The sequence below is a fragment of the Neolamprologus brichardi genome, chromosome 11 (assembly GCF_056152115.1).
Source record: "Neolamprologus brichardi isolate AB-2024 chromosome 11, ASM5615211v1, whole genome shotgun sequence".
Classification (NCBI taxonomy): Eukaryota; Metazoa; Chordata; class Actinopteri; order Cichliformes; family Cichlidae; genus Neolamprologus; species Neolamprologus brichardi.
In genome coordinates this window covers 28,150,855-28,727,570 of record NC_142114.1, presented here as the reverse complement: position 1 = coordinate 28,727,570, position 576,716 = coordinate 28,150,855, and the positions used below count along the sequence as shown (strand labels likewise).

General features: G+C 39.7%; 13 protein-coding genes and 1 long non-coding RNA gene across 25 annotated transcripts in view; 4 read left to right on the top strand and 10 right to left on the bottom strand.

Moving 5' to 3' along the window:
* The window catches only part of mtmr11 (myotubularin related protein 11), a 45,456-nt gene extending 36,330 nt beyond the window's left edge, over positions 1 to 9,126 (bottom strand). The window contains exon 1 of the mRNA XM_006801796.3: positions 8,579 to 9,126. Within this exon, the coding sequence (XP_006801859.1) occupies positions 8,579 to 8,635 (57 nt within the window). The 5' untranslated portion in view covers positions 8,636 to 9,126. The remainder of the gene's footprint in view (positions 1 to 8,578) is intronic.
* A 5,939-nt stretch (positions 9,127 to 15,065) lies between these two features.
* Positions 15,066 to 60,288, bottom strand: otud7b (OTU deubiquitinase 7B). 2 transcript variants are annotated; one of them, XM_087848493.1, is made up of 12 exons: positions 59,970 to 60,288; positions 34,230 to 34,475; positions 32,977 to 33,147; positions 31,938 to 32,165; positions 29,737 to 29,838; positions 29,207 to 29,334; positions 24,928 to 25,034; positions 24,511 to 24,638; positions 22,457 to 22,606; positions 20,581 to 20,698; positions 18,462 to 18,540; positions 15,066 to 17,735 (listed from the first exon to the last, which is right to left on the bottom strand). In XM_087848493.1, exons 2-12 carry the CDS (start codon positions 34,312 to 34,314, stop codon positions 16,266 to 16,268), a joined length of 2,766 nt encoding a protein of 921 aa, XP_087704619.1. In that variant the 5' UTR covers positions 34,315 to 34,475; positions 59,970 to 60,288; the 3' UTR covers positions 15,066 to 16,265. The 2 variants fall into 2 exon arrangements, with proteins under 2 accessions (XP_087704619.1, XP_087704620.1); XM_087848494.1 differs by having other exon boundaries at positions 20,581 to 20,695; positions 59,970 to 60,287.
* A 1,584-nt stretch (positions 60,289 to 61,872) lies between these two features.
* On the bottom strand, positions 61,873 to 66,954 carry rbm8a (RNA binding motif protein 8A). Of its 2 annotated transcripts, none has more exons than XM_006801795.3 (6): positions 66,852 to 66,954; positions 66,283 to 66,342; positions 66,112 to 66,189; positions 65,070 to 65,206; positions 63,407 to 63,543; positions 61,873 to 62,186 (listed from the first exon to the last, which is right to left on the bottom strand). In XM_006801795.3, exons 1-6 carry the CDS (start codon positions 66,916 to 66,918, stop codon positions 62,138 to 62,140), a joined length of 528 nt encoding a protein of 175 aa, XP_006801858.1. In that variant the 5' UTR covers positions 66,919 to 66,954; the 3' UTR covers positions 61,873 to 62,137. The 2 variants fall into 2 exon arrangements, with proteins under 2 accessions (XP_006801858.1, XP_035768427.1); XM_035912534.2 differs by having other exon boundaries at positions 66,858 to 66,946.
* Positions 66,955 to 76,209: 9,255 nt separating this feature from the next.
* Positions 76,210 to 81,634, bottom strand: LOC118455004 (uncharacterized). Its single transcript, XR_015719790.1, has 4 exons — positions 81,519 to 81,634; positions 81,074 to 81,185; positions 78,164 to 78,235; positions 76,210 to 76,544 (listed from the first exon to the last, which is right to left on the bottom strand). It is a non-coding gene; the product is annotated as an uncharacterized LOC118455004 (long non-coding RNA).
* Positions 81,635 to 90,279: 8,645 nt separating this feature from the next.
* ntrk1 (neurotrophic tyrosine kinase, receptor, type 1) lies at positions 90,280 to 185,819 on the top strand. Of its 4 annotated transcripts, none has more exons than XM_087848490.1 (17): positions 90,280 to 90,401; positions 141,063 to 141,137; positions 142,503 to 142,574; positions 146,465 to 146,533; positions 148,156 to 148,304; positions 151,289 to 151,431; positions 152,032 to 152,173; positions 155,369 to 155,695; positions 158,329 to 158,343; positions 158,454 to 158,512; positions 158,601 to 158,703; positions 160,562 to 160,717; positions 163,552 to 163,682; positions 165,483 to 165,655; positions 173,891 to 174,131; positions 177,040 to 177,198; positions 184,465 to 185,819. In XM_087848490.1, the coding sequence occupies exons 5-17, from the start codon at positions 148,241 to 148,243 to the stop codon at positions 184,648 to 184,650; spliced, it is 1,899 nt and encodes a 632-aa protein (XP_087704616.1). In that variant the 5' UTR covers positions 90,280 to 90,401; positions 141,063 to 141,137; positions 142,503 to 142,574; positions 146,465 to 146,533; positions 148,156 to 148,240; the 3' UTR covers positions 184,651 to 185,819. The 4 variants fall into 4 exon arrangements, with proteins under 4 accessions (XP_087704616.1, XP_087704613.1, XP_087704614.1 ...); XM_087848487.1 differs by lacking the exon at positions 90,280 to 90,401 and adding an exon at positions 131,320 to 131,525; XM_087848488.1 differs by lacking the exons at positions 90,280 to 90,401; positions 158,329 to 158,343 and adding an exon at positions 131,320 to 131,525.
* Positions 185,820 to 187,309: 1,490 nt separating this feature from the next.
* paqr6 (progestin and adipoQ receptor family member VI) lies at positions 187,310 to 218,896 on the bottom strand. 2 transcript variants are annotated; one of them, XM_087848491.1, is made up of 8 exons: positions 218,638 to 218,896; positions 203,171 to 203,436; positions 199,929 to 200,056; positions 199,320 to 199,525; positions 196,461 to 196,587; positions 194,137 to 194,233; positions 193,093 to 193,237; positions 187,310 to 190,866 (listed from the first exon to the last, which is right to left on the bottom strand). In XM_087848491.1, the coding sequence occupies exons 1-8, from the start codon at positions 218,696 to 218,698 to the stop codon at positions 190,601 to 190,603; spliced, it is 1,296 nt and encodes a 431-aa protein (XP_087704617.1). In that variant the 5' UTR covers positions 218,699 to 218,896; the 3' UTR covers positions 187,310 to 190,600. The 2 variants fall into 2 exon arrangements, with proteins under 2 accessions (XP_087704617.1, XP_087704618.1); XM_087848492.1 differs by lacking the exon at positions 218,638 to 218,896 and adding an exon at positions 212,631 to 212,786.
* Positions 218,897 to 220,434: 1,538 nt separating this feature from the next.
* On the bottom strand, positions 220,435 to 249,962 carry smg5 (SMG5 nonsense mediated mRNA decay factor). Its single transcript, XM_087848486.1, has 22 exons — positions 249,512 to 249,962; positions 248,988 to 249,086; positions 244,463 to 244,586; positions 243,690 to 243,846; positions 241,376 to 241,465; positions 240,671 to 240,760; positions 238,736 to 238,814; positions 238,527 to 238,652; positions 237,303 to 237,371; positions 236,121 to 236,350; positions 235,722 to 235,859; positions 232,749 to 233,669; positions 232,449 to 232,618; positions 232,284 to 232,359; positions 230,676 to 230,851; positions 228,674 to 228,832; positions 228,433 to 228,492; positions 226,641 to 226,800; positions 224,695 to 224,785; positions 224,544 to 224,618; positions 224,318 to 224,456; positions 220,435 to 221,790 (listed from the first exon to the last, which is right to left on the bottom strand). The coding sequence occupies exons 1-22, from the start codon at positions 249,574 to 249,576 to the stop codon at positions 221,707 to 221,709; spliced, it is 3,378 nt and encodes a 1,125-aa protein (XP_087704612.1). The 5' UTR covers positions 249,577 to 249,962; the 3' UTR covers positions 220,435 to 221,706.
* A 7,248-nt stretch (positions 249,963 to 257,210) lies between these two features.
* On the bottom strand, positions 257,211 to 463,946 carry syngap1b (synaptic Ras GTPase activating protein 1b). Of its 3 annotated transcripts, none has more exons than XM_087848482.1 (21): positions 463,541 to 463,946; positions 405,191 to 405,606; positions 385,871 to 385,976; positions 313,872 to 314,356; positions 308,607 to 308,728; positions 299,910 to 300,063; positions 299,467 to 299,565; positions 295,568 to 295,807; positions 293,753 to 294,088; positions 293,530 to 293,674; positions 291,254 to 291,398; positions 290,863 to 291,099; positions 290,304 to 290,505; positions 288,041 to 288,243; positions 286,031 to 286,232; positions 285,060 to 285,695; positions 280,992 to 281,426; positions 280,541 to 280,714; positions 279,934 to 280,145; positions 274,332 to 274,404; positions 257,211 to 260,130 (listed from the first exon to the last, which is right to left on the bottom strand). In XM_087848482.1, exons 1-21 carry the CDS (start codon positions 463,560 to 463,562, stop codon positions 259,798 to 259,800), a joined length of 4,977 nt encoding a protein of 1,658 aa, XP_087704608.1. In that variant the 5' UTR covers positions 463,563 to 463,946; the 3' UTR covers positions 257,211 to 259,797. The 3 variants fall into 3 exon arrangements, with proteins under 3 accessions (XP_087704608.1, XP_087704609.1, XP_087704610.1); XM_087848483.1 differs by lacking the exon at positions 463,541 to 463,946 and adding an exon at positions 449,384 to 449,446 and having other exon boundaries at positions 285,060 to 285,653; XM_087848484.1 differs by lacking the exons at positions 385,871 to 385,976; positions 405,191 to 405,606; positions 463,541 to 463,946 and adding an exon at positions 343,473 to 345,642.
* Positions 463,947 to 473,163: 9,217 nt separating this feature from the next.
* phf1 (PHD finger protein 1) lies at positions 473,164 to 499,123 on the bottom strand. The gene is made up of 15 exons (XM_087848485.1): positions 498,315 to 499,123; positions 497,628 to 497,706; positions 497,400 to 497,481; positions 496,641 to 496,727; positions 495,330 to 495,424; positions 494,654 to 494,802; positions 494,097 to 494,192; positions 491,166 to 491,234; positions 490,795 to 490,918; positions 488,361 to 488,428; positions 487,649 to 487,780; positions 483,392 to 483,470; positions 480,851 to 480,966; positions 477,486 to 477,572; positions 473,164 to 474,087 (listed from the first exon to the last, which is right to left on the bottom strand). Exons 2-15 carry the CDS (start codon positions 497,703 to 497,705, stop codon positions 473,664 to 473,666), a joined length of 1,686 nt encoding a protein of 561 aa, XP_087704611.1. The 5' UTR covers position 497,706; positions 498,315 to 499,123; the 3' UTR covers positions 473,164 to 473,663.
* A 2,697-nt stretch (positions 499,124 to 501,820) lies between these two features.
* Positions 501,821 to 537,936, top strand: rgl2 (ral guanine nucleotide dissociation stimulator-like 2). Of its 3 annotated transcripts, XM_087848481.1 has the most exons (21): positions 501,821 to 502,049; positions 504,001 to 504,170; positions 513,269 to 513,319; positions 516,100 to 516,147; positions 516,626 to 516,709; positions 516,832 to 516,998; positions 518,872 to 518,928; positions 519,828 to 520,024; positions 520,496 to 520,605; positions 521,819 to 522,034; positions 523,200 to 523,303; positions 525,531 to 525,615; positions 529,728 to 529,787; positions 530,727 to 530,813; positions 530,903 to 530,935; positions 531,304 to 531,425; positions 531,543 to 531,629; positions 532,552 to 532,645; positions 532,787 to 533,011; positions 533,239 to 533,353; positions 535,761 to 537,936. In XM_087848481.1, exons 2-21 carry the CDS (start codon positions 504,012 to 504,014, stop codon positions 535,940 to 535,942), a joined length of 2,283 nt encoding a protein of 760 aa, XP_087704607.1. In that variant the 5' UTR covers positions 501,821 to 502,049; positions 504,001 to 504,011; the 3' UTR covers positions 535,943 to 537,936. The 3 variants fall into 3 exon arrangements, with proteins under 3 accessions (XP_087704607.1, XP_087704605.1, XP_087704606.1); XM_087848479.1 differs by lacking the exon at positions 513,269 to 513,319 and having other exon boundaries at positions 501,822 to 502,049; XM_087848480.1 differs by lacking the exons at positions 501,821 to 502,049; positions 504,001 to 504,170 and having other exon boundaries at positions 513,130 to 513,319.
* A 69-nt stretch (positions 537,937 to 538,005) lies between these two features.
* Positions 538,006 to 551,353, bottom strand: dnase2 (deoxyribonuclease II, lysosomal). Its single transcript, XM_006801792.3, has 7 exons — positions 550,983 to 551,353; positions 550,303 to 550,400; positions 549,939 to 550,110; positions 548,844 to 548,949; positions 547,667 to 547,831; positions 540,518 to 540,736; positions 538,006 to 540,409 (listed from the first exon to the last, which is right to left on the bottom strand). Exons 2-7 carry the CDS (start codon positions 550,398 to 550,400, stop codon positions 540,045 to 540,047), a joined length of 1,125 nt encoding a protein of 374 aa, XP_006801855.2. The 5' UTR covers positions 550,983 to 551,353; the 3' UTR covers positions 538,006 to 540,044.
* Positions 551,354 to 552,795: 1,442 nt separating this feature from the next.
* gpsm3 (G protein signaling modulator 3) lies at positions 552,796 to 555,759 on the bottom strand. Its single transcript, XM_035912533.2, has 5 exons — positions 555,454 to 555,759; positions 554,478 to 555,014; positions 554,059 to 554,224; positions 553,597 to 553,829; positions 552,796 to 553,422 (listed from the first exon to the last, which is right to left on the bottom strand). The coding sequence occupies exons 2-5, from the start codon at positions 554,937 to 554,939 to the stop codon at positions 553,282 to 553,284; spliced, it is 1,002 nt and encodes a 333-aa protein (XP_035768426.2). The 5' UTR covers positions 554,940 to 555,014; positions 555,454 to 555,759; the 3' UTR covers positions 552,796 to 553,281.
* Positions 555,760 to 556,686: 927 nt separating this feature from the next.
* On the top strand, positions 556,687 to 565,986 carry pbx2 (pre-B-cell leukemia homeobox 2). The gene is made up of 8 exons (XM_087848478.1): positions 556,687 to 557,006; positions 557,659 to 557,732; positions 559,138 to 559,382; positions 562,667 to 562,857; positions 563,492 to 563,627; positions 563,889 to 564,030; positions 564,269 to 564,363; positions 565,218 to 565,986. The coding sequence occupies exons 1-8, from the start codon at positions 556,762 to 556,764 to the stop codon at positions 565,296 to 565,298; spliced, it is 1,209 nt and encodes a 402-aa protein (XP_087704604.1). The 5' UTR covers positions 556,687 to 556,761; the 3' UTR covers positions 565,299 to 565,986.
* Positions 565,987 to 573,287: 7,301 nt separating this feature from the next.
* On the top strand, positions 573,288 to 574,293 carry LOC148100697 (uncharacterized). Of its 2 annotated transcripts, XM_087847842.1 has the most exons (4): positions 573,288 to 573,332; positions 573,562 to 573,654; positions 573,772 to 574,126; positions 574,175 to 574,293. In XM_087847842.1, exons 1-4 carry the CDS (start codon positions 573,288 to 573,290, stop codon positions 574,291 to 574,293), a joined length of 612 nt encoding a protein of 203 aa, XP_087703968.1. The 2 variants fall into 2 exon arrangements, with proteins under 2 accessions (XP_087703968.1, XP_087703967.1); XM_087847841.1 differs by having other exon boundaries at positions 573,772 to 574,293.
* The last annotated feature ends 2,423 nt before the right edge of the window (positions 574,294 to 576,716 follow it).

Genomic DNA, 576,716 nt, shown 5'->3' with positions numbered 1-576,716 from the left:
TGTGGCCAAAATCACGAAGGAACAAACTTATTTTTTGGTAGACATGCACCTCATCATGTTCCATTTTCATTCCCTATATTTAAACTGCTTACCGCATCTTAAAAATCATTTTAATTTGCATCACTCTGAGGAGTCTCTGCTTCACCAAAAGTCTTGAATGGCGATCTAAGCAGTCCAAAAACAATGATGTTGAACTTAAATATCCTCAGTTGGTGGAGAAGGAATTTTATTTGCAGTCTTTTACCAAAACATCCAGTTAAAATTTGGACTCTATTGTTAATATGAACAATCCCGGGTCTATTTTGAAAGCTAATGCCTGGCTTATAGCACACGCACATTAGCTTTTAGCCACCATTCTCCCACAGCCTGTTTATTTATATTGTGCTTTTCATTTCCTTACATGAATGAGGGAAGTCACACGGCATTGTGACTCGGAAAAATCAGGACGTGATGCCGTTTTGCTAAACAGGGACCACTTTGAAGTGTTTTTCTCGGCAGACATAAAACAGAACGTTGGATTTGCTTTAGAGCTAGACCTGTGATATTTTACTGTAGATGATACCACAGAAGCAAAAGATCTGATAGAATCACACTCAAAAGGAAAACCTGAAGGGCAACCATCAGGGGGGACTCTGTGGAAATGCACCAAACCTTTACTAAATGCTGACAAACAGCAGAATTTCAGCCAAAGCTCCATTTGATCTTAATAAAAGGAAACACAGAAATTAGAGAAACTGTTTATTAAATATATTAAATTATACATCAATATTGATCAATCTTTAATGAGCTGGGCATTCTAGTGGTTAATATTTAATGTGGAAATTTATGCATCAGCCTATAGTGAACATCCAGTTTAACCCATTTCTGTAGAAGCAATCATTCTAAATCTTTTATCATGACTGTCTGCTAACAAGACTTTATTATATATATAAAAACACTGTCAGTGTAGACGTAAAAACACTGGTAATAACGATGTGTTTATGGTGTCCCTGCACCAGGAATGCATTTCCTACATCAAACAGCGGCCCCCACAAAGCAAGTACCATAACAAACCATATGCATACAATTGGACGCACCGTCAAAGTCCTCCCACAAGCAAATCTCACAATTCAGCCGTTGTTTTGCTTCACTTACTGAGCTGGGCCAACCAATTTAATTTTTATTCAAATTGTGACTTTTGTTCGAAATCATTATTAAATCAGGATAAATTTGTTCCTTTTCTGCACTCATTGTGAATATGAAGCTCTTGTCTTCTGAATCAAACGAACTCCTTCCTTTACAGCAACACCTCCATCCTTCCATAGCAGCTCAGACTCACTGACAGTTTAGTAGAGCTCAGGCTGGAAAGACGATCTTTCCACAGAACAAGTAAATTCCAACAAACGTTTCATTGATTAACCTGTGATCAGGATCATTAAGGCAGCAGCTGCCTCTGTCTCCAATATCAGCTACATTTAAACTGAGATTATGGTTTTTGCAGCCCAAGAAAGACCAACAACTTTAATTTCAACCGTCACATTTTTTTTTACCATTAATGGGACGGTGACTAAAAAATGTTTGACGCTTGACTTGTGGCTGACGTCCAGCCCTGATGTCCAGTGCCCTTCAAAATGTAACGCTAATTTACACAACGGATACAGTTAGCCAAGAAAACGATGATTACACATCTTTACTAAGATCATGTGCAGATGCCCTGACACTGCGCTGAACTCTGGAGCTTCGATCAAAGGTTAATGTTAAATGTTTCCAGCTATCGGTTGTACTTTGGAAAGAACTGCAGGTCGGTAATTGGTTTAAACAAACCATTGTGTCTCCACCAGTGTTGGTCAAGTTACTTTAAAAAAGTAACTAATTACTGATTACTTCCCCAAAAAAGTAATCCCGTTACTTTACCGATTACCGATTTTCAAAAGTAATTAATTACTTAGTTAGTTACTTTTTAAAAACACAATTTACAACCTGAATAGGTGATAAAGCGATAGATCTTTCAGCCCAATTCTACTTTTTCTGCATAATCCATCATACAAAATGTAATCAAATGGAAAAGTCTCTTTTTAAAACTTGTTTTATTAGTTTTAATCTTTTAACTTTATGCATCAAGCAAAAATTTAATTATATGCAACATTCTCTGACTTGAAGAAATTTGTTTAATATTTAAACCTATTTTCTGCACATTCCAGCACATAAAATAAAATATTTTTTTGTGTGTTTACACTCAGTCTTTCAAATAGATGCAAGTAAAACACAGCAGAAAATAAATAAAGTCAAAGACTAGCGGTCCTATTGTTCTATTTTCACCTGTAAAGCAGGAGTGGGGTAGGCGGAGGTTTATCCTGGTGCAGGTGTGCCGCAGCAGTCAGTGGAAGGATACGGCAGTTTCTCTGTGAGTTTCTCATTACGTCGTAGCTACTCGGTGCTTGTTTGGAAGTTTAGGGTTTTTTTGCTGTAAAAAGAAGTTTTCTTCCCACGCACAACGGACACTAATGTTTTTGTCACTTTTTATGGAATCAAACTCAAAGTAAGGTCAGTACTTCCACGCTTTAAACGCTGCACGCTCATACTCTCTCCCGCACTCGATATATGATCCATTGTTGATCTGCACACAGCTGTTGTCACGAACGTCGCACTCGCTTACGTCACTGTCATGAGACATTCTCACAAAAAAAAATCACGGTTTTAGTAACGCAATAACGCAGCGTTCCTACGGGAAAGTAACGGTAATCTAATTACCGTTTTTGCAATAGTAATCCCTTACTTTACTCGTTACTTGAAAAAAGTAATCAGATTACAGTAACTGCCCATCTCTGGTCTCCACTACGATTTGTAATGTGTCTTGAACTTTGACCCTCAGCTTGAATAAAACAGAAAAAGAACACAGAGATGGTCTCTCACTGCCTCTACATTATTCCCGACACACTGTCCGATCGGTACGGTGAGGCTCAAAGGTCACATGAAATGAAAACAGTGCTTTGGTTATGATGGGAGAGCAGAGCAGTCAGAATCTATGCTAACAGATTTGTGAGATTAAATGCCAACTTTAGACAAACACTGATAGTCTTTAACATTTTACCAGATCAATAGGATTCACCTCTTAAGTCACCATCACTGGTATGCCACTAACTTAGCAATGATCAGATACCAGGTAACTTCACAGCAATCATATGATCCTTCTGTGGAGTCAGCAGATACACTTCCTGTTCCATGCTTCAGTCATAGGTTTGAATGAAGTACGAGAAAATAACCCATCCATCTATTTTCTCCCGCTTATCCACTTCAGAGTCGTTGGAGCCTATCCCAGCTACCACAGGACAGGGACAAGTTATGTTAGCAACAGCTGGGCTAATGAAGAGAGACAGACAACCAGTCGCACTCACATTCACACCTTTAATTAAAAATGATCAATTAATCAATCCACGCTAATGGATTAATAACTGAGAAGAGGAAAAATGATGCAGACAGTAGCTGTTAGTTACATGACTGAATGTCTGATGGGCTCATCACACTGAAGGATTATCTGCACGCAAGCAAAACCCACCCAAATGGACTGATCAATCAATACATGGACTAAAAGCAAAACCAGAAAGCCTCCAGTACCCAAAACATCTCTCTGTGCAGACATCTGTTTATAGAAACCAGACAAACGTGAACAAACGACAGAAGCAGCACCGTCACAAAGCCCTGAATGAAATCTGACAGCGAATTTCATCAGTCGCTACACTTCCTGTCAGAGGATCCCTGACAACACTCTTCATTTAAGGGAGGGGAGGGCTGCATGGCCACTAGACAGATGACTCGGTGACTTAAAGGTTATAAGTCTGATGCGCAGCGGCCAGCGTGCCCATCAGCAGCACCACGTCCTCCGCCTGGTCTCTGCAGCGCTGCAGATTAATGTCTCAAATGGCTTAAATGAAATACCAGCGCTGGATATTGAACATTATCCAAGTGTGACAGTTCACCACCCGTGTGTGACATTGTCACAGTCACTCCATACAGTCAAAGAGACAAACGATCGAGCCTCGACAGGCCAAGCCTCTCCGTTAGCGAATGGTGCCGCTAGTTAATTATCACCCAATGCCAGATCAATACCCCTTCTAACAGGACCATAAATCTGCTGCGGGGTTAAGAGGAACCCATTGTTACGCTCTGTTTAAGCAGTGGGAGCATCTGCAGCACAGAGGATAGTGATGAATGTGTTGCCGGGGCTCCGTGGGAGCGGGTGCGGGTGACTGTACTGCTTTGGCCCACTTCTATCGGGGCTGAGATCTTAAGCCGCTCTGAATAGCGCTCAGATGATCCGTCCTCTGGCATTTTTGATTCTGTCGAGCTTTGCGGTGTGTGCCTTTCATGCTGACTGCTTCAAAGCTGGCTGGGAGACGCAGATAGAGTGAACTCAGGGGGAAATGCGCAGCCAAAACAAGCTTGAATATGCCTGCTATTCTGTCAAGATGCAGGCCTGCGCATCCTTGTAGCATTTAAGCGCTGCTGTTGTTTTCTGTTTCACTGAGCTGCATACTATTCTACACATTCAACCTCCAGAGACTTGCCCTCTTTTTTAATTTTCTCCAAGACATTTATGATTAGTTGGCCCAACAAATATGAAAACTCAGCTTGTTAGAGCAGGCACACTGCACACAATGATTAATGAAGAATCATAACCACAGCTAAAACTGGATTATTATAGTTATTATGGTATATAGGTTTGCCGCAGTCGTCCCTTTGTCAGATTTAACTTTAACGCTGCTGCTCAAATTTTAACTGAGGCGAGTTTTAGTGTCACTCCACTGGCTTCCTGTCAACTTCAGGATTTTATTTTAAGATTTTATTCACAGTTGTTAAGATTGTAGATGTGCTGGCACCGCTCTGTTTGTCTTGTTCATGTACATTCAAATATCTACTTTAAACTAGAGGTGAGGGAGCTTTTTCAAATCTGTGGAATGATTAAATTGACAAACTACTCCTACATTTAAGTCTTTGCTCAAGATTAATTTTTACTCTTCAGCCTTTAAGTCAAATTAAACCTTAGACAGGAAGCTGCACTTAAAAACTGCACTAATACTTACAAGACATCTTTGTTAACGCTGGAAATATAAAGTTGACCTTGACTTTCATCTTTCAATCTTCTTGGTTCGACTTTTAAATTTAATATTTGCACTAATTAGTACAGTTTCTGAGTGCAGCTTCCTACCAGAGATCGCCAGCATTAGTTGATAAATATGGATGTCACAAACTCCCGTTGGTTAACACATTTTCCTCCCAAGCAAAAGATCCCACTTAGATCGCAGTAGGAGACACAAAGCCAGCCCCGTGCACTCCCAGTGCATGCTGATAAATCAGTGGCAAATTGAATATGCAAATCTATCCACGATGGCGACCCCTCAAAAATAAGGGAGCAGCTGATAATTGAAAAGATAAAAGATAATTGAAAAAAAAAACATAATTATTTGTTCATTTTTGTCACAGAGATGCTCTTTTATCCTCTAAAACCGAACCTCACTCCTCACAAGTCAAGAAAACCGACATTAATATTTAATTTAGTGCTCTCGAAGCACTTTGGTTTTAATTCATTTTTCTTACACGTTAAATTCATTATGTTTCAAAAGTCACACTGTTGTGTTAAGTATTTATAATCTTAATTCTGATGAAAATCCATGTGTGATTACAGTTTGTTTGCCTTTTGCAACACACCAGGATTCAAGAAGATTAAACGTCCAAACGGCAAAGCCATCTGGTCCGAGACGAGCCCAGCGTTGGATTCGGTTTTTTAAAACCAATCTCAACACATGCTCATGGCACTGAAACATAAGAGTGTGTGGGTGGCCTCTGCACAGCCTCCACATTACAGTAACTCAGAGTAGTAGTGAGCTGAGGGTATGAAATGAATAAAAGCATTGAAGCTGAAGTTAAGATACGTTAATTTCCTAAATCTCAGACACATGGGATTCAGGCGGGGGGGATGTGATGATTCCTGAAAGTCTCGTTCTGAGGTAATCAAATTCAAATGTCTTGAACCGCAAAACCACTGTCTCCATGGTGACAGCCAGATGTTGTGCAGCCCACATCACCTCCCCACCCCACTCCACATGCAAGCCTGGCTTGAGGGCAAAGTACAGGCATCTGTTACCATTTCCCCCTGCGGCTGCTGAAAATAACCGAGGAGAGACAGGCAACAAAGACGCAGCCAAGAGTCTGTTCCCGAAGGAGAAAGGCGGATCCTGACGCGTTCATACTGCCTGCGTGTACGCACGCTTTGTGCTGCACATCAAACCAACGGCCTCTTTAAATCTCCACCCCCTCAGGAGCTCCTAAATGGGGACAGCATCAAAAAAAATTCACCTTTACCGTGTCAAAGCCGTTCATTACAACATCACGTGACCAGGAAATTATCAACAGAGACCAAAGAAGAAGGAAGGGGGCCCACAGGAAGCCAAAATATTTCGCCAGAACTAAATACAGTGGAGAGAATTGACCTAGCGGTTCCCAAACGAGGCGGCTTTTGATTTTGTGACAGTCAAATTATGATGGAATTGCTCAGTTTTTTTATTATTTATGCATGTAACAAAAAAAGAAAGAAATCCCATTTTTGAGTTCCTAAACACAAATTTTGCACACGCATCAGAAGTGCTGGAAATTTACATAGTTCATGCACCCCTACAAAATTTCAACAAAGTAGCTCCAGAGCTGTATTTTGCATACATGCGTGCAAAAGTAAAATTCCAAGACATAGCCATCATCTGAACACAACAGGAAGTCTGCCATTTAACATGCAATTCTGCTGCCATTTCCAGGCATTATATGTTAACAAGCTCATTCTAGAGATGTAATCAGATCAACCTTTAATCAGCTCCATCAGCCCAACGATGCTAAACTGCAAAGCCTTTGAGTTTTCATTGAAGAGCATATTTCCAGCACCATGACGTAAAGAAACTGACTCATTCGTTCTCTAATCTGCCCCAAGCTTCAAACGCTTGATAAGAGTGAGGACCTGGAGGTGTTTACATGCTAATTTTGAGTCATAGTCATACTGCAACAGGAAATAAGCATTCTGTGATAAACAACATGCTTATGGGCTACATGACATTTTGCATGTTGGTTGTACACATGAGCAACACCCTGCACAATTAATAGCTGTTCTCACCACAAAGTGGACACGCAACGTGTTTTGTAAAGCAGATAAACACATATTTGGACTCTGTGCTCGAGTTATTCAAGTAAAAGTCTGGTATTTTTAAGAAAGTGATTCAAGGCTGCAGCATCAACATGCATTACCTAAAGTAAAAGTGCTCATTATTCAGAATGATCTAAATTACATAATTACTGATCTGTACAGTACTTTAATGTCATTTTAGCTACTTATAATTAATGATATACTAGTAAATTGATATTTTTAAAAATCTGCAAAATAATAACTTCCTTAAACTTTCAAATAAAAGGTCCTGAGTACAAAATGCACTATTTACATCCAAAGCTGGAGTAGAAGTAAAAAGCTGCATAATACAGAATTTGAAATAACCTGTTCTAGCATATCTCAAACATATCTCAAGCCAGAAGCTGCGATCAGCTTTGGGCAAAGGGACTTTTATATGTCCTTTATTAATCCAGGTAAAAAGTGTGTTTTGTAAAAACAGATTAAAGCAGAAACTGCAACAAATAGACCCTTTACAGCCCCAACAGGACTGGATTCATAATAACGTAAGTATAATAATGTAGTCATATAGATAGAAAAATTTAATTTCTTTTTTTTCTATATATAAAACCCTTTGTAACGCCCGCATCTACAGCACTTTTGGCACATTCATATTTCAGGGTGGACCTGTGGCCACCTCATGTCCCAATCTGTGGACACACCCCTGTAGGTGACCTTTAATAGTAAATAAAAGCAGGCTGAAACCCTCACTGCACAGCTCTCTGGCGTTAATGATGAAGACCTTCTGCACCATTTGTCTTTATATGCTACAATTTAATCCCCACACCAGAATCCCAGAGGTGATTAAGATCCCCCATCCTTTCACTGGCCTTTAATTAGGTGTGCAGCCAACGATGGTGACACGATGTACCCTTACTGTAATTATAAATCTCCTTGTTATCCCCACAGAGGGAAGCAGAGGCAGCCTTTGCTCGTTTGCCCCCCCTGCAAAGCTCCAGCTCTGAGTGGTGAACACTCCTGAAGAACCTCTGAGCAGGGACTGCAGCTTTTTGGTTGCAACCTGACTACATGACTGTACATTTATAGCTCAGTTTGGTGAATAACGGTCAGTGTTTCCTGCATGATGACACTGCCTGCTCTGTGGCCTGTGAGGTGTTTAATCACGCAAGGAGTGCTGATGAGTTATAGCACTGCGAGATCAACTTAAAGAGGTCAAACCTGCTCTAAAACATCATAAATCAAGGCGATAATTGCGTGCACCATTCATACTGAAGCTACATGCTGCAGGAGCGAGCCCAAAACAAGTGTAGAAAAGCTCCGTGGTGAGTGTGAGAAAGACAGAAGAAGGAAAACGAGCGGTCACAAAGGAAAGGATCAAAAACCAAAGCCTCTATCAGTGAATAACAAAGCCGTGCCGGAGCGTTGTGACCTTACCTTGATGTCTGGGAGCATTTGTCTCACTTTGAACGTGGTTTTAGATCCTGTCAACATTTTTCACGACGGCTCAACTCGCACTGAACTGAAGAGCAGGAGCGGACTAAAGCTCGCAGAGTGGATGAAAAAAATCTGTGTTGCTATGAGCTGACGGTCGCGACGTTAGCGCTCTCCTCTTCTCATGTTCAGCCGTTAAAACGCGAAAGAAACGTCCGGGGGCGAGCAGCTACGCTCGGCTAGCCTGTATCACCGGCTGCTGCTACAACTGAGGTGTTCACTGTGGACACGCAAACTATTTTCATCGCTGTTGTCACTGACAGCATCTGAGACTATGACCACACCAAATATAAAAAAAAAAGGAAAAAAAAAGCGAAAGCACAACCTACTGAACTAAGACCGCGAGGACTCTCTTATGAAGTGGCGTGACGGAGAGATGTGTTCACCGTTAACTGGGGCTTTGCTGCCCATTGCGTAGCGCTCTATTTGTTTATGCCTTCGCCATAGTGAAACACACCGGTGGAAAAAACAGAAAAGCCAAGCGCAACAGCGGCAGTAGCGGTGTGGAGCTTCTTAAAGGCACAGGACATCTTTACTGCCAAATGGAAAGTTAATAAGGGAGGGAAGAAAGACTGTGACAGGAAGTTTTGTCATATTCCTTTTAACACCCGTTTTACCTACTTTCACTTAACCCCTTGAACGCAACACAGAGATATAGTGGTAGAAATGTGAAAACTGGAGTAAAGTGATGACAAGTAACACGATTAACTTTGTTTTTCATGACTCACAGACTACTTTAATCATATTTTAATATACTTTTCTCTCTTCTCTTTCACTTCTTACCTTAACCAGTCGAGGCCCATGGTATTTTTCAGGTTAAAAAGGGGTTCTTCCTCCCCACTGCCATCAAGTGTTTTCTCATAGAGAAACATTTGATCATTGGGACTCTTTCTCTAATATTGTAATGTTTACCTTACAATATGAAACTCATTAATATCTGTTCTTGTGAAGTTAAAATGAATTAAATGCAATGGGCAAATGTAAAGCGGGAAAAATAACCTGTACTGACCTAAAAATATCTCAGTTAAAAATGAAACATTGGGATAAATTACATTACTGCTACAGTATCTATAATACTTTATGATAATCAGGACTAAGCATGGTATCAGGCCTCTGTTCTAACATCACAAAATGTGATTCTATCTTTAGCTCTGCTGTAACCAAACTACTTTAAATCCAGTGTACAGTACCACCTTGTGCTAACTCCCAGTTTTGTGTTTGCCCATAAAAGTAAACTTAAGAAAGAACCAATTTTTAAATGTATCTTTAGTTATTTTGTCACTAGCACCTTGTGGCAAAGCACAAAATTTGTTTTATATTTCTTTATTTTAATCTGCAGAAAAAATACCAAAGACAACACACTTTGACCGACATAAAATATTTTGCCACAACAAGGCGATTCCCAGAGAGCTATTAACTGAAGGCTTAATCTCACCATGGTCAAGTCAATTTTGAGGAAGCTGAGCAAGTGGAAGACAAAAGAAGTGACAGGTCTTGGTGCGCCATGAAATACCACCCAGAAAAGATCTGACTGGCTTTACAACTGGATAAAACACACACACATACACAATGGGATCGACCTTTCCAGAGTCCACACTTCAATATTATGGAAGCAGTGTGGGGTCATCATGAAAAAGGCTACAACAAAAAGGCAGCCAAAGAGGAACAAAAGAAATATTCCGAAAGAATACCTAAAGAAATTACAAAAAATCTGCCTATTTTTGGCCTGTATACTGTGTTTCTGTGTATGTTTACACATGTCAGTATGTCCATGAGACATCACATGTTATAAATGTACCAGCTGTTCTTTAAATATGTGTAATTTTGCAAGAAATAGTTATTTTAAGAAAAGAAGAAAATACATCAGTATTGCAAACTTCTTATTAGGGTTTGTGTTTGTGCACCATAGTGCCAAAGCTGACCTCTGTGTGTGTTTATTTTCATACAGATGTGCATTTTTAACAGTTTTAAGATCATATGAAGAAAATTCGACTAGTTTGGCCTTAAATGTTTCCAAGAAAACAATGAATGAATCACATTTGTCAAGTTCTTTGGTCTGGAAACTGTAGCAGAGCACTGAGCCAACATCTATTTAAATAAAAATAAAAAATAGAAATTAATCTCTCTGCTGTTAGAAACCAGAAAAAAAGAACAATCCTGCTAGTTTACCTTCTTTTTGTATCCTTTTCTGATCCTGTTGCAGAGTCCTCTTCTCTCTCATCCAAACCTGAGCAAATAAAGCGTCAGTCTCTCTTTCAGACAAACACAAACCTATTTAGAGGAAATTCCTTTCCAGCGAGAACAGGGAAAGTCTGGATAGTGTAGAGGGACACCGAGCCCTGCTGAACAGGTGGGGAGACCGTGTCCCTGTGAACTATAATAGAGAGAGGTCTGGATTTTTTACCACATGGGAAACTGTTCAATATTACATAAGGGTCTCAGATTTCTCTGATATATAAAACAGTCCCAGACACAGGACCGTGCATCATCTGAGCTGGAGTTATTCAGCGATGTATAATGCAGCAAGGTTAAAATGAAACACACAAGTATTAACACAATGAAAACTGCTGAGTTTATTCTGTTTCAGTGAAATCTCTTTGTGTTTCTTCTAAACTACTTTAATAAACTCCTGATAAAGTGAGTGGTCTGAAACTGTGTGGGTCTTTTGTACTTACACTCAGGGGTGGGAGGGATTTGGTGCCCTGCTTTTGGAGGATGTTTTCTGGGAGCTGCCCAGTTATAGGAAAACCGTAAACCCCGACTGTATGAACTTACAAAAGAAGAAATTTCTGTGATTGCAATCATGATCAATTAAGAGTACAATATGCAAGATTTTAGCTCAATCAGTAAAATGATGCAATAATGTTAAAAATGCACTTTTTTTTCTGACAAAGACTCAAAAGAAATAGATTTTAATAATGATTTCTGATCATGCTGATGAAAGCCACGAGCTAAAACACAGGGCCGTCTAAGAATAAAGTTGTTTTATGTAAGTGTTGCAGAGTTTTGGCTTATTTTTCCTTCTTTATGTACCTTAAGTAGGTTTGTGGCAGAAACTTCTACTGCTTTAAAGGTGTTTGGGACCTTAACAACCCTCTGCCCCTTTGAGTCAGCTGTACAGTTGATGTGGTTCATGAATCTGAGTGGGATGGACGCCTCTTTGAGGTGAGAATGATTTGTTGATGACTGTTCTGTGCTTGGTCCCCCAATTTAGGTTTAAGGTGAATGGACTCAATTCTGCAGAAGCTCTTCAACATTATGGATTCAGTTCACAGCACAAACTTTGCGGCTTTAACTTTTACAGCTAAAGAATTTGGAGATTTTTTACAAAAGAAACTTTGCTTATGAAAAGCACATGAAAGAGAAAACGAAGCTTTCTTTAATACAATGAGAATTTATTCAAACGGTGCAAAAAAATTAATAATTATAATAATAATAACAACCTAACATAAAATCTGATGTTCTTTCTGTCCAGATTGCACTGTCACACAGCCTTAGAGCTGTCCTCTCAAAACTAAAAGGAAAAAAGAAAAATATTTATTCGATAAAAATAAAATAAAACCAACTAAAATACCAGGACAGCTGAAATGAAGCTCAGATAATGCACAAATTTGGTAGAATGTTTTGCCATTTACATGCAACATTTTCAGTCCCATGCAACTCAAAAGTATTCCATGTTAATGTTTCTGAGGAGGAATCTTCTGCTCTCACAGAAACGACAGTGTCAACGATATAGAAAAATAGAATCGGATCCGGTTTCGTCACCAAACTAATTCTGAGCCATTTCTCTTCTGGTTTGGAGGAAATGAGCTGGGTCAACATCACCTGTCGTGTTTCAGCACAGGAAATGGTTGCTGCAGCAAATAAAACCTCATTTACAAATTAAAGAAGAAGAAAAAAGGGCAATAAAATAAAAGCCAGACTGCTAGACAATTAGCCGTGTGAGAAAGAACATCCTAAAATCATTTCAACTAAACATTCCACAAGGAACCCTATTTAAAAAAAATCTCACTATAAATATATATTCTCGAATTATTAGGTCAGCATTGAGGAAATTAGTTTGCAATGAGAGAGCCTCGAGTATGAAAAGGCTCGTCTGCGGGGTCGCCTTCAACAGCCGAAATGTCTTTATTCCTAACGCCAGTTATACCCCAAATACAGCCTCGTACAATCCCGACCTGTTTTCATGTCCAACAATATACATTCTTACCCTTTAAAAACACTGTAAAACTTTGGGCTTACAAAAATAACTCCGAACATATTTATACATCCTCTCACTGTTTTTTTCTTCAATACAAAAAAAGTGTTCGTAGCCTGTAAAGTCTGATGTTTTACATGTTTCTGAGGCATCCATGTCATTGCAAAAAAATTAAAAAGGTTTGTAAGCTAATTATTACTATGGAGGGAAGGAAAGGGTATGCACACATACACATAAAAAAATAATTAAATTTAAAAAAACAAAAAACAAAAACAGGCATCAGCACTCAGAGAAACGCTTGCCGGTCGGGTCAAATCCACTTTCATGAACACATGATGACACACAAACACAGCAAATGCCTTTTGGGGAAAGAGCGAAACGTCAGTGTTTTAATGTTGTTAAAGCTATAAAGCACAGCAAAAAGAAAAAAGCTGAAGAAAGTCTGGTCCTTTGACCAGCATTAGAGAAAATACTGTTACACAGAGTGAAATTAAGCCTGAAGAAATTAGTCAGAAACATTTGGTTTTTGTGTGTTTGCAGGTTTGCAGGAGAGAAAAGCACAAACCAAGAAAAACGAAAGAAGGGCGCCCTCGTTTGGAAGAGGCAGTGTATTGCAGACTGAATTGTGCTTCTCTAAAGCCCTTTGCAGACACCCTGATCCTTTCCTGTAAAAGTCACAACAGCAAATCTACGAGGCCAACTGCCAGTTGCCAGTTTAGGTTTACGTTCTTTTGAGGCCGGTCACGCGGGAGCCAGCTGTGCTCCAGCTGCAGGAGGATTACTGTATTCTTTTAGGTTTAGTAAGTAATGTGGGAATTGTACTAAAATGAAAACATTTACTGACACTAGCTCAGCTCATCAGAGAAAACCAGAAACACAAATTGCAGCCACTTCACGACATCTCTGACTGTGTTACTTATTTGATACTTCTTTCTTTACTCAGTCCAGAAGAGACAGACCTCTTTCTCTCAATCTGATGTGGAGGTTCAGACTGCGAATTAAACACAGACTTCTCGAGCTGACTTAAGTATTTTGCACATATGGATGTACACAGTGGCTCTCTCCATCAGTGTCGCCAGTGTTAAAAAGCAATAACAGCATGATGTCAAGTATCTCACGTCTGAAAAGGGCTCAACGCCAAAGAATTTGAATCTACAAGAGTACAACAACCAGAGTTGCTCTGTCAAAGTTAATCACCATAGCTTAATTACAGGGGGAAATAATAAATATTAGAAATTAATTTGTCAACAACTAAAACAGCCTTAAAGGAAAAAAAACAGCAAAAATCAAACTGAACACTTCATCAGACTCATGAAATAATTTGCTGAGTTTTGGGTACAGAATTTGTGAAAACTGCAGGCAAGCAGTGGATACTTGAAGTCGGCCTCTTGGTTTGCAAATGCTGAAAAAAGGCAACTGGGACACCGAGCGAGATGGTGACACCATCTTCTGCGTCCTGCATCGAAAATCTTCTGACCCGTGGCCTCTGACTTCCCAGAACCAGAGGTGGCAGTGTCTGCACCAACTAAAAACCAGTAAAGCTCTGAGTTCACAGACATCAGGAAAAGTGCTCAAATTTGTGCAAAAACAACCGACTTTGACAGACCGAATGCAAAAATAAAAAACAAAAAAACTTCAGCAGAACTTCTGAATTTGCAGTAAATAGCCAAACCAATAAGCAGCTAATTAATCCGAACACCTTATTAATTAAAATTTCAGGGCACATAAAACATGTTTTACATTTCTAAACCTTCAGAAAGAACAGAGGGAAAATATTATAAAATTAATATAAAAAAAAAATAACCAGAATTTGTTATTAACGTGTCAGTTTCTCACATCCAGGCGAGTGTTTGTGTCAGTTTGCGTCATGGAGAGAGAAATCGCCACTGATTAACGCAACATGTTTGGTAACAAAGCCGTAAATTTTCTCCTAAAAATCCCAAAATGTGCTTACTACGGAGCCCCGCAGGGGACATGGGAGAAAAAAAAATTAAGACGGACTTTTGCGAGATCTCGCAAAACTAACTCGAGATCCCGAGTTAGTTCGAAGGCCGCATTCTTCGGCCTTCGAAGAATGGCTGTAGTAGTCGAGACCTACTACAGCCGGGAGGAACACCGCTTTCCCGGCACATCGTGCCTCGACCTCCCGGTCGGCTTCGAGCCAGCGTCCGAAGAATGCGGCTAAAAGTTTTGCGAGATCCCGCAAAAGTCCGTCTTAATTTTTTTTCTCCCATGTCCCCTGCGGGGCTCCGTAGCTTACTAATGTTCAACTCGTTTAAGTTATTGACTGTTGTCTCCAAAAATCTGCTGTTCTGAACGTTAAGTTTCATCTCACATTTCACATATTATTGCATCTCGAGGCCACACAAACATCAACCATCGTAACAGGAAACAGGAAGACCCGAGTACAAAAAGAAAAACATTCCAACAAACAGAAGAAATACTCTGGACCGGGACAGTACCTTACCATCGTACTATGTTCCTATCTTGTCTTTGATCTATGATGCCTGGTCAATCATGTGACCTGGTCAATAGCTCTTAATATTAAAGAAAAAAAAGGGGGGGGCTGACATCTTCATAATCCAATTTACAGCATTGGACAAAAATGCAGATTTATTTAAGTGATAGTTACTTTGCCCGAATGAGTGCAGTGCAGAGCAGTCGTCTTAAACGCGTTCTGTAACATTAGCACCGCAGCAGCCTACAGATCGCTTATCATGAGCATCACACGACAGTTTCAGTGTGCATTTTATGCGACAAAAGAGGAGAAAAAAGCAACTCGACGAGGATTAATTGTGCTGTTTCCCGAGGTACAAGCATCTAATGATAATAGTGTTAATATCTGTAACACTGAAATCACCTTATAACCAGACGTGACTTCAAACATCCCTTAATGAAGAATAGAAATGGAGCAGAGACGCTCACGCCTTTTCCGTTTGTGCTTGCATCTCTGTTTATGTTGTAGTGTAAGCATTACTTAGTGTGGATGTGTGTTCTGTACATGTATTGATGAGTGTCATGTATGATGCCTGCCATATACATTCGCTCCACTAGGAGGAGATAGTAGCAAGGCGTTCCAACTCCAAGACTTGAGGAGAGTTTGTAGTTCTCTCTCTCACGCACGCACGCACACGCACACACACACACACACACACACACAGACACACTCGTACACAACGCCTGCATAAGAGCCACAGCAAAATGTAACAGAAGTGCAGTTTACTCTACGGTCTAACGTGACCCTGGCAGTCAAAGACCACCTTGCGTATCCTGTAGTTACGTAGCCTCGCTTGGTACTTTCAACAGGTAATGACACGGCTAAGAATAAAAGATGAGGGAGGCGGTTGCCCTTTCCCTCGTCCATCCACAGGCTGATCTGCTCCAGTCGTGAAAAAGGCCACTCGTCAAATTCAAGCCACAACGGGGGTCTGCTCAGAACCTGTGGATGGCCGGTTCTGTCTCCCTCTTCTTCAGCTCTTCCCGGTAACAGTAGGAGCAGTAGTTGCCCGTCTCGGGGTGTCCGTAGTAGTTGCAGTTGGGTGTCCGACAGCGGCTGGACTGCAGGCCGGCCAATCCGCTGGCGCTGCCCAACGAGTAGTGTCTGACAGGGGGCTGCCCGTTCCGACAGTCTAGATTGGAGCTCATGTCCCGGAAGCCGTTGGTGTAGTTCCCAGTGGTGAGTTCAGCCCCGGGGTAGTCCGGTGGGTCGAATTCGGGGGGATATGAGGGCGCGAGGCGGGAAGGACTGAGGGAGGAGGGGCCTTGTGAGTTATTGTACTGGGGATGGGAGGGAGGCTGTGCTGTGGGGCCGTGCCGGGGGAGGGTTGCATACGAGGGGAGGCCAGGGTAAGAGATTGCAGAGGAGCCACCAGCTAGCTGGCGTCGATTATCAACGTAGCTATGCATGTGAAGATGCTGGGTCAGGGGGGCTGCAGGAAGAGGCTGGTCAATGAAGGAGGGCCGGGGGATGGGCACAACAGCCGAGTACATAGAGGGACTCAAAGGAGACAGCTTAAGCGTGTTGAAGGAAGGCGACGAGTTCTCCGATAGCTCCTCTTTGGGCTCGTAAGGCCGGTAACTTAGCTCTGAACAACCAACCACCTCCTTCTTGGGGGGTTGGAGGCTGTTCGCGATGCTTTTCCTCTCTGCCTCGCGGCGCTGTTGTTCCTGCTCAGCCCGGAAGCGCTCCTCTGCATCGGCGAGGTAACGCTGGATCATCTCCTCCTGGAAGGGCTGCCTGTTGCTGGTGGTGAGGAGGCTGGCAAAGATGAACTTCCTCTCCCCCTGCATGGCGGCCCGCAGGATGCCGAGGCTGACCTTCACATCGGCGCTGTACTTGTAGGGCTCGCTCTCAGTGCTGCTCCCGCCGCTGCTGCTCATGCTGCTCCCGGCTCCATTGAGACGCTCGCTGCCCGAGGAGGGAGAGCCTTTCCCAGAATCCTCAGAGGCGTGGGCTGAAGGCGAGCTATCCTTGCTGCCCTTCCTCCCTCTAAATGAGCCTTTCTTCTTCTCCCCACCCTCTTGCTTGGCACCTCCAGCTCCAACATTTTTTCCTGGCATCAGCCCACCCACGTTTTTCTTAAACTTGCTGCCCAGGCTCTTTCCAAAACTGCCAAGCTTATTGGCCACAGAGTCTGCCCTCTTCTTGTCTTTATCCTTGTCCTTCTCCTTCTTGGTTTTGTCCTTCCCTGCTGATCCACTGCTGGATGAACTAGATGAAGAGGAGGAGCTGTTCTTGGCCAAAGATCCCCCTCCATTGACTGTTGATCCTGTGGTTGTGTCTCCGTTGCCGTTGGAGCTGCTGCTGACAGACTCCTTGTCCGATTCTCCGGAGTCGGGAGGCGACCGGGCATCTTCTCCAGCTGATGCCGTGGGAGACTCCGGCTGGGCCAGCGGGGCTTGCTGCAACAAACAAAGCAGAACAAGTTCTAGTGAAAAAAATTGCAGACCAGTAGGAGAAAATTATACAACTATATAACCAAGGTCCACCACATTTATGGCAGAAGAAAGGTATGAAGAAAGTGATTCAAGAAGCTCTTTTTTTGCTCCCAAATGCTGAAAAAAACATGTCCAGATGTCCTTTAACTTCTACAAACACGACCTGCAGTGATGCAGTGACTGAAATCAGATAAATGCACCATTTTTCAGAAACTATGCCATCACATGGCTATCCTGTGGAAACAGAAAAACTCCCTCTAACAACACAGGGCTTCATGTAAGCTGCCATTCCTTGTAGCAAAACCATAAAACTGCTATGAACTTGCTCGTCCGAGCTTCCTGACGTTACCACATGGGACACAAGAGGAGCTTTGTGATAGTGTTTGCATGGCGTGACTTTTTGACCTGAACGGGCCACTGTTGTTTGTTTTCACATATACAGCAGTCAGAGGGAGCACTGGCCCAAAGGAAAAGGAAAGAAATTCTGCTCGTTTGTAATAATTGAAGGAATTAACCTTCATCACCAACCCCTGAAGCATTTATCTGATTACATCAGGATTTAGTTCCTTTTCTAATAACCCAAAACCAGATTTGTCTGGCAAAGTATTAAAGACGTCTTCAATTCTGAGCCGACTTCCTCAGCTAACTTGTCAGACATTTCACAAGAAGCGCTGGATTAAAAATCCTTACCTCGCATGGCAGGGGCAGCCAGGTGACCGTCATGTAGCTGTGCAACATCTGGAGCTTGGCCTCCAAAGAAAGAGCCACGCTGGGTCGAAGGGGGAAGGAAAGGGAGAGAGAGAAAAACAAGGTAAAGTTCAGTGAGAGGGAACTTTCTGCCAGGGCTTCCTGTGCTAATGGAAAAGTAATTACTGTTGTTGTTTGGGTAGCCGATCACGTTATTTTTATAATGTAACAGCGTTTTTGTCATTACACAGACAACAGTCATGAGCTGGATTCTAAAGCATCATAATAACGGGCAGAAAAATAGAAGCAGCAAAGGGAAGTCAACAAAAACACAGCGGTGACGAGAGATTTAGGTCTTACAGTGAGAACAAGAAACAAGAACAAGAAAACAGAACATAAGTTGTTTCATGTGATAAATGCCAGTCAGTTGTCTTCATAGAGTGAACCTACATCTACAGCTGTATCTATATCTATCAAATAAGGAGGTTGGCATACGTATAAGTAATCCCTGGTGAGCCTAAAGTTCAGGCTTCAGCTGCTGTAAATGTTCTGCTGATGTTTTTTTTTCCATTTTCGGTTCTGAATGATGTCATTAAGCAACAATGTTTCTAATATGGTCACCTCGGATACGCAGCATTGTCGTTAATCATAAGAAAGCTGGGTAATACTTTTAATTGCTCATAAATAAACAGTAACAAGTAAATTGTTACTTGTTACAATTTCACTGTATTTTTTTCTTTTGTTGTAAATTCGCCCTGTACTGTCTTATTTCTTCTATTTTATTTTATTTTATTTTATATTCTTTACTTGTGTGTGAATCTGCATACTCCATTTTTCACTTTCCTACTGGAACACATGAATTTCCCCAATGAGGAACAATAAAGGATATTTCTATTATTTCTATTTCTATTAATAACAGCATAACAACAGACTGAGGACAGCTAAACACAGCAGTGCATCTATAAATATAATTTATGGCTTTTAAAAAACTGAAATTTATATTACTATTACTTGTTTTACAAATGTTAAAAAGACAGATGTCTTTTTCCCCCCATGTTTTACAATCGTAAACAAGCAAATAGCTCCAAGTACGTGACATAAACAACTGTGTGTGCATGTCATCAAAATCTGCCTTGAAGACTCGCCTCCATCTCACCCTGCCCCTAGCATCCTCCTCTGTCACGCCAACAGTCTGCATGTCCTCCATCACTGTATCTATGAATCTTATCTGAGGTGTTCTTTTCTCCTCCTACCAGGCAGCTCCATGTACATCATCTGTCTAATATATCCACTGTCCCTCCTCTGCACATGTCCGAACCATCTCAGCCTTGCCTCGCTCTTAACATCTTTGCCTCCTCTTTTTTTCCTTTTAGTGCCACCATGACCAAACCACACATCATAGCAGGTCTTATTACCATCTTGCAAACCTGCCCTTTCACTCACATAAGCCATCTTTCTAACTGCTTATCAACTCACAACTAATGATGGGTATTATAAAGTGTAACCAAAAGTCACTTTAAAATAAGCTCCTGTACAAAATAAGGAATTAATCCAAACAGTGACTCATAGAAAGCCGCTCTGTCAGAGTCCCGAGTACAAAGACGGAGCTGGAAATAATGAGGATACGTGCTCTTTAAAGGTAAAGTTAAAATAAAATAAAGACTCACATGGATCTAAATGGTGGAGTAAATGGCAAAATCACTAAAAGCATCGTATTGTCGTATACTCTTGTTGTGCTATGGCCTTTTAAGTCAATGACCTTTTCAAACAATGTTAACAGCCACTCACATAACATCATCTCAGCTCGCCGTTTCATCTGAATAAGACCTCTGGTGTCACCCACTGACGTAAATAGGGTGGAAGGTTTTTTTTTTTTTTTTGCAGAGCGGCTATTTTAGTGCTCCTTCCTTTGGTTCATTCACAGAGAAGCGTCTGAGCTAATCTAATTATCACTAATCTGGAGTCAGCAGTCAATCCCTACACACTGAGACTCGTGTTAAAGAGACAGCTGTCGATAAGGGCAAGCACGCACAAGTGAGCATGTGCCACTCTAGTTGTTAACCGTGTCCAAACAGAACAGACAACCAAAGCTGGATTTTAAAAAAGTAAAATCTTTTTGTACCTTGCTAGCATCACGTTGTCTGTGTCATCTTTCCCCCACTCCCAGTCCTTCCCTGGATCCACAGCAAAGTGCAGTGGCAGCATTTTGTGCTCTGAGTCAGTGAGAGGGATCACAACTGCTGGTGGGAACAAGAATAAACATCAGAAAACAATAAAAATACACCTACATAAGTGTGAGGACTGTGTGCAAACAGCACCTTTCATCTCCTATTTAATATTTAGCAGTTGGCTTTGGATGGTTTTAAGTTTTCTGTGCAGTGAATTTCAAGTGTAGATATGTAAACTGTGCACAAAATCAGGATTTAGACTCCACTCTTGCAATCGGAAAACATTAAATCACTGCATGGTCTGAATTCCCATGCTTATTGACATTAGCATGGGAATTCAGACTATGGCTGCGTCCTTATTTGATTGCAAATCCTTCCAAGGCTGCATCAGGAGTAGTATAAAGAAGACTCCACCTATCCCAAGATTCACTGCACGCCAAAGAAGTCACAAAGTGAAGGAGCAGACCAACCACGTCCGAGCCAGAAGCACAGCCTTGGATTCCTGGGGTCACTGGGGTTTTTTTGTGGGCAGTTTTTTAGCGTGCAAATGCTGTCAGAGGCATTCACCGTAGCTTAGCCAAGTTCAGGCAAGAGTGCAGTACTTACAAAAAGAGAAGAGAGCTGTGACTAAATGGAAAACAAATCTACACATGAGTGTGCTGGTGCTCTAATGGTAATAATATCTGTTTTTCCAGTTGTTTAAAAACAACAACAACAAAAACACATTTTAAAAATATCCCAGTTAGCATCATTACTTACATTACATTACCCATAACATCTTTCATGTTCTGCCATGTCCCTAGAACAACACTCTCGCCAGTTAATTAGGAACTGCCTTTTTCAGCTAAGAAACGTCTCCAAACTGCGAACTTTGCTGTCTAAGTCTGAGTTAGAAACGGTTATTCATGCTTTTATTTCTTCTCGCTTAGATTATTGTAACAGCCTTTTTCTTTGTTTGAGCAAAAGGAATCTTGACCGTCTCCAGTTAGTCCAGAATGCTGCTGCAAGGCTTTTAACTAAGACAGGAAAAAGAGAGCACATTACACCAGTGTTACGTTCATTACACTGGCTTCCAGTACTTTTCAGAATTCATTTTAAAATCTTGGTACTGACTTTTAAAGCTTTGAATTGTGATGCCCCTGCTTACATTTCTGATCTTTTAGAACCCCACGCTCCCTCTCGCTGCCTGAGATCTTCTAATCAAAGGCTGTTGGTGGTCCCACGAACATATTTTAAAACCAGAGGTGATAGATATTTTAGAGCGGTGGCCCCCAGGTTGTGGAATGCTCTCCCTCCATCATTACGATGCCTTGATTGTATTTATTCTTTTAAAAAGCAGCTTAAGACTCATTTATTTAGATTGGCTTTTAATTAGATTTGTGCTGTGTTTTATTATTAATGTATTTTATGTATTTCTGTTTTATATTACTGTGAAGCACTTTGTGGTTTTTATCCTGTGAAAAGTGCTATATAAATAAATTGATTTGATTTTCATCTTGTATTTTTAGCCCAGCCTGGAGCTGAGCTCCATGGATCACGAGGTGTACTCAAAAGCCCAGTTCTCTTTAGTCATCATTCCCAAATAAATCATCAAGAACAATACGCAAAAAGGACTTCCTCATCAAGCAGCGGCACCAAGCTGTAAAGTAAGAAAAAGCCCCTAGTGCTTACTAGAAACTCATCAACTTCTCTGGGGGAATATTTGTATAAGCATTCCCCTGATTGATGTACTCTCCTTTATGGCTTTAAGATATCAGCTGCTCACTACCAGCCCTTGAAAAAGGAATCAATATTTACGCGATCATTTTAAAGGATGATGGAGAGCATCACCTTGCTCTTTGGAGCTGTCCTTCTGTTCCATGGAGACCAGAGCAGAGAAGTGCGCCTGATCGTATGCCAGGACCAGCGGAGAGCGGTGGCACTTGGCAGCTGGCACTTCCAGCGGTAGGTAGATGCCTCCGAATGGGATGGGAGCAAAAGCTGGAGGGTGAGTAATAAGCACATTAAACATCTGCGAAACGGGACCTCAGCTCTGTTTCTCAGTCAGTAAAACACAACAGAAACATACGAGTAAACAATAAAGATATACAAGGACAATACTTCACTTGTTGGAAGATTTTTAATCTACTTGAAATGGAAAAGATCGTTATCAAAAAACAACAACAGCTGCTAAAAGATAGCAAACTGTTCATGCTTCAGTTTATTCCCAAGAATGCTGGTTTCACATTTGTTTTTCCAAACAAAGTGCTCCAATATATTTATTTAACCTTATTCCACAAGGAAGTGAAACTCTAATGTTATTAAGAGTCTTTTGTGAGACCTGTCCTGGGATGAGACAGGCAAGCCGTCACAGCCCAGCTGTAACCAGAGAAACCCTCTGAAGCGGGGAAACATAAAAGGCTGCCAGGAGTTCATACTGTTTGTTTTAACTTTAGGATATCAGAAGGGCAGAGTTCATTTGAAATACTGCAATCACGAATCACGGATTATCTGGTTCAAAGCTTTTGTTTGGCCTCAGTTTTCTAATCTGTAAATGACAAACATCTACAGTCCTGTTCACAGACAAATAGTCTTAAAAAAAAGCTGAGCTCATCTGGAATCTTAATCCCATGTGAATGTACCCAACTAATTTCCAGTAAGGGAAACGCTGGAAAACACACAATGTAACCGTCTCACGTACACTTTGGTTAGCATCAAGTCCTCAAAAGTTTAATTGCATTTAGTCGAGCAAATGAGATCTACCTACAGCTGAGTTTTTCATAAACTGGCTGCGCATACAAATAAAACGAGCCTTTACATCACTTTGAGATTGTTGTGCTGCAGCTGGTAATGTTTTCTGGTCTGTGACTTCATATCTTTCATAAACTGGAGATTAGAGAATCCAAATGAAGACAGATTATGTTCTTTGAAGGGGAAAAACACATTTTTCAGGTATAAGTGGACAGAAAATAAACAGGCCCTGCTACATTCGTGTAAGGAGGCCTGCAACACCACTTTTGTGTCTTCCATCAACAACTTTCATCGCTTCTGTCTCAGCTAGCGTGTTAGCTTGAAGCTGCAGCATGTGCACAGACTGACTGTTGATGTGCAGATCACAGCTTCAGCGGGTCATTGGGAATTTAAAAAACATGCAGGAAACACCTTTAGTTGTGTTTTTTGTCAGTTTGGTCAAATCAACAATCCCACCCGCTGATGCAGACACTAATCGGCAACTTTGAGTACACTTGTTCAACCGTTTAATGCAAATATCTAATCAGCCAATCACATGGCAGCAATTTAGGCATGTAGATATAGTGAAGATGACCCACACGAGCAGCTCTAAGGTTTTTATAGATGATGGTCCAAACAAAAAGAAGACGGGCTACAGCAGCAGAGGACCACGCTGTGTGCCGCTCCTGTCAACCAGTAAATGTTGTCAGATTTAGTTAATTTCTGCTGTAACTAATAAAGTGGCAGTTGAGTGTATATTTACTGTGACATCTTCACATGTGTATTGTAATAAGTATTCTGAACTACTTACAACTTGCATCTAATAAAAACCTAAAAATCTACAGTGACGTCTTTTATTTAACTTATTGTGTTCACAAGATTTTCCAAAAACCTGACCTCTGACCTCGACGTAAAGGTTTATTCAAACATCCAAGAGTTTTAGTAGATGTAGCTAAGGCATTAATTTGAAAATCCGAAGATCGTCCCCTCGATCTCGGCTTAGAGTGCTCAGAAAGTTGGGTGTTCATGCCGAACGCCCGGAGGGTTGACAACAATCCCTCATCAGCCTTTCATGGCTGCAGGTTAAAAACGGAAACTAATGAAAATCGAACATTTCAAAGCAATAAAACTAAATTGAAAGTGAAATAATGAAAAGTCTTTTCAGGCTTATTTACCCTCTCCTCCCGAGTCCCTCAGCATGGTGTCAGCGACCACCACGATGGGCCTTCTAAGGACATGAGCCAAGACAAAGACGTGAAACTCCTCCAAACTCTCATAAACCGGCTCGTCTGAAGACTCCGCTCTGGAAACAACAACAGCAACAGTTTGTTTATCAGAGATGATTGAAACTTTGGCTAACAGTAAAACTTAAAAACCACATGGTGTTAGTGTGGCTTTGCTTTTTATAGCTTTACAGTCGCTGTATTCGACCCAGTGGACTTTTGTTTGCCGCAGTAAAAAAGCAGATGGACTAATGAGGGCCGGTCACTCAGTTGTGACTGTGAGTGCGCTTGTCTGTTCATGAATAAAAACATGACTGTGACTAAGTGTGCTGGGTTAACAGTCACTGCATTGTCCGGGCCAGGCCTCACCCGTTGGTGCCGTTGGTGCTGTAGTGTATTCTCGGTTCGCTGGAGGCGAGCTTTAACAGTTCATTCCACTCTTTCTGCCACTCCTCCTCCGTGTACACCAGCCCAGACTGAGGAGAAAAGAAGGGCGCGCACACACAAACACACAACTGCCATTTAGAGAGGCCGTGTCAAATGTCACAAAAGCATGTACTGACGTTATGGCGTCTCACCTCAAGGTTACATGCAGACAATTGAGCCTAGAGATTTAGAAACGTACTGTCGCTCGTACAGCAGCGACAGAGCAGAGCCGTCGACACATATTCTAAATTTTATTAAATTAAATTAAACTGGCATTGGTTTGCGAGAATCAATAGTCATCTGTGGAAAATCTGGAAAAGCTGCACTGCTGCGGGCATGAGAAGAGAGCAGTGATCGAGTGTGCAGTTAAACTGACAATTAGGAAACATAAGAGGACAAATATCAGCGGAACAATTCAAGGCAAACGCGTCCAGGGTATGTTAAATCAGCGGTCCCCAACCCCCAGGCCTCAGACCGGTACCGGTCCGCGAGTCGTTTGGTACCCTGCCGTGAGAGTTGAGGCTCAGGTGTGAAATGTATGGTTTTCAGGGTTTTTATCGGTTTTCAGCGTTATTTTGTTATCGTTTTTATCGTTTACTCGGTTTTCCTGGGTCTTTTCATGTGTGTTATGAATAAATCTTTTTTTCGGTACCGGTACTAGTTTTATTTTGTTGTATTTATCCGCGACACCTTAAAGGCCGGTCCATGAAAATATTGTCGGGCATAAACCGGTCCGTGGTGCAAAAAAGGTTGGAGACCGCTGTGTTAGATGACAGGGATGCCAAATAGCTTAAAGCTCCACATGACCTTTAGATGCAAACTTGAAGCTTGATTTAGACTTTACATCTTAACTTGAGTAGTAACCGGAAACTCCTTTTATCCCTACACTGCAACCTTCCACGCCATTCAAGACGTTGGGGTATGCGTTGACCTGATTTGTAGTTCCACTTCTTGGGAGGTGCATGTCAGGTTACGTTGAATATTGCAGTGCAGGGTTATAACATGGCTCTGACCCAGAAGTACAATTCAGTTGTAAGGGATAGACGTGAACTTAACTCTGTCCAAGCTGCTGATCTCAAAGGTTAAATTTATAGCACTGTGTTTAATTCCTGCTATAAGTGGTCAACATTGCTGTTTGCATATAGACCTGTGCTGGTGCGTCTGCATTGCTCTGCCATCACAAGTAAAAGTGAGCTTTCATTTCAAACTTGGAGTTAATAATTTTAAATTCTTCTCCTTCCTGCTTCCACTTTAACAAAATGCAGGAAGGAGAGAAGACTTCAGAACCAACTATGAGCAAAGCAAGAAAAACACAAAGGTCTACACTGACAGCAGACAAGCTAACACGTTAGCAAACTGAGCAAGCCAGAGGTAATTATTATTATATTACATTTGGTTTCACAGAGGTATTACTTTGTTGCTTAACAACGACACGTGTTTATGCTGCATATTAAAATTATTATTTTAGAAAATTAAAGAGACCTATTACAGATGTTAATGTCTGTGTCACTGCCACACTTACAGGAAGTAACAACAACAACTGTGTGATAATGATGGTAAATAGTTCACAACCCAACTATGCTAAACGCAGAGTGATTAACACTCAGAGCCCTGTCTGTAAATATTACAAACTTAGCACTGAATAGCACTTACTGAATAATGAATAGATGAGTGATAAAAACTTCAAGCGCTGCAGGTCCCTGGTAGTTTGAATTTTTCCTGTTTTATGTTGAGCAAAAGATTATTCCATGTTTGTCACAGCAGAGCTTACTCAGCGTATCAACCGTATAGCTTAACCCAATAACTGTATTTGTTAATGCTACATAAAGATGTCCTTTATAAGCTGTACGTTGAAATAAATATAGAAGCTAAAGAAGCAGTTATATCTCACGCTGGTTTTGTACTCGTGAGGAATTAATGCACAAAGTATTCGAATGTTTTGTTTAAATGAATGGTCAAACTTGAGTTTTGGGCAGTTTTGACAGCCACCAAATAAAATCAATGACCTAAATTCACACAGAGCAGCCACAGGCCCGAGCACTGCCCACGGAGCAGCTCCACTAGAGCGTGTTTGGTTTAAGTGATTTGCTTGAGGATGCCTCGGATATTCTGCTGAAGAATGGGTGAACATTATGCAGTCATTCATGTGGTTTCTCCTCTTACTGTGGGTATGTGCATGCTGTCTGCATCCACCTTACTTGCTGTGCTACAATTTAAAGCTTTCGCGAGGATAAAAGTTGTGTTGTGTAAAACAGGCTCTAAAATCCTATTTTTGCCACATTGCGAAAAAGTGTTATAAGAAAAAGGTGGAGATACTTGTGCTTAGAGCTACATTTCAGAGTGATAAAACTATCTCAAAATCAATGTTTGAATTTGATATGGCCATCAGTCATGTTGCCATGGCTGCAAAAAAAGGACAAAGGTGACTCTTCATGGTAAAAACAACAATTTTCAAAAGTTAGTTAACCAATAATGAGTTACATGGAAATTTGGTTTGATATGTAAACCTGCAAGTGCCACATTATTTTATTTATTTTTTTTAAATACAACAGCGCTGCTAAAAAAGTTTGAATTTAATCCAGAGCACTGCTGCACAATTAAAAATAAATTTAAAAAATAAAATAATAAATCCTAAATACTGGTCAAAAATGCAGGAAAATAGATTTACAAGTTTCCATTTCTTTGTACTTTAATTATAATTTAACTGAAAAAACACAGAATAACTTAAATAACTAAACTAGTGTACATGGGAAGGAGAACTAGGAATTCGAATACATGAGCAGTCTTGGGAACAGGCAATAACGAGGGTACGATCTTCCACCTCCTGTGCTCGTCTTGGACTTATTCAATTTAAGGTCATACACAGGGTGCATTTCTCTAAGTCTAGACTTTCTGAATTGTATCCAGAAGTGGAAAATAAATGTGATAAATGCCATGGTTCTCCTTGTCACCTTAGCCACATGTTTTTTCTGTGTCCTGAGCTACAAAGTTTCTGGACAGGGTATTTTGCTATTATGTCAACTGTTCTTGGGGTAACTCTTCGTCCTTGTCCTCTGATTGCTGTATTTGGGATTCCTGTTCGCTCACTTACATTTGATTCCACACAAAAGGATATTATAGCCTTCACATCCCTATTAGCGAGACGTCTATTAATGTTGCATTGGAAGTCTGTTAAGTATCCTACTATTACCCGGTGGCTTAAAGATGTCATGTTTTTTTAAAACTTGAAAAAATAAAATATACGTTGAGAGGTTGCACAGCCAAATTTTTTCACAAGTGGCAACCCTTTATCTCTTATTTTGCTAGTCTAGAGGCCTGTTTAAATGTACTTCTGTTACTGTTATATTCCTCTAATATGTTTGATGGTTGTGTTGATCTGTGTGGGACTGGGGGGGTTGGGGGGGTCTTTGTTTTAGAATGTGTTGTTTTTATTTCATATATATAAGTATATTTACTTAGGAAGATGAAGAAAGGTTAATTGTATTTCGGTAACTGCAAGTACTGTTGTTTTCTTTTTTCAATAAAAATATTTTCAAATAAAAAAAAAACTAAACTAAACATAACACAACCAGGAACAGAGTGAATTCAGAAAGGTAAGGGGTTTACAAAAATATATTTAAAAAAAAAAAAGTTTTCTTTTGATGAAAAGGCCAAAAGACAATTTATTGAAAGTACTTGTTTTACTCCTTCCAGCTGCTCCCACACCACAGGCCTTCTCATGTTTGATTTGGCAGTTTTACCACAGATGCCCTTCCTGGTGCAACCCCATATCTTGTTTTACTAATTATTGTAAATCAAAGTTAACAGAATTTTCAAAACTCGATAAACTTCAGTGAGGAAGATAGTCTTGTCCATAGCTAAAGTATTTACAGTTAAAAATGTAGCAGTAGTGGAGGAAACTAAATAAAAACAAAACTAAATTCTAATGATTCAGAATTGAAACTACACCTTGTTTATCTTATTCTGTGCACTCGCGCTGCCCCTTCATCTTCTGCCGTTTCATCTCTACTTTACACACATCCTCCTTAATGGCTGTACAGCACTGGTGGAACTGCATGCTACTCGTTAAATATCAAATGTTATGCAGGCTGACTTGAATTATCTGGCATGCAAGGCATGTGAAAAGCCTCAACTTGCCTAGTAACTTCTCTGTGCACCGCCCTAATACAGTCATGGGAATAACAAAGATAGTCAAGACTAATGCGCAGCCTCTGTGACAGACCTCTTTGTTCTGCTGGGTCTGCTGCCACCTCCACCTGCGCTTCAGTGCCTCTCTCTCCAACCCGTGATCCATCAGCGCATACAGGGACTTCCGCAGCATCAAGTCTCGGTCGTGAAAGCCCCACATACCTGCAATAGTAACAAAATCAGCTTGTTAAACACACATCAACAGAATCTTTTGTCATATAGGTGTGCAGATGTTTCAGGGGGTTTTCTGTATTGTCATGTCCCAAATAAAAAACTACAACTTACAATGACTAAAGGGTCTAACTGTCTTTTAATGAGAACAAGTTAAGCACATGAATATTATACTCACACCTACTATAAAAGTCTGGAACAATGCCTGCACAGTTAGAGCATTATTAATTTTCTGAGCTAGGAGTCCTAAGTGGGCTGTAAAGGCAAAGTGCACGGCAACATTGTAAAATGCAATTAGTGCTTAAGCTAACACTGGAGTTCCCTTAATGAATGCTAATGGAGTGTGAACCTACACTGTATTGGGGTCTTGTTTGAAAGGCCCGTGATACTCACCGAGCGAGGCTGCATGCAGCAGGCAATTTCCATCTCCGCTTGTTGCCAGAGGTAGCAGACTCTGGCAGTTTGAAACCACTTTTGTCCACCAGTTCAGCCGCCCTGCAGGTGAATAATAAATGTTTAACTCACATGTTTGCATGACAAATATGGTGAAGTATTCATCCAAAACAACTGCTGTGCAAGTCCTCAAAAAGAAAGTCATTTGTGTCAACATGTGATTTTCAAGTCAAAAGACTTCCAGAGAGGTTTTCCTCTCGTGTCAGCAGTCGTAGCAGTGTGTCAGTTTGTCTTATTTTGGAATGAAACAATTCACCTTCAAAAGTCATAGCCTATAATTATGAGTTAGTGATTACAACACCTCTGCCTTTACAGGTATTCAGATTTTGCTACATCTGTCAGAGCTGTTTGAATGAGTTATGTGTTTACTGTCACAATTTAATATAATGATGTTGAAAACAGTCTATTTTCCTGCCCTAGCTGCACACACGAGGTGAGCACAAAATTTTGATTCAATTTTATTTATGCAGTGCCAGTTCACAACAACAGTAATCGCAACCCACTTCACATTGTTGGGTAAAAGTCCTACAATACTAGATGAAGAAGAACCTTGATAATAGTGCTGGACGATATGGAAAAAATATTTATCACGATATGAATTATTTTATATCACGATAACGATATATATCACGGTCAAAGGAGCTTGCAAAGAAAAGCGTCTGGACTTCTTTAAGTTGCTTGAAGACGTTTCACCTCTCATCCGAGAAGCTTCTTCAGTTCTAAGGTCAAATGGTGGAGAGTCCCAGATTTAAACCTAGTGGGAGTTTCCCCCCAAAGAGGGACAAAAAGACCCCCTGATGATCCTCTAATCGCCTGAGCCAAGGTGTAAAACTGGGTGTGGGTCCCAATCAGCCAGGGTTTCGGGTTTCCTGAGGTCAGATGGCCCGGGATGTGACTCACATCCTGGGCCATCTGACCTCAGGAAACCCGAAACCCTGGCTGATTGGGACCCAAACCCAGATCGGCGTTTCTGGAATATTATGTTTTTGTTGCTGCAAATGCTTTTTATGCAATTTTTGCGAAGCTATATGTGGAAGGAAACCTTGACCTAGGACAAGCTAATGGCATAAGATGTAAGTACAACTCCTCCGGTTTCATACGCAAAAAAAAATTATTGCGCTAGCTTACGTTGTTCCAGTTCTACAGGGACTTAAAAATAGATAGGCAAAACGGAGTGTGCCTGCTCCGACCGGTTTTAAAGGGTTAATGATATATTTTATGTAACAATTTATAAAATTAGGTTAGAAACAATAGAAGACAAATGGCACGAAATACAGTTTTCTATCGTCCACACGATATATATCGTGTGGACTACTCGATAATCAGATTATCTCTTCTGAGTAGCAGTTGGCAAGGTTGGGAATGAAGAACCTTTTAACATAAACTTCGAGCACAACTAGACTCGTGGTGGGGCAGCCATTGGAGAAAGGGGGAAAAAATAACAAAATACTGGCGACAGTGTTACCACTCAGCGTCTTAGAAGACACATATTAGAAGACCTTGGTTTCAAGTTATCACATTTACAAATGTTCAGGATCTTGACCTTTGACCTTTAGGTCTAGGTCACTAAGATTCGAACTTGTCAAAGAGGTTTAGTAGATACACCTGTGGTATAAATTTGAAGCTCCTACATCGACTCATTCTCAAATTATGGCATTCACAAACTTAGCTGTCCATGCTGCCTGCCCAGCGAGGTGACGACAAGGAGAAGACAGAAGACAGAAGACAGAAGACAGAGAGGCAAGGACCGAACAAGAAATGTCTCAAAGTATATTTCACAAAACCACCAGCTCACACTCTGGATACAAAATTTACATTTGGAAGTGGCGGGTCAAAGTAACAACAAAACAAGTTCTTCAAAGGGGCCAAGCTACCGCTGCAAAATAGCATTTTACCCTTGTTGGTAATTTAACATGAACTAGTCACAACAAACGTCCCTTAAAACAGCGATTTTATATCCAAATATTTAAAACAGAAGCAGTACATCTGTTGTCTTATAAATGCAGGAATAGGCAATATATTTTGGAATAGAAACAACAAACACTCGTGTCACTTCAAAAGCACGCGGGGGGTAAGAACTGTCTTTTATCTGCAACCAAGTCAAGCCTAAAATCTCATGTATGGTACAGAGTTATACGAACCGGCATGCTCCAAGGCCACCATCATGGACTGCTCAATAAGGTCCCTCTCAATGAAGCTCCTGAAGTCGTCCCGGTACACAGTGAGGTCTGGCAGTTGGAAAGTGCACAGGGGCGTGTCCAGAAGAGGCTCGTTGCTGCTACCGCCGGTGCTCGAGACGTGAGAGCGGGCCAGAGAAACGATGGTGGAGCTAGCATGAGAAATACCCCTCGACAAACGCTTCTCTGTAGCTACAGAGAGAGAGAGAAAAAAGGTGTTGCACGAAGTGCATATTTGCACATTATGATTTGTAGTTATTATGTTTAGTCTCAGGGTAGACTGGAATATTAAGCGGTAGGACAATTGCTAGTATTTTTATTTGATATGGAATGAAACGGTGCATTAGTAACCTTTCGGGAATGATCCATTATTTTTGGCTGCAGGAGGACATGCCTGCATTTTAAAAGGTGTGGACTCGCCTAAACTAAGAGACAGCTCAACTAAACTTTTGCACAAACATCCAATGTAATTGTAACGCAGAATTTTGCATATCACAGCTGAAACACCAACAGGGCTTATTATCAGAAAACTGCTCGATGACTTGGTGCTGTTGTCAGCGTAACACCGTGGTCATCACAGAAGCTGTGACATCAACCCAGCTCTGCAACCATTTTTACTCATATTGAAACTACTGCAGTCTACTCCTAAACCACTGTCGCTATTCAGGAAAAAGAAAGAAAAATAACATATCAGTGCTTAACCATGAAACAGTAATACAGAAAGTTTAAACTTCTCATCTTTTCCAACCTTTGCAGTTACATCGCTGTGTCATCTGGCTTCCTAAACTACACCAACTCACACGCTCGAGCCTCAAGCCTCCATTGCGAGCACCAGATTACAAAAATATTGTGAGGTTTAAACCCTCTGTAATTGTCACTTTATCAGCTGATATGTAGTCACTGCATGTTTGTTGTAGTCAAAACATTTAGATTAAGTTGGTGCACCTAATAAACTGCAAACTGAACTCATGTTTTGGACTAATTCACTTCCTGAAAACCTCACCTTGCACCACCTCATCTTGGCGATGGAGTATAGGCCGTCCTACCCGAGCCATCTCTTTTTCAGGGGGCAGATACGTTCGCTCTTCTGTGAACGAATACGACAGGTTCCCAGCATGCACCTGTCGCAGCTGCTCAAAGTCACTGAGGGCAGCAGTGAAATCCCAGTTCTTGCCTACGAAGAGAGAGGAAGGGAGAGACAGAAACATCTGTCTGAGTTAACTGCTCCAACAACACTACCTGAATCTTTTTGGCAAGCAAATGATTCCTCATCAGTTTAAATATTTACCACAAGTCAATGCAACACGGGCTTTGTGTTGTACCCAAAGGCCGCTGACACATTTCCTTTATTGGATAAACGCCTCAGCTCGCTGTCTTGCTGATGTTGCTGCAATGCATTACATTTTAACCCATATTCTTATCTGCAACTTGTGCTGCTGCTAGGCAACAGGAGCCCTGCTGACACTAGTAATACCTTCGTTCTATTAGACTTTGATAGCATAATTAACAGTAAAAAGCCAAAAGCTTACTGAGTCCACTGCCTGGAGCATCATCTCCAGCTAACATTCTATAACTACATCCCCACTTCTGCTTTTTTTAAGTTCACTTGAAGCAGAAATTAAATGAATAGATTAAAAATAGAAGGGATCAAAGTGTAAAGACAAACAGATCTGATAAGTTTTCGCTTTACAGCTGTATTTTCACATTGAAGGAATGTGGAAAATGATGATGTGGAAAACACAGCTGGAACGCAACGCTGGTGATGCAACAAAGCTGTGCTGAGACGGAGAGCGTGAACTCAGGTGGAGGAAACAGAAATAGGCTTTTTTAGCCTTACAACTCCAGGAACCTTCGACCACAGTTAACCGCATTCATACACTTCTTTATTCCATAAACATCACACACTTTGTTTATCTCACATCCTTGGCCAATTTAGAACCACCAATCAACTTAAAAAAAGAATTTATTTGAACTGTGGGAGGAAGCTGGAAAACCCACAAAGAAATCTGCACAGGGCCAGAAGAAACATGTAAACTCCACACAGGAAACTCCCAACAGGTTAGAAGATTCAAACCAAGCACTAATCACCGCACTACTGTGAAAGCTCTTCTTAATTTAATCTCAATCTAATTATTTGCAGTCAAAAAGCTAATAAATATCACATCAAACCACAAGTGCGAGAAGCATAAATATAAAGCAAAGTAAGCTTTATGCAATATTGTTAATAATGAAATTCTACCATCCTCAGTAACTCACCCTCTAGCAGGTCTCTGGCCAATCCCGGTTCAGCTCCAGTGGAACGGACAAAGTCGGACAGGACTGCGTCCATATCCACGGTCATGTGATCATGAATTCACAAGTTGGCGGGTTGCATCCAGGCATTAAAAAGAAAGAGAGAGAGAGAGAAAGAAAAAAACTGTACTCTGCTCTCCCCGACAGGGCAGCAAAGTGAATGGATAAGGTGGAGTCGGCCTCTACCTTCAGCTAGTCTGTCAGCCACAGCTGAAAAAAAAGGGGGAAAGAAGATTAAGGGTGCAGGTAAAAACCCATCAGAGTTTAAACATCCACATTAATCAGCTTATAAGAAATGAGAAGAGTGCAAGGGGGGATATAATAACCTTATCCAACCCCTTTTTGAATATAAACCTGTTGTGACCTGGATGTTTTTGAACATGACACCTTTCACAGTCACTTGTCCCGCCCATGAAAACAGCAGAGACACACAAAGAGCACAGGTTTCACTAACTGCTTGCACACAAACTAACGGGAGTCAAATGACAAGTCGAGTAGCTGTGCGAGGTGTGATGTTTGTCATGTGGGAAGCTTTACTGTGTGGTTTCAGCTGCTTTTATGAAGACTCTTTAATTAAAGCTGACAAGTTAAAAATTTAAAAGTCATGACTCATGATTCCTGTAAAATCTGGAATCGAGACAAGTGCTTCAATCACACCTGCAAATGTGACCTGCTGAAAGAGTGAATGAGTGTGCACCAAGTTTAATTTACTACATGGTTTCCCACTAAACTACATTTATTTGAGGAAGTGTCTCCGCATCTCATCTAAAGAGAGAATGTAGTGTCACACAACTGATTGGTGTGCTTGGTGGAAATTTTACTTTGGTTTAACGTTCTTCAACATTTTCTGTTACGGCGCAACTGCAACATGTCTACAATACACCAAGACTGCATTTTTGCTATTGAGCAATTTACTGGCCCTATAGATATTTACTAGCCCATCAAAAAAGATACCTTTATCTATAAAAATATAGTACTTTTTAGAATTTATGTATTTTTTGTCATTTATATATTAGAGGTGGGAATCACCATACATCCCACGATACGATATTATTGCAAATTTTAAAAATATTTTGCGATATTCAGATTCTGTACATAAAGGTAAACTTTATCAATATTCATTTTATCTAATATCAAAGTCTCACACTCAGTCTTTCTCTCATTTCAGTTTTGTTGTTGACAAACTGAACGGTTTGTATTACAGTCTAGTCCAACTTAACTGAATCAACCATCTGGTACAATTATAGCTATTCTGAACTATGCAGTTTATGAAAACTATGCAGCCCCTTCAGCAACTGAAGAATTTGAAAGTAAATTAAAACAAAATATAATTTTACATTAAATAAAAAAGTTTTAAACTTAATTAAAATAAAACATGTCTTAAATTAAAATAAGTAAACTGTCATGTTTATTGCTGCCATAAAAAAAGTTAAACACATTTGGACAGTGAAGGAATGTCAGGATTCTTGCTCAGAAAAAGGATCAACATGCTCTGAAGTCAGAGCACAAAAACCTTTTTTGTAACAAAATATCGATTTCTGCTGTCCCTGTATCGATACATTATTAGCAAACAAAATATCACCATACTACACAGTATCAATTTTTTTCCCCACCCCTATGATATATCTATATATCCATCCTGCATGCTGCACTTATCTCTGCTAGAAAGCATGGTTGCTGTATGTTTGCAATTAAGAAAGAAATCAAATGTAAATTGTGTCAAACTAGACAAAGAGTTGATCTGCATGTAGAGCTTCTTATTCCAACTTTTTAATTTAGTTGTGCTGTTGTGTAAAAAAAAACAATATGTGAAAAATTCATCTTATTCACATTTAAACCATCTTAACTGAAAGTTTCTTCAAAGAATTTTATTCCCATTTAATGTAAAAAGAAGATTTGTTTTGATTGGTAGTAACTGTCAGCCCCCGGGTCAGCTGCTATTCATTTCCTGTAAAATGCAGACAGCATTTCAGCATCTTCACCTACATATAAAACTTCATACCACTCGTTTAGTCCAATGATTATGACTACGATTGCTCCACAATGACCAGTCAGCAAGCAGTCAAGAAAATAATGGGAAACCTTGTTCACAGAAATACCAACACCAACACCCTGTATGAATATTTCTGAAAACATTAACTGGAAAAGGTCATGGCTTTTACCAAGAAAATCCCTACTAACCAACAAACGAGAATGGCGACTTTCCAAATTATTCATAACTGTTGCTGTGAAAGTGTTGTTCAACCAGAAATTGAAAGGATGGGAATGGAAAACTTGTACATGCATCTTTCCTGGAACTATGCCCTCAGTAAACATTTTCCCCGATGCATTTAAGAACTAAATTACTGAACTGCTAGTTTCTGGTATTACTGAATAAAATTCCCAAGGCATTTTTTTAAATTATGGTCATCAGGAGTCAGAAAGGAAGTTTCAAAACACCAGGATGGTGACAAAAACAGGCACCTTGAAGTCTCACCAGACTTCACTAACCAACTGGTAATTTGCCATCTTTTATACTATCTGTGGAACCAACAAGCTGAAGTCCAGTGCTGCCACATCTGTACTTTATATTTACTCTTGTACATCGAGTGTAGATTAAGCAAAGACTAAGATAAATTTAAGATAAAGCAAAGAAATAACTATGTGGAATTATATGTCTGGCAAAGCAAGAGGTAAAAGAAGTGAAGACGTGTCACATCCAAGTGCAGCCTGAGGGAGTGGTTTGGTATGAGGAAACACGTCGTGCCTTTCACTCATTTGAAATCAATTAGTCTTCAAATTTCAAAGGCAGAGCCGAAGGACCCACAGTGAGCAAGCTTCAGTTTGGCATTAAAATCAATACAGAAACATCATCAGGACTGAAATAAAGACAGAGTGAGGATCGACGGGCCGCTGGCATAAAGGATATAGAGAGCAATCGATGCACAGCAGACAAAGACTATGGATCAAAGTAGCCCTGGTCTGACGGATGTAATTTGGGACCAAATCAAACCAACGGGCCTCTATTTTGTTTTGGTGCTGCAGCCAACGTGATCAATTAACCAATAATATTCAGCTGGAGATACAAAATAGAGAAAAAAAATCTAATGCTTTCCCTTTCACCCTTAGTGAATGTTTGAGGGGTGCATACGTAAACCCGGTGCACCAAAAGCTCAGGTCTCAGGATGCTTCACTGTGGTTTTTTTGTGCGTTTGTTTTTTCTTGGGCTCTGTATGATATTAGTGAGAGTAGATATCCATAACATGGTCATCTAAGCCACGCAACTTTGGCTGTGAAGACATAAGCTCCATCCAGCTGCTGTCAAGACCTTGTTTCCAAAAGGGGGAGCTACAACAGTTAGTTTCAAACAAACAATTAACTGAAGGCCTGCACAAATGCCCACTATGAGGTAAAAAAGAATTAGTCCAACATTAAAAATACGGAGCTGGTAAGCACTTTACTATGTCTTCAGAGGGCTTCCATCCACCTTTGCCAAACAGTTGGCAAACAATTTCTCTTTTATATATATATCCTTATAATACAGTCATAATACACTCAATTATATTTCAGTATCATCTAGAATATGTGTAACAGAAGAAGAAAAATTACCCCTAAGAGGAAGTGGGAATTGTGCTGTTCCATTTTTTTGATAAGCAGCATGATGAGGAGGAATGAAGTAGTGATTTAGGTACGTACTACTAGCAGGGATCTGTCATGGCCTAGCCTTATTATCCACCCTTATTTCTGATCAATGTGGTTCAAAAAGGAAATAAAATGTAACTATAGATAGTTTGTTTTTTAAATGTTACTCTATATGCATGTAAATCACTAGTTTGATGAGCAAAATAATATATTACAGTGACTGCTGACTCCCAAAATAAAATACCTACAGTCATCTATTCCCATCAGTCTCATGGCTCATCCACCACCTAGTGTTCCTGCTTCATCTGACTCAGTGAACTCTTTTCCACTGTGCCTGATGAGTCACGAGTTTACTCTTGTTACACCTCTCCACCGTTCTCTCGCTTTCCCTGCCTCCCTCGGTTTCTTTATCATTATTAAAGGCACGCAGGCACACGGGGGAGAAACAGACTTTCTCTGGCAGCGCCGTATTTCTAGAGCATTCTTTGCAAAGTCAGCGGCTCGACAGTCTCCTCTGCAGGGCCTCCCGATATTCTTGCAGTTTGTCAGTTAAGTGAGATCTACTGATCACATGCACGCAGTGTAACGAAACAGGCGGAGATCTCATTTGAACTGATACAGAAACGTAGATCAGACTGTATTCTGACCAACAGCACATTCGTGGCCGACCAGAAGCCACGACTGACACTCTGGGAATCACTGCGACAGGTTTTGAGTCAGTCTAACAAGCCTTTGTTATAAAACTAAACAAATTAGGGCAATTTTATTGCATTAGTACAAAATTTGATATAGCATAACTACTATAACTACTACACTGACAGGGACATGCTGTAAATGAAGTGAGGCCCATTGCAAGAAAACTGAACTATTCAAATTATCATCGCAGCTTTCTGGCAAATTCTTTTTTTTCCTGAAAGAAATGAAAGTGTTTAAAAAGGAGAAAGCAGATTAAAACATAAACAGGAAGCCACCAGGTTGTGACAATACCACAGCATAGGTGATGTACAGGCTGCCCCTTAAGTTCTGATGGCTAAACAGTGATGGCTTTAGCAGCAGCATCAACACGTTTTACCAACTATGACGGCTTTAGCAGAGGACAGAGGTCGTCTAGTTACAATGTAAATCTGTGTTTTCTTATAATCCTGTACCATTATGTAATGTATAGTCTCCCAGCACAGGCAAAAAGTACTCAGAGCCAATAAATATATAAAAAAGTGGAAGGGTGATAAACAGAGGGCTGTGGACAGAATGTTCTCACACACTAATAGAAACCTCGCTGCTGCTGATGTGTAAAGCGAAAACCATCAAATGGCACCTCCTTCAAAAACACTTTTTTCCAGGATCAACTTGGTAAAAATGACAGTCTGTGTCCTCCAAGTCTTCTCGCATTACACTCTAATAAAAGTCACATATTTTATTTTTTATTCTGTGCCGATCTGAGCGCATCAGGTCACTCATGAATCAACCGTTTCGATCACAGTTACTTCTTAACTGTAAAACTTTTTAATGGTGCTGTACAATAAAACTAAAGTAATAACACAGGATTAAATTATGGCGGAACTTAAAGTCATTAAGACCGCAATAAAAATGTTTATGACACTTAACACCCTGAAGGGAAAGAGGAAGTGTGGGAGGCCATAAGTTTATGGCATCCATGAAATGCTCATCAATTGTTGTGGTGCTGGCGCGCGCTGTGAAACTTCACCACCGAGTTTGACAGCCAAAACCAGAGTTCACCTTTAAGGTCATAGCGGGCTTAAAACAACAAAACATGACGTCTAACAAATACCTCGTATTTCATGCCCTCAAAATCTATTATTACGTGGTCAAAAATTAAATTTCCATTTGGCAGCAAGGGGAAAAACATTCTCAACAAGAGAGACCCTGCGTGGATTACTGAGCAGTACTATCGCTGCTGCCAACATGGGCCAGCCAGTGATTTGTATCAGGGATGGCTGAGCTTTTGTCTGGCAGGAGCGCTTACGTAACAGGAGCTGCTGACAACACGTGGGTGCTGAGCTGAGGGCAGGAGAACGGCCTGGATCACGGAGGGACGCGGAGAGGTCACCACAGCCCACTGCGCCAGCCGTTGGTGGGCTGAGGGGGTCACTTTGTTGCTTGGATTGGGACTGCAAGTGCTCCTTACAGTATTTAAGGAGGACACATTTTTATGGTTTTACTGAACACACGAGGGCTGTGGAAAGTGAGCAAAAAACTATCCACTTTATATGGTGAAATTACACGTAGTATGGTGTTACAATATTAAATTGGAAACAAAACAGTGCTGGCTTCGTATGATTATGATAACAAAATAATTGGGATAAAATCTTTGTTGAGTTTTTTTTTTTGCATTAATTTTGGCACTGCAGCTCTAGCATCTATATCTTGTCATTTTGCATTATCATCTTTTTGTACTTTTTATGGATTTAATTACATTTTGTATCCATCCACCTGATTTATCTTCAATATTGTCTTTATCACAAAGAATGTTTAATCCAGAGCAAAACATTTGCCACTCGATCTGTCCTACTGGATACTCGCCTTTTCCTTCCAAGTTCTGTGTTTTTGACCTTCCCTAAAAGCTCGGCCTCACTCACTGTTTACTTCAGCTCCAAACAAGAAGACTTCATATATTAATTTGTTTTTCATTATAGATTAATATGGAAGGGCAATATGGCCAAAAATATTTATCACCATTATCACGATTTATCACGAATTCCTTGCTGACAGTTTAACCAAAAGGCATTTCCAGTGGAAATGGGCTGACACATCCTGAGCATAACCATGTATAATATCCACAATAATATCCACTTTAAAAAAAATGGTTATACACGCAACATAATATGGTAATATTATGTTGAAGCACAGTACGTATCACTCCACAAGGCTCCTGACTTTGGTAGCCGTAATGCTCCGACAATCAATCAAGCGATACGGCTTTGTAGCTTATCAAAGTCGTACTAAAACATTTTTTGATGGATATTTGAGCGCCGTGCACCACATAAACTCAGTTCGAGGTCAGTAAGCACAACCAGAATTCATACATAAGGCGCACTGGATTATAAGGGGCACTGTCGATTTTTCAGAAAATAAAAGGATTTTAAAAGCGACGTATTTTCAGAAAAACACTGTAATAACGACGGCCCGCTTACATGCTCTACCTAAAATTGTGCTTTGGTGTGTATCTGACAGACGAAAGCCAAACCAGCTCCACATCACTGAAGTTGCAGCATTCATTGCCTAACGTTATACCGGTATTACCGTGAACGGTATGATATGGCCCAGCCCTATAGATTAACATTAAAATTAATCTTAATGGCATGTTTTTTATGTTCAATAACTGCATAATACTTTCAAAAAAGTTAACAAATCAGGCACATATTAAGACTCAACGCCATGCCCCTCCAGCTGTTCAGCTAACATCTGTCCACTTTTTGTTCCCCAGTTCCAGCAGGCTAAATTATTCACTCCTCTTTATTTCCCCAACCCAGAAACAATGGTTGCCACATTCTTCACTGGTACTAAGTTACCATGAATGCAGGGTAAATTAAATCTAATTTCAAAATAAAAACAAAGCTGAGCTTTGCCACACCTAAAAACTGATTTCTAAAAAAAGCAAACAGATAAAAGCACTTTTTTAATATATATGTAGCATAAAATCTCTCAGATCTGTGGCAGAGCTGGGACGGTGTGGAGTCCTATTATGGCAAGACAAACAAAAACGACTGAAACAAAAACATCGAGCTGCCCTCATTGCTGTAAATTTCCATCTCGCACTCTCCAAAAGCCTTCACTTCTTATTACTCGCTCAGCAACATTGTTTGCAAACCACAAGTTATGAACCACGTTTTCCTCTGGCCTGAAACTAAAGAGCAGCCTGACTGTCTACACTAACAGACATGCAGAGAATTGATCATCTGTAGGAAAGAAATGCTGTATGAATAAAATAGATATGTGAAAGGAAAAGCAGCATTACAACAAAATGAGGAGATTTCTACATATGACTGGCTAATCTGGCTCCAGATGTCTGAATCATCATTCACAAGATTTTTTTTTCTTAGCACACATATCTTTGCATCATTCTCAAAGCTGGCTTTTGACCTCAGCTCAATGATGCAACTTGCAAAAGTCTGCAACTTTCCCAAGGTCATTTAAGACTGTTTAAGAAAATACCTTTAAGAAAGACACTTTAAGTGCAATAGATTAATATGTTAAATAATCGACATTACAATTCTGTCCAATTGTGATTGGACAGAATTCAATAAAGCTATGTCTCATTCTGGTGCTTCTGGAATTCTACTCTACAACTGTGATCCCTCATCTAATTTGTTTGTCTGTAAAAAGCTAAATAAATAACAGCTGATGCATTATTACAGTACAGATGCAAATACTAATGTTTTCCACTCCTGCCCGAATGGACACTGGCAAAGTCAAGCACTGAGATTAAGTTAAAGGCAAAAAATAAGTGAGTTATTAGTTAAGTGAAGCCACTTCTTTAGGCAGAACAGGTTCTGTGTTTTGACTTTTGATATTGCTGATATTTACATTTGCATCACAGGTTGTGCTTTTTCTTTCTCACTGAAACCCTGTGAAGGGGGAGATTCACCGCCTCGTGTTTTTCCTCTGCAGGGTTTCATTGATTGCGTGAAACTCAAGCTTTGCTCTACGTTTAAGAGACAAAGAAGCTGTCACACAAAGAACGAGGATAGTATGCTTTACCTAAATAATGTTGAGACTTCACCAGATGAGGATGGCCGAGTTGTTCCCCTCTAATGGTCAGTATGTGATAAAACATAGTGTCTATAAATGTGCCTGTTCTATTTTTGTTCAATCACATAAACCTTTCCTGTGATCTCAGCAAATGCAAAACACACCCTCTCCGCCTGGCAAAACCACATGAGTAATGAGATAAAGGGCATAAGGTAAACAAACAGGGTGAGGCGATGTGGCTGGTGGGAGTCGAAGCAGGAGTGACAAGTGTGACTAAGTGCTTCATCTCCATCACAGAGGGATGGTGGGATAGAAAGAAAAAACTTCCAGTCTTTGGACAGAGCAGTGAGCACTAGCAGCTAAAGCTAGACTGATGAACCGGCCAGATTACTGCAGATCCATCTGCTTCAGTCTACACACCTGCCAATAAGTGACTACAGCAGAAGTGCAGAAATGACTAATTAGGTCTGATGCACCTCAGAAAAACACTCTTCGCAATACAAAAACACAACACCATCGTTAACGGCACATGAACCAGTTCTCCGTCCGGTTCATATGCAGACCACCAGAGCAGTCAGCAGCAGTCTGAAACACTGGCTGATTGGGACTGATTGATTCCCTCTATGGGAAAGCAGCTTAATGGAACAGAGGACAACATCATCAGCAACCTGACTAGACAGCCACAAGACAGAAAGACCAGGAATAGGTGTTTAGCAGACACCAAACTAAAAACACACACACAACAAAAAAAACAAAACACATAACCACGTAGTTCCCTGGTTGTTAATATACTTGCATGGTTCATCCAAGTGAAGTGTATCTGTGGATAACTCTGGTATCAATCTGGATTTTTATTTTTTTGGATTGAGTCCTGACTCAATATATAAGTATGACTGGTCACACACTTAGGCTACGTTCACACTGCAGGCGAAAGCGCATCAAATCCGATTTTTTTGACCCTATGCGACCCATATCCGATCATGGTATGACAGTGTGAACGGCACAAATCCAATATTTTCAAATCCGACCTGGGTCACTTTCATATGTGGTACTGAATCCGATACATATCCGATGTTTTAGAAAGCGACTGATGTTTGAACGGTCAAGTCTCATTAAATCCGTCTTTTACGTCACTGACACAAGACAGACGCCAATTATCAGCGCCGGAGAAGACATCGCGAACGCTTCCTGACCATCCGGTGAAAGACAACATTGGAGAAACGTGAACATTTTATTTGTACTGTATAATCTGCAGATTCTGACAAATCTGCAACTATCCTTTGAAGCACCGCTCCTCTAAAACAGCAATAAGGATCATTATTAGGTTATTTACATTATTATGTAAATAACAAAATAACTTAAAGCAAAAATTGGGAAACGTGAAGTCCGAAGTCTTTATATTAACGGCCATCAGTCAAACAATACTGTTTGCTCTGGGTCTAAACAGAGCGCGTTGTGTGTGACGTCTTCTTTTGCGCATGCGGCCGCTTTGAGCGTTCACACTAGAGCGCGTTTGCTGTCGCATTTTATTTGTAGTGTGAACGAGCAGACAAAAAAATTGGATTTGATCAAAAAATCGGAATTGAGCATTAAGACCTGCAGTGTGAACGTAGCCTTAGAAAACTAGGAATTTTCCTTTTACATCTGGTTATTTGATCAACAAAAATATTCTTGTTTTTTAAGTTACAATTAAAAGGCTAAAATCTTTTTGGGAGACACCAGAAAATGATATATCCAGGAAAAACCCTGTCAGTGATCTTTATTAGCTTAAATAACACAATACTACTCAGGCTATCCTGGCAGCTAACAAGGGGACTTTAGAGAGATACTTTAGGAAATACTTGTATAGCCACATGACTTCATGTGCTCAAGTCTCAATCACTCTTTTGTTGTCTGACTTGTCAGTCACAGTAAGCTCTGAAGTGTCTGCAAGGCGTAGGCATAGCATACTGTCCTTAAAAAACAGCCACACGCATATAAACAGAGCAGAGGAATGGCTTTCTTGTGATTTCTCTCAGTGAGTCGAAGCCAGTTTTTAAGTGCTTCAGAAACAGGGTGGATACGCTGTGAACAATCAATCACAGTAAACACCAACCATGCTGCTGAAGGAAGCCAGCAGAAAGAAAAACAAAGGTGTGGTGAGATGGCTGTCCTTCAGCTGTCTGAATCTGTGGAGTGCTGTAATCTGGTTACTGACTGAGCTCAGTCAGCCTACACTGGCTCATTACATAAGAAAGCTACAGCTGGGAAGGAGGCTGATCGTTGCCTGGCTGAGGAATGGAGGAAAATCGAGAGCTTCACCTAGGTCTTCCAAAGTTGCCCTCATATGAAGGGTGCGGCACAATGGCTCTGCTGCTTGTGTATAGGAAGTGCTGCTTCAATCTCCTCAACATAATAAGTAGAAGGCTTAAAAAAACAGAATGGCCTTATCAGACAATAGTCTTGGACAAGAAAATGCACAACAAAGCAAAGAGCGCAGAGCGATGCAAAATCCTCTCATTATATTGCAATATCCTTCTATAGGGCCGGGCAATGCTTTCTTTTGCGACTACGTTGACCTCATCTTCAAGGGCAAATGGATGCATCATAGGAATAGTGTAGGCACATCACTTTCCAAGGGCTTGTATAATGCCAAAGCACTGCAGAAACAGCCTCAAGCTAATGCTAGGCTGCAGCAGACATGGTCTGCATCAATTCTCATTTTCCCTTAATTCATTTATGAAGCACTTTTAACTAATTTACTATCACTGAAGAGAGAAAAAACAGTTTCACAATTCAATTACAATATTTAGGACTTTAAACTGCTGCATTCTCAGGGAGAGACTTATGGTTTCAGTTGCTATTGGGTTACATCTCAGAAATCAATAGAGTAAATTTGAGTGTGCCTATTGCCCTGGACAAAAGGAAATACGCTAGCAAGCTGGTCATTGGAGAAAAATCAATAATCCCACTGAACTACAGCTCAGGGGTACATGCACAGGCATGTTGCTGACATATGAATTATGGGGACTAGCAGACCAGTTCAAGTCCATTAGCAAAAAAGAAAAGAAAAAGCTTCTTCATCAGACTCAGACAGTGTCTTTTGTCTTAAAAATAGCAAAAGCTCTGTTGTAGCTGCAGGAAAGATGGGTTGATGTCTTTCCAAATAAGGTTATTGATTTTATTTAGAGGCACACTACTCTGATATGTCGATACGTTCTGATACTGCCTTAAAAAGTTATATGAGATGCCAGTGACAATGAACCAATCTACACAGGTGATCTAATCAATACAATCCTACTTTGTATCTTTAGTTCACTGGCTGCAGTAAGGACATCCAAAATAGCAAGGAGGACCAACGATTTAGAGTTTGCCAACAACTTTTTTTTGTCTTTGCAGCACTTTGTGATTTAACTGCAAAATGTGTCAGCACAACCAAGCTTCAGCTTTCAGCAGCTGCTCAGGGTCTGTAACAATTTGCAGTATGATGTTAAATGTAAATCTAAAGAATCTAATAATGATTAAAACTAAAGAAGTATCCGAACCACATTTTCCCCTCATTCTGTTTAGGAGACTTTAGTTGTTGTTGTTTTCACAGCCAACAGTACTTGGTAAAAGTCCAGGCCTGTAAGACCGCTACATACTGATCTAAAGTCCCGACAGGTGCAAAGGTGTGAGGTCCAGATCAACGCTTCTTGTTGCCTTAATTATCTGTTAGTTTCTTTTACAAAACTGGCAAAGCAATGTTTAAATCGAGTCCGACTAATCAGATCATCATCCATTGGACGTAAAACGTACAGCTTATTGCACCAGCAGCATCTGCTCTTATATAACTATCATTAGCTTACAGCTTTAAGTGTTTAAGGTATGTGCTAACTAAAAATAAAGACAAGATGATAGTTTATTAAATTTTAATGAAATTTGCAGATTGTTTCGGTGAAGTTTAATAAACTCCTTGCTATCTAAAATATAACGGGACACCGGAGTAAATTCTCGAGCATCTCACACTTCTGATAATCAGTTGTCTGCTTGATGTTTATTCAGCTGTGTAAAAACTTTAACTTTAATCTCAGCCAAACAGATTTACTCAGGAACAAATAAAATACTAAAAAACAAACAAACAATAACATTTTTAAGTTATCTAAGTGACTTATCTAAGTGCCAATAAAAGTGATTTGATTTGATTTGATTTGACTTATGTCCAACCTGAGTAGCGAAAGACGGCAGTGGGTTTGAAAACGATTTGCCGGGAGTCCGGTGTTCTCACGGCTCTAGTTAGCCTAGCCCCCGGCTAGCTATCGAGCTAGTGGCTAACAGACGTCTCCGAAAACGTCGGAGCGCTTTTGAAAATATGTGGTGTCTTGATAAACTGAGCAGATATTTGAGGTTTACACAGCTACATTCTCGCCTGAAAACACGTTAAACGTTTATTTTGTGACCCAGAAAGAATAATAAGAGTAATTTTAAAACTAACTAGCTGCCACCATTGTTGGAAACTGAGCTGGGCTGCGCTATGAATTCTGGGACACAGCTTCTTCTTCTTCAGGGTTTAACGGCAGCTGGCATCCTTGTACATGCAGTGCTGCCATCTTCTGTTTCAATCCGTTATTGCACTCTTAAATCCTACTACTTGTTCCTGCGTCTTTTGTGATCTTACAAAGCTTCAAACGACGCGTCGACTATTAAGTTAGTCGTCGACGATTTTGATAGTCGACGTAATCGTGACTAGTCGACTAATCGTGGCAGCCCTAGTCACCACCCAAAGACCCATTTTGATCCAAGAAAGAAAAAAAAAAAGCTGATTTGCATAAACAAGAATGATTCAGTAAGGAATCCAGCTTTTTAATGTAAATCTAGTACTGGATCAGAAAGCCAACGTATGAGAACTGAAAAAGCTGGATAGCTGCATTCCTACTTATTTTTCTTCCACTTAACTTGTCTCTGCAAGAGTACGCTGCAAGAAGTGTCAGGTCTAACGAATGTTTACAAACAAGTCAGGAATTTAAAAAATTAAACAAAGTAGGCGAGATGAGCCTCCCTGCAAGGAAAATAAAAACACATATCAACCCTCTTGGCTTAACCACCATCTGCGGGCGTCTGTGTGTGTGTAACGCGTAAGACAACACCACCATCCCGAATGCACACACAGCTGATGTCAGAGATTCCACACCACGCCCGCCCTCTCCGGGCCGTGCCACCTGAGCTGGATGAGTCCAAAAGCTGTCCAGTCATCAAACAAAAATATGCAAAGTCTAATGTCCCTCTCACAGCCGGCCTATCCCATTTGCTGGCTCAGAAACAGGCAAACCTGATCCATGTGAACCTCTGTTTTCTTCCCTGGATGAGTGCTCAAGGCAAAACAAGGTGAAGAAAACAGGATTTACTTACAGATCATTTGATCACAGTTTTCACATTTGGGTTGCAGACTGCAGCCGTTTTAAACTTCATGACTGAACCAAGAAATTCCTCAAGTTTATCTGGTCTAAAAATAGTGCGACACTGGTAATAAGGGGGAGAAAAACACATTCACAGACATTTAGGTCAACTATTAGCATTGTTCATGAAAACAGGGTCCCTGAATGTTCATTACACAGCTGCGCACTTGTTCTGAGTGTCTATCTTTACATCTAAACCAGAGCAATAACAACTGTGTAAGCACCACCACCAATGCAAACAGAGAGTTACCATCTAATCTGAGCTGCCAGAATTAGAGCAACCTCCTGTTTCAGATAGCCTAAAAATAATCCACTCCTAATCACAGTTTAAACATAGAAAGTCTGCACCGTCGAGAGCTCAAAAACAGCTGATGGCTAAGATTTAAACACTGTCGGGGAAAAAACCCAAGGAACGTGTAATGCTTCAATCAAAGACAATCAAATCATTGACGTCATCTTCTCCTTCTGAAAGCACGAAACCCTTTATCATTCAGAGCTAATTTTCATTAACAAAAACATTTATCTTTTTTGAAAGTGCACTGTTCTTAGGAATCATCTTTCTCTGGTCCTTAAGCTGACTGAAACACAAAACACCAGTTAGCATTAGAAGGTTTTTAGAGAGTGGATGACCTAATAAGGTAGAGTATGCTTATGTTTCCTTTCCTTTGTATGAATGAATGTCTTCAAAAAAATAAAGTCTCAATTAATGCTTGTCAAAGACCTCTTTAGCGAAAAAAAGGCCTAACAATACCAAAATGATCTATTATTTCTGGACTTTTATAAATAAAGAGCTTTCAAGATGGGAACATAACCATTCAACAATACACTGTAATATTCCTTACCACAATATACATTTCCTTTTTTTCAACCACACATTACAGTGAAGCTGTTTTCTTTGGATTTTGGTCTGATCCTAAATACAACCTCTACAAATGTAATATCTACAGCAAGTTTTATGACTGTATTTACTTGATTTTCATTTCAGATTTTTTATGTCAAACAGCTAGCTTGGTTTCAAATCTGTACGGGTACAATGCACACTGACATCTGCTAATTAGTGGTTAATTATTAAACTGTCAAAATGGCAGAATTTAAGTAATTTAAGAGGAGGGACCAGCAACCAAATATCAGGCAGGAGGTGAAAAGTAGTGAGATTAGGGCTGGGCAATATGGCCTAAAATTCAAATCGCGATATAATTTGAAGCTCGTGGGGTAATGATATATATCACGATATGTTATTTTCTTCTGTATAACGTATTTTCCACACTATAAGGCACACTTAAAATCCTTTAATTTCCTCAAAAATCGAGAGTGTGCCTTATGTATGAATTCTGGTTGTGCTTACTGACCTCGAACCGATTTGGGCAGAAATCTGTTAAAAAATGTTTTAGTACAACTTTGGTAAGCCGCACTGCTTGATGGATTGTCAGAGCATTACGGCTGCCGTAGTGAGGAGCTTCGCGGAGTAATCTGGGTCCAAAACTCCGTCCGGTTCAGCTCCCAAAGTCAAACGAACACTAAGAGTTAAAAACGGTCTAAATTCTTTCATCTTTAATAAAATCATCAGTGTTGCTGCTTTACCAAGTGTAACAATTAAGTTTAACATCCAGGCATCCATGAAAACAGAATTTATTAAATTTAACAGAGTTAGAAGTTAACAGGAAGTTAGCTCGCTAGCTTCCACCTAAACATGTTGTGCTACGTGATTGCTAGTGACACAGCTATGTTAGCATAACATTAGCACAGCGAAGCTGGAGGATGAACGCTAACTTTTTTCCACTCGATAAAAGTTAACGTGAGGGATTCTGGTGGTCAGGGACAAATGCAATCGCATAGCAGGATGCTGTACACGGGCCAAGCTTCAGTCAGGAGAACAACTGAGATTATTCATCCACAATACGAGGTTAGTTATTAATATACTGCAACAACATGGGAACAGAGCAGCTGTGAGAGAATTCAACATTAATGAATCAATGTTACGGAAGTGGAGGAAGCGCAGTTTTTGGCTTTCCCCATATTTCAAAAGTGCTTCATCTCTTTGTTATGACTGTCGCCCGGCATAATTTGCAGATGATAATGGTTTTAGCCGCTGCCATGCTTTCGACCAAAACAGGCGCAGCTTGATGACATCATCAACATGCGCTATCGCGATAGAGCGATACAGTCAAAATCTCTATCGTTGGTCAAATTTATATCGTTTTCTATCGTATATCGTTTATATCGCCCACCCCTAAGTGAGATTATACACATTTTGGTGTTATTTGCTGTTCGTGCATGGTAAACTGTTGCTTTTAAAAGACTTTAGCATAAGTTTTGGTCAGAAACCAACACGTTGCATGTATACAAAAAGCAGTTAAGTGTATGACCTTTTGTGTTAGACTTGAGGCAACACTACCCTGTTGATATACATGCACCACGCAAGTAAGCACAAAGTGCATGTAGTGCATGTAGTCTGCACACAGAGGCATTCTGATTGAGGTACAGTGATGGTTTAGGACAAAACGTCTCCTGGTCAGTGGAAAGCTTCAAGTTTTTCTTCAGCCAGACGTAAACTCTTGCTGAAAGTCACTGGAGCAAAGTAATAATAGCCAAGTCCAGCCAGCTGAAATGGGCAGTGTTAGCTTCTGAACACAAGTGTTTATCAAAGTGTCTGAGAGCTGATGTCATAGTGTAGCAGAGCATGTAGCAGAGATGTTTGACTTCACTTTGTCCACTTTCCTCTAAAATACTGCTCTGAATGTCACAGCATGAATCACCCGACTCACATATCAGTGGACAAGAACAAGAAACGTGAGTGCTGATTTTTATATAATGGATACAGTGGCATCAACAACTTCTCGATGAAAATAAACAAGCACACATTTTCCTCTTTAACAGGATGTGCCTTAATTGACAGCAGCAAGTGATTTCTGATCCATGATCATTAAGATTCTGCCTGATTGGTCATTTTACATAAATTTAGAAAACTAAATACGTACAAAACCAGTAAGAAAACAAAGGAAAAAGTTTAATCATTTAATTCTTTAAATCCACAAGAACGTCTTGACTCAAATATTCCAAAAACAAAAAAGTAGGCCATCCTTAGCAGATGGACCTTTTCACTTTTAGTAACTGACAAAGTTTTGACAAATAATTCATAGATTAACCAAGAAAATAACTGATTAGTTTAACTGTACCTGTACATGTGTTATCATGAAATTAATATAGTAACATGTAGCATTAATGCTGAGATAGTTATGATTACTATTTTACATACAGGTGCAGGCCAATCTTTATTTCCTCCTTTCCTGCCCATTATGATGGTTTAGTAGACCTCAGAGGGTCCTAGGCTATGCCTGGAGCATGTCTCTGCACCAGTTAAGGAGCGATAATTAACAACCCCACATGAAGCAGGCAGCTGTGGAAAAGGGCTTTAGGGGACTATAAGTGGCATTCCCTCATACCACACAGAGACCACACTGCTTTGTGCACGGGGTCAGTGCGATGGGTGACTGAAACAGCAGAAAATGTAATGAGGGTATTGGATCCTCAAAGTGAGAGGGGGAAGTGGAAGCTAATCTGCCATCAATGCATTACTGGTTCAGAAGCGCACACAAAAAGAAACCCAAAATAAGACATTAAGAATGATGACCCCTGCATGACTTCATGGAAGTCTGTGCTCTGCAGACCAAAAGAGGTGCACAGACACACAAATGCTGGTCCAGTGCTGCTGAACATCCGGCGAGAAATGCTGCCGTGCCTCTGAAGGACATCAGCACAGAGACTGATGGATAAATTGCTTCCTGCAGCTGTCATCCTAAACTCTAAACCGGTTTACAAAAGTCCTCAGCTGGCCTTGGTGGACTCAATGATTTGTATTCTTTGTGAAGAAGCACAAGCCTCTGCATCCATCTTAAAACTGCCTACCTAAATCTTCTAAAGGCTGGATATTTTCACAGTAAATAACAAAATGTGTGTTTGGCCTCTAGAAAATTAATTAAGATGATTACAATAACAGCACAGGACTCCCTGCTGCATGTCCAAACATGACACAAGCTCATCTTTGGTGATACAGCTGAATGACATGGAGGACCGCCCAACCAAGTAACCAAGACTTTACCAGTAAACATGACATGAGAAAGGTCAGAGTAGATGATTAGCAGCAACTGGACTTTAAAAGAAGAGCAGGGGAAAAAAGAGGGCGTTGCCAATTATAGTTAGATGACCCTGTACCTGTGGGTCCTACCCAAGTGAAGTGAATGTGAATGCAAACACATACTACAGTGTTTGAGCTGTGATTATTGACCAAAGGTGATAAGTCTAAATTTGTTTTGGCAAGCCTAACAACTCTTAAAGATGACTAAAATCACCTCCTCTGCTGCTTTGATCCGTGCATTAATTTTAAAATAAACTGGCAATATTTGATGTTACAGGGATGGCACTGATGCCAAAATATCCTTTTTCCTTCATGTCTAAACAATTAGTATTGCATAATTCACATTTAAAAGGCAAGTGAGATGACTACTGCTTTCATTTGCATATCAACCCTCAAGGAATACAAGACATTTCTTAGACTCCAACTTGATCTTTGGCTGCGCCGTTTTAAAATTAAGCACATTAGTTCCAGTCCTGCAATACAAAAACTGCTGTAAATAAAAGAGCTTAGAAACTGCTTAATACAAGAAACAAAATGGATCTGTGACTTGCAAGTACAATACCTACAACAGTGACGATCTACTAAATCAGCCTGAATGTGAAGCCAACCAAGCCCTGCCCGATTTAAGCCAGCGGCTAAACAAGCACCAGCCTCTGCAGGCACGCAGCACTAATGCTCATGTGAATCCCCACGTGCTGCAGGCCAGTCGCTATACACAGCAGGGTGACTTCACGTCACACCCCATATGATGTCATCCTGGGGGAACAGGCTCCTCATTAGGGCTGTGTGTGGGATTACTCCTGATGTCCTGGATCAACGAGGCAGAGCAGGAGATGATAATGTCCCCTAGTCTACACAAGAAAAGGCACATGCCCAATAATATACATTAATCTCCAAGAACATGTTGAGTGAATTACTACAACTGCCGACTTTACCAAACTGAACATCCACTTTAAGACACCGATGCTGATCAATGAGTCCAGCTTTACTGCCACCAAGCTTACAGTTAGTGTTGTTCTAGCTGTGAAGGACAGAGTTTAATAGCAATCACCTCACTTGTTTCAGTATTTCAGACAGCTGCCAACCTAAACACCAGAATCCGTCAGTCAGAAGTCCTCATTTGGTCCTGATGGAGTGCTGTTAACCTTTAGATTTTGTGGAACAGTCAACTAAATGATTTCTGTTCTCACTAGTCAGCAGCAAAAATAATAGCTGGTTAAACTAATTATCCCCATTTCAATAACGTGCAACCCCAGTTAACGTTTGTTTCTAAAACACTATGACACCACCTGCCTCTGTGCCTTTCTGTGATCTAACAATGTGAACTACCAGGTGGAATAGGGCTGTGCGATATGCCTAAAATCTCATATCCCGATATAAGACATCTATCGTCCCGATAACGATATAAATCACTAAAATTTTACATTTTCTGAAAGTTCTGTGAATCTCGGGCAGCTCGACTTGCAGGAAGTGTTTCCAGCTGGGCGTCGTGTGTCAAGTGTTTTAACCGATGCATGAAACGATACATTTTTAGACATAAGTTGTCACGGCCGCCGTTTTCTTTGTGAGTATTTATTACACGGCGTGCTGCGGGGAAAAGCCTGTTCTAACATTTGAGTCTAAGGTTTATTTTTTAGCACCTGACGGCTCTTTTTTGCTTCTCATCTGTAAATAATCTGCATACTCTTTCACGTGATTCAGTTTATTTTGAAAAGTCTCAACAGGATCTTGAGCTTTATTGTGAAAACTTTATGTGGCACATAAAAAAGCGGACACGCTGGTTATATTAAATATAAGAGAAAGAGAGAACTTTAAGAAATTATAGCCACTACAGTGACCATCAAAACCATGAAAAAATATTGCCGTAAACAGTTTATTTTGCGACACCACGAAACAAACGATAGCGTAAAATGCAACGATAGACATTTTTATATCGTCATCTGACATATATCGTTATATCGAACAGCCCTGAGGTGGAATACAGGACACATGACTGCCGCATGAACCAGCATGGTTCTGCAGTACTTTAAAGTCCAAAATTAACTGATGACTCAAAAAGATAAATATGGTACAGATTAAAACGGGCCAATGTATTTAATTCACTTCTATGTTGGTCCGTGTTAACCATGCATCAGCTGCAGTGCACCAGCTCCTTCTGAAGTCCAAACAATCCAGAAGACTGTAAAATACAAATAGGGCCGTCATTTCAAACTATTTTTCTAAACTTGACTCTGGATGACATCATAGCGAGTACACAAGCCCCACCCACACACTGTTAAAGCCCTTTGCTTACCACGAACAGCCAAAAGAAGAGAAAACAGGACAAACTGTGACTCATGCTAAGCTACCCTTACAGAGTCAAAGAACAAAACCATGTAGCTAGAAATGAGCATAATAAACTTCCTCAAAGACCAATCGGCTGAAAACATTTATTCCTATCATAAAGGAAAAATTTGTATCTGTAACAATAGATGAAACAACCACTGATTAAAAAGTGAAAGACAATAGCACTATTGTGATGACAGATAAGACTGTGAGGTTCTGGCAAGTACAGCTGTAATAAATTCTTGAGTCTGGTGCAGAAAAGGTGCAGTGATCAAAGTAAGTGATACAACAAGCTTTCATTACCACAGCTTTCCTCATGGGAGTGGCAGCCCATGCTGTATTGGATTATAGGTTTTCAGGTGGAACAAATAAAACTGTTACACCTTAGTTTGCGTTGGCCTCTATTCTATCAACCGCATGAATTAACTCAACACAGACCGGGCATAATCCTGCTATCGAAAACTTAACATGGGTGTAGAGTGGAGACCTGGAACATCTATTTACTGATATATTTTTTTAACTTATATCATCTGATATGTAAAAATTTTCAACCTGTATATCAGTGACATCCCTAAGTTGCACTTGTAGCCTAAGAACAATTTTGTATTTAATATATGTATATGTCAATGCTGCTCAAATACCTGCTTAAAATGAGTTTAATAAATAAAACCTTTTTTTTTCTCAAATGCAAGACAAACCTTTACTATAATCTGTTACATATACCGGCTGAAATGTCATCTCATAGTTGCTATGCTGTTTTTCTACATTTAGTATTTTGCTGGGTGAATTTAAAATAACAATTATAAATTAATACCACATATTACCACTATTTAAATATAAATTACATTTATTTTGATTTCAAACTAGCTTTTATTTTAGTGAAATTTCTTATTTGTGTTGATAAAGTGTACTTTATCAACACAAGTCCTCTAATGGTCATAGCTATTTTGTTAAAGACTACAGAGTTTCCCCAGTTTGGAGGATAAATCAAATATAGCTTATACTATAGTATAGTGTACTACGGTATATAATGAGTGTCAACAGATGCCTGATTTTTGTGTTTTTCTTTACACAAATAAAAATATTTTACTTATAAACAAATGAAGAAATTGTCTAAAATGACAAATTTTGGACTAAAACATGCATGTTTTCATATTAAAGCAGCTGCTGGCACCCAGGTAAGCACCTCAGTTCACAGTATCTACCCATCCTGGACACAAATGGCCCTGGGCACTGGCTAGCTGCTGTGTCACAAGACTGGCAGGCAACCAGCCATGGTGGGGAGGGTGGGGCTGCAAAGAGTTTTATGAGTTGCTGTCTGGACATGGAGACCTCTTAGAGACAAGCCACCTATTGATCCTCGTGTCACTGTGGCAGTGCACAGACTAAAACTGTTTTTGCCTTTTATCTTATCCCCTTCCTGTGTTTCTAAATAGTGCTACTTAAAGAAATAAGAGCACAGATGGATGTGGGTTTTAAGTCTTTTTTGGAAATCGGCAAAGAGTCCAAACAAAACAAGGCTTAGTTCATGCCTTACCACCAGCGGGACACGCACACTTAACAGGAAAAAAATCATCTGGTTGTCCTACTAACCTCATCTACTTACTTATTAATCTGACCGTGTTTTCCTGTGGGAGTAGGCCAAACGGGCCTGGCCGTGTAACTGACACTGCACCGCTGACAGTGAGCAGCTGTTTGGGGGAACTCAGCGAGAGGAAAATTTAAATTTTCATACCCTGTGCATGGCTGAAACAGACAGGTTACCTTGTATAACATTATATTCACCAAGACAGCCACAAAGGATATTCAGCAAAATAAGTGCGTGACACATGTTTACAGCACTCTCACACTAACTGGCACAAAACCTTAAAGGAAGTCATACAGAAAGTCAAACAAGTTAAACTGGCTGTCCGTCATGTGAAGTATAACTCTGTCTTTATTGCCACATGTAACTGCAAAACAGTGTGCAAATAAGCCCATGACCATCAGCTCATAAAACTTCATGTTGCCAGCGTCATGACAAACCCTGTTACACAGGTAATATCTAGTTACAACTCATCATTTCGGATGACAGCAGGGCATGCAATGCTTCAGAAGGTGAAAAAGCTCATGCACCACTCCACACAGTTTTGTAATCGTTCATTAACGATAAAAGAGCTTGCAAACTAAATTCGAGTGAAATACAGTTTAGCACGCTGGCTCAAACAAAGCCTTTGTTAATATGAAGGTAAGCGCGACTGCTTTGTACTGAGTTTAGGTAAAAAGTCTTTGGTTGATATAAATGTGAGCATTGTCCTGTTATTTTTTGATAAAGCATTTTAAAGTTAGCCAAACTAAAACCAACTTTAGAAAAAAGTAGCAATTAAAACCATTTTAGCCCCGGTCCTGGTGATTTCCCTTCACCATCACCATCAGTGTCACTGTGACCCGAGGCTACTGTGAACTCCCAACCACATAACATTTGAATCCTGTTAAGAGATCTGATGCATATGATACACTGCAGATTACAAGCCACATATTTAAATTTGGATCAACCAAATTCAAATGATTCGAGGAAAATCAAAGAGCAATAACTCAGTAATGTTTTATTTTTGTTCCGTTCCACTGGATGCAGGCTGAGCTACTGCCTGTTTAGTGCACTGAGAAGGCAATTTAATAAACAGTATACCTGTGCCTATAATCCACATATTTACAAAGCAGCAGAGCACTTTTTGTTTTCGGTCTTCATTTTTATTTTTTATTTTACTTTTACACCCTGCCAGTTTGGAAACTGACTTGCAGTCAGAAGGATGCTACACCCCTCTTAAAATACTCGCCTGAGGTGCTCTCTCTGCTGCTGTATGCATCAATATAATATGTTCCTTCAAGTGTTGAGGACTTGTATAATGAAACCTGACACAAACCCTCAGAAAAACTGAGCATCATGTTAAATAGTTGCCACCATGAACTGATGGGCAGCTTTATCACTTTAATTACCAACAGTGAGATAATCGGTGCAAATATGACTTCACTGACTGCACCTATGAAAATAAAAATGTTTGTGATTCATGTCATCCTGAATAAAACAAAGTTGTTTTCTTCAAATTACAGACATTGTTAGAAAAAAAAAGAAGGATCATTTGGGACATTATCTAACAACTTCTTGGCATAATTTAGTCGGATACATCATGGCCAGTTTTAAAACACTAAGAAGGCAACAATTAAAATGCTCACCTTGAAGTTTATAATCTATATTTTCAACACTTTCTCTTTCTTTACATTTTAAACTACGTAACAAAAAAACAATATTGAAAAAAAAAAATCTCTGTTGAGAACAAAATCTATTTTTCCACGTTCATGGCCAAAAATTGGGCTACTTTCGTAATGACGGTTAGCAAAGCTTTGAGAGTGACGCATTTAAACAGGAAGGAGGATTCATGTCTACAGCTCGTAAGTTGTCCAGCATAGTCATGCTGACAACCAAGAAAACTAAGCTAAAAAGAAGTGACAACCACTGTAGTTTAATTCTGTTTTTTTTTAATTAAGCAGTTTGAATAATCAAAAATAATACTGTTGAATTGTAACCATCCTAATGATGGCACCACCAACCCCTCCCATCTCTAAATGTAGACTTCTTGCACCCTTTAGAGGTGAAAAATATTTACTTTATGTATGTAGACACAAATCAGTACATATGGAGACTTAAAAATTCAGGGACATGAAAATAAGATTTGGAAATTGATCAAATTAACACACCGAAAGCTGTGATCACGTCACAAACTGCCATGAGACTCTGCTGGAACGTACTGATCATACCTCAGAGTTATCGAGCTGCAAAAGTCACTCGCAGAAAAGACAAATATTACAGTCAAAGTGCACTGGTAGTAGAGTATTCAACTTTCCACACTGGTACTGATCAGCAGTTGCTTGTGTGTCCTACATTTCAAGCATCATCCTTCACAGCCACTGGAAACAGTGAGTATGGGTGGAGGGCTGAATGTGTTTCTTTTTCCTACTACACCATACCTAACTTGTCAACGAGCTTCCTCTTCACTGCTGTGTGTTTATTATGTGTGCGTTTTGTTTTTAATCAAAATCCGCAGTCAAAGCACACCCAGCCTGGCCTTCTGGATGGCTTTGCAAAGCATGCAAATTTCAGAGAAGACACTTGCAATTCTCTCTGCTTTTACAAACAGAAGTAAAATACTGGTGTTATTGAGATCCAAAATACATGTGTGAAGGTCATGTGCCTTTAAATAGCCACTATATATTTTAAAATACATGTAACACCAATAGGGTGATGAAATGTGGAAATACTGGTTTTAATTGCACTCCTTTTGCCTAAGAGATCCTTGACTGCTTATCATTTGCTTTTTAAATAGCTTATTAAATGCAAATGTTTTTCCTAGGTACCTATACTTCTTCACACAAAGACATTTTGTGTCTATAAAGGATATTATCCAGTGGTTTTACACGTCAAACAAACTTTGGATCAAAGTGAGCTGTACATACCCTGCTCACTAAAATGACTTTTGACACCCCCGCTGTAGGCCAAATACACTGAAGAACTTGTACCTCTGTCCTACTTTTCATATAGGCTGTCTGTCCTGGTGTCCTGGCAAACAAAAGAGTCCACAACTACAAGACCTAAATAATTCAAGGCAGAGTGCAACCTAATACTTTCTCGCTGTGGTGATGTAGAGAAAAATATGCCAAATCAACCTAGTTCTAGTTTCAGAATGAGTAAAAAGCAGTGAACCCTGTGACCCGTCAGCTCAGGCAGGAGCCTCACACCGAGTTAGATGCTTATTCAGACTCAATAAACCCAGTTGTTTTGGTTAGAAATTGTGGTGTGTGAAAGGCTGGCTCTGGTAATTTCCTGTGAGCTGGTCTTTTAAGTCAATGTTACATCACACATGCACCTTAAATAAAAGGCGGACTCCGATAAGCTGGATCGTGACTAGAAGCTCCCAGAAAAAACGAGGTGACGATTTAACTTACTTCCACAGGCAGATGCTCAACTACTAAAGAGATCAGCTGAAATTGATATCAGTGGTCACACTGCTTAGCTGACAGCTTATAAAGCTGAGGCAGTATTCAGAAACCAGTCCTGCTCTGCGCTGAATCCTAACGCTACACACGATGATGGCTTGTCCCCACTGCTGACTCTGAGCCAGCTTTTAATGGCTAGAACTATTCTTTGAAGAAGAAATATCAGGGAACAATAAACATGCTTACATAAACGCATTTGAGGCGTTCAAACGCATGAGGTTCATGCACCGTTCAAACATATCCCACTAACTTTATTTGCACCCATTAGTAATTATAATCGTCCATTTAAAGTCTGCCAGACATGCGCATGAATGCTCACCATAAAGAAGTCCTGTACATTTTTTTCAGTTATTAGAACGAACCGTTACCTTTGGCTAGCAAGTGGCTACTTCAAGCCTGGCTAATCAGCAGCAAGCTAACGGTAGCTTACGTTAACGCTAGGAGCTGGAGTATCCCTCTACTGCTTACCTTTAGCGGCCTCGCAGATGTTGTTTTCATCGTCCCATTCAGTTTTCCAGCAAGTGCCAACTTGTAAGTAGCAAATACGTTTCCAGTACCAACGACTTCTAACTTTTTAGTGTCCTCATATGGAGAACGGTGTGTAAAATCCCAAACCGGACCACCAGCGACAAAGTAATTTCTCCACCACTTACAACAACAACGTCAACCAAAGGTTTCAGACGGCCCCCGAGAGGACTCGGCCAATCAGAGGCGGGTGTTTTCTTTTATTGACGTTTATGAGAACCAATGGTCGGGCTAGAACATTTTGACTGACGTTCCCCATTAGAGTAAACACCAAATGAGAACGCCAAACATCCGCCTGCCAATTGGCTGCAAGAAAATGAGAGGCCAGTGGGTTTTTTGTGTCAGCGGCCAATGACAGTGCGGCACTCAGACCAGAGTGACAGGTGCTTTGGAGTTAACAAAATAGCTGGGGCGTCACCGTGGCCGGGATGAGGTCATCCAGGATGATGTAAACCCTACGTCATTAGCGATGCTAAATAAAACGCAGCAGGGAACACGTCTGAGCGTAATCCATCTTTTCTGGAATTGTACAAACACTAATAAGCTGTGACAAAACGTGGACATTTAGCATGGATAATATTACTTGCAGCTTAAGAGTTGTTTTTATAGGTCTCAGTACTTTTCATGACCATTAATGTCAATTTTCGCATGCAAAACGTTTTTGTGTTGTTTTCAAAAATAAATGGAAGTACATGTCAAACTTTTTCTACTCATGAAAGACAAACTTAGTGTTTTGTTAAGATGTTTTAGGGAATAGCTCACCAGGTTTCTTAAAAGACATTTAAAGCTCTTCCTTGACCTTGAATGATTCATTGGGGTTTTTAGTGGCTTCCTTTGAAAATGACCAGGTGCAAGGACTGTACTGCAACTGAGTGAAAGAAAAGGAGCCAATGAGAGCATGAAGGTGGGAATGGATGTCTGTATCTGTGTGTTCCTGTTTGTTTGTGTTTATATGTCAGGTTAGGTATCAGACCCAGCTCTCTGGGGACATCTCAGGCCCTCCAAGGTATGGAGGCCTATCTCCCTCCATCACTTCCCCTACCAGTGGCAAATGCCCTCGGTGCATTGGTGGAGCTCACGGGCACGTCACTGCTACCTCAAAGCTCACTGTGCACTGTCGATCTTAGGTGCTGCACAATAATATTTAATATTTAGTGTTATATTCACATAGATCATAGCGATGATGTTGTTTATTATATTGCTCTTTTTCTTTGCTTGTTTTCTCTTTTTTCTTTCTCAACAGCTGATCCAGGTGATTGATCTATGTATTTTTTGTCTGTTTTTGCCCTTTATCACCGTCCCTCTTCCCCGCTCTTTTTCTTTCCCCCAGTCAAGTCTGTCCCGTGTTCAGCAAATGAAAATAAAATAAACAATAAAAGCAAAGGTGAATCAAATACACCAATACGGCAAGGCTGGGACGGTCCATTTGGTAAAGTAAATCCATTGGGCATCTTTCTTTGCCTTTAGACAATAATTCTGATGGCAAAAGAACCAAACAGGACAGGCAAAAAAAGAAAAAGGAGCCAATGTCCCCCCCCCCAAAAAACCCAAACCCTTGAATAAATATAAAGAAATAAGAGGTAACTTTTACACATCACACCACAAAGTTACACACTTAATTAACATGAAAGGTAAATTTAACTTATTTCGAAAGTAAAGATAACCTATACATTATCATTTTCCCTTTCATAAGTATTATATATGTAAATCCTAAATGTTCTTTTCTACATTCTTCATATGTATATGTCTATATATGCTTATCTATCTATCATTTGCAAAATGAGCTGGCAGGCTGATTTCTCTGTTAACTGTTATTTTAAAAACAAAAAGACAAACAAATCATAGGTTGACATTTTAAAATTTTTAATTTTCCCGAGGTTATATAAAATAAAAACCAAGTTACAATGAGCAAACAGAAAGCACTGTGAGGGATTCATGAAAACCATAAACATGTAAATGTCTGTCTGAAAGTAAAAGCACAAATTCTGTTAGAACCAATTACCCAGCTACACAACGTTCACTGAAAATATTGTACAAAAACTCCAAAAGTTTCTTCACAGGAAGGCATTAGAAGCCTATTAACTGGTTATCAAAGTGATGACTTCCTCCATTCAACGCCGCCTCCTGTCTGGACTTCTGCTGCGCCTCCGTCCACCAGCCCTAAAACAAAACACACATTAAATCAAAAAGGGAAATCTTAAAATAAATAAATAAATTCAAAAATCATCGAGTTTCACTTAAATAACTACACTGTCAATATGGGTGGTAAAATGAAAAAAATATATATTTATTGTTGTAATTTATTTATTACCCTATTAAACTGTGTTTTATGTTTTACCTGCTTTAACATTAACTATAGCATAAATAAAGTATATTTATAGTAACTTGTGCAATAGCTGTGACAGTCACTTAAAAAGGTGTAGTTTATTTTTCTTGTTTAAAAACATGTTTAAAACTAGAGTATTAGAAAAATACATTAATCAAGAATGAAGAAGAGCAATATTAATAATAATACAGAAACTCTTGGTTGTTTTGCGTGGATTATCAAATTATTACGAATTATTATTGTGAAATTTAATTTACTAACTTATCTAAGATGGAAAGTTTTTTTGTTCGTTTTGTTTTACTCTTTTGCTTCGAGCCCTATGTAAATGAGCTGCTTCCTACATGATCTTTGGTTAAAAGGGTTAGCATAATAAGCATTTGCTTCAGTCAGTACCTTTTTGATTAGCTTTATCTCGTGCTTTCTTTCTTTGGGGTAGATCTTTATTCTGTATTCACTGAGAGATTTGAATTCTAATCAAATAAATGAAGAGAAACTTTTCAGTAATAATGTAACTAGAAAATGTAACATCTATATTGTCATTACTGCGAATATGAATGTGTGAAGTGCTGGGTAGAAAGAGGAAAATTCATCACCAATTACATAATAAAATTCTACTTAAATATTACGTGTGTTATAGTCAGCCATTATAAAGATTTTTTTTTAACTTAATTTGACTTTTGTGCGTTTTTTTTTCTTTTTTACTTATTGAGTCCCTTCATTTTTTTGGTTTTGTTTTTTTAACTTTATTGAACCACTGTGTTTTGGATATTGTTTTCTATGTTTGTTTTTTAAACAATTCGACTTTAGGCTACTTATTTCTGAGCTGTGTTTAATGTTTTGTCATCTGTCACACAGACATTTAAACTAAATTATATCTTATCTACAAAACTTAAGTAGTCATGTCATCAGTAGTAGCTGCGTGGTAAGAGGGAAAAAAATGATCACTTATGATGACAAAATCCTACTGAAATGAATGTACAGAGTATGTTTCTGTATATTTTTCAAACACTGGCGCTTGTTTCTGCTCCAAGATGGATGAAGACACCACCCTCACCTTCTCTTGTTCTTGGGAGGCCCTCTGACAAAACACCAGTCTACACTGATAGGCTGCCCCATCATGTCCTGACCATTGAGCCCTTCCATGGCTGCTTGAGCCTCTTTGTACGTCTCATACTCAACCAGTGCATAACCCTGGGGACAGAAGACTGTGTGAATTATTGCATATTTATGTACACAGTAAAATCAAATACTTCAGTTATCGGTAGAACACGTTCTGACTTTGTTGTACAACAATCTGTTTTTGCTTCAAACCGCCTTTAAGGAAAACTTTTCACGTTCTCCATTCTTAGCTGACAGAGGTTGGGGTAGAATTCCCTTTGGTCCTACTTTACATCAAAAACAATGCTGCCACCTTGTGGTCGAAAAGAGGATGTGTTTCTATATTTAAAAGGAACAGTTTTAATTTGCACCTCTTTGCCCTAATCTAGTTCCCCATCGTTAGACCTGACTGTGCCCCCAATAAATTTTATTTCAGGACGCCTTACTGAAGGATGTCTGCATCCCTGAAATGCAACTGGAAAAGAGAGAAGAGGCATGCTGACAGAGCTATAATCAAAGATGACCAGATGCATCCTCTGCACAAGTGTTTTTCCCGCATGGAATAAGTGTTATACAATGACAATGGTGGGATGAGGACTCTACAAATAGCTCTTCCTTTCCATTCATGCAGTTGTTTCAGTTTGGCTGCATAAACAATCTTTCTCTACTTTACCATGTGTGTGGAATACAAACAAATGTGTAATATCTGTATATTCCTGGTTTGAATTTGGTTAAGTTAACCCAACTATAAAAAGGTGTCACAAGCCCCTGTTAAACTGACTTATGGGATCATAAAAAACAAACAGCGCACAACAACAAAACACTAAAAGGACAATGAAATGTGCTTTTAGTAAAAATTTGTCATTGTGTGTAAAATTTCCAGTTTGATCCACATCACATGTTAAAAATGAGAACAATCTGATCAGAAAACCAGCAAGCAGGTTACCAATAATTTCATTTTCACACGGACAGAGGAGATGGGATTGTTAGACCAAAACATAATCCTTTACAGACATTAAGGACATGTGCAGTATTAAAAATCTTTTGATTTAGGGTTTTGTTTAGCAATAATTAGACCAGAGAAATGTTGGTTACTTTTTTGGTAACTAACTTGACACTGGCACTTCTCTTTGTATGAAATCGGTTAAAGTGTGACTCAGTGGATGGTCATGGCTCTGGCTTCTGAGTTTATTCTTCATGGATGGCATCGTGGTGTCATCGTTAAGAGTCAAACAAACATGTTATGCAGCCAGGTGTTGTGTATGCAGGTGGAAGGCAACAGTGATCTGTCTGGGCTCAAACCACCTTTACCCCAGAATGAAGCAATGTTTTCAACAAGCCATTTTTTCTCCACTCAAACAGAACTGGATGTAAAAACCAGTCAAACAAAACAAAAAGAGCCAATTTAACAGTTTAACAGAAGCGTTGTTTGGGGTGTACAATCAACCTGTCTGAAAGATCTACGGAACAACCGCACGCTGAGGTTCAACTCCAAGTAGCGGGCTAGAATCAGGCATCACCAGACGACGACCCTGTACTAGCCAGGGTTATCAGCTCTCGCACACACAAAAAACCCAAACAATAATAGCATGTGGTTCGTGTTATTGTATTTTTTTTACCTTAAGGTAACCTGTTCTGCGATCAAGGTTGAGATGGAGGTTTTTGATTTCTCCAAACTCTGAAAACTTATCATGGATGTCCTCCTCTGTGGCCTCCTCGTGTACACCCGTCACAAAGAGGATCCAGCCCTCCACAGCTGCAGCAAGGAAAGGAATCAGCATGTAATGAATCAAGTCGCCTCTGTCAGTGCGCCCCAGGGCAGCTGTAGCTACAATGTAGCTGCCATCACCAGTGTGTGAGAATGGGTGAATGACTGAATTTAGTGTAAAGCGCTTTGGGGTCTATAGGGACTAAGTAAAGCGCTATACAAATACAGGACATTTACCAAGTAGCACTTTCAAGTGTATCAGCTTAAAAAAGACAAAAAACAAACAAACACTGTATTTGAGTCATAAATAAAAAAAATATTCTACTTGTTGACAGTGTGATGCCAAAGCTACATTGCAATAAAGCATTTAATGTAAAATAAAAAGTTTTGCTTTGATATTAAGTCAATAAATAACAGTAGTGACACTTTTGTGGAAGCAATTCTGCTTTTTTGTAAATCTGAATGGATTTCAATGGTACCAGCGTAATCCTTCTTCTTTTGCTGTTGATTAACACATGTAGCTTGGACTTTATACTATTGACCAAACTTATCATTACAGGCATTGTCTTACCGGTTACTTTTAGAAAAGTAATGAATTACTTTACTAATCACAAGTTACTTTATCATTTTACTTTTGCATTACTCTGTAACACAGCCTGTGGTGCTGTAGTGAAAGGTTTATAAATTGATAATCATGAGAAATTGCACCACACAATTGTAATGAGGACACAAACACAAATTATTTTGTGGTTAAGTATTAAGACAATGACAATTAAGAACATGTATTTAAATATGTTCTAACATGTTCTACCCAGCAGTGATTATCACATCAACAGCAAATGAATAAGACTACCCAGAAAACCAGTGGTACTTTCTGCTATATCACCGCAAAGCCACAGGCTGTCGTTTCAAGTTCGTGACATAATCCTGTGTTAAACTGTTTCTTTACTTACATCTCTGAGGGCCTGGCTCATCCCCATCTTGCTCCACAGTATCATAGTCCTCTTTGGTTCTGGACCGGGCTCCCTCCTCTGGAAATGTCGACAAATAAACACTTACTGTACTGCATAGCTGAAGTAAGAGACGCTATGTAAACTATCGCCATCACACCAGGGGTCACTCACCTGAACCGAAGCCTCGTCCTTTCCGCTTCTTGGCTTTTTCTTTCAGCTTGTGGATGCTCTCTAATGAATGAAAGATGAACAAGTCAGAGCCAGCGCACGCTGCTGCAATGTTCGCTTCACTACAAGTTTAACAACGATCAAAATTCACCAATTTAATTCAGCTGACTAGGAACATGTTTAACATGCCCGCTCCCCCCAGTTCGATCCGCATAAACAATTACCCGTTAGCTGCACTAACCGCGAATTAGCGTGTTAGCAGCTGCTAACAACACTCACAATGAGAGTTAAGTTACCGGCCAAGTAAATTTCCTCTTCGAAATGAAACAGGTGAATTTTAAACATCTCTATGTCTGTAGCCTCGCTAACTTGTACGGAGCGACTGAATAAATCAACTATACGGCGCTAACTCGCGTTAGCATGTTAGCATTTATCGGGCCTGCCACCACGCAGTCTAGCTTTTGTTCCGTTTACGAACATGACGGCTGCGATTCGGACCTCAATAATTACACATCATTTGAACGCGGGGACTGTAAAGTATTTGCCACTAACATTGAACATAATATTATTACCATCACCATCCTCATCCATAGGAAAGTCCTCGCCTCCCGCTTCATGAAGATCCAGCACGTCCGCCATGATGTCTCTGTGTGTACACGTCTGACCAACGTAACGTACGTACGCAAAAAGCGCTGAGAGGCAGGCGGAAGTTGCCAGTTTGTATAAAATAAAAGTCAATATATTAAAATACACAGAATAACTAAATAAAGATGAAAATAATTATAAAAATAATTTTAATCACAGAAAGTAAAAAGGCTCAAATAAATTTACACTTAGTTTTAAGATACCTGCACTTACAGCCCTGTGCAACTTATCATTTCTCCATATTTTGTTTGGAAAAAAACCTGGTGCAGTGGTTTATTGAAACGTGCAAACATACATGGAAATACAGCACACACACAAAAACAAGTTTATACAACTAACAAGCTTGAAAAGCCATTTTTGTCCATATAATTTTGAATGTGATCATCAGTATCTCATTATTTTTTACTTAAATTCTTTTAGAACTGTAGGTAATAATTACATATAGTCTGTACATGTAAAACAAAAATGTTTAAAAAAAATCAAATACTTTGATTTTAGCAAGGCAAACAATGGGACGTGACATAGACACACTTTACATATATCATAGGGTTTTCTTGCCACTTCCAATGATTTGTTGCTGAGTACATTAGGATTTTGTAGAAAACTTTGTATTCAGTGTTAAATTGTCTTCTTTTAGATTCTGGAGAGACGAGTAGAAACATTCACTCACTTGCTGTCTGTAATCTGAAGACTTATTAAACACATCACATTTGAGGGGAAACAGTGTTGTTTATTTGTGCTCACATCCTGAATTTAAACATTTCCTGTGTTTATTACACTGTCATCTAATCGTGCTTAAAATACATAGCGAGACAGTGTGCCTGAGGTTTATGACTCACATCTTCAAAAATTCATGCTCATTCAGTCTCTATGACAGAGATGCTGTGATTTCTGATAACACATCCCATCATCTCTCAGTTACTCTTATGCTTTGGCATAAGTATACACAGACTCATTTTCAATTGCTATTCTAATTTCAATGTATGAGCTGGAGACAGGAGATGAATGTGTGTCTTTAATTTTAATAATTTTGTCTGCTTATATTACACTTACTGGTGTGAACTGGCTCTAATATGACTTCTGCATCATATGTAATCTTACCTAGTTTACAGGGAATAGCTGTTCCCTGTCATAAATTACAACATAAGATGTGACAGTCTGCTGCTGAAGATAAGGCGAAGGTGAAAAGAGCAGCTTTTTTCTTTATCTTGGTCCATTTTTTAGGCTGTTGGGTTTTTTGTTGTTGTTGTTTTTTTGAGAATTTATGTGTTGAGTTTGTTGAATTTTACTTTTAACAACTAGGAATATCTTTGTTTGAGTTTTGGTTTTTGTAAAAAACAAAAAAACTAAACAAAAAAAACGTTACAAGACCAACAGAGGGCAGTCACGGATCCACTCACGCTTTTGACCGATGTGTTTGAAACTCATATAAAAGCTGTTCATGTTGGTATTCTGGTGTCATTCTGGTAAACTGAAAGCTATTCTTACTGTGAACTGAAATCAAGTGTTGGTAGAGAAATGATTTCAAGCAATGTGTAATCTGGTTAAAGGGTAAAAGCAAAATAGTAGAAAGATGGAAGTAGTTCTGATAAAAATCTCCAGTAAATGGACTGACACTTATATAGTGCGTTTCTATTCTCGCACAGCACTCAAAGCACTTTATACAACAAGCCTCATTCATTCACTCATACGAGCACTTTTTTATGCTTTCTTGTATCTTGCCCAAGGATAGTTGACATGCAGACTGGAACGACTAGAGATCAAACTGCCAATCTCCAAATCAGTAGGTGACCTGGTCTACGTCCGGAGCTACAGCCACCCTTCAAAGCCCCGTAGTGAGCATATATTGTATTTAAAAGAAAGTGTGGTAGTGCCTTTAACCTGCACTGTCTCTAAGGGCCAGCAGGGAGCAACTCCTTTTGGATATGATTTAGGGCATTCGAGTCTTCATAGCTAGTCCAGTGTAGTACTCAGAGTGGAATCAAAGCATTTGTAAGATCTGCCAGATGGTGGATTTGTTTAAGTACACTAATGTGAATATTGTGTAGAACAGGGGTGTCAAACATGTGCTCTGCAGGCTTACCAAAGGTCTGGCCTGTTGGACGGCTTTGAAAAGTGTGAAAATTGCTGAAAAAAAAAAGCAGAATTTCACATAATTTTCTCAATTTGACATTAAATTGAGTGTGAAAATAGACACTGCTGCAAAAAAGTCCCACTTAAGATCAAATCTTTTTTTATTTTTTTAAATAAATGCATACTTAAGTGATGGCTACCTCCAATCTCAAACACAAACCAAGGCTATGACAAGTTTTTAGGCCTCCTGAACTTAAGCCTGAACTTCTAGACCTCTGATGCTGAGCTACTCTTGTGCAAACTACCTCTCTATTAACTTTAACTTTAACCTCCTAAGACCTGAACTCTTCCACAGCATGCATTTTTAATTTCTCTTTGATATTTGGGCATATTGGGGCCCGATGAATGTAAAAACAAAGAATTACCAGATTTCTTTTTACACAGTTTTTGTTTCTAAGAAAAATGAGAGCCACAAATTAGGATATTTGTTTAAAATTTCAATCGAACAGTTGCAGTATAATGTCCTTGTAAGTGGATATCAGGGCCTTGTAGAGGAAAATTGAGTATTTGGGTGTAAATGACCATAAATGTGATGTCCACATATGTGGACGCCAGGTCCTAGGAGGTTAAAGGCAAATCCTCTGTGCGATAAGCTGCATTTGTTCAGTTCCAGTTGTCCAGATCACCACGTATTTTGACTTCAGCTGACTTTGTTGCAGTTTCTCACAGTGCAAATGTGGTTTGAAAGAAAAAAATAACACCCAAAGCATTTTGGGCGCTACAACACATCAGACTTAACACAAGCAAACATCACAAAGACAGTTTTTACATGCTACAGATATGAAAGTTTCTTTGTAATCACTTCATTATGCTCAAAGGAGTGCAGTGCAATATCAGGAGGTACAAAGCCAGGCAGATATGCAGGTTGCCATAGTGACACTACAGACACAGTATGTCCAACCTTGCGTGCTGCTGTAACAATAAAGGGTGAAAAAGGGAGCACAATGGGTTTAAAGAAAAAGATAAGACTTCACAAATAATTTTAACAGTCCAAAGATTTATTCAGCGAGATTAAAGAAACCGTATTTTTTTTTCCTTTCTCTTGTGCAGGTGTTGCTACATATCCCCATCTTGATTCTTTTGATGTGACTTACCTGGTTTCTGACTGGTCTGCAGAGATGTGTGCCTTTGTGTGAGTATAACAGAGTGAAATGACACTCACCATATGTGTTGGTCACACTGCCACAAACATATATCTGAAAAGCCCAGTGTATGGTCGCTTTCCAAAAATATGTTACTTAAAAGTAGAAAAATGTTAAGCAGTTTTATGTAAGAATGTATATTTTCTACCAAAATGGACCCACAAGTCACATGACAGTTTCTACCCAACACCACACACTGTATATCAATTATCACATCTAATTGACATAATGCTTCCCTAGTTGCTTACCCTAACCATTAAAAATAAATGCCTAACCCTCAGTGTTGGGAAGGTTACTTTTAAAATGTATTCCATTACAGAATACAGAATACATGCCCCAAAATGTATTCTGTAACGTATTCCATTACGTTACTTCATGAGAGTAACGTATTCTGAATACTTTGGATTACTTAATATATTATCATGCTGTTTACAACTACATGAATGTACTATTGCTGTGATTTATTACTGTTACTGAAGGTCCGCGGCTCCGAACCGTAGTAAAGGGACCTCTGGCTAATACGGTGGGTTCTGTGTCGGCTTGTAGCCGAAAACTAGCTTTACTTTGTTGTCTGGGTCAACTTTGCTAGTGAGAGACAGAGAGAGGCGTTGAAAGGCTGCTCCAACAGAACTTATTGTTTCAGAGGAAAACACGAACACGGTGTACAGTCGAGTCTTAATAGCTTACTTACAACTGGGCTCGTCAGGCACTCTTCTTGGCTGCAGTGGTTATTATTATATTTACATGCTTCCAGCTCCCGTTTTTGCTCGATGACAGCTCGTACTTTTCCTTTTTCTCCCTCCCTCGCTCACAGACACATAACGTGTATGGCAGTCCATTCTCCCTGCAGCACGGACTACACTGCCCATAATGCTACATTCTTTAGAGCTATACCTGTAGCATTCTGCCTATTAGCTTAGCACAACAACAACAAAAAGTCCTCTCTCACCCAGGAAACACGCAGAGAGAGAGCGTCACTCTGTAACCATGGCAACCGTAACGCTGCTGCCTGGAACAACAGAACGTAGCTGTCAAACAAAACCCAAACAGTCCTGACCCGCCACAATATGAAACAGGAAAGTACCGCCGTGTAATCCATTTATTTCAACAAAGTAACTGTATTCTAAATACCACCTTTTTAACTGTAACTGTAACGGAATACAGTTACTCATATTTTGTATTTTAAATACGTAACGGCGGTACATGTATTCCGTTACTCCCCAACACTGCTAACCCTTATCCTAAACCTAACCACAGCCTAATTGTAACTCTGACACTAAAACCACATTTTGAGTCTCAAAAATGCCGTCAATCTTGTGAGGACAGTCACTTTTGTCCTCACAAGTATAGAAACATTTAATTTTTCTGTCCCCACAAAGATGTCTAAACAGGTACAAACACACACCTGATAATTAGCGACACACATCAACTAATGACTCAAAGCTGTTGGGCACAGCGCTTTGTGTTGACATCCGCCTGTCAGTCAAAGCTCCAGAGCCCAAATAACAAACTGTAAGTCCCAATAAAAATTAACCAATTAAGTTATTAAAAAAATTAACCCTTTTATATTTGCCATTTAGGTGAATTTAGCTTTTGAAGTCTAAAATGTCTAAAATTACCGGGCAATAAGCATGTCTGTTCCTGCTGTAAAGTTGAGTCTGTGGACACTGGGCAGCTCTTGGAGTGGGCATTTGAAGAATTACAGTTTTTAGCACTTTGGTGATGTTTCATTTTTCCGCCACACAGGTTGCTGCATGTTTATTTTTATCTATTTGTTCATTTGAGCATCGTGATTTCTGGAAAAATGACATTGCTGCTGCATTTTTCATGGTGTTTGAGCACTGCAAGTCCCATATATTTCCAGTTACAAAAGACAGACATCACTACAGATGGTACCTTTTTTAAATTGGTTAACTCACAGCAAAAGAATTAAGATGGATAAATAGCACAGGGATAAACATACGTATTTGATTTTGTTAGTGATAAAATGTGAAAAAAAAGTGAAACGTCTGAGCTTAATGTTGATTCAACACTTTTAGGCGTCATCTGATGATGCTGCATCCCAGGTTTAGTAGACAGATGTGACTAACTTCATCTCACCAATGAAGTTATTCAGGTCTCGTATTCATACATAATCAAAACTGCATATTTTTATATTGTCGGTAATATATAGTTTAATGTTGATTATTGAAAAAGAAAAAAGAAAAAGAAAAAAGAAAAATACAACTTTAAATGTTCAGAAAGACTGACAGGATTTCTAAGGTTTTCTTTAACTTACCTTTACATTACCTTGGCCTTGGCCTCCAGTACTACTATGGGGAACCTTGGGGTCATTTTTGGCCAGGATGTTTTCATAACCGTGCACATTTAACAAATTTTTAATACCTTTTTCCTTCTTTTGTCTGTGTAATATTGATAAAATTAGTAACATCTGCCTCAGGGTAATCCTGAAAAACTAGTGCATGCATTTGTTACTCGGAAGCCAGACTATTCTACAACACCTCGTTATCAGGTTGTTTGAAAAGCCCCCTGAGAAGCCTGTAGTGTTAGGATGCCTGGGTCGTTGACCCAGAGGTTTGAGTTTATTATATTATTTATCATTTCTAGTCTTTGGTTTCTTTGTCTGTGTTCTGTCTTATGGTTTACGTCTCGGTTCCCTCTGTTGCAGTGCCTGCGTGTGAGTCTGTGTCTTTAGTTCAGTCTGTGTTGTTTCCTGTTTTATTTTGAAGGTCCATGTCTGATGTTAATGTATCTGGTTTTGCTTCCCCTGTTTTCTTAGGCCTGATTTGCCCCAGCTGTGTTTCCCTGCTGTTACCCATTCCCTGATTGCTCCCTCTATATATTTAAGCCCTGTGTTCCTCTGTGTCCGTGTCGCGATCTACTGTTTTCGATGCTGTGTGTTCTGTCTGCTTGCCTGAGTTTATTTGGAGTCTCAGTTTTGTTACCTTTTTTGAGTTTACATCGTGCCTCCGAGCGTCTGCACTTTGGGTCCACCATTCCTGCCTGCACACAGCCTGCACGTAACGTGTAGTTGATCTAAAATGCTGCAGTGAAGGTATAAACAAGGAGTTGAAACACAAAATGTCCCGAATGATCAGGCGCCGTCACATCTTAAACACCTCACATTATCAGAGCCCTGTATGGATCCAACTCTTTCTATTTTCAGATCAGGCTTCAAACTTTCAAATAAAAAAAAGTTTATATTTAGGGTTGGATCAGGTGACCCTGCACCATTTCTTGGTTATGCTACTACAGGCTAAAGATGCTGGGATGCTTCCATTGATGTACTGGGCTGTTGTGTCAGTCTCCACAGGTTTAAGTGGCACTATTGCATGTCATTAACATCTGTCTACTCCCTTGTTGTTTGTATTCTCTCCTTCCTGCCATCCCTGTCAATGGACAGTTAACTGCTGGTTCTGTTGGACATGTCTTCCTGTTAAAATAAAAGTTCTTTATCCCCTCTGTTACCAAGCTCTTTAACCAGGACTGATAGGTGCAAGAACACCAAGGACTAAGGTGTGTCCCCCCTCCTCTGCTTGCAGAGTTTCTCTTCTGTTTCTGTTTCTTTGTATGTCTGTAGACAAAGAAGGTATTGCTTGTATGGTTAAAGTAAACACACTGACTTTCTTTTTCTTCTGTTTTCATGTTTTTCTTATTTTCATTTGCTGTGATTCTGTGCAGTGTGCTTCCATTTTTATGTAATCTCTCCTAGTTTCAGTACTGCTTCACTGACCCCCCCCACCCCCACCCCCCACACACACTCTTTTTATTGAGTAAGATGTATATTTCCACTGATTACAACAGAGTTCATATGATGTAAATGGTTGAAGATCAAATACCCACCATAATATATGATAATCAGTGTATAAGTGAAACAAAATTTCCAATCAACATTTCAGCGTCTACATTTCAACTTTTCTTTTACATAATTTATGTGTGAATTACTGTAAATTCCCCTTTTAAATGAAAGAACTGGCCCCTGCAGCATTCACTGGTCTCTACAATGACAGGTTCTCAGTATAAGAAAAAAAACACAGTTTGAAAGGTTTATCATATAATCCTGATAGTTGTTGGATTACCATTATACTGTAATTTTATAGACCTTTTTGTAAACCCCATAAATCATTGTAAAATGAATGAATGTAATCTAGATCTTTATTTATATTAAAAAAACTGCATTTTTCACCCTGTTGTCAGTTTTCTTGACATCATCGCTGCACTCTGAACTTATTATTTCTCTTTTTCTTGTGACTTGTATTTTTAAAGTAATTTCTCACAATCAGCAGGTCCAGCATCCAGCCTCTGGTTGAGAGACTGAATATTCTTTAGCAAACAGGCCAAAGCACTGCAGTGCTGCAGGATCAGGTCAAAGCTCTGGTTCAACACACTGGAGAATTTTCAGCAGGTGATGTACTAGACTCCACCTAAACTAAGGCCATTTTATCTACAGAAATAACAGTATTTTCCTAATCCACTCAGAGAACACCATTATTAACAGGTTTGAAAGCCATCTTGAGTTTGAGTTAATTTGCTATTTAAATTTTTTTTAAATAATCCTTTAACCCTCATCTGTGGATTCAGTGACCAATCCTTAGATCCGTAATTAAATTAAACAGGCACTCATCTGTTCAATCACAGCAACCTTTAGGTTTAGAGAAAAGAATCTCCTCCACAAGCATGTAAAGAGGTAGCAGATGTTTTTATTTTTCATGTCGACAGTTTTAGCCGATACATAGCAAAAATGTTTTCATGAATATGTTCACAACAAGCTTCCGAAGCAATACACTGTAAAGATGTGCTACAATAATGATTTTAACACTTAAGGCAGTTTGTTATTGAAACACTACAGTTTATGATAAAAAGGCAATTCTAATAAGTTTAAGTTAACAACATTTTGTGTGCTTTCTGTTTGTAATCATCTCACATCAAAACAGAAAGGAAGGAAAAATACATCACCTACACAGGCCCTCCATTTATGGGCCTGGACTCAATCCCTATACAGAAGACATTTAAATATAGATATCCTTCTGAAACTAAATAGAATATAAACTCTTGACAATAGCAAAGAAAAAGGCTGATATCCTTTCCATCTTCCCAGTAGCGTTGGTATTTTGCATGCTGCGAATGAGTTTTATTGCAAACAGTACAGTATGGGTCCCAGTTAGAATAAAATTAAGCTTGTGATCCAAACTTATGCCATTTCTACATCGGGATAAAGGTTTACACAACCTCCTTTTATTCTAATAGGTCTGCTGCACACAATAGTAAGGCATCAGAGTGCTTTGCTTCCTATGGAGGAGACTGGAGGACTTTACTTTTTTTAAAATGCAGTGTCTCAAAAGAAAATCTGTGTGTCCTGAAAAAACATGAGTTAGTCCTGCAGCTTGTGTCACACAGCAATGAGGGAGACAATGATTTGTTGTCCTTTTAAAACAACAAACAACAAAATCACTAGTCTTCCATGCTGCTGTGGACTTCCACATCCATACAGTTAAAGGATTCACTTCTTTCACCCATCAAGCAGCTTCTTTAACTTCAAATACAATAATTTTCATTCCTGATGCAAAAAGCATCAGTTAAACAATCACAGGGTTAAGCAGCTAAGTACATCTGAATAAAACAGAGTTAACTCTGTTGGGTTCTTCTAGGCTTGATGTGTCACTGCCAAGTTTTGGGCCATACTCAAGGTGGCCTCCTTGAGCTAACATACAATCCAAATCTTCCTGTAAAGACAGGCGCGGGCTGAAGGAGCTTTCAGAGAAACCTCCTTCAACCCAAAGTTTGCTCAGTTGAAGGCCGGAGCTTCACAGCAGAACTGGCTGTGCTTGGCGGCCTTCTCCTTGTGCTCACAGAGATTAAACGATTCAGTTGGCAGCCTGTCAAGAAACCATCTGTAAAAGTGCTTGAAACCAGTATCAAAAGAAACACGCTTATAAAAAAAAAAAAAAAAAAAAAATAGACAAACTGTGTGGGTTATTATTTCAATTACTGCAGTTATCTCTGTGTGACCATTATCTTTCATCTGCCATTTTTCGTATTTGAAAGCAGGAATCACAAAGCCTTCATCTTACATCTCTGCTGGCTTGAATACAGAATTTTATTCCTTTTTGACTCTAACTTGTATTATTAAGTACAATTTTACTCCTGCAGTTTCTCTCTCTTTAAATATGGAACTAGCGGAGGGTTGAGTGTTTGCGAGCGTGATGTTCTGGAGGAAGGACGAGGCCAAAAGGATGGACGAAGGCACAGAGGTTTGAGGCAGGGCCCGGGGTCATCGTCAGGGTTATCTGCCGGGTACAAACGGTGTGATCCAAGGCTCAGCGTGGCTCCTGACCACCCTGCAAGCTGAAACAGAGAGAAAACACCCTCTAACCAGCTGTCGCGTGGTGTTCTTATGTACCAACATCAACATGAATAAACTCAGCTGTCCATCAGCAATGTGACTGCAAGAAATGAACGTAAGGACTCCTCTGAAATGATATGAATAGATTTGAAACATTTAGCACAACAATTGGAAAAAAAATCCCTTCTGATTAAACAACAGAGTAATGTAAAATGCTGCAGTGTGAAGGAGAGCAGCAGTGTGCCTGGTAATTGCTTTAAGTCATATTTTAAGGAAGAAATTTCAAATTTCTGCTCAAAAGACGAAGCTTCTATTCTTATCGCGTAATGAACAATTCATAGAAAACAGGATATTCTAATATTCTTTCATTGTTTAGACCAAACTAGAAAATAATCTCCAGATTAATTGATAAGAAAAAGATGATTAGTTGCACTCGTGGAAGCAGGAACAAACGCGAACACTCTGAGGCTGTGTGATCTGTCGCCACAGGATTTTCTTCATTTTCCGTCAGTTTTCGTTAAATACTTTAGGAATCTGAAAAATATGTGTATTATTTTCCACGAGAAAGAAAAACAACACCTTTATGTCCCTGAATAAAAAAACTGCATTAATTTAACGCTGCACCTTGTTCCAAAGTCAACAAAGTCTGCGGGATGCAGGTAAGTTGTTTTTTTTTAATGTCATCGATAATGATCAATAATTTAACATCAATAGGAGCGTTTTGGACCTCTGCAGTCAGCTTTTGAGGGCGGACGGTCTTTTCTTATTGGCAAATTGCCATTTTGTTAATGCTTTAGCTGCATAGGCACATATTGCAGCAATGGAAACATTGCGGTTAATGAATTACACGGGCACGTTAGATGCTCGTGTTATTTAAGACCAGCGCTTTCACTTTATTTGTTATATTAGAGCAATAAGCCTATATATTTAAATGCTTGCAAGGGAAAAAAAAAGCCGTTTGCTGTGAGATTATCCTCTTTAGTTCAAGCTGATAAAAACAGTTAATGGCTCAAATCTTCATTTTTTTTTCTGCCCCTTTAATTTGTGTAAAATTTCAGTGTGTAAACTGATTCCAAGTACGTTTAAATCCCACTATTTATGCAGAGAATGTAGTAAGTATTTACTGAAACTTGAGAGCACATCAGCCAATAGCGCTGCCATCTCACCAGACCATCTGAGTGTGTGTGTGTGTGTACATACAATGAAACCTGATTCGCTTGAGTGTGTATGCATGTACAGAGTGTAAGATGCATGCCAGTCTTAGGTGTGTGTGTGTCTTAGACAGTATTATTAGTGCATTTAAGCACCTCTCATAGTGAATAAGTGAGAATAGCCTGATTTGTCATGATGTTACATCTCTGTGCAGCAATTTGATGCCAAATGCGAGGATGCAGACACAGAATGGACCAGTTGCACAATTGAAAATCAATAAGAGAAAGTCGGTGACATCGACAGACAACGGCAAGACGGTCACAAATTATTAGTCTTTGGAAAAGCAAACCTAGATTTCTGCAACGCAAAATATTTAAAAGGCGACAAACGAAAGATAAGAAAAACAATACAAGAATATTCAGTGTAATGAGACACGGATTTCTTTCACGGTAAAATTGGTGGCACTTACCATTTCTGAATTAGACACCTGGGGTCATCCACAAGGGCGTCGATTCCCGGCGCACAAAAAAGAGCAATTTCACTGCCCGAAGAGAAAGAAGGTGAAAAAAACCCTTTACTTTATAAAGGAGAATTGAAAAAAATTTCAAAGGCTCTCAGAAAAGATGCTGAAATGATTGAGTTGGGGGGGGGCGGGTGGTTGAGAAAATGGAAGCGTTGAGGGGGCCAATCGGTGAGATCTAAAGACAACAGAGTCTGTATTGGCCTCTGAGGAAAAAGGCACAGTCTGTCTCCATTGCCCAGTGGAGAACACTGATAGATGTGTTTTTGCTGGCATGGGTTATGTTTTTACTCAGGACTGACAGACAGACAGCCCCCATGCACACAGGTGCTATTCAAGGAAACTGTGTAAAAGTGACGTCACTGAGAAAAATCGAGCCCATAAACCTTTTCAGCACTTAAGCTCCGCCCACTACATGTTGCTCTGTTCATATTTTTTTCCCATTTTCTCCATTTTTCTCTCTCTGTATCTCCACATCTCTGCGCTCTTTGTCTGACTATCTCTGTGGGTTTAGCTCTCGCTTTATCAGCCTCTCGGTCCATAAAGTGCATTTCAACAAACTAGGAGGCCATAAACACTTGCAGTAAACCTACAACTAATCTCTTTATCTTTCCATTCCTGTCTTCATCAATCTCTTTATCTGCCTCCATCTCTCTCTCTCTCTGTCACACACTATAGGTTGAACACACTACACTATCCAAATCACTGAGTGTTTGTTTTCATTCCTCGCCGGCACAATATGTTTGTTGGGCTTTTGCAAAATGCACGCAGCTCCTGATGTGAAACCAACAAACGAAGCTTACCCTAATTTTCATAACCCTCCAATTTGGAGCGAGGCTGCCTCTCTTGCTCTTTCTCTCTCTCTCTTTCTAATGCTGAAACACCACTTTGTGAAATTACAGTACAATTTTGAAAAGTAGAAACAGGCAGCAGGCAATTCAGGTGCTCAGCCTCCGCAACAATGGACTGCTGGCCTTGGTGATGGTTGCTAGGCAATGGAGGAAATACAATGGCCTCCTCTGAAACCAAAGGCCCTTAAGTGGACTGACAGGAGCGAAGGCACACACACACATATGTACACGAACTAACAAAACGGAGCGATGCAGGGAGGAGGAGAGTGCAAGTGAAGCCATGCACCTCTATGCGTAGACGCTCGACCGAAATATTGCAGTTGCCTGCTCCCGACCGGGTTGATCAGGCAGGAATTTGTTTGTATTTGGAAATCAAATCCACGGATACGTCCTGGACACATCTGTGCATATATGAACCGTGCCACATGCACGTACTGAAAACAAGTTGAGAGGTCTTTCTGTTTTTGCACACAGCTTGGGAAAACCCGATAGTGGCAGATAATGTTTCAGTCAGAGCGATGTATTGACCAATCGCATGGTCAATACAGCAACAATCAGTCTGGCAGGCTGTCTGCCCCTCCATCTGTCTGTTATTTTTCCTTATCCACCGCTCCGTCCTTGCATATCGCCATTTACCTGCTGCCTCCCTCATCAAACATCCACCCAATCAACCAGCTAATGAATCAATAATCTGAACACAGTCACCACTTCAGGGAACGTAAACTTGCTCAAGTACTGTACTTGAGTACAGTTGTGAGCTACTCGCTCCCTTATATAGTTTATATCTAACACTTCACCTATGCAGATTCAGAATACAATAACAATTAGGATTTCCCCAGGAGGGAATTTAGACATTACTCTCAATCATTTGTCACAGTTCAGTAGATCCAGCGGTTAACACCACTGTATCGCAGGCTGGTAGCAATAAAAAAGGATTTTTTATCCAGGCTCATTGTAGAACAAAATATTAAAACCAGGAAACTTTCCAAAAGATAATCAGAATAACAAAAGGTAAATGGCATTTTCTGTTCTGGAGTGTTTATTCACTATAACATCATCCTGTGTGAGCAGTTTGGACAGGCACTACAAAGAGGTCGAGTGTGTGTTCACCGCTGCCTGATAAATGCAGTGCATGGCTCATTAAAACACGTTTAATTGTAATAAAGAAGAATTGTAAAAATAAAATAAAGACAATTTATGATTTATGGTTCTTAAGGGAAAAAAGTGGATTCTGTGTTTGTATCTCACCCTCAGTTTCCTCTGTGGCCTTCCTCTTTCCCCCAGCCTAGCAGCTCCATCTTTGACATCCTTATATATTCATGATCCCTCCTCTGCACGTGTCCAAACCTTCTCAGGCTCACCTCTCTAACTTTCTCTCCAAACAGTTCAACCTGAGCTCTTCCTCTGCATGCATGTCTCCCTATATACTCATTTCTAATTCTGTCCATCCCACAGAACATTTCCAGCTATCTTTTTCTTTGTGCCACCAACTCCAAACCACACATCATAGCAAGTCTCATTACCAGCTCATAAATCTTTCCTTTGACTCTTTCTTCTACCGTTCTGACACTGGTGATCTCCACCCACTCCAGCCTACCTGCATGCTCCTCACCTCTCTTGTGCACTGTGCCTTGACCCCAGGTATTTAAACTTGTTTTGCTCTCTAATCTCACAACTGATCACAAAGTTGTCTGTGAACATTGTAGTCCACAGAGACTCCCTTTCTTGACCTCACCTGTCAATCACTATTGCAAGGTGTAACCTCAGCCCCATCTGTCACTCCTACTGCCTCACTATCCTCATACATGGGCTGCATCAGCCGCATGCTTTCCTGCCACTCCTGGCTTTAGTTCCGAAGCTAATGGAATATGAAACAGGAATAAAATCAATGCATACAAGACAACTTCAGAATACTATCTAAAGGCTGAAACCTTATCAATGTGCACATCTCAAATATGCAACAAAATATGTCCCCACGCCCCAAACAAACAAAAAAAACCACACTCACAATCTTTTAGTCTTTGCCAGGATACAGGTGGGTTTTGTCTCCATCCGCCCTTGTTCATTACTTCTTAGCGGATGAGTCAGTGTTTGACTGATAGCAGCTGGACGGCCGGAAGCTTTGCACGAAAAGGAAACAAGAGCGAAAAATATGTTAGCAAAGTTGGCTGAAGTGTGAAACTCCAAACTTCTGTTTAGACTTTCTGGTTTTTGAAAGAGCCACAACAACTTTTAAAGGGACTGAAGTGACATTTGCCGGTGAGTTTTCAAGCTGTGCTGCGGCGGAGTAGCTAATTAGCTATCAAGCCTGCTAAGTGACAGCAGCTGTGCCTTTTCCTCAGTGAAGGTTTGTTTAGTGGCAGTTTTATTTGAACGGGAATGTCAAGAAGTGTGCTCATATTTGTAAGTTGATAGGAATATTATATTATTATTTTACATTAGGATGTTATTACCACATGGGCTGCTGTTCAAAGGTCGCGGTTCTTGATTGAGCGGTAGCAGGCTACCAGAGGCCTGCACTACAAAGCAGGATTTAATCTGCATCCGGGTACCTTTAGGGTTAACTCGGGTTTTTTTGTACGACGAAGGTGATTCAGTTTTTTACCGGGTATATCACCATGGCAACTTATGCTGCAAACTAACCTGTTTCGGAGGTGACGTTACAAATGTCTTTTTTATTGTTTATTTTTTAAACCTGTCCTGCGGGCAGAATCATGGTCTGAATGCTTTGTTGTGCCAAACACATTTGCTTTTCCAACACTCTCTGTAGACTCTCTCTTCTTAATGTTTCTATTTTATTTATTAATTTTAATTTATTATTCATATTATTGCCTGTGGGGATATTATGCTGGAGCGGACTGGGGGTGAAGGCCAGATTGGCTAAAAGAAGAAGAAAGCAGAGGAATAGAAAAAGTAAAGGGACAGAACAAAAAAGAGAAAAGGAGGAGGGTGAAGCAAACGGACACGCTGGGCCACTGCTGCAGACCGAGCTCTCACCCAGGAGAGCTGACAATCAGTCAAGGATGGGAGTACCAGTGGGCAGCCGACCCCACTGCATGCTTTCCACTTCACGGTGAGCCAACGATGGGGACTTGCACCTCTGCGAACCTCTCAACACCCGACAGAACCCCCACAAAGAGGCCCAAGCCACCCTAGAACATAGTCTCCAAGGTAGCAGACGAGCAACAACGCCAAAACCCCCAGTCAGGTACCCCGCCGCTAGCAGGGTATATGAAATACGGCTGTAGAAGACGAATATCTTTTTCAAGGGAGAGCTGATATTTTTTGTATCTACAATAAATACAAAAAATGGCACAAAAAGTCACAAAGCACAGCAGAAGTGTTTTTTAGGGAGACAGTATCTACAGTATTATTTGACTTGTCATTAAAACACATTATATTCCATGTCTTTTTCCCTCACAACACTCATAATTCTCTGCTTCTTTGTTTCTCAGTACAGTCTTTCACGTTTTGGTTTCTGTCATTTTCACCGCTGTTCCTCACATTACTGTCTCCCCCAAAAATACTTAAATTGTGTTTTTCAGATTTTTTTTCTACTTCTGCTGTGTTTTATTCAGCCCCTGTTGTTTTTGTGTGGTTTTGCAGCAATTTTCAATTGGTTGATGTTTTCTGAAGTTGCACTGACCTCTCAAGGCCACTGTGTATTACCCCTTCATACATCCTGTTGACTGAAGCCTATTTACTAATATAAAGAAATATATTAGAATTTTAAAAAAGCTCATACAAACATCAGCAATCACTTTTTAGCAGACAAAATGATGATCATTCATGATTTTATCTCTTTTCATACTTCGTGAAGTATGTCTTTGAACTGTTGAAACTTCATGCTTCTTCCCGAGCACTTAGGTCTTCGGGTCAGAGGCTGCTGTTGGCCCCACGTGCTAGGTTTAAAACCTGTGGGGATCGGGCTTTTCAGGCAGTGGCACCAAGGTGTCTTTATGCTGTACAGACTTTATTGACTCATTAAAAAAGCAGCTGAAAACATTTCTATAAAGACGAGCTGCAAATTAATTTGTTTTCTTTTTTTTTTTTTACGTTTTTATTTTATTTTTCTGCTTATTCTCGTATGACTGAGCCATTAGCTTTTTCTGAATTTGGAGGTCAATGATTTGTCAAGCTAAGTGTGTCTAGTGGGGGGAGGGGGGTTTCCAGTTGTGCCAGTTCAATGCAAGTTTGCTCGGCTGAATGTCTGCGCGATGACAGTCTCAAGAGGCTGAAAAACTAAGGCGACTGAACTGCTTTATGGGGTTTTTTTTTAAGACTTTTACTCTCATGCAAAAGGCTTCTTCAGACCTTTGCTCAACTAAAGTGATGGACCCGCTTATTCAAAGAAACTCGAGTATGTGTCTATACAGTCTTCCTATTTTAGTATTTGTTTTATTTTTTTATAAGCTAATTTTATTATAAATACAACTATGTTTACTGTTATCTGTATTTATCCCATGTGATTCTTGTGCTTGTATGTCTGAGCTCTGCAAGTTTTTTACTTTACTAAAAACAAATTTCTTCTGACGTTTGTGCTTTTGGTGTCAGGTAATCGGAGAAATGGATTTCCCACTGGGAAAATGAATGTGGCCTCTCCAGGTTGGAAAAACATCTTAGAAAGTCAGAGGTAATTTCCCTGCATTCATGTGGCTTCTTGGGTTGTTAGAATTCATGAATTGCAACTTTTTTGTATTCATGTGGCATCAACATGGACACAAGATGGAAAAACTGTTTCAATTTTCAGTATTTAAAGTCTGTTGATGGCCGTTTCCACAACGAGAAATAACCTCTCCAAATGTAGCTCACACTAGGTGGACAGCAGCTAAATGTTAAAAACCTAGTAACAAATTAAAGGTAACCTTTAGCAAAAAAAGCAATAATATTAAACAATTATTCTGACAAACCAAGTATAAACTTTCAATTCAGTTCAATTCAGTTTTCTTTATACAGCGCCAAATCACAACAACAATCATCTCAAGGCGCTTTATATTCTAAGGTAGAGCCTACAATAATACATACAGAGAAAAACCCAACAATCATATGACCCCCTATGAGCAAGCACTTTGGCGACAGTGAGAAGGAAAAACTCCCTTTTAACAGGAAGAAACCTCCAGTAGAACCAGGCTCAGGGAGGGGCGGGGCCATCTGCTGCGACCGGTTTGGGTGAGAGAAGGAAGACAGACAGACAGTGAAGACTTTCACTTTATCCATCCGTCTATTATCTTCCCTTTATTCTTATTAAGGTCGTGACAACATTTTCATGGGAGAAAATATAATTTCCTGTGCCACATGTCCTGGTCTGAGCATTTCAAAAACTGCGGATCTTATGGGGTTTTCCCATAAAACCTGTCTGTGAGTGGTCCAAAAAAGAAAATATGGGGTGAGCAGCAGTTCTCTGGTAGAACATGCCTTCTTCATGCAAGAAGCTGTTAGCTGATTTGAGCTAACAGAAAAGGAAAAGTAAGGCAAATAATGAAAGTATGTGGAAGCGGATGTTTGAATACACAACAAGCTGAACTGTGAAGGAGATGGTCTACAGCAGCAGAAGACCACACCAGGTGCAAATCTGTCAGCTGAGAACAAAATGCTGAGGCTACATTTCACACAGGCTTGCCAGAATCGAAAGATTCTGATGAGACTAAGGCTACGTTCACACTGCAGGTCTTAATGCTCAATTCCAATTTTTTGATCAAATCCGATTTTTTTGTCTGCTCGTTCACACTACAACAAAAATGCGACAGCAAACGCGCTCTAGTGTGAACGCTCAAAGCGGCCCGCATTCGCAAAAGAAGACGTCACACACAACGCGCTCTGTTTAGACCCAGAGCAACAGTATTGTTTGACTGATGGCCCTTAATATAAAGACTTCGGACTTTACATTTCCCAATTTTTGCTTTAAGTTATTTTGTTATATTTTGTTACCTAATAATGATCCTTATTGCTGTTTTAGAGGAGCGGTGCTTCAAAGGATAGTTGCAGATTTCTGTCAGAATCTGCAGATTATACAGTACAAATAAAATGTTCACGTTTCTCCAACGTTGTCTTCCCAACAGTTTCACTGACATCTACACTGGATGGCCAGGAAGCGTTCGCGATGTCTTCTCGGACGCTGATAATTGGCGTCTGTCTTGTGTCGGTGACGTAAAAGACGGATTTAATGCGACTTGACCGTTCACACAGCAGTCGCTTTCTAAAACATCGGATATGTATCGGATTCAGTACCACATACGAAAGTGACCCAGATCGGATTTGAAAATATTGGATTTGTGCCGTTCACACTGTCATACCATGATCGGATATGGGTCGCATAGGGTCAAAAAAATCGGATTTGATGAGCTTTCGTCTGCAGTGTGAACGTAGCCTCAGTTTCTGCTTGTATCAACAGTGCAGTCTGGTGGTGTAATGCTGCGGTGGACATTTGGGCCCCTTCGTACTAAGTAAGGATTGTTTGAACACCACGGCCTACCTGAATATCGTTGCTGACCACATCTGCCCTTTTATGGCTGCAGTGCAATCATCTTCTGAAGGCTGCTTCCACCATGTCACCAACCTCAATTCTGGTTCTCAAAAAACAGAGAGTTCACTGCACTCAAATGGCCTCCACAGTCACCAGATCTTCATCCAGCAGTCACCTTCGGGATGTTGTGGAGCAGGAGATTCACATCATGGATGTGCAGCTGACAAGTAAATCTTTGATCTCTGATAAATGTTTCCAGCACATTCTTGAATCTGTGCCATTAAGAATTAAGGCTTCTCCAAAGACACAAGGGGTCCAACCCAGTACAACAAGGTGTGCTGTATAAAGTATCCAGACTGTGTGTGTACATTATTTCCAGTTAAAATCGTGGTCTATGTTCTGTATTATTAATAATTGAGACCGGATATCCATAATAATACTCTAACATGCAGCTGTAGCTGTGAGCACAGGCCCCACCCACCCTCACTTCAAATCTTCCGGTTACAAGCAGCTGCCAATCAGAAGAAAGGTGTGTTAAGAGAATGCGGATGGGAGCTAAAAAGATTGTTTTTGGTTATTATTACTATAATTATTATTATTTGGTTAGATTATTTAGGTTAGTCTGCACCAGTAGAGATTATTTTCAGCTTTGAATCGTGCAAACTTGAAGAACAATTGAAAATACAAAGCTGGAAATGAGCTTAAAAGGTTCCTTTTAATGTCCTGTTTAAACACGTTAAGCAACAAAACAACACATCTTGTTGTTCTCCACTCACTGAACAAACTGTAAGAATAAAACTGAGGCTGATTTTAGTTGTGAGTCACTGCATGTTCTGCATGTGACACATACTCTATATAATTTAAAAAACACACATGGGGTGAACGTAAAAATCTGTTTCTTTTTGGGGAGAATTCAGAATTTTTGCTTCTCTTCACGTGTGATTTACGGAGCAGAAATGTGTGATTTTCCTCATTAAGTTACATGTGAAAAACTGAGCTCAGCAGCAAAATGAAGTCAAATTACAGCGAGGTCTCTAAAGCAGCATCAGTCTTCTGAGGAATATAAAATTGCCACTGTACTGTACTTTGTACTGTTATTTTGTCACAGCCAAATCAGACAAGTGCAGTTTGGCAGGACGCGTTTGACCGGCTTGAATTTAATGATAATGCGACGTATAAAGATACATTATGCTACATTTTTCCCTCTCATTCTGTGATCTTGTTGAAGCATTATCCTGTAGGTTAAACAGAAGTGCATCAGTGAAAATAACATCATTAAATGCACATTGTCTGGGCGTATATCAAATATACTTAAGTGAAATTAGCTGTATTAAGACAAAGGATTTATTCAAGAACACAACAAGACTGATGGTAATGTCTTTATTTCGTGAACAATAGCATCACAATTTGGAAGTGCAGCTTGGATAATTACAGCCTGGAGCTTTGGGCTTCCTGGCCATGCCATAAAAATGAGTTGCCAGGCACATGCTGACCTTTTGTGATATTTTTAAAAACCCTGAAAATACTAAGAAGGCCAGTGTCTCTCTGACGTACTCCCCTTCCCCCCTCAATCTCATTTCCCCCCACACATCTCCCTCATCTACTGGAGAGAAACTGAAGCACCACTTCAAGCCAGCGCTATTATTTGCTCCTTTCGAGGCCCGGCCCCTGAAGTACCGCACTCAGTTAGGACCTGTAATGTAGATTCCATTTCAGCTGCTATTAGGCCTCATCCGTTATAGCAGACCTGCGTGTTCGTTATTCCTCCACTACTCTCTCCATCCTCCACATGCGTCCATCCGACCCCCCCTTCCCCCCCCCCTACACACACCACCACCACCCCTTCCTGCTTTCTGCTTTTGTGCTGCCATCCCTCAACTCATCCTCTCATTCCTCCTCAGTCCTCCACCCATCTGCCCCCCATCCCACCCTGCTATCTCTCCACTCCACATCTGACCACCCCAGTTTCTTCCTCCCTCTCCCCTCCATCCATCCACTTCACTTCGCCCCACTCCCATCCCCAGCCTTGCCCCCAGGGGAGCCCTGCAAACTGCTTATTCAACAATCGGCTGCCATAAAGATATGTAATGACATTTTCGAAGGCAAAGAGGCCTGTGTGGTTTTTAATTCATATTTAATGGCTGTCAGGCTAAATAGCCCACTATCCTAAATGGGAGAGAGGCTGCTGCCCTTCCACTTAAGACTGAAAGCCGTCTGCTTGTGGATATCTGCTGGTTGCACAGAGTTTCTGCTGCAGCAGTCCATTTCTGTTTGTTCCTATTTTGGAAAAATCACTCAAGGCGCAAAGAGGGACTCCACATCTTTAGAAACAAAGATGAATCTTTTATTCATATCTCACAGGATACTAATGATTTAAAAAAGCGTTCTTGCGGTTGAGGTCGTTTGAATGTGTGGTTCTTTTTTTGATTGGTTTGTTTAAAATGATTTAAATCAAAAAAGTTCCCAACGTGATACCCTCAAAATGTGCTAATTTTAACATGCAAAATATATTTAATGAAGGCATGCGGTATTCTACCGTCTGAGTGACTAGCCTTTGAAATTCATTGAGTTGGTCATAATGATCCCCTTTTAATTTGCCTTAGTTTTTCAGGATTTTTGATCCCTCGTAAGAACAGGACAGGAGTTAAAACATTACATTTTCAAAAACTCATTGAAGCTCTGTTAAAATAGTGGATTTAAAAAAACAAACAAAAAACAATGCTTGATATGAGTCTTTGTTTCTGTTGCTATAAATCATTAATAGGAAATTGTTGCAGTTTTTCTGTTAAAGCTATGATATATGCCATCACATCAATGCAGAAATCCACATGATTTTGGCTTTAGATCGATTTGTTTTGTTTCTTTGTTTTTTTTGTTAGCCCTGAAATTTTCATGTAACTATTTTATGTATTTATGACGTTATTAGGGCTCAATAACTTTAAAAAAACCCGAAGCGTATTCGACCTTACTCTGAAGGAAAATCCCGAGCACTGTGCAATTTTTTTGAGGTTTTAAAAACTATTAGAAATAAATACTTTTAATCAACAACCAGAAAAATGCACTTCTGTTAATCAGGGTGACACATTTATTGCCTCAAGTAGATGCAGATGAGTCGTGCTACTACTGAACTACTCTAACTACTCTTAATCACAACAATTGAAGATACTACTACAAATAACAGTATAGTTTTCAAATAAATGTGTACATAAACACATTTGATATCCCTCAGATTTATACCTTAATATTGGCTGAATATCATACACACTCTCTCTTTGTCTGCCTGACAATCTCCTCCTTTTATCCCTCTGAACGCCTGCAAATATCACTTCTCTCCCTCTGTATGTTGCACTTGTTCACAGTCCTGCTCCCGGAGAGTTTTTCTTGTGATTGTGCACATGTTTGGAGTATGTCCAGTTAGAAAAGGCAAAGACATTTCTTTCCTTCTTAAAAATAAATAAATAATGCAGGCGGTGCAGAAATGCTCCCTGTGGAGGGTGAATTTATGTTCTTTCTTATGAAACTTCTCCATCATTAATGAGAGAACAGACCAATAGATCTCACAAGGGAGTGTACTCTCCCTGCGTACTTGCTTCTTGGGTTGTGAGGTGCAGCAGGCCCCCCCCCACTGATGGTGACAGCCGTCCAGCCACACTTTCAAGTCATAAATTCACTGTGATTGTGATTGCTGTTATAACTAACCTCTGGAGTAGCTCGCTTGGCATCTTACTGAAGGTTGTCTCAACAGCTTTAAAATGCAAATGTTTTCATCCTGAATTGGTTGAGAAGAAGAGACGGGTTTAATAAAAGCTGCGCTTCTCTGTTTTGTCTGTTATTTGCTAAACAAACCACTGTTTTTCATTCATTTTGGAAGTGATGTTTGTGTTTGGGAGAAAGTCCTGGTCTTACAAGTGTAGGAGCAGGTGAAATGTAACTACTGTATTCTACCAATGCTTTTATTTTAATCTGATAAAAAACATAAATCCACGTTCTGATCGTATGCTTTCCAGATCTCAAGTTTACAAGAATAGAATTCTGGTGTTTTCATTTTTATCCATTTGTCTCTTTGATGGACCTCAAGTGTGCGTCGGCTATGAAGTTAAATATGTCACAAAATGCCAGAGCTTGTCTGCATTTTGCGACCTGTCTACCTTCCCATTGGATAATCTTGCCCGGCTGAATATATGGACTGTCATATATGAGAGCGCTGTGCTGTTAAACCCAGGAAAAATCAGAGGATGAAAAATGTGCTTTAACCTTAAAACCTCTTGCTGATTATTTGTTTATAAAATAAAATCAGGATAATAAATGTCAGTTGCTGGCATTTAGTAACTGCTCTTATTGGTAAAGAGTAAATAAGCAGGTAGTGGTTTGGCATCATAATTCAGCGGGATGTCTGGATTTGTGGCGTTTCCCTTTTTTCCCCACAGAAAACAATTTGCTGTTAGTTTTTGGACTTCATTTGATTGCATAGATCTGATTTAAATATAGTGTTTTGGTCCAAACTGGAATATTTTGTGCAGACACGTACAGTAATCTCACCTGGTTAATCGTTGAAACTGCAAACCAAACTAAAATCTAAATACTATACAAAAAAACCCCCAATTAAGACTCTTCCATTGCTATGAGCGTGTGCTAATTAGCAAATGCTTTACTAAAAACTGAGATTGCACAGCAGTAAATCCTCACATTTATGTCCCTGTCATTACATTGCAGACTGTTCTGTTGAGAGAACCAGTCGATTTACTCTTCGTTCTCCACGTGCCGATCAGCCCGTGGTCGATGCCTGCCGCTTACCTCCATACAGCCGGGAGGTCAGAGGTTTGAAAGGTCGGGACTGTGTGCAGAGTTTCCCCCGGCTGTCTGGAAAATATGAGTAAGTGAGCATTGATCTTTTCCCACTTACTGTAGGTTCTTTTAAGGCAAGGAAACTCTGGAAGCAACGCTAAAGAACTAAAGTATAAAAGGAGAAAATAAGCAGTCAGAGATGACGCGTAAACGCTGAGGGGAAAATGTGGCATTTGCTGGCTGATTTGTAATAATTACATAGTAGGCGCAAATTAAAACCTTGAGGGCCGTTTATAATTTTAGATTGCACTTTTGGCCTAATATTTGGCACAGCAGGGGGGTCGGCACAAATGTTTTTAAGCCTTTTCAAAATTAAGTGATGGCTGCACCATTTGGAACGACTTGAAAGTAATCAGTGGTGGTACAACAACAGAGAAGTGCGGTAGCATGCTCAGTCAAATGCGCTAATGCAATCACGTCCATGGAATAGTAATTGATTAAGTGTTAGTTAAAGTTAATTACAGACAAAACGGCTCTCGGACTCACGGTGGAATCTGCTCGGTCGCTAAAAAATTAAAGCATTTTTCTCAGTCACTGATGTATATCGTTGGAAATGTAGACAGTGGGTCTAATTGCATGTAAACCACTTGTGCCCAGTCATCTAGCCGATGACTAACTGGTCCAGCGTGCAGCATCGCCAGCAGCATTAAGTCATCGTCATGAAACAAAAAGCGCTGGGGGCTGGAGAGAAAAGGATCATCGCTACTACCAAATATTGATGCCCTGGCTGCCTCGCATCATTTTTTCTGAGCAGGGTCCAGGCGCTGAAATGTAAATAAATCTATCAGGGCAAGGAGCCCGGGGCTCCGGTTACCACTCCTAACAATCAAGAGGCTTTTCATGCTGCCCTGGAGGGCCATTCCTGTAACGCTAGCACACTGGAGAGAGCCACAAATCATCATCTCTCCTATACTCTCACTCCCACTGTCTCTCTCGTTGGACTCTGGTCTTTCTTTCTATCCTCTCTCTTCCATTTTTTCCTCCCTCTCTTGTTCTTTCACTCACACCGCAGTCCCCCATTCTCTGTTCCCTTTTTTCTTTTCAGCCTTCTCTCTTGTTAGCACCTATCTTTTCTTCTTAATGCCCTTCATCATAATCTCCTCATGCTCTCTGCTCTCCCACAGCTCTGTCTTTATACTCATACTCCTACTCGTGGTTGTTCACAACTCCCTAAAGCTCATAGTGAGCCTCACACGACAACAAAATGAAAGGCCGGGGACTTGCAGCCACATTTATCAAGATCTCAAAAGATCATTTCATTTTACAACCATTTCTGTGTCAGAAAACCACTTATCAGCACGTCATCTGTACAATAATATAGCATCGGTTCAGTGCCGGCTCAGGAAGGAAGCTCAAAACGCGGTGCTGTCTGCAGGTGTATTTTATGTCAATTTCTGTGTATGAAAGACAGAAATAAATATTATAATTTTTGGGTCTAATATTCTTCCAAATTATTCTACGCTAATGTATAAGATATCACACATCACTTTAAATAAAGCACAGATTACAAAGTTTCTAAAGGTGTTTACTACACTTGGTCTCTATTAGTTCTCCAAGTAAATTCAGAGAATTAGTCAGCATGTTTGCACTTATATGAACTCTCAAAACACACACACAGTGAAACAAATCATCCTCTGTTTACTTACTTACTTGGCCCTTTACTGTCATAATACATATACAATGAAATAAGTAGAATAGTACTGTAAGGTTAAATTTATTGTGTTTTTATTTTTACCTGTAATGGAGAGCTTAATTCACAAGTTAACCCTTTAAGACCTACCATAGAACCAAGTCTGCCAGAGCTGATATTATATGTTTACATGCTGTGGAGCCATTTTTGGGAGCATTTCAAGTTGCTATACATCAATACAACCATTATAGCCCAGATTTTAATAATATGTCTGCATTAAGTGCATAGTAATTACATGAATTGCAAAAAAGTGCAATAAACTACAAAAAAATTGAAAATCGTTTTTGTTTTTTTAACATATATTTCTAGTTAGAGAAATTTAAGAGGCTTATCCCTCAAAACTGTAAATACAAAAAAGTTGCACAAAATAGTTTCCCACCACAGGAAATTTATTTTGAGTGTCTTCATAGTTTTATTTTTGAAATACACCAATTTTTATACACTGCAGGAAAAACGAAAATAAATATTATAATGCAAATTTGCAAAAAAGCAGCATATGCATCAAAATAAACTATTTCCAGCAGTGCAATATGAGTCCTAAGCATCCCAGAAACGACACAGAAAGTCATAAAGTCAAAGATAACTTTTAAAAAACACCAGTATAGGCTCATGAGGCCCTGATGGTAAAAAAACTACATTTCCGCGAAAATGACGTCACTTCCGGTTTCAGGCGGGTAATGGCGGACATGCGAAAGTTTGCGCTGACGTCTATTCCAACGTAGGAAGTGTTATGAACAGCTGATCGGATCGGCAAAGCGTGTTTCTGGAATATTATGTTTTTGTTGCTGCAAGTGCTTTTTATGCAGTTTTTGCAAAGTTATATGTGGAAGGAAACTGTGACCGAGGACAAGCTGATGGCATAAGATGTAAGTACAACTCATCCGGTTTCATATGCAAAAAAAATTATTGCGCTAGCTTACGTGGTTGCAGAGCTACCGGGATTTAAAAGTAGTTATGCAAAACAGAGCGTGCCTGCACAGACCGGCTTTAAAGGGTTAAACATCATGTTGTCTTCAAACTCGGCACTGTGACCATGAACTCGTCAGGAGAGCTTTTACTGAGGTCACAGAGTATCAACGCCGAGGGCTGATTTCCCGTAGACTGCAGTACAGTGAGTCTGATGCCCCCTGATGAAAATGGGGATGAATTTTCACTCTTCAGAAAATACAGTCTTTGATTTGATATGTTATGACCATACAGTAGGCTGTAGACAGCGGTCAAAGTCGATTGTGGCAGCTGCAGGAACCTTAAAATGTGGTGTGGCAGTGCAGCAAGGGGGGAAAAAAAATAACTTCCGAATTGATTTATACTGCGAGCTCCGACAGGTCTGTCTTTGTGGACTGGCCGTGTGCGGTGTGGCTCCAAAGTTTATATTCTGCTGTAAAAAAGTGTTTTCCCACTTCCTGTTTTCTGATATCTTGCTTTTTCAATTATTTTTCACACTTTCATGGATCAGATTAACAAATTTTAAGATCAGGCAAAGATAACCGGAGTTAATACAAATTGCACTTGTTAAGTGATGATTTCATTTATTAAAGGAGAAAGGTTATCCAAACCTACCTGGCCCTGCGTGAAAAAGTAATTGCCCTGAAAACCTAATAATTGTTGTGCCACCGTTGGCAGCAAGAATTGTAATCAAACGTTTGTGTTAACTGGCAGCAAATGTTTCACATCACTGTGGAGGAATTTTGGCTTGCTCTTCTTTGCAATATTTTTCATGAAAATTCAGCCACACTGAGGAGGTTTTGACCATGAACGGCCTGTTTAAGGTCAAAGCATGTCAATCAGCATCTCCAGTGCTCTGGAGCTTGAAGATTTTGTAGTAAAAAGCTGAATTAAGGTTGCATTAATTACATCTTTTTAGAAATGCTGTGTTAGTTTTATACCAGATGTAACGGGGTGTAAACATGTCAAAAAGGTTGAACTTTTGTGCCGTCAGTCCACAAAATATTTTCCCAAAAGTCATGGGGATCATCAAAGTGTTTTTTGGGAATGTGAGACAAGCCTTTGTGTTCTTTTGGTCAGCAGTGGTTTTCTCCTTTGAAATCTCTCATGGGTAACATTTTCGGCTTGACTCTTTCTTATTGTTGAGTCGCGAACACTGACCTTAACTGAGCCTGCTGTTCGTCAGATGTTGTTCTGGGTTCTTCTGTGACCCCCTGGATGAGATGTCAATGGAGTAATTTTGATAGGCTGCCCACTCCTACCAGTTCACCACTGTCCCAAAGTTTTCCATTGATGTAGAATGGCTGGCCCAGTGTTTCACTGGAGTTCCACATGGCTTTGTAACTCTTTCCAGACTGATAGACGTTAAGGAGTTTGTTTCTCAGCTGTTTCTTTAGATCATAACATGAGGTGCTGCTTTCTGGGATCTTCTATCCTACTTCACGTTGACTGACAGGTTCTATTTAAGTGATTTTTAAAAATTTGACTGGGCTGGTAGTTATCAGGCCTGGGTGTGATTAATGAGATGTAATGTTGTTTTTGAAAATATGTGGTTACCTGGAGTTTAAAAAGGGGGCAATTACCTTATCATACAAGCCCAGGTTGGTTTGGTAAGTTTTTTCCCCCCTTAATAAATACAATAATCAATCTTTGTATAGTAAAACTAAGAAATTCTCAGATAGTCTCACTGCAGTGTATACATCAAGTTACATTAGCCTTTCCAACTCCTAGCCACTATAATGTTAGTATAAAGACCATCATAATCTCAAAATAATTATACAAAATTTAACTTTTCTAGAACAGAATAAGGTTTAAGTGTAATCAAGTTTCATTAACCTCAGCAGTCCTCATCTCCCAAAGTGATTTCTGGTCTTCCTGTCCTGTCTTGTCCTCTCTTTGGCTACGTTCACACTGCAGGCGAAAGCGCATCAAATCCGATTTTTTTGACCCTATGCGTCCCATATCCGATCATGGTGTGACAGTGTGAACGGCACAAATCCAATATTTTCAAATCGGATCTGGGTCACTTTCGTATGTGGTGCTGAATCCGATACATATCCGATGTTTCAGAAAGCGACTGCTGTTTGAACGGTCATGTCGCATTAAATCCGTCTTTTACGTCACTGACACAAGACAGACGCCAATTATCAGCGCCGGAAAAGCTGTCGCGAACGCTTCCTGGCCATCCAGTGAAAGACCACGTTGGAGAAACGTGAACATTTTATTTGTACTGTATAATCTACAGATTCTGACAGAAATCTGTAACTATCCTTTGAAGCACCGCTCCTCTAAAACAGCAATAAGGATCATTATTAGGTTATCTACATTATTATGTAAATAACAAAATAACTTAAAGCAAAAATTGGGAAACGTGAAGTCCGAAGTCTTTATATTAAGACCATCAGTCAAACAATATTGTTGCTCTGGGTCTAAACAGAGCACGTTGTGTGTAACGTCTTCTTTTGTGCATGCGGCCGCTTTGAGGGTTCACACTAGAGCGCGTTTGCTGTCGCATTTTATTTGTAGTGTGAACGAGCAGACAAAAAAATCGGATTTGATCAAAAAATTGGAATTGAGCATTAAGACCTGCAGTGAGAACGTAGCCTTTGTTAGGTCATAATCGATGTCTGAGAGTGAAGTAATTGCACAGTTACTGAGCTTCTGCTTACATCCCTTCAGCAATCGCAGCTCTCTCACTGTCTGCATGAACGTGTGTGCGGGATGCCATTCTTGATCATTCCAGCCCTCTTAAACCCGTGGCTGCAGATAACATAAATAAGGAAATCTAGTTCTAAGATGTTCACTTTGGACTGCAGAGGGAAGAGTCAGTGTTTTGAAAAGAACAGGAAGTTAACTATTGAACTCTGTTTTCCCGATTCGGCCCGTGGTCAGCTTTTGCAGCAGCAGCAGTCGCTTGAAATAGAAAAATCAACCAGATTCTCACACTAAGAACATCAGAACCTGAAACTACAGGAGCTTAACCAAATGATGGCAATATAATGAACCTCGAGTTTTTCGGGTTTTCATTCGACTGGCTGCAGCTGCTCTTTGTTCTAGGTAAGGAGAGGCCCAAACCAATGATTATAACAGACATTTATGCATATTCACTGAGGTTAAGTTGATGATATAGAAGTGATAACGACCGCATGGCGTTTATGGGAGAGCGGAATGGGGTGCACGTCAAATTTTGGAAATCCCTGCTGTATGGTATTCATTTGATGTGACTCACAAATGAGTAGACGGCAGTCCCATTAGCTCAACCCTCACAGCACAATATTTGAGTGCCAGCTGTTTGTGTTGCATACCCCTCACTTTTCTTTTGTGGTGGAGAAATGGATTTGCTTTTAAAGACAGCATGCTCTTTTGAGAAAAAAATCAGGAGACTGAGCCGAAATGGTACATGTCGGTAAGAAGGTTTTGTTCAGAGGTGAGAAAGGAGGTTTTGGCGGCTACTGACTCACTGGTATTGATCGTCCGTCTCACAAAACCCCTGTACAAATCTTATCATCAACTAGGACACTAAAAGCCTTACTTGCTGCACATTTACACATTATGGAGACATATTTGCTGGTCATGGATGCAGCCTTTACACAAATAACTCCTCACGCTATCTTCGTCCTGTGATCGATGGTGGCCTGATTGTATATTTGAGCAATCGGGTTTGAGGCCCTGGGACTTGGCTAGTTCTGTTCTGACCCTCAGAGGGCTGCAAGACGACAAAGGTCATGGTCACAGTTTGGACTGATACTGCCAGAGGTCGGTTAATATGCATCAGCTGAAGCAAAGCACGCCATTGCAATTTTATTCTTTCTTTTTCGTTTTGAAGTAAATTTTTCTCGCAGTGTCTACAGGCAGCCAAATTTCTGCTTTTTATACAAAGCTGATCAGCATCAAACCATTGATTTGGTGTTCTAGATCAATAAACCAAAGGATATGTTTACAGGAGTGGTCTGGGTAATAATTTCCTTTGCATGCTGAGCATAATTTCTCATTGATGTACTTCCTGGGAGAGTGACTAAATCTCATCTCTGTTCCCTAAGTGTGATTTCCCAACTGCCCACAAAGCTGTGAGGCAGTCAGGTAGATTGGATAGTGGTGGTTTAGAAAAATAACAGATTGGGAACCCAAGGACCAGCTGCAGGTTATTGGGCTACAGATGCATTGAACAGTACTGATATAATGTCAAAAGAAAAACAGAATTAGGGGTCAAAAATAGTTTTCAGTATTTGTTGCTTCTCAGTGAACTCTGACTCATGACTGTGACTCTGTCATTTTATTTCTCAAATAAAATAAGCTTTCGTCAGTGGAACCAGTGGAGTTAAAAGAACGAAGGTAAAGCATCAAAAGTGTTAAATAAATAAATATTGCGTACACATAAAACTAGATTAATTATTTGGTGGCTAAAATTAATCTAGCTGCTGTCCACAAATATAATTCTTTATTTTATCATTCAACCTTACTAAGCATGCATGCATAAATAGGGATGGGTATCGTTTAGGTTTTATCCAATACCGGTGCCAAACCGGTACTTTTGAAACGGTGCTGGTGCTTAAACGGTGCTCGAACCGGTGCTTAAGGAATGGAGAACAAACCTCTTATGTTTTTATTTTTAGCAGTCTCTTTTTTTTTCTGCAAAATGATAACCAAGTTAGCCTTTTCTGTTGATACAACATACCTCCTTTGTTTGGAACCGGCAGCAAGCTATCAAATACAGCGCATTTCTTGGCTTTTAAAAAAACGCTATATGTTGCCAGCTGTTTCATCGGATTCGAGGTGTTGCCTCCTTTGCACAGTATCAGCCTAAAGCACTTGTTACAGGCTGCTGAGTTTGCATCTTTTGCTGTGAAGTACAGCCAGACTTTTGACCGCTTCGCCTTGGGCGTTTTTAATCTGTAGCTCTGCTCTAAAAGAACGTACGTACCTGGGCCCGCCTACTATCCTTGGAAAGGTAAAATGATTGGCTAGAATCCAAAGCGTATGACATCTCAGGGGAAAAAAAGCACAGAAATAAAGCACCGAAATTTCGGTCTGGTTACTACCGTTTATGTCAGAACCAGTGCCGGTACCCATCCCTATGCATAAATGTGCTAAAAGTTGTGAATACAATAATAATTTGTTCAAATGTTGCGATCGTACTATAAGTTCTTTCATCTTTTCTCACAAGTATGCAGGGTGTGCTGATAAACAGTGAAATCAAAGTAAATATCAATGTTGTTTTGTTTTTTTTAAATTAAGCCACTATTTGAGAATTATTTAGCCTGTAAAAGTCTTGCAAATTGCTACTTGTACTAATCCTTCACATAAGTAGGACTGAAAAGGCAATAAAAGGGGATATTTTAGAACAACAGTGTGAGGAGAAGTGGACGGAGCCCTGAAATCATCATTTGTTTTTGTTTTGTTTTTTTCTTTTTAACATTTTGTGTATTTCTTCCATCTTTTCATTCTATTTAAGCATAACAAACTTAGTGCGCCTGTCATTCGGGCATTGATAATAGCACCAATCAGTATAATTTTTTTACAGGACCGGACCAGAGCCACTTGAAGCCCAATTTATGTAGTTTGGACCTAATTAAGGTTTCAGGCTCAAATGATTCACAACTAACCCCAGTGTCCTAAAAACTCTTTTTATATATTACAAATGCATGCAGGGTGCGATGAAAGCAACAAAGTCATGTCAGAGACTGTGCATGAAGTGTTTGCTGTTTTGTGGACGTTGTATAATGAATGCCTGGTTGAACTTTTTTCTAATTTTTCAGTGGCCTGCTTGTGACTTTTGTTTGCTTGCATTTTGACCAATGTTGGGAATTATAGGACCATTCCTGTGGCCAGTGGTTTGGTTGTATACAGTTAAATTACTCTAAAAGGACGTGACACAGCTCTTTCTAAGGCGGGAACACTGCAGTCTCTGGATATAAAAGGATCAGGTGGATGGGATAACCTGGGAATGTCTTCCTTACTTTTTAGTTCAACATTAAGGACTGATTTCAGTGAATATGTCATATATATCTTGTCAGGAGAACAAATGAACACACAACAACTGGTAAGATGTAATGATGCATCCTTCGGCACGTTTTGGGGAGTTCCATGAGCCAGAATCCTAATCCAGCTTTTACAGGCACCAGTTCCCCTAACATGCATATCTACTGAGCACTCTCTTTTACCCATTCACACACATTTACACTCTGATAAATGCAGCGGAAGCAACTATGGGTTCAGCATCGTGCCCAAGGAAATCACCGACCTTCCAATTAGAAGTTGACCCACTGTACCTCCTGAGCTACAGCCACCCCCGGTGTAGAAGGAACAAAGTGGCCAACTAGGAGGCTGGAATTTCGAAAACTAATTGCAGGTTATGATTGTGCCAACATAAGCGTAACACAACATGGTCTGTTCTTCATCCCACCAGAGAGCCCTGCAGGTGGTTATGCATGAGGTCCTTGTATTAACCCTTTAAGACCTACCATAGAACCAAGTCCGCCAGAGCTTATATTATATTTTTACATGCTGTAGAGCCATTTTTGGGAGCATTTCAAGTTGCTATACATCAATACAACCATTACAGCCTAAATTTTAATAATATGTATGCATTAAGTGCATAGTAATTACATAAATTGCAAAAAAAGTGCAATAAACTACAAAAAAATTGAAAACCGTTTTTGTTTTTTTAACATATATTTCTAGTTAGAGAAATTTAAGAGGCTTATCCCTCAAAACTGTAAATACAAAAAAGTTGCACAAAATAGTTTCCCACCACAGGAAATTTATTTTGAGTGTCTTCATAGTTTTATTTTTGAAATACACCAATTTCTATACACTGCAGGAAAAACGAAAATAAATATTATAATGCAAATTTGCAGCATATGCATCAAAATAAACTATTTCCAGCAGTGCAATATGAGTCCTAAGCATCCCAGAAACGACACAGAAAGTCATAAAGTCAAACATAACTTTTAAAAACACCAGTATAGGCTCATGGTGGACATGCGATAGTTCACGCTGATGGACGTAGGAAGTGTTACAAACAGCTGATCGGATCGGCAAAGCGTGTTTCTGGAATATTATGTTTTTGTTGCTGCAAGCGCTTTTTATGCAGTTTTTGCAAAGCTATATGTGGAAGGAAACTGTGACCGAGGACAAGCTGATGGCATAAGATGTAAGTACAACTCCTCCGGTTTCATATGCAAAAAAATTTATTGCGCTAGCTCATGTGGTTGCAGAGCTACCGGGATTTAAAAATAGTTACGCAAAACAGAGCGTGCCCGCTCTGACCGGTTTTAAAGGGTTAAAAGGGAGTTCCTTCTCCCCACTCTCACCAAATCCTTGCCCATGGGGAACTACTTGACCTTTCCTGTAGCTCAGTTTTCCTGCATCCAACACACTGTCTGTGAAAACTGACCGTTCACTTAATATCTGACACATTTCAGACCTTTACATGCACTGCATACACTGCAAAACATTGCATACATGAGAGAAGATTCACAGAAAGTTTCCGAGAGTAGAAATGTACAGTATGTGTGACATACATAAGAGAGGGACACTCCAGGTTGAAGGCAGACTCTTGTTGTTGGCCTCAGTCCAAACCACTCTAAAGCACCTTGCACCACTTTGCTGATTGATGCTCACATGGTTTGGCTCAGAGCCCAAAATCCACAGTACCTTCACCTTAAGACAAGTGTATGTACTTTTCCTGCATGCGTCTATGTACCCGATCCCGTACACACTCATGTTATGTGGCTATTGTGCAGCTTTGCCATAAAAACGATTCAAAATCAATTGACTGTGATTACTGCCAGACTGCTGGTGAACCACCTCTCACAGGCCAGTGACTGATCCCCATCCATCCTGCCAAAATGGCAGTTTTATAGCCTCTTTCAGGCTGTCTTCGGATGGGGCAAGTCTCTGCCTGAACAGGGTGCAAACATACATCTGTCTGAGAAATAAATATGTTGCCCAAGGGTTGTTGGTCATGTTCTTGGCCGGGACAATGAAATCATTATTGAATCATTTATACTGCCATGGTCTGTCGTACTTCTTACCCAAGTGTGGTTACGACTAATTATTCGATGATAAGGATTCTTTGAAAACTCTGTCCCGTCTTTGTTAAAATGTGTATTGCTGAAGTCTGTTGTTCAAGTTTTCTTTCAGTTTGATTTCCTCTTCCCAATTTTTTTAAACATATGAAGCCAGTTTGAAGTCTTAGTGTAAGTCTGATGGTACAGCTCAAACATCTCTGCACTGGATGGGCTGCTCCAAACCTTTGTGCAGACTTCTGATTCTCAGTTGATAAATTCCATTAAAATTGTATCGGCAGCAGGTAACTAATGAACATCTCGATTGATTGAAACGGTAACTACTCTTCAGTTAGTTGCTCATGTAAGTAATTAGATTAATTTCATCCAAAATCATTCACATCAGCATCGTGTCAAGGCTCTGTGTGCGGGCAGGCGGAGATGAGGATCCAAATGCAGGACTCTGACACGGATTTACAACTTCAAAAACCTCAGCTTTATTGCTGGCATGGAAACAAAACATTATTGGAGACTGAACACCGAAACCAAAAACACACAGGCATAATCTGAGGGTACGACGCAACACCGAGCACGGGAAAACACAGGGCTTATATACACAGGGTGGTAATCAGGGAATGGGCAACAGGAGGGAGACACAGCTGGGAGGGATTGGACTAATGAGACAGGGGGAGCGAAGCTGCACACACTAACATAAGACATAGACTTTCACAATAAAACAGGAAACAAGAAACCACTAATGCCGGGCTCACACTGTGCGATTTTTGGCCCATTTTGAGCCGATTTTTGAGTCGTGCGACCGTTTTGGCGATCGGCCCGATTTTGGCCTTCATCGTGCGTCGTGCATCGTGTAGTATACGTGGGGTAACGAGAAGCGACCAGCTCCCGATCATCAATCGCTCGTCGCGAGGGTGTCACTGCAGTTTCTCACACTGCGCACGCGCAAACACAAATGTCAGCGAAAAAGACGGCGCAGCAGTGCAGCGTGTGATCTGGACACAAGCGATGGAGGCACTTGTAGAACTTTGGAAAGCTGATCCGAGCCTTTTCGATGTGGCCTCACAAAATTATCACGACCACAACAACCGTGAAAATAGTTGGATGGACATTGCTGCTCAATCACAGCTGCCTGATCAATGTTTTTCATTAGCAATTTAGCAAAGTTGATGGTGGTGCGTGTCTGTGTGAGTGAAAGACAGAGAGGGAGAGCAAGCGACAGAATTTCTGTTATAACCTTAATTTTATGGACGCAGTGTGAGCACTCGGGTCGCATCAGAGCATCGGGCCGTATAGTGTGAGACCCTGCATCATGACCTATGAACTTCTAACCCCTGCGAGTCAATCGTGCAGTTTGAGCAGGAGCTGAATCGCGTGACTGACAAAATCGCACAGTGTGAGCATGTGCATAAGCAAAGACGCAGACACGACACTGAGAAACAGAGTAGACACTGAACTAAACCTGCAATAAACATGAGAGCACAAAACCGAAGAACTAATCCCTAAACAAAAATAACTGAAACATAGATTCATCATCATCATCATCATCATCAAAAGCACCACAATAAGAAAAGAATCCAAAATGTGAAAACACACCAAAACATAACTCAAAATACTGGGTCAAACTGACCCAGAACCGTGACACATTGTATTATCAGAAGGATAAAAGAATCCTTCTTTGGTACATTTTCAGTCCTAAACCTGTCAGTTTATGCAACAATGTAGATGTTTGTCTTACCCAACTTTTTAACTGATGATTGCTCAGGTGGCAACACTGTAATATAGTTAATATAGCTGTTTATGTCCCACTGTGTCAGTCATTCAAACCTTCCAAATGACTTGCAGATGAAATATGCTGCCACAGACTCAGCCACAAAAGATGCACACATGCAGATATAGAGGCCTTGAGAGATGGGCAGTAACGTGTTACAAGTAAAGCGGTACTGTAATCCGATTACCTTTTCAAGTAATGAGTAATGTAAGGATTACTATTGCAAAAAAGTAATTAGATTACTGTTACTTTCCTGTAAACACTGTGTTACTAAACCGTGATTTTGTTTGTGCGAGTGTCTCATGACAATGACGTAAGCGTGTGCGACATCCGTGGCAGCAACAGGCGTGTGTAGATCAACAATGGGTAATATGGAGGGCAGGAGAGAGTGTGACGATGCAGTGTTAAAAGCGTGGAAGTACACTTGCATTACTTCAAGTTTTATTCCGTAAAACGTGACAAAAACATTAGCGTCTGCTGTGTGGGAAGAAAACTTCTTTCTACAGCGAAAAAATTAAACTTCAGATCTGAGCGAGCACCGAGCACGCTGCCACGGGAATGTGACGTTCACAGAGAAACTCCTAGATCCCTCCTCTGACATGACCACTGCGGCACCGGGCAAATCCCCAACTGCTCCACTCCTGCTAAACAGGTGAAAATAGATTTAAGAGTGACAGCACTTAGTGCAGCTGAATCTTTGATTTTTTTCTTTTCTGTTGTGTTTACTTGCATCTATTTGAAAGACTGAGTGTAAACACAAAAAAATGATTTCATTTGATATGCTGGAATATGCAGAAAATAGGTTTAAATGTTAAATAAATTTCTTCAAGTCAAAGACTGTTGCATATAATTTACTTTTTGCTTAATGTAATGTGCATAAAATTAAAAGATTAAAACCAATTAAACAATTTTTAAAAAGAGACTTTTCCATTTGATTCAAATTCAGATTTTATTTGTCACATACACAGTCATACACAGTACGATATGCAGTGAAATGACAACTGCTCGTGACCTAAAGAAACAGAAAAAAAGGCTATGAATAAGATAGGAAATAAATATGAAAATTAAAAAGGGTAAATTTAACTAGGAAGGAATAAAATAAAATATAAAAATTTAAGTTTTATATGATGGATTATGCAGAAAAAATTGAATTAGGCTGAAATGTCTATTGCTTTATTCAGGTTGGGTATCATGTTTATAAAAAGTAACTAAGTAAATAATTACTTTTTGAAAATAAGTAATCGGTAATAAGTAACTAATTACTTTTTTCAAGTAACTTAAACAAGATTAGATGGATTTCCCTTCCTTCCTCCTTATACACACACAGATGTACATGTGCGTGCACACACACACACACACACACACACACTGGTCCTTTGTGTTTCACTCTGCAGGGTGCTGCACGACTTGGAAAGAGCTGCTCTGACTCCTCCTGGCGCTGTAACAGCTGATCTGCCATTCTGCTCACACAGTAGCAGCCAATCCTTCCAAAATGCCACTCAGTGATCTCCCAGCAGCTTCTTGTTCTCACAGACGTTCAACCAACATGTGGCAGAATGAAATGCAGAGAATCTGCTTAGATGCATTTGTTCCTTTAATTGAGTACAAATGAACAAAATGTGTGTTGTTTTGTGCAGACTTGATTTCATCTGGCACTTTGTAATATTGTCATTATTTTTTTGTAAATGGCACAAAAACAAGATTCAGTTGTCAGTATTAATAATAATAATAAACCATAGGGGAAAAAATGTTTTTTGGGCAACTGGTTCGACTAATATTTGGGCTGATTAGCCCAAAAACAAGAAGCAAAAACTTCGACCATGCAAAAAATGGAAGATCATGCAACGTCCACTCATTGTGGAGCATTGTCTTCACTAGAGATGGCACGATACCACTTTTTTATGTCCGATACCGATACCGATATCATAAATTTGGATATCTGCCGATACCGATATGAATCCGATATAGTGTGTTTTTTAATCAATAAAACAGTTTTTTTTAATATCTTGCTGCATTTTGTATAAGTTTATACTCAAGTTTAAATAAATAACAACACTAAAGCTATTCTGTTATACCTGTATGTAAAAAATACAACAAAATATTTCATAGTTCAGCAACACTGATCAATCTAATAAATGTAAACCTGCTCCATCCTCCCTATTCTGATATTTTAAAGAGTACTTAGCAGAAAGATTAAGCAACCTAACTAATAGGGTTGCAAACTCCCAGCAAAAAAAAAAAGGGAACCACCCCCCACCCTCCACCTCATGATGCTTAATCGATGTAATCAAATTTAATTTGATGCAGGGTGAAAAATGCACAGAAAGAAATTATTTTTCAAGAATAATTAAATAGATTCAACATCTTTCTTCAACAGAACTGCAGACTGCACAGATGGTATCTTCCCAAAGGAAAAAGTAGTATAGCTTACTAGGGTATATTAGACTTAACAGTTACTATATACAGTAATGGACTTCTATATATTTTACATCAGATTAAAACTTTGGGTGTAAGAGTCAGATAATTATTTATTAAAAACTAGATATTTTAAATGAGAACAAGAAAGAAAAGTATGTCTTTGTGCCCCCTTTTCCCTGTTAATGCCCTATCGGCCCCCCTGGCTAAACTTTGCTAGATCCGTCCCTGCACAGTTACCAGCCGTCAGCTATGTAGAAAAGGATTAGATTATTAAATACATTCTAACAACAGCTTATCAAGGTTAAACGTGCTGCTGTTGTTCAGCCGCTGGTTTCCTCTTTCTGGTGAGAAGTGGGCCAAAAACAAAGAAGAGAGACGGACTCTCAACAGAAAAGCCGATCAGCTGATCACTAAGCAGTTTCTCGATTGAAGTAGCAGCAGGAGAGAGAGAGAGAGAGAGAGGCAGTCGCTCCATATATCGGTTGTTAAGCTTAACGTGGGAATGCTTTACAAACATTCAGAGATGAACTTACACACTTGCTTTACTTCTCTCTGGGAAAACTTCCTCGGAGATGAAATGCTGGTTTGCTAGCAGGCTACAAATACACACAGCGGCTCTATCACATGAAGCATACTGCTGCGACGTGCTACGGTTATGAGCCGAGTTACGCCGTGTAGCAAGCTTTGTGAGGTGCTTTTTTGATATTTAATGGATCGGATTACATTTTTTATTTCTCGCCGATATCCGATCCAGTAATTTGGGTCAGTATTGGACCGATACCGATACGTAATATCGGATCGGTCCATCTCTAGTCTTGACTACTAATTGGAGTGGAAAAGCATGTATAGGTCTCTAATATGAATTCCTACTGTGCAGGAGAAACAGGACAAACATGCAAAGTTGATCATATATATCAGAAGGTTTTGTCTGGAACTCTTAAAAAAACAAACAAAAAAATAAAAACAGAATTCCAGTGTAAAACTACAGGTGCGCCAGGTAAAGCCAGCATCGTCTGCCAAAGCTGTGCACTGTCTTCTGAGAGGACTTTGACTGGGATTCTCTCTTTGATGAAATTTGAGTAGTATTTTTACTTGAAGTGCCCATTCCTGGTTTGCAGATTGTCGATCCAGCCATCCACATCTGTAGCATGCTTAAAGCTGAATACACAAAGGCATTGTCAGAGTACCAAACACTGAATACTAGGGGTGCAATGATACTCGTATCGATATTGAACCGTTTGATACAGTGCTTTCGGTTCGGTACGCATATGTATCGAACAATACAACATTTTTAATTTATTTTATCAACTTTCCTTCTGACCATGCTGTCTGTGTTGAGCGCTCAGTGGATCTGCGCTCGACAGTGCAGCCTAGGCGGAGTAGTCGAACGCAGATTCACTGAGTGCAGGACAAGCTAGCGAGACAGAAGTTAAGCTCTCGTTGCAACATGGCAAATTGAACCTCCCCCACCCTCATTCAGATCTGGCGTTTGGAACTATTTTGGTTTTCATGTGACGTATGACCCTGAAGGTAAGCGCGTCATGGACTAAAGTAAAACAGTATGTTGGATGTGCCAGCAATGCTCAATTACATGGGTGGGAACTAGTGCATTAGCGCAGTTAGCTCGTTAACGTGTTGGCCGTCCAGCCCCACGCACGGGGCGATCCGCGGTAGCTCGTTAACGGAGATTTGCCGTGTTGTGGCGTTAACGTCATTTCAGATTAACGCTGACATCACTAGTGGGAACACAACGAATATGACTGCACATTTACTCCGACAGCATCCTAGTGCAAAGACAAGTGGAAGCAGACAAAAACAACAAGCAGCATGCTACAAACTTTACCCGAGTCATTTAGACAGCCGTTAGCACATGATTCTCCTTATGGGGACCTGATATGTTTAATATGCTGCTGAGAATATAGCCCAGAAGAAGCGTATAGTATAGCTTTTATTTTGGAAAGAGCCATTTCTTTGTAATAAACTCTTTTTCAAAGATGAGTGATTTCTTGATCAGAGATTTTTTTTTTTATTACTTTGTTTCAGCAACATTAAATTTAAAAACTGTACTTTTGAGTTAAAATATATATTTATAATTTTAATAAATGACAAATTAAAAAGGCATGAACATTTTTTTTGTATCGAAAAAATATCGAACCGTGACACCAATGTGTGACACACATTCCAGTGTGTGAATGTGTGTGTGAATGGGTGGATGACTGGATATGTAAAGCGCTTTGGGGTCCGTAGGGACTAGTAAAGCGCTATATAAATACAGGCCATTTACCATTTACCAAAGTATCAAACCGAACCGTGAATTTTGTGTATCGTTGCACCCCTACTAAATACCTAAAGATACCCATCGCTTGTCTGCATCTATGCTCCAATGGGACAAAGCCTACGCAGTATGACACAGGTAGTTTTAATGTTGTGGCTGACTGGTGCCTACTAGCTGTTAACAGCTCAGGTTTTATGCATCACTTTTTCCAGTTGGCATTTAAGTCACTGTCTTCATCTCCCATCAACAGACAAGCTAAAGTCTTTGGCAGTGGACCAGCCTTCAAGCATCTCCTGAGACTTCAGGCGATATAAATGATGTTAAACTGAAAATTATGTTTGTTTTACAAAGGAATTAATTACTTTTGGGGGCTTTGTTTCAGGTCAGAGTTAAACCCGAGGTTTGCAGCAAGTGGTCTGTTTTGTGTTGGTGAACTCATTCCTGTGTGAATAATGAAAACAGCGACTAACAGTGAAATTATCCATCTATTAAAACTAACTGCTTGATGACTCTAATCACAGATTACTGGGCTTTTTCTTGTTATTCTGAACATACCGTCCATGAAAAAACAAATATTTCATAGAAAATGATGGTTTAAGAATGGAGAGCTGCTGTCTCTCACCTCAGGTGGCTGTTATTTTTCTCCATCAGTTGGGTCCGCTGTGCTGGCTGTTACGCCGTACTCGTAATTTATTTTCCACTAATAACTGGCGCCATCACAGAATGAGAGTGGTTTGTGATTATAACGTCCCTGCTATGTATTTTTCTACATTACTGACTTTTCCAAGAGCTGCAGAAGCTCATTCCATGAGTGTCTTTGGACATACATGTAGAGCTTTTACTGGATGAGTCAGAATATGCTCGCAGTTAATAGTGTGAACAATTCTAGCGATTCTGGGAAGTTTGTGTATGTCCTGAGAGGCCAGTTATAAAAGTAATTCATCAGATGAATCATTACTTTGTGCGTACTTGTGTTGTGTGTGTTTTTCTTGCTCTACATAGGTTTTCTGGAAGCCTTTTTGTGCGTATAAGTAAGTAAAACTTTATTTATATAGCACCTTTTAAGATATAAAATCACAGCCAGTAATGGATCAAAATGAAATTAATAGAAAGCAGATTTAAAGAGATGTTTTAAACTGGCTTTTGACAGAGACCACAGAGTCCACCGATCTCAACTGAACTGAACAGAAGACGGAGCCTCCTTTTGTTTTCAGCTTAGTTTGGGGCACCATCAGCAGGCCCTGGTCACAGGACCTCAGGGACCATCCAGGCACATGGGTGCAGAATAGGGCTGGGTATCGTCACTGATTTCTAGAATCGATTCAATTCCGATTCACAAGGTCCCGAATCGATTCGATTTAATTCGATTTGAAGAAATATTATAATTCAGATCAGTACATTTACATATTTTTGTATCTATAAAAAGGAAGCTGACACACGCAAGACTTTATCAAAGGTGTGAGCATCACAGCAGAGGCCTTTGTGTCAAAGTAGCTGAGGATAAAACACAGAAAAACATGAAGGCGATTTTTCCTGGCCTCGGATTTTATAAAAACATTCTGCAGTTCATCAAAAACGAAAGAAAACCATTAATCAACACATGAACATTACCTCTGAAGTTACAGCGGTTTTATTAGAGACACGGCTAAGCGTTTTGCATTTTGCATAATTTTAAAAAGTTTAAATTTGTTCAGTATTGAACGGCAGAAATTAGGTTTTCTTTTCGGAAGTATATAAAATGAAAAGAAAAAACGTTGGCCGACAGCGCTGTAAACAACAGTAGACTTGTGCGTAACAAGCAAGCGAATAATGCAGAAAACAGTACAGAGAGAGAGAGAGCTGTGCATCGTGGTCGAAGCAAAACGGTAAAAGTCAGAGTGAATTCATGACGATGTTTATGTGAAGCGTAGTTTGGATCTTCTTTTGCTGCTGGTTCGGTCAATATTGTTTGGAGAGAGATAAAACTAACAGCTTTAGAATCAGCGGGTAAAGGGCGTGAACACAAAGCGCGGACCTGCCGACAGATCAGAATCAGCGAGCTGTCGGCTTTCAGCCCCGACCGTGAGAAAGGCGACATCTCACTGATTCTGATCCGCGGGTCGCGCTGTGTGTTTACGTTTTTGCGCAGAATCCGTGTTCCTGCTCTCATTTACTGTCTTAGCTGTTTGGTGGTTGTTGAAATTTTGTGAGATTTCACCTGAGATTCTGGCATTTCGGGCAAAATAAATTTATATTAAAAAATCGATTCAGGATTTTAATGAATCGATTTTACGTTATCCAAGCCAGAATCGATTTTAATCGATAAATCAATTATAAAAACCCACATCTAGTGCAGAAGCCCTCTGATATAACCTGGTGCCTGTACGTGATGAGCTAGTCAGTAAAAGAATCTTAAATTGCACTCTGAAGTCAGAGTAGCTGGAAAAAATAAATGTACGTGTGTGTGTTGTTTGCTTCTCAGCAAACTGTAAAATATTATAAACTGTAAATGATTTAAAAAGCATAAATATAGATGTAATATATGTAAGACGGAAACATATAAACAGTTTTTATTATTTACTTTGTCATTGCTTTGGAGTAATAGTGATTTGTCGCTGCTGCCCCTGGGTGAACCTTCATGAATGAGATGAATAGATGGGTTATGGCCACGTATTGTGAATAAAGTGGCACTTTACTCTCATTTTTCAATTAGGATAATGGAGAGCAGCTCTTTATAAACATGGATATGAGCTGCAGGGAGGGAGGGGGCGGCAGAGCAGGACAGCAATGATAAACAAAGAGGAAATCTGCCATCTTTTTATTCTTCTCAAGTTATTTTTGTCTTTTAATTTATCTCGTCCTTGGAATAGAGTTTATAAAAAAACGAATCTGCCCAAATGCTTATTAATATAAAAACTGTGTTGCAGCAAACGAAAGTGTCCCATCGTTTAGAGCCAGTGTGATACATAATAATATAATGTGATGGAACAAATACAGAAACATATTTTTGGGGATAATTTGGTAACAGAGTACCACAGGAAGCTAGACATGAGTCTAGACATTATCTGATATTATCATAAATATCATAAAATATGTAAGTGAGTACTATCCCACTGATAACAAGTACGAAACTAAATATTTTTAAAATCTTTTCATAAAGGTTTCAGTCTTATTCTTTACACAGAAGCATGTGTTTTTAAATAAATGGTCACTTTATTCGTTCGTGTTATCGATGTTGAAAGGTAAAACGGTTAAAAAATAATTTAAGTAATTATTTAAATTATTTTAGAGAGAGAGCGCTGTGTGCTGCTTATGGACGTGATGTTACAGGTTGTTTTATGGGCCTGCTGTAAACTCATTGATTTCCCGTTTACTAATTCATCTGCGTAGTTGATGCATCTCTTGCCATTGCCTGCCAAGTCTGCTGCTCTTGACCTGTATTGAAAACTATGATGAGAAGGAGTAATTGACACTGGAGGCAGACTACGCTGAATGTAAGACGGCTGTATGTGAAAAATAAGGAAGACGATAGGGTTCACCGGGGATGTTTAGATCGAGATAAACAGCTGGTAGCAGCAGCTCTTCAGTCTGGAGAAGAACTGGAAACCAAACCATAAATATTTCTCGTCAGTGGAGCAAAGGCTTAAGTCACATGCTCTATGTATCTCAGAGTTAGTTTATAATGAATGAAAATCAGTTCACTCACACAGAAAAACAATGAAAGCGAGCGTCATACAGCTTCAGCTCCTGGATCAAACCATGAAATGCTTCCTGCTGCTACTTTCTCTTGAGAATTGAATGAACCCAGAATCTTTGTTTCCTTCTTTCACCAGCTCAAAATTGCTTGAGGTGCTGTGTCATATAATTAAAATATCATAAAAAAGTTGATTTATTTCGCTAATTCCATTCAAAAAGTGAAACTTGTATAACTTATACATTCATCCCACACAGACGGATGCATTTTAAGTGTTGATTTCTTTTCATTTTGATGATTATAACTGACAACTAATGAAAACCCCAATTCAGTATCTCAGAAAATTAGAATATTGTGAAAAGGTTCAATATTAAAGAGACCTGGTGCCACACTCTAATCAGCTAATTAACTCAAAACACCTGCAAAGGCCTTTAACCCTTTAAAGCCGGTCAGAGCGGCATGCTCTGTTTTGCGTAACTATTTTTAAATCCCGGTAGCTCTGCAACCACGTAAGCTAGCGCAATAATTTTTTTTGCATATGAAACCAGAGGAGTTGTACTTACATCTTATGCCATCAGCTTGTCCTCGGTCACAGTTTCCTTCCACATATAGCTTTGCAAAAACTGCATAAAAAGCACTTGCAGCAACAAAAACATAATATTCCAGAAACACACTTTGCCGATCCAATCAGCTGTTCATAACACTTCCTACGTCCATCAGCGCGAACTACCGCATGTCCGCCATGACTTGGCCGAAATCGGAAGTGACGTCATTTTGCGGAAATGTAGTTTTTTACCATCGGGGCCTCATGAGCTTATACTGGTGTTTTTAAAAGTTATGTTTGACTTTATGACTTTCTGTGTCGTTTCTGCGATGCTTAGGACTCATATTGCACTGCTGGAAATAGTTTATTTTGATGCATATGCTGCAAATTTGCACTATAATATTTATTTTTGTTTTTCCTGCAGTGTATAAAAATTGGTGTATTTCAAAAATAAAACTATGAAGACACTCAAAATAAATTTCCTGTGGTGGGAAACTATTTTGTGCAACTTTTTTGTATTTACAGTTTTGAGGGATAAGCCTCTTAAATTTCTCTAACTAGAAATATATGTTAAAAAACAAAAACGATTTTCAATTTTTTTGTAGTTTATTGCACTTTTTTGCAATTTATGTAATTACTATGCACTTAATGCAGACATATTATTAAAATTTAGGCTATAATGGTTGTATTGATGTATAGCAACTTGAAATGCTCCCAAAAATGGCACTACAGCATGTAAAAATATAATATAAGCTCTGGCGGACTCGGTTCTATGGTAGGTCTTAAAGGGTTAAATGGTCACTCAGTCTAGTTCTGTAGGCTGCACAATCATGGAGAAGACTGCTGACTTGAATTTTGCATGGTGCATAAAGGCCTTAAGCCTACTATTCCAGTAAACAAAAGGACTCGGTTTAGACGTCTGACTTACTTGTGGTTCCTAAAATTTCTAAAAGTGAAATGGGAGGCAGGAACCAGCTCCCAGTTTAGTTTCAGGAGACTGGGACCCTCTCTACTTTAAGATCAGGCCTAAAGCTTTCTTTTTTGATAAACCTTAAACTGTCCAATGCTGGGCCTCCAGATTTACTAGAGACCTCTTTTCTGTACTGTCACGAAGCAGTTGCGAACTGGTGCTAAGGAACAAATTAAAGTGAAGAGGGATGGGTGTAGATAGATAGCAAAAGAATGAAAAGAGAAAAGAGACCCTGTTATTCATTACTCCCTACCCCCCCAGCTCCTACCACAGCTCCTCAGATTTCTGCTCATCTGCATGAGCCTCTCAGAGGCCTCTGGTGTCCATAGCCCGGGTACTAATGAGGGGCTGAGACAGGCTTATCTGGTTACACACAGACCATACACACACTCACACATAAACCTTCTTCCATGGCCTGCTCCAGCACATTGATTCTGGGTTTACCCCTGTGATCTACACACACAGATGCATGCACACTGTTCTGGGCATTACTGGTTGGGTGTTGATGACCCAGCCACAGATGAAAATAAGGGGGTTGGGTGACATTAAAAAAAAAATGATGAAGAATTTGAGACGACTTCACCCAATAGTGTTGTTTTGCTTGGTGGTGTATTGATCGGGGAGGAGAGGATTTTGTGTGTAGAGAGGCTGCGGCTGTGATGTCCAGATCTTTAGATAAAGACTATGCATAGGATGCTTGCTTACAAAGTGTCCCCTCTCTGTATCTTGTTCCATCAGCTTGTACTGATCTGATAAGACGCAGAGGACATATGCTCCCGTATACGTTGTTTATGGACGGGGGGTCTGGTTATGGTTCATCTAATCACGCTAAGATCTCAGCATCACTACTTTGAAACATGACAGCTCATCCTTCTGTGTTCCCTCATTTATGTCTTCATGTTTAGTGTGATTTTTTTTTTTGTTTTTGTTTTACAGTGGTCCCTCGTTTATTGCGGGAGAAACGTTCTAAAAATGACCCACGATAGGTGAAATCCGCGAAGTAGCCAGCTTTATTTTTTACAATTATTATAGATGTTTTAAGGCTGTAAAACCCCTCAATACACACTTTATACTCTTTTCTCAGACAGGCATGAACTGTCACTCTTGTTCAAACGCTCTCAAAGTTAAAAGTTTCGTTGAAAAATAAGTCCAGCATTAAAAAATGAAACGAAATGAAAGCTCAAACCCTGTTTTCAGAACATGAGAATAGAGCAGCTGCCAGAGAATGCAACATTAATGAGTCAATGGTACGGAAGCAGAGGAAGCAAGAAGAATGAGTGAGTAAAGTTTGACTTATCTGACTCTTTTGTTTTGGTTAATGCGCCTTATGGTCCGAAAAATACGGTAACTTCTACCTTCCCTTAGCATGTCCAGAAGTCCAACTTTTTGTGCGATGGTTAGCATCTTCCTTTGCCTTTTGGGTGCCGCTGCAGGTGCCTTTGACGCTGCAAAACGTTTTGTCGACATCGTTGTGTTTGCTGGGGGAAAGAAAACTTACAAACATACAGTACAGCACTTCAGAGTCGCACTTCTAGCGATCGAAGATTTATGTAAATATGACAAGCTGAACGCAATCTGTACTGTACAGCAGTGGTCCCCAACCCCCGGGCCACGGACAGGTACTGGTCCGTGTCATTTGGTACCGGGCCGCGAGAGTTGAGGCTCGGATGTGAAATTTATGGTTTTCAGGGTTTTTATCGTTAACTCGGTTTTCCTGGGTCTTTTCCCGTGTGTAGTTGTGTTTTATTTTGAAAGAAATGTTTGCACGTTACCATAGCGATCAGAGAGCATTAAGGGGCAGAGAGGAGGATGTTACTCTCAATGTTGTTGGCGCATTTTCAGGAGGACGCTGCTAATAAAGTTACACAATTACACAGTGAATTTGGGTTTATTATTATATTTACAAATTTCCACAGTTGTTGTCTGAGTCGTATCATTTTATTTTGTTGTATTTATCCACGACACCTTAAAGGCCGGTCCATGAAAATATTGTCTGGCATTAAAACGGTCCGTCCGCTGCTGTACAGGAGACACGGCACGGAGGGGAAAAAACAAAAAAGCATGCAAAATTGCACAAAAAAATCTGCGAAAGGTGAACTGCGTAATAGCGAGGGACCACTGCATTGGGTTTTATGTCCTGTCAGTCGATTGTCTTGATTACTTTTACCTGTGCCTCATTCCCCTTTTGTTCGTTCTTCGCAATCAACCCTGTGTATAAATAATCTGATTGTCTTTGATTGTCTGTTGTTACTACAAGTTTTGACGTGTGTGAGTTTTTAATACTCCGGGTCATGTGCTTTGTTATTTTTGTATGTTTTTGCATTGGTTTACCTTTTCATCTATTGATTTATTTACTTTCTTACGTCTGCATTTAAGTTCAGACAAAAATGAACCTTTACGTTTCTAAAAATGCCGTGGTCAGGTAATAAAGTTTTTCTTCATACCACAAGTGATGTTGGAGCTTCAGGCTTTTTAATGTTTTCCGTTCCTGCCACCTCTGTGTTAGTGGACAATCGGGTACGTCAGCTAGTTCCTGTTTGTCTTGTTAACTGTAGTTTAACTTGCTCAAGCAAAATGACACACACATATACATATATCTATATATAGGCCTCATTCAGAATAAAATAAAATTTTGAGTATTGTATTTTTGAAAGTGCTTGATAAACTCCTTGGTTTCATAAATAACAATCGAGGTAAGAGGTTGAATTAACTCTTCAACATTTACCTCCAAAAAGCTAAAAGCGTCGGAGCATTTTGTTCGTTAGTATCTTGCTGAGAAAATAGTGTGAAAGTGTGAAGGCAGGACAGCGATTTAAAAAGTCCCTTTAATATCAGGAATCGCTGTTTATTACAAAGGAAGAAACTATTGTTGTTCCTCTTTTTTTTTCTTTTCTTTTTTTTTTTTGCCTGTCCCATTTGGTTCTTTAGCCGTCAGAATTGTTGTCTGAAGACCAACAAGGATACCCAATGGATTTATTTTGCCAAATGGATCATCATGGCATTGCCGTATTGGTCCATTTGATCGACCTTTGTTTTTATTATTTATTTTATTTTATTTTCAGTTGTTACAGACGGGACAGACATAAGTGAGGGATAGGAAAGGGAGAAAGAAAGAGGAAGGAAAAGAAAAACAGAAGGGGAGAGGGACAGTGAGGAAGGGGGGGAAAAAAATATCTCCGGGATCACCTGTTGAGAGAAAAAGAATAGAAAACAAGCAAAAAAACCAAAACAAAGCAACATACTAAACACAACACCATCGCATTAATCTAGCTAAGTGTAAACAGCAGTAAATACTAAATATTGAATGTTGTTGTGCAGCACGCAGGACAGACAGCGCACAATGTGCTTTGAAGTAGCAGCCAAGAAAGGTGTGATTTAAGTCTACGAACAGTGAACACCCGTGTGCACACCTGTGTGGATCAGCGCGCTTGCATTCAAATGGTTTCCCCATGTAATGGTCTGCAAGAGGATGTAGAGAGCCATAGCCCCGCCCCCAGGGCATGAAGCAGGCATGGAGGAGATCCAGGCCCCAGACATCCAGAGGCCCCAGAGTGCAAGAGCCCAAGGAGGACCACCGGAGGGGCATCCGTGCCACCTTCATGGGAAGGGCTGAGGATCCCCAGACGAGGGGTCACCCAGTAGCCACCAGGCAGAAACTAGAGGGGGCTGCACCGGCGTGCACGCCAGCTCCGCCGGCGGCTAGCTGTGCCAGAGTGAACCGAGCCGCAGGCACAGAGGCCGGAGGCCCGAGGGCCCCCCGCGCCCTGGAAGAGGCCTGACCGAGCAGCAGGCGCCAGGCCCCGCCAAGTAGCCACCGGGAGTGAGCTGGCACATACCTGAGCGCCCAGCCCCGGACACCAAGAACCAACAATGCACCGACCCCTGAGGGCATCAGTCACCGGCAGGGAGTGTGGTGAGGGGAGATAGGCCTCCACACTTGGAGGGCCTGGGAGTTCCCAGAGAGGTGGAGTCTAAGACCCGACCTGACATATAGACACAGACAAACAGGCACACACAGACATGCATTCCCACCCTCATGCACACATATACAAACACTCAGCACTCACCCAACGTAGGAATAAACGTAAATGGACATGTACACACAATCACACTCCCCAAACATACTCTATACCCCGGGTCCAGGTATCCTCACCCCCAGAGGGGGAAACGGCACCCAGACCCAAGAGATGTTACCCTTCCCTCCGGGGTGGAGGCAAGCAGACCGTTGTTGTTCCTCTAATACTAAAATGGATTATAGCCTTTGGATTGAAAAGCGTTGTGCTTTTTAATGACGTATACATACAGAATGGATCTATACCATTAAATGTACAGTTGAAGTAGTTAATTTCACTTTGTGGTTTGCAAAGTTTAAAAACTGAAACAAATATTTTATTCGTTTTTCAATGAACCAGTGAAGTTCCAATAAAAAACAAATGCCCAGCCCATTTTGAAGGAAAAATGAACATCTTCAGAATTAAGTACTCCGTTGCAGGGCTGCAGACCACTTCAATACAACAAAAAATATTTTTTTTAAAGGGAAAAACCTTCAATACCATCTGAAACAGGGTCATTAGTTTGGAATTATAATTGCCCAAGGCTTCCACATGTCCTACGAATAAAGGGCGACATGCTTTCAAACTTGCAAAACAAGAAGTGAGTTGTTCAGTTCAGTTCAGTTCATTTTTATTTCAAACATTTCAAACATGTGCCTTCACAATCATTACAAAATATCATTCCATTATTTGTTTGAAAAGGAGTAGGCAGAAGTATTTACTTATTTGTCCCTACCCCCTCGAGTTTAATTAATTAGTCGGTTGTAGTAGAGAGGTATTCCTGTGATTCAGTTTTTACTTCCAAAACAACTGGGGGACTCACATGTGACAAAGAGTTGATCAAATCACTAGTATGTGTCGTTTCTATAAATACTGGATGCTTGACATAATCAGGATTTTTTTAAAATTATTATTATTATTTTTTTAATCAAAGGTCATTTTAAGGCCACACTGAGAATTTTAAAACCTCTACCTGCTACAGCCACAGAGTCTATCCAAGGCTTCAATCACACAGCGCTGGGGACCAGTGTTGCCAACTTAGCGACTTTGTCGCTATATTTAGCAAGTTTTCAGACCCCCTAGCGACTTTTTTTCTAAAAAAAAGTCGCTAAAAAAGACGTGAAAGCGCATATTGCTTTTACTCTCAACAAGCAGCGGGTGCTGTAACGCAGTCAGTTCTTCTTTTACTCTTATGCTGTTTTGTGGATCAGGTTTAAAACTACTTATAAACACACACACACAAAGTAACTCCACCAGAGTGCCTATTTCGGGTCACTTTTGCCAGTCCAAGCCCGGGTAAAGGAGCAGGGTTGGAATTGTGACATTAAAAAAACAATAATTGCTCAAATAAATTTAATTTGTAGTTCTAAATAAATTCTAAATGCATTTAGGACGTTTTTTACTCACTTTATGTCTCTTCCACGATGTTATTTCTCTCTCCAACAACATAGATTACAATTACATTAGCATGACCAATAATGCAAATTAGGTGATGACGTCATTTAGCGACTTCTAGCGACTTTTAGGACAGCCAATAGCGATTTTCCTTACTGAGGAGTTGGCAACACTGCTGGGGACTGGATGGTATCCCTTAGCAACCACCGGTCACAGGGGAAACGATTCTCCAACTGGTTGGTGAGTGGTTCTGGGAGGTTGCTGGCTCACACTCCCGGGAAATCGATTGCTACAACCCCAGTTACGCAGAACTAGAGAACAGGAAGAAGCCCTTCTTTTCAAATTTCACAGTAATAAATAAATAAAGATAATAAATGAAATAATATCAGAATATCAACTGAGAAAAAAATAGTCTTGATGGATTAGGGGACAAAAATGTATTTATTTTTCAATGTGAAAAAGATTGGTGATTATCTTGTTTAGGAGAATTATTTATCGGAGCAATGAATCATCGGATAATTAGATTTTTCTGGTTGTTGTTTCGAGCATACAGCAGGTAACACGATCCATCGGATCACTCTCGCATACACGAGTCAATGCAGAGCGAGTGAGCGTCAGGGTACATACAAACATGGCTGCTTTGTGCATTTACCACTTCAAGTGTAAAAGACTTTCCTTGTACTTGATCCAAAAGAGCTTTTACTCACCCGCTCGTTCTCTCATTACGCTCCCTCTCTGTTCTTCACTCTCTCTCTTCCTCCATTGCTGGGCTTAAATGTGAAACAGATTGATTATTGTTTAAGGTTCTGGCAGAAGGGCTGCCTCTCTTTCACTCTTCCCATCCACATGTGTTTAACCTTACACGTGCTCAGATGTGTGGGATATATTACACATTCACAAAACAGAAAGTGTGTTTTGATGGGCTTTATTATTATTATTATTATTATTATTATTATTATATTTTTAATCTATTTTTGAATCCACCCCCAACACTGTATATATATTTTCTATGCTTCAGCATAATTGTTGTCTTAAGACAACAGTAATAGGTAAAACACATCTGAGTTTTCTGATGTTGCTACATCCCTGATTCACAAATATCCCCTACTAGCACTTACCTCTATACTTTATGTTTTCCTTTCAGCTTTACTTTTTGTACTATATGTTGACCAAAAAGATAAGTACCGTATTGTTCGGACTATAAGGGACACTTAAAATCCTTTCATTTTCTCAGAAATCGACAGTGGGCCTTATAATCCGGTGCACCTTATGTATGAATGCTGGTTGTGCTTACTGACCTCGAATCGATTTTATGAGGTACATGGCACTCAATAATCTGTCAAAAAATGTTTTAGTATGACTTTGCTAAGCTACAAAGTCGTCCCGCTTGACGGATTGTCGGAGCATTACGGCTGCCGTAGTCAGGAGCCTCGTGGAGGAATCTGGGTCCTAAACTCCGTCTGCTTCAGGTCCCAAAGTCAAACGAACACTGTGGCATCACTGAGAGTTAAAAACGGTCTAAATTCTTTCATCTTTAATAAAATTATCAGCGTTGCTGCTTTACCAGGTGTAACAATTGAGTTTAACATCCAGGCATCCATGAAAACAGAATTTATTAAATTTAACGGAGTTAGACGTTAGCAGGAAGTTAGCTCGCTAGTTTCCATCTAAACATGATATAGCATGTTCTGACAGATATTTCTAAGAAAACTAAAACGTACAGCTCTGCTATCACTTCCAACATAAATGAAGACAGAAAACTAAACAGCAGTGACTTTTATTGGGTTACTGAAGTTGTACTAGCTGGTATATAATGATGTGCTACACAACTATATTAGCATAACATAAACACAGTGAAGTTGGATGATGAACGCTAACTTTTTTCCACTCGATAAAAGTTTCCGTGAGGGTTCCCGGTGGTTAGGGACAAATGCAATCGCATGGCAGGATGCTGTTAACGGATCAAACTTCAGTCAGGAGAACAACTGGGATAATCCATCCACAATACGAGGTTAGTCATTAATATACTGCAACAACATGGGAATAGAGCAGCTGCGAGAGAATTCAACATTAATGAATCAATGTTACGGAAGTGGAGGAAGCAAGAAGAATGAGTTGAGTAAAGTTTGACATATCTGACTGTTTTGTTTTGCTTAATACGCCTGTGTTTCTAGATGTGGTTTTCCAACCCTTATTTTACTGTCTCATAATTACACATAAGGTCCACTTTTGAATGATGAAAAAACAGGAAGCTGCTGGTGTGAGACATTTTTCACTTCTTAATAGGACAATATTTATTTTTAACACTTATTTTGTATTGTTTTAAATACTGTATGAATATATTATTGAAGTTATTAATTAGAAAAAGGTATTTGGTTGGGCAGTATTGCTGCCCAACCAAATGATAGGTTTAGACAATAAAAACTGCTCGATAAGGTTTGCGTAACTTATTTAATGCTCAGCTCAGTTTTCTTAGTTGCCAAGGGTTGAGGAATAACAGCCCCCATGTCAAAAACACAAATATGATGTTTACCTTTTGGGGACCATGAAAATCTTTACGTACTGAATGTGTAACACTGAATTTTATAAACACAGTTAAGAAATGTTTGTGTGGACCAAAGTGGTAGAGCACTAGCCGACAGAAGTGCAGCTAAATCCACAGAGTCGAACGGCGACTGTGGCTAAAAAGGCAAAAAACCTTTCTGTGCTGTAGTTCTCAAAGGGGAGTAACATGTCATTTGGTAGGATTTTTATACACGTTTGGAGCTCCGGTGGGTACTTAATGCAACATGCATGTGGGATTAAATCAAAACAAAAAAGAAGGAACATGCCACTCATCGCAGCAGTGTAGCTCACTAATGCATTTTTAATAGTTTTCCAGCAACAATGGAGCTCCACAGTGGAACAATACAGATATTTTTCATTGGATTTGTTGACAGCAAGAAAGTATAGAATGTTACTTAGCTTATCTTTAAATCTGCGTGTAATGATTGATTTATTGAGGCTGTTTTCAGTGCTGCTGATTGTATTATGCACGTTTCTGTGTGTGTGCACCAGAGAGATAGCGACAGGACATATGTTATAGATACGGCTGCTAACATAGTCAAGTCTCTCAAACAGGATACAACAACGTCTGTGTCTCGTCCCCATGAGCGGCGTCCTAACTGCTGTATTTGTCTTTGACATGACGGGGGAGGTTGAAAAAGCCAAGTGTCACAATTAACCCCTTCTGTGACCATCAATCACCATAATGCATAAAAACAGTAATCGAATTAAACAGCCAGAGAGAAATGAGACCGTTATTATCTGTCAAAAGTTGACTGTTTCCAAATGACATGAGTTTGAAAAACTGTCTTATGGCTTGTGGGGAAATTAGATTGTTTTTAAATGAATTGTGTGGGTTTTTGTGGGGAGGGGTGCAGAAATAAGCAGGATACACGTTTAAACCGGCTCCATCACTTGGAAATCAAAAGACAGATCAGGGAAATGTGTGAAGTTTTTCTCCTCTAAATCGCTGCTAAAAAAGCAGAATGAATGTCCACTATGTTATGACAAGAGGAGTATTTTTGATTTGTTGTTGTTTATTATTATAAGAGTAGTTGATATTTTTCTGCTCATGGACGTCTCATTGGAAAAAGCTCTTCACATTGTTCTCATATTCTTCTTTTGTTTTGAAATTTCAAAAGATGTTTTGTTGCAATTTTCAACTTTTGGAAATTAAACTCTTTAGAAACTCTGGAGGAAGCTGATGATGTGTGTGGGCAGTAAATGTAAATTGCTTGATTGGTTATTGTTTTATCAGGAATTATATTGTATCCAGCCTGAACCGAGGGTCGCTAAATTCGTTGTCCCTCTACTTAGCTTTCATTTGGATGTAAAACTGGCTGCGTCACTGTGGGGAATTCAAGAGAAACAACAACAGGGCAGCAAATAATGATAGTAGCAAAAGCAAGAGGGGTTTAATAAGTAAAGGAGATTTAAAGTCTGCATCTGTAGTACTATGTAAAAATTACAGCTACAGTGCAATCTGCCAAAATCTGTGATTTATAAACGTATCATAAAAGCATAAACAAACACAAAAAGAAGATGCTTTACAAAAGGAGCAAATCATCAGCACAACAATAACCAACACTCAGGGGAAAGAAAATAAGAAGGAACTTGTATAATGCTGCACTACTTTGGTCAAAGCAGTGGAGCCAGTTAAAAATGCTACATCTAGACTTTATTCTTTTGATACATATACAGTAGGGCTGCACAATTTTGCATAAAATGAGAATCACGATTTTTTTGCTTAGAATTGAGATCACGATTCTGTCACGATTTTCTTTTCCAGTATAAATATTTATTGCACTTATTAACTGCACATCAACTTCGTAACAGTTGCGACTGAACATAAAAACAATAAATAAACATAAAAACAACAAATGTCTCACATTTTGTCGTTGCTGCAAAATGTTGTACTGCTTGAAATTGCGTCTCCACCGTTGCTCGACACTGCGTGTATAGAGCAGATAGAGCAACAACAGAAAAATAGTTGCGGGACGGCACTGTGTAGCGTTTGTCTATGGTGTTGATCATTTTCCTAAATCCCTCGTTTTGCACAGTGTTGATGGAGCCATATCTTTGGTCAGGTGATAAGTAATAGCCTCCGTAATTTCTTTGTACCTGCGGGAGTTCGACGGGTATAGGGAAGCGCTGTATAAGGTTCCCGTTATTGATGTTTGGGTGGTTGACCGGGACGGATTTTCTCCTGTCACTTTCTCGTCATCCCTAACGTGCTCTCCGTTGTTTTTTCCCTGCTAATTTTAGCAGCCAGCTTCTGTATCACGTGGTATAAGGCTCCGCCCTTGTCATTTGTTGAGCAGGAAGAGTGAGCGCTTGTTTTCATGCAGATTACGTCCCGGATCAAAATGCGGTACAATCGTCGTCGTCTTTTTTTTTTTTTTAATCGTTGTCATTTGGAAATGAGATCGCACATAAATATGAATTGAGATCGCGATTTTCTAACGATTAATCGTGCAGCCCTAATATACAGCATACATACAACGTAGATACATGTGGTTCTATGTTGGTCTGCGTGGTGTAAGTTTTATCATCGACCCATGTTTGAGATTTGAACAGTTTTTTTTTTCCAGGTTAAAATATTTTACACGGATTTCTCGTTTTCCTGCTGACAGGAGATAGCGTCATTTTTACAGGTGCACTTGTGGGATGTCAGCATGTACCTCTGCAGTGTTGTGTCTAAGGCATTGGAAATTTAGTAGCTATTCACAGACATAGATATAAATGGACAATTCATTTTTAGTATATTATGGACCTCGCATCTTCTTTTGTTGACAGAATTTGAAAGAACGAATGCTGTGGTTTTCTCTTTTATTTGGGTTCTTAGAGTTTTCACATTAACAGGGCATCAAATATGTTTTGTAAAGTTATCTGCCATCTCTCAGATACCCACAAGGTGTTCTTTGGCAACAGGTTATGGTAACAAGAGGGAGAGAGAGGAAAATCCGTCCCAGGTTGCCACATATGGATGCTTGTACAGGAACCATCACATTTCCTAAAACTAAGAGTTGTTTTTGGTGCCTAAGCCCATTTCTCTCTCTCTCCCTCTCTCTGCACATCTTTTCCATCAAGTTTCCTATGTCAAAGGAGGCTTGTGTATGTCTCTCTGACTCCAGTGGCATCTCACAGAAAGTCCTGTAATTGACGCCTTGGGAACAAGTTGGTTTTTTTGGGCCTGTTGCGACTTGCTCTCTTTCTCCCTTTGTGGGTTCTGCACAGGTATTTTGCAGCTCACTCCATCTGGAGGCCTGTAGGAGAAACATTAAAGTACAATTAAGAGATGCTGAGACATTATTCTACCTTTAGGCCCTTGGTACTACAGAAAAAATTATAAGGTTTTTGAAATTAAATGGCAATTTCTCCAACAGCTATTTTAGTAGAGCCCCAACTAAGTGCACCTATGCAGATATGCAGATAGGGGAAGAACAAGCAACTCCACACAGAAAGGCTTTGGCCTGGATTCAGAGCCTGGACCTTCTTGCGATGCAGCAGTGGTGCTAACCACCTTGCCACCAGGACATCCTTGTGTCAAGCAGAGGTTGGAAATTATAGAAATGTTTTAATAAGAATGTAAATATGTTTTTAAATTTGTTTTTAAACGAGAAAGCACACATTACAACCTGCTTGCATTACATAAACCTCAAAGAAAAGTATCATCTTCATCTGCTACGTCTAAGCTTTCAGACACTTTATCGTGTGAATGAATGCTTTTGCTGAGCTAAGGCCAAGCAAGAGGAAGTGCAATTAAGCCACCAGATAATCCTGATGACAGCAGCAAAAAATAGCTATTTAGCTTATGGCCAGTAACTGTGGTCAGGACATTTTGACCTTACTCATGTGCAGAGTGACCAAGAGAAATGGGGGTGGGGCACAGTGCATGGCCCACTGATGAAAATTGGCTGCACTCATCTAAAGAATATATGAGTGATGGACAGTAACGGGTCTCTGCAGCAGGTTAATGTTTGCAGCTGTAGGATAAATCACACCGTCAGTGAACTCGCCTATCAGCATGGTCCCACTTTGCTTTTTAACTCATACCTCTTTCATGTAGAAGATGGTTTGAATATGTTGCAGTTTATGCAGAAAAACAGCAGAGGTTGTGAAATAAGTAACATAATGCAGATCTACGGTGTTGTCAGTGACGTTCTTTGACAGCTTTTGGTGGTGGAGAGGTTGGAATGGGTTTTATACTATTAGAGTCTTTACTATAAAATACTGTGAGACAACTGTTGTTGTGATTTGGAGCTCTATAAATAAAGCTCAATTAATCAGAAGTATCTGTAACCGATTGATTGACTGGTTTACAGTACGTAGATATTAGGGGTGCAACAATACTCGTATCGATATTGAACCGTTCATACAGTGCTTTCGGTTCAGTACTCATATGTATGAACAATACAAAATTTTTAATTTATTTTATCAACTTTCCTTCTGACGATGCTGTCTGTGTTGAGCGCTCAGTGGATCTGCGCTCGACAGTGCAGCCTAGGCGGAGTAGTCGAACGCAGATCCACTGAGCACAGCGCAAGCTAGCGAGACAGAAGCTAAGCTCGTTGCAACATGGCAAATTGAACCTCCCCCACCCTCATTCAGATCTGGCGTTTGGAACTATTTTGGTTTTCATGTGACGTATGACCCTGAAGGTAAGCGCGTCATGGACTAAAGTAAAACAGTATGTCGGATGTGCCACAATGCTCAATTACATTGGTGGGAACTAGTGCGTTAGCGCAGTTAGCTGTTGGCCGTCCAGCCCCACGCACGGGGCGATCCGCGGTAGCTCGTTAACGGAGATTTGCCGTGTTGTGGCTTTAACGTCATTTCAACGAGATTAACACTGACAGCACTAGTGGGAACACAACGAATATGACTGCACATTTACTCCGACATCATCCTAGTGCAAAGACAAGTGGAAGCAGACAAAAACAACAAGCACGCATGCTACAAACTTTAGCCGAGTCATTTAGACAGCCGTTAGCACATGATTCTCCTTATGGGGACCTGATATGTTTAATATGCTGCTGAGAATATAGCCCAGAAGAAGCGTATAGAATAGCTTTTATTTTGGAAAGAGACATTTCTCTGTAATAAACTCTCTTTTCCAAAGATGAGGGATTTCTCGATCAGAGAGATTTATTTTTTTATTACTTTGTTGTTTCAGCAACATTAAATTTAAAAACTGTACTTTTGAGTTAAAATATATATTTATAATTTTAATAAATGACAAATTAAAAAGGCATGAACATTTTTTTTGTATCGAAAAAATATCAAACCGTGACACCAAAGTATCGAACTGAACCGAACCGTGAATTTTGTGTATCGTTGCACCCCTAGTAGATATGGTGCAAAATATGAAATTGTAATTCTTTAGACCTGCAAATTGAAATTCTGCAAGGTATTCAAACATCATTATCTATTACAGATTTGGTGATAATACTCCAGGACATCATTAGTCATAAAAGTTTATCCAGATTCAAGCAAAACATATCAGAATAAAATTTGTGTTTCTGCTGCTTGTACTTCAGAAAAAATCGTATCTAACGGATGTGAGTCATCTGGAATTTCTAGTGAGTTGTTCCTCTTGTATACAAAGGTTCTGGTCTATAAATATTTGTAGAAGTCTTGATATATTTGATATATTATATCGAGCTTCCAGTGAGTCAAATGTCCTAAATTCCCCATTCTCAAAGAGGTCAAAGATTCTAACAATGCCAGTTCTTTGTCAAAGTGTAAACTTTGCAAGATTATCTGTCAGTGTTGTTATACGATAAAGAGGATGAATATTATAAATATTTTTGTTTCCTCCAGGCCCATAATGCACAAGTTATCACATGGTTGTTTTTCACAATGTGTGAGAGCTCTTTCAGGTTCCAAGGATGAGGGGCTGCTCGGCTGAAAGCTCATGGTGGTCAGACGAGCAGATGGTATGATAGGAGTAACAGAGCAGGAGGCTCTCAGAAGGGAAGGAATGGTGATGTGCAGGAGAAAATTAAAAATGAGAAGCAGAATCTTAAAATGAATGCGTTATTTTACGATATTTTGATGGTTCTAATGTTGTCATGTTTAGATTTACAAACAGCTCATGCTGCAAAGCCCGATGGTACCAAGCGGCAAGGATGAATCAGGCTGGTTCATTATTTCTTCCACTATTTAGGATAATTATTGCCAAATTACTTTCTACCTACATATTAGCCTGATTTCTTCAACACATTCAGTTAACGCTGCTAATTAGTGAGAATCATTTGTTAATGTCAGAACAATGTCATCGGCGTACAATAAAATGTTATTGTTTGTTACCGAATGTTATTTCTTGAATATCTGGATTTAGGGCTGGGCCATATTATACCGTTCACGGTAATACCGGTATAATGTTAGGCAACGATAGGAAAATGAAATATCGCGATAGAATATGAGTAAAACGCGCATGCGCAGTGCCTTTGTTTTCATACGCACATGGCCGATTGTTGAGTGAAACAGATGAACCAGAATTGGTTTGTAAAAATCCCAGATTCAAGATGCTCTTAAATCTGGGAGTAATCTGTATGCTTCAGGTCAAACGAACACTGCAGCATCACTGAGAGTTAAAAACTGTCTAAATTCTTTCATCTTTAATAAAACGATCAGCATTGCTGCTTTACCAGGTGTAACTATGAAGTTTAACTTCCAGGCATCCATGAAAACAAAATTTATTACATTTAACGGAGTTAGAAGTTAGCAGGAAGCTAGCGGAAGTTAGCTCGCTAGTTTCGCTAGTTACCTAAACATGATATAGCATGTTCTGACTGAGAGATTTCTGAAAAAATTCAAACGTACAGCTCTGCTATCACTTCCAACATAAATGAAGACAGGAAACTAAACAGCAGTGACGTTTGTAGGGTTACTGAAGTTGGGCTAGCTGGTATATAATGATGTGCTACGTGATCGCTAGCGACACAGCTACGTTAGCATAACATAAACAGTGAAGCTGGAGGACAAACACTAACACTTTTCCACTTATAAAAGTTAACGTGAAGGTTCCTGATAGTTAGAGACAAATGCAATCGCATGGCAGGATGCTGTAAACGGACCAAACTTCAGTCAGGAGAACAACTGAGATAATCCATCCACAATAAGAGGTTAGTCATTAATATACTGCAACAACATGGGAATAGAGCAGCTGCCAGAGAATTCAACATTAATGAATCAATGGTACAGAAGTAGAGGAAGCAAGAAGAATGAGTTTAATAAAGTTTGATTTATCTGACTGCTTTGTTTCACTTAATGTGCCTTATAATCCCGTGCACCTTATGGTCCGAAAAATACGTACTGCACACTGCAGTTTAATGTTGCAAAGCACCTCTTTTTAACTTCAGTGGATATTATACATGGTTATACTCAGGATATGTCAGCCCATTTCTACTGGAAATGCCTTTTGGTTAAACTTTCAGCAAGGAATTTGCATTTGCACTGTTAAATTTTTATAAAGCTTTAATGTACATAAAAACCAGCTTCTTGTTTAAGTGAAAATAAATGGAAGGTTGTCTTTTTGCGCTAGTAATGTTGTGGAGTTGTATTTTGTCTCGCATCAATTATATCGTCAGTTATATCGTTATCACAAATTTTCAAATATATATCGTGATAAATATTTTTGGCCATATCGCCCTGCTCTATCTGGATTTAGCCAATGCTAAGGCTTCTAATCAGCTGTGCCTCGTTTTATTTTGAAGGGAGCAGATAGCAGACACATATCTTCCCATTCAGTTCTACTGACTTTTTCAGCCTCAGTGGAAACAGCAGCACCTAATTTTTTATGGGTGTTGAGATAATGAATGATATAGAGTAGGCGTCTTTTGTTATGTTATGGGATTCAAGCCCTAATTAATCTTACCTCATCTGTTATTGGAGTTAGAACCTTCTCTCCCCTGAAAGCCAGTATCTTGGATAATACTTAGCCTCCACACTGAGGAGGCTAATTAGTCTATATGATAGACTTCACTCTGCGTTTGTGTTTTTCTTTGGTATAAACATCATATTGGCTCTGTACACTCATTCAGGGAGTCTGGAGTCCACAAATGGGTTGTTAAATACCTTTATCAGTAGGTTATAAATTTTCTCCTTGTTTCTCCGTGTTCTGGAGAATGGGTTATCCATTTCCAGCATGGAGATGGGGATACCAAGAGGCTTTGATAACTGTGGGATACACGAATGATCCACAAGCCCACCTGCACCCGTATCGATCTCTAGGCTATACAATTTAGTGTATAGAATATTTTAAAGCTCTCATTAATTCAGGAATTGTTGGCTTGTCTTTGTTTATTCTCAGTATAGCTGTTAATGAGGTGAAACTGGAGTATTCATTGCTAGTCATGCCAAAAGGAATTTTAGTTTGTTGGCAAATTCAAAAAGTTGTTGTTTTGTGAATATCCATCCCCACCTTCCTGGTTGTCAGATTACAGTGTGGGTGCAGCTGATTTTAGTTTAATAAGGGCTGCTTCTTATTTGTTGTATAATAAGCTTCCTTTAATTCTAATTCCATATACAGAGGGCTACAACAATAATTACTAATCAAACTGTCTCTAAATGTGAAAAGCAGATGTTTCAGCCAAACCTTAGAACTTCTATAAAAATTTGTTATGGCCTGTTAACAGAATTTGGGGTCACTGACACAACCAAGGACTTGGGAAAAGAAATTAAATATAGAGATCAGTGACGAGGTATGGGACAAAGTTTGGGAGAATGCTAATTCTCTGAGCGTCTGTAATAAAGTAAGATAAGATAAGATAACCTTTATTAGTCCCACACATGGGAAATTTGTTAAGGCAATCCAAATTAAAATCCTACACAGAGCTCACATATCACCTTCTCAACGCCATAAATACAATTCAGACCTTTCTCCGCTGTGCCCTAAATGTAAAATAGAGGTGGGCAACCTCACGCACTGTCTATGGTCCTGCCGGAAAATACAGCAATTCAGGTTCCTCATAAAGTGTGAACTGGATAAGATCTTCACCACTGACACTGAATGCAATCCACTGTGTATGCTACTTGGAGTGGGAAACGACAAAATTAGGGGGATGTTTGGAAAGCAGCTCTATGCACTGTTAACATTCTGTGCTAGGAAATGTGTCCTCTTGAACTGGATCACTCAATGGCATCGGACGGTATTGGAATATGTGTCACTAGATTTCCTAACATGCAAGCTACATAGTAGGGACAAAAAGTTTCATCAAATATGGGACCCATTTATGGCGTATGTCGGTTTGGATATTTCTGCTATTTTCTCACGGGCCTAGGTATAATGCAAGCAGATCACTGCTATTTTACATATATGTATTATTAATCGTATCTCATAATCAAAATGTCTCGATTTTCCACTTATTTCTTTGTATTCATGAGCCGGGTTGCCTGTCTCTTTGTTTTGTTTCGTTCTGCTATGTTGTTGTTGTTGTTTTTGTTCTTTTTTTGTTGCTGTTGTTGTTTTGGTTATTTGTTTGTTTGTTTAATTTTGGTGTCAGTGTAAAGTTTAAAACTCAATGAACACACAGTTAAAAAAAAATATTCTAATTGGATTCTTTTATTTTACTTAATGTTCTATTTCAGCTTCTTTGGCAGCACAGTCCTTTTTTTCCTGACTTGTATGCAACAGAATCATGCCACTCATAGAGAGTAGAATTTTATTTTATTTTTTTATTGGGTTGTATGCAATTTGTGGGAAAAAGGACACTCAAGTCTATAGTGAGCACTAGTTTTTGAAACATCTGATTAAACAGATGTTATGTCTTAATAAAGGCTGTGCTATAACATTTGGCAGAATGTTCAGTAGTCACTTTTTAAAAATGACTGTGAGCTAATGATGTGGGGCTAACGACACTTTAAATGATCCATTGATGGAAAAACAAACTCTAAAGACCTACATTCCTCTGCTTTTGCTTCCTATTATTGAATCCTGTTGGGAGTTTTTGGAAAAACAGCTTACTGTAAATAGAACACGCGCCTCCACAGCTACTTAGTCATCACTGACCTCCTAAGTGTCAACAGTCATGAACCTGCCAGCAATTGGGACACAGTCACTCCCAGAGCCCTGTCACTCCCGGGGCGTAGAGATCCATCACTGCAGCCGGATGTTGCTGCAGTGGGGAGAGCGTGAGACCCCTGCTGTATACATCCAAGCACCCAAGAGCCCTGACTTCTTGGCTTTGCTGGCGGGACAGCAGACTTCTCACCCGGGAATGGGGGGAGGAGGAGGAGGAGGAGATGAGTTCACCACCATATCCCCATCTCCTCTGCTCATTATCATCGACACACACCCTTCACCTCCACCCCTCCCTCTCCCCCTTTTCTGAGGTGTCTGGTGACTCTGGCCCGTGGTATATTGCTCCTCCCTTCATCGTGGAGGAGAGAAAAAGAGGCTGCAGCCCACTACTACCATGTCCCAAGGGCCCCTTTGCTTGCTTTGCCTGCCTGCCCCTCCTGCTGCTCAGTACAGCTGTGGCTCAGTACCAGACCCTGACCAGCTGGGATCTCAACCCTTCCAGAGTCAAGAGGAGGATTGTGTGAAAGCTCTTCAACACTCTTATTCACTCTGCATTAGCTGAATTACACTGACTCTAACTACAACTGCCAAGGCTGCTGGTGGAGCTGAGGAAATCCTTTTTTTGAGATGGCTATGGCACCTCGGGCCCTGGCACTTCTGCTGCCCCTGGTGCTCATCCTGCTGAGCCCGGCACCGACTCCCACCCTGGGCGGATGCCCATCGGCTTGCCGGTGCTCCTTTGCCATGCTGCAGTGCCTGGAACCCAATGGCATAACCAGCATCCCGCCGCTTGCTTTGCAAGAGAGCGAGAACGTGACAGAGATGTGAGTACGATGTGCACCTGCTCTGCATGTTCCTCTGAATGAGCACGAGTGTGTCAGATGTGCTCACATGCCTCGATGTTGGTTGTCAGCCAAGCTTGATTTTCTCAGTTTGTGTTCACCTTATGTTGTCACTAGAATTTGTTTCAGTGCCAGAGTTTTGGTTTTAATGGGGCAATTTTCCAAAGCCTTCACATCTGATGTGAATTCTCACATTAGGGCCACATTTGTAAATAATTTGTGGGCTTTTTTCAGTTCAAGAGAGCTTATATATCTGCTCTGGGTGTTTAGCTCTACAGTCATAGCTAAGGTTGTGCATATGCGTGAGATGGAAGCAGAAGTAGCCCATAGACAGAGTCCAGTAAGACACATTGACTTTATTCGTCTTTTAATGCTAATGCGTTATAAGTTTCTGAAGTTCAAATGCACATGTACTTTAGTTTTTTATTATTTTCATATTAAAAAGTCAGACACAGCTTGTACTGTGGTAAAGTGGTCACAACGCTGGTGATGTCCGGTTGTGCCTCACAACATCTTCCATAATTTCTCATCTCCAGAGAATGATGTCATTGCTAGCCAAATTTAGGTTCCTCCTGAGGTAAAATAAAGCTTCTGCTATCTGAGATGCATTCGAACGTCAGTAATTTAGACACTTTGGCTATTGGCAATCAATATTGGATCTGGAGCTGACAGTAACTGCCACAGAGCGATGGAAACTGATGTCTTCCAGCCAGTTTGTTTCAAGCGCGCCCTCAAGATCTTCAGTGGATCTCCTCGCTCTACTTTTGGCAGTTTCAAAGTTTCTCTTTTTGCTGATGATATGTCAGGTTTGAGTGCAAAGTTGTCAGAATAATACAAATTTATCGCATCACATAAACTATGTGATGATTTCTTGTTAGTTATATTTAGGGGAAGGAAAAAGAAGTTGTACAGGTGCATTATAGAGTTTAGGTGGAAATATGTACTTGATGTGTCATAGTTAAAAACACACACTGGACTATCCAAACCATGTGTGGAAAGTATTTCTTAATTTTTGTGGCTCTAATATAAATTCCATTCTTGAATGATTGTCTGACCTGCCCGTACCGCTAAGGTTGGCCTGACCGAGTGCGTCTTCCTTTAGTGGGCTTCAGTATGTTGGTAAAATATGAAATGGAAGATGGCTGATCTGTTCTTCACAACCAGACATCACGCTTTAAAACAAATCATCACCCAGCTGATTGACAGGCAGGCCCTGGGGAACAAAACTCACGAATAACTGAGACGAATTGAGATTTCTCAGTCTGCGACAGCATGTCTGCAGCAGATGACTGTTATTTAAAATTGGCTTTTTAAAACTTTGCTCTGAAAAAGAAGTGGAAAACTGACCACCTGTGATTCAAAGAAGGCTGCTGTATTATTATGCAACCCGCCATCAGCTCCAACATGGAAAACTAAATGTCACTCTCCGCACCGCCACGCTGTTCTCTCTTTGTTCCAGTTCCCGGATCTGAGCAATTAGCACCTGTTAAGGAACTAAATTTCTGAAACGCTATTTCGTTGGAGAAAGTCAATCCACTGCCACTTTCTACTTCTATTCACCCATACTCCCTTTCTTTTCCCCTGTACTCACACCAGGTGTTTCCTCGTATCTGCAGCTCAACATACTTGGTAGGGCTCAGGTTGAGGCTTGACATTCTCTCTGAAATCAATAAGCGAGTGGGCTTCTGTTTAGCTTGTGCTCTACATGCCAGCAAACAACACTTCGCTGTATTGGCGGTGCAAGGGAATACAGCCGATATGTGGAACAAACAAGGGGCCATTAACTGTGGAACACAGGCTGAAATTCATCATAAGCTGAGTTATAAATTCAATTTTGTGAATTGCCAGTCAGTGCCCCCACCCGGGAACAATAGATGATATACAACCCACTTGGCTCAATCCAATAAGTAAGGGCGATGGGCGATCCTGGGCCCACCTGCCCTGTAATCATATTATTGCTGTGTGGGTCAATCAGACATGAATAAAAAGGTTTGTGTGTTGCAGCTGACAAAGAGCGAACTGGGAAGTTGAAACAATGGCACACGCTGAAAGTGACCATCATTAATTAGAAATTAGCACAGGTATGTTTAAGACAGGTCCAGCCTTCTCTTTCTTTTGTTCTTATTCATTTTTTGATTGCATAACCTCCACTTTTGCTACAAAATGACACATTTTTCAAATCTGTGAATCATAAGCATAACCATAAATTATCGAGAGCTGACCTTTCTATTTGGTGTTTGCATGCTCATCTTTTGCCTTTGTGGGTCTTTTCGGGTTCTCCTGTTTCTTCCCACAAGCCATCGATGCATGTTAGGTTAGCTGGTGATTCTAGATTGACTTTTTCTGTGGATTTGACAGTTAGGGAAGGCTGGTGACCTGTCCAGGGTTATCAAAAGGTGACGTCACCTATTGGTTTCTGACGTCCCGTTTTGAAGCCTGGAGATGAGCATTTCCTTTCATTTTGAAACATAGTATCACCCAGATTTACTAAGTAGACTCTATGTTTTATTTAGAGTGACCGGAGATGAGTGACTGGGCCAAAAAACTTATCAGGAAAGTGAAGTCAGACTTTTATTGGACCAAAGTTTTATCGTCGTTTCAGATAAAATGCACATTTAAAGCACTTTAATTTTTCCAACAGAGAAGCTAATCCAACCCCAACAAATAAATCCAACATCAAACCTTTATTAAGAAAACTGGAGTGGAGCAGAAACCAAATTGTGGAGCCTAGAAACCACCGTGCACGATCCATCTTTTATATACCGTCTTTTTTTCGCCACGGACCAGTTTAATGTTAGACAATATTTTCACAGACCGGCCTTTAGGTGTTGCAGATAAATACAACAAAATAAAATGATATGACCAAGACGAAACCTGTGGTATTTTTTAAAAATATAATAATAAATGAGAATTCACAGTGTAATTGTGTAACTTTATTAGCAGCGTCCTCCTGAGATGCACCAACAACGTTGAGAGTAACATCCTCCTCTCTGCCCCTTAATGCTCTCTGGTTGCTATGGTAATGCCTAGATGTTTTTTTCAAAATAACTCACACAACTACAACACGGGAAAAGACCCAGGGAAACTGAGTTAACGATAAAAACCCTGAAAACCATAAATTTCACACCCAAGCCTCAACTCTCACAGCCCGGTACCAAACGACTCACGGACCGGTACCAGTCCATGGCCCGGGGGTTGGGGACCGCTGGTCTATGTCACAGCTAAGGTCATTTCAGCAGAAACGTTAATTAAACAAAAATGTAAATGTTGTTTGATGTTTAGAGCAGTGATATCCGATATCCTTGTTCTCAGTGATTGCTTGTAGATATTCTGTCCTCTTAGCTTAAACTTTGGCTGTCGTCAGCGTGAGCATCCATCATAAGGATGGATGACAGAAAGTAAAGAAAAGCATTATAGATCCCCTTCAAGCAAACAGCATTCATCAGCTTTTGAATCATATGTAGGATCTCACCTTCAGGGTCGTTCTACACGTCCTCACAAAGCCCTTTCAGCTCATGTCACGGGCTTTGTTGGAGGAAAATGGTTTGTTAGTTAGCACGAAGCTTTTCTCAAAATATCGTTTCCTATTTTAGGTAAAGGTTGTATTTGTGAATCTTTTTTTTTAGCGGATTGGATTGAAATTTCAACAGCTGAACTCTTCTGAATTTGCAGCTACGTAATCATTGCTGAATTTTTTTAGTAATACTCTTTTACCTCAGTGAAAAATATTTTATTTTGAAAACATGATATTTTTCAGTGTCTTTATTCTTTGTAAGTAAAAAAGATCAAGGGAAAAAAGATCACACTGATGATTTAGAATTCAAAAACTCACTAAAACGCATCAAATATGGTACACTAGGCATTAAGGGGTTAAGATATTTGATTATCATTCAGTGGCATTGTTTCATAGGTACATAACAACTCAAATGTTTGATCAGAAAGGCCATGACTGACTGTCATTAATCCAACTAGTGATCATAGATATTTATTTTCTATTTAGATATACAACAGGTTTATCTAATGCAACTTCATCGTATCAAAATACTAATTGATCACTGAAAGAAAACATTATCCGGTTGCGTTAGCACAGCCTAAAAGTCCTGTGCTGATTAAGGAAGCAGTTTGGCCAGTCGAGCCTCTGGAGCTTTTTGTGGGTTTTATGAGAAATTACTTTCTTTTGAAATTTGTCAGAGTATTCCTGGTCTAAGAAATGAAGGCTATTCCATGTGGAAAATTGCCCCCCAAAAATGGAAGATTTCATAAAACAGTGTGTACTACTCCCATCAGAGAGCAGGGCAAACTGGCTCTAAACAGAATAGAAAGAGATGTAAGAGGCCACAGTGCACCGCTGAGCAAGAGCACATCAGAGTCTGAGAAACAGATGCCTCATAGGTCTTCAACTGGCAGCTTCATTACTCTCAAAACATCAGTCGCAACAGTGAAGGGCCAACTCCAGGATATTGGCTTCTAGGCAGAGAAAGGTACATGTGAGATTAAAGACTGAAGAGAAAAGATAGAAATGGGCAAAAAACACAGGCAGTGGACAGATGATGATGGGGAAGGGTGTTATGGACAGATTCTAATGTTCTAATTGAACATGATATTTTGGGGGGTGTTGGTGGTGGTAAAGTGGGAGGTTTGTACAGGATAGATCATCATTGTACAAGACCATGCAATATCTTATGGATGTTAATTGGTTTGAGCCAACAGGACAGTGGCACAAAGCACAGCTCCAAACTATGCAAGAGCTATTAAGAGAAGAAGCTGGTATTGTCTTCAATGGAGTGTTCAGCACAGTAATCATATCTTGACTATGTGCTCATCAGACCAACTAAACCTATTATGGCCTCATTGGGAACCATGGGGTGAAAAATGGATCCAATGCACAAGTAATAATAATAATAATGGATTGGATTTATATAGCGCTTTTCAAGGCACCCCAAGCACTTTACAATGCCACTATTCATTCACTCTTGCATTCAAACACTGGTGGAGGTAGCTACGGTTGTAGCCACAGCTGCCCTGGGGCAGACTGACAGAAGCGACGCTGCCATATCGCCCCTCTGGCCAACACCAGTAGGCGGTAGGGACAAGGACACAACGACCAGGACAGAGAGCCCGGGAATCGAACCGGCGACCTTCCGGTTACAGATACATCCCAACCCCCTGAGCCACGGTCGCCCCAGTGCGACGAGCTCAGCATTAAAAAGCATCAACTCCAGCAACCAATCGCAAGTCGTCGAAGAATGCACATTTTTCCTCGTGACCGGTGGTGTTTATGTGTCTAAGCAAAGGTTCTCTGGATCGTCTGCAGGTTGTGCAAAACGCTGCAGCGAGGCTTTTGACAAAATCCTCCAAGTACTCACATGTGACACCGTTATTATCTCAGTTACACTGGCTTCCTGTTAAATTTAGAGTCGATTTTAAGATCCCGGTCTTGACCTACAGAGCTGTGCACGGACTGGCACCTGCCTACATCTTTGATCTGCTACAGCCCGATGTCCCTACCAGGTCTTTGAGGTCATCTGATCAGGGCTTACTTGCTTTAAAAAATACTAAGAGGAGGACTGAGGGTGATAGAGCTTTTGCCACTGTGGCCCCGAGACTGTGGACTCTCTCCCCCAAACATTAAGAACTGTGGACTCAGTCGCTGCTTTTAAAAAACAACTCAAAACTCACCTTTTTAAAACTGCTTTTGGTTAATTTTTTGCCTGTTTTATTTTCTCTTTTTTAAATTTTTTTTATGACTTGTAATCTTATGTGCAGCACTTTGTGATTCTGTCTTGAAAGGTGCTATATAAATAAAAATTTATTTATTATTTACTTATTTATTTAGCCAGTTGGTCACTGACTGGCTTCCATGCTGGTGTGACTGGTGCCTAAAGTAAACCTCTGGCTTTGAATAACCAACATGGCGGGGGCCAAAATGCTAAAATTGACACTTCGAAATGCAGAGGTGAGGTGAGTTGTGTCGAAGTTAACTCAGCAAACATCTGTATGGCTGCGACTGCGATTGCTAAAAGCAATGTGTCGTGTGTTGTTTACTGGTGTTATTGCTCTCAGTATTCTGTTACTGTTATTTTTCATAGTGACAGTTTGTTTTTTACATTTCTGCATATTGTTTCATCTACGCACGATAGAAGTGCGTTAATACTGCAGAGAACCCATCTTTAAATCTTTAAATTTTTCTTATTATTTGTAACAAAAAGCTTGTGCTTGTTTGAACATTCCCTTTTTATTTTTCATATTCTTCTCTATTGTGCTTGCCTCAAGGCAGTCTCCAGAAAAGGGCATTATTTTTTATATTTTCTATTGATTCTGGTCATTTGGTTCATTTTACACTTTCTGAAGGATACTATAATGCATTCAACAAAGGGCTAAAAACACTCACATAAATAAAATCCTTCAATTTTTGTATCTAGACATCTTTTTAAAAGCCCATTAAGTAAGTGTCCTCCTGAGCAAAATGAGCAACATTTATATGGAGCCTAGCAGGGACTGGAGAGTTGGAGAAGGGCACAGAACGAGGTGGACAGATCTCCAGTGAGATCCTTGGAAGGTCTAAATGGGCCATCTATTCAGATATCTCCTGAAAAGAGCTGGCTGTCCTTCCATTGAGTGCTGCATCGATCTGCGGCTCACTAGTTATTCTGAGTAGGCTCTGTCTGGAAAAGTGGAAAGTGACTCATTGAGAAGAATTTCCCGTTCGCCTGGCACATCTTAGGGCATTATTTTTTTCCCCCACACGAGTGGCACATTCAGCTCTTATTAGGCTTTGCCATTTGTGCGTCCCTGGACTTCTTGCCAGGGTTTGTCATCTGCTCTTAGTCTGTTTTGTGGGTGTTCAAGTTCCAGGGTTGCATGTCCTAAACTGTTGTTACTGATGCTTTTTTATATAACCTTCATTTTAAAAAAACGTAATTATATTACACTGGACCTTTGTGCACATCAGAAACAACCAATTTTAGCTCGCTTTCCACTCCGATTAAGACAACTTAATCGGAGTGGAAAGGTGACGATACTAAGAATATCTGCTTGTCACGGTTCGTTTGAGGACTCACACGTAGGACTCAGAGGCACAGTTAGTATTTATTACAGTTCCACCAGGTGTATATACAAATAGTGCAGGGGGTAGTGCTATATACAAAGCGGTGACAGGGAAAAGGCTCCGGGGAAATCCAGGTAGGGAAAAGACGCTTGCTCCTCTTCTGACTCTCTCCTATCGTGACCAGTCTCTCTCCAAACACTCACACAAAAAGGAATCCGCTCGGGGAATGCAGGGTCAGGTCCAGGGGATCTATGTACAGAAGGAAACACACGTTAGAGGTTTTGCGCAGGGAAGCAAAAGAGAATTTGCTCAGAGCCGGGCTGCACTGACGCGAGTCACACACAACAATCCAGCGATGAGTAGAAGCCACTCCCTGGCTTAAATGCTGGCTGCACTTATGAGGCCCAGGTGTTTCCTCTTCAGAGCGGCGTGGGCCGACGGCGTGAACCCACCATGAGTTCCGCCCTGGCGAGAGAGAGAGCAAGAGAGAGAACGCTACTAGTCAGCGGCCTGCTGATCCCCTGGCCGTGACAGTGCTCTCACTGAAAGTTTGAGCTTTTGGTTGATATGAGCTGATCTCATCACTTGAAATTTAGTTTGATCTTTGTAACAGCATACATATGAGAGAACATTAAAGTATAATTGTTGCCTTTTAACTAAGAAGCTGGCATTTGTATAAAGTTGACGTACTGCAGGTCAGTTTGTTAAGAGTGCAGAAAAAGTGTTTTAACTTTTGCTCATGTGAGACTTCCAATCTTTTGACAGGATAGTATATAGGGCTGCCACAAACGATTATTTTGATAGTCGACTAGTCACCGATTATTTTTGCGATTAGTCGACTAATCAGATCATCATCCATTGGACAAACATACAGCTTATTGCACCAGCAGCATCTGCTCTTATATAACTATCATTAGCTTACAGCTGGAAGTGTTTAAGGTATGTGCTAACTAAAAATAAAGACAAGATGATAGTTTGTTAAATTTTAATGAAATTTGCAGATTGTTTTGGTGAAGTTTAATAAACTCCTTGCTATCTAAAATATAACAGGACACCGGAGTAAATTCTCGAGCATCTCACACTTCTGATAATCAGCTGTCTGCTTGACGTTTATTCAGCTGTGTAAAAACTATAACTTTAATCTCAGCCAAACCGATTCACTCAGGAACAAATAAAATACTAAAAAAGGCCAAACAATAACATTTTCAAGTTATCTAAGTGACTCATATATCATGTTTAACCTGAGTAGTGAAAGACAGCGGTGGGTTTGAAAACCATCTGCCGGGAGTCCGGTGTTCTCACGGCTCTAGTGAGCCTAGCCCCCGGCTAGCTATCGAGCTAGTGGCTAACAGACGTCTCCGAAAACGTCGGAGCGCTTCTGAAAATATGTGGTGTCTTGATAAACTGAGCAGATATTTGAGGTTTACACAGCTACATTCTCGCCTGAAAATATGTTAAACGTTTATTTTGTGACCCAGAAAGAATAATAAGAGTAATATTAAAACTAACTAGCTGCCGCCATTGTTGGAAACTGAGCTGGGCTGCGCTATGAATTCTGGGACACAGCTTCTTCTTCTTCGGGGTTTAACGGCAGCTGGCATCCTGTTCATGCAGTGCTGCCATCTTCTGTTTCAGTCCGTTATTACACTCTTAAATCCTACTACTTATTCCTGTGTCTTTTGAGATCTTACAAAGCTTCAAACGACGCGTCGACTATTAAATCAGTCGTCGACGATTTTGATAGTCGACGTAATCGTGACTAGTCGACTAATCGTGGCAGCCCTAATAGTATATTTTCATATCTGTTTTAGATAACTCTCATGTGAGGTAGATCTGATACATGTCTGACATACTGACCCGAGTGAAGAACCACTGGGATGAAACTGGTTTCCATGATGCTGTTCACGTCACATCAAGTAGCTGCCGTTGCTCTTCAAAAGACCATAATTACAAAGGTGGCTGGGATCCTCTTCCTCAGTGTCATGATGCTGACTTCAGTGGCTTCCAGGTTTATTTCTGGACAATGTTTCGTGTGACGTTTTTATTGTTTAGTTGCTGCAATCTTATATTGACTACGCATAAAATAATTGTTACCAATCAGAGGATAAAATCAAATCTGAAATCTAAATCCTAATTTAGCTTCTTTTTGTTTAATTTAGAAACTTTATGTCTTTTCATCGTGTTTCTTGGGTACAAAGCACCTGTTTTTTAAATGTAGTTATTTCTCCTTGTTGCTGTTATTCCTGCATCTTTCCACTGCTGGAATTCCCCCAAAGAAAACGACTTCTTTTCTGGTCTGAATCAAGTTCAATCAATCCTTTTATTAGTCTTTTTTTCTTTTGCATATTTCCTATTCAGTATGAGCTTACAGTATATGAATATCTACATAACAAAAGACTGAAGGTCACAACACAATACCTTCATCTAACTCTCTCTCCATCACTTTCTGTCCTCCTTTCTTTATTAACTAGTTACATAGAAAACCAAGCCGGCCTGGAGAACATAACAGAAGTCGACCTTATCTTCTACAGAGAGCTGAAAAACCTGTAAGTCATTCTTTTCTCTCAACTTATTTTGAGTTTGTCAACCTATACAACTGACTGTATATACAATACAATACCTATATAATCTGTTCTCTTAATCATTGTTGTGTGTGTCAGGTTTTCTATTCTCACACTATACTTCAGTCAGAAAACTGATGTTTGAAATGATTTTCCTACAGCAGGAGAATAGAGGTAGACTGGAGTGTAGGCTCTGAGCACATTACTTCCCGCAGATATGATTATCTGCTCAAAGCCTACAGGTGGATGCTTAGGCAGAGGAGGGGTTGAACCAAAAGGGAGTGATGAAGGGCAGCAGCACTCACATATCAGAGGGATAGATGGGACATTTTTAGTTTAAATAGACCCACAAAAGCAGGATTGGTTTATTACCCCTGAAGAAAGTGAGGCATGTGCCTGAACTAGTTTGCAGGATTTGCTCCATTTAGTGTTTACTCTGTTACGGGGCGACTGTGGCTCAGGGGGGTTGGGAAGCGTATCTGTAACCGGAAGGTCGCCGGTTCGATCCCCGGGCTCTCTGTCCTGGTCGTTGTGTCCTTGGGCAAGACACTTCACCTACCGCCTACTGGTGTTGGCCAGAGGGGCCGATGGCGCGATATGGCAGCCTCGGTTCTGTCAGTCTGCCCCAGGGCAGCTGTGGCTACAACCGTAGCTGCCTCCACCAGTGTATGAATGTGAGAGTCAATGAATAGTGGAATTGTAAAGCACTTTGGGTGCCTTGGAAAGCGCTATATAAATCCAATCCATTATTATTACGAGATAAACAGAAAGCTCAAAGCCAAGATAAAACAGTCAAAGCTTATTTTTTGGGAACAAAATTAAGTTCCGGCCTCAAAAGTATGTTTGCATACTTCCCAAACTGTGTATCTGAAAGTGAAATGATCTTCTTACTTCTGAGTTTGTGCAGAAATAGACAAACGTTGAGGTTGCGTGGTGATACAGTGGTTAGCAAGAAGGTCATAGGTTTGAACTCGCTGGCTGACTGAGACCTCTATGAGGATTTCTGCATGCCTGCATGGGTGCTCTCCTGATACTCAAAGGACTATGATGTTGCATGCAAGACATGTTTGCTAGTTTAACTGGTGATTCTAAATTGGCTGCAGGCGTGAATGTGATGGGCCGCTCCACCTCTCAGCAAATGATAGTTGGGATCGGCTCTAGCGCCACCATGCCACTCTAAATTGAATAAATGGTTAAGAATGAAAAAAAGTCAGATACACTGTGTTCAAAATGATTAAACGACAAAGATTAAAGTTGTTTTCTTTCCAACAAAGAAAAACTTGATTATATTCCAAGTGTTTTTTTGCTTCTTGATTTTTCCTGTTCATTGTGCTTTATCGTCCTCTCCAGCACGGTCACATTCTGCAAGCTGAGGTTCATCTCTGCCTACGCCTTCCAAAACAACCTCAAGCTTCAGTATGTGTAAGTGTCCTTGTTGATACCGAAGGATTGTGTTCCCCGTGTCGTGTTTTGACCTGTGGGCCGGTCATCCTGTTTGTCGCTGTCAGTCAGCCGGCTCTTTAATATTGCACATGTCACATGAGAGACAGACAGCTGCATCCTCCAATCTGGAAAATCATTTTGGAAGCACATTAAACCATGAATGACTTTTTTTTTTACATTTTATTAGATACATATTAGTTTATACTTTCATGGCTGATTATATTATACGGCACTTTTAATTCAGTTGTCTGCCTGTGCAAAACACAATTAATATATAGCTTCAGCTTTCCATATTATGTGGATTTATGATCATTGATTAGCAAGAAATTAAATATCACATGGATCAATAGTGAAAATGGTTCATAGAGTCAGTTATTACTGATAAAATATCTGCAATTGTAAAATTTGATCCAATTATAACCACCAAAAAGCTAATTAGCAAGAAGCCTCGTTGTTAATTACAGCCTCTACATTGAGTTGCATGAAATTATTTTTTCAGTCTTTATTTTTCCAAACATTGTAGCTTCACGGTCCATTCCCAGCAATAAATAATACCAGGAAGCCTTATCGACCGAAACCATCAAATCTGTCTATTCATCAGCGTTGTTTATCTGAAAGACAGCCGGGTTTGGAGGACCATAGATGGAGGGGTGGTGGTGGTGGTGGTGAGGCAGGCAGGGTGAGCTCAAGAAATTGGAGAAGACATCCACCAGTCACCTTTTACTCGCTCACTTTGGCGGATTATCGACAACTGATGCATAATAAATACACTCCACTAAGGGTCCATTATCACTTAATCAATATTTCACTGTGGAGGGAGAGGGCGGCTGGGTTTGGGTGGAGTGTAGGGCTTTCTGTGTGACAGATGTGTTTCTGAGATTAAGGCTGACTGATTGCAGCCAAACTGAGCACTGAGCAGGGAAGCTCAGTCAACTCCAACCCCTCATTTCTCTCTTCCTGCTCTCATTGTTGTACGAACAGCAAAAATGCATTTTGTGAAAAATGTTGATATAAACTGCAAAAAGAGAAACGAGCTGCTGTTCGTGCCTCTGCTCTGCCCCTGTGGACCGGGGGAAGAATCGAGTTTGGTAATGGATAAGCCCCAATGGCTAACCCATCTGACATGAACTTTTGGGGGCAAGGAAAACAAATAATTGAACCCTTGGTCCTGTCAGAGTGATTATGTATTGGTTTCCATTTGGACGCTCCCCAGTGTGGCTTTCTGTCATCTTCAGAGGGAGGTTTATTTACAGGCTGATTCCTGGGAAGTCTGAGGATCATTTGTGGTGATATTCAAGTGGCCTGAGAGGATTGACTAAAGGATATGTAGCATTCGATTACAGTGTTATTATTGTAAGCCGGCATATACAGTATGATTTGATTCATCGCCATATTTGAAATGTTTTGAAATCTTAACGAGGAAACAGAATAAGGAGTGTGTTTGGGTGGGTAGGTAAAATGAAAAAGACTCCCGTTCCTACATTGAAATTTGAGATAAATTGTAGTGGTAATAGTAGATATCAATGATGCTGTAGACAGCTAACACCAATGTGTCTACGTGACTGAAGTTAAATTGGCCTTCTTATACTTTTATTTTACATCAAATGTGTTCTGTTGAAATTATTTATGCTCGTTAAGACAGCGGCCAGAGTTTTAAAAAGTGTGATCAGATTTTGTACACATAAGGCTTTAGACTGCTCTGAATGCTTGATTTGACACTGTTGTGTTTGTTCTTGGCTCTGTCTGATGTCAGTAAGAGCAGATATTCTAAATATAGTAATCTCAGCCACACAGCAGAAAGTTAGCTTAAAGGGAAGATAGCACCAAGGGAATAGGCCGGGCTTGTTAAAGACAGCTGTCGAATGGTGATGAAAAAAGGAAGGATCAGAGCAAAATATGTCCCATTTAAAAAGAGAGATTATGTCATTGTAATCTTTATTTTCTTAATCATCTTAATTTAGCATGTTAACAGTATTAGCATGTGCACTGTTGCTAAGGCTGGTAGGGATGCAAGTAATTTTGTGTTTGTTTAAAACAAATTGTAACCTGTTAAAACCTTCTCAAAACACAGTTGACCTTCTAAATGATCAGAAACGCAGAATTGATGACATTTAAAGGAGCATAAATGTCTGCTCCAAATTTAGCAGCAGTTCATCCAGATGTTTAAGAGATGTGAGACATACAAGTAGGGCTGCCACGATTAGTCGACTAGTCACGATTACGTCGACTATCAAAATCGTCGACAACTGATTTAATAGTCAACGTGTCGTTTGAAGCTTTGTAAAATCCCAAAAGACGCAGGAATAAGTAGTAGGATTTAAGAGTGTAATAACGGACTGAAACAGAAGATGGCAGCACTGCATGTACAAGGATGCCAGCTGCCGTTAAACCCCGAAGAAGAAGCTAGCCTAGCTCAGTTTCCAACAATGGTGGCAGGTAGTTAGTTTTAATATTACTGTTATTATTCTTTTCGGGTCACAAAATAAACTTTTAACATATTTTCAGGCGAGAATGTAGCTGTGTAAACTTCAAATATCTGCTCAGTTTATCAAGACACCACATATTTTCAAAAGCGCTCCGACGTTTTCGGAGATGTCTGTTACCCACTAGCTCGATAGCTAGCCGGGGGCAAGGCTCACTAGAGCCGTGAGAACACCGGACTTTCGGCTTCAAACCCACCGCATCTTTCGCTACTCAGGTTAAACATGATATATAAGTCACTTAGGTAACTTAAAATGTTATTGTTTGGCTTTTTCAGTATTTTATTTGTTCCTGAGTAAATCGGTTTGGCTGAGATTAAAGTTATAAACTGAATAAACGTCAAGCAGACAACTGATTATCAGAAGTGTGAGATGCTCGAGAATTTACTCTGGTGTCCTGTTATATTTTAGATAGCAAGGAGTTTATTAAACTTCACCGAAACAATCTGTAAATTTCATTAAAATTTAATAAACTATCATCTTGTCTTTATTTTTAGTTAGCACATACCTTAAACACTTAAAGCTGCAAGCTAATGATAGTTATATAAGAGCAGATGCTGCTGGTCCAATAAGCTGTACGTTTTATGTCCAATGGATGATGATCTGATTAGTCGACTAATCGGTGACTAGTCGACTATCAAAATAATCGTTTGTGGCAGCCCTACATACAAGTTAAGATAAAGAAAGAGTCTGTGACTTATTCTCATTCGCTGCCTTTGCTACAGCCTTTTGGCCAGTAAAAACCCAGATGTCTCGGCAGTTTTAATAGACATTTTTCAGACATTTCTTCGATACATGTAAAACTTTTTTTTCTCGATATGTATTTCATCAGCGTATTTGACTCCAAAGAATTACTGCTGGGCCCCGTCCCTCACCCCAGAAGTGTTTGCGAACTGAACTAATCACCTAATGTACTGAACTCTAAGCAAACACTGAGAGATGTGCCGGGGGTGCTTGTGAATGTGGCTTCTCGGCTGGTGTGAAATACGTGCCAAGGTAATTGATCAGGACCCATTTGGATGCATTAACGTTTTCCACTGAGTGTAATTCAAGGCAGGTACACATTGTTCTGAAAGCGAGCAATCAAATCACAGCGTGACTCAACTGCAGAACAGGACCAGATTACTACAAAGAAAAATAACATATTTACTTGAATCTTTCCTGTATTTCGACTCGTAATAGCTTTGTTTTGGTTTGTTTTTGGAACCGCGCTCCTTCACAAAGCAGCATTTGAACAGACAGCACAATAAGACAACTATTGTCTGTCTGTGCTGCTGGAAAGGTAAAATCCAGACACAGCAAAGATGTCACGTGTAAAAGCTTAAGGTGCAACAAAGGAGAATTAAGAAGTGTTCACAATGTCACCTGTCTTCTCTTTTTGTTTGACAGAAACTTGGCATCAAACTCTCTGGAGCACATCAGCTGGAAGGTGTTTCATTTTCTGCCTCTGCTTAACCTGTGAGTCTGTTTAGAATTTGGAGTAAGAATTCTCTCTGTCAGTGTGTGAATGTGTGTGTGAATGGGTGGATGACTGGATATGTAAAGCGCTTTGGGGTCCTTAGGGACTAGTAAGGCGCTATATAAATACAGGCCATTTACCATCTAAACCATTTAAAATTTGTGTTAGCTAGCGTGGTGATAAAAATGTCATAATTTTCAAAGGTCCAACTTGGGTAAGCAACTGTTCTGCAGCAGCAGACCACATGAAAAATATGGCCATTAATGCCAACACATGACAGAGCTTTGTGGTTACCCTCATAGTTGACCTCAGCTCTCCATCCACACAGTGTGCATACAGTCAGTTGGTCACATTACCTTCACAGAATTGCTCTACAAGCTTTAAGTTACCCAAGTTGAATTTTCTGGATAAAAATAGAGTGCATTTGGAAGAAAACATGACTGCACCAGGCGCAAGAACCTGCAGCTGGATGGCTTTGAAAGTGTGACAATTGCAGAGACAGAGAAGGAGAGCGCAATCTTTGGAGTTTTGATTATACTTTGCACCAGAAACTCATATTTCAGAAGTCAGAATGTGTGTTTTATCGAGCCTTCGTATATCTGTTTTCTACTGACTGAGTGCTGGAGCTGATGCAGGGGTTGTTCTACGCTGGTTCCTCTTCAAAACCAGCCTGCAATTGGAAACATTTTTCTGTTACAGAAAGCAAAAAACGGCTTTTTGCTGGAAAGTCAGTGGAACTGGTTCAGGAAGAAAGAGTTGATTCTGTTCATCTGGACGTAGAGTTTTCAGTGGGTTAAACGTCTCATAACTAATCCAAGTGACTTCTTCACATCATGTTTGCATCAATTAGTTTAAATTCATTTAGTTTCTAGACGAGATATTCTTATTTCACTTAGTTTTTATAATTTGAAAATAGTTTTAGTTTCAGTGTTAGTTTTAGCCCTTTAAATTATTATTTCTTATTTTTGGAGGGCATACAGGTGTAAAATGAGTTCATTTATGGATTTCACTCACACCCATTTTACTTAAAGTTGGGCTGTGAGTGAGCTGGTCACTCCTGAACTAGCAACTGCCCAGTATAATATGGTCATGTGACCAGCATTTCAGGCCACAGTGACCTCATGGCCCAGTGCTGTTCCTGCTGTTTCTGTTTCTGGTGAGAACTTTGGTCAGTTATACTTTTGCTGTTAGCTTTTTCTAGCCCAAGGACAGAGGTGTTATTCAGCATGAAACTAAACTAACCTGGGAAACTTTGTGCCTCATCTATAACTACACGTCCTTAATTGTTGATTCAATTCAGAGGTGAACATATTGTAAAGTTAACTGCTTCTTTTCTAAGTTGATTGTCGTATTCTTTCAGCATGTAGTTTGTAAGGTTCCTGCAAGTATAGAAGCTTGTCTGTACGAATGGTTATTTTCTAATAAAAGATAATTCTTCAAGGATTTATATCAATTATTTTATACATTCCTTGTCATGCACTTGTATTAGAAGCTTTCAAATGAAACACTTTGAGGGTATTTGTATATAACAGTGAGTTAAAACTGTTTGCATGAGGACAGAACGTGTTTTTGATTCATGTCTAATAATTTCAAGTCGTTGTTTATTGGTTTCTCTTTTCAGCGTTTTGAGAGACAACCCTCTCATTTGCTCATGTGAGCTCTACTGGCTGAAGCAGTGGCAAGAACGCGGCGACCTGGATAACCAAATGTTGTCTTGCTTGTCTGATGGCGAGAAAATATCCCTTTTCAATTTGATGATAGAAAACTGCAGTGAGTATGCGTTTCATTGTTTCTTGTTGAGAAAGCTGTGAAAGGTTTGACACCAGTCAGTTAACAGGTTTTATGACATTACCAGTAGTTTATTGGCAAGTCATGCTACACGTGTGCTGGTTGCACACGTGAGATCTGGTTGGGTTTGTTTTTTTAAAAATAATGTTCTCACCTCATGCGCAGTTAAACCCTGTTCGCCAAAGCGAACCTCAGGCTTCAGATTGTTCTAAATTTTCGATTTTCAATATTTTTCTCCGTCCTTCTGCCTGAGCTCACGCGACTCAGCACTGATTTCCGTGTATGCTCTGGCTCTGCCATAGATTTTAAATAAAAGATGGACTTAGCCACAGTGACGTCACCCAGTGGCTTCTAAACTCTGCATTTTGAAGCATCCACTTATCACAAGTCACCATATTTGCACAAGAGGATGAAGTTATATAGACTTTATGAGCACATTGCACAGCTACACAGTCCTGCTAAGTAACAGTAACTATTAACACTTCTTTCAATAAAGCTGAAACACAAGCTTAAAAAATCAGACTCGCTGCCATAAAAACATAAAAAGATGCTTACATGTATTTATGTTTTATATCCTTTTTAAAAAGCTACCTTTATTCCTTCCCAGTTGGGAGGTTGGGACTCTTAATCCTAATCTTATTGGATAGTCTGTACATCACTATTATCAGTCACTATTCATTGGTAATTACATAAATATGTAGCGCATAAAAAGCTGTATAGTTGCCTGTGAGAATCAAAGTGCTCAGGCTGATAAAGGTGAGCCTCTACTTAGTCAAATGGGTCAGTTATTAAAAATGTAGACTTAAATAACTGTTTGTGGTTTGCCTAAAAATCTTTGTTAGTGCTGTGATTTGGGGTTTCTAACTATGGGAGTCTGTAGTGATCGTCTAGATCAGATGTCCCCAATCCCAGTCCACGAGGGCCGGTGTCCCTGCAGGTTTTAGATCTCACTCTTGGGCTACGTCCACACGTACACGGGTATTTTTGAAAACTGAGATTTTCCGTTTTCGTTTTAAAAAATAATCCCGTCCACACGTAAAGGCAGAAATGAAGGAAAACGCTGCTAGGAACATGCCAAAGCAGCAGGTGGCGATATATTCCTATCCATGTAGAAATGTTGGCCAATCAGAAGTCTAGAAGCCTCGGTGGGAAAAAGTAAACAAAGCTGGGGCATAGAAGCAGAACCGAGTCGTATGTGTGGAGGGACAGTAACTGTGTGTGTATATGTAAGCATTTAAACACTGCAGAGACAATTAACAGTAACAGTATTGTAGAAATTTATTTCACCGAAACAATAACATGGCGCACAGTGTGACGTCAAAAAATGCGCACACCTTTGACGCTGCGTTTTCTCCGTTTTTCTCGTCCACACGTAAATGCAAAAACTGAGTTTTCAAAAATATCCAACCTGGCCGGAGTTTTTAAAAATCTCCGTTTTCAGTGACCGAAAACGCCGTTTACGTGTGGACGAAAGGTGCAAACACATAGAAAAATCTGCGTTTTCAAAAATACCCGGGTACGTGTGGACGTAGCCTTGGTCAACACACCTGAATCAAACAATTAGCTCATTACCCGGCCTCTGGAGAACTGCAAAACATGTTGAGAAGGTAATTTATCCATTTAAATCAGCTGTGATGGATCAGGGACACATCTAAAACCTGCAGGGACACCAGCCCTCGTGGACTGGGATTGGGGAACCCTGGTCTAGATTTTGGAGCCAGTCTCAAGTGGCCACTCGAGGAACTGCACTTCTTGGCACTTGAGCCCCAAATTTTGCTTCTTGTGCTTTGTGTGAGATGAGGAGGAAGCCAGGCGAGGAGCAGCCAGTCAGAAGAAATTGGACCAGTCGAGATGTGCTGTATGTGAGAGCCAACACAGTCAGATCACACATAAAACAGTCTTTAACTGCACGCTTACTAGTAAAAGTGTACTGTCTCATTGTGCCAGTATAATAGGGTAGCCTTTTAGAGTGAGTAAGAAGCCTAATCCAGTATTTCTGAGAAGTGAGAATGTTTCTTAGAGAGCGTCTCTCCCGTGGACTACATGTGAGAAAGGTCAACTCTTCTCCAACCTGATCCTTCAGAAATTCTCCACAATTCATGTGTGAAAATGACACAAGATAAAAAGCATGTTTTAAATATGTGAATAACACGAGGCTCGAGTGGAGCCCCTTAAAAGTTGCAGAGCTGGAAATGCGCAGCCTGTAACACGACTTATGGATTTTTCTTTAGGGCAGAAGTTGAAAATGTAAGAACTTGTTTCATTTGTATTTGTTAAACCACATGTGGTGGAGATTTATTTTGTAAACTTCATCAGATCGGGGCGATCGTGGCTCAATAGTTGGCAGTTCGTCTCGTAACCGGAAGGTTGCCGGTTCAAGCCCCGGCTCGGACAGTCTCGGTCGTTGTGTCCTTGGGCAAGACACTTCACCTACCGCCTACTGGTGATGGCCAGAGGGGCCGATGGCACGATATGGCAGCCTCGCCTCTGTCAGTCTGCCCCAGGGCAGCTGTGGCTACAACCGTAGCTGCCTCCACCAGTGTGTGAATGTGAGAGTGAATGAATTTACAGCGCTTTGAGAGCCCCGAAAAGCGCTATATAAATGCAGTCCATTATTATTATATTTTTTAATCATGTTTTGTAAGCAGTATTTGAAATAATGCATCTACTTCAAATTGTCTTGAAAAATAATATGTTTTTGTTCCTATTCAGGCTATAAAAGGCTGCAAAAAAGCAGATACACCAAAATGTGGGGAAGAAATTGGCTCAACATTGTTGCTCTAATCACATACAGCAGGAACTTCTTGTTGCCAGGAAACATATGAGAGATTTTGTCCCTGTGCTATTTTTCTAAAGAGCTTTGAAAAAAAAAAGGAGGAGTTCAACTCTATACTTAGTTGCACCATCACAACAGCAACCTGTGTTTATTGCTATGTACTCTCACGCTGTCTGTCCTGCACTCTCAGGCCTGCCTGAGGTGAAGATTACCGCCTCGCAGGATAAGATTCTGGAAGGAGGCAACCTTACATTCGTATGTGAGGTGGAAGGAAGTCCCACTCTCACCGTGAGATGGCAGACCGAGGCCCTCCACTCTCACTTTTTCACCAAGGTAGCTGAGAATTTTCAGCATGTGCTCAACAAATACAAAATTAGTTTTTCTTTGTTTTTTTAGGATGTCATAGTTTTTCCTCTTCATATGATCCCTGATGGACTGGATGATGCTCAGATCAGAGTTCGGTGTTATGAAAATTGACTTTCTATTAGTTTTTTTATTAAATTTAAAAAGAAATTTTTAAATTTAGTCTCTCTCCCCAACCAATCACAGCAGATGGCCCCGCCCCTCCCTGAGCCTGGTTTTGCTGGAGGTTTCTTCCTGTTAAAAGGGAGTTTTTTCTTCCCACTGTCGCCAAAGTGTTTGCTCACAGGGGGTCATATGATTGTTGGGTTTTTCTCTGTACGGTCTACCTTGAGATAATTGCTGTATCATTGTAGTCAGGGTTTTTACATTGTGGTGCCATTTCTGATCTGCTGTAAAGCTCTTTAGATCAGCTACATTGAGCCTAAAGTGACATAAATCACCTTCAAATGCGGCTCTCTAACCTATTGATCCGTACTAGAGTAAATTGGGTCTCATTTCATCGTTGTAACACGTACACCTCCAAGCGATGTATTTGTAGTTAAACACCTTGTCTGTGTGTGCCGGCGGTAGCTGCAGGAGAGCGGAGACTCTGCGCTGGAGCTGGTCCTTTACCTCACCAACGTTTCCTCCAAGGACAACCTACACAACCTGACTTGCGAGGCCGAGAACCAAGCTGGGCCAGGGGAGAGGATGGTGCAATTGGACATTGAGTGTAAGTGCCTGCAAAATAAAACGGAGCTCTTGAAAGCTCACAGGCTCAATACAAATCGTCGGGCTTAATGGAGGTTAGGGCGAGAGCACACTGGGGCCATTTTCTAGTGCAGGCAGGGTGGACAGCTAGAGAAAGGGAAAAACGCACTGCACTGATTTCTTCTAAATGCCCCTTCTACAAATACGAGTATGTACCCACCATGCTTCTAATGGAGCTCTCTGTCACCTGCCACTCACTCTGCCGACTGGTGAGAAGTGTTAAAATAGTATAAGTGAAGTGCAGCGGGTATGGCTTGCTTTTTAATGCAGGGATACAATGAGAGGACAAAAGAACGTGAACTCACCTCACCTTGCTCTTAAAGAACTCCTTCACCTCATGTACTTTTAAATTACACTTGCAGCTTGACCCTGGAGGTTTACTGTTGTTTTCTCCTTTCGGATGCATTAGTGCATCTGGAAGTCGAACAATGAGGAATGACAGCACCCAGCGGTCCCACTGAAGACAGAGTCAGATGCATTAGTGATACATTACTGACAATACTACCCAAACAATATCATATATCACCAACTCAGTGACACTCATTAGAAAATAAAGCCAAAAAGAGCAGGGGCGCCAATCAGCTGAGGCCAAATGCACAAGCATCAAGGGACAGATAATGAGCATCAGGAAAATGGGGCTGATAACCCGTGCTAAGATCTGATTTGAGCCTGTGCTAATGGACTTTTCCCTCCTACACCGGAAAACCGCTTCATCCGCAGTGATTGGCAGTCTGTAAATGCGTTAGTGCAGCTAATCTATCAACATCGGCCCCCCTGGTGGACGGACACTCGTTAACCGCTAGCCCTTTAATTATTCTTAATTACCTCCCAGAACAGTGGGTGTTTACTGCTGAGTGGCTCTCTGTGCCATTGATTCATGGTACTCGTGTGGCTTCCCTTTCATATAAAAGAGCTTTTCTAAATTAGGCTTTTTTTTTATTTTAACTTTAAAAAGGTGAAAACAAATCATCATTTTTGTCAACATCCCAAAAGATGGTGTTTTGCCTGCAAAGCATCCAGTTAGCACCGACTCTACCTGGACTGGGGCCAGAAATCATTTATTGTGTTTGCCATGTTTCACAATGTTCATTGTCTAATTCTGCAATGAAGTCTGAGAACTGGCAGGCTCATTAAACATAATTCTAGCCTTCCTTTTCACCCCTGCAGTGAAATTGCTCGTGTAAGATTAGCAGAGGTCGCTAATGGATGATTAGTTAAATGTGATAAATAGCACTAATTTTCACTCGGTGTAACAGACTTTAGCGAGCACTCGGTAAAGAGACGAATGCCTCGGTATCTCCTTAGCGCAGCACTTTCTGGGGTCGGGTCACGGGTTAAGAGCAGCAGAATGACTCGTGCACATCAGGGGTCTCTGCAGTCGAGAGTTGTGTTCGATCTAAACAAAGCCATTTCCTGTAACTTCACGTCCAGAAGAGCTTCCAGGTAGCATTTGTGGTCAGGGGCACGACAACGACCAGGATTTCATTATTCATAGCAGGTCAACGCAGGTTTGCAGTGCAGATGGAGAGCATTGATTGTTGGAAACTCAGAGGCAACCTATAGAGTACTGACTGACCTGCTTTGTTATGTGTGAGTAAAATGCACATGCAGCATAAAATCAGGGCTGAGCATATATAATTATTATTTGACTGTAAGTGTATCTATGTGTATTTCGTGGGAGAACTTTTTTAGTATGGGCAAAGTTGCAAGCATAGACTGTATACAAAAGATGGACATGACCACAGGTCGAGTGTCTTGTTATTTTTTTAAGTCAGGGTTGGCTTTGATAAGTTTGATTGATATGTTGCTTGCAATAATAAGACTTGAAACAAATGATTGAGACCTTAAACATGTCAGTAAAATGTTAATTTGGGTCATAATTTAAGTGAGCTGTAGACTACAAAATCTGACTTCCTGACTTTCCCAATGAGGTAATTTCATTGGTTAATCTTTCTCTGATTGATTGTTTTGCCTATGACAGAGTGTTTTTGTCATGGTCCTGGGTCATGTAACCCAGTATTCTGAGTTTCTTGATGTTTTTGTTATTCCTTTCAGTCTAGTTTCATTTCATGCCTAGGTTACAGTTTTAATTCATGATTTATCAAGCTCCCCATTGGTCTCATCCCTGTGTGAAGTTTTCTGTGTTAAGTCTTCGTGTGTTTATCTGTCCTGTTTCATGTCCAAGTTTTCTTTGTTTGTCTAGTTCGAGTCATGTCTGGGTCTCGTTATGTTTCCCGTTTTATTTTGAAGGATCCTTGTGGTTTTTTGTTTATTGTATTTAGCTTCACGTCCCGTCCTGTCATTATGTTAATTATTGTCAGCTGTTTTCTCCATGTGATTCCGCTTCCCCTGATCATTCCTTATGTGTACTTAATCCGTGTGTTTCTGCTCAGTTGGGGTCAGATCGTCTGTTATCCTCACCTCATCTTTTCATAGTTTCCGTTATTGTGTCACTGTTTCATAGCCTGCCTAGTTACTCTGTGTTCATAGTTTCTTCATAGTTCTTTCACAGAGTGTCATCGTCTTTTTAGGTTACACAGTGTTCTTGGTCTCCTTAGTTTTCCCAGTTTCAGTGTTCTCTAGTGTTTTTGTCATGCCATCAGCCACAATAAAGGCTCGCTTTATTTTTGGAAACCTAGTTCTGTCTCCACCGTGTCTGCTTCTGGGTCTACCTCTTCTTCACACCGGCGCACCCCGCCGTGACAGTTTTAAGTCAGACGCAAAACCACAGAGTCTTTATAGGTGTATTATATTATATTATGACTATGTTGTATATATATATATATATATATATGTATATATATATATATATATATATATGTATATGTATATATGTATATGTATATATATATAAGTGCTTAGCTGAAAGACTGGAAACGGGTGGAACCAACTAGTCAGATGCAGTAGAACTGAGCTAAGATAACTGTCTGCACTACACAAACATGAGTATTGAGTCAATATTCTCATTGAACTCTTGCCAAAGATTTATTTCCCAGACTACCTTTTTTACTTTCTCAGTTGAATTCTTCCGTCTAAAAATACATTAAATCAAATCACCAGGACACCATAGACAGTTTGCAGCTCATCTTTTCTTTAGAAACTCATTTATGTCTGTGCTCTGCTACTTCACAACTCAAAACTCTGTGTCTCCTCGCAGTTCCAGTCAGAATAATCTTCCTGAATAATGCTGTGCCGCAGCACCACTGGTGTTTTCCGTTTGCCGTGGACGGCAATCCCGAACCGAACATCACCTGGCTTTACAACGGCACGAAATTAAACGAGACCAGATACATATACACGCAGCCCATCGTAGATTCAGGCGATGGATCGGAGAAGCACGGATGTCTCTTCCTTGACAAGCCAACCCACGTCAACAATGGCAACTACACTCTGATTGTGGAGAACAAACTGGGAAGAGATGAGGCCACCGCACATGGGTACTTCATGGACAACCCCTTTGACAATTCTGATGGGATAATTCCATGTGAGTTCCTGTTTTGCTACTCTAAACTAAACTACTCACTGATTACTAATTATCTCCTAGAGTCATGTCTCACTTGGCGCCATCTTGAAACATCTTGAAAGCCAAACAATTTTGAGGCCTTATCCAAATGAGCTGGGACATAAAACCTGGATGTGTAGAATTATATGTTTTATTAATGATAAATGCCACTTTAAAAGTTTGCTGATATTATACCCAAATTGTAAAAGGTTCTAATTCTGCTTTAATATCTTTGTAATCGCTTAAATGTTATTAATTCAAGTCATTAGAAGTTGTTCATCATCCTGTAATATCAACTATAGCTGCTGGAAATCACATTAAATTAATTACCTACCAGAGATGAAAGAATTTGCAGACATCTTAATCATCATGTGTAGAATAAATATCTTTATTTCATCTCCAGGTTTTCTTTGCATTATAAGTCACTTTAAAAATCAATCAAGTGAACAGCGTATGTGCCCGTGCACTGCAGTGCAAACCACTGATTACCAGCCTGATTCCTAGATAGGGAACCAAGATGACCGCCATCATCTAGAGAGGAGGCATCTACTCTTTCCTGGTGCCAACCTGCCACATATGCAGCTTTGTGTCTTTGGTTTAAGTTTGAAGGAAGAAGAAGGGCATGCCTTTTATTTTGAGCAGTTATGTTATTTATGGAGGTAACCTGCTATCATTTAATTTATTGTTTTGGCCTTGGCCTACCCTGACATTAATTTAAACTCCTGCTTTTGTGGCTCTGTGATCAATAAATACAACATATATTATCTTTAACAAGTGGTTCTTGTGGCTGCTGAGGGCAAGGGAGATGGATGCCTTTTATATTGTGTCTTGGCTGCCCGTTGATGGGGTGTAACAACAAGGTTGGTGGAAAGTCCACTGGCAGCCATACTGGAAAAGCCTTCAGTCAGTTATTTGGACGGTTGGTCGCTGGGACATAGAAAACTGTATAGAATCACCACAAACTACACATGGAAGCCCCAGGAAGTTTACATGTGCAAAGATCTACATCTGCCTACGTCTTTACTATGATTATCAGCATCGGCTGCACAGATCACAGTTTAGCGACAGCCATGAGGCCGGTGGCATTTCATACGCTGAATGTGAGACATCGAATCCAAATGGAGAACGCAACATTGGATTCACAGGAGGGTGATGAAAATATATAATATATAAGAAATAATAATAGAAATAATATTTAGGAAAATCTAAAGAACTGGAAGAAAAGTTTTGTTCAAATTGTCTATATCTATCTATCTATATATAGATAGATAGATATAGATATATATGTATATATATGTATATATGTATATATATGTGTGTATATATACATATACATATATATATGTATATATATATATATATATGTGTGTATGTGTGTATATATATATATATACATATACATGTGTATGTATATATATATATATATATATATGTATATATGTGTGTATATGTATATATATATATATATATATATATATATATATATATATATATATATATATATATATATATATATATATATATATATACATACACATGTATATGTATATATATATATATATATATACATACACATGTATATATATATATATATATATATATGTGTGTGTGTATGTGTGTATATATATATATATACATATACATGTGTATGTATATATATATGTGTATATATATGTGTGTGTATATATATATATATATATATATATATATATATATATATATATATATATATATATATATATATGTGTGTGTGTGTGTGTGTGTGTGTGTGTGTATATATGTGTATATATATATATATATATATATATATATATATATATATATATATATATACATATATATATATATGTATATATATGTATATGTATATATATACAGACCCCTTTTCAAAGTACTACACCTTGTCCTCCAAGCCCTGAGTGGTGAAAGGTTACTATTTAAAAAAAAATCATTGCATTTCATGACAATAAACACATTTTAATTGTTTAAATCTAAATTAGGAGCTGATCAGTTTGTTTTACACTGAGGTTTGCTTCATAGATTTGTAATGACAGTAATGTGCATTCCTAATAGGATTCAGGTGTCTTAGGTGCTTTATTGCAACTCTGTATTCTGATTTAAAGGCACAGAAAAACAAATATATATACATAACTAACAATGCAACAAATGAAGAGCTTAATGAAAACAGAATGGAGAAAATGATATAAAGTGTTGATAAAGAGCAAAGGTATCATCTGGACTTCAGTGTGAGTGAATTATATAAACTGTATGATGATAGTATCAAGTTATGTGCCGGGCATTCATAGCAGTGCTCAAGGTGTGTTATTGCCCTTCAGTGTTAAAGTGATGAGGAGTGAAGAGGGAGCACATTAGATATCTGACAGAGACAATAATGTAAGTGTCACTTAAAACTAATTGATCGTCACACTAGTTGTGGGGATTCTTTCTATGTCGTGAACTGAAAGGTGTCGACCTTACTGCATTGTGATTCGGTGCTTGATATGTAGAAATAGCCAAACTAAACAGAGTGAATGCACCGTGAGAAGCACATGTTGCATCATGGTACTCTGTGCTGTTTGCTCATAAATGTGTTTTGTGCTTTTCCCACATGCAAGACGTCGTGGGTCAAAGTAAGTGTTCAGTTGATTTTGAGTCTATAAAAAAATCTCAGCATGTCCTTTGAACACTGAATGGAGATCTACATGTCATTTTATTTGTTGCTCTCACTCCTGCCCCGCAGGTCCTACAAACAAATCAGACATGGACGTCACGGAAAACCCGGAGAGTCGGATGTATTTGGTGCGTCTGCGCCAACGCTTCTCAATCCCAATGCGAAAGCTGCAGCTAATGAGTGTTAGTGACTGAAAATACAATGTTTGTTTGACAGGTGTATGTGGCCGTGGGTCTCGGTGTGTTTGCTTGCAAACTTCTGCTCATCATGGTTTTGGTTGTCTACAAATGTGGCCATCATTCCAAGTTTGGAATTCACAGTAAGTTATTTAAGTTTGACTGCAAGCTTGAAATTAGGCACGAAAGTTAAAGGAGAAGCCTGATGACACTCGTCTTTTAATTGGAACTGCAGTCACAGACAGTAATTAGCTCTAATTAGTCTAATGGCTATTTCCATAATAAGAATCTTAGCTCTGTCAAAAGATTAAAAAAAATAACTTTTAATGTTCACTACTTATTGTATATTAAGTCTGTTGCTTCATCGTGACTGGAGAAAGGTGAAAAAGGACTAGTTATGGTTTTAGTTATTCTCTAACCTGCCTGAGAAACTGGGCATCTAACCCCAGGATATAAGAGCGATATCAGGCTTCTCACCTATTGTGACTGTATCGTGCATGAATGACAAATGTCAATAAATGATATGACTGGGACAACTTTTGTATTAAAAGGAGTTTGAGAGGACTGAGTGAGCTGCACCTCTGCAGCTGCCTGCCGCTCATCTGCCTGAGGTTAGCGGCAGACTTACACATGTGCCTTATGACAAGTCAGTGATATTCATTTCCGCTCAGAATTAGACTCCTTCCTACCACTTCAATCACCTGTAATTTGGTTTCTAGTTCCCAGATGTTACAAGAGTTGTGTTTCTTTCAGTAACAATGTGCTAAAAGGTTATTATGGGTTTTTTTTTACTTATTGCAGAAACATGTTTTCATACTCAAACTTTTAGAGTTGAAGGGAGAAATGAAAGTAAAAGCTTTGGTAGGAAAACACTGACGTGCTAGAAAATAAATGAATTATGGAAGGAGGTAGGTTTATGCCTTGTTGGCATGCTGGCAGACATCCATCAAGAAAATGTGACCGCAAACATTACACAAACGGATTGTGGTCACATGAAGCACAGGCTTTAATCACATGGTTTTTCTATAATGCACAATAGTAGCTCTGTTTTATATATATTTTTGCATCTATGAAGATTGCATTCATTGCTTCCACCAAACACTTTGTTCAGTTGTAACGGGAGAAAATTGTGCAGATTTTTAAAAGTAATATAGATGTATTAGAGTGAAAGGAATCTAAGGCTTTACATGATTTTTCTATGCGCGCCTCTGAAGAATGTATATGGAATAAGTCAAATGCTCTGCCGAGTAACTGTTTTAAATCACAGATGGTTCTGTCAGTCTCTTAAAAGGTAATGCACAGGAGAGACGGACTAATATAGGATTTCCACTGAGCTGTAACTTTGCTCGCAGGCAGCCACTGTGTCGGCTAAAGTGCCTTAATTATTGCACGAGAACGGCGGCAGAAACCTCCCCTGGCCACCGCCACGGGGCGAGGGCCATTAAAGAGGATGGCTGGATGGATAGATGGATGGCTGGATGGATGAATGGATGGATGCAGGAACACACACACACCCTTCTCACTCTCAGAGTGCCTAAGTGGCCCTGATTGCCTAAGTGGACCCTGCTCCCTCTTTCCTTCCTTCCATCGCTTCTGTGCTCTCTTATTGTTGTTCCATTTTCTACCGTGTTGGACTCTGGGGGTTCTGTGGTTTGCCTTCCTAAGTGAGGTTTTACAATTTGGACCCCACTTGTTTGGCTTTTAATACGCACTATAGTCGGGGGTTGCTAACCGCCCACGCTTCCTGTATGGTCATATTTTTTCACTTCAGTGTGGCCTGATTGCTGCATGGTTGATGATGGTGATTATTAGAGCTTGTCATCATCTGTCACCATGGTACCAACAAATGTGCATCCAAGTTAGTAATAGTGAATGCCAGTTCCTCGAAAGGAAAAATGGGTTCTGAATTGCTTCTTTTGATGGCTGCTGCAATCACAGATGGTTGGAGACTGATTAGGTCTCATTTCTCTCATTTTTATTGGCTTTGCTCCGTTTCATTAGGATCATCAGTTCTGGGGAAGGAGGATGACCTGGCCGTGTCACTGCGCTTCATGAATTTTGGTACCAGCCCGCCTTCCTCCGATGAAGACTCTGGCTTGTCTAGCTTCGTAGAGAATCCACAGTACTTCTGCAGCATAATCAAAGACAAAGACATGTGTGAGTGTTACTGCAGAGCCTTTCAGATGTTTGAATACATTCATGTTTCCCCAAAAACTGCATTTTGACACCTTGATTGTAGGTATTCGTTTGCTTTTTCATTGGGAATGTTTCATTCACCATCAGTTCTTGCTGATGAACTTCTGTAATGTTTTATTTGAGTGTCACAGAAAAGTAAACAGAAGTGTAGTTAACTTTTACTGCGAGCAGGACATAGAGGCTTTTTTCTGATGAATCATATTTTATATTTGATATTTTTTAAGAACATCATAACTAGAGATGGACCGATCCGATATTACGTATCGGTATAACTTAGTCCAGAGCAGGTTATGTTCAATAGATTGACAGATATTACATAATCAATAAATCCTCTAGAAAATAGTGTTACAATCCAAGTTTTTATTTATTCATTCCCTAAGGAAATTATGTAATTATTCTTACTTTTAGACCCTTAAACATCACCATGACTCTTCTTTGTTTATTTTTAATATCATAGTTTTATCTTTCTTTTTAAAATCTGCTGCTCTGCTCCCAGTCCATCAGTCGCACTGGTGCGATGCTTCCAACACCAACCCTTTCATGTGAACATGCTCACTGATATGTTGGGAAACTCTGGGTTGACCTATTGAGCTGATAACCACTTTTGTTTGATTGCTTAGCCTGACCTACAATTCTCTGGATACCGTTTGGCTCTAAACACGTCTTGTACTTAAAGGCAGTAACGTACGACATGAGTAGCTACAGCAGTTTCACCTTTAAGCTTAACCCTTTAATGTCTGGACAGCAGCCACTATGATCTCAAATATGTGTAGGTCTGAGGAGGCGAGTTGTTTGTGTTGTTTGTGCATTTATGCAGCTTTGAATAGGGATGCACCGATACCGATACTGGTATCGGGGCCGATACTGTAAAATGTGTGTGTACTCATACTCGTAAAAGTTAACCGATACCATGAACCGATACCAACTTATTTCATTAATCAGAGGGTGGCTTGTCATTTTTGTTGTAGTTTTTTAGATTGGCCACTAGGGGGGGGCAATTATTATTTTATTTATTATTTATTTTATAATTTTTATATTTTATTATTTATTTAATAATAATTATTTTGTTTGTTTGTTTGCAATATGGACACTCTGCAATAATTTAAAAGTTTATTTTATTTGCAAACCTAATTTGTATTTATTTTATTCCAAACAGAAGTGTTTATTTATTATTCTGAAAGCTCGAGACAGTGCCAATAGTTCAGTGATATTTTGTTAAATTACAATGTGGAGACTCTGCAATAATTTAACAGAAGTGCTTATTTTTCACTTGAAATTTTTTTGTGGTCATTTTTATTAAGATTTTATTTTTTATCGGCAGGGAATAAAATATAACCTGTCTTCCAATTAATTGTATTTGTGTGTGTGTGGGTGTGGTAGAAGTATCGTTTTTTGTACTCTGTATCGGCAAGTACTCAGATCCAAGTATCGGTATCGTATCGGTTTGAAAAAATTGGTATCGTTGCATCCCTAGTTTTGAAAATGAAATTCTAAAATCACACCATGTGTATTTTGCATTGACGTGATTGTACATTGCTAAGATCGGCTGTAGTTGAGACCGGGCTTAAATTTGTTCGAGGGGCTTATGTGAAGTCCAATTTAAAGACCAGTCTTAACAAAGGCCAACTTTGAAGTTAAGACCAGGCTTGGTAAAAACCAGCTGGTGGATACGTCACACTATCTGCATTATAGTTTATTGGAGTCCCTCCACTACCAACCCGAAAACACGGACCACTTTTCATTTTAGAGGTGGGAATCACCATACATCCCACGATACGATATTATCACAATACTTAACGCACGATACAATATTATTGCAATTTTTAAAAATATTTTGCGATATTCAGATTCTGTACATAAAGGTAAACTTTATCAATATTCATTTTATCTAATATCAAAGTCTCACACTCAGTCTTTCTCTCATTTCAGTTTTATTGTTGACAAACTGAACGGTTTGTATTACAGTCTAGTCCAACTTAACTGAATCAACCATCTGGTACAATTATAGCTATTCTGAACTATGCAGTTTATGAAAACTATGCAGCCCATCCAGCAACTGAAGAATTTGAAAGTAAATTAAAACAAAATATAATTTTACATTAAATAAAAAAGTTTTAAACTTAATTAAAATAAAACATGTCTTAAATTAAAATAAGTAAACTGTCATGTTTATTGCTGCCAAAAACAAGTTAAACACATTTGGACAGTGAAGGAATGTCAGGATTCTTGCTCAGAAAAAGGATCAACATGCTCTGAAGTCAGAGCACAAAAACCTTTTTTGTAACAAAATATCGATTTCTGCTGTCCCTGTATCGATACATTATTAGCAAACAAAATATCACCATACTACACAGTATCGATTTTTTCCCCCACCCCTATTTCATTTTAACACACCTGACTGAATTGTGCAGATTCTGAAATAAATCTAAGTCAGTGTCACTTCTCCTTCGAGTGAATGCTCTCTACTTTGTTTTGCTTTCAGTTTCTGCCACTCTCACCCTTCTACATTTATTTCACTGCCTTCCATCAGCTGCACCAGCGAGCCTTAATTTTCCTGGCGATTATCCTGGATTATTTGGTGTCAGACAATGTTGAGACTAACAAAGGGCTTTGTGGTTTACTCGGACTTAAAATGTCTTTGTGAAAGTTTTCAGGATTTCGGATTATTACAAATTGCATTTAAATTTCATCTAAAAAGGAGGATTTATGAAAATATTGTATGATATTCTTGAGGTGGATAATCTTTGGAATTTCCCCAGAATTCTTTTAAGTCATTAGTGTTTTTATGATCTCAGGTGTCCAGCATATTAAAAGGCAGGATATTGTTTTGAAGTGGGAGCTGGGGGAAGGAGCGTTTGGCAAAGTCTACCTGGCAGAGTGTGCAAACCTCAGCCCCGACAACGACAAGATGCTCGTAGCCATCAAGGTGAGTAGCTGCCAAAAAAGAAGGTAATTTAACCATTAATCCGGCTTTGTTCATTGGCATCGGTAGTGAAAATGTCAGCAGTTAGCATGAGGTCTGTGCGGCAGAACATGTTGAAGTGATTGACAAAACTACAACGCACAAAAAAGATTTTTACTGCAGCATTTGGCTTTTAAACCTCATCCTGGTGCTTTTACACCTGATTAGCTTATTTAATACAATTGAGCGTAACATCAAGTTCCTTTTTTTTTCAATGCAAACGGTAAAATTCACTTTTCTCATATCACTGGCTTGCAGTTTGAGACTTTAGGACAATGTCTGTGTGTCAGTCTGCTTTTTATCCTACGCTATGTTAAAAAAACAAAAACCCTAAAGTCCTCATTAAGGCTCTCAGCACTAACAAACATGACGGTACAGTGCACTTACAGTTAATACTCACATGCTGAAATTACATCCTGCGGTTTCAGAGAGTTGTTTTTGTTTAAGAACAGTCAGCTGATGTACTACGCGGCTCCTGTTACAACAGGTTAATGCAAACCGCAGCGGATTAAAAAAGGCGATGGTGAATATCGGCTCAGATTTATCATCCCATTAATCAGACGTATGCTTTTATAACACGTCGTCAGTGAGCTGAGGAGGGAAATTCGAGGCCCAGACAAAGAATGAAACTGTTTTTCAAATGTATGAACCACACAGTCTCCTTTTATGCTCCACACTGTCTGTTGATTTGGAACTTTTGAAATTTTAAAAGGAAAAATTTACATTTTTATTTTTCACCTGCACTAGCTTTGAACTGTGACACTAACTGTCACAGTTCAACGTCATTTGTATTTGTGTATTTTGCTATAAATCCAACACTCTGCTTTTTATTTATTTATTCTTTTTTAATGCTTTTCTTTACCCCTGTCTAAAGGCCCAAACGCAGTTCCTGACAGGCTGTGGCAGAAGCAGAGACGACTTTAGCCAACAAGAATAGCAAAACTAATTCATATGACTGGGAACATTAACTTTTTTGCTCCTTGCAAACAAAATATCAGATCAGCTGCTCTGTCACAGCTGGAGCTGCTGGTTTGAGGGATCCACTCATGACATCACACAGAGCCAAGAACAGAAAAAACTGCCTCAAGTCTGATATGTTCGACCAAAAAAATGAGGAAAACCATAAAGGGGTCATTTTAAATAATGAGTTAACGTTTTACTCTCTCAACCAGAATGAGGGCCTCTCATCAGAAACTTTTATTCATTTATTATTATATTCTGATATTTATTATAGTTCAGTAAGTTAAGAATTAAATCTAAAAATTCATTTTTATAATGACAGATTGAACATCCTCATCTTTTTTCCACATTTTCCCCCTCAGAGATTTTGGTGCCAAAATTATATCACACGACAGTTTCACAAATTTTCAAAATAAAAGTCTTCATATTCTCTTTCTCTCCATATGGAGAGAGAGAGAGAGTGTTGTTGTATTGTCATATTGTATTTATAAAATAATTTACAAACAAAAATAAAAACAATAATAATTCCATTTAAGTAAAGCCTCATTATTATGTCATAACAAATGAATACATTCAGTTGTTTGTCACATAAGTAACTAATATTATTTTCTTAGCTGTGTGATAAGGAGGCAGCTGTAACATCAGAGTAAAGAAGTAAAGACTTTGAATACAGTGTCGTTCATTTTCGACCCCCCAAAAAAGCAGCAAATAAGGACCCGAGCTGCAGCTGAGTGCCTGGTCAATTGTTTGCTAAAATGTAGCTTCTAGTGTTAATGGAAAAGTACAATCTGCACGTATTCACAGACTCTGAAGGACGCAAATGAGTCCACCCGGCAGGACTTCCAGCGGGAGGCGGAGCTGCTGACGGTGCTCCAACACCAGCACATTGTGCGGTTCTACGGCGTCTGTACCGACGGAGAGCCGCTGGCCATGGTGTTTGAATACATGAGGCACGGAGACCTGAACCGCTTTCTTCGGTATGTAACAGTACAAGCTCCACATCAGATGCCTGCTGAACAAAATGCTGATCCTTTCTGCGATCGTAAAGTGTGCTGTAGATTTTCCCAACAAATATTAGCCTTTGAATATGTCCCTCGTCTGTGTGGCTCAGAAAAAGTACTGGATGAAAGGCAGCAGAGGCGGCGACAAAAGAAGTTATTACAAACACTTCATTGCCTTTTTTCACAGCGGACTCCTCAGAAGCCCCGAAAATCTCAGTAAGAAAGTGTCTCAGCGAGCCATCAAAGTGTGACAGTGTTACAGCATGCAACGCAAACGGAAGCAGATAAATATGATCCAGTCATCACTAAAGCTAAGATGAATAGCTGATTAATCAATTATTTGATTAAATAAATGTTTTATCCTGGATTAATTGCTGCCATTTACAAGCTGAAGTATTTTTAAAGAGCAAGTGCTAAAAGAAAAACTGTTTCTGGCTGCGACATGTGAATGTTTGCTGATTTGTTCGGCTGATTTACTGCATTTGGAAAGTTTGTAGGTTTTTTCACATGTTTTGATTCAGCTTTTAGAATTATTTCATCTAAACTTCATAAAAGACTAAGAGAGTACTCATACCCTCCCATTAGTACTTGGATAAAGCAGTTTGTCATTGAATTTATCAGGAGATCAGATTTGCCCTTGTGCAGGAATAATCGTTGAGGTGAATAGTATGAAATATTGATACATTTATTTGTTTTTTCACTAATTTCACTTGATATCAAAGAGAACTCTACTCCCCCAGAGTTTCATAAGCTCTCTCACATTGTCTCTCCAGGTAAGGAAAGACTTTATGTGTACACACTGTCTACACTGTGCTGATGCTGCACATCATAGAGCCAAAACACCCAGAAACATTAGCAGGCAGAGGTCATCACTGTCCCAACGGTTTCACTGGGACTAGTTTTTTATTTTCAGGCCTTCACATATATTGAGAGCCTTCTTTGAACAATTCTACAAATTTGGCACAATGTTTTGGGGGTTCCTTCTTTCCTTTTTGGGAGAATTGTCCAAGCTTTGGCAGGCAGCTCAGTGAGGTTTTGAGCAGAGATGCACAAGATGCTTCCGGCACACAAAACCACTTCTGTGTTTTTCTGACTGCTTTGGGGAAATGTAAATCTTCCCCTCAGCCTGAGAGTTGTCATTCGAGATTATTCTCTGTTTTTCCATCTTTACCTTTATCTCGTGTGGGCTGAATACTTATATTATCCTGGTCTTGTTGCAGACAGAAACACTGTTAAGCTGCTTTCACTGTTTGACTGTAGGGATAGTGTTATTGAGCTCAGCTTTTGGCTTCCTCCGCATGTGCTGATGGGAAATATGGCCAAGTGGTTCAGTCTTTGTTTGATCAGACCGGAGGACTTGTTTTTTGTGGTCTGGAAGTCTTTTAGGTGCCTTTTAGGAAACTCCCAGCAGACTGTCAATTGTCTTTTAGTGAGGAAGGGCTTCCGTATGGCCATCTCTACCATAAAGCGGGGAGTAGAGGAGTGCTGCACTCTGGCTCATCCCATCTCCAAAAAGAGAAACGTCCTCCAAACTTCCTCCGTTTGAGAATTACTTAAGGAGTATCCTGTTTTTTGGGGGGCTGCGGTTTGAAACCTTACAGCATCTGTTCTTTTCCTAATTATGCCCATTAAATTCAGTCAGGCACAGGTGGAGGAAAGTTGTGCAGGAAGCACCACACTCAGTTTTGAGCATCATAACAAAACGTCTGAATATTTCTCTAAATGCTGTGTTTGAGTCCAAAGTAGTAACACCGACTTTCACCTGGCGCTGCCTGTTATGGTCACGTGGAGACTCACAAGAAAGAAATTAACTTAATAATTTTCAGGATATAAAAAATGTGGAAAAGTTCAAATGTTCTGAATAATGTTTGGTAATATACTACTACTGAATATCCTAGTTTTAAATATTTCAGTCTGGACGTCAGGTGTGAACATTTTTCATTACCTGCTTTTTAAGACCAAAGAATTAAAAACTGTGTTTCCCATTGTCTCAACCTTCACTTCCCCCCTGCTGGTTATATCCATTAAGCCCCTGCAGGTCAGAACCACCTGGTTTATACGCGCTCTGCAAACATTTCATATTTTTTAAACTATAAATGTAGTTAAAAGCTATTTAAACCTGTTTATTAATTTAATGCAGAGTCTTTGTTAGCAGTTAGACGTATTTTACATCACGTAACTGTTTTACAGTGTTGTCATATGTTATATTACCAACCTCCACTTACACAAGTACCAACACTCAAATCTGTTTACAACAACATCATAATATGTAATTTGTTAAACGATCATGTACTGCTTTTAGATGTGCTTCAGATGTTGAAAGTGGGACTCGCTCACACTGATAAATGACTGCAGCTCTTTAAAAGCTGCCATCTGTGAGCTGCACTGCTTTTATCACTCAAACTCGATGTGTGTTTAAAAGTTAAACCCACTCAGCTGACCTCAGTGCAGCATGTGCGGCTCCGCCGGTCACTCAGCGTATCGGTGGATTTTGTGTGTTTAATGCCACAAGGAGTCACGAGGACAGCCGTGGAAGTGTTTGCGCTCGACTTCACAGACTATTATATTTGATATTTTTGAGGCGGCTGCGTTTCCTCCCTCTCCACACTGTAAGGTTTCCGAGGTCCTGTTTGAACGGTGTTTAGATGATTTGGAGACCCAGAAATAGCCGGGGTGATTTTAAAGCTCTCTGAAATTTGGCATGTGTTTCTTTTCAAGTCAAGCATTTCACATGAATCACCAGCTCGCCTTTAACATCATCTATTAATTATTTTACATAATAATTTCTCTTCCATTCCCTTCTTCTTATTCTGTGAACCTAATCTGTCGGTAAATGTATGGACCAGTTTGCTGAATTTGAAACCGGAAGAAATTAATTTCATTCCAGTGTTGAAACTCACCAACACTGGACCCATCTGCACTAAGAAAAGCTAAACAAACTTTATTCACATATTAAAGCACTCCAACCAAACCAGCTGACAAACACCAAGAACCAGATATTACACCAAAAGCATTTTAGTCTGTTAATTTCCATCTTGTTTTCATTTCATTAGATATAAAAGGTGCTTTGTATTCTTTCTCATAATTTTCTTTGTCAGCAAGCTAAAACCTTCACCTGTATGTCATTCACTAGAGGTGGGAATCACCATACATCCCACGATACGATATTATCACAATACTTAACGCACGATATGATATTATTGCAATTTTTAAAAATATTTTGCGATATTCAGATTCTGTACATAAAGGTAAACTTTATCAATATTCATTTTATCTAATATCAAAGTCTCACACTCAGTCTTTCTCTCATTTCAGTTTTATTGTTGACAAACTGAACGGTTTGTATTACAGTCTAGTCCAACTTAACTGAATCAACCATCTGGTACAATTATAGCTATTCTGAACTATGCAGTTTATGAAAACTATGCAGCCCCTTCAGCAACTGAAGAATTTGAAAGTAAATTAAAACAAAATATAATTTTACATTAAATAAAAAAGTTTTCAACTTAATTAAAATAAAACATGTCTTAAATTAAAATAAGTAAACTGTCATGTTTATTAAACACATTTGGACAGTGAAGGAATGTCAGGATTCTTGCTCAGAAAAAGGATCAACATGCTCTGAAGTCAGAGCACAAAAACCTTTTTTGTAACAAAATATCGATTTCTGCTGTCCCTGTATCCATACATTATTAGCAAACAAAATATCACCATACTACACAGTATCGATTTTTTTCCCCACCCCTATCATTCACGCAGTTAACAGTTGGCACTGTGAGGAGGAAGCTAGAGACTTGAGCTGGTGTGCATCTCCTTAGTCACACATATAAACGTTGTTTGAGAGGTTTGTGAAGCTAAATATGTCCACACATCCAGCAGGGATGCCTGGGAGGTGAGGATGGCGTGAATAAAGGGAATGGCCTAATTTTGTAGTCCTGAAATAACATTTTAGCCACATTATTGTTTAGATGCGTACCGCTGAAAACGCCTCCACTGCTTTGCTAGATAACGATTGGTGTTTTATTTATTTATTTATTTACATTTAGGGACAAAACTCGTCAATAAACATTTCTGTAAATGCACCAGAGTTAGCCATGGGCTAGTTTTCATCTGTAGTCCCCAACTAGATCTTAAAAACAACCTAAAGACAAAACAATATATTACATCAACATTATAGAAACAAATAAAAGTTAGAAAGAAGAAAAAAACATAACAGAAAACTCAGCAAGGTGGAAACAGGAGAATCAAACCAAATCAATGCTGATAAAACTGATGTTTGAAAATTTGTATTCTGCTCTCTGATGTTGATGCGTACAGTGTTTCACAGCCTTTACAGAAGATGCAGACCGACCAAAAGAACTGAAAGCAATAATACACTCCTGTCTAGTCAGGCTCCTTGTAATTTGGTTTCTGTTTACCTCAGTGGCAGGAAACTGACTAAATTAGCTCAGTACTTTTAGCCTGTTTGCCTCTTCCATTCAAATCCTGCATGTGCAGCTTGGTATTGGATCCAAAAATGTCTGCATAAAAGAGGAATGTAGCAAAGATTTCAGCTTTATCAGCAAAAGAAAAACAATAGTATGACTTATTTGAACGAGGATAGCTGCCTAATTAATGCTACGTAACACAGAAAATACAGCACTCGAGTTTAACTCACCAAAACAAGAGCAAAGACTTCATGGATGGTCTGTTAATAGAATTAACCACAAAGTGAGCAAACTTATGTGTGATCATTGCATTTAAAATTCCCCCGAAAAGCACCAACGTCACACATGACTAAGGTTACATTCACACTGCAGGCGAAAGCGCATCAAATCCAATTTTTTTGACCCTACGCGACCCATATCTGATCATGCTATGACAGTGTGAACGGCACAAATCCGATATTTTCAAATCCGATCTGGGTCACTTTCGTATGTGGTACTGAATCCGATACATTCCCAATGTTTCAGAAAGCGACTGCTGTTTGATGGTCATGTCGCATTAAATCCGTCTTTTACGTCACTGACACAAGACAGACGCCAATCATCAGCGCCGGAGCAGCGCCCGATAAGACATCCCGAACGCTTCCTGGCCATCCGGTGAAACTGTTGGGAAGACAACGTTGGAGAAACGTGAACATTTTATTTGTACTGTATAATCTGCAGATTCTGACAGAAATCTGCAACTATCCTTTGAAGCAGCGCTCCTCTAAAACAGCAATAAGGATCATTATTAGGTTATTTACATTATTATGTAAATAACAAAATAACTTAAAGCAAAAATTGGGAAACGGCCATCTGTCAAACAATACTGTTTGCTCTGGGTCTAAACAGAGCGCGTTGTGTGTGACGTCTTCTTTTGCGCATGCGGGCCGCTTTGAGCGTTCACACTAGAGCGCGTTTGCTGTCGCATTTTATTTGTAGTGTGAACGAGCAGACAAAACAATCGGATTTGATCAAAAAATCGGAATTGAGCATTAAGACCTGCAGTGTGAACGTAGCCTAAGAGGACATGACAAGTGTCCATCAGAGGAACTGCAGTTTCTCTGCTGCTCTGGTGCCTTCATTTCTTCACGCACAGATGTTGCTGCATGGTTGGATTTTTACCAGCTGGAACAATAATGTGAAAAAACTCTGTTTTTTATCAAATGTGATGTAAAAACAATGGAGAGCAGGATGATTCATTTGAGTGACTGCTGACAAGAAAATAATTGTTACTGTGTGCGTGACGGGCGGGGGATTGTGAGTGTTGTGGAAGAAGAAATGTTTTCTGATTAAAATTGCACACTGTACATAAAACACTGTGTATATAAACCATTCCCAGGGCCCTTAGGTGAGCCACTGGTGCCTTACAAGTGATAGCAACCCACCAGTAAAAACAGCATTGTAAATTTACAGTATGGATAAAGAGATGCAAATTATTACCCAGGGAGAAAAAGAGTGACTCACAGATGAGGGAAAAACACAGACATACAAGAACTCAAGCCAAACATTCTTAACATCACAAGAAAAGTAACCAAAGACACTGAAGGAGAGACAAAGAGAGAGAAACGTAAGAGCTGAATCTCCTGGATGACTCACAACATGTCAAGGCACGGGTCAGTTTTTATTATTTATAAGAAGTCCTCACATCAATAATCTCAAATGAGAGTGAATTTCAACTATCCAAGTGTTTTAGCACTTGGATAGAAATAGACAAGATTCCTTGAACTGTGCAATGAACTGATTTTTTTTATCTGGAGAAGGGGTTATGTGGCAAATTAGGTAATGATAACACTTGAATTGTTGCATAACATGGTGACAGAAGAGCTTCAAAATCTGTTTTTCAATCGTTTAAAAAACCTTTGAAAACCTCTGAGGGGAGCTGAAGGAGAAGGGTCAGTGCTGAAGAGCGCTCACTTGGCACCTGGGCAACCATCTGACGCTACGATTAGAGCAGACGGCGCTGATGCTGTCTGCCAGGTGTCCTCCACAGGAGGCAGATTGGAAATGAAAACACACAGAGAGGCGCGCGGACAGACTTTTCCTGAGATATATGTTCACGAAGGGATGGAAATCGCATTTTCAGCAGACAGCATGGGTGAGATGTGCGAGAGACCCCACAATGCAGCTGCTTTCCCACCCTGCCACCTGCCTTTTAAACTAATAGTGATTGTATAGACAACTTCCTTTGTAAGGAGGGGACAAAGTGGAGAGGAGAGATATTAGGATGGATGGAGACACATCAGCTGTGATTTGCTCATTTAGGCAGGAGTTGGACGTGAGAGTGGGTGTTTATGGTCCACGAAAACCATGAAGAGTTAATGCACTCTGCATCTCTGAATTGCATTATTGCAAATCAATTGTAGGCGTATTATAAGCCTTGTGTTTTTGATTAAGCATCGCTGTTAAATGGCTTTATTATGGTGTGGTCGTGCTCACCATGTCTGGGGAGTTCTAGAGAGCTCGTATATGTCGCAAATGTTCAATCTGCAGATTGCGTGCTGAGGTCATCGTCCTTCAGGTCACCCAAGGTTGGTGCCATAGTTACAGCAAAAAAAATACAAAAGCCTGAATTGCTCATTCAAGTGTTTGATAACCTGCACAGCCAACAGCAACAGAGAAGAATAGCAACAGCACGTCGAGTTCATTCAGTTTACGGTCCACAGTGGTCAGAAGTTCCCATCGAATGCAGAAAAAGTGAATTTAATAAAGTATTCATTTCAAGAGAAATAGGTCATCAAATAGTTAATGAGCAGAAATTACTATAAACAAGGAGGAGTCTCATTAGGGTGTCTCATTTGCAGCATTTACGTGACAGTAAAGCACAGATTTACTGCTGAAACAGATCAAATGCAGAGAATAAATTTGCATTTTTCACTTCATGTAAATATTATTATCCTGCTTACTTCAATATAAAGTCTTTTGTAGACTAGATAACCTTCAAACAAGTTGGGTCATCCTGTGCCTGTGCTGCTTGACAACATTAGTCAGTTTTGTTTTTTAAAAATATGACTTTCCTCTGTTGTTCTCTTAGTCTGGAAAATAACGAAATACACTTTTTATTTGAAAATACCCAAGTTGTGTAAATCCACTTCATACTCTTGTCTCTACTTTCCCCTCTACTTTGACAGCAGTAACTACTTTTCAGATTCAGATTTGACATTAAAGACTCAGAATACACTTTTAAAACTGTGCAGCACATTGTTAAAGATTATATCAGTGCCCCCCAACCTATTTCCGTGTGACCTTCTGCAAAGAGTAGTGCTTTTCAGATGTGCACTCCTTTCCTCTCTAAACTTCTCAGAATCTTTTATATAAGTAAGAGAAAAGTCCACACAGTGAATGCAGAGCTTTGTTTCCTTGGAACCGATGGCATTCATCGTCTCACGACTGCTCAGCCTCATTCTGTGACTGTTTTGAAAAGCACTCAAACCCACCCCCAATATCTTAGAACTTAATTATTTGTGTACTAAGAAGCTGAATCCACCTCTGTCTCATCCAGCTACAATAAACTGCTGCTTATACACTTGTATCGACGTTCTAATAATGCCACATAAATCAGTGTAACACAGACCAAAACATTAGGTACACTGTGCCTCTAAATCTTTTGAGTAGATTTTGAAACTGTGGTATTTTTACTTTCACCTTGCGATCTTCCTACATTTTGATGGAGCTAAAATATTAAAATAAATTCAGACCAACAGATGTGGATTAAAGCAGCTGTGTGTCCTTTTTGTGCCCCCTGTAGAGCTCACGGCCCTGACGCTCACATCCTGGACGAGTCCAAGATGCCCCCGCTGGGTGAGCTCACTCTGCCTCAGATGCTGCACATTGCTGCTCAGATTGCCTCAGGCATGGTCTACCTCGCATCGCTGCACTTCGTTCACCGTGACCTGGCAACTCGCAACTGTCTGGTTGGAGAGGGTCTGGTGGTCAAAATCGGAGACTTCGGCATGTCCAGAGACATCTACAGCACAGATTACTATCGGGTAAACGGCTGAAACATAAAAGGAATACTACTGTTATTCTTAATGGGACTGTAAATTTAAACAAGACAGAAATATTACTCCTTTACTTCACTACTACCTTGCCATTTGTTTCTGTTTTATCTGCTCTGACGTATTTGTTTGACACTGTTTGACGCCGATCTAATACATTTCTTTCCAACAGGAAGTTTGAAGTATGTAAACCGTATGATGAATACATGCAATCAAACTGCAATTACTCCATTGTTTCCAGGCTAATCTCTCTTTGTTGCAGTCTGGGTCACAACAGGAGGACACATCATGCAAATAATATTCTGGTTCCACAAGTGAAACCAGATTTTTACTTCTTTAGAATCCCAGACATTTCATTTGATACATTTTACATGATGCATAATTCATCTGTGTTTTTGGGGGTCTTTTTTCTCGTACATACCCCCACAAACCTGCATGTGTTAGGCTGTAGTTCTGTTAACTGGTTAGCAAGAACTGGAAGTTCCAGTGTGGAAGTTCATTAATGCTACATTCTTCAATGGCCAGCGGATTTGAGAGAAGTTAAACTGTAAAGAAGTCTGTGAGAAAGTGACACTATTTCTCACGTTGTGGCCTTAGTGAACATTTTTCTGATATCTTTATTTATTATGTTGCCATTTTCAGCCATTAATGAATATAAGGATATTAATTTTGTAGATGATGGTCACCATTAAAGTGAAAAATGACAATAAACAATGACATCAAGAGTGATTTACAAAAGCTTCGATGGTGATGAGCAAATGTTCAGCTTGAACTGTTAGAAACAGGACTTGACTTGAAACAATGGGCGCCATCATGGCCATCATTTATATACAGCCAAAAGATATTCTTATATTCTTCCAGCCAAAAGTTTAACCTCCTAAGACCCAAACTCTTCCACAGCATGCATTTTTAATTTCTCTTTGATATTTGGGCACATTGGGGCCCAATGAATGTAAAAACAAAGAATTACCAGATTTTTTTTTTTTTACCTTATTTTGTTTTTATGAAAAATCAGAGCCACATATGAGGATATTCGTTTAAAATTTTGACAGTAGCAGTATAATGTCCTCGTAAGTGGATATCAGGCACTTGTAGAGCAAAATTGTGTATTTTGGTCTAAATAACCCAAAATGTGATGTCCACATATGTGGACGCCAGGTCCTAGGAGGTTAAAGATGCAAAACCCTTGTTGTCACTCTGAGTATTTGACTATAATCTTGTGAAATATGTGAGTGTGAAAAGCTCTAATTCAGTATATGAAACAATAAAAATAATAGTTAGGTATATTTTTAAAAACCCAACTGAAGACTGCTGTTATCCTACTGCTGTGTGAATGTATTTGTGGTGCTTGCTTTTTAGAAAATATTCTGCATAATTCAAGTGATTCAAGGGATTTTGGAATATGTATAGGACCTGCTTTACAAAGAAGCAGTAGTTTACACATTCACCTAACAAAGCAGATAAAAGATCTGAAGGTGTGAAACACTTAAGACCTTATAAACAAATCGAGGTGCGCGGTTCCTTTATCACATGTAACACACAGCAGGGGTTCTGATCTGCTCTCGGTACTGGAAATACTTAATCTGGAAACAGTGCAACCACTCACGAGCTGTGAATTCCCAATCTGACATCACACAGACAAGTGAGGCTGCAGGTTAAAGACTGTTTCTTTTCTGTCTTGTGTTTCTCTGAAAAGTAGTGCATGTGTAAACACAGCTGTACTGTTTTATTTGACTTTTATTATCCTCACTTTCATCTTCATACATTTATCCTTGGGTCTGTTAAAGCAGCTTAACACAATTCAGAGTTCAAAATAATCCTTTTTTATCTTATACCAGTTCGTCCACTACCTGAAAGCAACTGTTTAAGCTCGCTTGGCTGCTTCACCCAAATCAAATATTTGAGCAGGAACAGGTAATTCGGGCTTCTGTGCTCACGGCCAGAGATTTTTTCATGAGATGACTGCTATTTGGAACACCTGCTCTCTGCTGCATCATAACAAACCGGGAGTAGAAAAAACTGTCTGAAACTCAGAGAGGAGAATGAATAGGTATAATAAGCCCACTCCTCTTATTGAACTCAGTGTTTTGGATTTGTACTTTGAAGTATTATAGATCAAATACTAATATTGAACTTCTCCTCTAGTCTCGCAAGAAGAGATATTTCAATTTTTCTTGTGTGAGGGTGAAAACGTGATGTTGTCTAAGGAGAAAAACCATGCCCTAATCAACTATAATTCTGTTAAAAATGGGTTATTATGATTAAGCTACATAATACATTGTGGTCATATTCTGAAAAATACACTAAGATAAGAAGCACATGTGCTTTGTCTTCTCCTGAAGCGATTTAAACTGCAGGAGCAGAGTATGTCGTACATTTTGGATCTGTAAATCACAGCGTAACCTTTGAGAGACTGTGGAGTGTGTACTTTTAAAAACTACAGTCAAACCGGCTGAATAATAGCACTGGACTTTTTCATGTTGCTTCCCCTTGGTGGGATTTGAGAATTTGAAAATCGCTCAAATCTGTTACAGCAGGATTTTTTTTTTTCAGTAGTGAGAAAGGTTCATTCCTGTTTTCACGTGCCAGTGAAAGGGTTTTACTCATTAACAGCATGTTGAGATCTCATAAATGCAATAAAAATTACAAACCTAAGAGACTATCTAATATTATTTTTGTGGCGGTTAATCTCTTTTCCTTTTTTTTTATTTTGCATGAAACTACTGTAATAATTTTTAAACAGTCTGCCTATTTTTGATTTCAAGCTGGTCTCCCAGCTTGTAATAAGCAGCCCAAGATGAGTGGAAAGGAAAATCTATTTAACATTTAATCTCATCAACAAAGCTAATTAAGGTTTCCATAATTAAAGTTCACTTAGTATTCGGTTCTTTATCTTCAGGTGGGTGGACGTACAATGCTCCCGATCCGCTGGATGCCCCCTGAGAGCATCATGTACAGGAAGTTCACGACGGAGAGCGACATCTGGAGCTTTGGCGTGGTCCTCTGGGAGATCTTCACCTATGGGAAACAGCCATGGTATCAGCTGTCCAATAGCGAGGTGGGTTGCAGTGGAAAAAAACATTATAAAATTGCGTTACAAAATTTCGGTAGCCCTTTCTATTACAGCTTGGTAATAATGTGGTAATAGCGTGGTAACAAGGCACATACAAGCATGTAATAATGTGGTAATAGCGTGGTAACAAGGCAGAAACAAGAATGCAATAATGTGGTAATAGCAGGGTAACAAGACAGAAGCAAGCATGTAATAATGTGGTAAAAGCAGGGTAACAAGGCAGAAACAAGCATGTAATAATGTGGTAATAACAGGGTAACAAGGCAGAAACAAGAATGCAATAATGTGGTAATAGCAGGGTAACAAGGCAGAAACAAGAATGCAATAATGTGGTAATAGCAGGGTAACAAGGCAGAAGCAAGAATGCAATAATGTGGTAATAGCAGGGTAACAAGGCACATACAAGCATGTAATAATGTGGTAATAGCGTGGTAACAAGGCACATACAAGCATGTAATAATGTGGTAATAGCAGGGTAACAAGGCAGAAACAAGAATGCAATAATGTGGTAATAGCAGGGTAACAAGGCAGAAACAAGAATGTAATAATGTGGTAATAGCAGGGTAACAAGGCAGAAACAAGAATGCAATAATGTGGTAATAGCAAGGTAACAAGGCAGAAACAAGAATGTAATAATGCGGTAAAGGTTATTACCACTCAATTACAAAGTAAGACCAGTTGATATTAAAGTAATATAATTGTAGCAACAGTGGTTACAGTAATATTCCACTAACATTTATGTAACGAGATAATAAGGGCCCAAAACTGTGGCTATTAACTGATTATTACTTTGTAATTGAGTTGTAATAACTTAGAAATTACCAAATTATTATTAATTATATCATTCTTGTTTCTGCCTTTTTACGCTACTATTACCACTTTATTACTAAGCTTTAATAGAAAGTGCTATCAAAGTTTTGTTCCGGTTAGCTTTGCTTTCAGACCGCAGTCCAGTGAAGAACTTAAAGTAACGTACCTTCATCATTCGTCTCTACCTACATGGGTTGTGCGCTCTCTGTACTTCACACTGACTGTTCTGATGATGGGCATGTGCCTGATGGCACCAGTTAGCCTTCAATCAGCACATAGTTTTTAATCTAAATGAATGGAGTTTTAATTGGTCACCTGGATATAAAAATGACCTTCAAATTTAATTGAAAAAGCTTCAGAAAGTGTGGTGACTGTGTCCTAAAATACCATAACCAAAAAAGCTTAATTTCTGAAAATACTGAACAGATTCCATATTGGTTCGTGTTATGGATACAATAAACCAAATAAATATTTATTAAATCAACAAGAAGCAGTAGATGTTTGCAACTTCACTGTTAAAACTAGTCTAATGTGCAAATGCGCAGTGCAACAACATGAATATTAATTGGTTCATTTGGGGTCAAGGGTGGGACAACCTCCATCTGTGGGGTTATCATAGAGCGCCTCTTTATATGATGTGTATGGCATTCTCTCACTCAGCCATAAATACCTGTGAGCTGTGTCACTTTGAGTAGTTTTTTGACTTTGGTGTCGACGCACCTTATTTCAGTACAAACTTGATTTGCTGTCATGGTATGATATTGTGTAGTTGTGTAAAAACCAAGTTTCAGTTCGATCTGGTCTAAAGTCCCTCCAAGACTTTGGTTGTTTGGTCTGGACCCGGGTCAAGGAGAGGTTTCACATTTTGAAGTGTTAGTTTATGTCAGACTGATAAGTAAGTCTGGACCAAACATGTTAGGTTTGAAAGTTTCTTTAGATGACAAGACTGACAGCACTTATTTATTGGGAAATCACATGAAGCTGGAGCAAATAACTGGTTTAGTTTAGTCCCACTGGTTGGCTAGAAAGGAGGAAAACCATTCACAGTGTGGCCATGGGTGTAACCAGCCTTTAGAAATGAGAGAGGTCCACAAACTTGTAATGTTTAATATTTTAGGGTTAGCACCTGTGCTAGAAGGTCATAGAGTTGCAATACAATCAAAACCATAAATTTTAAACACTGAGGACCATGAAATTTAAAAAAAAAATACAATTTTTCTTTTTAAATTAAAATGGCACAAAGGAGAAGGCTACCGGCCCTGACACTCCTGTGTCTCTGATTCACTCCTTATACCTACAACAACCAGTTATCATTTCACTGACTCATGCATAAAAGCCAACTCACGTCGTGATTTATAACAATATACAGTATTTACTTACTTTTAATTACTGAGGTCCAGACTTTGGACCTTATAGCTACCGGTAGTTACAGCCATGAATGTAGCTGGGCAGTCTCGTCCAGTTCACAGTGGTTTTTTTCTGAACTTTATGTTTTATATATTTCTCTGTATCTATGAAGCGCCTTGAGGCGACTTTTGTTGTGATTTGGTGCTATATAAATAAAATTGAATTGAATATGCAGACATGCACATCATATCACTCCTCCATTATAATTTTTCGTCGGATTTCAAATGAGCAATTTTACCAATTGTTAAAAATGTTTCCAAAAATGTTTTTGTAGGAAAGAAAAAGCACTCACTGCAGTTATTAGGATTCACTGATTGCTTTATTTTTAAGGATTATGATCTATGCACGACTGCTGGACATAAACTAGATATCCTTTTTATGTGGTTTGTGTAAATGTATGTAGCTTTGCCCAGAAGGAGTTGCTAGGTCCAGGTTTCTGCAGAGTGCTTCCTTGCTGCATGTTCAGGCTTTAGTATTTTACTTTTTTAGCCTCGAGTTCAACACCGTGTGCTTACATTTCTTGATTTCACCTATTTAATTTGATGCAACTTAAGATGATGTCAAAACAATTAAAACAAACTGCATGAGTGGTGGTCGGCATGTTTAATTTAAATGCTGACTGTGGTGCTAATAGCATATACTAGCAAGCAACATTAAGTAGGATACAGAAAAATAGTCAACTGAAATCTTAAAAAAAAATTCACTTATGCACAACTTGACAGCCTACTTTTCCTTTGTTACACTTTTTTTTAACAAGCTAACGAGGTAAGCTAGTCAACGAGCTAACAACAAGGTAACAAGCTAGTTAAGCTAATTGTAGTTAGCGTCGTGGTTCGTACTTGCAGATGTAAAAAAGGCAATGTTTATATAAAGTTTAATCAGAACATAAGAAAGAACTTTTCTCACTGTTGTGTGGAGTTTAAGTAATTTGTTGAGTCTTTTGTTCTTTTAATAAATGAAGTTAGCTTGAAGTAACTTCATTCTTGAACATGCGCTAATGCAAACACTTCTGTAAATGTTTTGGTGCCTTCACATAATTTAAACTTGCAAAACAAAACATTTTCACTGCAGTCTCAGATACTTTACCCGGTGCATTTAGACTAATCAATAAATTCATAGTAATTAAGGGCGGTCCAGTCTAGCCTTTTCAGCTCAAGCACCAAGAAGTGGGACTCCATTGTGACCACAGTGATGCTATTACAGGCTGTAGCCCTCTCTCCTTTCAAGAGAAGGGTAGATCACTTTTCCTTTGCACTCGATTCTAATCTCATTGGCTTTCATTTTTGCCCCTGGCTAATGAGCCGTAACCTCGTTAACCTAATCCGTCTCATCCAATGAAGGACAGGTAAAATTATCATGTTGCCTAATAAGTCAGTGGTGGAAATAAATCATCCCAAAATACTGACGTGACAGGCTGTGACGGCGGCGGACAGCATGAGTCTGCGTTCTGATTGATAGGCCATTTTGGTGCAAAGTGGTTGAGCAGCGACAGGCCTCTTGTGATCACCGGATCAGGCCGAGGTTAACAATGAAGAAGAGAGTCGCAGAGCACAGTGAAATCCTCTCTCTTATCCTCGACAGTGATGTATTCACTAAGCAACAAGAGTGTGTGAACTGAATCAGTCATTGCAGCCATTAGTGTCGGAGCTGGAGGTTGTTCATATTTCGGTGGCTCTCATTTGACTCCGAGGTCGCCGCTAATTGACACATATCTGTGAATCTGTGGATAGTGAGGTTATTGTGCTGTTTATTAAAACATATCGTCCTTGGTGCAGCACAAAGATATTTGGTGGTTCAGAAAGTCTCCGTGAATGAATCTATTGCATGCTCTTTTAAGGTTTGCTTTATAAGGTTTACATTTATCTTTTTTTGTTTGAATGTTTTTGCTATTACTAACTTTTATAAACATCAGACTATCAGCTGTGGTATTTTTCCGGCAGTGTATACAGTTATTCAAAATAGTTTTACCAACTGCAGCATGCAGGTACATCCATGCTGTAATACTGAATAACAGTCTTTATGGTCCTTTCACTATATTCAAATGTAAGTTTCTACTTTGTGGTATTTTTACTTTATTTATTTTCCAGTTATTATCACTGACTACCAAAGCATCTCACCCCCGACTCTATATATTACAAAGCATTCAATGCTCATATTTAAATATTTAAATCTGATGATGGCAACGTGTTTAAAAAAAAAAAAAAGCAAGGATACATCTCACAGAGGAGAATCTTTCTCTTTCTCTATCAGTTGGAGTTTCAGTGCTGTGTAAATGACGTGTGTGGAAAAATAGTTTCACAGCCTAACAATGGCATGCCTCTGTCTTTTGTTATTATTAAAGCTTCAGCGAATCCAGAGAAGTCTCTGCAAGTGACGAGGCTGAATAAATGACCTTCAGGTGGCAAATATCTGAAAACCTTTGTGGGTGAACGCAGTTTTTCACAGCACCCACAAATGCAAGTTTAAAACACCAAGACGGATCGTTTAAGGCTGCTTTCCTTTCAGCTCCAATCCTACAGAAAGCAAACACATTTAACTTTCAGAAATACAGAAACTGATTTCATCAGCTCAGAAAAGCTTACTATGAGGTGATGCAGCTGATACGAGTTGCACTTTCAGTTGTATTTTCAATTAAATATAAGCTTTCATTGATTTAAAGCTGCATTCTAACTTATTTTCACATTCTGACCAAATAAAGGTCTGAAAATAGGATTTAACTGGACTCTGGTACAATGATGATGCATCTGGCAATGAACAGCCATGTTTAATATTGTTAACAGCTCCTTACAAAGATAATAACTTCAAACACAGAGATTCCTGACGACCCTCACTGGTCGACTTTTATTAGTACGGAGTAATTCTACAGAAGGGCGTCGCATCTTTGAGGTACTAAACTTAAAAAAACAAACAGCGTCTCTTTCCAGGAACGATGCTTTGTCATGCTGGGATGCTGGGCAATAAACCGAGCAGCATAAACATTTCATTTAGAGACTAAATGTGTGCTTGCATGCTTGAGGTTTGGAGGGAGTACCAAGGACACTTAGTGCTAGAGTTTAAAATGTTTTTAGTGCTTTTAGCACCATACAGATAATTGTTATCCTCAGCTGTATTCAGGTGAAGCCGTGACTGTCAGAGAAAGATTTTCTTGGTTTAACAAATAAAAACCAAGACCAGAGCTGCATCAGCGTCGGACAGATAAATATAAAAAGATATTACGGCTTCTGCCCTCCTCACAATGTTGACAGGTTAATTTTTTATCTGTCATCACCGCTTGTTTCTTTTTTAATAGAAACTAATAAACAAGAAAAAACAACTAAACTTTGCTGTAAACAACTTCTCCCTCCTGCTTTACAGCTGTAGACTTCTGCAAACATCCACCACCTGCCCACCTCACTATTCTAACAGCATGTTATTCATTAATTCTCTAACCCCACGTTTCTCCTGAACGGTATCTGTAATAAGATAAGATAAGATAACCTTTATTAGTCCCACACGTGGGAAATTTGTTTTGTCACAGCAGGAAGTGGACAGTGCAAAAGTTATGAAGCAAAAATTAGAATACAATAAGAATAAATACAGTACACAACTGTACAGAATAGAATAAATAAAATACTATATACAGTAGAATAAAAAAGAATAAAATATACAATAAGAAAATATAGAATACAAATGCTATATACAACTGAGTAAAAAATACAACGTCTGATGTATTTGCAATGAAAATTTCAATTTTCAATTTTCATTCAGACATTGACAACGTCAATGTCTGATCAGGCTGCTTTTGTTAGCTTTCTTGTTTCACGTTCAATGCTGGAAGCGAGTCGATGCAGCGAGTGGATCCACGGTGCTGATTTACAAGAAAACTGCCCTCATTGAGTGAATTACTGGTGCTAAAAGATGATGATGGTGCGACGTCACTGTGTTGTTCTTCTGACAGCAACAAATGGACCAATCACATTTCTTGTCCTCAGTGTGTGAAATAAATGTAACAAACTTTACATTTTAAGTTGCATTTTGGTTCATTTTTTAAAAAAGCTGATCCTTCTCTAAGCATGTATTTAAAAAACCTCTCAGGCTTTAGGGCAGTCAAACTTCTCTCATTTGCAGACTTTGCTTCCTGCTCAACATTAATGACTGAAGAAAAAGGTTTTGCTCATTTTTTTCCCTCTTTATTTATAAAGTTTTGCACATGTAATTTGACATATCAGGCCCAATACAGCAAGTACCAACCGATATAAAGACATATATCAAAACAAATTAGGCCATTAAAATTCGGATGATAACAATAAAACAGAAAAAAGAAAGGAAAAAAAGGAAGAAAAACAAAAAAACAACAACAACCCACGCACAGAAAACAACAAAAAACAAACAAACAAAAAAAATAATAATTTAAAAAATCAACTCCCTCCCAAAACCATAACAAAAGGGAACCCTGTGGTACAAAAGTTTAGTCTGTTGTAAGTGTTTTCAATGAGTTAAAGTAAATGATAAAAGGCTGCCACATCTGTGAGAACTTATTAACATTTCCTCTGAGTCTAAATTTTATTTTCTCCATTTTTAAAAAGAACATAACATCTTCCAGCCAACGTGATCGGGCTGGAGGGTGAGGAGCTTTCCAAGACAGCAAAATTCGACGCCGTGCCAGCAGTGAAGTGAAAGCGATAATATCCAGTTGCTTACGACTAAGGTTCAGGGCGGCGTCCTCAGAAACACCAAAAATGGCAACTAGTGGACATGGTTTGAGAGTAACGCTCAAAACACGAGAGAGCACGTCAGAGTAAAAAGTCCAGTATAATTGAAGTGACGGGCAGGCAAAAAACATATGAGTTAAATCACAGGGGGAGGTGTTGGAGTTTTCTCTCATTTTTGATGTGAAACTTTTAGATCAGACTCAGATATACAGGACTGGTAGGCTCTAATGCCATTAGAAAGCCCATTAATAAGACGATGTGAACAGAAGCTCTGAGAACAGATTAAGAATGCGTCTTTTATTCTGGCCATTAAAAAAATGTATTTTTCCCACCTGCTCCACAGGCCATTGAATGCATCACGCAGGGACGGGAACTGGAGAGGCCACGCACCTGCCCGAAGGAGGTCTACTTGCTGATGCAGGGCTGCTGGCAGAGAGAGCCCCAGCAGAGGATGGTCATGAAGGACATCCACAGCCGTCTGCTGGCCCTGGTCAAGAACCCCCCGGTTTACCTGGATATCCTGGGCTAGAGGGGCCGCGGGCCAACCAGGCTGGGGAGGTTGGATTTTTGATTTGAGATATAAAACGTCTGTTACTCATTTAAGTTCATTCTGCTTTTCCAGCTGTGATGCTTCGTGGGCAGTAACATCTGCTTTGACCTTTTTGGCTGCAGTTTTGCCTCATTCCAGCTCGACTTTGACCCCTTAACTGGTTACTGCCCCGTCCTTCTCTGGAAACCTGTCACATGTTTACCAAAGTGTTTAATGTTTATCTGAGGTGGGATCAGTCTGATGGAGGAGCGTGCATGGATAAGAACTAAACTAACTGTGCATAGGCTCTTGCTGGGAATCTACTGCCACGTGGTCTCTGGAGTCCCTTCATCAGCTGAGCTGCGACACATTTTAAATGACTTTTAGCTGACGTGCTTGTGTTGGTTTAGAAAGCAAAAAACTCGTTTTACAGATCTTAGTACAGCAGATAGTCATTTGTATAGTACCGTCACTGATTTTGGATAAGTTTTGATATAGAGGGTTATTAAGAAAACAAAGAAAAAAAGCTTTCATTGATGTATATAAGATAGTCACAGCCAAACCTTGTTTGTTTCTCACGTGTCAGATTGAGTGTATCATATGAATATTTTTCAGAAGAAAAAAAAAGATGTCAGACATTAGCAGTGAAAACGTTTCCTGGTATATCAACGACTGTGTTTACATTTAATTACTGTCAAATATGAACTTCCAAAGAGCGACTTTTCCGCCTGCGGCCGCTATTGAGACTCGCTCAGGAGCGGATTTTGGACAGATCAGCCATGTTTAACATGCTACTGTAACGACCTTCAGAATCAAAGTGCTGCAGTGAAATTTGGTAAGGGGGCAAGCTGGTGGGGAGGTGACACCCCGAGAGGTAACAGATGGGTTAAAGCGAGACTCCAGGAGGAGAGGGACAGATGGCACTGAAAGTGAAACTAGACATGAACCCACCACCGTAACATTTGTCATTCCACCAAATGGGGCATTGAGAGGGTGTGTGAACCACTGCGATGCCTCTAAGTGTACATACTGAGTGTATATACTCTGTATTAATGTCTAAAACAAAATATATATATATATATATCTTCATGTATTGTTACTCCAGCACTTTGTATATTGTCTGCCCTTAAAAATAAACAAACTTGATTAAAAAAAACGAGGCTGCAGTGTTCGCAGGAACATCCCTCTGCATCAGTCAATCCATCATTATCGTATGCTTCAGACTGAACAATGATTTGGACTCCTGTCTGTACTTAAAGTTAGACATCTTAACAAGGCTATTCAAGAGCCTTCTATTATTTTGACGAACTAATCAGCAACCTGCGACGTCTCCACGGGATGCTCAGCAGACGGTTATTGAAAAGGAATAATCAAGTTTCATATTGCCTTACCGCGGGCCCTCCAGCAAACAAACACCCTCCAAAACCCAACTCTCTCTCTTCGTCTCTCTGCCTTGCCCCCTTCCTTCACCACCACCACCCTCCCTCGCTCCATCACTTCGTATGCAGAGCGCCTCCGGGGAGTGGTAATGGATTGTGAGTAATGCTATCATCCCCTTCTTTCTCTTTCTTTCTCTCGACCTCCTCTGGTGAACCGGGAGGGGGATGAAAAACACTTGGACCCGTGTCTGGCTCATTGTTTCTTGTAGTGTCTTACAAGCAGATTCTGGGGAGATAGGATTAGTACACTCTGTAGTATTTGTCCCTGTTATCCTTAAGGGCTCCATTTGTGGTTTCAGAATGAGCCTTTTTAATAAGCACTCGAGGCTCCACCTTGGTTGGATGTGGAATATGACTATAATAAAAGCTGGAAATGAGGCCATTTTTAAAATGGAAGTCCTATTAGAGCTTTGCAGCAGGATACTTTCCTTTTCAATCTTCCACCTAGTCATATAATGCATGTATACAGGATATTGATTTCTTATGGTAATTATTTCTTCATGATAATGGTGGTGCCGATTCATTTTGGTCTACTGCTAATAATAAACCACTCAGCGTGCTTTACCATCCATCCTGCAGCGAGAGATTAGAGAACAGGAAGAGAAATGATTTAGTGAATCAAACCGAAGCAGAAGAAACCGGCACAACCTGAGAAGAATGTGAGATAATCTGCAGATTAAAAATATTCACACTTACAAATGGCTACGCACAACTATTTCACATCCCCACATTTAAAAGTTCTTATTATTATTGACCCTCAATTCAAGGCTTTTATACCTCTGTGAGGGGGTTTAAGACTCCAACAACAATACTAAAAATACATTTTGAAGTCTGCAGATTTTCTCGTCCAGCAGCTGGTTTTTCCTGCAGACAAACGTTCACTCTGAGCCTGCGGTTCATTTCTTTACAGATAAAGGCTGCTCAGCAGAGACAGCAGCGAAGAGCTCCTCAAACTAAACAGGATGTGTTTGCTGTACTGTTCTGCCCTCTGCTGGCCAGTCAGGCACACTGCTCTGATTCCAACGAACGTTGAAGTGACACAAAAAGACACAAATAATTGTGAATAAAGAGACAGGGACCAGTTGCATATATTTAACAGATTACTGGGTAATGTGGGAAGTCCTTTTGTGCACCGTTTCCACTGTTACATTAAGTGAAATCAGATTATTTAAACAAACGAAAAAGAAAAGTTTGCTTTTTGATATCACTCCATACAATAATTCCATTTATAAAAGGTTTCATTTATTACACAAATCTAGTAGAACAAAGCAGCAAATTACAAATTACACACGGCAAAGAACAAATAAGTATTTATACATTTCAAGAGTAGTTTGTGTTTTGTATCAAAAGAAAAACTTGTATAAAACATTAAAAAAGGCACCAATAACTTTGCCCCTCTTTTTTTAAATTCAATGGTTCCTCCTGCTCTTGTCTTTGCGCTTCACATCACTCAACATCCATCCACAAAGTGTTTAGAAAATGCCACAAGTGCTCACTTTTCCGGCTGTTCTCGCCCTCGGGGTAACCGTGATCTGGTCTGGAGAAATCATTGATACGTTGGTCGAATAAGTGCAGATCGAAACAAAAACCGATGACGTGAGCATGACTGAGTTTTACAACTCTGGCACGTCTGCAAACAGTAAACGGCTGCGAATGAGTAAGATGACACGAAAATTTCCCCAAAACAAACACCAGCTCAGAAGTAAAGGCTTCCAGACAAGTCTAGTAGAGTCGCATTAAGTCTGTAATGATGCAACTCCAAGAATCAAGAGGGTCAAACAGAGGAATGCTGTAAGGTGACGCCTGTAGAGAAAATAAAATTGATCCACGCCTGGCAGGGGAGGAGATAAAACAAGGGAACACTGATGGCAGCGTCTGCCACGGAAAGGAAGATGTGACTTTATACTCTGCACGCTGACCTCGAACACATCTTAAAAACAAGTGCTCTAATATAAATGTGTGTGTGCGCTTTGTGATTCTACACACTCGCCGCAGACATTTCTACTTCAGCGTCCGACGTGGACCTGTAACACACCTCAGTCCTGTAATATCACATACATGTTTACCCTCTGATCAACTTCTCCACCACGAGTGTTAAAAGATGCGTGTAAACGGCGACGATGAAGTAATGATGATGTCAATCTGTCCCATAAAAATGCTCAACAATGGGTTTAATACAGTACAAGCACGACGAGCATCAGTGCTACAACTGAGAGGTTTAGTAACGTAAGACCCAGCTTCAATCCTGTATTATAGAACCGTATTATGAGACCTTATATGCTGATTAATGAATTGTTGGATTCATGGATCTTATCAAGTTTTTTTGTGCATTATTGGGAGTAAAAGTTTGTCTTAACACAAGTGAGAAATATCCAAAATAGCCTCTTTTTAAAAAACAATAACAGCTGCAGCTCATTTCTTTTTCTTTTCTTTTTCTTTTCTCAACTTACAATTTTACAGAGTTTTGTCAAAAAGGCTAAAAATTATTTGGGAACAAAACAATTTATTTGCATTTGTCAGGCGCAGTTTTGGAGATATTAGCTTCTCTTAAATCTGTTGGAACCAACTGGCATTCGCCGCTTTGTGCTTGAATTACACAAAAAACATACTTTGAAAACTGAGCAGCACTGTCTCTTTCTTCAAATCATAACCAAATAAATAGAGAAATTGTAGTTTTAAATTCACTTCATTTCAGTTTCAGTTAGATTTCAGAGATGATCTTCTGCTTTCAGTTTGGTTTTGTTGACTCACACTCATGTCGACACCAAAGACTCAAACACCTGTGACAAATTTCACTGTTAAAGACTAAAATTAGAGACTTTTTAGTTTTGTAATCACTAAATATTGCTTAAATGACATTAAATAAATGTTCTTTTTTCTCGTTTTAGTCAGTAATAACGGCCGTGGCCAGTTTTACAGGACGGTAAGAACCACTTTCTTTCAGCTACAAGCTACACCCATGATGGGAAGCGTGTGTTTGTGATATTGTATAAACACCGACCTCTTCACCCCTCAGCTGAGCTCTGTTAACGAGCACCAGATGTAGAAAATAGAAAGAAAATAGTTCCTGAGTGAAACGTTTTGCAGGGGCGTGATTTCTAGAAAGAGACAATTACAGCTGAGTTATTTCTGAGCACAACGAGGCAAATATGAAGCCAGTTTTTCAACTTTTCAGCAGATATCTCCAAAACTGTGAAGTTCACACAAAACCAATCTAGATGTTCCTGCAAAGTGCAGTTTAGAGTCCCAATAATGGTCAAAAACTACTTGATAAGATGGGCCTTCTTTTCAGTGTTATTGTTATTGTTAGCTCACCTACCTGATACAAAAACAAAACAAAATAAACTGTCTTCCTTTCCGTTAATGCAGCTACAACAAGCAATAAATATTCTATAAATAGAAGAGTGGTAAATAGTCACAAGATACCTAAAGTATAGGAAAGGTTAATAGTTTGCAAAGTGCACCAGATACTGCAACAACACAAAGCTCCCACATTAACATCGTCTCTCCTCCCTCCATTTCTCTTAATTCAACCAGTAGTTATTATAAACCACACATTGGAAATTTCTCGAAATATTACTATAACTGGTTTTATTTACGTATTTATTTTTTGCTTGTAATTTTAAGTGCTTTCCCCCTTTACCTGATCGTTCAGAGTGGATCTTATGAGACGTGATGGAAAGGTAAAATGGTGCCATTTGCTCAGAACATAAAATTGTTGAAGACCTTCAGGGGGCATGAGGCCACTATAGTGTTGCCATGGGAACACCAAATGGTTATAAAAAAAAAAAAATGGTACCTGTCTTTTAATCACCGCAGCACTGTAACCTGTGGCAGATTGTAGGGTTCATAATAAAGGCAGGCAATCAGAAAGAGAACCACACTGGTCTGCAAATCAATGCCAGTCAGAGTGGAATCAATAGGTGGATATATAAGAGCCGGCAATCCAGTCTACATCACGTTATGGAGAGGTGAACACGTGTTGTCCATGCTGCTTTAACGCACAGGACAACTTCACTGACCAATGTGTCCAGTTACAGAGAATATTTCAATGATCACTGAGTAACGGAAACCGAGTTTGTGACGCTGTTAATTAGAAAAGAATCCCTGCAAATTGTAACATTGTTTCCAGTTTGAAGCTTGTAGTGATCCACTGCAAACAGGCACTTAGGTGTCGTGTTACCACAGCTTGCTTCCTTCAACCCAGAGCCTTTTTCATACAAGTCAGCAATGAGAAGCATAAAAACAAACAATCATTGGTAGATGTGTTTTCAGCCTCACTTCCATTAACGCCAGAAAAAGGCTTTGATAACCGTGTCTGGGTCCTCAGCTTCTGCGTAAACACACGAACACGTCAGACGTGCAACGCTGCCAGGACATGGAATATAAAGTGAGAAACGAAAGGTGTTAAACAAGCACTACTGTCAACTGTAGCTGCTGAGACGGACAAACAGCCGAACCTTTCCTTTGGAAAGCGAATCGGCTTTTATGAGGCGGAAAACGCCCCGCCCTCACTGCTCCTTGCACCCGCAGGTGGATGAGTGTGGCTGGTTGGGGCTGCGGCACGGCTTCCAGAGCAGCGGGGCGCTGAAAATGCCGATTATTCCGAGGTTGATGACGAGGCTGATGGCGAGCGCCCCGATGGTCCCAAGAAAAGATGGCATCATTCCGTGGTTCAGGAGCCACGTCCTCCGTGATGTCATGTCTGCGAGCACACCCTCCATCTGGAAGTGGGACCCCACCACAGCGCTGACGTGGAAGAGCTGGTGGCTGTGGCCTTTGGGAAGGAAAGATGACTTTCAATTAATGAAACAAAAACAGTCGAGTCAAGTCGAGAACTGATTGGGCGAGTCCAACACAAGTCCAACTATGGCGTCGCTACGATCCAGAGCAGCTTTGAATTATTCACAGTTTAGAGTAATCCTCATTTGCTTAGACTGGGTTTTGATGAGGTTTGAACCTTTGACTAAACTATCTCGTGATTCATAGGGTTACAGTCCTGTCAACAAAGCCATCACGAAGCTGTATGAGACACTGTCCTAAGCCGGGAATGATAACACTCCACATATTAGAGAAAAGAAGGAATAAGGCTATCCTCTGAGGAGCGGGAGGCAATTTTCAATAGTCCTTAAATAACTCTGCTGTGAACATTGTTGAAATAGTTGATACTTTATTTCACTCGTCGTTGAGTCCTAAAGGAATGCACGCTCCAAGTGTTGGAGATGGTGTGGACCATCAGGAGCTTGTGTTTTGGAGACGCTTAATACACAAACACTGAATATATCATTTAAGATTTTGAGAGTTTGTACCTAAAACACTTTCGTGCCATGAAGCTGAGGAAAGATACAAAACTCCTTAGACTGCCAGTAAGAACGTGTATAACCAGTAAAGTCAGTACCACCCCCAGCTGAAGACTGACATGGAGCTCTACAGGAAATGTTTCTTTCAACAAAGGAATGATGGACTGGAATAACTGGAATTCTCTTTTTTGTATTCGAAAAGTTGGGAAAGACCCTTTTTTAATATCTAAGCATCATTTCCTGATAAACAAATCTCTAAAAATCTCCTCTTCTTTTCAAAGATTAACAAATGCAGCAGCTTTTTGTCCGCCTTCAGAGGCGTTTGAAACAATGACACTTGTGTGAAACCTCACCAGAGAAAACAAAACAATCCACCGAGCAAAGAAAAGTCTGCGCAGGTTTACACACCATCGCTTCCAAAGCCTGTTTGATATCGAGCCATTATTTAGCGTCAATTGTGCAGCGACCAGCAGGGAAAACATTCAAAAACAAGCAAAGACAATAGAAGGCAAATGTAAGCGTTGCAGTCGCACACGGAGGCCAAACTAAAGAACACGATGCTTAGAGAATAACGCTGACACTCCCAAAGGCCTTTCCCAAACTATTGTTCATAAACTTACATGTATTCCTATCTTGGAGCAAACTCAATGAAAACAGAGGCTTCTAAAACTTCAAAAGCTTTTGTACGTGCACTTGAATTTGAATGCGACTCATTTGGTTATTTTTCTTCATCTTTTAACCCTTTAAGACCTACCATAGAACCAAGTCCGCCAGAGCTGATATTATATTTTTACATGCTGTGGAGCCATTTTTGGGAGCATTTCAAGTTGCTATACATCAATACAACCTTTACAGCCCAAATTTTAATAATATGTCTGCATTAAGTGCATAGTAATTACATAAATTGCAAAAAAAGTGCAAAAAACGACAAAAAAAATTAAAATCGTTTTTGTTTTTTTAACATATATTTCTAGTTAGAGAAATTTAAGAGGCTTATCCCTCAAAACTGTAAATACAAAAAAGTTGCACAAAATAGTTTCCCACCACAGGAAATTTATTTTAAGTGTCTTCATAGTTTTATTTTTGAAATACACCAATTTTTATATACTGCAGGAAAAACGAAAATAAATATTATAATGCAAATTTGCAAAAAAGCAGCATATGCATCAAAATAAACTATTTCCAGCAGTGCAATATGAGTCCTAAGCATCCCAGAAACGACACAGAAAGTCATAAAGTCAAAGATAACTTTTAAAAACACCAGTATAGGCTCATGAGGCCCTGATGGTAAAAAAAAAAAAACTACATTTCCGCAAAATGATGTCACTTCCGGTTTTGGGCAGGTCATGGCGGACATGCGATAGTTCACGCTGATGGACGTAGGAAGTGTTACAAACAGCTGATCGGATCGGCAAAGCGTGTTTCTGGAATATTATGTTTTTGTTGCTGCAAGTGCTTTTTATGCAGTTTTTGCAAAGCTATATGTGGAAGGAAACTGTGACCGAGGACAAGCTGATGGCATAAGATGTAAGTACAACTCCTCAGGTTTCATATGCAAAAAAAAAAAAAAATATTGCACTAGCTTACGTGGTTGCAGAGCTACCGGGATTTTAAAATAGTTGCGCAAAACGGAGCGTGCCCGCTCCGACCGGCTTTAAAGGGTTAACTGGCATTAAGTCAGGAAAAGCCACAAAAGGACGTACCGAAGTAGTCGAAGCACCCCGGGGCCAGCCTCTCCGGGAGGTGGGCGGTAAACAGAAAACAAGTGAGGAAGGCGAAGAGGAGGTGGTAACAGTGATTGGACAAGGCGCCGGTTGGACTGCAGCTTCCACCGCAGCACAGAAGAATCTAAACACAGGGGAAAATAACTGATTCTATTATTGGATTAAACGCAGATTAACACTGATTGTCGGAGCATTACTGACCCAGACAGAAAAGTGACTTGCATAATGCACAAACTAATGAGGAATAGTGTAGCGATTAGGGGAATTAACTGATGGCAGACATTTGTATTAGATAAACAAAGGAAATCAGATTCTGGGATAGTGAGCCAAAGTCCTATTACATTATTAAAGAGTGGCACTTATCAGCGTTTATGTAATGACACAAACAAACAGACCAACACAAAAAAAAGATACTTGTTCACAGTGGAAATTAAGGTCAAATTAAGTAAGAGAAGAATGCAATTATGCAAGTGTATTATACGCCACTTTCTTCCTTTCAGATGTCGGAGCAAATTCTGTGAACTCAATTACTCAGCAGCTTGATACAGAGAAGAATCTACTGCCTCCAGATATATACAGAAACGACAAACACATCATACAGTCTGCAACTCCCACTCTGTGGTTTTCCTCCAATTTCCAGCTCCTTTGTAGTGTCGAAGAAATAAAATAAAACCTTCACGAGATGAAAAAGAGAAAAAGATGAGAATCTTCCAATATAACCCCCCCTCTCCTTTTCCACTGGTGAAAATGAAACAGGAGGAAAGCACAGACCAGCAGAGCGAACAGGACCCGCCTTTCATATCCATCGTTAATTAATAAAAGGAGTCATCACCTTTGTGTATGTGCTATGGTATAATCGAGTATGAGTTGAGCTGATGAGTAAAATAAAATTATATATTTGTTGATTTTATAAAACATCTGAACACAGAAATGCTGTAGAAAGTCAGAAACAGTGAAAGTCTGTGAGCTGAGAGAGTGTGAGCACCATCACTTCACTTTTCGGTCTCCTTTAACGTGACTTACCCTGTAAATCAGAGGGACGGTGTCAAAAATAAACGGGACGACAAATGCTATGGTCCGAAGGGCTTTACTTCTCTTTGGGAACTGCAACTCCAGGAACCTGCGGAGGCCAACAGAGGGCAGCGATCATTTCACTTTGTCATCTCCTCGCCTTTCAAAGTTGCGCGTCTCAGCCCAACCTCTCGAGAAGCTAATGTAAGCACCAGAGATGGGCAGTAACGTGTTACTGTAATCTGATTATTTTTTTTCAAGTAACAAGTAAAGTAAGGGATTACTATTGCAAAAACGGTAATTAGATTACCATTACTTTCCCGTAGGAACGCTGCGTTACTGCGTTACTAAAACCGTGATTTTTTTTTTGCGAGAATGTCTCATGACAGTGACGTAAGCGAGTGCGACGTTCGTGACAACAGCTGTGTGCAGATCAACAATGGATCATATATCGAGTGCAGAGAGAGTATGAGCGTGCAGCGTTTAAAGCGTGGAAGTACTGACCTTACTTTGAGTTTGATTCCATAAAAAGTGACAAAAACATTAGTGTCCGTTGTGCGTGAGAAGAAAACTTCTTTTTACAGCGAAAAAACCCCTAAACCTCCAAGCAAGCACCGAGTAGCTACGACGTAATGGGAAACTCACAGAGAAACTCGCGGATTCTTCCACTGACCGCTGCACACCTGCACCAGGGTAAACCTCCGCCTACCCCACTCCTGCTTTACAGGTGAAAATAGAGCAACAGGACCGCTAGTCTTTGACTTTATTTTCTGCTGTGTTTTACTTGCATCTATTTGAAAGACTGAGTGTAAACACACAAAAAAATATTTTATGTTATGTGCTGGAATGTGCAGAAAATAGGTTTAAATATTAAACAAATTTCTTCCAGTCAGAGAATGTTGCATATAATTTAATTTTTGCTTGATGCATAAAGTTAAAAGATTAAAACTAACAAAACAAGTTTTAAAAAGAGACTTTTCCATTTGATTACATTTTGTATGATGATTATGCAGAAAAAGTAGAATTGGGCTGAAAGATCTATCACTTTATCACCTATTCAGGCTGTAAATCGTGTTTTTAAAAAGTAACTAAGTAATTAATTACTTTTGAAAATAAGTAATCAGTAAAGTAACGGGATTACTTTTTTGGGGAAGTAATCAGTAATTAGTTACTGATTACTTTTTTCAAGTAACTTGACCAACACTGGTAAGCACTACAGCTATGTAAGAGTAAGTCCCTCTAATCATATTCCTCCTTGGCTTTGGTGCACCCTGCGTTCACGACACTGAAAGAATACAGAAATCAAATACTGTTGCAGATTAGGATCGGGCCGTTTACATTTGACTTAAAAGACACCAAAGTGCTGAGGATGCAAAATGGGGGAGGGTCACTTGCTCAGTGTGACCCTTCTGAAGTTTGGAGTTTTGGACACGGTTCACTAAAATATTTGTAGTATTTAACCAATGCAAACTCCATTCAGACGCAGTATTTGTCAGTATGAGAGGAAGAAGGCAACCTAAGTAAACTAAACTATTCTCATTATAGACTCTTCTCATAAGACGAAAGGCCAGGTGGGAGCTCTCCCTTCAAGCACGTACTGTTGAGCTGGCAGGAGTACCAGCCTTAAAAGTCCTATAAACTATTCTGAATTCTAAATATTTGGCTTTTGCAGGTGGCTCCTTAGCTGGGCCGCAGGCATGGACGACTTCTACTTTGCTTTGTTACTGTACACAGGATAGATCACTGAATTTCCTGAAATACCTCTTTCTTTAAACATACCAGTACACCACACATGAAAAAAATGGAGTTAAGGCAAACTGTTGGTGCAAGGAAGGTGTAGAGGGCAAGCCTACACCACTGTGGTGTTCGCCATAGTCAGTCCAATAACTCCAGCTGTACTTATCTTGTCCATTTAACAGCTTTATTGGATTCCATCGTTTGTATTTGTTGTTCAACAGTACTTAGTATCCAGCGTCATTTTACATAAAATCACACAAACTGTTTGCTCCTTCCGACCATTAACACCTGACGCTAATTACATGTGTCTACCTTAAATACAGTCCCATAAACACACCATGCTGTAAAAACACTAAAAGTGCACACATAAGGTAACAACACACAAAAAAAATGGCTGCTACAGGAGGAGCAAACAATTATTTGGAAATCTATTGTTCCACAGAAGTGAGCTACATTCAGGCAAACTCTGACATCCAAGTTTTTAAACTCACAAGGCTTATTTACCTTGATTTGTGCACGACTGTAAGATGCAGGATGCTCAAAGTGGAATTTTCTAAGCAAGCCTGAGGACAGAGAGGATGTAAACATCAGCCTCTTACCTGGAATAGCAGGACAGGCTGGTGCAGAACACCGTGTTCCCGATGGCAATGGGAACAAAATGCTGATGAAGCCAAGTGTTCACCCAACACTCTGGCATGACGTAGTATCCGTAGCTTATGGCACATCCTGATTTAAAACAAGAAATTAAAAATATTTATTGCATCAACTGAACCGAGAGAAGCCTGAACAACTAACAGCTGATAAATAAACATATTTCATTCTGACTGCAGGACAAAAATGTCAGACAAAGAATTTCAGCTACAGAAACTGAGACAGTGAAACTTTTATTTTAAACATGTTGTTATTAATCCTCAAAATACCTGCAATGTTTTTCCCCCCAAAATTAAAGAATAGATTCAAAGCACACAAAAAAATTGAAAGCTGCAACTTTATGCTACAGTCTCCTAAAAAACAAACAAACCAAAGAAAGAAAATTAGCATTTTGCAAATAGTTTATTAATGAATATTACACTGGTGACTTCTACTTCAAATACTTTAAAAAAGATCAAAGCAGAAAGAGAAGCATGTCATAGAGATCTTTGAAACTAAATGAGGCTGTTAACTAAAATCAAAGACTGTTATATGAAGCAGAAAAACAGTGCATAGTGTACGTGGGACTTGTAACCCAAAAAAGTAGCTCTGATCTTTCTCTCTGGAGAAACGCCACAATCAAAGCTCTGCCTGCGACCACAGAGTGTGCGCTGTACTCTTTTTGTCCTGCAGTGACACCGCCTGCTGATCTTATTCCTGAGATGGACTTTTGAGCATTTTAAACAGGGGAAATCTTGGCCCTAAGAAGCTTTGTGGTAGATTACTAGGGTAGATTACTGGGCCCGCCCGTGGGCCCGCCCGTGGGCCCGCCCGTGGGCCCGCCCGTGGGCCCGCCCGTGGGCCCGCCCGTGGGCCCGCCCGTGGGCCCGCCCGTGGGCCCGCCCGTGGGCAAATTAAAGTTAATTTGAATATACTATATATTTATTAAAAATAAGGTAAAATATTTGATGCTTTTGAGTTTTAATTTTTATGTAAATGGATTGTTTCTCATTATCTTAGATTCATAGAAAATTTCCAAAGACCAATGAAAATGTTAAACTTCTGAAAATGACGTTCATTTATACTTTCAAACGCCTGATATATTTACAACTAATGCATGAAGAACACAATATTATATTTTTTTTTTGATCTGCTCTAGTATGTGCTCACCCTCAAATATGCAGGCAGGCGGTGGGGAAAAAGTTTGCAAATGAACAGCTGCGCAACAAGTAAACCTTCCTTAAAAAACAGGAATGTTCAGTTCCCTCTTTCTGGAAATTCCTTTGTAAAGCAGGTGCATACGGGAGGGAAATACTATTCATAGGAGAGCTGGTTATGAAATCAAGCAAATACTGGAGCCATAAAAACCGATCCATCTTTCAGGACGGTGGCAGAAAGGAGAGTAACATTGTTTCCGTGTGCTTTGAGTGTGTCTGATTTCCATATAATCTTAAAGGCTAACACAAGCGAAAATGTTTTGAATATTACTGTGGAATGGAACTTACCATGCAAACCGTTCAGAGGAGAAAGAAAGCAACGTTTCATCTCTTAGTATAGGATAGATGCACTATTATAGATAGACCTTAATAAAGGAGCAGTCATCCTTAATAAGATGCATGATGGTTGATCAGCCTGTTAAATGTGTTTCACCTCAAACTGTCTGACTTTACTGTGGTTTGGAGTGTTTCAAGCACCTCGGCCTTTACCCGTTAAATCTAAATTATTCTGTGTCTTATATTCTAAACTGTTTTCTTAAGGTGGAATCTAAAACCACTTATTTACCAGGAGATGGAGAGACTGAGGAGTCGGTCTATAAACAAACCTCTTTCCTTCACGTAGTTCAAAGATGGAAAAGATAAAGAGATGAAATTCTGAGCATTACGTTGTTTCCCCCGTTGATATTTGGTTACCTAGTAACGCTATCACGCGCTAAAGAAACAAAATACACCCCCAGACATTAAACACCGCTGTGGCGTCAGGACTTTTGCATTCAACCTCCCCGTGCACAAAGATTTACTACCTACAACCAGCCTGGATAGAGCTCACCTCCAAATGCTCATCCTGCTGCTCAGAAAGAAGACTTTGTCTCGGGTGGCACGAGCCATGAAGTAACGTAGCTTTAGCTTACTGTAACTCAGACAACTCAAACTGAGACAGGATGACATAAAACCATGTGACACATTAATCTAAAGTGAAATCTCATGATATTTCTTGCTGCGTGTAGCTGCTCCCTAAGCTGAAAAAGAACTCATGAAGCTCGCTATAGTATCTGGTATCAATTCTAGGTGACTTCCTTGATGAGTTATTACAGTCCACACTGACCACCCGCCTCCCACCCAAGCAGGATGATGACAATACCCCATCAACTTTTCACAGCTGAGGGGTAAAAAGGATGCGACAGCTCAGAACGTCTCTCAGAAACAAACAAACAAAAAAATCGAGACAAAATAATCTTCTTATAATCCACAACTACTTCAAAGTTAACATTTTTATTCTGCTTTTTACACAGATCTGCTAAGTAGCTACTTATTTTATACAGACATTTTTGTTGTCTTCTCTAGTGTTGTTTTTTACCTTGGCCGTCTGTTTATATCTAACAAAGGCAGACGGCCTCTGATTCTGCAGTGCTGGCGTGCTTCTTAAAAATGACACACTGTGTCCCCTTGGGATTGTTCAGGGAAACAATCAAAATAGAGAAAGAGTGATCTCAGAGGAGTGTGAAAAGAGCTACCGACTCCTCTTTATGATTTCAAGATCGTCCTGTTTCTTGGTAATGTACAATAACATCAAAAATGCTTTTAGGACTCCACCACCGGGGGTTTCTTTACCTAAGCTGTAGAGGCTGAGAGCTCCGTAGTCAAAGAAGTAGCAGATGTGGCGGGACTCTGCGGACATGGTGCTGAAGGTGTGTGCACAGCTGGACGTGAAGGGGTAAACGCAGATGAGCATCATGTACACCAGCAGCGGCCAGGTGTAGCTGTCAGTCAGGAAGTTCAGGGTAGAGCAGAGAACGCAGAAACGCCACAGAAAGTACCTACAAACATTAATTAACAAATTAAAAATGTATATATACAAAAATATGACCCCATACAGGTGCATGCAACTGATGCTGCTGTGTAATATGTTGGCATATGCATCTCTCTGACATCCTGTGAGCTTCAAAGCTCTGACTTTACGTGTATTTTGATTCAGACTTAGTGAATTTTGCAGATGTAGCCTCCACATTTCCCCACCTGTCTGTTTTTCTCTCCAGCACTATGAGAATTTTCAAGATTACATCTTTAAATCTCTGACTTTCAGTGATCCTTAGAAACTCTGTTGTGTTTACACAGCTGGAACGCTGACAGATGTTCCCTTTACCTCTTGCTTTGATCATGAATATAACTGGACTTGTTCAAGTCTGGTGTGAATGAAAGGACACCAAACACAAAACTCACCATGTTGGGAGGAAGTGGGTCCAGATGTTGATCGTCTCGTTGTTCATTTGGAAGCTGCTGAGGATACAGTCCAGTGCTGAGCTCCTTGGGTGACGGTATCCAGAGATGATGCCGTCCTCCCTGAACACCTGCGGAGCAAGCAGACAATTCAGGCGACAGGTGTGAAATTCAGCCAATCCTCGAAAAGGAAAAACTGATCATCAAACTTCATCCACTAACCCAGTCCTAATGATGCTGGGTTTCTGAGGCCAATATCAGTATTTAAATTAAATAAACAAACATGTTCATTTTCACTTTCCTCTAAATATAAAACCTTATTAGATCCTTTTGATAGTCATCATTAAAATGCTGATATTTTTACATTTTCATTGATCTGTTGTGGAAGAAACGTTAAAAAACAACGATCATTTCCACAAAAAGCCAAGTTTGCACTAAAAACTACAGAAAAAAGTTTAAAAAATGTAGCAGAACTTTACTGGTGGTAATTATTTTTATCTAGCCCCTTAAAGTGTCTGTATATAGTTCCACCACTGTTCTCACTTCATACTGTAGTGAAAACTTGTTTCTTTACGGTAAAACATCCATGACCGGATCCATCTGGATGTCGTAAGAGGAAAAGATGTTAAGACAAACAAAGATGACAACTATGTAAATATTTAGCAGGAGGGCTCTAATATCACTGCCAGTTCACACAGATTACAGTACAGCACAGACTGCAGGGAGTTAAAGGGAAAGTTCAGGTCGAAATCTACTTTATTCATCACACCAGGTTCCAGCGAGCTTTATATTAAAGGCTGTCGGTTTTTACAGGTATTACCGGAGTGTACACAACTCAAAAAATAAAGTAGAACAATATAACTGGAGTATATGTTGCTGATCCCAGCAACAGTTTTTAATGTTTTTACATGTTAAAAAAAACCTTTAAACTCTAATAACAGAAAACCAAGGGCCTAATTTTAGTCTACACACTGATCTCATGGCTGGAAACCCTGCTGCAGAACTGCTGCATGCAAACTATTTGTCACTTATGAGATAAGGTCACTACAGAAGGGAGGACGGCAGCCAAAGAAGATGCTTGAACTGCGGGGCTCTGGCTCCTGCTGACAGGCTCACAGCCACAATCAGCTACCACGATTTATATCTGCTGAAGTGTGAAGATTAACCCTCATATGGCAGAACCGTTGTGTGCAAATACACTATGGCTCAGTTTCCGAGACATGGATTAAGCCTAATCTTAAACTAAACTTCTTTCAGTTGAGATTTCTTTACTTTTCTGATTACTTAACAAAATCAGCTTACTATCACCTCAAGAATATTTCAAGGATAAAAGATCTGATGTTTCAACAGGACCTGGAAAAACTAGTGCATGCATTCATCTTTAGTAGGCTTGATTACTGTAACAGCATCTTTACAGGTCTACCTAAAAAAAATCAGTCAGACAACTACAGCTCATTCAGAGCTCTGCTGCTCGAGTCCTCACTAAGACCAAAAAAGTGGACCACATCAGTCCAGCTTTGAGGTCTTTACACTGGCTGCCTGTCTGTCAGAGGATAGACTTTAAAGTTCTGATGCTGGTCTATAAAGCTCTGAATGGTTTAGGACCAAAATACATCAGTGACCTCCTGACCCAGTATGAACCTTCCAGATCCCTCAGGTCATCTGGATCCGTTTTTTTATCAGAGTCAGAACCAGACACGGAGAAGCTGCATTCAGCTTTTATGCTCCTTATATCTGGAACAAACTTCCAGAAAGCCTCAGATCAGCTGAAACACTCAGTTTATTTAAATCCAGGTTGAAGACTCACCTGTTCTCAGCTGCATTTGAATAAAGCACCAAATCCACACTAAAGCTTAAATTTCAAAACTTACATTTTAACTACTGATTTTATCTACTGTTCTGATTTTATCTGTTTTGTTTGTTTGTCTGTTTGTTTGTTTTAATCAATTTTAAATCATGCTTTTTATTTGTTTTTGTTTCTAATGTCTCTGTAAAGCACTTTGAATCACCTTGTTGTTAAATTGTGCTATATAAATAAACTTGCCTTTATGTCTATGACTGGACTTAATGCATGTCTGTGAAACTGGCTGTATGTCTGCAAGGCTGCAAGGTGCAGTGGGTCAGGGTTCGGAGGTAATCACATGAAATCCTGGTCGTGGAAGCAAATAAAAGCCTTGAAGTAAAAATACAAACACGGAGGTATAAAAATAATATTATGCAATTTATCATCAAGGTTAAGTGAGACAAAATCCTAAATGTCTGTGGATTTCCCACACAGTTTAGACTGTGTAGCACACTGTGGTCATTTTTAAGGGTGTGGTGAAAATATTGCAATTAGGAGCTTTCAAAAGTTTCAAGACAAAATTAAAACTAGTTACAACTAACTAAAACAAACCTGATTATTTGATCAAATTAATAAATTTTCTCCCCCTCCTTTCAGAAAAAAAACAACTATATTTAAAGCATATTTCTCTCTGCTGTGCCCGTTCATTGATTAAAAGATGCAACCTGATGAAACAATAATTATCACACTACAAGAACAGGTTGCAAACTCATCTGTAGCGCATCATCGGCTCATTTACATGGAACAAACTGACTACACGGCATAAAAATATCTCTCGGCATCGCTATTGTTTGAGGCTCGAGTCATTCGTCAGGCCGGGTCACATCCTGACAGACAAACCTGAGCGTTTCCTGGTGTTACATAAGACAGTAAGAAAAAATAAACATGCATTACATAAACAGAAGAATGGATGCTTGGCTTTATAGACACAACTATTGACTAAATCATTTCTCTGAAGACTTCTACAAATAACTGATGTCTATAGTAATAATAATAATAATAATAATAATAATAATAATAATAATAATAGTAGTATTGTTATTAATTATTATTATTATTATTAATAACAACAACAACAACAACAACATTATTATTAATATTATTAATATTATTAATAGTAATAATAGTAATAATAGTAATATTAATATTAATATTATTATTAATAATATTACTAATAATATTACTAATAATAATAATAGAGCACTGCAGCTTCTCTGCAATTAACCTTCTGAAATGCTGTGTAATGCCACAAATGCTTAAACTTGAGTGGAGGGCTACTTATTCGTCTCATATGTATTCGTTCACCTCTTAGTCCTTAATAAGAGTTTAAGAAACCTTCATCAAAGGAATAGAACCAACCCACAAACAGACCGGACCTGGGTACACCAGGTTACTTTCTTACCTTGGGGACTTGGTGGATGTCGAAGAGCTGAGGAAGTTTGAAGCTAAGCATGTCTGCGGGAAGCCTGATGGCACCCCTCCCTCTTTGACAAACTTCCCTGAGCCTGGCTCGCCCCCCACGGCAGAGGACGAGCCACACAGGGTAGTCAAACACTGGTATTCTCGCCGCTAGGTCTGTTCTGTTCGGGTCCCATTTCAAGCAGCGCGCCCAGCCCTGGCTCCACCCAATGCCACTACTGGCCCCAATCCCACGCCACACAGGAAACACTGCAGGGACACAAAGACATGCACACAATCAGACAACAAGAGAAGAGCAAAACCTTGACTTCCCCACACTGGTTCCCCATAAAAAATAACAATATTGTTTATGATTATCCATACAGTTTTGGTTGCTATCAGTCAACAGTGATGTTTGGTGATGCACCTGTGCATTTTTAAGTGTCAGAGACTTTATTGTTAAAATATTTATACATGACTTATGAAGTGATGATCAGATTTGTTTGGTGTTACTCTGATTGCATGCAAAACCTGTAATTTAAAACTAATTAAATGCACAGTATTAACTGATAAAAGACATAGCTTTCACCCCCCCCCAAAAAATAAAATCATGCACTTCTTGCACCATCATCATCAAGATTTTTTATTTTTACTTTCAGAAAATAAATTCCAGTAAAAGGTTGAAGACAGAAAGTGGCTAACAGCTAATGTGAATTGTAATTTAGGGCACTGAAGGAAATGATGATGTGCTCATCATTAAATCTGACCACCTGCTTTGTTTTGATCCTTTGATCCACTGAAATCCACTCACACAAACGCACCACACCGGATAACTGGTTCATCTGATGGCCCCCACCGTTAAAGTTTATATGACAGAGTCCTCGAGTGTGACATCTCTGTGGACTGGAGCAGACGCTGAGAACAATCGCGTATTGTCGTCGCTCTTGAGACCTACCCAGACATTGATTTGAAGAATGCCCGGCATTGTCACACTGCAGAGGCCTGTGACCAAATGCAAAAATGTAATAAGAACATGTTTGTGCGAGCCACGGACTCGCTGACCACTGCCCACTGCCTCACAATGGGAGTGTGAGCATTGCAACTGGATCATGTGGCAGTGGAAGAGGGCAGCCTAGTCTGATTTTCTTTAACAATTTGTGGACAGATAGCAGCATTATTTACCTTTGGAAGTAATGGCAGCAAGATAGGAAGGCCAGGATGGTCATGACTGTTAAATACCCACTGCATTGTATCTAACAACATCTAACCATTTCCTTCTCCAAAAATGTATCTTCTGCCCTGTTTTTACCCGTGTCTGGTAATATGTATCGCACTAACACCTTCTGAAAGTTGAAGTAATGCACCTGAAAGAAGAACACGTTTAACTGCCAAACACAGGAGTGATCAAACATGTGTAGCCTGGTGAGGTTTGATGCTACGGTTAAAACAGGTTAAACGTGCACAGCAAAGACTATTGTGACTGAAACAGAAGTTCTGACAAACGGTAAAGCTAGCACCTTACAAGTCTATCCCACTATGCACACACTCTATAGTATTAGGCTCGAATTGAATTAGTTTAGGGCATTTCTGGCCTCAGTTACCATACTCGAAATTTTTTAAGTAGTTTGGAGAACATGAAAAAGAGTTCAAGGTGTCCAAATTCCCCAGATCTCAGTCCAGTTGAGCATCATCCCCTCTGGCAGGGTGAGAGCAACAAGAAGGGGCCGCTGCTTACTGCACCCCAGCTGCAGGCCCCGGCCTATTAACAGTGACAAAGTGCGCTTTGTGGAGGCTAAAGCCTTGAGAGTACAGGGACCAAAGGATGACTGTTACACGCTGCACTGGATGGAAATGAGGCATCTCACAAACACACCCACACACACACACACACACACAACAGAGTCCCACCATTGCTCAAGTGCTCGGTGCACTAGCATGCAAGCACGCTGGCACAAATCCTGCATTCACTATGGCTGGAAAGCATAGCTGCACACAAACAACTTATAATACCACAGCTTGAGTTAATAATAAAAGCTACTGAAAGCCACAAAGTTCACACTTAGAAAAAAGCTCATTTAGATTCAGATGATTGGCAGTGTGCCACCAATCATTTAGTGTGAGATGTAGGTGTGTTTTTGTTGATATATAATATAAAAGATATGTTTTTATATTGAATTCTAGACAGATCAGTCAATGTTTAAATGTGAAATTAAATATGAAGCCAGCAGGAAGTTTCTTTCCTTCTTCTTGGGACTCTCATGTTAAAGTTTAACAAAGTTAAAAAGCATATTTACAGCTTGGTACACAAAACAGTTTTGGCCTCTGTGGATAATTTCCTCCTTCCCAACAAATTTATGGGTCGGGAATTTTTCACACTGATTATACGTTCTGCATCCATAAGTCCACTACGGTCTGATTGATGCAAATGTCATCATAGAGTGTGAGTCCAAAGGTCCGTGCTGCTGTTGTGAGTGTACGGACTCGTCTGCAGAGACTGCACTACGACACATCAGCGGCACTTATGCAGAGGGAGGCTTTAAAGAAGACGTCAGAGAAATAGAACAAGAATAGAACAACAGAAGTTGGCCGTCACATCTCCAGGCGTCTGTGTCTTTATCCACAGCAGAGTATAAGGCTTCCAGCCTGCATTTGTGCCTTTCGGAAGCATTTCTCATGGAGTTATGTGACAGGATATCTACCGTAAATTATCCTGCTCCATGGTAGAGACCTTAAAAGAAGATTTTGCTTTAGTTTAAAGCACTCGGGTTTCACTCTCCTGTTCATCTGTTACTTGGGGCTGGGCAGTGCAGTGGTGCGATGGTTAGCACCAGCTGGAAGGTCCTGGGTTTGAATCCAGACTGCGACTGTCTGTCTCTCGCCTTTGCCTGCTAAATTATTTCAAGCAATACTACAATAGAGCTGGGTATCGTCACTGATTTCTAGAATCAATTCGATTCCGATTCACAAGGTCCCAAATCGATTCGATTCAATTCTGGGAATTTTGCCTCAGACAGTCAGAAATCTTATAATTCAGATCAGTACATTTACATATTTTTGCATCTATAAAAAGGAAGCTGACACACGCAAGACTTTATCAAAGGTGTGAGCATCACAGCAGAGGCCTTTGTGTCAAAGTAGCTGAAGATAAACCACAGAAAAACATGAAGGCGATTTTCCTGGCCTGGGATTTTATAAAAATATTCTGCAGTACATCAAAAACGAAAGAAAACCATTAATCAACACATGAACATTACCTCTGAAGTTACAACGGTTTTATTAGAGACACAGCTAAGCGTTTTGCATTTTGCATAATTTTAAAAAGTTTAAATTTGTTCAGTATTGAACGACAGAAATTAGGTTTTCTTTTTGGAAGTATGTAAAAGGAAAAAAAACTAATTTGCTTTAAACTGTAAACAACGTGCGCAACAAGCAAGCGAATAATGCAGAAAAGATTTTTAGACGGGAAACTGTTCTTTAAGTATGCAGAGAGAGCAAGAGAGAGAGAGAGAGAGCTGTGCATGAAGTGTGGTGGAAGCAAAACAGGAAAAGTCAGAGTGAATTCATGACGATGTTTATGTGAAGCGTAGTTTGGATCTTCTTTTGCTGCTGGTTCGGTCAATATTGTTTGGAGAGACATCAAACTAACAGCTTTAGAATCAGCGCAAAAAGGACGTAAAAACAAAGCGTGGACCCATCGAAACATCAGAATCAACGAGCTGTCGGCTTTCAGCCCCGACCGTGTCCGTGCCGTCGGATGAGAAAGGCGACATCTCACTGATTCTGATCCATCAGCGGGTCCACATTTGTTTTTAAGTCTTTGTGCAGAATCCGTGTAGCTGCTCTCATTTACTGTTTTAGCTGTTTGGTGGTTGTTGAAATTTTGCTAGGTTTAACCTGAGATTCTGGCGTTTTGGGCAAAATAAATTTATATTAAAAAAATCGATTCAGGATTTTAATGAATCAATATCACGTTATCTAAGCTAGAATCGATTTTAATTGATAAATTGATTATCAAAACCCACCCCTATACTACAAGCTGATCGGATATTGAAAACTGACAAAAGGTCTTGTGTCTCCAAGATCTGAGCTCTTTACATTACTAGTTTATAATAAAAGTGAACTAAACATTTGCCAGGTAAATGCTTTGAATGTGAAGTTCCAGCAGAAAGAAATATTTGTCTCAATTGAACAGAAATCCACTTTTTTCTCTGGAATGTCGCCAAAAACATCAAGTCCACAATAATGCAAATGTACAAATACTGCAATACTTTAGTCAGTGGGACACAGGCTCAGTCACCTCCAGGTTAGACACTGACTTAATGCATTTAAAAGAACATTTCTGAGATAACCATTTTAGGAAACAGAAAGCTTGAATGGGTTCCCAGTTCAGCTTCAGTGCAGGCTCAAAGAAAAGCATCAAACACAAGAGGCAACATCCACCTGTAGCCTGAAGCTCAGGACCAGAGCCAAATCAGCACAACATGCTGAGCAGTCAATAAACAAACTGCGCCTGAAAAAGCTGATAAGCAGTCAAATGAGGGAGTGCCACCTTTTTCTTTTTTCTACACAGCTTTGGATTAGAGGATGTAACCAAACAAGTGGAAAAGTACTCTAGTAATGAACGTGCCAAAGACACTACAGCTCCATGACCGGCTCAAAACTCGAGCCTCATCTTCACCCCACCCTTCGTCCTGAGGCCCTGCTCCCTCTGCAGATTAACTGAGCCATTCGGGAAGCAAGGATGTGTTCAGATGGTAAAACGCACACGCACACATTGAGCCTCATTAACACAGACGGGAACAAAAACAAGGTTTAAATCCTGCAAAAATATCAGTAAGAATATCTCCCAAACGGTCACCCTGTCCACTACACGCGAGGTGTTTACATGTGCTTGTCTGTGAGCGCTAAAGGCACCCACACTTTCTTGCTCAGGCATTTTCACTGGCCTGAGGTGTCAGACTGCACATTTCCCCAAAGTTATGCACGTGCACTCTGCGCTGCACGTGTGACGGTGTTTGTCAGCATCTTCAGGCTCTGCTCAAACACGTCCAGGACAGAAGACGACAACCCAACAGAACACATACAGTAAACATTTCAGAGGGCTCGCCGTCGGTTATTGCACCATCAACCATTCCCATTTATATTAACAATTACATATTTTATGAGTAAGTGATGATTTTCATCCTCTAAGCATCCACCCAAGAGGACAGGCCCGCACAGGCTACAACCGCCTGTTTACATTCAACCCATGAGAAAATTAACAATGAGCAGGGAACCAGTTTTTCAAGTTAGGAAAACTCAACTGTTCCTCAGCACATGCAAAGTCTGAATGTGTCACATTAGGTCCCAGCAGACAAACTGGTGTACAGCAAATTTCACGCTAAGCTTATTATGCGGAAAAACTATTTTAAACATCGATTTAGTGTTTTAAGTCTTTTATCAAGCTACATGCTCACAGATCAGTGGTTCAATTTCACTAGAACACTTAATCTACCGTCTACTAGAGCTGGATAAAACTAAATATGTAACCTAAAATAATTTTATAGATATATGAGACAATGTTGTCATTATGAAGTTGACTGAACTCATTGAGAATTGTGCTGTGCCAGAACGATCGTGTTGTTGGGATAGCGGTAAAGCCGCATTGGGTTATGCCGACACATACAGCGTAGGAGGCGCGCCTGTGCTAATATTTGAGCTGCTGCAGCCGCAGACACCAGCGTGTGTGAACGAGACAAAAGACAAAATGACAGCAGGAAGTGTAAATAAAAACTGGAGTGACAGTGTCACCAAACACTGACTCACACAGCCCGAGGATCAAAAGTCGAGGTGTTGAAAAGAAGGGTCAGAGGAATTCAGCAGTGTGGAGATACTTTGGCTGTTTGAAGCCTGGCAAAGAAGCTGAGCAGCCCGCACTCCACACTGCATCGAAGTTTCCACAAAGGCAGGATATACTGTGGATATACACGATGCCAGTAAAGCAGAGTCGAAAATGTCGACTTTAAGTGGCTCATTAAACTAATTGACCCTCATTATCAACTCCACAGACGGCACTTTCGCAGCTATACATGGAGTGGAGAGAGACAGCTGAACAGCTGTGTCACACTTCACTACCATATCTGATTGTTGGTCAAGTCACACATCTGATCCATATAAGGCCGACTGCCCACTTGAATTATTTGGAAGAGACCAAAGAATTCAGTTTAGCATTTTCTTGTGTTCTTTTGTAACAATTGAAACATTTAACTGGTCATAAGGGCACAGTGACACTTTTATGTCAGTTCAATTCAATTTTATTTATATAGCACCAAATCACAACAAAAGTCGCCTCAAGGCGCTTCATAGATACAGAGAAAAACCCAACAAGCATATGACCCCTATGAGCAGCACTTTGGCGACAGTGGGAAGGAAAAACTCCCTTTTAACAGGAAGAAACCTCCAACAGAACCAGGCTCAGGGAGGGGCGGGGCCATCTGCTGCGACCGGTTGGGGTGAGAGAAGGAAGACAGGATAAAGACATGCTGTGGAAGAGAGACAGCCTTGTTGTCAGTGTGCTCTTATTTAGTGCCACATGTCATTTATTTTAAATACATCATTTTGTACAGTATATTTAACATGTTCAATTCAGAAAGTTTTTGTTTCCATATCATTCTCTCACCCACTCAGATAAAAGCTATTGTCAAGCCAACTTTTCTTCTCATTGGGGGACCTTCACAATTAAAGTTCGAATATCAGGTGGGCGGGGCTTCTGTGCTTACAGCCACAGCAGTATGCCAGAGATGATCATACTGGGGAGCAGAAACCAGAATGACACAATCGCTCATTCAGCTCACAATCCATCTCTATTCACAGGCTTTCTGCCTGCAAACTGGCAAATATGACCTTGACTGCAATTTCGTAAACACCCATTAATGATGTCTGGGTGCATGTTTCTCTAAAAATCTGGCCAATACTCTGGGAACAATTCTTCTCTATTGCGGACGGACACCTTGCCGGGGCATAAACTGCCTCAAACGGATGATTTAGAGCAAACTAAAGCCTCAGCTTTGGTTTGTATAGGAGCTAAATGTTTTCAACTTTGGTTCATATAGAACCCACGATTTGAAAATAATATATTAGAAAAGCATTCACCCCAGAAAACACAATAAAATATTATTTTTGAATATGTGACATTTCTTAAAGCCTCAGCTAACTTATTCAGTTTATTTGTCAGAGGTATTCTGTTCAGAGGAAGTCGTCTCTCCACTCTGTCAGGGTTTTTGGCTTTCTATCGGATTAAAAGAAACAATCTTGGACATCTTTCACCACTTTCATAGAAAAATGAATGACCACAAGCAAAACTAAGTACCCACACACTAAATGTGGATGCTTTTATAGCACCAAACACTACCAAGCTGTGTCCCATCAGTGTCAGTGATAAGTATGGATGCTGACAAGACTGTACTCTTATTTAGTGCCATTATTGATTCTGCTTACAAGTAGTCTTGTAAGATAATATAAAATTGATACAGGTGGGGAGATGCTCTACTGCAATAATTCTGACATCATTCTTTGCAAAAGAAATCATCCAAAAAACATAAAAGGAAGTGATAATGTCTCAGGAATGTGACTCTAAAACAAAACTGGAACTGGCTTTTGATTCCGAGAATCCAGCATATAATGATGTAATGCTGAAAACACGATGCAGGAAAGAAAAAAATGCACCAATTCCTGGAAGCTTGACTATAGCTTGACTGCACATTAGGTGGAAAAGTGAGGTCAAATATGTGGCTTCAATCATGCTTGATGCCTGAAAGCTTCATGCTCACCTGCAAGACGACTGGAGAACATTAAAGTCCCCATCAGCATCCACGCAGAGGGCGTCTGCTCTATGACTCAAGATTATGACTGAGGTTTAAATGCTTTTTAGATAGAAGGTAAGCAGGCTTCTTGTTAATAATCCAAAAAACAAGAAACTGAAACATAAAAACAAATGATTGTGTTTCTCGGTTACATATGAACTACGCAACCCTGACTCAGTATTCGAGGTTACTTTGAAACATAATGGGATAACCCTGCGGACTGAACGTCCGCTCACTCGATCATGTGATGTGTTTTGTAACTTCCCTCTGGTTGAAGTCACGCTGCAATGCTTCTCCTAGGTGTTCCTACTTCATCACGTCTTTTCTGGTAACCGATTACATGTCACTGCGCTCTGTTATGAAACATGCTGATTTGACTTCCTGTGCCAGATCAAAACACTAAATCACTATCAGTTCCTTCATTTCTATTGCATTATTGATTCAAGTGGACCATTGAACTACCCAGTTCTGAATACTTGGCACAATCTAATAGAAGAGTCAGCCAGGGAATGCAGTATCAAATGGAAACCAGCTGACACATTAAACATGATACAAAAGAAAACAGGACCGCTTTGACTCCAAACTGACATAAGGCAGCAACTGCCAAAAACAATGAATATGTCTAAACTAAACAACTAACCTGGGAAAAAGCCTGCAAATACCTGCTCAGGTGTCAGACTTCTCATTTTGTGCAACAAACACATCTTTTGCTGCACAAAAACTATTGTTAAATCCAAAAGATAGCAGAATTTCTCTAATATTTCTGACCAATTCATTTTTGTTAAAAACACAAAACACAGTTACTCTTCGCATAGTCGTGTTTGGAGGACATACAGTGTCGAAATAAAAAAAAATACTTAATAAAAATGCTAATAAAGGCTCCAAGATAAAGTAAAAAAGCAACAATCATTTTGTCAAAGACACTTTTATGTTTTGATTTTCCACTGTAGGGAAGACTAGCAATGCCAAAACCAAAACTAAATAATTTGTTTTTAAACGTAGGCAACAATTATTCTAGAAAAAATTATATTTTCTGATCAAATGTATTTATTCATTTGCTTAATCTGGTTTTCTTTTATTAAAACACAAAAGGCCACAACTCCTAACATTCGTGAACCTTTATTTTAATTATTTTTCTATTATGTTATTTTTCTATTTTTCTTTTTTAAAGTTGTTTTTGGCGACAAACATAAGTTCTTTAAATCGTCGTGGGGGAAAAAAGTTTCGCTCCTCTGGCAAGTTCTTACAATGTGGAAAAATCCATGCTGGAAAAACACTGCAAGAGTATTCGCCTGAACACATCTCCAGGGAAACGGTTCGGGAAAACATGTTGGTCACATGCAGCTAATTCTCATAATAACCGTCTCCGTTCTTCAACAACGTGTGTTCTCTGTTTTCTCCTCTTTTTCTTCCCAATTTCCTAAACGCTACATTCCAAGAATTCCTACCCTAACAAAGCTGGAGGAAAAAGAAAAAGGGTCTAGATGCTGGACTTCCAGCCAAACAACAGTCTCTGCTGTAAAGAGTCACAGCTGCAAAACTTCAATCTTTCAGCGACGGACCAAAAACAGAGAGTGAAATCTTAGTGTGTGTAACGCAAATATTTTAAATGCGCAGACGTACCGCGACCCTCGGGCATGGGGAGGGATTCCTCTCCTTCAATCCGCGTAAAAACGTCTTCCTGTGGGTGACAACCAGGGCTGGGTGTCTTCACTTTCCCGTACCTCGGCTTCACTGTGCAAGGTCTCCACACAGACTCCTTTTCTCTTCTCCCACGCGAGCCAGTAGGAAGCGCCGCTTCGTGCTCACGTGGATCGCAGGAGTAACAACAACACGAGCCATGTGTGTCCACCCTGTGAGCGCGCGCTACTGCTGAGTGACAATGGTTTGGTGTAAACCGCGCCCAAAATGGCAGATTTGGTAGTTTCCCTACTGCACATATTTGTATATATACACATAGGGAGGCATATATACTCAGATTTACCCAGAGAGGTAGGAGCAAAAATTTCCATATTAAATGGTTTTATATAGCTAGATGCATGGGGACTGAAACTTCTCTCCGGGTATTCCAGCTTCCTCCCACAGTCCAAAGACCTGCAGTTAGTGGGGTTAGGTTAACTTGTTAGTGTAAATTGCCCACAGGTGTGAATGTGAGTGTGAATGGTTGCCTGTCTCTCTGTGACAAAACAGCAACCTGTCCAGGGTGAACCCTGCCTCTCACCCCTGGCAGCTGGGACAGGCTCCAGATTCTTAGTCTTTTAATGACATTTTGTACTGCAGATGATGAGATAATCAGTCCTTACAATTTTACACAGAGGGAAATTGTTTGAAATTGTTCCACAATTTGAAGATTCTGCCCGACTTTACTACTCTGTCCTTCAAAGATGCTCTTTTTATACACGCAGTCATGTTACCGACCTACTCCCATTTAATGAGGAGAAAAATGTTCCTCGGCCTGCTTGTTTTTACTTCACTTCATTTTTCAGCCTTTAGTTGCCACCTGCTGAAATTGTAAATACTTTGAAAATTTAGAATAGAATAGAATAGAATAGAATTCAACTTTATTGTCATTGCACATGTCACAGGTACAGGGCAACGAATGTTTGTTACCATTTTAACAAACATTTGATATGTTTAATAAACAGAACTGTGGAAAAAAATATGTGTTTATGACATTTGCAAAATATTACATCACATTTTTATTTACATTTTACACAGGACTGCAGCAGTTTCTGAATTCAGGCTTGAAGTATGAAGGACTGAATATGACAAATTTACAAATTCATTCTATCATTCAATTATTTATTTATGTGCATGGTTGGTTTTGTATAAGGTATGGCATAGAGGTCATAAAAGTAAAATAATGTAAAACTCATAATCTAGCACATTTATGGACTTTACTTTTCTGCATTCCTCCTAATGACCAGTAGAGGATGAGGCCTCTGTTTGCAAAATAAACAAACAAATAAATCAATAAATAACTGTTGGCTTTTATTTATGAGCTCAATAAAAACGTTACTGATAATTTTATGTCGTCATTCACTTCTCTTAGTATTATTTGATACAACATGATCTATAGTAAAAAGAGACTATTAAGCAGAACACCCTTTAGGGCATTGCTTTCAATGAAAACCAGTCAACTCAAGCAGAAACTAATGGAGGCAGGACGGTAAAGAGGAAATAGTAACCGTGGGAAAGAGTAAAGTCCTGTGAATCAGTAACGTGGGTCTAGTGGAGGAAAGAAACAGTACATTTATTCAACCACTGAGGACTTATAAGTGCAGTTTTGGGTTTTTTTGTTAAGTAAGTAGTACTTTTTAAGCATTTGTTGATGTTTAGGAATGTGCAGTATTTTAACATGAAAGTTAATAAGTGATTATATTTGTGGATGTATACTATGAAACACAACCAGCAGCACGGTGGTGCTATACTTAGCACAGTTGGCGAAGGGCGAGGGTTTGAGTGTTTCTGTGGGGAACTTGCATGTCCTCTGCAAGGCTTTTCTCTCAAACTTTGTGTCCAAAATATAGCGCTTTGTGAGGGCTTATCATATTAAGTAAGTAAATTTTGGCCATTTCCATAAATGCTTAAAAAAACAACTTCCACTTCGTTAAAACAAAGCTTATATTAAGCTCAGTATGTGCTGCGTTATGAAGCCACAGAAGTGGCTGTTGCCTCAAGCACAAACAATAATTACTGACACACCTGGTATTAACTCTCCCTCCTTTATGTTGGAGATGTTTTTGGCTCCAGGGCTGCCCAACCCTTTAGACCTACACAGCAGTGTAACACTATGACTCAGCTCTTAAGGAGATGTACAATTTGGATCAAGTGCAACACCAGTCAGTAGGCCCGTGCTCCACCACTACAGTCCAGACTGACACTAACTAGCCTCCAAAGATAGCGTGGTAAGTATAGAACAAAACACAAGCAGAAAGTTGAAACAAGTTGAAAAGCAGGTCATCTAAAACCTGTAAGCAGATAGATTAATAAATGATTATTACAACTGTAAAATTTCTTAGGGAAATAAATTTCTTATTAAAAAATGCAAATCATTTTAAAACGACTTCATATAAGTAACTGCGATACTGACCTAATTACTGAGTAATAATTGGTCTATAACTTTCCTTCTAAGCTCTCGTTTCATGAAACACTAAAACTGAATTGATAAGAAGTTTGATGATAACAGGTAGTAAATATCAATTAGCTTTGGGTGTCTTGCTGTTAACAGTAAAATATGGAATTGTAGTGAAATGTTTGCAGCCTAAATAAAGCTTGTTAAAACATACATGATCTCTCTCTGCTCAGGTCTCTGTTGCCCTGTGGCGTATTCACTACCCTTATAGATATGACTTGCAGGATTAGCCCCATGTTTACTGTTCAGGTTAGTATTCAGTGAGTTTCCACAGGAAGACTGCAGACACATGTGACAGATTTTGGCAACACTGTAGCTGCCAATTTGCTTTTTTTTCTTTTGTTAAAAAAACCCTTTATCGTGAGATTAAGCATCACATTACCTCGGTAAATGAAATAACAAAAAGCATCTGATCATGACTCACTTTTGACCAAAAGCTACTTTGGTTTGTTTTGTTTCTGCAGACCTGTAATATATTTGAGGTTTTAACCTCGCAGTCCTCACTGACTTTGAGACTTCCTCAAACACCACCATGACAAAACGTCTTTGGTTTGTTCCAACATGTCTAAACAGCCATGAGATGGACTGTTACATAATGTGGTACACGCATTGATGCCGCTCAGAGGAGTGATCCTGATGACTTCCACTGATCTGCTGCTTTTGTCTTTCAGTAAAAAAAAAGAAAATTAAAAATTACTGAAAAAAAAGTTATGCCAGCAGCCCCTTCCACCCAGAATGTGGCCTTCCTTCCTTTAGAACAACATTTAAAATATACATTGACAAAATAAAGAAATAGCCCTAAAACATTTTATGTTTCTATGTCATATCTTTTTGAGAAGCACAGATTTAACTACCTTCTTCAGTGCTGCTGTACTTGAGCTGTGTTTGAATTACAGCTCCTGGGTCGTTGCTGCCCATATAAATAGTGTTGACCTGTTAACTGGACTGCACCATGTTTCTCTGGCAGTGGTGATATTTTGTAGTGCAGTTTTGCTGTTGAATTTTAGTTTTCTTTAAGAGGGTTTAGTTATCATTTTATCCTTTGTTTGCTTTGTTGATCTTCGGCAGCTTAAACTGACAATGTTTTTGTAGTTTGTTTCAATACTCATGTCTTAGTTTATCCTCCTTGTGTGTCTTAGTAAGGTTGTGTTGCTGGATTCTTTCACTTGATGCTTGAGGTAGATTCTGGCCTCAAATTATTATCAAATAGTCTCATATTCATTTTATGTCAGTAAAATTTAAAACATTTTTCAAAATCTCCTGTATATGAAAATGTCTACTTGGTCAGAGGGAATTATGCTGCATGTTAACAGGTGACAACCACCAGAATCAGGAGGAATCATCATCTGGAGAGGATGCGCTCACTGACAGCATCATCAAGCCATGATTGTCTCATGACAGAGACACAGTGATGTCAGTGATACTGGTTAAATACTGGAAGTCACTCCCTAATGCCTCAGCAAAAACATCGCACCTCTAGCACGGCGACACTTCCTCAGGATTACAGTTACTCAAGTTGCCTGTGACTTGCTGTCACTTCTACTTTGCACACGATTATTTACATCGGCCTTCTCATGAACCTGCAGGGAGACTCTTTTGTCTAAGCTTTGACAAGATAGGACATCCTGTTTTATTCAGCGCCAGACAAACATTCAGTTTCACTGCCATCATACGTCCTGTTTGAGTTCATCCAAACTCACAACTGTGTGACTTTAAACACAAAGGACATTTTAGTTTCACGCATGCCTTCCTGACAGCACCGCTTCATTTCACTGCACTATTCAAACCAGCTGTTTGAAAGATTAGGAAGCATCGAGACATTTCTTTGCCGCATCATTACTGGCTAAAAATGTTAAATTCCAAGTTGGAAACTGGGCTCAGTACTACATATGAATGACATACTTGCCAAAATATGTCACTGATGTTTTAAGGCTGCTGAAAAAAAAAACACTGCCTTTGCTGTAACGTTTTGTCAAAATATATCCAACAAATGAAAAACACCCACGTCAAATGCATCTGTAAAGCACATTACCATGCATTCTTAAAATAGCCTTGCATATTCACCAGAAAGAAAGAAAGAAAGAAAAACTGAAGGGTTGGCCCCGCCTCCTTTAACGCAACATTAGTTATAAAACTCTCCAGCACATGTGCAGTGACCCCCAGCTGCACATGTTCCTCCTCCCTGAATGAGATCATCAAGTTTGTCTGTTTGGTATTGTCTCAAGTTCAAGTTTGAACGTTTCAGGGCTCAAACATTAGCATTAAATAATTCCTTAAAAATGAAAAGCATATTAAGAATATTTAGTTTTACTTTGCACTGTGTCAGTAATCATTCAAAATGATATCAAACACATCACGAATGAGCTGTTAATACTTGAATTCAATGAGAAAATGACACAAGTGCTCCATTCAAGATGAGAGGATTCAGCCAAATGCATAAAAAGTAACGGAAAAAGTGCTGATAAGCACAAAAACCGGACAGTTTACTTTCATGTTTATGTTAATGATGTGTTGCATCTTTGCGTAAAGGTTTACGATCATGTTTTACATGTAAAATTTGAAGTAATTTTAACTCGGCTGTAGTGATAGCTTCTGAAATTACAAATACTAAAAGTAAAAGCACCTTAAAACCACATTTGAGTGCATATGAGAAACGCGTCGCGTTACTGTGCAAACTGTTAATCAGAAGCAGCTTTACAGACTCTCCTGTTATTATTGTAAGTACATAAAAAACGCTAAGCAGGAGCACGCAGGCGCGAAAGCGCGTAAACAAAGCCTGATGGAGGACGCGCAGCGCAAACACGTGTATGGCCTGAACATTGCGACACAGCACATTTGTACGGTTCCCCCCCCCGCAAATTCCTACAAGGAGTTGCGACTTACGAGGAAAACCCTCCAGTTTCACTTTACGGGAGGAAGGGGAGTGGGTGCACAGAATCATTACACAGTTCCTAGAAAGAGATGCACCGAGTCGGGCGGGCGGGGGTCCCTGCTATGAGGAGAAATCGTCGCCGAGCTTATGAGAATCACAGCAGGACACAGCGCTCGAGTCTAACCCTCCAGCTTCGTGTGTCCGTTCTTGGGTGATTCCGGTAAAAACAAGAGAAGAAACATTTTGGGGGGAGGAAAGAAAAACTTCAATTTCCATCAAAATGCTCCATTCGGTTTCGTTCCTGTTGTATCAAACACGACCCCTCCTCTACTCCTCTCCCTTTCCCTCTGCACATTCCTGCACTAACAAAATAAAAACACTGCCGGATCCACTACTGTCGGAATCCCACCCCTCGGGCTGGATGTGGGGAAGAAAAGAAACCTTGTTTTTCACGATCGGGAGACAACAAGAGGACATGAGCTCCGGAAACACCGACAGAGAGGGAAACAGTGACAGTGACAGTATGAAACAATGAGGCATACTGCTAAACTATTAACAGAAACAAATGCACGAGAGCGGCGATAGGCGCACGTGTAGATTTCAACCACAGAGAAGTTACTTACGCATAAACTCCAAGCAGGCGAGACATTTCCACAAAGCGAGCACAGACCCCTGCATGGACATTTCTCACACAGATTACAGATGCTTTAAACTAAGGGGGATAAATCTAACAAGTTTCGCGTATGTTTAAAGCGTTCATCCTGTCCCTGCAGCCCGGTCCTTCCACTCCAAAGTCCCTGCAGCTTCACAGCTTCATGAGCTCTCAGAAAGAGGATTGATTCGGGTCAGCGAAGTTTCCCAACCCCCTTACCCAGCAAAATAAATGGGCCAACGCCGATGCCAGCCGCCTGCTGCTGGGGTGGCACTGGCTCTGCTGCCAGGGGATTGGTTATTCTGTGTGCTCGGTCAGTGGTGGGCACTGGGCCTGGGACAGAGAAGAACACAAGAGATGGAAGAAAGAAGAGAACGAATGGCACATGGAGACCTAGTTTGAGAGAGGCCTTGGATAGATTTGCAGAGTTGAGAAGGTTTGGGTCACTCAGGTTCGCTGCAGGGATTTTAGATCTGGAATTTGAGTCTTTGTGTTTTTGTTAAAGTCAGAGTCCTACTCAAGTGCAAAAGCTTTAGCATCAAAATATTCTCAAAGTACCAAAAGATCTTAACTATTGATTCACTGTCACACTTTTATGTTGCAGCTGGAGTTTTATCTACACTGCTCAACAAATCAGGGGAATAATGCAAACTCAGTTACACTTCATGGTGATTCCACATCACCTGCTTTGGTGCAAATCAAAGTGTCAACAACAGCTGTAGTGGGGAGGGAACGTGACCCCCAGATAGGCTTTTGCAGGTGGTTGCCCCTCCTGACTGATGTCTGTCTAGTTTTGCTATCTTTCAGTGGGACCTGTGCACAACTGGCACAGGGCAGCTCGACCGGGATTACTAATGAACACCAGAAACTGGCAGGGCTGCTGCCGGTTGGCCCTGCTCTCACCGATGAAAGCAGACTCACAGTGAGCACGTGCCAGATGTCTAAGCATCCAAACTCTTTCACGTGCTCTCACACTTCTGACACACCCAGGAGAGGAAACTCAAAGTACAGCAAAACTTGCATACCATGTTCAGGTTTGAACCTGCCCCAGACATCACGAGCAACGGGCGAATCTGACTGAAAAATGGAGGACACCGCACCTCGTAGGGTAGCCATACTTTAAATCATTCCGTTATATAATTCAATTTTTTTAAAAAAGAGGGGAATAATTTATAAAAATTAACGTAATATGGTGTTAAATAAACTGTTGACCTATCAGTGAGTGCTCATAAATTGAATAAAAAGTCATTTTTTTTAGAGACAATTTGGTTTCTCTTTAAAACAAAACAGTGTTTTTTTAAACCACCATCTGTAAAGGAAGTTAATTGAGGAAACAGGTGCTGGTGGATGATTGTGTAGCTTTAACAAAATATAAGTATTGTATCCTTCACAACTGCTGATATTACAATTACTTCCCATGCATGTAAAATCCTGAGTTTCACAAACCTGTATGCTGGGTTTTTGCTTCCAAGAAGCCTTTAAATTCGTGGAACTGGTATCCCAAACTAAAACCAGAGTCCTGGATTGTATTTCATGTCTCACAAGTATGTGAAAACAGCTCCACTCCCACACAACCCCAGTGCAGCCCTGTGCTGTTTTTATCTAAAAGGCTGATTAAGAAACCTCCCTTCCCAGCTGCAGAGGACAGAGCTGTCTTCACAGGTTTCGTGTCGCGAGTTTATAAATTTGACTTATCACTCTAGTGATCCGGTGAAAACAACAGGTGACACAGGGTCACAGAGGACTGATAAGAAGAAAGAGGTCAACATCGTTGAGAGTTTCTTTTTATTGTTCAATGCATGGCCACACACATATACTGGTTTTCTTTTGCACAGTGCAAGATGGGACAGTCACTATGGAAATGGTGATGTAGATGGGGTACATTTTAGGAGTTTACAGGGGTCCCACCTTCCTCGGGGAAAAGCCAGCTAGCTCCTTCTCTTTTCTTAGCCTCCACAACGACTAGCTACAACACGAGGCCAATCGGCTTCTAGCTACCCTCCTCACACTAACGTTACACCTCGATAAATAGATTCTAGGCTCCTTTTAATTTTCAGAACCGAAGGTTTGTTTAGTTGATCCACGCACGACAGCAACCCCTTTCTTTTCCCTTAAACATTCTTGCATATCTCATTCAGATTTAGCTTAGAAAAAGCAAAATAAACAACATCATTTGGGTACAAAAATAAAATCCAAATTAAAACCTTTAACAGGGCAACGCCTGTCATGTGTTTTTTTTCCTTTTCTCATACTGAGATAGCACAATACATAAGTCACTGGTCACAAAAGTACACTGCAAATAAAGAAAACAAACCCCCCCCCCCAAAAAAAAGCCACATAGGAAAGAAACCGCTCCCAGAGAAGTCTTCCTCAACCCTTCCTAGAGGCTGACGAGCTACGAGATGAGGGCTGGAAGCCTCGAGCGTCAGGTGAACAGAGCACGTTTTCTCTGTCTCGAAGCTGTCGTCATACAGCCTTGACTTTACAAAAACACAGCCCCACCACACTCGCACATTCTTGACCCTGCTTCTCAAATACAGACTGATGGGAAAGGGGAAAAAGGGAACGGAAATCCAAACCACTGCTCTAAATATCTATATGGATTCAGCTTGAATGTGTTTGTGTGCTCGCCGTTTCTCTCAACACGTATGTACTCGTTTGCTAACATATACAGTGTATTCCTGGTTAGGGAGTGAACCAGGGGCACTTAAAATTGTGTAGCGTCATCCCGCCATTTCCTCACCCCGACCACTAGGGGTCACTCTTTATGTTTAGGATTAGGAGTGGGAGATCTGCGTCGTTTCGCCCGCCTTTCTCTTTTTTTAGTTACTTTAAAAAAAATTTTTTTTTTTAACTCCACTATTCACTTTTCCAACCCTCTAAGCTTTTTAACTCCTCGATCCAGCTTTCTTTGAGTTGTTTTTTTGCCTTTGGAGACGCAGATACACACAGAGCAAAAGAGTGGGAGAAAGAGAGAGGGAGCAAGTGTTGTGATCGATCAGCTGTTCGCAGCGCCGACAGCTGCTCCCCTTTTGACCTCTCAGCCAATCTCCTTCCACTGACGGTAGAACTCCACGATGTTCTTCAGCTCCATACCTGCTGAGCCAGCCGCCTGGATCGCCGCCTGGTGGAGACAAACGAGGCACGAAGATAAACAAAGTATTTCTCAAATTTGTACATTTTTAAGTTCAGTAGGCAGAACTTGTCCACAGTCTGCAAGCAGTGACAAAGCTTGTCACCTTCTCAGACCAAAAGGCAAGTTTATTTGTATAGCACAATTCAACAACAAGGTGATTCAAATTTTTATTTAAAATTGATTTAAACAAACAAACAAACAAAACAGTATATAAAATCAAAAATTAGAACAGTAGATAAAATCAGTAGTTAAAATGTAAGTTTTGAAATTTAAGCTTAAAAGTGTGGATTTGGTGCTTTATTCAAATGCAGCTGAGAACAGGTGAGTCTTCAACCTGGATTTAAATAAACTGAGTGTTTCAGCTGATCTGAGGCTTTCTGGGAGTTTGTTCCAGACATGTGGAGCATAAAAGCTGAATGCAGCTTCTCCGTGTCTGGTTCTGACTCTGGGAACTGATAAAAGACCGGATCCAGATGACCTGAGGGATCTGGAAGATTCATACTGGGTCAGGAGGTCACTGATGTATTTTGGTCCTAAACCATTCAGAGCTTTATAGACCAGCATCAGAACTTTAAAGTCTATCCTCTGACGGACAGGCAGCCAGTGTAAAGACCTCAGAGCTGGACTGATGTGGTCCACTTGTTTGGTCTTAGTGAGGACTCGAGCAGCAGAGCTCTGAATGAGCTGTAGTTGTCTGACTGATTTTTTTTAGGTAGACCTGTAAAGATGCTGTTACAGTAATCAAGTCTACTAAAGATGAATGCATGGACTAGTTTTTCCAGTTTTTCCAAAAATAAACTTCACCTACAGACCCAGTGAGTTAAACACAAAAGTACAACAGGAAACACAGGAAAGTGCAACACCACGAAAGCCTGAAAGAATGTGAGAAGCTGAACCCTTCACTTCTCGTTTTAGTATTGCCCAGACTGAGGTAACATCCTATGGGCTTCCTGGATGCAGACTTTTTAATGTATTTCTTTACGTTATCATTTTTCATGTTCTTTTTCTATTTTTTGTTCAGCTTTTGGTTTTCCTTTGTTTCCTGCACCACCTCTGCTCCATCTGCTAGCAGTGATAGATGAGGTGAATGTGGGATGGTGACTTTGAGGTCAAACTTTCCAGACATTTGTAGCAGATGCAACTAGGGCTGCTCAATTAATCGAATTTTAATCTCGATTACGATCTGGGCTTTCAACGATCATTAAAAATGACTGAGCCGATTATTAGCCCCTCCCTCGTGCTTTACTCTCGCGCTGCTCCGTGTGGCGAATCGAGCGCACCTCTCTGCATTTCGAACACGTGTCACAACAATTAAGAGCAGCGGTCTCCAACCTTTTTTGCGCCACGGACCGGTTTATGCCCGACAATATTTTCATGGACCGGCCTTTAAGGTGTCGCGGATAAATACAACAAAATAAAACTAGTACCGGTACCGAAAAAAAGAAGATTTATTCATAACACACGTGAAAAGACCCAGGAAAACTGAGTAAACGATAAAAACGAAAACAAAATAACGCTGAAAACCGATAAAAACTATACATTTCACACCTGAGCCTCAACTCTTGCGGCTCACGGACCGGTACCGGTCCGAGGCCCGGGGTTGGGGACCGCTGATGAAGAGGACCCGAGAGAAGCTCGGAAAGCTCAGCAGAAGTTATTTGGAGAGGAGAGTGACTGCCGTTGGTTGAAAAGAGGTAAAAAAACCTTGAGTGGTGTGGAAACATTATGGGTTCGCGGAGTCAGACGTGGATCAAGTAGACACAGTGTGTAAACTTTGATACAGTGTCGTAGCTGCACCACAGAGCAACACTGCAAAGTTCACTAAACACAGATGTTTACATTTTTCATTTATTTCTTATATTGCAAACATTTGCACTGTTATCAGTATTTGCACACTATTTTATATAATTTTTTGACAATCTTTAAAGTCATTATTCAACACATTGTTATTGTTAAATAAACATAGTCAAATAATCGAGATCTCAATTTCAGTGAAAATAATCGTGATTATCATTTTTGTCATAATCGAGCAGCCCTAGATGCAACTATAGTATAAATCTTAGGTGACTTCCTTCTCGAATTACCGCATTCACAAGACTTTCAGAAAACCTGACCTCTGACCCTTGAGGTTGAGTTCACTGAGATTCAAATACATCCGAGATCTTTAGCAGATACACCTTTGGTATCAATTTGAAGCTCCTATGTCACCTCATTCTCGAGTTAACGCAATCACAAATGCCGCGTGCCTGCCTGCAGAGGTGACGACAATAGCCTTTTATGGCTGAGCGGTAAAATTACAACAAAGCCCGACTCCTTGAAAGCAGAAATATTTAAAAATGAGGAGTGACTCAAGACTTTTGCACGGTGCTGTACCTTAGAAAATACTGATCCGTGTTTAACAGTGATGAACACAAAGCAGTGAAGACGGCACTGAAGCCAAAAGAGCAGAAACTAAAGGTGGGAAAGATCCTGAGTGCTCGTGTCTGTGAGATAAAACATACAGCGAGTTACTGACCTTCATCGCTGCTGACCGAGAGCAAAGCTCCTCTACTTCATGGCCTGTAAGAATGGTCACCATACCGGCTGTATCTTCATCTCCGTTGCTCTGGGAGACTGTTAGCTGACGGCAACTATCCACCATCTTGTACAGATGCCTAGAAACAAGGAAACTGGGTCAGTCAAGCTGGAAGTCATATTCAAGGGAACAAATAAGGCGTCAGCAGGAGGGAAGTAGAGCTTACCAGGCTTCGATGTCCTGCCGCTTCAGCTTATCTCTCTCAAAACTTCGACCAGACTCCTTCTGGCAGCGGATGTATCTACAGAGAAAGAAAGAAATAAGATTTAAAGAGAGTTTTTATTGAGATAAATGTTTCATCTCACAACTTAACCCACCTGTTGCCTTTACGAAATTCAGACTCCAGGAAGCGGATTCCATCCCTCGCACCAGCGTTTTCCTTCTTTAACCTGTCAAGTCCATCAATCACTAAAAGAAAAGGAGAGTCCACATTAAACACCTGGGCAAACAGCAACTCCAGCGCTCAGGTCTGGAGCTTGATTCTGACTCGTACGCTTTGAGCAGATGAAGCTAGAACTGAGCTCATTTAATTGTTGTTATATTTTGCCTCTCTGCGAGTCAGTGAACAGTGACGGGAGTGCACGGGGGTGGTGCCAGGGGAATAATGTGCCAGCCAGAGATGATTTACTCCACATGGAATGCAGGTATGCACCCAAACCAATCAGTGACTAGGTCACCGCAAACTGGCACATGTGACCGACTGCTGCTGTCTAGTGTCATTAGTCAGGAAGCAGCTCGGTACACACTAAATAAACCAGAGCTGTCATAACCACTAGAGAGGATTTTTTCTTCTTTTTTTTTAGGGCAACAAATAATTATAAAATCAATTTCCTGTTAATAATCAGTTAATTTTTTTAGGCTAGAAGAAGTTATAAAATAGTGAAGATTGCTTGTAATGTTCAAGCGCCTCAAAAATAACAAGACAAACCAGCAAATACTGATTTTATAAGTCGTTTGAAATCTTAAATTGATTTTCACGATGACTGATAACAGATTTATCAGTTTGTTTCAGCACCACTCATTCCTTTCACAATCTGTGTTACGTTACATGTCACAGCCTGGCTCTAAATTTATGTATTTATCACCTCAAAATTCTACATACAACATCCCACAATGACAAAGTGAAAAAGGTTTGCTTCATGTTGTTGCACACAGTGGCCTTTCTGTACAAATTCTGTATGGGGAAATAAAAACTAGCCTCCATCTGTGACAAACTCGCCCACAAAAGCAACAAGACTGTGTTGAAAATATGTTTAACCTCAATTAGTAAAGAAAGACAAAAGAAAGAAAAAAGTGAGGCTTCATTTCCTAAAACTTAAATACATGTTTGCTTATAGAAAAACATGAACACACATCGACTTCTAAGTAAGGTAACCCAGACTCTTCGTCTTCACCAACACGTGGATCAGTCGTGTTTATGAGCACAGTCACTATCACAGGTTTCTGAGCCACAAAAAATCCTCCTCTTAACAACTTTTGGACTTGATTAACTTTATTAATAATCTATTTAAACTTGCATGTTTGTGCCAATCAGGATTTTCTGCAAGTGTCACCAATATATAGTTTTAAATATGTATTTTATGACTACAATAATTACATTAATACCAAAATATAAAAGGGATCAGTTCTTTCCTGTATTCCCAGCCGTATGCAGGAATATTTTCCAATAATAACTGAAATGAAAACAATCTAAAGCCATAAAAGAAACAGAAAATAGACGACTAGACTATTTTTAGTTAATTAGTTTGCCTGTTATCACATTTGAGATACTGCAGTCTGGGAAATTAACACTCAAAATACCTACAGCAGGTGAGGGAAAATATTTAAGACTTTGTTTATCGGTACAGAAAAAAGGTTTCAACTCTTTCACCCGTAAACACGACATCTGACAACCTTTTTGCTTTGGAAGCCTGAAAACTGGCAGAAACTTCAGTTCAGAAAAGAGAAACCAGGATTACCCCACGAGGGATCTGAGAAGGAAAGCGTTAAGACAACCTGGTATTTTTCCTGCATAATCTTGGCCTCGGGTCCAATTCTAGCGGTGAGTAACATTGTGCGAATTTATGGAGAGGCTTTTAAGACTTATTTTTTATAAAGGATTAGGTTCAGACTGATATTTTGCTCTGTCATCCTATGAAGCACAATCACTGAACAAGAGAAAGATCCCTGTAAATCCATTAATCCCCACCACCTATGTGGGGAAATGGTACAAACAGCGGCTGTGTACTGCTGTTCCAGACAAAAGATGCCACGGTGCACTGACCTGTTCGTGGGATGATGATGATAAAGCAGCCGCTACCAGCCAGCTGCCGGATGAGGTTCAGATGCTGGCACAGAGCAGCTGTGTCTGGCACCAGGTAGGGAGACATGGATGACTGGGCTTTAGGCTGCTGAAGGCTGCCCTCTAGCTGTGACACCTCCAACTGCAAGGAGAGGACAGAAGAAAGGAACCCAACTCGTTATTAGGGGTGGGGGAAAAAATTGATACTATGTAGTATCGTGATATTTTGTTTGCTAATAATGTATCGATACAGGGACAGCAGAAATCGATATTTTGTTACAAACAATTTTTTTGTGGAATGGAACATGCTCTGACTTCAGAGCATGTTGATCCTTTTTCTGAGCAAGAATCCTGACATTCCTTCACTGTCTAAATGTGTTTAACTTGTTTTATGGCAGCAATAAACATGACAGTTTACTTATTTTAATTTAAGACATGTTTTATTTTAATTAAGTTTAAAACTTTTTTATTTAATGTAAAATTATATTTTGTTTTAATTTACTTTCAAATTCTTCAGTTGCTGAAGGGGCTGCATAGTTTTCATAAACTGCATAGTTCAGAATAGCTATAATTGTACCAGATGGTTGCGTTCAGTTAAGTTGGACTAGACTGTAATACAAACCGTTCAGTTTGTCAACAATAAAACTGAAATGAGAGAAAGACTGAGTGTGAGACTTTATTAGATAAAATGAATATTGATAAAGTTTACCTTTATGTACAGAATCTGAATATCGCAAAATATTTTAAAAAATTGCAATAATATCGTATCGTGAGTTGTATGGTGATTCCCACCTCTACTCGTTATGATCTGTAATTAAATTAAGAAGCGTGTAGATTTTATTTTAACATGTATTGTAGTCAGTGATGGATGCTTGTAGTCTAATAAACAATGTCACTCCTTGCAAACTTTCTCTTCTCAAGATTTCTCCAATAAATTTTATGAACATTTTGTCACAGCTGATAAAAGATAATTACATTCTGATGACACTGGTGCACATGGCATTCGATATACTACATAATGTATTTACTATTGTTGCATGTCTCCCGCTGCCCCCTGTTGGTTACCTGTATATCACTAAGCTCTGTGGTCTGGCCTTACAAACTGGAAGCTACCAAACGTGAGCAGGAGGTTGTCTCTCATGGTCTCTCCTGTCTTCAGTTTGTTTTTGTATGATTTAGAGTCATTTCTGATGGACTCAGTGGTCATATTTTTATTTCTATTAGATTTAGATCTAATGTTTGTTTACGTCAGAGACAGGAAATCTGCAGCGGAGTAGTCGGAGTTGCTTCCTTTCTTCTTGTTAACTTTGGCCGGCCAATCAGGCTCATGTTTTATGTTAATGATGGATTATTGTTAATTACAGCTGTTTTTTTCTTCTTATCAACACTCTGGTTGATTATGTTGGCCCTCTTTTGCAGTAAACCTTTCAGAACACTTTGTGTGTGTTTTTCATCACTAAAGAGGGAGGCTGTTCTCATATCCAGCACTTCTTAGAGACGCACACGTTCTCTTTGAGCAGGTCCTATGATGCATAAGCAGCAGCAATACTCTCACTTGCAGACAGTTGTTTTTTAACCTAAAACGAATCTTAATAATTAAACCAATCATTAACCAATTAGTAAACATCACCATTTCATGATTTGTTAATTGTAAAGAAACTATAATTAACTATATTTATAATACCATAATTAGTCATCAATTTACTGTGTATTAGGGATTGTTATAAAGCGATAACAACACAAAGAGTCAGGGGACAGTAACTAAAAGAAAAACCTGTAGTCGAAGCTGGGCCATGTCCCTCATTAATCGATTTCGACGAGCCTCCTCTTCAGCCTGGACAAACAAAAACAAACAAACAAAGAAAACGGGGTCAATATGTAAAAAAACAAAACAAAAACATGTTGGGTTCCAGGTCATTATATATTTATTTTATAGGTCCTAATATAAAAACACTTACACAACACCACAGGTTTTTAAAAATTTTAAACTGTGTAATGACTAAAATGTTAATCACCATGCGAAACTGGGCCTTGGCCTGCTGCACCAGATTATCCTGTTTGGACTGACTAACGCTGGTGAAGATGCCCGCCTCTGGGTTAAAGTGCAGCACGTTGCCTTGGAGACTTGTCAGGAAGTGGCCAAAGCTGCGAATACAACACACTCGTACCACACACTGAAAGAAACACAAAGACAAAAGAAACAACAACAAACTTTAATGATGCAAATATTTAGAACTGAGGATATCTGATTACACATTTAGACTTCACAGGAGTTTTACTCAAATATTTCCATCTCTGTACTTAACTATATCTGAAAATATGTTGCAGTAGTGGTTTGAGGAAGTATTTGGTTGTCATTTTTGAACACCAGCTCACTGCATATTTGTCGAATGGACAGTCATATACTAGAGGTGGGAATCACCATACATCCCACGATACAATATTATCACAATACTTAACGCACGATACGATATTACTGCAATTTTTTTTTAAATATTTTGCGATATTCAGATTCTGTACATAAAGGTAAACTTTATCAATATTCATTTTATCTAATATCAAAGTCTCACACTCAGTCTTTCTCTCATTTCAGTTTTATTGTTGACAAACTGAACGGTTTGTATTACAGTCTAGTCCAACTTAACTGAACCAACCATCTGGTACAATTATAGCTATTCTGAACTATGCAGTTTATGAAAACTATGCAGCCCCTTCAGCAACTGAAGAATTTGAAAGTAAATTAAAACAAAATATAATTTTACATCAAATAAAAAAGTTTTAAACTTATTTTAATTTAAGACATGTTTTATTTTAATTAAGTAAACTGTCATGTTTATTGCTGCCATAAAAAAAGTTAAACACATTTGGACAGTGAAGGAATGTCAGGATTCTTGCTCAGAAAAAGGATCAACATGCTCTGAAGTCAGAGCACAAAAACCTTTTTGTAACAAAATATCGATTTCTGCTGTCCCTGTATCGATACATTATTAGCAAATAAAATATCACCATACTACACAGTATCCATTTTCCCCCACCCCTATCATATACCAGTTATCACTGTCTTTAACACCACAGATGGTGAAGTGCATCTTGATTTGTCAGCAAAGGCAGAAACAGCAGAATGTTTTTATGTTGGCCAGGTCTAAAGTCAGTAAGATCAGTTTATCTGTAGGTTGAGTTCTAAGTCGATTAAATAACTTATTTTGGTTCATAACACACACACACACTAACACACACACACACACACACACACGATTCAAATCAACAGTCCAAAGTCTGGAAGTATTTAGGTCACTATTACATGACACTATTTTTCTGCTAATCGACTATTAAGTAATGCTTTCAGCTCTAATTTCAATTACTAATTTCATTAAATGTGTAAATCTTATTGCATTTTAAGTGATTCTTTAATAAAACCATGTTTTTGTCTGTATTTATTGTAGTTTTTGTTTGTCTACATTTATTTTTGCAATCTTATGTTGCAATCTTTGTAGACCGTACAATGACCATCCGCGCTGAATCTTTGTCTGATCTATGATGCATGGCTGCTCCGCTTGGTGGCGTAGTACATTGATCACGTTAATCATGATAACAGCAGGATGACATAACAACAAGCAAATAATCTGTGCTGCAACACCTCAGACTAGAATTTCTTCTTTGTTTTCTTAAATCCATTTCTTATGTTGTTTTTTTTCTACAACATTTGTGGGTATTGTGTTGATTTTATGTTGTGCTCTCATTGGCTGGTTTGACAGACACAATTCTGGATTTCTCATATTGTCTGAATTTTGTCCCTTTACAACAGCCAATTTTGAACTTCTCTTTGTAGCACTGTTGTTTGGAGTCACGGCCAAAGATATCAACACCATTCTTTCACACGTGCCATCTTTTTCTCAAAATAACCGAAATTTCAGTGTTTACCCAGCTTAAGACAATAAATCAGAGACAGACAATTTCCTTTTGTGCCTTCAGCCTGCACTTAATTTGATGTGCATGTATGAGTCTGAGTGCCTGTACCTCTTGTAGGGGACTGAGGGAGGAGTTGCGCCGGGAAAAGTCAAGGCGGCGGTGGGCTACACCGAGAGCAGGCAGGTGTCGCAGAGCCAGATCCTCAGGCAGCAGCAGACTCTGGACCAAATCCGGTCGCTCACACTCATTTAACAACTCTGTCACTTCAGCGTTCAGACTGAGCTCTGCAGCAACAACACACAAATACAAATGAGTACCGTAAATGTAGACTCAGAGCACACTCACCAGAGTGTTTAAGTCACACAGGGAGATAACTATTCAGTGCGAGAGCTGAGCGTTACACAGTATTGTCAGTAAAGTGAGTGTACAGTACAGGGATGAGATCAGAGCTCAGATGTAAGCACAACAATAAAAATCACCTAATTGCATTGAAAATAATGTGCTGTTTTAACCCTTTAAAACCGGTCAGAGCGGGCATGCTCTGTTTTGCGTAACTATTTTTAAATCCCGGTAGCTCTGCAACCACGTAAGCTAGCGCAATAATTTTTTTTATGAAACCGGAGGAGTTGTACTTACATCTTATGCCATCAGCTTGTCCTCGGTCACAGTTTCCTTCCACATATAGCTTTGCAAAAACTGCATAAAAACCACTTGCAGCAACAAAAACATAATATTCCAAAAACACGCTTTGCCGATCCGATCAGCTGTTCATAACACTTCCTACGTTGGAATAGACGCCAGCGCGAACTTTTGCATGTCCGCCATTACCTGCCCGAAACCGGAAGTGGCATCATTTTTGCGGAAATTTAGTTTTTTTTACCATCAGGGCCTCATGAGCCTTTATTGGTGTTTTTAAAAGTTATGTTTGACTTTATGACTTTCTGTGTCGTTTCTGGGATGCTTAGGACTCATATTGCACTGCTGGAAATAGTTTATTTTGATGCATATGCTGCTTTTTTGCAAATTTGCATTATAACATTTATTTTCGTTTTTCCTGCAGTATATGAAAATTGGTGTATTTCAAAAATAAAACTATGAAGACACTCAAAATAAATTTCCTGTGGTGGGAAACTATTTTGTGCACCTTTTTTGTATTTACAGTTTTGAGGGATAAGCCTCTTAAATTTCTCTAACTAGAAATATATGTTAAAAAAACAAAAACGATTTTCAATTTTTTTGTAGTTTATTGCACTTTTTTGCAATTTATGTAATTACTATGCACTTAATGCATACATATTATTAAGATTTAGGCTATAATGGTTGTATTGATGTATATCAGCTTGAAATGCTCCCAAAAATGGCTCCACAGCATGTAAAAATATAATATAAGCTCTGGCGGACTTGGTTCTATGGAAGGTCTTAAAGGGTTAATAACATGTTTCACCGTGGTGACACACTCACAACACACCATTTGTTTTACCGCTTTACATCTCCTGAGCAACATAGTGTTATTTGGTTTGTGTTTCCAAGAAATAAATAAGAGATAATTAGGCTAAGAATAAAGAAATGCTCTTGAATGAGGCTCAGAGTGCGTAGTAATATCTATAAGATCTAGATTTTAATCTTTAAGGACACAGGAGGAAAAAAAATGGCAGATCCCGACTGCCGTTGAGACAAGCAGAAATCTCTGTGCAGTGCAGTCAACCAGTAACTCACCAGCCTCGAGCATCTTGCTGCCATCTGGTAGCAGGTTCAGCAGCACAGACAGTCGGTTCCACAGGCTTTGAGAACTCTGCAGAGAACACAGATGATCAGTTTGTGAAATACAATCCTGAAAAGTCATCATTTCGTAAACAAAGCAGGAAAAATCTGTCACCTCACCTGCGCACACATGAGGATAATATCGGTATTTGTCCGTAGCCAGTCAAGAAACACCTTAACAACCTGGATTAACCCCTGATTGGTCATAATCTCCAGTTTCTCTAAGAGGGTTTTTTCACTATGTACTGACTCAGTGCTGTGTTGACTTCCTTCCGAATCAGAGTCCAAGTCTGGTGAATTAGGAAAAATGAGCCAAAAGACAAGCTTGATTAGAACACTGTAAACCCTGTGATCAGATGACTGAGCATCATAAAGGCAACACTGACTTTATGTTTTATATAAAATTATGTTAAACATTACCATTTTCACTGGTTCCATTGGCAGTACCGGGGTTCATTTCACAGGGGGAATCTCCAGGAGGAGGAGGAGGAGGAGGAGTCTCTTGGGAGGGGGGAGCTGAGCTGTCAGTAGGGGTTGGAATACTCGGGGAAGACGAAGCATGAGGCCTTAAAAGCATGTTACTGAATGTTGGCGCCAGGCGAAAGCATCTTTTAGCCTGGAAGAGCTGAGAAGACATGGCCTGCAGGTTACTGCTAATGCTGGAGTCACTGGACATGAGAGGCCCATTGGTGGTCGGAGGGGTGTCGGTGGTATCCCTCTCTCCTGCGTCTTCCTTTGGTTGGTCCTCATCTTCATCATCCTGGTGCTCCCGGGCGTGACCCTCTGAGTTTTCAGAGTTTTCCGTGTCCTCTATGTCTTCTAGGTCTGAGCGAGACTCTTGACTGTTCATGTCTGAATCAGTTTCTACATCAAATGCTGTTCCTCCTTCCTCCTCCTCCTCAGAGCCGCTTCCCCAGCTGCCCTCCTCGCCCAAGGCATCTCTCTTGGGCTCCTTCTTCACAGACGACGAGTTGACTGGCGTTCCTGTTGTGGTCGCGCCTGTTGAATCGGCACGGCCCGCTCTTTCTTCATCGTCATCTTCTTCTTCTTCACTCTCGAAGCCTTCGCTCAAGTCGCTTTCGTCCTCTCCGTGACCGTCTTTGCGAGCACAGCGGCGACGGCGGAGTCGAGAAAGGCGGCTGTACTTCTTCTTCTGCCTCTGCTTCTCTTCGTTCATCTTGCGTTGTTCTTCTATGCTGCCGTGCTTGTTGGCTGCAACCCTTTCAGAGCCATCTTCATCCTTATCCTCCTCATCCTCTTGCTCCAGGGAACCATTTTGCAAATGCCTTTCACCAGAGGGATCTGTCGGTGCAGCTGTCAGATCCTTCATGTCCAGATCGTCTGGAAAGAGATAAAAACTGCATCTTAATTTCATTCAGGTTCTTTGAGGATGTTTCTCTGGAAAAAAATACTTTTAACTATATATTTCACTAAACATTAGTATGTTCAGTGAAATAAATAATGCTTATTCACTCAGAGGAACTTTAATTTCTCTCAATATACAACCAAGTTAAGCAAATGCTTTGTAAAAATAAAGAAACTTCACAAGAGCTTGAGTTTTACCAAAAGATGTTTACTTTAAACCACAAAAATACTGGTGGAGCCAGTGGTACCCCTCAGCCTTGTAGTAGATACACATATGGTAACAATCTGAAAATCATACATCACCTTGATCTTAGGTTATCACATTCACAGCATTCAGAAAACTTCTGACCTTCAGGTCAAGGTCACTAAAATTCGAACCAGTCCGGATTTTTAGTAGATACACCCATGGTATCATTTTGAAACTTCTCCATCTGCCTTTTACGGCTGAGGGGTGTGAGGGCTTACCATTATAAATAAAAACTAAGACAATGTCTTAGGCATTAGGGCAGGACAAAAATATCTGGTAGCACCTTCTTTATTTATAGCGTGTGATTAAAATAAAATGCAAAGACACGACTTCCTTCCTTTTCTTGGAGTTCTCTTATGTGCATAGTGTCAGGAGTTTTCATCACTTTATAACTGTTTGCTTCTGTCCTGCTTTGTGCTGACATATACTGTGTTGTTCACATAAGCAAATTCTCCATAATGCTGTCCTTATTTAGGCTTTTTAGTTTAGACTCAACATTAAAAAGGCTGAATAGTGCCAATGAGCTCCATTAAAGTTATAATCAACATTCATTGTTGGAACAGGGTGTGTGCACACGCAACAAGGAGAGTGCAAGGATGCAAAACCCTGGTATGGTTTTAAAGAGTCAGGTTAAGTAACACATCATCATCATCAGTGTTGGGGAGTAACGGAATACATGTACCGCCGTTACGTATTTAAAATACAAAATATGAGTAACTGTATTCCGTTACAGTTACCGTTTAAAAAGGTGGTATTTAGAATACAGTTACTTTGTTGAAATAAATGGATTACACAGCGGTACTTCCCTGTTTCATATTGTGGCGGGTCAGGACTGTTTGGGTTTTGTTTGACAGCTACGTTCTGTTGTTCCAGGTGGCAGTTACGGTTGCCATGGTTACAGGGTGACGCTCTCTCTGCGTGTTTCCTGGGTGAGAGAGGCCTTTTTGTTGTTGTTGTGCTAAGCTAATAGGCAGAATGCTACCGGTATAGCTCTAAAGAATGTAGCATCATAGGCAGTGTAGTCCGTGCTGCAGGGAGAATGGACTGCCATACACGTTATGTGTCTGTGAGCGAGGGAGGGAGAAAAAGGAAAAGTACGAGCTGTCATCGAGCAAAAACGGGAGCTGGAAGCATGTAAATATAATAATAACCACTGCAGCCAAGAAGAGAGCCTGACGAGCCCAGTTGTAAGTAAGCTATTAAGACTCGACTGTACACCGTGTTCGTGTTTTCCTCCAAAAACAATAAGTTCTGTTGGAGCAGCCTTTCAACGCCTCTCTCTGTCTCTGCTAGCAAAGTTGACCCAGACAACAAAGTAAAGCTAGTTTTCGGCTACGAGCCGACACAGAACCCACTGTATTAGCCAGAGGTCCCTTTACTACGGTTCGGAGCCGCGGACCTTCAGTAACAGTAATAAATCACAGCAATAGTACATTCATGTAGTTGTAAACAGCATGATAATATATTAAGTAATCCAAAGTATTCAGAATACGTTACTCTCATTGAGTAACGTAACGGAATACGTTACAGAATACATTTTGGGGCATGTATTCTGTATTCTGTAATGGAATACATTTTAAAAGTAACCTTCCCAACACATCATTATCATATATCGACACCGTCTCCAATGCATCTTAAAAAGTCCACATACTCATATAGCCAACAGTTGTTCTTGATACTGTGCTGGTTTATGATGGTTTTTATAGCTAAGAAATAGCTTGCAGGTGCATTTTTATGCCTTTTTCCCCAACACACAGGAAAAGAATACATTTCTCTTTCACCTGCAGCGTCCGTCTGAAGTGGAGGCACCTGACTCTCTGCTTCTTCCAGTTCAGCCTGAAGCCGGATGTTGACGTGGTTTACAAGGTGGGAGAAGAGGGCCAGAGTGAATGCTATGGATGCACTGTACTGCTTTGAACCTAAGGACAAAATACACAGAAACACTTAAATAAACACAAGAAATGTTGACTTTTATACCTCTAAAGTTCCAAGTAATTCAGTGCTTTAATGACTAAAAACAAATTGAAAATGGTCTGTTTTGACAACAAAGGCTCAGGGTCGAAATTTCATTCTGGGAGCGAACACGTCTGAAAACTTTTTGTTCACTTGTGGTGATGTAATGAAAAATGAATGAACAAATGAATTCCTTAGAACAGCTTAAATATTACACAACCACCTACCTCCTCTCTTAAGGCTGTGCACTACCATCAGACATGTGACCACCATTTTGAAGATTAGGTTGTCAGGCAGCACAGGATAGGAGCTGTCACTGTGCTGCTGCTGCTCCTCCTCTTCCTCGCTAGGGGTGTGGTGAGCACCGCCATGTGTTGGCGGTGGCAGGTAGAACATCACCAAGTTGAAGTCTTCCAGCACCGACTGGCAGAGTGAAGTCAGCTCCGTTTCCATCAGGCTACATAAAGCACACAAAATAAAGACTTACTGTAGAAACATGATAAATGCACTTCAACAATTTAAAACTTCCGAGGATAACATTGATGGTAAGTGAAAATATAGTTGTGGTTGTACTTTGTGTAAATACATTTGCAATCGAAAGTTGCTTTTATGCAAATCTACAGTCTCTATGAAAACAAACACCTCAGCAAGAAGATTTTATTATAGTAATATAATATTCATAGTTCCACTCTGGGTGTAACAGCCTATAGTTGCTCAAAACATATCAACAGATTACAGCATGAAATGGAAAACACACTTATATTTGACATTTAAATGATCTGTGCCGCACTTTTGTTGACCATTTTCAAGAACGGTCGGGTGGCACATCACTGAACTATGGGGTGGTTACCGCCTTTCCTTTCATATCGGATGGTTCAGAGTATGCTCTGCTATAAAAGGCTGAAGCTCCTTTCCTTAGCATTAAGAAAATCTGAACAGCTCTGATTATGGCCACTACACAGATACTTCCAGGTCAACAAGAGACAAGAACTCAAACTTTTAAAAGGTGATTTTTAAAATAGTTTGTTTGCGTTTTGTTCGACCAGTCTTAAACACGCCACCTAATTACCTAAATTTACTAGAAATAAAAGCAAATTTAAAATCTTTTTTTCCTTTATCTTAATTTTAGACCTGGCCCAGACAGACCAACTACATTTTACTCTTATCCAACAGATCTGTTTTCAAACTTTAGAAAGTTAAATATTTAACTTGACTACCACGTCAGAGGGAAGACGCTATAAACAGATTTGTTAAATATTTACTACACATGAATGTAAAAGCATTTATCTGGCATAAACTGAAAGATAAACTGGTTAAGCATTAAAATACACAAAACCAAATGATTTATTTCCACTGTGGACTTTGATTCTAAAACAGTGTGGGTGCAGAGTCACAACACAAACACAAACCTGTTCTTGGGCTGCAGCAGGCTCTGCAGATACATGAAGCTCACCAGGAGCCGCTTAATGTCTTTCGATCTGCGAAAAAGGTCACAGCAAAAATGATCAACTACAGAGGATTACACACAATAAAAGATCCATTTACTACTTCTATGTTTTGATAAAGAAAAATAAAATGAAATAAAAGCATTTTAAAACGAAAACATCAGTGGTTTTAGAAACATCTGACCTATGACCTCAGCAAAAACAGGAACATGGAAGAGAACATACATACTTTTTAAATTTTAAATATGGTCATATTGTCTATTCTTATTTAATTCACTTAATGTACAGAATTCACCTGCTTGCTGCTTACATGCTACTACTGCACATTCCCCTAATGTATATAATATATAATCTTCTTCTCTCCCCTTTTGCACAAGTCGAGCAGCGTGTCAGGTTACATTTCACTGCGTGTTATACTTGTGTAACTATGCATGTGACGAATAAAAAATCTTGAATACAAACTTGCAGCAATGTCATTAACAACACCTGTTCACAATATTCAGCTCCATGTTTTTTAGATTTTGACTCTTAAGTGAAAACACAGAGAGATTTAATATAGTACAAGCTGCTTACTGGTCATTTATGTATATGGAATAAGAACATTGTTCTCTGTCCAGGTGGGAAAACAAACAATGTTTCCCCTCCTACTACCCCCCACCCACTCCTTTTAAAACATTGTTCATTTTGTCTATATTTGTCTTTTATTCCAACTGATGCCTGTTACTTTTGTTTCTTCAACAATCTAATTTACCCAGTGGAATCATCAATCATTTAATATCATCTGGAGAGAGATGCTGCTTTATTTCACCAGTGGTTAGAGCGGATACGTGATTGAGACAGAGTGCACATAAACTGTTAATTAAGTGAAGCCCCAGTAGTCAACTGGGACTGGATTTAAATTACTCTGATGTAAACAGACTGAAGTCAACATGTTTTACTATAGATACATTGTAAGCAAGTCAGTGAAGGCCATTAATAACACAAAGACACACACACACACACAGAAAGAGGAAATATTTCAACCAAGAAAAGTAAATTTACCAAAATTGACAAATTTCAGAGGGAAAATGTTTATTACTACCACAGAAATAACACTTCATAGACCACAATGACCCTTAAATAGTGTGTAAAACACTGCATGAAGTGTGACTGACTAGCTTTAAAAGGTAGCCCGTGAATGTGCATCACCTTTGTCGAGAGGGAGACAACTTCTTCATTTCCTGTTTCTTTACTTGATGATACATCTTGGCAGCTTTGTCAAACAGGCGCTTCAGGTTGCCGTAGGCGCCCTCAAAGGGGGCATCTGATTGAATGCTGAGCACAGATTACATCTGTTAAGACTTACAACTTTACCAGAGCAGTTAAAAACACTGCAAACGTATATAAACATGGCTCACCAGCGTAGGTAGTAGTAAGTTGCTTCAACATTGTAGAACTTGCTCCCTGCCAGTGTGCCCAGTTGGTTAAAAGGCATTCCTGTTGGCAGGAAACCAACACAAACCAAGTCAGCATTTATTTTTGAGTTAGTACCCAGAAAACCATGGGGTAATGCTACATTTGTTAAAAAAAAGAAATTGTAAGTTTCTCAAATAATTTTGTAATATAACCCAAAAAATCATTTGAAAAGAACAAGCGTATGTAGGTTTTTATGAAATATCCCAATATCTTTCAACCCTATAAAGTATGAATACAGCCGCATTTAATGTGAACGATATAGAGAGGTGGTGGGAGGACATGTTCATAGCAAGTAAGTGATATTTACAGATGTCTTATTGTTTGTCAACTAGGGCTGCCACGATTAGTCGACTAGTCACGATTACGTCGACTATCAAAATCGTCGATGACTAATTTAATAGTCGACACGTCGTTTGAGGCTTTGTAAGATCCCAAAAGACGCAGGAATAAGTAGCAGGATTTAAGAGTGCAATAACGGACTGAAGCAGAAGATGGCAGCACTGCATGTACAAGGATGCCAGCTGCCGTTAAACCCCGAAGAAGAAGAAGACTGTGTCCCAGAATTTATAGCGCGGCCCATCACGGCCCTGCTCAGTTTCCAACAATGGCGGCAGCTAGTTAGTTTTAATGTTACTCTTATTATTCTTTCTGGGTCACAAAATAAACGTTTAACATATTTTCAGGCGAGAATGTAGCTGTGTAAACTTCAAATATCTGCTCAGTTTATCAAGACACCACATATTTTCAAAAGCGCTCCGACGTTTTCGGAGACGTCTGTTACCCACTAGCTCGATAGCTAGCCGGGGGCAAGGCTCACTAGAGCCGTGAGAACACCGGACTCCCGGCAAATCGTTTTCAAACCCACCGCCGTCTTTCGCTACTCAGGTTAAACATGATATATAAGTCACTTAGATAACTTAAAAATGTTATTGTTTGGCTTTTTTTAGTATTTTATTTGTTCCTGAGTAAATCGGTTTGGCTGAGATTAAAGTTATAGTTTTTACACAGCTGAATAAATGTCAAGCAGACAGCTGATTATCAGAAGTGTGAGATGCTCGAGAATTTACTCCGGTGTCCTGTTATATTTTAGATAGCAAGGAGTTTATGAAACTTCACCGAAACAATCTGCAAATGTCATTAAAATTTAATAACCTATCATCTTGTCTTTATTTTTAGTTAGCACATACCTTAAACACTTAAAGCTGTAAGCTAATGATAGTTATATAAGAGCAGATGCTGCTGGTGCAATAAGCTGTACGTTTTACGTCCAATGGATGATGATCTGATTAGTCGACTAATCACAAAAATAATCGGTGACTAGTCGACTATCAAAATAATCGTTTGTGGCAGCCCTATTGTCAACTACAAGAAACAATAATTAACAATTGTTCTCACAAGTATACTGACCACAAATCTTATTTTCCTGAATAAACTTAATGGTTCTTTTTGTATTAGTAGTGTCAGTAAGTTTATAATTGTTGTTATTGTGTACATAAAGAATCCAGTTACACCAGTTTATCTACAGGCCTTTAAACAAACAAAAACAAAGCAGGAAAGTGTTCAACCGATGCACAATGCTAAGCTTGCCATTTTAACTAAAAGGGGTTAATGCGCTCCATTTTGACAATAAACACACAAAAGTGTATTGACCTTCTGAGAAAGTGAGTAAGCACATTTCACAATTCTATACTTTTAATATAAAAAAGAAAAACAAACAAACAACACTAAACGGGATTTAACATCTGTGTTGTTCTGGCAAGAAAAATAAAACTTTAAATCACCCCACATCCCTTCCCTGCTGTGTAAGACCACGGGTATGGCAACACAGTACTGTTTGAAAAAACAAACAAACCAAACCTTACATTCTCGTCACTCACCTACGTGTGGCATAACTGACAATGCCTGATGGTAAAACCTCTCTGCCAGCTGCTCAGCCTCCACTCCTGCAAGCTCGTTTTGGTAGCGCGCTGAGGAGAAAATGATTTTAAACATCACAGTTAAAGAAAAAAAAAAGCAAATCTATATGATTACAGCATTGTGGCTGAAAAGGTGAAGATTGAAATTGATTATTTCAGAAATGTGCACAAACACAAAGACCTGGAATGGCTTCAGACAAACATGAGAAAAAACAAACAAAAACAGCTACAAAGTGAAACATCCTTCATTTTAATGCTACAGCATTCTCACAGTCTTACAAGGATGCTGGACTATCATAAACCAAACAGCTTGAAAACAGTGCCTCTGATAGAATCATGGATCACTGGTCATCCAGTATGAATTTCTTAATTTACAATTTTTACTGGTTTTAGTGAGTTTTAGGTTTTAGCCCAATATATTTAATGTGCTTTAAAGTTAATCAGTAATTTTGCAGGGAAATAGGTCATATGTTCTCACTGCAGGAGTCAAGTGTTAAGTGGTACCTGTGGTTCACATAAGTCTAAACCAACCAAACAGCCTTCATCCAGCTCTACTACATAACTGAGTCAAATTTTCCCACGCTGAATGACACCTGTTCTGTCTCACACCTCTGCGAGCCTGACAGATAGTTGAATTAATTACATATTCTATTATCTTATTATTACCTAGATCTCCAAGGTAGACCAGACAGCGATGACAGGCCATCTGTGCCCACTCCATCTCCTTGGGGGTGGCTGACACTGGTTTCTTTCGCCCTGTTGGGAACAATTACACAACACTTTTTTTTTTTTTATCCATCCAATCCTTTTATCCAAAATGACTTTGACTTATGTAACAACACAGCAAGATTAAAGTCCAACACAGCAACAGGGTAGCACAGAGCCCAAATAAAAGAGCCGGGACCAGATAGTCTTGAAGCATCTCTAATGTTAACATTCAAAACTATTTTGTTTAAGTTGGATAAGAAGAGGTGATTTACTCGATAGCCAGGGGCTGGGTTGTGGCATCTTTGCAGTGTTTTTTCACAAAAATAAGAAATATCATACAGAGTGAAAAACAGGTACTTTTACAGAACAGACTATAAACCATCACCTTGCGGGAACATAAACCCTCTCTGGCTGTATTTCCCTGACAACAGGACTGTACAATTACAGTAAAAAAACAACAACTATATTAATGATTATTCATAATCATGAATATTTAATGTGATTAGTCTTTATGATTTCCATCTTGGCCTTTTTAGTCTTCGTTTTTGACAGTAGAGTAGTCAGGAGTGGTTACCTTCACGACTGATTATTTGTTCAGTGAGTCTAAACTGCATTTAAATATCAGTAGCAAATGAGGTCGGAGTTTTTAGTTTCTAGTAGAGATGGACCGATCCGATACTATGTATCGGTCCGATACTGACCCAAATTACTGGATCGGATATCGGCGAGAAATAAAAAATGTAATCCGATCCATTAAATATCAAAAAAGCACCTCACAAAGCTTGCTACACGGCGTAACTCGGCTCATAACCATAGCACGTCGCAGCAGTATGCTTCATGTGATAGAGCCGCTGTGTGTATTTGTAGCCTTGCTAGCAAACCAGCATTTCATCTCCGAGGAAGTGATCCCAGAGAGAAGTAAAGCAAGTGTGTAAGTTCATCTCTGAATGTTTGTAAAGCATTCCCACCTTAAGCTTAACAACAGATATATGGAGGACTGCCTCTCTCTCTCTCTCTCTCTCTCTCTCTCCTGCTGCTACTTCAATCGTGAAACTGCTTAATGATCAGCTGATCGGCTTTTCTGTCGAGAGTCCGTCTCTCTTCTTAGTTTTTGGCCCACTTCTCACTAGAAAGAGGAAACCAGCGGCTGAACAACAGCAGCACTATTAAGCTTGATAAGCTGTTGTTAGAATTTATTTAATATTACTTTCTACAGCAGGATCCTTTTCTACATAGCTGACAGCTGGTAACTGTGCAGGGGCGGATCTAGCAAAGTTTAGCCAGGGGGGCCGATAGGGCATGAACAGGGAAAAGGGGGCACAAAGAAATACTTTTCTTTCTTATTCTCATTTAAAATCTGTAGCTTTTAATAAATAATTATCTGAATCTTACACCCAAAGTTTTAATCTGATGTAAAATGTATAGAAGTCCATTACTGTATATAGTAACTGTTAATTCTAATATACCCTAGTAAGCTATACTACTTTTTCCTTTGGGAAGATACCATCTGTGCAGTCTGCAATTCTGTTGAAGAAAGATGTTGAATCTATTTAATTATTCTTGAAAAATAATTTCTTTTTGTGCATTTTCCTCCCTGCATCAAATTAAATTTGATTACATCGATTAAGCATCATGAGCTGGAGGGTGGGGGGTGGTTCCCTATTTTTTTTTTTTTGCTGGGAGTTTGCAACCCTATTAGTTAGGTTGCTTGATATTTCTGCTAAGTACTCTTTAAAATACCAGAATAGGGAGGATGGAGCAGGTTTACGTTTATTAGATTGATCAGTGTTGCTGAACTATGAAATATTTTGTTGTATTTTTTACATACAGGTATAACAGAATAGCTTTAGTGTTGTTATTTATTTAAACCTGAGTATAAACTTATACAAAATGCAGCAAGATATTAAAAAACGTTTTATTGATTAAAAAAACAGACTATATCGGATTCATATCGGTATCGGCAGATATCCAAATTTATGATATCGGTATCGGTATCGGACATAAAAAAGTGGTATCGTGCCATCTCTAGTTTCTAGTACAGGTAATGTATTACATAGATTAACTATCGATAAAGTTTCAACTATCTTCATCAAGTTTTTCACAAGGACACCAGCTATACTGTCTACAGCAGACATTTACACTTTAAAAGTGTTGTTGTTACAAATAACTCAGTTTTATTCAAGGGTGGTTTAAGGATCCTGAAACAGAAAGACAATTAATTTTATTGTTATGCCTTCATCTGAGAGTGTGAGAATGCGCTGGCTCATCTAACCTATCAGTGGATCTGTGACGTGGGTCCAGTCAATGCAATCCTGCAGCTCCAGCTGGTAATGTGACTGGATGTAGAGCAGCAGGTGTTGGTAGAAACCCACGCCGGCTATCAGGTGAGTTCTGTAGGCACACTCCAGAGCACTGCGACTGTGGATGTGCTGCAGTGGAAGAAAACCCAAATCAAAAGAGAAGCGAGGACTTTAGAGAAGGGAACAGTACACTAATGAGGATGATCTGAATCAAAATAACAGGCAACTTAAAAAAGAAACTATAACTAATGTAAAATAGACAAGATTAAAACTGGCAACTGTGTCGTGTTGTTATAAAGGTGAGTTTCAAGAAGATTTTAAATGTATAAAATAAATGCTTTATAATCCAACAATGCTCATATTAAACCAGAGTTAACCTGTAATAAAGGGTACGCAGGTTTAAAAGCAGAAATTGGCTGTGAACATGACACCAACATTTCATCACCACAAACTAATTCAAGTATTGACACTATAAATATAGCATTTCTTTAATGTCTGCAGTTTTATACTGCTATGACAATGAACCAAAACAATAAAGTTGCAGACTGGACTGCTGAAAATGATTGATTATTGTGAAATTATTATTCTCCTAAACGCTTTTGTGGTCACTGGCATGGATATAAAATAAATTGGAGAGTTCACCTCTTAAGTAAAAGCTGGAGTAGCCAGGTAGCAACAGAAAACAAATGTAGTCAGTTTAATATATGCAGCAAGGCCATTTTTCCACAGCTGCAGGGACATTTACCTTCTTGTTGGTCTTGATAACCTGAATGACTTCATAGTAAACCTTTCTCCACAGCAGCTCCTCGGCCTTGCGGCCATAGTCCACTGGATGCAGAAACATCAGTTTCACACAAAGTTCCCTCAGCCTGAAAACAGAAAAAAGATGCACATGTGCAATGAGAAGACAGCTGGGTTAAAGGACCAATTATTTAAGTGTTTTCACACAAGTTCTGGACCACTGTTGGGTGTATCAGGTTCAGACACTGGTCAGAGTAGTACTTCCGTACATTTAATCCACAGTAAGTGAGACTATTGTAAATGTGATCTCCTGAGGTGAGAGTGCAGCCTCAGTGGAGCATGCAGAAGGCAGGAAAGCTGCTCACTAGCTGTGAATTTGCCAGACTACTACCTGTTCTATTCACAAAAAACTGGACACTATGCCAAAAGTTGTAATAACAAGCTGACAGATTATTGACCGTTCCAACTGTCACGTTTGAAATCTCACATCCATCTGTGTTGGGTAGCACCTAGAAAACTGCACGTGTGAAAACGGCTTTAATTTCACATGAAGTGTAGGGCTCATCAAGGACAGAAATGACTGCATATTGACAACCTTGTCATGCAGCAGCTTAATAACATTTAGCTGCTGTCATTTTTGAGCATATTTAGACTTTTCTTGACAGATGAGTGCAAACAGTAGGCAGGAAAGTAGGAAGAGAGTGAGGGAGAATGAATTGCAATAACTGCTCAGACCAAACTCAAACCCAAGCCCCTGCAGTAATGACTTAATTGCATTAAGCAAGTACTTAATGCAACTTTATAAATTTGAGATCCCCACAAGCAAGAAAATCTGCTGCTTTTCCAAAATATGTTTTTTCTTGATGACAATGAAATTTTACATACATCCAGCTGCCAGCCAGATAAAATGCATTTAAATAAAACCAAACTTTGTGAGATTTATTTGTGGAAACTGCTTTAGAGTGGGATTAAATCAACCTCAAAGTTGCATCTGCATGGTCTTTGAGGAGGCTGTAGCTTGTAATTCTGTTACTCTAATAAGTGTTTCTATTATTTCATGCACCACATGTAATAAGAGGAAGCTGAATAACAGAAACGTGTGTATAATGAAGTACAGTTGGACAGCTGAACATTATAACATCTGTGACCTCAGCATTCCTATTGGACTGCATATTTCGGTTTTATCCCAAAGTCAGAAACAAGACTTGAGGTTTCTGACTGGTTGTAGGCCCATTGTATTAACACGACAGTACGTGTCCTACTGGGAAAAAACACAAACAAAATATCAGAAGTGACTTGTGTGACTCATTGGGTCTGATTCAGAAGTTGTTCACAAGAATTTTGTGAAATCTCAGATCTTGTGTGCGGCAAATGACACGATTATGTTAATACTTTAGGCAAGTACATGCTGCATTTCTCTCATTTTATAAAGATGTTTATCAGTGCTTGGTTTTTCATACACTTTAACATCAGAAAAGATCAGAAAAGAACATCAACGTGAGCTAATGCTACCAATGACAAATTGCTGGACAGAAAGTCTCATGAATAAATTACTTGTGAATTTAGGTTCTTAAATATGAACATGTTCTGATTTATGTTGCCTTCTTTGACAGTAAACTGAAAGCAATGTTTGGGTTAAGGTCAGACAAAGAATAACACTGGAAGATGTTACCTGCCACATTAGAAAATTGTACTGGAAAAAAAAAGAAAGTAGTAATTTTATCCTTTCTAATCATTTTCTGAAACTAATTGACACAGCAGTGTTTGTTTGTTCTTTAAGTGTAAACAAACTGCTTAGTATAGCAGTAAAATGTCCATCTATACCTTAAAAGTACAGCATTGTTCGGTACCAGTCACATTCTTCCATATTTTGATTCTCGTGTCTTCAAGAGTAGGTATGGAATTCGAGAACCATTCCCAGTAGTTTAATTCCTCGGAATCGTTAATGTCATTGCCTATCAATCAGCTGATTTCAGGAACTGTGGCGCAGCCTGCAGTGTGGACCTTACTTTTAATATTATTGCACAAAGGACGAGAGTGCAACGGTAAAGTGCAAACTGCATGCACAACAGAAAACAACTGCAATATGATGCTAAGACAACTTTGGTTCTTTGCAAGCTAGCCAAGAACCCAAAGTGATGTTAAAGCTTAGTGAATGCTGACTCCAGCACAGCAGCCAGACTTGGGCTGTGCGATGTGACCAAAATCTCATATCCCGATATAAGACATCTATCGTTCCAATAACGATATAAATCACAAAAATGTAACATTTTCTGTAAATTCTGTGAATCTCAGGCAGCTCGACTTGCGTGAAGTGTTTCCAGCTGGGCATCGTGTATCTGGAGTCGAGTTTTTTAACCAATGAATGAAACGATACATTTTTAGACATAAGTTGTAACAGCAGCCGTTTTCTTTGTGAGTATTTATTACACAGTGTGCTGCGGCGAAAAGCCTGTTCTAACGTTTGAGTCTAAGGTTTATTTTTTAGCACCTGGCGGCTCTTTTTTGCTTCTCATCTGTAAATAATCTGCATACTCTTTCACGTGATTCAGTTTATTTTGAAAAGTCTCAACAAGATATTGAGCTTTATTGTGAAAGGTTTATGTGGAAAATAAACAAGCGGACACCGTCTTTGTTGCTAACGACAACGCATAAAAACAGTGTGGTTGTGTAGTGTGGTTAATTTAAATATAAGAGAAAGAGAGAAATTTAAGAAATTAATAGTCACTACAGTGACCATCAAAACGATGAAAAATATTGCCATAAACAGTTTTTGCGACACAACGAAACAAATGATAGCGTAAAATGAAACGATAGACGTTTTTATATCGTCACCTGATATACATCTGTTATATGGTAAATGGCCTGCATTTGTATAGCCTAAGGTCCTAAGGACCCCAAAGCGCTTTACACTACATTCAGTCATTCACCCATTCACACACACATTGGCGCCACCAGGCCCTCTGACCACCACCAGAAGGCAAACATGGGGTTAGTATCTTGCCCAAGGATACATGGCATGCAGCCAGGAGGCAGCGTGGGATCAAACCACCGATCTTCTGATTAGTGGCTGACCTGCTCTGCCACCTGAGCTACAGCCACCCCCTTATATCGCACAGCCCAAAGCCAGACCCTGAACTTCAACAGGTAACAAACCAATAAGATGTCATGATGCAGCCTCCATTCCTATCTGTTTATGTTTCTAAACTGTGGCAATAACTCTGAAGTCTCTTAATGTCAGCTTTGTGTTCTTACCTAAATACTAAGAGAAAAAAAAATCATAATTGTGTCCTCATTAGGACGGGGATTTGTGTTTGTGTGTGCGACTGTGGTCTTAGGTTTACATTGTTAAAGAGTAACTATTAGGCAATGGGTTTCAGGTCATTTTACCAAAAAACATGAAAGTAATGTAATGAGTAGTATGCATTTCTTTTAAGAAAAATGTATGTGCAATACATTACTTTTTTGGAGTAACAACCCTGATACTGATCACAACAAAGAGGGGGTATACCTCCAACAAGCACAAACATTTGACCCACAGCCTGCAATTAATTTGCAGAATGTGCCGTCTTTGATATGCAGCTTAGAAAAGCTGGTTATTTCCAAAGCGGAGCCAATGAGAATCGACAAGAGAAATGGTAAGGAATCGAACTGATAAGTTTGCAAAATCAATTCCCATCCCTATTCAAGAGTAGCTTTGCATGATTAACAGTACACTTGTTAACTGGGCTTTGGTGAAGTCCCTCATTTCATTCACTGTTTGAAACCAGCAGTTTTTGCTCCTCTCCTTTTAAAGCCTGTGTCGCAACAGAAGAACAGGTACCAAATTTGACAGATAGCAAAAGCAGAATGAATAAAAGTCCACTTGAATCAATTATCAAAATAGCTCCTGGTTGATTTTATACTCCAACTAAATTACTGGTTTGTTTACTGGCTTCACTGGTAGTCCTGATGATACTCTAGGCCTGTCTAGTTATAGCTTGACAAAACTCCCAGAGCAATCAGAGCAGGATGAGATAACATTTCCCTTATCTTGCTGACTGTTTAGACACCCATCATTATTCCGCCTCCTCAGTTAACTTTCCAACTTCCTCTTATTGGTTTTGAGCTTTCTGTCCACAACATCCAGTATGCAAATAACCACCATAGTCCTGCTCAAGCTGCATGACCAGTGACGCTTGCTTTTCATCTTTGTCTGGACAAGGAAAAAAAACAAAAATAAAACTAAACTAAAAAAAACAACAACTCCAGCTTAGACTTTGAGATAAAGCCACAGTCAGTTGTTTACAGATGGTCATGCTGGAAATATTAAAAAATAAACATCTGAACTAAATTTAGAAACTAGAGAGCACCAGGAAATGTATGCTCACTGAGATGCTGCATTTACTGCATGTATTGAGGCATGACAGAGCCTCAATACACACCTGACAGCTAGCAAGACTAGTCAGGACTGAGACTGCATGCAGGCAGTGAGGTTTAAGTCAAATTACAGCCGCCTACACACAAGCTCCCGAGACACTCGTACTTACTTGTTGCGAAGGCTGATGTTCTCCGGCTTGAAGACTTCTCTGTAGGACGATTTGCTGCCGATGATGACATCTAGCTTGTGCACAGTCTCCACCACAGCCCTGTCGGCATGTTAGGCAACACATAGCATCAGCATGATGACAACGCTGTTAGCCAAATTGCCACAAAATAAGCGTCATGTGGAAACAGAACAAACGTAGGAATAAACATTGTAAGCAGTCGGGTTAACAGCCCGAGACCTTTCTGTTTCACTTCTCTGTAACAAAGACACGGATGACAAATGCTACCGTGCTCATTAGCCAAGACAAGTTGAAGAGAATGAAGCGCTTCCCATCAAATTTAGCTGATGCTACAAAGAAAAGGTATACGGGCGTGCTGGTTTACTCACTGTGGTGATAAGTTAGAGGATAGCTGGACTTTCTCTAGTAGTAGCAAGTACTGTCTGACTATTGCTAAGCTAGCCAGCTCAATTAACATTCAATTAGCACCTCGGTTAGCTTTGGCAAAAACGGCCTCGTCAAGGTACCTGTAGAGTCGCTTGATGAGAAGGACTTTGGCCTCTGGCTCACTGTCCTGTCCGGGTCCGCTCATATTAGCGCTTAGCCAGATGTTTGATCACACGCTCCAGCGTTCAACTGCTGTTTCCTTCACCCGTTCCGACGCACGGTTGTCACGACTCCGCGGATTTCTTCCCCGGCAGCGACAACTAGCCAGCTAGTGCTAGCTATAAAGGCAGCGTTAGCGTCCCTCCTCTTCCCTCCGAGTCTCTTTCGTTTCTTTTGTCCTTTGGCAAAACCCCCTCTACCCATCCGTTCTGAAAACCGGGTAGAAGGGGGTGCCCAGTAATTTACGCTGTTCCTGGTCAGCTAAAACGCTCCGGTATGCTGCTTGTGTTGTTCCCCGCTCCAGCCATTGCTACGAAGGCGGCCATTATTCCTATCAGGCATTGACCGCCTGAATACCGCGAGAGCACACAACATACTCACGAGATTACGGAAAAGAGTTGCCAGATAGTCTACAAACCCTCCCTTTCAGAAAATCAGGAGTTCCAAAAGAAAGAAAGAAAAAAACATATTATGCAGTTTAGGAATAAGATGCATTTACACTTCAAACAAACACTGTACAGCCAGAAAACACTGAAGATAACATCTAATTTTTAAATCTGATTCATACTATTGGAGCCACGTTCCTACTACCATCTGTAAGGGATTTCAGATTGTTTTTGTAAACTGAAGAATACCTTTTATTTTTTACATATAAATTCTGTAATACAGAACAGAGTCAGACACTTCACGTGAGAAGTCAGAAAACAAAACAAAATAATTAATTATAAAAACATTTAAAAATAGATGCTCAAGTTTTTTTTGTTTGTGTAGCCACCGGTGAGGATGTTTCCTGGTAATACACAGATAACTTTGGCACATCTAAATTTAATATATATTTTTTCATTCACTTGTAGAGTTTAATTTCAACAAGGGCACACAAAAATATTTAGGGACTGGATACTAAAGTATAGACTGTCTAAAGTACAAAAATGTATTAATTCGCTTTTCTGCTCTGAAAAACACAAAACCCCTTTTGAGTCTTTATATCGATTATTAACGTTGAGTCTCAACTGCCCAGCATTGCATTAATGTTTTCAACCAAATGACTTCAAACTTTTTTCAAATATTTCTGAAAGACCAAATACAGCAACACACTCTCAGTGGTTTACAAGCAACAAATAGATATACATACCTTCAGTCTTGTGTCAGAGCTGCTTATCCAAATTTCATCCCAAGGATGCTCTGCTGCACTGAGATCTGGTGACTCGACGCCATCTGAGTACCGCGTTTTTCAATCTTCTGTTGTCTAATTTTGATGAGTCTGTGCAAAATGTAGCCTCAGTTCCCTGTTCTTAGCTGCCACATGTAGTCCATCTGCTTCAAGGTTGGATGTGTTTTGCTTTCAGAGATGCTCTTCTGCATAGCTTGTTTGTAACTAGTGGTTATTTGAGTTACTGTTACATTCTTATCAGCTGTAAGCCCTGAAGGTGGCCATGCTGGAAAATCCCAGTACATCAACAATGTCTGAAATACTCACACCAGCCCATCTGACATCAAGAACCATGCCACGTTCAGTCATCTTGAACTTGTTCAAACTTGACAGGCTGTCTTGACCATGTCTGCATGTCTAAATGATTTGAGTTGCTGCTGATGTGAAAGGCTGATTAGATATTTGGGTTACTGTGATGAGCAGTGAAACAGACGCACCTAATAAAGTGGTTGCTGAATGTATAGCGTGACTTCACTGGACTAAACAGTAATTGGTCCTATGTTCTCAGACTGTATTTTTTTTCTGATGCTTTAATCTTACGAGTATTATTCTGCTTTTCTTCATTTCATCAGTTTTGTAAAATAAAAAAAAAACACTTTACATTTCATTTTTGTTTCTGAAACGTTTTAATTCATTCATTAGAGCTGACGTGATTGGCTGATTATTCGTGTTCTGACAAATGTGAAAATGTTTTTGATTGTTGGAGTGTATTTTGCAAAGGTGAGTCCGTGTTATGAAAAATGCCCTAACTGTTCTGAGTGGTGGAAAAGACCTTTCTGCTGTGAGAATTGTGCCAAATCAATTGAATAAAAACTGTAACGTGTAATCACTAAAATACAAAAATCATGCAAAAATCATCTGAAACCACAACACAGACTACACACACAGTTTTTATGAATACGCTCAGAAGTGTGTGGTCATGCATAGGACAATGTGATCAATCGTCCACTCTGATTATTATAGGACAGTTTGGTAATTTCCATTACCAGAAAAAAATGAAATGCCTTTTGGCAATTTAGGAATTACGTTGCTGCATGGGTTACAGGATTACAGGTCATGTTATATATATATGCAAAACCTCATGTTTGTTTTTGTCCCATATTGGCATTAATACCTACAATATTTACATACAATTTATGTTTTGATCCTTACACCATGTTGATCAAAAATGCTGCTTAAAAACTGGGTTTATTAATAGACTAGAATGCACCTCTGTTCTTGTAATTTCAGGTAGATGCCACTAGAGGACTATAAAGCTCATGGATTATTGCACATCTATAAAACATTTCCATAATTTTAAGTTTTTATGTATATGCCTACTGTGGAAATGTGACAGAGAGCCAACTGTCTCTCAAAAACACAGATTTTGAACGGTTATTGCAAGCACATGGGGTTTTTTTTGTTTGTTTGTTTGTTTTAAATTTCTCAGTGTCCTCTGGCAGAATAATTACAAGAGTAATTACAGGTAAGTTGGTGTGGAACTCTCCACTCTGTTTGTTCAGTTTACACATCATGAACCCTCTGCTTAAGTGCTTTTTCTTCCTTTCTGTCCAAAGTCACAAGTTGCAAACCCCTGAAGGAACTGCAGGCAATTAAGTGTAGGAGGATGAAGATAATTACAAGCTTACTAAATTCAGTCGAATCCCCAGATCCCAAATCTTACCTGCCCTCCTCACTCTGGGCACCGTGTCTGAGGAGCGTGTGAGGACATGATCTGCTCCACCACAAGTGAAGAATCACAACACTGTGATGCAACCAAATTCTTACTGTGAACTGATCACCAACTTCCTTTGTTTTACATGTACACTGAACACACCCTTCTATCTTTAGTGTATTTTTACAAGAGGTTGTCAAGTATAGTGTTTTTGTTTTTTTAATTAAATAAATGAGATTAAATGTACGGCTTCTCTCTTTTACAAACTGTACATTCATTCAGAAGTTTTTATGTGGAATTAATTATGTGACACAGGCTGTGGGAAACTGCTACTATATGTTAATAATATTAATAATATGTTGGCTGTCGAATATTACAAGCTGTGTATGATCAAACGTTGTTGGTGGTGGTGTAAGTGGGACTGACTCGAGATTTATTGCTAGATCGTATATAAACGATAGGTTGATGCTCAGCAGTGAATTTTGAAGGTAAGCCCTTTGTCAGTCAACTAGTTAAAAGACACTATTACATATTTCCTCTTGAATTAAACCATAATTTATAAAATGACACAGCGTTAAATTGGCCTTGAGACTAGCACACCAGACCATAAAGTCATCAGGAAAGTGTCTGCAGACATCGTAAATCAAAAGCAAAGGGTCATTTTCTACTACAGTCATACAACAAGATATTTTGCAACCATGAGAACTGCCCCTACTGACCATTAAAAAAGGAGATTTAAGCATAGACTGTATTTAAGGTCCAATTCAGTTGCTTAAATTAGTAGATGTGAGGTCTAGGAGCTAAAGCTGCATGTACCAGCACATCAGTTAATCAAATAAGTACAAGCTTTATCAGTATCCCGAAATTCTTTTTACTCACATTACAACTTTTTGCATTGGCCTGACTTTAAAGCTCAAGAGGTACCACTTAGGTTTAATGCAATTTTTATAGTATGGCTCAAAAACGTAGATTTGTGCATGGTAACTCACTGTATACCTAATGCTATCTATCTATCTATCTATGTATATATATATTAGGGGTGCAACAATACTCGTATCGATATTGAACCGTTCGATACAGTGCTTTCGGTTCGGTACGTGTATGTATGAACAATACAAAATTTTTAATTTATTTTATCAACTTTCCTTCTGACGATGCTGTCTGTGTTGAGCGCTCAGTGGATCTGCGCTCTAAAGTGCAGCCTAGGCGGAGTAGTCGAACGCAGATCCACTTAGCGCAGCGCAAGCTAGCGAGAAAGAAGCTAAGCTCGTTGCAACATGGCAAATTGAACCTCCCCCACCCTCACTCAGATCTGGCGTTTGGAACTATTTTGGTTTTCATGTGACGTATGACCCTGAAGGTAAGCGCGTCATGGACAAAAGTAAAACAGTATGTCGGATGTGCTGCAATGCTCAATTACATGGGTGGGAACTAGTGCATTAGCGCAGTTAGCTCGTTAACGTGTTGGCCGTCCAGCCCCACGCACAGGGCGATCCGCGGTAGCTCGAGATTTGCCGTGTTGTGGCGTTAACGTCATTTTAACGAGATTAACGCTGACAGCACTAGTGGGAACACAACGAATATGACTGCACATTTACTCCGACATCATCCTAGTGCAAAGACAAGTGGAAGCAGACAAAACAACAAGCATGCATGCTACAAACTTTACCCGAGTCATTTAGACAGCCGTTAGCACATGATTCTCCTTATGGGGACCTGATATGTTTAATATGCTGCTGAGAATATAGCCCAGAAGAAGCGTATAGTAGAGCTTTTATTTTGGAAAGAGACATTTCTCTGTAATAAACTCTCTTTTCCAAAGATGAGGGATTCCTCAATCAGATTTATTTTTTTATTACTTTGTTGTTTCAGCAACATTAAATTTAAAAACTGTACTTTTGAGTTAAAATATATATTTATAATTTTAATAAACAAATTAAAAAAGCATGAACATTTTTTGTACCGAAAAAACCGAACCGTGAATTTTGTGTATCGTTGCACCCCTAATATATATATATATATATATATATATATATATACACACCAGACTCCAGTGTGTCTGAGTCATCAGAGTAACAAAAAGGCCCAAAAACTCTTGTTCATCTGCATGTGGGGAAAAAAAAAAAAAAAAGGGGAATAAGGTTGATTAAACTTTGGATATGCAAATAAAGAAAAAGGTTTTCTACTTTCTCTGAAATCATCCAGAGTTGGTCCAGAAAGGTAGAACACACATTTCCACACAAAGTTAAGAATTTAATTATTTGTTTATTTATTAATTTATTTACGTATTTCTATCTCCAGAATCACCCACCCGAAAAATATAAATTCCGGTGTATTCCAAAAAAAAAAAAAAAAGAGAGAGAAAGGAAAAAAGGAACAATGGCATCTTCATCAACTGCATCAAAGGAATTAATCAACAAAATCAAAGAGGCAATAATTATTATCATTATTACAATAATAATTCAATGATCAGAATATCCACATTCATAACAAATCCATATACAACTGCAATACACTCTTCAACACCACTCTTCCATTAATATACAGAAAATCCCCAAATGTCTGTCCTGTCAAAACAACAATAGAGGAGCTTTCAGGGAGGGTGGGGGCTATGGCTTGTCAAAGGGTAATGGAGATGAGCGATCAGCGGAGGTAACGGATCTAAGGTTAGTAAGAGTATAAGGGGGAGGAGGCACACTTATTTAGTAAGGACCTATACAAAAACGAGCAATGGTGAGTAATGACAGCAGACTTTCATGGAAGGGTTCGCCAGTCTAGCCGCACAAAAAGGTTAGACGGTTCCATGAGAAGCAGAATTTGGGGAACAAAATTTCAAGAAATATATAAGGGTTGTCTGAATAAATATATAGCTCTGAATGACAACCGCTGCAAACATATAAGTGAACGCCAGATACGCAAGAACTCAAAACAAGTTGAGAATTTTTTAAAGAAATGCAAATGGAGGTTTCTGGGGGGCAAAAAAGGTCTAAGTCTATATATGTACAAACATTGCTTGGTCACCCAAATCTACTTAGAAAAGCTTTTTTAGTTGGTCAGAAAATGAGTGCAAGCTTAATATTACGTGAGTTACTTCTTGTATGAGAGCTTCAAGAATGCAGCTAGAAGTGACAGACCTTGCTGATATTCTAAGTCTGCACAGAAAGTGCCTCTGATAGCTGTCAGTACATGTAAAAACCTTTCCATGCCTCAATATTGGTAACTTGAGAAGACCTAGTCATAGAAAGAGAGAGAAACATTAGAGGAAAAAATAGCTGTACACTCTGCATATACAAACAAACCGTATATACACATAGACATACCATATATACACATGTATCCAGTATATACACAAAGATTGAGCCAGTACACACACTTATATACAAACACATTCACTCGTTTCAGCAGGACCTCTAACATGTCTCTCTCTCGTTTCAGTCAAAAGTGGAAATGGCAGGGATTTCAACTCAGATTGGTGTCAGTGGAGTCCATCCATAGAAAGAAAAACGGGGAGTTTTACAGCAATTTGACTGCAGAAATGTGGCCACACTGAAACCAAGAGTTCATCCTCTGCTTGGTTAAAACTCTACAGACAGGTAGTCGAAGTGGAGTACAAAACGATAGCTGTAAGAATGTCCTTATCCAATCACTTTCACATCGTCCGTATATGGAGAGCTCCATGGCGACATCTGTCCACTTTATTTCGCTTTTGAACAATAATAACCAAGAGCAAGGAGGGATCGGGTGTCAGCAACGTGCAAACTGTCGTAAGGGGAGTAGGTGAAACACGAGTTCATCCCTTTCGCCGCAGTCTTTTGGGGGCAACTCTTCTTTCCAAAAGATTGTCTCAGTAAGAAACTCGGTTCATATAAAACGGGTTATTTATGAACTTCCATTAGATAGAGGCATCTATCTATATCAAGAAATAAATATCTCCTCCGGAAGATTTTAAACGAAGAGTTTTTTTCTTTAATTGTAAGAATAAGCAGTTTCATCATAGAAATATAAATAATAACATTCTGTCCGGCTTTTCAAAGTCTTCGCTGAAGCAAGAGTATTGTTTAGAAGCGGTTTTACGTTATGAATTAGGCTGTGCATATTTAGGTTCCTTTAAAATCAAACGCTGAACAAGATTCAAACGGAAGAGCTAAAAACTACGAGGAGAGAAAAAGATCGAGTGTGTCTAGAACGAAGTAAGTGGTTAAATTATGGTTTTTTAAAATCCTAGATGCATAAAGAGTGAATAGATGAAGAGGAATCAAGGGGTAATTTGAAAAGACTACAAGAGAGATAGATAGAGAGAGAGAGGCAAATAAATGCTATGAAAGCAAATCAGCTTGGACTGAAAATTTTAAGAGAAGTCAAGCACCTTTGAAATACATCTTACCCACCCCTCTCTCTCACTTTGAGCATCGCGCCTTCCTTGGCTTTTGTGTTCCTCCGTTCTGCTGATTGATCAGACTGCATAGCTGTTCTTTGCATGCTCGGCAGGCTGACAACAACAATATCTGTCCAGCCTACCTTTTGTTTGTAAGTCAAATGTAGATCCAACCATGAGGCATCAAACATATTAAAAAAAAATAATAATCCTGTTATCAAATCAGAGAGAGAGGGCCCAGTAAAGTGAAAACAAAAAAGCCAAAAAAAACCCAGCATTTCCTTACATGGTCCGCTGGGGCTCTGCACCATCCTTTGAGCAAAGAGAATGGGACCAGTGCCCCAAGTTCTCCCTTTGTCAGCCAATCGCGTCACGAGAGAGGGCTCTGGACATTTGGCCATGCCACCCTGCAGACTGCCGATGGTGCATCAGCCAATTAGGTTCCACATTGTCCTCGATGAAGCTTTGAGAGTGGCTGGGGGAGAAAAAAGGGAGACAGAGAGAGAGAAGAAACGGGGGAGGGTGCTTGATCAGGTGCTATTAAAGCATAGCTATTGACCGAGTATCTGCATGGTGGCAGTCTTTCCAAAGCTGGACTCGTCTCTTTTTATTTTCTATAGTTTTTGTGTTCAGCTCTGAGGCAACTGCTTGTTTACCTGAGTCACTGAGGTATTTTCACAGCAATGTTAATTTCTCAATCACGGATCATATCACGTCTCAGAAAAGACACTGATGTTCATAACCTAGCCCGCTTTGAATCCAACATTCACCACACAAGTAAATTCACAAGAAAGAAGTAGCCCTAAATAGACAATCTTTCCCTGCATAAGACTGCTAGCATTATAAACATTTGGTGGTTCAACATTCACTATCATTAGAAGTCTAATCTAAGCTTAACCACTGCAGGCCATTTTTGACCTTTGACACGGCAAAAACAAAAGTGTTGTGGTCTGTCTAAAGTGAAAAATGGCTGATGTGAAACACTTCTTGAACTTTAAAACAAGTTGTTGCAGAGCGACACCGGCGTGTGAGGCTACGAAGACAAAAACAAATTCACATCGAGACGAACCTTACAGCAGACAGTTCATACACAAAATGAAGGGATATGGATACATGTTGCAAACATTTCAAAGACGTGTTTTCAGCATTGGACACATGAGAAATCAAATCATGAGTTCATTTGCAAAGTACATCAAACAATTCTCTAAAATTTATTGATTTTTTGCTTTGTTTTCAACAACAGGTCTCTTTTCATTTAAAAAAAGAAACCTCAAGTTAAGCAAACTACACACAGTAATATATAAGATAATATAATATAGAATAATTTGTAGAATCAGGGATATAATTTATTTTATTGTGTTAAGCAAGGCTTTATAAGGTGCATTTGGTTGATGACTAGCTAGTCTACTGGCCAAAGGATACTCAATACATCTATCCCAGGCACTTAACGGCAGGCTTAGCAAACCTAGAAATGGTCTTTTCACAGATATTTGTAAGGAAACAAAATCCTCTTTGTGTGTAACTGGCAAATTTGAAAGTAAAAATGGGGTAAAATGTAGCGTATGCCCAAACAACTACGAACCTGTTTTTACTATTTATTTGTTTTGGTGAAAATTGCAAGATAAATTATTAAAGCTGTGTCTGAAACAAGCAAAATAATCATCTTCTAGAAAAACACAAAGAATCAACATAATTTAAGTGAAAGAAAAACAAACAAACACCGAATACACTTCATTCATCCCTGTCTGTCAAAGTATTAAAATTACTAGTGCTAGTTGTAAACTACAGATAGCCTTTGGAGGCAAAAGTGCAATAGTTGATCCATCAATTCTGAGCCTGGGAGCTGCTTTTATTAAATGTGATTAAAATCAGAGATTGGAGGAGTGCAAAAAAAAACAAAAACAGATATGGAAACCCCAACACCCCCGTTTAAGCATAACACAACATGATGCACGAAGAACAAAGACGGACACACACGGAACATATCGGGAGGGGAAAAAAAAGTCCTGTCAAAGACAAACTGCAGAAGAGAGAGAGAGAAAAGACAGTGAGTGAACCATGAAAGAGGCAGTGCTATGGCAGACACAGACAGCTGACTTGGAAAATGGCACCATTTGTTTCTGTTTAGCACCAGTTTATCACAAATCGGTTCTGAGATTGAGAAGAGAAAAACTGCACGAGCTCAGTCCAAAAACAAGACGTCCCTTAGATTGAAAAGAAGAAAGAAGTTCCCAGAAATGTCTCTCATCACTCAAACCGCTATGATGCTTGATCTTGTGTCTTTGAATCTCTGTTTTCGGCCCATATATTGTTTCCCTTACTTGCAAAGCCAACTTGATCGCCGTCTGTTAACTGTATTGCAAAACCCTGTTGGAAAAACACTCAAAGGCACTATGAAAGCCAGACCACATTGCCACATTCCTACTAAAACAAACTGTAGCCTGGCGTGTTCAGGATATATTAATGCATCTACATCCATGGGAGTCAAGGGTTACTGTAAGCTAGCTTCTAGCTTCTAGCACTTCTTTGCTAATGGCTACTATGAAGTCTTTGGGGTGCAAGACATTCTATAGTTCTTGATCCTTACATGTTTGTTTCTAGTGGAATCAAAACAGGCGATGAGTGCACGGAGCACATATTCACATATCTTGGTATGCATGTTAATGCTTTGTTTGACAGATTCAAAGTACGTAAGGTATCGTTGTCTTGTCCTGCAAGACTGATACTATCTGAAGCTGCATGTGAGCATCAAGAGAACAAATGTCCATTGAAGAGCCCTTTGTGTTGTGTGTTAATGTGTTAAGCACTGTACAGTAGCTGTATGATTACTACTCGTCTCCTGCTCGCTTTTCTTCTCTCTCTTGCCTGGGCAATAAGAACATAAAAGGGGATTTCTTTTCAAAGAACTGTCTTGCTAAATGGGGAAAGGGCAGGGGTGGCGTTTTGGGTCATCTCTCTCTGATTTGGCTCAGTGCTGTGTTTGACCTACTCCCCCTTCTTCTGCTATGCCTGTAGTTGCTGCTGCTGTAGTTCCAGTTGTCTGTGAGGTTGTCATTGGGGAAGATGTTTGGCTGCCACGGAGCTCTCCATTCTGACTAGGATGTTGATGAGGAGCGGGTAGAGAGGGAGGATCTATGGTTTGAGGGAGGACTCCATTGTGGGGCGAGCTGACAGAGGAAATGCCCGAGGAAGAGACTCTGAGGCCTTGATCGTTGGTTACTGCTCCACCTCCTCCACCTCCCCCTCCACCTTCAGTTTTCACACCGGGGTCTGCAGAACCCAGGGAGGAAAGCTGGTCCTCCTAGCGAGATAGAGAGAGAAGGGAGGGGAAAGAGGAGTGGGAGCAGGGAGAAATGGTCGTAGGAGAGAGGCCATTCAATGAAAGATGGGAGGGATGTGAGGAGTTGCAACAGGAGATGTCCAATCAAGGCAGACATGTAAAGGGAAAAAATACACGTTGAAGAGGTGTGAAAGTGTGGGAGAAAGGAATAGCAGTGAGATAAGGATGGAAAGAGGATAAAAGAGAAAAATCACCAGAGAAGGACATGATTTGAAGGGAAAAACATCAACAGCGAAAAACAGAAATAACCAGATGGAATGCATACGTGTAGAAGCAATGGTCAAAGCAAAGCGAAGGTGCGTTTGGAAAACAACAGACGGGTGACAAGGGATTGGAAGAACCACACATAAAGAAGGAGAGACACAGAGAGAGGAGAGAAAGAGCCCAATGAGTTACGAGGTTGATGCGTGACGCACACCAATAGAAATGGTAGCACAAGAAAAGGGACACAGGTAAAGAGGAGATGAAGGGGAATTAAAAATCTTGAGGTCAAAGGATCCTGATCCTCTTGGCACGAGTAGGTGTTTGTCAGGTGTCAGGCAAAGTCAAGAAGTCAAGTGAGTCATCTTCTGACAGTGAGTACAAATAACGCTCAATAACCACTAATTTTCAAAGTAAAAGCGCGTGCTTGAGCAGCTGAAAATATTCTAAATTACAGACTGAAAAAGAGCGCTAGTCTTATGGCTTGAAAGTAAGCTTAACAGCACTCGCTGTAGCATAACATGTTACGCAAAACATGCAAAACTGTCAAGACACATAGAGGTCAGCAGCAACTTTAAAAAGCAAGTCTTAAACAGTCTGACATGAAATCCAAACCTCTGTCAAATCCACCAACCAAAACATCCAACCCAAAGCCACTGATCACCGCAGCGGGCTGCTGCACGGGTGTTCCTCCTGGGTTGGAGCTTTTGATTAGACATTCAAGCAAAGTTTGGTTTTACTTTTGTTTTTTACTTACATTAGAGCGAAATAACAGCAGTGCAATACTAGAGTTTTATTAGTTTATATCAAGGTCTGTTTGCAAGCCTTCACTTCCAGTCTCGTTCACTGATGTCTAAGAGCAGTGGGAAGAGAAAACAATTGGGTTATTATGCCAATAGACAACTATGATGACTCTATTCATACGGCTGCTTAATGTAACAATGCACGACTTCAAGATGATTTGAATACAGAAGCATTTTGAAAGCTGGAATTCACAGTTTTAACAGCAGACCTGGGTAGAAACCTCTTGAAATAATTGCACTTGATTTATGGTGCCTGACACGTTTGCTGTGTGGTGTCTAGACATAATTGCAAAGATTCAGTGACAGTGTAGGACGAGTGCAGCAAGCATCTAAAAGAGCTCGAAGATCTGTGCAGTAATTTAACTTTAAATCAAACAGGAAAATGTTCACATATTATACATGTGACAGTAAAAAACCACTTTAATGCTCACACACAAGAAGTATGAGACGCTGTAATGTGAATGAGATGAAGTGCTGTAGAGGGGAAGACAGGAAGGAGGAGAGATAGTTTGGTCTGCATCCAGTAGAGAAAATGAATCAAAAGCATCAAAAGCAAATAATCTTCGCTTAAACTGTGTCTGATGGGTGTGTCCGCTGTGAGGTGTCTCCATTTCAGTTAAAAAGAGTAAAAAAGAAGAAATAATAATAATAAAAACAAAAAATTACCCCAGAATTAGATGTGAATTGGCGGGCCTTTTCTCTTCTCAATCAGAACCAAAATGAATGCAAACACTTTCAGTTGCTAACTGGTGCTATGAACAGCTAAAATCTACTATGGTTACAGACAGTTACAGGATGCCAGTAACATGACTCCACTATAGCACTGGTTTTATTAGTCTCCAACACAACCAACAGTGTTGTTTAATATCCATGTGTAGTCCAGTACACATGCCTATTAAACTGGGAAATCAGGCAGCTGAACAAAGACATGGCAAAAATGTTTACTGACATCCTTTTTAACTTACCAAACTTGCTTCACTCTTTGTGGGCTGTAGTGTTTGATTACGTGGTGCATTCAATTACAGCTCGGTGTGAGCGTGTGTTTTTGTATGCTAATGAAAATCGCAGTATTGGAGACAGAAACACAAAACACTTAGTGGAAATATTAAGTGTACTGTAAATGATGCAGAAAATAAATTATCACACACACACAAATTCTTACCCATCTCCTCCAATCTCCAATCACTCCAATTTGGAACGTGAATGTCTACAGCAAACTGTGAAATCTTTCTCACCTTCACATTTCAGACTAAATACCTGCTGTACGTGCTGGTTTTATCACTCTATATATGGGTAAAAAAAACATAAAAAGAGACCTGCAAGTCTTGAAAAGCCTAGCTTGATGGGTATTGAGCTTCTGCTTTGATAGAAAGTACAAAAAAGAAAACAGCAAAAAGCAAGAACACGGTATGCATGTCGCACATAAAAAAGACGCACAATAACAGCTGACCTACGCCACCATTCGGACAAACAATACGCCCAGGTGCCAAACACGTACAGAAACACATACATATCAGGAAAAACACACGGATTCACTGAAAGACACAGAACACAACACAAAACATGTGCACGATAATCAGTGTTCTTCAGGGAAGGACTGGGTCAGATACGGAGATTTCACATAAATCATGTTTGTCATAGGGCGTGGCAGGAGGGATGGGAATCTGAATGGAAAATGTGCATTTAAAGTGGTGCTAAAATATGGCACGTTTGAAGAAAAAAAGAGAATAACACTAATATTTCATTTACTTTCAGACTGATTTACAAGCAAGAATGGTAAAGCCTTGAGAAGCCGTGTTTTCAGTCTGCTTTTGTAAGCTGCAAACAGTTGCAAATATTCAGTTTCTTGCTCACAAATCTAAAGTCTGGAATTATTGCAGCTACTTCTACAATTTCATTGCATTCAAAGTTGTTTTAAAGATACTTTTAGATATCTGTTAGTCAACTTCTACTGACTAAAAACGTCATCAAAAGAACGTTAAAAAGATATGAAACGTATGCTGTTTGTAAGTAGCATATAATTATGGAAATACTTCCTTAAAACTGACTTTAGTTTAATTAAAGCCAAAGAAAAATTACCGTTACATGTAATGAGAAGTGGAATTTTGCAAATGCCAACATATTAAAAGCAGCAGAATCAATAATTCCCATTGATTGCTGAATTTCTCTGCATTTCAGCAGCTGATTCAATGCAAAGTAGAAAGTTCTCCGTATATGACTTGAAATTAATCTGTGCATAATAATGTTGGCATATATGTATGTGGATTGCTGGTTGTGACTGGATCTTATGTGTGAACAAGCGATGACATTTTCATCCGCAGAGAGCAACAACAGTCACACACAGAGAATTTGAAATGACATTAAAAAAGCTACGGCAGTATTTCTTTATATTTTTTGTCAGGGGATGTCGAATGCTTATTTGTCAACATAAAGAGAAAAAAGCAGTCTCAGTTCTGTCTCGTCTAATTCAAGTAAACATCCAGGAGGTCTATCACAGAATATTTCCAAGTTAGCAGTGGATAAAAGGAGACACGTTAGTGTGTTGGAAGGGTGACAATAAAAAGCACAGCGGGCTACCTCCTCATTCAGCCCGACAAAACAAAGAAAATGTCATTTTTATGTGTGTGTGTTGTGGAAGAGAAGCTCACTTCACACAGTTCCAATCATGGCGCTGTGAAAAATGACACATTTTTGTCATCTGTCAGAGTAAAGAGAATTTAAAGCTGCAGCTGTGCATGTAAAAACACATACAAATAAAATACATCTTTCAGCATAAATCGGCAGCAGGAGAGGTTTGCCTTCAGGGCTTCCTGCCAGAAAGCCTTCTGACAGAAATATTTCCTTTCTTTTGTTATTCTCAGCTTGCAGGTTGGTTTGGTTTGAGCAGCAAAACTAGTTGAGGTTGATTTACATTATATTCCAAGGCAAGATTATGGCTTGGATTAAAATGTAAACCATGTCTCAGAAGAAAGTTCTAAAAGTAATGAAATGAAAGCAATGAAAACATCCTGTTCTGCTCGCTTTTGGATGTCTGCCTTTGTTTGCTAACTAATGAAATGTTAGCAGTTAATAAATAGACCTTTACAATTCTACTATAGGTGCCTCAAGTGTAAGTAAAGTTGTTAATAGCAGGAAAATGCAGCAAAATAAAGTCGTTTTTCATGAAAAAAGCTAATGAAGGAATATAGTGAGCATAGGTTTCTCATTAGAAAACATTGTGAAAACCTGCTTGTTCTCATTCGACTGTGCCTCTGTTTATGTGTTCTTGATATTAATATTGCTACAAAAGTCTTGAGCCACCCCTCGTTAGTGGAAAACTATCAGTCATGGACTGGCCTCCCCAGAGCCTGAACCTCAAAATTATCGAAGCAGTTTGGGGTCATCTTAACAGAGAACAGAAGAAAAGGCAGCCGACATCCAAAGAAGGCCTGTGAATGTCCTTCAAGAAGCTTGCCGAACTATTCCTGCAGACTGCTTAAAGAAATGACGAGAAGATCACCTCAAAGCTGTGCTAGAGCTTTAGGCTGTGCTAAAAAATAAAGGTGGTCATCATAACTGCACAGTTATTTTTGCCTTACTTATTGAATTTCCATGTATCTTTGCATGTATCAATACATCACTGCATGCGTGGGTCCTTTATCATGTGACACAGCATCCTTTTCCTATTTTCATAACAAAATTTAAAGAAATGCAAGGTGGCTCACGACTTTTACCCTGTACCATAAATATATAAGTAAATACCCCTGAAGCCTTTATTTGCCCCAAAGAAAACATTTGCTAACAAATGCCTATACCGCTGTGATTGCATAAACTTACAATCACAAAAGCAGTATAAATATGTTGATATTATCTTGCAGAACAAAATGTGAGTATTAAAAACTTTAATTTTTGCTGTTTTTTTTCAGTTGGCCTAAAAAAACAGCCTTTATCCCTGCAGCAGAGAACGTGAGGCTGCAGACTTCACGTTGTCACTGGAGATTTCATAAGCATGTGTTATCTTTTAGGTTAAAGTATTAATCATATAAGGCCATCACTTAATGAAATCTTTCTTACATTGGTAAGTGGACGCAGTGCAGCCTTGCAAAAAGAGCCAATCGGATGTACAAATTGGAGCGGTAGCCAATTCAAAATGAATAGTTATTAAATTTATGAATACAATTTCATGTTCAAACTGAATCCTTCACAACTGGACTCGTTTTAAAATCAAATTGATTTTCTGTTTCACCAACAGTAATTTGAAGCTTTTGAACAGAGACAATAAAATCGGAGCTTTTAGCTGGAACTGGTTTTCTGCCAAAAAAAACCCATTTTGGGTGTTTTAATTAAATTTTTGAAAACCTGCTGAATAGAGTCACAGTCATTCCCGACTTTAAGGGCTCCAGCTGTGTGTTACTGCCTAGAACGTCACCTTCAAGTGTAACTGGACTAAGATGTTAAGTTAGCTGAACATTAGCGAGCCACTCTGCCTGACGACAAACAGCTAAATCACACAGTGGTGGTCGTGAAAGCCCTCAGTTTGTCTTATCAATAAAAAGATATCCTCTTGTTTTTTAAAGCATGCCCTCTGCTCAGGATGGTGTGTTCCTATCAATTTTTTATTGAGCCACATTTAAAATTCTGCCTCTCGAGGACATATTATCATGGGACATAATGTTCACAGGTCGGCCTGGTACTGTGTGCAGTTATTGATATTGCAGTACATGATTTATGGGCAGGAGAGTGCAGATAAGATTTAGATGAAGACGACTAACTAAAATTTGACATTATTTTGTTGTCACCCTAACACACAGGCGTGCCCCTACGAAACATCAGTCGTCTCTGTCCAGACCTTCTGTGACAGTCCTCCTTTTTATGAGTGGGCAAAGTGGGCCTGTCAGTGTGTGGGCCTGCAGTGAGTTCACAGGATGCTGTATAAGGACAGGGACGCACATAGAGAACAGTAGAAGTGGAAAAGAGGCAGCAGTTATGGATGGAGAGTGAGAGTTTGCCGGCTTGTTTATTACCTGGTTACTCGGGGTGGGACAGGCGCAAGACGGGGCTGCACTAGGATGGACTGACGCCTCCCCTAAGAGAAATCACCGTATCTCATCAACATAGGAGGAGAGGAGAGGAAACGAGAGGAGAGGAGATGAGAGGAAAAAGGAAAGCAGAGGAGGACTAAAAGCAGGAGGCAGGAAGAGAAAACTGATTGCGAAAATAAATAAAATGAGGGACGACTTGTGCGCAAGTGGGGAGGGTCCGGAAGGGCGGTGAGGGTAGAGGAAATCAACAGCCACCCAAACAATACATACAAGGTGCACAACACAACATGAACAGAGAACAAGAACATAAATATACATATAAAATGCTTCCTAAGGCATATTTACATATATAATGGCAACCAGAGACACACAGCAGTGTCAGACACGCAACAGCCTGAAAGCGTTAGAGCAGCATGCCATGCAGCGTATCATTAACAGAAATCATGCTTGTAGGATAAGAAAGGAAAAGGCGTTAAATCGTGCTCTCCAAACGCCATCTGCATCTGAAAGCAGCTGAATGTGTCATGTTTCCTGGTTCAGAAAGGTAAGAAGACAGCATGAAGAACATGCTTATATCAAACATGCAGTTATCAACGCTATGGAATATATACACACTTTGAAAACCCAGAAAGACCCAGTTACATCAACACCATATGCAAAAAAAGAATATACTTTTTTTTAACAAATTTACTCTAACACACACACACACACACACCTCGCTGAAACTCAAAGTTGCAAGAAATGAGCACAGGGAAAGGAAATCAATCTTAAATGAAGGAGATCCTGATGTGATTAATGTAACTACAACCTCAGGAAGTATTTTTCTCTTTGAATGCTGATAACTGATCAAAAGAACGGTTTAGAAAAATCTACAAATGATCAGTCCAACACTGTCAAAGACAAACTGTGAATGTTTCAAGTTACAAGACATTGTTATTACCTCTGTAAATTAAAAAGAAAAGTGATACTATTGCAGTGACATTTACAGGCTTCTGCTGCATCTTCATCCCTGTAAAGCCTACAAACATCTGCATGCCTGGGTGGAGTTATAGGTGGAATACTTTCAGGTTCTAAAAATGTGTTTTCCCTTCACATGTGTTGCAGTGTTTTAGTTCCCTGTTTGCTGTTCCCTAACTGCTTTACTTTACCTTACAGCTGAATCATCTCCTCTTTATTGTTTCAGGGCAGCTCTGTGTCCCAATGCATGTTTATGGAGGAAATTTATTAGGGGTGGGGGAAAAAATCGATACTGTGTAGTATGGTGATATTTTGTTGCTAATAATGTATCGATACAGGGACAGCAGAAATCGATATTTTGTTACAAAAAAGGTTTTTGTGCTCTGACTTCAGAGCATGTTGATCCTTTTTCTGAGCAAGAATCCTGACATTCCTTCACTGTCCAAATGTGTTTAACTTTTGGCAGCAATAAACATGACAGTTTACTTATTTTAATTTAAGACATGTTTTATTTTAATTAAGTTTAAAACTTTTTTATTTAATGTAAAATTATATTTTGTTTTAATTTTCTTTCAAATTCTTCAGTTGCTGAAGGGGCTGCATAGTTTTTATAAACTGCATAGTTCAGAATAGCTATAATTGTACCAGATGGTTGCGTTCAGTTAAGTTGGACTAGACTGTAATACAAACCGTTCAGTTTGTCAACAATAAAACTGAAATGAGAGAAAGACTGAGTGTGAGACTTTGATATTAGATAAAATGAATATTGATAAAGTTTACCTTTATGTACAGAATCTGAATATCGCAAAATATTTTTAAAAATTGCAATAATATCGTATCGTGCGTTAAGTATTGTGATAATATCGTATTGTGGGATGTATGGTGATTCCCACCTCTAAGATTTACCCACAAATAAAAACATTATAACTGACTCAATGTTCAATTTCATTATGAATTAATTTGATTTTTGTTAAAACTGACAAAAGAGTCGTGAGCTTCCTAGCAGCAACCACTGCACAGGCACAAAAAAGGACCTAAAATTTAAAGTCACTGTTTACATTAGGCAAAAAAAGCATTTAAAATATGTGTTAAATGTAAGATTAAAAAAAAGAGAGAGCGGGCCAGGGGCTGACTCAAGATGTGATCGATGTGGCCAGAATTCTGCCTCATTGTCACACATGTTTTGGACATGTCCTAATATCGCTACCTACTGGTCTAAAATATTTAAAACTTTGTCTGATATTTTTAAAAAACAGCTCCCCCCAGACCCAGTAATGGCACTATTTGGTGTAGCTACAGTCAAATACTTAAATAATAAACAAATTTGTGCTCTGAGTTTTATAACATTGCTTGCGAGACGCCGTATACTTCTAAATTGGAAAAATAAAGCCCCTCCAACTCATTCTGCTTTGTTAAGAGACACAATGTATCATTTACAGTTGGAGAAAATTAAATTCTCATTGAGAGATAATGTTAAACAGTTTTACCTAATTTGGCAACCCTTTATAGATTACTTTAATAAGTAAAACTGGGAGGGATGGCCTCCTCCCATATCTGCTCCAAGATTATATACATTGGTCTTTTTTTGGGGGGGATATATAGATATATGATTGTTTATATAATGGTAATTATATTTTATGTAAAAAGGATGGGGAGAGGAAGGAAGGGAAGGGGAAAAAGAGGGGAGAAAAAAAAAAGAAAAAGAAAACTATGTTACTGTAAACGAGATACATACTTTGTTGCCTGATTTGAATAAAAAAAAGGAAAAAAAAAGAGAGAGAGAGAGGAAACTCTCGATTGTTTAAATCAAATCTTCTTGGAGTGTTTTATTCCTTTTCTTTTTGGAGGCATTAGGACACTCTTGTGGAAAGGATTATGGCATTCTGCACCTGTGATATTATGTGAGGTCTAATTAAGTGTGGAGTGTTGTTTTGGAAGATGGTAGCAGTGGCCTGAGGAAACAACAGCACCATGGCTCATCCCCCTTCTCACTCCCTATTAATTTACTCTCCCACCCCACACTCTCAGCTGCTGCGTGTGCACCACACATTAAAAGTGAAAGTTATCACGTTGGACCGAACTGTCTGCTCATCTTAAACGCTGAGGTGACAAGCACGAGTGCCTAAAGCTGAAATAGAAAACTAAATACTAACTTCTGACAAAACAGCCCAACAAAATGCTCACTCACAGTAATGGCTGTTTTAGCTTCGAGCGGTGCACATTAAAGGAACATTGCAGCAGTATCTTCCTTGTCACATCACATTTTCCCAGGTTTCAGCCATGTACAGCACATTCACATAAACTGGGGGATTATCATCTTTGAAATTACAAAAGGTACAATAGAAACCTGAATATTACATAATTTATCAGATTAAACTTTCCTCATCTTTCATTTACATAGCGCACGCTAACACGGTGAAGAAAGAAATCATCACCCCAGCCTAGTTTTATTATTATAATCATCACTGATATGCTGACATTAGCTTGTAGCTGAAAGCATTAATGCTGTCCGAATGGTTTAACTTTACAGATACACTAAATTGATAAAATTACTGGGTCGGCTATATCTACAGGAGTTGCTTGGCCGTAAAAACTCATCTCATGAAGCTCCTGGCTCACATTTTTCATGCTGATGTTAATGTCAGAGAAGGTCTGGAGCTCTGCAGTTAGTGCAGGCAACTTTTACACACTGTGGACCTCAGCACTTGTCAATCCCACTCTGTAACTTTACCTGGTCCGATACTGTTTACCTGAGTTGCTGTTGTTCCTAAACACTTCAGCTTTGTAATAATACCACTTACAGTTGATTTTGGAATATTTAGCAGGGAAGAAAATTCATGAACTGACGCTCAGACTCAGTGAGCTCTTTGAACGACCCATTGTTTTACAAGTATTTTCAAAGGCACACTGCATTTGATTTTATACACCCATTAAAATGCGACTGTAAACGCCTGAATTTAAAGATTAAAAGGCCTGACCCAATATTTTTGTCAGTGAACCATGGTGAGAGTCATTATCCACAAATACATCATTTTTGGAACAGTGGAGAGCCTTGCTGTAGTGGCTGGCCTTTTAAAATTACTCCAAGAGTGTGATGACTCATTCAGGAGGACCCAGAACAACATGTGAAGAACTGCAGGCCTCAGTTGAGGCAATGATTCAACAATAAGCAAGAAACTGGACAAAAATGGGAGAATTCCAAGGTGAAAACCACCGCTGACCAAAAAGAAGACTTTTGGGGAAATATTCTGTAGACTGATGAGACAAAAATTTAACGTTGTGGAAGTTGTGACTCGCATTGGTAAGTTTAGGGCCTGAAACTCAAGCACACTTGGGTTATGCAACTGGAAAATTATCCCAAAAGGTTTGGAGTTTGCCTAGTCAAAGTCAGAACTTAAATCAGATTGAGATACTTTGTTATGTCCGTGCACAGGCCATTCATGCTGGAAACCCCCCATTGTGGCTCAATTAAAACAATTCTGCAAAGAACAGTGGACCAAACTTCCTCCAAGTGATGTGAAAGACTCATTGTCAGTTATCACATTGGAGTTCTTGCTGCCAAGGATGGGACAACAAGTTATTAGGTTTAGACTCAGCCACCACCTCTGCTCTCACTGTCACTCAGCACCAGATCTCAGCCCATAGGTGTACACCAGGGGTGGGCAACTCCAGGCCTCGAGCGCTGGTGTCCCTGCAGGTTTTAGATGTCCTTGAACCAACACAGCTGATTTAAATGGCTAAATTAGCTCCTCACCATGTCCTGAAGTTCTCTAGAGGCCTGGTAACAAACTAATCATGTGATTCAGGTGTGTTGACCCAAGGTGAGATCTAAAACCTGCAGGACACCAGCCCTCGGGGCCTGGAATTGACTGTACACCAAACCGACCCAACCAATGTCATCGTCAAGTATGCTGATGACGCTGTGGTTGGGCTCATCTCTGATACAGATGAGACAGCGTACAGGGCAGAGTTAGAGAACTTGAAGCTGAATGTCCTTAAAACCAAAGGACTCATAATGGACAGGAGGCACAGACAGGTCCACTCGCCCCTGATTATAAATGGAGAACAGCTGGAATTATTCTCCTGGGCACCCACATCTCTGCTGATCTCACCTGGACCCTCTCCTCCTGCCGGGGTGTTTGGTAGTTACAGGCAGGCTGTGCAGAGGGTTATTAACACCGCCCCCCCAAAAAAATCATTGGCTGCCCTCTACCACCCCTGGAGGCCAGATCCTCCTGCCTCAGGTAAACCAGGGCCATCACAGGTGACTCCTTGCACCCCACCCACCACCTGTTTGACCCGCTGCTCACTGGTCAGCACACGTCCAGACCACGAAACAGCCTCTTCCCCTGTCAACAAACACTATCCCCCCACACCCCACGGTGAGCCATGGTCTGAGTAACCCCCATCACACAGGCCACGCACATGTGTACTTATACTCAGACCAAGTCCTCTGCACTACTTCCAAGCACTTTGTATATATTCCTGCAGTTTGGAAAGATTTCACCTGTTTGTTATTTATTCCGGTTGTCTTACTATTTATATATTATTCCTGCACAGTTGCCATGGAGCAGCCATAATTTCGTTGTACAATGACAATAAAGGGCTATTTTATTCTATTGCATTCTAATATACGATTCTCTGAAATATGTAAGTGTGACAAAAAAAAGAAATTAAGAAGTGCACAGATACTTTTTTGCAGCGCTGTAAATGTTTAAATATAAGGATAAATTAGAATTTTTAAATTTGAATGAGCTGAATACATGAATACATTTGCATTTACTTTCCTTTTTTTCTCTTTTGCAGCTTGATTGTAATTCTGCAGTTGTAAGAAAACTTTTCTTGTGATTACAGGAATATAATTTGGTACTTTTAGCAAAATACATCTTTTCTGCTGACAGAGAACATGACTTATCATGATTGACTGTGCTTCTAAAAGTCCTGGGTTTTTCTTTCTTTGTTTTCCTTCTTAATATTTTAAAAAATCTGCAGTAAATCAAATTCTAAGTAGTGTTATCCATCTGGCACCAAATTTGGTTTATATGAAACATAACTTCTCCAACACCAGTCCAAACTCACAGGTTTATAAATCCATATAGACATTGAAATACTAATGCAGTACATTCTTGTGGGTCGTTTCAGAACATATCAGCTGTAATCATGACCACCAGAGTGACACTCGGAGTGTCTGTCAGCTCTTCTCTTTTGGCATATTATTAATTTATTATTATTTTCAACTCTCTGCACCTCGAAAGGTCAACTAGAAACCTACAACGATGCATTTTTAAAAATAATTTTTCATGCAGTTAAATCAGTGACAATTCAAAAGTATGACCTAATGAATGAAGGAACATGTCAAGTTGGGTTACTGACTGAAAGGAAATTACTTGGAAATTGACAAGTAAAGAGTTATTCCTTCATTCAATGGTCAGAATAGAATTTAATGCATTTAAATTTATATGTACAGCACCTGAAATTGTAATGCATTATATAGTTCTTATCATGTTGGATTAGCAACAAAACTCTCGCATTAAATTACTAAAATTTGAAAATTCATGAAATCTTCTACCTCACAATCCTTCACGTCATGATACAACTGTCTGACATTATTTAAAAAAACCCTCTAAAATCCACATACAAATCAATTTTATGGATTCATGGATGCCTCCAATTATTTTTAATATATTCTCGTGTTTTTAATGTCTTTTTGGAAACTATGAGTTTGCAAATGAGTATGCTGCAAATGGGACACAACATTTGCAATTCTTCATATTTTTCATGGTATAATTTCCAGGTTACGTGAGTCACACCAGAGTTCATGGGTGAAGCCACGGCTACGTTAGACTTAGTTACAGCAAACATAGTGACACAGAAACCACACAAATCAGTGTCAGACGTGACAACGACTGCTACAGCAGCTGAAGCCAGAACTTTGAGATTTTTATCTGTGAAATTTGCTTTATAAATACATTTTACTTACTTACCTACTACAATGAAAAAATATCTTTACTTTTTCACACTCCATTACATTTAACATATAAAGTATTTTGCATGGTAACATTTCCTGGGCCCTTTATAGCGCTGAATTAGCCTACTTGGTCTCAAATCTCATCTAATTGAATCCCTCTCTGTGAAAGAACTGCCGCTAACTGAATGAATATGATTGTTTACACCTAATATTGCATTTTATTTTTATTGCACCATAGAGGCTGCTGAGAAACATTTCATTTGAGCTTGTGTACTTCTGTAAATAGCATCCGAAATGACAAGAAACACTCTTGAATCTTGAATCTTGCAAAGTAAATAAGTGCAAAAGCATGTACCATGTCATACAACTTCATATAATGTATTAATATATATTACTCAGCTACACTTAATTGATAAATTTACTATAGAATCTAATTTATAAGAGAGATAAGTTGACAAATTATGATGTAATCTCCTTGAGGTGATTACATTGATCCCTGAGGCAAATTTACAAGCTATATATTTACATTTAATTAAATCAGCAAAACTTGTACAGGTCACAGCATTAAAGATAACAACACAGCAAAGATGTTCCAATAATATTTCTACATTTGAGTTATATATATATCAACTCATATGACTCATGCTTGAAGGTGGGTTTGCTCAATTTGACAGGATGGCAGGATAAGGAAGGGGGTGGGTTTGGGGCATGAAATGAGAAGCACTGAGGAAGGAGAGCTCCCGAAGGCACAGCACCACCATCACGCAGCGTACAATACAGTAAGACGTGAGCTTCAGCTGTTCAGTAATCTGTGCGAAAGGGGAGCCACCAGGAGTTTTAACCCCAACATGCTCGGCAGAAAGGTTTCACAGAAGCGACTACAAAACTGGCAACATCACCACAGACCCAGATACGTTCACAAACCCAGCTAGAGTCAGACATCCTGATAGCTTGAGCTTAAGAATACAAACAACGGCATTCTTTCATCTCTCATCTTCAAAGCTTCCGCGTATGTTGGCAGACGAATGGCAGTCAAACCCAAACAGGACAGGTCAGGGACAGGGCAAGGCAGAGGCAGATCAGAGGGACCACATACACACAGCAAACGAAATCATATCAATAACAGAGGGGGGGAAAGAGAGGTAGGATGGAGAAAGAAGATAGCACGGGCCACCGTACGAACTCGACGACAGAAGAAGCAGTCTCACAGACCTGATCAGCGAAAATCCTGGTTTTTGGCTCAAGGATGGCTCCTCCTCTTATCTCATCCTCCACAGCCATGAGTCTTGGAAGCAGAGAAAGAGAGAGGGGGAGAGAGAAAGTAGGGAAGGGGGGGTGACAGAAGGAGAGGGAGTATTATGAATTCAAAATGATACTTAACAAGATGTTGAGCAGATGCATCTCCAACATCTGGCTCAACGACATCACAGTGATACGATGCTGATCTCCTGTATCTCAAATCTAAATCTCAAAAACTGATAGGAAGCACAATCTTTTGAGCCACCGAGCAGCAGGAACGTAAGCCGTGCTTTATGAGGCACTGCCAATTTTCACTGGTGGAGCCTTGTTTCGTCCCCATGGGATTTATCAAAGTATTTCTTCCCAATTTAAGGTGTTTTCAAAGCGCAATTACAGCCAACAGTGGAAAATTACACCCGGTTGTGTGACGTGAATGTTCAGTAACTGATCCCCATCATCCCCAGGGAATTTCCCATCTTGCGTAACATGGACTGACCAAGGCGGAAAAATCCTTTGACTAATCATTTCAAAGACTCTGCTCGCAGATACTAGCGAGAGTCCGGCTGCAGTTTTCATGAGCCAGCAAACAGTGCAGGTTTCCCAGCTTTCATGATTATTCAAGTGCCAGCGATAGAGTCATTCAATGATATTTCTCACAAAGCGTTATCTTACACTTACTTGGCCAACTGGCTAGATTGTGGATATTGTCATTTGGTGTAAATGCCAAGTAGAAGTTACCGTGAATAAAGAAAGACCTCTCAACATCATAGACTTCAATGCATCGCCTTCATGATTTTCCATGTTTTCCATTTTTTTTTAATCGTAGCTGACAGCAGAAGAAGAAACATCCTTTATTTTCTTAACATGAAACATGACTGTTGGAATGTTATCCCTTTATAATAGTCAACTATTGAGTAATCTTGCAAACGCATGTCAATTTGTCAAAGTAAAACAAGGTGGAAGATTGTCACTTGTGCATTCATTAAGCCACTAATCCAATCAAATAGTTGACAGGAACATTTAATTGGCGCCACGCAGGAATAAATACACCACAAATCAAGTCGTGCTGTGTCACTCAAAGCTAGTCCCCTCCACCACATCCATATCACTTTATTAAGAACACAGAGTTCAACAATAAAGAACGAAAATCCACAGGTGAAGTTTCAAACATAAGCGTTTGGATGTTTTATTCCATAAATAATGTACAATGTTGAGAGTTTGGTTGGTTTTTTTTTTACAAAAGAAGAGAAGAAGGAAAAGAAAAGAGTCAATCATAAGCACACACAGAAATATTAGCACTGTCCCGAAAAACAATGGAATGTAACATGGGCATACAGCATTAAGATTCTGACATGACTCCAAAAAGGCAGACAATGATTCATGTGGGTGATATGTTACAAAAAGAAGAGGAAAAAAAAGAAGTTATATATCCAGTTGTACTTCAAGTAGTGTGCTTTTGAGGTCAAGTCGTACATTTAGTCAAAACAATGCGTGTATGTACCAACATGAGGTCACAAAGTCTGAATATTTTGCTACAGAGGAAAAAGGCAAAAGACAAATAGGATGTAAAGTTAATGAAAAGCAAAAGGAAAGACAGACCTGGGTCAAACAGCAGCTGCATATATGCTCTCTATTTTTTGTAAACTTACCTGATAACATCTAATTTGTGTTGATACGGCAAGTTTAACCCAACCTCGTGACATATTTGAGCTTACTCTGCACTTTAATCGCACATTACAAATAATTTTAACATAAATTAAAGCGACGTCTTTTTGTCAGTCAAACATAAACGAAACAAGTAAACTAAAAGTGTTTTAAATATACAAAAACAACCATGCAATCAACCCAAGTCCCCAGTACAGAACAGCATGTTAATATGCATTTAAAAAACAGTATGTTTGACTTACATTTGACTGACGGATCAAATTGATCACATTGTTTATTTATGTAAAAACGATGCAATCCAAATGGATGCAGTTAAAACGCACATTAAACCAAATTCTTCTTTGAGTGCATTTGTTTAAAATGAACAACGCAACTGTTTGACACAGGTCTATATGAAAGTGAGCAAAAACCCTTGGCTGTTGCTACAAGCCATGTCAATCACACACACATCAAGCCAAAACTCGTCACCACTATGAATTCATTTGCAAGATTTAAACAGAATTTCTGCTGTTGTACAATCTATACAGCCTATCAATATATGCTTGCTACAAAGAGAGGCAGGTATACTGACACCAGAATATTATCTAAGACTCTGGAGAGGGAAAATAAATAGAAAAGAATATGTTTTTTTCCTTTTAATACTTAAATCATATTTTAACTGCATAAGTTAAATGACAGTCTAACTCTCTTAAACAACTATTCTGATCACCACGTCACCGGACACCACCAATGACGGACTGCAGGTCAAAAACAAAATCATACCAAGCATTTACAGCAAAAAAATCATACAGAGATGAGAAAGTCAGTTTTGCTTTAATTAATAAATAATATAAATTTCAATCTTTCATTTAAAATGCAGATAAGTTCACAAGCACCATACAGGTCATCAAAAAAAAAGAAAAGAAAAAACAACCCATAAACAATAAAAAAAAAAACAACATTTTGCAGAACATACTGCTGTCAAAAGCTCACGTCATTGTCGTCATGTTGTCTCTGTGGTGTTTTGCATTTTACAGTATTCCAGGTCTATATTTTGTATGTTTACATACTGCAGATGGCACCTGGTAAAAGATTTTGGCAGGAAGTCACTGTTTCGTTATCTACACAAGATGCATACAATACACCTCGGGATCCTGCATGTGCATTCGGCACAAACAGCACACGCAGACACATGCTGCATCTGTTATTGCGCTTCTCCTGCTAAAAAGTTAGCTATTGCAAGGTTAAAATAGTAATCTCACTCTCAATAGAATTCATATACATCACATTTCTTATACTACTATTATTATGGCTCTTGCGTTACTGAATTTACTATGCTATGGGTTATAGTTAAAATAGATTATTACTATGACAGGTGCAATTAAGACCATTAAGTCCCCTCGCCCCCTTTCTGCTGCAAATTCAATGCATCTCGTCAATATAAATCTCTTCAGTTCACAGCAAAGAGCTCGGGGAAGATAAATAGTTTCATTCATATTTAAAATTAAAGTATTTTGACAAAAAAAATATGAGCGCCTGTAGCCAACTAATGGAATAACTACCCTAAAGAAAACAATAAAAATACAAGTGCTACAGGTAAAGTGGATTCAGTGTTTAACCTAGCATGACCTAAAACTCAATATTCGGCTTTGGTTTAAATTAGATTGTTGAGAACAAAATGTGTACCTGGTCTAATGACATAGGTCGGATTTGCTCTGAGCTTAAAGCAAATTCTATGCACAGAACATTAAGGCTTCTCTGAAAAAAATAAATCTCTCAAACTTGAAACATAACGCTGAGTATTTTAGGTCTGCAGATAAAGAGTTGGTTTTTTTTCCAAGCCTACACAGGAGCCATGAAATTAAGGTCACGACTAAGGGCTCCATTAGCAGAACCTGAGCTTGCTTTTGCATCAACATAATATATATATATATATATATGTTTATATATCTGAATGTGAAAATTGAACATAAAAGTCAATTTAAGGTGAAACATAACATAAGGCTATGGTTGCACTTGTTATTTCACTGATATTCTGAAGTCCGATCAACAGGACGTCTACTACATTATTTGCATTGCTCGTGTGTGTGCATTAGAGCTGCAATGCTCTGCATGACCTGGGCTGGCTCAGTGAATTGTGTGTAAAATAGACTCGGAAGCATCCAGATCTGCTACTTACTGTAATTCATCCTTGTGTGGTCAGATGATAAAAGGTCCCACAAGTTACAAGTTTAAGCCTCGAAAACAGCAGCTAATAACTGCACGTTGTGCTTCATGTGTACAGCACTCTCCTTAAGCTTTAACTTCAGGGGAGCAGTAATCAAGGGTTTTGCTTTAAGTGCTCTGACAAAGTTTCTGTAGTATAGGGCATAGCTCATTTATGCCTTTATACCGACTGATTCAGGTTTGTCTCTGATGTTCTCCCCTCTTCATTTCACATCATGTGTTGTTAAAAAAAGAGAGAGGTATTAGTCCCCATGTTCACTCTGGAGAAGTAAAAAAAACAAACATCAGCAGTCCTTCAGTGAACACGGTTCACCTTGATTTAAAATGGAAGAGCTGATATTAAACCGTGGTCTTCCATAGTCCGGTGCCCGAAGGTCCAAAACAATTCTTTGAGTTGGTTTAAAAAGTGCAGACATGTTTCTGAAGTTTTACAACTCCCCATCCTTTTGTGCTTTTACGGTGCAATCTCGTGGGAGGATCGTTTGAAAATTCTGCTAACTGGAATCATCCTGCATGATCCCAAAATCCAGATTTGTTCATAAACAAACAGCTGATGGTGAGTGTGACAGCACAGGATAAAGGAGGACGTTTTTAATGGCGGTTATATACAAGGTTAGGCCTTTTAAGATGTTTTTCCATAAAAGACGAGCAGGACTCTCTGTCTTCATTCCAAGTCTTCTTTCCTGGAGTGGATTAGAAGTGGCAATATTCTCTGTCACAGTTATCCACCCTTCAGTTGCAGACCACAGACTATTATAAGATGTAAAAAACACTGCAATATTTTCATGTAGTTTTAAGTGTCTTTTCACTGAAAAATAAAAACAAAATTAAATGCACCGTTGCTAATATGCGGTCACACGTAAAATGCTCACGGAGTCCTTAAAACCCAGCAAATGTTTGGTTTTTGTGCCTGAAAAATACAACTGAGACACGATCAATACTCAACCCTTTTTCCCATCAACTGCTTAATTTGCGAGCGATCAATAAAAGTTAAGACTGCACTGACAATAAAAGCCCCATTACAATTTTGCACAAGCACTCGAGAAATTAGGGCTCAGCTGGAGTTCTCTGCAGTTGTCCAAATATGATGCTCTTGAATAACAAATAAAGCATGTTGGGAGGTTATGACTGCATTTAAATTTGCTACGGCAAGAGCTCGGAGGACAATCAAAGACTCGTTTGTCCAGCTTAACTAAGCTGAAGAGAAACAACCACCACGGGAACATCTCCTGCATGCTTATCTAAGATAAAGATCTTTGTCTTCTGCATTACAGTCTATTATTTAATTTGCCACTCATTACATGTCTGCAGCTTTGGCTTGCAATATAAAGCTCCCATCCTTTCTCATAGGCTACAGCGCTTTATGAAATCTCCTTATCTTGTAATATTCTTTTCAAGATAACAACCTCTGGTAAATAGAGTCTTATTCCGATGTGCGATGTATATATTGCCAGTAACAACTGCTTCATTTTCATGTTTCATCCTGTTAAACAGAATCCAATATGCTAACGCTGTCCTGTGGAGTCCTCCGCAGAAGTATAAGAAGTCTTTTTAATTAATGCTAGCAATCAGAATTTTATAGAAAAGGTCCTTTTTCCACAAAAACCCTGTAACAGAAGAAAAAGAAAGACTACGGCCCACCAATGGCCTCCTTATACAAGACCACAAGTCTTTTCCCTCCATCCCAACAACAGCTTCCATTTACCTGCTAATTATTCCTTTAATTTGGGAGTCTTTCTCCACTTGCTGCTGCCGTAGCCTCCTCTCACTGTCCTCGAGACGATTCTGGTACTGTAGGAGGATCTTGTTGGTCTGCTGCTCCTGCGTGAGGAGCCTCCGTTCATACTCCTCCAGCTTTTTGTGGGACATCATCAAGCGCTCCTTCAGGGAGTTGATCTCCTCCTCGTACTCCCGTACCTGAGGTAGAGATGTGAAAAGAATGATAAATTAGAGCAGTTTATTGCGACGCTGGTGCGTACATGCCTTGCTTTCTTGGTCACTGCAGTGCCTGGTGGATTTGAGTTCTCTAAACACGTTCATGAAAGCATTGGAAACCACCTCCAGATATTCAAATTAGGCCGGCTGCCTTTATAAAGGCTGAGCTACAGTAAATATACCAAACTGCAGAAAAAGAAAAATAATGCAAACAAGTTGAACATTTGGCTCATGGCTTTTGTTTCCCACAGTTTGAGACCTCTGGACTTCTGCGTCAAGATCAAATCTGAGTGCCATCTGCTCATGTGACAGACATAACTCAATGTTCCTCTGACTTCAACTGAAATGTTAATTAAATACTTAAAAATGAAACCTACCCTATCCATGCGTGACTCATCCATGCTTTTTGAGTACTCCTTAAGTTTGAATTCCTCACGGTCAATCCGAGAACTTTCAATGTCAGCGGACAGATGAGGCATGTTGGAGACCCAGGCCACCGTCCGCTCATTGGCTGGCGTTGGGGGATTGAGGGTAGACGGAGTCTGGGAGCCCTGGGAAGAAAGGTCAGCACACTGAATATGAGAATATGAATTTTTAATTGGGTGAAAGTCACTTGCATAAATTTGGTGCACGATGTTACCCAAAAAGCCTCAGTGCTACACGAGCCCTGGTGGCTCCCAAGCTCTTAATCTTGAATGTCAGTTTTATCCCCTAGATAAGCTAAACCCTGACATCTTACACGTTGTTGTTGACAAATAGCTGTGAGCACAGGTGTGAAAGAAAATAAATATAGATAAGTTAGATATTAGGAGAGTGTGCAGCAGTTACCTGTTTGCTCATCGTGGGTTTGAGCAGGTGCTGCTGTTGCTGAGGCTGCTGCTGTGGTGACTGTTGAGTGCTCTGACTGGTGGTTCCCTGCGGACTCTGGCTTTCCCTGACAGAGCTCTGCTGGTGGGGCAGGCCCGGGGCAGTGTTGTCTTTGACGGAGAGCTGCCGGGGCCCATGCTGCCTGCCGTAGCCGGATTCCGGCGACTGGAGAAGGTTTCCGCTTTGCGGCCTAGTTTTTGCAGGAGCAGAGGGTGCAGCAGCTGCGCTGACGGACAGCTGATGGGAGGTCTGGGATTTGACACGCTGGGTGGGAGGCGGAGCAACAGAACTCTGGCGCATAGGTTGGACTGTGGAGGGAGGTGTGGTGGCCAGGGAGGAATGGGAGGTTCCCGTCTGGGAGGCCATGCCCATCATTTGTTGCTGTTGGAGATTATCCTTGAAAAACACGTGAATGATAAATTAACATTTATACTAATTCACTTATCAGATTGGAAAAAAATTCAGTGGGTTGCCACGCTCGGGTAAGTTGCCTCAAATACAGAAGTTCAGTTCGAATGATGAATTGATGTGTTTCAAGCATTTTGAGATTCAGTCTATGAAGGTGATGTAACAGTAGAAATATGGAGTTATTATTCATCTCTTCCACAGTGTGCCTTTTGCCTTGTCTCCCTCACCTCCCCCCAACCAATCGCAACAGATGGCTGCACCTCCCTGAGCCGAGTTCTGCTGGACGTTTCTTCCTGTTAAAAGGGAGTTTTTTATTCCCACTGTTGCTAAAGTGCTTGCTCATAGGGGGTCATTTGATTGTTGGAGTTTTCTCTGTATTATTGTAGTATCTTTACCTCCGTCATGTTTGTCTCCAATGCAGCAACTGACTTCGTCATTTCGCCCATACAGTTATCTATGCTGTCCAGTTTAGTTCCGAATACACTAAACTCGAAGCGCAACGACTGAAGTTCAGCTAACACCGTGCTAAGGTCAGTGTTGCCAACTTAGCGACTTTGTCGCTATATTTAGCGAGTTTTCAGGCCCCCTTAGCGACTTTTTTTTCCTAAAAGGCGACTAGCGACAAATCCAGCGACTTTTTCTGGTGTTATTGGAGACTTATTTATGACAACTTTTTGACGTGAAAGCGCGTAACGCTTTTACTCTCAACAAGCAGCGGTGCTGCCGTGGGGACCTCACCCGTGCTACAGCGCTCACGGGCGGAGGATAGTCCTCCCCCAGCTGCTATCAGGGCAGGAGATGTTCACGCCTGTGCGTCACAACTGCAAATGAATCACGCATGAGCGAAGCCGCTGCTCCCGCACTGACAGCAACGCAATCAGTTCTTCTTTTACTGTTATGCTGTTTTGTGGATCACAAGGTTTAAAACTACTTATAAACACACACACACAGTAACTCCACCAGAGCGCCTATTTCGGGTCACTTTTGCCGGTTCAAGCCCGGATAAAGGAGCAGGGTTGGAATTGTGACATTAAAAAAAACAATAATTGCTAAAAGAAATTTAATTTGTAGTTCTAAATAAACTCTAAATGCATTTAGGACGTTTTTTACTCACTTTATGTCTCTTCCACGATGTTATTTCTCTCTCCAACAACGTAGGTTACAATTACATTAGCATGACCAATTATGCAAATTAGGTGATGACGTCATTTAGCGACTTTTAGGACAGCCAATAGCGATTTTCCTTACTGAGGAGTTGGCAACACTGGCTAAGGTCACCCATGCTACTAGCGCTAGCAGCTCCCTCGCTGTTTTCAGGCGTTGCCAAAATATCGGTTTTAACTGGTTTTTGGGAACCGCGTTTTCGGGTGAAAATATCACAGTCCTTGAGATTAGTCGTTTTTGACGTTTTCCAATAGCAGTTAAGTTTCTAGTTTTGGGTTGTTCTGGGTTTTTAATGCAGGTTACACGGAGCAACCACGTTATGCTGCCATCTTGGTCCGCGGCTCCATAGCGCCCCATTGTATCTTTAATAATAATAATGTATACTTTATTGATCCCTGTGGGGAAATTCCTCTCTGGATTTAACCCATTCACTGTGAAGCAGTGAATGAAGCACTTTACCTTACAATATTACGCACCTTGAGGTGACTGTTGTTGTAATTTGGGGCCATATAAAACAAATTGAATTTAATTTAAATTAATTGCATTGCTTTAATAATTCTACTGACTACTCCAAGGGCCCATCTAAATCTTCAGTTAGCTCCAGTGCTTTATTCTAGCTCAGTATCTTGCTCAAGCACAGACCAGATGGGCTGAAGATTCATCCACTAACCCTCCAATAAAAGGACAACCCACTTTACCCAATCAAATTCCAGCTTACAGCACCTGGTATCAGCACCAGCCACTCAAGGATCCAAGTACTAACCAGGCCTGATTCTGCTTAGCTTCCTAGATTGGGTAAAACTGGGAATTGACAGAACCAATGCAGCCCCTTGTTGGATGAGGCAACTTGTGGTGTTTTGGCTTTTACATTGGTGCTCCTGCAGTGTGATGTGTGATGTAATGTAATGTGATGTAATGCAAAAAGCGAGACACTTTTTCAAGTTTGACCCGGTACGCCATGTTTATGACATGTTTACGTTGTCCCGGTTAATGTCAAGCTGTCATCACAAAGACATATCAATCAATGTAACTTTGTAATAAAAATGACACCGTGACACTTAATGACAACAATCATAAACATTCCCAAAGACTTGTGACTTTGTGACAAGAAGACTTCGTCATGACTTCTTATGATGGCGTCATGTCTTAAGCTCATCCCTAAAAGAAAGTGTGTTACCGTCACACTAGATGAAGAAAAACTGCAAATCAGAATCAGAATTATATATTATCAATTAATATATATTATATATTCCTAATAAATGTTGGAATAAAGAGATCTTTTTGGTGATTGACTCTTAAAGCTCGGCTCCACTGTCAAAGAAAGGCCCAATTTTTGGGGGTTTCAGTAAACATGTTCAAAAGTTTTTGGGCCTAGTTGATAGTTTCAGGTCTTACTGATCAAAACATGAAGTTCGTGTGATGTCTAAGCTTGCTAAGATGAAAACAGATCATTGCAAATCTATCGGTGACATCACGGTGGCTACGTTGATCTGCGCTTTATAAACCGGCCCACATTTTGCTTAACATGTGAACAATTACATATCCACTACATTCCAGGAGAAAATCACAGCCGCATTTTTGAATCATCACTGATTTTTCTGCAGTAGCCTCTCCCAGCCACTGGGCTGGGCTCAGCAATTTTATGGTTCCAGTCTTTTTTATCAGGTTCTAGAGAAAGCACTGGCACTGCTTCAGAGCAAAAGAGGTATGAAGCATACTCACTGAAGGACTTTCACAACAAATTGATTAGAGTGGAATTAAACAATCTTCTGGAACCAAACCAAAGAGTTAGTGTATTACAAAAAGGGAAACAACTGTTAGTGCAATGGGTGAACGCAATATCACGACAGTCAGGGCATGTACGATACTGGGGTTTGTGCAATATAATTGATGTGTTTCTGTTATTGTTATCTATACTGTCCTCTGTGTCCACTCTCCTTGTCATTGTTTGTTCTAGTATAATGTGATCACTGTTTTTGTCCTTGTCACATGACCTGTAAATAGTGTCTCTGTATGTTTTTACTAACTTGTGTTTAACACCAACCTGCCAGAGGGTCTGCAGATGGAAATTAGCCCAAGGCTATAATCTGTCATATTTACATGTGTTAAAATGTTCATTAATATGTATTGCCCCTCTTTCTAAAAATAAATAAATAAATAAAAAATAAATTTAATTATCAATGATTCATAATTTACTGTTTTCAAGTTAGAAAATCTTTGGTGTTTATTTTAGAGCATTTTGGGATTTTTTAGTCTGGTTTGTACAAAAAAACTGAAGCTCAAGTTTTGAGACTGTGATTATATTTTTTTAATCAATGTCTATAACATTGTTCCTTTTTTATCCTTTGTGCATAATGAAAATACTAATTCAACATCTATAGTAATACCGTTTCACATGTAAACATTATTACATAGCGAATTTATGACATTACAGAAATACAGTGGGAGTCCATTTACCTGCATATGCATGGACATCTGCCTGCGTCCATAGTCAGCCCTGCTGTAGTCGTCACTGTAGCTATGTGAGTGGATGATGCTGGGTTGTCCCAGGTGACCGTCCCTGGTCCTGAGGGTGGACAGATCCTCACTGCGAGAGAACCCTCCATGGGCGAACTGTGGGATGTAGGACTGGTGAGAGGGTTCGGGCTCTGGGGCCAGGAGAAGGGGTGCGGGGGGTTGAGCCCGGCTGTGCTGGTGATGGAGCTGTTGCTGTTGAGGCCCATCAGCAGTCGCCAGATGAAAGAGGGGATTCTGGAAGGAAAGCGGGTAGCGCATGGCGGCGGCCTGCTGTTGCTGCTGCTGGGATAGCGAGTCGGTGGTGGTGCCCATCTGGCTCAGCTGGCTCAGCCGGAGGCCACCGGACATGCTGGAGCCGCCGGAGCCAGCTGACAACCTCCCACCGGCCCGCAGCTGGCTGCTCAGGCCCGACCCCAGGCCGCCACCGCCTCCGCTGCTCAGCCCGCCGAAGCTGCCCATACCGGCGATGGAGGCCTGGGAGGAGTTGAGCATGTCCACCGACTGCAGGTTAGACACGCTGTTCATTCGGGAATCCTGGAGGTCCATCATAGATACGCTTTTATTGACACTGAGCACCTAAATAATAAGGGATATGAGAGGCTAGTGTGCCCCCTGTTATTGCTTATGTTAGGTGGCCACGGATGATGGGTGAGGGTGGTGCGGGTGTTTTTACCGCGAGGCCTGCCTGGTTATCGGAATGCATCAAAGTATTTCCCAGGAAATACCGCTAGGATGAGTTGCGTGGTGAATCAGTGGGAAAAAAGCAGATGTCATGATATACTAGAGCCTCGATCACACGATGGCAGATTCTTACAGTATGACCAACATGCACGTCATACTAATCTCACCTTGATAAAGGTAAACCTAGCGGATGAGATGGTGATTCCCCGAGTCAGTGTGGTAAAACTCACCTTAGGATCAGGTTCTGTGATATCCGAGCTGCTCGTGCAGTACGCTGGGCTGGATCGGGCCAGGGGAGGGCGTGATACGTAAAACATGTCTTTGGAGGATGCTCGATGAGGATGGTCACGGTCCTGAAAACTCATCTGGGTACGAGATGGCATGACCCCTCCGGTGGATGTAGGGGAAGGCAAACGGGTGATATCTATAGAGCTGGAGAACAGCAGAAACAGGAGGTGAGGCCCGAGTCTAACAAACTCTACACTCTTCCCCTATGAACAGTTTATTTAGACGCTATATTATTATGATTGCAACAGCGCTGGAAGAAGCATCTGAATCGTTTCTTCAGTTGGTTAAAATCAAGACTGAATGCTTCCTCTGTTATTAAACTAGGATGTATCACTCTATCAGGCTTTTATCTATAACTAAATTCAATGTAACAAGCAAACGTGCGGTGTGTGGAAAGGGCGAGAAGGTCCTTGAACATATGTAAGCTGCCACAATTACATAAACATGAATTAAATATCTTCTCCATCTTGCTCTAGTCATGCTGACTATTTTTACCCAGTTTTATGCAGTGTTAAGTTCAGTGGTTCTGAACATAAAGCTGAAATCCCCTCTATAGAGTCACTGGAACAATCTGAAGTGGATTAATCTGATTACAATTACGAGTAAGAGGGTAGGGGAAAGTTCTGCTGCAAAAATCTGTATTTTCTTCCTCTAATTTTAGGCTTTTGGAAACATTTTGTTGGATGTTGTTACCTTAAAATGTTATTTAAATTAAACCTTAGTAAGATGTCTCTCCGCGGAGATCTAGGCTGTATCCCAATTCAGGGTCTGCAGCCTTAAAGGCCGCATTTTAAGGCCGATTACGTCACCGTGACGCGACGAAGGCTGTCCCAATTCGAAGGCTGCTCGAAATGCGGCCCTCAAATGCGTCCTTCATTTCCCTGAATTTTAAGGATGTGGCGGTGTAGACTTCGTGGCCCAACATATCCCAGAATGCATAGCGCGACGGTGGGTGTGGATAATTTTGCCGAAAAAAACGGCGGATGAAGGGCGGCCGAAGAGTAAACTTTAAGTAAGTACTGAATATTATGTCACTTATCCATGTGCAAATGTTTAATAACGAAGAACATTAAAACATTACTGTTGGCCACATGTCGGCAAAGTTATGTGACATTAGTGACGTTTGTATTAACTTGGTTTTAAAGCCTTTACTTTAAAATATACGCCGTTCAATAGCTGAGCTTAATCTTACAGAGAATGATCAAAGCTCATGTAGAAACAAACAAACAAATGAACAAAAGATTTTCTCCTTCATTTCTGTCAAACAAAGCTGTATGAAACGTTTCTAGCTGTTAGTATCATGGTTGCTAGGCAACCTGGGCAGCGCAACGGAGGCTAGACCGTCCCATTTCACAAGCCTCGCACTTCCGGCCTTAGCGGTCTTTAAGTACGCGGCCCTTGAGGATCGTTGAGGCTGCAAACTTTAAGGCTGCAGACCCTGAATTGGGATACAGCCTTAGGCAAGCAAAAGTTGCCATGTGGCGCTAGACAGAAAAAACAAGGCTGCATGCAAAAAGGTTCAAGGCCAGTTTTCTTAAGCAGCGCTCTGCATTTTAAAATAATGACACAGCTTTTTCATTGAAAAAAATTAGTTAAAAAAAAAAAGTATCTCCAGCTGTTACATAAATGTAGTGCAGAAAAAAAGAGCCACATCTCCTGTAGTATTTTTACCTACTATTGCACAACAATGAGAAAAGAAGCATTTGTTGAAAGACTTTTTCAAATATGCACTGCAGCCCCAAACTTTCCTAGACTTTACTTGGCAATGGTAACCACAAGAAGGCGATTGTAAGATGCAGTCAGACGATGGATGTCCTTTGCAAAAGTATTTCCAGTAGTGGGAAACTGCATCACTTAAAAAGAACATCTTCTGGATTTTATTCTCTTGACGCTCTGTGAAAACAACTAAGGTTTCAGCCTTTGAAACTGTTTAAAGTCTCGAATGTTCCTACCTATTAAGATCCCTCATCATGAGATTTTGGAACTCAGATGAGATGCCCCTGCTGAAGCTGGGCCGTGACAGCAGCCTGTCCGACTGTCTCCCGGGCTCTCTGTCTGTCTGATGGCTGGGCTGCCTCTGGAGGTGTGGGTTACGCAAGGCCATGCTGATGTCATTCAGGAGACGAGGCAAAGGACCCAGTTTGATGATGGCATCCTGTTGTTGGAGGGAAAACAAAAAGAAATAGCACTTTAGCTACATATTCATTAAAAACATTTTTGTGTAATCTAATGTAAGTGTTTTTCAGTACGTCCATCTTCATTCACCACGCACTGGAAATGTAATCACATGGAGTCTGATTTTGTGAAACATTTGAGGTGAGAGAACAAGACATTTTTTTTAGATGCAGCTTTTAAAATCCTAAAATTACACATCGAATCTCAGCACGGCTTAGTCTGGCTGCACAATGTAAGCGATGTACTGTGTTATCAGAATGTTACCAACTGAACTCTGGCAATTCAATTTAAACTGTAATTATGTTTAGTTTTTACTTTTACTTATTTTATGACATTATTTCACTTGCATGTGAGAAAGTACAACGTTGTTTTCCAGTTCCAGAGCAGCAGTATTATTACATATGAAACGACTACTTTGATGACTATAGTAGGTTACTGTAGCGATAAATAACCCACTATGGATTTTTTTGACATATCATTTGATTTTTTTTTTTGACACTGTAATTTTATTGATAGTTTTGTCACAGTTTAAACACAGACATGTATTGCATTACAGGAGAAATAACCATGCAAGCACACAGTCAAAACAAACAGAACTAAAGCGAACAAAAGGTGTGGGTGCCAATTCTAATCAACTACCGTATGCATACCTGCCTTTACTCCGCAGCATACATACGTACTTTTATACGGGCAAGCATCAATAGATATACAGAGTTATAGACCTTAAATGTTTTGTTCGTTCATTAATTTTGCTTGGTGCCATATAATGTCCACTTCTCCCACTTAGCAACGAAAATATCTTCCTTTAATCTGAGAATGTAAGTCATTTTTTCCATTGCATAGATTTCTCCAACAATATTTAACCAGTCTTTTGAAGAAGGCGGATCCAGTTTGTACCAGTTTCTTGTTATAGCTTTCTTTGCAGCTATCGACAGGATCTTTGTCAAATACAAGTCGTCGTACATAACATACTCTCTAATATTCCCAAGATATACAGTTTTAAAATTGTGTGGTAATTCATAGCCCAAGATATTGCCTATTACAAGAGTCATGTTCTTCCAAAAATTATGCAGTTTCAGGCACTCCCAAAACACGTGCGTATGGTGTGCTTCCATGTTACCACATCTTCTCCAGCATGGCAAACTGTCTTGAGTCTGTTTACTTTTGATTTTTGGTGTAATAAAGAATCGAGCAAGATGTTTCCATCCAAATTCTCTCCAGCATCTTACGGAGCCCCGCAGGGGACATGGGAGAAAAAAAAATTAAGACGGACTTTTGCGAGATCTCGCAAAACTAACTCGGGATCTCGCAAAACTTTTGCGAGATCTCGCAAAACAAACTCGGGATCTCGCAAAACAAACTCGGGATCTCGAGTTTGTTTTGCGAGATCTCGCAAATGTTTTAGCCGCATTCTTCGGACGCTAGCTCGAAGCCGACCGGACGGTCGAGGCACAATGTGCCGGGAAAGCGGTGTTCTTCCCGGCTGTAGTAGGTCTCGACCTCCCATTAGCTTGAAGCTAACGGGAGGTCGAGACCTCCCGTTAGCTTCAAGCTAATGGGAAGAATACGGCTAAAACTTTTGCGAGATCTCGCAAAACTTTTGCGAGATCCCGAGTTAGTTTTGCGAGATCCCGAGTTAGTTTTGCGAGATCTCGCAAAAGTCCGTCTTAATTTTTTTTTCTCCCATGTCCCCTGCGGGGCTCCGTAGCATCTTGAGTTAGTCGTTGTGTTCTGGGTTTCACACATATCTAACCATTCCTCAGTTGAGATATCAGTTTTTATTTCCTGCTCCCGTTTCTTTTTTATGTATTCAGTTGATGTTGCCGTGTTCTCTCTTAGGTTTTTATATAGTACAGAAATTTCCTTGAATTGGAGGCCCCTGTATGATTTAATTACGCAATTCAGCATGCCATAAGACGTACGCGAACTTCGTACTTCCTTTGAAAAGTAGTCTCTGAGTTGCAGGTACTGGTAAAAATCATTTGATTTTTACTGGTATGGTTGCAGTTTATAACAACAGATACGATGCTTTGTGTTTACCTTGCTGAGTTGAGCCATGACCTCCCAGAGGAGACTGTGCAGTATAGACAGCTCCCTGCCCAGGTCGATGTAGCCCTCAAAAGCGCCTGCATTGCTGACACTGTCCAGGTTGGAGATCTCGTAGAGGAACTGCTGCATGGAGCCCCACTCCATTTCTAAAAACTCATTCATGAAACACATGTACTCCTCTTTGCTTCCAAACCTGCAGGTGAGAACAGACAGAACAGGGCAGGGAGGACACATGTGTGTGACAGGGAAAGTGGTAGTAAAATATTTTAGCAGTGAAATTAAATTGTAGCTACACTCATAATCTTTGATTTAATAATAGTTTTTTCAAATAAATGTCATTAATTTCAACTGTTTTTGTATCAAAGCTCAAATTTTTAATAGTTTTGGGCACTGTAAAGACGAAAAATCAAACAATTAAATGCATAAATTCATTTATTTATTTGTTTTTGTCATTGATGGTCAGCTTTTTTCCTTCCCTAAATACATGGATTAAAAAACACAAATCCTTTTCATAAAGTTAAATAAATGAATGAAATGAAATAAAACTGACTTGGAGAAGTTAGCCAGGTTTTGCACTACTTTAGCGATGAGGGTGAGAGTGCGTGATGTCTGCTCATCTGGATACTCCTGGGTGAGGTTGAAAAGCGATGGCGACATGATGGCAGGACACAGGAAGCGCAGGAAAAGAGAACCGCTGATGAGGCGGTCAGCGATGTCTTCTCGACCCCTCTCAGCACAGCGCACTCGCCAGGAGGCAAAGACTTCCTTCAGCTCTCGAGGGAACACACTATAATGCAACATAAAAGGTTTCAGGACAAACTAGGTACATTTAGATATTCCACCGAGAAGCTGTTTAAAAGCCTCATGCATCTTTATTATAGCGAAGAGAAATAAACACAGTCTAGTAAAGGAGTTGCTTTTTTGCATTATTAACTACTCACCAATGGGAATTAACAATCTTGCAGAGTGCCAATTCACAGCACATTCGAAGATTGGCTTGGTGGTCTGGTAATACAGAGGGTGGTATTCTCATGGGGTCAACTTCACAATTTTCTTCTGACTCATACAAGGCCCTTATGAACTCCCCTGCAAGTGACATTTCATTAGCAACAAGTTTCAGTGTGATTAATAAAGAAAACAACATCCACAACAAGATTAATGCGAAAGAAATCAATTATGAGACAACAAACCGAGCATTGCCACACTACCACACTGTGCTGTTTAAGTAGTCGTAGGTGAGGAGCTGTCTTATTGGCCAACAGCAAATTACAACAGTAGTTGTTACTTTTAGCTCAAAGTATTTTTGATGGCTGACACCCATTTTAAGTTTGTCGAAATCTGGGGCCCTTTTCTCAATCATATTAATGGGAATTTAACATAAACTTTAACCCATTTGACTGCACTTTGTGTTTGTGTGAAACTGCACCCTGATTCCTTCCTGGACATGTTTCCCACATCTTCTGGTCTTGGTGAACTCTCTGTTGCCCTGTCTAACCTCACACAGAAGATCATCTTCTTTGGACAATGGTGTTTCTTTTGAACTTTTGATTTGTACTGGCTAACTGGTGTATTTTTATTTATTTATTTTGTTTTTATTTTTTTCCTTTTCTTTCCTGTTTTCCTGTTTGGGTTTTTTTTGTTGTTGTGTTTGGTTTCTTTGTTTTCTTTTTTCTTTTTCTGTGCTTAAATGTTATTGTTTTTGAATCTTATGTCCTTTGTCTGGTGTGACGTTATGTAACTTTGAACTTAAAATCTTATAAATAAACATTTAAAAAAAAATTTAAAAAAGCATTTTTGAGGCGATCGTGGCTCAAGAGTTGGGAGTTCACCTTGTAATCGGAAGGTTGCCGGTTCGAGCCCCGGCTTGGACAGTCTCGGTCGTTGTGTCCTTGGGCAAGACACTTCACCCGTTGCCTACTGGTGGTGGTCAGAGGGCCCGGTGGCGCCAGTGTCCGGCAGCCTCGCCTCTGTCAGTGCGGCCCAGGGCGGCTGTGGCTACAACGTAGCTGCCATCACCAGTGTGTGAATGGGTGAATGACTGGATATGTAAAGCGCTTTGGGGTCCTTAGGGACTAGTAAAGCGCTATACAAATACAGGCCATTTTCATACCAATATGGCATATAGAAAACAATTCTCAGAAATGGACTGCTGACTACTACTACTGCTGCACTGTAGTATTATTATTACGAGCACTTAGAACTTACTGTAAATCTCTGGAGAAACTGTCTGTCCCTCTACACTACTGTGCACTACCTTTATGAACACCAAAGCATTGAATGCACTCAGTGTTAGAAAATTAAGAGAAAACTTTACTGAGAAACTGTTTATGTTATCCTATATATCATTGTTTACTTGGCGGTAGCTTAGCTTTATTTAACTTTTATTTTATGCTGTTTTTTTACCCACCTTTTTAAATTTGATAAAGTTTAAGTTTAATTAGGGCTTAAAGTTATGAAATATTCGATGGATTGTGTTATTTATTGTATTAATCGCCCATTTAAGGTGTCTGTAGCGTTATTGAATGAAATGATAGTATTTTATTTGTATGTTACTTATTATTATTTCAAAGTACATCCTGATAATGAAGCCAGCTGGTGCACACTGATCACTTTATTCCACCCTCTTATCTAAATATGATCACTTTTAGCCTGTTAAAACCAAATGGCCACTGCCATGAAGCTCAAGTTGTCCATAAGACACTGAAGTCTTCATGTTCATCCTACGATCCAGAATAATGACGGCTGAATACAATTATGTTAAATAAGTTCTCGATTTTGTATGAACTCAAGCAAACATTCATTAATGAAACCAGGCCAACGATAACAACATATCGAGCTCGTTGCTTCCTCTCAGGAAGTCGTATTTCTCGCCTTTTGAGGAGAGCTGCTTCTTGATCTCACCGCCAACAGACTTGTGCTGAGCTCGGATAATCACATAATTCAATATATCATCAAACTCCACACAGCAGTGCAAAAAAGACACAAGTTTGAGTGCCGCGAATAAGTTGAAAAATAATAAAATTCCCCACACCCAACCAAACTATCTTCTGCAAGCAAAAACACTAAGGCTGAGAGAAAGTTGGATTTTCCCCCCTTTAATTAAAAGTTTGTCTATTTCCCAACTTTCAAAAGTTGATCTGCTGAATTTTAAATTGGTTTGAACACAGGAGCGACTAAGTCAAACACTGCAAACGCTCTGTACACTATTCCGACTCACCTATAGCATCCTTAAGGTACTTATGTCCAATCAGTTTGAGGTACTCTTCTATGGCTTTGGTGGCCAGAGTGTTCTCTCTGAAGATAAGGTGTTCTCGGTCGATGAATCTGTCTACCTCACACATTGCCATGTCCGATAGAAAATCCTGGAGAAAAGGGGAACAGAGTTATTATTTTCCTCCTAAAATAGTGTTTGTCAAGTAGAGGACTCAGTGATCCCATACCTTAGCTTTCCCTGTGCTCTGAAGTATATGCACCAGAGCACAGGCCACTTCCTCTTTGCTCTTGACACTCAGCACAGGCTCCAGCACAGCACACAGGGTGCGGTAGTTATTAGTGACATACTCTGCAAACTCCTTATACAGCTCCATGGGCAGGATGTTCATGGTCTGAAAGCGGGATTTGAGGCGTAGTGATGCATTGATGATCTTCCCTCCTCCGACACCAGCTCCCTTGGTGAGAACGCTGGGCTGGATGACCGGGTACCACTGCTCCACAAACTGACGTCCAGTGATGCTTGAGATGGGGATGCTTACGAGTCCTAAGTATGTGCTCTTTTCCTTAGACGTGAAAAGCAAAAACAAACATTAGCTGTGGTAAAGAAACGTTGTTACTTTCAGTTCTGCAGAGAAATATTTTAGAAAACTAATCTGAAAGTCGGAAATGTCAAAAAAGTTCATTTTAAGCTTCACCGATGAATTAAGTATGAGCAGCAGGACTAATGCTGGATCCCCGGAGTGCTGTTTGAAGCTAGAGCTTTACTGTGGCAGCGTTACTCTTGTACTGAGCTGAAAATGAAAATGACTGGTTTTGTGACTCAGTATTAAGTCACTTACTTCTTAAGTGCTAATGTTACACCTCACAGTATTACTCATGCATTTGCTTTATCTTTTAAATTGAAGTGTTTTCACTTCAGAAAGAATCTACCCTGTCATCACAGGTGATTACCTCTTTACCTGTGGTATACCCCAAGGTTCAGTTTTAGGTCCTGCTATATTTTCTATCATATGCTTCTACCAGCTGTGCAGCGGATACACAGATATACCTTGCTGGAGACCTCTTAACCCTAAAAGCATAGTTGCTTTTTCAGTATCACCTCTGTAGCACTGACATCTCAGTCCTACAAACCTTCCATTGTAAAGCCCACTAACAGACATTTGGGAACACCATTTGATTCAGCTTTGAAGCACACATCGAGAGCAGCTGTTCAGATCTGTCTGCATCTCAAAAATAAAACCAATGCTCTCACACAATTCATGCATTTATTTTCTCATGGCTGGACTGCTTCATCTCCTTCTTTTTGGGCATACGCGAAAAGTCACTCTGCCCTGAAACTAGCTCAGAAAGTTCCCTACTGGTTACACATAACATCACCACGGTCCTGGCTTCTCTCCACTGGCTTCTTGTGCATTTTGCAACTGATTTTAAGAATTTACTGATCACAATTAAAGCACATCTGCGTCCGCAAGCTATCCAGCAAAAAAGTTGGCCCAATTTGAACTACTTCATAGCCTTAGATCCTCAGGTAGGTCCTTCGAGCTGTTCCAAAGTCGAGGCTGAAATCGAAAGGCGACTTTAGAACAACCTGCCTGAGGAAGGACAGCTCAGATGATCAGGGAAATCCTTTAAATTGTGTCCTAAAACACTGGCTTGCAGATTTCACTTCATGCAATGTATTTTATTTATATTTTTAGTATTATTTATCATTTGTTTTGTTTGTTTGTTGTTGTTTTTTTTGCCTCACTCGTCTTATTTAGTATCTTTTCAGGACTTTTATTAGTATCTTGACATTTTGCATTTCTGTTTTGTCTTGTTGCTGTTATAACTATTGCATTTAGTTTATCCTGATTTTGCTTTGTTATTAATTATGTTATATAAATAAAGCTAGTATAATTAATGTTGTTGATGTAGATATGATAATAAGAAAATAAAAAAATAAGTCGATAAAATTCAACTTTAGGATATTTCAATTGTATTCTAAGTCAATATAAATGACTCGTTTTCAGACCTTTATGCTACCCTACACTTCTCTGTGTCACCTTGCGTCTCTTCTTGTCTGTCTCCTTGTATAGATGAAGGCGTAGGTTGCGGACAGCTGGCAGGTTGTTGAATTCAAAGTGCTCGCCCCAGAAAACGGTGTCGGTGCGGGGCTTGCTGGTGGTGCGTGCATACAGCATGTCATCCAAACATAGTTCGCAGTAGTATCGTTTCTTTGCTGGAAGCTCGCGGGCCTCTATGATCCACAGTTTGAGCACATTGTCCACCCTCCGGCTGTTGTCCTGTGTGGAGAGAAAGTCAGGTCAAACAAGGTCAAGCATGTCTGATGAAACATTTAAAAGCTTTACAAAGACAAGATGATACAATGCAGGAGGAAACATGACAGACGGCGAAGAAAAAAAAGACATGGAAGCCGAGAGAGTGTGTGCAAATAAAAGGCGACAGCAGGTCAGCCTGCAGGAGAAAAGAGTAAATGACAGGAAATAAATGGCTGGTGACATGGTGGTTTGGCTACTATGATAGTGGGTTGCACTTGATAAATTGCTCTCAACTCTCATCTTGGATACAGAGACAGAAAACAGCATGAGAAACACACAAGAGAAAGAGAACAGAAAATAATGAAGAATGATTCTTTTTATGGATAAAACAAAGTAATCCCCTTAGACATAGGAAAAACACAAATGACACAATACACATGTGCTGCAAACACAATGGACTAAAAATGCTCCTATGGACTGCTACATTCCCTAATCACGATCACAAAGCCCAGCTATATTTGACATCCCCCATGGGAGGAGAGAGTGCTCTGTTGATTACAGAATGATGTTTCAGTAACTGGGAGTCATTTCAATTGGGCTCAAATGCCACTGTTGATGGCCCCCCTGTTTGCTTCAGACTATTTAAGTCCTAATTTAGACGGCCAAATACGTGAGCATCATCAAGATCAACAGCTCTAACGTCTCCATTTGTATGCTCTTTGATAACCGGCGCCAAACACAAGGCATAATTAATTCCAGACGTCTGAGTTTGAATGTGCTGGGCATCTGGTGGCTCAGTTTGCTAGTGCACATACAGTGCAGCAGAGCCAGCGTGCGCTCAAGTCCTCCACCTTGATATTATGTTACACATTCCCTTGCGTCTGTATATTTCAATTGTATTACCAAAAGACTAGTGGAATGCTAAATTAAGGTGGAATAAATACTTTTTTCCTGAAAACCAAGCAATCACGGCCAAAAAAAGGAATTAAAAGACTCTAGAAAATTACAAAGAATAATGATAATCCTTCTCTCTGCAGTTAGTCTTATCGCTTATGGTGCATCTGGTCTGAGAAGAAGAGTGCGTGTTGTTTTGGGGGAGGAGGAGGAGAGATTTTGGAGAAAGCGCCTGTTTGGAGTCCTTGGAGCGCCGTGACTCAGCCAGGACCCCTGCGGCCGCAGCATCTGGACGAGGCGTTCGACTCTGGTGATGTTTCATCTCAGTCTCGCTTAATAACCCTTTAGTCTCTGGTTGCCATCTAAGCTGCGTATCTCACATGTCTGCTCACTTTTAATAACACTGAGGGGAAATATGGGAGAGTTTTACTTTACGATGGAATTTGGAGTAAAATTAGGATATTAATTATATATGGAGCGAGCGTGAAGGGCGATAAGTCTTTTTTAAGCTGTGAAGACGCAAATAACATCATAGTATCTTAAAGCTACACTGGAAACGACTTTCCATATGAAAATACACCATCTTGTAGTGTTTAAAAAAATACAAGTATATCATCTGCAAAAACTGGTGTCAGATACAAGCACATGGAAAATGAACCTCATGTTGAAACACCATCATGCATTTAATTAATCAGTTCAATTTTAAATTGCTTGATTTAACCTCATAAATGTGTCTGTTGTCCTGTCTTCCTCCTTTACAGACAGCTGCTCCTGCCTGAGCCTAGTTCTGCTGGACGTTTCTTCCTTTTAAAGGGACGTTTTTCATTCCCACTGTTGCCGAGTGCTTGCTCATAGGGGGTCATTTGATTTTGGGGGTTTTTACCTTACAATATTGAGTGCCTTGTTGTTGTGATTTGACGCTATATAAATAAAAGTTAAATTGAATTTTTCAGGTACACAAAATAAATGATTATTAGCATAATCAGTCCTGTAGTGGTTAATACATGTTTTGTAGGGGTGCAACGATACACAAAATTCACGGTTCGGTTTGGTTCGATACTTTGGTGTCACGGTTTGATATTTTTTTGATACAAAAAATATGTTCATGCCTTTTTAATTTGTCATTTATTAAAATTATAAATATATATTTTAACTCAAAAGTACAGTTTTTAAATTTAATGTTGCTGAAACAACAAAGTAATAAAAAAATAAATCTGATTGAGGAATCACTCATCTTTGGAAAAGAGAGTTTATTACAGAGAAATGTCTCTTTCCAAAATAAAAGCTATACTATACGCTTCTTCTGGGCTATATTCTCAGCAGCATATTAAACATATCAGGTCCCCATAAGGAGAATCATGTGCTAACGGCTGTCTAAATGACTCGGCTAAAGTTTGTAGCATGCTGCTTGTTGTTTTTGTCTGCTTCCACTTGTCTTTGCACTAGGATGATGTCGGAGTAAATGTGCAGTCATATTCGTTGTGTTCCCACTAGTGCTGTCAGCGTTAATCTGAAATGACGTTAACGCCACAACACATCTCCGTTAACGAGCTACCGCGGATCGCCCCGTGCTCGGGGCTGGACGGCCAACACGTTAACGAGCTAACTGCGCTAAGGCACTAGTTCCCACCAATGTAATTGAGCATTGCTGGCACATCCAACATACTGTTTTACTTTAGTCCATGATGCGCTTACCTTCAGGGTCATACGTCACATGAAAACCAAAATAGTTCCAAACGCCAGATCTGAGTGTTAGTGGGGGAGGTTCAATTTGCCATGTTGCAAGGAGAGCTTAGCCTCTGTCTTGCTAGCTTGCCCTGCGCTCAGTGAATCTGCGTTCGACTACTCCGCCTAGGCTGCACTGTCGAGCGCAGATCCACTGAGCGCTCAACACAGACAGCATCGTCAGAAGGAAAGTTGATAAAATAAATTAAAAATTTTGTATTGTTCGATACATACCGAACCGAAAGCACTGTATTGAACGGTTCAATATCGAGTATCGTTGCACCCCTAATGTTTTGAGATCAGGAGGAGATAGATAAAGTGCAGCATCCACAGTAAAATATGAGGCTCCATCCATTGTAGCAACTAAGCATGACCAGTGCCCCAAAAATTGACTTTTAATAGCAAGTCTGCCTGCACTGCTCATATTTTCCAAAGGAAAATAAAGGTAGACAACGTTCTCCATAGATGTAATAATGATATAGTCTTAATCAAATATTAATTTGGGAAAGTTGCCTGTCTTACTTATGATAATTTTATGATCAGACAATCCGATTTCAGGTCCAACAAGTGGGCTTTGCTCTGACAACAAGTCTGGACCACTTGAGAAAAACTACCCATAGATTTTTACTGCCACAAATTGTCTTGTGGTTCTTGCATGAGGCCCATTGTCTGTAGAGAGCAACAATAAAAGACCTAGACTCACGAGTGTTAAATCTTTTACTTCCCTATCAAAGTATCACAGACATGCTGTGCAGGTAAACATCAACCCGCTGTGTTCAATTTACTTATCACATTACCTGATTTGTGGTTTTTCAAAACAGCATTTTGGGTCCTCCCACCATCGACATTACCTTGTGCAGCTTTAATATTTTGCTTGTAGAAGCCACTAAATTGTTCAACACAGACACACACAGACACGAGGATGGAGTTCACACAGAGAAATGAAGCGGTGCGCTCTTATTGAAAACACACAACAACGGGAGACGGGGAGGAGAGAGAGAGACACACAGACAGAGGGATCATCCTTTTTTCTTCCTCTACCGCATCCCTTTCTCTCCCCTCACCTTGTTGGGCTTGACAGCTCTCTGCAGGTTCTCGATCCATTTGTCTCTCTCTGCAGCTGAGCGACACGCAAAGCACTTGGTTCCCGATGCCGTAGTCACCTGAGGTTAGCCAATGGTAAATTCAACAACCACAGCCATTAGTCACTATGGAGACTGCAACTAAAGCGCCAAAAATAATGACTTGTATTCACTCTCAACCTCTGTCATGTTCCACTAATGAACAGGTGATGGAAAAGCTGAGAGGACTTAGGCTCATTTAAATGTCCTTATTTTAATTTTCACATTTAAAAAGAAAAGAAAAAAAAAGCAATCCTATTTGCATTGCACATCACTTTCACTTGTCAGGGTGGAAACAACAGTTTTAGTGTCATTTACTGCTCTGTACACTCTGTGGTTGTGTGCGAGTGCGCCGTGGGCTCTCCGCTGAGCAGCTCAGTTCTCACCTCAAAGCAGTACTCCTGTCCCAGGATGCTCGAGTGCACAGGTTTGATGATAGCATCCTCGTCCAGAGTGAGGTCCAGGGCCTCAGCGGCACTGCTGGGAGAAAGCAGGGACTCATGGGAGTGGGACTCTTTGAAGCTCTGCATCAAACGGGTCCTGGGAGAGTGAGAGTCGTGAGAGTGAGGAGAGTGAGGAGGCTCTTTTATTAAAGGTCGCTTAGACTTCAGTGTTCAAGAAACTACAGGTGATTTCTTTTTGTATGCTAATTCTCCAAATGTGTTGCTTCACATTTTCATCTTTATCTTGCATACTGAAAAACAGCCAAACGAGTGCTGCACAACATACTGATAATTCTGGTAATAAGCAGCTTATCAACACCTCTTAATCATTTATCAGGGTCACAGGGGGACTGGGGCTTATCCCAGCTGTGATTGGACGAGAGATGGCGCACACCCTGTACAGGTCATCAGCCTGTTGCAGGGCTATCACACAGAGACAGACAATCATTCACGCCCACATGTGGCCAATTTAGAATCACAAATTAACCGAACACGTCCTTGGTATGTGGAAGGAAGTCAGGGTACCCCAAAAGAAGCCATGCAAACATGAAAACTCCACACAGAAAGGTCTCCTTTTCTGTGGTCCTGGCTAGCTGGGGCCCTCCTGTGTGGAGTTTGCATTGTCTCCCTGTACCTGGGTGGGTTCTCTTTAAACCTCCTCCCATATATATGTTTGCCAGGTTACTGATAGGTGTGAATGGCTGGTTAGATAACTGAGTACCCAAAGCATTTTTGTACAACTCCCATTCTCCCATTCATACACTACTTATTCTATGTAAGTGCTTCCTGTCTAACATTCATATTCTGATGGATGCATCGGAGACTGGAGCAGACAGGGATCGAACCACCAGGACTAGTAGGGGACCTGCTCTACCTTCTGAGCGAGCCCCTTTGTGTGCTAGTCCTGTGACCCCGCCTCTGCCCAACTAATAGCTGGGACAGGCACCAGCCCCACCCAACTGCTTATCAGCAGATCGTTTACAAATATATATCAAATATATCTCATCATGCTATGGTTTACATATATAGGTGGCCACTATTTTTTTGATATTTTTGATACACCTCTCAACACAGCTAACAGCTAACCTAGCAAAAAAACAACAATTTTAAATTGTTTATTTAGCCACTTTGTTACTATCAGCCTGTCTCAAAAGGACGTAATCTGTTCCCAAGAGTTGGCAGTTCGTCTTGTAATCAGAAGGTTGCCGGTTCGAGCCCCGGCTCGGACAGTCTCTGTCGTCGTGTCCTTGGGCAAGACACTTCACCCGTTGCCTACTGGTGGTTGTCAGAGGGCCTGGTGGCGCCGGTGTCCGGCAGCCTTGCCTCTGTCAGTGCGCCCCAGGGCAGCTGTGGCTACAATGTAGCTGCCAGTGTGTGAATGACTGAATGTAGTGTAAAGCCATACAAATACAGGCCATTTACCATTTCTTTAGTTGAGCCTCTAAAAGATGCCAACACAGTTTGACAGGCATAAAACTGTATTTTTGCACCAACAAGGTGATTCCCAAAAAGGTAATAATTTAAAAGCTTGCGTATTTCAGCAAGACAAGGGCGATCGTGGCTCAAGAGTTGGGAGTTCGCCTTGTAATCGGAAGGTTGCTGGTTCGAGCCCCAGCTCGGACAGTCTCGGTCGTTGTGTCCTTGGGCGAGACACTTCACCTACCGCCTACTGGTGTTGGCCAGAAGGGCCGATGGCGCGATATGGCAGCCTCGCTTCTGTCAGTCTGCCCCAGGGCAGCTGTGGCTACAACTGTAGCTGCCTCCACCAGTGTGTGAATGGGTGGATGACTGGGTGTGTAAAGCGCTTTGGGGTCCCTAGGCGGGACTAGTAAAAGCGCTATACAAATACAGGCCATTTACCATTTACATAAGGGGTGACTCAAGACTTTTGCAACTACACACGACCAAGTTTAAATGTCTATATCTGATTTAAGAAGCTGTAGTAAAATGCAGCACACACAGTATTAACACGCTTTACTTTTTCTTTACAGCTGCATTTATTCAAAACATTTTAAATAACCAATTAAACAATTCTTAATAAGTCATTAATCCTGACACACATGTGCTCACAGCCCACACTAACAAGCAAAGGAGGTCTGTGCTAAAGCCCATTCATCATCACCTACTCCCACCCACACACACATGTAGAGAAGCAGGTAAAATCACAGACCGACTCAGGAAACAGCCACACAGCCACTGAAACAAACACACGATGGCACAGTGAGTCTAACCAGATAGCCAGGACAGATGGTCAGGTGTGATGAAGCCCTTCAGAGAAGAAAGGGGGACGGTAGATTAGGAAAAAGGAAAGATAGAAAAGAAGCTGTATATCCTGCGCTCAGCGTCCGGTTCTTGGCTTCTCCCCAGTTTGGGCTCAAACTGTTTTTGTCTATGTTCAATCATAACGTTCCACAACAGAGCAGTGATTGCATGTACGGGACTGAGGGGGAGAGAAACATAGAGAGTGAGGGAGAGATAAAAATAGACCCAAAGGAATGAGTCAGATTGAGGGTACCATAGAAGAGACGAGAGAAAGAGTGGGGGAGGTCAGGAGAGGATGTGAGAGGAGGAAAGACTGAGAGAGAAAGGGCTGAGGCCTCAGGGATGGAGGGAGAAGACCTCTCAGTGGAAATCATGTTGATTATGTAAACAGTGGATCCTTTGGAGAGGAAGAAAGTGAGAGTATGGATTAGAGGAATGAAAGAGAAAGGGAAAGGAGGAAGCGCAAGGGTCGGGATGGATGAAGGGATTGAGATGAGAGGAGGAGCGATGGAGGTAAAAAGGAGGTCTATGCAAGGTCTCAGTGGACAGACATAAAAGACGAAACACACACACACATGCATGCATGCAGACACCTTGCAAATTATAGTCAGTGCATCACGACTGATGAACTACACACCTGGAGAAAAAAACTCAGGGATGAAAGACTAGGAACGAGGATACTGACATTGGGAAGGTGAGCTGAGCTTTGCTGTAGTGATCTAAAAGAGAACAAACCTGACAACAACCACTTCGCAAAAAAAGCAACCGACTGGAAGCCATTTTTCAATTTCAATAACTAATTAAGCTCAAAACCCATTTGCTGCTTTTGTCTTTTATTAAACTGAACATAAAACAAAATGATTGTTGATCAATAAGGTTGGACAAACACGGGCAAAATACAAACTGAAGGCTAATAGTCAAACTGGGTTGTTTGACTCATAATTACTTATTAGCAATAAAACTTAAGCCTCTTTTTTCTTCCAGGTATGCCTCCCATTTCTACGAAACAACATTTATTATGTATTTATTGGTTTATTTTTCTAATTCTTAAGAGCAGGAAGGCAAGTATTCTAAAGAGAAGTGCTTCTTTACAGACATTATATAGACATGCAGTATTATCATTGATTACTGCTATTTAAAGATGCATCAGCATATTGCAACTGCCATATTTTCACTGGGTCTTCTAATGTGTGTAACTCTATGCACTTGCCAGTTAAATATAGTCATAACTCAGTGAAGTTTGCACAGATATTCTGTGGATTTTTGGCTTGTTACATATGTTACAACTGCATTTATTCTTGTTTAAGTTTAAAAATGCAACTTTTCATAACAAAACACTTATTTTGTGTTGACTGTAATCACAACAGTCCAGTAATATTATGTTAAAAATGTTATACTACTCTGCAGCTGCTTTTTGTGATGTTCTACTATAAAAAAAAAATAGTGTAAACAGTAAAAACTGAAAGGACTGCTCTCGTAATTTTTGTAAATGTTGCTGTCCAGTCTTGCCAAGTTTTGATTTGAACTTAAAGCTGTATGTAGCTGATGTAACTGCTTCTCCTCAGTGCTGATGTCCATGCTTAAACACAAAAATAGGCGAGTCTGGACAAGGGTTTACAACACTTAATGCTACTGCAACTACAAAATCAGCTACAAACTTACCAGTTATTGCACATTTTGCTTCTCACTCCTGATATATATGTAATAAATAAGTACTTAAGTAAATGCAGTAATAGGTAAAAACTGTAAAATACTGTAAATCATAGGTGTCAAACTATTTGGCCCGCAAAGCCATACCAAATTACAATTAGAGCTGGCCTACTGGTATTATACAGCTAATATATATATTGTTTAGTATTAAGCTTTGCTTGTTCCATATTCAGCTTTTCAGCAAAACGTGTTTGAGTCCATAAGAAAAGATTCATTCTTATATCTGGAGGAATAAATATATTTCAATAAATATTAACGTTAGCCCGCGACTTTGTTCCAGTTTTGAATTTTGGCCCACTGTGTATTTGAGTTTGACACCCCTGCTGTAAAACAACCTTTCAACAGAAGTGTTAATTTCTTAATTTCTTTCATTAAAACTTAAACTGAAAGAAAATCCTTGTATTTTATGCAGGGCTGGATCAGAATCCACAGTCAGACCAGCACCCACCCCAGAGGAGCATCTACATGCATATATGTACAGACAATTTTAGTTGATGTTGGCACAAGTAATGTGGGGTCATGTCAGCGTCTATTGCATCTCAACAGAGAACTTAATGATGGTTCAACAGAAAAAGGCAGCATGTCTCCAAAGATATTAGATTAAATCATTGGGAGGTAAAATTTCATGCTATTTAAGAACTGCGATATTCTAGTGTGAAACAAAGAGACATCCCTTGTGCTACATCATGAATATTACTAATAAAAAGTTTACAGGGTGTGGCTTCGGTAGTGCAAAGACTTCTTTTCTATTTCCTGTTTTTGATGTTGAATAGATTTGTGTTTATAATTCTTTGGAAGACAAAAAAGCTATTTCATTACATTATTTAGGCTAAAGATATGCAAATAATAATAATAATAATAATAATAATAATAACTTTATTTATAAAGCGCTTTCAAACAAAGTGCTGTACAACTATTTGAAACTAAAAAGATAAAAAAAATAAAATAAAAAAAAATAAAAGCGATACATAGCAATACAGGTAAAAGACACAATACAAGTTAAAAACAGTAAAAATTTAAAAACTAAAAGCCACAGAATTAAGACTTGTAAGATAAGGTGAACAAATGTGTCTTCAGCTTAGTTTTAAAAACCTCCACAGAGCAGCCTGCCTAACATCTTGAGGGAGGTTGTTCCACAGAAACGGGACACGAAAAGAAAAAGCACGCTCTCCAATTGTCTTTTTTCTGGCTCTAGGAACCTTTAGAAGGCCAGAGTCCTGAGATCGGAGAGCACGGGATGGAACGTAAAGATGTAAAAGGTCGGAGAGGTATGAAGGTGCCAGTCCATTTAAAGCCTTGCAGGTGAGCAACAGGACCTTAAAATCTGCTCGAACCTGACAAGGTAGCCAATGAAGAGATCTTAGTACAGGGCTAATGTGCTCAAATTTCCCAGTTCTTGTTAAAATGCGAGCAGCTGAAGACCTCCACAATTTGAAACCTCAAAGTTATAAAACAGCTTTAAGAAAAACAAACAAACAAACAAATTATTTTTCTGCAAGACAGAGTACCCTCTGTGACTACACAGAGTAATCCTATGGGGTACTTACGCTGAAAAATCTGAGTGGACTGAAAGATCTGTTAAGTTTGGCTTATTAGTGGGAAGAATACAAAAATTATGTGCAAAGATGTGCATCGTCGCAGCTTTTAGAGCCTGTTTGGGAGCTCAGATGCACATTTATGCCTGCATTAAATCCAATCCATGCTGAAAAGTCAAGCCCTCCCTGGATAAACAAAGGTTAAAAAAAATGGAATACAAATGAACAAAGCTGCAGATGTTCACCAGCACCCCTGACAGAAAACACTCAGAGCACACCAGGAGCTGTGAAAGACGATGGATCAGCCACGAGGGCCTTGGCAAACAACCACGACTTCACATCGCTCTTGACTTTTTTGTCCGTTCAGTCTTCTCAAGTCAGCCGGGGATAATAGACATCCACGAGCTTCCCAAATGAATAAATCATGTGGAAACACACCTTGGCAGACACCTGGCTCTGCAAAGGTGTTAGCACTCTCCCGAGTGTGCTCTTGCCCTCTGTTTGGATTATACAACTGACCTTCACATTTGAAGTTTAAGTTTGCCCTGGGTCTAACTGTCCAGTGGAAGAATACAGAAAAAGTGAATGGACCAAATGAATGCTGAATCAGTCAGTTCATAGATGGTCGTTCATTTTCTGTAAGTATTTTGATTTACTGTTCACTGGGGATGGATTTTAAATATTCAAAGAGTCTGTTATAATTAAAATCAAATGGTTTTGTGGATGCATTTTCTCTTGTTTTCATTGATGGCAGGTACTAGATAATGATACTAAATACTGCCAGAAGGTGGGATTAATAAAACGGGGAGTTTAAAAACATGGAAAACAGAGGAACACTTGACAAACTACCAGATGCTGGTTTTTAAAAACTTGCAGCACAGTAAGAGGAGATGATACTGTAAGCAAGAACTGGAGAAATGTGACAATGAAATTCACAGCTGCTAGAAAAGAGAGGAGGGTGAGTCCTGGGTGCAATCTTTGAGAACATTCGAATAGTTCCTGCTGAATACTGAACAGTGTTTTTGCTCATCTCAGTTGTGCACATCAGGCTTTTCGGTTAAAAAAAAATGCTGCTTGTCTCCATTTTATGTTTGCACTGAAATGTTTTTGGGATATTGTTTTGCTGTTGGACAAAACAAGCTAGAAGACGTCTGTCACAGTGGACTTTAGACATCTCCGAGAAGAAAGCAGAGCTCAATCTACGAAATTATCAGCAGTTATCATTAACGAAAATACAGAAATAGGTTGCAGCCCTCAGCTAAATGCTTTGGATCCTCGCTGTTTACAGGCTGCTTGAAATTAGCCTCAAAACCTTGCACAGTTCCTCGTTTACGTTTCTCATATTTGACAAACTAAAAAAATCTGAAGATTTTTGCACTCGAACATTGGTCATGCGACTCCTGCGTTACTGTGTCTGAAGAATTCCAGCACTGCTGCAACTATGTAGATGATACAGAGGAGGTATAATTAAGCAAATCTCCCACTGACTCATTATGGTCTGTACAGCCGCCATATGGCTGTCTGCTGGTTGCTATGGTGAAGCGGGGGATGTTTTTTCATTGGCTCAGCAGAGAAATAGTGAGCGCTGAGTGCAAGCGACAATGCAGCGAGAGAGTAAAATAAACTCAGGACTGTGACAGACATATAAAGGATTACAGAGACGGAGATTAGGCCATACACAGAGAAAGCTGGAGACCGAGCTACTGATAGTGATAGATAAAAAGATTAATAGAGGCAGAGATGACAAGATGGAAAAGAATCAAAAGATGAGATAAAAGACGATAAAGATAGAAATCCATGGAAGCATGCTGATATAGATAGACCCTAATAAACAAATAAATAAATAAAATCTCCCCTTCTAGGCCATCTCTGTGGGTAGAGGTGGCATTGCTTTCACACCAGGCTACTATTTCTAGAGCGCTCCTTGGAACCACAGAGACCCAATAACTTTTGAGCAACTGGATCTGCTCCGGTAAGCCAAAACACTGACCCTTTAAATTGAATTTATTTTAGGGGATTAAGCGGCAGAGAGTGAAGTACAGCACGGATGTGTGATGAGACTTTTGTGCTGTATGGTTTAAAAAAGGTTTTCAAAAAACCCCGTGTGAGTCGTTTGCAGCAAATGCTCTCAGGATGTCACAACAGAACTATGAGCTGACAAACTGGGTATGGTGGCAAAATTTAGGGTATACAACCTCATGATACAACCTCATGAATGCTGAAAAGAAAACTGACAAGCAGACTAAAATTAAAATTGCTTATGTTTAAACCACTGTATGTTCTTAACTTTTATCTGTTATTTTTTATTATTGTGTATATTTTCAGTCTTTGTGTTTTTATCTGTTGTACAGTGTCCTTGGGTGCTTTGAAAGGCGCTATTTTTAAATAAAATGTATTATTATTATTATTGGTTTTGATGCACTGCCTTCAGGCTTGTCCACTCAGTACTGCTGTTTTGACTGAAACTGAGGGATGTAGCACTCATACAGTAGTGACTTGACAATAACAAGGTAACCCTGCTCTAAAACTTACCATGCTTTTCCCATCTTTTTCAAAGATCACAGAACCAAACGGGGCCATTTCCCTTTGATTTCTACACAACCAGACTTTTTTGCAACCACAGGAGTCACCCACTGCTGGCTATTAGTAAGAATGTACTTCTGGAACAGCCTTTTTCATCAGTCACAACCATCCGGAGACTAAGATCTTGTCACCAGTCGACATGAAAGCTCAGTTTGACACACAAGTTGATATTTTCTCTGTGTGGCAGTTTGAGAGGCACGATGATCTACAGATCTACAGATGCAGTGCTCAACATTTTTCAAAGAATAATATGCTATAATCTTGCATTTAAGATAATATATCTTGAGATTCTAGTAAAAACACGTCCTTTCTAAGCCAAAATCTAATGTGCGTTTTTGCCAGACTGACAGAGACTCTCAGTGAGTGTGCAACATGGTCACTAACTGCGCTGTCACTGATTATGTAAAAGTAGATACAAAAACAAATAGTGATGTCATGATGGCAACAGAATTCATGCATCTGTAAATGCAACAGCAAAACGCAGGGCCAAACACAGGCTGGCAGTACACAAACATCGCACGAAAACGCTCACACACGCTGACTCACTAACCTGTCTTGGTCGGCACTGCGGAAGCGGGGGAGGATCATGTGGCGGAAACTGCTAGTTCGGTCCAGTTTGGGCTGACTCTTGGCCCTCTTGATTGAGCCCTTCAACCTTCTACTGAGGAAACTCTGGAGCGTGGCGGAGGAGGAGAGCGACGACGAATGCAGACAGATGGAGTGGGAGAGGGAGGAGGAAGTGTGTGGCGCGAAGTTACAGAGACAAAGAAGTGGTGAGAGATTGAGCGGTGAAGAGAGGTCGATGTGGTTGGATAGGACAGGAAAGTATGGTATGAATGCGGATGATTTCCGTCGCGTCAGCATGGTTTATGACAGATGTATTTGTGTGACGGCAAAATCAAATCGAGAGACAAACACAAATGAAAGACACGATGCATGATGGGGAGAGCACAAGGTACATTTATTATCAACGAGGAATCAACTTGCTACAGAAAACTGCAATGTTGTAACAGATCCTGTGGTGGGCAGTGGTGAACCATTCAGTCCAGAAGAACAGCAGAGTCTCACAGTTTGTCCTAAATGAGCTTCCTGGCACGATACAATCAAATATCAGAGAACTGGAACGAGGAATTGTTCATTGATAAGTGTTCGGTGCATATTTTACATTTCATTTACAATTATTTTTTGTCTTTCTGGCTGGAAGTGGTTCCAGTTTTTGTATATCAGCATAACACTTAAAAACCACCACCCACCAGATTTTGTATCAACAAACTGCATCCTGAACCCAGGATCAGCATCTCGTCTACAAGGAGTGTGAGTGTGCAGTTTCCTGTCAATGTGATGGACTTTAGTTAAGCTTAAAGAAAACGAAGATATTATAGAACTAACAGCAAAATCATTTTACAATTAGTAATCTGTATCAAACCTTTTGAAAACGAAATATATGTTTTCTCTGTTTTTAAACCATATATTGTAAATCAGCGGTCCCCAACCCGGTACCGGTCTGTGAGTCGTTTGGTACCGGGCCGCGAGAGTTGAGGCTCAAGTGTGAAATGTATAGTTTTCAGGGTTTTTATCGGTTTTCAGCGTTATTTTGTTATCGTTTCTATCCTTTACTCGGTTTTCCTGGGTCTTTTCATGTGTGTTATGAATAAATTTTCTTTTTTTCGGTACCGGTACTAGTTTTATTTTGTTGTATTTATCCGTGACACCTTAAAGGCCGGTCCGTGAAAATATTGTCTTTTTTGCGCCGGTCCGTGGCGCAAAAAAGGTTGGAGACCGCTGCTGTAAATAAACTGTTTTTGGTCGAGACTGTTGGTAATGCAAACAAGCTAGTGAATGAAGTCACCTTTTAAAACATTTGTAGACTTCCTGATTTCACACCCTGTGTTTGCAGACCTCAGATGTTAACGTTACACTCATTCCTGTAATAGTAAATTTAAATGTCTCCAAATATGCATTAAAATATCATTACATGCTTTTTCTTCCACCGTCCCCTGAAGACGCTTTGCCCATTCAGCTTTTAGGTGCATCCTGAAGTGCTATCATTTATATACCTACAGCATAACGACATTACTCAGTGGGAGAATGACTGGAGGGAAATGACACCTTGTCATGTGGCATGAGTCATATGGCTTTGAAGCCTGTCTTGAGGATGTGACTAAAGACTTGGCTCCATCTGCTGGTTCCAACCTAATAGTCTGCATGACTAAATCTGATTTGATTAGCCGCTCCGTCTGACACTTTAAGTCTCAAAAAGTAGAAAGTCTTTAATTCAAAGAGTGAGAGAAAATCCCAAAAGCACAATAAAGCACAATAAAGAGAGCTAAGAGGAGGCCCGCGCTTTAGCTTCTGTGGCCGTGTTTGCTGTTCTGCACTTTGTTACTGGCTCAGCTTTGGGTTCGTTCCAGGTTACTGGTGTCGTTTAGTGTTCCAGCTCATTTGCTGCTGCGCATAATTAGTTATTAATTTTTTAAAACACTAATTGTCAAACACGAAATGAAATTCTGTCTGAGTTGAAAAATATGCTCAAAATGGCGACTGACGTCTTAGCGAGAGATTTATTCTGATGCTTACTTTAGCGTTAATGCTATTTTACACTTGTTACAGCTTGGGGGATGATTGATGCTAAATTATATTAAATTACCCAATTTATCGGTTTCCTGTGCAACAATAAATGTAATAAGTCCACATTTTTCTGCATCTCTAGAACAGATGTGGTTCAAAGTCAGCATGACCCGTGGAGTCATGGAACACAGCAGCATTTAGAGAGAACAAGACAGACTGAACTAAACTGGAATTATCTGTTGAGCAGGCACTTGTCCCCAGGCTAAGTATGTTTTGCCTTAGGTAAGACGTTGCCGTTGGAAAGCATTCTTATACTGCCGTTCTGTCACATGCTGCTGGCTTCACAGAGATGAACACAAGGTCTCCCATAGCATCTGTGCCTTGACATGATGGTCAGGGTAATTGTAGATGCTGAGAGGTAATGATCCTCTTCTAAAGAGGAACAAAGTTTGGAGGGGAAGCTGGAAAGCTGGAGAGGTGGTGGAACACCAGAAGGTTGTGGCTTGTGTCCCGTTTGCAACTCGATTTACTTGCTTTTTACTTTCAGATGCTGGTTATTAGTGTTTAGGAAAGAAATGTGGCTTGAGTTAAATATGCTTAACCAGTAGGGGTGGGGAAAAAATGGATACTGTGTAGTATGGTGATATTTTGTTTGCTAATAATGTATCGATACAGGGACAGCAGAAATTGATATTTTGTTACAAAAAAGGTTTTTGTGCTCTGACTTCAGAGCATGTTGATCCTTTTTCTGAGCAAGAATCCTGACATTCCTTCACTGTCCAAATGTGTTTAACTTTTTTTATGGCAGCAATAAACATGACAGTTTACTTATTTTCATTTAAGACATGTTTTATTTTAATTAAGTTTAAAACTTTTTTATTTAATGTAAAATTATATTTGGTTTTAATTTACTTTCAAATTCTTCAGTTGCTGAAGGGGCTGCATAGTTTTCATAAACTGCATAGTTCAGAATAGCTATAATTGTACCAGATGGTTGATTCAGTTAAGTTGGACTAGACTGTAATACAAACCGTTCAGTTTGTCAACAATAAAACTGAAATGAGAGAAAGACTGAGTGTGAGACTTTGATATTAGATCAAATGAATATTGATAAAGTTTACCTTTATGTACAGAATCTGAATATCGCAAAATATTTTAAAAAATTGCAATAATATCGTATCGTGCGTTAAGTAATGTGATAATATCGTATCGTGGGATGTATGGTGATTCCCACCTCTATTAACCAGTGTGTTTAAATGTGTCACTAAAAAGGTTCAGGATTTGATGGTTCAGGAGAGAGAATGGTCTGGCCTTCAAGACTGACGTCAGGGATCAAAAGCCTCCTGTAAAGCAGTACTACCAGACTGTCACGTGCAGTTCTGATGAGCAAAATTTGCACTGATAAGAATTTGTGCCTATTTTTAAGGGATACAGTAACAGTTCTGCTAGATTTAACCGCAATAATGTTTTTTTTCCTCCAGGTTTCAAGTGACTTGCATTAAACAAAGTGTGAGTTAAAAATCAGAATGACCTTTTTTGTCACTGCTGAAAAGTTTTGTTTGAATCTTGTGTTTCCAATATGGCATTTATCCCGTCCCTCAGGACTGCTTATCACATCACACAGGATGAAATATTGATACAACAAACACTCATCTCAGCCACTATGAAAAAATGATGAAATAGAAAAAAAAACTCTGATCAAGCCCAACTGAGCCTTTACATTTCCTGTAATGGACTATCTTGCTTCTGCAATTTCCAAGTCAGTGGCGGCTATTTTTCATACTGCAGCAGTGAATGGGCAGCAAATAGTTTCCTGTGATGGGAGGAAAACACATCCTGCCGTTCCCAGCTACAGTAACGGTGTGCAAACACCAGCAGAAATAATGGAAAAGGAGATGGCTAACACAGACCGCTGGCACAAACTTAATAAGACACCAGTCAATCCTTTAAGCCTCTTCGCGTTAACATTTGATACCTTGTGATTGAGTTTCTGTTGCCATTAATGAAACAAAAACAGATTATTTGTGCCCGCAGACACAAAATGTTTCGCGTGTCAGCTGCCTGCTTCTTCTCTGACAGACATCATGTCTGGTTTAGAAAGAGTCACGATGATCCCAGAAATAATAGTGACACAACCTTTTTATGCTGCTCATCTTCATTTGACTTTAATGAATCATAGCAGGCATCTGTTGCATTTTAGCCTATTTACTACGAGTCACATTTACTTTATATCACATTTGCAAACTTTCAGCTCTTTGAAAAACCAGAGCGTTTTCTATTTATTAGTGGATATAGTCTCAGACCTTTGGTACAGATGACATTTAGACTGAGTAGTGTATTTTATTGCAATCTAGTTTTTAAAAGTATTTAAAAAGCACTCTCTTCTCCTTGATCTCCTTGGCCTTTGCCTGCTGCAGTTTCTGGATTTATTCATTGAAGGTTTACTAATTAATAACAGTTTTAGTTTTGTGAACTACCTTTGTAGGTCGAATGCAATCTGGAATTTAAATGCACTCTTCTCAGTTTTTCTAAAGATAAACAAAGAACTAAAAGCCCACATAAAATAACAGAAGCCATTATAAAAGCACAAACAGATTAAAAAATGAAATAACTCATTTAGAGTGATTATTAGAAACATGATTCATTTTCTTATTTTTTTTTTTTGTATTGACTTCTTTTTTTGTATATTTTCATCCATTTATCATCCAGCAGTTTTTTTTCCTGCTGGGAAGTCTTGGCTTGTCTCATGCCCTGTAAAATATTCATGAAATTCAATTATTTTATATCCTTAGTAATGCTCATGCAAACAAACAAATTAACAAATTGCTGTGCATGTGTTTTAAAATCTGATCTGTACTTAGGCTAATCTCTATTAGCGCACAACGATGAGGTAACTTTGACAAACATTAATGCTGATGAATAGGCCCATTAAAGCATTAGTCAGACAATTGATTTTCATATTTTTGCAATAAGAATGGAAAGTAATGCCCATCTGGAATGATGTGAATAAAAATATAACGTTAGACAAAATATATACCTTCAATTTCAAAATAGTTAAAAGCTTTTAAACAAACTGGTGTTAAGTTTTTAAATGTGCGCCTGCTAACAATAACAGCAGCCTAATTGTGTGAACATGTTTCTTTCGTGCACATTCCTAGCTGTCGGGCCAAAAGCCGCCTGTATGAGTGTTGGTGCAGCGTGCAAAAATAGCCAGTGTCTCTGCTTCGGCCATGTTTGTGTCACATACCTCAACAGGGGGCAGTGGTGCAATATATGCTCCTCCCGCCACTGGACTCGAACCGGCAGCCCTCCAGTCTCCGCCCCAGTACAAGAAGGGGGGGGAGGAGGAGGAGGCGGCAGGCGAGTGAGGCAGGGTGAAGGACAGGGAGGGGGAGAGGGGCAGCGAGCGGGGCAAGGGGGGCGTGCCGGAACCTTTCTTGAAGCCCTTTTGCTGCTGCGGCTGCTGCTGGCAAAAGGCGAGGGAGGGGGAGACGGCCAGGGAGAGAGGGTAAGGGTGAGGCGGGGTGCCGCTGGCCCGACGGCCACAGGTGTGCGGTGGACCCAGGGCGGGAGGAGGGAGGAGGGACAGCGAGAGGGATGGAGGCAGCGAGCGAGGCCGGGAACAGTGGGGGTTACTCACGGATTGTCGGAAGGGTTGAAGGGGGGCAGTGGGAGGGACCTCCATGCTGGGCTGCTTCCCGGTGGCTATGCTCTTCCGCCGGGCGCGATGATCTGCGAAAAGAAGAGGAGGTCATCGGGTAAGACGCTATTATACGTCAGTGGAAGGAAAACATCGATGGCAATATGAGGCCAGGACACAAAAATTGCAGTGCAGGCCACAGGTAGAGCCAGAGGATGCGGACAAAGTAATGTGGAAATAAACAGCCGATATTGACATTCTGCCTGAAGGAACCGAAGAATATGAGAGCTCGATAGAGGTCAAAGGTGAGCGAGACAGAAATAAAACCATGCAAGGTCACAACCATTCACCAGCATCACTGAAGATTCTGCCGCTACACAGAAACTCTTTTGCACTTTCATCTGTTGAGAGTGTGGGGGCTGACAAAGTGGAGAGATAGATTTTCTGTCTGGTTGTCAGCTGAGGCAAATGTTAACAGTCTGAATGTTGAGGGGAGGAACCGGGAGATGCATGGGTAGAGAGCGGCGAGCATTAAACAAACAAAACACTTATTGACTTCCGTCTCTGAGTCAGTACATAATGCAGCAAATTGTCCAGTAAAGAAATAAAGTTCTGTCCTACACTTGATGGATGATGGAGAGAGTGTGAATGCACACAGAGGAGCAAAAACAAAACACAGGAGGCCAACTAACGGATCAAAAAAACAACAACAGAAAAAATTAAAAAAATTTACTCAAAAATTCACTGACTGAATTTTGAAGAATTGCCTTTGATCTTTGTGTCGTTCACTTTTCTCCTCCAACCAAATGCTAATTCTATCTCTGTGTCTCTGCACCATATGTCTGCACTCTCAATGGCACTTCACAGGATATAATTACATATACACAGTTTTAATTAATTGCTTTTTCCTACAAATCAATAAACTGTACATCCATAAGATACATGAGGATTTTGTTAATTACGTACAAACTCTTTCTTCCAGTGGAAAAAGAAATGATTAAAACCTCATTTTTATTAAGCTTCGTGTGGCTTTCCAAAACTGAGATAATAGTTTACATTTTCAAATAGCTGTTTGTTGGTTTATATGCTAATAGGGCTGCTACAAACGATTATTATGATAGTCGACTAGTCACAGATTATTTTTGCAATTAGTCAACAAATCAGATCATGGACGTAAAACGTGCAGCTTATTGCACCAGCAGCATCTGCTCTTATATAACTATCATTAGCTTACAGCTTGAAGTGTTTAAGGTATGTGCTAACTGAACTTTGCAGATTATCTCGGAGGAGTTTAATAAACTTCGCCATCTGCTCCTCGCTCGCTAATACATAGCATGACACTGGAGAAAATTCTCGACCACCTCACACTTGTGTTTAATGAGTTTACTGTTTAACGTTTATTCAGCTGTGTGAAACTATAACTTTAATCTTAGCCAAACTGATTTACTCAGGAACAAATAAAACACTGAAAAAAGCCAAACAATAATATCTTTAAGTTATCTAAGTGACTTGTATATCATGTTTAACCTGAGTAGCAAAAGACTGCGGGGGGTTTGAAAACGATGTGCTGGGAGTTTGCTGTTCTCGCCGGCTCTAGTGAGCCTTGACCTCCCGTTGAGCTATTGAGCTAGTGGCTAACAGACGTTTCCAAAAACGTCGGCGCACTTTTGCAAATATTTGATGTCTTGATAAATCGAGCAGATATTTCCTCGCCTGAAATTATCTTAAAAGTTTATTTTGTGACCCAGAAAGAGTATTATTAAAACTAAGTAGCTGCCGCCATTGTTGGAAAATGGAATTGGCTCGGCCGCACTGGGAATTCTGGGATAGGTTGGGCCACGGACACACCCGACTCAGCCTTCAAATCTGGGGAAAAGGAGGCCGCATTTATTGGACGAGTCTTTGAATTTGGACAGCCTTTGGTTGCTGTAATGTAATCGGCCTACAAATGCGGCCTCCGAAGGATGTAGCCCCTGAATTTCGACACAGCTACGATACCGCAGACTGCTTCATCTTCTTCTTTGGCGTTTAACGGCATCTGGCATCCTTGCGTCTTTCAGGATCTTACTAAGCTTCAAACGACCCATTGACTATTAGTGACTATCAAAATTGTCAACGACTAATAGTCTTCGACGATTTTGATAGTTGATGTAATCGTGACTAGTCGACTAATCGTGGCAGCCCTATAGGCCAATAAAGATTTACAGGAAGAAATCTGCGACATAAGTAAATAAATAAAATCTCCTAAGAGTTAAAGAAGTGACAAGTATCTATATATAATAACGTCAATGAATAAAAGACAGGTGAGAATATTGTAAGGACGTGTAGTACTAATTTAAAATTCTGCCTTGAAATTTCTGTGCACTCATTTCTAATTTATACAATTTTATTTACAACATACCACACAGCTGAATACTGCTGAATACTAGAAAAGTATATTTTTCAGTTGCATGAATGGAGGGAAAAAGCACCATTACAATATGCCAACTAACGCATAGCAACTTTTGCTGCTCTAATAGCAGAAACCGGCTAACGATGGTTAGCTAAGTATCTTCATAAACTGTACCACAAGCTAAACCTTTCTAGCAACAGAAAAAAGAATGACTTCCTAACAAATTCAACACAGTTGTAACGACCTTTCTGTGTTCACTAAGGTAGAGGCATGCTAGAGGCACAACAAGACTTGTTGCAATGCTAACATGCTTACCAGTTATCATCTTAGCTTATGCTAATTAACAGTAAACACAAAGTGCAGCAGAGGCTGTCATTAATTTGGGAAATCTGATGGTGGTACAAAAGGAAAGCAGTCTCACTGTCTGTCTACATATAGGCTAAAACTGGCGTGTACTTTTATCAGCCTTAATAGCTGCCATGTGCCTATTGACAAGTAGCCACTATTTATCGGTTGTGTCACGTCAGTTCTTTGCTGAGTGAAAAAATATTGTAAGAAAGAGAAGAAAGACTTGTGTGGAAAATAACAACCAGAACAAAACACCACTGATATCAGGACTAGCTGGAGGACAAATTATTTTCAATTTGATATGGCGATGAAGGCAAACAGTAAGGGGCGGGGATTAATCATTAATATATATTGCAAAAAGTATTCACTTACTCATCCAAATCATCACTCTATGACTTCAGGTGTACACAATCAAACACCTAGTCATGCAGACTGCTTCTACAAACATTTGTGACAGAACGGGTCATTCTCAGGTACCATGACAAGACGCATGGATTTCCTTCCTACTAAATATTCCACAGTCAACTGTTAGTGGTATTATAACAAAGGTGGAACGACAGCAACTCAGACATGAAGTGATAATAACAGAGCGTGGTCAGCAGATGCTGCACACTATAGGCTTCCAAACTCTAAGTGGCCTTCAGATTAGCCCAAACACTACGTGCAGAGAGCTTCATGGAATGAAGTTTTCATGGCTGAGCAGCTGGATCCAAGCCTTACACGACCAAGTGCAATGCAAAGGATGCAGTGGTATAAAGCTCGCTGCCACTGGACTCTAGAGCAGTGTTCTCTGGAGTGACAAATCATGCTTCTCCATCTGACAGTTAAATGGACAAGTCTAGTTCAGCGGTACTTGTCTGACTGCATTGTGCTAAGTGTAGTTTTGTTTGGTGTGAAAGAACTTTACTTTAACCTCAACCCGATAGAATACCTATGGGATGAATTCGAGTGGAGACTGTGAAGCAGGTGCTGTAGTTGCATAAATCATTTTAGCTCGTTTTTATCTGACATAGAATGAAACTTTCAGGAGATTTGGTAACTCAGGGGACCTTAAGCTGTGCCCACACTGGAAGTGTTTCGCTTTGAAACTGACATCTGGTCACTCGCTGACATTCCAGGCTGTGGTTGCCTTCTAGGTCAAGTGTCAATCAACGTGGCAGTCGGTAACCCTTTCAATCACTTGTCTAGTAGTTAAGGAAGGTTTATTCCAGGTCCCGCCCACTTCGCGTTGCCAGCAGTTATTTCGCCCATAGTTGCTTGAAAAATCTAAAAATGTCAGTTTCAGTGGTTTTTGGTCACCATGGCGCTGCAAATCACTTGCAATATAGACACAGCTTAAGATTGGTTGGTCGACTCCTGACGATGGAAGTGCAGAAACAGAGCAGATATTATGGTAATATTAGACATTACCATCTGCAGAGCCAAACCATTGAGATGGCTGAAAAAATTGAAATAAAATCCAGAGCCACGGTAAATATGTAGAGTTACCACAAGCTACCATGTTTCATCAGTCTTAGAAAAGGATCACCATACCAAACCTGCTTAAATCATCACTTTTACTATCCCAAAAACTCATCAGGAAGACGCCCATGAAAGCCCTTTACTTTCAGCACGGCCCTCTGAAAAGACCTGCAACACGCTAAATGTGATACAGGTAATAAACTGGTTATATGTGTTGAAATTTCTGATATTGTTTTCCTGTATTTCAGCCCATCTCACATCCTTTCACATTGATCATGCTGGTATCTGTGCTCTTTCCTTGCTTTCTCCTTCTCTCAGCCTCTTCTGTCACACTCAGACACACACACGCCTCCTCTCTCCCACGCAGCTATTTTACATAATTCAAATAGTGCATTTACCCTGCTACCTCTGCTCAGCCCTTGATCTTTCTCTCTTTCTTTCACCTCCTTGCACCCTCTTGTTCCCTCCCCTTCAGATATGTGCATCATGTAGATGCCCTCCATTTTCTTCATACTTACCTTTATCTGGATTCCTCTTTTTCCTCATCACCCCTCTGCTCTCATTCTCTGTCATTTACCTGTCCAAATGGCAAATCTTCCACTGTGAGCCTGCCCCTCTTTCTGCCTGCAGTGTTCTCCTTCCCACACAAGGTGGGAAAAATAAATGACCGTCACAAAGTTTGTCGGAAAACGCACCAAAATCCCTTTGCCCCCAAAATGTACACCTTCGAAATCTACCACCTGTAGGCTGGATGACAGGCAAGTGGAGGAGTCTTAAATCTGTCACAGAAGAAGAGAAAAATCTACAATAAAATGTGACACTTCTGACAGCTGATCATAATTATATAAAAAGTTATTTTGATGGTTATATAACAGCAAACCTTTTTTTCAACTGAATAAAATGAAACTGGAGCTTTTACGGAGACTAAAATGAAAGAAAGTAAAGTTTTTTGGTATCTGGTGCTCCTTGATGAATCTAAAGATACTGAAACTATTCCAGGACGTGATCTACTTATATACTGAATGAGTTCATGAACTTGGAAAGAGTTCTTCAGCTATCCTGTGGAGGAGCCATGGCTCTCTCTCAGTATCACTCACAGTTTCTTAGGTGTTTGTTACTCTGAGGTGTTAATTATTGGAAATCATTAGGGGTGACGCCCTGTAAATCTGCAAGTTATACTATCAACATTTATGTATCACAACTGCGCCAAACGCAATTAAAAGATCGTAGAACAGTCAGCTTATTGATCCAATTCAGAATTTATCTTCTCCCAAACTAATTAGTGTAACCAGGAGGAGCAGACTGTGCAAATAAGAGAATGGCGATTTAGGATTCAACTGGCAGCAGTATTATGACAGCAAAAACAAAGTTTGGACTGTTTCTGTGGGTTTAGACAGTGAGATCACAAAAACAAGCAGCCTGTGAGTTAGTGTACTATCATAACCCTTAAAGTGTGTGTCTGTGTGTGTTTTAAGACATTTTGTCCTTTTGGTGCCAGTTTGGAGCCACACAGAGCATGTGTTTTATTACATCCTCCACTGAAGGGTTTTATTCAGGGCAGGAGTCTTTGTCTGCTTTTGGTAGCTGCAGCTGTCATTTTAACCCATGAGAACACCAGTTTTCTATGTTCTAAAGTTGATGTCTCGTGCTTACTGCTGCCTTCCTGACCAGTGATGTGGATCATCAGTGGAAAAACATCAAGTCTAATCTTGTTTTGTCAGCTGGATCAAATGCGCCTTTTTATCTTTTCGCTGGATCACTGTGCACAGATCAACGTCACAGTACATGCAACGGGATAAAACTCTCACATATGCAGTCTTATTTTATAACAATTAGCTAACTGCAAAACCGAGTGAGAAAAAGCTGATGAAATCACAGTCCAGAGTTACTCTCAGCTCCAAATGGCCACTTCAAACGCTCCAAAGGCAACCCAATCGCTGTGTAAAATTAAACAACTTTAAGCAAAAATGAGCAGAGAAATAAAAACTGTTAAAATTAACTGATGGGTGGCTGCCATTTCACTTCAGTGTTCAGTGTTAATTTGTATTAATAGACACTGTAAAAATGGGATTCTAAGTTCGGGTTACTCTCTGCAAAATCAGTGAGCCAGTATATGACTGAGGACAGCACAAACACATTGTTCATGTTGTTTTTATCTTTTCTCAAAGTTACCGCTCGTGACAGCCATTATTATTATTAACTAGCTGTACTTGTCAGGTTTTCTTTTTTGTGTGTGTAATGAACCACAGAAGTCTGGTAAGCAGTCTAACCAAAATTTATGAGCCATCTTATTAATGAAATTAACCAACCAGCACTATCCATCCATCCACTTCCGCTTATCCTTTTCAGGGTCGCGGGGGGCGCTGGAGCCTATCCCAGCTGTCATAGGGCGAGAGGCGGGGTACACCCTGGACAGGTCGCCAGTCTGTCGCAGGGCCAACACACAGGGACAGACAACCATTCACACATTCACACCTAGTGGCAATTTGGATTATCCAATTAACCTATCCCCACAAGCTGCATGTCTTTGGACAGTGGGAGGAAGCCGGAGTACCCGGAGGGAACCCACACAAACACGGGGAGAACATGCAAACTCCACTCCAGAACTCCAGAAAGACCCCGATGAGATCCCTGATGGTGGAATTGAACTCAGGACCTTCTTGCTGTGCGGCAACAGTGCTAACCACCGTGCTGCCTCCAACCAGCACTAGTTTTGCCCAATTCCCAGCTCTACAGTCTGTCTAAATATTCTTATGTCCATATTCAAAAACAAACAAACCAACAAACACAATGATGGCAGTCAAAATGCCAGAGTAAAGGCTTCAAAAAAGTACGCAACAAATAAATGATGACACGATGACCATGTCAGGTTATCGTTTAGACCATATGTGGGACCATTTCATCTCTTGAAGCCTGGTGTGTCTTGCAGCCAGATGTGACTAAGGCTCTCTGGTATGATAAGACCTTTTTACCGAACTACTACTGAGACTTGTCCCTATTTTTTACGTTAACTACGATGCTGTGATTTCACATCTTAAACTCTAAACTAGATCTAAATCTTTGTTTTGTTACATACTCAAAAAGTTTAACAAAAGCAAAAAAAAAGCAGAAACCATAACCATTTGACAAGTTTAAAGCGGTAATAAGATATGAAAAACCTTGCTTTTTATTATTTAAAAAAGATCTCACTTGGTGCACTTCTCATTATATTAGAAACTGCTGAGCAAGAATCCCATGTGCCATGCCAGCATTTACTTTCCATGTCCAAAGAGACTCCGGAGCAGTGTTGCGATTGCAGTTTGACCTCCAAACATGATCTTTTTCCAGGCTTTTCCCAGTGTGAGCACTCTGTCTGCTTTTATTCTTATTTATACACACATACAGAAAAAATCTGAAGGGGGAATACTAATCCCTTTCTTGTAATTTGCAGAATTGGTCACAGAGGGCAGATTACAGCTGACTTATAGTACACAGTATATAAATCATGAATGCAATTTAAAGATGCCCTGGTCTGCAACACAATGCCTTAGAGAGGGTATAAATAGCCAGTTTTAAAGTCTTGCTTGTTCATGTAGCAGGACACTACACTACAAATGGTGGTAATCACATTAGCACACATACATGTATGTCTGCCAGCAAGCCTGCTCTCTAGATGATCTAGAAACTTGACCCGATGTATTCAATCCTCACAGTTATGGAGCATGTGTGCAGTTTCTCTGTGCATTACAAAGAAGATGTTAACCCACAGAAACAACAATCCACTGAAGAGGACAATATTTCATGGTGGGATTGACAAAAGACAAAATGTTAATACTATGTATAAAGAAACAGGCAGTAGATTTATTCAACTTAAGATAATCCATAGGTGGCATCGAACACCGCAACAATTGTATAAATGGAACCTGGCCCCTACGGACGAATGTTGGAGATGTGATGGTCAAAATGCTTCGATTTTACATATCTTATGGAGCTGTTCGGCACTTCGGGATTGGTGGGAAAATATAATGGAGGTAATTTTCAGTGTTCTAAAAAGGAGATTTGGTATCTCGCCAAAACTGTCCATACTCGGTATAACCACAGAACTTTCTGATGGAGATTTTTCCAGTTATACAAAAAGATGGATGATTCTGGCTCTTACTACGGCCAAACGGGTCCTGCTAAGACATTGGCGGAAAAAGAACCCCCCTCCCTATGAAGAGTGGCTAAAGACAATGGCTAAGTTGGCGTCTTATGAAAAAGTGACTTATGGTTTATTAGACAAATTGCATCAATATGATTGTATTTGGTCTCCCTTTACAAGCTGGCTTTCTGTAACTTGAAGAACAGAAGAGTAATGACAGAGTGGTGGTGTGGGGATTGGTGTGCGAAGAAAGAATAGGATAACTTTCCTTTGTTTTGGTTTTTGTTTTGTGTTTTTTTTTTGTGTGGTTTTTTTTTGTTTTGTTTTGTTGTTGTTTTGTTGTTGTTTGTTTTTTAAACTATTTATTTATGTAGTTATCCTTAAGTTCTGTTATTGAAGTTTAAAATGGAATAAATAAAAATTGTTGATGACAAAAAAAAAGACAAAATTGTCTTGTCATTTATTACTGATGTTTAATAATTTTATGATAATGCTGTTAAAAAACATGGAACTTACAAAATAGATTATTAAATTGTATATCTTTTTTTTTTTTTAAATCAACAACTTCAGTACATTTGTAAATCTTTGGCCTTCTGTTAGAGGACTCTTGCAGCATCTTCATGCAAACATCCCAAATTGCTTTTTTAGAGAATTGCAGAGCAGAGTGCTGTGAAATTTCTTATAAATATTGTGATTTTTTTCACCAATAACAGTTCATTTACTTTGGGCACATGATCGCACTACCACAGATGGCGTGGGGGCAGTGTCAGCAGTGGAAGAAAGATAAACACCTGTATGATGGATTTTAGCATGAAATGCTATTCTAATTGTTTTGTTTTTAGATACTAATTGTGTCTTATTATTTTATCAGTATATGTCATACCGTTCACGGTAATATCGGTGTAATTTTGGGCAACGATAGGAAAATGACATATCGCGATAGAATATGGGTAAAACGCGCATGCGCAGTGCCTTTGTTTACTTACGCACATGGCGGCGACGCAGAATGAGAAGAGCGAAAGTGGATCGTTGAATGAAACGGATGAACCAGAACTGGTTTGTAAAAATGCTGCAGCTTCAGTGGTGTGGAACTGGTTTAGCTTTCGTCCATCAGATACACAACAAAGCACTATTTTTGGTAGCGCATGCTAGCGGGCCGTCGTTATTACCGTGTTGTTTGGAAAATACGGCACACTTAAAATCAATCCTTTGATTTTTCTGAAAATCGACAGTGACCCTTATAATCCCGTGTGCCTTATGTATGAATTCTGGTTGTGTTTACTGACCTTGAAACGATTTTATGTACACGGCGCTCGAAAATACGTACTCTGCTTCAACATAATATTACCATATTGTGTGTGTATAACCTCTTTTTAAGTTTTGTGGATATTACACATGGTTATGCTGAGGATATGTCGGCCAATTTCCACTGGAAATGCCTTTTGGTTAAACTGTCAGCAAGGAATTTGCATTTGCACTGTTATGTTTTTATATAACTTTAATGCAGATAAAAACAGCTGCTTGTTTAAGTGAAAATACATTGATGGGGTTTTTTGCACTAATAAAGTTGTGGAGTTGTAAAGTATTTTGTCCAGTGTCAATTATATCGTCAGTCATATCGTTATCGCGAATTTTCAAATGTATATCGTGATAAATATTTGTGGTCATATCGCCCTGCTCTACTTTGAACTTTCACAAAGAACTAAAAGCTTTCAAGTATTGTGTTCTTAACAGGTATGTGCACATAAAGATGCCAAAAAAGGGTAAGAAAAATCACTTATATACAAAATGTTACTACATCTGTGGCCTTTAAAAGGTTCAGCATGTCTGAAGCACAATGTTTTGTGCTTTCAAATGATGCATAGTTTGTCAAATACATTAGAAAAATCACCACTCGAGTCCTCTTTTATGTGTTTGGAGCACACATCTGGACTCACATTCACACCTACGAGGAATTTAGAATCACCAGTTAACCCAACCCCACAAACTGCATGTCTTTGGACTGTCGGAGGAAGCTGGAGCACCCGGAGGCTACCCATGCAAACGTGGACAGAACATGCAAATTACTAGCTGACTGGGTGATATGTTACATGGTGGCATTTGCAGGTGTGCATGTATATGCCAGTCAATCTGGGATTGCTTTTGATTTAAACCAGACAAAGCGGGCAAAAGGAACGTAAATGAATTAGATGGAACAACACGTGAAATAGTGTACAACCTGTAATGCGCGGTTATGTAGAAGAGGCTATATCTACTGTATCATACAATGCTACATCTCCACCTTACTACATTCACTAGTCAAACAAGTCAGTCATCTCCATTAATGTCCTGAACATTGCGTTTAACAGACAGCAGTAGCTTCCAGGTCTGAAAATTAGAATGCCTTAGACCTGCATTCACTGTAGTCAGCAGGGCTACAAATAGAAGAAAACGACCTTTAGAACTGATCATGATTTAAATCAGGGGTGTCAAACTAGGGCTGGGCGATATATCGAATTTTTAAAAAAATATCGATATATTTTTATACGAGATATAAGATGTGACAATATCCTTTATATCGATATAGTCTATGTTACGTTATAATTATAGTTGTGGAGCCACAAGTTTGCCTCTCTTTTGTCCACTTTTGTCTTTACGGATCGTTACTCTGCCTCACCTCACCATCCAGCTAAAAAATATCGAGATATGAATTTTGGGTCATATTGCCCAGCCCTATGTCAAACTCAAATACACATTGGGCCAAAATTCAAAACTGGAACAAAGTCGCGGGCTAACGTTAATATTTATTGAAATATATTTATTCCTCCAGATATAAGAATGGATCTTTTCCTATGGACTCAAACACGTTTTGCTGAAAAACTGAATATGGAACAAGCAAAGCTTAATACTAAACAATATATATATTAGCTGTATAATACCAGTAGGCCAGCTCTAATAGTAATTTGGTATGCCTTTTGGTATGTTTATTTAAATCATAGGTGTCAAACTCTGGCCCGCGGGCCAAATTTGGCCCGCAGCCTAATTACATTTGGCCCGCGGGCCAGAGTTTGACACCTATGATTTAAATAAACATTTCCCTGATAGGGTTGTGGTTTCATACTTTAGATATAGCCTTTTTAATTATTGTAATATTGAGGTTATTTATCAGGGGCATATTTAAGAACAGAATAGAAATTACAATAAAAACTAAATACTTTGTAAATATAGTTGACTCGCATATGTGCAAACATTCCAAGTCTAAAAAAACATTAGAGGTGGGAATCACCATACATCCCACGATACGATATTATCACAATACTTAACGCACGATACGATATTATTGCAATTTTTTAAAATATTTTGCGATATTCAGATTCTGTACATAAAGGTAAACTTTATCAATATTCATTTTATCTAATATCAAAGTCTCACACTCAGTCTTTCCCTCATTTCAGTTTTATTGTTGACAAACTGAACGGTTTGTATTACAGTCTAGTCCAACTTAACTGAATCAACCATCTGGTACAATTATAGCTATTCTGAACTATGCAGTTTATGAAAACTATGCAGCCCCTTCAGCAACTGAAGAATTTGAAAGTAAATTAAAACAAAATATAATTTTACATTAAATAAAAAAGTTTTAAACTTAATTAAAATAAAACATGTCTTAAATTAAAATAAGTAAACTGTCATGTTTATTGCTGCCAAAAACAAGTTAAACACATTTGGACAGTGAAGGAATGTCAGGATTCTTGCTCAGAAAAAGGATCAACATGCTCTGAAGTCAGAGCACAAAAACCTTTTTTGTAACAAAATATCGATTTCTGCTGTCCCTGTATCCATACATTATTAGCAAACAAAATATCACAATACTACACAGTATCGATTTTTTCCCCCACCCCTAAAAAACATTAGTACCAAAACTTCATCAGGTACAGTACCAGATTACATTTCTTATTGTTAAAGTTTGTTTTTTTTAAATTTCAGTTAACTAATGATTTTTTTCACATCTAGTTTATTTATTTACTTTATATATTTATTTATTTAGCGTTTAATAAACTCTAATGACCAATGCTTAGATTGAAGCCTCAGTTCACAAACCAATGGATGACTTCACGTTTCCATCTTTTATCTACAGTTTCTGTTCTCCACTCCATCTCAACACAACTTGAAGACAGTAGGTACTCCTATTTGGTGCTACTTAGCAAGTGTGATTTACAAGTTATTACCAAATAAAATTCTCAAGGGAGCTAAACACTAATACTGGCACTAATAGTTACAGATTTACATCATATTTGTTCACATGCCCGACCACAGTCCCAGCAGAAAAGACCATAGGGCAAGAACAACTACATGTCCCTGGTATTTGCAGTTTGTGCATCCGTAGGTGGTACGGTCCAAGGAAGCAATTCTGAGGAAAAGTATGACCTGCTGTACATTGCAGAAGTTGCATAGTTGGATACCTTCTATATTTTTACATAGCTCAGGATTTACTCCAAATGCTACATTATCTATCATTTGGTGAGAATGGGTGCAAAGAGATTTTTCATTTTGGAAATGGTCCTCTCCAACCTGAATACAGACCAAAATTCACTTCTCAAAAATAATACACTCTCACTGACCCTTTTTTACTTTCAGCATGCACGGAGTGGAGAAATGTAGGTGGCGGTGCATGCAAAGACTCGTTTAGAGTCCGTATATAAATCGATCCACAGACTTTATGCAAATGATGAGGAAGGATGTGAGATGGGAGAGGCTAGCAGAGCGTATTAAGCAGTGATTAATTTAAAACCAAAACAGGTGGCCTGGTCATCGTCTTTCCTGTCATATTAGCACACTTGCATTTTCACCTTATCAGCTGTCTAAATTCATCAAAGCTATTCAGCACAGAGTATTAACAAAAAGCATCGGTGCGGATGAAAAAAGTCCGGATAGGTCCATTTAAATCTGCTTCTCACCATTTGTCACTCTGTTTTCAATCCCAATGAAAGCTCTGTGTTTTGTTGCCAAGGCAACGTTATTTTTTCCTGAAGTACCTTACATTTTAGTTTCAGACTTACAGTACTCTACAGCAAAGCTGAAAACTGAGGAGGTGTTTGGACATTACAGCCACACAAAACACAAAAACGTACACACACACACACAAATCCATACGTACATAGCAAATACTGTATTAAGCAACCTGGAAAATCACTCAAAAGCTTCATTAGTTCTGGAATCACTCATGATTAATGCAACGTGCTGTTTGATTAAGAGCAGCCTTGAAATGGGAAGCGTGAACACATCTGGAGAACTGTTTTGATTTGCTTGTTGGTCTATTTTAAAATGCTATTATGTAACTGTTGTTGAAAGATAATGTAAAGGCTTGAAAAGCAGGCTTTAAAAAAGCAGGCTGGCTCAGGCATCGTCATGTCACTGGGGGGTCTAGCTGGGGTCACGAGGCTGTTGTTAGATGTGCCTGTCTCTGTTATTTAGCTGCTCAATAAATCATCCGTGTGCATAAATAACATTGTTCAAAGTTTCCCACTCTATTACTGTGCTGAAATCTTGGTTTTGAACGGTAGGCCAGATTCATTAATACTCTAATACATGATGAAAATAAAAATGGAACATCTTACCTTTTGTGGAATAAATCACACAATATTGAAAGAGCTTACATCTAGGGATGCAACGATACCAATTTTTTCAAACCGATACGGTACCGATACTTGGATCTGAGTACTTGCCGATACCGAGTAAAAAAAACGATACTTCTACCACACACACACACACACAAATACAATGAATTGGAAGACAGGTTTTATTTTATTCTCTGCCGATAAAAAATAAAATCTTAATAAAAATGACCACAAAAAAATTTCAAGTGAAAAATAAGCACTTCTGTTAAATTATTGCAGAGTCTCCACATTGTAATTTTACAAAATATCACTGAACTATTGGCACTGTCTCGAGCTTTCTGTTTAGCGCGGGATGTCCCCCTAGTGGCCAATCTAAAAAACTACAACAGAAATGACCAGCCACCCTCTGATTAATGAAATAAGTTAGTATCGGTTCATGGTATCGGTTAACTTTTACGAGTATGAGTACACACACATTTTACAGTATCGGCCCCGATACCAGTATTGGTATCGGTGCATCCCTACTTACATCTATTATTTTTTTAAATGCAACAGAAAAAAAGAAGAACAACAAAGATGAAAGTTTCGTAATCACTCTTCATCTGCCAGTTAGTTCACAAAATGATGATTAATAAGTCTACCGTGTATCAATATGCTGCTCGCTACAAAATGAGCTCTCGGGTGTAAAATATATAGATGTCAGACTACAGACTGTATAAAAAAGATGGACATAGACCACATGGTAACCCCTTACTTGTGCACTACTGTTTTGAAGTTTCAAGGTTGGCATTTGGCTGATGCTATTTTGGGGTTTTTTTGGGAGCCAAGAGTGACCAGAAGGTGAAGTTATCATCTTTCCACTAAGGAAGTTAACCCTTTAAAACCGGTCAGAGCGGGCACTCTCCGTTTTGCATAACTATTGTTAAATCCCGGTAGCACTGCAACCACGTAAGCTAGCGCAATAATTTTTTTTGCATATGAAACCTGAGGAGTTGTACTTACATCTTATGCCATCAGCTTGTCCTCGGTCACAGTTTCCTTCCACATACAGCTTTGCAAAAACTGCATAAAAAGCACTTGCAGCAACAAAAACATAATATTCCAGAAACACGCTTTGCCGATCCGATCAGCTGTTTGTAACACTTCCTACGTCCATCGGCGTGAACTATCGCATGTCCGCCATGACCTGCCCGAAACCGGAAGTGACGTCATTTTCGTGGAAGTGTAGTTTTTTACCATCAAGGCCTCATGAGCCTATACTGGTGTTTTTAAAAGTTATGTTTGACTTTATGACTTTCTGTGTCGTTTCTGGGATGCTTAGGACTCATATTGCACTGCTGGAAATAGTTTATTTTGATGCATATGCTGCTTTTTTGCAAATTTGCACTATAATATTTATTTTCGTTTTTCCTGCAGTATATAAAAATTGGTGTATTTCAAAAATAAAACTATGAAGACACTCAAAATAAATTTCCTGTGGTGGGAAACTATTTTGTGCAACTTTTTTGTATTTACAGTTTTGAGGGATAAGCCTCTTAAATTTCTCTAACTAGAAATATATGTTAAAAAAACAAAAACGATTTTCAATTTTTTTGTAGTTTATTGCACTTTTTTTGCAATTTATGTAATCACTATGCACTTAATGCAGACATATTATTAAAATTTAGGCTGTAATGGTTGTAGTGATGTATAGCAACTTGAAATGCTCCCAAAAATGGCTCCACAGCATGTAAACATATAATATAAGCTCTGGCAGACTTGGTTCTATGGTAGGTCTTAAAGGGAAAAACTCTTAATCTAACTTACATCCATAGTTTGGTGCCTCAATCTTAACTATGCTGAACGTCATTAGCAGAGGGTAGATCGTGTGTGCGGTTAGTCCAAAGTCCCACTAGCTATGGCATCCAATTTTAAAAAGTTGCAGAGTACATTTGAGCGTTGAGTACTTTTACTTTTAATTTGTTTCATTTGCACAAACACAGGACTCAAAGGTATACGGCTGTCATGGCCTGGGTCTGTCGACCCAGAGCTCATGTATTTTGGTATATTTTTCAGTATGCTATGTTTTTGGTGGTTTTCTCTCCCTTTGTCCTTTCTCCCTGTGTTCTCCCAGAGGTTTCGCGGGATTATACTAAGTCGAACCTGTTAAGTGCCTCCGTTGATTAGTGAGTTTGTGAACGGCTTTGCTAGTGAAGGCTGCCTGCTGAGCTGTGTGTGTTTTTGTGTCACCAGGAGTCGGGAGTCAGGAACGTCGTCACGAGGGAAAATCACGGAGTGGAATCGGGTTTTTGGAGTTGTCACCTTTTTCCACTGTAATGGACACGTACACTGTGTGGGATTCATAGGGGAATCGCCACAGGAGTCACAGTGCCGGAATTGTATATAGTTGTTGTTTCTGTCCACTCACTACAAATAAATCCACTGTCCTTCACCAGAGTCTCGCGTTTGGGCCCTACTTTTTCTACAACTCCACGGTCTGCCGTCGCAGCCCGTGACAACGGCCTCCATACATCTATAGGTTTTCTGTTTCAAAATAAGCCTGTACATGTTATTAGATATGTTTTAAAATTAAGTAAACATTTTTTGTTTACTTAAGTTATATAATTTCATCTATTCCATTTCTTCCATTTATCAAATTCAATGTAACAGCTGGACTGGAGCCTAACTTAGCAGACATAGGAAAGGGTACATCCTGGACAGATCACCATTTATCGTAGGACTGGTAATTGTTGTTTAAATATTATTTTTATGTTATTATTATTTAAAGAAGAATTATTAGACATAAGTATTACTTAACAAATCAACATTACACATAAGAGTCACCTAAGGTCCTAATATATTTTACAGGACGGTGAAAATTTTTCTCAGGGTTTTTTTTCCTCGGCTGTATTGTTAAGGTCACCATCCCCTGAATTAACTAAACAACAAATCATATAGTTTTTCAAATGAATAAATTGGGAATGATCAAAAATGAACACCGACATCACTAGAACATCTGAGCGGTCCACTTCAGTAATTAAAATGAACAGATGTGACCCCTGCAGTAAGCAGATAGCTAATGGTTATTTTTAACCTCTAATTACACCCAACTTTCCCTCATTGTGGCTCAGTCATGCAAAACTTCAAGCTTTAATACAACTAACATGAATAAATAATACATAATATATGGAGGGGTTCACCGCCTTTCACAGCTGTTATAAAGGAGTAATTAGTTATAAAGTTTTTAAAGAAGAATACAGCTTAGTGCAAAAAACAAACATGTTTTTACTGTAAAATCTTTAACATGGGAGTCTATGGGGACTGACTCACTACTGGGGCCAGCCTCAAGTGCCAATGCCAAATACAAATATATGCTGTTTAAGAAGTTTTAAAATGCATGAAGTCAATGAGTAATAGTGTTAAAATAATCATGATTATGATTTCTACCATAATCCAGCGGCCCTAGTTACAATGCAGCTCGCTTTAAAACCACATTTCTCTCACTGGGAGTACATTACGCTGCGTTAATGAGCTTTGGACATATTTTTGGGCAGAGTCAGGCAAGTGGTTTCTCCCCACAGCCAGCTTGTGCTCCACAGATGTTGTCCACACATGAGACTGGCAGTGATCTCTTCAGCTCCCTTTCTTTGCGAAAATATGAATCCTTTAATAATAGATACAAAACTCAACATAATATTTCATATCAATTGACTAGTGGATTTAGATCAGTGTGTGTACAGATATCACAGCACAGGCACGAATGTTCACTTGCTGAAAAATCCAGCTCGTTGGTTCACATGTAAGCCATGTGCTAGGCAACATGAGAAATGCTGCGCTTGTTCATTGTGAATGTAAATCTGATGTCAAGCTGAAAGCTGAAGAGGGAATGTGTGGGTGGCAATCGCTTCCAGCTTAGACCCTCTGAGAGAAGTGAGAGAGACAGAGTTAAAAGAGTGGGAGGGAGGGATGTAGACACACATGAGTAAGAGGTTGGTTTTTTAAAAAAAAAGAAAAAGGAAAAGGAACTGTGAGTGTGTGTGTGTGGGTGGTAGTGGTAAGTGTTCGTGTAGGAGTAGCAGGGACAGCGCAAGAGCAAGACTATATGGAGTGAAGACAGGATGACAGAAAGAGAGAGAGGCGAGTAGAGGGAGAAAGGAAAAGAGCGAAATGGAGGAAATGCATCTGGGGGAGCGGTAACAAGAGAGGGAGGGAGGGCTGAGAGTTGCACTAAGGAAGGGGGGGTTGGATGGAGAGAGGGAGGGAGCACAAGAGCCAGAGATGGAGGCTGGAGAGGGAGTGGGTGTCTTAATAGCGCTGAAACGCTCAGGGCTTTTTGTATGTTTGCTTTTGTTATGATAGAAAGCTGGTTGGCTCCCTGTTTGCTTTTGATCCATGAACTGTGACTACAAATGCAAGGCAGTCTCTTCTGCACTTAAAGTAGAATGTACAGCAGCTACGTGTGGGACCCTCATTACATAATTTAATGTATAAACGCTGTCATCGAGAGGCCACTGGGTAAAGGAAGGCGCTGGCACTGCAATGGGTTCGGTCCCTACAATTACTATATTTGGATCAGTTGGTCGCTTGCAGCGCTGATGAAAACCTGCAGCGGCTGTTCAATCCTGAAGCTGAAAAGAGCTACATGTGTGCAGATGGCGAGTGACAGAGGCACAGAGTCAGATTTTGATCGCTTATACAGAAGCAGCAGGGACACAGCAGCATTTCTCTGCAAACGCTGACCTCTCTGACAATGTTCACTCTGCTTTCAAAATTACCAAATGGGCACAGCTACACTATGTGTGTACGATGCACGTGATTTTTAGAGTCCTGCAGTCAACAGTGTCAGGATCGATTCGCTGAGGTGTCACGTACCTTGGTCTACAGTGTTTTTGAGGGTGATGGGAACAGCTGCAAGTAGGGATGCAACGATACCAATTTTTTCAAACCGATACTTGGATCTGAGTACTTGCCGATACAGAGTACAAAAACCGATACTTCTACCACACACACACACACACAAATGCAATGAATTGGAAGACAGGTTTTATCATATTCTCTGCCGATAAAAAATGAAATCTTAATAAAAATGACCACAAAAAAATTTCAAGTGAAAAATAAGCACTTCTGCGAAATTATTGCAGAGTCTCCACATTGTAATTTAACAAAATATCACTGAACTATTGGGCACTGTCTCGAGCTTTCAGAATAATAAATAAACACTTCTGTTTGGAATAAAATAAATACAAATTAGGTTTGAGAATAAAATAAACTTTTAAATTGTTGCAGAGTGTCCATACTGTAAACAAACAAACAAAATAACTTAAGTATTCGGCATTGACGACAAACTCCTAATCTGTCCGTGGATCATCAGTCCACTGTGCCGTTAAACCAAGGACTGACATCGCGCACACACTGCTTGTCTTTACCTCTTCAGAAAGTTTTGGCACCATTATCTCCCTGATTTTCCACGACTGGCATTGGCTGGTCATCCAGAGCGATAAAATGAGTCAGAGCCTCTGTTATTTTAACTGCCCGTGGATTTTCTCTTGACATTTTTCATCGCTTTTCCAAAACCTGAGTTAAAGTTGGCTGTTCCACACTGCTGACATTTTGTTTAGCCTAGCTACAGCAGCCTCCAGTTTCTCTTTTTTATCTGGAGTCGCCAGTCTCACTCGTCTAACCCTGTGCCTGTTTAGCGTGGGATGTCCCCCTAGTGGCCAATCTAAAAAACTACAACAGAAATGACAAGCCACCCTCTGATTAATGAAATAAGTTGGTATCGGTTCATGGTATCGGTTAACTTTTACGAGTATGAGTACACACACATTTTACAGTATCGGCCCCAATACCGGATACCAGTATCGGTGCATCCCTAGCTGCAAGTTACAATTATTGTAATTATGAATTAGTCTGTGACTTATTGCATGATTAGCAAATCCCTCAAAACCAAACAATATGTGTTTCGCAATATAACACATCAAACAAGGAAAAATTGTCAATTTATGAAGTCTAATGAAGTCGGATACAAAATTAAAAGATGAAAAATGAAAAGACTGATCAAATAGCAATATCACTGTCTGAGAGGCTGCAGAGCGTTTGGTTTGGTTCATACACAAGTATTTTGTTAGTGCTGGGCGGTACACCAATTTTAACTTTTGTGGACACTTTTCAGCTAGTTTTGATACATTATGGAGATATCATATTATAATACAATTCGTGACTATACACCCTTCTCACTTGTACATTGAGTCAATTGGTGCAAAAGATTATTGCAAGATAAGCATTTATTATGTGAAAGACTTCACAAAATGTACCCAGACTGCTCCCCCCTCTGTGAAAAATGTACGATACATTATGGAAATCTGTTACATTGTTTTGCACTTTGTCCAAGGCTTCAGGGTTTTTGGTGTGACATTTTTACCTACTTGTCTAATATTTTTAAGAGTAAGATTGAGCCAAATCCGATAGTAATTATCTTTGGGATCTCCAAAGAAACACAAAATTTACAACACTCTCAAAAAAGGTTTATGTCATATGCATTGATTATTGCAAAGAAACTGATCCTGCAGCTTTGGAAAGGCAAAGAGACTCCTGTATTAAAGATGTGGCTTACAGGACTTACAAATACTCTTCATCTTGAAAAAATAAGATATACCATGAATGATAATGTAAAAGACTTTGAATTAATCTGGCACCCTTTACTTACATACCTTGGGAAAATATAAACTTTTTTCTTTTTTCTGGCAGTTGGGGGATTGGGGCCCATAGTGGGTGTTTTTTTCTCTCTCTTTCTTTTGTTGTTGTTTATTTGTCTGTTTTGTTAGCTTAGAGAAAAAAGGGGCATAAGTTCTATCAATTTGTAACAGCCATGATACTTGCTCCTAATAAAAGATATTTGAAACGAAGATAAAAATGTATTATTCACAAGTTATTTTAAACAGTATAAAACATCACGGCACACAAAATCTGTGAAAGAAAAACTATTTCTAACAGTAATAACTGCACATTTGCAAAATTACCAAAATTACCATCACCAAACTGCATGCTGGGTAACAGGCTGTTAACAGCTGGAGGGTTTTTTTGCCACACTGAAACAGTGAAAACAGATGGAAGACGAAGAAAAGAGAGCTGTGTCTACTGTTTGGAAGTTTTGGGATTAAAAAAAAAAGACTGGTTTTGTTTTCTGCATCTTTCCTTTCACTGTGGGTGGAGCTACACATAACAACAGAGAACCAGAAGAGGGGATGATGATTCGTTAATCAAGGCTAACAGATGTTCCTAAATGATGACCGAACAATTTGTCACAAAGAGTTTGAAGGAACGAGTCCAAATTATGTTTGTCTCCAAAGCTGCACCTCACAGCTCTGCTGTGGAATCATCAACACTCACAAGCCAACAAACAACAGTGGTGACAAGTGGATTGTCATCTGCACCGACTCCCAGTGCTAAATGTTCAAGTTTTGGGCCATTGTAAAGCAATGCACAACCCAAAATTGTGATTTTTGGGTAAAAAGTAAATAAAAACAGAATGCAATGGTTTGCAAAACTCATAAACCTATATTTTATTCACAATATAGCAAAGAAAGCATATGAAATTTTGAGACATGCTACTATTTCACTGAAAACATGGCAGCAACACATCTCAAAAAAGTAAGTGTTACTACAAAGAAAGAGCTGGAGCAGCATTTTATAATTAATTAGGTTCACTGGCAACAGGTCAGTAACATGCATCTCAGAGAGGCAGCACAGAAGACCACCACTCTGCAAACACTACAGGTTGTAGAACAATTTCAGAGCAATTTTCCTCAACATAAAAATTTCAAAAACTTTGAATATTTCATCATCTACAGTACATAATATCAATGGATTCAGGGAATCTGAAGAAATCTCTGTACAGAAGGGACAAGGCCAGAAATCAGTATTTTTTTCTTCAGGCCCTCAGGCGGCACTGCATTAAAAAAAAAGGCATAATTCTGTCTTTGAAATCACAGCATGGACTCAGGAACATGATCCAGAATGCTTATTTTGATAGTTGACTAACCTGCCAAATTTTTCTTCGATTAGTCGATTAGTTAAAGATTATTTGAGTAACTCTAATCTCCGCGTCCTGTGGGCAAACCTCCTGTTCTAGGCTCCAATACCTCACCTGCTTAAGTCTGCACACCTGTAATTATCACCCTGTTGTCTTGTCCCACAGCAAATTAAATAATGAACCAAGAAACATGAAATTGAAAATGATAATAAAATTAAAATAATAATTTTATTTTCCAAGTTTCCAAAGTTTAGAGATGATTAAGTGATTATATATACATAATTAATTATTGATATGGTCCAACCCGTAGATCAACTACCTCACTTTCGGTGGAAGAGGTTTACTATTCAGAATAAACGCTAAAATTAATGTGAGAAAAAAAATTAAGTAGGGGACAATGTAGCCCCTCCTGTTTAATGGTTTGCTATTGGCTTTCACTCATTAGCTAACAAAGACTGAACTGGTGTTCACTTAGCAAGCAAGAGAAGTTTCCAACAGGTAAGCTAACGTAAACATTACTGTACAAACATAACTTAACTCTCTAAAACTGACCCATTCAGTGTTAACGTCACAGCTCCAAGGTGCAGGCTTTTTAAATACTCGTGCACTGCAGTAGTGCTGTCATGGAAGGACTCCGCTTTGCACAGTCTGCATTTATCTTTGCTTTCTGTAAAATGCTTTCACATTTTCTAAAATCTTGCATTTTCCATCTCTGATGATGCATTCGTGCTTACTGAACTGGCAGCTTGCAGATCTGGGAAGGCGCCATCGTTGCAGGTTTGTAAGGTTTTAGAGCAGGATACGCTTCCATTCAGACAATGCCTTTTTGAGGGAAAGCCTTGCTTATTTCAGCAAGACAATATGAAACAGCATACTGCAACACACAGCATGGGTTTGTAGTAGATGAGTCCCGAACTGGCCTTTCACCAACTAAATGGATTTGGCATTAAACAAAAGACATACCAAATAATACCCAGGGAGTATAAATTATGGGGACAAAAGCTTTGGGACTTTGGGACTTTTAGGCCCAAATCACTAAACTTCTACAATGATTTGTTGATGGATTTGATTGGTGGTTCTTTACGTGCAGCTGCAGTCAAACTGCAAGACTTGCTTCAGTAAAGGATTTATTCTTGTTGGACTTAATCATCTCATACTTGGTCAGAACACATTCTAAGCACATTTTAAGCACATGGAGCGTACTGCTCCAGATGAGGGAGAATGATGACTAATAAAAATCTGCAGATGAGTGTGTATAATCACATTAACATCCAACTGTAAGCCAAGAGTTTAAGACTTTTCTGGTGTTTTTAAATTTTGCTTTTGCTTAGGTTTAGGCAAACATCTCCTTACTTAATATACCTCGCAACAGTGACAGGATCAGCAGGGCACATTTCATGTTTAGGAGCTTAAATCAAGTTTCCTGAAAATGAAATGAGTTGGCTTGAAAAATGAAAAATGTTAATCCAAAAGCTAACGATCTTGCACTATCAATAATTAGGGAAAACATATGTAAAACATTGCATTGGCCATTAAATTTAGATGCATGTGATAAGTTGATCCATCTATTCAGACTTTTTGCCACGACTATCTGATATGGAAAAGAAATAGTAAAAACATATATGATTTACTCATGAAAGTGGCCACTTTCTCATTACTTTCATATATTTTGTTAGTAAGTATCCAAAACATACAAGTTTCATTATATAATTTTTCAAGGGATCTTATATGTGTTTTCACTCTTGTATGCTTTTCATGCAAGTTTCATACAAGACAGATGCACACTTTATAAGATTTATATATATCTTTTCCATATGGGATACCAAAACACTATTACCTATGGAAGCCCGTTTCCGCCACTAAAAAAATAAATAAAAAAATAAGTATCCATAACTCGAAATTTCGAGTTACTTTTCTCTAAATTTCGAGTTAATAACTCAAAATTTCGAGTTAGCTCTGCCAATCAGTAATCTACGTGAATAAGGTCACTTTCTTGTTACCCGGAAGCATATGGCGCAGAGGAATGCACACTCAAAACCGGATCGCAACAAATTGGCGCTTTCGCGAGTATGTTTACTGATAGTAACGCCATGTGATTCAGCTAATAACACAAGGATTTCATCATTTTTGAAGCCACGCTGAAAATAATCAGCATTCTGTGGATTCATGACTGGATGTAATACCGGTAGCTTAGCTGTAGCATTTTTACCTGAGGGCTTCAGCTTCCCGGTAACAAGGAAATGATGTCATCCACGTAGATTACTGATTGGCAGTGCTAACTCAAAATTTCGACTTATTAACTCAAAATTTTGAGAAAAGTACGTTGAAATTTTGAGTTAATAACTCAAAATTTTGAGTTGTGGATCCTTTTTTTTGTGGTGGAAACAGGCTTCCATAATTACCTCTCATTTGAAACGAAAATCGCTCATAATTATATGGCCAATAAAGGACTTTGTTACATAACCATACTGTAAGTAACGTCTCTGCAGTTGCTGAAATAACTGACGGTCTCATCTCTCATTTTGGGAGGACAGTTTTGACAAATAACAGGGACAATTCTACAAATTAAATGCAGCTCGCTTGTCACAAGCAGTACTCAGTTTATGAAAACACTTGACCTCTGTGGCTCAGCTCAGAATTTTATTAATGTTGGGCTTAACTTCTGTTTTCCAGAGCACTTGTGTCAGTAGAGTCTGAAAGATGTTGGCATTTATAAGAAGCGAGGGGTGTAACGCTGCTATTAGGCAGTATTAGCAGAATAGAAAGAGCAGAAAAGTCTCCTGTTATTCCAACTTTGCAGCAAAAACACATTATTCCATGACTGTAGTTGCACCACATTAATATATACATTTCATTTGAAAGTATCATTTGTTTTCCTGAATATTATTGACACTTTTGGGGTTTTAGTTTAAAAAAAATATACATACAGATGAAGATACATATAACTAGAAGCCTCTAGTCTTTAACATATAGGCCCTGAAACCTGCATTAATTCAAATGTCCAGCACACTGTGTCTACTTCTTGATTTATAACCTTGACAAAAAAAAAGAAAGAAAGAAAGAAAGAAAAACTGAAGAGTTTTTTTTCTCCAGTCACTCGTTTCAAATCTTATTCAGTGCAGCATTAATGTATTCTCTACATTACAGCCCCACTTACAATAAAACAGATGATAAGCAACTCTCTGCTTTAGGAAGTGATTACCAATTTGCTGCTATATAGACACATTCATTTTTGGGAGATATTGAAAACTTTGTGTAAACACTTTATGCAGACAGACTCCGCACACACTCGCTCAGAGCAAAACGTTACTAAGGGACCTAATTTAGATAATCTGATGACGGTTGACACCACTTATAGCATTTAACTGAACAAACAAGTAAGGATAACATATAGTACATCTTATATGTTGTTGCTATGACGATAATTGCAGCAAAGCCATCCCTCCAAACAAGGCAGTGAAGCCTTGACGATTGAAGCAATGCATACATGTAAACCCTGCTTCAGGGTGCACATCCTGTGAGTTGGGGTTGGAGAAGAGCAAGCAACGTGCAGCAAAAGAAGCATGGGCTCTGGGATAGCTTGTTATCCCATAAAGCTGTTGCACACAAAAATCTAGTTGGTTTAGTTACATCCTCTGTACTTAACGACCATAAAGTTCCAGGTTTCACTGGCTCTGACCTTTAGATAGTCCCAGATGACGATTACAAACTCTACATACAATTTTTATTCTGCTCCTGCACCATTGACTCATGACAAACCAACTTAAATTCGTAAGTAGGCAGACCCTTAAATTATCAAAAAAACAGAACAAGCATACAACAAAATCACTACTGAAAAAACAACAGCAGTGGACTCATCCTTTGCAGAACATCCACCCATCTGCTTGGCCCTAGTGTGCATAGTGCCCTTTGGTTCTTGGTCAAATCTGCCCCTCATTCATAACGCCCAGTTCCAAAAGTGCGAGATGGCATGATAAGGCAAACATCACATAACTTCTTGTAGTCTTGTACAAAAACACAGCCTATGGTGCAAATGTTGCATAATTGAGCCGAGCTGCATTGTGTTTAATTTAAGTTGCAGGGCAAACTCATTTCTCTGTCACTGTTGCACCACTGCTTACTAAATGTGTTCATCACAAGTCCTATAAGTTTACGGATGCAAAGTAATATCATTACCTCTTTAATCTAATAGGTATTCAATCAATCAATACAAAACTTCATATAAAGATGAATCAAAATCCCCAACCTCACATTAAAAAGCATGTTTACAGTAGGACTGCCACGATTAGTCGACTAGTCACGATTACGTCGACTATCAAAATTGTCGACGACTGATTTAACAGTCGACGCGTCGTTTGAAGCTTTGTAAGATCACAAAAGACGCAGGAATAAGTAGTAGGATTTAAGAGTGTAATAACAGACTGAAACAGAAGATGGCAGCACTGCATGTACAAGGATGCCAGCTGCCGTTAAACCCCGAAGAAGAAGAAGCTGTGTCCCAGAATTCATAGCGCAGCCCAGCTCAGTTTCCAACAGCTAGTTAGTTTTAATATTACTCTTATTATTCTTTCTGGGTCACAAAATAAACATTTAACATATTTTCAGGTGAGAATGTAGCTGTGTAAACCTTAAATATCTGCTCAGTTTATCAAGACACCACATATTTTCAAAAGCGCTCCGACGTTTTCGGAGAGTTTGTTACCCACTAGCTCGATAGCTAGCCGGGGGCTAGGCTAACTAGAGCCGTGAGAACACCGGACTCCCGGCAAATCTTTTTCAAACCCACCGCTGTCTTTCGCTACTCAGGTTAAACATATAAAAGTCACTTAGATAACTTCAAAATGTTATTGTTTGGCTTTTTTCAGTATTTTATTTGTTCCTGAGTAAATCGGTTTGGCTGAGATTAAAGTTATAGTTTTTACACAGCTGAATAAACGTCAAGCAGACAGCTGATTATCAGAAGTGTGAGATGCTCGAGAATTTACTCCGGTGTCCTGTTATATTTTAGATAGCAAGGAGTTTATTAAACTTCACCGAAACAATCTGCAAATTTCATTAAAATTTAATAAACTATCATCCTGTCTTTATTTTTAGTTAGCACATACCTTAAACACTTAAAGCTGTAAGCTAATGATAGTTATATAAGAGCAGATGCATGCTGGTGCAATAAGCTGCATGTCCAATGGATGATGATCTGATTAGTCGACTAACTGCAAAAATAATCGATGACTAGTCGACTATCAAAATAATCGTTTGTGGCAGCCCTAGTTTACAGCCTGCTACACAAAACTCTTTGGGCCTCTTTAGATTTTTCCCTGCAGACCAACTCTGAAACGAGTGGGGGTGGATACTGGTTTGACAGCTATCCTGACACAGACCGTTATACCCTGTTGGTGTCACCTCCACCAATGAGAGTCACCGAACTGGACTTCTCTGTATTCCTGGTGTTGTTGCCTCGTAGAGCATTTTAATAGAATTATGTGGAAAATGACATGAGATGCCTGCAAAGAAGCTTGTGCTTCAGTTTTGAATTGTTAACTTCTGTTTTTTTATTGGTCTCCCTAATCTAGTGCTAATTAGCAGTTATGTGTATCTTTGCACTGAACCCATACTGCTTATGTTAATATAACTTATAACTTAGCACTCCACCCACTTGTCCTAATTTACTCCTAGCTCCAAAAACGAACACTGCAGCTCCCTTCAAGATAATCCAGTGGTCTAGAAACCACTTGCAGTGTGATATGTTCATCCTTTATATACAGTCTGGATGCAAAACCCTGCACAAATAAACTAATTCATACAGAAACAATGTGAACATTACACAGCAGCTGAAATCTGAAAACCAAAAACTCAGATGTACTGTTAAATAATGGGCCTTTCATGGCTCAGTCATTGTAACCAAATCTGAAAAAAATAACACAGAATGGGAAAGAAGCACCAGCCAACAACTGAATAATGACACATTTTCACTGCTGATCACAAGTTTCTCTACTCTACATGAACAGTATGAGCCAAGCTGGCAGTTAACCAAAATTCTGGACAGTCCTTTGTACTCTCAGAGCTGATTTTCTAGGTAAAATGAGGTTCACAATCCACAAACCACTAATATAATACTTGGTTTTGTTTCTACCGTTGCTCTTTCTAATGCTTCAGCTCAAGATATTTTATTGTATGTGCTCCCATTATCTAAAACTATCATAGGTAGATTTTTACAAGTTGACATTTTGTTTGAATCAGGCAAATGCAATTCCCCCGCAGGGTTAAAAGAATTGAGTAATATAATGTCAGAGTCCTGGTTTTATTGATAGTGCTATTTCTCTCCTATTTGCCGTCACTGTTAATGCTGTGTTTTGGGAATCTGAGGTAAACTTTTGAGCAGGAGAGCTTCATTCAGAGCTGTCACTCAGCTGCCTACCGATTGCTTTTGCTTTCGTGTCTGTGGGAAGTAGAAAGAGGGGTGGGCGATTGTCTTTCTTATTCTCTGCAAACACACCTACTGCAGCTTTAACACAAAGAAATGAAAGGTCTAATTTTGGATCCAGCTTGTGTTTCTTGTGGGAAATATTTGATTTTTAGACCAAAGGGAAGAGAGTACGGTCTGATCTGATTTACCAGGACAATGCTTGTCACAGTACATTATTTACTTCACATGCAATTTTCCCCACAGAGCAATAAAAGAACATCAGGAGCCATCAAACCTTTAAACCCCATAACCCGAACAGCCGTCTCCCATCAAGCAAATTGTTTTAATTGGAGTAAAGAGTTAATGAAAGCTAAGAAATATGAACTTTTAGCATTAAATTGAGCAACACAAACACTGTTTTATGCTGAGTTTTTGCTGTATTATTGCACTGCATGTGAGGCAACAGCAGATGGGAAGTGGTGGACTATTTGTGCTCTTGAGCATGACGACAAACCAGCAGAAACACACAGACAAAAGTGATGTCATTGTACAAGAGATGAGTGCAAATAGGGTGAAGATTAGGAGTGCATTTACAGCACACTTGGAAACAGCTTTTTATGCATTTTCATGAAGTAATTTCACAAAATTAGACACTTTGAACTGGTAAAACTGAAACACGCTCTCAGAAAAAAGCTCAGATCAGTGCCGTAAGCAAGCTTATAATTTCAAAACTGCAGTTCAGCCATAGTGATGTATTTCTGCAGAGAGGACTATTTTAAAATTCAAATTGCACACGTGCATCAGATGTTATAATGAGCTGGATGTGCATATGCAGAGGTTTTAGTGCAACAAATACGAAACAAAAAGATGTCCTACCTAGATCAGGTGGGGCTCTTGTGCTTTGTGTCCAAACTTCTAAAGACAGTGTCTCTGCACTTCCAGTGTACAGTGTGTGACCCCCACAGTCAGCAGCTGCCAGCTGCTATTAAAGATGAGTTCAGCCTGTATTCCTCCAAGTCTCTGCGTCTGACTGAAACTTCTGAAGCTCCGTAGATTGGGTTACATTCCGTCGAGCATCGGCACTTGTTCTGAACTGATACTCCAAAAGCACACAGTGATATTAATGTCTATAAATAACTGAGCGTGTTGGTGTATCTGCAAACAGCACCTGCCACCGAGCGTTAGGACACACATGTGCTTGTCTTACTGTTTGATAAGCAGGTGACCATCTTCTGGTGGGTTTATAAGGCTGTGGTCGAGTTCCAGACAGAGGAGTATTGCTAAAAAAGTCAGTGCTCAAATCAGCCTAGGAAAAAAAGGAATCAAGAGGACTCGAACTAAAACGAAGCAAAATTGCACTACAAAAGCCCAATACAGCAAAAACACTACCATGTTGGCCTTAAATCATATCATGACTTCTGATAATTCATAGACAGTTCGGTAGGTTAATAAATGATGAATTGCCAACCTCCACTATCAAGGCACCTGGAAACAGGGCTCCTTCAAGGTATCTACATATATGCGAGTACAAAAGGAATTTTAGTGATCTTATAATAAATATAAATACAATACTATTTAATTATCACAGAAAATTATAAACTATGTATTTATATTGGCTATTCTAAAGAAATACTGTATCCTAGTAATATTGAAGAGATAGAAATGACCATTAAGTCCAATATAGCGACTATAAACCCACTACTGAGTATCACAGACACACTAGACGTCCCTTTATAATGATAATAGGATATTCTGGATAGGTCTGACTTATATTACTACAAACACCTTAAACTAATACGAAAAAATATCACAAAGTTGAAATTAGTAAAGTGGGAGGATGTCCTTTCAAAAGCCACTGCACAGGTAAATTCCCAACTGCAGGCCTTCACTTCACCAAAGTGCTGAATTTACCTTTAAGCTGACCCAAAAGTGCCACACCGGTGAGAGAACGGATGACAGTTATTAAGTAGGCCACTGTTCGTTATCTCGCATCTTCAGACTAATTAGTGAGAGGTAAAATGCAAGAAAACAAACACTCCCAAAGCCAGCTGAGTGTTATAATTTCAGACTGAGGCACTCTTCATCCTCCCCCCGCCTCCCCCTGGCAGCAGCAGCCTGCTTCTTGAGCACGGCAGCAGCGGCTGTTCCGCGGCGGGCAGTCCGGATGAGAGCTCCTCCTCCCCGGCCTCTCCCTGTCCTCTCTCCCCGGTGCCCTCCGCCCCGACCCTGCACTCACAAATCCGGTGACCGACGGGAAATCCGCTGAGGCCAATTTCTCTCATCTTTTAGATGGTTTCTGCGATGGTTTCCTTTAGTGGGTGTCCCCCTTGTGCATATCAGAAAGAACTTGGCAAGGATGGATGGGTGAAAGCTAAACGCTTATCTGTGCTAAGCTCTGGAGTTTAACGGCACTCAGAAGCTAAGGTGTGCACACACAGGGGAACCAGCTGCACGTCTGGAGTTGCAGCCGTGTGTGCGCGTGCGTGCGTGCGTGCGCGTCCGAGCCCATGTGCGCGTGAAGGAGCGGCGCGGCGCGCAATAGGTCCGCCTTTCTATATGTGCGAGCTTAGCGAAGGCGCTTCGCTCTCATCGGACAACTCCAACATTGAGCCAGCGAGCAAGCAGAAAGAATTCAAACGGAAGCTTTAGTTTCCAAATGCAGGCGGAAATGTGTGGACAATCACCAAAAACACAGACCGTTATGGAAAGAAAAGAGAGAGAGTGGCCAAGAAACAGCTAAGCGCCACTGAATAAAGTAGTCTAAAAGCTGCAGTGCCTACAAACTGAACGTTTGGCAGGAGCTGACAAGCAGCACGCGGAAAAAAAAACAAAAAAAAAAAAACGAGGCTGTAATGGCAACTTAGTCCCTCGTATTCCTCCACCAAACGGCGGTTCACCCTCAAGTAATCTGCCTGGCGAACGGTGGATGTTGTAGTGTCTCCTGGCTGCTGGTTGGACGGAGATTATCCCGCACAGGTGGACAGCAGCTCAGTTTAGGCAGGGAGCAGCAGTGCTCTGATGCCCTGCGCTTCAGTCTCTCCCTCTCTCGCTGCCTCTCTCTGTTTCCAGCAGCAAAGAGAATAAAAGAGAGAGAGAGAAATAGGAAGAGAGATGTTTAGAAGGGGTGGGGCTGCTTGGTTCCCGGCTGGGACCTGGAGTGGTTTCTCTCGCTTCCACACTCCCCTCTTTCTTCCTATCTTCCTTTCCTCTCTCGGTCTTTTCTGTTTACCTTTCACCTTCCGCTAACACACACACACACACACACACACACGTACATGCCAGGGGCAACTGTGTGGGAAGCATGCAATATTATCACTCACATAATATACTGTATAACCACCAGTCCTGTACCAACTGCCCATGCATGCTGTCACACACCCACGGGCAAATCATGACCAATCAAAATTAAAAACTGCACAGCTAATTTCTCCATCCAAGCCACACTTGACCCCCGCTGATTTCCAACAGCATGCTGCTTTTTATAAGTGCATAAACAAAGTCATCCATCCAATTATTTAAATCCACCAGGAGCTTTAATTTACTTCTCAATGCATCCGACTTTGATGTAGGCGACATTAAGTACTTTTTTTTTTATTTCACCGTTAATGACATCTCCATTGATTGGGCTTTCAGCAATGATAAGCAATGAGCACTTTCAGAGGGGGGAAGAGTATCTTAGATCTGTTTCCATGACAACTGTGCGTTTGAAACAACTTTTTAAAGCACCGTTTTATTATGACACTGTACTATTGCTGTACTCACCACGCTAGAGCCCCCTTATCGCTGGTAAGATATAACGGTGGATAAAAATAATCTGACCTCCATGCTGTTGATGCTTTTCACCCCCACCTAAGATATCTTGCAGTTTCATATCAAAGGAAAGATTAACATAAGGCATAAAAGATGTCACAGCATATTCTGCAGCTGCTGTAAGAAGGCGGTTAAACTCGCTTTATGAGGGTTTAACCTACACGTCATCTCTGTGCATCTGATCTTTAAGCAACCACCAATCATTAGAGACACAGTTTAGGGATTCCAGCAAACATTTTCAGCTACTTTACCCCCCCATAATTCTCCTTTTCTTCTCCTCTCCCGTTGTCTTTTGCCCTCCCTTTCTTCTTCTCTTTCTCTGAAGCTCACGCTCTCTCTAGCAGTCTGTCTGTCTGCTCTATAATTATTTCCATAGTTACCATTAAGGATGTGAAGCTAAGCCTGATGTACTATGGTAGTAATCTTTTCCTTTTCTCCTCCTCCTGTTCGCTCTGTACTCTCCTTTCATCCATGGCTTCTTCTTTTTCTTATGCTGCATGCATCTGCACGACCTTCTCTTGTGCACATTTTCCCATTACCTTTCATTTTCTGTGTCAAATCTGCTTAAAACCAACATTTAAATTGGAAGCTTTTACAACTCTGGTAAATGTGCAAAATCATACCCGAGTAATCCATATGTAAGCAAGTCAGGAAGTCAACGTGTCCCAAAAAGCATTAATCAGATTGTGTTCATACTGTTCGGCGAGTAGCTACGCAAGATAGTTCGAGGTTGTTGTTTCTAAAGTGGCTCATGAAGTTCTTAAAAGTGAAACAGATTTCACCTTTTTTTTAAAAACTAACTTCAGCGATATGAGATATTTTCCTCCTTGTGTTAATCTTTACACTTTCCCTGCTCCTGCATGTCAGCATTGCTCACGAATTACTGTTGTAAAACGAACCCCAGGATTCAGTGGGGGGGGGGGTGTTCATTTTTGAAACACGGGCCATCTGAGATGAATCATAAGTGATAAACAGCTGTGCGAGAAAGTATCTGGTTCTTTGATAAAATGCCCAAGGCGTAACAATTACTACAAAGAAAAATTAAAACAATAAAAATTCAAATTTTTGCTGATAGTTAAATGAGAAAAACAATTTCTTACACATAGAAGGTTACTAACAGAAGATGGTTAGCTTAGAATGAGGAATGGGAAACAGGAAAGATACTGTAACTCCTCTGTGGTTCAAATACTTGACATGAGTCCCGACCATCATGCTGGTAGGTCAGTCATTAGTCCTTAGATTAATCCCTGACCAAGCTGGATTGTCTGTACATTATCATCAGCTAAAGAAGATGTTAAAATCAGGTGGAAACATTAGCTTCTGGTGACCTTTCTCGGGGTCATGGGATACGCTCCAACTCCCTGTGACCCTGAACTGGATAAGCAGTGACGAAAATGGATGTATGGACATTGACTCGAGTCAATGAGCAAAGAAAAATTTAAATTCCCTACCCCATGGAAATTTGTTGTTGATGACAGAAACTGAGTTTAATAAATTGGAGACAACTCTAAGTATTAAAAATCCACAAGTATAAAGTGTATTAATTGCATCGCCTCAATTTGAACACCTTGTCCTAATGTGCACTAATGGAAGACCTCAAAAATTATGTGACATTAAAAAGAAACAGCTCGAGGAACATTTTGTAACTAATTAAATTAAACGGCAACAGGTCAGTAACATTAGGAGTACACCAAGTGTAAAATACAGAGATCCACCAAACTGTGGAACAACTTAGGAATAATGTTCCTCAGCATAAAATTATAATTTGAATATTTCGCCATCTACAGCAAAAGATTCACAAAATATGGAGAATCTCACAAAAATCAGTAAAAACAGCCACGACTCTGCATGGAAATCACTACATAGGCTCAGGAAAACTCCCAGAAATCATTGTGTCAACACTCACTATGCCATCCACAAATGCAGGTTTAAGCTCTTGAATTCATGCTACAATCAGCTGATTTCAGTTTTTGTGCTGGGGGAGGAAAATAGTAGAGCTGTAAGTGTGGATATGAGCATCCAATATTAATTTTATTTTTATTGCATAAAAGGAAGAGAGTACAATCGTAAAGTGCAAACTGCATCCAGGACAGTAACAACAGCATTATGGTGCTAACCCAACTTCGGCTCTTTGCAAGCATTTATGAGCTCACTGAAAATGGACTGATGCAAAGTGGAAAGCTGGTCTGTGGTCAGATTAATTGAAATTATTTTTGTAAAACACTGAATGTGCATCCTCTGGATTAAAGAGGAGTTCAAAAGCTCCCATCTTTGATGGTATGAGAGTAGGGATGCACCAATACCACTTTTTTTGGAAACGAGTACGAGTACTTGCATTTCAGTACTCGCCAATACCGATACAGAGTACTTAATAAAAACATGAAAACACTCGGCGCCTGTGATTAACCCCTTACATGCCGCTCAAACGGGGTATCGGTCCTCAGTATCGGGGGACTTTTAACGAGTACGGGTACTTTAGAAAATGTGGTATCGAGGCCGATACCCGATACCGGTATCGGTGCATCCCTATATGAGAGTACAGTAGTGCCTATGAGATTGTAGTCAATGCTGAAAGGTTTGTTTTAGAGCAACATATGCTCTAAAAGGGATTCCACATTGCAAGACAATGCTAAAGACCACATCGTTGTATCAGAAAAGTCCAGGTCCTAAAATGTCCAGCTTTGAGTCCAGACGTTTCACCAACTGTAGACATTTAACAAAGAAGACACAGGACTGTTACAGGGACAATAAACAAAGGATCTGACAACAGTGGACAACATTGCTCTTATAAATTCCCAGATATATACAGAATGTATATATAAATTGTTGTTAAAAGAAGAGTGGATGTTACACAGTGGGAAACATGGAATTGATGGGAAACACGGAGAGCTATTGCAGAAAATTAAATTCAGAAGAATCTAATATTTTTCTTAAAATGGGACAATAAAACCAAAAATGTGGATTTCTAAAATTTGCAAGTCATTATATATTTTTTTTCATTTACATTTTAAACACTGCCCCAACATTCTGAAATTGGTGTTTTAGAAACATGTTTTTAATGTTGTTTACAATGTAATTATTCATCTAATTTGTCATTATTCTGCCCCTCTCATTATATTATATGGCTGTGCCCTTTTAAGCACAGATTTAATGGCACCTGACTGAACAATCAGTGTCACCAGCTGTTTATCTCAATGCACCAGCTCATGGTATTCACATAATAGTACATAATGACACATTTAAAAACAAATTTTCCTTTTGCTGATTTCCCAGAAATTATTTTCAAATTTGAAGTCCACTTGCACGGAGCCCTCAGTGGAAGAATAAACACCTGCAAAGCTGCAACATGTTTTCCTTCTTTTCCTTCTTTTTCTTTAAAGAGATTGCATGCTATCATTGGACAGAGCCACACTAGCATTTTCCCTATTTTCAGTCAATATGCTAAGTGACCAGGGTGCTGACAGAAGCTTCACATGACATGAGAGAAGGCTCATCTTCTTATCTAAGAAACAAGTTAGTATTTTCCCTCAGAAATATTTCTTTAAGGTCAAAACTCGGAAACTATCCCATCCCTGAGATTAAGGCTCCTGTGGATGGAAAAGCCCTTCTGACACTACTGCTCCATTTGCAAACCGTTTTGTCCTAAGCAATGATAACTCCTCAGTACCGCAGTAGAAACAAAGACTGAGTAATTAAACCTTATGCCCTTGTAGTGTAACCCTAATATTGTTAAGTTATTCATGAGTGTTTCAATGTAAAGGGACACTATGAATATCGTTAAAGCACTCAAATAGAAATTCATAGTAATAAAAGAATGTGCTCAATCTGACCTCCCGGAATTCAATTAACTGTTACATTATGACTACATTCAAACTTTAGTATCTTGTTAATTTGATTCCTAAACGTAGATTTGAATGTATGCCTTCCTGATTGTGCAAATAGACCTGCAGGGTGTCTGCTTCTTTGCACTGATAATTCTATAACATTAAGACCAGCATAAGTCAACTGGCTTTTCTTGTGTATATAAAGTGACATAACAGAAGATGACTGCATTTTAATAGAGACCTTGGATATGCCTTGGTGAGGGATTCCTGCAGTTTCTTGCTCTTTGTAACTCTGTTTGCCGTCTGCCACTCAAGAACAAAGTCACGTTGACTCATTTCATTACTACGGTTGCCAAAGCAGAAACGTATAATGATGATTTTCTTTTACTTTTGCTTGACAGACGATTTGGAACAAAACACTGACATGGAAATATGTTTTAGTCATGATAATAGACGAAGTATTCAGAGCCCAACTCTTATGCAACCAGTTCTTTCTGAAGTCAAATGAGTTCATCTCATACCGACATGTATACCAGACCTTCCCACCACTTTCCTGTCAGTCTGAACTTGACCAAGTGCAACCAGCTCCAATTCCAGCTGAACTGCTGCAGAGCAGACACCGGCTCGTGTTTCAGATGGATAGATAACGGGAGGTTTGGGCTGACAGGAGAGGAAGGAATCAGAAGAGTTGTAACAGGAAACATGCTGTGACAGCCAGACTCCTGAAGGGCTGGAGGAGAAAATGGAGAACTGGGAGGGGGGGCTGGGTGTTGCATTGTAAGGAGCGCTACTGAGAAAGTCTTGTATTCTGTGACGGGATGATGGATGGTTGAGCAAGGAGGACAGAGCTGAACATGTGCACAGTGCCACCTTACTGAGTCTAATGCCAAAGCATGGTGACAATGAGGTCTGGAGTATGCCAGACTGGAACAGACTGTCATGTGTACACAGCCATTTTTCGTACTTTTTAACCTTTGTCTGAGTAATACTGTGTAATAGCATTCAATATTACTTGAATAAATGTTTTAAAAATGATCAGAAAGAAGATCAAAAAATAGCTTGAACCAAAAAAAGTTTTCCATTCAGAGTTTTGACTACATTACAAGTCACGGCTACACGTTTCCCTCCACATTGGCATTTACAGCACAGGGACTCAAAATGATGTCGCTGGCTACATTTGGAGCCTTTGATGTATCCAGGCAGGCCATTTTGTTCTAATGCTAAGCATATGGTGGGAGCCTGTGCAGGCTACACGTTTTCCAAATGACAACAGACGCTGGAAGAACTTTATTTAGTCATGTTAAAAGTTTCTCTAGAGATGGTCAGGACCAGTGTTGGTCAAGTTACTTGAAAAAAGTAATCAGTAACTAATTACTGATTACTTTACTGATTACTTATTTTCAAAAGTAATTAATTACTTAGTTACTTAGTTACCTAGTTACTTTTTAAAAACACGATTTACAACCTGAATAGGTGATAAAGCGATAGATCTTTCAGCCCAATTCTACTTTTTCTGCATAATCCATCATACAAAATGTAATCAAATGGAAAAGTCTCTTTTTAAAACTTGTTTTATTCGTTTTAATCTTTTAACTTTATGCATCAAGCAAAAATTTAATTATATGCACCATTCTCTGACTGGAAGAAATTTGTTTAACATTTAAACTAATTTCTGCACATTCCAGCACATAATTTTTTTTTTGTGTGTGTTTACACTCACTCTTTCAAATAGATGCAAGTAAAACACAGCAGAAAATAAATAAAGTCAAAGACTAGCAGTCCTGTTGCTCTATTTTCACCTGTAAAGCAGGAGTAGGAGTAGGCGGAGGTTTACCCTGGTGCAGGTGTGCCGCGGTCAGTGGAAGAATCCGCGAGTTTCTCTGTGAGTTTCCCATTACGTCGTAGCTACTCGGTGCTTGTTTGGAAGTTTAGGGGTTTTTTTCGCTGTAAAAAGAAGTTTTCTTCCCACGCACAACGGACACTAATGTTTTTGTCACTTTTTATGGAATCAAACTCAAAGTAAGGTCAGTACTTCCACGCTTTAAACGCTGCACGCTCATACTCTCTCTGCACTCGATATATGATCCATTGTTGATCTGCACACAGCTGTTGTCACGAACGTCGCACTCGCTTACGTCACTGTCATGAGACATTCTCGCAAAAAAAAAATCACGGTTTTAGTAACGCAGTAACGCAGCGTTCCTACGGGAAAGTAACGGTAATCTAATTACCGTTTTTGCAATAGTAATCCCTTACTTTACTCGTTACTTGAAAAAAGTAATCGGATTACAGTAACGCGTTACTGTAATCCGATTACTTACAAGTAACGCGTTACTGCCCATCTCTGGTCAGGACAACTTGAAAGTCCTTCAGTTTAGTCCAACAACTAAGTAAACTGAGACATTTGGTACAGATGATGTTCTCTCAAGTCAAGTTTATTGATTATCGTGTGAAATATCCAAGATAGAACTAGACGTCCAACAAAATAACCATATTGGTCTTTGATTTAAAACAACCAACTCAAGTGTTCCAGAAGTGACCTTGAGGAATATTTCTACTTCAAGAGAACAAGCTTCAGCTACAGCTGTGTGTCAGTCATACCCTCGATATAGCAAACGTTTCTGGTAAGCTACAAAAATAAATAAAAAAATAAAAGCTAAAGCACTCAGAACATTTCTCGTACCACGCTGGTAACACATTTATGTGTTTTTCAAAATTTTGAGTTTAACATGGAGCTTTATGGTGACTCACTCACCTCAACACTGGCTTCATTTCTTTAGCCCCGGAGATTGCAGCTTGGATCAATATTCAACAGCTGTGGGTCTGCATTAATGTTGAAAGAAAGTCTGATGGTCTAAAGCGATGTCAATGTCATGTCAGTATAATTTAAAAGAAGGATGCTGTCGCTGACCTTTGAAGGAATGTTTTATCAGGAGATGTAATTAACTGCAGCTTCCCAATAAATTCAATTTATTAGAAAAATTCAGAAATAATTGGACCATTTGGATTTTTTTTTGTTTTTGGATAAAATTACAGAAATGGCCATCAGTATAACATCAGCTGTGACATTTATTCAGTCAAAAACATCAACTGATTAGAGCACTCCTGTTATTTAGGCCATGTCATTTGCCTTTTTTCAATCTTTAGCGCCCGCCCTCAAATCTCTACATTTCTGTACCAGTTTTTTGTTTTAGGTTGAAATCTGCAGGAGCACATCAACAGTAGTCACAGGCTTCTCATCATTTGGCCCTCACTCTCATATTCCTCCTTGCTGATTTGCAGATTCAAATCAGAGCATTTCCAAATAAAAGCCCACATTTTTAACCTTTAAAATACTGCCACCTGCACTGACTTCCCACGTAATCACATCTCTGCAGCTCTTGTTTTCTGCTTTCCAGTTATTGCGAAGTCATTTGTGAATCATCAGCGCTCGCCAACTGCTGCTGTGCCAGAGGATGTGGAAAGATTTGAAAAGGTGACTATCAAATCCAGTGTTGCCAAGTCAATCCTGAGATACATCCTTGTGGCAAGCAATCTTCCAGCAAGAGAAAGAGCAATCTTCGACTGATGGGTGAACATCATGGGTGCAATCAGTTTGGCTCTACAACATGGACATTACTTGGTGCTTTAATAATAAACCCAAAGACATCAAAATACCAAGTTGAGGTATATGATGTGTGTGGATAACTTGGCTTTATGTGTTCTTTTTCCAGGACTCTTGGTCTCTGAGCCAAGGGAAGAATTGTTTGTTCAATGCATGGCATGAAATTTTCACTAAAGTCAATTAATCTTTAGGCAAACAGATGGCAAAATTAAAATGACTGCATTCTCGTTCATCCTGTGACACTAACCACACAGCCCTCCTCAAACGTGCAAAGATAGCAGGATCCTTATGAAGTTGCTAAAATCGTTCACAAAGAGGTGTAAGCACCAACAAGACATTTTTGGATTTGCTATTTCCCAAAGACACACGTGCAAATGCACAACTCCTGAGCACAAACACATGTTAAACCCGCACGACAACATGAACATATTGCTGGCTTTGTCACGACCGCCTACACATGTTTAAATGTGATGCGTTTTTTGTGTGTAATACACAGCTAAGACCGACTGTGTTGCCTCTTTTATTTGGCTATGAGTTTCATCAATGTCACAGCCATGGCCAGGTTAAATATATGCATACATAAAGATGTGATGTCTATGGAAATATTTTGCTTGAATTTATTTTGGGTTTTCTCTCAAACACACAGGGTCAAAAGTAGGGATGGGCATCAAAACCCGGTTCTTGTTGTGAACCGGTTCCCACTGTTTCAATTCCTTGGAATTGTTTGCCATTTTTGCAAACGATTCCCTTATCGATTCCAGTCGCCCCGAATGACGTCACCATGTTGCGGAGCGTCATTTACCTGGGAGGAAACACGGCGCCTAAGCGGCTCAAACGCTCAAAAGTTTGGTTATACTTTACGAGAATGGATGACAACAGGGCAACTTGCAATACTTGAAAAGTAGATATTTCATTTAAGGAAACACTACGAATATGCAAAAGCATTTGCTCACAAAACACACGATAACCTTAAATGAATGTCGTGTTTTTAATTCCGCTCCGGACTCGTGAATCTCAACCCAGCAGCAGCGGTAACGTTTGCACGTCCTCTCCCGTTAATGCGGCAGGTAAATAATCAACTAACAGTGCATATTATGTTAGCGCGATCTGCCTGATTACAAAACCTGCCATTACTGTGCATTTAGGTGACCATGATGAGAGAGACAGAGTCTGGCTCAGATGCTGGCAGTTCTCTGCAGTCTACCGTAGCGTCTCCTTTCAGGCCAGGATAGACGAATGTCACCGAGCAGTGACAAGTTTGTGGTCAAAGGTTTGCACCCATTTGCCACAGCAGATGATTTTCAGTAAGTGAATGTGTTTAATTGTAGGGACATTACTGGATATTCTTGTGTAATTGCTACAGAATAATTTATGTTATACTTTGTTATTGCTACAGGAGAATATTTATTTTATTATTTTACATTTACAATTTTTTTTCCTGGGGACCCCGTGACGCCCCATTGAAGAGCCGTAGGCTGTGGATCTCTTAAGATCTCACTGTTGGGTTTGTAAGGCCATGTTACTCCTAAATTTCTATCTAGTTCAAAGAGAAGATATAAAACAAAGTTCTAAGCTAATCAACCTTAGTGTTCTCCTTTTTTAAAAAGAATCGATAAAGAATCGAATCGTTAAAAAGAATCGAAAATGGAATCGGAATCATGAAAATCTTATCAATACCCATCCCTACTCAGGAGACATTCTCAGATTATGGAGAGGGAAATGCTGCAGCTTTAAAAGTGAGATTTTCTTGAGAAAAAACTAATTGATCCCTTTGCTTCCTGTTTTTTCTTCTTCTAGTGGTGTACTGATGCAGTGGTGACATCTTATTAAGGAGAATACTGCAGCAAGTTTGGTGTGCTTCAAGTGTAAGAATAAATGGTTGCAGGGCTATGAGGACATCACAGTTGGTGCATGCAGCAACCGATGCAATGACCTAAACTTCTCTTACTCCACTATAGGAAGTCTGCAAACAAGCATACAAATGACTGTGGCTCTGGTGGGGCGGAGGTCACTAAACAAACTGTTATTTATCTTGGATAATGCAGACCACGCTCTGCATGGATAGAGACAGCCAATCTTTCCAACCTCATGCCACTATACTTCTACTGTAGTTTGTATTATCCTATTGTTTTTATTCTTTTGAGTTATTCTACTATACATATATCAAATCTGTGGTTACAGTGTTACCTCCTGAGAAAAGTAACTAAAATGTCTTGATGCACCCAGGTAAAGAAATCCCAGAAAGCTGATTATTTTCATCTGGACGCAGGATCTTCAGTGGCAAATGCTGATCCAGATGAAAAGAATCAACAGGCAGGCTCTCTGTACATCTAACTTTGAATGAACTGATTTTATCTCAGTTGATATTCGTGTCATCTCCTCCACAACTAACCTGCAAAAAGCTTTTGAATTTCCCCTGGAATCACAGTCAGAGTTAGACAAATCAAAAAGTAGGTCTTGATGTTTTGAACCTGTAGACCTGACGTCATTCTCCTCCTGAAGCAGAAATCAACACGCACACTTATACAACTGCAGGACTGATACCTTCACATATACAGGTACCTCTCAAGGAGAAGGAAATAGAATTAGTGTAAATGCATTACAGATTTTTTCCCTTCAACTTTGGCAGCAAAAGGAATGAGGAAAAGGTGCAATTCTTTTAGTAACTAATTGCATTTATTAAAAGCAAGCTAAACAATGGATTACTTGAATTACAAAGTTGCCACATTACGTTATTTGCTACAAAAAGTAATGTCAGTACTCTCTGGTTTTATTTTGTTACACATTCTCCCAACACGGACATAACTTCTTCCCTCCCTCCTTACCCTAACCGTCACAAAACATTCACACTCTGATTATCTGAAACTCAAACCTGTTCTCTCAAAAACTGCTCTACACACACACACACACACACACACACACACACACACACACACACACACACACACACACACACACACACACACACACACACACACACACACACACACACTACAGGGCAAAGAAGACTGTGTGCATCAGCACAGAACAGCACTGGGCCCCGAGGTGACAGTGAGACATGAAGTCAGTGTTGGCTTAACAGCACTAGTTCTACCCTCCCCCTCTCTCTCTTACTTTTCCCCACAGTCCAAAGACCTTCTCTCCTTCTTTCTCTCTTGCTCTTAATTACTTTTTCTTTTCTTCTTCTACAGGCTCCTCCTTCATCTTTCCACCTCCTGCCTCTCTTTTCCCATGCTGCAGTACACAGCTATGTGCAGATATTCAATTAAAAGGCTGTTGAGCAAAAACTATAAGCCTAACGATACCACACACACACACACACACACACGACCGATGAAAAGAGTTATGATGCAGATTACGATCACACGCCAGCAGAAACACAAGGATGAGGGAATCATGCAGTATTTGTCGCTGAAATACAATTTGATTTATTTGTTATAAAGATGTATGTGACTGAAGATTCTTTCAACCTTTTTCTGTGCTGAATACGAAGACTGCTTACAAAGGAAATGTTTTACTTTTCTCTATTTGCTTTCTCACAGACACATTCTCTTTGATAAAGCTCAAATCTATATTTAAATCAATCAAAAAAATAAATGCCTTTGGCATTCTTTTTATTCTGTTTATGTGTTGAGGATGTGTGTTTTAGTTGCACCCAACTCAAATTAAAAACACATTCTTATTCTTTAAAAATATGGAGGCAAGCTTTAGATTAGATTTATTACCATTCATAAAAAAAATATATATCTGGCAAAGACCAAAAAACACACTGTCTTCCTTAAGGAAACAAGACCTCCATTGAAAAATTTCAGGTACAGAATATTCTTATGCTGCCTGAGCTTTCAGAGAAACTCAGGTGTTGCTGAGAAACCCTGAAGATCTGGGTTTGATTTTTTTTCTCCAGCCTTTGCAAGTAACAACTGTTGCTGGGTTTTGGGGAGGATTTTGATTATTATGGCTTCAAATGAGTTATTCCATGCCTTATGATTACTGCTGGAATTGTTTCCAATGATAATTTTTAGTTAGTCTTTTAGTTGTGTCGTTGGGCGAGACACTTCCCCCGTTGCCTACTGGTGGTGGTGGTGGGCCCGGTGGCGCCAGTGTCCAGCAGCCTCGCCTCTGTCAGTGCGCCCCAGGGTGGCTGTGGCTACAATGTAGCTGCCATCACCAGTGTATGAATGTGTGTGTGAATGGGTGGATGACTGGTTGTGTAAAGCGCTTTGGGGTCCTTAGGGACTAGTAAAGCGCTATACAAATAAAGGCCATTTACCAGCCTTAATCTTTCTGTCTTTGAGAAATGTAACAATCAGTATTATTTTTCTTGTGGAGCTATGATGCAGAAATGCCAGAAGCCAGAGCCTATTGGTCCAAAAATGAAAAAGCTGGTGTTATCATGAGATATTTTAACCATGGTCGTGCAGTTAGGCTAACTGGAAATTGCAGGTGTCACTGATGCTATAAGTATTCTTTTTTGTTCAATGTGAGCTTCTAGTTTTCTTTTTACTTTCTTTCACAATGGAAGGAAAATCCTCCTTTTAACAGGAAAAAAAACTCAAAAAGGAAAGTTTTAAGCCTAATTGTTCGAGTAGCGACCCTCTTTTTCATAAAGCATATAGTTAGAGCTAGGTCAGGTGACACTGAATAATGTACTTATATTACAACTTTTAATTACGTAATATATTAGTGAATTTGGTCCTGGTTTTTATGTCTTCATACAATTAAAGCTTTATTCTTGTCATCTGAAGCTACTTTTACCTGCTCCATTATTCACAAGGGGCCACCACAGCAGGTAAGTGCAAACGTTTGATTTGGCAGATTGTTTTTACACCAGATGCTCTTTCTGTGATCTCCTCCAGCGATCAAACCAGGGAGCTTTCACTTTGTTAGGTGAACGTGTAGACTGCTACACGTACGTAGCTTGCCTCCACCAGTGTGTGAATGTGAGAGTGAATGAATAGTGGCATTGTAAAGCGCTATATAAATCCAATCCATTATTATTATTATTATTATTATTATTATTATTACTACACTACTCTTTAATCTCATGTTCTCTTCCTCATAAAGTGTGTACCTCTGGATTTTTTACTTATTGGTGTGAAATTATTAGTTTTAAAAATGCTAGCAGCAGCATTTTGTCAATTCTGAAAAGTAAACTATGCAGAAAGGTCACAGTTTGTCTGCAGGGGTCTGTTCAATGTGTTTTAAATCCAAAGCGCGCAGAGCTGTTGGAGCTGTCTTTTGGATAATTTCTTTCTTCAGAATGCTTTTAGCTGCACTCTGGGATATGCAAGAATAACAGATGAGAGTTCTGCAAGATGACGTTCCAGAATAGTACCAACTAGGGATGCACCGATACCGATACTGGTATCGGGGCCGATACTGTAAAATGTGTGTGTACTCATACTCGTAAAAGTTAACTGATACCATGAACCGATACTAACTTATTTCATTAATTAGAGGGCGGCTTGTCATTTCTGTTGTAGTTTTTTAGATTGGCCACTAGGGGGACATTCCACGCTAAACAGGCACAGGGTTAGGCGAGTGAGACTGGCAGCTCCAGATAAAAAAGAGAAACTGGAGGCTGCTGTAGCTAGGCTAAGCAAAATGTCAGCAGTGTGGACCAGAACAGCCAACTTTAACTCAGGTTTTGGGAAAGCGATGAAAAATGTCAAGAGAAAATCCACGGGCAGTTAAAATAACAGAGGCTCTGACTCATTTTATCGCTCTGGATGACCAGCCAATGCCGGCCGTGGAAAACATAGGATTGCACCGTCTTCTCAGCATACTCGAGCTGCGATATGAAATTGGACACTCTGCAATAATTTAAAAGTTTATTTTATTCTCAAACCTAATTTGTATTTATTTTATTCCAAACAGAAGTGTTTATTTATTATTCTGAAAGCTCGAGACAGTGCCCAATAGTTCAGTGATATTTTGTTAAATTACAATGTGGAGACTCTGCAATAATTTAACAGAAGTGCTCATTTTTCACTTGAAATTTTTTTTGTGGTCATTTTTATTACGATTTTATTTTTTATCGGCAGAGAATAAAATAAAACCTGTCTTCCAATTCATTGCATTTGTGTGTGTGTGTGTAGTAGAAGTATCGGTTTTTGTACTCTGTATCGGCAAGTACTCAGATCCAAGTATCGGTATCGTATCGGTTTGAAAAAATTGGTATCGTTGCATCCCTAGTACCAACTATATTTTTGCATGTGTAGTCATAGTCAGAACACTTTTTTCTTTATTATGTCCAGCTGTTAATTTTCATCTCTGCAGGCTCTGAACATCTGTCGTGATAAGGAATAATTCACTGAAGAAGTTGATTTAGCTGAGAGGAGAATATGAAGTGGGCGCTGAACTAATATGCGATAATGCTAATTTATCTCTCCTGTCCTATTTGCTTTTGCCATTCACAAATGATCATTTCCAAATTTACTACCACTGTAAGGCAAGATTTGTGATATGAATGTCTAACATTCCACTTTGGAAAATCCTTTAATGTAAAACTACTATAAGAGCTGGAAATGATTGAATGACAAATGACAGAAAGAAATTAACATATCACTTGGTAAATGCTCAGTTTAAGCCAGTAAATTTGTCCCCCTGTTTTTCTTTTTTAACATTTTTTATTTGACTAAGAAAAGACTCATCAGTTTTTGAAAACCTTCCCACTTAGCCACTTCCTTCTACAGTACATCTGCAGGTTGTGTGTGCGGTTGTGTAGGTGTGTGTCTGTGATTGCTTTTGCTTTGAAATCGAGCAACCTCCCCAGTTGTTGTCACTCTTTTGATCAACAGCTACTAAATTTAAAACGCTCTCTCATCAGAATTCCTTCGTGTAGCTTTGAGCTGAGCAATTATGTCATCACTTTACTGCAGTAAGATGCCTGGTGACAGACTGACATAAACTTTAATATGAACAAAATTTAAATAAGAAAAAAAAGATAATTATATAATTAGACACGGCTTTCATTACACAGACATGTTGAGGATGTTGCAGAAAATCTATTAAATAAAATCAATTATATCTGGTAAATTTTCTACTTTTAGAGATGTTTAATCACTCACACAGAAAACGGTGCTGGAGATTTCCATCAGGACCATTAAAGTGACGAACAGGAAACAGAGATGACCACTGGGGACAAAACTACTCTTTGAATTTAGCTTTCAGCTAATCTGCTAACTTCTGACTTATTCGGCTGTGAATAGAAATGATACTACTTACAGTAAGACAACTTAAACAGTACGTCTCAATTTACCGAGAGTTGGTGCTGACATCTCAATTCACAAACTTGCTACAGCAGGCTGTTCAGTAACTGTTATCGCACTGACCACCTCGTCCTTGCTTTATTTTTCTCCACCACTTCCTCAAGTCTATTTTTACTCTTTTGTCAGGGCGAAAGTATTGCCAACAGCACTGTCAAGGTTGTTGCACCTTGGGTTCTTTGTGCATCTCTACATCTACTTCATTGTACCACCTCAGCACTAACATTTCAGCTATTTGCAACCTATTCATGATTCACACCTGGGTGGCTGATGCATTGCAGGGAGGTTGCAGGAAGCTGAAGGCTTTAAAAGTAAGTGCTTTTACCTTTTATGCTGGGGACTGATGGTTTAAATGGAAATTTTGGGAAAAGACAATGTTTAATGACCATGTGTTCTGAGGTTTTTAGTGATTCTCTGTTTGAACTTTCTTTGAGCACAATTTATTATAGATTGAAGTGTATTATACTACAGACATTTCCCTAAAAAGTCTGTCTAGTACATCAAATGACATGACTTTTCTTTAAAAGCCATAGATAAAATCCTGAAGTCATTTACAGGGTAAGATCATCATTACAGAACATGAGCTCATAATGGGATTGGTTGGAACCATGAACATTCAAGGTGACCAAAGAATGAACCATAAAATCTCTGAATCTGTAGTATTTCCTTTAGTTCCAACAACAGGGACAGTTTTTTGCCATTATAGTTTAACATACAACCAACACACAGTTTAACATCTATATGTTAAACTGTGTTGGAATTACACATAACATGAAAACACATCAAATATTTAAACTGAGTAGATATACCATTATAACAGTGGTTCTTAACCTGGGTTCGATTGAACCCTAGGGGTTCGGTGAGTCGGTCTCAGGGGTTCAGCAGAGCCTCCACTGTGACATGCACGGCTTATTTTGTGCACCAATAAAAAACATATCTATGTCTTGAATTTAAAAAAAAAAACATTTTATTTTTCACTAAAGAGGGGTTCAGTGAATGCGCATATGAAACTGGTGGGGTTCGGTACCTCCAACAAGGTTAAGAACCACTGCATTATAATTAAAAAAGCTCATTTTGAATTTGATGGCAGCAACAACTCTCAAAAAGTTGGGATAGGCTCATGTGTAGCCTCCCCTCTTTTGTAACAACAGTCCGATGCTGAACCATACTTCTCTAATACATTATTCCAGCTGTCCCTGAGTCTTCTTTGTCCTATTTCCTGATTTCCTGATTGGCCAAATGTTTTCAGTTGTTTAAGGGTCTGGACTGCAGGCAGGCCAGTTCATGAGCTCCAATATGTGGTTTAGCATTGTCTTGCTGAAATATGTAAAGCCTTCCCTGAAAAGGATGTCATCTGGATAGGAGTATATATTGCTCTCTCCAGACAAACTGTGAATTTCATAGGCATTAATGCATCCTTATACCATCAGAGATGCAGGTTTTTGAACTGAGAGCTGATACGCAATGTTCATGTTTTCCAAAAAGAATTTCAAATTTTGACTAATCCGACCACGCAGCAGGTTTTCCCTTTGTTTCGGTGGTGGTGTTTCTGGATCATATTCACACATGGCTTCTTTTCTACATGATGGAACTTTAACCTGCACACCTGCATTTATGGATGTGTAGCCCAGTTAGTTTTAAAACTCATGTCTGTGTTTAATGCAGTGCTGCCCTGAGGGCCTGGAGGTCCCAAGATCATGGAGATCCAATAATGACTTTTGGCCTTGTCCCTTGTGCAGAAGGATTGTTTTTGTTTGTTTGTTTGTTTGTTTGTTTGTTTTTGGGGGGGGGGGGACTAGTGAACCTCTGCCTATCTTTAATGCAAAACTCTGCCATTCAAAGATGCCTTTTATACACCCAATCATGTTACTGACCTGTTGCCAATTAACCCAATAGCTGCAGAATGTCCCTCTTTCTTTTTAGTCCTGCTTACTTTTCCTGTTGCCTCAGTGCCAACTTTTTTGAGAAGCTGACTTATTAATACGTGCCTTTCTCGTGTGGAATGAAAAGATACTTCATTGTTGGATGTTCAGCAGCAAAATAAAGCACCTTTCTGCGCTTTATTACTTTTTACATATGTCAACGTGCTATCAGATCTTATTAGCAGCACAGTGAAATTGTGACTACGTTGTGTTTAGAAACCCTCTAGGGTACATGATACACACCAATTTGTCGTAGTACGGCTCATGTCATACTTATTTCAGACGCATTTTAATCCAATTTTTCTCAATTTACAAAAATGCATTTGAAATGGTTTACATGTGTTGGTGAGGTTCATTATATATATTCTGATTAAAAATGTGACAAGCAAGTTGAAAGTTGGCAGCAGCCGCTGTGTAAAATTTGGATGCGACAATAAAAAAAAAAAAATACTGTAAACTAATGTAAAACCTGAAGTGATATCCAGCGTCAGTGAAGAGGCTATGCAGTGTTGCATGAGCCTAACACACAGCTTTTTGTCAGGGTCCTGGGTCAGTTTGATCCAGGGTCCCTGAGCAGTTATGGACTTTTTATCATGTGTGTTTTTGGTGTGCTGACCCTCGTTCTCCCTGCTTGCAGGTATATGTGTGTTTATGTGTGTGTGTGTGTGTGTGCCGGTGTTTCTGAGACCACCTTCAGGCCTGGTGGGTGTGGCCCAGCCAGGTGGTTGGCCACACCTGAAGACCCTCACACAGCTTATCAAGCCTCGTCGGAGGAGCTACTTAAGAGTGTGGTGGAGCTCTTTCTGACGCTGGATCATTGCGTGACTTCACGTTAGTCTCTCGGACAGTCAGTACAGTTAGTCTGCTGCATTGTGTGTGTCTTACGGCTGCCTGTTTGTTATCTCCCCAGCAGAAGCGTGGAGACGAGAGGGCAGCGAGCACGGGGTGCTCAGACACTGAGGAGTGGGGACAAGGAACACTGACACTGGGAAGAGGACATGTCACGGGAGTCGGGAACGCTTGTTATTTTCCATTTCACTGTAAATAAACACACTGTTTGCATTCAGAGCTCCACGCCTGGGTCCTCCTTCCTCACATCCCCATTTTTAATGCAATGTAAACCTGAGTAAAATGCAAGCCTGTGAATGAGAAACACTTCCACCTCCAGCTACTGTTGAGATAAGTTTGAACACTTCACCCCAAAAGAGCTGTGAAGTGCTCAATAGTAAAAAAAACTGGTTGTACTGGCCATCTGCCAGGTGTGAATGTGTGCAGCGCAGAGGGAAGCAGGGCATGCACTTAGCAAAATTAAAACTAAATAAATAACAAACTTTTGTGAGAAAATGACTGCCACCTTCTCCGGAGTGGTGCTTGATGCAGAGTAGTTTGAGTCCAGAAGGAGTTTAAACTTATTGTAGAGGTATAGGAATCTGTTTATTTCCCAGAAGGCTTTATGCAGATGCGGCAGATTGCTATCCTACGACCCCAGGGGAAATGAACTGATGTATTTTTGATGTGGCATATGTGAAGGCACGGTCGACTGCCTATATCTGTTGATGTATATCTACACTGATGTGCCAATAATCCGACCAAATGGTGAAAAAGTTTGCAATGGTACTGTGTTTGGAATTTGTAAGCACACATCTGAATTTAAAGAGTTTTGCTTAATTACAGCTTAATTACAACTTCCAGTCTGCAGAACTAAATTGTAAAACTGTGATAAGCTCAAATGATCTTTAAAAGAAAACTCTACACCCACGGTAAGTTGGGTGGATTTGGTAAATCATTCTTAATGTTCTCATATAAAAGCTCAGCTGTTCTGTTTCATTAGGAGAGTTTGTGTAGTTTGATTTCAAAAGAAACTAAAAGCTCCACAACTGCTTCAAATATCTCAAAATCCTGTTTTGTGCATAACATAAAAATGCATGTTTTCATCACATATCAACAGCAATTCCAAAAAAAACCCCAAAGGCCAAACGAAGTTCAGGCAATGTTTCATTTGGATTTAAATGCTCACTTGTCACTTTAGCAGGTAAACCACGGTAGTACTGCACAACCCTCGTTTGCTTTCAGAGCTGCCTCAGTGCTATTGACAGGATCATCCTGCACTTTCTGCAGATTTGACAGTGAATCTCCCGTTACATCTCCAAAGATGCTCTGTTGGACTGAGATCTGGTGGCTGTGTAGGCCATGTGAGTACAGCAAACTCATTATCATGTTCAAAAAACCAATTTGAGAAGACTTGAGCTTTGTGACATGACACAGCGCCCCAGGGCGATCAGAAGATGGGTACTCTGGTCATAAAGGGATGGATATGGTCAACTGTGGCATTTAAACAGTGCTTAGTTGGTATTATAAGGGGTCCAAAGTTTGCCAAGTAAATATCCACATCATTACAGCACCACCACCAGCCTGAAGCTGGTACACAGCAGGATGAATCCATGCTTTCATAATGTTTATGCCAAATTCTGATGTTAACATAAAATCAGGGAACATTTCTACAGTCTTTAGTTGTAAAATATTGGTAAGTCCATGTGTGGTGCGGTCTTCTGTGCTGTCCATTCAGAGAGTTATTCGTGCCATCCTACCAAGTCGAAGCTTTCTGGCCAGTCTCCTCTGACCTCTGGCTTCAACAAGGTGTTTTCTTCCAGTGAACTGCTGCTCACTGGATATTTTCTCTTTTTCAGACCATCCTCTGTAAGCCTCAGAGATGATTGTTGAACAGGTGGACCTAACAAAGTTGCTGCCGAGTGTATATCAGGTTCCATAGACGATAACAAAAAGCCCATGTCAGATATGTCATTTACCAGAAAGTAGTAAATTTGTAATCAAATGTAATATACCCTTCCACTAAGCCCCCTGTCCACTGACTTCACTGATAACATTTTGACCAGTCTGGGCATCCTGAGGCAAAAGAGGATGTTTTTATTTTTTGATGGGATTCTAAGATGTAACTGGCTACAGTGCTGAAAGGAACAACACGGAATATTCATTACTTATTTATTCTAATGTTCTATGGACCCCCAATGGGCTGTGCCCTTTGTAAAGTCAGAAGTGAATATGATTATGACTTTCTAAATATCACAACCATTTTGCTTCAGACTTTCTCTTGAAATGTTTGTGCGTGTGTGTATACTGCAGAGACAGCGGCATGCCGATGCACTGTAGAGCAAGGGAGGAAAAACACACGCATGTTTACAGACACACAAAGCTGGTACGTACGTGGTGTACTATTGAATGACTTTAGAACCACTGTGGAAAATAGCTCTGGTCATGTTTTTTTTACGTTGAATTACACAGTGTGAGTAGACGAGTACTGAGAGCAGTTTCACATTTTTACTGACAATATTAAAAATGATGTTATTAAGAACATTTTTTACATACGTTGCAGGGATTCTGGTCCAATTTTTTATTTGGACTTGATGAAAACTGGACAATTTTTTCTTCTCTCACTTTGATTTTAATTACTATTTAATTATTTTTTCACTTGCATTCAGTACTCTATACTTGCTTCAGAGCTAGTTGCTAGCTAGACTTTCATTTGCATTACGTTGGTAATAAGGAGTTAAGGCTGATTCACATTAGTGGAAACAGAACCAATTGCAGTCCACCAATCATGGCTGCAGCTTTTTGGCTCGTCTAACAACACTGTATTCACCTCAAGGTCCATTTTTGTGAACATGATGATGTATACAGATATTTTGTTGCACTTCTACTGCATTTCAATTTCATGTTGGTTTCAAAAAAAATATTTTTGATTTTAAAGAAGAAAATGACTCTGCTGCTGAGTTTTTTTGTGTGCAAATATTTTTCTGTTGGATTTATAGACTTTATTAATAATAATAATAATGGATTGGATTTATATAGCGCTTTTCAAGGCACTTTACAATGCCACTATTCATTCACTCTCACATTCACACACTGGTGGAGGCAGCTACGGTTGTAGCCACAGCTGCCCTGGGGCAGACTGACAGAAGCGAGGCTGCCATATCGCGCCATCGGCCCCTCTGGCCATCACCAGTAGGCGGTAGGGTAAAGTGTCTTGCCCAAGAACACAACGACCAGGACAGAGAGCCCGGGGATCGAACCGCCGACCTTCCGGTTACAGATGCGCTTCCCAACCCCTAGCAATATTTATTGCTAGTTTCCCATCCTATGGTTACCAATGAAGTCAAAAAAGATGATAAAGCATCCTATGTTGAAGTGTGTGAGTATGCAGAGGGCAATTACAAAACACTAAGAACTACTCAGCTCAATACTTCTTGCAAGGACTTCACTAAACAATAGTTGACGGTATCGTTAGCTGACTTTTAAATCTCATTAAATGATTTGACAGTTTCTACTTTTGAATTGTAACACAAACACTCTTGTTCGTCTTGTTCCCCTAACGCTTAGGATCGACGTCTATATCCCGAGTAACCAGGAAAAAAGCTGAGTGACAGTCAGAAGGAGGCAATGTTCACCAGTAACTAGTTTCCATTTCACACAGATTTCCCCCAGTCAGCTGCACACTGGCTGAGAAACAAATTCAAGTCTTTAGTATCTAAATATTAAAAATAGGGCATTGGAGGTTCTCAGACACACAGTCTGTTCTTGGAACAAGAGCAGCAACAATAGATCTTACTTGAAAATGCAAGCTGAGGATAAATATAAACACAGAATGATTGTTATTCACATCCACTGAAATAACACCTGATTACAGCAACTAGGGGTCACAAAAATTAATGATGTGTTACTTGCAACATCAATTTCAGACCCTGGACTTTTTCTCTGCCTGATTTCACTTGTAGTCATGTGACGTCGTCAACTGCTGGCTGTCAAAAGGGTACCCAATCGTCTTCTACATGGATAACTGGAAAACATTCTGGGGAAATTCTGGTCTTATTAGAAGACAGAATTCATCTCACTGCGGATAACAGAGCTCTTACATACATAAATAATGTTGAGTTTGATAGAATATCGTGCATGTCAATCTAGAGTTCACTGCAGCTATCACACTCCTGTGTATACTCATAGGAATAACAAGACAGGTAATACTAAAAATCAGATCTCTATTCCAGATCTATGTTGGTAAAAGAGTCGATAGCTGATCAACAGATTTATGTTTTGTCTCATAGAAACTTGGTTGCAGCAGGGGGTTGAATATGTCCGTCTGAATGAATCAGCCCCCTGAGTCAGAGTAATTGTCACAATTCAAGTGGAAGCAATCTGACACTTAAGCATATTAATCAGCCCAGGATGTAAACTTGGAAATAACTGGTTTGAAAATGTTACGCTAACTCTTTCAAACCCAAAATGGAAAAATCCGTTTTTACTGATGGGATCCTTACTCACAATATTTATCTGAAAGAAACATTTGGTGACACACAGACGTGTCTTCAAAAATACAAAGGCCTTATTTTTCTATATTTATATTCAAAATTCAGGCAATTTGGCAGTTAAGAATTTCAGAAACACTAGGTGTGTCTACACTTACATACATATTGAAAAAGCCTTCGCTTGATTAAAAATGCTGCTGCGGGAGTACTGACAGAAAGACGGCATATTTCTCCTATTTTGGCTTTTAATCAAAAGTAGAAAAGTAGAATGGGAGGCAGAGCCTTCAGCTTTCAGACTCTTCTTCTGTGGAACCTGCAGTTTGGATTCAGGAGGCAGACACTGTCTCTTCTTTTACAATAGGACTTTCCCTTTTTTAGGGCTGGATCAGCTGACCCTGAATCGTGCCCTATTTATGTTGTTGCACTGAGTCTTTCTTCTGAGTTTATACACGACTCTGCATTTAATCACTTAATAATTAGGGATGGGTACCGGTATCCGGTGCCATGATGGCACATAAGCGGTAGTAACCAGACCGAAAAGCAGCGCACATTTCGGTGCTTTATTTCGGTGCTTTTTTTTCCTGAGCTGTGATACACTTTCTTCTTCCTTACATTTGTATTGGCGGTTGGCAAACAACTGAAAGGTGCATTACCGCCACCAACTGGTATGGAATGATACACTTTGATTCCAGCCAATCATTTTAGTTTCCGAGGATAGTAGGCGGGTCCAGGTACGTACGTTCTTTTAGAGCAGAGATACAGATTAAAAATGTCCAAGGTGAAGCGGTCAAAAGTCTGGCTGTGCTTCACAGCAAAAGATGCAAACTCAGCAGCCTGCAACAAGTGCTTTAAGGTGATACTGTGCAAAGGAGGTAACACCTCGAATCTGATGAAACACCTGGCGACGCATAGCGGGTTTTTTTTTAAAGCCGAGAAATGCACCGTATTTGATAGCTTGCTGTGAGACCTCACATCGAGCACATCTACTGCGGGTGTGGTTCCTGTTATCGGACCCGGAGTTAGCAATATCGGTAGCTTAATGTTGTTCGTGTGTAATTTACATTGAGTAGGCTAACCACGTTATTACATTAATGCATGTAAGGTGAACTAGCAAACACCATCATAGCTACATGCAGCTGTCTTCTTGTTTGATGGCAGATACTCCCTTCACCCTGGCCAAAAAGGCTAAAATGACCAAAGAAAAAGTGGAAAACAGTTAAACATGAGAGGTTTTTGGACAAAGTTTGTGTTTTTTCCATTGTTTAAGCACTGCTTCCAACCAAGAGTGATACCATATATGCCCCATAGCTGCAGAAAAGGCTAACATTGTTATCTTTTTACAAAAAAACAGCTGAACATGAGAGGTTTTTGGACCAATTTTGTGTTCTCCATTCTTTAAGCACCGGTTTGAGCACCGTTTAAGCACCAGCACCGTTTCAAAAGTACCGGTTTGGCACTGGTATCGGATAAAACCTAAACGATACCCATCCCTATTAATAATAATCTCTGGCTCTCTTTAACAGTGTGTCTTGGTCAGGGGTGAAATGAGGGAGATTCCTTCCTGTTGAGAGGGAGTTTTTCGTTCCTACTGTCACCAAGTGCTTGGTCGGACATGGTTTACGATTGTTGGGGGTTTTCCTGGTTTATTGTAGGGTCTTTCAATGCAAGAAAAAATGCCTCGGCACAACTGATGTTGTGATTTGGGGTAGCTGTAGCTCAGGAGTTAGTGCAGGGCATCAACTAATCATAAGGGTGGTGGTTTGATCCCTGGCTGCTTCAGTCTGTATGCCAAATACCCTTGGGCAAGATACTAAATCCAAGATGCTCTCTGACGCATCAATCGGCATGTCAATGTTACATAGAAAGTACTTATGTAGTAAAAGAAAACATAGGGCAAGTTGTATAAACCGCTTTGAGTGTTCAAGTAGAGTTGAAAAGCACTTTATAAGAAGAAGCCATTTAGCATTTGGCGCTAGAGACTTGAAGTGAACTGAATTGTGCTGATCTTACTCTGGATGGTATTTCTCTTCTATATTAAATGTAATAAACTTTCAAGTCATTTTTGAGAAAGATATGTCCTTTAACTCAAACACTGAACAAATGTCTGCCCTCTGTCTCAGAGTGCTGCTGGAAGACTATTCCATGCATTTATCATTTCAAAGATGGACTCCTATAATTTCTTACTCTCAGGATGTCCCAGCGGTTCTGTAAAAAAGCCTCCAGTGGATCCACATTGCTGCAGCAATAGTGACTATAATTCTCCATATTAGCTTCTCATCACAACTTCCTGTAAAACAGAATTTAAAATCCTCTTGCTCACATATGCAACCATTAATGAGCAAGCTCCATGATATTTTAAAGACCTCATAGTAGCATATTATCCCAATAAAGCTGACTGCAGGCAGAGTGCAGGATTACTTGTTTTCTTTAAACTTTCCAAAAGTACAATCTGAAGCAGGGCCTTCAGCTTTCATCCTGTGAAACCAGCTCCTACTCAGGCAGGCGAGCATTCAAAATTGAAAGCGTACCTGTTATGCTCAGTGCCGACTCCATAGTTTTGCTTCTAGTTTACTATTCTTCTGTTGTATCTTTGCATGATTTTTGAGTTAAGAGTAGTCTTTATTTTTCCTACACTCGACCTTGCAGCCCCTCAGGTCATCCACCGTTGAAAACAAGCTTCTTAAGTTTATTTTTCAAACCTGTTTTTCCAGGTTTGAAAAGCAGAGCCAGAGCTCTGTGCCTGAGATGACCAGATTAGGGATATTTGCTATCACTCACATCATACAGACTCAAGTATAATAAACTGTCCTAAGCATTTGAGTCTCTCGGTCTCCAACAGTGTAACACTACATACGAGAGAGCACAAGTATAATAGGTCCCCTAAAAAATTGGATTTTTGCTAAACCATCTTCAGGCTTCTGAAAGATCCCCCACGATGCAGATCTCCCCACTCTGTGTTAATTTGTATGCCACTACTGTCATTAGCCTTGTGTCTTGTGTCTCTGTAGTTTGTACTGTTTCTTCTCTCCCCTCTTGCTTACTATATCCATCTGCGCATTACTGGTGTCGGAGGCTCGTGATTTTCAATTGAGGTTACTTCCCCTCCAACATGCCGAGTGTTCAATGTTGCATAGTTTGTTGTCTCTATATGTGCTTTTATTCTTTTTTACCCTCTTTCCCCTCGGCCGAGTCATTCCCAACAGATAGCTGCCCTCATTGCACCGCCTTCTATTGACCGTTTCCTCCTGTTGAAAAGGATTTTTCTTTCTCTCCCACTGTCACCAAGTCCCTGCTCAAAGAGAATCGCTGGATTTCCAGACACAGCATTGCGGTGTGCCCAGAGATGATTGCTGTTGTGAATTTGCTTCATACAAATAAAACCTTCAAAAACATTTTTTTTAAAAACACACAAAATGCCACCTGACACCAATTCATAACACTCTTTGTGTGCTTATTTTACCCCCTTAACACACACTAATGCATATATTTGATATCCCCGGTTGAGAATAACTGATGTAGATCATAAGTATTTCATTGACTTTCACATCAGTCATGTGCTGTGAAGCTCAGTGAATGAATTCTGCCTCTCACTGCTTTAAACTGTCAGCGTGTCATCACCAAAGCCACTGAGACACGTGCAGAAAAACCTATGAATTTGCATACTATGTATGAGATCATATACTTACACAGATGCTTTACACTAATGGCGTTTTTAACCAGGACATATCAAACACTTGTGAAAGACAGGTTGACAGATTTAAAGTCAGGATTTTTAAATCTGTTTCAAGAAGCTTGAACTAAAGTAGAGTGTAACCCTTTAACCAAGCCTCAAAATCCTCTCATCATCACATGGCAGATAGAAGGTTGCCACGTGTGCATGTGTGTGTGTGTGTGTGTGTGTGTGTGTGTGTGTGTGTGTAAGCCGAGTACCACACCTGAAGCTGGCTAAGAACTAGAGCACTGGAGAGATGAAACCGTCTTGCGTGCAGACCTGGTGGCCAGCTGTCACTCAAAATAAGGCTGGGCTTGCTAGCTTTATCTCGCTTTTTCCACTTTATGCATGTTGTTAGGAGATGATAATATAGCTGACCGTTATATCACACCAACCCACGGGGTATATCACTCAGACAGACATTTCATGTTATATAATCATTCCATTTACATGCTGTTTTGCATAGAAATCCTGATACATGGCGTTCTTATAAGAGCCCTGTTGTGAGCAAACACGTTGAAGATCTGATTGTCAGTCGGGTGGTAAGAAGGTTGAAAAAAAGCTTTTTTTTCCTTTTTAAACTGTTTTCTAATAATGTCAGACCAACCTGATATTGTTGCATCAGACTGACAGCAATCACACATCCAAACAAACAAACTGCAACTGTGACATAAGTAAACAAATCAACTAACGGTTACATATTTATCAGAAAAATACTCAAAAACAAATTTTCTGTGGGAAGCCACATGAGTCTAAATGTTACAGGTTTTGATTTGTATGGTTTTAAAAAAAGCTAAATCTATTAATGCACTGCTCAAAAATGAAAGGAATACTTAAAAAAACACTTCAGATCTCAATGGGGGAAAAAAAGCTGGATATCTTTACTGATATGGACTCGATAACGTGTTAGGAACACAAGGATGAAATTATAATTATCAACATATAAAGGGCTGAATTCAGAGACATCCCAAAAGCAACAGTGAAAATAATGATGCGGCAGTCTCATTCATTTTGCTGAAATTTCATTGCACTCATTTAAAATGCTACTCCGTACTTTGCATGACCCCATGTGCTCATATGCATACCTGACAACATTGGGGCATGCTGCCAATGAGATAGCAGATGATGTCCTGAGGAATCACCTTCCAGATCTGGACCAGGGCATCCCTGAGCTTCTGGACACTCTGAGCTGCAACCTGGCTGGGTTGGATGAACTGAAACATAATGTCCCAGAGGCAGTCTACTGGATTTGGATTAGGTAAGCATGGAGGCAATCATTGCCATCCATTCTCCTCCAGGAACTGCCTGCATACTCTCACCGCATGAGGCCAGGCATTGGTAAGCACCAGGAGGAAACCTAAGTGCCTGTCTCCTGCAATCTGCTCCATGCTCCTGAAACCGTGCTTGGAGACACAGTGAACCTTGCTTGGCAAACATGCCTGGTAAGGGGTCGGACTACCTAGGGCGACCTTAGGGCGACCGTGGCTCAGGGGGTTGGGAAGTGTATCTGTAAGGAAGGTCGCCGGTTCGATCCCCGGGCTCTCTGTCCTGGTCGTTGTGTCCTTGGGCAAGACACTTTACCCTACCGCCTACTGGTGTTGGCCAGAGGGGCCGATGGCGCAATATGGCAGCCTCGCTTCTGTCAGTCTGCCCCAGGGCAGCTGTGGCTACAACCGTAGCTGCCTCCACCAGCGTGTGAATGTGAGCGTGAATGAATAGTGGCATTGTAAAGCGCTTTGGGTGCCTTGAAAAGCGCTATATAAATCCAATCCATTATTATTACCTGTGCAACCTCTAGCGTCCAGCTATCGTCTCATGCTACCAGTTATGATGCAATCATAGCCAAACGGACAGACCTAAAAGATGAGGTGGGAAAAAAGTCTGTGGGCTCCACCTGTAAAACCATTCCTGTTTTAGGTGTTGTGTCATTGTTGCCCCTCTAGTGCATTTGTTATTAATTTCATGAACACCAAAGCAGCTGCCCACCGCTGGGCAAAACCGCAACCTCACATGAGCTTCTATACATACTGAAATCAGGGCGGAGCATTTGACGACATAGTAAATGTCTGGAGACTGAGTAGTAATGCAGTAGCAACCTCAATCTGCACATACTGAAGTTTTGTCAGCTTTGCCATCCATTTGTTGCATTGTCAATTCAATTCAATTGTCAATTCCTGTGGGAAATTGACACAGGCCTTTACTTGACCTGTGACCTTCACGTTCACATACAATTGGTCTTTTTCTGCATTCAGAGGAGGTGCAGAAGAATGCAGGTTTAAAATACGTCCACACTGGCTTCATTTTTCAGACCTGGAAGCTACACATTCATATTTTACATGCAGTCTAAATTTTCAACTCATCCTGTTGTGGATGCTGAATGCCTGAATCGACTTTCAAGGTGCTTCATCCAATAATAATACAAAGATATTTCAATCTGAGCCAAAGCTTTGGATCGACTACCTAACAGAGCCATCATTACTGCAGAGCCACACTGCTTTCTTGGCTAAAAACATCAAAAAGAGGCAGTCAGACATCCCGTTCGCGGTGGACTTTTAGAATGAAGCGTTTAGGCTTATTTGGGTCCAGGTTTTCATTCATTCCATTCACTCACTATAAGCTATTATCAAACACATCATAATGTATTATATTTGGCACTCATAAACACACACCATATAAAAATGAAAACACCAGAAATGCAGATATTAATTTTCCACGTTAGATACAATCAGTCTCGTTTTGCTTCAACTTAATGATGGAGACAAACTTTACATGTGAACACAAGTGTCGTTATTAAAGTCTGATTTTAATTTCCTTATTACCAGTCAGAGATGGCCGTTACTTGTAACGCGTTACTGTAATCCGATTACTTTTTTCAAGTAACGAGTAAAGTAAGGGATTACTATTGCAAAAACGGTAATTAGATTACCGTTACTTTCCCGTAGGAACGCTGCGTTACTGCGTTACTAAAACCGTGATTTTTTTGCGAGAATGTCTCATGACAGTGACGTAAGCGAGTGCGACGTTCGTGACAACAGCTGTGTGCAAATCAACAATGGATCATATATCGAGTGCGGGAGAGAGTATGAGCGTGCAGCGTTTAAAGCGTGGAAGTACTGACCTTACTTTGAGTTTGATTCCGTAAAAAGTGACAAAAACATTAGTGTCCGTTGTGCGTGGGAAGAAAACTTCTTTTTACAGCGAAAAAAACCCCTAAACTTCCGAGCAAACACCGAGTGCGCAATGACGTAATGGGAAATTCACAGAGAAACTCGCGGATTCTTCCACTGACCGCTGCGGCACACCTGCACCAGGGTAACCCTCCGCCTACCCCACTCCTGCTTTACAGGTGAAAATAGAGCAACAGGACCGCTAGTCTTTGACTTTATTTATTTTCTGCTGTGTTTTACTTGCATCTATTTGAAAGACTGAGTGTAAACACAAAAAAATATTTTATTTTATGTGCTGGAATGTGCAGAAAATAGGTTTAAATGTTAAACTAATTTCTTCCAGTCAGAGAATGCTGCATATAATTACATTTTTGCTTGATGCATAAAGTTAAAAGATTAAAACTAATAAAACAAGTTTTAAAAAGAGACGTTTCCATTTGATTACATTTTGTATGATGGATTATGTAGAAAAAGTAGAATTGGGCTGAAAGATCTATCACTTTATCACCTATTCAGGTTGTAAATCGTGTTTTTAAAAAGTAACTAAGTAATTAATTACTTTTGAAAATAAGTAATCAGTAAAGTAACGGGATTACTTTTTGAGGGAAGTAATCAGTAATTAGTTACTGATTACTTTTTTCAAGTAACTTGACCAACACTGTTACCAGTTAGCCTTTGGTCTGGTTCAGTCAAACAGCTTACAAGAGCTATGCTTGTTTTTCTGCATTTTAAGCATGACAATGAACCTCGATTGTTACACCCAAAATATGCAATTCTGTGCAGTATTCAGGACACAGAAGAGCTTTTCGCAAAGTGTAGAATTACTCAGTGTGTTGACACTACCTGGTGGATAAGCAGCTTTTAGAGGTGCAGTACTCATTTTTAGGGGCCTCTATGTCCATGTCCATCAAACAGCAACCACAGCAGAGTAGGAAACCATTTGTATTCATTCACGGTTCCAAAAGGAAGACAGCCAGATGATTCAGCAAATCTCTTCAAAGACAAACGCGGACGTCTTGAGGGAGGTTTGCACTTTTACCAGCTACAGAAGCACAAGGTTTGTACAGCCTCTACCTGTACATTAACACCGATATTCCAGCTCAAACTGATGCAAAAACACTTCTATTCTAATAGCGCGCTTAATGAACACTTCTTGTTGAGCTTAAAACATAGAACCACCTATTTATGCCGTTCTTAATTACACTGAAGGAGACTGATTTCCCGCGATCACACTCCGCGACAGATTTAAATGGTGAAATGTCAAAATGTTCCTTTTGTCAATTCTTCGGGATTCAGTTATTAAGAGAAGAGTTTTTTTGTTCAGAACAAAGTTAAAATGTATTAAGTACACTTAGAGGCTGACAGCCTGTCAGACTTCTCTAAGGACCTTAAAAAGCATGACAGCAGGCTCACTTCAGGTGTGCAGGTTTTTCTTGTGTTGATGGAACAAGAGAAGAATTGCTATCTGGGGTAATTTAACTTCACATTAAGGATGCAGATCTAAAGGTCAGCTGTAGCAAACTGTCCCAAATCAAGGCTTGGCCTAAAAGAATACAAGACCCTCTCATTTAACCATAAGAAACCAGAAATAAGTAAATTCACAGTCTGTGAGATTAGCAGTCTAAAGTTCGGTGCATGGTGAGCTGGGATGCAAAATCAAATTTCATGCCTTGTTTCTTTTTTTATTGGTTTCATATCAGGTACAAAAAAGTTGGCATATAGATTTATTAAGCTTAATGTTGTAAACGCTACTTTCTACTGCTCCCTTACTCACAAGAGGGCACCACAGAAGGTCACTCGGCATGTTTACACCAGATGGCCTTCCTGACACAACCCCAAAGGGATTCATGTCATTTTGTGGGACCAAACCAAGGAATTGTTTAGGTATATCCAACTTTTATATGATTGCAAGACAGCATTAAAGGGTGTGCAGCTTTTTTTAATGTCTTCAAATGAAGACAAGTTAATCAAAGAAGGAAAAAGTGTCACATCCACAGACGATTGCACATCCACAGAACCAGCTGTGCAATCACCTGAACAAGCCAAACCTATTTGGCTGTTGGAGATCTGTTTAAACGGTTGACAGCAAAATACAGATAAACAACATTATTTTCCTACCGCTTTTTTCCCCTTTGAAGATCACAACACGATTGAAATCCATATTCTTAGTTTTTTAGATCTTAATGCCCAAGCTATTACATTTTCCCATATTCCCCAGGCCCCAGATTAAACTCAGATTAAACACCTAAACCTAACTCTTACACCCATCACACCCACTGCCTAACCCAGGGGTCGGCAACCTGCGGCTCTTTAGTCCTTTTAGTGCGGCTCCGCGTGGTTTGGGAAAATATATATATATTTTTTAAGTAATTAGCTGAAGTGTATTTTATTTATGTTAGCTCTTTTTTTAACTTGTAGTTCTAAATTGGAAGATTATTATGATATTGAAATATAAAAATAAAATTATATTCTATTATTTTTTTAATCGTTCAAAATAAGCGTCACACTTGCGGAAGCCGATATACCCGCCGAAACGCCGTGCCTTTAACGAGACTTTCAACCCCAGGTAAGCGAATTATGGATCTTCGGATCCACATTATGTCAGCAGCTGTTCTCCACCGTGAACTATGTTAAAACAAACACCGCTCACGCCTCACAGATGACAGCTTACAGTCCTGTAAAGATGAAAGTGGCTTCGTACAGCCCCGATTTGCAGAACATACCACGGCAGAACCGACGCTGTTTGCATGATGCTCAGGTGCGTCCGCCTCCCCTGCAGCGGCGCTGCAGACCACGCCCCGCCACACACATTAAGCAGGTAAAATACATATTTAGGCTGAATTTTGCAAATATCTATTTTTCATTTTTCAGCAGCATAGTGCTTTTTTTCCAATTTTTTTTTTTTAAAAGTCAGGTCAAGGCTCCAAAAGCCCAAAGGCGATATAAAGGTGGCGGCTCACAACAGTTTTTGTTTGCTACATGGATCATTTTAGTTCAGCTGGGTGTCTTTCCTTTTATTATATTTCTTTAAGAGTTCAAAATGTGTTAATAACATAAATAAAATGTAATTTTCTCTGTAGCACTTCATGGATTCAAGCAACACGCCTTAGTTGTTTACACAAAGCATAAAGGTAAAAACAAACAAACAATATATACGGTGTTATCTTCATTTTAGATGTCAAAAAGTATTCGCGGCTCCCAGTGTTTTCTTTTGCGTGGAAATCGCGTCCAAATGGCTCTTTAGGTGTTAAAGGCTGCAAACCCCTGGCCTAACCCAATCCAACTCTATCATACAAGTTATGTGTAATAGAAAAATAAAAACATAGTGACATTCTTATTAAAAAAAGGTTATTATTTTTAGATGCTTTGACTCAGAAACCTCTGGAATGCCAGGATACGTTGCACGTATAGTTTACAATACAATGTTACAATGTTACTTTTCGGTGAGATAAACGTTCGCATACATACAAAAAGGTGAATAGTGACAGAAAGAACAGTGTAGCAGCTTTTATCCTGCAACATGAAAACTATATTATTCCATCTTCAGCTGGATCACCCAACAGTGATTTAGAGATGACATGAAGATGTTGTGTTTATTTCAAAGATGGGGAGAAAACATGCTTCCGAAAACACACTACAGAAGTTTAGTCTTTTGAAGAAATCATCCATATTCTATTGTCTTAATCCTCCTCGGATGACAGATTGTAATGACTCATGGTGCTTGTCTCCACACGAACAACAACTGTGAAAAGTCTAACACCCTTTTTTTCTGATGTGATTTGTCTTTACTGTGTCTTTGTTTCAACATCCTCTTTAGTGCGGGGAGGGAACACATAGCCTGTAGGCCTTGTTGAGTGGGTGAGAGAAGTGGGATGGTGTTAGGATGAGGGAGCAAGGAGGGAATGGAGTAAAGGCCATGTGGGGTTGGGATTTTGCAAGTTTCATTCTGAGGTTTATGTGAAAGAAACATTTATTTGCACACATGTGCGAAAAGAAATCCACCCGGTCCATGTATGTCTGCTTAGCTGATCCTGCTACATCACAATGGTTTGCTAAGCTGAGATGGATAAAGGAATAAGTGAGATTTACAAGGACAAACTGAGGAGAATGGCCATATGCTTAAACCGCTGTTGGTGAAAAACCATTCAAGTGGAGTTCATAACCATCCAGCTTTGTAGTGCTGCGTTTTTTCTTCCTCCCCGCGGCTAAGTCATTCAGATAATAAGCTTTCTCTCAATAACAGAGCAGACTTAGATGAAGTCAATTTACAATTTGAACACAAAACATTAAAGGCCAAATTCATTAATGGGAATTATCACATCACATGCTGGAGAGGTTAATAAGAAGAAGGGGTGGTGCTGGATGAATGTGAGGGCGAATGCTTCCTTTCTGTTTGCCCACAATCCATCTATCTATAATACCAAAATAAAACATGGACGATTCATCATATGGAAGGCAGGCAGAAAATGTCCTTGACTCATATTTAGCCTGCCGGATCCCTTCCAGCTGTATATTACTAACCTTCTTCTTCTTTAGAGGTCACCACAGCAGATCCTCTCCTTCCATCTTACCCAATCCCCAGCATCCTTCTCTTTCACACCAGCCCTCTGCACATCCTTCTTCAATACATGCATGGTTCTCCTCTGTGGTTTTTCCCGTCTTCTCAATCTTCAGCATCCTTTGTCCAATATATCCACTGTCCCGCCTCTGCACATGTCCAAACCATCTCAGCCTCTCTTCTCTCACTGTCTCCCAAAGCACTCAATGTGAGCTCTCCCACTGATCTACTCATTTCTGATCTTGTCCCTCCTGGTCACTCCCAATGAAAATTTAACATCTTCAACTCTACCACCTGGTCTCCTGTCTTTTTGCCAGTATCTCTTTCTCCAACCCGTACATGATAGCAGGTTGTAAACCCTCCTTTTCACTTTTGCTGCCATCCTTCTATCACAAATCACTCCTGACCAGTGTTGGTCAAGTTACTTGAAAAAAGTAATCAGTAACTAATTACTGATAACTTCCCCAAAAAGTAATCCCATTACTTTACTGATTACTTATTTTCAAAATTAATTAATTACTTAGTTACTTTTTAAAAACACGATTTACAACCTGAATAGGTGATAAATAGATCTTTCAGCCCAATTCTACTTTTTCTGCATAATCCATCATACAAAATGTAATCAAATGGAAAAGTCTCTTTTTAAAACTTGTTTTATTAGTTTTAATCTTTTAACTTTATGCATCAAGCAAAAATTAGATTATATGCAACATTCTCTGACTTGAAGAAATTAGTTTAATATTTAAACCTATTTTCTGCACATTCCAGCACATAAAATAAAATATTTTTTGTGTTTACACTCAGTCTTTCAAATAGATGCAAGTAAAACACAGCAGAAAATAAATAAAGTCAAAGACTAGCGGTCCTGTTGCTCTATTTTCACCTGTAAAGCAGGAGTGAGGTAGGCGGAGGTTTACCCTGGTGCAGGTGTGCAGCGGTCAGTGGAAGAATCCGCGAGTTTCTCTGTGAGTTTCCCATTACGTCGTAGCTACTCGGTGCTTGCTTTGAAGTTTAGGGGTTTTTTCGCTGTAAAAAGAAGTTTTCTTCTCACGCACAACGGACACTAATGTTTTTGTCACTTTTTATGGAATCAAACTCAAAGTAAGGTCAGTACTTCCACGCTTTAAACGCTGCACGCTCATACTCTCTCCCGCACTCGATATTTGATCCATTGTTGATCTGCACACAGCTGTTGTCACGAACGTCGCACTCGCTTACGTCACTGTCATGAGACATTCTCGCAAAAAAATCATCCTACGGGAAAGTAACGGTAATCTAATTACCGTTTTTGCAATAGTAATCCCTTACTTTACTCGTTACTTGAAAAAAGTAATGCCCATCTCTGCTCCTGACACTCGTCTCCACCCTGCCTGCACTCTCTTCTTCACCTCTCCTCTGCACTGTCCGTTGGTTTGGATGGTTGACCCCAAGTATTTAAACTCATACACCTTCACTACCTCTACTTCTTACAGCTTCACTGTTCAACAATCTATTTTAACCACTTCTTAGTTATCAATTCTAATTCTTCTTCTTATTTTAAACGGTCAACATATCATTGATGTAACAATTATCATATGACTTTTAACATCAGCCATAAAATTAAGTATTGTGAGCCTACTACATGTGTTTATTGCAGATGTATCATTTTTGATACACCAGTATGAACCTTCCAGATCCCTCAGGTCATCTGGATCCGGTCTTTTATCAGTTCCCAGAGTCAGAACCAGACACGGAGAAGCTGCATTCAGCTTTTATGCTCCTTATATCTGGAACAAACTCCCAGAAAGCCTCAGATCAGCTGAAACACTCAGTTTATTTAAATCCAGGTTGAAGACTCACCTGTTCTCAGCTGCATTTGAATAAAGCACCAAATCCGCACTTAAGCTTAAATTTCAAAACTTACATTTTAACTACTGATTTTATCTACTGTTCTGATTTTATCCGTTTTGATTTTATATACTGTTTTGTTTGTTTGTTTGTTTGTTTGTTTGTTTGCTTGTTTTAATCAATTTTAAATCATGCTTTTTATTTGTTTTTGTTTCTAATGTCTCTGTAAAGCACTTTGAATCACCTTGTTGTTGAATTGTGCTATACAAATAAACTTGCCTTGCCTATATCTATATATTGTGTCTTATATCATATAGTATTACATGATACTAAAGTTTCATCAGTGTTAAGCATCATACATGCAGACATTCAATACTAATATTTTTTCTTATATAATTAATAGTACTAAGAAAGAAAGACAGAAATTAAACCACCTCAAGAACATTTTTTTGTTTAGCTAAGAAAAATTATGTTCCCCAGTCACAATCACATAATGCTAATTAGGAAGCATATTTACATAAAATGCTTATGCTGTACCATAATTATCCAGCGAAGTTAATGCCTTCATTATATGTTAATTACCTGCTCAACTTAAAAAGCATTGAGAAGTGAATGAGAAGGAGAAAAGTAACGTATCTGCATCGCTTCATGTTTCTGATCTACTGTGTCTTTGACTTATCATCAGCACAGCCCAGTATCTTCCATCTGTTTGTGTCACTACATCAGGCTTCCAGCTGGGATTGTTGTCATAAGCCTCCATTCATAAATATCTTCTAAAAAATCGAGGCTTTTTGGCCCTGTGATGAACAGCGAGGCCAGGCTGATGTATTAGTGTTGTCAAGCGCATGGACTGGTGATAAGAGGCTGCTGCAGCTTCAGTGTCTGCAGTTTAAACTTTCCACCCGACATAAAAATATTTCTGAACTCTCCGTCTTGTTTTGGATCCACTGAAGATGACGACATCGTGCCTTTCAAATATGTGAAAAGGCACAATTATTCATCATTTTGAAGGTCCTAAAACATTCAGAAATATGTTCAATGAATATACTAAATGCACACTAAAGTTTCCTTTTATAAGACAGAAAGATATGACAGCAAAATGCTGATAATAACCTCGCCATTTTAATAATTTTCCATCCAAGTGAATACTTTTTTATATATATATATATATATATATACATACATATTACACTGTTATGTGTCCTTGTGCTTCTAAATAGGGAAACATGGCAGGGATGACAGCAATACACGTGGCAAATGATTTGGCCCACCTCAGTCATAGTTTGACTTTGTTAAGAGTTTGGTAGATCAATACCAGTCTGTTTACCAGTCTGAATCAGGTGAGGCATTTCAACCATTTCAACAGCTGCTATAGATTGATCTATATTTAGCATCAGAGCTTTATCAATCTAATTATTCTTAGTAATTAACCTACTTCCCAAAATATCGAACAATGCCTTACATGTTTTGACAGTCTCAACAGTCTGACCCCGATACATCCAGTTTCTCAGAAAGAATGATGATTATCAGGGATGCTTCAGCTAATAAAGGTTCTAAGAACTGTGCGAAGCTGAAACATTTTTATTCTGTACTGACCTTATTATGATGAGTTAACAGCCAGAGTACATTTCAGGGCGGTCACTAAATAAATCCCAGACGCTGTCATGACGCCTCAATTTCAGCCCACATCAGTTGAGGAATCATGTGGTACCCTTTACAACTTGCATGTAATTGGCAAATCACAGATTGTGCAAGTTATTTAAGCTTCTTTAGTCTGCCTACAAGTTGCTTTGCAACCCACCCGGATCACAGCTCCCTAACATTCTGTGCCTGACTTATGTTATCCATGCTGCTTCCTGTGCTGCTGCCTTTTTACTTCTTTATACATGTATGTGTGTGTGTGTGTGTGTGTGTGTGTGTGTGTGTGTGTGTGTGTGTGTGTGTGTGTGTGTGTGTGTGTGAGAGAAACAGCAAGAAGGTAAGACAACAAGAACCCCAAATATGCATCACTTCGGAGGGAAATAATCTTTTGGCTATAGGGCCCTGAATGAGCTGTCAATTAAATTAAATTAAATTAAATTAAATTAAATTAAATTAAATTAAATTAAAAAATTTTCTGCACATTGGGGGGGGGGGGGGGGGGGGGCTGCAGATGAAAATTACCTGTATGGCCGACTGGTGCATTTGCATGTCAAACCCAAGTGCTCATGTAAACGAATGTGCTTTGTTCCTACATGTAACCACTGAAAACTGCATAATGAAATGTAAGCTTTTGTTTCTAAACCTTGGGAAGTACATCAGTTATTTATCATTTTTCATAATTTATGGCGGCGTTGTCAATCTATAACAGTGTCTATAAGCACATTTGGGTTGGGCATACTATTTATAAACGTTGCAATAATAAAATCAAACAAAAATCTGACTCAAAATGACAAATAGTTTTCTGCAAACAGTGTAATCTGTTGGCCAAGGAACAGCATTAGTGCAGCTCACTGCTCAAGTCAGATTCCAACTTAAATGTGAGATCGAATCAACTTCAGAATAAATAATTGGCACATTAGTATATGATGACTTAATTCACTGTGAAACCCTAATCACCTCATTGTTTTAAGTCAGAGAATTCATAAAGTAGGTCATGTAGCTTCCTGTAGAGTATGCCTCTAACTGTGGCCTCATGACAGCCTCCATTAGCTTTCTTGTGTATCTGATAATTACAAATTTCCTGGAGTCCATTAATCTGTTCTGGCACTTTGTGCTTAGGCACTACCGTCGGTTCATAATGGTGTCAGTGCACTATGGCCTGTGCCACAGCAAACTAACATATGTGAATGCATATTTACAATACGCTTACACATAGGCAATATGAAGTGACACTGCCATGTCAGCGTATGTCAAAATAGAGCAGGACCACGTCAAGTGATGTGTCACTGCTTGATCGCTTTAAGGTCAGAGAGTCACTCATATGAAAACTGAGAAAAGTATTTATCCAGTTGAATCAGCACTGTTGGGCAGCAAAGAAGCAGAAGCAATGGCAGAATCAATGATAGAGGACGCCGCAAGGGAGACCCTTAAAATAGCTGAGTGCGAGGAAGAGGTGTCGGGTGAAGGAAAAGGGAGAAACTGTGCGGGACATTTGTAGAGGGCCCAGAGAGACTGAGTCAGGCAAAATAAACAAAGGAAGGCTGCTATCAGAGGGTCAGTTTCACGGGATCCATTGAGAATTTAAGAGGACGCTATGGCAATAAAAAAGCCAAGAGGACAAGTGAAAAAAGAGTCGGAAGAGTTTAAAAGCATAAACAAAGAAAATAAAAAAATTTATCAATGGCAGAGACAGACAACAAACTCAAACGATATGTGCGTTAATCAAGTAATCAATGCATGTCTTTCATTTCAAAGTGAGTCGACTGATAAAAATCAGTCAAACTGACAAAAGAACGAGTGAAAATCTTAAAGGAAGCAGCTGCCTTCAGCTCTGATCAGATGTGACGCTTTTATCTCTGCTCAGATGCAGAGTGCTGCTGCGAGCGTTGCTAGTAACAGCGCGAGTAATGGCTCAAAGGATACCAAAAGCTTTACATCATTTTCGTTGCTATGCAACCATCCTGTTATTATAAGAAACACAAACTAAAGTAACACAGGTGATAATGTTTTTGAAAATCATAATGGGCAACCAAAAAAAGGATGTTGAATTACCGCGAGAAGCAACTGGGGCATCAACCAAAAATGGTCCACAGAGTGTGTCACTAATGGATAGTTTCACATTTTTCCAAGTCTGTGTTAAAACATTAGCGGATGGCCAGAAAAATAATGAAACTTCAAAAAAAAAAACAAAAACAAAAAAAAAAAAACATTTTTTGCCTTGCCAAAAATGTTCTCATTGGAAATGATGGTAGACAAAATCTGCAGTACTGTCTGTGAAAAATGCCTTCAGCAGCGTGAGTTAAAACAAGTAGATATCACCTCAAGATTCTATTTAGTAACAAATTCCTTTTTTGTTGCAACTGTTTGATTGGCACAGAGAAAATACCACTTGTATTTGTCAAACTTAGACGGGTTCTCTTGCTCAAAGTTGATGTTTTTGTAAAATATGTTTGTGAATTTCTTTTCATAGAATGAGCCTTTTGCACCACATCACTAAAACTGTCGAAAATAAACAGCTAAAAGTAAGACAAAACGCAACATAACTGTTGATTGGATCTTGATTAGAGCCTCAATCAGAATCAGAGAAAAAAAGTCGGAGAAAAAATGAAATTTGTCTGCTCACCCATCTCGGGATGGTGCCTTCCCTCAACAGGAACGCTGACTGTCCGCCGCAGCAGCTTGTTCCTGTGAGACTCTGAGCGCCTCTCGCGCATCAGCAAAGGGTGTACCTGCACAGGGAGAGCACAAGGTCAGTACACAAACTCACACTCCAGCAAAAACGGCGACCTAAAGTTCTGTACAGAACAGCTACAAACTCTTTCTCTTTGACGCCTATGAGGAGCCGATGCTCACACGTATTTTGACAAACAACTGCAGTACAGTTGCACTAATAATTTTAGATTTCTGTGAAATTATAAGTGCTTCTGGGAATAGACTGGAGCAAAAATTGCTTTCTAGACAAAACAGAAAATAGTTCTATAATGGGACTGTTTTCAAAATCATTAACGAACTCATAAACCTCTGCTGAAATCAATCAAACAGACCACATTAGCCCAAAGTGCCTTTATTATGTTTTATATGTTTTCTCTATTCCTTAGCTGGTTATATATACATATTGTTGTACATGTCAAAACAAAGTTCTACCCAAAAATTATTATATATCATACTAATATATAAACTAGAGGCTATTTGACACCCAAATCTGGATATTAGATGGGTTAGGAGGCTATTTTTAATTGTCTATCGGGCCGGTTTCTTGAAAAAAATCAGCCCTGGCTAACTGATCCATAAAAGTCTCAGCTATGAGCAAAGCACAGCAAATATCACAGCACAAAATCTTTTATGGACTCCTGGTATATGAGGAACTGAAGGCTCAGCAAATTACTTTTATTTTAAGCCTTCATATTTAATATTAGCACAAAGCATGGCTAATGTGGTTAATATTACCATGGTCCCTTTTTGCTCTTTTTCCCGGTTTTATATTCATTTTTAATAAAGAAGAATTCCCAGTTACAGTGCTCTTATTTACATATTTTTAGTTTTCTTGTGTTTCATCAGCTGACCAACAAATGCAAAATGAGGAGTGACAGCAGGTGAAATGGATCAATTGAGAGAGGGGATGAAAAAAAGTCCTCTTTTTAAAAAAAAATAATGTGTTTTTGAACATTAAAGCAAGTAAACTATTCTAATAGAATCCTGAAATAGATTTATGAGCCTGTAAATGAGGATAATATGAGCACAGTTAATGTTGGTTAAGATGTAGCCCACAGGCCAACATTTGGATCATGTTCTTTAAAGTCTTTGCACATCACCCAACAAAAGTAAAAGAAAGAATATATTATTAAAAAAAGGAATCACTGTATATCTTCCACAGCAGTTCACTTTGTGACTGAAAACCCAAAGCAAAAAGACAAGGAAAAAATAAAACAGACCACATTTCACACTGCTGCCACATTTGGGCCCACAGTCCCTGAATTCATAAAAGTGAGACTTGAGGGAATATAAATGGGAGAATGTGCTGCACTAATCAGAAACCCTGGTCCTTTGGAAACATCACAGTTCCACCCAGAAAATACAGCGTATACTGTACAGCACCGACCTATAAATCTTGGCTGAACACCAAAGCTAGTACATTGTTGGCAATGAGCCCCAGAACACCAAGGAAACACAAAGAAATGCCAACAGAAATCTATGATGAGACTTGACTCAAAATAACACACTGTGATGCACCAGTATGTGAAAGCTGGACTGCTGTATTAAGCTGCATTAGATTTAGGTTGGAGTTCTTACTAAACTATGTGTTTGCTGCATTTTAGTCCCATTTGGTTGACTGGATTGATGTTTGTAGCATTGCTTTTTGACACCAAACACCTCATGTTTGCTCTTAAAAAGCCAGGCTTCAGCGCAATCAGGCAGCTATTTCAACAAAATTAACCCCCTTTCTCCACCTGACCATTACCAGACTGCAGAAAACAAAAAAGTGTCAGGTAGCACGCTGAAGGAGGCAAAAGGCAGAGCTCAGAGTTTAGTTAATATTAAACAAAAAGACATTCAAATGCCTGTAAATTTAATACGTTTTTGGTCAACTTAGGCACTCTAACCCAACACAATTCAACTACATATTCTGCCTTAAGATATATTTGTCACCTTTGTTACTTAACTGTTTGAGTTGCTTCATTAGTTTTAAAAAGAATATTTCAAAGGGATTTCTTGTAAAGTTTTCTTATTTAATAAAAATAAATTTTCTAGCTTTAAAGTCTTCTAGTGCTTTTTTAAAATTATTTTTTTTAGTGTTTTAGCTCATTTTTGTATACTGAACTTCTGAATCTATGTTATATATATTTTTTTAATTCATTGTTATTTATTCTTATGTATATTTGTATTTGTTTTGCACTCCAGCTTTTTCCTATCCGGTCGTTAAGTGATGACGTGACGAATCCTACTTCCGGGCCTAAAGTAGTCTGCGTTTAATATGGCTTTTGTGTTGTTAACATGTTTAATGTGTTGTATTTTCTTCTATTTAATCTCAAAAAGCTCCTAAAACAGTCAGTGATCACTGTTGACCTCCCTCGGCTTTTATTACCGCTAATCATTTATTTAAGCTCAGTTTTTAAAACCTTAGGATGTAACTACAGCCCAGCCCATGCAGCAGTATATGAATGACTAACCTCGTATTGTGGATGGATTATCTCAGTTGTTCTCCTGGCTGAAGTTTGGTTCTTTTACAGCATCCTGCCATGTGATTACATTTGTTCCTGACCACCGAGAACACTCACGTTAACTTTTATCGAGTGGAAAAAAAGTTAGCTTGTTTATATTATGCTAACATAGCTGTGTCGCTAGCGGTCACGTAGCACATCATTATATACCAGCTAGCCAAACTTCAGTAACCCTACAAACGTCACTGCTGTTTAGTTTTCTGTTTTCATTTATGTTGGAAGTGATAACAGAGCTGTACGTTTTAATTTGTTTCCAAAACCCCGCAGTCAGGACATGCTATATTGTATTTAGCTAGAAGCTAGCGAGCTAACTTCCTGCTAACTTCTAACTCCGTTAAATGTCATAAATTCCGTTTTCATGGATGCCTGGATGTTAAACTCAATTGTTACACCTGGTAGAGCAGAACGCTGATCATTTTTATTAAAGATGAAAGACTTAAGACAGTTTTTCAACTCTCAGTAATGCTGATCGTTTGATATATGGAGCTGCAGCGGAGTTTAGGCCCAGACACGGCTAGTGACGTCAGACTTAACGACCGGATAGTCCAAAATCAGTTGTTGGGTTAATCCAGGGCTTCTAAATTCATAAATATATTTCATCTGCATATATAACTGCATTTTATTTATATGCTTTTGTAAAACACTAGTACTGCAACACCAGTCTTGTTATGTACAAATAAACATTATTACTGCATCACCGAGCTCTACTGGAGTCCTTCCTTGTCGTGTGTGCATAACTGAAATAACTGACATATAATAAAATGTCTGACAGTACCAGTTCAAGCAAAACAAACTGCAGAGGCCAAATTACTGCCAAGCTGTTGTATATAGCTGTATATAGCTGTTGAAATGTGAGACCATAACATTTTTCTTCTTCTGCACGCAGGTGTTACATAAATTCTGTTTCTACATTTTGAAGAAACGCTGAATTGTAGTGATTATTTCAAATATGAATAGATGCTGTATGAACAGCAGGTATGAGCATCAGCCACTGTCCTTTATGCATGCTGACATAAACATAAAAAGGTGTGTGCAGAAATGAGAGCAGTAGCCTTGCTTGTGTTAATATAATATATGTGTGTGCCTTTTAGAGTGTTCTATTGGGAATAGTGTCTGCATAAAAGAGCTGGTTAGAACACAGACAGTCAGAAGGTGGTACTAACTGCAGAGAGCAGTGCAGGATAGTGCAGCCTGGGGGGGCTTTGGGGTAAAGCCAGCAATAGTGAAGGACGCTGGCAGGTCACACTGAGCCATATGTCCCTCAAGAAAGCAGAGAGGCGCTCATTCCAAAGATGCTCTGTGAAGATAAAAGAATTCCAGAGCGAGCGTGCGCATTTTTGCCTGAGTTTAGGAAAGTAAAGACAGCTAATTGGTAGAGTGTGTTCTCATGTGTGTCCAAAGTGACACATAATAATTTAATGCAAACACAACTCCACATCAAGCAACTGCCATCCTTCACTACCACTGCACAGCTATATCACATTGTACAAATAAACACACACACACACACACACACTCGTATACATAAATGCAAATCTCTGCTGCAATAATCTAGTTAAAGCAGCCAAGCTGAAGACACATCACAGCATCGGGATTCTGCTTATGAGTCTCTTTATCCAACTTAATCGGGTACAAGCATCGTAAATCAGCAGCCTTAGCAATTACTCTCTACTTTGCAACTTGTGCAGCCAAAGAGCACAAAGCTACGTTGTAATGTCGTCTTGGAATGAACATATTGCCGGTTACGATGAAATTACAGTAGAACCTCCTTAATGAAAAATATATTAAGCAGCATCCATTCTTTATGAGTCCAGAGTGAGAATGCACAGCACATGTACTATAATTCACCACGTTCCATTTTTATTGGGCGAGTTTCCCCATTTCTCAGCTTTTAGCCTTCCTTGGAGTCTGTGCATGTGCATGCTTTATCTCCTGTGTTGTTTTGTCACACCTTATAGACTACTACAGACTACTATGTCTTTTAATGTAGTACACATTTCTGCAAAATCTACTGAGACAAAGGTTTACTCAAAAAAATCTATTTGGGTAAATCCATCCATCTGTCCATCCATCCAGCCATCAACTGCTTAACAGCTGCTACAAATGGCTGTGCTCATTTACATGCTACATGTTACTAGTTCCCTCATACCATGGTAACATTATTAGATCCTCAAGAAAACTAATAAGACAGCCTTCTTCGTTCTAAATCGAAGCCTTTTAGTGCATTCACCTTCAATTTAAATCCAGGTCTTGTCAGTGCATACACTTTTTTCTTACACTCTTTTAATTCTCGCTGCCAGATTAATGCAGGAAGCAGCAGCAGAGTGGCTGAGCACTCTGTTCCACTAATTGAATATGCTTTAGTGCCAATAAGGACTAGCAAACCTGAATTAACCCCACATTCAGCCAGCTCCATATGATCGCGAATGCAGATAAAGCCACGGTTTCTGAAGCCTTATTGGGACCGCCGTGCCTCACGGTGTTTCTAAATGCATGTAATAAGCGAAGTGGTTTCATATTGCCTGATTGAGCTCTGCACCAGCAACGAGTCCACGAAAGAGGAATTGGGAGGGGTGTGTGGAGGAGTAGCAAACTCATACAGCAGGTAATCTCACTGAATGGTTTTGCGGTTATTGAAGGGATCGCTGTGCTTTTCAGCAGGGTTAAAGTGATGCTTCTCTCTGTCCAGATTTTCTGCTGTTGCCATGGATTCCACAGGAGACAACTGGGCTGTGCTCACTTTTATCTACAGTACGAGTTCTAAGAAGCCTACAAAATACATGTAAGCATAGGTTTGCTCGTGCATACAGATTAACACTTTCAAATCCTCCTTCTTACACAGTAGATTCTTAATAAGAGTGTGAGTTACACGCAAATAACTAAAATCAACTTAAATCCACGAGTCATAAAAAGCTAAATTCCTGACTAGCCGTCTAAATGCCAGTTACAACAAGCTAAATATGGTAATTTTCCCCAGTCACATCTACTTGAACAAGAACAAGCCCACTCATTTTCTCCCCTACTGCTGCCCTGCCCTGTGCAATTCATCACTGACAGCTTGACTCATGGAAAGGCTCCAAAACAACTTTCTACCCCACCAATAGGCATCCCACCACAGCTTCCAGCATGGGGAAAAAACCTGGAGGCAATTTTTTCTCTGTGTGTGGCAGGATGCGATTGGTCAGATGTTGCGAGGTCAACAGCTGGAGATGTGACATAACACCGTCTCTGGGGTTGCCACGAGTTGGCAAACGAAGCTGGCAGGCGGCTTGCCCTCAGCATCCATGGAGAGGCAGCATTCAGCTTGCACTCTGACCATTTTAGATGGTGGACTTGTGTCGAACACACATATTTAAATAAATTATTTCGCTCACACCCCAAAGGGCCAGTGGTAATGTAAATACAGCGTTTTATGGTGAAAACTAGAAGCTACAGTGTCCATTAGAACTCTGCAAGCAGAACAAAACAAGGATATTGACAAGGCTTTAACTCCTTCCCAGTGGCCACACTCAAACGCAGAGCAAGAAGTCAGCTATGACAGAGAGGGGGTGCAAAATGACTAGGACACCGACACTCACAAAAAATATTGGAAAATATTTTCTCGAAGGAATTTAGGCGTTTCACTCAGTGGTGCCGAGAAAGAGCGCTGGAAGTGGTTGAGAAAAAGAAAAACAACAGCTTGAGAGAGTTCAATTTTGGAAAGTGTCATCACAAAACACCTGGACAGTTGCTGACTGGTTGTTAAATTACAGTATCTGTATCACAAAGATACAAAAATTGTGGGAAGCAGCTCCTCTAAAAAGTGTTTTGAGAGAGGCCATCAGATGCTGTTCTATGATCCAGCAAGCACTCTGAGCTAATAACAGCTTTTTCTTATTCGCAGAGATAACTACAGCATGCAAGTAAAAGTGGTGCTGCAGAAAAAAAAATCACGAGGACATCTAAATCAAAATGTATCTACGACACGGGTTCATTCAGAGCACTTGTAAAAGCAAATTTAATGCCAATCTGCACATTCATTTTTTATTTTTCTTATGCTTGAGGGTGGCAACTGCCTCCGGTCAATTCCAGTCCAGTGGCATAAAGTCATGCAGAATCAATTCAAAGTGAAGAAGTAGTAAAAAAATAATAATAATCTCTGACGCAACTGACCCAAGATGTCATTCTTACCCAGAGTTAGTGTTTTTTTCTGTATGGCTATAAAACACAGACCTGTTTGATTTTTCAACAGGACGTTCACAACTTCTCTGGTTGTGAAATGACTAGTATCAGTGGATGAACATTTCTATGCATGTTTATACATCCACATGTAAAGTATAGTCAGTGTTGGGAAGATTACTTTTGAAATGTATTCCATTACAGATTACAGAATACATGTCCCAAAATGTATTCTGTAACGTATTCCGTTACGTTACTCAATGAGAGTAACGTATTCTGAATACTTTGGATTACTTAATATATTATCATGCTGTTTACAACTACATCAATGTACTATTGCTGTGATTTATTACTGTTACTGAAGGTCCGCGGCTGTGAACTGTAGTAAAGGGACCTCTGGCTAATACAGTGGGTTCTGTGTCGGGCTCGTAGCCGAAAACTAGCTTTACTTTGTTGTCTGGGTCAACTTTGCTAGCAGAGACAGAGAGAGGCGTTGAAAGGCTGCTGCAACGGAACTTATTGTTTTTGGAGGAAAACACGAACACGGTGTACAGTCGAGTCTTAATAGCTTACTTACAACTGGGCTCGTCAGGCTCTCTTCTTGGCTGCAGTGGTTATTATTATATTTACATGCTTCCAGCTCCCGTTTTTGCTCGATGACAGCTCGTACTTTTCCTTTTTCTCCCTCCCTCGCTCACAGACACATAACGTGTATGACAGTCCATTCTCCCTGCAGCACGGACTACACTGCCTATGATGCTACATTCTTTAGAGCTATACCTGTAGCATTCTGCCTATTAGCTTAGCACAACAACAACAAAAAGGCCTCTCTCACCCAGGAAACACACACAGAGAGAGAGAGAGCGTCACCCTGTAACCATGGCAACCGTAACGCTGCCACCTGGAACACCAGAACGTAGCTGTCAAACAAAACCCAAACAGTCCTGACCCGCCACAATATGAAACAGGGAAGTACCACCGTGTAATCCATTTATTTCAACAAAGTAACTGTATTCTTAAACGGTAACTGTAACGGAATACAGTTACTCATATTTTGTATTTTAAATACGTAACGGCGGTACATGTATTCCGTTACTCCCCAACACTGAGTATAGTCCATCTGTACAGACCTTGGCACTGTCACAGTTCATGACAGTCTTCACTCTCCTATTTTAGTGCAAGAGATACACAGTGAGACTCTGTATATATCACTAGTGTGTTGGCTGGTTTGCTTGGTATAAGAGCTGGATATTAAATGAACATGGTCTTGAGTAGAATCTCACTTTAGGACACACACTGGAAGAAAAGGAAAGAGGAAAAACAGTTTCTGTTATTATAATTTCTAAATGGATAACATTTAAAAAAGGTACAGTAGGTCCTCACCGTTAGAAAGGTGGAAGAAGGTCTAGCTGATATTCACAAAGAATATCGAACATTTTGAAACTATAATTAAACCAAGACGCAGAGTCTTAAACAGACTTCAAAAACATAAATTCAAAATTCTTGCAAGGAGTAAAGATACTGGGCAAAGTTACAATATTGACCTAAACTAACACATGAATCATTTTGTTGGATCCATAAATGTCCATACCATGTGGCCAGTATTTGGGGAGATATCTTGTTTAGGGAACAAATATTTACTGGGTAAAAAGACCAGCTGGACCATAATCTTAGCAAAGAAAAACAAGTTTTCAGTATTTCGGCATTGATTCTAATCATGCATCCAGTGAGTTCCACTATTCCCCAAAGTTCCATCATTATTACATTTAGTAGGTGAACCGATGGTGTGGCTGTCACTGCGTCCACATGCTGTGTTAACAGTAACTAACAGAATGTGACAGCAGAATGTCTTAGTGTACAACGAAGTAGTATTTGGCATTTATTTATAAAATGTGAAAGAGTGAAGACTTCAACAATCCAACATTCCCCGATTCTCTAATTAAAGTATAGATTAGTAAATTAATACCTTCCAAGTGCAACACTTGATCACAACACTTGGTTAAAGACAAGTTAGACATTTGATTTCAGGTTCTGGATCATGCTTGGAGACTGTTGACACCAGCAGTGTCGCGATCAATATCATTCAATCTGAAATGAAGTGTTTGCCTGGTGGATTTACGCATCCATGATAACTTTGGTAATTTTCAAGATTGAAATCGATCCATTTCTAATTACAGTCAGATGATTAGAAATGATTAAGAACAACAACTGTGTCGCATCATATGAGGGAACTGCCAGTCCTGGCATAGTGGGAAATTTGGATTTAGGGATTGAGACGTCTGAAGAGAAAGGAAAGGAGGGTGGCAGAAGAGTGAAGGTAGAGCCATTCATGTGAAGGGAAGAGTGGGTTTTTGTTCAGCTTGGCAGGTTGGGTTGAGCGATGCTGCAGGATGGATAGCCCATACGCCATCATTGCTTCTTCAGGCCCAGCTGTGAGGAGCAAGGGAATACGGTGGCATGATGTGTATGGGAAAGTGTGGGTTAAGAAAGGGAAAGAGGGAGTCTGTTTGCAAGAGAAAGAAAGAAAACTCGATGAGTCTGTATAACTGCAGGAAATAGTGTGCACTGTGTGATGTTTGAAAACCTAGCAATCCATTATTTCTTAACAGGACAGTAATCAAACACTGCTGGCTGTCTGATGCTGGCTCAAGCACAAAATCATACACACACTTAACTGGAACACACACACATGCTTTCTGTACAGCACGATAGGAGTCAACTTGTCCAAAAGCATGTGTCCTTCAGAGCATCAGTTTTGTCCTTTCATAGACAGATGTTCCACCTCCTTCTGACCTCAAGCACTTTCCAAAAAGAGGCATAGCCATTAAAATAAAAGAGTTGTGCGCTATGATAAAAATAAAAAGTGATGCTATTGATTGACAGAAAAGAGTCTCTCTCTACATCAACAACAAGAGCCTGGCTCGCATTTTGGCAGTAAGTCAAACTCATTTCCAGTAGGTGTTGGACTCTGCCAAGACTGCCCTTTGTCACCAATTCTGTTCATAGATTTAATGGAAAGAATTTCTGGGCACAGCCAAGGGACAGAGGGTGTTGGTGTCTCATCTTTGCATATGAGAGATAATATAGGACTGCTGGCTTCATCATGCGGTTACATCCTGCGTGCACTTGAGTGATTAGCAGCAGCGTGAGAAGCAGCTGGGATGAGACCTCCAAATCTGAGCTTGTAGTTCTCAGTCAGAAAATGGTGCATGCTTCCTCTGCGGTGGGATAGCGTTGCCGCAGGAGGAGAGTTCAAGTACTTTAAGGACACAAGGGGTCGCGCTGCTACCCAACAGCTTGATGTTTGAGACAATTTGATTGGTTAAATAGCTCATGTAATCAGTCTGTTCTCACATTTCAAATGTAAAACCAACGTGGCAACTTCTGAGCAACAACCCATTGCAATCAGTGAATCTGCCAACATTTTAGATCTAGTCCCAAATCTTTTTTAGAGGTGTCAAGTCATGCTGGTGGTCTCTCATTTGCACAGCTACAGTAACAGCAACATTGTCTTTATGCAAACAAGAGCAGCTTAACATGAACACTGCTGGTTATATAAGACAATGAATGAGAAGCATGAAGCTCACTGATCCCATATTAAAGCTAGGCTGAGGATCTCAGAAAAGCCACCGCTCACTGAGGTTGTTCAGACATCTGTTCACTGTCAGTGATTCTGTGACTTCCCAAAAAGTCATCTGACCACACATAATACCAGTTTTACATATCTAACTCTATAATTTAACACATGTTATGTTTGGTTTTAAATGCACTGCTTGGAAACATCTGTGCCGTTTAGCATCGCCACTGATACCGACAAGTTATGCTTCTATTGGCTGAAAACTGCAAGGTGACCTGTGATTGTAATGAGTACTTCAGTGGGCTGGAAGATTTCAGTATATTCAACAGTGTAAACACACTAATTTTGTTTGTCACTTGAGAGCTTCTCTGTATTGACATAAAGGAGTTAGAAGGGTAAAAACAGACTGCTGCCTGATGACCATGGATGGATGGACACATGAAGAACGCTGTCTGGAAAAAATATTTCATATGACATCAGTTATTAACATGAGAATAGTAGAATAGTGAATTATCCTAAATTGACATAAAAACATAAAGAACGTGATGAAAACAGTGAAAAAAGACATTTAAAAACAGCACAGCATAATTTAAGAAGCATCATAAGAACATATACAGGCAAAATCCTCTATGACATCGCCCGGCACTCCAAACTGTACGGCCTCAAGGTTAACGCCGAGAAGACCAAAGTCCTGACCAGATCAAACAAGTCCAACAATTTCAATATCTGGGGTCCCTCGTCGAGGAGAAGAAAGTGGCATCATCAGTGGAGATACGCTCCAGAATTGGGCAGGCGGTGGCAGCATTCGCTTCCCTGCGCTGGTGCGTCTGGAAGAAGAACAACATCTCATTGGCGACAAAGATCCACCTTTACCGAACCCCGATCCTGCCCATTCTACTTTACGGCGCAGAGACGTGGACAATGCTCAAACACGACCTGAGGAAGCTCGAAGTTTTCCAAATGCGTTGCCTTAGATGCATTCTCGGCGTTTCCCTTCACGACCGTCATTCGAATGACACCATCCTCACCAGCTGCGGCAGCCAACCGACGATCGGCGACCTAATCCAGCGCCGCCGACTCCGTTGGTTTGGCCACATTTGTCGAATGGACCCGAGCCGCTACCCCCATGGCCTACTCTGGTTGACCCGCCCCACCGATTGGAGGGTGCATCGAAATGCACCAAAGAAGACATGGATGAAACAAATCCAGGATGATTTGAAGGCCCTTCGACTTAACCTCGAGCAGGCAAGAACCATCGCCTTAGATCGAAAAGCGTGGAAGATAATCGTTGGTCAAGCAAGAGAACCTGCGGCACCTACAGCAGCGTACTGGTTGCGCGGCAGACCACCGCCGCTGGTCGCCCGCTAAGGACAAAAAGAAGAAGAAGACAGGCAAAATGGCGAGCAGGAAGACTTTTAGAAGAGGTCTAAATGAAGCTCTAGCTGATGCATGTGGGCTGACATCGTGAACTAAATCCTTAAAATGTTAATGTATGTTGAGGTAGTCTGTTCTGCATGCTCGTAGAGGCTGTAACAGCATAAAAACAGTTCAAGCCATCCATAAGTCTCCACATCCCACAGAAAAGAACCCAGCCAAGTACAATTCTTCTTAATAAAAATGATAAATGGCAGAGAATTGCTTTTAAGGTCATAGAGATTTGGCAGTTTCTCCTGGTAAGATGGCTGGAGACAAATTAGACATAGTTTTCCCCTTTCTCTAGGTGCCTCCAAGGAATTGAGGACAAAATAAACTGCACACTAGTCAGAGGACAGGCAAATTAATCAAAATGCTAAGATAAAAGTCACTTAAACCCTTGTATGTACAAGATGACCTTTGGAAAAATGTTTTATTTCTGAGTGAGTGACAATTTTTATTTAAATGGCATGTAATAGTTACTCAAATACCAAGATGTTCTTGTTAACATCGCCTCAGGGGTTCCACCTTACTAAAAGAATCAGCCTTTCTCTTCTTCTCTGCAAACCACTGCCCACCTGTGTTCATTACATAATTAATCCCTCCGACTCCCACGCGACAGCCACCTCGATGCGTTCTCCGGGGTCATGAGCAAACATGCTATCCACCTCTGAGCAACTCTTTATGCACTGTGACAACAGTAGCTACAAGCTAAAGCCACTGAGGTGCTGTGGCCTCTTTGCAGATAAGCTCTAATGCAGTCAGATGTAAAATTCAGTGCAGGAAATGGGGCCACTAAAGAAGCAGATACAATCATCAACCATGTGTGTTTTGAGCTACAGGACTACATCTTCTTTTTATAGTGCTGATATTTCCCAGCTCTTTCAAATACTCTCAGGCTGAGCAAGGCTCTTGCTCCCCCCCCCCTTCCACATTGTGTTTTTTTTCTTGCATAACACAGTTGGAGGGGGCAAAGCCCAAACACATGACTTTGGGGACAGGGCACTGGTGCGTGGCAATGGTATATGAAACTCTGTCACCTCAAATTAATGCGAGATGCAACGAGGAGAAGGAGGTGGAGAAGAGGATGGCAGGAAGCCATCACTGTCAACCCTCTCGCTCCCCCTACAGGACAAAAGGAGGAAGAGCAGTCTGCAGCAGTGAGGAAAATTGGTGGGAAGGGATTGATCATCCAGATCAGCGCATAAGTCTGGACGTTAAAAAAAGTTCATTACTTTTTCTCGAAGAAAAAATCCTACTTTTGAGAAGGCGGAGTCACCAAATGTTTGATATTATTTCCTGAAAATCTAACTACAAGGATTAGCCATTATCAGAAATTTTTGATTAAGTTAGGAATTAATCATCATTATTCTAATTCATTTACAAAGTTAAACAATTACTAAGACAGCTGCTTCTAGTTTTCTTCACTTCCTTCCTTCTGCAGTATCTACGCTGATTCAACTGTACTGTAGTTTTTGTAGTGCATCCATTTGTACCAATTTTCTTCTTCTTCTTCTAATCCTAACATATGATCCCAGACAGAGTAACACTAAGTGACATTTTCCGCTGCTTCGGGCTGCGTGCTCGCTTGTTTTCTAAGTAACGCTGCTCCATTTTTCTTGCTTGGAATTCACTGGGAAGAATTTTTTTACCAATCACACACAAAAGCTGAGGGGAGGAAGCTTAAAGTCACATTTGGTTGTGATTACTGGATGACATTTTGTCGGAGGGGGAAGGCAAATTAAGGGGCTTGTAATTAAAGGCAAGATATTTATTTTTAACTTTCCACACATCTTGTAGGTATTATCCTTGGCAATTAAAGTAAGCCAATGGCTGACATGTCAATGAGAGTTTAATCCCATTCTATCCCTATGAAGTGACTGCACACTCGATTAGTAGGAAACAGTTCAATGAACCCGACGCACCAGGAGTGAAAAGCTACACAGACGCACATTAACACAAATTTCCATAGTGACACATTTTAGGCACAACAGAGGAGTCTTGTACCCCGAAGCGACACCTCAGCTCTCCGGGGAGACGTCCCTCCCGTGTCTTTCTGATGGCTGCCATTCATAAAACATTTTTTAAAAAATGGAGCGGTAAGTGAATGGAGCTGCGAGGAGCACAGAGACAGGTGGCCTGTGGGAGAGCCAAAGACTCCTGCCAGTCGCCCTGGAGAGAGGGAGCGAGGAAGAGGAGCACAGAGGAAAGGACGGAGATAGAGTGGGCGGGTGGATGAGGAGGAAAGGGAGAGAGCAGGAAAGAGGGAGAACTGTGAAGGAGAGCTGCAGCAAAAAAAGATGGAGAGAGGAGGAGAAAGAGGAAGTGCGGCCGCAAAGAATATGGAGACAGAAGGAAGGAGGCAGAGAAGCAGACAGATTAGTGAGAGTAGGAGGGGATGAAACAACAGGGAGATTAGATAAAGACGAGAGATAGCAGGAAGCAGGGGAGAGAAGAAAAAAAGGTAAGAGTGATGGATCAATGGAGGGAATTAATATGAGGACTGAGGCTGGAGGAGGCAGAGATACGAGACACAGCAGGAACTGCGCTGAGCTTAGATGCAAAGCATATAAGCAAACAGAAAATCAGAGAGGTGAAAGGTGTGTGTTTGAGATGGGCTGATAACAAAATATGCGGGAAGCAGAGAAAGGAGAGCAAGGTCCTCCTCTGATCCTCCATATCTCCGCTGTGGAAAAGTACAGTATGATTGCTTTTTTTTTCTTTTTTCTTTTCCTTTTTTTGCTGAGCCACAGAAGCCGTCTAAAACGAATGGAAATAAATTGAAGGGCGAGTGTGTGTGTGTCTGTGTTTGTGCGTGAACGGGAGAGGAGGCGAGAGACACCCGCGCTGCGTGAGGTGAGTGACAGGCATGAATATTTAATGCCTCTCGCCGTCGCCGAGGTGACGGCCATCAGCACGTCAGCCCTGCCTTGGATTCGTTCGCAGCTGCTGCCTTATTGGCGCAATTAGGCAGGGATGAGCCACCGATTAATTGAACCGGGCTCTCCGTTCAGTCCTTCGGCGGTTGTGCGGGGTTATCAGTGGAATTGCTGCTGCATTCATTGAAATGATGACCAGCAGAAATACCGCCGGCAGCCATGCACACACATGACAGTAAAGCTGGCACTTGTATGTTGACCATGCAAGGATTCATTACTTTATTGCCTTGCCAACAAAGCTGACTTTACCTTAGAGTGAGAGGTTAAATCACAGGCCATGCAGTGGCACACATACTGCATAAATAGCAACAGGCAGTGAGGCAGACAAATTAAAAGTACGCACAAATAAAACAGCTGTATTTTCATGTGTAAGAATTTAGGCCTTTAATGCAAACTTAAAAATATAATAGCATTTGCATAATACAATAATTTCCCCGCCAAGTTTGGGGAAGTGACCTATGGATTTTTCAGGCCACTGCCTCATTTATGGTGGCATTATAAGTAGTGTTATAAATCAGCAGTGTTAGCTTAAACCGTGTGTGTCTGTGTGCATGTGTGAGTTGGAAAACTTGCAGAACAGTACCATCTCCTGGCCTGAAGATGAGATTTTACTCTAACCAGCAGCAGATGCACTCTCTCTGTTTATCACACTAATACACATTTTAAAAAGCCCAGTTAATCAGTGTTAACTAACTGAGGAACCAGAGAATAAACACAGTCGAGCTTTGTCTTGTACACAATTCAGTTTAGCCCTGTTTAAACAGCCAACATTTCATTTTCACTGTAGATCTCGGGAGTGGTGAAAAACAGAACAAATTGTTAAGCACCAGCTAAAAACAGAGAGGCATTTATTAAAGCATTTAAAGCTCTGCATATATCAAAGTTACGTTGTTACTGTGCAGTCGATGTAATAAACAACAGTGCAGACAACTGCTATTCAGGGAAAAGTCAACCCTGAGCTACTTTAAACAACCATCTGACAAATCTAGGATATTAAAATCCAATTAGAATATATTTTCTATTGTAAAACACAGAAACGACGTCTTCAGACCATCTGTGCTGCCTAAAAAGTGTCACACAGGCTGAACCTTATGTTTCCAATACATTTTTTTTCATGTCAGAGACAGGTAGAAGGGGATGCATTTGATTCAATGTAACTGCTTCTTTTAACAAATACTGTGAAAATACCAAAACCAACAATGGTGGTTGGTTTTGAGAGTAAAAGGTGGCTTATAAAACTCTGTGTAGGGTTATAATTTCACAAATTACTGATCAAAAATGCTGTAATGTGAGTGTTCACCTGTTCTCCTTGATATAATTCCTTAATCGTCCTTAATTTCATCTGCATTTCATGGAAAATCATTTCTGCAGCACTGGTTTCATCATAATTTCCATGAAATTTTGGCTGGTTGTTTATAGGCGGTTCAAGAAAATTTAATAAATAAATAATTGAAGTGATGTATACTTTTTAATTTCAAACTAACTACCATCCCACTGTGTTTTTAATCTTCTGAGGTTTGTGGTTGCCGTGTAACTGTGTCTAACGACAACCAGAAACAGACGGCTTCCCCCAGAAACAACAGCTGCCCTTGAAAATGAACCCCAACAGCGAGCCTGAGGCGACACTGATCCAGTCCAGAGAAACTCGAGTATGTGGGACAGTCTGGACACAGTCCTCTCTGTCTGACCTTCTTTAAAGTAGATATTATTAATAAGTATCGTCCTTTAAATAGCACAAAAACATATGACAGGTCATTGTGAGAATACCCATCAAGATAGTGTTTGATAGAATCTGAATCTAGGTCTACTAATCTATCCAGTCTATGTCTTTGGTTATGATTGCTTTTAGACAAATGGCTCGAAGTCAGTTATGCTTTGCTACAATAGATTACATATTATATATACACCTGCTTTAAATTCAAGCCAGGCATTCTGCAAAACCATTTTCTAATGGGACTGAAACAGTACCGGACGTTCGGTAAGTTTTGTAATCACCATTTTCATATCTTGTTTCAGACATAATTTTTCATAATACTTTTTAAGTAAAAACATTTCAAAGGACTTGAAATATCCTATTTGACATTCAGGTCCTTCCCTTAGAATTTACTTGAAGCACCTTTTGCAGCACTGACACTTTAAAGTCTTCTTGGGAATGATCCTACAAGCTTGGCACACCTTTCTTTTGGAAGACTTCCCCATTTTTCTTGGCAGAATCACGTAAGCTCCATTAGGTTGAATTGGGAGCGTAAGTGCACAGCCGTTTTCAGGTTTCTCCAAAGATGCTGTTTGAGGTGCAGTTGTGGTCTCCGGTTTGGCCACTCAACGACTTTCAAATTGGTTTCTCAAAACCACTTCTGTGTTTTCTTGGTGATACGCTTCATCTTCTGGAAAAGTTAACCTTTGCCCAAAAATGAGACCCTAAACATTCTGAAACAGATTTTCACTCAGGGTTGCTCTCTAGGTTTCAATATCTTTCCCTTTAACATAACTCCCAGTCTCTGTAACAGTATAGGGAAATATCCCTGTGTTTGACTGTAGAGTTTCCTCCACATGCACTTTGGGAACACATACTATATTTTCATTTTTTTTTCAGCCCGAATGGTTTTGTTTCTAGTGGCTTGAGAGTCATTCAGTTGGCTTTTGGCAAACCTGCACTTCCATTGGCTTTTATGACTTCCAACAGGCCAGCTCACAGTAAAGGCCCACATGACAGAGTGCAGCACCAGTGGCTCCGGTCTCCACCAGTGTGTACTGCATCATCTATACCTGTTCATTCACAGTTGTTCTTTGTTTCCATTATTGAATTTGACTGTACACTGAGACTTAGACTGTCGTTGACTCAAACCTTTTTCCGTTTGAGAATTATAGCGGGTTTTAGTGTTGTAGAAATGTACTTGTATCACTCCACAGATCTGTAAACATTCTAGTCTCATAGGTCCAACAATTAGGCTACGTTCACACTGCAGGCGAAAGCGCATCAAATCCGATTTTTTTTGACCCTATGCGACCCATATCCGATCATGGTATGACAGTGTGAACGGCACAAATCCGATATTTTCAAATCCGATCTGGGTCACTTTCGTATGTGGTACTGAATCCGATACATATCCGACGTTTCAGAAAGTGACTGCTGTTTGAACGGTCACGTCGCATTAAATCTGTCTTTTACGTCACTGACACAAGACAGACGCCAATTATCAGCGCCCGATAAGACATCGCGAACGCTTCCTGGCCATCCGGTGAAACTGCTGGGAAGACAACGTTGGAGAAACGTGAACATTTTATTTGTTCTGCATAATCTGCAGATTCTGACAGAAATCTGCAACTATCCTTTGAAGCACAGCTCCTCTAAAACAGCAATAAGGATCATTATTAGGTTATCTACATTATTATGTAAATAACAAAATAACTTAAAGCAAAAATTGGGAAACACAAAGTCCGAAGTCTTTATATTAAGGACCATCAGTCAAACAATACTGTTTGCTCTGAGTCTAAACAGAGCGTGTTGTGTGTGACGTCTTCTTTTGCGCATGCGGGCCGCTTTGAGCGTTCACACTAGAGCGCGTTTGCTGTTGCATTTTATTTGTAGTGTGAACGAGCAGACAAAAAAATCGGATTTGATCAAAAAATCGGAATTGAGCATTAAAACCTGCAGTGATAACGATGTGACATACAGCATCGTACCTCAGTTACAAACGTTTGTCCCTTACCCAATTACATCTCCTGAATTAGGTAAGCACATTTGGACCATAATTTGTGGAAGCATCCCAAGGAGCTTATTGACGTTTTAAACTTTATTAACACTTCTATATGGATATCTAACATGCTAGGAGCCCCTGTGCACTAATGACAGCCTGAAAAAAACAGGTTTGGACACCCTGGGTTTCATAAGCAAACCCAAGACAGTGGGTCTAACCTGTTGGTTCTGATTATGTTAAGTTCATTTAATAGTCATGTAGAAGGCTCATATCACGTTTCTCTCCTCTGCTCTCTCTGATCTGTTGTGATTGTAAGTGCAATTAAAGTTTCTCAGCAATCTAAATGCTCTGTTGGTGACACCATTTTTGTTTGCTTGTTGTTGTGTTTTTTTTGGTTGTTGTTCAATGTGCTCATGTCACTGGGCTTATTTTTGATCAGTTCCGTGGAATATTTTTCTCACTTGACCCATAAGAACAGAAACCTGTACTGTAGCGAGAGGGCTGCATTTTACACTACCGGAGATTGAGTGGTGATGTGGGAAGAGGTACAGCATTCCCTCCATGACAACTACATTTTTCATTTTGATGAGTGGAATTTAAATCTTGCCAGAAGGATCTAAGTCTGAAACAACAAAATATGTCATCTATGTTTACACGATGTTATGAGATATGTGTCACGTTTGGTGTATTATCTTATTTCGTTTCACTTGTCTATGTAATAAAAGTTGTTTGAGCACTATTTGTACCGGGTGACGATTGACAATGTGATCAACGAGTGTGACTTCAATCAAAAAACAGAAATATCCGTCTTTTAGAGTGGTATCTGGTGAAAAATACTTGATAGGGATTGAGTAGCATCCTCATTTTTCTTCTGGTTTCCCACTTGTGCCAAACAGGTTCATGAGAATAAGTGTATCTTTGGGGTGTGGAGTACAATACCTCTTCCTGGTCCAACATGTAGAGCTGATTTCCGGTGCTCACGCGAAGACGGGGGTTCCAACGGTCCTGAGGTGGACGATCGTGTGATGGGCGGTCGTAGATGGGGCGTTCGTGCGAGGGACGGCTGTAGGATGGGCGATCGAAGGAAGGACGATCAAAGGATGGGCGGTCAAAGGGCGGGCGGTCGAAGGACGGGCGGTCGAAGGACGGGTGGTCAAAGGTCGGGCGATCGAAGGAAGGGCGGTCAAAGGTCGGGCGATCGAAGGAAGGGCGGTCGTGGGAAGGACGGCTGTAGGAGGGACGGTTGTAGGTAGGACGTTCGTGAGCGGGACGGTCGTAGGTGGGAGCGTGGAAGGAGTGGGCGTGGGAGCGATGATGGTGATAATGATAGGAGGGGGGGACGGCACACCTTGCATCTAAAAAAGGAGAGAAGGAGGGCAGAGGGGGTGGTAGAGAGGAGGGAAAAGAGGGTCAGTTAGGATCACTGGAAGGAGGGCTGTGGTGCTGTGTCACGTCTACCTTCATAAAATCAATGTCAGATGTCGTAAACGTATTTTGATCTGCTATAAAGATGGCAACAGACAAGTTCTAGGCAACGAGAGAAGAAAGAACATTTGATTTGACATTTCTTTTCAAAAGCACAAAAAGAAGAGATCAACAAAATAATACAAACATTTAACCAACCTAAAGAATACATCACGTGTGCTTCCAAATGCGCTTATTACACACCACTTATACACCACGCTCCCACAACATTAGAATTACTGACAGGTAACGTGCATAAAACAGTTCTAACCTCATTATTGACGTGAACCGTCCAGCTGGGAAAACTCAAGTCCTGGCATTTGTGTGTATGTTATTTCAACCTCCCACACAACAGTTTTTGCAACAGCATCCCCCACCGGCAGTGCCCTCTCAGCAGGACAATGCACCCCACCACTCTACGAAAACTGTTCAGGAACAACAACAACAGCCCAAGCCATTGACCCGGCTTCCAAACTGCTTAGATGTCAATGTGATCCCGAATCCACCCGAAGCACCAGGGAGGCCCCACACTGCAAGCCACTGGACCAAAAGGCTCAAGTGCCAACTTCGTGCTGGCAGACACCACAGGACACGCCTAGAGGCCCTGGAGTCATGTCCAGACAGTTCAGAGTTGTTTTAGCAACACAAAGGGGATCAACACAATATTTGGCAGCTGGTTTAATGTTGTTGCTTTCCAGTCAAGCTACGGTTATGAAGCAGTTAAAATGGCTTATTCAGTTTAGCCTAACATTACCCAACACGAAAATCACAACTTGCCATTTTTAGTTGGTTTTTTTTTAGTTGTTTTTTTTTTTTTTTTTTTTTTAACTATTGTGACTTTTTTCTATGCAGATAACAATGAGCTAGATCACAGCACATTATATATATTATTATTCAATTTTTTGCCTCTGGAAAATTGTCATGCTAGTTGTTCCTTGGCAATTCCACACTTGACGAACCAAAAAAGTTTAAATCTCAAAATGCCACACTACGGCTTTGCAAACATCCATCCATCCATCCATTCACTTCCGCTTATCCTTTTCAGGGTCGTGGGGGGCGCTGGAGCCTATCCCAGCTGTCATAGGGCGAGAGGCGGGGTACGCCCTGGACAGGTCGCCAGTTTGTCGCAGGGCCAACACACAGGGACAGACAACCATTCGCACTCACATTCACTCCTAGTGGCAATTTGGATTATCCAATTAACCTATCCCCGCAAGCTGCATGTCTTTGGACGGTGGGAGGAAGCCGGAGTACCCGGAGGGAACCCACGCAAACACGGGGAGAAAATGCAAACTCCACACAGAAAGACCCCGGCCTGATGTTGGAATTGAACTCAGGACCTTCTTGCTGTGCGGCAACAGTGCTAACCACCGTGCCACCGTGCTTAACTATTGTGACTTTTTTCTATGCAGATAACAATGAGCTAGATCACAGCACATTATATATATTATTGTTCACTTTTTTGCCTCTGGAAAATTACCATGCTAGTTGTTCCTTCCAATTCCACACTTGACGACCCAAAAAAGTTTAAATCTCAAAATGCCACACTACGGCTTTGCAAAGAAATTTGTCAAAACCTCTGTTTTTTTAAATATTTTCATAAGGGCACACGCACACGGACCTAAAAACTAGCAGGGGATTGTAAAAATAACTGAAAACTCCCATAATGGTTAGTGCAGTTGTTGAGATACCTCGTACTAGCTCACTTTTCCCCTGTAATAACATATTCCAGAGAAGGAAAAAAAGGCATTTTAAAAAAAAAAAACACTAATCCCATTCACACATATGCAGCAAAACAAAAACAAGAGTCTCTTCTTATGTCTAAAACTTTACTGAAACAAATGCTAAGCGGCACTATGACGACCAAAGACGTATTTGGAAACACTCCAGAGTGAAATGTGAAATAAAACAGAAGGTACAGCTTCCATCAGACAAATTCTTCCCCATTTTATTTTTTAGAAAGAAGGCACCACACAGTGAACCTCTATCTCCGTTACTTTTACAGCTTAAAATGATAATTGTCTAATTGAACAAGTCCTAGATCTAGCTCACCACCATAATCTAATCATCTGTTCTTTGGCCTGCAGCTATCCTGTCCACCAAAATTAGCAGAAATCTGTTCTAAGGTTCCTCAGATATCCCGCTGACAGACAGCCGGCGAACCAACGTATAATCTCCTCGACAGGGGAACGAATTATCTTCAGTGCTTTCCCTGATTCCAGGGATCATTTAAGAAAATATGGAAAAAGAATGAAAGTGATATCTTAGGGCCCGGCGCTTGAGATAATTAAAGAAATTGATCACAGAGTACTGGAGACATTAATATGGATACTTTCCAGGTAGCTGTGTGACTTTGTCTTAAGTGAAAAATGTGTGGCTAAGCTCTGTGGGTAAATGAGGCAGTTTGTCTTTTCTTTCTTCTCTGTGGTCTCGGGTTTCTGGCCTTATTACACAATCTTAGCCTGTATTTAAAGTCATAAATTACATTGAGCATTTTTAGGAGGATTTTGTATATGAGGATATTATTGTATAAGGAAAAGCAGAATGAGAACAGAATAATAATGCCTGGGCTTTGAGAAGTGATGTGTACATCACTTTTCTTTGGCTACAACTCTTCAATGCACCTCTGTGACCATCATTCCTCCGCGTCTCAGTGACCTGCCGTGGATCAGCTGTTCTAATACCGACCTCACATTTCCTCTGCCTGCTCTTAAAACTCCTTATTTAGTGCGTCGCTTTAAGGTTTCAACATTTTTTTTTATGTTTATTCAGTGAGGCAGCATCTCTCACATGCTTCAGATTACGCCACTGAGCATTTCATGGTTTAAAAGCAAACGTCTCGGGGCAGTTCTCTCACTTTATCCTGCTTCATGCGGGAATTCAAAGACTCGCTCTTCTTTTAGAAATCGTCTGGTCAAACACACACAATACATTGTCTTCAAAGAGAAAACAAAACAAATTGCCAACAGGCTGGATTTTTTGTACTTGTTTAATGTTTTTCTAAATAAAAAAATAGCACCGTCTCCCTGTAAGGCTAATGACCATTCCACAAGGAGCAAGATTACATATCATGGTTCAGAACAGGCAGTGTTGGGAAGGTTACTTTTAAAATGTATTCCATTACAGAATACAGAATACATGCCCCAAAATGTATTCTGTAACGTATTCCGTTACGTTACTCAATGAGAATAACGTATTCTGAATACTTTGGATTACTTAATATATTATCATGCTGTTTACAACTACATGAATGTACTATTGCTGTGATTTATTACTGTTACTGAAGGTCCGCGGCTCCGAGCCGTAGTAAAGGGACCTCTGGCTAATACGGTGGGTTCTGTGTCGGGCTCGTAGCCGAAAACTAGCTTTACTTTGTTGTCTGGGTCAACTTTGCTAGCGAGAGACAGAGAGAGGCGTTGAAAGGCTGCTCCAACGGAACTTATTGTTTTTGGAGGAAAACACGAACACGGTGTACAGTCGAGTCTTAATAGCTTACTTACAACTGGGCTCGTCAGGCTCTCTTCTTGGCTGCAGTGGTTATTATTATATTTACATGCTTCCAGCTCCCGTTTTTGCTCGATGACAGCTCGTACTTTTCCTTTTTCTCCCTCCCTCGCTCACAGACACATAACGTGTATGGCAGTCCATTCTCCCTGCAGCACGGACTACACTGCCCATGATGCTACATTCTTTAGAGCTATACCTGTAGCATTCTGCCTATTAGCTTAGCACAACAACAACAAAAAGGCCTCTCTCACCCAGGAAACGCGCAGAGAGAGAGAGCGTCACCCTGTAACCATGGCAACCGTAACGCTGCCACCTGGAACTACAGAACGTAGCTGTCAAACAAAACCCAAACAGTCCTGACCCGCCACAATATGAAACAGGGAAGTACCACCATGTAATCCATTTATTATGGGGCGCCGTTTGTAAAGTGAAACATGCTGAAATTAACGGCAACATTTTTCCACATTTAGCTCAAAACAAGTCCTTTTTTACAACATTTAGTAGTAAAGTAGTAACTTTTCATATTTAAAACAGAATTTTAAATGTTAAATCTAAATGTTAAATATTCAATCTAAATGTTAAATGTTAAATCTAAATATTATATTTAAATCTAAATGTTAAATCTAAATATTATATTTAAATCTAAATCTAAATGTTAAATCTAAATGTTAAATGTTAAATCTATATATTATATTTAAATCTAAATCTAAATGTTAAATCTAAATGCTAAATGTTAAATGTTAAATCTAAATGTTTAGGCTAACATGCAAATTTATTGCACGGATCAGCGGAAATACCAAAATAAAAGCTTTCCGAAAACCTCCAGTGCAAAAGTGTGCCGGTAGTGGTCAGACACGTTCTCACTCCCTAAGCGTAATAATTTTAATTTTAATTTAATAAACATTTTATGCTTTCGGGTACCCAACACGTTCCTAAATGACGGTATCGGAAAAAGGAGAGCACGTGAGAACCGTTTGGACTCAATCTACACATGTTCGTTCATTTTAATAATAATAATAATAATGGATTGGATTTCTATAGCGCTTTTCAAGGCACCCAAAGCGCTTTACAATGCCACTATTGGAAAACACTATTTTACGTCATTTAACTGCTAGTAAAGGTTAGGGATAAGGTTAGGTTTAGGGCTGGAACACATGGCTGGAACGTCTATTATGGCGGGACCGTCATTCCACTGGAATTCAGCCATAACCCGGCGCTGACCATGAGAAAGCACGTCCGGCGATTTAGCTGAAAACATCGGAAGATCTGTTTTGTCGGCTATCCAAAGGTTCAGCAGTAGTGCACTCTTAGCAGCTGCAGTCTCCACTTCACAATCGCTGCAGCACATATCCAGCAAAATCGCTGGACATGCTCGTAGGCAAGAAGTGAAGCAGCACATGGCGGGGAGAAGTGAGGGGGAGAGCAGACACAATTTTGCACCGAAGGTTTTCGGGAAGCTTTTATTTTGGTATTTCCGTTGATGCGTACAATAAATTTGCATGTTAGCCTAAATATTTAGTTTTCTGTAACATTTAGATTTAAATATAATATTTAGATTTAATATTTAACATTTAGATTTAACATTTAACATTTAGATTTAATATTTAACATTTGATTAAAAATTACAAATATTTTACTAAATGTTGTAAAAAAATTACTCGAAAAAACATGTTTTTGTAAGGTTTTGAGCTAAATGTGGAAAAATGTTGCCTTAATTTCAGCATGTTTCACTTTACAAACGGCGCCCCATAATTTATTTCAACAAAGTAACTGTATTCTAAATACCACCTTTTTAAACGGTAACTGTAACGGAATACAGTTACTCATATTTTGTATTTTAAATACGCAACGGCGGTACATGTATTCCGTTACTCCCCAACACCGAGAACAGGGGATTTTTTTTAAGTCGATTTATTCTGAAACCAATTGATGGCTTGTTTTTTAAGTTGAAAGAATACACAGATTTTTGAACTAAATCCACAGGTAAACGATTTCTCAGGAAGATTCCTGCAGTTTGTGAGTCTGCCAGAATAACATTTCCCCAGCGGTTCACACCTCCTGCTACAAGCAAAAGTCAAGTTCACACCTACAACATCTGCAGGCTGTAGTACGAGGCCAGAACACAGACACATTTTCACACAGTCACATGTACTCACAGACCCGGGGGAGAAAACACTGTTTATTTGAAACAGACACTTGAGAGCAGCAGGCTGCTGACATTCATCCGACCTGCTGCATGAAGTTAACATGCAAGCATTTGATGTAGGAAATCGGTTGTGGAGGTGACCGACTGAAGCGTTGCACACTCTCCTCATGAGAGCAAAAAAAAAGAAAAAAAGTCTTGCCTGTGGCCCAAAATGCAACACCACACAGCATGTCATAACTGATTATAGTATCGTCATTTCACATATTCTCCCTCAAATCCTGGTTACCAGACACTGACGGCTACAGCGTTTCCACATCCCCAGCCAAAGCGGAAATTGTAGCGAAATAACAACTCGGTTGATTTTTCAGGTTCCTGTTTGAATTATGAATTGGGGTGCTAAAATATTGATGAACTCCAAAACAAGCAAAGCTAATTAATATGGACGAATGCAGGAGTGATGAGGGGTGAATCGCAGAGTGTCACTTTTCATCTTACCATGACAGGGAGAAGTTTTCAGTCATGCTTTAGGGCAACTTTAATCGCTCGACAGTTATCACATAAATTATTTTCAAGTTTCTATTATAACCACACACAAAACTCCCAGTCTGGAAACAAGAAAACCTTTTACTATGTATCTCTTGGGTGAATAGAACCTCAAGATATGTATATGAGGGTCACTACGGCTACTGCTGAGCCTTTATTGCTGCATAATTTTTTAAAATGCAGGTAGTATGAGGAGTAAAGAGAAATGAAAAGGGGGACGGAGCAGAGAGAATGCGGAGTGCAGGCTGACAAATTCATAATTCATTCAGGCGACTTATGGCAGCAAGCTTTTTTAAAATCATGTAGAACCAGGACTTTACAGCTGCTTCTAAAGATCACTTGATCATTTGTTTGAGGTGGGCTTTCTTTCTATTTCACTGTGTTTTACTTTGTATTTATGGGCGTCTTCACATTTCAAACCCTCCACTTCCTGTCCTCGTGCGTTTGGTTTTCCACCTGTTTGATCGCTCGTCTTCTCTAATGTCTTGCACCTGTGCTTAATTATCCCCCTTTTATGCATTTAATCTGTGGATTTAATCATCCACTGCATGGTGTTTGCTACATAGTGGACTCACATGGAATTAAGCATAGATACCTGCTGATATACTACACAATGCAATTCGTTATTACATAATTATAATTATGCACTAGATATCGTTAAATATTCCTAACATTGCAAACAACAGCAGAAAAGCACATTTGAGGCGATGGGTGCCTCAGTAGTGCTATTTTTGGATAAGTACAGGTTTTAATTGGCAAATCTCTCCACAACATTGAAAGGAAAATGTATATCTGAGCACACATAACTTTAACGACAACATAATTTCTATGAACTTCATCCACCTAAAAGCAGTATTATTCGGTTTAATTCATATTTAATACAAATATTAAAAGCATATCTGACAGCTCCTTTCCCCCTTCTAAAAACAAACAGAAAAGGCACAAAGGTCTCACTTGTACATTACTTTTCTGTGTTTCCTGAGATGTGCAATGACATTGAAGCACTATATAGTAAATGAAATTTACAGTTGAGATTTTTGAAGAGCACTGCAAAATGGACGGCAGACTACATGGTGCACTATATTGTGATTGAGTGGGTAATTCAAACACAGCAGGATATTTCTAATCCACCCTACACTGTTTCCCTACACTTTAACTGTGGTTGTGTGTTGCTGTTGGAGATCTGTCACATGAAGTGCTATTCTAAGCCAACTAGCTGTAAGTGGAAGCGGGTTATAAAACCCTCCAATACCGAGTTTGCACTGATGCAGGCTTACTGTGCTAACCACACTCATGAAGGTGCAACTGTTTTGTGTCCGTTATGAATGAAACTCCATGCACTCCAGTCCCCTGTCAGTATTTCAGGACTGCCTCAGTAATAAATCACTTGAAAAAAATATTTGATGGCCTTTAGTAATGTTGTTATTTATTTATTTTGTTTTTATAGAAGCTAATATTACAGAACGGATGTAGAGGCCAGTGTGAGTTCCCTTGTTCCTGAGCCATTATTTGGGAAATTAGGTTCAAGAATAATCTACATAAATTTGTATTTATTAGCTAAATCTGATTTTAAAACTAAAACTAAAAAATAAATAAATAATAATAATAATAATAATAATAATAAAATAATAATAATAAAAACGAAATAATAATAATAATAAAAATACCATATAACTGACATATGTACTAGAGGTAAGGTTGTTTTTTTGTGTTTGGTGGAGAAACTTTAAACCATTTCGGGAGGATGTCAATGTTGCATGCGAAAACTAAATAAATCAATGTCATTACCGCCAAAAGCATTTTCAGTAAAAGCTAACAGCATTTATTTGAAATTATAATAAATGTTACAGAGCAAATAAGACAAATTATGCCAAACGGTCCACTGGTTCAAAGAAGGGGAGTTTGAAAAGGTTTGGTGACCTCTGTTGACTTTGTGGAGATTGCTATTTCACCACAAATAATTATTTTGTTCAAATAACAAATTTTAATAAGCACAAAAACAAATGAACATGAAATCAAAGAGAGCCATGATATTTACATGAAAAAAACCTGTAGGAGGAAGGAAATGCTTATTAATTCCTACCTGTACTTAACATATAAAATACACATTTATATACACGCTACTCTTTATTTATAGCATTCCTATAGACCCTAGCAATATATACATCTTTATACATTAATCTATATTTAACTATATATATTTAACAGATTATATATAACAGTTTTCTACAGTTTGTTTCAGTAAAGATATTCTTGTATAAAAAATTTAACCATAAAAAGAGTTTTATGCTCAATATATTATATCATTAACTTTGTTTTAATAGATGATAAGTTATCAGTGAACTATTTCATGTAATCAGCAGACATCAAGTTTACACACAAGCTGTAAGCTCATGCATTGCAGGTGAGAATTTGCAGAATTGGTAGAACATCAGGCTTCTCTGATTCATTGTTATAATGCAGTAATTTACTCTCTCTGTGTCAATCCATCCAATTGTTTCCTAGACGGTTGTAGGTGCTGAAGCCTGTCCCAGTTGTGATAGGGCGAGAGGCTGACACCCTTCACAGGGCTAACAGAGAGACATGAAACCATTCACTTTGACACTTATGGTCAGTTTATTACCCAATAAGTATTTGGAAGAAAGCCCGCGTACCCAGGAAAAACCTGAGCAGGCACACAGAGAACATGCAAACTCCATGCAGAAGGGCCCCAGATGGCCAGTGAATCCAAACTCAGGATGCTCTTGGTGTGATGTGTCAGTGCTAACTACCACACCATCATGACACCTCTGAATTTACAGTTTTAATTAAAAAAAAAAAAAGTTGAAAAAATTAAAATCTCACATTAGAGACTTCATTTTATTTAAAGTTCTCTTAGTCATGAAGCCCACAGCTGTTCATTTCACCAGTGCTTCAGTTGTAGAGCGCTGACTGAATCAATATGGGAATGTTTTTCCACAAGAAAGAAATGTAACAAAAATAAAGAAATAATTATGAGCATTACAGCCTAAACACGTCAGCAACAAATTCGAATCCTAATCTGTTTTTAAGATAATTATTCGGGGGTCTGTTATCCCCAAATAATTTAGTGACTTCTTTATCTCTATAAAGCCTGAACCATAAAATTATTGCCAGAAAAATGTACTTTTATGAAACTGGAGTATTTATTAAACCTTCTTGCAAATTAAAAAAAAAAAAGATTTACATTAAATATCTGTCTGAACTTATGAGTTTTCATTTGTCATCATTTTTTTCTACAACTGGCATTTATGTCCAAGTTACTGCTCACAGTTTATCTTAAAATCTATGTTGAAGAAATCTTTCTTCTCTTCCTTCACTGCAGAATTTTATCTGATCGTTAAACTAAACTAAAAACATGCGATACATATGAAGATTTTTGCACAAACAGTGCAAAAAACTGACACGTTCAGGTTCAAGGTCTCGTACTCAAAGTTGGACTGGGTTGTTTGCACATTTTATCTTCAAAGGCAACAGGAAAAGTAGTGTTATAGCTTGCAGCAAAGAAATGCTTATAAGTTTCAGCATGTTAGTTCCTCCCATATATTTTATTATTAAAAGAGAAATCACATATCACCGTTACTCCGCTCTTCTGCCACTGCAGATGTTTGTGTCAACTTGAAGCCAAACTTTTAAAGAGAAACATGACAGATGTTGAGTAAGAGCAACACGAATCACTGTTCATTAGCACAAAGCTTCAGAGAAATACAGCACATGCTCTATACCTGCCTACAAAAAGTACCCAACCCCTTCAATCCAAACTTTGGAACCGTGCAGAGCAAAGTCAAGATGCTGAGATATTCACTGGGGTATAGCAGCGTGAGTCATCCAGAGCCCAATATGCGCTACTCTACTGTAGGCCTACCTCTCCACCCCCAAGGCTGTCTATTAAGGGCCTGTGAAGCACAGTGGACAGAATTTCAATGAGCACACCCATTCTTCTGGCTGTCCGTTTGTACGTACAGGGTGCAGAGGCACGGCTCTAGGTTGCATGAATATACAGTAACGATTTGGCACAAGCGAAAACGCTGAGATGCCTGTTTTCTCCACTCATCTCTCTACCTCACTCTGTCTTTCATTCACTCTCTGCGGTCTGCTCTCCGCGCTGCCTTTGTTCCCTCTCTGAGGGCTATTTTCCTTTTTCTGCCTTCCTTAGCAGTTTACAAAGAAGAGTGCCATGCACCAATCGGATGACTGGTCAGCCTTAGTCAACGTTGTCATTACTGGAACACAACAGACCTAATGTTGATTTATACACATCGCTGAGCTCCAAAACAGTGCTAAAAATAAAGCTTGCAATATCTCCGGGCCGCCCGGGGCAAATAATGTACTCCTGCAAGCATGGTGAACCAAAGCATCTTACTTTCCAGGCAAGACGGTACCACATAGTGCACATGCCATCGCTGTGACCTCAGCTGCACCAGTATCACGTATTACTGCATTTGAGTGGATCGCGACCAGATAGACCAAGTGAATACAGATGTGCTTGTTTCAAGAATGAATGCATGGATGCTCGTCAGAGTCAGAGTGGTGCATATGTGCAGCAGAGTAGGCTACTGTCAGCGCTGAGTCAAAGGAGCTGTCAAGTGTCAGCAGCGGGGGTCGCAGAGGCCCAGAAGTACGAAGCTTCTCGCTGAACAAGCACATCGGTCGTGCCCTGAACTTCTTCTGTACACTGCGAAGAAGAAACTCCAGCTCATTAGACTCACGTTAGTTTTGGCTGCGATAGTGAATTGGCATGAGGACGCAGCGGGATAAACAAAAAATAATCTACGTTGGGAGATCAACTTTTTGCTTCATTAAAAGTTAATCAGCATCATTTTCCCTCTAAATATATCTGTGGGTGGTTGATAGGTTTGTTGATCAATACTAATTACTCAATGATTACCTGACAGGGCGGTGAGACCTCTAGCTTTCAAACTCCGTCTCCCGCTTGTGCAATTTAAAGCACTTACAATCTTATCACACAACCACTCTGCAAATAGCTCAGAGATGAGGTACTGTGTACGGTGTTACAAGCAATCAACCAGCGACCAATTTCTCAGTTATGAAAATGACAGCAATGGTACTACTGCTGTCATTTTGCATCATTACAATCTCTGATTCAGAGATTTATGTAGGATTACACTTTAATTAGTCTTCTCTTTTCAGAAAATGTGACTATGTTCACCAATTACAGGCTACCCTCACTCACTGGAGAGTAGAAGAAAAGTTTATATGTCTATCTGCTACAAAGTGTTATTATTTAATGTTTTAAGGCTTAATAGTGATATTTAGTATACACTGGACCGTTTACACTACTGCCTCACAGCAAGTGGCTCTGGGATTTGAATCCACAGGTTCTGTGTGGAGTTTGCATGTTCTCTTTCTGCCTACGTAGGTTTTCTCCATGTGCTCCAGCTTCCTCCCACACTCCAAAGGCATGCATGTTTGGTTAACTGGTGATTCTAAATTGGCTGTAGGTGTGAATGTGGGTGCGAATGGTTTCATGTCTCTTTGTGTTAGCCCTGTGTTAGACTCTCATCCTATGGCAGCTGAGATGGGCTCCAGCCCTCTACAACCCTGACTGGATGGATGGATAAAATGAACTATGCAGGATCTATTTGATGCTGAAACACCAGTTTCTACAGTTTTTTAAAATTAAAAAACTGGCTACCTGTACATTTTAGGATTGTTTTTAAAATTCTCTTATTTGCTTTTAAATCTCTTAATGGCCTGCCCCCACCCACCCCCCACCTCTCGGAGCTACTACAACCATATACACCTGCCCATTCCCTTAGGTCCGCCAATCAGCAGCTCCTTAAGGTACCAAAAACTAAGTATAAATTTAAAAGTGATCGTGCTTTTGCTGTAGTTGCTCCAAAGTTGTGGAATGATCTACCTTGGCATGTTAGGCAGGCCTCATCTCTTTCTGAATTTAAAAGTCTTCTTAAAACATATTTATTCGCTAAAGTCTTTGGCATTGATTAGAGGGGTTGACTCTCTTTGTTTTAACATGTTTCAATTTATTTTAGTTTTTTATTTTATCTTATCTTATCTCATTTTAATTTTTATTTACTTATGCTATTAGCATGTACAGCACTTTGTGAACTCTGGTTTTATGTTAAAGTGCTTTATAAATAAAGGTGGTATGGTATGGTAAATATTCACAATGTTCCCATTGTCTTAGCCTGTTTGGAACTTGAGAAATAAAAACAACACATTAGAACACACTTGTGGTGGGACTTGCATTTTATACATCTACCTACACAGTCAATTCAGACGTGTTGCAATATTTTGTTTCATGTTATAGCCAGTGTTGTTTATTAGGATTCTCCCACCTTTCAAAAGAAGCATCTTTTTTCTTTCCCTTCTTTTTGAAAAGTAATTTGGGAGTATGTCAGAAACGGATTCCTGGCAATCCTGAAACGAAATCTGCGGAAGAGTTTTTGTGTCACCAAAGGTGGTGATTGTTTCACACGTAGCTCCGAATACCACCGAAGACAAAAATCATCTTTTTATAACAGCTGAACCAGCAAATCGCTGGCTTTTGTAGTTGTGCTGATGCATGCACACGCAGTAGAGGTTCAGCGCTTTAGTTGCATTGTGGCACACACATCTTTTGAAAGATAAGTAATACTTGTTGTTTTTCTTGGTTAGCTATAACTATAACCCAGGGTTTGTTCAAGAGTTGGTCATGTTGACACTTTAGATTGAGCCATCAATAAAGCTTTTGAACCCTTTATTTTTAAATAACAGATTAGACTGCTGTCCAAGCATATTCTTTATGTCATTGTGATCACTGAAACTACAGATATGAATCTCTCCCTGATGGCTTGGTCTTCTTAGCACCTCAGTAACTGCCTTGAGGTGATGCCAAGATGGCTGCAGAGTGGTGAGATCTACTTCTGGAAGGACTTTGGTATTGTACAGACTGTCCCGAGCAGCAGAAGATTGCTTATTCCATCCATAAATTGCCTTTTAACTGACGACTGAATGTTGAAACAGAACGGCACTGCTGTTTTCCATTTTGAAATAGCAGAAGATACTTCTTCACATCTTTTTCAAGTGCACAGCAGGATTTAAGAAAAAGTTTCAGTCTGACCATAAAGACTGTATGACTGTAGCAATGATGTAGCTGGTAGTAATTCATCTTATTCTTCAAATCAAAATGGGATACACTAAATTATGTGGATTGCACAACACTGGACATTATATTCTTCATTTCCAGTTAATACTTGTACAGCTGCTGTTATTGTGTATATATATATATATATATATATATATATATATATATATATATATATATATATATATATTTATTCATACATTCTTATATATTTCCATACTGTGTATTGTGTATTTTGCTGTACAGTTATTTTATTTTCAACTTTAATTTATATATTTTATCTTATTCTTTCCCAGTTAAATTTACCCTTCATTCTAATTTGTGTTGTACAGTTATTTCATTTTTAACTTTAATTTTTATATTTTATTTTATTTTATTCCTTCCTAGTTAAATTTACCCTTTTTAATTTTCATATTTATTTCCTATCTTATTCACAGCCTCTTCTTTTTTTCTTTAGGTCACGAGCAGTTGTCTAAGCATTTCACAGCATATCGTACTGTGTATGACTGTGTATGTGACAAATAAAATTTGATTTTTAATAGGCATGACTTATGGTAAACTTGATTAAGTATATCTTGACTCAGCCTTTATCAAGTTCACTCCACTAATTCCTAAACAATTTATATTTATCAAGCAGTGTCCATGCATTTGTTAATTATGAGGCAAAGCGTAATACATGTTTTATCAAAAAATGGCTAATAATACCATCTTTTTTCCCCTAAAAATGGTAAATCACGTAACTTGAGAGCAGTTCCTCAGTCGACTCTGCGGGCTTTGCAGTTTTTCAGATACACCTTGAACTTTGTCTCTTATCCTTCTTAAATCAATAACCCCAAATTGACAACATGTATAACATGTGCACATAAAACTCACTACTAAAACTTTGCAAACTTTACACAAAGTCGCACACGGCCGTGACTATTTCTATCGGGCTGGTAGCACACCGTGACAGACAACAGCAGAATCTATTAAAAATGTTCTCATAAACTAACAATGAACTGTCTAATTAGAAGTGTTGGATCCAGACCTTTACTTACATGAGAGGTAGCACAGAACCCGATACAGTTATTAAAATTAAAAAGGGATGGTAGTGACACTGTTAAAATGTGTCCAGAAAACCCCCCCAACCCAAAACAGTTCTGTAAGATAAATAGTCAGTAAGTTTAGTTGTATGAGCGTGTGCAGAGGCTCCCAACTGGCTTCACAATTGTTAGTGGCCAGGTGGGTGGTCATATTTCAGTCTGTGGTGGCTCCTTGGCTCCAGTCCTACTTCTTAAGACCAAACACCTGACATACAAATTTAGCAACCAGCTGGGGAAGAAAGTAAGCCAAAAACAAAAAAAGGTGGTAAGCAAAAAAAGATTGTTCCAGGAGTTGGTGGCAGAGCAATTATTAAACTTAAAGCATACTCACAGGCTACAGCTTAGGGAAAAAAAGTTCACTCTTTTCACTGAACCCACCTCTCCAGCGTGAGCACCACTTTTCTGAGATCTACACCCTATTAATGACTGAGACAGCTGAACGATTGGGATTGTAAAATACTCATTTAGTTCACTGTAGCAATAATGAACACAAGCTGGACTTTTACACTCAGCAGCTGTCAATCCAATGAAAGGAAAAGTCCCACATGTGGGAAGTGTCTGTGCCCACCATGTGAGCGCACACCAGGTGCAATACGTATATTTAACTGCTCTTCCAATACAGGTGAACTGTGATGTCTGAATCTAACCAGAAGCTTTGATCCCTACAACAATCAATCTACTTCAGCCTTGAAGAGATATCTGATGAGAAGCAGGACGGATAAAAGTGTGTGTTTGTGTGTATGTGTGTGGGTGTGGATGTGTGTGTGAGAGAGACAAAGAGGGAAAGAGTAGGAGAAGCGGAGGGAGAGTATTCTCACCTATTAGATCATTCACCCAGCCCTCGCGCGGCACGTCCCGGGTTCCCCATTGCTCACCCAAAGCGTCCACACGGCGTCACTGTTGCTGCGCTGCTAGCGCCTTGAATCCGCCCCCAACTCCACCACACAGGAAACAAGGTTACTGCCCAAGAGATGTCACTTCCGAAACACCCACTCCCGCTCGCTTGCTCGCACTCGCTCCCTCACGCCCCCAGCCTATTGCCATGACAACCGAGAAAAGAATAGAATATAAGTGAGTGTTAAAGAGACAGGGGGATCAGAGAGACAGGGGAAAAGAGAGATGGAAAGAGAGAGACAGAGCGGAGGACAGAGAGACAAAGAAGGAAAATGGGCAATAGTGAAAGAGAGGAGAGAATGGAGTGTGTGTGTGTGTGTGTGTGTGTGTGTGTGTGTGTGTGTGTGTGGTGGGGGGGCGGTGGGGGTGAATGAGTGGGCGGAGAAAGGATGGATGACAGAGGAGAGAGGATGAGAAATTTAGAGAAAGGAGGCATGTGATGGGATGTGGTCGGGGGAAAGGGAAGAGGAGAGAGGTGTGGATGCAGTGGATGCAGTGAAGAAGAAGAAGAGAGAGAAATGAAGTGATCAGATACGGAGAGAGGGAAAGAAGGAAGGAAAGGAGGAAGGAAGGAGGACACTTTTTTGGGAATAGGGAGCCCACATCTTGTTCCCATAGCAACACAGCCATCCATGAAATACTGACTTGTACCTCCCTCTCACTCTCTTACTCTCTCTGTTTCTGTCTCTCCATCCCTCCCCCTCTCCTTTTCTCCTTCCATCTCTAACTATATATACACACACACACACCGTGAGCGTAAGTTGGCACTGAGTACGTATGCAGTAATCCAAGCTCTGCAACATTGTCAAACACATCAAAATGTACCAAATTTACCATCAATGTATCGCACCGAGAGAATTAAGCTGTGCTTTTGCACGCATACGAGCTATATTTTGGCCCGTTCGTGTTCTTTATTACTGTACTAGCAGCCCATATGTACATTAACAGAGTTACTGGTGGCTGTGATCACTCCTCCTCTCCAGGCTGGCTGTGAAGGAATCCTTCCTAATGCATCTACACAGTAAAGGCTTGCTGTATGCTAGAATGAACCCATGTCATTGAAACATAGCTAAAGGCAAGAGTGTGTACGCTCTCTCCAAATGATCACACATGAATGAGGGCTCAAAAGCCTGCTGTCCAACGCGTTATTGAGTTGGGTCAGGTGACTGAACAGATGTAGCGCTTGGTCAATAAAGCTGCAGTTTCTGCAGTGACCAGTTGAGGCTCCCCCCCAAACACCAGCTTTAAAGCATACTCACAGCCTGGTACTGAAACAGTTTTCGCCTCTGTAGCTAACGGTAAGATAGCTACTTATGACGGCCATCATCAAGTCATATATTTTGTGTTTGTTCAACATTTGTGCTGACAGAAGCAGCTGTAGCTGTTCTCACATCTATATCCACCTTCCAGTCACTGAACTGGACCACCATGTTTGCAGTCATATTACTTTTGGAGCATTTTGTAATGCAGTTACTTCATATAAAATGGTAAATGGCCTGTATTTGTATAGCGCTTTTCTAGTCCTTAAGGACCCCAAAGCGCTTTACACTACATTCAGTCATTCACCCAGTCACACTCACATTCACACACTGGCGATGGCAAGCTACATTGTAGCCACAGCCCTGCCCTGCACTGACAGAGGCGAGGCTGCCGGACACAGGCGCCACCGGGCCCTCTGACCACCACCAGTAGGCAAACATGGGGTTAGTATCTTGCCCAAGGATATTTGGCATGCAGCCAGGAGGCAGCCTGGGATCAAACCACCGACCTTCTGATTAGTGGCTGACCTGCTCTGCCACCTGAGCTACAGCCATATAAATACAGTATAGTTTGCTATGTGTTATAAATGGTCTAAGAAATTTGTGCTTTCATTTTGTGATTGAAATTCTAATATTTTCTTTCCCATGTAAATAAATGCTAAATAGACTGGTTCTCATATGGCAATTTTCTACTGTATGTGAATAGTTTTATACAAAACTTCTCATTCACTCATTCATACATGCACTTTTTTTTAGCGCTTTCCACATAACATTGATGCACAAATTCACTTGACTTGTGGTCAAAGTATGTTGCCCAAGGATAGTTTGGCATGCAGACTGGAGCAGCCTGGGATTTAATCACCTATGAATCAACCTACTGATTATTAGATTACCTGCTCTACCTCCTGAGCCACAGCACCCCCTATATATGATCAAGTCTCCTAAAATTCAGACTTCAAAGTTGCAGGGTTAACAAGCCAATGAGTGACATGCATCTTATTTATATGTAATATATGGCTGGTACTAGCTGGCAGTGAACTGTAAACAGACACTGACAGTAGTGAATGCCATGCCAAAGAGACTTGACCTATTGCACAGTCAGTGTTAAGGATAAGAAAGCACCAGCATGGAAGTCTACAAATTCCTGAGCTGGAAAGCTATCATGTCTATTCTAAGTAAGGCAAGCACTTACTGTTGGTTTGTCTCCTAATGCACATTACAGGCACTTTTAAACATGTTATCCATGTTAACCCATTTGTTCATAAGGCTGTAGTGCATTTCACATCTAATTACTTACTTTAGGTCAGTTATCTTTTTTTAGTTTAACACACTCACGCAAAAAATCCCCAGAACAAGATTTTATATTCTTCTTCATAACAAGCCAGTGTCTGCATTGACCAGACTTACCGAGCTTTACCCCGTCTTACCCATATGTAGCTTATAATAAAGCTTGTAGCAGTACAAACATTCAGACACCCTGTTCAGTGTTCAGAACTGCCAGATTCTGTGACAAATCCCATTTATTACATTGTTTTTTTTATTTTTTTATTTTAGTTCTTTTGCACAAATTGCTACTTTGTATTTTGGAGAAAACCCCTTTTCATCTAAAGAGAGATCTCCTTCTTTTGTAGGTTAACACACAATGCAGTTATCTTACAGTTAGCTTCTATTTGAAGCACAGAGTGCACTGCTCCATAAGAAATAAGGAAAGCATCTACTGCTCCGTCCCTGCTTCTGTTCAGGGAGTGCATTCTAAAGTTCAAAGCTTATATGGTGTGTCTGCCATCCCTGGTAGCCAAACTAAGTGGGTAAATTTCAAAAGTGCTTCCTCTGCTATAAAAGAGTGCTTGTTGTATTATGGCTTTCCATGGACTGTTATTGCAGGTAAGCCCTGGATGCAGGGGCACACAATAGTACAAGAAGCAGACACTCTAAAGAATAAGAAAGAGGCAATTCTGTACTAAGAGCAACATAAATTCAATAGATATACACTTGATTCAGATGATAGAGAGTGATGAACTCGTATTTTTATCATGTATTAAACTAAAACGATATTATGGACTTTGTTATAAATACTATAAGAGTAAGAAAAAATTAAAAAATAGAAAAGCAAGAAAAATGTAATTAGTATTTGAGAGGCTTGGGGGAAAATACTGGTAAGATCACACATTGTATTGTTTTCTTTTTCAATACGTTAATTCTGTACTGGCACAATATCAATACTTGCATCACAACATCCAGATGTTCTAAATTGTTTCCCTGGCAGTTTGACTTAACACATATCTCCCTATGACTGCAGATAGTGGTGCTTATGAAATGAATGAGGTTAAAATGACAGAAGTTAACTAACTTCTAATGAAAAAGAAACATGTGTGGGACCAAGTTAGTTAAATAATTATTAAGTATTACATATCAAGGTATTGTTAAATTCATTTTTATCTAAAGGCAACATTTGGAAGTTGTGATTCAAACCGCTGTTCAGTGTTCAGATCACTTCAGATTTTGCTCACTTTATTGCAATTTTAGTTTTAAATGCACACGATTGGCTTTTTTCCCTGTTATCCTAAAGACAAAAACTTATAAAGCAAAGTAAAAACATTGTTTCAGTTTTTTTTTTTTAGACAGATGTGGTCAGAATGAATTGAATGGATTAGATATAGTTCTGAATGACACACATTTATAGGACTTACAACTCCCACAGCAGTCCAGGAGAAAAACCAATCCACACAGTCCAGACTGCCACCATAAAACCGTGGCATATAAAAACCATTTCTAAAGCTCGGAGTGTTCCCAGGGGAACAATGATAATTGTTTTCAATAATTTTGAGAAAAATGATGTTTGAACCCAGGGGGACGGTTCCTTTTTTGGTCACCTAGACAAACTGAGTAAGAACGGTAAGAAGATAAGGAAGAGATCAAGACTCCAAGGGTCATAACAGAGATCCAGAACTCCATATGTCAGCAGGTCTTATCAATCAGGCCACTCTAAATAAAAATACAATACAACTTAACTTTGACCGCAACCAAAGGATACCGAGAGCAGGATAAAGATCACGTGATCTTATCATTTAACATAAAATTACAACACAACTGTGTGAGTGTACACAAAGCATATAAGGACTTTCTAAATGGAACCAATCCTTTTATTAAGGGCAGTAGGACTGTGGTGATATACACCAGCTGACCTCGAGATAAAAACCCAAATGCAATATGTCTGAAGGGGGAGGGAGGGATCGATGTGGCCATCATCTCACCATGAATCTAAATGAAGTCCAACTTTCTGCACTACCTCCTGGCAGCCTCTTCTCCAAGCCCCCTCCGCCTTTCCCACCATCTCTCCTGTCCTCCTTCTGCCCATCTGTTTATCAGCCCCCCCATCCTTTCGCACTCTGGTTCCCTCTCCGGCTTCTTTCTCCTGGATGCGTCTCTTTTTCCCCTCCTGTAAACATTTGATCTACCTCTTTCTCTTTCCCTTTTGTATTCTACGCTGTCACTTTTCCATCCTTTTATCTTCAACATTTCTCTTTGTGGGATTAACAAAAACACTACATCTGTCCTAGAATCACAATGTTACCACTCGCCCCTCGCTCTCATTCCTCCATCTCCCCTCGCACTTTTACTTTTATTTCTAGACGTCTGTGATGTTTCCTCTGTTTGTTTGTTTTTTAAGATGAAAATTTAATTTCTCTGCCAAATCCATACGCTTGGAAAAGTAACCCCAACTGGCACAGACAAAAGCACAGCCATGTAGGCACACATGTAGGGATTAACAGATTGCTAATAATAACCGCACAATAAACAATAAGTACAAAAAGCTCCATCTGTTCAACTTTTGCGCTTGACATCGGCACCGTTTTCATCTCTGAAGACGACTGTGGCTTAGATGTCGAGCAAATGGCCTCAACGTGTCCTTGTCATTCGTTTGCCCCGACGTGCATAAATCTGAATGCGATTCATTAAAACTCCAGAAAGAAGACGTTCAAATGTTTGCTTTCATTGCTGAAACTGATGCATATAAACTTCTTTTACATCTGAATGTGGTGTGGACTTCCCCCAAGATTCTGAATGGGCCGGGCACGGACTCGGCTTGCAAGTAAATACAAATGAATGACGGGAACAGCTTGAGGCCATTCAGGCTTTGGCCAATAGCAAACTTGGAATTGCTTGTTATAGCTGTACAGTAGCCTTCTCTCACAATCTCCCTCTCTGCTGCTCTTCTGCTCTCAGTCTCCCACTCGCTTACACTCACTCCCACAACTCTCTTTGCCTCTCTCTTTTTCGCCCGCGCTCTCGTCCTCATTCTCTGTGCACATCCCTCCTTTACTTACCTAATGTCTTTAACGCTCTCGTTGTGGCTACGTTTCTATCAAAATGTCAAGTCTTTTCTTGTAAATTTTTCAAAATGTCACAGACATAAAATGTGACTTCTGTGTATTGTATCTGTTAGGCACATATGCTGAAGCACATCTTCAGATCTCTCACAGATTTCTGTCAAAAATGTTCACATCCGAGGAGGAAACATAGAACATGAAAATGTAAAGGGCATATTTTCATTAAAACAGAATAAGCATCTCATTCATGGCAGCAGCGTTAGATATTTATGGTGAGAAGAATAAAGCCGTTGTTATGAATGTGAACGCCTACATTAAACAACACATTGTGGGATCTTCATGCAAAGTGTATGTTGTAATCGAGTCATCGCTCATATCATTCTATCATCTCCACTTTTCGTATGAAAAAGTTTTTTTAAAAGGGGTTTAAGTAGATGTAAAATCTTTGAAGAACTTATTTTTAATGCAAAAAAAAAAAAAAAGGCGTGCAGTTCACTTAAACTCTTCATTCTCTCTCCAGCAAACTCTTGTCCCGTCCACACCATGTGACTTTGCTCCTCCACCCCCTCGCTCTCATGTATAACTCCCCGGTCCACCATAGTTTTTTGTTTGTTTCAATTTCTCCTGCATTTTGCACTAAGTACAGAAGAAATTCTCTGGATTACAAGTCCAAAATGCAGCAGCCTGCCTCTTGACTGGTACCAGGAAATTTTGCCATATTACTCCTGTTCTAGCTAGCCTGCATTGGCTGCCCATAAAGTACCGTATTCAATTTAAAAAATTACTCCTTACATTCAAAACTATTAATAAATTAGCGCCAAGTTAACTTCTCAAATCACATACTCCTGCTAGAACACTCAGATCTGCCACTCAACAACTTCTGACCCAACCCAGATCTCGGCTGAAGTCCCGGGGTGACCGTGCGTTTGCTCCGGCTGCCCCGGTACTGTGGAATACCCTCCTCTCGACCTCCGCGCATCTGATTCCATTGCACTGTTCAAATCACGACTAAAAACCCACTTATTCAATCTTGCCTTTCCCTCTAGTTAATATTTCTTTTCTGATTTTATATCATGCACTTTTATGCTCATTTAAATTCTTGTTTACTCTGTACCTGTTGCTTTCCTATGTATCAGTGACAGCTACCTGCTTGCATCTTACTTGTTAAGCACCTTGGCATACCCTTGGTTTTTAAGTGTGCTTTATAAATAAAGTTTATTTATTATTATTATTACTCAGTAAAACCATTTTCACTCAGGGTGTGTGAATAATAATAATAATAATAAATTAAAATAAAAAAAACACTGGAGTGAAATGAGACAGTGGACATCCATCTCTGCTGCAGCTTCAGTCAGAGGTGTAGTCATTCCTCTCCACCCGGCTGTGAAGGTGATATTCAATGTGCTGAGAAGAGAAAATAAAAATGAACGGCGGAAAATTGAACTCCGAGTGTAACTTACAGGAATATATCAAGTATTACCGCAAAAATACATTTTGTATCCTTGTGAAACCCTTTTAATGTTCATGGGCACCTACGAAAACAATCCTGCCGTCGACTGTTTAAGCTAATTTAGCGGTGACGCTGGTGCAGACGTGAGGCTGATGTGATAACCAAAGTTGGGCTGCAGCGTCTCACACAACAAATTATGCATTTTTATTGCTATTTCTCAAAGGCCACAACAATATAATTAAGCATAATTTATCTAAGAAGCCAGACAGCAGTACTCCCAAAATGTTCGATGCACACTTCTTGATTATGTGATAATTTCCTTCTCAATCTAATCCCAGGGTCCACTGGTGCCAAATGCTGGGAATTTTCATCAAAAGTCAGCCTCTGCTACATGAAAGAAAAAAAACTTTAACACTAGATTTACAGCATATTGCGTTTATATGTATGTGGTTTAACTACACTCTACTCTCCCTCAAACCTCATTAAAGCTGCACAACACACAACAGTTATACTATATTCTTACCTTGAAATCCCACTATTATTACCATAATAGTGGGATTTCAAACATTATTTTAAATCCTGGCCAGTCAACTCACTTTCAAGCTTTCTGCGGATGATTTCTTTGCAACAAATGACAGTTTGACTGATAGAAGTCCCTCAAGCAAGACAAAATCATTTCTGTTATGCTGACATCTGCAGATACTTTATGGCATCTGCAGAACTGCTGGTGTCATGGAGAGCTTTATAGATGTCCCTGTCCTCTAGTTAAAATTGCTGCTGGTTTTGTTTGGCTTAGGCGAATATCATTGAGCAATTTCCCACCATCGGGCTCGCCTTGAACAACAACAACACGGTAAAGTGTATCAATATGTTATCTCATTCCATGGCAATTCACTGTATGGTGCCAAATATTCTAAACTGCTCCAGAGTGCTGTGGATCAATATATCTAATATATCTTCAATGTCATGGCTTTGAGTCAATTGCCTTTGCCCGACAGTGAGATCAGATCATGGATAGGACAAGTGGAATTATGTATATTTACTCAAACTGTGCTGAAGTACATTTTTATGTCCTTGTGCTTCCTATGTTATGGTACTTTCTACCTCTATTGCGCTTTTTGGAGGTTACTATTTATATTCTTTTAAGGAACTAAAGTATCTAAATTACTTGAGAAAACATTTAATCAATAAAAAATTAGTTTTAAACTTGTGTGAAAAGTTTTTTTAAAGTTAATATCAGCTGTATTTAGGCACAGGGTGCTGCACGCATCAAATAAATAGTTTAAGTTGTTTTCTGAGCTGATTTTCAGTGATTTCCGTTCTGTGGTTTTCATATCCTGTAGCTGAAGTTTCAGATTTAAGGGAGTAATCTAGTCAAGATAAAAGTTACCCTATGACCATTAGGGGTGGGGGAAAAATCGATACTGTGTAGTATGGTGATATTTTGTTTGCTAATAATGTATCGATACAGGGACAGCAGAAATCGATATTTTGTTACAAAAAAGGTTTTTGTGCTCTGACTTCAGAGCATGTTGATCCTTTTTCTGAGCAAGAATCCTGACATTCCTTCACTGTCCAAATGTGTTTAACTTTTTTTTGGCAGCAATAAACATGACAGTTTACTTATTTTCATTTAAGACATGTTTTATTTTAATTAAGTTTAAAACTTTTTTATTTAATGTAAAATTATATTTTGTTTTAATTTACTTTCAAATTCTTCAGTTGCTGAAGGGGTTGCATAGTTTTCATAAACTGCATAGTTCAGAATAGCTATAATTGTACCAGATGGTTGCATTCAGTTAAGTTGGACTAGACTGTAATACAAACCGTTCAGTTTGTCAACAATAAAACTGAAATGAGAGAAAGACTGAGTGTGAGACTTTGATATTAGATAAAATGAATATTGATAAAGTTTACCTTTATGTACAGAATCTGAATATCGCAAAATATTTTTAAAAATTGCAATAATATCGTATCGTGCATTAAGTATTGTGATAATATCGTATCGTGGGATGTATGGTGATTCCCACCTCTAATGACCATACCGGACTTTTAATGTCACACATTTAAAACTAAGTTTCCATTTTCAGTTTTCCTAATTTATAAAACACATTTTTTGAAGAAATACACAAAGCTTCAGCTGAGCTCACGCTTACTGAGCCACAACTCTACAAGTGTGAGAGCACTTGCAAGTCATGCTCGTCGCGCCCTGACCTCTGCGTGTTTTTTGTTTCTCTCTTTGGTGTCACCATGCTGATTGAAAGCGGGTCGAGCCAAGCTGTCCCTAAGAGATAAAGAACAATTATAGTCATCTGTCCTCAATCCAGAGATAGACTAGGAACTGTGTCATTGTCCTATTACCCAAAGGGTTGTTACTGAAACTTCTCACTCATAACACCTTAACTCAAGATGCCTCAGTACTGTGTGACAAACAGCTGACACTCAGACACACTAATAGCTGGACTTGGAGAAACAGCCAGTGTAGAGTTGTTTATCATTAGCAAAGCCTTTAGTATATTATAGGTAACGGTATAGAAGTTACAAGAAGTAAACAACTTATCTTCCATACTGTTACACGTAATAATGAACCTTAAATCTTAAATCAAGAAAATTAATTAAATCAATCTGTCTGTGAAGGTTCTCAGTCATCCAGGTCATCGTAGTCAAAGGAGCTTGCAAAGAAAAGCGTCTGGACTTCTTTAAGTTATGTCCACTGTGAGCGACCATCTTTGAACAGAGGCGGTGGTTTACGACACCAACTCTCTGCCATCTATAATCCAGTTTTGAGATCCCTTCCCAGACGCCTTAACGCCCACTCACATCTTGGGCCATCTGACCTCAGGAATTCGCATGATAAGGTGGGGCCAGGTTTCACAATAAACTCACCCGAAACTCTGGCTGATTGGGACCCACACCCAGTTTCACACCTTGGCTCAGGCGATTAGAGGATCATCAAGGGGTCCTTTTGTCCCTCTGTGGGGGGAAACTCCCACTAGGTTTATATCTGGGACTCTCCACCATTTGACCTTAGAACTGAAGAAGCTTCTCGGATGAGAGGTGAAACGTCTTCAAGCAACTTAAAGAAGTGCAGACGCTTTTCTTTGCAAGCTCCTTTAATTAAATCAATCCATACTTGCAACATTGTTTCTCAGACATCTCAGCTATTAATGAAAGCAGCCACTGTGACAGATGATCCTCAAAAATTGTGCAATATAGATACAGACATTTAATTTTATTAATTCATTTATGGTTAGTATTTAGCTTTCGATTATAATTTCTGATCAATTTTAACTTTTTAACGCTAGATAGCAGATATGTTATGAAAGCCCATTTTTTTCTACAACTGAAAAGTTTTGTTGGCTCATTTTGGTTTAAAGAAATGCACAAAAAACCCCTAAAACTCAATGTTTCAATTCAGAGCAGGTTTAGAAACTGTAAATAGAGCCTGACAAGAATATAATTTAAGGATCTTTGAGACCATATACACATCTTTTGTCCCTCCTCTCAAACATATTGTACTACAAGAAGCACGCGTTATTTAACAAACCAATGCAATAAAACATTTCGGTTGTAGAAAGAAAAATTGCTTTCATAACATATCTGCTATGTTCAGTTTTAGCCTGTGCTCTGTACACATTTCAGTGACAGGACGAAACAATGCGCTAGATCATAAATCAAAGGGAGGCTGAGGTGGATGGATGAGTGGAAGCGCTGGATACCATCACAGATAACTGCTTCCAAGTTGCATGGCACATAAATGAAGACAATAATTCACCATATTCAACTATTTATTATTGCATCTACAATGATGAAGGACCTTTAACAAACATAGCAGTCAAATTAAGTTGCCTCCCTCAGCTTAATTACAACTAACCACATTTGAAAACATGACCTTTTCTTAGACAAACCAGGTTTTTGTGCCGAAAGTATTCTAACCTTTAAAGCATTGTCACATCATAACGCTGATTTATTTTTCAAAACTGATTTATTATTCATTAACTGTTTTGGAAAGCACAAACAAATGATGTCATCCTGCTAATAGGAGCAACAGCAAGGACAGGAAACAAATCAGAATTAATTAATTAATTTATCAGTCTTAATTTAATATGGCGACTTGCTGGAGTATTGACTTAGAGCACCCTTTTGATAAGGCACTGACAAAGCAGTTACTGCTGCATTTTCTTTGCAGTTCGCAAACATTTTATATCCTCAGTAATATGTTAATAACTTCTGCTGAATTCCTTTTACAAAGTGTTAAAAAACCTTTTTTTTTACTTAATTAATTCCAATATACTTTCTCCGTGAGTTTGATTGTGTTTGATTGTGCATAACCTCAATCAGAGTCTCCTATTCTGAGACGGAAGATATCTGAACTACTCTTCTCTTCACTCTGTCTTGAAGTCAGTCTGAGTGTCTGATTGCATAATTATCAGCCGTCTCTGTAAATCAGACTTAAATGCAGCACAGGTTTTGAGTGAAAGGTTGTGAATGAAAGGCAAATCTGGCCCTGAGACGTGATAATTTTGGCATAAAAATCTAATCATCATCAAAACTGCAGCTTCAGTTTTAAAATATTTGCTTTTGTCTTAAGTAAACTGCATCGGTCAGGCCTTCGTTTTTTTTTGGCACAGTGAGCTGAAGGCCATAGGACCGGCATGGTTCGTTCCGCCTGGCCCATCTCTCAGCTGAATGAGCAGCCAGCATTTCTTCACTGGCAGGATGCTTCAGATAAGAGCTGCACATGCTGTTCAGCATGCTCCTCTTAGACAGATACTGCAGATGGAATTAATTCCACTAACATTTTGATCCCTTCAGCTGAAATATCGATGGATATGATTAAATTTACCTATTGGGAACATTCTGAATAAAGTGTGCCTAGACTTATTATTGTATGTGCAGACTAGATTTCTGCACTCACTGCTTGCTGAGAATGGCAAAAGGCATTTTTGAATGTTTTGCACTGACAAAATGATACGATGCAATTGTAGGTAGATGAGTTTTTGTTTAGATTTTTAAATTTTTTTTACATTTTCTGTACTACAATTCTAATATTGCTGAAACAATCAAAGCTACAATTTGACAGTGACTTATATGTGGGCTACAATGTCAAATAAAATGTTTTTTAAATAACTAGTCTAAATACTGGGCTAAATATATGAAATGTAATATGGAGCTGTCATGCACGAGGAAAAGAGTTGATGTTGGGTTGCAACACTTGAAACCAAGAAACAAAATTTATGGCAGACAATAGATAAATGTATCCAGAGTAGAGGTGGGAATCACCATAAATCCAACGATACGATATTATCACAATACTTAACGCACGATACGATATTATTGCAATTTTTAAAAATATTTTGCGATATTCAGATTCTGTACATAAAGGTAAACTTTATCAATATTCATTTTATCTAATATCAAAGTCTCACACTCAGTCTTTCTCTCATTTCAGTTTTATTGTTGACAAACTGAACGGTTTGTATTACAGTCTAGTCCAACTTAACTGAACGCAACCATCTGGTACAATTATAGCTATTCTGAACTATGCAGTTTATGAAAACTATGCAGCCCCTTCAGCAACTGAAGAATTTGAAAGTAAATTAAAACAAAATATAATTTTACATTAAATAAAAAAGTTTTAAACTTAATTAAAATAAAACATGTCTTAAATTAAAATAAGTAAACTGTCACATTTGGACAGTGAAGGAATGTCAGGATTCTTGCTCAGAAAAAGGATCAACATGCTCTGAAGTCAGAGCACAAAAACCTTTTTGTAACAAAATATCGATTTCTGCTGTCCCTGTATCGATACATTATTAGCAAACAAAATATCACGATACTACACAGTATCGATTTTTTCCCCCACCCCTAATAAATATATAAAATGTAATATGGAGCTGTCATGCACGAGGAAAAGAGTTGATGTTGGGTTGCAACACTTGAAACCAAGAAACAAAATTTATGGCAGACAATAGATAAATGTATCCAGAGTAGGGTTGTCATGATATTAAAACTTCAAACTTGATACTGATACCTATACTCAGGGAAACACTTTATACTTTCCTTTTTGCCAATTATAACTTAGATTTAACAAAATACATATTTATGATTAAATTCTAGGGAGTTCATATTTTTTAAGTCATTTTGATAATCTCATTCCATATAGTAAAGATGTAATATATTTTAGTGTACTTATCGTATGAGAACAACACTATGGAAAAGTTAAAAAATGAACTTTGGAAGTTATGCTAAAATAAAGAGGGTGTATTTTAAAATTGACCACAGAGCTCGCTATAACAAAATTAAAAAACGTGTTTTTTAATTTGTAAAAGTAGAAAATTTAATATCCTGTGCACATCCGCTGCAGCCTGTCTCCCATCCACACTAATCCACCTTAGGGCCTCATCACACCTGCCTTGCAAACAGCGCTGTATAACTGACGTCAAGCCGGCGTCACATCTTCTGTCGCAAGACGTAGTTTCTGCCAGTCGCACACATCTCAAATTTTCTAAACTTGTGCTGCTGCCATCAGAAACGGGTTGGAGACATGAGTGTATGATTTAGTCATATTTACCACTGTTTTAATGAAGCATCAGTAGTTAACAGATTCTACAGAAGGAGATGCTGCAACAGTTTGAAAAGATGAGACTCGGTGGAAAAACCTTTGCTTGCGTCTTTGACTTCTTCTACGATACTGATATGGAGTCATTGGCGATATCTATCATTCAAGAGAATACTGCAGTAGATAACTGCACAATAACCAGGAGTATTAATGGATACAGCTGTATGATGATGTCATCAGATGCGTCATCAATGCAGCAGATATACTGGAGCCCTGAGTCTCAGTCCTTCACTTCCTCGGTTCTGCACCTCAGCCCTGAAATCCATGCCATTCGGCGTTCTTTATTTGTTTAGATTAGTTCTCCACACTCCAACCCTGCTCAGTTTAGCTACAGTTCCTCCGCTCCGCTGCATAACCAGCGAACTCGCCTGGTTCTCCACACGTCCATAATCCTCTCTGCTGTGGCTCAATATTCCATCCACGACCCCTTCAGCTCGCAATATTCATCTTTTATTTAACCGCAGTCTGTTAGCCACTATAGCTAAGGTAACTGTTACTATGTGTGCTGGCCAGGTTAACATCGGTGATAACTGTTCCATCCTTAATTGTGGCTGAAACGGGAGCTTTACTGACCTCTCCAAATTCCTGCTAAAGTGCTGTTCAGTGTTGTGAATGTGAAGTACCTCAGCTGATGGCGAGGACGGGGGCTTTGTCGTGTGAAGTCATGTGTCAGCTGGAGAAGGCAAAGACAGCACTGTTGGTATCGAAACTGTTGTAAATGATTATTTAATCTGATATAACTTCAATTAGTATCGATTAGTATATGAGGAGCAATTTTTTGGCGACCCTAATGCGGAGTGAGAAAAGAGTGAGTGGAGCAGAAGTAATCAGTGCATTACAGGACAACCTCCAGCAGCCTCAGGCTATAGCAGTACAACTAAAGCATAGTTCTGGTTATACTGATAAAGCAGGGGTGGGAAACTCCAGGCCTCAAGGGCCGGTGTTAGATATCACTAGGGCTGCACGATTTTGCATAAAATGAGAATCACGATTTTTTTGCTTAGAATTGAGATCACGATTCTCTCACGATTTTCTTTTCCAGTATAAATATTTATTGCACTTATTAACTGCACATCACCTTCGTAACAGTTGAGACTGAACATAAAAACAATAAATAAACATAAAACAACAAATGTCTCACGTTTTGTCGTTGCCGCAAAATGTTGTACTGCTTGAAATTGCGTCTCCACCGTTGCTCGACACTGCGTGTATAGAGCAGGTAGTGCAACAATAGAAAAATAGTTGCGGGACGGCACTGTGTAGCGTTTGTCTAGCGTGTTGATCACTTTCCTAAATCCCTCGTTTTGCACAGTGTTGATGGAGCCATATCTTTGGTCAGGTGATAAGTAACAGCCTCCGTAATTTCTTTGTGCCTGCGGGAGTTCGACGGGTATAGGGAAGCGCTGTATAAGGTTCCCGTTATTGATGTTTGGGTGGTTGACCGGGACAGATTTTCTCCTGTCACTTTCTCGTCATCCCTGACGTGCTCTCCGTTGTTTTTTCCCTGCTAATTTTAGCAGCCAGCTTCAGTATCACGTGGTATAAGGCTCCGCCCTTGTCATTTGTTAAGCAGGAAGAGTGAGCGCTTGTTTTCATGCAGATTACGTCCCGGATCAAAATGCGGTACAATCGTCGTCGTCTTTTTTTTTTTTTTTTTTTTTAAATCGTTGTCATTTGGAAATGAGATCGCACATAAGTATGAATTGAGATCTCGATTTTCTAACGATTAATCGTGCAGCCCTAGATATCACCCTGGGTCAACACACCTGAATCAAATGATTAGTTCATTGCCAGGCCTCTGGAGAACTTCTAGACATGTTGAGGAAGTAATTTAGACATTTACATCAGCTGTGTTGGATAAAGGACACATCTAAAACCTGCTGGACACCAGTTCTTGAGGCCTGGAGGTCACCACCCCTGTGATAGAGCCTACAGAAAGATTTTATGCATAAACTTAAAAGTAAAGAGGACGTCTGTCTCCTGAACCCAAACTGGGAGTTTAATCCCCAGGAGATTGAATCCCCCTCCTATTTTATTTGATCACCATAAGCAATCCTACATGGTGAAGATGAATGGGGCTTTTTTTTAGAATAATCTGGTACTATGAATCCAAGATGCTAGGTCATTCAAGACTTTGCAGCTAATATGGGCGAAATATGATATCTCCAGTCCCTGTTAGTATGCTCACTGCAGCGTTTTAGATCAACTGAAGGCTTTCTGGGGAGCTGCGAGGACAACTGAATAATAACGAATTACAATAGTTCAGCTAAGAAGTAAGAAGCACGTGGATTAGCTTTTCAGCTTCACTGCAGCAGTGAAAATGCTGAGACATGGAGTCCCCGTCTAACCTGTATTTATCCAGCACACAGTTTATTCAGTCTAACTCAACCTACATATAGCACCAATAACAATCAAACATAGCTTGAGACACTGTGCCAAGCCCAGAGCCTGAAATTTTTAAAGCAAGCACTAAGGAAATGATGGCAAAGAAAAAGTGTGTCTACTAAACCAGGGGTGGGAGAACCATAAGAAGATGCAACAGAGGTTGAGTACAGCAGCAGACTTAAATCTGCAGTAACGGGCACCTAAGTGACTTGGAAGCAGCTTAGACAACCTCTACTACACAGTCCTTAGATATTTATGACTACATGACATACAGTCACTGTACTGTCACTTCCCATAAAAGTTCATCAGTGCACATGCTCGCAAACTCCATTAACTACGAGGCCTTTCAAGCCATTGGTGTATGGCACAAAAATATGTTTTCTCACATACATCTGTCAGCAGGGATAACATATTCCTTCATTCTTCACAGCTCACTTTTCACCAAGTATCTGTTGCATCAAATCCTCACACACAAAGACACACATGCACACTTCAAAATATTAGGAACACTTCACGATACTGAGCTCCAGCATCACTGATTCATCCCCAACGTCACTCTACCAGGGTTAGGCTGGTTTTACTGTAGCAGAGGACATGAATAAAGAGTCACATGATTAGTCTGGTATGTTTACTGTACAAAAAAGGCAGGTGTTCCAATTTTCTGCCAAAAAATAAAATAAAATAAAAGAACGTTCACTTACATACACACACAACATTACATAAAGGAGCATACAGTCACAGGTACACAATAAAAAGCCCATTAGATACTCTGCTATTTGCAAACACAAGGGTATTCATGCATGCACCCGCATACACACACACACACAGTTACGAATGAGTAAAGAGCAGAAGTTGAGCTGCCAGAACACAATGTTGAGCTCACAACAGCTGATGAAGCTGAAGAAAGAAGGTGCTCTGCAGCCACCTTTGAATAAGTAATAATTAAAGATCATTTTTTGAGTTCGACCACTTTGAGCCGTGTCTTTCTTTGCCGTTGAAGAATACAAAGAACTGGATTTAATAACTGTGATTCGCCACCTTTTATTTTTTTAAATTAGAAAACAGCACGAGTTATTTGCATAATCACAGGCAATCTTGCAAAAAGAGCCCCGTGTTTGTTTTATTGCAAAATTATTTATTTCTGTTTATTGTTCTCAGAAACGTGTGCACGCTGAGGATTAAACAATTTGCTGGTCCGTTTATGTCTGCGAGTATTTGTCCAGATGATTCAGCTTTTAAAACACTAATTTAAAACTCACTATTGTTTTGATGTTATAAGTCAGTGTTGGGAGGTGTAGTTCAAAACAGCATAACTAAAGGAAGAAGAAATTTCATATGTTTTATGATCAGGATAATCTCCTTCAGTTGGCATCAATTAATGCCATTTTGACAAAGCTGCTTGCATTTTCTTTGGCAGTGACACAGAGAGTTATGGCAATAGTAAAATATCTGCCACAGTGAATTGTCATTTTTCGGTCTGCAGGGTTATTTTAACCAAAACTATTGTTGGGATAGTTAGATGTGTATCAATATTATGTATAATAACTCCACAGTCTGAGAAGGCATGAACATCAAACTTCTGGGTTTGATGTTCATGCCCTCGTGCTGACCAGTTTTTAATGGTGTTGGTGTTGCAGAAGGCCGCTACCATCAGGGAACACCATTGCCGGGGTTTGTTGGGATGTCGGTTGTAGGGCTGCCACGATTACGTCGACTATCAAAATCGTCGACGACTAATTTAATAGTCGACGCGTCGTTTGAAGCTTTGTAAGATTCCAAAAGATGCAGGAATAAGTAGTAGGATTTAAGAGTGTAATAATGGACTGAAACAGAAGATGGCAGCACTGCATGTACAAGGATGCCAGCTGCCGTTAAACCCCGAAGAAGAAGAAGCGCAGCCCAGCTCAGTTTACAACAATGGTGGCAGCTAGTTAGTTTTAATATTACTCTTATTATTCTTTCTGGGTCACAAAATAAACGTTTAACATATGTTCAGGCGAGAATGTAGCTGTGTAAACCTCAAATATCTGCTCAGTTTATCAAGACACCACATATTTTCAAAAGTGCTCCGACGTTTTCGGAGACGTCTGTTACCCACTAGCTCGATAGCTAGCCGGGGGCTAGGCTCACTAGAGCCGTGAGAACACCGGACTCTGGGCAAATCGTTCTCAAACCCACCGCAGTCTTTCGCTACTCAGGTTAAACATGATATATAAGTCACTTAGATAACTTAAAATGTTATTGTTTGGCTTTTTCAGTATTTTATTTGTTCCTGAGTAAATCGGTTTGGCTGAGATTAAAGTTATAGTTTTTACACAGCTGAATAAACGTCAAGCAGACAGCTGATTATCAGAAGTGTGAGATGCTCGAGAATTTACTCCGGTGTCCTGTTATATTTTAGATAGCAAGGAGTTTATTAAACTTCACCGAAACAATCTGCAAATTTCATTAAAATTTAATAAACTATCATCTTGTCTTTATTTTTAGTTAGCACATACCTTAAACACTTAAAGCTGTAAGCTAATGATAGTTATATAAGAGCAGATGCTGCTGGTGCAATAAGCTGTACGTCCAATGGATGATGATCTGATTAGTCGACTAATCGCAAAAATAATCGGTGACTAGTCGACTATCAAAATAATCGTTTGTGGCAGCCCTAGTCGGTTGTTTGGACAACTACAACATTTAGGTGGCTGTGTGTGTTAAAGTAACACTGAGATGTCTGCACTGCAATGAGCATTGTTCACCTGTCAGTAGCTTTATAGTTATGTCCATGTATTCTTTAATATAGCAATGTATCATGTGAAATGCAAGATCTTTGTTTTTGAATAATTTAGCTGAATGTAATCACGCTATCATTTGGATCACATCTTTTTTTTGTCTCTCTAGCGTTTTCTCCTCATTGTTTGTATTTATTTCTTGTGCTAACAAGCCCAACAAACAAAAGAAAACCAACAGATTTTTTTTTTTAAAAGAATGGCAAATTACTCCTTTTTTAATATATCATAATTTTATGTCATGCTGTTTGTGATCTTTGTTTATTCGTCTAATCCTTAGCTGTTGTTTTGTGCACATTTTGTCCCTCAGTCTTTATCAGGTTGTCATTATAGCACCTCAATGTTCTTGAGCCTTCATAGTTGTTTTCTTCTTTCTGTATTTTTCTCATCTTTCAGCTGTTTTGGACTCAATGAGTAATTTAAGTGCCTTTATTAGTTTACCTAACAGCTACTCAATCTCCATTTTGGCTGCACTTTGGTCCACTTGATTTGTTTCACAGAACATGTGACGTCGTACCCTTCAAAAAACTTGTTTTTTCAGTTTTAGAGAAAAAGGTAAAGTAGCGAAAAAACAAACACCCATGATGACATTAAATTTCTTACGTCAATTCAAAACAAACACAAACACTACGTGAGCCACAAAAATTATTCACTCTGACTTTCTCTTACGCCCAAATTCTGTTCATAAATTGTCCCCAAACAGTTCTTTCTAGTATGAATGATGACCCCCCCAGTTGTGTTGCTCTAGATACAAATTAAGAAGAAATAGCTTTGGGACAAGCTAAATTTTATTACCAATTTTTACATATTTGCCAGATGGTGCTGCTGCATATTTCTCATTATTTTTTTCAATTAGTAATTGGATTGCATTAATTAGTCAATTATGCTACTTGTCAACTGTTGCATGCAAAAAAAAAAAAATGTAAACCTACACTTTAGCTATTAGCACTGGCCCATAGCAAAATTAGCCATGCATTTTACCTGAATCCTTTAATCTCGCCCTTCCTGATTATGCAACTCCATCGTCCTCTGACTCTTCCTCACTTCTCCACAGCTGGTGCCAGCAGCAGACTCCTGTGAGGTTACTAGTTGTTGCTGGCACTGCTGTTCATGGTGCAGCAGCACCAACAGCTAATATGTGGGTTAATTTGACACATTTCGCTGCATTTATTTTTAGTTTTTATTGTTTTCTCTCAGCTTTTCAGCTCTACCTTTTCGACACTTCTTCCACATTAAACCTTTTTTCTACAAGCTGTGTGAGCGCACAGCAAAGATAGGGGAGGGGCCGGTCGCACTAAGACATTTAATTGGGCAATCCAGTGTCAGTAATAAAAATGAACGAATGGGCGGCTGTCAGTACTTGTGTTCGGCCGGTGCGCTCAAAAGTGTGTCGGGCCACCGGTAAAAATGCCATTTTACCACCCGCATTTCATTTCTTGTATTTCCATGCAATATTCTACAAGTAATTCCACACATCTACCCAGAAGTTGTACAAAACAATGTTTTTCTTTTCTTTCTCCTTTAATTGTAGCCTTTGTAACAGAAGTAACACCATAACTGTAACGTGATTAAGGAATTCAGTACAGTAATAAGTTGCAATACTATATTAAAGAAAAATGTGATACAAATACCAGCTACTAACTGTGAATTCCAGTTTTTCAATTTTAATATTATTTTTTAATTTTATTTGTTAACCTATTTGTATTTATTAAGCTGTGATACTGCATGTTTCACTGCATATCTCTCTTATTAAAATCCCAGAATGCTACTGCTTTGTTATCCGCTGCCACTTGTGGACAGTGTCAAAAATATGTGAAGCAAATGTAGCCAACTCTTGTTTGTGTTTGTGCTGTTGTTGCTCTTTTTGCTTTGCCCCTGCTGTAAAAAAGACAGAACTAATCTGAGTAGGAGAAAATTGCTACTGGCAGGCATGTTACCTCAGATGTTACAAGCAGTAGTCATTCCCTTTCTGGTTCTTTCAGCTAAACAGCATTCCAACTACCCACACCATCACTGACTCAGAGGTGACATTCTTTTGCCTTGCAGAAGGACTGCAGGTAAGTGTGACTCTGTAGTGTCCATATTTGGGTCTCTGGAAGGAGAGCTAGCTAAACATGTACAGAACATGAATGGAACCATGTCTGTACTTTATCTGTTACTTATTAATCAGCTTAAACAGAGCAAATCTTTATGTAAACTGTTATACAAAGAAACCCAAACAGAATAAAAATGCTCCATATGACACAAACACACCTCCAACAGCTTTGAGTCTGATCTGAGACCATTTATAAGTTTCTTTTTCATCTTCAGTTTGGTTACCTTTAGCAGTGTTGGGAAGGTTACTTTTAAAATGTATTCCATACAGAATACAGAATACATGTCCCAAAACGTATTCCGTTACGTTACTCAATAAGAGTAACATATTCTGAATACTTTGGATTACTTAATATATTATCATGCTGTTTACAACTACATGAATGTACTATTGCTGTGATTTATTACTGTTACTGAAGGTTCGCGGCTCCGAACCGTAGTAAAGGGACCTCTGACTAATACGGTGGGTTCTGTGTCGGGCTCGTAGCTGAAAACTAGCTTTACTTTGTTGTCTGGGTCAACTTTGCTAGCAAGAGACAGAGAGAGGCGTTGAAAGGCTGCTCCAACAGGACTTATTGTTTTTGGAGGAAAACACAAACACGGTGTACAGTCGAGTCTTAATAGCTTACTTACAACTGGGCTTGTCAGGCACTCTTCTTGGCTGCAGTGGTTATTATTATATTTACATGCTTCCAGCTCCCGTTTTTGCTCGATGACAGCTCGTACTTTTTCTTTTTCTCCCTCCCTCGTTCACAGACACATAACGGGTATGGCAGTCCATTCTCCCTGCAGCACGGACTACACTGCCCATGATGCTACATTCTTTAGAGCTATACCTGTAGCATTCTGCCTGTTAGCTTAGCACAACAACAACAAAAAGGCCTCTCTCACCCAGGAAACACGCAGAGAGAGAGCGGCACCCTGTAACCATGGCAACCGTAACGCTGCCGCCTGGAACAACAGAACGTAGCTGTCAAACAAAACCCAAACAGTCCTGACCCGCCACAATATGAAACAGGGAAGTACCGCCATGTAATCCATTTATTTCAACAAAGTAACTGTATTCTAAATACCACCTTTTTAAACGGTAACTGTAACGGAATACAGTTACTCATATTTTGTATTTTAAATACGTAACGGCGGTACATGTATTCCGTTACTCCCCAACACTGACCTTTAGGGAACTCAAGATACTCGCATACAAGGAGTTCTATCTCATGCATGTTTTTATACTTTACATACACAGCTGAGGTTGTTTAATTCTAAAGTATACTTCACTAATATAACAAAACTGTAGGTTATTCTCCATTCTCCTGAATGACTCTACAGAAAATTGTTAGGGAGCAAAATAAGAATCTTTTTTCAGCTAGAACATAGTCAACGTGTATGCGATCACTCCCAGCATCGACATCTGACTTCCAAGGTAAAAAGAACACATAAAATGAAGAGCATAAGGTTACTTTGGCTGCGCATTTCTGCCTTTCTGAGTGTATGTAAATGCCTTTGGACGTATGCTACCATGCTTTCCAGAAGTGGTACAGCGTCTAGGCTGAACTGGTTCTCTGGGTTGGGGATCGTGCAAAAAAAATAGTTGCCAAAGAGATAAGATAGCTGCCGGAGGAAGAAACATCCATAATATATTCATCACCTTAGTGGATGTCACACTGTTTTATTTTAAATAATTCAGTGCATATAAACACCAGACTGCATTAAAATTACCTCTCATGTAATGAATGAAAAAAACGTGTACTGCAGCTGATATATTTCGCCTAGCCTGACATTGTTAGCTCGATTTAAACAGAGCTACATGTGGGTGTGAGACGGAGCGATGGTGCTTTTATACATGTTCAGGTCAGTATGGAGGTGACATCAGCTATGTAGACAAAGACACGTGTCACTGTGAACTCATTCACTCGTCCCATTTAATGTTAATGGTAATGTCAGACTCTTTGAAGTGATGTCACTGTCAGCTCCGCGAGAGTTAGACGCTATAGTCGTGCCGCTTTGCTACTAATATAAACCGACATTTAACTCCAAATGGAGGCCCATCCGGCTTCCCTGCAAGCCAGACATAAGCAGCGGGCTTCCAATGCGCAGCAGCCATTCCTGCCAGATGCCATTAAGTCACATCTTTACTCCAAAGTCATGGCAGGTTAAGTAAGCATGCAACATTCTCTTCTCCCTGGAGGGACCAAGAAGTGTGCTTGTGACCTAAAGTTTTGCTTGTTCACATCTGCAAGCCTGCTAAAAAAATACAATAAAAGTCCTGTAAGTGACATATTATCTCCTCATCCCACAACAACAGTCATCAACTGGCAAAGCTGCTAAACCCCAGCAGTTCAAACAGTCCCTAAATGGGGAAACGACATGAATGAAAATCAGAAGGGTTGCTTCAAAAGAACAGGTGGGATATGCTCGGCACACCTCCCCTAGAAACATAAATGTTCCAAGAACTCATTCATAAAATTGCAAGATATAAATTTTCAAACTTAGTCCCAGCAGAGTCAGGATCTCCATAAATGTGTTTACTGACTCATTCATTGTTTTGCGATTTCCTGCTTTCCCTTTGCATTACAAGACAAACAGAAACTGAGCATACGCTGGAAGTTTATGCTGCATTTGTATGAAGTGCATGCTCTGTCTTTAGGGGACAGCTTGGCATTCATATTATGCAAGTCAGCTCTTCCTGTTTCTCTACAGTACATTATCTCCATGTCTGCTCTCCGCTCTGCGAGTTGATTCTGTGGGTGAGGTGATGACATCACTTGAAAGATCAGACACATACCTCGTCCTCGATTAAACCAGTCAGATAATAGAGTCCTCTTATCATATCAGATGCTTTCTTTCTGTGATAGATTCCGCGAGCAAAAGCGACAGTGGCCTGCAGACACCGCTGATGAGAACAGACAAGCGAATGAGAGCTGGACACAAATTTGACGTCCACTTTGAGATCAATGCACACCAAACCTGTTTTCTCTTTCTTCTTTATTTTCTTTAACCTTTCTTTACACCATCTGCAGTCATGTCCATCTAAAACATCTAAAACATACAAATTTCACCGCAATTTTCTTCCAGTTATTTGCATCTTTAAAATTCCTATTCGGAATTTTACAGTTAAAATCTAGCGTTATGCTTTAGACCTCCCTCGGTCCTTGAAGCAAAGGGTAGTTAATAAAACCTCACATGTCCGCAGCTGCATACGCTCAGGTGTAAAGTGCTGACTAAACAATGCATTAGCACTGCAGTACATCACTTGGGAGGCACCACAGTTTGACACACAACAACATCTATATGCAAAGAGTCTAAGATTCTCCTTTACAGGAAAAATGTGCTTCAGGTTAGTTTGTTACTCTACCAAAAGATGGTATACTGCCAATATTTAGCAATCTTAATTTTTTTCCTGAGTCATAATTAAGAGTCTTTTCGCAACATGAAAACAAAGTAATTTAGCACGTGTGTGTTTCTGCTGTTGAGCACCAAATCCAACCAACAGACACTGTTGCCTAAAACAAACTTGAAACTTGTGACCAGTCGGCAGAAAGTATAAGCTCAGCTTGTATCTCCATTTAGCTAAGTTAATTGTAAAACGCTGCCCTAATGCACAAAGATAATGACATAAAATCAAGTACTTTCTCAGTGTCTTATATACAGTCTCCTTTGAATATTCATATATACTTTAATGTATGAATCTACACTCTATTGATGCACATGATATGGTCCGTCAACCTAAATACTAGGGGTGCAACGATACACAAAATTCACGGTTCGGTTCGATACTTTGGTGTCACGGTTCGATATTTTTTCGATACAAAAAAAATGTTCATGCCTTTTTAATCTGTCATTTATTAAAATTATAAATATATATTTTAACTCAAAAGTACAGTTTTTAAATTTAATGTTGCTGAAACAACAAAGTAATAAAAAAAATATATATATCTGATCGAGAAAACTCATCTTTAGAAAAGAGAGTTTATTACAGAGAAATGTCTCTTTCCAAAATAAAAGCTATACTATACGCTTCTTCTGGGCTATATTCTCAGCCAGTGTTGCCAACTTAGCGACTTTGTCGCTATATTTAGCGAGTTTTCAGACCCCCTAGCGACTTTTTTTTCTAAAAGTCGCTAAAAAAAGACGTGAAAGACATTACAAAAAACAATAATTGCTAGAAGAAATTTAATTTGTAGTTCTAAATAAATTCTAAATGCATTTAGGACGTTTTTGCTCACTTTATGTCTCGTCCACGATGTTATTTCTCTCTCCAGCAGCGTAGGTTACAATTACATTAGCATGACCAATTATGCAAATTAGGTGATGACGTCATTTAGCGACTTCTAGCGACTTTTAGGACAACCAATAGCGATTTTCCTTACTGAGGAGTTGGCAACACTGTTCTCAGCAGCATATTAAACATATCAGGTCCCCATAAGGAGAATCATGTGCTAACGGCTGTCTAAATGACTCGGGTAAAGTTTGTAGCATGCTGCTTGTTGTTTTTGTCTGCTTCCACTTGTCTTTGCACTAGGATGCTGTCGGAGTAAATGTGCAGTCATATTCGTTGTGTTCCAACTAGTGCTGTCAGCGTTAATCTGAAATGACGTTAACGCCACAACACGGCAAATCTCCGTTAACGAGCTACCGCGGATAGCCCCCGTGCGTGGACAGCCAACACGTTAACGAGCTAACTGCTAACACACTTCCCACCAATGTAATTGAGCATTGCTGGCACATCCAGCATACTGTTTTACTTTAGTCCATGACGTGCTTACCTTCAGGGTCATACGTCACATGAAGACCAAAATAGTTCCAAACGCCAGATCTGAATGAGGGTGGGGGAGGTTCAATTTGCCATGTTGCAAGGAGAGCTTAACTTCTGTCTTGCTAGCTTGTCCTGCGCTCAATGAATCTGCGTTCGACTACTCCGCCTAGGCTGCACTGTCGAGCGCAGATCCACTGAGCGCTCAACACAGACAGCATGGTCAGAAGGAAAGTTGATAAAATAAATTAAAAATTTTGTATTGTTCATACATATGCGTACCAAACCGAAAGCACTGTATCAAATGGTTCAATATCGATATGAGTATTGTTGCACCCCTACTAAATACATCATCCATCCATTTCAATATCTATTTAACTGCAGATGATACAAGCAGATGGATAAATACACTGCGTTAATATCTACCCATATATTGATGGCCTACATGAAAAGGCATATGGATATTGTCACCACATAGCTTCTTGGTCTTAAAAGTGAAACAATTACAGAAATGCCTCAAGCTAAAATTATTTATAAGTAGTAAAGACCCATCCTTCATTCCGTATCTAGTGGTGACCAACAAAATTCCACCGCAGATATAAAGTTCACTGACCGTTAAGTTACATTAAACAGAAAGAACCCAGTCACGTGAGACGAGAAAGAAATGCATTAAAAATAGAAATGCATAATCCCCCTGCGTTTGTAAGGGGATAATGAATACAAAAATGAAAGGGATTGGGATTTATAACGATTTCAAAAACCATACAGATGTTAATAATCGCTGCATGTGTGACGATGTTCGTGCAAAGTTTCCTTGTGACTGGCCCACCCATTAAGGAGATATATAAATAGCTCATCCATCTTTTATTTACGGCCCACGATCAAAATATATGTTTTTATCCATCTGTCAAAGCATTAAGGAGATGCATAGACAGAGCCTAACATATCTTCTCATCTACGTATCAGTCTGTCCATTCATGTTAAGATGAAGGATAGGTGCATTCATAAAACAGTGCATTTATTAAACAATATATGGACAAAGTACTGAGACATTCACACTTTATGGCTACATGAGCTGCTCAATCATGGAAAACCATGAAATGAAGCTCCTAGTGTGCATTTACTGAGTCAGCAACATTTTTTATGCACTACGCACCTCACTCAGCAACCTGTGCTGTAACCTTATATGGCCTGTCACTTTATTAACTGTTGCTCCTGAATGCCTGCTCTTTGCAATAATGCCACTTACAGTTCATCGTGGAATATCGGTGACATCCTATTACAGTACCATGTTTGATTTTAGCTAGCTCTTTAGAATGACCAACTCTGTCCCAAGTGTTTGTGAAGGCAGACTGCAAGGCTCAGTGCCAGATTTCATATTACACTGTCAATGGGACTGTCCTTCCATTAGGGCTGCCATGATTAGTCGACTAGTCACGATTACGTCGACTATCAAAATCGTCGACGACTGATTTAATAGTCTACGCGTCGTTTGAAGCTTTGTAAGATCACAAAAGACGCAGGAATAAGTAGTAGGATTTAAGAGTGTAATAACGGACTGAAACAGAAGATGGCAGCACTGCATGTACAAGGATGCCAGCTGCCGTTAAACCCCGAAGAAGAAGAAGCTCTGTCCCAGAATTCATAGCGCAGCCCAGCTCAGTTTCCAACAATGGCGGCAGCTAGTTAGTTTTAATATTACTCTTATTATTCTTTCTGGGTCACAAAATAAACGTTTAACATATTTTTAGGCGAGAATGTAGCTGTGTAAACCTCAAATATCTGCTCAGTTTATCAAGACACCACATATTTTCAAAAGCGCTCCGATGTTTTCGGAGACGTCTGTTACCCACTAGCTCGATAGCTAGCCGGGGGCTAGGCTAACTAGATCCTGTCCCGGCAAATCGTTTTCAAACCCACCACCGTCTTTCGCCACTCGGGTTAAACATATATAAGTCACTTAGATAACTTACAGATGTTATTGTTTGGCTTTTTTTTAGTATTTTATTTGTTCCTGAGTAAATCGGTTTGGCTGAGATTAAAGTTATAGTTTTTACACAGCTGAATAAACATCAAGCAGACAGCTGATTATCAGAAGTGTGAGATGCTGGAGAATTTACTCCGGTGTCCTGTTATATTTTAGATAGCAAGGAGTTTATTAAACTTCACCGAAACAATCTGCAAATTTCATTATAATTTAATAACTATCATCTTGTCTTTATTTTTAGTTAGCACATACCGTAAACACTTAAAGCTGTAAGCTAATGATAGTTATATAAGAGCAGATGCTGCTGGTGCAATAAGCTGTACGTTTTACGTCCAATGGATGATGATCTGATTAGTCGACTAATCGCAAAAATAATTGGTGACTAGTCGACTATCAAAATAATCGTTTGTGGCAGCCCTACCTTCCATCTATCCCTTTTCTTTTGTTTATCTGGGGCTGGGTAGCAGGGGGAGGAAACCTAAGCAGAGAAGCCCGGACCTCCCTCTGAAAACACCTAAATTCAAAGATTCAGAGGTGTGGACCAATACTTTAGTATTATCCACCTATATCTGTCATGGTTCCGGGTCTTTGACCCAGTGTTTTGTATTTCTGATTATGTTTATCTCTAGTGATTCAGGTTTATTTTAGGTTATTTGGTTTCCTTCAGCATTTCCATTTCTATCTTGTCCTCTGTGTGTTGTCTCACCCTTACCTGTTCCCACATTCTTCCCTCTGTGTTTCATCCTTTGTCTCCCCGGTCTGTTGTGCGTTTCCATGTTTGTTTATCCCCATATTAGAGTCAAGCTCCCATGTCCTTGTCTGAGTCTCGGTGTTCGTGCTACTTCTTGTTTTATTTTGTTAGGCCTTACTCATGTGCATTGTGATCAGTTTTGCGTCCCCTGTCTCATTATGTTTATTTGTTCCTGCTATGTTCCCATGTGTTTCCACTTCCCTAATCTTCTCCTTCTATATATATTGTCTCAGTCTCAGCTCATCCCACATTGGAGTCTCTGTTTATCTATCTGTGTCTGTCAGGTTTCATGTTTTAGTATTTCCAAGTTTAGGTTTTTTGTTGCATTTTAGTTTTTTGTTGTTTTGTAGTAAATAGCTTGCCTTATGTTAACCAGTTCCTGTTCTCCTGCATCATTTGCATTTGGGTGCTCATTCATCTCCACACGATCTGCATCCTGCAGGTCTTGACAGTAGACTCCAACCAGAATTGTTTTGCCTTTGAAAATTTTGAGGAGTTTTAGAACCACCTGAAACTCTTCACAGTCAGCCATCTATTCCCTACCTCAGCAACGTTCCACACAAGCTTCGCCTCAGCAGCCACGCTGTTCTGCAGCCACATCTCCCTCACCAAAGCCCTCAGTAATAAGAAGTGGTTTCCTGAACTTATTGCCAGACCTCAGCGCTCTAGCCTCAACATCACCACAGCAGTGGATGAGTCCCTCCTCTTTACTGCCTCAGCCTGATCACTCATTACTTGCCTCTTTCCTGGCAGGAATGTGGTCGAAGGATCAGGACTCGGCCCCCAATACTCCTTCACCTTCAGCGGTGCTCCTCAACCCACCATCCATGACTCCTCCAGTGTAACCAGCTGTGGTGAGATCAGCTGAGCACCGACCTGACACAGGAGCCTGGGTGCTCAGCCGAGCTGCCCCAGCCTCCACTTCACCGCCTGCTTCAGGAACCAAGCCACTGGGTCCCTCTTTACCTGAGCTTGAGGGACACCCATCACCAGAGCTTGAACCAGAGCTAATGGGTTTCTGTCTGCCTGAGTCCAAGGGGTCATTAGAGTCTGCTTTGTGCCCTGTGCAACCCCAGCCTGCTCCATATTCAGCAGAGGTCTCTGCACTGGCCGGTCCTGCTCCGCTTGAGTCTCTATCAATGGCCTCCAAACCACCCGAGGGTCCTTGGCCCCATTGTGTCCGTCGCTGGCCACCTGCCAAGCTGTCTGAGCATCTGGCTTGTGTTGTTGGCCACACAGCTGGCCCTCTGAACTGCTTAGTGTATTCTGCTAGCCAAGCGGCTTAATTCTAGAACTGCTAGTTCTTTGTTTTGGACTCTCCTGTAAGAGACAAAAAGCTACTTTTTGTCTATTACCATTACCCATGGGGTAAGCTGTAGAAATATAGGTTTTAGAAGCAAGCATCCCTGTGGCATAGATTTGTCTGCTGCTTCAAAAAAAAAATTATATCAAATTAGCCGAACATGGTATAAAGTCCCTGCCCATTGAATCTATTTGGGTCAGGGAACTGGGAGAACTACAGGTTAATATAGACTGGGATACAGTGTGGTCTAATCTGAGAACCTGGCGCATCAATTAATTCATTTCAAAACCATACACAGAACATACATTACACCCTATAGGAGGTTCCAGATGAAACTACAGGCTACGTATCGCTGTCACATCTGCAATGATTCATCACCTGGCACGTTTTTGCACATGTTTTGGGACTGTCCTGTTGTATCCAATTTTTGGGTCTTTGTGAACTCTGTGTTATCTGAGGTACTGGAAGTTTTTTATGTTCCCAATCCTGGTCTTTGTCTCCTTAATGATACCTCTGAAATCTCCTTAAAACAAATACGATGCAAAATGTTGTTTGCTGGATTCACATCCGCAAAGAAGACCATTACGAAGCAACGGTTCGTGGTTCTGACATTTGTATGGAATCATTCTGGAGACGATGTCCTAGCCGTGTTATTGGTTTTGAACATACCACAGCAAAATTAAATAAAGCTCGACCCACGACTGTTGACGCTTGGAAAATCTTCTCATCCAGAGTTATCTCCTGGAAAAGGCAATAATTGGTTTTAACTTTGTGTTTTTGTGTTTTTTCTTTGCTGTCCCTGTGCCTTGTGACTAATGTTTGCTTTGCTACTGCAGTTTACAGTTGTGCTGTATATGTCTGTACCCCCCCCAACCCCGTTTTAAATCAATAAAATGTTGATCACAAAAAAAAAATATACATATAAATATTTTTTTTAAACTGTAAACCACATGTGTTAGATTGGACATGTGTGCCCTATTTATGTAGGCAAGAGGAGGCTGCACACCAGCACATTTTGTTTTAAGACGGTTAATATCCATGCATTCTTTTATTTAACACCAAACATATTCAACTGCAAAAGGGAAGCCAGCTTAGCGCACAGTAGCTCTGTCATATGTTCATGTTCCGTGTCACTGCATGTGTTACATAAAGTCTGGCTCCGGGACTGCAAGGTCACAGCGTTGTGGCAAACCACTTGGATTGTAGTATCTGCAAAGCAACCTTTCACCCACAAATAATGTCAGCATGTGCTCGAGCTGGGAGCAGTTAGAAAATGTCAGTAATATGATTACCACAGCACAGTGCATGCAAATACAGCACGGAGAAATTACCAGAGGAGCTCATCTGATGCAACTTTAGACCTCTTAAAAGGGGCACAGTAGGTGATACATTTCTGTTTTCCACAGGATTACTTATGGTAGCAATCTTAAGACCTCAGATCATTTTAAGAAATGGGACACCGGGTTAGATTTAGACTGGATCACAAAAACACATTACAATGCCAAAAATGGCCTCTTTCCTGCAGTGCTCCTTAGATTGAAGCATTTGTTTCCCTCCGTTCTTAAATGGGCCCAGCAAATATTAGATTCTCCTGAGTGAGCCTCGCAATTTCCAAATTTAAAGATGAGAGTTAAGCGAGAACACCAAATTAAAAGTGTGGTTTTGGCATCCTGCGAGCCGTTCTCATCACCATCCATTGGTACCTGTTTGACAGTGTCGTTAATCACAAACAACAGTTGTTCCATTACATTCGTTTGCATCTAGAAATACACCTGTCTTCTTTAGATGACCAACGCTCATCAAACAATCCAGATTTTTGCCCTTTACACATAATGGAAATCTTTCCCCGAAACATTATAACCATCTCTGGTTTTGATAATTAATACTTTAAATAATGGCACATCTCTTCAGTGCAGGAACATGCCTGGATTTGGTCTGATACAGCAGAGAAAGGCTCGTGTGTGGGACTGTGTGAAAAGGAGGCTAAATTTACCATCAGCTGTTGAGTGAGACTGCTAACCTTTATCAGGTCCTTTTAGTGGAGGTAAAACACTACCGCACACATATTACACACAGTGACACAAGAGAGACATAAGCGCAGGGGTACACAGACAAATACAGTGCACGTAACCATTCTTGTGAAACTTGCAGATAACAAATTGCTCTCATCTGCATCTAAAATGGATGCAGAACCTACATAATCTACTTTAAAATATCGGTTATAAAAGCGTTCAAATGGAAACACAGCTTACGGAAATTCTGGAGTTAAAATGCACAAAACAAGGGGATGAGAACAGGTTTATTCCCAGGCCGTAAATATAACAGCTGGAATTTATGCTACAAAATGATATGAAATGATTAACTATGAAAATAAAGCTAGGACGGCTAAAGGACAGACAGGAAGTGGAGTGCTTGTTTACCGTTTTTTAGTTTACCATCAATAAAAACAGTCTGATGCCTCCACATTCAAGACTTTAAATTCCTTCGACGCATTCGTTTGTGATATTTTCTCATGAAAATTAAACTGATGTATCATAAATTATAATCTTTTGGGTAATATTTTTGTCAAGACCCCCAGGAAACAAAATATTAACACAGCGTATAAAATTGGCGTAGAAATGTGAGATTTCCACGCTCATGTGCAGTCCTATGCCCCTGATACAACAGCACTGCAGGAAAGCCTTCACATTGTTTTGTATTGGACTAAACTCAGACTGTATTTAAATGTCTAGGACTGCAAAAGTTTTAGTATCAAAATAACCTAAAGTAGCTGAAATAAAAACAGTCAATACATAATGTCCTTTTTCAGAATTGTAAGCATGTACTATAACTTTAATGTTGCAGTTGGAGATTTTTTGAATTATTCATATATGACTGAGTGTATGAAAACAGCATAACATAGTACATTTATATTTTAAATTCTGCAAAATAATCGCTGTATCTATAAAATAAACAGTATGTGGTATAAATTAAACATTTTCATCCAAAATATGGCATAAAAGAAGTAGAAAGCAATATAACACAGTGATACTTACATTAAGTACATTAGCATTATTTTTAATAATATTCAGAGTTTATTCCAATCCATGCTCTTGCCCTGTGATTTTTGGTACTGTGAGATTAAACTTCTCTAGTCCACTCGTAATAAAGGTGGTGGTGGTTAGGTTATTGAACAATAAGCACCTAAATAGGCTAAGATTAACCCTGCACACTAAAAAAAATGTTGCTAACCCAGTGCATTAAAATGGGAGACCAAAGGGTCCTTCAAAAGAATGCATGTGCAATGAAATTGGACTGGAAGACTCCAATCACTGTTGCCTAAACCCAGCATGTCACAGCACAGACACTAAATAACACTTGCTGCATAATATTCAGTTGCCAGGAAATCAAACTAAGCAGCAGTTTTTGACCCTGTGGAAACGACAGTGGGCTGGAACAACCTAATCCCTTCACAACAGGACTACAGATCAAGCTAAAGTATGCAGCTATGCCTTCACAGAGAAACTGTGTTGTTACCAACAGAATAGGAAAACTGTCAATGACTCCCAAAGCAAAGGGCTTAGCAGTATTAAAGAGCAGTAAAAGGTACTCCGATGGGTTAACATGGGATGAAAGGGGCCCTTGATAAAAATCTATGTGTAATGAAATGGGAGTAAAGTCAGTACTGAAACACAGAACAAAGACTGGGGTTCAGGTCCAATACTTTGTCCCCATTCTTTTTAGAGTTTGATTCATTTATTTCAGCAAATTTTCTGTTTGTTTGTTTTTCAGTCACTGTTTAGGAACTAAAAGCTACTTAAGTTAAAGATAAGATCACGGTTTCTGTTCATATATATCCTATTATTACAGTGTTTATTGCATGCTGGAAAGCATTTCTGACAAAAGGACAAAAAGACAAACGTCTCTCAACTGCAGCAAGCTTCTTGTTAATTCCCTCACCACAGTGATCCCACCTAAACATCCAACAGTAACAACAGCAGCTGATTTTTTTTTTTTTTTACATTCACTTACTCACCACAAGAGGTCACTTATGTAAATGTCATTTTAACATTATAACCCATAAACAGTAAAGCAGTATTAATAAACAGTAAGCAGATCAGTCCTTCCTAAATGTAATACAAAGTAAAAGAAAAGGGTTTAGGACTCAAACTACATAGCAGATGATTTTCTCTGTTATTTGTTTTTTGTCTAGAAAAATAACAGTAAAAAGGTGAAAGTTAACATCCAAAGAAAATTCAGATTACTGCACCAAGACAGACATACGTCCTCACAAGACTAGAACTATGAATTAAGAATCAATCAAGAAGTTTACACTGCAAAACACAGTAGTTAACTTGAGCACCCAGATTCCTATTTTGTGTTAAAATTGCATAAAATTAACAAATTAAACTAAAATTTAAAGATTCATAAGCATAGAAAATAAATAAAATTAAAAAAGCAAGTACTGTGGAGTGTGGTCAGAATATAAAGTGCAATTAGTTATGCATACTATTGTAATGGTAAGATATTCAGTATGTACGAGTGTTGTTATAATAAACTGTACTTTTGTATATGAAAAAAATTGTGTGCAAAACTGCAAATGCACAGGTCAGTATTGAAAAGCAGCAGACAATCACAGTTCAGCAACTAAAAATGTTTGGCATTTATGTTAAAACAGAACAGTAATAGTAAATAATAATATTCATACATCATTATAAATACTTAATGTAATAATTAATTCTGCATCAGCTCTAAATAATTTACATTAAAATGTATTTACAGCCTGTTCAAGTCCATAAAGAGAGAATCACAGAAACCTACATATTCTACTACTCTATTTCATATTTTAATGTGGAGAATGATGCTTCAGGTTACTCTTTTATTCATTTAATTTCTCTGCCCACTTAATCCTTTTCTGGCACACCTGGGGCTACAGCCTATCCCAGCATGCACTGGGCGGATAGCAGGACACCGGGCAGGTCGCCAGCCCATCACAGGTTGAACACAGATAGGCAGACATCCACTCACGCTCACATTCATACCTATGGGCCATTTAGAGTTCCACTCGCCCTGACTTGCACATCTTTGTGATGTAGGAGGAAACAAGAGAAAACCCACACAAACATGCAAACTGCGCAGAGAATGAGCCAAGGATCAATCCTGGGTCTTCTAGCTGTGAGGTGGTAGGGTAAACCACTAAACTGAATTTATGGAGGTGTTAGCTCAGGATTAAATGAAATGAAATGAAATTTACGTGCAAAAATATGCACATAATTGTGTGTGTACTGCAGTTTACTGTATATATATTTTTCATTTTAGAAGCTACAGTCAAAAGTACCTGTTTTTTCTTTTGTTTGACATGTGACTTATGAAGGATTTATGGATTATTACTAGTTGCAGCTTAGTATTTAATCTGTTGTGTCCACTCTGCTTACTCCCTTTTACTTTCATGTGTAAATTTCACATTAGACATGTAAAAACAGATACACCCCATTTCAGAAAAAGTACACATAACAATCTCCTGGAAGCAGACATCGCTCTATTTTCACACTCTTACTTATTCTTAAAGATTCTGTCACTAAAATGTTTCAATTTAAATCAATTTGTGTTAATAATATCACCTAAAATTAATTAATTACATTTTTTCAAACAATGCACCTCTTCATGCCCCCAAAATTGCACTTTCAATTACAACACATCCTAAATGAAAGAATAGGTCAATTGCCAAAGACTACTGAAACAACTTGGAGTGACGAATTACACTTTCAGATGATGCGGAGTTGGCGGAGGCAGAAGGCAAACACCACCCAGAACTCTGGGGTTTTGGCAGCACGTCTACCTCTTGTGAAGCAGTGTAAACACAAACAAAAACCACAGTCACAGGATGAGGACAAGGTCATAGCAGGACAAAACGGAAGACTTTCAACCAGGGCATTTAGGCTTGTGTCCCAAAAAATTAATTAAAAATAAATATTAATTATTTTTAGATCGCTTTAACTGTTTTTATTTATATTTAGTTATGTTTAGTCAACAAAAGCTCTCGGTTAGGTTTAGGTAAACTTTACTTGAGGGTAGCTGAATTTTCACATGACTCATGAGATCTGGGAGAACGATGACCTGCCAGCTTAAAGCGTGTACCCGAGCTAGCCCCACAGGCTGCTTGTGAGGCTTTTTCCCCTCTTCAATGTGCTCTACTTCCTATGGTTGGTTAAAGCTGCTTATGGAAGTATTTCACCTGTGAAGTTTTTCCTAAATGTTTTCAGGGGGAACTTCCCAGATGGTTCCACGTAACAAACCATTCGATGTATCAGGTTGTAAAACAAAATCATGGTTTGGGTTAAATTAGCTGAGAAGTCAAAACTCTGCACAAGCTCAGTTACTTTGTTTGTTTGCAGACATTTGTTTTATAAAAAGTTTCTTGGAGCAGAGGCGGGGTAGCACGCAGCAGTATAAAACATATGGAATTAAGTCAAATCAAATGTTTCACAATTAAACTTTATTTGAAAGAATTTTCAGTTCACTGTGTAACTTGGTTTCCATAAGTAATACAGCCGCTTCATGCTACTAAACAGGAGACTGCAGCGCCTCTGCCTTGAATTTACAACCAAATAAATACTGTAAAAAAAAAAATCACATACACAGAATTATACAAACACACACATATAAACATGATGAGATAAAAACAGAAATACACCTGAAATAAATGGCTCGACAGGAGCCCTAATTAAACACCCAGCAGTGCAGTATAGCCTTATTCAGTCTGGTGAAGTCACTGAATGCAAGACTGAGCAGAGAGCACTATATACCTCATTCAGAGATTGATAGCCTGACACTGATGTTTAATCCAGCTTCAGGCTTCAGTGCACCGAGATGTTTTCTTTTTTATTTATTTCACAGCCCATTATTTTACAGCCTGTGGTATCAGCCCTTATTTTACTGGCCCTCCAGCTATTTCAGGGGGAATTTATAAAAGGTACTTGAAATGTACCACTTTGAATGTGCATGTCAAAAGAAACGATGGGCCTTTTTGGCCTGGCAGAAAATATTTAAAACTATGATTTTCTTATTAGGTTTCATAAAAAGTTCACCTTGTGAAGTCATGCCAGTTTGAAAACTTTTACTTTCAAATTAGTGATACTTGAACAGGCAAACACAATGATAAAAAACTCACTGACCAGCCTTGCTGAAATGATCAAAGCTCAGTAATTATATAATGTGAAATAAAGTTGCAGCACTCGCTGAGAAAGTCATGAGTATCACCTAATAACATGAATTTAGTCCATCCATTGGTCACAACATGACTCATACTAATGACATATGTACAGTAACTTGGCACGCTGCCTAGGGTGTTTGGCTAAAATCTCAGTTCTGAATCACATGGATCCTTGGTATTGGATGACATCATGCCTGCAAGATTATGAGCCAACCATATCCAGAGGGAGATCATTATTCCAGATTGGCAGCCTTCTGATTGGCTCCAGAGACAAGAAGCAGCTCATCCTGACCTTTTTGCTGAATCCTGACAAGATCAATCAAAAGCCAAGACATTCTCTCCCCCTGCACTAACCCATTGAGTCATTCCATTCGTTCTTTGCAGCAGAATTAAATTACCCATGCACCCAAAGTGCAGCTGAATCTAAAAAGTCACTGCTCCTAGAGACTCAGTTACAGCAGGCTCATGTTGTTTTCCCAAGAATGACTAAAGCACTATAGGCTCTTATAAGATAAGGTCCCAGACAGTCTTTACTAAAGCTAGTTCAGTGCTGGGCAACAAATAGGCAAACAAATAAAGAAGATGTGCTGAACACAAAAAAATAACAACTGGACTAAGCAATAGTTCTTTGCCTGTATGAGTCTATAAATGGCTCAAACTATATGCAGATGATGCACCGTACTTTTGTGGCACCGAATGCATTTGGCTCCAAAGAAGATAAAAGATACAGTTGCTACAAAATAGCAAATCAATTCTTGAATTATCAGTATGTCGACTTGTTATATTATTATTGGATACATATTGTCACAATTCGTGGTGTAAATCCAGTACCCGCAATTAACTTTTTAACACACAAGCTAAAAGGCCTGGTACCCAATAATATATTTATGTTGCAAATGGAACAGGACGTCAGAACAAGAGTTGAAATCAATAGAGCATCAGTTCAAACCTGAACGCAACAAAATTTGAGTTCAAAATTGTACTATTTGTACTATTAAAGGTACTCAGTGTTGGGAACGTTACTTTTAAAATGTATTCCATTACAGAATACAGAATACATGCCCCAAAATGTATTCTGTAACGTATTCCGTTACATTACTCAATGAGAGTAACGTATTCTGAATACTTTGGATTACTTAATATATTATCATGCTGTTTACAACTACATCAATGTACTATTGCTGTGATTTATTACTGGTACTGAAGGTTCGCGGCTCTGAACCGTAGTAAAGGGACCTCTGGCTAATACGGTGGGTTCTGTGTCGGGCTCGTAGCCGAAAACTAGCTTTACTTTGTTGTCTGGGTCAACTTTGCTAGCGAGAGACAGAGAGAGGCGTTGAAAGGCTGCTCCAACGGAACTTCTTGTTTCGGAGGAAAACACGAACACGGTGTACAGTCGAGTCTTAATAGCTTACTTACAACTGGGCTCGTCAGGCTCTCTTCTTGGCTGCAGTGGTTATTATTATATTTACATGCTTCCAGCTCCCGTTTTTGCTCGATGACAGCTCGTACTTTTCCTTTTTCTCCCTCCTCGCTCACAGACACATAACGGGTATGGCAGTCCATTCTCCCTGCAGCACGGACTACACTGCCTATGATGCTACATTCTTTAGAGCTATACCTGTAGCATTCTGCCTATTAGCTTAGCACAACAACAACAAAAAGGCCTCTCTCACCCAGGAAACACGCAGAGAGAGAGCGTCACCCTGTAACCATGGCAACCGTAACGCTGCCACCTGGAACAACAGAACGTAGCTGTCAAACAAAACCCAAACAGTCCTGACCCGCCACAATATGAAACAGGAAAGTACTGCCGTGTAATCCATTTATTTCAACAAAGTAACTGTATTCTAAATACCACCTTTTTAAACGGTAACTGTAACGGAATACAGTTACTCATATTTTGTATTTTAAATACGTAACGGCGGTACATGTATTCCGTTACTCCCCAACACTGGCGTTACTTAAGGCTCAAACATAAAAGCACCTCTACAGGTTTTACAAAATAATTGATCCTTAATCATTTAATGAAATTCCTTATCCTTTGCAGAATCTCAGAATCTACTTTTTAAAAATGACTACTTGCATCAATATTGTGGCAAATCTACCCTCATTTGGTGCTTGATGGATATTTAGTTTTGGGGTCTGTGTTTTATGCTGCTGTTGTCAGTTATTGATTGAACACCAGAGTGTTATAGACATTGAAATGCATCCCAGATAATATATGCCTGAACAAGCTTTGTCAGCAACTTGTATGATACACATTATGTCCTTATTGACTGGATCCTAATACATAAAATATTATGTGAATAAACCAATAAAGATTATTGATTAACTTTCTAGTTTTGGGCAAGAATAATGACAGGACTGGTGTTTTTGTTGTCAATATCCAGACATTATAACATGTCTTTGACCAAGAAGCTTCAGGGATACTTGAAGTCTGCTTTGACATTTAAAAGTGCTGACTTGCCACGTTCAGCAGGGATTTGGCCGGCAGATTTAAAACATCCCTGAACTTGGACGTGGGATTCTTTGATTCAAAATGAAAATCAGATAAAAAAAAAAATCAGATCATTAAAGATCTGTGAACAGGTCTCCAGATGGAGAATTCAATCCTACACATGTGATTAAAAACACTTCAGCGGCGCATTCATCATTGGTTGATCCTGCCGCTAATTTTACACAACACATGAAAAAGCCACCACGAATCCATCTTCAATAAACTCGCCGCACCACTGGAGAATGAAAGGGCTGTCTCCTTTGACAGACCATCTAGTGCACAGAGCTACATGAATCTCGTGCATGCAGTACTGTAATAGTCTAACAGATGATGGTTCTTGGCACAGCCTGAGCAGTGGAGGGGTGTAAGACAGTCCCTTATGTCACATGGGAGAAAGAGAGGGAACGAGAAGGACAGAGAACAGGAGTGCTGCAGTGCATTGGTGGTGTGCTGTCTCTTTAACTATGGTCATGCTTGACAGGAGCTGCTGTATCAAACTACTGTAAAATCGACAAGGCCAGGGATGGCTCGGTGGATGGCTTCTTGCTTCCACGGAGTCCATCAGCACTCAGGGATACATCCATTGTGGAGAAGGTTAAGAGAAGGAGAGAGAGGAGACAGCGAGGAGGTAGAAAACTATGTGTGTGAGAGTGAGTGGGCGGATCGGCATGAGGGGGGGTCGACCACAATGGAAGAAAGTGAGAAAAGGAAAAAGAAGGAGAAAGAGATAGACTGAAAGAAGGTGTGAGTTTAAGAGAGCGAATGAGGGAAGAGAAAGATTTAGCCAAGATAGGAAGGTCCATCTCTGCTGCTGCTGCTGCCTGCCTCCCACTAACTGCCTGTTCATGTGAGCCGGTACTTGGCATGACTGCAAATGGCTTGCTTGGTACATTAGATGAACGCGTTCGTCAGTATGGGCTCAGATACATCTGCAAGCTTGTTGAAGCCCCTTTCTCCCCTTATGTTGATCTGAATCTCATCTCAAACCCATGTCACGCTAATATCAGCCATCTTGCCACATATTTTATCTTTGAATGTTGAGTCACTGTGCAGCAATAAATATCACTCGGTGTTACATAATCTCTTTGAGTAGCCATGGAGCTGCTAATGTATAGGTAGACGAGGAAGCGGGACAGAGTATTTATCTGCACGGAGTTGGTAAACCAACATATATTTGACAGTTTATTTGGTTGGTCTATAAAATGTGGAAACTTCCAACATTTCATCTTAAGACTGCTTCATTTGCCGGACACAGTCAACGATATAAAAGGAACGAACGGCAGCATATGTTTCATAATTCAAAAGCTGAAACCTGCAAACACTATTAAATTCTATCCACGATTACAGAAATGACCGATTTTAAAAAATTGTGTTACATTTCTTATTGACTGACAGAAAACTTTTATCCAATTTGCTATAAGCGGTTAAACTAAAATATTTTAGTCATGCACAGAGAAAGAGTACTCAGTGCCGTCGCTGGCAGGTTCTGTAGGTGCAGCGCTGTGCTCACAATTTCCTGGCAATGACTCCCAGAGTGGGCTCTCTCTCTCACACACACACACACACACACACACAACACAGTGGCAGAGCATCTCACCAATATTATGCAACCAACATCTATAGCTGCACTTGCACAGGTGGGCATTTTAGCCATTATCTGCTGTGCTCTGAGGGAATAAAGAGCAAAATCAACCACAGTTACACTTGGTCTCTCTTTTCACGCGCAGCTCAGACGATGACTTCGGGGTCACGGTGAAGTCCAGGAGCCGACAGCTGGGTATTTCGGGTCGAGATTAGTCTCCATTTTAGAAGCACACATTCTGTCCTACAAAGGGTTACAGGTTGGTGAGTGTGTGCTTGCATCCACACATGCACCATCACTCGCTCTCACCCTTACAGTCACATGCAGCACACCTCCACTCTCTCCTGAACCCACACACTGACTACACACTGCCGTCTCTCTCGCACAGATACGCACACTGCTACAGTTTTACCCTCTTTGATCACAGGTACTCACACAAATCACCCCCAGTCCTTCACGGCTTCTCCAAACTTTGCGCTGGGCGTTACATTTCACTCCGGTCTGACTTCAGCCATCACACTTAAGGGACCGTGCTTTTCCCAAATTAGACCCTCTAATCACACACACAAAAACACACACACTGCAAATTGAACGTTACGACTGGATAGATGTGAGGCAGCTCACTGCAGCACGCCTGCTCACATATAGCATTAGTCACAATTGCAGTGCAACGATACCAAGGGAATCTGCCTTTACCGTACACTGAAGCGCCTTTTCACCCACTCACACTCGAATATGAGGGAATAAAAGACCAAGAACAATGAAGTAGCCTCTTATTCTGGTCATCTACATATTCAGTTGGCCAAAGTTTTTGCACACGGAAAGCAAGATACAGACTTTTTAGGATACCAACAAAATATCAAACATATTTCATGAAATATCAGAGTGACAAGTCCCTAAGGGGCTATCTCGCAAATTATATATGAGATTAGAAGCAAATGAAGTAATAAAACCACAATCCAATACTTCATACAACCCTAAGAGTTTCTATGAGCACATTACACTAATTCATGTTTATAATAAGCCTGTAAGTATGATCAGAGCAGTATAAACTCCATTATATATAAACAGTAGAGATGCTGCACACTCAACTAGCATCGTGTCGCTATAAACTCCTTACACTCTACAACACCACAGGATCATTAGTGGAATATTACAGCGTTTTTTGGCCATGATCGCAGTGTGAGTGCTCTCAAACAGAGGGATGCTTTTGCAGGAGAAGACTAGTGCACATGCATACCTTATTACAATACTATAATTACCGCATGCACAGCTCCACACCACAGACACTGCGCGGGATCCGTGTGTGTTTGTGCGTGCGTGTGTGGGTATCTATCTACAAGGCACTCTAGGCTATCTCTATGCACCTGTCGGCTATGGTGCTTTTAGATATGCTTATTTCATGTGACAGAGGGGGAAGAGAGGGACAGAAAGAGAGAGACAGCGAAAGAGAGAGAGGGGATGGCGAGGAACGGGGAGGAGGACAGAAAAGAAAGATGCAGTGGGTGTCAAAAATATCAAAAATATTAGCTCTGACTTACCTTGAAAGGGAACATAGGACATGTTCCAACTGCATTGAATGTAGGCTTTGCGTCTCGCTCGGCGGTTTCTCGGCGTTCAGAAGTAACGTGGAAACCAAATTACAAATAATTCTGAAAAATTAAAATAAAATAAAAAAAACACCACACACGCGCGCGTGTGCACGGGATTTACTGCTGTTCACAGTTGGAGTCGAAGAAGAAGCCAATATTCCGCTGTTATAAAAACTGGCATCATAATCCACGACCGCTTATAAAGCCCCGGTTCCCGATGCATAAAAAAAAATACAGGATGCAGAGATGTGTGTGTGTGTGTGTGCGCGCGTGTGTGTGTGTGCATGTGTGTGCATGTGCGTGTGTGTATGTGTGTGCGTTTATTTGCACGCTGCTGCTGAGGTGTGAGGGTGAACACGAGTGAGTGTGTGTGAGTGAGTGAGAGAGAGAGAGAGATAGAGGGGGGGGGGGGAGAAGGGGGTGGAGGACGAGCGCACGCGCGCATGTGTGTGCGTGTTACTGAGTGTGGGCGCGCACGTTTCCCAATATCTATAAGCTATCTTTAGCTTATGCATTTTACATTTTGTGCTCGCCTCGTGGAAAAGGAGGATTATAATAACGTTGCAGGAGTGTTAATTCATTATAGCCACTGCTTCCGGCTACTGTAGGCTGTGTGTGTGTGTGTGTGTGTTCCTTATTATTTTTACATTGCCTACTTTGATTCTCTATCCTATAGATACGATTAACAATCGCTTACTTATTATCATGAGTACAAACTTACAGGTTATTTTACATTATTTTTTTTATTTGTATTTAACATATACATAAAGAAAAACACAATAGAGGTGCTACAAGCTAATGTAGTTTTCTGTAAACCTGTCTTGGCTCTTGAAACTCCTGCAGACCTGTTGAAAACACACTTACTGCAGGTAACGTCCAACCTCCCATAAATGCTGACGTTTCAGATTTCAGTGGAATTATACTCGAGCACACACTATTTCATTTTCACATTTTAAATAAATTAATTCATTTTCTTTTAAAAATTGAATAACGCTGGATTTCGACTCTTGACCAAACAGAGGAACTGCATCAAGATAGGAAGCTGTGGAGCCAAAATGGCGCCTTGAGGTGGCGTATGCTGCATTTGTGTAACGTGGGAAAATAGGAATGTTGAACTATTGAACGTAATTGTGCAATTTAAATAATAGATGGAAGTTTGAGTTATGAGTTGTGTTGTTTTAATCAGTTCCAAAAATATTACACAGGGTGCTTAGATAACTATATATTAATATTTATTTTATTTTATTTTTTTAAATCTTTTCATTTTTTTTATTTCTATGCCGCACTGTAGGCTATTGTTGAAGTTATATATCCAAAAAATAAGCAATAAAAAGTGATCGTTTACAAGTGGAAAACAGGGACCAGATTTATTTATTTTTCTACGATTGTGTGCATTTTAGGCTCCACCCCTTAGACACCCTAATTTGAATAAGTAGTTGGCTAAATGGATGAATGTGTGAGTCTAAAAGTAATTTAATCAAATTGATAATCATTATAATTACTAATGATTATTATCATTACAAGAGCACAAAATAACACCATCATAAAAATGAAAGAAAAATCAGTCTAAACGTTGGAAAATAAATGTAAAAATTCCTGCTTTCTATTCTATAATAGTTATGAAACCAGTTTAAAACAGATGAGCAACAATGCTGCGGCTGTAGGGTTTTCAGCACAAGCTTTCATTAGATAACATTTCGCACACTTACATGTCCCATTTGCATGCTTGAAGGTGCTTCAATCATTGTGGACTTCACAGCTTCAGAGGGACGCTGAAGGCATCAGAGCGCAGCGCCTACTTCTGGGTCACATGTTGAGACGTTGCCGCCATCTTGTGGTCAAAACGAGCAACTGCAGTTTTTGCCATAAATGAAAATAAAACTAAATATAGGGATTTCAGGAGCACGTTACACGAGTTGCATCCTCCAAAACACTAATAAGTGTCCATGCTAACAAAGGAAACTAGTGTGAAAGAGAAGAAGCACATCCCCTGTGACCTGCGATAACAGATGATCACAGAAACGTATCACACATTATTAAAGATGACAGAAGGATTCTGGTCCCTTCTTAGATGGAATAGTTTCAATTAAATTCTTCGTGTTACGCACCTGCGCAGTAAACAGTTTTTTCTCCCCCACAGCAGCTGTTTATCCCAGTAGGAAAGCCACAGATGCTACTAATGACATCAACAAAGGCTCTGATCACTTCGAGTGTCTCAATGAGCCACGGTACAGTGATACAGCAGCCTCTGCAAACTAAAGTAGCTCAATCATTCATTGTTAATTTTAGCATGTAGACAATTTCTTCTGCCAAAAATGTCAAGTAGCACACCTTCAGACGGCAATCACAGGAACAAAGAAGTTACTTCCCTCAGACTCACTGACTATTTTGAGTAACAAAGAGCTGCTGACACACAAGTATTTTTTATTAAAATGCAAGAGGCTTTATGTCAGTGCAACCCAGCAGCTATAAAAGGTAACAGTAAATAAATAAATAAATAAAACAGTAAGATTTTCAACCATTAATGCTTCCGCTTCTCAGAAATAAAATATGACGCAGGACCTAGAGTGATATGTGGCATTATTCTTCAGAGTCATTATTTGTTGCCTCCATTCATCTTAAGTCTCATTGTAACTGGCAAGAACACAAAATAAACATCTGTCATTCCTGTTGGCGGCAACAGCAAATTGTCTGCCAAAAAAAAGGAGTAGTTAATCCCTCCTACAGGACACATTTGGCTGTAATACAATTTATCATCCCCATCAGACTAATTCGGAGGGATTCTCACGACATTGCATGATTTCTAAATACAATGGTAGTGATCAGTGAAACAAAGCAGCTCAATAACAGCCTCAATCCACCTCTTTTTGACTTGGAAAGTTAAGAGCTTGAGCACTTTGGAGAAGTGATGATTTTCTGCCCGTGGTTGTTTACTCCGAATAACTAGTAAACTGTCGCACTATGAAAATATTACCATTCTGTCGTGTTTTGGAAAAGCTTTAGTGGAAAATGCTTTTCTTTGAGTCGGAATCAGACATAAGTGGGGGAACATTTAATGAAAAAAACATGGTATTTTAATTCTTAAAGAGAGAGGTATTTTTCTATTGTTTTATAACATCAGAAAGTTCTTTTGAAATTTCTTAATGCATTCTCAATCATCCAGGAAAATAAATCTCCAAAAGTTGATTCTGTTCATCTGGACGTAGCGTTTTCTGGGAGAAACGTTTCGTCACTCATCCAAGTGACTTCTTCAGTCTTCACCATTTACGTGAAAAGGGAAAGACCATCTCTGAATCGAGGAGGGGGCCTAAGGGTACATCTTTCACCATCTTACAATGCTGTGATTGCAGCCATTCCCCAACTCTCAATGTGAGTGGTACTCATGGCCATTGATCAGTGGGTTTTGGTCAGTGGTTGTTGATCAATGGTCATGAGAATTTGCATAATTATGATTAAGGAACTGACCTCCCAGCCCATTGTTTCTTCAGTGGGCTGGTTTCAGTCATTATGCAAATGTACTGTTTATAAGATTGAAACTTGCAGTCAGCTGAGACTGAAAAAGTCACTTGGATGAGTGACAAAACGTTTCTCCCAGAAAACGCTACATCCAGATGAACAGAATCAACTTTTGGAGATTCTTTTAAAATTGAAAAATCATCTTAAGGTGGTAAAGAACAGACTGGACATCGCACACTGCTGCAGATATGTTTTGGTCCAATATAAAATTAGTGATATAAAAACACCTGTGTAGTCCTGTTGATTCAGCAGCTTGCACAACGGCTTTTAACAGCAATAACCTGAAGCACTCACTGTCTGCATTACTCTGTCAGTCTCTCACATTGTGGAGACACTTTGACCCACTCGTCTTTATAATGTTTCTTCAGCTCACTGGGATCTGTGGGGATTTGTTTATGCTGGACTCTCTTAAGGTCTCACCACATCATTTCAGTCACGTTGAGGTGCATTACGGCCCAAAACCTTCACTTTGGTCTCATCTGTCCAAAGGACATCGTCGTTTCACAGGAAGCTTTGCAAACCTAAGCTGTGCTGTCATGAACTTTAATATTTAACATGGTAACTGAGGCCAGTAGAATCTGTAATGTAGCTCTTAGGTCTTTTGTGATTTCTCTGAGCATTGCACCTCGGGGTTGAGTTCCTATCACTCCATCCGTACAGCATAACAACACCTTACTGGGAAAATAAACTTTAAAAAAGACCAACATGGTAAAAAATAATTCTCTAATTGACAGTGATTCTGGTGAAAGTTATTTTAAAATATTTTTCTCACACTTCTTTTATAAGCTGCATATATGTGAAGCTCTGTTTTTTGGTTCTACTTTGGCTCCTTACTTAAAAATGTAATTCTCTCATGTTTTAATATGATTCCTGTTCTTTGCCATTAGTGCAGGAATGCTTGAATCACCTCTAATTAACTACGGAGGACAATGAGCACAACATTTTGTATGAAATCGTGTAGAGTTCACTGGTTTGAATTGGTTGAAACCAGAGTGAATATCTAAACCAAACCACCCAAACGCATTTCAAAGGGTCTGTCAGAGGTTATCTCTCACGGTACAGTCAGTTATACGAGGTGATGCTTGCAGGTCTTTGCACCTATTCGACAAAAGCACATATATAGCGTGGAACCAGATACATTAGCACCCTCTGTAATCTCAGTGACGACCTATCAGATAAATAAAAAGATGAATTTTGATTATTTCCATCTCACAAAAGATGTTTAAAGAGTTTAAAAGTCTGAAAAAGCTAATCTGGATCTTTTAATTTGAAATTTGAAAATTAGGGTTTTTATCCTTGTCTGACCTTTAACCAGGAAATTAAATCACACATTAATTTGATAGTGGAAAATAATGTCAGCAAACTAATTAATCCTGGTTTGCATTTATCTTGTGAGCCGCTTTCTGATGGACCGACACCTAACAGGACAACTTATTTTTAAGTTTTTTAATAGAACAGTGCAACAGAGAGGTGAAACTTTTTTTATTTTTCATGTTACATATTAGGTGTATCAACGCAGAGTATACATGTACAAATGTAATTTCTTCAAAAATACATCAAAACTGAACTTGGACTTGACTACTAATCAGAAAAAGAAGACGACGTCTCCCAAAATAAATGTTTTGTTTTTTTCTTCAATGTAGATGTTTTATTTCCTCCTGTTTTGTTTTAAACGAATCTGGTTGATTTCCACCAAGAGTACAACCTATAACAAGCACTTGACGGGTATAGACATACCATAGAAAACACACAAATACATTCATCACCATCGCCTAGAAAGGTTCAACACACTCCTCCCTAATAAACTACAGTCAAATAGTCACTGAGGAGGATGAGAATTGCAATGCAATATTGTCTTACTGGACAGGAGCTAATATAACAAAGAGGTTGCTATTCAAATAAAATCTGAGCATTTTGCATCAATTATAACTGCATAAATGTTGTACTGGTCTTTTTTTTTTTTAACTAAACCTGTAACGCAGTCTTTCTTTAAAAGATAGAACTGACAAATGTGCATGTTGTGTAAGTTTTATCAAACAGATTGCTGAAATAAACCTCTGTATAAAATATAAACTCTGAAACCCGCACAACAGTTTTCTAGATTTATGTAACCTGTTTGCACAAAGATAAAATCCAACTTTCAGCGGCTCAACTTCACCTCCAAAAACATATTTAAGTAGATGGGACGTGAGCAGTCAGGCCTCAGCTGATGGATTCGTGCTTAATGCCTTGTTTTACATTTAAACCATAGACTGTTAGTCCCTGGAAGAAAACTATGGTTTTAGTATGGACTGTCTTATTTACCTGTACTGTTGTGAACAGTATTGGAGTGGGTGCGCCTTTAGCTGATCTTTATGACATTTAAGTCCCATCATAAACAGACAAAAGAAATAAAAATTCTTTCAAATAATTCCACTGTGATGACTTTAAATGTATGCTTTGCTAAAATGTGTTTATATACTGTTTGTTGTTTGGAATGTACAGTAACATCACAGTCCTGTTTCATTAAAAAACTCTTCAGCAGCGTAACTGGTCCGTCTGTGCACACGTACACAAAGGTTTGGGGGTCACTTTGAGTAGTCTATAAGGCTACGTCCACACGTACCCGGGTATTTTTGAAAACGCAGATTTTTCTATGCGTTTGCACCTTTCGTCCACACGTAAACGGCGTTTTTGGTCACTAAAACGGAGATTTTAAATTTTTTTTTGAAAACTCCGTTTTTGCATTTAAGTGTGGACGAGAAAAATGGAGAAAACGCAGAAAACGCAAGTCAAAGGTGTGCGCATTTATTTGACGTCACACTGTGCGCCACGTTATTGTTTCGGTGAAATTAATTTCTACAATACTGTTACTGTTACTCTCTGCAGTGTTTAAATGCTTACATATACACACACAGTTACTGTCCCTCCACACATACGACTCGGTTCTGCTTCTATGCCCCAGCTTTGTTTACTTTTTCCCGCCGAGGCTTCTAGACTTCTGATTGGCCAACATTTCTAAACGGATAGGAATATAGCGCCACCTGCTGCTTTGGCATGTTCCTAGCAGCGTTTTCCTTCATTTCTGCCTTTACGTGTGGACGGGATTATTTTTTAAAACGAAAACGGAAAATCTCCGTTTTCAAAAACACCCGTGTACGTGTGGATGTAGCCCAAGTTAGGTTTTTTTCCTACAGCGTAAGATTGAACATATGTTGTAAATGACAATTAAGGATGAATGAAATCACTCATCATAAGTGATTTATGAGTTTGTGTAGATGTTGTTGGAAGATAGGAGTGACACTGAAAACTTACCACTGTACTTCTACATAGATTATCTATTATAAAACATAAATTATTAATGATAGATTATTCCCTTAATTGTCACAGATAACATTACCAATCGGTTGCATTTTATATAATATCAAAATATTCTCAAAATTCATGCATTTTCTAAGGGAACCCCAAACCTTTGAGGTACTGTTGGATCTATCAACAACGAGCCTTCACTTGTATCAGTATGGACTCATTCGTGTCTTTTCACCGTCTGATTGGCCAACCCAGTCGAGCAGACCAATCGGCAGGTACACACCCTATATAGGCACTATGCAACCACATCAAAATAAATAAAATAAAGTTGTTCCATCATAGCAATATATTGTGAATATATAATTCTATCTATAAAACAAAAGCCCTCTTGTGGCTCCTATTTCTAAGACATAACAGTAGTCTAAATGTAAATTATGTGTGACAAAATCTAACATAACAAATAAGTATCCCCATAATAACATGTATACAATCTCTTATTAACATACTGTGATGAAAACAAAAACACGAAAACCTCCAGAGAATTTGTTGTTTACGGAGCCAAAGTCAAATCCTTCAATAACGTGCTCGTCAGTGAGGCATTAAACTCCCCCCAACGTAGCCCAAAATATAAGCCCGTCTGTAGTACTGTGTCCATTAAAAGGTTACTGCTTTTTCATGCACAGCCAGCAGCCACCAGCAGGCTGTCGTAATGCCTCTCACTGATGAGAGGGCCATTCGTCTCTGATAACATTCTGGGCTCATTTTCTCCACGTGAACATTAACCACGAGTTGATGAACGAGCAATTAGAAAAGTGAAAGCTGATGGAAGCTTGACGTCTCATTTCTTGGATATCAGTAGCAAATGCTGTTAATAACTTGATAAATGCTTGTGAGCTGTAAAAAGTACAAAAAGTTTGGGAAGCTTTGTGAAATATAAATAAAAACAGAATCCAGTTATTTGCAAGTCTCATAAACCCATATTTTATTCACAACAGAACATAGAAAGCATAATACACATACTGGTTTAAACTGAGAAAGTGTTACTAGTTTAAGAAAAATAGATGCTTATTTTGAATTTAATGGCAGCAAAATATGTCCAAAAAGTTGGGACGATGTTGACTGTGAGGCATCGTCGCTTCTTTTAACAACAGTCAAGAACAAGAACGGAGGAGGCCAGTTGCTGGACTTCCAGGATAGGAATAATATCCCATTTTTGTTTGATATAGAATCTAGCTCACCAAAAGTCCTGACTGTTCTTTTTCATACCAGTTGCAAACATATCAAATGTTTTCAACTGGAAGTCTTCCTGAGCCCAGGCTGTGACTTCAATGACAGACCATTGCCTGTTTTAATGCAGTGTCACCTGAGGGCCTGAAGATCGCGGTCAACCAATATTGATTTTCAGTGAGATTTCAAATTATATATATATATATATAGATATATATATATCTATATATCTATATAGATATAGATATATGGTGAAAACTTGGCCCGTTTCTTCTGAGAAACTCTTCCTCTCTAAGATGCTCTTTTTATACCCAAACATGTGACTGAGCTGTTGCCACTTAAACCCTAATTAGTTGCAAAATGTTCCTCAAGCTGTTTCTTTTAGTAACATTTACTTTTCAAACCTTTTTTTTGCCCCAATCCCAACTTTTTTAACCCTTGTTGCCGACATCAAATTCAAAATGAGCCATTTTTTTCATGAAAAAGTAAACAACTGTGGGTTTATGAGATTTGAAAATCATTACATTTTGTTTTCATGTACATTTTACACAGTGTCACAACTTTTTTAGGGTTTTGTAATTAAATGTAGTAAAACTTTATGGGGCCTGCTCTATCAGTTTAGTGATTGTAGTCCTCAGATGTCCAATTTTTTTTTTAAAAAAGAAGCAATTTTCATTTTACAGAAAATAAAAAGATGTCAGAATCACAATATTTTCAAATTAACAAATCATCATCACATCATACTATCTAAATATTAAAGTATAGTTCAGAGTATTTTAGTCTATGGTCATTTATATTTAGCAGCATGGAGCAGCAGCGAGACGAAGCAAAGTAACACACAATAATAATAACGAATATGACACTGACTCTGGAAGAGGGTTCCAAAGTAGCTTGCAGATGCACTGCAACTATTGGCAACTTGAACCAGTTTAAATAGCACGCCGCATTTATATATTTTATGAGACATGCCAAATCAAATAGATGTGTGAAATAGTGGCTGAGCTCGTCCTCATCACCTGCCTGTAGTAATACGTTATAGTAATAGTAATAGTACGTAATAGTAATACGTAGCAATAACTGTTAACAAAGCGGAAAACAATTTTCACTTTTTGGCAAAATTTGATTCTCGTTTCTGGTAAATCATCAAATTCTTGTTTATTATCACAGTAGTACTTTTTCTACCTGTTCTCTCACACATTTCCTGTCATTTTGTGCATCGAGTCAAGCTGTATTGCACATTATTTTAATTTAGTGGGCAGGAACAATTAAATGGTGTATTGTATGTATGTTCCAAATTTTAGGAAATACGCTTTGTTGTTTTCTTACTGTGGACATCCCACAGAAAAGCGGTATTTACCATCTTACTTAAGTGTAGTTGAGAAGAGACAGGTGTCACTTTTGCACTTGTACATTACATTTGAAGCTACACCCAACACAAACTGTTCCTAAAACTGAGCCATAAAATCTTAAAATAAGCATGCCAGCGATAACATTTAAATTAATGAGCTTAGGATGGATCTAGGTCAGCTGTTTCTCTCTGCTTTTTGTCTAAAGTGACTCTAACTCCGCTCTTTTATTTGTGATAACTGGGTTTCAACACAAAACTGAACCAGAACAAAGTAAAATAAGTATATTTGGGATTTTTTTGACTGTTAAATGTTGGAATTTCAGATATTTCTTTTTAAGCGTGGCCTTTTAATTACAAATATTAATGTGGTCCAAACACAGACAAAATCATCAGGAGGTTTACACATTTTCCCTCATCATTGTAAAAGATGATAAATGCAAAGGCATATTCCAAAGTTAACAGTACAAATATCAGAGAAACACTAGCAAAGAGGGACATTTAGTAACAAGTAGTGAGGTTATAATGATGTAGAATTCGAGGTGATACTATGAGAGCAACCTGGATTTGCAACGTGTAGAGATTTTTTTTCCTTTTTGTTTTGTTTGTACTTTAAACACTGCCACGTATTACATACACAGCAGTTCTGTGACAACTGCGAAACAGTCATTGTGTCTCTAGTTTACGCTCTTTGTCTCAGTACAAACTCACGTTCTCCCACTCCACCAGGTACTGCACCTTCCCGTCAGGTGTGACTCGTCTCGCCAGGATCCTCACTGCCTCCCCTCCTCCCCAGCTCCTGGCCACTGTTCCGTCCCCACCTCCCATTCCCATTCCCGGTGCCCCGCCGCCGCCTCCTCCTCCTCCACCACCGCCGCCACCGCCACCTCCTCCTCCTCCGCCTCCACCTACACCACCTCCTGCACCCATGCCAGCCTGATAAGGAGGTAAGTCACGTAGAATGAGGGGCTCCAGCTGCTTCTGCCCCAGCTGGTGTTGATGTTGGTGGTTGTGCTGGTGGTTGTGATGGTGCTGGTGGAGGTGGTTGTGGTGATGGTTGCTGTTGGAATTGAGGGGGTATGGGAAGTATGTTGGTGGTAACCTGCAGTTGTCCTCCATGCTAGGAAAAGAGAAGGGGAGGAGTTAGGAAAAGAGGATGGATTCATCTGGAGTTGGTCCTTCACATATATTTTATCTAAGGAAAAAAATTAATTATAGTATTAATGAAGTTTGTAAATAACCCATATATTAATATTAGGTCAGTGGTTCTTAACCTGGGTTCGATCGAACCCTAGGGGTTCGGTGAGTTGGTCTCAGGGGTTCGGCAGAGCCTCCGCCATGACATGCAGGCTGAAGTCTAGAGGTGACCGGGCGTTTGCCCTGGCTGCACCAGAGTTGTGGAATAACCTTCCGATTGTGATCCGGGCGTCTGATTCCATCCAATCTTTTAAATCACGGTTAAAAACCTATTTGTTTAATCTTGCCTTTCCTGCTTGTTAATGCTCGCACCTGACTTTTAGACATATTCTATTTTTTCTTATACATATTTTTATGGCTTGTGCTTTTATTATGTTTTTATTTTGATATGCATTTTATATTACCCCTGTGTATTAGTGGCATTGACCTGTGAGGATATTTGATACTTTGCTAAGGCATTATAATACTCGTGTTACCTCTCTGTGTCTTATGTTAAGCACTTTGGTATACCGCTGGTTTTTAAATGTGCTCTATAAATAAAGATTGTTGTTGTGTTGTTGTTGTTGATGCATGGCTCATTTTGTGCACCAGTAAAAAAAAAATCATATTTTATTTTTCACTAAAGAGGGGTTCAGTGAATGCGCATATGAAACTGGTGGGGTTCGGTACCTCCAACAAGGTTAAGAACCACTGTATTAGGTAGACTTTTAGTTTGTGTCTTCTTGAATCGATGGCGCTCTCACTGCTCTCATCACTCTTGCTTGCTGCGTTTTTTTAAATAATAATTTTGTGAAAATATGTCACAATCGCCCTTTTTCTGTTCCCAAGTCATGGTACTAATAATAGGCCAAAGAAAGTGTTAATGCAAAACAATATTACAAACATTACATTACAGCCAAGTTAACCTGTGAAGTTTGGGGTATAAAAAATACTTTGTTATTAGGGGTTCAACGATACACAAAATTCACGGTTCGGTTTGGTTCGATATTTTGGTGTCACGGTTCGATATTTTTTCAATACAAAAAATTGTTCATGCCTTTTTAATTTGTCATTTATTAAAATTATAAATATATATTTTAACTCAAAAGTACAGTTTTTAAATTTAATGTTGCTGAAACAACAAAGTAATAAAAAAAAAATATATATCTGATCAAGAAAACTCATCTTTGGAAAAGAGAGTTTATTACAGAGAAATGTCTCTTTCCAAAATAAAAGCTATACTATACGCTTCTTCTGGGCTATATTCTCAGCAGCATATTAAACATATCAGGTCCCCATAAGGAGAATCATGTGCTAACAGCTGTCTAAATGACTCGGGTAAAGTTTGTAGCATGTGTGCTTGTTGTTTTTGTCTGCTTCCACTTGTCTTTGCACGAGGATGATGTCGGAGTAAATGTGCAGTCATATTCGTTGTGTTCCCACTAGTGATGTCAGCGTTAATCTGAAATGACGTTAACGCCACAACACGGCAAATCTCCGTTAACGAGCTACCGCGGATCGCCCCGTGCGTGGGGCTGGACGGTGTCAACACGTTAACGAGCTAACTGCGCTAACGCACTAGTTCCCACCAATGTAATTGCGCATTGCTGGCACATCCGACATACTGTTTTACTTTTGTCCATGACGCGCTTACCTTCAGGGTCATACGTCACATGAAAACCAAAATAGTTCCAAACGCCAGCTCTGAATGAGGGTGGAGGAGGTTCAATTTGCCATGTTGCAACAGAGAGCTTAACTTCTGTCTCGCTAGCTTGTCCTGCGCTCAGTGAATCTGCGTTCGACTACTCCGCCTAGGCTGCACTGTCGAGCGCAGATCCACTGAGCGCTCAACACAGACAGCATGGTCAGAAGGAAAGTTGATAAAATAAATTAAAAATTTTGTATTGTTCATACATATGCGTACCGAACCGAAAGCACTGTATCGAACGGTTCAATATCGATACGAGTATCGTTGCACCCCTATTTGTTATTTTATCCTACTAGATATTTATGACCAAACTCTGTGCAGACAGAGAATTAGCAACCAATTTGCAAAGCTGCATAGTCAACCATGTATCAGCCAAGGATCTAAAGACTTACCCCATCAATAGAGGTTATTACCAACTGAATACAAGTAAAATGTAAAATCATTCATTATAAAAAAAAAAATAATGGTTGGCAAAGACCAAGTCAGTTTTTGATATTTTAAATAACTGTGTTAAAGATATTATTTTAAGTTACATTAAATTTATTCTGTTATGTTTATTTTATTCTAGTTCCTGATCTGTAGTAGTCAGATCAGGATCATGATTTGGATCATTCGTATGGTTTTATGAGAAAAATATTTAGATTTTTGAACTTGTATATAAAATACCAACTATGGACATGAATTGAATATTAGCACTAACTACAGATTCTCTGTGCAGCATAAGAGTTTCATGGTCAGTTTAAAAACTGTAAAATAACCTTGCTGTCTGCTCCAAAAGAGCCAAAATTTAACAACTAATTTATTAATTAATCAATTACTGTAGGTTTGCGCTCAAAAAACCCAACAAAAAATTATATTAAGAAATCTACAGTTAAGTAATATTTAAATAACTTAAAAATATTTTATACCTGTATTATAAGAGATACAAGATGACAACAACTGTTTTATCTCAGAACTATTAAAACATTTGTAATAATGAATGGTCACTTATTTCCTTTTAAGTTATTTATGTAATTTTAGATCAGAATCAGAAAAATTGATGAATAAATGACATAATTCTGAGCTACCTGCCAGTCTTTGCTTTGGTGTTAGGCCAAGAAACAATAACTGTCAAGAAAATCATCGATAATTAACTTGAAAAAATCAGAATGACTTCTTCTTCATAACGAATCTCTTAATTGTGACCACATAAAACGTTTAGCAGATTTTCATTTATATTCTCTTTGTTTCATACACAGGCCTGCAGTGCTTTATTTTGATAACTTGATCGATAATCATGGGCTGCTCAGCTGCACCAGGAAGATTAAAAATTTGTGCTGACTGATAAAATACGTAGCGTGCGCACACTGAACGTCAACAAACGCGCCACTCGGTGCTCAACTGTCAAATGTATACGATTGAGGAATCTGTCTAAAATATTTGTATACTCCACATATATGTTGGCACTCACAGTGCCCCCAGGCAGTGCTTATGCAAAGGTGTTCAAGATTGGTCCACTCGTCTAGAAAGGGAACATACAAGCATATATACATACACTACATTATAGTATGATATCTTCAAGTTACCCCAGACAAAGTCAGCAGTGAGCCATGGACTACCACTATAAGATTATGGGGAGGATAAATGAGAAAAACCTGTTGTAGTGATGGAGACTCCTGGAGAGTGTTGAGCTCCCATTGTAGGTGGTGTGGTAGAGGGCATACATCCGTTTTGGAGGAGAGCTGTGAAGGGGATTCAGACAGGTTGACACACAATTTCCATCCAGCTGGGTTTAAAAACTGCAGAAAAGAATTTATTTTAAAGCCTCTTTGAAAAAAAAAAAACACTTTTGTGATTTCTAGCCTTGGAGTTATTTGTTTCAGTTTACTTACTTTTCTGCCACTGAGCTTTCTACTGCCTAAAGAATATGATGGAAGCGAGGTTTTTGACGGGTTCCTCGTGTATTTTCTCATTTTTACCTTTATCCGTGCGGCCCTGTGCTTTTCATCTGACCCAACACCCTCAAAGGCATGTTTGATGGCATCAACAATCTTATCATGTTCAAGTGAGTTCAGCTGAGCTCATCTGAAACCGGATTTGGTCACTTTTATAATCATAAGCTACTTTTATTTACGTTTGTCAACTTACTATAATTTTAAGACTACTATTTCAGCCTGACATTATTCAGTTTAACAGCTACTTAAGTAGTAAGTTGCTTGATTAGCCCTCATCTTCAACAAACAACTGTCATGGTCCCCGCACCTCGCCAGCTGACGTTAGCTCTCGCCTCTGCTCTCTTTCTCTCCCGCTCTCTCTTTCTCCTGCCGGGGCAGAGCTCAGTGTGGGCTCCCGCCCCTGGCCCACGCACCTGGGGATGATCAGCACACCTGCCACTGATTATGAATTAGAGTGCTACTTAAGATGGTGGACCTGCTTTACTCGTCGCTGGATCTTTGAGCCATCAGCGTCAGTCGTCCTGCAATCTGCAAAGTTTAAGTCGTGAGTACGCCTGAAAATGGAGACTAACTGTTTATCTGTATGTGTGTAGATTCCCTCTGGACCCGTTTCCTGTGCACTGTGACTGAGCGTGAGCCAGAGTGGTGGTGGACAGAAGCGGAGCTGTTTGTGTTTAAGAAAGCCGTGTGGAAATCTTCCCTCCCTGGACTCCTGCCCCTTTCACTCCCGGACCCTGGAACGCCGGCCCCTTTTCCCCAAACACCTTTGTACATATATTTCCCTGTGGAGAGCACTGTAAATAAATTCACTCTTGTTTGGAGTTTGTGGTCTGTGCTTTATTTATACTGTTAGACAACAATATTTTATTACATTTTTAATTTTTTAAATGGTATTTATTCATTTATTCATAATATTTAGCTAACAATTTGATAACAACTATAAACCCTAGGGGCGCAACGATACACAAAATTCACGGTTCGATACTTTGGTATCACGGTTCGATATTTTTTCGATACAAAAAAAATGTTCATGCCTTTTTAATTTGTCATTTATTAAAATTATAAATATATATTTTAACTCAAAAGTACAGTTTTTAAATTTAATGTTGCTGAAACAACAAAGTAATAAAAAAAATCTGATTGAGGAATCACTCATCTTTGGAAAAGAGAGTTTATTACAGAGAAGTGGCTCTTTCCAAAATAAAAGCTATACTATAGCTTCTTCTGGGCTATATTCTCAGCAGCATATTAAACCAGTGTTGCCAACTTAGCGACTTTGTCGCTATATTTAGCGAGTTTTCAGACCCCCTAGCGACTTTTTTTTCCAAGAAAAGTCGCTAAAAAAAAGACGTGAAAGCGCATATCGCTTTTACTCTCAACAAGCAGTGGGTGCTGTTACGCAGTCAGTTCTTCTTTTACTCTTATGCTGTTTTGTGGATCAGGTTTAAAACTACTTATAAACTCCACTCCACTCCACCAGAGTGCCTATTTCGGGTCACTTTTGCCGGTCCAAGCCCGGATTAAGGAGCAGGGTTGGAATTGTGACATTACAAAAAACAATAATTGCTGAAAGAAATTTAATTTGTAGTTCTAAATAAACTCTAAATGCATTTAGGACGTTTTTTGCTCACTTTATGTCTCGTCCACGATGTTATTTCTCTCTCCAGCAGCGTAGGTTACAATTACATTAGCATGACCAATTATGCAAATTAGGCGATGACGTCATTTAGCGACTTTTAGGACAGCCAATCGCGATTTTCCTTACTGAGGAGTTGGCAACACTGTATTAAACATATCAGGTCCCCATAAGGAGAATCATGTGCTAACGGCTGTCTAAATGACTCGGGTAAAGTTTGTAGCATGCATGCTTGTTGTTTTTGTCTGCTTCCACTTGTCTTTGCACTAGGATGATGTCGGAGTAAATGTGCAGTCATATTCGTTGTGTTCCCACTAGTGCTGTCAGCGTTAATCTCGTTGAAATGACGTTAACACCACAACACTGCAAATCTCCGTTAACGAGCTACCGCGGATAGCCCCGTGCGTGGACAGCCAACACGTTAACGAGCTAACTGCTAACGCACTAGTTCCCACCAATGTAATTGAGCATTGCGTGGCACATCCGACATACTGTTTTACTTTAGTCCATGACGCGCTTACCTTCAGGGTCATACGTCACATGAAAACCAAAATAGTTCCAAACGCCAGATCTGAATTAGGGTGGGGGAGGTTCAATTTGCCATGTTGCAACGAGCTTAGCTTCTGTCTCGCTAGCTTGCCCAGCGCTCAGTGAATCTGCGTTCGACTACTCCGCCTAGGCTGCACTGTCGAGCGCAGATCCACTGAGCGCTCAACACAGACAGCATCGTCAGAAGAAAAGTTGATAAAATAAATTAAAAATTTTGTATTGTTCGATACATATGCCTACCGAACCGAAAGCACTGTATCGAACGGTTCAATATCGATACGAGTATTGTTGCACCCCTAATTAACCCATATCTCCACCTTCAACTATTCATCAGTATTCATCAGCCAATAGTTAATTAAATATAACTTTTTACATAACTACTCTATTTCAACCGTTAGATAACACTTGTATTTGTTAATTAATACTATTAGCTTGTAATTTTAACTGTCACGCATACTTTTAATAAGCTACAGTTATTAATGATTCACCCTTTAACCATTACTGATAATCCATTACTTTAAGTGACGTTATTCTTTTAGACTCCAAAAGGTGCAATAATTTACAAAATGAGTGCTGTTTGCATTCAATAAGACCTGAATCTAAACGTCCAAAAAGTCATCAGGACTGTGTTTATTGAGGTCACAGACAAGACGTCCAAAGTGTTATTTTTCCCATTGGCTTCTCTAAAAATAGACATCCTTTTGAAACCAGATTTGTATTATCATAAATTATGGATACTACTTTTTACACAGGTGAATTGAGTTTTTAACTCTTCTTACATCCATTAATAATTTACCTGAGCAGGAACAAAACTGTACAACAGAAAACGTCTCTTATTCATTAATAATTCACCTGAGAAATAAAATGTTACAACTCTTACCTCAGGTTAAGCTCCTCCTCTGACTTCCTGGAGTTATACAGGCTGGCCCCACCCATGTAGCCATGGCAACATGGCAGTAGCTCAATAGGGTTGGCAGCTACTGGGGGTGGACATGCCTGGGCACAGAAGACACACACAGATCAGCTTGTGTCTGGATGCCAAGATCACAGGAGTCAATGAAGCACTCGTACCTCCGTGCTCACTCATGCATTAAGTCAATTCTGCACAGGGAACGTTCTGTTTTATGACAGATACGTCTAGAGACAGGTGAGCATGCTGAAAACCAGAGTGAACACATCTTAAAACTGAGGGGATATTTTTGCTTTTCTTACAGATACAGAACAGGTTGATTTCCATTTTCTTGCACTACCTGATGACAAAAATGGGCAGATATACAGTGGTGTAACAAAAAGTGCTTGCACCTGACCTGATTTCCTGTTTTTTGTCACACTTCAAAGTTTCAGATCATCAAACAGATTTAAATATTAGACAAAGATAACCTCAGTAAATTCAAAATGAAAGGATTTGATTTGATTAAAGGAGAACGGTTATCCAAACATACCTGGTCCTGTGTAAAAAAGTAATTGCCTTTCTGCTTAAATCATGAACTAACTGTGATTAACAACATTTACTAGAAAGCTGAGCTCAGTTTCGCTAAACACACTCAGGCCTGACTACTGGCAGACCTGTTGGATCAAGAAATCACTTAACTAGAACCTGTCTGACAAAGTAGAAGCAGGCTAAAAGATTTCAAATAGCGACACATCGGAGAAGTTACTGACATCTATCAGTCTGGAAAGGGTCACAGAGCCATTTCTAAGGCTTTGGGACTCCACTGAACCACAGTGAAAGCCATTATACACACAAAAAACCTTGGAACAGTGGTGAAGCTTCCCAGGAATGACCAACCTACCAAAATTACCCCAGGAGTACAGCGATGACTCATCCAGGAGGTCACAAAAGAACCCAGAACAGCATAAAAAAACTCACATGTCTCATTTAAGTTCACGATTCAACAATAAGAAAGAGACTTGCATCCAAAGCCACTCCGAACCAACAGGACCATAAAGGCTTGTCTCACATTTGCCAAAAAACATCTGTGAAAATATCCTGTTGACTGATGAGACACCTTATGGAAGGTGTGTGTCCCATTAAATCTGGCGTAAAAGTAACAAAGCCTTTCAGAAGAGGAACATCACACAGTAAAATATGTCGGTGGAGGCTGTTTTGCTGCTCAGGACCTAGAAAACTTGCTGTGGTAATGATAAACACCATCATTTAGAAACTGCATTTTGTGTTGTCTTTGTCTAATTTTTAAATTGGTTCGATGATCTGAAACAATTAAGTGTGACAAACATACAAAACATAGGAAACCAGGAAGGGGGTGAAAACTCTTTTTTCTTTCTTTTTTCTTTAAATACATAACAGGATGCCGCATCATCAAGGCTCATCAGACACAGCAGTAGGATGTCTCCCTTAGACGCATCATTCCATAGCACATCTCATAGTGCTGCTCTGCGGCGACTCATGACCCATGACAAGTAAAAACATCAGAAGATCATCAGAGCCATCAATCACTGGAGGCATCATCTCGGAGGATGCCACCTAAAGATTTCTCATCACTGGACTGTGACATATAGCACCAGAGTGAGCCCATTATCATTCCCTTCTCCAGCATTGCTATTAGGATGGGATTATTATGCAGTGGCCTTCGTCGACATCTGTGCCTTTAAATGGATGTGCTCCGTCAGTGCTGGACTGTCAAGGTGCCAGCGCCACCTGGCCAAACTGTAATTGACTGCAAAGTGCACTTGGAAGTGATCCCGGGATACGCATATCAGCATTCCTTCCCATCTCACTTTCCACAGTGCAAGGAAGCAGCTCCTCCAAGACGGACGGGGATTAGCATCAATCAAACGGGGCACAATGGGGCCTGGATGTGCCAGAGTGGAAACGAGTGCTCTGCAGAGCGTATTGTTCCAGGATTACTGTATGTGCACATACATGGATGACTGATGTGTAGGACGACAAAGTACAATGAGCACCGTAAGAATGCCGTGTAAAAATAGTAACCGCCGCGTGTGATGCTCCTTGTTTCCGTGCAGTCCGCTGGGAATTGGATTTGATGATCAAGATAAATGTGGCGCTGAACTGCAGGTGTTGGTGAAATACATGAGCAGCCAAGATTGCATTTGAATTATACATTTTAACTGAGCCACATACACTACACTTCATCTCTCACGTGCTAGCCTTTATGCGAACAGCAGACTGTAAAGCATCAGCAGGCTTTCAACATACAGCGAAAGGGAGAAGAAAAATATGAGGCGCTGAGCTGCACTCGGTGTAAAAAGACACAGACTGATCTCGACTGCGAAATGAACCTTCATCACAGTTTCTGACTGACAGGTTATTTGGATCGCAGAGAGCTGTTTACCTGGATGCATGAAAAAAAAATGGAAAAAAAGGAAAAAATACCAGAGAGGTTTTGTGCCCCAGACCTCCTCCCCCCCCTTCCCCTGAGTTGAAGACAGAGGCACTGACCTGTGTCTCCATGATGCGACGCTTTGATTTACGTGACTCTGGCCCCCCCACTCTCCTCTGGCAGGGTAGCGACAATGGGCTGAAGTGAGCAAAAAAAACACATAAATAAGTATACAAGGATACACACAGAGACAGAGTCCCTGTGTGCAACACTTAGTTTTTACTGCAGTGTGATACAGACAGTGTTGGGAAGGTTACTTTTAAAATGTATTCCATTACAGATTACAGAATACATGCCCCAAAATGTATTCTGTAACGTATTCCGTTACGTTACTCAATGAGAGTAACGTATTCTGAATACTTTGGATTACTTAATATATTATCATGCTGTTTACAACTACATGAATGTACTATTGCTGTGATTTATTACTGTTACTGAAGGTCCGCGGCTCCGAACCGTAGTTAAGGGACCTCTGACTAATACGGTGGGTTCTGTGTCGGGGTCGTAGCCGAAAACTAGCTTTACTTTGTTGTCTGGGTCAACTTTGCTAGCGAGAGACAGAGAGAGGCGTTGAAAGGCTGCTCCAACAGAACTTATTGTTTTTGGAGGAAAACACGAACACGGTGTACAGTCGAGTCTTAATAGCTTACTTACAGCTGGGCTTGTCAGGCTCTCTTCTTGGCTGCAGTGGTTATTATTATATTTACATGCTTCCAGCTCCCGTTTTTGCTCGATGACAGCTCGTACTTTTCCTTTTTCTCCCTCCTCGCTCACAGACACATAACGTGTATGGCAGTCCATTCTCCCTGCAGCACGGACTACACTGCCTATGATGCTACATTCTTCAGAGCTATACCTGTAGCATTCTGCCTATTAGCTTAGCACAACAACAACAGGCGCTCTCTCACCCAGGAAACACGCAGAGAGAGAGCGTCACCATGTAACCATGGCAACCGTAACGCTGCCGCCTGGAACAACAGAACGTAGCTGTCAAACAAAACCCAAACAGGCCTGACCCGCCACAATATGAAACAGGGAAGTACCGCTGTGTAATCCATTTATTTCAACAAAGTAACTGTATTCTAAATACCACCTTTTTAAACGGTAACTGTAACGGAATACAGTTACTCATATTTTGTATTTTAAATACGTAACGGCGGTACATGTATTCCGTTACTCCCAACACTGCATACAGAAGAGCAGTGAGATGATTGTTAATACAGACCAGCCTAAACATCATTTGTCTGGCAATCTGTTTCTTCTATATTTCCTCTGTGCTTAAGACTGACCTTGTTTATAAAAGCTGCAAAAGCTAAAGCTGCAAAAGCGTCACCCAAAGGATGAAATCTCCACTGCATGCTTCCATGGCCAGCATATACTTGTCATTATACTATAATTAGAACTTTATCAGTCTTAGGAATTGAAATGTGTCTTTTGTCCTAAAGGCAATGATAAAGAAAAGACCGAATAGTCATTAAATGAAGAGATTTATCCTTCTCGTAGCATGTTTTTTCTTTTTTTTTAGCAAATAGCACGGCAGTCTGGTCAGTGGATTATAAGAGAGTATAAAGCTGGCATTCTGTTGTAAGGAGGATATCTTAGAGGATATCTTATGAAGTGTTAATATAAAAAGGTTTATATTCTGGGGAGAAATAACATTACAATCTGCACATATAACTTTAATATTTCTGGTGTGCAAGCTGAAATTCAATAAGAATCTGTTTGCAGTACTTTGCAGAAAAAGATGACAATTTCACCAAAGCCAATTTAAAGAAAACCATGACATTAGTTTTAGAGCTCAATTCAGTCTGGGTCACAAAAGAAAGGGTACATATAAAAAGGAATTACAGTAAATATTGATGTGTTTTTTTTTTTTTATCTCATAAGAGCTTTATGTTCTGTGCTCGGATTAACTCGTGAAAGTGGCCAGTTTTGTATTTTTCTCATGCAACACAATTATATGAGTTATGTATAAGAGAAATACACGCAACAAATACAAGTCACGAACACAAATCATTATCATTTTTACTGAAGACAATAGAAATTCTGATATCTGATGTGGATGGTGCTATTAGACCACAGCTCACACGACCCAGTAAATGTTTAGATATCGTCCTCTGAGGTGCTTGAATATCTAAATGAAATGTTGTATGTTAGCAAAAGCCTTTGCTCAATGTTCAAGGACGCTCAGATGGTCATCTCCTCCTGTCAATCAGCAGCACAACTTCACTTCAACCGGATAGTTTAATAAATATTATCCTTCAATATCGAGCTGATATGGAGACAAATCTTAAGACAAATCTTTGAGGGTCTCGGCGTACCCAGCAGATATCTCGAACAAGACTTCCTGTTCAGATCGTGTTAACTATTAAAAAAGCTAAATTGCTAAAAGCTACAGTGTTTGCAGATTATGGATTCAAATATATAAGAAAAATGTAAAGATATATAAAATATAGAGTAGGGGTGCAACGATACACAAAATTCACGGTTCGGTTCGATAGTTTGGTGTCACAGTTCGATATTTTTTTGATACAAAAAATATGTTCATGCCTTTTTAATTTGTCATTTATTAAAATTATAAATATATATTTTAACTCAAAAGTACAGTTTTTAAATTGTTGCTGAAACAACAAAGTAATAAAATAATAAATCTATCTGATGGAGAAATCACTCATCTTTGGAAAAGAGAGTTTATTACAGAGAAATGTCTCTTTCCAAAATAAAAGCTATACTATACGCTTCTTCTGGGCTATATTCTCAGCAGCATATTAAACATATCAGGTCCCCATAAGGACAATCATGTGCTAACGGCTGTCTAAATGACTCGGGTAAAGTTTGTAGCATGCTGCTTGTTGTTTTTGTCTGCTTCCACTTGTCTTTGCACTAGGATGATGTCGGAGTAAATGTGCAGTCATATTCGTTGTGTTTCCACTAGTGCTGTCAGCGTTAATCTCGTTGAAATGACGTTAACGCCACAACACGGCAAATCTCCGCTAACGAGCTACCGCGGATTGCCCCGTGCGTGGGGCTGGACTGCGTCAACACGTTAACGAGCTAACTGCGCTAACGCACTAGTTCCCACCAATGTAATTGAGCATTGCGTGGCACATCCAACATACTGTTTTACTTTAGTCCATGACGCGCTTACCTTCAGGGTCATACGTCACATGAAAACCAAAATAGTTCCAAACGCCAGATCTGAATGAGGGTGGGGGAGGTTCCATTTGCCATGTTGCAAGGAGAGCTTAACTTCTGTCTGCTAGCTTGTCCTGCGCTCAGTGAATCTGCGTTCGACTACTCCGCCTAGGCTGCACTGTCGAGCTCAGATCCACTGAGCGCTCAACACAGACAGCACCGTCAGAAGGAAAGTTGATAAAATAAATTAAAAAATTTGTATTGTTCGATACATATGCGAACGGTTCAATATCGATACGAGTATCGTTGCACCCCTAATATAGAGCTATGCATAGAACATTCTTTCCTCAAAATCAGATTTAAAACACCAACTTATATATCAGCCTTTACATGCCTCCCCAGCTCGGTGCTACTAAGCAATCATATCTTATGTTGCTTTAACAAAATAACCAACTGATATCTTTTGTAAGTACTTTAAACCTAATACTGAGAACAATGTCCATTCAGATGTCTCAAATGTCCCTCAGTATCCTTTAATATCTGCTTTCTTTACTGCTGGCTCCCTCTATAAGATGAAAATGAACTTGAACAAACGATATCTCTTAAAAGGGATGCACTGCTTAATGCTTCTGATGTGGCTGGCTGCTCATTTACAGAAAACTGACAAAACTAGTTGAACCAACAAACCTGCTGTCTGAGCAGAGGGAATTTGTAGATATTTGGGTACGCAAAGACAACGCGTGTTACATCTCTAATATACATATCTGGATTCTGTTCGGATAAATTTTAAATTTGTGTTTCATAAATCATACGACGGTTTTGTGAAATGAAAATCCTCCCTTCAAGACTGCTCCACTCTGCAAATGATTCCATTGTAATTCAGTCTCAATACGCACCAGCTAAGTACTAAAAATGATTTATGATGTCTATGAAATCTACAGGACACGTGCAGATGCATGTGCACACACACTTGGGTGGATAATCACACGAAAGCACGCAGGGGAGCTTTCTGCTCTTTTAGGAAAATATTGAGACGCTGATACTTGTGCTGCTATATGAAAATTGCAGTCTTTTGATTCCTAAGTTAATTGTTCATGCATAATGACTATATGCCCTGTGGGAATCTCACAGCTCTTACTGAGATAAGAGCCAAAAATGAGAGACGGTGTCCTTACTCTGACCTTCTCCGGTGCGTGATGTTGATAGGTGGGTCGGTGATGAGCGGCGACGAATCGGACGTCAGCGGTGGAGGGGCTCGAACCTGAAGCCCAAAAAGACACTTTTTCTTCTTGATCTCCTTTCCAGAGACGAACCTGGGAAACACGGAAAAACATCTTCTGTCTCCAGCTGGTTCTTACACTGTATCATCACCTTATATGTGTGTGTGTGTGTGTGTGTGTGTGTTTCTAGCAGTCCTCTTTGACGTCAACATTAAGCTTTAAGTTGTGTAACACAATGTACATATTCTCCTGATGAAAAACTAGACTCAGGAGCATTTCAGAGGTAGTGACTGCGTAATTAACTTGTACAAAACTAGAGCAGAGTCTGCCTGGAGAAAACTGCTGTTTTTTAGCCACAAGGTTTCTCTGTTTTTTCAAATATTCAAAGAAAATCTGCTCATATTAACTTCTAGACTGTTTTTAAATAATTAATACCAACGATTCCTGTCTAGCTAGACCAAACAAGCATCAAAAAGTTGTACTTTTAATCTGGTCTAACTGGCAGCCACAGTCCACTTGCTCTGTATGCAATACACCTCGCCAGTTTGAACCTGCACGTCCGACGCTACTACCTTCAGTGCACTAAGAAAACTCTTGTATTCATATAGTGCTACTCATCACTCCAGTCATGTGTGGTTGGTGTTTATTCTTCTCATCATATGCAATGACTTACCTGTCCTTGTGGGAGTTCAGAGCGTTGAGGAGATTGTGACAGCGGTCTTGCCTTGGCGTGTCAGAGAGCTGGAGGACAGACAGGAATGAAAAATCAAAGCTGTGTTCACACAGTAGGTGACCACCAGACAGAAAACCTCTAATGCATACAATCACTTTGTTTTACAGTTTCTGACAGCAATAATGTTGTTAACTACTTTGGCTATATGGCTAAAAATCCCTGTTGTACATGTCAAATTTAATGCTAAGAACAACTTAAAGGAGAACCCAAAACATCAGACGCAGAGACAGGAAACTCTTTACTTTCCTGAAACTAGACTTTTTACATGGTGCTATGACTTTAGCACAGATGTTAATAAGAGATGAGTGATTCCTTATGTGGGATATTTGTCCCCCAGTAGGATAAATAAACATATAATAATGATTTTTTTTTTAAAAGCCCATCTAAATCATCAGTGAAAATAAATTTCTGGGGGTAATAATAGATGAAAAACTTAACTGGAGAGCTCACTTAAGATATATTCATTCCAAAGTATCACGTAGCATTGCAGTAGTAAACAAGGCAAAACAGGTATTCATCACTTCATATTCTATACTGTTCACTGGTTTCACCATACTTAAGCTATTGTACAGAGGTCTGGGGCAATAACTATAAAACCACATTACATTCACTTTTTACTCTTCAAAAAAAAAAAGCAATTCGAATCATCCACAATGCAGGTTATAGGGAACATACAAACTCACTATTTTTGCAGTCTGAAATATTGAAAATTGACGATCTAGTGAAATTCCAAACAGCACAAATTCTATTCAAAGCAAAAAATAAAGAACTGCCAGGTAATATTCAGAGTATGTTTTTTTTGAAAGAAGGAAGTTATAATTTAAGGGTTTTTGTAACTTCAAAACAATGAAGGTACGTACTACAAGAAAAGGCTTTTGTGTTTCTGTTCATGGAGTGAAACTATGGAACTAAAGCAATGTCCAAACATAAAACTGTTCAAAAAGAGTTATAAAGATATGATCTTCTCGAACTATAAAGAAAAGGAAAATATTTAAATTAAGTGAATGTCTCTATTTAAAAAAAACAAAAAAACAACTCATGATGTGATATTATAGTATATAGTATATCAGAAATCTGTTCACTGTTTTTATTACAAATTATATCAGTAAGGAAGCTGACTAAATATTAACTGATAATTTATGGCAAAGGAGTGGGATTAAATAAGTGTTTACTTCTTCCCACTCCCTTTCAACATGTAAATTAATAATTTTTTTTGTATGTAATTTGTACAGTATTTTTTTTTCTTTCTTATTTTCTTTTCTAAATGTACTTGTATATTGTTCACATGTTGAAATAAATTACCAATCAATCAATGTGATAAATTGCAGGGACTGTGATCTTAAATTCCCCTGTATGCAAATATGTGGTTGTAGTAAGCAGTTACAAACAGCTAAAATACTGTAGAATAGTTGAACTTGATACCTAAAAATGGACATACTGGCCAAATATCAGCAAATAATAATGTCAAATATCAGTAATTACTGAGCTAGAAATACTGGATAAATGTAAAAGTTGTCTTTGAGCAACTAAACTACAGCATATGTTTACATTCTGGATGAAGAGCTGAAACAGTTATCTAAAAGGACTGGATAACCTGTTGGAAAATGGTTGAAATATGTATCTGAAACAAAGGATAAAGAACTGAGCTAGCGAGCTGAAACACTGTAAAGTGCCAATATATCAATCTGTGAATGAAATACTGGGAAATATTATAAAATTAACCAATGACAATAGAAGTTTATTTGTCAAATTAAACTGATTCTTGCTAGACACATGTTGCAAGAATGAATGAAAATGTTTGAAAAATCCACAACTGGTGCACAAAGACAAAGGAAACTATGAAAAACAAAGATGGATGTGAAATACAGTATAAAAAGACATTTAGATTTACGAGAGGAGTACTGCACTAAAAACAAACCTACAAAAACTTTTGAATAAACAGTTTGTTTGCTTCATTTCTTATAAGCAATGTATTAACTGTTGAAATAGTTCGCTGAAAATAATCAGTGGACCTTTAAAATGGTTAAGCTGCACAGTACTGCATATGAACTACTCAACGCTTTAGCTCAAGGCAGCTAACCCATTCAAAACAGTAATAATTGTCACTTGGTGGTAGTGGAGGAGAGTTGAGTTAATCTGATAGGGCTGTGGGGGTCTATTGGCCAAGTAAGGTCACTAACCGCTGTCCTAGATCAACACTGAATTTTTAACTTGGTGTTCTCCTTTAAGCTTACATAGAGGTCATACATTTTTAACTTTAATTTTTACTTTAATGCTGGTTAATAGGCTTTAAGTCTCAAATGTAAGAAAAAAAAAAGCCTGGCAGCATTTCACATCATTTCATCATGGTCCTGAAACAGGGAAATATCAATACCGCGCCTAGCAGCAACGAGTCCCAATTCTCATTGGTGAAGGACAGGATTTCATGGTCAAAATCAAAGTATTTCCTCTTGCAGCACAGCGAGAGATGGTAGAGTACTAAATGAGCCAAATCCACCCTGCATTTCAAAAAAGTAAGAGTCCGTTACACAAGACAGGTAAAATGCAAAAACAGCACAGACATAAACAATATTTAGTGTCATTTTATGTATATTCTTTTCAATGGACACAATTTATATTAATTTGTGTGTCAACCAGACGTGATTACCAAAAATTGGTGGAATCTGCTTAATTCTTTAAAATGTATTTTCTGTTTCTGTTCATATTCATTGGCTGTAAACATGTCAGTCAAAATGTCAAAATCACCAAGTCATGGGGAGTCTTTGGATTGTCTCTGGTCCCTTTGTACATACAGAGCACTGGAACTGATAAAACCTAAAACAGAAGAAAAAAACAAAAATTCAGACAAGCATCTCAGTTTATTCCTAAAAAAACATTTATTTTACTCTTGATGAGTTTGTTTGTGTAATAGTTACCTATGGCAAGGAGGTCATGTAACTTTTTTTTTAACCAAGATTAGTTAAAAGGTTATGATTACAGAGAGGTGGGGCTTCACCCAACACATAAGTGATTATGTTAGGGACACATTAGGACTGTTGAATGATGAAAAAGGTGTAAAACTGAGCGTTTGCAAAACATCTCCATGAAATTTTCTTTTAAAAGGGAGGGGAATTTTCAACTCTGTCAAGAGATATGCAGGAGCAAGCATCTTTATTTATTTTATTTTAAAAAATAGCTAATCCTTTTGTTTATTATTTGCAGAATCAGTATTTCTTTTTGTATCTAGATATATTAACTATGTTACGTCTTGTTGAGCTCTTATTAATAACTTCAAGTGATTCATACGTGTGGGGTTTTTATTCTTTCATTTTCAGTCATGTAACAAAGGTCACGATCCCCTGCCTTCTGCGTCCCCCTATCTCTGTTCTTCATGTTTCATTTCAGCACTAGTTATCTATCTTTAGTTCCTGCTTTACTTTGAAGATTTGCTTCATTATGTGGCTTGTTGATTTGTTTGTTTTTTAACTTTCTGCTCGTATCCCCCTCCCTCCTTGGTGATTATCTGCCCTGCCCCTATTAGTTTTACACACCTGTGTCTCATTTCTAGTCACTGCTGCGTGTGGATATATATTTCTGCCTTCTCCTTGTCCGCTGTCAAGCTGTCTGTCTCGATTCCTCACACCCTTCTTTTGACTTGCCTTTTCCTGAATATTTTGCCCGTCTTTGGCTACTACATTTGCGTCCTCTCGCCAATCTAGGACAAAAATCTTCACATTTTTGCTTTCCTTGCTATCTATAGATGTCTTCTCCAGACATTTTGTCATATAAATCAAGCAGAACTGGAAATAAAGGGACAAGTGTATCTTTTTTCCACTATAACAACATTCTGCCCCGAGTGACCCTGAAACTGAACTCACACAACAACAACACTGTGTGCCTCCGTCCTTCTATATGCATGAAGGTCACTGGGTAAGATGAAGCGCAGACATGGTATGACAGCGGTGCATGCTTACTATTCCAACTGTGAGCTCAGTCTTCACTCTTCCTCCATCACCTGCTCAGCAGATGTTGTACCAATCCGGCCTCACTCCCCCCGGCTGTCAATCTAAATCTAATCCCTCCTTTTTTCCCCCCTCTCCTCTTCAGACAGGTTCGGCGGTAACACAGTGTCAGGAAGGGTGTGAAACCCAGTTGGCTAGCACAGATGGTTAATGACAATAATAACTTAATGGATGGACACATTTTATTACACGCATGGGATGCAGCCTATGAAAGCACACAGTGATCAGCAGCTTGCATATCCACCCAGCATCTCGTCTGAACTAATAGCTGTGAGGTGATATGCCTGCTTAGTGTCTGTCACCGTCCCTTTGCTCTCAGTATGTAATGAGCTGTTGTCCTTGTAGAGCGAGTCACAGAGTACATTAACAGGCACACTAATAATTTAGTCTTAAGCTAATTAAGGCACTTCTCTGATGAGTGAAGCTGTCATGTGGACAACTTTATCTGTTTACCTTAAATAGACTGTTTATCTGCTTATCTCAAATAAACTGAGACAATCAGCTAATTAATAATATTGATAGTGGATTCACACTTTGTTATGAATCTGTTTAAAATAATTTTTTTACTGTTTGCTTCCAGCTTCGTAAATGTGCAGATTTTTTCTCTATTCTTTCATTTTCGGGCGACCGTGGCTCAGGGGGTTGGGAAGCGTATCTGTAACCGGAAGGTCGCCGGTTCAATCCCCGGGCTCTCTGTCCTGGTCGTTGCGTCCTTGGGCAAGACACTTCACCTACTGCCTACTGGTGTTGGCCAGAGGGGCCGATGGCGCGATATGGCAGCCTCGCTTCTGTCAGTCTGCCCCAGGGCAGCTGTGGCTACAACTGTAGCTGCCTCCACCAGTGTGTGAATGTGAGAGTGAATGAATAATGGCATTGTAAAGCGCTTTGGGTGCCTTGAAAAGCGCTATATAAATCCAATCCATTATTATTTGTATATTTTTAAGTAAATATAAAGCATATGGAATATTTAAGATTGCCTTTTAAACCACTGAGAAGCTGTGCTACATGTGCGTCATTCAACAACAACGAAATAATCAACAATAGCAAATGTATGCCGAGTAGAACACGGGTACTTTCTGTGTCGGTAATTCCATATCTAAAGATACTGGATCTAAAAGTAAATGATATTTGGTGAAAAGTAATAATGAAAAAAACAATGTAAACTAAGCTATGCTTGAAATTACAGACTTACGCGATCCAATTATAGATCGTGACTAATACACCGCCTTAATATTGATGTTGACTGTTTATTAGCAGATAAGGAAAGACAAAGAGGATTAAAAATGTCTCGCTTTGTTTTTCTTAATTTATATCCTTATCGTTCATTTAAGTTTCAAACATTTTGATTGAGTTCTTAATTGAGTTGTTATTTATGTTGATTTTGTCTTTTTTATTTGTTAAAATGCGCATCATTGCTTTACTGTTTTTATCAAGCAAGCCCAAAAAGTTTTTTGCAATCATAGAATTATCAGAATTGATGTACCTTTACCCTCAAGTATCAACATCTGCTTCAAATGTCCAACAAAATCTAACAAATAAGTTATAACCCTCCCAGGGAAAGTTTTAAAAAGTGCACATAAACAAATGCATTATACTGTAATGTGTTAGCTGCACAAAATTTCAACATAATTATGAGTATACTGTCAGCGTTCTGCAGCGATACCCTGTAACGTACCTGTCCCCATACAGCAAAGGCTTGGTTAGACACTGCGTGCAGGCCTCGTGGAACCACTGACCACAGCTGCCACATTGTAGCATCTTCAGGTTCCACCTGCAACCCAGTCACAAGAAAGAAACAGCAAGAGAGACTTTAAACACACAAATGAATGAATGAATGTGTCCAGCAGCATAATTGAGCGATGGCTACCGAATGATGACTGCAGCATTTCATAAGACGTGTCTTGTCCAACTCACAGTTGGGCGTTTGCTTTATTCTACTTGAGGTACTACATAGGAGCTAGCCAAACACAGAGAGTGCATTTAAAAGATAGCTTGGAGTACTTTTATTTTATTGATTGCATATCTGACTTGATCTTTGATACATAGAATTTCACTCAAAAAAGCCAGTTTTGACTGACTGAGACACGTCAGATGCACTGCGTGCGCTTTATAAATAACCCACAATACGCCTTTGAGATATCTGAGTTCAAGCTTTGTAGAAATGAAAGAAGTTTAGGAGCATACACAAAGTGTACAGTCAAACTTAAAACTGGCCTCTGCAGTGTCACTCACTCTCCAGGTCCGGCACAGTAGCAGTAACACTGCTGCTGATTGGTCAGGTGCTGTGGGTCCCAGTCCAGGGATGACAGCTGATAGGGTAGCCGAAGTTTCATAAACTGCATGAGCCGGGCAAAGCGCCCCCGTTTGAGGGCCCCCCCTCTCTGTGAATACAATTTGAGGACAGAACTGATTGGTTTGCGTCCTCTGAAATCACTGTCATGTCAGAGCGGCGAGGGAGACGGATCGCATGCGATGGGGAGAAGGCAATTCGTTTCATTTTATTGTAGGTCAGCTGTGAGAGATAGTGTCCGAGGAAGCGGAAGTCTGGACAATGAGATATGGACGTTGACCGATTGACAATTAAGCGAGTGCCTTCTCATCTCATATCTACAGAACTGGAGCACATGTGATTGATTGACTTTAAATGTACTTTTCTCAACTCCAGTGTAGTTTTTCAGCTTCATAGCTATTGATCGTTCATGATTTCACTGACATAATGTAGAACATCTAATACTCAAGTCAATACTGAGAGAATTAGTGTGCTTTTACCTCGAATAAACCCATTACCTGCCACGCACAACAGGGTAGCCGCAGCGCAGCTTGATATATTCGACTGGATTTCTCCTATATTACGCACTGAACGTTTTTTCCCCCCCAGCATGTGAAACGTAGAGATTAGCCGTCTGACCTTGGTTGCGACTGCAAAGACACATTGCCGACATATCCACGAATCGCTGTCGGCTTCCGGTTCGATGGTTGGCGTGTGACACTCGGGATGATAACCTGTAATGGGAGGAGGAGGCAGAGCGTTTAATTCGTGTTTACAAGACACACAGCCGGAGTGACAATAATGACAGAGCAGCTCCATGTTTAGTGCCAGTTTGTTTCAGCTGCATGCAAAACATTTCACTTACACTATTTTGCATTTAGAGAGAGAAACGTAGTGAATGTTTGTCTGCTTTTTTCCTCAAAAACAAACTGTCAGAAACCGTGTACGCATGACAGAGCTGTGAAGACGTGACGCTAAGATTTGCTGTCATCGCTGTGACAGTTTTAAAACTTCCTCCCGCTTGCGCTTCAATATATCGTAGCTTAAAAGTCCAAATGGAGTAAAACACTAAAATGCATGACCTTCACTGTGCAGAATATGCATGTGTAGAGGTCAACTGAAATCTTATGAAGTGGGAAAATTTCTCAGTCCTAACTGAAAATAACACTTTAAGACAGCCACATGTGAGCATGATTAACCTTTCTGAAAGTCAATCATGGTCCATCACTTTATATATAGGCTTGAGACTAATCCTCACCCCTGTAATATCCTGATTTGCATTCATAAAACTCACAGCATTTACACGAGAAAGACTCGCCTTTATCCTGGGGCTGGGGGATCAACTGCCAAGATTTTAAGGCTTGTAAAAACTAGCAAAATTCCCAACTGTGTGTGAATTCCCGTCAATTCCTGGCAGGTTTCTATGCTACCTACAAGTTCCCATATATAGTGACTAGTTAGAGAGAGGGAAAACTCAATGCGGTGTATTCAATGTGAAGAAGTGTGACGAAGACACGTGAAGCTTTCACTGGATATACGCAAAATTTCATTTAGAGTATTGCACATCTTGTATCCTGCAGTTAAACCTTTAAAAATCTCACTGTGTGCATTTTTCAGCAAGACAGAAAAAGATGTTATTTTAGGATTGCTTACCTATGCAATTATCAAATTAGCTGCAAATTATTATTCTGCAAATGAGTATTTCCAGTTCTTAAAACATGTCTGGAAAGGATATTTAAGTCAGCAATAAACCCCGGAGAAGTTTTTTTTCTCACTTTGTTTCTGGTTCCGATGCAGGTGCAGCGACAGTATCACTCATTTCTGATATGTGGTTTTCTTTTTATAAGTGTGGCACTTTTATTTACCATAATGTGTCAAATGTTCAAGGTCAGTGCAGGAACTGGTGGAGCACCACCATTTGACAGTGTGTGATGAGGTGCGCTCCCTTACCGTGGCGACATTTAAGACAATTTATGAGGGGTTCTTTAAGAGGCGGAGCGTCACAAATACAGCAAACTTCTTCCACTCCAGCAGCAACTGAGGCAAACAGAAAAAGACGGAGAATAGCAGGGGAGGGGAGGAAGTAAACGTGAGAGAGGAAGACAGAGAGAGAGAAAGCAGTCAACAGCATTAATTTATGTATATTGATTCACATCCTTGCCACCTCATTGATTTCAGTGTCTCCTGTACCCTTTCAGATTTCACTTCATTTGATGAGCGCATATCCAGCCCGGTCCTAACAAGTGTCCAACTTCCCCTTTCTCTTGATGTTAGGTAGAGCGGGGGTGCTAGCTCCCCGCGGAGTCTAATAAACTCTTAAATAGACTGTAATATACCAATTACATCTCAACATGCCCCCTGTCAGAATACTCAGAGCACTCGGTATCGTAACCGCAAACGTGACTGAAATTTCTCTTCTGCATTTTTCTTTGACAACAGTTGAGAGATCTTGAGAGAAAAGGCACAAGATTTGAACTTTTGAGCTCACAAGAGGAACAAATCAGACGAGCATTCATTCAACTCCTTCAGCGAAATCTGAGAGTGGAAGCGCCACCTTTACTGCGAGTTCATACGAGCATCTCTGCGTTCAAAAGCTCAAGCTAGATGCATTTTTAACCCAACAAGTACAAAGTTCTCTCAACAGGAAGCTGCTTACTCTTCTTGCCGAAGGGAGCGGGAGGGGAGGAGGAAAAAAAAGAGTTTTCTTACACGAGTGGATGTCCTTTCTCAGTACCCAGAACTCAGAGTTGTCCTCAAATCTCACCAGACAACACTGCTTCACTCCATCTACCTGAGGAGGAGATAGCAGGTGAGCGGAGTGATTGACAAAACTAAATGGAAGTCTTTTCAAATCCAGCCAAACACATTCACGCACATGCTAAACACACACACTCAAAGGTCTCTCTGTCACACACAAGCATACACACTCATACATACTCTTTTCACATTGCCGAGGTACAGTAGTCCATCACTCCATCGAGCCAACACATCATCTCCTTCACTTACTCCCCCCATCCTGAGGAAAGAGACAGAGAGGGGAGAGAGAGCAGGGCTCATGTGAAATGGAAATCCGATTTATTCGCTGAATACTTTGCTGCCATTGCTGACAGAGGGGTTTACGGCCCCGGCATTTCGACTGCTTCTGAGACAGGCGGGCTTCAGTGCAAAGGGGTTAAAATCTTCCCCCCCCCTCCATCCTCCTCCTTTTAGACTAGAGCATAGCGACAGCCTGTATCCACCACAGTGAAAGATGAGAGTGAGTACACAACCAGAGAGCAAGACAAATGATTACTGCACACATCAAACACACATACACACACGGAAAAAAAAACACTGCATGATGACTACTGCAATACAGTTTGACTGAATGAGCAAAGATCACAGTGCAGCTACTTGAAACATCTTCCCTGCACTTTGCTGTTGTCTTCCCCTCTCCCAACATCTTAAAAACTTGAATAGATGCATCAAATGACTCTGCAGGCATTATCTCTGCACGTTGAGCATTTGTTCCAGTGCATGCACTCAAGTCAAGACAGACGCAGGATGCATTACAGTGTATGTAGCCTTTTGTGAGTCAGAAGGAAATCAGACAAATTTCGCTGAAAGCTGGCCGGTGAAGGGTACCTGTCAAGTCGAACTCCTTTCCGTCGGGGTCACAGTGATTCCTGGACAGGCTGGACATGAAATGCCCTCATCTGCTGTGGGTCTCCGCTGCCCAATTACTGCCAGCTCGGATGCGCAGCCTGCGTGTTTGCAAAAAGTGGATGATGTGCATGTATGTCCCTGTCTGTGCCAAGCGCCTGTGTGTGTCAGTCAAGCCGTCAGCGAGGAGGAGGGAGAGGAGGAGGAGAAGGGGGGGGGGACTGACTGTCCGTCCGTCTCTCAGTCTAGTTTGTCCGTCCTCCGCGGTGCCGTTTCGTCATGTTCCCGTCGCTTTTGCTCTCAACCCCCCCTCTCCGTCACCACCTACTGATGCTATTAAGGCGGGTTTGTCAGAGCAGCACCGGAATCAAGCCGCCAGAGACGCCATCATCCCTGCCTCTCGCTCTCGACCGACTTGTTGTGACGCAGACATAAAACACCAAGATAGAGTGGGAGGGAGATACTGATAGAGGGGGATCCAGAGGTGGCGGGGGGGTCCTCCGCGAGAGCACCTTCCTGTGTGAGAGATTGACCCTCAATCGCTGTGACAAGATGGGATTGTGATTTCTGAGAAAAGAAAGGAGGGTGGCGGTGCGCTAAAAGCCAGCGGAAGCAGCGCGCCCGGTGACAGGGGCCAATTAAGTAGCCAATTAGTGAGTTTAGCCGCCTCATTAATTGGTTTCAAACGAGAAGGGACCGGACAAGTTTAGGAAACCGGTGGGAAAAGTTTTCAGCAGTAGAAGCAGAGCAGGAAGATTAAACTGTTGCTTTTCAGTGCTGATTTCTTGCCGCTGCCCAAAATGAACTGAATTGTGTGTTATAGTTCTTTCTGTTTTACTCAAGAGTTTTGGGATAACATTAAACATTATTTAGAAAATACTACAATGGGATCCCAGTAGATTTAAAGCATATATGAGCTCACTGACTTGCAACACAACGTCACAGAGAATTACTTCCCATATAAACCAGATCTTACAATTTTATCTAAAAAATAAACTCCAAAGGCGACAAATATCCAGAGGGCCATCTCCTCTGGGCTGTGATGTCTGATGGCTCACAAAAGAAAGAAAAACAAAACATGAACAAATGCACAGTGTCCCTAATTGCACCAGTTCCAGTCATACATCCAGTGCAGGCTGCTTCACTGAGCTCAGTCTTGAATGAACCATGCACGTTGTTGAGTATGTGTGGTTACTCTAAACCTATTAACCGCTTCAGAAAAAGCAAACATCGGGGGAGAAGCTGCTTCCAGAGAGTCACAGACACGTTATTAAATTGTAAACAATGCTAAATCACGCCGGGATTTAGATTACTCTTACAGTTAAATTGCTTTAGTCGAACGGCGTGTTTTGCTGCTTTTGGCTGCAGGCTCATCCATCAAATCCAAGGTTGTGTTTGTTTGTTTTTGCTTTCTTTTCTTGTTTATGTCTTGCACATTACTCACACCAGTCGAGCGTGTGGTAACACCGCCGTGCGGTTCAAAATGGCCCCTGGCAGATTGAAAAAAGAAAAGAAAAGAAAGAAAGAGAGAAAGCGTAAAGTGTCATTTTCCAAATGTGGCCGCTGGGTGGCGAACAAACACCAGAACAGGAACTCTACTGAATCAGGCCTGTCAGTCTCCCAGGATCAGAGTGAAGTTCGAGAAAAGCCCCAGAGGTGTGATGATGATGATGATATGAGTAGGATAATTAGAAAGGAAGAACATTTAAAGTCCTCATGGCTCGTGGAATCTGTAATGTCGAGTCTTCACAGGTTCTAAGACAAAAAAAAAAGAAGAAAAAGAAAGAAAGAAGCTGAAACCTTGACATCATGGGTTTTTATTGCATGTGATGGGTGTGTTGTTTCTCAAGTTCCTTTCCGTGTCACAATTTAAAATGCATTTGCCATTACAGTCACACAGTAGCTGTTGCAATCTGAATGGTAGCATGGCCTACTTTTTACAGGTGAAACCATTCATCCTTGAAGGAGCAGAGAATGCAAATACTAACATTTAACGCTACAGCAATGCACTAAAAACAGCGTTAGATAATTGCTTAAAATATGAAGCTAAACCTAAAAGTGTCTAGATTAAATGTCATGGGCCTGGGGGTGGGTCTGTGGGGTTTGCATGAATACCGATCAGCAGATGAGTTCAGTTGTGAGAACAGGTGTGTTTCTGGGATTTCTCAGCACAGGAGTGACCAACAACTAGTGAGGGATTTTTCTTAAAAAAAAAATCAAATCAGTTATAAGAGTTAAATGACTCATATTGATCTTAATTTGCAGTCCTTGTGAATGCATTACAAGCTGTAACTGCCCTGTGACAATGTGGCACACATAAGCACAAGATGCATGGTGATGGCACTAACAACGGTCTGGGTACAACTGTAAGGGTGATTTATTCTACTTATCAGTGGTAAAAATAAAGAGCAATATCTCTCCCGTTCTTTGAGCTCAGGTTTGCAAGGTAAAGACTGACTTTTCTGTGGGTGGCTGTAGCTCAGGTGGCAGAGCAGGTCAGCCACTAATCAGAAGGTCGGTGGTTCGATCCCAGGCTGCTGGCTGCATGCCAGATATCGGATGCCATGTTTGCCTACTGGGTCACAGTGGTCAGAGGGCCCGGTGGCGCCAGTGTCCGGCAGCCTCACCTCTGTCAGTGCGCCCCAGGGCAGCTGTGGCTACAACGTAGCTTGCCATTGCCTGTGTGTGGATGACTGAATGTAGTGTAAAGCGCTTTGGGGCTTGAAAAAGTGCCACAAGTAGCCCAGATTATGCCCAAGAGTGTCTGCTGTCTAGGTTTGCATTGTGAATATGGATGTGCAAATATCCTTAAGGGTATATTAGTCTTAAAGGGGCAATCTGAATTTTTCTACACATTAAACTACACCTACCAATCATGTGGGTCAACCTGTGAAAAGTCTTGCGTACTGCAGAGGGAGCCTGCATTAAAATCTGAGAGTTCAAGTTTAAGCTGCTTCAGTAGCCTAACGTGGATTTATGAAGTCTGGTGATACAGAAGATAGGTCAGAGGTCAGGTTTACTTTTAGGTGTATGTGTTTAATAGGGACTGCTTTAAATTGTTATTATAATCTATAGGTTTATTAAAGTATTAAAGCCAATTTAATGGGGCCTGTTTTTCTGCAGTCAGTTCGTTTAGATGAAGTGAAGATTTTATAGATGTAAAGACTTTCAAAAATGAGGGAAAATGCGCGTGTGTTTGCGTGTGGTTGTGCGTACACGTGCTCGTGCGCGGTCACGCTGTCTCCCTGCTGGTCCTTGAAGTAACATTTCCCCGGAGGTGACGCGTACGGCGGTTGCGGTGTGTCGCTATCCACACGGTGGGAACTGCCCGGAGAGACGGATATGTTGCCAAAGCAGTGAATGCACAACGTACAGGAACTGCGACGTTAGAGCAAGAGAGAGGCGGAGAGAGAGGGAGGGGAGGTAGGGAGGGAGGGAGGGAGTTTGCAGACAGACCAAAGTGCGCTATCAGCTGCTGAAAGCTGGACAGACGAACAGTGTGGAGAGACCGATAGAGGGGCGAGAGAGGGTGGGGGGGCGAGGCGGAGGATGGAGACTCCCTCGTCGTTGTCGGCGGTGACGGTGGTACAGATGGGTGCGACTCTCCTCAGCTGAGCCGGCCACCGATCCAGTTGCCCCGGCGGTCATCCAATGCAGTCCGGATCGAGCTGACCGCGGTTGGATAGCGCGCATCCTGCGAATGAGACTTCGCTATCAGTAAGTTGAATTGTAGCTTCCTTCATTTATCTTCCTCTATTTGCTTAATTTTTATAGCCTAGCTCTTAATTTTACGGCCTTTGTGTCCCGGAGTGATTCGCAGCAGGAAGCAAATGTCATCATCTGTCACTCTGCTGTGTTTAAATACACGCGTCAAACTTTTACAGCCCTCACAGTTTCGGGCTCCATTCTCGTCTTCCAGCCCACATCGAGACTGAAGCTGTCATTAGGACTGTACTGCTGTAGCACCACCCCACGGCTACGTTTATTAAACAGAAAATAGGCACTATGGGGTGTGACTTACTGTAGCCTAGTTACTGCGTTATATGTGTGTACACATCAGTCATATGTGGCTGTTTGCTTTGGCCAGGCCAGTGAATAGCAGCCTTTCAGACTTCTGCATGCAGCGAGATCATATGCTGCACTGGTAATGCTTTGTTTCCCCTGCAGGCCTGCTCCCCTTTCCTCTCTTGGTACAAACTTGCTTTCTTGAGCAAGAATATAATGAACCATCACAAACCCGCAGTAAAGACAGAGCATTATGCAAGAGAAAGTTTAGGGTTACACAAATTGTGAAGAACCAATACAACACGAGTGGAAACAAGGGAGTGCCATTAATGCATTTTTAGACCACACACTTTTTAAGTGCTCGTTCTGATCCAGAGCTGCCTGATGGGTCATGTGCCTTGCTCAAAGGTCATCTGAACATGCTAGCAGGGCAGACTCTGCTGCTCTGTTGCTGGTCACATCACAGCTATTCTGTATCATTTACTCCTGGTAAAAGTAAGAAGAAACTGTGATGCACGCAACATTTATTAATACGCCAAACTGCACAACTGAGCACCTTAGCATGTTTTTTAATAAAGATTCTTCAGGTTAACATAACTGTTTATGTGTCTGTGGTTGACATTTCCATCACCCTCATATCACTCCTATACCCGCCGACTGTCTCGCTCTACACCTCTTTTCCTGTAACAGTGTTTACTTGATGTTTATCTTCAGGGCAATCTAAATACCAAAGAGGAGAAAGGGAAATGGAAGGAGGGGTTGCTATGCAAATCCAGACCTGCTGCAGGGCACAGTCGGTGCGTTAAGCAAATCAACTCCAGGATACCATTTAGAGTGTTGCTTTTGTTTAAAATGCAGTTTAAAGCTATAACTGATAGTTTGTCCAATGTGGAGCTCTGACATGTGAAAGTATTCACAGGTGATGGAACAAGGCGAATAAACGAGGCACACACGAGCGTGGCTATACGTCATAAAGTTACAGTTAGTTTATTTACTGGAAATGACTGATGATTACTTCTTCAAACCTTAAGTACAAAATCCAGCTGCCCAGTGGTCACACATTTAGGGACATCACTCTGTGCACTGTTACAGTCTTTCCTCATTTTATGAAACAAACTAATTATTAAGAATCTAACTGGAAAATAGAAACATTTAGACTTCTCGCATTTGTTATCTAACTGTCTAAGATAAGACATTAAAAAGCATCAAAATAAAGAAAATACAAGTTAGTTTTTTGAGAAGAAAAATCGAATTCAGGATAAAAAAAAAAGAAGCTTTAAAGCTCTGAGAAAAAAGTACTGTGCAGTGCAGGAATAAAGAGTCAAGTTTTAAGCTTTGATCTAAAACCTAGAAAGTTGGAGTGAGTCTCTGTGTTTCTGACAGTTTGTTTCAGATTTGTAGTGCTTAAAAGGAAAACATTGCTTTTCTATAATGAGTTTGGACATGTTAAATGAGTCAGTTGTAGAAATTTAAATTAGTTTCTGGCTGCTGGCCTGATGTGATCCACTTTTATTGCCTTAGCCACAGCTTTAGCACCACTGTCTGATACTAATGTAATTTTATACTTTTATGTTATAAGGAAATGAACATGTGAGCACTTAATTCATTCCAACAGCTTCTTAAGAAATATCTAAAACATTTCTTATGTGTCTCTTATCTGCAGCAGCTGGCACCATGCTACCCCGTAACATACGCACAGGTGGTTATAACCTGCCAGGGGTGGAATCAGACAATGTGCCCCTCATTGGCTATCGACCTTTATCACCTGACAGAGGAACCATAAGTGGCCACTCAGGGAGGAGAGCCGCTGACGCTGAAGTGCAGAGTTCGCAGGTGAATGGTTTTTGCTTTGCCTCAAAATGGATGGATGGGTGTTTTATATTTGTATATTGGTGTTCCCAACAATCACAGAAAAATATGTAAGTTTATTCGGTGTAATGTTACCTCTCCCGCCAACGACCTCATATTGTTACTATGGCTTATTTGTATTGTAATCTTAAAATGTTACAACAACTTTCAACATGTTCACAATGTGTTCTGACCATCGATAAAGGCGCTAGCTACAACTAAATTTAGCTAATAGTAGTAACTGGCTAAATGGATAGCTTATTCATCTAATGGATAATACAGCAGTTAATGCTGTAAGCTAATGCTATTTCCTGCTATTGTATTAGAATGACGTTGTATGTTTGTGGCTTAAAGAAATGTGTGAGATTGAGTCAAGTCAGATGTGGCTCACTGCGCAATTGCAGCAGTGCAATGGGAGCAGCCCATTCCTTCATTTGTATTACTAACACTGCATTGCCCAATGTAATCTCTTAACGAGACTGGCCCCTCCCCTACCTTCGCTGTGCACTCACATTTCGTGTGGAAGAAGTGTCGAAGGTGCTACTGAAAAGCTGACAGAATAAAAAGAAACTAATAATAAATGCAGAAAAATCTGTCAAATTAACCAACATGTTAGCTGTTGCTGCTGTTGGACCGTGAACAGCAGTACCAGCAGCATCTAGTAACAGCTAGTAACCACACCTCACAGTCACAGGAGGCTACTGCTTCTAGCACCAACTGCGGAGAAGTGAGGAAGAGACGAGGAAGATACATTTATTGTGGTAAGAAATAGATGGAGGACAGTAATTAGGAAGCGAGAGATTTAAGGATTCAGGTAAAATGAATGGGTGCTTTTACCATGAGCCACTGCTAACAGCAAAAGTGTGGCTTTTAATATTGTAACCCAACAAACTACTGATTAAAACCTGCTTCAATATCTAAAATCAAACAAAATGAAATAAAATATAAACGTACATTGGCGTTTCCAACAATCACAGAAAAATATGGTTTTTCAACGTAATCTTACTTTTCTTGGTTACCTGTCTGTGCCGCCAATGACCTGATATCTTTACTATGGCTTCTTTTGTTGTAATCTTATAATGTTTCAACAACTTTGAACAAGTTCACAATGTGTTCTGACCATTGAAAAAGGCGCTAGCTACAACTACATTTACTGAATATCATAAACTCGCTAAATGGATAGCTGATTCATAATAATATAGCAATTAGTGCTGTTTCATGTATATGCATTTTACATATATATATATATATATATATATATATATATATATATATATATATATATATATACAGTGATCAGTGTGAGTTGCCTGGACCAAATATTCCAGGGCCAATTTTTTGTCCCAGTCCAACCCTGATCTGAAATGACTGTGAAGACAACAGCTCCCATGATTTTTCATAGAAAATTGCTACTTTCGGACTTTTGGTTAAATAGAGGATAGTCACAAAATAGTACAGAATAAAGTGGCCTTTCTAGCTCTCGCCCATAATTGTAACAGTTATGGGCTAAAATGTTGGTTTTTTTTAGCTGTTTTCAATTAGTTTATGAACAAAACAACAGATGTTGTTTGATTCTTAGATTTTATAAAGGTTTATTACTGTATTAATATACCACTTTGTAAGTATTAGTATTACCACAGAACCACAAGCCACTTGACAACATTCGCTGACCACTAGAAGGAAATCGATTTCAAACCACAACCAGGTCCTTCTTTTATATGCACGTAGGTTTCTTTTTTAAGTTATTATTCTTGTGTAATCTGCAGGACTAACTATTTAGAAATTTGTCATAAAGAGGAGAATTCTTTAATTCCATCTATCCATTTTCTTAAACTTTTCTAAGTCAGCATCGAGGGAGACGGGCTCTGGAGCATATCCCAGCTGTCATGGGGTGAGGGGTGTGGTACAGCTGGACAGGCCACCAGTCTACCACGGGGATATAGAGACAGATAATCATTCACACAGTGCAACTTATTTATGGATAAATTATCTTGTATTGCCAGAATACTAGTATTTTTTGGCAAAATTTGGTTTCAAACAAAACAAGTAGCAGTGTTTAGCATATAAACTGTTGTGTGTTTTTTCCCTGACACTATCACCTGCCCTCTGGGTGAACTGCAGCCAATGTTGGCACAGTGGAACTGTTCTCAGCAGATTGGTTTGGTCCAAAGTGGGAAAACTGCATGGTGTGTATTGGAAAACATCAATTACATTGTACATCTTTGCTGTGGAAAAGAGTCACATGAACTTGTGACATAGCTCAGAGCTTTGTTCTGTGGGACTGTGTTGATGGTATTTGAGTATTGACAGTCATATGCTTTACTAGGTTTTCTGATGTTGACACAATAAATAGATCTCACAGAGCTGAGAGGGGATTAGGAGACCTTAACATTTGCCATGGCCTCACTGGCCATCACAGCTAGGAGCATTTAGAGCATTGTCCCGAGAAACCGCGTGAGCTGCCTTGGACTGTATAAACAGCAGATGTGGTAGGCTGCTTTCCAGCCCTAAGGGAATAAAGCCGCTGTGACTCAGACAGAAAAGCCGAGATACAGATGTATGTATGCGTGTGTATTGCACCATGGCAACACAAACACTGCTATTTACCATAAAGTGAATAAATTCAAACTAGCAGAATACATGAAAACAATTTTGTTATAGAGCTAATGGTTAATTATGATAACAGCTAACAAACGGATTCGAAATCATGGTTTAGGAAAATATTGTGTTTGTAGTGGCAACCCTTATACAACTCATTTAATTCATTTTGCATTGAAATTTAATCCTGAACACTTCACTTCAGCTATAGGCACGTCTACGTTTTATGTATAAAAACTGCATAAAAATAAGCCAGTATCAACAGATGTGTAAGACATTTACAACAGGTAGAACAGAGCAATCAATAGATATCAATCAATAACATTAAAACATCACGACAGATCTCTTTATCTAGTTTTTAAATAACAGCTTAATGGCATTAGTGGAATTTAGACACTAACAGACTGATGAAGAATAAATCGTACTAATCGTACTAATTGAACTGTTACAATTTACTTTTCTTTCCTCCTTGTTGTGATTTTTTTTTAAATGACAGCCATATGTATTTACATCCTGCACAGGATGTGCTGTAATACTATTGCTCATCCCCCGATGCTGCTTTTTCTGCCATCTTATAAGAAGGAAGGGCATGTGGTGTAAAACTCTGCCAAATCAAACATGCGGTGATATCTCCTGCGGTGACCCCTTGTCCCAAGTGAGCAGCCAAAAGTAGCCTCGATTAGAATTAAATGTTGTTTTAAACGTCAATAACACTTATTTATTGTTGTTTATGACCAAATTACTGCAAAACTAATGATGTTCCTTAGTTGTACTTTGTGTCTAATGCCAATTACCCAATGTTAGTAAGGCAAGGAACATAAAGCTTTGTATATTTAAAGAAGCACTTAAAGACATTGTTTCTGCACTGTTTATATGAAGTTTTTTTGTTTTGCTGCATAAACTCCTCAATTTGACTATATTTTGTCAACGATAGGCTTGTGCAATGACTTCAGGGTTGTAAAAGGGAGTAAAACTGACTTTATGTTAGGAAGTTAAATGTTCAGAGCACAGGTAAATTTCCAACGATCTTTGCGTTTGTTAATGTTTAATCATCTGATAGTGAGGTTTTCTGAGCATTAGCAGACTTACACACACACGTGGTCAAATGCTAATTTAAGCTGAAGGCAAGACTACTGTTTGAATCCTTCTTACACGTACAGAACTTTGTTCAGACCAACATTGAAAACAAAATGGTTGTACTGGTTCCTAATAATATACTGACCAAGCTTCATGCCCCGGCTTCACAGGGCTCTTTGGTTTACTTCTCACCAAGTCTCAAGAAATGCTGCAGCTAAAAAAAGAAGTTACACTGACTTGCTTTCCAAATGACCAGACTTCCTCTCTGTTCGTGTCACATGTTGTCTGCTGAAGCTCGCATTAAATAATGCATGCTGTGGCCTGGTCGGTGGATGCAGTGTACACCTGCTCTCCCCGTAAACAGTATCTAGTATCACAGGCTGTCTCCAAGGACAGGCTGTCAAGTGGAAACCAATACGACCTCTTGTTCATTCTTTAATGAGGGGAACTTGGATGTGTGATTCAAGATGCATAAAGTAACCTGTGGCATTTCCAGCAAACATACTGTAGCAAACTATCTGCAATGTAAAAATGTAGAAGAGTAATAGGAGTGATTTGTTTTATGTTTTGACAACTTTTCCAGCACAGCTGATTGCTCAATCCTGAGCATTCAATCTGTACATCTGAAAAACAAACAGCACAAAATAACATATTATTATACATATTATCCACTGAGCGAAAGCCTACTGCTATGTTGCTACTCCTCTGCTCTGTTTTAATGTGTAGCCCTACAAATCGCTAAGTTTCTTATTACATGCAGCAATTGTAAAACTCAAATTTGTGGATGTGCAACTGTTACAATTTCAAAATGTTACATTTACTTTATAGAAGATAATTGTTACGTTGGTGTTGCAGAAAAGAATCTGGGTAATAATGTGGTAACAGTGGGAATAATAAGGTAGGAACAAGAAGGTAATAATATAGAAATGACAAATTATTACTACTTAGTTACAAAATAAATATCCAAGTAATTATATTGTATGATCATTGGTTATAGCTGAGAAATACTTCAGTAACTAAAATAATTAGTAATCGTACAGTAATATAGTGGTAATAATAGGAACCTGCTAGTAATAAATAGGGTACTATGGTAATATATGCACATTAGAATTTTGATATACTGACTTGTGGTAGTAACTAAATAACAATTAAGTAATATTGGTTTATCTTTAATATAGCACAAGACAATTACTTGCATATTCGTTTGGTAATTAAGCAGTAATAACTTGATATTTCTGATAGTAGAGCAGGTCACCTACCAACTGGAAAGTCAGTGGATCGATCACCAGCTCTTCCTGTCCAGCTAAGATACGGAACCCTGAGTTGCCCACAATGAATGTTAGATGTTAGATGATCCATTCTCACACAAGTATGAACTTGTGTTAGGAAAGGATGAATTGGACTTGTTGTAAAAATCACTTTGATTGCTCAAAAATTTTGTGGTAGTAACACGCCATTTAACATTTGTTTCCACATTATTACCAAGATGTAGAAAGATCATTTGTGTTTTCTGGTTATTTTATAGATAACAAAGATAACATGACGCCACCTGTTGGTCAGGTTGTGAATTTGCTGAATGATCGAGTGCAGCATTGGTGTTATGCAACATGGCAAATGCGTCTTCTCTCCGCTGCTCTGCTCTGTGTGAGGGACGCTGAAGCAATCACACAGAGGGGTCAAGTGAACACAAGTGAACAGAGATGATAATTACTGGCTAAAACTAGTTTTGCTCAGTCTTTTTTTTACTGAAAAACAAAGAGAGGGAGGCACCTTTGTTTTGGTCTAATATATCTGTGCTCTAGTAGTCCTGTTATCAGGTTATTACAGATCACACATGTTGATAATGCTCTTTGCATTCTTGAGCCTTTTGGTTTTTACTGTTCAAGCAGATCAGTTCAACATATTGGTGTTAAACAGTTGTATATTTCAAATGTAGCCTTTCATTTTTAACATTTCATCAACCGGATATTTGCAAGATTTTGTTTACAAGTGTACTATTGAGTCATTTTAAAACACGATGTGGAAATACAAGAGACGCAAGCTTATTTACTCCTTTAAGAAGTGGAACAAGGCAATAACTCCCTTTATTTGTCCCTATTTTTGTTTTCATTTGAATTACTTCCCATAACAAAACTGTACCTCATAGATTCATTTCAAACAACAACAGGTAACCTGTCAGTGAAGTTACGAGCCTGTTTGGTCTGGACTTTAATACTTTATTTAATCACTTTCCTGTTTTAATATAACTTCAAGTTTGCACATAAATATTTTTCCTATTTTGGTGTGAGAGAACCTGATTGGCCAGCACAAGACCTGACCTCTACCTTACCCAGCATGTTTTGGATGAACTAGACTGCTGATGAACATGAGCTGGGTCTTATCAACCAACATTAGAGGCCAACATCTTTCTTGCTCTTGTAAATAAATAGAAACACATCTCTGCAGCTGGCTTCCAAAATATGGTGGAAAACCTTCCCAGAAGAGTACAAGCTGTTATGGTTGCACTTTAACACATTATTTAATGATGAGACGCGCACCAAGCACATATGGATGACCACATATAAGCATGAGCACAATTATTTTCTAATCACAAAGTTATAATCATGTAATAACATTTTTTCTTTCTCTTTATGATGAATAGAATTTCGGCTACAGAGTTTTACTTGAAACACAGTAGATAACGGGCACCAGGGGATAGATAGATGAAAGCGTGAGAAGAGGACAAACAGAAAGATAGGAAGGAAGGGGTAGGGGTTTTGAACTACATAGAAAAAAAACAATGGTTATCTTTAAATAAAGCTTCAGAAGATATATTTACGACCCGTTTGCAGGAATGCCTTGTGTGGATTGAAAATGGTGGACGTCAACAGTGTATTTGTTTAAAGTCAAAGGTATTCGGCAGAACTAATTGGATATATGTAAGGGAAATGGTTGAAACTGCTGTTTTTTGAGGAAGGAGGTAGGGTTAAAATGAGAGACGATTTCCTCCCTGTCGCTTTTCTGGTTCTGTCCAACAGCTGACATAGTTGCTCAGCTTGTGGAGGTTGACGCAGCCTAAACTTTTGATGGAGAAGGGAAGAAAAATAGCTTCACAACACAGCAGCACGTCCTGCTTCCTGTGTTTGTCTCCACTTATTATGTGCTTCCTGTAGGCAAGGAGGTGGAGGGACTAAGAAAAGCACAGCTCAGTGCCCAAAGAGAAGATCCCATCTTACAAAGAACATAAACAAAGGGTGACATTTGGTAGCAACAATGGATCACATGGGTAAAAACAACCCTGTGTGTGTTTCTAAACCTTATGAAATCACTAGAGATCCATGGATAACAGCTGCACAGTACTCTTTTTATGTTAGGAATCAACACATGCCGCCAACCGCAGTGGCCTATAATCATGATCCTGATACAGCAGCCTTTGAGGCAGCTAAACTCAAAATTACACACATCTACTGAGAGGTTTCTCCACAGAAAAGACTATTTTATCTGACCCAGATTCAGAGTGGTTTTAGAAGACTGGTGCTCCACTGAATATACTTTTACCTCCTAGCAGAATCTCAACACAACATCTATGTCTGGAACAAGGAAACAGAGCAAAGGCTAGTTTCCTTTGCATCAGAAAGGCCCGCAATATCACTATACTTCACAAGGGATCAGTGACAATTTTAAACCACATTCCCTCTTTTATAAGTCAGTTGTAACTCTGCCTTTGGGGGGTAATTATACTATCTTTGTGTATGAACAAGTTAAACTTGTTTTAACTGCTGTTTTTTTCTCAAAGAGGTTGCTTATCACTGAGCTGCTGTTTGTTATACAGCACATGGATATACAGTAACATATCTAGTTTTCATGTAATCACACATTATCACACCCTGTCTCATTATCAGTGTTAGCAGAATTAAATACAGAGAAAAATATTTTCATGCAGTTTTTCACGAGTTGATGTAAAGACAGTAGCTGGTAGGAATGAGGTCCGACTGGCACCTATCCCAGCTGTCGTGGGGTGAGGTCAGCAGTCTGTGTCCAGGTGAACCCTTGATGACCTTTCATGCTCACACACTGACACCCACGGCCAGAATCACCAGTTAACCTAATGTGCATAGTGTAGTGGCGTACGTGGTTGCCTAACAAGACAAAGCTCCTCTGGGAAGTGACACACAAATCCCTTTGGGGTTGCACTGGGAAGCGCTTCTGGCATGAAAAGCTGCAAAATCAAACATGCAGAGTTACCAGCTGTGGTGACCTCTAATTTACTCTAGTTAAAGTAGCTCTAATTAACCCAACATGTCTTTGGACTCTGGGAGGAAACCAGAGTACCTAGAGAGAACCCACGCAGACAGCAAAACATGCAAACGCCACACAGAAAGACCCCGCCCACAAACAAAGGGAGCCACTAATGCAGTTTGCAGGTCACTGCCCTAAGTGCTTCACACGGACGTATATGTCTATATACATATATGTCTGTCTGCCGTTTTTTCCAGGAGTAGGTGGAGGCGCAAATAGAAACGTCATGCCAAATCATTTCTAAAGCAGCTATTGGTAATATTACTCGTAAGAAGTTTATAAGGAGAAATGCTAAATGTTTACAGCAAGTGCACAAAAAATAATACAATCATTGGTGTTTGCTATGCTAACAAACTATCTCACACACACAGCGCTGCTGAAGTCTCCAGTAGCACGACTTCACTCTGCAATGCCATTAGCCCCTAAATAAACACAGCTTGCTTCCTGGTTTAGTCGCTGTCTGAACGTTTATTACCTCTTGTTACAGGACTGCAGGGCTCTTGCTGCTCAAACTGCAGGCTGCCTACCACAGATGGCAACCTTCACAGTTATTTCTGTTTTTCTCAGTGTTGTTTTAAACAGACTACGCAGTCAGACTGGTTTATCTGCACAGGAAGGTCATCTACAAAGGGAAAGAGAGCAGGAGAACGGAGAGGAGATTGAAAGAGTGGGGCATTGTTCTGGAAATGGCTTCAGGGCTTTGTCAATGTGTGTGTGTGTGTGTGTGTGTGTGTGTGCACTGATGAGGCATTTATTTGTGTGAACAGTGTGGCTGTGTTGGGGCTTTTCACATAGCCTGCTATATGTGTGTGAATGGGTGGGAAGTGACCCAGTGTAAAGGAGTGTCGTCCTATGAACACCGTCATATTCTTGTCTGTGTTTGGAGTGCGTGTGTGTGTGTTTAAGTGTAATGGGTGTGTCTAGGTGATGTAGACCGATGTGGGTTGGGCTTAGGTCCTGCTTTAGGTGTGTCTTTGCGATAGAGAGCAAAAAAGGTTGAGAAGCAGACGTAAAGAGGTAAACATACAGATCTGGGTCAACTGTGACAGGGGAGTTGATCAGAAACGAGTGAATAACAGATGAGCAGCAATGGAGAAAATAAGAACACTATTTCTGCGTTTATCCTGAAGATTTCCAGGAAGCTTAGGGATTCCTACCTGTCTGAACTTGCCCACGGAAAGGTAAGTTGTGGGACCATTTTGTCTCTTTTTTCAGTCTGTGTGTGCGTTTAGCCTGACTTCATGGGAAAAGACTTAATCGCAGGCAGATTTGCATGGAAGTAAGCGGAGTTAGAATGGGTAGAATAACAGGTTTGATGAGCGCACGTTTATAATAAGAGCTATAGGATCATTTTTGAATTGAAGGAGTACCTGTTTGAAACACTGACCTTTGGTCACTTTAAAGCAAGGTAATTTGATAAAAGCGAACAGAGGCGAGCATTGATTTATTACAAATAATTACACTGCTGGTTTAATGAAGGGAATAAAAGCCATTTATACCATCCTGGGAATGATTCTTGGCTTATACTGTGACTTTGAAAGTTTGCATATGAAAGAGATGACATGCAAAAATGAATGAAAATGTAAGTCAGGTTTCTGTTTGTGTGGTTAGCAAACAGGAGCTTTCGAGGCCGGCGTGTTTTGTTGTTTTTGTTAGCAGAGTGTGTCTCCAAGGTGTTTCCTTTGCCTTCGCCTGTTGGCTCATGATGAATATACGCTTTCTAATAGGTTTTGGAGATTTCAGCAGACACCCAGTAAGACTTACTCAGTGCTTTACTCATGCATTTTTTATCGTGGAAAAAGTTACAGTTGTGAAAGCGTCAGGGTAAAGTGATATTTATCAGTGTATTAGTTAAACGCTTCGATCCAAATGTGAACCCTTTACAAATTATGCGGCATGAGGTTAAAACCAACTGACATTTTAAAATACACTGACAGCTCCTTTGCTGTGAAAACGTCCACTATCAAAAAGCAATAAAAATAAAATAAAAACAACTTTGTTTACATCACCTATTTATGCCTATATCAAACCACATGCTAAGTCATCTATCTTTAACTCAAACTTTAAATATATAATTAGATTTATGCACTAAAAAGGAGTGCAAAGGGAATGCAATCATTTTTTCAAGCAAAATGACCAATTCTGTGTAAAATATTGATTATGACTTCATAATTCAAAGTATTATTTAAGTATAGTACTTCAAGCATAATGGTAAGTATGATCGTCCACAGCCCCTGCAACTGATAATGTCTGAACTACTGTTTTGTTAGGTTGTTGGTGGTAAAGTCTAAATGTGTAGCATAAAAAGCACTCACTGAAAAACCGATGATCAGTGTTATTTGAATTATTTGAATTTTATTGTCAGTGGCCCAGGTATTTAAGCAAGTTAGTCTAGAGAATAATGACTTTGTTAGATGGAGGTGTGTGAAATAATGAATGAGACTAAGCAAAGAAAAAATCTGCTGCATGGTAAAACAGACCTTTTTTAATCTTATCAGTTTGCAGTATTTACCTCTCGTTCACAAACACATTCAAAAATGGTGAGTTTGTGTGCAATGTGTTCAGCGTCTGACCAAAGGACACTATTGGCATGTGGACAGGATCAGTCAGAGATTCAGCTGGATGTTAGTTAGCATTGCTACATCTGCACTAATTTTTAGACTTTAATCTTTGCTTTTTGTGTACTGTTGGATAACTTATCATCTCAAAATTTTAGTTACATAAAAACATTTGCAAAGCTTATGAGATAAATGTTGTATAGCAGCGGTCTCCAACCTTTTTTGCGCCACGGACCGGTTTATGCCCGACAATATTTTCATGGACTTTTAGGTGTCGCGGATAAATACAACAAAATAAAACTAGTACCAGTACCAAAAAAAAGAAGATTTATTCATAACACACGTGAAAAGACCCAGGAAAACCGAGTAAACGATAAAAACGATAACAAAATAATGCTGAAAACCGATAAAAACCCTGAAAACTATACATTTCACACCTGAGCCTCAACTCAGGTGACGGTACCAAACGACTCACGGACTGGTACCGGTCCGAGGCCCGGGGGTTGGGGACCGCTGTTGTATAGAAAAGCTAAAACACCTCATTGAAACCTTCATTCAAACTTGAGCAGTGTTTTCCAAAATCAGATGTGTTTCTTTTATTGCAAAATGTTTAATCTCCAGTGCAAGTATTTGCATGAACTAATGTTGCAGTTGAGCAGCTGTGTTAGGTTAAATGACATACTCTATACTCTTTTAATCTGCAGAGTCACACATGCATTTAAAACAGCTCTTTGCAATCAAAGGTCATCTGCCTTTTATCTCTCCGGCTGTTTTGACAGTATTAAAATGTCTCTGAAGTGTCACCGCATGTCTCAGGCTTCTTCTCCTCTCTCTCTAAAAATGTGCTGTGAGTCATGCATTGTCTGCAACATGACATGGCTGCAGGATCCTACTATCCAAGAACTGTTTGTGTCAATATGTAGTTAATAAGTATGCAGCAATGGTGCCAAGTGTTTTTTGTTTGCAAGCTCTGTCTTATTCTGTTATTTCTATTAGGAATGTTTCTGTCTTTCTGTGGCAGACACGCTGTTGGTTGGAAAAAACTCTTGGTTCAATATTTTAATGCTTTGCACAATTTGACATAGACACCTTTAGTGTATGGGGCACAACAGACTTTTATTCAGATGAGCCTGTCATTATTGTGCATGTGTCCCAGTCCAGGGAAAGATGTTTAGAAGCAGCGCTGCGTGATTTTTCCCAACAGTTGCAAATTAGGCTAAAATTAATTCTGGGTTGAACTACCTTTGCAGCCTGGTGTATTTTTGATTGTGCTTCATCATTTTAAGGAGAACAAAGTAGATTACACGTGTTTTACTCTCAGTTTGGTCATTTTTTTGAATTCTCTAATAAAATAGCTAAGACATGTGATTTTGTTTTGACTCTTGTGTGTCTCTCTTTCTCAGGCGGAGCCCTCTCCGATGAAGACTACCTGGTACTGCCCTCTAGATTTGGTAAGGGTTTCACATTGCATGGGGATTCACAGCCTGTGAGCTAGTACCAGTATAAAGTAGGGTGACTGTGTCAGGGACTGTCCCTGAGGTTAAACTGGGTTGTTTCATTTCCCATCTGAGTTGCAAATTAGCCAAAGTGGAATACAAAAGAAATTCTTTGGTTGAATTGCGTTTGCAGCTTGATGAATTTGGACTGTTTCTTGCACTGGTTCAAACAAGTGTGATTTCACACACTGTTGTTGTTGTTCCATAAAGGAACACAATAACCATAAAGAGAAGATAAACATAAAGATTTTATCTCCATTTTTTTTTAAATTAAACTGTCTGATTATGTACGTCTGTTCATTTCAGTTAATGGTTTAACAACAATTTCTGACGCTCATTATTAAATATATTTTAAAAACTTCAAAGTATGCATTAGAAATAAGCAACAATCTTCATATAAACAGCGTCTTTACTGTCTGTCTTTGCTCTACAGCCCACTGTGGTGGAGGAGGAGGAGGATGGGGTGATCTACACAGTTACTGTCAAGCAGCACCACGGTGGACCCAACAGTCCAATGGTAAGTTTAACGTGACTGACTGGTTAAACTATTTGAGATGAGAGGTTCGTGGGGGTTGCAGTAACATTGTCTCTTTCTTTTTTCCTCACTTTTGATCTCATTTCTTTCCCGTCTTCTTCCAGTCCACAGTTTCCAAATCCCAGTGTGTGAAAGCAGGCACAGAAGAGAAGTTGGTGCTCCACCTCCTCCACTCGTTTTGTATGGGCGACTCCTCCTTCATCACCATCTTTCTCTCCACCTATCGATCCTTCACCACCACGGGGAGAGTGCTGGACATCCTCAGTGACAGGTAGGAGACTTTTAGCTGTGATCATTAAAATGAAAAAGAATTTAAAAGGCAGGAAGATCAAAGAAACCGTATAGCAGCTCCTGATGCACGTGAAGCACAGCGGCTACGGCAGCTGTCGGTATTCTGGTTGGCTGGTTTTGAAGCAGCAACATTTCAGGCTGATCCTGGTCAGTGGGAGCTCACTTCCACTGGGTTTTAGAGCGACGGCGTACTTGTTAAACTGTAGAAGCAAATTAAATTCAACTTTTTTTTACATTAGACAACATAGAGGCATAGTACGCTTTGATTCTTATCACACTGAAAATGTTAAATGTTAAAACATCATGTTCTATTACATGTTTTTAATTGCATGTTGTATATTTTCATGGTATAGATGTTTTTGTATACTTATTGTTAATAACAACATATATGTATCTCTGCTGGAGGTTTCTTCTTTTAGCACGCATATATAAAATGGTAAATGGCCTGTATTTGTATAGCGCTTTTACTAGTCCCCCCTAGGGACCCCAAAGCGCTTTACACACCCAGTCATCCACACATTCACACACTGGTGGAGGCAGCTACAGTTGTAGCCACAGCTGCCCTGGGCCAGACTGACAGAAGCGAGGCTGCCATATCGCGCCATCGGCCCTTCTGGCCAACACCAGTAGGCGGTAGGTGAAGTGTCTTGCCCAAGGACACAACGACCGAGACTGTCCGAGCCGGGGCTCGAACTGGCAACCTTCCGATTACAAGGCGAACTCCCAACTCTTGAGCCATGATCGCTCAATGAATCATTGAGGATGATCATTGAATCATCCTCTCCAAAAAAAAAAAGTATGACCTGTATCCTAGTTTTAGAGAGTTTTAAACCCTTACTAAACACAAACATATTGGAGTTTAACTTTGACCTGACGATTGTGTCAGATGAAAAGTCATGTGTTACCAAACTGATTACAGTCCCTCCAGAGATAAATATGGATCTGTTATCTGGTGGATATCCAGGTAACAGATATCTGATGCTTGTTTTCTGCTAACTAACTGTTGACAACTTTTTAAAGCCAAATAAAAAGCTCAGTCATCATAGCTTTTCAGATTCTCCACATTGACTTTTCCCTTGCATAGAGCAGAAGCCAGCACAAATATGATTGGTTGACAGGATGCATGGATACTAATAGAAGCAGAAACCAATCCATCCTGTAGAGTTTTTTACTGGAAAATGAAGGTTTTGACACAGATGACACTAAAAACAAAGCCAGGAAACTAACAGTCATTCAGATTCATCCTGGAAGGTTTTGCCATGGAAATCCATTGGTTAGTTGTTAAGATTTTTCAAGATCAACACAGCCTGTGAGCCTCATTTCCTATTAGCCACTGCTAAATAAGAAGCTAAAGAATAAAGTTCAGTTCATTGCTTATGATTCAAAACTATGCACCTATTTTTCTCAAGATACACAGGTGTTATTGTGGCTTTGAAATTTGTCTTCAAGCCGTTTTTAAACAGGGATTTCTAAAATACTCATTTCACATAGCAGGAAGCACCTGTGCGCTGATTTAAAATAGCTGCAGCTTAGTTCTTCTTCTTAGAAATATTAATCAGCAAAAAAAGAAAACTGCTTGTGGAATTTCCTTCCACCAAATAAAGGAAGTTTATATGTGATACACCTAAAATTTTCCAAAGATGCAACAGGAAAGAGAGTGAGAGAATCAGCAGGAATGTAAACACCAAAGCCTTTGTGAAAAAATATCTTTGGAAAAATAAGTCATATATAAAACCAGCGGAAAACTGAAGTGCTATTTATGATACAGCAGATGCAGCTATCTGAAGCTGAATGATGCTTTCAAGCTGCTTTTCTTTTTCTGCTTTATGATTTTTGTCGTTTTTTGTTCACAGGCTGGAGAACCCACCCGGGGACAGCGAGAGAAGTCAGATAAGACAATCTTTTAACAAGTGAGTTTTTGAATAGCTAACCAAAATCTTTTCGAGTGCTTGAGTTACTTTAGTATCTGCATGCCGTAACAACAACTGCTGCAAATGGTTTTGCTTCTTTCTTTCATTCTTTTTTTTTTAAAAGGGAAATATTATTTTTACCAGGCAGGATGTTTTCAAAAACTGAAACAGAAACTTTCATGTTACACATCATTTCAACAGCTGCTGCTATTAAAATCAGCGTGAGCACAAAACAAAGAGTAGTTGAAAGCTATTTCTGGGGTATAAATCTCTTTCTGCAGAGAGTAAGTAAAGGAAAACAAGCTGTAAAATCTGAGAATTGTTGCTAAATGTCCGTTTTACAAGGATACACTAATGAACTGAAATCCAAAAGTGTTTTGAATTTTCCAAAAAGCTTGTATAAGGTATGCTCCAGTCAAGCTTGTTCATTGAAGACTGTCTCGTAAGTGCCTGCTTGGTGAATTTCAGCCAGTTTTATGATAACTGGGGCGTCTTTCTTTGCAGAAGTGCTCGGTGCAACTGGCACACTTACTTCTTGTAAGCAGACTTGTCCTTCAAACTAAACTCTTGACCCTTTGGGTCCACTAGGCTCATGTCTAATCTGCTATTCTTGTCTAAACACCTGAAGAGGGTGATTTATTGGAAACTCCTTAGATGTGTTGAAAAATATCAATATATCCAATCGATTCCAATCTCAGTCCGTCATCCAGCACAGGCAGACAGGTCACATATCACATGCAATCTTAGCAAACACTAGAATAAATCCGAGGATTAGTCTTTTCAGTTGCAAGGCAGAAAATGTGTTATTTCTTTTACGTTCTTGCACCAGCATCTCGAGTCGTTCCCCTTTCTTTTCTTTAATTCCTCCCATCCTTATCTCCATGCCTCTATCCCTACAGAGCAGTGTGTACAGTGTTCAGCACGTGGCTGTCAGAGTATCCTGAAGACTTTAAGAGTTTGGGGGACCCCTCTCGCTTGCTACGCTTGGCTCCCCTCCTCCCTCATGACTCCTCATCTGCTGCTGATCTCCGCGCTCGCTTCCTCAGGATAGCCGAGGAGCTCAGCGAGAAAGCCCTGCTCCCAGATACCCATAAAGGTCTGTGTTTTAACTGGGATTTAAATGACAGTGTTATGGCCTTGTTCAGTGAGGTCATCAAGAAATATATATTTATTCTCACTTTAAATCAAATGGAGACTGCAAGAAAGGAAATATATACAATCTGGATTTGTCGTGACTATTTTCACCTAAAATTATTTTCTCTGAACATAACATCATTTTCCCAGATATCCTGAACATTATTATGAAAACTAAAGGTTTTAGTTACTGCTTTGTCCATCTGGTTTGTCAGTGAAAGATCTCAACAACTATTAAATCAGAAGCAATGCTGACATACCTATTCCAAAGCTAAGATTCAGAAAGTAATTAAAACAAACAGTAACAATTAGTCCTTCCAGTTTTGTGCTAATTTGCTACACAACCCCCATTTCAGCTGCTTATTTCTCCCATAGTCACCACAGCTCTGAACAATCTGATGCACATTTACTTGATCGGTGTCACTGTTTGCAGATCAAACCAGTTTCACCAGCCCTCCTCCTGATGCCTCCAAGTTTGAACCTACCAGCATCCTTGGATTCTCTGGAGCGCTGATTGCCGAGCAGCTCACCATGATAGAGACTGTGAGTTTACCCTGAAGACAGAACACTTTCCAAGTAATGACAAAATGTAAAACACTGCACTCCTTAAATGGTAAATGGCCTGTATATATATAGCGCTTTTACTAGTCCCCCCTAGGGGCCCCAAGGCGCTTTACACACCCAGTCATCCACCCATTCACACACACTGGTGGAGGCAGCTACAGTTGTAGCCACAGCTGCCCTGGGGCAGACTGACAGAAGCGAGGCTGCCATATCGCGCCATCGGCCCCTCAGGCCATCACCAGTAGGCGGTAGGTGAAGTGTCTTGCCCAAGGACACAACGACGACACTGTCCGAACCGGGGCTCGAACCGGCAACCTTCCGATTACAAGGCGAACACCCAACTCTTGAGCCACGATCGTCTGTTAAGTCCCTGAAGACTTATGTGATCGTTTCAAACATTCACTAATCATGTGTGCTTTCAGTTTGAGTTCAATCTGCTTTTTATTGTCTTAATCCTGTTTTTTGTATTGATACTTTTTCACTTTGTTAGTGTTGTCGAAACAGCAGTTTGATTAAAATACGCAGAAGTAAGAGAAAGAGAAGTGTCCCACTCTCAGAATCTCAAATGTTTTCATAAGGCAGACCTTCCCAAAGTGTGGGGCCTGCCCCCTAGGGGGGGCGCAGAGCCATTGCAGGGGGGGCGCGGCATGAAAAGGGGAAAAAAAAACCAACAAAAAAAAAATCAACGCTTGGACACTGCTAGCACGGGGCGCCTACAGAAACGCAAAGCAGGAGATGAAGCATAGCTGAATATGTTTCCAAACCAACTTCATTCTAAGCCACCGTTTTCGCTGATTCGAAACGCCGTTTATGTGTGGACGAAACAGCTGCGTTTTCAAAAATACCTGTGTAGGTGTGGACGTAGCGTAAAAGAGTTAGTAGTTTATTTTCTTACTACCTGCAGATTACTTGTATTTGCTTAATTGTTTACTAAATGTTTGAGGTGTGAAATAAACCGCAATGGAGCAAAATATGGGTGTGTGTGGTTGGAGGACGTGTTGTGCGTGCGTGTGTGTGTGCGTGGGGGGGCGCGAACATTTTTCTGTAAAACAAAGGGGGGCCCAGCGAAAAAAGTTTGGGAACCACTGTCATAAGGAAATTTCAATAGGATGACCTCTGAGTTCAGTAAATCAATGATTTGGAAGCAGTTTTTACAGATCTTAGTTATAGTTGTAATTCTCACCTCTTTCAGGAGCTTTTTGTCCGTCTGGTCCCATACCACTGCCTCGGATCGTTGTGGTCTCAGAGGGACAAGAAGGGGAGGGAAGGAGTTTGCTGGTCAGTCCGTGCCACTGTGCGTCAGTTCAACAAGTTGGCCAATGCCGTTTTAGCATCCTGCCTCTGGCCGACAAAACTGCGGAGCCAGCAGAGAGCCCGACTGCTGGAGAAATGGATCAGCGTGGCAGAGGTCAGTAGAATGAAGTCACAATATATCAAATTCAATGCAACAAACACATATTTTGTATCAATCTCAATAAGTCTCAATAAGAAATCGAGGTCTCTGTGAAATTAAATGATTAACTGTATTCCACTTGGAGTTTCAAGGCATCCAAAAACCTCAAGCCTGCTTTAAATCCCCCAGTAATCCTCTAACTGTAATCGTATGCTCAGCTCTGACTCTGCACAAATCATGGCAAAGTCACAGTTGCTAGGATTCTGGTTATACTTTTATATTAATCCATAGCTGTGAGCACCACACGTTATGTCACAGTCTCTCCATCAACAAGGAACAAATAACAAAAAATACTCTTTTTTTGAGAATGCAATGCAGAGTTAATATTGTTTTTCAGGGTAAATTCCCCTCACAGATAAATGAATTAGAACGCAAACCCAGAAAATCGAACCCATAAGTTGTTTTTTTGGGTGTTTTTTAAGCTGTGTTTCACTGGTATGAACAGGAGATTTGAGAAACGGTGCAAAATCTTTACACAGCCAAAGAAATGTTCTTTCCCGTTTTCCATTTTCCATATTCCAGCAACTCCAAACAAAAATATATGTTTACTTCAAGATTATATGAGATATTTTTCAAAACCTGCATTTTTTTTGACTGCATGTAAGCGTTTAGTGCTCCTGGTGTATGTGTCTGTACACGAGGAGCAAATAGGGTAGGAAATGAGCTCTTCCAGTAACACCAGCGCTGAGTCAAACGATGTGATGCACGACCTCTGGGCAATGGGAAATGTTTGCATCTGCTTATTGTGAAAGAGAAAATGTGGATTAAGTGAAATCTGTAGCGGTGTTAGAGTTACTGTGCAGATCACTCAGCTTCTATAAAATATTAAATTGCCTGCAGCAATGACAAGCTCTGCTCGAACACACACAAGCACAAAACATATCGCGTCCCTGTCTGCTATGGCCTCCAGCTTTAATTCTCCCTTTTTTCCTCTGGTTTGCTGGAAACCTGGCGTTTGTTTGTTATGAGACAAACCCCTTTAGCAGCATCCATTATTCAGCACATCAAGGTGACAGCGTAACTCAATATACTCAATAGACCCACATCCGCAGGTGTTCTCAGTTACACTATACCACGAGATGCAAACGGTGGTATTTGTCTTTGTGCGTTCTTTTAACAGGCGTGTCGAGCCAGGAAGAACTTCTCCTCGCTGTACGCTATCGTGTCTGCCCTCAAGAGTAACCCCATCCACCGGCTGAGGAAGACGTGGCAGGACACCGACAGGTCTGAGGCTGCAGTACTCTCTGTTTTAGTGCAGAGGCTTTATAATCTAATATGTGGAAAACAATCTAAGAGAGGAAAAGTGCAGGATTACAGCTTGAAACGAGGGCATTTAAAGGCCATGGTGATCATTCTAAACAGGTTCATGTTAAGTATTGGAGCAGCAGCATGAACAGCTGGTCTCAAATATTAGTTTATTTAAGTATATCCATCCATCCAACCATCCATTTTCTGCCTGGGTCTGGGTTACAGTGGGCTGTAGTATAAGTTGAGATACTCAGACCTCCCTCTCTCCAACCTCTTCTTCCATCTCCTCTGGGTGGACACAGAGGCATTCCCAAGAATGTAATCTCTCCATCATGTCCTGGGTCAACCCTGAGGTCTCCTCCCAGCTGAACTTACTCAAAACACCAGAAGGCATCCCTGTCAGAGGCTGAACCACCTCTCCTTAAATGTATTTATGAATATCAGAATATATAAACAATGCTTATACATCTTATATTACACCGGGGCTGTGATCGACCGTGGCTGCTGGGGCTCTGGGGGTCCTCTCAGCCTGGCTGGGGGGCTTCTTTGCCTCCCTCCTGCTGTGTGCCCAGCCTGGAGGCTGCGGTCTGTGACCGGCTCCCGGTGCAGATGGCTCCCTGTGATAGTGTTTCTTCACTTGGCTCATGCGTACCCAGCCCAATTTTACTCTTTAACCCTCTGGTTCTTATCTGGCCATTTTTGGCCACGAACAAGCTGAAAGGGTAGTGATTTTGATCAGGGCCAGAGGGTTAAGTGTGCGTGTGTGTGTGTGTGTGTGTGGGGGGGGGGAGATATGTGTGTATTCACATCGTTTATGTTAATGAGAGTGTGGGGAGTGAGTTGGAGGGCGGGGTGGGGTGGGCTGCTTTTAACCATGTAAAGCACTTTGTGCTACATTTTTTTGTATGAAAAGTGCTTTATAAATAAAGATTGATTGATTGATATTAGGGGTGTGAAGTGCAAAATAAGAAAGGAATATTGTGCATTCTTTCATTTTTATTATCTTTTTCATTAATAATAGAAAATAAAAAATAATTGGATAAGTATACATTCAAACTATTTTGGTCTGTTTTGTGCACTAAATCTTAAAGTCGGACATACATCTGGATTGTAATACTTAAAACAGTATCACCAGTTTTAAGTCCTTTCTGATGTACAGTGCAGTAGACAATACTGAATTCGTATGGGTAAACAAGGCTCTTTATGGTAATCAAGGAATGGCACCAGCGCTGTCTCAGGTATCAGGCTGCAGTTTCTTGGACCTGAGAGAAACAAAGGTGTTCCACATTCTCGATAATTAGACATGCCCCTCTTGAAAATCAGTTCGGCTTTGGATAGGAATAATGCCGAGCTGGAGGAGACAAAGACTCCCACATGCTCACAGGGACCAGGCGGGTTAAACTGTTGAATGTCTGAGTCAGCTGAGTCAGACGAGCGGGTACTGCTGAGAAACGTTCAGGCGGGAAACTGGTTTAGGAGTTGGAATCAAACGGACGGCTGATGTGTTGCTTTGCTAAATAATTAAAGCTCTTTGCTTTAGAGCATTTTTTGTAAGAATTCTTATTCATTGAAAAAACAGGCAAAGACTACAAAATATATAATTTTATATAATTTATTTACATACTACAAAAACAACCATATTTAGAGGAAATAAGGAACTTGGAAAGGAAAGCGTCTGGACTTCTTTAAGTTGCTTGAAGACATTTCACCTCTCATCCGAGTCCCAGATTTAAGACCTATGGGAGTGTCCCCCCAAGAGGGACAATGGACCCCCTAATGATCCAGATATATAGTCAGAGAAACACAGTGTTTTTAGAAGCTGTTTTAATTTATAGAAATGTTTATTTTTCTGCTTTTTTATTTATAATTTTAAAAAGTTTTATTAAACTAAAACTTCATATTGCACACACTACACCATCGCTGTTTTAATATTATTTTATAGCATCAGTTGTTCTTAGTTTTCTGGGATGTTCAAACTAGATGTTAACTCCATTTCTAAATTACCTCAAGTGTCTCTTTCTGTGATATTGTCTTTTTAAAAAAACCTTTCATATTATCTCATCATGCAATACAATAACAGTAAATCTGTGCCTGGCTAATGTCATTCAAGCTCAAGCACAAATGATCTTCATTATATTTTAGTAGACTGAATAAAATAAGACTACAAATCAGTCTTTATCTTACTGATCTGGTTGCTTTACAGAGAGGCGTTGAGGAAATATGAGGAACTGTCAGAACTCTTCTCAGACAAGGACAACTATTCACAGACCAGAGAACTCCTGAAGGAGGTAAGTGGCGGGGATTAAGGCTGTAATGATAGTGGACTGTATGTCTTCAAAGTAGGCTGAGGTAAAAACAGGATCAAATGATGACATCAGTTACATTATACTGTGCGAAGAAAGCAGATTCAGTGAGAGATTTGATATTTTATTTATGGCACACCGAGGCTGCTTTCTACTTGGGTCACGACACATCACGAAACCAGCAAGTAAAAAGTGAAATCATCAAACACGGATGGCGTGTGTTCTAGACATCTTGTCATTTCACTGTACGTGTTGATTAATGATGAAACTAGCTGGAAGCAGCATCTTATGCTGGAAAGCTGCCGCTTTGAGCTCTCAGTGACGGGGCTGTTGTGTTGGAGCGGTCTTGGTTTAGAGTCAGATTTCAGCAACTGTTTTGTAACGACTTGGACTCGTTTCAAGGCTATTTTTACTCAGACCTGTGCTGCTCTTGGCTACCATTAGAGTCTTTTATGTCTTATCTTTGTACTGTCTTGCTAAAAAAAACAACTTCCAAGGACTCTTTTCCCTATTCCGTTATCACTCCAAAAACATTGATTTTGAAAGTATGCTGTAGGTGCATGGCTTATATAACAGAGCCTGTTTGGGGACTTTACTCGATATCATCACATTTTTTAAATCGGCTATATTACGTATGAGCTAATTCATTTGGGTAGTACTCTCCCAGTATCTAATGTTCCTTTTTTTCTAACACAAGAATGAAATAGGATGTTTCTGATAATCCATTAAAAGCTTTAAAAGGCACCATCAGAACAAACACAGCAGGGAGGTGTAGCTCAGTGACTCTAGTTGAGAGACCTAGCAGACACAGGCTGGCTGCAGGATGTATCTGGACACTTTAACGGGTGTTGGGTCACCTGTCAAAGTGTCCAAGCTTCCAAGGCCATCCAAGGACCATGTACGCTCACGCTTGAGATATCATAAATGATCATTTCTTTTTGCAAAGAGAGGAGTTGCCCTCCGTTGGCCATGAAAATAATGCAGGTTTTCAGTTGGCCTTGTTTTTGTCCTTTATATACAGTCTTTGCTAAACATAGCATGCACTGACTGCACCGATGTCTGTTAATGCTCAAACAGCAGCTCTGTAAAACCATGTGGTCACTTTGCTATTTCACATGCTGGTGGTATGAGACATTTATTAATGCGCCTGTCATCTGTCATCACATTTATTGAATTCATATTCGCACAGACTAAACCAGAGCCTAACCATCCACGGAGAAAGACGACTGCTATGCAGGCCAGAAAACAGTGTAATCTTCATTAGTACAAGTGCCCTTATTCTGTCAGCGTTTTCACTGTGAAACACCCATTTGAAGATGCATTATATTTAGTTTGCACCGCGTCAGCGAGTTTGGGAAATTGGCAGAATTAGCAATGTTTTGATTTTCTATAATGGTGCCGCGCGAGCATCAGTGGCTTTGCATTAGCTCTGATTTTACCCACGATACCCCCAAAGGAATTCATCCAAACATTTTCTTTCATTTCTAAAGCTTCACTCTGAGCTTTGATGTCAGAAAAACACCACTGCCTACTGTTGCCCTTTGATTTTTTTTCCCTCCCTCACAGTAACTTGCTCCTCTTCATCTCACAGCTTGTCTAAAAATGACTACAACCAGCAGGCAGGGTGTAAGATGAATGATTCAGTCTAATAAAAGACTAAACTGAACGTTAGGAGAAATAAATTATTCACAAAACTGTCACAGAAACATTTGACAGTAATACCGCTTTATTATGATGTTTATGGCAAGTTTTGACTGTTTCTCTTCCCTGATGCTAAGTTTTCATGACAGATCTTTTGACTGAACGCTTCTAACTTTCTTATTAATGTCGTGAAAAGGATTTTAATGTGTGCTTAAGTTACCTGAAAATGAATCATGACAGAATTAGGTTTTACAGTATCTAATTTAGTGGTAAATAAAAGTCTTTACTTGCAAGCATTGCAAGTAAAGATAAAATGTGAGACATTTTCACAGATAAACATTGGACATACCTATAAATTAGGGGTGCAACGATACACAAAATTCACGGTTCGGTTCGATACTTTGGTGTCACGTTCGATATTTTTTCGATACAAAAAAATGTTCATGCCTTTTTAATTTGTCATTTATTAAAATTATAAATATATATTTTAACTCAAAAGTACAGTTTTTAAATTTAATGTTGCTGAAACAACAAAGTAATAAAAAATAAATCTATCTGATTGAGAAATCCCTCATCTTTGGAAAAGAGAGTTTATTACAGAGAAATGTCTCTTTCCAAAATAAAAGCTATACTATACGCTTCTTCTGGGCTATATTCTCAGCAGCATATTAAACATATCAGGTCCCCATAAGGAGAATCATGTGCTAACAGCTGTCTAAATGACTCGGGTGAAGTTTGTAGCATGCGTGCTTGTTGTTTTTGTCTGCTTCCACTTGTCTTTGCACTAGGATGATGTCGGAGTAAATGTGCAGTCATATTCGTTGTGTTCCCACTAGTGCTGTCAGCGTTAATCTCGTTGAAATGACGTCAACGTCACAACACGGCAAATCTCCGTTAACTAGCTACCGCAGATCGCCCCAAAGCGTGGGGCTGGACGGTCAACACGTTAACGAGCTAACTGCGCTAACACACTAGTTCCCACCAATGTAATTGAGCATTGCGTGGCACATCCGACATACTGTTTTACTTTTGTCCATGACGCGCTTACCTTCAGGGTCATACGTCACATGAAAACCAAAATAGTGCCAAACGCCAGATCTGAATGAGGGTGGGGGAGGTTCAATTTGCCATGTTGCAACGAGAGCTTAACTTCTGTCTCGCTAGCTTGTCCTGCGCTCTGTGAATCTGCGTTCGACTACTCCGCCTAGGCTGCACTGTCGAGCGCAGATCCACTGAGCGCTCAACACAGACAGCATCGTCCAAAGGAAAGTTGATAAAATAAATTTCAAAATTTGTATTGTTCGATACATACGCGTACTGAACCGAAAGCACTGTATGGAACGGTTCAATATCGATACGAGTATTGTTGCACCCCTACTATAAATGTTGGTGGAAATGGAAAAAGTACATTACAAAACATTCTACCATGGAAGAGGAATTATTCCAGAAAAAAATCTTTAGAAATTCCACAATTAAACCTGCATATTTTAATTAAGACCAACCGCATTGCTTGGTTTTAAAAGGTTGGATCAACTTTGTCTCGTTGTAGAGGCTGGCAGTGGAAAAGAAATACCACAAGCTAACATTACCTGACACTAAAACCTGATCAGCTCATCAACACCAGTATGTTTTTTCTTCCAACAAGGCCCAGGCTGCAGCAGCATCCCTTGAAACTCCAGATGCGTCTAATTGTGTGGTGATTCAGGGATTTCTTTATTGCATCAGATTGGAATTTATAATGTAATTAGGTTGGCTAACACAGGCATATATTACACAGCAGCCAGAAGCATTTGTGATGGAATGGGGTTCATTAGAATTCCTTTACAAAAAATGAACATTTATTAAATTAATATCAGATAAAATCTCTTTTTTTTTGTAAATTTACCTTTTTTTAATTTAAATAACCCACTATTAGATTTGTTGTACTGTCTCAGTGTAATAACTTTCTTCCACAGTCCATAATTTTTTATACAATTAATATCTAATAATGTTAATAATATACAATTTGTTGTACATTATAAACGAAGTTAGATAACATCTATTTTAACAATGTATGGCATGTCTAAGGCCTGACCTCAGGGAGTTTTATCATCTTCAAGTTCACTGTTTTGCATTTTCAGCCTTTTGTCAGCAAAAAGGTCTCTGACAAACTCACAAATACAAATTATGTCAGCTCTCAAAATCAAGAGCTTTTATTTTGTGTTCAGTTTTAAGCAACTGTAAGTGCAAATAAGTGCTAGTTTGGTGTCCCTCTAATGGCAGACACCAGTGGCCTCTGCTGGCATTTCCATCTTTTTGGGTGTAACACGTACTTTTATTGTTGACCAAATGCAATACAGTACAATACAGTTGTCACTGTAAGCATTTTTGTTGTTCTGATAGTAGGAGGAGAATTGATGACGTTCTACTAATCCAGGTTGAAACTCGGGATGTCCCTCTGTTTTTTTCTCTTGCAGGAGGGCACGTCAAAGTTTGCCAACCTGGACAACAGGCTCAACAACAGATACCTTAACAAGGTAACTGGAAATACTGTCAAAACTTGTTGTGGAGATTAAACACCTGACAGTGGAAGAATACTTGGTTAAAAACAGGTTGAGTTGTTTGTGTGATAATGAACTCCCTTAACAACCTTTAAAAAGAGATTGTTGTTGGGGGACTCTACTTAAATGCCTCAAGTGTGCCGCTCTAAGCTTTCGTCCACAGTTTGACTTAAATAACCCTCAGTGGAGTGTCAAATAAATTTGGGATTACATCATCAAGACTTTCCACATAGCTGCAGCAGCAGAGGAGTCCTTTAAAATGACCTTATGGTCTTCTGCAGAGGCGAAACCTCAGATCTGCACGCACATAAAAGACAACAATTTTCACTAACTTTACAGCGCACATCTGGGGTACATACCAAACATTTTAGCCTGAGGGGTTGTACACCCCCACCGTCCTTTATGGTAGACCTTGGAAAAATGTGAAATGATGTAAGACCCTGCAACCGTGTCATGAGCATTATAAAAGACAGAGACACCGTTTTAGATGAAGTTTGAGGGCTTACAGAATGACACGCGCGCAGCAGCGTATGTACTGCAGAGCGTGGTTTTAGCATGTCACTAATGTGCGAGTAGGCAATGTTTTTTGGGGGGGAGTTAAAAGTACTTTCCTGATAGGTTAACATATTGGTTAACACAAGTTAAACTCTGCATTCAGACACCAACACTGTTGAGCGGGGGTTGTTTCATTGGTTTAATAGAGGGTCGTGAGGGCGATCGACCAGCACGCAGCAGCAAAGTGGAACAGCGAGCTGTTGTCTTTGTGTACGTGTGTGATGAGCTAAATCCCAAGCCACCGTTTGAAAAATAGCTGCAGGTGGCAGCTCTGAAATCCCTCGCTGTGTGGGCTCTTTACATTGTGAGTAGAAACCTGTGAGGAAACCGATGAAACCCTTTCTTTTATTTCTCACATAGTCCAACGCGCAGGGCACCGTGCCCTACCTGGGTATCTTCCTCACAGACCTCACCATGCTGGACACGGCAGTCAAAGACAGGCTGGACGTAAGTTGATTTCATCTCTGTCACGTCCCCTGGACTTTTTGTTTTACAATTCTTGAGCTGACATAACAGATTCTGTCACTCCTTTGCAGAATGGCTACATCAACTTTGACAAAAGGAGAAGAGTAAGTGCCGCAAGACACATCAGTTTGAGAGATAAAAGGTTCAAAGTTGAATACGTGATCTGTTTTAATGCTTATGATAAGAGACATTCTGCATTTGGTTAAGCTGATGCCCTGATACGAAGCAGTTTTGAACAGAGCGAGCTCCACTTTTTGCAGCATTAACATAAGCTGCTAGTGTAAGTAAGAAAAGAGTGTGTAAGAGGGAGCAGTAACATAATATCTGAGGGAGGAAATGATTAAGTGTAGGGTGCTGAGAGGTGCTTCTGATACAGATGAAAAAAGCTGGCACAGTAATAAGAGAACAGCTAACACGGGTTGGGTTTTTTTTTGTTGTGAAACTCTGTGGTGATACGGCTCTTTGTTAACAGGAATTTGAGGTTTTAGCTCAAATCCGGCTCCTGCAATCTTCCTGCAAAAACTGTGTTTTCACTGCTGACGAGGCCTTCGTGCAGTGGTATAACAGCGTGCCTACTCTGAGGGAAGAGGAAAGGTGTGTATCCATTTGGTTACAGTCGAGACAACCATGAATGAATTCATTATTTTAAAGACAGCTGCTGTAGCACGTGTTGATGGATGAAGAATGATAAAATTATCCTTAACTTTTCAGTTATAGGCTGTCCAATGAAATCGAAGCACCCGGCGACCCGAGCCCTCGCGGTCATCCCCCAGCTGTCGTTATCACACAGTGTCCAGAGTAAGCTAAGCAGAGCTCACTGACTCATTCATAAACACATAACACTAAATATAAGTATATATATGCAATACCACATATACAGTTTAGGATATAGAATTTTAATGGGAAGCGGATTTTGGCTTCTCGACTCGTCAGTCGGTGACCACTGCAGTAAAGAAGCTTTAAAAAATATTTCTCACTACATGGTCAACAAACCAGAGCCCTGGATTGGTTACAGATATTTTTTAGGTTTTATGATACTTTTTGTAATTATCCACTTTTACCACTGGGGGGCAGGATTTTAGCCATTAAAAAAGTGCTCATGTTAAATTTTTTGATATTTCTTTTTAGCCCTGCCTTCATTTCAGGTGCAATAATAATTAATGTGCAATAATAACAGTGTGCAATACACATACACTTCTTCTTCTTTTTTTATTACTAAGTTAATATACTGTCGTTTGTGTCGTGTTGTGTTATATGTAGTGCCGACGTAGGACAGTTTTCCAATTTCATTGTACTACTGTACTATGTATGACTGTGAAATGACAATAAAGAGCTATCTTATCTTATCTTTCCTCAAGAAGATTTATGTTTTATCAGACCGTCATTCTAAATAATAATTTAATGACTAATCTGGTTAAATTAATTTTGCATGAACTCACTCCACCATCTTGTGGAATAAGCTGGTACTAAATAAAAGTACAGACCTATTTCAACTTAAGCTAATATCTCTTTGGACCTAAGGTCACGGTGGTTTAAGTTTTTTAATAATTTTCATAGAAACAAATTTGAGCCTTTAAGCCTGTGCTGCTTAAAAATTTAGATTTTAACTGTTTAACTAAAGTTTAACTTTAGTGTAAAAACTTTATTGCAAATTTGTAACAAATAAACCAGTTTCCCTGACAAGTTTCTCAGATTGTTGTGTGTTTTCATGCATTTGCAGTCTGAGCACCTCCCGAACCAGCCTGGCTGGTGACAGTGACAGCTTCTTTGACTTTCACTCACCCGTCAATAACCTGCTTTCAAAGCTCACAAAGGTAAGTCACTCAACAGGTTTCTGTTTATGTTATGTCATTTCACAGTAGGCAGGCTGGACTGTTTTGCATGTTTTAAATATACAGATTAGTTTCCGATTCCACTCAGTCATTATCATTTTCGTGATTACTGTTCTACTGCAGCATATGAGATCTCCGTCTGTGTCCTGTCTGGATGTTGACACGTCCCCTCCTACCAATGAATCCAACCCTGCCACGCTGACTCCAACCACTCCTACGAAATCACACCGTCGATCAGCCTCCTGTGGCAACAACCCCCCTGGTAACATCCAAGGGTCAGGGGCAGACATGCGGATCATCAGGATACGGATGGACCTGGAGGATGGAAACCTGTATCGGAGTATACTGGTACGAATCCAAACCATTTGTCTCTAATTAAAATCAGCAGAATCAGCACAGAAGCCTTTGTCGTTAATTATCAGTGACAATTTGCACTTGCAGCTTCTCCTCCTATCTGCAAGGACCCCATAATCATAGAAATCAGAGTCAGATCCTCAGGATACAACGGACTCAGGTTATTATTAGTGCAAATCAGGCTGTCCTGTTTTCACTGTTATTGTCCTTTGTCGCCTCAGGTTACGAGCAATGACAAGACTCCCACTGTGATCAGCTCTGCCTTAGAAAAGCACAATCAAGACCCCAAACAGGCATCCAGATATGAGCTGATACAGCTTCTGCCTGAAGGAAAAGGTAAAAAAAAACGAATCGATTCGACAGACACAATGTTTAAAAAAGTCATCATTACTAATATGACCAGTTTTGTCAAAGTGGTTTCTCTTTTCAGAGGAGGCAAAGACTTCATTTTGAATTTTTTCTCTTGCCACAGTTAAAAAAATGTTGTTTTTTATTTTTATTGTAGTCTAGTTTGACACATGTACAAAATCATTACCTTTGCCAGGAGGTTATTAACGTTTGAGGGAGTTTCATCTGATATTTGTAAGATTGGGCATTTTGATTATGCAGATCTTTTTAAAGCAAGTGCTTTTTGCACATATTGGGACAGACAGTATGAGAAATATGTGCAATCAAATAATTATTCAATCCAATTAATTATGTAGGAACTTTAAGAGAATATAAACCTGAATGTTTGAACTGCCAGTGCAAAGCTGAGCTTCCTCCTTTGCCCATTAACTAGGACAGTTACAATCAGCCGCTTTGATGATCTCAGAACAGCTACACAGACATCAACATCTATATTTTAATCTTTAATCTATATTACACACGTGTAATACTTTCTGTACAACCTGGCACCTCAATTAAATTTGGATCCTTGAGGATCATTTTCTTACTGGACCACATTCAGCATTCGTCCCCTCTTCTCTCTTTTCACTCGTGCCTCTGCAATGACCACGAGATGTCCTTCAGTGTGTCAGAATGGCAACCGTTTAATTTTCATTTCATTTCTGGACAGAGGACAAAGGAAGTCTGCTGAATATTCTCCCTCAGACGGCTGGTGATATCATAACAGTCAGCCTGGGCAGTCCTGCAAAATTTACAGCTACAGGCATTCGAATGTAAAAATAAAAAGCAACACCCCATAAGCATGATTCTGATCGTGCTTGTGATGCTTCACTGCAAACTCCTGTGTGGTCTCTGGACTGTTGCCAGAGACAGGATATACTTCATGATTGCACTTTTTATCATTAATATCTGTTATTAGAATAGCACATTTTGCAGCTGATTGATCTCAGCTGAGGTCAAATCTCTCTCGAGCGGTTTGCAGTTAAACTAAGAGAAAATACAATTTATTTTTGAATTTATTTATTTATTTAGGACAGTGCATGTTAATGAACATAAATGTAAAAAAAAATTACATGAATGTAAACATACCAGATTATAGCCAAGGGCTAATTTCCATCTGTTGTCCTTAAGCATAAAAAATAGACATAATAATTCATAAAAATTCATCATTCATTCATAATAAAAACTCCATCACCAAACTTAAACATACACACCATTCTGTTCCCAAATAAAACATTAAAACTATACAACTCATACATGATCACACACTTGATTTGTCCATAGCCAGTTTTTAACCTTTGCCTTAAACAAATTGAATGTCGAGCATTCTCTAATGGGTTGAGGAAGACTGTTCCACAGATGGCCACCCTTAACAGAGAGGACGTTCTGCCCAAATGCTGTCCGTCTGTGGGGTATAAACAAGTCTCCTCGGATTGTAGCTCGAGTGGTCCTGTCTGAGCTTTCTTTATGCCTAATGAACTGCTTTAGTGGTGGTGGAGCAAGGGAGTGTAAGACTTTATATATTAAACACACTCTTTTAAGTTTCACTAAGTTATTGAAGTTCAGTAATTTATGTTTTTTTTAACACATGACAGTGGTGGTGGGAAGTCGGTTTTTTGTCAAGTAGTTTTAAACTTCTTTTATAAATGTTTTCAATAGTTTTAAGTGTTGTTGGACAAGCAAGTGACCAGGACGTCAAACAATAGTCCATATGAGAGATGATCATTGAGTAAAAATAAGTTTTTGCAACATTCATATTAAAATTATTACGTATATGATTAAAATTTCGATTATTAAATTTAAGTATCTGGGACACTTTATTTATGTGACTCTTGAAGGATAATGTTGGGTCTAGAATGACCCCAAGATATTTAAATTCTGGAGCTAATTCAAGCTCTACTCCATTCAGGAATATGTTTGACTGCTTCAAGTTTAAGGGGCGTTTTGAAAAATACATACAGACAGTTTTTGAGGTGTTCAACATTAGGCATGAGTCCTCCAGCCAGCTATGCATTAATGCTAAAGCAGCTGTAAGATCTTTTGCCCCCTGCTGGACACTATTTGCTTGCGTATATATAACTGCATCATCTGCATACATTTGAGCAAATATATTTGGACAGACTTCAGGTAAGTTATTGATAAAAAGAGAGAACAATAAGGGCCCAAGAACAGATCCTTGAGGAACCCCTGTATCACAGTCTAAATATCCAATACCACACACTGTTTCCTGTGTGATTTACTACAATTTACTACAAGTTCTACAAGTCAAATCCATTAAACACTGCAAATGAATCTCATTAGAGCGCAGCAGCCTTCACATGTCATGTCTTTATTCCTTTCTCTTCTCTTAAAACAGAACTGGTCATCCCTGCTACAGGAAATGTCTTTTACGCCATGACGTCATCTAGTGTTGATTTCCTGCTAAGAAGGAAAGACGGGAACTCCCCGTTTGGCTTGCATCCGATCAGCACAGAGACGAGCGCCACTTTTCCTCGAATCAAGGCCAAGGGAAGGAGACTGGTCAGGAATCTTTTTTGACATCAGATTTTCAGACATTCAGATTGTCTGCAGTTCTCTGATGGTCTCCCGATGTGAATGCAGAGCGAGCCCTCACGGACAGTAAATGTGGCCTTCTCTGTCCGACACAAAACCTACACATGCCTTTCTCCTGTGCTCCTGCCAAGCTCACCAAAACACCAAGAAGAACTCTGCTTGTGCTTCAGTCAACATCTCCTTGCAGGAAGGTGTGGCAGATATTTCAGAACTCCAGCTGCTGTGTTCAACAGAGCTATTTGCACTTTTCCAAGCACGCTAATTTACATCCCGAGGACGAGCAGTGAAAACCTTTAAGTGTACCTTTGGTACTGCTTCTCAAGTCCCTGTCAGGTAGCACTTGATGCTTTTTATCATTACAACTCACAGAAAGAAATAGTTGCTTTAATTGCTACAAAACACCAAGAAATCCCTTGTTGTCTTGTGCCTCATCTGTGACTGACATTTCCGAATGTAAAAAAGATTCGATTGGTTGGAGTGCGCTTCTGTGATTACCCAAGATGCCGTTGAAGGACTTGAAGTGTGTTTTTTGGGGGGAAATGAGATTTAATGAGATCTGAATCGGAATCAAGACAGTGCAAGTGCATCATTGTAGCAAAACACTGGAGCTTTTCAAATGAGACATATATGATTTGTATATATTTATATATTTTGTACGTCTGTGTGATCTCAGCATTGTGTGACAGGTCCTCGTGTGACAAGTAACTGTTTCAACAAGGAAAAAAATCCTTAAAATAACTGCAAGAAACAGGCTGACACGTCCACAGAGAAGGACAGCTATTTCAGCTTTTACTCATTTCTCCATAAACTTAAAGCAGCAATAATCAGGATTTTAGAATAACACTGAAACTCTGTAAACTGTTGTAATGAACTGCGGTCAGTTTATTATCAGTTCTGAAGCTCTGCTCAGTTTTTAAGGCTCTTTTAGCTCATTGTTTTGGTTTGACACTCAGAAATACCACCTCGTTGCAGCTGTCACCAACAGATATTACAAAAGCAGCTCTGATTGGTCTTATTTTTACCTGACTCGAATACTCGTGCAATTGTGAACCAACAGATGAAGTCAGAGAGCCACATAATTTTCTCAGGAGCTGCTGGAGACCAAAGTAAACCTCAAGGAAGGCTGATAAGGACTAATAAACCAAGTGGACAAAATGTATTTGCAAAGAAATTTTTACAGTGTCATCCTCCCTCAGCTGCACGTGAATGTACGCGGCTGTGTTGCTACGTTACGGTGATCAAACATCACTCAGCCTCTTAAACCTCTTGGATGAAAACTGATTATTGCAGCTTTGAACTTTAAGCACTTTTAAAACATACAGCTTTGCTTCAATTTGTTACTAGAAAGGAACATGAGTAAGAGAAAAACACTGCCATTGCTAAGTTTAAGGTTTTTCAGGTCTGATCTTTTCAACAGAGCATAAGCTAAACTTAATTTATGCAGATTTTCCAGTAGCTCAGCAGGAGTCCATCTTCACTGCAGTTTACACAGACCGCAAAGCCTCAGTTTCAGCGTCGTGGCTTCAGTGAACATCTTAACTTCAGCGTGTGTCTCTTTGAAACAAATCTTGTGACCTCTGGTCGTCCCGGGTCAGTGCCGGTGAGGCTCCTTTTACCGGCCGAGGCATGAGCACTGAGGGGCCAGGGAGAGGATTGTGGGTATTAATAAAAAAAAGACGTGCAAGCATGATCCCATGCTACAGATTGTTTTAGTGCCTTTCTCTGCCGGGTGCTCACTTTCTCATGTTTGCATTAGAATGTATACAGTCCACGTGGAGGAACTGCAGACAACTCCAGTGCTGTGTAGTTCCACATCAAAGCTATTTATGCACTACATACAGTATGTCCTATTTTTGTGGTAATAAATTTACTTTTATATGAATTTTAATTGTTTTTGACTGATGTTCAGTACTGAGATATTTTTCATGCTGCTGAGTATCCCATAAAAAACAATTAAAGTTGTTGCTACTTGTCAAAAACGTGGCATTTCTGTTTTTCTCGTGAGGGGTAAACAAAGGAAAGAGGATGCAGATCAGTGACTAAAAATACACATTTTTCTTCGTATCTTTATTCAAATTCAAGACAACCAGTGACAAGACGATCTTCAAGCACAGTCAGGGTCAGAATTAATGTATGTGGAAAAGTATCAAATCTAAAGCACATGCTGGAGATGCATACACACTCATACAAGCCTGGTTGATGATTCAAGGGTCTGTAATTTATCATCAGTGACAGGCTGTTATTGAGCACAATCATTCCCACATTTGATTAAAAAGAATAAACCGGCAGGTTTGGAATTCTCCCTGAGAATAAACGAGCTAATGTTTAAAAGCAGAAAATGTCAGTGAGGGAAACGGCACTCATCCCGCTCGCACCAGTGTCTCTTCAGTTTCTCTGGAAACAGTACCCAGTGGTTATAAAGATGCTTGAACCACTAAAGTGCCACTTTTGAGGTTTTTGTCTTTTACAAAATGAACGTATTACTCATAACTATTCCAGCTACTTCTCCAACTCCAGAAAATCTAAAATTATAAAGAGAACAACTCAATAACCCTTGATAACCACATGAAATCATACTTAACAGAGGAACAAGTAAAATGTTCCCAATGAGTGGCTGATGGAAATTTTATATTTTATATGTCTACTTCTCTAATAGGTGTGAGTGATGACTGGCTTTAATGTGTAATGTCACGACTTCTAGTTACATCTCAATTAGATGCAGATGTTTGGTTTTTTGGTCTCTACGAATCAAATCTGAAATAAACAATAACACCTGCACATACTTGAAAGTCATTACTATTTACTAGGGATGGGTATCGAAAACCGGTTCTTGTTCCCACTGTTTCAATTCCTTGGAATTGTTTGCCATTTTTGCAAACGGATTCCAGTCGCCCCGAATGACGTCACCACGTTGCGGAGCGTCATTTACCTGGCAGGAAACATGGCGCCTCAAAAGTTTGGTTATATTTTACGAGAACGGATGACAACAGGGCAACTTGCAGTACTTGTAAAGTAGATATTTCATTTAAGGGAGGAAACACTACGAATATGCAAAAGCATTTGCTCACAAAACACGCGATGACCTTAAATGAATGTCGTGTTTTTAATTCCGCTCCGGACTCGTGAATCTCAACCCAGCAGCAGCGGTAACGTTTGCACGTCCTCTCCCGTTAATGCGGCAGGTAAATAATCAACTAACAGTGCATATTATGTTAGCGCGATCTGCCTTATTACAAAACCTGCCATTACTGTGCGTTTAGGTGACCATGATGAGACAGAGTCTGGCTCAGATGCTGGCAGTTCTCTGCAGTCTACCGGTAGCGTCTCCTTTCAGACCAGGATAGACGAATGTCACCGAGCAGTGACTAAGTTTGTGGTCAAAGGTTTGCACCTATTTGCCACAGCAGATGCCCCGATTTTCGGTAACTGAATGTGTTTAATTGTAGGGAGATTACTGGATATTCTTGTGTAATTGCTACAGAATAATTTATGTTATACTTTGTTATTGCTACAGGAGAATATTTATTTTATTATTTTACATTTACATTTTTTTTTCTGGGGACCCCGTGACGCCCCATTGAAGAGCCGTAGGCTGTGGATCTCTTAAGATCTCACTGTTGGGTTTGTAAGGCCATGTTACTCCTAAATTTCTATCTTGTTCAAAGAGAAGATATAAAACAAAGTTCTAAGCTAGTCGACCTTAGTGTTCTCCTTTTTTAAAAAGAATCGATAAAGAATCGAATCATTAAACAGAATCGAAAATGGAATCGGAATCGTGAAAATCTTATCAATACCCATCCCTACTATTTACTGTTAAATAATAATTATTTGAAGATGAGACTCTATGGACTGATTGAAATATTGCATTGCTGTTTATTGGCATCTTACTGTCATCTACTGATCACTAGATTAGTGTAAAACATCTGGCAGGAATGTGTTTAAACTAAAAAACTGAAATTGTCTAAATGTTAAAGGCTAAATATTTCACATAGATTTCACTAGATGTGAACAGAAATCTGTAACAAATAAATCCACATAAAACTCTGTTCGCGTTATATTTTTTCACCCTCATGACTCATCATGACTCTCAGCACTGGACTGTTTCTCCTTGACAGTCCTCACAGTCCAAGGCCGCCGTTCGGTAAGCCTTCCACACCACCGGATCACGATGGCACACCGTGCCTCCACCCCGCTTCTCCTCAGCCTCATCTCGGTTTATGTCCCCAACACACACCCAGCCTCCACCGGCCCCAGTCTCGCTGGGGCTCACCGCCCATTTGGAGTGGTCCTGGCTGGTCTTGAAGGAGAACGTCTGCCCAGGGTTGAGGAGCTTGATGTTCAGGACCTTCCAGTCATCCGAGCAGTCGGAAGGAAGGATGCCCGTGGAGCGAATCCAGAACTGGACCAAGAGGTCTGACTGGAGGGTTGGGGCCACCCACGCATGATACAGATCTGATGAAGGGGACACAAGATGGATGAGGGTGGTTTTAAAAATATTCAGGGTCACAAAGACAGAAAAGAGTTAGGCTTAGAAAAGACATCATTTCGATTAAGTTGTACCGTTGTCAAAAGAGGCTCCTTTGGCAAAGCTGATGAAGTTTGTCCCGCCCTTTGAGGTGAGTGTCACGCTGCGATTGGACACAGGTTTGGCATGTGGAAAGAATTCATATTTCCGATTTCTTTTGTCACAAAGAGCAGCGAGCGAAGGCACCTGGGATGCCAAGGACTCTGGGATGCTGCAGTCATACACTTTAGGCTGATTGATCTCCAGCTGTTCTCCTGTGGTGCAAAAGAAATTCGATTTAAAGCAAACCCCACCCTATAATAACATCATCCTTTAAGTAAAGCAAATAAAAAGCACTGCACTGGTGACACTGGTTCAAAGCCATTTGACAGACCTGTACTGGAACACTGTGCACAGTAACATATAATCTAAGTGTACATACAATTAAGGAATAACTTTAAAGTTTCTTCCTGTTTGATGCCTGACGTAAAGCAAGTTAAAAGCATAATCAGATCTCTGTTTATGTCACACCAGACCAATACATACAACTTTAATTCCAACAGAGCTGAGACAAGACCGTGTTTGTTACTGTGTAGCATTCCCTGGTCTTGTAACAAGGTTACAACAAACAAACACCCGGGAACTGAGAAGACCCGTTGCAGCACTTTTTGCGAGACTTCCACTTTGTTTCAGTCTATTTTAAATGAGCTGTGAGAAAACGGAGGGGCTTCTGGATCTTTGCACTTGTAGATGTCACAATAAAATGTATTCACAGACAATGATTTCTGGAAGTGTTGTTAAGCCAGTGCAGTGGTATCTATGACAGACTCTTGCCTGATTGTAATGGAGTGCTGCCTGGAGGCTCACAATACTGATTTTCTTGTTCCCTGCGCAAATTTCTACAGATTCTTGGAATCGTTCGATGATATTATGTTTTGTAGATGATGAGCTATCCAAAGTACTTGCAATTTTCCTTTGAGGAACAATATTCTGAAATTGTTCCACAATTTGTAGATGTACTTTTTTACAGATTGGCCAACCTCTGCTTCTCTAAGATGCTCGTTTTATACCCCAATAATGACACTAGCATGTTCCACAAGCTGTTTCTTTTTAGTTCCACTTACTTTTCCAGCCTTTTATGGCCCCCATAACAAAATGAGCTAATATTTTTCATGAAACAGTAAAATGTCCAAGTTTAAACACTGAGACATTTTGTTTGTTTTATTTGTGCACACAGAACATTACGCAGGAATAAAGATTATTGGGGTAAATTAGAAATTGTGTCACTGCATACTTTGTTGATCATCGCAGCTTTCACTTAGTTGTTATGTAGCAGAGAACCTGTCACGGCGAGTGAGAAGAGCCGTGTGGAAAAGGTAAAGGAGGATCCAAACGCAGGCAGTCGTGAAGGTGATTTATTGAACACGAAATATAGATAGGCAAACGGCAAAACGGAGAACTAAACTATACTGGGACAACTAAACTACTGAGCATGAACAAGAACACGAACCTGGACATAAAGGAAGGAAGACGATGGTACATGATGATGACGGCAGGGAACACACGAATGAAACATGGTGGCTACACAGACGGACCAGCAACTACAATAACAGAGGACACGACTAAAATACACATAGGCTGTATCCCAATTCAGGGTCTGCAGCCTTAAAGGCCGCATTTTAAGGCCGATTACGTCACCGCGACGCGACGAAGGCTGTCCCAATGCGAAGGCTGCTCGAAATGCGGCCCTCAAATGCGTCCTTCATTTCCCTGAATTTTAAGGACGTGAAGGTGTAGACTTCGTGGCCCAACATATCCCAGAATGCATAGCGCGGCGGTGGGTGTGGATAATTTTGCCGAAAAAAAACGGCGGATGAAGGGCGGCCGAAGAGTAAACTTTAAGTAAGTACTGAATATTATGTCACTTATTTATGTGCAAATGTTTAATAACGAAGAACATTAAAACATTACTGTTGGCCACATGTCGGCAAAGTTATGTGACATTAGTGACGTTTGTACTAACTTGGTTTTAAAGCCTTTACTTTAAAATATACGCCGTTCAATAGCTGAGCTTAATTAGAGAATGATCACAGCTCATGTAGAAACAAACAAACAAATGAACAAAAGATTTTCTCCTTCATTTCTGTCAAACAAAGCTGTATGAAACGTTTCCAGCTGTTAGTATCATGGTTGCTAGGCAACCTGAACAGCGCAACGGAGGCTAGACCGTCCCATTTCACAAGCCTCGCACTTCCGGCCTTAAGTACGCGGCCCTTGAGGATCGTTGAGGCTGCGTACTTTAAGGCTGCACACCCTGAATTGGGATACAGCCATAGAGAAACACAGGGAGATTACACACAGGTGGTGGACACAGCTGGGAGTAATTAACGGGACGAGACAAGAGGTAAAACTGAACACATTCACAAGAGACGCAGACCTTCACAATAAAACAGGAAACAAGACCTCACTACACAAAGACGCCGACTTGACACTGAGAGACAGACTGAATATAACACAGAAAAAATAAAACATATAAAACAGAAACATGGAACTCTAACAATAATCATCATCGTAGCCTCAGAGAACAAAACAATCATTCAAAAATAAAGCAAAACATAATAAACTCAAAATACAAAATACAGAACCTCCAGCTTCCAGTTTAAGTATTGCTCTGGCTTTACTTTTAACTGAATTTTAAATTAAAGCAACACAAAAGTAAATCGGAAAATAAAATCTTGCTCTCTCCTTTCAAAATATAAACCAAAGCAGTGCATACTGCAGCACTGAAGAACGTGTGAAAAACTGGAAAAAAAAAACTTCTATTCTCCTTATATACATTCATGCATAAGCGAGGCTGAAAATGTCATTTTTACCCATAAAAGCTACGTAATGACGATGTCTACCAATTGGTCGACTACTCTGGACTGAAATTCTGTCACAACTATCTGCTGTTTCCATGCATTTCCGGTGAGATATTAATAGCATTCAGAGGATGAGTTCTTCTGAGTTTGGTAATCCTCTGACTTTTCGTCCTGTCACCATGAGGATGACATTTTTGGTTTTAATTAAAACGTCTTGACATTCAAACGACTCTCACGATGAATCCCCTGACACACCTTCATCTGGCACAGGCTGCAGAACAGACTTTAATTTTCCTAATACTTTGGTTTGAGGCCAATTGCCCACACATGCCAGCTGATATTGGCATCCTGGCTTAATGAAGAAAATACGTTTGTGACAACTGATAAATGACTTCAATACTTAATGTTTTAGCACAAACTGAAACATAAGCAGTGCTTCGAATAAAAAACAAGTAAGTAGCTTAATTAAAGCATTAACAGGAAAATAATTCTGACAACATAATAAAAACATTATAGACAGTAGTATGAAATCTCCATTTCTCCAAATTTATGCGCAAATGAATGCTGCAAGGTGCTTTAAAATAAAAACACGATGAGGCCGTGCTCACCTTCTGCTATTTAACCCTGCAGACTGAACACTCTGACACTCTCAGCATGTCAGCTAGAGAGACGAGAATCTGATAAAGCAAATCCCTGCTAGAGCGTGAGGGCCAGTATCTCTATGGTTACATACCTCAGTTTAATTACATTACCCCAGGCACTGCCATAGCAACTGTGCCAACTGCTGGGTCTGCCAGGGAACTGCAGAGGCAGCCGGGTGACATGGTGATGACACCTGTTTATGCTGATTATCTCAGTTCAGGCTGTTTTTGTTGTGCCAATACCTGAGTCGATTATTAAGCACCAGACGATACTTGAATCATCTTCTCCGGGGAATAATAATAACTGTAGATACTGACACAGATTAGTGATTAAATGTGTTTAAGAAGTTCATTATTAGTGTGTAACATACAGTGTTGGGAAGGTTACTTTTAAAATGTATTCCATTACAGATTACAGAATACATGCCCCAAAATGTATTCTGTTACATATTCCGTTACGTTACTCAATGAGAGTAACGTATTCTGAATACTTTGGATTACTTAATATATTATCATGCTGTTTACAACTACATCAATGTACTATTGCTGTGATTTATTACTGTTACTGAAGGTCCGCGGCTCCGAACCGTAATAAAGGGACCTCTGACTAATAGGTGGGTTCTGTGTCAGCTCGTAGCCGAAAACTAGCTTTACTTTGTTGTCTGGGTCAACTTTGCTAGCAGAGACAGAGAGAGGCGTTGAAAGGCTGCTCCAACAGAACTTATTGTTTTTGGAGGGAAACACGAACACGGTGTACAGTCGAGTCTTAATAGCTTACTTACAACTGGGCTCGTCAGGCTCTCTTCTTGGCTGCAGTGGTTATTATTATATTTACATGCTTCCAGCTCCCGTTTTTGCTCGATGACAGCTCGTACTTTTCCTTTTTCTCCCTCCCTCGCTCACAGACACATAACGTGTATGACAGTCCATTCTCCCTGCAGCACGGACTACACTGCCTATGATGCTACATTCTTTAGAGCTATACCTGTAGCATTAGCTTAGCACAACAACAACAAAAAGGCCTCTCTCACCCAGGAAACACGCAGAGAGAGAGCGTCACTCTGTAACCATGGCAACCGTAACGCTGGCGCCTGGAACAACAGAACGTAGCTGTCAAACAAAACCCAAACAGTCCTGACCCGCCACAATATGAAACAGGGAAGTACCGCCGTGTAATCCATTTATTTCAACACCGTAACTGTATTCTAAATACCACCTTTTTAAACGGTAACTGTAACGGAATACAGTTACTCATATTTTGTATTTTAAATACGTAACGGCGGTACATGTATTCCGTTACTCCCCAACACTGGTAACATATACTGGCATAAATCAGCAGTATTTTTGAGCACCACATGGACATTTACTGTTTAGGTGACCTTAAACAAAAGAGAACACAGAGGGAAATCATTACTATATAACTGTTGATGGAGGCCCGATTTTTGTCTTTTTCTTTAAATAAACAATAGCAACCATGATCTGTTTAAAAACAGAGGCAAAATTAGAGGATAAAAAATTTGTGCTCTGCTTTGTCCTGTAAGAGCTGACAGGGGAGTAAATGGCAGCATGAGCTGTACCTGTGTGTTCACCTATAAAAGCTCCCTTCTTTCCGCAGTCACTCTCTGGTGTGATCTCAGTGTGATCCTTGGGTTTGTCTGCCATTCATCCATACATAGTCTACACTACACGACTGACCCGCAGACAAGCGTGTCTAAACCAAGTTACCAGCTCACCTTGTCTCCTGTTCTTTGTCATAGTCCGTTAACTGGATTGTGACAAAGAGAGTATAAAAGTTGTCTTATATGTAAGACTAATAATGAAAATATGCTTTATAATTTGAAAAAATTGCACTGCCATTTACTTAAATATATTGCTTCTTCTTTTCACAACTTTGTTAACCATGTCAAAAAACTTAGGTATATATAAATTAAGTATTATATATATGGATTTTTTATTGCACATATCTCTCCCTCTTCATCAGGGATGCATTATCTCCTACTTCTAATATGAATAGTAAGAAGTGCTGGTATGGTGCACTAGTAGTAAATCATTCATATACAAAGATGCACAATCACTAATCAATGAACTTAATTAGAAAGAGCTATGATGTTTGATGATATTGACTGGTTGCTTTTTACTTTCCTTGTTTTCAGTCCAACAGACAGAGTTCCAGTGAGGATCTTCATATTAAACATGACAAAACAAATAATCAAATAAGCTCTGTGAGAAAAAAAAACGGGGAAAAAACTAATTCAGACTGCGATAAAGATTCAGTGTCAATCAGGCTTTTTTAAAATTCTTGACGACCTGGATTTTGTCACTGAGAGGACAGAAGCCCAAAAGCAAGCAAAATAAGTTGTTTTAAAAGAAAGAGGACGAGAGCTTAACTCATAAGGAGGATAAACTGAGAAATCTCACTAAAGTCAAAGTATGAGACAAATACTGATTATTTTCAACTGTGAATGATGCAAAACTACTTTTGTAGGGTTCAAGAATAAAAGCAGAGCTGGAGATGAATAGAGCAGGTCGTTCTTTATGTGGACAAATATAAAAAAGCATTAAACCAAAACACTTTACATGGTTGTCTTTTTACTTACTTTTTAAAAAAAAATTTGTTAATGGACTGGTATTCGTATAATGCTTTTCTGTCCTACTGGCTGAAAATGGCCAATGATGTGTGGAATAAAGTGAAGACATGTGAGAGATGCACCAAACGGAAAGCCTTACCTGAAGATATTGAACAAGATATTGCAGTTTTTGGTCTCATCATTCACACCATCTAGGCTCCATAAAGAACTATTTCTTCTGCGCGTCAGTCAGTAAACGCATCCATTGCAATAAAACTAGTCCTTAAATAACTTTGCGTTACACACTCAAAGTGCTTTTTACAAAAAGCCTCTTTCACCAAATCACACACACATTCATATAAGCTATATTTCTATACCTAAGCACTTTGTATAATATTCACACAGTGGACTTGGGGTGTAGCATCTTGTCCAAGGCTACTTCGACATGTAAGCTGGAATAGCTGGGAAATCAATCCTTCAACCTTCTGATTGGTAGACGGCCCATTCTACTTCCTGAGCCATAGTGGGAGGGAAGGAGGTGACTTAGAGAAGCCAGACTACTGGGGCTATAAGAAACTTACAAAAACTTTGCAAATACATATTTTACTCTATTTAAAAGCTGCATCGTGGCTGAGATTACATTAAACTGAAATCTCTTTTTATCTCTATTTTATTCAGTATATTAGAAATTGGTTGGCAGAACATCCAACAGCTTCTGTGAGCCCCAGTTTGGTCTGCAAGCCTTAAGTTAACATGGTTAAGATGTTTGGCTGATACAGTAAACTACATAAACATGAACTTCTTATTCATAATCTCTCACAAAACACTACCACAGGCTACAACAGCTTGACTTTTTAACTACCAAGCAAAAATATTACCCTAATAAAGATATGAGATTGAAAAGAAACTCTTCAGTTCCTTGTTAATTAAAGCATATTTAGTCAGACCAACATAACTGCAGACAGGGAACAGAATATGAATCGTCATTAGCTGTCTGGACCTTCTCCTCCCAGCACTCATACTGTGATTGCAATCTAATACCATCATCCATTTAAACATCCTCATTAAGTGTTAACTGCATTTTTATATCAACTCTTTCTTCGCTAAGAGGCCACATGGCTTCGCTCCAGTCTTACCGATGGTCTGGAAATGGTCGAGCGGGTATGTAACGCAGATGAAGTTTTGCCCATTATTCTCCCCGCTGCTGGGGTAATAATACTCCCCCGCCTGTTGAACAGGAGGAAACTGAGGGGTGCTGTGGACCAACCAGAAACCCTGATTTTTATCCAGCAGCACAACACCTGAGGAGCAGAGATATTAAAATAGTGAGCAAAATACATCAAACGTTTTCCCTGAACATGGTTAACGTGGACATTCAAGTGAAAACAAAACATATTTATCGATGCTCATTTGTTTTTACGCATCAGAGGAAATGTAAGTAATGCGTGTTAGTCTGCACTTTTAATAAGTAGAATTAGAACATATAAATGATGAAAGGAGAACGTGAGGTTGATAATGAGATGTTTCAACATGTTTTTATTACTATAACAAATCTTTGCCAGACTTTTTTTCGCCCTTCTTGCAGCGTTTTTAAATCTTCCTAGTATCAAATTTATAATGAACATACTGTACACTTTTCATGTAAGTAAAAAGAGGAGCTTGAACATGTGATAGGTTGTCTTTATGCTTTTTTATTTAACGTTGATTTAAAAAATGTTGCTTTTTCCATCCATTCGCTCTTTATCCACGACCAGGTCGTGGACAGGGGCATCATTTCCAGAGGGGTTAGGGGGGTTATGACCCCCCCCAATAATCAGATCCAACCAATATAACCCCCCCAATAAAATTATGAATTATCTTGCATAAATAAGCTGTTGATTTTCTTTCGTTTCAGGCATTACCAGCAAAACAGTTGCATGTTTAATCATCTGGGAATTTGCGCAGATTAATTAATTAATTAATTTAGACGGAGATCTTGACACCCCCCCCCCCCCTCCTCCCCCCCCCCAATGTTCAGCACAAAGTTACGCTGATGGTCGTGGACCAACCTAAGCTTAGATGCCCAGATGTCTCTCTCCCTGACCACGTTATCCAGGGGGACTACCAACATGTTTACAAGCTAAACAAGAGATATAATCTATCTAGCAAGTCTCAGGCCTATCCCAGATTCTCCTCCTCTTAGGACACCTCAACTGGCTCATTTTTGCGCGGAGTAGTGCCCCCCTACTCATCTCATTTTTTTCATACTATTCCAAGATTTTGGAAAACAGAGCTCGAAACTTTCTGCAGTCTTGGGACAATCAGAGAGCTCACCTTTCGTGTGACCCCCGCTGCTCTCACTGTTATGAACCCATCTGTCACCAGACGAGTCCTCGTGTGGCTTCTGGTCATTGTAAAGGATGTATGCAATGTCTGTATTCTGTAAAAAAAACAAAAACAACAAAAAGGTTTTTAACTGTAGCTTCATGCATGTGTACTCACCGATCATAGAAAATGTAGAAACGAATGTTTTCACCTCAAAAGAAAACAAACAAATAAATAAAATGGCACACACTGACATCCATCACTTTCGGTGACGTTAACCAATACAATTACGTTGCATCCAGTAATTTTTGATTCAGAATCTTATCCACAAACTCTCTGACATGTTTTGATGAATCTATCAAGTTTTCAATTAGTAAATGACCTTTTCCGTCTCCTAGTTGCACAATCAGCGCCCAGAAAGACAGATCACCTGAATGAACAGATGCAGTTTCACTTCTCATTATATGTTTGTTCCTCTGATCTAACAATGTCAACCGGTTATAGCAGATGTCTATGAAAAAAATGCTTATTATTGCATATCATGTTGGTGAAACAAGAAGTCTTGTGACTGGGGTCACAAAGAAGAAGCAGGAAAATTTTAAATACCCTAAGCTCAGTGGTTTTCTAGGACTAAAATCTGCACATAAGCATAACTGCTCTGCGTGTAGTTAAAGCAAAGAGTTACTGCAGTTAACAGAAGTCGATGCACCAGCACTGTCTGTCACTTTTGGCTATTGTGATGAACAAAAATGTATTTTAAGTTTTGTGAGTCGTAAGAATTGGAAGTTCAACTCAACTTTATTATACGTGGTTTTAGGAGAATATTACATTTTATCTTGTGACAAATCGGTATTTCTAAAACATGACATCATTTTTGGGGTCAAATATAAACTGAAGGTCCACTCATCTTAAAACAGCTGAAGTTGTTTTTTGCCTTTTAGCATTAATTAATAATAAGGAACCTAAAAGAGTATGATAATCACATTTTGAAGAACACTTGCTTTCACGTGGGCGTTTTTCCAAATGAAACTGAGCTTACAGTTTTTAAACTTTGTACTCAGTTCCACATTTGTAGCAGAAAAAAGAAACCTGATGGAAACAAACCTTCCCCTGCGTGTACAGCTGTCCGACCGTCCTGCCCAGGGCGCTCGTGGTGTCATTCACTGTCCCCTTCCCTTCAGTCCATCCTTCACTTCCTTGGTCCAAAATCAAATACATCTCACCTCGTTCAGGAGACTTACTGCCATGCTCTTTGGGAAGTTTGTATATATAGAACCTAAATCAAACAGAGACACAGACAGAAAGGCTGTACATGCAAGAACTGCTTATATCGGTGCATGTCTGTAAATGCTAAACTGTTATTGAAAATATTGCTTCTGTTTAATCAGAATAATACATCTAGGTTAAAACAAACAAATAAGGAGGACTTTTATATGTGATTTCTCAGGAATTGTTATCAATGAATTACCAATCAACAGCATCTCCTTGGTCATTGTAGCAACTGATTGGTGAGCTGCTGCCCTCTAACGGCCCGTAGAGGATCAGCACGGACAGGAACAGAAGCATCTAAGAACAAGAGACAGAGATATTAATAACTACGGTTAAATATGTGTATATGTGTTAGGAAATGAAATGATGAGTTCACGTTCAAAATATTTGGTTGAAGCTCATTTTTTCTTTTTACCAATAATGACTCATTTGTAAAGAGTTTCAGTATTCACAAGTAAAAGTACCAATAAAACAGCGTAAAGTCTTTTTTGTTGGAGTAGAAATATTAAAGTATAAGCAGAAAAATGTCCAGCCACTGAAGGGTTTATTTATTTATTTATTTTTATATTTTTCATACCCATGCATTAGTGGCTATACACTATAACCTCATCTTGTGACTTGTTGGAAAATGAATGAAAAGAAACTTTTAGTATTAAAGTAAAAACTAAAGCTCCCGACTACAAAAATACTGTATAAAAACAGAAACAATGATTTTAATATGAAAACATTTAACTAATATTTATCTTCAGCTAAATCTAATAATACTTATGGTTTGATCCTATAAATCAAAGCACAAGTCACTCAGTCGCTGGAATCGTTAGCGATTACAGATAACTAAAGAAAAGTGAAAAAGTGCAGTATAAGTTTGAGTCAACATACCTTTAGCTCTGTCTGTTTGTCCTCACGTATGTTCTCAATAAAGTCTTGTTTTATTTTGCTGCACGAAGATCGGCTGTGGCCTCAAGTTTCGTCTTCTTCGAGTACATCCCAGCCTACAAGTGTTTCCTACAGGGACTGGTACGGGCTTGTTTTGATCTCGGCCGAAAGCTCCGGGAGGAGACAATGACGTATGACAAAGACAACGGAGCGATCGCTACCAACGGCAGACATTACACTACAGGAAAATTATCGCACTAAAGAAATAAAATCCAATTAATCCTAAATAGCTCTCACGGTTTAGGCGTGAAGACTGTTTTAAGTGCTCCAAAACTTCGAAACTTATCCTTCTCAAAAAGTCCTAGTTTCATGAAGTCACGTGGTTGATGACGTCAACTGGTAGGCGGTACTACCCTGAAAAGCGGCTATTACAAACACCTTTCATATAATATAATATAATATAATATAATATAATATAATATAATATAATATAATATAATATAATATAATAATTAGACTTCTTATAACAGAAGCAGGTTGAACTTTCCCCCTACTTTAAAAAGACATTTTCAATATTTTTCCCCTTGAATATTGTTAGTTTAAAACTTAGTTGCGTAACTGTAGTTTTTAAAGACGTTCCTGAATCTGTTGGAGCCCAGAAGGACCTCTAAATCACCTGCGTTCCATAAATATTATGGTAAATATATCTTCCTTCCTGTATGGTCTTTTATAAGCAGCCAGTAATCTGTCTAACAACGGGGGAAGGGATACAACATGTTCGGCTCAACCCTTATAAACACACACTCATCTTAAAAGTGGAACTTGAATTTGGTAAGATGAACTTCTGTTGTTTTTCCTGTTTTACTCTTTCACAATTTAGGTGAAAAGTGTGGCTACACACACACACACACACACACACACACACACACACACACACACACACACACACACACATATATACATATGTATATGAAGATATATATATATCTGCAGTATTTATGCTTTCTTCTTCAGTTCCCCCTACAACCCTGTCTCATCTTATATAACTCTATACTGTTTAAGGAAGTGACACAGCATCCTCTTGTGAACTCTATGCTCCCTTGATCAACGAGGGCTTCCTCAGAAAGCTGTCCTCTGAGCTGAGTGGACTAACCAGTATTGCTCTAAGAGCCCCACTCAAAGTGGCCCTGATTATTGCCTGTAGCACGACAGAAAGTGACCACGGGTTGCAGTGACTACAATGCTCTGTTTTAAAGCAAATACACTGAAGCAGTGTTAACAATTAACTTCACAACTGGTGTTTTTATGTTAACCCTAGTTGACTGATTCTTGTTATTAGAGTTACATGAAATTTTGGGGGACATTTTAAATTGAAAGTAGCCATTACAGCTGGTTAGTGATTATCTATTAACTTTTTTTTTGCATAGATTGAAGAAAATGTCACATACAGTAACTACTGATTTCCTTTGAGGTTACGTCACATTATTAAAGAGAAATTCAGGAACACTGAGATAACACCTGTTTTCAGACCACGAAGTCTGTAAAAAATTAACAGCTTTATCTTAGCCTCGCCTGTTCCCTAAAAGGCTCATCTATTCATATGTGAGTGTTTTATGTGCGGAGGTTTTTTTTTTAAAGATTAAACATTATCACAAAGTTGTGGGAATGTGAACTAGAGCAGCAAATGATGCCTAATGATGAAGATAGCAGAACAGGTCTTATGCATCCCTGTCACAAGTAAAATGCCTGTAGTTACAGGCTACTACAAGATTTATATGTAAAGACATAATGAAAATTAAAGAATACACTCTCCAGGATGCATTTGATTTATTTTGGAGAACTAGTCCCAGCACTTCCTGAACTTGGAGCTCACTATTATTTCTGTTGTGCTACGTTAGATCTGTACAAATAATGACAACAATAGAATTCAGCAGACTGCCTCCTCTACAATTAGGACACGCGCACACACACAGCAACCATTCAAGAGCTCATTGCAGACATTCAATACAATGGAATAATTCCAGAGAAAGCACATATCTACTGATCCTGGTTACTGGAAAAAATTAACTAAAAGTAAACTTCTGATCATGAACTCTCCTAATTTACATTAACAGCACTGTTGCTCAAACATTAGCGTTTTTGCTCCAATTTTGACAACTTTAACACTATTAGGAGATACAGCAATTCCACCCCACCCTCCAAAACAAAGCATTTTGGGGTTAAAAAAAGTCCTCTTTAAATAGAAACTTAAGCAGGGAGGCTACATTGGCAGTTGGCACACCCTTTTGGGTTTTATTCCATCTCAGGTTTGCAGCAAGCGTGGTAGTTCGGTCCTCTGCTCATCCATGCGTCCCCCCTGGACCCTCAGGAGGAGGGAGAAGAAGTCCTCATCATCCATGGGACCCGGAGCCCTGCTGCGCTGGTCCTCTAGCCTGCCCTGAGCCTGTGGGTCAAAACAAATCGGGAAAATGAAAGCAATGCAATGAAAGTAGGCAAAAGGTTTGCTGCCAACACTCTTTCTCGCATTAGTGAGAAACTAACTTTTCTTCTCAGAAACAAAGCAGAAAACTCCTCAGCTCACGACAAACACATCTAAACAAACAAGCTCATTGCTTACTTGTGTGGTTAGAATCATATTGTACAGATCATCTTTGGGCGCAGGAACTGGTGCAGGCTTTTTCACAGACAGGGACAGTTGTCTTATGCTCCCTCTGACACTTCTGGTCTTTGTTTTTGGCGGCGAAGACCTTCCAAGCTGTGCCCTCTGGTCCTCAAGCCGCCGTCCTTGTGCAGTGGCCACCAGGTCAAAAAACTCCTCTTTCTGCAGTGAAGTCATGGAGGAAAAGACGACTGTAAAGAAATGAGAGAGAAAAGAGCTTAAATGGTCAAAAGGCGGGGGGAAGGCAGTGGTCAGTGGTCAAGGAAAAAAACATGGAAACATGGTAGCTGAAAATTCCTGAGTCAGGGAGAATGGGTGGCTACATTTGATTCTGCTTGTTCAACATGAGTCATAACTCAAAAACAAATGCGAAAGTTGTATCCCTTTCCACACTTTACCATGGCAAAACAGAGCGCTTACCTCTGTTAACTGGTTTGGAGGTGTTGGGCTCAGAGTGGCACCTCCTCCGCCTGACCCCACTCTCCAGCCTGAAGGAGCAGCGCTGGTCATTGAGCCGCCTGCCCTCCTGAAAGGTGCAAAGCAGGTCATACAGCGCCTCGGGGAAGTCAGGGGTTAACCGGTGAGCCTGAGAAAACACAGGTGGGAGGGTGAAAAAGACGGAGGGAGAGAGGAACGGTTTCTGAGCGAGTGGCACAGACTGTTTGTTGGCAAAGCAAAAGAATCCACTCCTACGTACTCCCACATGCTCTGAAATAAAGTGGTACCTGCAGTTCTTCCACCACGAGACTGTTTTTCTCTTGCAGTGGCTGGTGGCAAAGTGTTAAAGTCAACTGATTTACAACACAGGTAATCTCAGGGTAAGAAGAGCAAATACCAACCTTTTTGAGATCCTCTTTGTGGTCCGGTCCCGCCTCGGGTTGTAGCTCAGATGAATTTAGCTTGTTTGTGTCTGCCTCAGGGTCATTCTGTGTGGCCTTTTCACCCTCTGTGCTACAGGGTTTTTCAGTTTTTTCTTTAAGCACTTCATCCGGCTGCCCTTCACTTTTACTGTCATTTCCTTTGAGTCCATCATTTGTGCTTTCTGTTATCTCTGGTTTGTCTTCGTCTCTGTTTATCTGCTGTTTCTCCAGGCTTTGCTCTTCTAAATTTCTTTCACCCGCTATTTCTTGTTGACTGTTTTCCTCTTCTGTGTGCTCCTCTTCCTTTTTGATAGCAAACTCCTCGCTACAGCTTTGTACAGTGACATCTGCACCGCTTGGCGCCCTAATTTCAGTAATACTTTCTACCAAATCTCCATCTTCAATGATGACAAGAGGCTCCAACAGCTCCTCTTCAGCCATTTCAACTTTGATATCTGTGTTATCCAGTGGTCTCTCTTACAATCCTTATGATTCTTGTGAGAAAACAGAAAGAAGCTGGAGGTGGATAAAAAAAAGGTGATCCAAAATATCAGAATTCAGTTAGCACTTTAAAAATAATACCATAAGGAAAAACACGACATCTATAAACACTGAAACTTAAAAGCATGATGAGTACCGCAGAGCTACTGTGCCTTTCTTTTGAAACAAAACATGTAAGAAACCAGTTTGACAGGTTTCAGCATGTGGGCAACAGATGTTTAGGCAGAAATTTATAAGAAACTTGAAGTCACAAACTCCTCCTAGCTATGAAAAACAAACACGTTTGACTATGTGATCACAAATGTCAGGGTGTTGTTGGTAGGTGATCACCGTTGTGTATTTTCCCAAACAGTTCAGTCGAATAACTCTTGTTGACAGATCACATTGTTATTTGCCCCCTAAAGCTACTGTCTACCACAAAGTGATTTAAATTTCAGTTAATTTTTGCCCTTACCTTTTCGTTTGCCTCGTTTCCTTTTATCGCCTCAAAACATCATCTTTCAAAGTCTTGATCCAGTGAACACAGCATTTTTGGCTTATCACTCGTTCTGTCAACGTCTTTATTAAGAGCAAAGAAGAAAAAAAGAAAATCTGCAAGTTTCAGATGCCGTCCTGATGAGCTCTCGCCTTTTCTATCTGCCCTGCTACCTTCTGTCTTTCTCTCATCTCATCTCTTCCTGTTCCTCTTACCACAGCCCACCCCTATTTACTCGGCCCATATTTGACAAGTCAGGTTAGCATGAAATATTACTGTTAAAAGCAGAATCACTCTCTACATGTGCGATGTGTGTGGTTAATGCAATCATATTCCAAAGGAAAGGTTTTATAATGCCCATGTACACTTGTTAAAGCAGCTGCTGCTTTAACTGCTGCTCATTTGGTTATGTTAACCCCAAGTGCAGCATGTTGAAACAGGCGCAGTTTTTTTCTTAACTCTCTGTGGTTTTCACATCCTGTTGACTTGCAGCTAAAACGAGAAGTAGACTCAGACAAGTAAGGGAAGCTGTCTAAGCGAGATTATTACTTGAAAAACAAGGCTGAAAAAGCAGTTTATTTTATTTGAATGCTGCTGTTAGTGCTTGTAGCCACGTTTTTCATTCTAAAAAGAAAAAAAAAAAGAAAAGTTAACACGTGAGTATCATAAGAAATATGTGGCTGAATATGAAATGTGCAGCTCTAGTAAAACCCAAACTTGATTAGACAGAAAATCTGCTTAAATAGCCAGAATCAAAATAGAAAAATAGAGGTTCTCCAAGGGCAAAACATTTTAGAGCCTATTTAGAATAGTTACCCTTTACACACACGTCACCTGTATATTCATATGTGTCAGTCTTTTAAGGTAGCTATACAAAAAAAAGAAAGTCTCTTTCAACATCTCCCACACAAGATGAATCTGTTTGCCCCAGATTCAGTTTGTTGGGATCTGGAGGCCCTATCAAAAAGCCACATAAACTACTTTTGTATAATTAAATGTCATTTCTTTGTTATCCACCCACGCACATGCAACCACCCCCGCGCACTTCTGCTTTGTGAAAATGCAGGGAGTGCAGATGTTTTGCTGTAGTGGTTACCTTTAAACCAATAGTGCTACTCCACTGTACCCACAGCGACGCTCTGTCTGTCACGCGCTGCACTGTGCATGCACATTTTGCACCGTTTCCTGTCAGTCGCTAGGGGACCCAGCTCTGTGCGATGCCTCTGGTCTGTGTTGTGTCTGTGAGCACAGTCGGGCAGCAGTCGTCGCCACTGTGCGTCGCCGAAGATGTTGCAGCAGCAGCAGCCTCTGACGGGCAATGGGCCATCCAACGGCCGGGGACTCGGCGTGAGTGGCCACCCCGGGATGCACGCGCTCAACTCAGTTCACCAACCCTCCCAGCATCGGCCCGACGGAGCGGAGTCGGGCCTCGAGGGTACAGAGAACGGACATGAAACCCGCAGAGATATTGGGGACATACTGCAGCAGATAATGACTATCACCGACCAAAGTTTGGACGAGGCACAAGCAAAGTGAGTCACAGCTATGTTTTCTTTCTTTTTAAATATTGTTATTTAGTGGTATTGACGCTGCAGCGGTATTTTGTTGTGCTGCTTTGTCGACTCCGTCTCGCAGTGACAAAGTTTCCTGAACTTCACTCTATTGTTTAAATTATTCAGCTAGAAGCTAGCTAATTAGCTGGACTAATGACATAAAGTTGCTTTTGGTGTAACCTGTGCAGATTCAAGCTCACACGCCAGTGTTTACTGTTTCTGTGCTGTAAGTTAGGAACACGCATTTCTTTCAGCCGCGGCTGTTTAATATGTAGCTATTGTTAGCATGCTACGCTAACCAAGGCTAACAAGCTAATGCTAAAATAGGTAGCTAAGGACCGCGCCGATATAAATGTTAACACTGCGCTACAACACGGGTTATAATTTAATTACATAGTAAACAACTAAATATACTATCTAACATGTTGGCTGTCATATGCAGACATACTAGCAGTGAAAGGTTACCCCCTTAACTATCAGCTAGCCAGGAGCTAACGTTTGCTAAATTAGCTCGGCTAAATGTAGTCACTTTGTGATTTCTGTTTTTGTTTTGGTCGATTTGCGTACTGTCATTCTATGCCTTTGTTTACAAATAGGCTGGCAGGTCATGTTTGTTATTTTTTATGTGCAGGAAACATGCGCTCAACTGTCACCGAATGAAACCCGCTTTGTTCAGCGTTTTGTGCGAGATCAAGGAAAAAACTGGTAGGTTTCTGCTCTATTTGCAGGAGTTTTCTTGTGCTCTCTGTCAACAGCCATGGCTTTAATTTTGTTTGGGAGCGTTATTAGACTGTGTTGACATTCTGTCATCAGGAGCCAATAAAGTCATAAACAATCTGAATGGCCAAGTAAACACACAGACATAGTTTTTATACTTTCAGAGTCAAAAGCAAAATAATCTGACAGCCCTCTTAATAAATGCTTATTGGAGTATAAGTGGACTCAAATGACAACAGCTGGACAAACATAAGGTACAATTGCTACAGTGCAATATATTATAGTCATATCAGGTTGCTGTCAGGACTATATTATCTTTAAGCTGCCACAAGGACTGATAAAGTAAATTGTTTCTTTCTCATTCTACATCACCTGTATTGACTTTGTATAGATTTCTTCATAATAAGCTAATTTTGTATTAAATTTAGTATTCATGATGGAGAAAAAGTAGTTAAAATAGTTCAAAAGCATTAAGAAAAGGAGCAAGATGGTATACAACAAGAAGAAGTGCAATGCAAATAAATAAAAAGTCAGTGTACAGAGGTGGTAAGCTCTTGCACACTAAACACACACATAGATGTGATTTTTATGCATTGGGAGATTTTTCTTTATTTTATTTTTAAAAATATTTTCTACTTAGCTGTGCGCCTTTTTGAGTAATGCTTAACTTATTGAGCTATTTTGTCTTGTTTTTATTTTATTTAAGCTGTTGTGTTATATGTTGTGTCTAATGTTTTGGCCATGATAACACAGGAATTTTCCAACTTTTTCTTGGGATAAATAAAGCTGATTTTATCGCATTTTATATGCATTTTAACTTCATATTCTACATCGAAGCATAGGGTCAACTCACTGCATTCATTTATATAACAGAAGGGCGATGAGTAATCTTTCATTTAGATTTCACCTATAGTTGCACTTTAAAACCAGCAAAAGCTAGATTCTTCTAAATTCTTCTTGTAAATTTTTACCTTTCAAATGAACAAATTAGGTTATTTATGACCTCTGGTGATAAACTGGTGATATAGTTTAAAGGCTTTGACTTTATTGTAATTGTCCCCTTCCAGTCATTAAACTATAATCTTTGAACCATGAGTGACAGATCTAGAGTTGCAAAATATTTTACAATATCTGTCATAGGGTAAAGGAACCTGTACAGGTATGGTGAACACTTAAAATAACTAGGTTGCACCAAGGTACAGTCTGAAGTGAAAATGTTATGAGAGTGATGCACAAAACAATACAGAGCACACAAAAAACTACTTATCTATTTCCAAACATGGTTCCATCATTATTTTATGGTTTTTATGGTTCATTATTTGTAAAGGCTTTGGTTTAAGAGGGTTGCGAGTCTTTTACCTTCAAAGCTAAGATACTTTTGTCTCATTGACAGGCCTTTCAATGAGGAACGCCCAGGAGGAGGAGCCTCAAGATCCTCAGCTGGTGCGACTGGACAACATGCTGCTGGCGGAGGGCGTAGCGGGGCCAGAGAAGGGTGGCGGGGCTGCTGCTGCTGTTTCTGCTGCCACCAGCTCTGGGGGGATGTCACCTGACAGCTCTCTCGAGCACTCCGACTACAAAAGCAAGTTGAGCCAGATTCGCAGTATCTACCACACTGAGCTGGAGAAGTATGAGCAGGTATTGTGTCGCAACAGCAGCTTAGCACTGACATTGCCTGTACGTGCTTGCTTGTACTAGAGGTACCTGGAAGCAATGTTGTACACTGGCATGCTAGATCAAGAGTTCACAGCACATAACTTTGCTTCAGGGCGGATTCATTCCTTTCCATTTGCGTCAGGTATGACTCAGTAAATCTTTATGTTGAGAGGCATTTTAGGCTTATTAGACCAACAAGCTCCACTGAAGCCCTACTTGTGAGCTAGTATCAAAGAGAAAATTAGATCTGCTGTAAAATCCTCTTAAATGCAACATACAATTAAGTTCCCGAAACACAAACCTTTGCCCCATACTTAAGATTAAGGATATGCTGATATCAGTCAGGGATGTCTATCTGACTGTGGTCATGTAGTCGAAAAACTACTCCAAGGCAACCGATACCACCCTCCAGCAATCAATATTAGTTTATAGTTAAATGAAGATTTTAATGTTTTAGAGTTTTAAGAAGAAAACCAAAAACTATGCAAAGTGTACTCTGTCACATTTTCAAGGGCGGATTTTTTTTACAACATCTAAGAACAAAGAGAGCGGCATATTCAAGGAGACCAAGTATGAGATCCCAGACATCACCTCGTCATAAAAACTGTATTTCCAAACTTGCGCCCATCAGCAGCTAGTTGCAGGACTTTCCACTGACATTTGTAGTAGAACTGCCAGGTAGGGGTGGGCGATATAAACGATATATGATAGAAACGATATAAATTTGGCCAAAGCATTGCAGCGGCTAAAACCATTATCATCTGCAAATTATGCCGACAGTCATAGCAAAGAGATGAAGCACTTTTGAAATATGGGGAAAGCCAAAAACTGCGCTTCCTCCACTTCCGTAACATTGATTCATTAATGTTGAATTCTCTCGCAGCTGCTCTATTCCCATGTTGTTGCAGTATATTAATAACTAACCTCGTATTGTGGATGAATAATCTCAGTTGTTCTCCTGACTGAAGTTTGGCCCGTGTACAGCATCCTGCTATGCGATTGCATTTGTCCCTGACCACCAGAATCCCTCACGTTAACTTTTATCGAGTGGAAAAAAAAGTTAGCGTTCATCCTCCAGCTTCACTGTGCTAATGTTATGCTAACATAGCTGTGTCGCTAGCAATCACGTAGCACAACATTATATACCAGGTAGTCCAACTTCAGTAACCCTGCAAACACCACTGGTGTTTAGTTTTCTGTCTTCATTTATGTTGGAAGTGGTAGCAGAGCTGTACGTTTTAATTAGTTTCAAAAATCTCTCAGTCAGAACATGGTATGTCATGTTTAGGTGGAAACTAGCAAGCTAACTTCCTGCTAACTTCTAACTCCGTTAAATTTAATAAATTCTGTTTTCATGGATGCCTGCATGTTAAACTTAATTGTTACACCTGGTAAAGCAGCAACGCTGATGATTTTATTAAAGATGAAAGAATTTAGACCATTTTTAACTCTCAGCGTTCGTTTGACTTTGGGACCTGAAGCGGACGGAGTTTTGGACCCAGATTACTCCGCGAAGCTCCTCACTACGGCAGCCGTAATGCTCTGACAATCCATCAAACATTTTTAACAGATTTCTGCACGCCAAAATCAGTTTGAGGTCAGTAAGCACAACCAGAATTCATACATAAGGCGCACTCGATTTTTGAGAAAATTAAAGGATTTTAAGTGTGCCTTATAGTGTGGAAAATACGTTATACAGAAGAAAAGACTATATCGCGATATATATCGTTACCGCACGTGCTTCAAATTATATCCCAATATGGATTTTAGGCCATATCGCCCAGCCCTACTGATAGGACACAAAATGCAGAGTAGGTTTAGGAGTATCAGGGTTTGCACTCTAGTTTAAAAAAAGACAGGTGTGGTTGATAACACTGGTCAGCAGTTTTTCAGAAGTTTTTAATGGCTGTTGTTTGCAAAATAATTTTTTGTTTTTCAAGTTTACAAGTTTTCACATTTGTCAAGTTTTATAAACTTATATCTTGTTATGTTTATGGTGTTATCTTATGATAATAGCTTTCTTCATTATGTAACCATTTAAAAATAGAGGAGTGTTAATATCAAACATTATGTTAGAAAGGATAGGGAAGTTATTACTTTAGTTGAAAAGAAAACACTGAATTTATTTAGAGCCCACTATGCCAGACTTGGTCACGATGAATTACTATGGAGAAATGTCAGTTTCATCAGTTACCCAGAATATTATGAAATGTAGATATGTTGGTTTCATCACTTCACAGTGAAGTGTCAAAGTTAAATATCAAGGTATTTAGCTGTGTAGGACCCTAATAGATGAAATGTGGAGATTATATACATTTTAGTCACAGTCCTCTTAGGAACATATTATGAAAGAAATTAAACTCTTACCTTTTTGATATTTTAATATGCTTTAAAAAAAACGCCCAGGGTAACATCAAATTCAAATTTGACATTTCGTACTTGATACATTCCATTTTTTCAAGTCCAGTTTGAAATCAGATGAATAGTTTAAGAAAAGTGGATATCTGAAAATCACCACCAGCTTTGAGCCATTTGGTTTTGTCAACACTTCATGGTCATAATATATTTTAGTAATATATGGTTTCAGTTTGTGGTCTTATATTTGACTTTGCAGCATATCATGAAAACCAGAGTCCACCAATTATTTTAGGCATCAGTTTCAGCAACTCAAAATGAGTAAGGTTTCACTATGTTGCTTTTGGAAGCGTGTGTTTGTAGACCAGTGCAATATATGCTTTTTGTTATAGCCAGAAAGTGAGAAACATTGGATTAATAGAGGTGGATATTAATTTAATTATTTAAAGTCTTCTGTTATGAAGACTTAAACTATTACTATATTTAATGCATTGTATATTAGCATATTGTATGTAATATAATATATTAATATTAATTATATCAGCAAGAAGTTTACAGTAAGTATTCAGAGGTATTTCTAATATTCATCCCTTGTCATTAGAAGAACAGAATCATTAGTGTAATCCCAGAAAACACCTTTAGTAATAACCACATGTTCACGACAATTTGTTGCAGTGCACAGAGTGACCTAATAAAGAGACCACTAAGTGTGCGTGCTTACCAATAAGAACAATTGTCGTACCAATGATCCTTATTATCAATTAAACTGTTTTTATTTTCAACATGGAATTGCCTTTCCAGCTAGAAAAGATCATAATTAACAGAAGTAATGACGTTTTATAAAATAACACATGTATAGCAGCTTCACTTCTCTCCTTCATTGTGTTTCGTCTTGCACCACCTTTCACCAGGCGTGCACCGAGTTCACCACCCATGTGATGAACCTGCTTAGGGAGCAGTCGCGCACACGGCCTGTGACTCCACGGGAGATTGAGCGGATGGTGGCTATCATCCACCGCAAATTCAGTTCGATCCAGACCCAGCTGAAGCAGAGCACCTGTGAGGCGGTCATGATACTGAGGTCCCGCTTTCTAGATGCCAGGTGAGCATTGTAGTTTTTCTTTTTTCTTTTTTAAGGTGACCTGTTAGGGTTTATTAGGTCATATAGAACAGCGGTCCCCAACCCCCGGGCTTCGGACCGGTACCGGTCCGTGAGTCGTTTGGTACCGGGCCGCGAGAGTAGAGGCTCAGGTGTGAAATGTATAGTTTTCAGGGTTTTTTATCGGTTTTCAGCGTTATTTTGTTATCGTTTTTATTGTTTACTCGGTTTTCCTGGGTCTTTTCACGTGTGTTATGAATAAATTTTCTTTTTGTCGGTACCAGTACTAGTTTTATTTTGTTGTATTTATCCGCGACACCTTAAAGGCCGGTCCGTGAAAATATTGTCGGGCATAAACCGGTCCGTGGCGCAAAAAAGGTTGGTGACCGCTGATATAGAATGTTGCACTGATAGATGCTTACATTAAATGTGACCAAATTTCAATTAATGGGGTTAGTGTTTGTGAAAGTAATCCCTGCAAGTTACCAGCTCCAGTTTCAGACTGCTTTAAGTGATCTGTTTCAAGCAGTTTTTCTCCTCATGGATCGGTATGATTTCAGAAACTAATGTCGTCGCCCCCAAACATGCTTTTTGAGCCAGGAAAACCCTTGTTCACTGTGTTCAAACCCTTTTTCAGACGCAAGAGGCGCAACTTCAGCAAACAGGCTACAGAGGTCCTCAATGAGTATTTTTACTCCCACTTGTCTAACCCATATCCCAGTGAAGAAGCCAAAGAGGAACTTGCCAAACAGTGTGGTATCACCGTCTCTCAGGTGAGCATGCTTCAAGAAACCAGGAGAAAGGAAAAGTTGTGGGTGTCCATGGATTCATATAGCATTCATTTACTCTCCAACTGTTACAGGCAGGATTTTAAAGATTTAAATTTAAAAAAAAAAAAAAGTAGTGACTGATTTCTGCTTAGGTGACCTCAAATGCTTACAATTTGTATTAAGCTGTTTGAAATGGCTACTGGAGGTTTAAGAATGCTTCTTCAAAATGTGGTCATTTTAATGATTACCTTGTATTTTTGGAAGGTCTCCAACTGGTTTGGCAACAAGAGAATCCGCTACAAGAAAAACATTGGCAAGTTCCAAGAAGAAGCCAATCTCTACGCCATGAAAACAGCCTTGGGAGCTAGACAGGGCGATGATTCCCCACACACTCCCAATTCCACAGGTAACTAAGAAAATGACATGAACAGTAAATGCCTACTTGCCTTTAGGCGATAACTCAGTTGTTAAACCCTTCTCTGGCCCCCGATTCTCCACGCCTACATGAGTCATGCCGACATGCCTGATGATTAACGACTTGTTTATTAAATGTCAGGTAACAGTAAAAACGCCTTGGATTTCTTTATGGTAAGTTATAAAAAGATGTCTGTCACAAATGACTATCAAGGTTTGTCATTCTTCAGGGTCGGGGTCCTTCTCTCTGTCCGGATCAGCTGACCTGTTCCTCGGGGTTCCACCTGTGAACGGTGAACAGTCTGCCTACCAAATGGGAGTGCAGGTATTTACATACGTTTAAATATTAACTTGTATTTTTTTTCTTTCTAATTAGGAACTTAGTAGAGAAGTAATATCAGTTTAGTTGCCCGGTCTAAAAGAAAGAAAAAACACTCAGAAAACAGTAACAAATGAAACATCTTTGGATAATCAAATCATGTTTTAACACTTAGTGTTTTGTAGAACATCAAAGACAGTGTCATGTTAATTTGCTGACTGAGGCTGCTGTTAGAAGTGCCAGCAGCATCAGGTCCACAGGTTCTGCCTGTGCAGAATGTGGCTGCACAGGCAGAGCGCTCTGGATGTGTGTTTATATGTTAGTTTACGCTGACATCAAAGCAATGCAGAACTGTGTTGTCCACGAGAGAGTGAGAGAATGTCTCGCTCCGACTAGAATTCAGATGACTAGTTGTGCAAATTCGTATTATCAGCAGATCCAATGATAATCAAACCAACAAAGTTTTCATCTAACAGCATGTCTTTCTGTGTAGCCAAAGCTCAAAATGTTGTTTTCCTTGCAGCTGAGCCAATGCAAAAAGTAAATAAATAAATTATTGTTACTGCAAGTTATGTATTACTTGTTTAAGTTCTGCCTGAATCTGCTAGGATCAACTTGTTGTATTTGTGGCATTTAAAATAAGTGTTGCCATAAGGGGAGTAGCACCCTCTGGTGGACAAACTATCCAACAACACTTAAAATATGGTTGAGGGGTGTTTCTCCTGTCTCTTCTTTACTCTTTAAATTTGTCAGCCTTTGTAAATTCATATGCGGCCAACATTATATCCAGCTGATGCCACTCAGCATTGACAGAATAACCCTGAACATTATTTTTTTCTCTCTCTCTTTTGATTTCTTAGGCTAACGGAAACTGGCAGGGTCGAAACTCGCCCCCATCTGGCACCTCGCCTCATAGCGACCAGTCAGAAAACTCTGACTGATGGCCCCACCCACTGACACAGAACGACAGCGACGGAAAGATTGATGATGGAAAAAGACCGAAAGAATGATATCGCACTTCCCACTTGGCTGCAGTTGTTTTTGTATATTGTTTGTTTGGTTTGGTTATTTTAAATGTAAGTTGTCTTTTTTTCTTCTTTTCTTAGCGCTCAGCGTTGGTCATTATTATGTTTGTCTGATTAGCTGAGTGCACAGATGATAGAGTGAACGTGTGTGTGTGTCGTGTGCATGCTGGCGTGGTTTTCTCATTGGGGTTGTAGGGTTTATTTTCCACTACTTTTGACATGTTACTGAGATCTGTTTGTGGTTGGGAGGGGGGGGAAATGCGACTGTATCATGATTGTTTTAGCACACTATATCATTATTATTAATATTATTACTTTCAATATTAGTGCTACAGCTATTTTCTTTTAACAGTTCATAAAGAGAGATGGTATTTAGTGAATGAGAGGGCAATAGAGAAAAATCCAAAGACTCCGTGTGTTTGTTTCTCTGTTTTGTTTTGTTTTCTACTGGGCTTATGTGTCCATGTAAAGTGAATGAGGTATGCCTGAGTCCATATTAATGGTTTGAATGAGTGTATCAACAGTGCTGTCTTTTTTTCTGTACAGTGAAACACCTGTATCCTCTCTCTACCTCTTTTACAATAAAGACTCTCTGTATTCACAAGCAGCTGGAGATTGGTCACATTCATGGGGTCATAATGAATAAACTAAAAGACTAGGGGACAGTATAATGGGCTACTTTATTCAAGACACAAACAGTAACTGATTAATTAGCAGCACTCATACTGTATATATATATATATATATATATATGTGTGTGTGTGTGTGTGTGTGTGTATATATACCATATATATATGCCGTATGTATAAGTATATATATGCCGTATATATATGCGCCGTATATATACGTATATATATATATGCGCTCCGTATATATACACGTGTGTATATATATACAGTGGGGCAAAAAAGTATTTAGTCAGCCACCGATTGTGCAAGTTCCCCCACTTAAAATGATGACAGAGGTCAGTAATTTGCACCAGAGGTACACTTCAACTGTGAGAGACAGAATGTGAAAAAAAAATCCATGAATTCACATGGTAGGATTTGTAAAGAATTTATTCGTAAATCAGGGTGGAAAATAAGTATTTGGTCACCTCAAACAAGGAAAATCCCTGGCTCTCACAGACCTGTAACGTCTTCTGTAAGAAGCTTTTCTGTCCCCCACTCGTTACCTGTATGAATGGCACCTGTTTGACCTCATCATCTGTATAAAAGACACCTGTCCACAGCCTCAACCAGTCAGACTCCAAACTCCGCCATGGCCAAGACCAAAGAGCTTTCGAAGGACACCAGGAAAAGAATTGTAGACCTGCACCAGACTGGGAAGAGTGAATCTACAATAGGCAAGCAGCTTGGTGTGAAAAAATCAACTGTGGGAGCAATCATCAGAAAATGGAAGACATACAAGACCACTGATAATCTCCCTCGATCTGGGGCTCCACGCAAGATCTCATCCCGTGGGGTCAAAATGATCATGAGAACGGTGAGCAAAGATCCCAGAACCACACGGGGGGACCTGGTGAATGACCTGCAGAGAGCTGGGACCAAAGTAACAAAGGTCACCATCAGTAACACACTACAACGGCAGGGAATCAAATCCCGCAGTGCCAGACGTGTTCCGCTGCTGAAGCCAGTGCATGTCCAGGCCCGTCTGAAGTTTGCCAGAGAGCACATGGATGATACAGCAGAGGATTGGGAGAATGTCATGTGGTCAGATGAAACCAAAGTAGAACTTTTTGGTATAAACTCAACTCGTCGTGTTTGGAGGAAGAAGAATACTGAGTTGCATCCCAAGAACACCATACCTACTGTGAAGCATGGGGGTGGAAACATCATGCTATGGGGCTGTTTTTCTGCCAGGGGGACAGGACGACTGATCCGTGTTAAGGACAGAATGAATGGGGCCAAGTATCGTGAGATTTTGAGCCAAAACCTCCTTCCATCAGTGAGAACTTTGAAGATGAAACGAGGCTGGGTCTTCCAACATGACAATGATCCAAAACACACCGCCCGGGCAACAAAGGAGTGGCTCCGTAAGAAGCATTTGAAAGTCCTGGAGTGGCCTAGCCAGTCTCCAGACCTCAACCCCATAGAAAATCTGTGGCGGGAGTTGAAAGTCCGTGTTGCTCGGCGACAGCCCCAAAACATCACTGCTCTTGAGAAGATCTGCATGGAGGAATGGGCCAAAATACCAGCTACTGTGTGTGCAAACCTGGTAAAGACCTATAGTAAACGTTTGACCTCTGTTATTGCCAACAAAGGTTATGTTACAAAGTATTGAGTTGTATTTTTGTTATTGACCAAATACTTATTTTCCACCCTGATTTACGAATAAATTCTTTACAAATCCTACCATGTGAATTCATGGATTTTTTTTTCACATTCTGTCTCTCACAGTTGAAGTGTACCTCTGGTGCAAATTACTGACCTCTGTCATCATTTTAAGTGGGGGAACTTGCACAATCGGTGGCTGACTAAATACTTTTTTGCCCCACTGTATATATATACTTGTGTATATATGGTAGTATAATTATTGGTAGTTCTGATATTTTACCATTGTAAAATATCAGAACTACCAATAATTATACTACCATATATATATATATATATATATATATATATATATATATATATAACTTGTGTGTATATATGGTAGTATAATTATTGGTAGTTCTGATATTTTACCATTGTAAAAGTTGAGGACCTGTGGGTTTTTTTTTTTTTTTTTGTTTGACTATAATTACTCCAGTACAAAAGCAGAGAATGTTGCTCATAGCTTTAAAAGGAAACTTATCAATATTGCTGACAATCACCAACATTAGATTATTAATTTCTGAAAAGCAGTTAGACTTCTAACCAGAAGTAATGTTGCAAAACTAAACAATAGGCTAAGGATTGCATGCAACCTCCTAACCCCTAACCCTAACCCTAGGCATCTTACCAAACAAGCATAGCCTACTCATGATCATCATCATCGGTTATTTCCAGTGGACCAGCTTCTAGATACATCGCACGCACATATTACAGTACGAGTCCATATTTTCAACATATACATGAGTAAAAAAGTTTCAGTCCTTTACAAAAACAAACCACTCACCTGTTCATTTTAAGGCCTTGTGCTCAGCAAAGTCACTGACAACACTGCTTAATTCCCAAGTCCTCGGGGAATACTTGTTTTTTGTTGCTGTTGTTGTTGTTTTGCTTTGGTCAAACATAAATGAAAACAACTCTGCAGGATACTTTTCAAAAAAGAAATGGTTGCATAGTTGATATCAACAAGTTACAAAATATTACCACCACAATATACAGACAGCAAGAACACATGTAATATGTTCCCCAGCATGTCTCCCGCCATTAAAACACAACTTAATCAGTGGAGTGGAAAATAATTGAATCTGCAGCTAAAATTCAATTTGTAAGCTATATGCCGTACTGCATAAATATATGCTATACTCAAAGTTGGACTTTGAGTCTCAAGATAGAACATGACTTAAACATGTAGTTCTTATAACCTTTCCACTTCAGCATAATGATGTGAATAGAAGAGTCATGTTACTATCAAGAATGCCATTGGATAGTTATATAGAGAGGGTCCTTTTTACTACTGAGCCCTACAGGCCATGTGTTCACTGCCTCATCCAGGGTAATATCTTTGCTTATTGTCCAAGTTTGAAGTGCTTTTAAAATATGTTTTACTGTATATAAAGCTTTCTCATTTTGAATTTATTGAAAGAAAAATAATAAAACTTATTAAAAGGAATCAATACCACATGGACAGACCAAAAGGTAAAATTATAACAGCTCCTTTATACCCTTTGTGCGGATACAGTCTTTGTCTATTCACATGTAGGAAGTTCTCACCATCATGGAAGCAACAGCCTGATAATGAAGTGGGTGTTGACCTTGAATTACACTTAGTTGCTTCCCATCTTTGCTCAGTCCTTTGTGCAACAAAGTCAGAATTACATATCAGCAGTACACAGAGGTTAGATGAACTGAAGCGTTAACGTTGCAGTCACTGATTAAGAGCCATTTTTGTATCCAAATGTGCTGAGCAAACCTAGCTTCAATTTTGAGTGTTTTGAGTGAAAACAGGAAACATTAAATTATATTTTTTACAGTAAAAAAAAAACTCTTCCTTTGAACTGTCTAAGTAATCAAGAAACGAATCTGAGACTGTGTGCCATCACGTGGGGTGTGGAGTTCAATCCGGAATCATAATTAAAATTTCGCACCTACATTGTGGTCTAATGTAATTAAAGAATGATAATGAATCCGTATGTGGGACCTCTGGGGCTCCATGTTCTCCAGCCTGGGAATCACTGCCTCACACGTTAAATTAAAAGGGTGTCACGTGGGGTGTGTTCCCTGCTTTCCCACGGTCACTTTCCAAGATCAAAGGATTTGCGCGAGTAAAGGTCGAACAACTGCGGGGTTAAACGGCGCGTCAGCACGAGACAGCGGCCCAAATGGCACGCGTGGTCCATTGTGACACGGAGGTGTCAATGCAAAAAATGTAGGCTTCTTGCACGCTCCCCCTGCGGGGTGACTAACAAATGCAAAAGTGTGAAGTGTGAATAAGGAGGTGTCGGTATTCGCTCTAAGGAACAAGTTTGAATAAGATAATATGTATCAGAATTATAAAAGCACATGCAAGTGGTTTTCCGAAATCTCCACCAAAACAATTTAATATTTTCCCCGAACTTTTAATGGGAAGCAACGATGGCGCACGATTGAGCGTTTAAGTAAACGTGGGATAAAATGCAGTTTAACAACAATCAACCCCCAATCTACTGCGAATAGCGAATATCATATTATTCGTTTTACACACGTCAGTGCCTTCTCGTGAACTGTTTTAATCATAAAATAATAATAATAATAATACATTTTATTTGAAAGCGCCTTTCAAAACACTCAAGGTCGCTGTACACAGTAGAATAAAAGCAACATAAAAGCAAGAAGTTTACAGAATCATAAAAGCATAAGACATAAACAAATAAAATAGGAGAGTGGAGAGGTTATGTGGGATAAGCTATTTTGTACAAGTGGGTTTTGAGTTTGGACTTAAAGAGAGAGAAGGAAGAGATGTTTCTTAAATCAGGAGGTCGGGAATTCCAGAGTCGTGGAGCAGAGCAGCTGAAAGCCCGGCTCCCCATGGTTGCAAGACGGGGGAAGGGACGGAGAGTGAAAGGGAAGAAGAAGATCTGAGACAACGAGATGGGGCGGTGATCTTAACCAGGTCAGAGAGATATGGAGGAGAGAGATGATGAATAGCCTTAAATGTGTACAAGAGTATTTTGAAATTGATGCGATATTTGACCGGAATAAGAAACATTTAGTCCAGTTTAGACAATCTCAGGATTAACAGGACTATTGTCCTAATTTTTGTTTTTATGTTTTAGCTTTTCTGTGAAGCATTTTGTGATTTTTGTCTTGAAAGGTGCTATACAAATAAAATTTTACCTTACCTTTTTACCTTGTTTAGAATTTCGTTGCGTAACCAGCTCAACGGGTACAGAGACGGTGTTGTGCCAAAAAGTGATTGTCTGCCAAAAACTGATTTCTAGTGTTTCTGTGTATTTTTTTATGTGTAATATCTTTACGTATGTTCGTAAATAGACTTCAGTGAACAGGGTTTACAAAGGGGTTATATATAGAATTAAAAAATGATCTGTTTTTTAAGTATCTTTACAACTTGTACTTACCAATAGCATAACCAATCCGCTCCTTTATCCCCACTGAAAATATTTTTACTGAACTATTGTAATATTTGATGCCATTTCTGCTGTCCTATTGAGCAACTTACTCTTACAAAATACATTTTTAATGTTAATGAGATTTTTTTTTACTGCATAAATAAAGGTTATATAAAAGTCGCTGCCAAAAACTGATTGCGTCTTCTATCTTGTTACAAGAATGTTGTTTGTGGCTCAAGATGACTTTATGTCATCCATAAGGGATGCATTTTACATATGTTTAACATATTGTAGCCCAACAACTTACTTAGGGGAGACCAGGGATAGTTGTAACATTTTTGACATTTCTGTCTGTAAATTGGAGCTCTTTTAAGGTAGTGGATTTAAAATGTAATGCAAAGTATTTACATGTCTCTGCTATTAAATAGTGCAGCTATTTTCTCTGCAGCACAATTACCCATTGCATGGTATGGTCTCAAACACAAAGAGTGAAATGTTACAATTAACCCCATAGTCTGGGTTAGTTGTAACATATCCTGGGGTGAAATGTAACACAATGAAATAAGGGTACTAACAAAACATTAACATGTAATCTTTGTTTATTCAACACATGAATGCACTTAGAGCCATTTATGTAGCTATGTGTGTGTTTGACAGACTGCAAAAATCTAGCTTTTGAACATATTCCAACCCCCCAAAAAAGACAAATTATGGAATTTTCTGCAACTGAATATTTCATTAATTTTGGTTGGTCTTCCTTGAGTTTGGCCTCATTGGCTCAGTGGGCATTATAACCTACAACTTTTGCACCAATTTTGAACATAACAATGAAGCTGAAAAAATGTAGTTGTTCACCAGCATCGCAATTCCATTACTTTTTATCATGGCTTACCTTGGTGTGGTTTGCAAAGTGCTTCAGAAAGATAAGGAAATCTGTTTCTTGCACCCATCCTGATTTATTTCCACTACCAGTACTTCCTACTGGTCCATCTCTGACACAGTGGTCTGCATAATGTATGTGTGGGAACACAAACAGTGGAGGAATTGTGTTGCCAATGGCATTAACCGCATATACAAAGGTGACCAGTGAACCTCTCTCTGCTGATGTCGTTGCCCAAACTTGTTTAATATAAGTTAAAGTAATAGTGTGGTAAGTTGTAACATCTGCATTATTGTTACAACTAACCCAGACTGTTGCTGTTACAACTGACCCAGACTCCTATAGCCATGAACTAGCTAACATTACAGCCAACGGCTAAAACATTAGCACTAAAGACCTACACAGAATATATCCCCATAGACATACAAATAACATTTAAGTTTGATGAGTTTAAATGCAAAGCAGATAATGCTATTAGAAATTGAAATAAAGTAGAAAAACTTACTTTTTGGCATACAAATTACTTTTTTTCGTGTTAAATTGTCTGTGTTTGACAAAATGTGCTGATTTTTCACATGTGATAGCAGAACTGAGTTGGGCATGCACAGGATGAGTCACATCATTTGAAACTTAGCCCTGATTGGAGAAATTGGAAGTGTTACAACTGACCCACGTTACAACTATCCCCGGTCTCCCCTATAGCACTTTAAATATGAGCAATCGCTTTTTGGCAAATACCGGAAATCAGTTTTTGGCAGACAATCACTTTTTGGCACAACAACTGCAATGAAAAGTCAAGTTTCTTTAAATAAATCAGATTCAGAAATATAATGGGATTAAAGCGCAGACACATGACCAGAAACTCCCGTGTTAGCGTTATAGGAAATACAGTTTCCAACACTCAAAATCTGGTTTTGTCACTCGGGGTAAAGGAGCTGTTGTGAAGCATTTCATTCAATGTTTGTCACCTATAGTGTGTACAAAAATGAGTTACAAATGTCGTTCTTATTATTTAAATTATTTTTATTGGTTATTTTTACGTGTGAGTTTTTATGCATACGCGTAAAATATGCGCACATATCTGCGCAATGGGGAAGATCTCCGTGTTTGGTGAATTTGCAATATGAGACTGTGATGGGAGATTTAAATTAATTAAACCTTGGGTGGGTTTTAAGGAACGACGAGGTTGAGATACCAGGAGGAGGGGTTTGGAGGAGGAGGAGTCTTTTAGCTACAGGGAGTCAGTAAAAAGAAGTCGAAAGGAACAAGAGCCTCATTACCTGATCGGTGTCAGCCTGAGAAAGAAGGTGTTAGAGCATCTGCAACCATGAAGCTGCTACAGGAAGCCGAGGAAGCAACAAACAATAAAAAGGTAAAAAAGAGAAAAACTACTTTGATTTTTTTAATTCCCATGGGCAAATGCAGCCACTTCGACAAAGATTCTAATGAGGATTTAGTCGTTTGTTTCAATAAAATTGGAATTTAGACGCAGCTGCGATTTAGTTTGTTTCTCGGGTAAAGTCTGATCAACTTTGTGTCACTTGTAACACAGAAATTAAAACAAAAAACACTTTTAGACTTTTCTTTTCCTTTTGCGATAGTTAATAAAATCTCAGGTGGAGAAACGTCGAAGGGACAGAATGAACCGCAGTTTGGAGTGTCTGAGGACCATGTTGCTGCAGGAGCCACAAGAAGTAAGAGAAGCTTTTAGTTCTCTTTGAATATGGTTCATGAATTTCAGTACTGTTTGTTTATTAATGTTTTCTTTTTTATGTAACGTAAAGATCAGTTAACTTGCTGCTCTCATGCAGGGGTCCACTCAGCACCGAGTGGAGAAAGCTGAGATACTGGAGCACACAGTCCTCTTCCTCCAGAACACTGCCAAAGGAGACGAGACTACAGGTGGACGTGGGGACCAGAAACGCTCCTTCCAGGACGGTTTCTCCACTTGCCTGCAGACAGCTGCGGGGTTTCTGGGCCCCGAGAGGAAAGGGTCGGAGCTCGGATCGGCGCTGGATGCAGCTTTTGCCGCTCGTTTGGCCCGTTCACACTCACAGCCCGAAGGTCTGCAAAGCAGAAACTTTTTGCCGCACGCAAAGTTTATTCTGCGGGTGCTGAGGCAGAAGTCCAAGCTCAGACTCCCGGCACGTGCCTCAGGGGAGAAACGTTTGATCCGACCTTACCCACTCCCACTCCAACAAAGGTTTCCCAGAGTCCCCAAACAGCCTCAGAAACAAAGAGAGTCCGAGATCAGAGCGGAGAGAGGAGCGACCAAACAGAGCTCAGCCCAGAGCTCCCCGTCCAGCCACACTTTGTGGAGACCTTGGCCCTGATCACCAGGCAGTGGCTTCAGAGCTATCAATGACTATAAACTATTTAACATAAACACTCAAAAATATTTAATAAGGATTGTTGGTATCTATTTGTTGTAACTGATAAGGATAGGTGTTGTAGTCTTATAAAGACGCATAACCTCAGATCCTGTAAATAATGTATCTAAATGTATGTTTTCTACCTGCGCTGTATGTGTGATAGGTTAACTCACTGCTTTAAATACTTTTCAATGAGCTCTGTCAGTGGGGCATCCGTTTAATCTGCTTACACAGGGACTCTACCGCGGGACACAGGTGAGCTGGATCAGCCTAGCAGTCCGACTGGGATTGCTGCGCTGAAGAGCGAGTGAAGAGGTGAGTTTCACGAAACTCAAGAGCTTCTATTCTCTTTTATGAACTGCTGTGACTGAGTGTCCATCCATCACATTTCCAGGTGTGGAAGCCCAGGGTTTGAGGCTGGGAGACCCACGCAGCTCCTCATATTCACCTCTCTGCTGGCAAGAGCGACATCTGTGTCTCTGTGTACAACATCACATGTATTCAATCTGACGTTAAATCTTGTCTTTTTTGCACAATAATTTATTCTGGATGTCTCCCTATGGTGAGCTGTACTCTTTAAAATAAAAAGACTAAAAAAACTATAACTATAACAACACGTGCTGTGATTATTTTAAGAAATCCGGAGGACTCTAGTCTGCGGTTGCTCTGACAGCTCCCTTTAGTCCGGATCAGAGGTGTGGAGCTCGACCTCCTGCAGAGTTACATCCTCCAGGTGTGAAATCTGGGCATGAAGCTCTGCAGCATCTCTCACTTCAAAGACCTCACCCACCTTCTGTATTCACTGAAAAATAAGATAAGATAAGACTTTATTGATCCCACAACGGGGACATTTTCGCGTCACCTCAGCTCAGGTACAGATATCAGATAAAATGTTTATATAACTAGGAAGACTTAAGAAAACCGAGACTTAACAAAATTAAAATTATTCCAGCATATTTCCCCCTCATATTCATCATTTCTATTCTTTTGTTGTTGTTTAGTAAGTTTACATTTTTCTCTACAATAATTTCTCCTATTATTAACCTCTACCTGTAATTACACTGACGTTAGACTGGACCTCTTTGAGCTAATACCACTGGATTAGTTCACATTCTTCTCCCAACTAGAGGAGCATCGCATCTTTGTCTTTATTCCTTATTTGAACAATCGGTCACGATAGCTTATCAGTGTATATGACAGGATGGAGCCGAACATCTGACAGTTTATGGCTCTCGTCCGCGTTTGTTTCTCTAGTGATTAGCGTCTACCCCATCACCAGCACCACCCTCAGCTGCTTAGAGGCCATTTGTTTTCTACGCGTGTCTGGTGTCATGTCCCAGGAAGCAAAACGCGTCTTAACACCTCACGTAACCCTTTGAGTTTCAGGCACAGAGGAAGCTTATCCTTTATTTGCCACAGTTTTCTGGTGAAAAATTTGTCTGACTGAGCTTGTTCTTTTAGTCTTTTTTCAGTGAGATAACCAAAAACAAACCAACATAGTCGCACACTGTCTACACATGACGTGTATTTGCTCATTCGCCAAAAGAATCTTTGTACTAACACACTATATTAGATACTGTCCAATGACTGAGCTCAATGAGACAGATCTCTGTGCCATTTTTTGTAGGAAAACACGAGGGAAGCGGCTCTTTACGACACAATTTTGAAATGAGAACGTCATTAGAGACTTTCAAGCTCTCAAGTTGCTTCACTCAATCAGTACAATTACTGTGACCCTGGAGTTTGGTGCAGTGTCTTCAACTGCTGGTGGCCTGAGACCTTATGTGATCCAACCCTTAGGTGTGCTCAATTTACAAGGATTTAAAAGATTCATATGGTCTGACTCGGGAATAGGAACTAAACTGGTTCGATTTCAGTTTTAAAACAGAATAAGTTGTGTTGATTAAGTTTCTGCCAAAGCAAAACAAGTGTGTGCAGCCAAGGTCCACTATTGAATTAGGTAAACCCAACATGCTCTTTTTTTCCAGTGTACTTGTTTGATAAAGTACACTTGATAAAGTTTTATCTCATGTATTTAAGAAGTTACGGGGACTGAATGTTAAAAAAATAAATAAATAAATAAAAAGTGCAGAACTTCGCAGACAGCATATAACTCGAAAAGAAAATTAGTATGAATTATGTGGATGAAAATCGATGGATGGGTTGTTGTGCATTTCTGAGTTGGTCAGGTGACTGATCTTAATAGAAAAGTATTGATTATTATAATTATTATTATAATAAAAAATGTCATGCAGACAGAAGTTGGGTACGTGTCATAGTGGGAGACGTTTTTTACTCGTGGGAATGTGGAGCAGAAGGCTCAGTCGTTGTTTTATTACCTGTTAAAACTGATGCTTCATTGTGTCCTTGGAGGAGAGGTGGCT

Excerpts from the sequence above, each read along its gene's own strand:
- otud7b (XM_087848493.1), bottom strand. The coding sequence starts at position 34,314 with ATGACCGTGGATATGGACGCAGTCCTGTCCGACTTTGTCCGTTCCACT. Across the intron at positions 32,166-32,976 it reads CCAAGATGAGGTGGTGCAAG|CTACAGAGAAGCGTTTGTCG; the intron begins GTGAGGTTTTCA and ends CTCTCTCTGTAG. Across the intron at positions 20,699-22,456 it reads GGACAGCTCCAAAGAGCAAG|CAGTTGTGATCCCTCTCACT; the intron begins GTGATGCTCTCC and ends TGTTCCCACCAG.
- rbm8a (XM_006801795.3), bottom strand. The coding sequence starts at position 66,918 with ATGGCGGACGTGCTGGATCTTCATGAAGCGGGAGGCGAGGACTTTCCT. Across the intron at positions 66,190-66,282 it reads AGGACGAGGCTTCGGTTCAG|AGGAGGGAGCCCGGTCCAGA; the intron begins GTGAGTGACCCC and ends CGACATTTCCAG. Across the intron at positions 65,207-66,111 it reads TGAGCCAGGCCCTCAGAGAT|CTGTGGAGGGCTGGATCCTC; the intron begins GTAAGTAAAGAA and ends TCCTTGCTGCAG.
- ntrk1 (XM_087848487.1), top strand. The coding sequence starts at position 131,329 with ATGGCTATGGCACCTCGGGCCCTGGCACTTCTGCTGCCCCTGGTGCTC. Across the intron at positions 141,138-142,502 it reads TACAGAGAGCTGAAAAACCT|CACGGTCACATTCTGCAAGC; the intron begins GTAAGTCATTCT and ends CGTCCTCTCCAG. Across the intron at positions 142,575-146,464 it reads AACCTCAAGCTTCAGTATGT|AAACTTGGCATCAAACTCTC; the intron begins GTAAGTGTCCTT and ends TTTGTTTGACAG.
- paqr6 (XM_087848491.1), bottom strand. The coding sequence starts at position 218,698 with ATGTCCATGCAGGGGTCTGTGCTCGCTTTGTGGAAATGTCTCGCCTGC. Across the intron at positions 193,238-194,136 it reads CCGTCCCTCTGATTTACAGG|ATTCTTCTGTGCTGCGGTGG; the intron begins GTAAGTCACGTT and ends CCCTGTGTTTAG. Across the intron at positions 190,867-193,092 it reads GGGGTGCTTCGACTACTTCG|GCCACAGCCACCAGCTCTTC; the intron begins GTACGTCCTTTT and ends TCCTTCCCAAAG.
- smg5 (XM_087848486.1), bottom strand. The coding sequence starts at position 249,576 with ATGAGCGGACCCGGACAGGACAGTGAGCCAGAGGCCAAAGTCCTTCTC. Across the intron at positions 241,466-243,689 it reads CGTCACAGATCCACTGATAG|GGCGAAAGAAACCAGTGTCA; the intron begins GTTAGATGAGCC and ends TGTTCCCAACAG. Across the intron at positions 232,619-232,748 it reads CAATGGAACCAGTGAAAATG|ACTTGGACTCTGATTCGGAA; the intron begins GTAATGTTTAAC and ends CTAATTCACCAG.
- syngap1b (XM_087848482.1), bottom strand. The coding sequence starts at position 463,562 with ATGTCCTATGTTCCCTTTCAAG. Across the intron at positions 291,100-291,253 it reads AAGATTGTTAATTCCCATTG|TGTGTTCCCTCGAGAGCTGA; the intron begins GTGAGTAGTTAA and ends GTTGCATTATAG. Across the intron at positions 288,244-290,303 it reads TCATGGCTCAACTCAGCAAG|GATGCCATCATCAAACTGGG; the intron begins GTAAACACAAAG and ends CTCCAACAACAG.
- phf1 (XM_087848485.1), bottom strand. The coding sequence starts at position 497,705 with ATGGGGGGAGTAAGTGAAGGAGATGATGTGTTGGCTCGATGGAGTGAT. Across the intron at positions 487,781-488,360 it reads CTGAACTCCCACAAGGACAG|GTTCGTCTCTGGAAAGGAGA; the intron begins GTAAGTCATTGC and ends CGTGTTTCCCAG. Across the intron at positions 474,088-477,485 it reads AGTCTCCATCACTACAACAG|CATGGAGGACAACTGCAGGT; the intron begins GTTTTTCTCATT and ends CTCTTTTCCTAG.
- rgl2 (XM_087848481.1), top strand. The coding sequence starts at position 504,012 with ATGCTACCCCGTAACATACGCACAGGTGGTTATAACCTGCCAGGGGTG. Across the intron at positions 522,035-523,199 it reads AATGGATCAGCGTGGCAGAG|GCGTGTCGAGCCAGGAAGAA; the intron begins GTCAGTAGAATG and ends TTCTTTTAACAG. Across the intron at positions 530,936-531,303 it reads ACTTTGACAAAAGGAGAAGA|GAATTTGAGGTTTTAGCTCA; the intron begins GTAAGTGCCGCA and ends CTTTGTTAACAG.
- dnase2 (XM_006801792.3), bottom strand. The coding sequence starts at position 550,400 with ATGCTTCTGTTCCTGTCCGTGCTGATCCTCTACGGGCCGTTAGAGGGC. Across the intron at positions 547,832-548,843 it reads CAGCGGGGGTCACACGAAAG|GTGTTGTGCTGCTGGATAAA; the intron begins GTGAGCTCTCTG and ends TCTGCTCCTCAG. Across the intron at positions 540,737-547,666 it reads CGACCATTTCCAGACCATCG|GAGAACAGCTGGAGATCAAT; the intron begins GTAAGACTGGAG and ends TTTGCACCACAG.
- gpsm3 (XM_035912533.2), bottom strand. The coding sequence starts at position 554,939 with ATGGCTGAAGAGGAGCTGTTGGAGCCTCTTGTCATCATTGAAGATGGA. Across the intron at positions 554,225-554,477 it reads ACAAAGAGGATCTCAAAAAG|GCTCACCGGTTAACCCCTGA; the intron begins GTTGGTATTTGC and ends GTGTTTTCTCAG. Across the intron at positions 553,423-553,596 it reads ATATGATTCTAACCACACAA|GCTCAGGGCAGGCTAGAGGA; the intron begins GTAAGCAATGAG and ends TTTGACCCACAG.
- pbx2 (XM_087848478.1), top strand. The coding sequence starts at position 556,762 with ATGTTGCAGCAGCAGCAGCCTCTGACGGGCAATGGGCCATCCAACGGC. Across the intron at positions 563,628-563,888 it reads GTGGTATCACCGTCTCTCAG|GTCTCCAACTGGTTTGGCAA; the intron begins GTGAGCATGCTT and ends TATTTTTGGAAG. Across the intron at positions 564,364-565,217 it reads CCTACCAAATGGGAGTGCAG|GCTAACGGAAACTGGCAGGG; the intron begins GTATTTACATAC and ends TTGATTTCTTAG.
- LOC148100697 (XM_087847841.1), top strand. The coding sequence starts at position 573,288 with ATGAAGCTGCTACAGGAAGCCGAGGAAGCAACAAACAATAAAAAG. Across the intron at positions 573,333-573,561 it reads AAGCAACAAACAATAAAAAG|TTAATAAAATCTCAGGTGGA; the intron begins GTAAAAAAGAGA and ends CTTTTGCGATAG. Across the intron at positions 573,655-573,771 it reads TGCTGCAGGAGCCACAAGAA|GGGTCCACTCAGCACCGAGT; the intron begins GTAAGAGAAGCT and ends GCTCTCATGCAG.